This window comes from Takifugu flavidus, chromosome 13, assembly GCF_003711565.1.
Source record: "Takifugu flavidus isolate HTHZ2018 chromosome 13, ASM371156v2, whole genome shotgun sequence".
NCBI lineage: Eukaryota > Metazoa > Chordata > Actinopteri > Tetraodontiformes > Tetraodontidae > Takifugu > Takifugu flavidus.
In genome coordinates this window covers 6000364-6452363 of record NC_079532.1, presented here as the reverse complement: position 1 = coordinate 6452363, position 452000 = coordinate 6000364, and the positions used below count along the sequence as shown (strand labels likewise).

At 43.5% G+C, this 452000-nt stretch overlaps 17 protein-coding genes, 7 long non-coding RNA genes and 3 other non-coding genes across 65 annotated transcripts; 13 read left to right on the top strand and 14 right to left on the bottom strand.

Annotated features, from left to right (window-relative positions):
- The first annotated feature begins 3992 nt into the window (after positions 1-3992).
- On the top strand, positions 3993-4133 carry LOC130536982 (U4 spliceosomal RNA). Its single transcript, XR_008953523.1, has one exon. It is a non-coding gene; the product is annotated as a U4 spliceosomal RNA (small nuclear RNA).
- A 485-nt stretch (positions 4134-4618) lies between these two features.
- Positions 4619-4759, top strand: LOC130536983 (U4 spliceosomal RNA). The gene has a single exon (XR_008953524.1). It is a non-coding gene; the product is annotated as a U4 spliceosomal RNA (small nuclear RNA).
- An 8316-nt stretch (positions 4760-13075) lies between these two features.
- On the top strand, positions 13076-14588 carry LOC130536837 (uncharacterized). Its single transcript, XR_008953484.1, has 3 exons — positions 13076-13196; positions 14005-14175; positions 14346-14588. It is a non-coding gene; the product is annotated as an uncharacterized LOC130536837 (long non-coding RNA).
- A 6472-nt stretch (positions 14589-21060) lies between these two features.
- Positions 21061-22273, bottom strand: LOC130536836 (uncharacterized). Of its 2 annotated transcripts, XR_008953483.1 has the most exons (4): positions 22211-22273; positions 21983-22136; positions 21574-21755; positions 21062-21262 (listed from the first exon to the last, which is right to left on the bottom strand). It is a non-coding gene; the product is annotated as an uncharacterized LOC130536836 (long non-coding RNA). The 2 variants fall into 2 exon arrangements; XR_008953482.1 differs by having other exon boundaries at positions 21061-21262; positions 21983-22257.
- Positions 22274-30996: 8723 nt separating this feature from the next.
- Positions 30997-56372, top strand: shisal1b (shisa like 1b). 2 transcript variants are annotated; one of them, XM_057051759.1, is made up of 5 exons: positions 31007-31396; positions 44741-44948; positions 46969-47182; positions 48940-49242; positions 53627-56372. In XM_057051759.1, coding segments are annotated over exons 2-5 (585 nt in total). In that variant the 5' UTR covers positions 31007-31396; positions 44741-44881; the 3' UTR covers positions 53628-56372. The 2 variants fall into 2 exon arrangements, with proteins under 2 accessions (XP_056907738.1, XP_056907739.1); XM_057051758.1 differs by lacking the exon at positions 53627-56372 and having other exon boundaries at positions 30997-31396; positions 48940-49246.
- Positions 56373-59312: 2940 nt separating this feature from the next.
- parvg (parvin, gamma) lies at positions 59313-66581 on the bottom strand. 3 transcript variants are annotated; one of them, XM_057051754.1, is made up of 14 exons: positions 66320-66581; positions 66049-66201; positions 65868-65962; positions 65175-65239; positions 64640-64742; positions 64235-64378; positions 63735-63850; positions 63606-63661; positions 63497-63531; positions 63340-63401; positions 63097-63165; positions 62885-62986; positions 62463-62535; positions 59313-60088 (listed from the first exon to the last, which is right to left on the bottom strand). In XM_057051754.1, exons 3-14 carry the CDS (start codon positions 65908-65910, stop codon positions 60015-60017), a joined length of 942 nt encoding a protein of 313 aa, XP_056907734.1. In that variant the 5' UTR covers positions 65911-65962; positions 66049-66201; positions 66320-66581; the 3' UTR covers positions 59313-60014. The 3 variants fall into 3 exon arrangements, with proteins under 3 accessions (XP_056907734.1, XP_056907736.1, XP_056907735.1); XM_057051756.1 differs by having other exon boundaries at positions 66049-66132; XM_057051755.1 differs by having other exon boundaries at positions 66049-66128.
- A 323-nt stretch (positions 66582-66904) lies between these two features.
- parvb (parvin, beta) lies at positions 66905-75036 on the bottom strand. 4 transcript variants are annotated; one of them, XM_057051752.1, is made up of 13 exons: positions 74800-75036; positions 70299-70388; positions 69923-69993; positions 69754-69856; positions 69486-69626; positions 69279-69394; positions 69151-69209; positions 69043-69062; positions 68840-68901; positions 68697-68765; positions 68511-68612; positions 68365-68437; positions 66905-67982 (listed from the first exon to the last, which is right to left on the bottom strand). In XM_057051752.1, exons 1-13 carry the CDS (start codon positions 74900-74902, stop codon positions 67906-67908), a joined length of 1086 nt encoding a protein of 361 aa, XP_056907732.1. In that variant the 5' UTR covers positions 74903-75036; the 3' UTR covers positions 66905-67905. The 4 variants fall into 4 exon arrangements, with proteins under 4 accessions (XP_056907732.1, XP_056907733.1, XP_056907730.1 ...); XM_057051753.1 differs by lacking the exon at positions 74800-75036 and adding an exon at positions 73092-73249; XM_057051750.1 differs by lacking the exon at positions 74800-75036 and adding an exon at positions 71847-73030.
- Positions 75037-75351: 315 nt separating this feature from the next.
- hdac10 (histone deacetylase 10) lies at positions 75352-80706 on the bottom strand. The gene is made up of 20 exons (XM_057052669.1): positions 80510-80706; positions 79604-79738; positions 79387-79483; positions 79191-79288; positions 78682-78786; positions 78538-78606; positions 78337-78463; positions 78126-78191; positions 77991-78050; positions 77794-77883; positions 77592-77698; positions 77451-77518; positions 77071-77305; positions 76859-76949; positions 76653-76735; positions 76455-76511; positions 76258-76339; positions 75935-76123; positions 75624-75783; positions 75352-75538 (listed from the first exon to the last, which is right to left on the bottom strand). Exons 1-20 carry the CDS (start codon positions 80566-80568, stop codon positions 75507-75509), a joined length of 2010 nt encoding a protein of 669 aa, XP_056908649.1. The 5' UTR covers positions 80569-80706; the 3' UTR covers positions 75352-75506.
- A 10-nt stretch (positions 80707-80716) lies between these two features.
- aplnr2 (apelin receptor 2) lies at positions 80717-82782 on the bottom strand. Its single transcript, XM_057052670.1, has one exon. It carries the CDS (start codon positions 82700-82702, stop codon positions 81248-81250), a length of 1455 nt encoding a protein of 484 aa, XP_056908650.1. The 5' UTR covers positions 82703-82782; the 3' UTR covers positions 80717-81247.
- Positions 82783-85273: 2491 nt separating this feature from the next.
- pus7 (pseudouridine synthase 7) lies at positions 85274-90297 on the bottom strand. Of its 2 annotated transcripts, XM_057051187.1 has the most exons (17): positions 90139-90297; positions 89215-89595; positions 89025-89112; positions 88767-88883; positions 88537-88681; positions 88081-88098; positions 87747-87858; positions 87559-87636; positions 87349-87477; positions 87144-87269; positions 87005-87066; positions 86750-86910; positions 86487-86613; positions 86190-86291; positions 85972-86101; positions 85760-85851; positions 85274-85668 (listed from the first exon to the last, which is right to left on the bottom strand). In XM_057051187.1, the coding sequence occupies exons 2-17, from the start codon at positions 89592-89594 to the stop codon at positions 85532-85534; spliced, it is 2004 nt and encodes a 667-aa protein (XP_056907167.1). In that variant the 5' UTR covers position 89595; positions 90139-90297; the 3' UTR covers positions 85274-85531. The 2 variants fall into 2 exon arrangements, with proteins under 2 accessions (XP_056907167.1, XP_056907168.1); XM_057051188.1 differs by lacking the exon at positions 88081-88098.
- Positions 90298-90463: 166 nt separating this feature from the next.
- trnat-agu (transfer RNA threonine (anticodon AGU)) lies at positions 90464-90537 on the top strand. Its single transcript has one exon. It is a non-coding gene; the product is annotated as a tRNA-Thr (tRNA).
- Positions 90538-90698: 161 nt separating this feature from the next.
- srpk2 (SRSF protein kinase 2) lies at positions 90699-127665 on the top strand. Of its 13 annotated transcripts, XR_008953210.1 has the most exons (18): positions 90701-90840; positions 91085-91151; positions 113373-113524; positions 114127-114235; positions 114971-115058; positions 115331-115418; positions 115525-115631; positions 116196-116361; positions 117501-117541; positions 118774-119098; positions 120042-120980; positions 121580-121680; positions 122052-122159; positions 122264-122333; positions 123226-123318; positions 123600-123692; positions 125623-126033; positions 126122-127665. XR_008953210.1 is itself a non-coding variant. In XM_057051175.1 (17 exons), the coding sequence occupies exons 1-17, from the start codon at positions 90708-90710 to the stop codon at positions 125805-125807; spliced, it is 2856 nt and encodes a 951-aa protein (XP_056907155.1). In that variant the 5' UTR covers positions 90699-90707; the 3' UTR covers positions 125808-127665. The 13 variants fall into 13 exon arrangements, 12 of the variants coding, with proteins under 12 accessions (XP_056907155.1, XP_056907166.1, XP_056907156.1 ...); XM_057051175.1 differs by having other exon boundaries at positions 90699-90840; positions 120042-120971; positions 125623-127665; XM_057051176.1 differs by having other exon boundaries at positions 90700-90840; positions 117501-117526; positions 125623-127665.
- On the bottom strand, positions 127530-131631 carry adck2 (aarF domain containing kinase 2). Its single transcript, XM_057051189.1, has 9 exons — positions 131279-131631; positions 130173-131100; positions 129947-130093; positions 129727-129855; positions 129436-129531; positions 129047-129319; positions 128730-128858; positions 128540-128593; positions 127530-128412 (listed from the first exon to the last, which is right to left on the bottom strand). The coding sequence occupies exons 2-9, from the start codon at positions 131052-131054 to the stop codon at positions 128272-128274; spliced, it is 1851 nt and encodes a 616-aa protein (XP_056907169.1). The 5' UTR covers positions 131055-131100; positions 131279-131631; the 3' UTR covers positions 127530-128271.
- Positions 131632-132825: 1194 nt separating this feature from the next.
- On the top strand, positions 132826-156588 carry si:dkey-82f1.1 (DENN domain-containing protein 2A). Of its 2 annotated transcripts, XM_057052178.1 has the most exons (21): positions 132826-133165; positions 134512-134530; positions 144396-144482; positions 146644-147663; positions 148431-148558; positions 149739-149851; positions 149939-150136; positions 150450-150543; positions 150636-150686; positions 150805-150992; positions 151213-151322; positions 151857-151926; positions 152203-152280; positions 152915-153055; positions 153131-153279; positions 154502-154679; positions 154765-154806; positions 154906-155011; positions 155181-155486; positions 155569-155655; positions 155729-156588. In XM_057052178.1, exons 3-21 carry the CDS (start codon positions 144397-144399, stop codon positions 155758-155760), a joined length of 3177 nt encoding a protein of 1058 aa, XP_056908158.1. In that variant the 5' UTR covers positions 132826-133165; positions 134512-134530; position 144396; the 3' UTR covers positions 155761-156588. The 2 variants fall into 2 exon arrangements, with proteins under 2 accessions (XP_056908158.1, XP_056908157.1); XM_057052177.1 differs by lacking the exon at positions 134512-134530.
- A 6755-nt stretch (positions 156589-163343) lies between these two features.
- Positions 163344-181404, top strand: LOC130536574 (transcriptional enhancer factor TEF-3-like). The gene is made up of 13 exons (XM_057052627.1): positions 163344-163434; positions 163668-163714; positions 163938-164316; positions 171963-172027; positions 172732-172794; positions 174097-174231; positions 174503-174546; positions 174803-174864; positions 175047-175177; positions 175416-175589; positions 178340-178480; positions 179186-179338; positions 180566-181404. The coding sequence occupies exons 1-13, from the start codon at positions 163344-163346 to the stop codon at positions 180677-180679; spliced, it is 1599 nt and encodes a 532-aa protein (XP_056908607.1). The 3' UTR covers positions 180680-181404.
- Positions 181405-181928: 524 nt separating this feature from the next.
- On the top strand, positions 181929-184174 carry LOC130536724 (MANSC domain-containing protein 4-like). Its single transcript, XM_057052863.1, has 3 exons — positions 181929-182562; positions 182652-182786; positions 183054-184174. Exons 1-3 carry the CDS (start codon positions 182343-182345, stop codon positions 183791-183793), a joined length of 1095 nt encoding a protein of 364 aa, XP_056908843.1. The 5' UTR covers positions 181929-182342; the 3' UTR covers positions 183794-184174.
- Positions 184044-188832, bottom strand: mrps35 (mitochondrial ribosomal protein S35). The gene is made up of 8 exons (XM_057052862.1): positions 188658-188832; positions 188319-188368; positions 188049-188216; positions 187532-187592; positions 187287-187426; positions 186001-186110; positions 185854-185923; positions 184044-184458 (listed from the first exon to the last, which is right to left on the bottom strand). Exons 1-8 carry the CDS (start codon positions 188788-188790, stop codon positions 184189-184191), a joined length of 1002 nt encoding a protein of 333 aa, XP_056908842.1. The 5' UTR covers positions 188791-188832; the 3' UTR covers positions 184044-184188.
- A 564-nt stretch (positions 188833-189396) lies between these two features.
- kcnq1.2 (potassium voltage-gated channel, KQT-like subfamily, member 1.2) lies at positions 189397-293574 on the top strand. 2 transcript variants are annotated; one of them, XM_057052845.1, is made up of 19 exons: positions 189397-189718; positions 190817-191487; positions 196189-196279; positions 199401-199527; positions 199676-199754; positions 199848-199944; positions 201415-201555; positions 203156-203266; positions 203352-203447; positions 204247-204384; positions 207338-207503; positions 209417-209443; positions 210584-210637; positions 210908-211025; positions 255929-256004; positions 256797-256891; positions 257528-257568; positions 258222-258283; positions 291201-293574. In XM_057052845.1, the coding sequence occupies exons 2-19, from the start codon at positions 190994-190996 to the stop codon at positions 291345-291347; spliced, it is 2160 nt and encodes a 719-aa protein (XP_056908825.1). In that variant the 5' UTR covers positions 189397-189718; positions 190817-190993; the 3' UTR covers positions 291348-293574. The 2 variants fall into 2 exon arrangements, with proteins under 2 accessions (XP_056908825.1, XP_056908826.1); XM_057052846.1 differs by lacking the exon at positions 210584-210637.
- On the top strand, positions 227585-229216 carry LOC130536727 (uncharacterized). The gene is made up of 2 exons (XR_008953454.1): positions 227585-227945; positions 228064-229216. It is a non-coding gene; the product is annotated as an uncharacterized LOC130536727 (long non-coding RNA).
- LOC130536728 (uncharacterized) lies at positions 241758-248668 on the bottom strand. 2 transcript variants are annotated; one of them, XR_008953456.1, is made up of 3 exons: positions 248458-248668; positions 242325-242524; positions 241758-242053 (listed from the first exon to the last, which is right to left on the bottom strand). It is a non-coding gene; the product is annotated as an uncharacterized LOC130536728 (long non-coding RNA). The 2 variants fall into 2 exon arrangements; XR_008953455.1 differs by having other exon boundaries at positions 241758-242524.
- LOC130536726 (uncharacterized) lies at positions 280588-300791 on the bottom strand. 4 transcript variants are annotated; one of them, XR_008953450.1, is made up of 5 exons: positions 300673-300791; positions 289737-289823; positions 289284-289478; positions 288194-288426; positions 280588-280967 (listed from the first exon to the last, which is right to left on the bottom strand). It is a non-coding gene; the product is annotated as an uncharacterized LOC130536726 (long non-coding RNA). The 4 variants fall into 4 exon arrangements; XR_008953451.1 differs by lacking the exon at positions 300673-300791 and adding an exon at positions 290230-291334; XR_008953453.1 differs by lacking the exon at positions 300673-300791 and adding an exon at positions 290029-290221.
- Positions 300792-300981: 190 nt separating this feature from the next.
- On the bottom strand, positions 300982-304606 carry cdkn1bb (cyclin dependent kinase inhibitor 1Bb). The gene is made up of 3 exons (XM_057052865.1): positions 303809-304606; positions 303430-303557; positions 300982-302530 (listed from the first exon to the last, which is right to left on the bottom strand). Exons 1-2 carry the CDS (start codon positions 304245-304247, stop codon positions 303442-303444), a joined length of 555 nt encoding a protein of 184 aa, XP_056908845.1. The 5' UTR covers positions 304248-304606; the 3' UTR covers positions 300982-302530; positions 303430-303441.
- Positions 304607-305692: 1086 nt separating this feature from the next.
- yars2 (tyrosyl-tRNA synthetase 2, mitochondrial) lies at positions 305693-308313 on the bottom strand. The gene is made up of 5 exons (XM_057052847.1): positions 307498-308313; positions 307224-307391; positions 306964-307119; positions 306524-306694; positions 305693-306230 (listed from the first exon to the last, which is right to left on the bottom strand). Exons 1-5 carry the CDS (start codon positions 308283-308285, stop codon positions 306071-306073), a joined length of 1443 nt encoding a protein of 480 aa, XP_056908827.1. The 5' UTR covers positions 308286-308313; the 3' UTR covers positions 305693-306070.
- Positions 308314-308595: 282 nt separating this feature from the next.
- pparab (peroxisome proliferator-activated receptor alpha b) lies at positions 308596-360804 on the bottom strand. Of its 12 annotated transcripts, XM_057052855.1 has the most exons (11): positions 360443-360804; positions 357452-357618; positions 342964-343201; positions 336878-336959; positions 331340-331475; positions 318563-318811; positions 317204-317367; positions 315798-315936; positions 313718-313917; positions 312002-312455; positions 309569-311920 (listed from the first exon to the last, which is right to left on the bottom strand). In XM_057052855.1, exons 6-11 carry the CDS (start codon positions 318768-318770, stop codon positions 311676-311678), a joined length of 1410 nt encoding a protein of 469 aa, XP_056908835.1. In that variant the 5' UTR covers positions 318771-318811; positions 331340-331475; positions 336878-336959; positions 342964-343201; positions 357452-357618; positions 360443-360804; the 3' UTR covers positions 309569-311675. The 12 variants fall into 12 exon arrangements, with proteins under 12 accessions (XP_056908830.1, XP_056908835.1, XP_056908834.1 ...); XM_057052854.1 differs by lacking the exon at positions 357452-357618; XM_057052852.1 differs by lacking the exons at positions 357452-357618; positions 360443-360804 and adding an exon at positions 349113-350456.
- Positions 360805-361811: 1007 nt separating this feature from the next.
- LOC130536729 (uncharacterized) lies at positions 361812-370474 on the top strand. The gene is made up of 2 exons (XR_008953457.1): positions 361812-362544; positions 369259-370474. It is a non-coding gene; the product is annotated as an uncharacterized LOC130536729 (long non-coding RNA).
- A 2497-nt stretch (positions 370475-372971) lies between these two features.
- LOC130536329 (uncharacterized) lies at positions 372972-381322 on the bottom strand. Its single transcript, XR_008953331.1, has 2 exons — positions 380904-381322; positions 372972-373274 (listed from the first exon to the last, which is right to left on the bottom strand). It is a non-coding gene; the product is annotated as an uncharacterized LOC130536329 (long non-coding RNA).
- Positions 377857-402102, top strand: wnt7bb (wingless-type MMTV integration site family, member 7Bb). 2 transcript variants are annotated; one of them, XM_057052187.1, is made up of 4 exons: positions 377857-378527; positions 383866-384092; positions 395633-395904; positions 398360-402102. In XM_057052187.1, the coding sequence occupies exons 1-4, from the start codon at positions 378457-378459 to the stop codon at positions 398837-398839; spliced, it is 1050 nt and encodes a 349-aa protein (XP_056908167.1). In that variant the 5' UTR covers positions 377857-378456; the 3' UTR covers positions 398840-402102. The 2 variants fall into 2 exon arrangements, with proteins under 2 accessions (XP_056908167.1, XP_056908166.1); XM_057052186.1 differs by lacking the exon at positions 377857-378527 and adding an exon at positions 380118-380560.
- The last annotated feature ends 49898 nt before the right edge of the window (positions 402103-452000 follow it).

Genomic DNA, 452000 nt, shown 5'->3' with positions numbered 1-452000 from the left:
TCCGGAGCTCGATTTTTATGTTGCCTGAATAGTGATGATCCGTTATCATCCCGGTGTCAAACTGCTCCATTTGTCAGGCAGTAACCCCTTAGCTGGTCCGGGCCATGAAATGTTTGACTATCAATACACGGCGCTTCCCTATTTATGACACAGCATCTCAGGCGTCCACAGTGATGTAGTGGTCGTGTCAGAGCCAAGGTTCACGGCGTGGAGACCGTTTGCAACGGGGACAGACTGCCCCCTATCGGTGGCACATGCACTTTTTAGTGCATCACATGGCGTAAATATCTGTCTATTCAGCATTCTTACAGTAACAATTTTTTCAGTTTGTTTTTTTTAACATTTTGACTCATATTATTTAGATTTACACAGTCATGAGCATTAATGTACTGTATTAATGTAATGTACAAATTTTGTAGTATGAAAGTTTCCAGATTTTTTGTACCGGGACACAGAAAAAACAGATGGAGGAGTTCTCTTTCTCTTTCTCTCTCACACACACACACACACACACACAGCTGTCATGCTGGTGGATGAGGATAAAGGTGTGAAGAAAGACCCAGTGGGACAGTGGAGGTCATCTGATCCAGGCGAAGATAACTTTCTAGTAGCTGCTGAGTACGCGGGGTCCACGCGTGAGCCAGAAACACCAGGTTTGGAGTGAAATCTGCACACTGACTTATGGTGTCATCCTGACTCAGGCTGGAAATAGCAGAGTGGCATCAGTGTGTAGGCTGGTGAGAACAGCCTGGAAGCATGTGTATCCGACTTCATGTGTGACAGAAAGCTACCATATTGGAATTCAAAGTTTGCTGGGTGAATGTAGCTTCTATCTGCAATAATAGCAAACATACGTCATCAGTCCGACCCATGTATGTGGGGAGTGAAACAGAAACACTGGGATGTCTCTGACCTTGGAGCAAAGAGAGGATTCATAAGCGACATTTGTCTTTCCTTATCAGATGTACCCTGGCGCTGGCTGAGCTGTCACTTCACCAAGAAAAATGTCATTGTTCCCCCCCTCTGCTCATAACACAATCTAATCACAGTTTGCCCACCTCGTCCCGCGTTGTCCAGGTGGCTCAGCTCTGAGAAGAAACAGAAGCTCTCTTGGCATCAATAAATGTCCTCATAACAACCCTGATGTGATGCAGTCCAGATAACAAAGAGGCCTGTGCGCACCAGAGTGCAGGTAAATGGAGACGCGGGCAGAGCACGCAGGCGCCGGGCGCATCCATCCCCAGCAGAGACAGTGACATCAGCACTTCAAATAGATTTTACGTCCTCTACAAGTGCTGCAGATGTCTGATTATCGGGGGAACGCAGCGCTTTGAGGTCTAAGCTGGATCAGCCTGGTTGGCAACAGTCTACCAAACAGCCTGTTAGCAGCAGCATCTTCAGACGGTGTAATATAGGTTAGATTGTGACCTGAATATATGATATTGATTTTTTCCCCTCTGTCTCTGGTTCTTTATAGAGCCCAGTGATTGATGGTTTGGAGGGAAATACTGCTCAGCATGCTGAAGACTACGGGCTGCCCACTGAGCCCCATTTGGATGGCACGGTATTATGTGGGCTGCCTGGCAGCCTGCGCTGAATGGCAGAAACAGCTAAGCCATCTGTTACACTCTATTTTCATCTGCCAGCCTGCCAGCGGGGAGGCCCGAGGAGATTTAGACCCGCCTCAAAGATCCATATTTGTTCAACAGGTCAAGCTCTGCAGCAAGGAAGCACCAAAACAGACCTCGTTTACACCCAGGCGAGGACAGAACCCCATCCATCACTGGGCAGAGGAAAACATTCATGCAAGGCAGCAATCAGGTGCCTTCGGAGAATTGGAAGAGATTATTGCTGTCGCTTTTTTTTTTTAAATGACCATAAGTCAGTGTGACCTAAAATGCTTCTTAAGCTGAGTTTAAAGGATCATCGTGAAAATTGAGCTTGGCTTGGGAAATGTGTTACAAGGGCTGAGAGAAGAGAAATTTGGGCTTTCCAGGTGGGTATGAAACACAGGCTGACAGCATTCATTTTAGATTACTTGGTGCAAACATGGTGTAATCCCCTTATCTGCGTACTTACCTGTGCCTGACGGTGATCCAAGTCTATACCTCCATGAACCTCACTGGCCTGACATTCTGGCAGGAGAAAATCCCTGCCTAATGTGTCATCCCGGGCAGCTTTAACATCTGGCGCACCAACGCTTATCTCCTGAGCACCTGCAAGCACCTGCATTATCACACAGGAGCCTCACAAGTGAAAAGGTGTATCACCATACCCAGACAGTGAAATTACAGGAGCCTACAAAGCAGGGCCTGCAAAATGCACACAAATACTCAAGGGTTATGAGCCATTAGACCAGGGATCCGAACTTTTGGAACCTCTATATTAGTGACTCTTAGAGATATTAGACTGTTCATTTCCAGGTCTACCAAAAAATACAGTAGCTTTGTGGAGAGCTTGCTGTGGCTGAGACATGGTCGGTCAGTCCGATATTTGAGTTTGTTCTTCATTAAATTAATGAATTAGTTCAACTAGCATGATTTATTGAGCCACATTTTATTGAGCCAGCATGACATCATGCATAGGAAAATTATTTAAGAAAAGAAAATAAACTTGGAAACATTTGGTCCTCTGACTACATCACATTGTCAATTTCAGGTTTGGGAGTTTTTCCACATTTTCAAAGCCTTTGCTAAACTTGAGATCAACATTATCATCTAAGTCTCGCATTATGGTTAATCAGGTGTCATTTGCAGGTTGTTGGGTTTGCACAAGTTTATAGTTTAACTTTATTAGCTTTCAGAGTGTCGTCTCGACTCTTATAGCAGCAGCTTGTACTATTAATACAGTATATTTCTATGATCTCTGCCTATTCTCTCTTCTACCTGTTCTGCCCCTTCTCCTCTCTCTCTACCCAGCCGGCAGGATGGTTTCCCTACATGAGCAGTTCCTGCTCAAGGCTTTTTAAGAAGCAATTAACAGGAATTCCTGTTAAAGGGGAGTTTTTCCTTGCCACTGTTTCTTGTTGGGGGTCAGGTCCTGGGATTCTGTTAAGCACCTAGAAACAATTTTGATTTTAACAGATGCTATATAAATAAAGATTGATTGATTGATTGATTTCTTGATTGAATAATTGATTGATTGATCAATAATAGTCATGGGGAAACTGATAAGAAAATTTCAATTGCAAAAGGCCGGTGCCCAGGGCTGCAACTTTTCAGGTGCTTCAAAATGTAAACACTAACTTTGGTAACGCTTCCTGATCAGTATATGAATATTCATTCAGTGTATGTCTTAATATGATTATGTAATGTTTTTGAATTTTATCTGAAAGTAGGTTAGGATGTCATGCATCTGTACCTAAACGTTTACAGAACTTGTTTTTATCTCTACTGACACCTGCTGGTGATTTTGTAGCATAGCATTGTTCATGGAACAAAGCCAAAGTATTAATTCTTCACCTATTCTGTTCTATTCATTATTGCATTATTTCTTTTTCAGGAGGAGCTGTGATGTTTGTTTCTTCACGAAAAGGATTTTTGTTTTTGAAAGAAATTCCTGTCCTTTGGTGTATATTAAACTTTAATCTGTCGCGCGACTTTGGATCTTAAGGGCTACCTTTGATTATACTTAAAGTTTTCACTGCGATAATGTGCATTTTTATAGTTATATGATACGAAGTAGAGTAATAAAGATCTGTGTGCAACGCAAGATGCTTTGGATGTATAAATAAAAGAAAAGGTGAGGCTCGCAGACAGGCGTCGCAAAATATGTGTTGCATCCCATGATGCTTTGCGCGAATATCATTTTTATAAAAACCAAGTGGCATTAATGTTGAATAGCAACTTGCCTGTTATTGCAGATGCGTATATATATATGCACGCTGATTCCTTTTTGCTTTTTGGTTCATTTGTCTCATATTTACAAACAGAAACCATAACCTAGACACACATGCAGTGGAAAGGCTCACGACAGCCGTCTCACCTATCGTTAGCTTTGCGCAGTGGCAGTATCGTAGCCTATGAGGTTTATCCGAGGCGCGATTATTGCTAGTTGAAAACTTTACCCAATACCCCGCCTGGACGACTTGAAATATAGTCGGCTATGGCAATTTTTGACGGTCTCTACGGAGACTGATTTTCATGTCAAATATAAATCGTAAGAAAACTTTAGAGTTCGAAACCATTGATACTTTGTTGGAGACAACGTCGTCATCTATTTAAATATATTACTTCTGTCTTGAACCGTGTACGTTCTCTTCCACGAGCCTTTAAAGGAGACGTGCTATGTCATTTCCTCTCGCTGGTACGTAATAGTTATTATTTGAAGATATTTAAATAATTTTACGCTGGAAAAATCAGTTTCCTGTTAGGTGTAGATTGAAACAACTATCGTTCCCTTTATATATCATCGATGCTTGTGTTATACTCTGGAAACGGTAACATTTCACACTTGTAATGTATCCGGTTCATTTAATCATGCGTCTATGCTTGCTTTTCCAACAATAAACAAGTTATTATGTCTAATTTACTGAAATGTTTCGTCATTGAAATTGGTAAAACCATAACAGAAGTGTATGTTGGTTCCGGGGACTTCCCTTCACCAGCGTCCGTCCCACAGCTTTGCGCAGTGGCAGTATCGTAGCCTATGAGGTTTATCCGAGGCGCGATTATTGCTGGTTGAAAACTTTACCCAATACCCCGCCTGGACGACTTGAAATATAGTCGGCTAAGGCAATTTTTGACGGTCTCTACGGAGACTGATATTTTGTAAACGACAGCAATATATTAATAAATACCGTCTTTCTTTCGCTAGCTCTAGAGCAAGCCATAGGTTCTCTAACCCGGCGTGATAACACTGTATGTATACCGTAGACAAAGATTCCCAACATTGATGTGTATCCTGATATATGTACGTGCTACAAATTATAACATTTCTGTTTCCCCTCTTATGAATGTGATTAATAAAATAAAGTCAGACGGTTGTGAGCTGAATGTTGGCGGACCTAAATAAAGACGCACAGGCATATGCGTCACTTCCGCTTCGCCCCATGACCTTTTTGTTTGTTTATAATCTACAGATTTTGGCGTTTGACCATTCACCATTTTTGAAATTCGCACTCCAAGTTCAATTACCACTAATATTAATCTTGTGATTAATTCAGAAGTTTGGTTGAAAAAGGCAGCGCCTCTGCATGCAGAGGTTAACCGGTCTCTATTGTTGAATGGTAACTGCAATTGTTGCATCTTTAAACCCATAACGGAGGTATATCTTGTTCCCAGGAAGTCTATGAAGTTTATCCGAGGCAAACTTTACCCAATACCCCGCCTGGACGACTTGAATTGACTATGGCAATTTTTGACGGTCTCTACGGAGACTGATGTGGTATTAATGAAAATGTGATGAGATCAGTCCATGGTGATTATTGTGTCAACAGCACGTGGAGTTGAATTGAAATTCTCCAATTTAAACCATAAACCTTTCTCTAATTAATTATTGTTTTTATTATTATCCTTATTATTTTTCAAACATATTTTAGTTTTTCCCACCACATCGATGGCAGACAAAACAACTACACGTCCTCTACACAAAATTCCAATTATTAACAATAGAGGGCGCTGTTGTGTTGAACGTTGAGATATAAGAGCTACTTTGAAATATTAGACTGATATACAGTATATTAATGTTTGAACGTGTAGCTCATCATTCTTTGAAAGATGAGTAAGATATTTTAGGGGGGAAGTTAAAAAAGTAACATTTCAGTCGTGATTTTAACACCCTAGTAGAATTATAATTACGCTTATCTCTGATTAGAAGAGGATCTGGGGCGGAGGTGCAATCAAGTCTTCTCATTAGGCTGATGAGCATGAACACCAACTTACGCCCCCACCTTGAGATAAGAAATTTTCATTTATCTCAGTGTCAAACTAATCCTTAAATCTGAGCAGAACGTTTGGTCTGAGTAGAAGAATATGTGCTCGTGTTTACCACAGGTAAAGACACAACTGACTTTTCTACCCATGACGCATGTATTGACTAATTTGCAACAAATGGAACCTGCAGCCGGTCCACTTGACCCTCAGGTGACCCAGCGTTTTCTCATAAACACTTCAGATCAGTGTTTTTTAGTGTATGACACATTTTCCCCCAGATCTTTGCAACCATCTTTCTCAATATAAACAATAAAATGTTCCTAACTGTTCATAATAAATAGATTACATCGCAGGACTAGTTCCTAGGTAACCATGTGACTGGGCTGACGATTGCTATGGAAACCAGAGTATCTGCTCTCTTTCACTCCGGGCTCAATTCTTTGAGGGAACATGCGACATTGTGTGAATTGGTTATTCGTTTTAGCGTTGGCAGCTGGGCAGGAAAACACACTCAAACTTCCCCTTCGTGAGGTTAAATTTGGGCTGCTGAATAATGTTGAACCATGTCTACACAGGAGGAGGAGCCACAAGAGGAGAGATTCACACAATTCATCGTTAGAAGAATAGTTTGTTCTTCGTTTTCTCGGTTCTGTTGAACAAAAGCAGGAAACCAGAACAAGAAATGGGTTTGTTCGGTTGCAGACGTCCAGTCTTCATATTGTTTGTTATTGGGTCATTTCTGGGTAACGGAATAATACCACCCAATGTATTAATTTATTAACTTGAGAATTTAAGATTAGAGCCAAATCCAAAGTGAGTACGTCTCTAACTGAAATGCTGAGGAAGCAGAATATGGACAGCCAGTTTTTACTTGGGAAAGTTTAGAAAAATGCTGCTAAGAGGACAAATATATAAAGTGGAGTATTTGAGTCACTTTACACTTAATATGATCAATAATATAAAGAGTTTTCAGTGCCTATTTTGGTTTTCATGGCGCACTCAAGTCCATCTGAAATGGAACAAACCTGAGATCTTAAAAGCTCAATGAGCACATAATGTGTCTAGTTATCAAGCTTTTCATCTAAATGTGAACTAAACTTGGTGGTCTAAAGCTCTCTGTCTGAACCCTACTTTAAAGAAACTGCTCACAGATTCACTAGGACTCAAGTCTCTGTAACCCAATGTCCATATGTCCTGCAGCCTCTGTCCCTGCACATCCCCACCAGGTCCCGGTACTTGCTGTGGGTGCAGTCACGGCTCCCTTAAGGCCCTCTTCCCAGAGGACCGTGCAAATAAACAAGACAAAAAATACAGCACAGTGAGGCTTTGCACTCATTGAAAAAGAGATGGAGTTTATGGTGTTGTTGTTTTTGTTGTTGGTGTTTATGGTGAATGACCAGCATTACAGTGGCTTAAAGCTATTGTTACCATGTAGCCAGACTGCTAGCCTAGCTGCTGGCTAGTTTATTTATGATTATTCTGTGTATCTCATCTGGAATCCTGAAAGGCACCATGCTACAGTGATGTTCCAGCCTTGTTTGCTGCCTGACACAAGACAGCTGCATGACAATGCGGCTGTTTTTTACACATACCTACAGATTAGCCGTTACCTTCTTTGGTAACAAGACCCAGTTGTTTCAATTTATGGCCTCTCCAAAAATAGCAGCGAGCCTTCAGAGTTTATAACTGAAACCGAGGAGCACCGAGTCAAATAAACAGTAAACTAATCATTTCCCTTCACACAGCTTCTTGCTTTTGCTCAGCTTCCTCCTCACAGGTTCGGATGTTTTTGTGCCCCTCACCCCCAAATGTAAAAAGAAAAAGCTTTGTTAGAAACCCTATAAGAGTCTTTGATTTCTTTTGGTCAACAGGTTATTTGTAGCTGTTCTGTGAGTCAAAGTCTCGACTTCCATAGGCAACGCCAGCCTTTCCCCGGAAGAGTGGGACTTCAGTCTCATATTTAGCGCTTTGATCTATCTCCATTTGTGAAAAACCTGACTGTTTTACCTGTGAAGTTCCTCCCTGGCCTTCATTCTCCTTAAATCCAACCAGGATATGAAGAGGCCACACCACTGAACAGAAACCTTAAAAGTGAACAGCTCATTCTACACAGCCTATAAAATCTGCTCCAGTCCTTTAACGCCAAATGGTTCTTATTTACCGGCTGGGACTCTGGGGGTCGCCCCCAATCAGCTTTATTATTCTCCCGTTAATATCGGACCATCTTTACCTGAACAGTGAGAGAGGTCAATGTTGCTCAGGCTGTTTTCCATCCAAACTTGCCTTTCCTAAACTTCACTGAAGGAAACCCAGGTTCTTCCAAAGCACCTCATGATGTCCTCCACCGGCCTGCAGCTCTTTGAAATAGCTTGTTAACCGAGGCCGCGGCCTTTCCTCGCGATCTGGGAGCTTTTAATTGGATTTCTTTGACCAGATTACTGCCCACTGCGGATTTTAAGAACCGAGTCTGTGCGTGCACGTTAATCAGAAGTAAACTTTGGTGTTTTTACTCCTCATACGCAAAGCACCCCGACAGTACAATTCTTTTTAATAAGCGCCTCTAAATCACAGCGGTGTGCACGTCCACACTGCAACACGGTGCCGACGTGTTTTCAAGGAAAGCTCAACCTGCACCAGCGTTCCGATATAGGTAACTCTTGTCGGATCAGATCTTAACAAGGTACACGTTTTCGCGGCAGGGACATCAGGTGCGAGTTTATTACTCCCGCGTCCCCGTGTCATGCCCCTCATACCGCGCCTCATCTGTTCCTGTCTCCCTGCTTGTTAAAGCCAGCTAAAAATGGCTCCCGGTGCCGCTTCGCAGGGATCACATGACGTCCAATCTCAGGGGAGCGTTGGGGTGCTGATCAAAGGGGCGATGTCCCAGCAGGACGAGCCAAGACCAGGAAGTTATGGAATGAGGCTCAAATTAACCTCAATTAATTATCAGCCACGCTTCAAGTTAAAACTGCACAACTGACTGGTCTCAATATTTAAATAGTGTCTGTAATCGGGTTAATGCCAGTGAAAGTGCAGATGTACGATAGGAATTTTTACTTTTACTTTCTGAAACATGACATGCGTGAATGACAGTTCTTAATTGAGTTAGCACTAATCAGATATTATACAAAGTCTGGCAAATCTTTTTAGCTCACTGTTAACAAGTATAGCAGCGGTTAGCTTAGTTAGCTGTGAAGCTAAACGTAGCTCAGTCAAAGAATACAAAAAGAATTCAACTCTGAATGTTAGGGTTAGGGTTTTTTTTTTCATATTTGATGAAAATATGAGAATTTCAAGGTAACATCAGGCCGGACTCAGCAGAACTCATCGCTAACATCTCTTGCACTTTCAAAAATAAAATTCGGAGTACACCTCACACGTTTCACTTCGCACAAGCCATCGTTCCCACTCAAAACGCAGAATTAACGGCAGAGGCTGCAGAGCAGTTTCATAAGACTGGGATTTCTTGCCAAACTCCGTGTTGCTATTCCTGCCGCCGCCTTGCCTGCAGAGACCGTTTTACACGGCAGGGTAGGTGGTTAACAGACTGTTGATGTCTTGGCCAAGGATGTGCTTGTTTTCCTTTACAAGAAATCCACATGAACGGTGCGAGCAAAGGCTGCTTATTAGACCTATATGTTGTCATTTCAGCGATGCCTTTAAGATGGAACAAGCACAACATTCGGACTCCTACAGGTGTTTCACAATTCGGAAAATAAATCGAGAGGAATCTCAGTGAAAAGGCACTTATGGCTAAATTCCTCACATTTTCTGAGGTTTTGGTCAAACACTTAATAATCTAGTAATCGGGACAAATAGTAAAAGTATAAATGTGAAAAGAAGCTATGTTCTTTTTTTTAATCATCATGGAATATTTTCTGTTTTGGGAAAATCAATGTGTGTCTCGCCACACTTTCATTTTAGATGGATGAAACATCGATGCAAAACGCGAGATATAGCGCGAGATACCGGAGGAAGAGCCATAAAAAGTCCCGATCCCTACAGAGCAGCTTGAATCTAAAGGACAGATCCTTTTATGCTCTGCTGACATTTATGTTATGTAGCCTTTTCAGTAATGTCCTAGCCATCCCATCCTGGTGGCTGAGCACCAGGGGCAGCGATTGAAGATCCGGGATGCTCCTTATGCTAATGCATGCCGTATTTTACCCAGTTGACCTGTCGCTGAAGGGTAGCCACTGCATTTAACATTACTTCAGTCACTCCATCAGAACGTGGATCTGCTGGTGATGTCAGAAACATGCAGAAACCAGCAGACTTCCACTGCTTTACCATTTCTGTTCTAACCTCTGACCTTTCTCTGTCGGCTCGGGGTCATCTCCGACATGTCCTGCACCTGAGTCCCGGTCTGCGGACGCACGGGCGTGATGGAGCGACAGTACATGGTCAACGTCCATGACAAATCTCCTGTCAGACAGACTCTCATCCCAGTGAATAATCAGACAACAGAACCTGATCTTGGAAGGATGTTTCTCTTTTTAAGAAACTGGCGAACCCAGAAGAAAAGTCATCACGAAACAGCCTCTGTTTGCGGTTATGTATTAAAAATGATTCAACCGTCTCGTGGAACTGCAAATATTGTAATGCTGACAGTGAATAACAAACGTCTTATGCAACCGATGTGAGTGGTGATGAGTAAAACCTGCAGATGAAATGAAACTGGTAATAGTATCAGATGCTGAGCGTGAACAGACAACACCATCTGCCATCTTCTGTCCAGCTTTGAAAAGACTTTGACTAATAAACATGAATTTTTACACTGGTAAATGTTTATTGAAATATCAGCCTCTTGTTTGTCTTTCTTGTTTAAGAGGTTTGGACATGTCTCCTATTTTTATAGTATTTGGTATCAATTTGAAAGCCTCCTCAGGAAAATCCAATTTACTGGAAGTATTTTGAGTTCTGCCAGCTCGACTGCATATTCACATCTCAAAGCCTGTCAGGCATTTTAAAAAAAACCAACAAATCTGTACGGCCATATTTCCTGCAGAGTTTTATATTTCAGGTATATTATAGGAAATGTGTCACTGCATCGATTTTCGACACTATTCTGACACACGAGCCTGTAACCAAGATGTTCTGGTTCCGATTTTAGAAGTCAAACACAGCCTAGCGCCACCTACTGGCACAGGCTAGCCTGAAGTATACACATTCACCATGATGTGTTTTCATGGCTTTTGTAGTTAGGTGGCCATCATAGCATCAAGCGCTGAAATTGAGGTATAGATTTGCAGCTTACAAAGTAACACACCCTGATAAAATCACACCTTTCCTGGATGGACAATTGTCTGTGGCAGGAAATCAGTAAATATCTCAGATGTTGAAAAAGCAATTCAAGCAGCGGGAGATAAATAACCACGTATAGAGCTATCAGCCCAGTAACCCTTTAAATGTCAGCTGAAGTGAGAGCACATGGAAAGCTGCCTTCATCTGATAAGCAGAATATCCACTGTGGAGCAGCCACAGGAAATAGGCTGATCTGTTAGCCGAATCATCCGACCTCGTTGAAGCAGCACCGAGAGAAACATTAGCGAGACTGAGAGGAAGTGAGACGTGGAGTCTTAAGCGCCTGATGTGGCGAATGTCCCAAAATCATCGGCGACAAACGGCCTCCTCTGTCATTGATCACCGAAGCTCAAACCGGGCAAGCAAATTTTAATCAGAGCCGTGAGATTTAAGAAGCTGAAGATAATTCCTACCTGCACAACTCAAGGGTGTGCTAACAAGTGCTTTATAACGCCATCAGATCAGCTGAATCATACCATTCAAATTCATATTTGAAGCTCTAATGATGCCACAGATAAAATCCTCTTTTCCCACCGTTGCAGATCTATTTTATATGACTAATATAACTAATTGGTTGAAGAAAAACCCTGTTTTCAGCATTGTGGCCAGATTTGCATATTCTGTGAAGTGATTTTAAGAAATTCTACTAATGAAACGGTGATTGTCCCCTGTGTTGGTAGCATTTTGGAAAATATAGTCTCACAGTAAAATGATAAACTAAACTTTACAATTAATATCAAACATTGAGGCCAAAATCTCCCCATTTCAGAACGATATCGGGCTGAAATAGTGTCCTGACTCCAAGGTTCCAACAGCCGCTTCACTGAATTGAAGCCTCCACAAAGAAAATCTCAACAATGTCCTCTTTCCCACTCTTTAAAGCCGCCCTCCTGTTTGTGTTGGCTGCCATTCGCAGCCATCTGAACCGCCAGCTGACTGAGACCGAGGCCGACTCCTCCAGGCTGCGGTCTGGGTCGGTTGCCTGCCGTCCCCGCTGACATGTGCAGCTCAGAAAGGTGGATGAATAATGGAGGAGTGCAGCCAGGAGGGCTTTTTTTCATCTCCCAGACCAGCGAGTTCATGGAGCCGCTCCAGTCCCCTCCTCAACAGGTAACGTCCCCAAAGATTTGCCCCACTCTGCTCACACACACGTCGGCGTTTCTTTCAGATTTAGAGCCGAAACGCAGTGAAATTAACAACCTGGATGGGGGGGGGGGGTGTCTTTGAAGAGCATTTCTCAGCAGTTGCTAAGATACAGCTGAGGTGTTGGTGTCAGACAGTGATAATTATGCTACAACAATGTGATTACTGATGAATAATTTACCCGGCAAGAGACAATGAGACGCAAAAAGTGTTGCTTTTACAAACTGTAGTGACTAAAGTAAACAAAGGGATGTTGGTGGTGTAGCAAAGGAAAAGGGGATTCTCGTGGAACAGCTAATTCAGCGACTACATACCTCATGTATAAAGGTCAGAACCCAGGATTGGATCCCCCTAGAATAGAAAAATGTACAGAATATACAGGAACGTGAGAGTTGGCTGGTAAATGGACTACTGCAGTCCTGTAAACAGACTGGGAGGAGCCTCAAGTTAACAGCCAAGGTTTCGGGGAAATGTAAGTCTCCTGGACAAACTAACCTCAATCTACAAGATCGAAAGACATCTACACTACTGGACCTCTTTATTAACCCAAATTTAAAAAACTTAAGCTTGTAGATGTATTTTGACCAGACTGTCACCTGGAATCTTGATGATTTTGAAGGTTAGTACTTACCACATAGAACTACTGGCTGACTTAGTGCTGTGACCTTATAACGGGGTGCTATCAGCCAGAGCTGATGATAAGCAGCTGGTATAGTCTGGTTACAGGGTGGTCACGGTACTCCAGATAAGCTGTGGGGAGGTGGGCTCTCTAAGTCTGGCTGTTCCTCTGACAGACTCATGGATTCCCTCTGACTGGCTGGAAACGCCGAATGGCAAATGAGATGCTTCTCCACGGTTCCTCAACCTCCCAGCCCGGTGAAGTAGAACACATCAGAGTGTCAGATTTAAACGGCATTTTGAGACATAAAGCCGATAAACGAGAGAGGTTTGTAGGTTTAGCTACAAATGTGCACCTTCCAGGGCCAACTCAGATGAGATCCATCACCCTCTTTGTGTGAATGGCGGCCCGGTCGGTGACGACGCGAACGCAACATTTACCCACAGTGTGCGGAGTGAGACTGTGAGGGAAGACAAACGTATTAAGATGACGGATCTGTTGATCGGGAGAACACAGGCCCAGAATCATTCATTCATGTGGGTTTCCCAGTGGAGCAGAGAATAAAAAAACATATATATATATATAAGAACTATGTTTGAGGAGAAAGTGGTGCTGTTGTCCTCAGCTGGAAAGAAACAAAAACAGGAACTACAGCCTCTGGCGCGTGTCTAATCTGTAGCTCTAGAGGCTCCGGGACCAACAAATTAAATGGGTCTTGGGGAGGACAACAAATAGGGTCTTAAATGGCAGCCTCTGTCTGTCTCCGCAGAGGTTCAGCCCATCTCTGCCCTCAAAGCCATTTGGGAAATTAACTGAAGAGCCAGAGGACGGAAACGGTGTCCTCTGTCTTCTGCACCTTTTCTTTGGTCTCTGCATTTAAACCACAGCTGCTATTAGGATGAATCAGGACAATCGAGCCAGGGTTAGACCAGTGGTGGTGGGGATGGGGATTGGGATTGGGGAGTGGGGGGCACCAGAAATGCTTCAGAAATCCGAAAATTTCCTTTTTTTCCCCACCTGCTTTTGTCACAAGCTTTCATCTGCTTCTTTGCTTATAAATGACAGGTGTGGAAGAAAAGTGGATCTTTCCCAGTCGTTAATGGGTGGGAGTCAGGAATCCACCCTGGACCGGTCAAGGGTCTAAACAGCTGTTAGCAGCCGGTTAAAGCGTGGGAGGAAACCAGAGGAGCAGGAGCAGGGCTACGCCGACCCAGAGCCAACATGCCATCTTCACAGGTTCCACTTTCACATGACAGATTTATTGTTTTGACAATGACTCTATTTATAAAAGCAGCCAAAGGAAAAAACATCTAAAGAATAGGTTTTAGAGCAGCACAATGGTGTCTAAACCGTTTCATTTCATCTTTCTTTGAAATTTGGACCTGACTGGTAATTATAATCTGCAGCCACACTGACGAGAGGAGGACGCTGCTGGAGGCCTGCGTGGGAGGACATGCATTAAGCTGGGACATCAGCGAGGGTTCCATTAGTCGCCCATTGTGGGGGAAAGCCATCCATAAGATAATGTCCTACCTGGTCAAACTGATGCAGTGAGATATCTGGAAGTGAATTTCAGGGCTTGATTTAAACAATAGAGTGTTACATTAAAAAAAAACTCCAACGCACATTAAAGGAAAGATTTAATATGAGCAGACGTATCATTTAATTCCATAAGCCAGAGACCTGAACAGACTTATTATCTATATTTAGGCTCTCTGTGATGAGCTGCGTTGACAGAGGGAGCTTTTAATAGCCTGAAATACCATCCGCTTGCTTCCAGTCTGGATGTCTCACTTTGATGTGGACGCCATTATGAAGCAAAAGCTGACATTTTCATGCTTCTTCTCCAAATAGACATGAAATTTACTTTCGGACCACATGAAAACGATTCCTAACCGAGGCAAGAACAGAATTTAAAAGTGGCTAAAGCTTAACGTCACCCAAGACCATTAACCAGCCACTGAATTTGTGTTATACACAGATTCTTTTAAGTGATTGAAATCATTTGCATGAAATTAATACACTCTTTGGAAGACCACTGTCCTTCTTCTCTTCTCAACGAGAAGGCAAGTTCAGGCTTTCACTTGCATAATTGAAGCAAATCGCCTGGGAGTCGCTGCATTAATCCCCTCTTGGAGAAATTGCAGACTGAAGCGATTAGAGTCAGGTGGTACTGACCTGAACAGACATGAAAGATGCTCTGCTGGTGCTTTGCAGAGAGTTCTTCCAGTGAACTTTGCAAAAATCTAATGTTTCACCCCCATGAGAAAAAAGGAAGCTGAGCCAGGAGAATAACTCGCGTTCTTTCTTTCTGTGGAAGTGAGGGACCCTTTAAAATCTGAAAGAATCTTCTGCTGAATACTTGAAATCATGCTTTATTTGTGTCACCATCTGCTGTTGTTGTATTAGGATTATATGACTTTTTTTCTGAAAACTGCCAAACCGCTGCTTTAAAACCGGCCAAACCCGTCGACACAGAGTAATATCGGACCTCCACTCGATCAAAGGGCAATTAACTTCAAATAACACTCCGCCACACCAGCTTGACTTTGTCAGCAGGTTGTCACCAAAGGTCAAGCTATTCCTTCTTTTAAACTCCAAAGCAGGGAAGAATTGGCAGGTATTTACATATTAATGATGTGCTGCTCTGCATATAAATAAGAGTTTTAATTCTCTGGCCAGTTAAAGGTCAGACAGAGTGCAACATGTCTGGCTAACGTGAAACAGGAAGAACACCAGATAGTGAAGGAATGCAGTGCTGCTGCGTCCGGAATTTATTTATTCATTTTTTCCCAACGCTGGCATTTTTAGAGTATTGCATTTGTTTTGTGCAAATGGAAATGTCTAGATAATGGCTTATTATTGTAGCATTTAGCTGATGCCAAGCGGTATTTATTTGCATGCCACTGGCACAGTCTGAGTGCCTCTTCATGCTTTGCTTCCAGGGAAGCCGAAGCTTGAAATAAATATTACATGAGCTGAAGCTAATCCACGCCGGGCTGATTAGCTTCTAAAAAGGGAATAATTCACCAAATAATGAAAGCGGCTCAACAGTTTGATAGAAATGTTCCGCAAATGTCCATAATGATGCATAATCCCTCAATAACTGGCAAATGAGTCAGCTCGTTTTTTTAAACCTGTCAGCGGCTGTGTGAAAATGCAACTTTTCTGGACTAGAATTTCTACAAAATCTGAAATTATCTTCACCCTAGGACACCGAAATGTAACCAGCAAAGCGTACATGATATAGCCGATAGTGGCAATGACCTAAACACCTACTGTGCACCAGATTAATACCCTTTGTTTGGTGTGGAGCCAATTGAAATCATTTCTTATTTCTTCAAGCTTCCAAGAATTATTTTCAACTTTGTGTTGAGTCTGTGACAATCAGCATTTGTCTGTCGGCGCTTTATAGAAACCCAGTCTGACTGCCAACCATCACAAGACATCACTTGGAGCAGGTCTAAGCTCATGGGAGGACCCTCCTCATGCTGGTTGGATGGTCAAAGAGGGGGAGATGAGGCAGCCGGAGGGCTGAAAGAGTTTGAAACTAACTTATAAGAAAGTGTCCTCATTGTGTCTGAGCCAAGTGAACAGTTCCATCAATTATAGTTGCAAATTCTATCTTTTTTTCTTGTCAGTTGCTTTACACTGTATCTTCTTATACATTACATTGTTCCTGCACCACATCAAAAGTTTACTCCCCATCCCGAATGGAGAGACCCATATATTGTAGCCCCAAATGATCTGAAATAGAACAAGATCAGTAATATATGAGTTGGAAATTAAAATCGGAAGCTGTCACTCAGCAACACTCACCTCATCACAGCGTTTTCAAATAGAAGTTTTAAGAGTTCAGAGTGTCAGATGAACAATGTCGACCACAGTAAAAGAATTGAATAAGAGGAATAAAGGCAACCAAGGTGTAGGAGATGGAGGCTGACAATAGGAGCCGTTTCCTACTCTTATCATTCCCAACACACTCACCCTGTGCGCGGGTGGGCTGCTGTCTATTGTCTGCAGAGGCAGGGCACGCCTGTGACATTATGACAGCAGCTATTGTGCACCGAAACCAAGATGGGCCCTTTATAATGGACTGGCACGGCTATTGGTGCGCTCCACTGACATCCATTGGCAGGGCAGATGTGACATTTAGCTGGCTGTCACCCTGCTGGCTGAGCTGGGAGGGGAGGTAATGACAGCGGCTAACTGGTTTGAGAGGTGTGTCGCGTGGCCAGCGTCACACATGACCTTTAACATGAATGTGACCACATTTGCGCCTGTCATTTATCGCAGGGCCGCCGTGATGGATCTCCCTGCTCTGCTGCGTCCACGGCGTTTCGTCTCTGCTGAAACTGGGAATCGATAACGAAATGTCACCGTCCGTGCGGCCGTCTGCGTGATTTTTGCGAACCCTTATTGAGATGCCAGAGAAAGATGAGTGGAATTAATCAGAGGCCTTTAATTAAATGAAGAACTCCATCACACTGCCTGATAAGTAGATCTTAACGCTCTTAATATCAATTCTTTATTGTAAATTATGACAAAATAGCAGATTTTACATCACCACTAGTGTCTTTACACTTTATTATTGCAGCAAAGGCCCACTGACTGGATTTTACTCCAACGCACTGTGATTTCTTTTGAGATTCAAGCAATGCTATCTGGGAAGTCATGCAGCTCATTACAAATTTAAGTGCACATTATTTAAGGATTAAAGATTTGAAATGCTAATCCTCTTCAACAGTTGCAGGATTGTTGATTACTGGACCGTCACGAGTGGCTCAGCCTGTGTGTGTCTTAAAATAAACCCATTGCTCTTTTTATAACAATATGGGGTTACTAACAATGTTTGATGTGGTGAAACATAAAATCCTTCGTGCATGTCCGAACACATCTCAGCTTTTGAATCATTATAGGCCACCTTTCCCATTTGTGGCACATTTCATGCAGAATATGTTATCATCAGAATTATGCATTAATATCTTGTTTTGCTGTCAGCAGACCAGCAGGAGGTAGAGGAAACGCTTTCCTTAGTGAGCTCAATGCACGCAAAGGGGCAATCCTCTCTGCTCTCTGGTTGCCATGGTAATGTTTTAGACACGGGAAATGTAGAGTAGAAGGAAACACACATTTCAGTGGGTCCCTTGGCTGAGTTGCATATGGAGCACTTCATACGGATGAATGGATATTTTGTGAATCAATACCAAGAACAGAAATTACTATAATTTAACAACTAATGTTTCCATTTAAACCAAACACCTTTGAGCAGGTCGGGCCTGCAAGGAAAAGCAGGAATACCTGTGGCCCAACTTTAATTAGCAACCACCATCTGTAATCTCATTAAATCAGATATTGATCATTTCAAAATTCTTCACCTGATCTCAGGTATGGACACACGTCTTATTTCACATCTTTTTAAATCTGCAGGATCATAACTGAAACTGCACAAGCCCCCTCCCCCCTCTCAACTCTGCCTCCAGTTTTGTTATCTCACTTTGGACAGCTGGGCTCACAACAGTGTGGTTGCCACGGAAACACGCAATAAGACACTAATAAGTCAATAGTTGTTATATCGGAGGTAAGAAAGGATGCAAAGAGGGTAAAGACGAACTAATGCAGATCCACGTGTCGGAGGAGAGTTCCCGCGGCTGTAAAATGACGACCTTTGTCAAACACGAGTCTTTCCTGGTGTTTTAATTCTTTCCACTCTGTGTTTTATGATTAAATGCTTCCATTTGTTCTTCCGCAGAGACTCAATTCTGCATCTGAAAATACTCAGAACGGTATTGCAAGGTGACCGAACATAAAAACATAAAGCATATCTTTGCAACCCAGGCATCTGGACCTTGCACAGATGGCTCCCATTTTTAATCAGAACCACCAAAAAAAAACAACCAAAAAACCCGTTTCCTCTTTGAAACTACCAGCCATTTATTAAAGCGCCTCAGTACTGAGAAAACTGTCTGTTTTGTCAGAGCAAATAGTAATTACAGCTAATAGAAGAAAGAGCTTTTAACAAAAAGAAATTGTGTTGAATATCAATCAAAATGTCAGGAAAAAAACATGTGATAGAAAGGCTTTTCACCGACATATCAGAGGGGTGATTTGTCTTGTTCTTCTCAAGCTTTCTTCCTGTATAAAGGTCAGTTTTCCTTGCCACTGTTGCTTGTTTTGGCTGTTGCTTGTTGAGCTGCCTGTATGTTGAAAAGTGCCTCTCGAGAGAGAGACAGGGCGACCTAACTGCATCGCTGTGAGAGGCTCTCGGCGCCACCTGACCCAGCGTTTTTGGTTGTTGTTTTTTTTAGAGTCGGGAGTGAGAACATGTGGACTCGTCGCTCAAGATAACAGTGCCTTCACGCAGATAAGCTGTAGACTTTGCTAAGTTAATTAACCCATTTAAAGAAGAAAGGGAAGGAGAAAGCGGTTGTCTCAGAGGAGCTTTGTTGAAAATCACAGGCTCTGCAGAATCGCCCCGTCCTCCTCAGATGTTCGTGACAGCTGCCCGAGGTCTTCCATTATAAACAGCGTGGCGCAGGTGTCTGCCGCCTCTCTGATTCACCCCAATAATAATCTTTCTGACTGGCTGCTATTTCCAGACTAATTGATGTCTGAAAAGCAATCCGGTCCACATCAGGAATAGATCTGACTCCCACCCACTCATCTCAGGAGGAATTGAAAGTGGCTTTTGACAAAAGGTTAAGTGCATCGCTACATTACATCACCTTTTGAGAGTATTTTTACCGTCCCCCCCAAAAAGCTCACGACATTTTCAGGAGAAACACATTTTAAGGGAAAAAAAAACCAAAAACTTTTATCTCACCCTCTTCAAATATAACAGCACTTTGTCTGGACGTGTCTCTACCCTGAGAAAGCAGATGAAAGAGTGCTAAAGGGCCAAAGGTGGCTGCGATAACAAGTGATTCCCTAACCCTGCCTGCTGGCACCGCGGGCTGCGCCCCCATTATCCCTCACCTGCTCTCACCTGCCAGTCTAACGGACCCCATCCTCCAGCCCCGTCTGCTTCTGATCTCCTCCCCGCGGCGGCTGCATGCTGGGCTACAATGGTCAAAAATGGAGCTCTCAAATTACAGTCTTGTGTTGCTTAAAATAGCCAACAAGTCTGCGTGTTTGTGTTTGAGTTGGGAGCACTGATGGCCCTTCTTGCGTCAGCTCTGCCATGGCAACCAGGCTTTAATGGTGAGCGTCTCCCGTTCTTCTTCAAATGTTTCCTCGCACCATCAAAGACAAGTGTCCACGGCGGTGGTGATAATTTTGTTCTCTTTGTGGCGCGTTACATCATAATGGACGACCTAACACTCAGTTTAAACTACACAAAGGGGACAGAATCAAACATGGGTTTGCATCACATATCTAGCAAAATACGACAAACGTTATTTTACTGTAGATTTGTGATGTTGCCATGTGATTCCATTTTCAGTCTGGGTGTTTGCAGAAGGATGTCTGCCCCACGAACCTGCTGTGCCTGTCACTGCACATCTGGTTAATATAATCTGATAGATTGTATCACCTCTGACGTTTCCAGATTTGATTTGAGGCTCCCTGGATTCAGGATCTCATTCCTAGTCTGCGAGCTCTTGTTTTCGTTGGTGCTGTTTTTGAGTCAAACACAATGAAGGTGTAATCAGGGTCCAAATTGTTCCATCTTTGAGATGTTGTTAGAGGCAGTAACAAGGCAGAAACAACTGTGCATCTGATAGGGTGACCTAATGTGATGAAACAGGTAATGTCTTTGCGAATGTCTTTTAAAATCAAGCTGTTTGAAGAGCAGCTAACCCAGAGGAGGAGAGACTGTAAGCAAATGAAAGTGGCCCTTTAAAGAAGGCCTGGCTATATTAAAGACAATGACTGGAAACGCTTGATCAAAGATTTTACCCAGCAGCTACCACTGTGACAGGAGGGAAATGACCAGAAGCTTCAGACTAAATGCTTCCAAACGCTTAGATGCATGGACACTCCTCTGTTATGAAAAGGCTTTTGATTCCTAAAATGGAATGTTTTTATATCCTTGAGGACATTAAATAAAACAGGATAATTGAGTATACAGTCAGAAATATTAAATAACATTCCTGGGTGCTTAACTCAGACCCTTGAATTCTAATAAAAATAAATAAAAGCCTTTGTTTTGATTCCAGCCATGTATTTTAAGATCTATTCCAAAAACAGATGAAGCAGATTCATGTTTCAGTGCAAGTTTTAGAAATTCAAATATTCCCAGAAGTAATCCAATTTCTTAGTTGGTGCGATGGTGACAATCGGATTAAATTCATCTGATCCCCCAGCTTTGCTCCGGGAAATATCACTTGAAAGTAAGCAGAAGTTGGTCGTGAGCGTCACTGAGTGATAATAGGGTGGGTGGTGAGGGAATGACACCGGTGCCGGCTTGTGCAACGTGTGTGGCAGCAACGATGCCGCCCACCTCAAACAGCACTTAATACTATACAATTTACTGCAACAAAAGAAGGCCGTTGTGCAGCGTGTAAAAGACTTTTGTAGAGCTGTGTGTGTGTGTGTGTGTGTGTGTGTGTGTGTGTATGTGTGTGTGTGTGTGTGTGTGTGTGTGTGTGTGTGTGTGTGTGTTCCACCTGGCCATGTGCCGTGTCCTGTATTTACCTGCATGTTGTCAACACTCATCTGCCTCGAGGGCTTCAGCGAGCAATCGAATTACATTTGGTTCCCGTTCTCCTGTCAGTCTTCTGTTCCTCAACCATTCAGGTGCATCTGTGCATGTGTGCGCTGTTGCTGGAGCATTCAAGACAAGAAGCAGCTGCCAAATCCCCACAAAGATAAGAGCCCTAAAGAATGACAAATTGGCTGATTGTTATTGATTGAGCAGAGCAAATTATCGTCTGCGTAACTTCCAGCAGGCTGGGGCCTCCACCGATTGTTGTTTAGATGCAGTTTACCGTAGAATCGGGTGATGTTATTGAGTACCATTGTGTAAATATATGCATACGTATGATAAGTGGTCCAATATTTAGCAGTCTCAGTGTTAGAGCCAGATAATCTGAATGAAACTTACCGATCTGCTCAGATCAGTGCCACTTAAATTCCAGTGCAGGTTTAAGGGGCATTTTATTGTTGCTAGAGTATACGGAGACTAGAGTATGCAGTCCACGCGCTTGATTGGTGCAATGCAGCTCGCAGCCGTGCAGGGAGAGCTGAGCAGTTCAGGCCTGCAGCAAAGCACAAAGTCAGGTGGAGTTTTCTTTTTTTAAGGAAGCAGAAGTAGAGGTTATTCCAAACACACAGAAAGGAGTTGTGCCTCTTCAGAGTTGAGGATTTGCCCAATGTAACCCCTCCTAGATGGGTGAGCACGGCTATATATGTAGCAGCAGAATGAGCCTGATTGGAGACAGGAGTGTGTAATTAGCCAGGTGATTGATCAGCAAGGATCACCATCCCCTTTCAGACAGAAAACACAATAAGGAGGGGGCCCAGGCAGAAGAGGGGAAAAGGAAAAGACTTGATTTATATGAGCCTGGTCCTGCTCAAGGTTTCTTCCTGTTAAAAGGTAGCTTTTCCTCACCCCTGTTGCTTGCCCGGGGGTCAGGCCTCAGTGTTCTGTAAAACACAAAGAGCCTTGAACTGAATTGAATTCACCTCATTCGCTTTTGTAAAACACAAACATCAAACACAACCTCGTACTTCTATCTTTGTGAAGACTTTCATCAGCACGATGCAACTGTTGAACTAAATGAGATACATTTACAATATTGCCTCATCTGACTGACAGAAGAACCATCAAATTATTTAGAGTGAATCTCTAAGAACAAAAGGGGAAGTTCAACAACTGGCATTAAGTGATTAGAATGCAAGAATATTTGAGCACAAGCCAGCTGCAAATGACAAAAAACCCATCTGTTATTGGACTTAAAACTTAAAAGCATTTCCAAATAAAAGTGCAGCTAACCATTTTCAATAATCTTGCCATTTGGAGACAGTTGAGATGCCATTTCCTGCTTCCCCACTCGTTCCTGTGAGGTCTTATTACACAGTTCTTCGATGATTCATGCTCAGATCGTTTCGTCAATAGCAGCCAAACCCAAACACTGGGTGGAATAACAACACCGTTTACACATATGAGAGGCGCCTGTTTCTTTTTAACTGCACGATTTTAGGCCGACTACCAATAATATCATTTTACAAGATCCAGGAAGGGGCTGGCAGGACAACCTTCCAGTCAGTGCATGTTTCTAACCCTCAGTTCATTACAAAAAAAAAAAATTAACAACCCGAAAGTTCAACTCAGGCTGTATCTAAACGTCCACCTAAGTAGATATAAGCTGTGTTATGGCTCATTTGGCGAGAATTATAAGCTTGAACGTCTTCCTCGCAGCATAAATGAGTCACTGAGCATGAATCTGCATGATTGATCTCACTCACCTGATATCGACGGAGACCCACACACATTGTGTACAGCATCTCTCTCTCTCTCTCTCTCTCTCTCTCTCTCACACACACACACACACACACACACACACACACACACACTCACACGCACTCTGTGACTAAATCTTTTTCTTTACAGCCATCAATTACACCTCACTCAAGTGGCATTATATTATTGTGACGGCTACATGACAGGCTCAACGACCAGTGATATGCAGCTTTTTAAAATCTTTTAATCAGGCCAGTGTAATAAATACACTCACAGACCAGCCTCCACATCAAGACCCTTATTTCACTTGTTCTTTCTTAATTAAATGAATAGACGCTATTTGTTTTAGACCCCTGGGGGAAAATGGCATAATTGTAGATGGTTTTCTCTACTCTAGGCTTCTCTGCATCAGCAGCTTCTAAAAGGGAAGGTTTCTGCCATCAAACAAGCTGAGGTCAGAGGTCAGCCCATCACTCATGAGGAGTGGGCTTCTGAAGCGCCCACTCAAATCCTCAGTCAGGTTGCGCACACACAAACACACACACATGCACAAACCTACAAGCACACGTGAAGGGCTCTCACAGTGAGTATGACTCAGTTGCTGTCTCGCAGTCACCGTAAATCCCCTTAAATTCCAAAAGAAATTAATTCTCCCAAAAACCAAATTGATCACATTTTTGATATTTAAGAGAGGTATAAAGCGCCTATTATGAAAATCATAAGACAATTTTAAATGGTTTACAAAATGGTGCGATTTTGGCGGGAAATTGGTGATTTTGATTTCTGTGCAACCTTTTAATTCCTGATTCCCAGAATGTTTATGGTTCCGCAAAAATGGGAAAGGCTCATTGATTAATGAGGTTTATGATGTCGTGTTCTGGTTACGTGTAAACCTGTCCAGAGGACCACAGTGTGGTGCCTCTGTTGTGGTTACAGCAGTTTTATGACATGTTTGAAAGACTTTGTCTCCACAGCAACAGTGTGTACATGTCCTCCGACCTTCCATTTTATACTCTTATGGGTAAATATATAAATGTATCTTTAAAAAGCTCACATATAAACGTTTTGTAAATAGCAGCGGGCATTGCTAACAGTCCATAAACCTCAGTGGTTGTTTAAAGGCTATTGTTGCACATTTACTACCTCCTGCTAAATAGCGAATAAATTCTTGTTTTGACGTGTGTATTTAGACTTGTGATTACCTAAAAGATGCTCTGATTTGCTCTAAATAAATATGTATCTGACTTACCTTTTATATATTTATTGAAATAAAGCCACATACAACTCTAAAGTCTGCTCCTTGCGTATGTTTTTAATGTTCCATATTACCCACCAAAATAAAGGGTCACCGTCAGCAAGCCTGTTGATGGATGATGTAAATTTAAGGTGGCATATTTTCAGCCTGGACCTGAATCCTGACACAAGATGACAGGCGAGATAAATATCTAAATGCAGGTGGGCTGAAGTATTTTTGAGGAACTGGAAATAAAATGCTCAGATTCCAGCCCTGGTCTTAGTTTCCTGTGTATCTTCCTCCCTTCTCTCACAAGGTTCCCGCGTGTCCACCTGTTCTTCGTCCCAGCGGGACCTTTGTTAAGCTGCGGCTTCCTCCACTCCTCATCACACTGATCCACCTGCTCAGCCGCAGCTCCTCTCTGAGCTGAGTGACGCTCAGGCTCTCGTGGGCGGACCGGACCTCCAGCGTCCCCCTGTGCAACTTCAGCTTAGCCACCTGGCCAGCACCTCCAGGCAAACTCTCACCTGCGCACAGTGTTGCTCTGGAGACCTAGCTCACACTCATCCTCAGTGTCAAACCCCCCCAACTGAATATCAGGTGGACTGAAAGCAGGTGCAGCTCTGATTAAAAAACAATCAAACCAAAGCCAGTAAAATAACAGTCCTTAATTATCGACCGAAACGGAGCAGCAGACATGGATTTTAATCCCTTTTTCATAACCTTCAGTTTTAATTGAAATTCTAATTTGCGTGCGCTCTGACTGGTGGGATCTTTAATGTCATGTCAGCGAAGCAGCTGCGAGCACAGGTGGTTTGTTGTGTTGCTGCCGCTTCAGTCCAGCTTTGAATCATCAGACAGGGGTTTCATTCAAACCTATCGACAACATTGTTGCGTTAATAGGATTCAAATATTTTCAGTCGAGGCTGCGGTAATTAGGAAAACGAATATTAAAAGAATGTGTAATCGCTGATACTATAGTAGCGAATGGAGGGAAATCTAAAGGAGAAGCCTAAAGTGAAGACAATCAGTTGCAACGATGTCAAATCCTAATTGGATTTCTTAGAGGTGGACAAAAGGTGCTCAGGTGAAGAGGTCAGCTGATGGTTTAGACTGCATGTGCCAGAAGAAGGAGACTTCTCAGACATGGAAAACCTGTATTTCAGGGGGGGTTCTCTCTGATTGCTTCATTCCCTGCTTTGAATCTGAGTAACAGAACAGGCTGAGCTATAAAATATTTAAAAGAAGAGAAGCAGAACCCTCTTGAAGTACCGGTAACCGGTCTGCGTAAAAGACGGCAGCTGAATCAGCCTCAAACGAGCGTTGAACTTATTGTTCGAAAGAGTAAACAGGCAATAAAAAACACTTGAGTTTCTCACTGTTATGACTACGCTGTTATGACTGTGCGTAGCATAATGAATGCTTACTGAGTGAAATGGCCAGTTAACAACTGGTGGTCCGATGAAGAACTGGAGTTTAAACATCACCTCTTTTCATTAAATGCGGCAATAAATAAATTAGGATGGGACCCCTGCAGTGAAAATGCTGTTTCCACTTTCCCTTTTCACTTTCGTTAAACTCAGCACCGGTCCAAGACTTTTAATTTGGGGCCTAAACCTTTTGCTTGAACAGCTAGTATAAATATCACCGCTCCCTCCTTTCCGTCCTGATTCATCTCCCACGTTTCATTTGTGCAGATTATCGCAGTTTTATTTTATGGCTGTGAATAAAACAGCGGATTTTGTTTCTCAGGGAGCAGATTAGAAGCGAAGCCACCGATCGCCGCGCTAATTTCACGGTGCCCCGTGAGCTAAAAAATGCCGTTCACCTGGCACGCAGGAGAATTCTTGGTGCTCAGTGACACCGGTGACAACAAGACAGCTTGACTGTAACCTTCATCACCGCAAGATGAGGTTTGTTTCCTCATCATCTTCACGGAGTGATTCTAGGCCCGTGGTCGCATCAGCGGGACTGACAGTTTCTCTCCTCGAACCGTCGGAGTCGAGGATGATGAGAGGTGTCGGTGTTGTCTTGTTTGCATACAGACCAGGATGAAACGAGCCGCCACATATATTAGTGACAGATGGTAAATAATTTAATGAGATGTTCTCTGTCTGCGGATTTCTGAGCTTTGAACATGTTTGAAATGCTTTCTTCTATAATTATCCACTGTACACACAAACACACACATACACACAAACACACCTAGATAAGACATTCAGAATGCATTCTTAGGCTAAATACCATCAATGGAAACCTCTTTTGTCATCATTTCAGCAAGTAAGCTTCGATTAACAATAGATCCAATATTTATTAGCCTTTCTGAATAATGCTTTTGGATAAAAGAGTCAAATTACTTATGTATTCTATAAGATTTATATGGAGGGTTAGTAACTAATGAGCGTTTGACATATAAACACAAAGCTGCTTTTAAATTATTTCAACAAAGCCTAATTTTTCCCTCTGAAACGACCTGTTTTCTCAGTGTAATATTATTGACATTCAGTAAAAATGCTAATAAATACGGAATGATGGTGGAACACACTAAAATTAAACCACGTCTATGCCTGGTCTCTGGACACATGACAGTCGCGGCGGTTTGAAGTTTACGCAGAGTGATTCTGAGAGAGCAAAGCTATTTCTGCACGGTGCCACCACCGATTTGTCACTTCTCATAAAGTAACATGCCTGTGAGACACGAGACTGGCGCCGAGAAAGCAAAATTCTCTGAAGGTGTGCAAGAAAAACTTGTCAAAGAACCTGTCCTGCTCTCAAAGTCGGAAAGATTTAAGTAAACATATAAATAAATCAGGCTTTCATCCTTCACTAAGACTAAATTAAGCATGCTTCTCTTTTTTTGTCCCCGGCTGATGCATTTTGCAGCAAAAAAACCCAACAGTAATCAAAGAAAAATAGTGTTTTTCTCCTCACTGGCTTTGTTAGAAGAGGGAGAATATCCCTAAAATGTTCAGATGGCTGAGCAGCTTATGATTGAATCTTGTAATTGCTGGTGTTAAGTGACGCCCCATTGCTTTCAAGAGAGGTTTACAGCTTTCCAACAAGCAGAGGTACATCTGAGGCAATTAGGGGGGACCTGAGGGACGTGAATGAGGGCGTGTGTGCAGACAGCTGCCCGTCAGGGGGTTGGACGACAGGGAGTGGATGTTGAGCTTGATTAATTTTTCCCAAGACTGTCATCAGGTGACCTGACCAGCCTCCACCTACCAGAGACCTGCTTTCATACTGCTCGTTAGGCTCGCTGATTAGCAGTTCCGTTAGACAATTAAAGGGATACTATTATGGGCTTCCTTCCTCTGATTTGGACAAGGAGATACAGACAGGATGTTCTATTACAGCTGATTGTTGTGGGCAGCAAAGCACAATTAGCATTATATTAGGTAATTGCTAATTTAGCCTACCTCTGTCTAATACGTTTTTGTTGTGACAAGACTCTGTGTCCTCAAGAAAAGGAGGGAGACAAAAAAAAGTTGGCACTTGACTTTAAAAAGCCACAGCGCTATTCCTCAAGTTTCCTGACCTTCAGATTTAATCAACGTAAGCTGCACGGTAACATCCAAAACAACCTTTTTTGAGGATTGGCTGAAAATTTAGCAGCCAGCAGGATGCAAGCTTCTATTAGCAGCATCCATCTGAAAATTAAAAGACAAGCAACAACGTGCACAATTCCCCATGCCTCCTCTGACCTCTACGTAGTCCGCTTAAGTAGGGCCCCTGAGAAAAGCCTGACAAGAGCATTCACTCACTTTACTGCCTTGGGACTCAACGACATCAGCTGCAGGACACTAATTTAAAGTTGCATGAGAACCTAAACTCGGTCAAAAACATCACTATAAAATGAGAGATTTGAGTCTGGAAAGAGGAAAGAAATACAGCGAGGCACAATAAAAGTCTTCTCAGGCAGGCCCAGGCCTCTAAATCCACTCTCTTTTAGGAGAGAATCCCATCTGCATCAAATACCCGGCTGGATTAATCGCATACAATGAAAGCTGATCGACTCGTGCCTGCTCTAAAAATCAAAGAAATTTGGGGGAAGGCCAGGCGACAGACAAAACCGGGACAAGAATCTGGAAAGGAATATGTCTATTCCACCTGTATAAATGGAGAGGTGACAAACGCTCGCATGCTCACAGCTATTTCTATTATAAATGAGCTCGTCTGTGAGGAGGACAATTCAAGCGTGGAGTGCATCATGAATATAACCCTTCATCTCAGTGCAGCTACTGACAAACTCCCAAGTCCAGACAGAAGGACGGACTGCTGGAACCCTCCCCCGGGTACTCACATGCTGTGAAAAGTAACCGATGTCTCCAGAGTCTGAAAACCATCAGTATCCTGACGTACAGTCATCAGAAACATTATCTTTTTTGCTGAACGCTGCCAGCAAACAGTCTGCAGATGCCTTCATTTATCATGACCTCATTTCCCTGGTACACATCAAGCCATTCAATATTTCATGACACTTGTAAGAGAAATGTGAAATATCTGCTATCTCACACTACGGCTGAGCGATTCATATGCGAAATGAGATCTCTGCAAGGTTACGTCATTTAATATTGTCATGGGTTTGCGATGGAGCTGCCGGTTATTTACACAGTTACAGAGTTTTAACTTGCACGGCGCGCAAATAAAAGGTTATTTCAAATATTTCCGGGAGGATTACATCCCTGCTGGATGTTGGATTCTCTGCCTGAGGGGCAGAAACTCTAACTACAACCTGCTGCTGTGTGTAGCCGCGTGTGTGAGACCGTCCTCCGCCAGCTAATCGCAGTACAATACGACACCCGCCGTGCTCGGCAGGTAGCCATGCAGCGACAATATGACGCGGCCATCTGTTCACGTGTTTAATTTCCTGCGTTCTGACAAAAATTTTAATTCCAGTAACTGAGGACTCCTCTGACAGCAGCGCGCACGTCAGCCCTTTTGATTCCTCGGCAAAGGAATTGATGGAGCGGCCCGGCAGGCCTCCGAATCACCTCCCATGATGTGTCCGACCTGATTGATCCAACACATCAGAGAACACACTGACCCGAACCTTCTGAAGGGGAGACACGAGCGCTCCGGCGGCTGTGTCACATCAGCAGTCACCAGGGCGCCGGAGTTTCCCCCTCAAGGCTGAGTCACCGAGTCCACCTCCGGTGTGTCTTTACGCCAGCAATCATCGCAGAAGTGACGGCTCAGACGTCCTCTGTGACTTATATGTGATTTAATCTAACTTTTCAGTAATGATGAGCACAGCTGGGAGTTGGTGGCGCAATTCCCTTGGTGCCCTTGAGTCGGCCAATCAGCTCTTTATCTGTGACATCCAATCCCAGCGCTGTCAGACAATATGTTTGTCACCAATTACAAGGAGACCTTGAGTCACATTTATCGTTCCAAGATTGGTCAGAAGGACCAAATTGTGGAGCTCACAGTGTTTTCCCTTCTTATTAAATTGGTGTGGCGAGAAATCTTTTTGCTCTTGCAAATGTTGCATCACTGGCAAATATGATGCGTTAATACATATTTAATACAATATTTGTGAATGGCGAGCCTTGGAAATTGGTTTTGGAGCCTATCCAAGCTGCTGGGACAATATTTAGAGACAACATTCACATTAACACCCAGTTTAGATCTGCCAGTACAACAATACTCCGAATGTACGTCTTTGGACTGTGGTAGGAAGCCGGAGGACCTGGGTGGAACCCAGACGCTCAAACTCCTCATGGAGAAGCCCTCAACCCTCTTGTTGTGAGACAAAATCCTGATTTTGAGAAGGTTTATCATCTCACTGGCAGGAATGAATTCCCAACACTATAAAAATGAAATGCTACTTTTAACATGTTACCCCGGGATTTCCCCCCCTGTGTAAATGATACAGCCTTATTTTATCTACTATTACAGTTTTAGGTCAGGCCTTCCACCCTGAAGTACCATGTAAAAAAACAAACATAAAAAGAAAAACCCACCCACTCTCAGTTGGTGCCAGTGAGTAAAACTGAATTTTAAAACATGGCTTCCACGGGGAGAAAATTAGGGATTAAACATACCGCTTTTTTGTTGTTGTATTTTGAGCAAATGTGTGTGATGGGCTTCATTAATGCACTTCCCCCAAGATTTTAGCTCAGTTCTCCTGTGCACGCGCATTATTTCGCCCTGCAGAGCGACGACACGGTGCTGCGCGCCAATCAACCATTCCTGGTCAGCAGCCCCGACCTCTGGACGAGAGGGAAGCTCAACTGTCAGGGCGAGCAAGAGGGATTGCGAATTCAACAGATGAAAGGAAAAACATCACTGCATGCATGAAAGAAGTTGAGGCGACAAACAGGAAGTCCTGAAAACAACGTCACTGTGCAACCAGACGGTCTTGTGGCTTCGGTCCGGAAGGGACGCACTGAGAAGAGATGGAGAGATAAACAGCAGCGCGCACAAGAAAGAGGATCACCCTTCAGTGCGCGCACAAGCCCTCCCTCCCTCGCCCACTTCTCCACTTCCTCAGCAGCGTTTCATCTCTCTCTCTCTCTCTCTCTCTCTCTCTCTCTCTCTCTCTCTCTCTCTCTCTCTCTCTCTCTCTCTCTCTCTCAGTCGCCGTGCTGTGACGGATGTGGATACTCCGCAGAGGACGACTCAGGAGTGCGCGCACTCTTTCCTCCCGTCCCTGCCGTGTTTCCCCTCTCGACAACTCTAAATTCCCCCAAGATGAGCAGGATCTATTTGTGAGGAAGACGCAACAGAGGAAGCGGAACCAGGGAGCAACAGAGTGGTCAATTCTGCGAAGGAGTGAGGAGAGCCCAGCTTCTCGTTTTACTCCCTGGTCAATCAAGGTTGGTGGCGAAGGACGCTCGTTAATTGAATCCGCTATTACTGTTTGCGCCTTTCTTTTGCAGTTCTTCTGACACATTGAACTGTTGCCCTTTCAAAAGTCCCCACTTATTTCACGTTATTGAATCTCCAAATCGGCTAGGGAAGTTTCCCTCCGCGCGTAATTTGGCAGAGGTGCACGCAGAGCGAGGTTCTCAGGTGGAGCGTGTCCCCTACTGAGGGGAAGCTGCCAGTCGGCTGCAGCAAAAGGCGCGGACGGCGCGCTCCCATCGCCGCTCTCCAGCCGTCACTTTACGCAGGAGCCAATTAAGTGAGACTGGCTGAGGCCGGTAACTTGGAGACAGTCGTGTGGGAGACAAACGGTGATAACTGACAGGATTTAGAGTCGAGAGGAGCAGGGAGGAAGGAGATTCCCTTTGTTCGCTGACGGAAGCCTTCGTGAAAATGTGCGTCTGCACGCAAATTGGCCCTGGATCAGCTTTTAAGATTTATATATTTAGGATAGGACTCAGTATTTGGGCGTATGCACTGCACATTCATATTTATGAGCAAAACAAATGTTTGTCATGTATTCTGCAGCGTGTCTGATACAGAATATTTGTATTGGGTCTTAGGGGAACCCTTTGTTAATTCAAGATGCAAGATGACTTTAATATTGGGCTATAACACACTCAGGCTATGGGAGATATGAGGAATCTCATTAGATATGTCACAGCCTTCTTTAAAATCATGTCATAACTTTATAAATTGCACCATGTGGGTGAACAGTCGCACATCTCACGCAACAAATAAGCTCCCAGAGGACCCAGTCTCTGTGCAGGCTGTATTTGTGTCACGGATGTGGTCTAGAAATTTTCTCTGAAAGCAATAAAACCAATTACCCTCATTATTTGTCACATAGCCTCACTGTGGCCATTTTTTAGGACAGATAAGTGCACCCAGAGACACTAAATTTGGCCTCTGGCTCCTGGTAACAAAAGGCTCTGGCGCTGGCTGATTTTTCCAATTAATTTATTAGTAAGGCAGGAGGGAGGGAGTTTGACCAAAAATCTAATCAAGAAAAGAGCATTGTGTTCTGTAAACACTCAGGGTCATGAATGTGTGTTCTAGCACAAAGGCAGGGTATTGCCTTGGACTGCGCACGTCGCCGTCCACTCATGTTAGTGACAGCTCGCTGTTGATTCACACTCATCTGTGGATTAGTGCCACCACTGTCCTGTCTGGACAGGTTTCTATCACGTGATCGCTGCCGCAGCCGTGACGGCGCCTAAGCAGGGTCAGGACAGCTGGGCCTGGCCGTTTCCCGTGTCACCTTGTCACGGCTGCACATACCTCACAGTGACAGCTATACTGAGCACATCAACCGCTCGCCAACTTTCCGTAAGAGTCATCGACATTGAGAGGGCGTCAGCTCGTGCGCTCACCGCATGCTACCCTCCCCGAGGCAAACGTGCGCATGTGCGGCGGTCCTATAGGAGGAGGGGGAGGCGGCGCGAGCATCGTGACCACAGGTTTGGCTCAGACCCTCAAGGTAAACATTAAACGAGGAGCAATTCCAATTCCGATCAGATGATTAAACCGGTGCCAGAGCCGCAGAAACAGCGGCGGCAGCAGACGGGCGCTACCTTCTGGCAAAAATGCAGTTTTTGACGGCCGAATCATAAACGCAAATGTGCGGAGCGGAGCTGAAACGAATACGAGCGTGCAGTATCTTCATCTCACGGGCGGCGGTTCTTATCACAGCTCCGATAAGCCCAGGAAGCTCGACTATTGCCGAGCCGTATTTTCCGCTCGACTACCAGCCGCTCAGCTGATCCAGCCATGTGTCGAGGCCTATCGGAGTGCAGACAATGGAGGTTATTCGGGAGGGAGAGGTTCTGATGGACGTTCACCATTGAAAACTTTGGAAAACAAAACATTTTGTGAGCCAAGTAACTCAAATATGCCTGCAGGATGTCTGCTAAATCTGCTTGCTCCTTAAGGGCCCACAGCAAACCATCACAACCTACTTCCATATCACCTACGTGCAGCAGCACCACAGGGCCGCTCAGGGTTAGAATTCTTGCCTCCCTCCTGCCTAAAATCTGCATATATGTTATGATGTATTTACTCATAAATGATGTTAGAAAAAAGTAAAAGAAACCCCAGAATAACCCGCGACTGCAACATATTTGTTGGAGTCGTAACCTGCGTGTTTGTTTGCCCTTAAGCTTGTGCACAGTAGACTCTTCCTTCATCTCACTGCCATGCGTGCTGCTCTTTGGAGCGCGCTTTGTTCGGGGCAAAAATATTGAAATAAATCCTGATGTAAGAGTTGTAACAGAATGCCTATTTATGGTGAATCTACACAACTCTCTTAATTAATGTATAACACAAGAAACTCAAGGAAAACTATGTCGCTCTGGGAATAATGATAATTAGGCCACTCAATTCCCTAAAATTGCAGATAAATGCAGCTGTCATTGCCACCTAAATATACTTTTATTATTTACGATGTTGCATTTGGCTAAAATAGAATGGTGTCTGAAGTATTTCTTCGATGCTTGTTCACCTGCTGATTTACAGCCTTTTAAATCCCAACCCAGCTTCTTCGTTTAAAGGGAGCGTAAATAACTCCAAGACTAGCATAGCGTGCATCAGTCGCAGAGAGGAAACATCATCTATAGGAAACATCTTCATCTATAGTTGAGGCTGTGACTTAATTGCAGCAGTATATTCAGACAGTAGCTCTAAAGCTGAAGTTGGGGGGGGGGGGGGGGCATCACTCGGTTTGCACATCTGAACAGAACAAAGGCATCAATGCATTTATTCCACATTCACCCCAACCCAAAAACTCCAATTGAACGGCCTCCAACCGAGAGGATATCTCATTAATATAATCAACAGCAGGGCTGGCTGACACATGATTAGATTCTTCAACCCAAAATAAACAGCAGCATGTGGTCAGGCAGTTTTTTTCTGATCTATAGTGCAGGAAACTGCATTTGTTTTGCTTTCCTTTCTCTCTATATCGTTCTAGAGGGTTCATGCCGAGTTCTCCGGCCTTGGATTCTGCTGTACGTGGGTGTGCAGCCTATTGGTGTTTAATGTCCATGTTTTAGCCCATACTGATCACCGAATGTGCTCGTGCGCTCATAAACGGTTAGAACAGCAATACACTGCCCAGCATGTGTTTACCGTGGCTGAGAATATGTGAGTTTCTTGATCTGTCCACGCTCATTGTAGCAGCCGTAGTAGTAGAAGGTGCGTGCGCACGCACGGGCGCGCGCATGTGTGTGAGTGACTAGATGAGAAAATGAGCAGACTCTTAGAGAAGCAGGTTCCTTGATGAAGATGGTTGCCTTTGATGTTGCCTCAGCATCAGATTCCACCGAACAGATCATAATCAAGCACACACACGTGCACACACACACGCGCTCGCTCTCTCTTCCTCATCCTCCCTTCATATACAGTACGATGCTGCAATCATCCAACCGGCTGAAGCCAGAGGAAGAACGCCAGTTTTCCTGGCGCACTGTTGGCGTTAATATCAGGAACCTGCTTCATGTGACCTCTCACCCCTTTGGGAACGTTGCACCACCTCTGTTGAGTCATGCTGACAAATGCACGCCTCTTTTTACCGTTAGATGTTTTCATTGACTTCTGTACCAGCGTGTCAAGCTACATTTATTTCAAGTCTACGCACTGTACCGCATGTTGCTCTGGGCGTTTTATGGGGTGTTGTTGAGGTACTTTTACTGGCGTCGGGGAGGAATTTCCTCCCTTTGTGCAGCTACTGAAATGTGTGGTTGTGGGGAATATCAAATACGAACATGCTGTTAAAATTCAGAGGTTGACCCAGTGGCTGTTTGGAATATTAATGCACTGTTTGTTTTATTTCATGGGTGGCGTGTATGTAGGTGGTCAACGTAAAGTGGAAATAAAATCACACAGATTCAGAATCCATCCTGCAGCGCTGAGCCAGCTGAAATAATTAAAATACCGCGAATAAATAATTAATTAGTGAATGAAAAATAACCGTCAGAAGACGGCAGTTTAGTCGCTACGCTTATGTCCCCGTAATTAAAAGCTCCATCCTCCTTTTCTGATGTAATTAGGTAATTATATCATTGCAGAATCCCTCATTGAAGGAGGGAGCTGAGAATTTTGAAGAGAAAATAGAACTGTGCTATTGACATATTGACATCTTAGGCTTTGTGCGCGGCTCCAGTCTTTGTTATTGACGTCCACTCATTATTGTGCACCAGCAGCTGACCTGGGGGCAGTACTGCTATCCTTTCTACCCCCCCCCCCCCCCCCCCCAACTCATTAACTCATTCCATCACCTTATAGACTATATAGGTAATGTTTGGGCACCAGAGTCGACAAAAAATCCTTACTTACAATGGGTATGAAATTTGAAGAAAAAGTCTTTAGGGCTTAAGAAAATCCAAAGTTTTCCCTCAACAACCTTTATTGGAAGTTAGGACCTCACCTCCACTGGGTGCCCTTCTGCTGCCTGACAGCTCAGAGGTGTTTGGAGAAGCAGATGTGATAGATGCTTGGGGAGCGCTCGAAGGGTTAAAGGCTGCTGATTGCGCCGCCGCTGCTCATCTCTCAGCTTCTGTCACGTTTGCTCATTCTTGCCACATAGCGCAAAAGCTTTTATCACCGGGTAAAAGAACATGTCAAATGTAAGGAATCAAAAGCATCTTCTGTGTCCTTAAAAAGCAACAAGTCATCGGCCCGAAAGAGCGGAATGAAGGTGTATTGTCAAAAACAGGACAGCAAAATGCATTAGAGCGTCTTTATTTTGGGTAATAAGATTTGCGACTCTGCTATTTTTAGGTGCTGTTGAGAGCTGAGACGAATAAGACAGGAAGGTTGCCGGCTGAAGAGCTGAAGGATGAGCTGGTATTGATTTTGTGCGTTGAAAGACTGAGAGACTCTTCAGACCACACTTGTGCAGTTCAGCCACCAGGTCAATCCAGGTGCTGAGCTGGTAAACAAAGGCCAATCACCTGCTAAATTTGGGTGTACATGCATTGGATGACCAGCATTACAGATATTCCATGACTCAATGTCTGTCTGACGGGGTCATTCATGTGGGTCAGCTAGCATGTATGCAAACCCCTTCAGAGGGTGTGTTATCTCAGCTGCTATCTCGGTCTAAGGGCATCTGTACATGTGTGTTCTGGCCGCTGAGAGAAATCATGTGTTATTTAAAGACTCATAATAATCCATGAGACACTATGGTTCTAAATGACTGTAATTTTTGCCTCACCGCCTAATTCAACACGTCACTGTAATCTGCTTTTGATGATTAATAATTTAAATAGACACAACACCGTGTCCACATATCAGCGGAGAGCAGCTAGTAGCCCTGCTTGCGCCCACAATAATTAAAAAAAATCCATTCCACAGTCACAGTTAACATTTTTAGATCATCAAAGAGAGCATTCAGCTTCTAAAACTGTCTCATAATATTATGAGTCTGTGGAGTTCAGAGAGCATTTCAGCTGCATAAGAGATAATAGGAAGTTATTATTCACAGAAGACCTGTCAAAGTCATGCACTCTTTTCGGGGTCAGAGTCGGGTCAGCCTCATTAATGAGGTGCAGCCCCAGTCAACCAGCGTTTTCAGTTATCACCACTGGACCAGCCCACAAACGGTTTCTTAAATTTTATGTGGAGCAGTGTCAGGCATTATCCATCCTCATCTGTGGTCATGTCAAAAGGGCGGCCCCGATGACCTCTAGGTGTGCGGGAGCTCTGGCAGGTTATCTCGCACGGCTATTCGAGGCCCCCCTTGGATCGGATTTGGAGTGATAAATGTTTTAAAACAGACCTCCTGTTATTCAGGAAGGTTATCTCAGGGTAAATTCTCAGCCCTCCTGCTCACAGTGCTACACATAACCAGCGTTTATTAAGATTTCAGTAGCTTTGATTCTCTTGATGTGTCCAATCAGTATGTGCAGAACTTTAAATTAAAACAATGTTAGTGGCTACGTTCCAATAAAATGATGTGGCTGCTGTATTTTACATGTTATTTGAGAGCATTGCTGTCTCTTTGTCATGCTTTCCTTTCTTCTTCTTCTTCTTCTTATTTGGAAATTCCCACTTGGCTATTTGTCTGTGGGTAAGAAGCTATTTTAAATCCAGGGTCAGGCGGATGATGGTGAGGATCATTTCCAAGAGAAACCAACTGTGCTGGGAGTGGGGTGTTAAAACAAATCCAAACAAACAATGCTGCTTTGTCTGTGAGGGATTATACAGGCGTGTCAGATACCAGTATAAGATATAAGAAGTCCAGTAATTCTGCATCACTTGCGGCCCTGTTTCAGAAGAGAACTGAATGTAAGTACCGAAGCTGCAATGTGGTAACAGATGGGTCCTCGGTGCAGCCTGCCGACGGCTTAAACCTTGATGCAACTGCAACTTTTAGGAGCTGCTGTGGAAAAATTCCTGGAAGGCTTCCCGCGGCCCCGGAAGTGAGTTCATCGTAGCAGCTAATGTAGTATTTATGTGCCGTTATTTTCAATACAACCTCAACAAACTCGCCATCCTGCTAATCTGAATGGAACTGTGGAGACCATTTCAAGGACTGGATTCAGGGAAAAAAAAACAGAGGGCAGAAATCACAGGTTTTGAAGACTTTTCACTGACATCTCAAAGAAATATGGAGAAATATCTTTTTCTTTTTATCTGTACGTATCATTAGAGGAATAACTCAACGTCACTGCTGCGGTTTTGTCTCTGCTGACAGCCAAGAAAGGTGTCGAGAGCCTGGCAGCTTGTGGGCCTGCAGATTAATTTAGCGAACAACAGAAGTGAACAGCAGCAGACTCACCATCCTGATGGATCCGCTTGTGCAATTAGTTCCACCACATCTTTTTAAGAATCACTTTTTCGATGTTGTTGATGTTGTGCACATCGGTCATGGATCATTACAAAATGCAACATTGGGCAAGAGAGAAAAGAACCTTCGATTGAATCTCTTTCCAAAAAGATGGAGACATTCATTGTGCTACAAAAGTGCTCCATCTCCTCCGACGTTCATACATAAATTTATTAATCCTCCAGCTGTTTATTAGCATTTGCTGCCGTCAAAACGCAACATTATAGAGAAATAAAAAAGCCCTGTGAAATTCAATAATGTCAACAGTGATCAGGTTGGGATCCACCGCTGGGGAGGATGTTGAGATTACCCCGCAGAAATATAAACTAAACTCCAGTGAAGTTCTCCCAGGTGTTACGCAAGCTGTATAAAAAAAAGCTGTGCAGCTTCCAGTCTCCATTTGTGATCCAGATTGGTGATAAATGAAGGGGCTGACACAAAGCGAAGATGAGGAGGGAAGCTTGCTCCACGCTCAGCAGGGAAAAACACAGCAGGCCAGCAACAGATCTCAGCCTGATTACAGGCGTCCTGCTTGTGTTAATAAAACAAGTTAAAATAGAAACAGACCACACTCACAGTGACATGATTGCAGACACTCAGACACATTTTTTTTAAAAACAGCCAAATTCTTAAAACCACTCCATGGCAACCATGCTGCGTTATTGGCACGCGGTGTGTTGCCGTTCACTACATGTTACATTCTTCTCTGTTCTTGTGTGACGTAAAACGTCTCCCCAGAAACATCAAGCCGCCAGACCAAAACACATGGCGGCCTCTGGGCTTTATTTAGAATATTTGATCTGGAAAATTTATTCAGGTGACTGATTTTCTAAACAAGAGAAGAACCTCCATTCATCACTCAGAATTTATGCTGCTGCGCGCAGCTCTGAGCTCTCAGTGGTGCAACACAAACAAAGACACGGTTACTCCCCTGACAGTGCTTTAGCATTGTTGTTGTTGAGTGGAAAGAAACTATTGCAAAGGAGCAGCGTGACTGAATGATTACAGCGTTGAGGTGTAATATTCTGTGTTAAATTCTCAGCTATTTAATGCCTGGTTTTAATCTATAGATTGGGATTATTGCAGTCAAACATGCAAAGGAAGTGCGATCAAAACGTCTCTACAGAATTGCCTTTGCTCACGGTGCTCTGACAACTGTTACAGTTTACTTCCTGGCAAAACAACAAAGCAATAAATCGAATCTAATTAGTGATGTATGATGGGTTTGGTCTGACACTACAACCATGGTCATACAAAGGTCATTGGTGGGAGCCCTGCTCCCTGCAGTAGCTTCATCTTCAGTGCATTCGTGCGCATGAGTTGTAATTTCTAATTGTCTGTTTTGCCAAAACGGACGAGAAAAGTTACATTTTAAAAAGGATAAAGACAGTTTGGATGAACTTGAATAGTCATAGTTTACACCTGTGTCATCTGACAGGAATCTAAGTGTGAGGGAACACCTGAACTCTGCATTCAGCGTCACGTTTAGCAGAATCTGCTCAGTCACCTGGAGTTTCGTGGATTTATTCACTCTGCAAAACACCTCAGAGCAGAAGCTGAGGCTGTAAATTGCTCCCTACAGCTATAAAAATATTTCACACGACAGTTCCTTTCCTTCAGCTTGCCACACTGAGCGGTGAGTAAACAGATCACATAAATTGTAGATTTCTTCCATAAGAATATAAAAGAACCTTCTGGAGGCCGTTGGGGAATTAAAGGAACTACTGGAGAGACAAGATGGATATTTAGATTCAGATTCAGGTCCTTTATTGTCCCACACGGGGAAATTTACAGTGCAACAACAGCAAGAGCACGCAGAGAAAATAAGATAAAATCGAATAGAATAGAATTTGGAATATACAAAGAGGATGTATATTTACAATAATCCAGGTAAATGGATACTCAGCCCCTGTATACCTGTACATAGTACAGAGGGTGAATACAATATACATATCAGAATATATAATATTCAGATTGTGCTAGCGGGCGTTATGTTTATTGTGCAGTCTGACAGCAGCCGGCAGGAAAGATCTGCGATACCTCTCCTTCACACAGCGAGGGTGGAGCAGCCGCTCACTGAATGAGGTGCCCAATGCTGCCAGGGTGTCCTGTGGGGGGGGGGGGGGCGTGTTGTTCAACATGGCTGACAGATTAGCCATCATCCTCCCGTTTCCCACCACCTCCACCGAGTCCAGGGGGCATCCCAGGACAGAGCTGGCCCTTCTTACCAGTCTGTCCATCCTCTTCCTGTCCCTGTCCGTGATGCCACTGGTTAAATAAAGATCCTGCAGCTGAATCAATAATAACAGCACGCTGATATAATAACAGATAAGAAAACTGAACATTAATGTTGCAGTGAAAGACAGAAGCAGCGTATGAATGTAATGCTTTTTTTTTAATGTCACCTGCATCGCGCCTGCGGCATGCACCTCTGTCCTCTGGAACACTGACCACGATCGCAGCTTTATGTCTCCAATCATGAGCTCATACTCTCAGGAGGGAGGACATTTGTCGTAACAGCATTCGCGGAGCAAAATTACACCTAACTTGGATTATAGTGCATCCGTATATGGGCCTGTCAGCAGATCTGAGGTGCAGCCATTTTGCAAGGTCACACACGTGCGAAGAGGGATGTTGATCGCTGGACTGCACTTTACGATAAACGCACAGTCATCCGTGTGTTTTACGATGACTGCTGACATTTCGGCATGGATCCAGGTCAGCATAGCAACAGGATATTTTTGTGATCTGCTGCGACACGACTGTAATAACAAGCCGGGCGCGGAGGATGTCTGAATAACTTATGCAGAAGAAAGGTTGTGTGAAAATGGGAAATGACACGGCTGAGCCAGGAGACTGAATCCGACCGGAAGGAGTGTAATGTCGGGTTTGTGCTTTGACAAACTTGAAGGCTTCGCAGACGAAAGACAGCCGTCCACGCTAAATAAAAAATCACTTGTTTACTTTGTTGGACAGCAGTAACATGCCGCAAACGTTTGAGTCAAAATCACGTTCCTGAGAAATAAGCCTGAATACGTCCCAGAATCTACCACTGCACCTCCCCCTCATCGATTTGGGTCCTCTGTGAAGAACACGGCGCTGTAATGTTCGGTGTAACGTTCTATTTTCAGTCCTAACAAGCAGCGTTTGCACCATGTCATGTGTGCTTACATGTGCACACGTATTAATGCTTCATGTTCTGCTCAACTAACATCCGCACAGTCCACAATCTCCCTTCCCCCTCCCTTCTCAAACAAGCCCAGCGCTGTCGTGACATGAACCTTGCCCTTTCCTTTCATGTGTGGCGCAGGAAGCGACATGATGATGATGTGAGCTGCTATATATGTGATAAAAAAATCCCCGTAACAGACCTCAGCAGTACAAAGGAAGAAGGTCTGGGATGTAGGAGGGCTGGAGAAGATGGGAATCCCTCGTCAAGTTGCCCCTGGCCGAGCACTAAAGTGCTCACCAGTGGATAGGCTTCGGTGGGGAGGAAAACATATAAAATGCCACCATAACAAGCTTTCTGGGACTCAAGCCGCCTGGCTTTCTGAGAAAGGAACAGCTTGCCTGATCTAAAATGCTTTGAAAGTCTCTGACAGAAACACACGTGTATCCCGCTCTCGTGGTTCACAGAAACAGTTACGATTTGGTCACGTGCTACCAAACATGACAGCAACGGAGCGCTGAGACAGACAACGGGGACCAGCTACAGCAACAAACACGAACTTATTGCCGTTTGTTAATAGCACCGCCACTGTTGTACGAGCACCTGGATTCCACCCTGAAGACCACCTGTTATTGCAAGTAAGGTTGAATCAGACTTTAGTGTATTAAGGAAAGCTCCTTTTTCAGATTGAATCAGAAAGACGGTTGTCCTTACAGTTTTAAATGCTTTTATTTTGAATAGATAGAATGTCTCTAAATTCCCAAATGACCTCGCTGCAGGAAATGACACGCAATGGGGGCGTGCAATATTGTAATTATAGCTTGTTGCATATTCACGTGAATCAAACTCCTCGACAAACAACTGCAGAAATAGACGGCCCTCGTCGCCCCTGTAGAGCTTTGAAGTGTAAATATGACGACGAGGCATTAGCTCACTGCGGTTAGATCATGGCTGCCATTCAAAGGGAAGAGGATCATAAAACCCAAATCTGAAGACGCGTTGTTATATTTAAGGTTATACTGGTCTTGTTTGTTCCTAATAATTTAGAGTGACCGCTAAATATTCAAGACGGGGTTCATCCGAGTGTTTTTCAGCAAATGAATGCCCCTTTGTTCACAGCTGTGAACCTCAAAAGGTCTCCTTCATCTTCTTTGCCATCTCCATTAGCTGTTTCATATTTCAGAGGAGGGCTTTCATTGTTCCACTTGAAAGGCAGCTGAAAAGAAAAAATGGCACTTCCTCTGTGCTGTAAACTGAACCTGGCACCTTTTTTCCATTTTAATTTAGATTTAGAAGTGTCTTGTTCAAACAAGCACATCAAGCACTACACGCTCCTCACTTCTTTATCACCTTGACCTTTGATTCAACCTTTTGGTTGCCTTCACATACAGTTCCTGTCCTGCTGACAGCTTCTCAATAATTCAGAACTGGGGCTTTGTAATACTTTCCATTTAGCCTCTACAGGCACAGATGTGCAGCCAGAGCCCTCTGTGGTTTTGGGGCCATTTTCAAAGGCAGATTTGGATATTTCCTTCCAATATGAATTCATGGCATAAATATGAGAGGGCTCAATGACCAAGATCTCAGCCCATTCCAACCTCCTGCTTAGTATAACACAGGCAGAAACATCAGATCCAAATTCTCATTAAAACAAAAGGTTAGTAGGGGTTGGGAACAGAATATATTGTTAAGTAAATCTGAATCACAAGAGAGACACTAACAGCTGAAGGGAAAAACATGGAATATGACTAATCGCATCGCAATGCAAAGGTTTCCGTGAAGCCCTTGATCCTCAGATGCATGTGGCTGCCACTTGACATAAGCCATCTCCCCCAAACACCCTCCCAGAGCCGTAGCCTGTGCCAACTGTGTTTGGGGATCTCAGCTCTCAGATCCTTGCTGTCAGCGCCAGACCTGGGCTTTTCCACCAGATCGTTACACTGGAGCGAGATGGTGATTGCTGACACCAGCTGTCCGTGAATTTAACGTGATGCACAGATGCTGGTACTTTACGGAAAAGTGGAGTATTGGATTTGATAGGAACTTAATCCGCCATGATGCCGTTGATGATGCTAATTGTAGTCAGGTTTAACCGCGAGGAGTCCCCCACATCCATAAAATGTTCTACTGACAGCGTTTGGAATAAATTACCATAAACACGTTACACTCATTTACGATAAATTAAACAGTTTGTAGATAAGCATGGAGGGCCGCTGCCCCATTAATCTCACTCTGCATTATTGCGCCGTCGGAATAGTAACGAGAGTGATGCAAAACAGAAGAATCAAGAACGATTCATCCATTTCAGACATTACAAACCGTCCTGCATTTCTGCAACTCCGCTGAAAAGGGCGAAGGTCTGTGGATCTTTAACAAAAAAAAAGAGAAAAACACCACTTTTCTCCCAAAAGCCATGCTTTGAAGGCACTTGCATCATTTTACATTCCCGCCAAAGGTTGGTTCGTGATTAAATATCACTGCCTAAATAATAAATGAGATCTTGGGCATTCATTAGCTCACCTGCTAGCACAAGTACCCCAGAGCGCGTCCATACCAGCAGGGCTCAGTTCCAGTCTAGACACTTTGCCTCATGTAACCCCGGACTCTCTCTTTCTCCTTCTGCCTCATTTCTTGCTGGTAATGTCAACTGAAGACATAAAACCCAATTCATTATAGAAAAGTCTTGCTTTTTTTCTGCTACAGAATGAGTCTTTGGAATGACAGTTGCATAAAATGACGGCATTAAAGGCTAAACGCTCCATTTCAGCAGTTATTTAATAGATTCACTGAGAATTTAGCTCCATCTTCGCGTTGTCATTCATCACTCTGGCAAAGCTTGTGTTTTTCTTCTGAGGCACGAACATTTCAGGTTTCGGGAAACTCCTGAGGCATTTAGTCAGTCTGATATTTTGCCGCTGTATCAGACCTGAATCTATTATGTCTTCTGTCAGGCAGGATTGTCAAAAGGTAGGATTACAGAGCCGCAACTAACTGTAACACTTAATTTTACGGGTGCTTAAGTTCATCATGAAGTTAAACGCTTCCTAGAAATTTATGTAAATTGGTGCAGAGAAATGTTGCGTTCTCCTTCTCTCGTAATCTTCACTTTTAATCAAATGTACGCAGACGTTTCTCCAGAAGCGTCACGTTAGTTTTATGGTTTGCCTGCAAGAATGAACCAGACAGGCTTAAGTTAAAGCTGATTCCACATCAGTGTCCACACAGCGCTGCACGCCCAGAAACTGAAATCCGATATTTTACACCTCTGCTCCTGTCTCTGTTCTTGCTTCGTCCCCTCAGGAATCCTGGCTCCCAGCAGCAACAACGATGTGAGAGGAGCCACCAGCAAGCAGAAGATGCTCGAGTCCAGCTAAAGCAGAGTCCCCGTCTCTATTTCCTTCCCTCCTCCTCCCATCATTCTTCACACATGAGGAGGAGAAGATGACTATCACCAGCCGGCAGTCATTCAATGTCCTGACGGTCATCTTCCTCCTGCTGTCCACTGCAGGTCTGTATAATCTAGGCTGTCTGTTGCAGTGATTACTATCAGCAGCGCCCCACAGACAGGGACCAGAGCATGATCAAACCCATGTAAAACCCATTTTATCAACTAATTATGCATTGAAATGAGATTCTCAGGTCGGTACCGCATGAGGACAATGACCTGAATACAGGAAAGGTGGCCAGAAATACACAAGTTTATGGATGGAAGTTGACACCTGCATGGCCAGAAGTTAAGTCAGATACACTCAATGTCAAAAGAGCAGGGAAGTGTAGTCCCTGGACCTTAGGGTGTCCTCTGAATTAGGCCACGCAGCATAGCACTGCAAAGGCAGCCCTTTTTAATCCAAAAGGTACTAAGAGAAGATGTCCGCCAACACATTTCTCTGAGGTGTGGAAGATGCAGAGGGTAAATATAGGCCCTCTTAAAAACCTTAGAAAACAGGCTAAGAACAAGGGAGAACTTCAGAATGGAAGGAGAATCTAGAAGTATGGAATAATCCGTAGTGATAATTGTGGATAATGCGCAAAGGTTTTGAACAAATCTTTTTCAAGTGTTAAGTGTATCATAGATTTTAACAGACGGTAATGGAATGGAGCAAGTGGGAGCGTTAACAACTGTACGATTTCCAGAGCCAGCTGCTTCACTTAGAGACCATCAAGGCTTGGAACCTTTGTAGTTTATCTATTACGATTAACCAATGAGGGTCAAATGAATTCCTCCTCTATTGTCGATGTTTCTGGAGGCGAAGGTGACTCGTGGCCCCAAGCGCGTTCAAATCTCACGTAGAATTCTTCTTTTGAATGCTGATCTGCAGCTGTCTGAGATCACCCAGGACCTCCTCTCACCCCGCCGCATAGATGGACATTGATCTGTCGCCCAGTGAGAACGTGTCCGTTTGATTCCTGCTGGTTTTAAGAACCGGGCGGATGAAAGGAAACCAGACAAAGACACGCGTCTTTATCACATGATGAGAGTGAGGGAGAAATCAAGCGCTTGCTTATCTGTCATGAGGTCACAAAGTGGATTCAAAGGCTGATCCCATTTTAGATTTAAACGTTCAGGAACATCGAGTACTGTATATTTACATTATGTATCTGTTATTTCTGTCTATTTGTTTTATATTTGCTGTGAAAACTTTACTGTTTTTGAAATGTTTTATTTTTATATTGTATATGTGTGGCTCCCAGAGATCTGCCTGTTTGAGAAGATTTTGCATATTTATACTGAATGCAGTGTCTGATTCCTCTAAAACTGGAGTGTAAATCACTGCACAAACACCAAACCCAATAACAGATCTCGCTAATTGGGTTACACTTTGATATTTATCTACAGGTTTAATTGGTCTTGTTGTGCACAACCTCTTAAAAGCCCCCCTAATGTGGCAGTTTTGAATGTAATTTTCTTATCCTCGCTAAATTTACAGGTAATTTGCCAAAACAATACTTTTTCAATTTGTGACGCGATAAATCCTGTCCCTTTCTTACAAAGCCGCAGGGATTCTAGAGGACATATGCAAAAAAGGGCGAACAAGCAGTGAAACTTTATGCAAAGCCTGCAAATCCACGCAATTAACCTTTATTCTTTAGCCTGGCAGCAGGAATTGGAGTTTCCATGGAAATACACATTTAGGAGTTGATACAATGGAGAGGATGCCGTATTCTAGCCCTGCCATTTTCATTTAAAAGGAGATTTATAACAACACGCAGTTCTTTTCAGATGATGTGGTGTGTGAGAGGGCACTCTTCAGTCAGGAAACTCTGTGCTTACCTGGATTTTTGGTTCTCGGTTCTACCGTAACCTCCTGCGTCTGTTAGTACCGGCTGAGTTAGATATAACCAGACCAAAGTGATTGGAAGAAAAATCTCATGCCGAGTTGGAAATGATTGTTCTCACTTTGGGGATGTGGTCAGGAAAAGTAATAAAAAAAGGCTTTAAAGATGAATGGAGGGAAGATAATGGCCTAGAATCCTGCACAGTTGATGAATTTCTTGATGAATGTATCTATTCCTCCCACCTCTTGCAGCCCTGTCAGCCCATTACCGGGTGTGCGAGCCCTACTCTGACCAAAAGGGCCGCTACCACTTTGGCTTTCATTGCCCCCGTCTCTCCGACAACAAGACCTACATGTTCTGCTGCCACCACAACAACACCGCTTTCAAATACTGCTGCAACGAGACCGAGTTCCAGACAGTCATGCAGGTCAACCTCACCACCACTTCAGACGGATACGCTCACAAGTGAGTTCAGACGCAACGATCGGGCACTTAATCTGTCCAGGATCTCATTAAAAGTTCATTCTAATGCAAATTTGTGGAACCTGCTTTTTTCTTTTTTTTTTACTACACAGGGAGAAAAGCATTAAAACACTAACTTTATTCTAATGCAAATACTTGCGCAGTTCCTCAGAAACCTCTCTTTCCAGAAATAGAATTTCAAAAATCTACCGTTGAGATCAATCATGACCGGCTGATTACACTCCACTTCCTCACATGCATTGAGTTCCCTTGACAGTATCACACTTATTGACACCCTTGGCGTCTCACCCGGAAGGTTCGTTGTCATCGATCGACACCTACAGAGGCTTTCAGAACCACTACAGGAAAGATCAGCAGTTGAAAGGCAGCTCAATTATGTCCTTCCCTAAAATGTCACTATTTCAATGGAGAATGTTCTTGAAATATTGACAAAAAGGTGCTATTTTATGGGGTCAGAGTTGCATTTCACTGCAGAATCCAGCAGGAAGGGCACAGAAGAGAGAACCCGCTGTGCTGCAGAAGCTCTCAGCAGGAGGTTTTAGTGACAAACAACAGGGCTATCTGTACTAATGCCCCCCCAGCATGCCTCTGTCTCCATCCCTTTACAACCGCTCTGCAGCAGGTCATGATATTTCATTTTAGTGTTAGATGGCCTGTTGGGCTGCTCTTTCATCCTGGCTCGCTGGACGACGGCACAGTTGGTTTCACATTTCCCGGCGGCTGAGTGAATTAAAGGGCCTGCCCTCACCCAGAAAACGCGGTTATAGCTGCTGATTCAGGGCAGGCGACTGCAAGAGTGTCGACGTTTCACCGGAGATTAAACACCGCGACACCTGAGAGAGGAAACTTCGCGAGACAAGCCGGACATCTTTGACTGATAATCGATCCCTCCTTCTTTCCTTCTCAGGGGAATTTGTGTCAAATATTGAATTACGTTTGTCTTCGCTGTGTGGTCACTATCGATCCTTTCAAGGACAAGTTTTTTGGTGCTTAACACCAAAAGGACCTCAATAAGGTCCCATAGGGAAGACCTGCAATACTGAGAGCTGGAGGAAAGTCAAGGGCTGCTCCCTTACAGAATGTGTATCATGTAAAGTTTTTTATTCTGAGAACTCTTTACAAGGTCACACAATGTTTCCCACAGGCTACTGGACACCCGAGTCCAACAAACCCTGCAGGGAAAGGGAATTACCATAGAATTACACAAACAACTCTTCAAATGGAATATCCTGACAGTTCCGCCTGTGTCTTGAAGTTTTCATTCTGCCAAATTGTATCATATTTATTGGGCTAAATCTGTTTAAATCTGCGCAATTATCTCCTTCACGAGACATAAAATCAGAGTTTTTGTTTTTTCTTCGGGCTGCTTTTCTCCTCACTTTTACATTGATGTTCTTTAAGTGCACGCGGGCACGACGGGGTCCCTCGATCAGGTTCAGCTTGATCATTTAATGAATACATTTAAAAAGGATTCAGAACGAGATCCCTCTTGTGCAGTTTTTGTTGCTTTTAAGAAGCAGCAAATGAACAGATGGAACACATTCATTTTTGTAATGATCTTTTAATCAAGGCAGGGTTTGGACCACATCCTGGTCTTGCCACAGGAACAGCAAACATTCACACATGGCCGCTCTGTTGTTGATTTTGGGATTTAGCGGCTCAGTTTAACTGGATGGTAGCTCGGAGCGCGTGAGGAGTGTTTATCACCGTCTAATACTCCTGATCTGCCTCTCCTTCAGTAATTACACGGCTCTGGTCGGCGTGTGGATCTATGGTTTCTTTGTCATGGTACTGCTGGCCCTGGACTTTCTCTACTACTCAGCCATAAACTACGAGCTCTGTCGGGTCTACCTGGAGAAATGGGGCCTGGGCGGACGCTGGCTGAAGAAGGCTCGTAGTCAGTGGAACAGGTCCATGCCGGAGGAGAGCGAAACCCACGCTCAGGCCCAGCCCATGGTCCCTGGCCACTACCAACCCAGACACAGCCTCAGAGGGGAGAGTCAGAGCCCCACACTCCTGCCCTACAACACGTCCACAGCCTGGTGAGTCACTGTCTGCCGACACTTTACTTTGTGCATCCCATAAAAAAATGAAAGGATGAAAGAAATGCAGCAGGCACCTCCTGGCTAGCTACAGCTGGTGCGTCCAAGAGTTGCCCAGTTTTAAAGGCAGCTTTAAAAAAATACTTATAATATGAACTTTGATCATCTGGCTATGTTTTAAATGTTAATGTTTTAGAGAGACCACAGGAGGAGGAGGAGGACGCAGTTCTGGAAAAAGCAGAGAACCAAAAACCTTTTGCATGCAAACGAGCAAGAGGAACACATGTGTGCGATGAATATAATTCAAGATTTGATGGTTTCGTTTTGGCAAAAGGGCTGACTTTATTTGAGACAATAGCAATGTTGAAAGAAACCAAACAGTAGTTACAAAATGGCACATCTACAAAATCTTGTATGGGTAACAGATGCTTGAAATTAATACCTTTTTGTTATTTTTTTCCTCCTCTCTTGCCTGATTTTGTTTGTTTTTCGGTAGTCAGTATTCTTGTTGCACAGAGACCGACGTGCCAGGTAGTCTAGGTGGGAGGTGGCGCTACATCCTACCGACATGTATAACCTGCTCCTGGCAAAAAGGGGTGGATTCCTACATGTATGTTTGTAACTGGATTCTTAGCAAAAACTTTAAAAGAGAATCCTCCTTCCTGGTTTTTTAGTGCGACCACCTCATTAATCAGCTTCCCTGATTAAACAGGAACGACCAGCATCAGGCTTCACTACCCGTCAGGGCTCGTTAACTTGTATATTTTAACTTGCTGTGTAATTCGACCGAGAGGCTGAAACCTTCTGTTAAGTTTGCAAACGTCCCTTGAGCTGATCCTTCCTTACCTCCGTGGGCTGTCGCAGGAGTCCCAAACTTTGTCAGGCTGCTGTTGAAACAGGAGATGATTTATAATCCTCGGGGTAATCTGTAGCGCACAGCAGCGTTAGCGAACTTTTCTTTTGGAAGACGTTCTGTATGCTGTCATAATACAGCTGCACAATCACAGAGCACAGCGGGAGCAAACCTGGACAATTTTTCATCCGCTTCTCTCTATCTGGCACCGTGCGCTCCCTCTGTTCGGTCCGCAGTCGCTTCCTAGAGGCAGACATCTCTCTCGGGGTCCTGGTAATTTAACATGTACAGAGGTTTGACAAATGGCTTTAAGAGGCTGTGCGGACTGCTCAAGCCAAAGATTGGAGGCGCTGGGATGCTGGAGGGGGCCCCTGGAGCTGCTGCGCTGCTGGAACCTTTGTTAACTAAGAGTGGGCCTGTCCGCCGAGCATCCTCATTAGTGGGGAAGTCAGTTCAACATCACAAGACTCATCAATCCTCAACTTACAAGGGCGCCCTAGTATCACAGAAGCTTTTAGTCAGTGGGATGTATATTAAAAGGTGTGTAAAACTGGAGCAAAGCCCATCAGTGATCAGGTTTATGGTAATTCATAGTGATGATGACTCGATGGGATACAGACGCATGGGATGTAACTCATTTATATAAACGCCCAACTGCACGGCTTTATTAAAGAGGGTGGCATTTACACAGCTAACATACGTAGATAACTACACTCGTTTGTTAACAGCAGACAGGGATAGTAGGAAATAAAGCTCCACACGTTCCCTTTTCTGGGACACAGTTATCATTTCTGGGAGTTCAACTCTTCACAATCCAGATATAAGCAAATATATTTTGGCAAATGTGATAAGCAGCCGCAGTGGCTACTAACTCAAAGACCACAGATGATAGTGCCCACACAGTGCGTCATCAGATGGTCCATGGTTTATTTGTGGGGGTGCTGGCCTTCATCCCCAGAGACGAGGCTGAGTAAATGGCTCAGAAAACTGGGCTCAGTCAGCTGAACATCTGTTGGCCAACTGTAAATATACAGAGAGGAGGGGGGGTCAAGCGTCTAAAAACAACCCAGTCGCGCAGCAACTCAGGAATCCGGCACAAGTGATCGCCAGTGCAGTGGTGCAATGGTGACAGTAAATCAATTTATGAAATCCTTCCACACCCACTGTGAATAATCGAAATCTGTTTAAGATTCGCTGCTGTTGCGTGTCGTTTTTGTTTGGTTTTTTTCTAACCAGGAAAAACTAATTCAAACCCCAATGGTGATTTCAAATTTATATCTACACCAGTAAACTGTGGACAGGAAACCCTGGAAAAACCCCTCATGTTGGGCCTTTTATTACTGTAATGGCTGCTCCAACAAATGAAATGTTTCAACTTGTGAAAGGACAGACAGACCTTCAATATCAATTCCAGATCACTGCGTTGTACGGAGAAGATATACTGCAACAATTAGCATGATCTTACACCACGAATGTGAGCGGTCCTCTCATGTAACCTTTCAGTACTAATAAATTTAGCCGTTCCTGGAAGCGTCTTCTCTATCACCACAAAGTGCTCAGCGGCATTAACGACCTGATTCATCGCCTTTCCCTGGCAGTTAGTGCATTTAAAACCTGGCCCACGTCCCAATTTATGCTATTTATCTTTGCCTAGTAGGCCACCGTGCACAATTATATGGTAGAGGAGAGCAGCGGCATCATCTTAAGTTGACCGGAGGAAGGATCTTTCCTAGAACTGTAAGATTATCCTATTTCTCATCTCCGGTCACGGCGGCCTCGCTGTGCTGCTCTGTGTTCTCATGCAGCATCAGGTGGCACAACTGCACATCAACCACAAGTCCACAACCCTCCGATGTGATTCATGAACACTTGGCATCAACTTCCAGCAGCACCTTAGCCAGTAATCACCCACCCAGTCGAGCATATTGGGCCAGCTGAGATCAGCCACCTGACTCACCAGCAACCGTAACACTGCCTCTTACAGTCAGACCTCAGTGATTCAGTGATATCGTGTTATCCTTGTAAACAGATCTGCCTGTTCCGGCCTAGTCGGGATGTGGCTCCATCTCTCCACTCCCCGGTTGGCTTCGGGTTGCAATAATGGAATTATATCATGAAATTATTCCAGGTCTGTCTGTTCACAGCCCAGTACGCCCAGACCTTGTCCAATTACAGCGACTCTCTCCATGTGGTGTGAGTTAATTAACATTACAGATGCTGCACAGGCAACCAGACACAAAGTTTAGCTGCAATGAACAGGAGAATATGTCCGGTAGGTGCAAGTCAGTGACCTTTGGCATTCACACAAACAATGTGGTCATTTGGAAATTCTGGTGTTTGATGTTTTTTTAATAGAGTTGTGGTTTGGATGGTCCGCTCTTGAGCTAATTAGCACAACCTTCAAGTCCTTGGTGCATGCAAATCAGTTTGCTAATAAAAAAACATCACTGTCAAGGCAATAAGCAGTAAATCATTCCAAATAAAATGTAGTTACGTTGGTCTTGGCATTACAAAGTATGGAGGGTGTGATTTAACGCAGCGGGAGAGTTTTAACAAGGTTTACAGATTTACAAACTATTCCTCCGGTCGCTTTCTCAGAAAACTAAAGGAGCTCTATTTCATCAGCCTTTGTGCTCCCCAGCCAACGTCGTTATTTAATGGAATATTCTGATAATCATGCACACGTGCTGATCTGAAAGTCATGTCTTGAACGTGGCTCCCTCCTCAGCTTCCTTCCTTCCTTTCAGCGTTCTTGTGGAGATTTATTGTGATTTTTCCGACCCGAAGATGCCTGGATAAAAGTGGGAGCGCAGTGAAATGATGGTCCCTGAGGTTGGATGCGATTTCTACTCAATCATCCGGTGACAGTCTGCCAGTGACCTTTGACCTTTTTCCTTCACTGTGACCAATTTTAGCCATATCGCCAGAGGTTTTTCATGGGTCTGCTTGGACTTGACTTGAAAGTTGACCAAGATTTATGCTACAAGTTTAAATTTAGACCTGTGGTCTGAACCGGAGGGCACTAAAGACGACAGATGTGTCAGACTCTCAGCTGAGATTGTTAAATATTTAGATTCGGAGAATAAAAACAACACAATTTATTCATACTAAATGACTTAGCAAGACAGTGGCGACCTCTCTGACCTTGTGCCAAGACTCTGGAACATGTACAAGGCTGGGATTTACACAGTTGTCTTCAGATGTTTTGACTCAAAGGATAAAACGGAAATAGGTATTTATTCTTTTAAAAACATTTATTCAATTGTTTGTCCGTGTAGTGCATAGAGCGTCTGGGTCCCAGAAAGCTGCTCCTGTTTTGTTCCAGTTGAATTCATTTACTCTTTCACTTTCTTCTCACTTGGACGATTAAGACACGAAAAACAAACAGAAACAGTGCAGCAAAGGTAGAAAAGCAGCACAACCACCTGCTGAAATGCTCGGGAACCTCGTAACCTTATCTACCCATGTGTTTGTGTTCCAAAATCACATTTAAGGACAATAATGTGAGTTCTTGTTTCTTTTTCTCTGCAGAGTGGACACACAGAGTAGCAACACCGTGTTCCCTGCAGTGTTTCTGAGACGACGTCCCACTCCCCCCCTACAAACATCCCTCTGTGGACAACAGGCACGAGAACCAGTGCTGGGTTAGCCATATTTTCGTAGGAAGATGTGACCCGTTCCAATGAGCACAACACACAAGGACCGCTGAAAATGGGCTGTAATGAAGACCCGGCTCAGACCTGGCTGAAAACAAAGACCGCAGGGTTGCTGCCACAGTCAGCTGCTCACGGGGGTCCCGTAAAAAGGCTGCCAAGGCCTGGAATATTCCAAATGACTATGAGCTTAACTGGATAAACTGCTACCACGAGTAAGGAGACTTGCCTGTTTTAAAATGGCCGCTCTTTCTAGATTTTAAATGTTTATTACTCGGCTGTGTCAGTTTGTGTTGAGTAGCATTTAGACACAGTGGCGGGTTATCTATTCAGTGATTTATTTATGTCAAGTAGTCAGAGGAACGCACGAGAGGTGGACATTCAGAACGCGTAACCGATTAGGTTGATGCTGAGCATCACAATTAGGCTGGAATGTTTTTTGGTATCGACTGAAAACGGACAAAGAACTGTGCTGAGGTTTCGAAAAAGTAATGACGAAGGACGTAATTCTCCTTGCAAAACAAGTTATTTGCTATGTTCCTGTGTCCCACAAAGACACGCTGCCATACAGGTGCACCGCTGTAGAGCACAAGGTCTTAAAAATATCTTTTTGGTTTATAGATGATGAGATAACAGAGGGACCGTCAATAAATGATTGAAAAGATTAATGATAAGCTCAGCATTTGTATCATGCTAAACTTAGCTAAACATACATTTAACCCTTGGCTACATGCCTGTAACACCATTTAAACTACTAAATAGACACTTGCTGTGAGCCAGTTGCCAAGGTAACTACACCCAGCCTCTATTTTGTCCTTCCTGGTTACCAGAGATGCTTTAAAAAACGCTCCATTAGCAATATATTACACACAATTATCCATTTGGTTCATTTCATGAAGGCTATTCTGCAGCCGACATTGGTAATAGAAAATTAGAAATGAGTAGCCATACTTGGAATAAAGAAAAGAAACATTACATCCATCATCAATATCAGCAATAATGTACAGTAGCTTATTCTGGTTTGTAAATGCAATGATGCCACTGAGTTTATATTTAATGAGGGAGGGAGTTGAATATTTCAGGATAATTTCCATGTTATCCTTGTAAAGACAAAGCGAACCGTGAAAACCAAACTATTCAATTCCGATTTGCAGAGCCCGGTGATCCAGGGTTATTATATTCTCTGCCGGTTATTACATCCAATAATCAGCAAACAATTCCATGTGTACGAACACCCTGAGGTAAGGTATACAAATAGCTTATTTATTGAAGAAACAGTGCATAATTCAGGGATATTCAGGGGAATGGGCCGTGCAGTTAATCACAAGATCCAAAATTAGCATATAGCGGCGTGACGCTGCAACTATTTAATAAAAGGCAAAGCAGCAATAAGAGGAAACAATGACGCGCTAGAGGGACTTGCAAATTTCATCCTCCAGATGTTGCCGATGATCCGTCTCGTCACCGTAAGAGGTGTTGATTTGGATGAGCGTAAACCGTGACGCAGAACATTTCACAGGAGTAATCGCATCAAAACCACAATATCTGTCTCTTTGGCCAGAGCTTTGAAACCCGGTACAGCCCTAAAGATGGACAACAACAGCCTTCAAGCAGCCTCCACATCGGATTTGTTTCAGCCAGCTGGTCATTTGATGAACCAAACCCAGCGTCATTGCTAAACTGGAGACGTTGGAGAAGTGTATCGCCCCCCTGCTGTTTCCTCTGAGTGCGTTTGCAGACACTCTACCTAACAAATTGCAAACTCTCCCATTTTAACATTATGTTTAGCCGTGCAGATGTATTAAACACTGGCAGAGTGCCGTAAACAGCGAGCTGCCCTCATTACACACAGTTATCTGCAATCATATTCGCAATGGCCCCGCGTAATCGCTTGTGGCCTGGCAGCCTCTCGTGCCCTCGCATGCAGTAGCAAAGGAAGAGGATGTGTCCAAGTGAAATAATTGGCTGGGAGACCAGCGGTGGTTCTCAGTCACACTTTCATGCCCCGCTTCCTTATTTCCAGCGTGTGAGCAGGAGCAGAGAAGCGAGAGGCGCGTTTTAGACCAGTGCTGGGGCTTTTAATGAGACCATCATCCCGGACAAGAGGGGGGAAATCTGATATTGTAAGAGAACATCGTCTCTATGATATTGGTATTATCACAGTAAATTGTCAGGGGCAGTGTCCAGGTCATGCCTTTCTGAAATATGTAAGACGTTTCTCATCCAAATTCCCTGAAACGGTACGACTGGTTCTGTGATGCTTCGTTACCAAGCGGCCCCGACTCTGGCCTTGTGTGACGTGGTACTGTAAATCAAATCAGCTCCGCTCACTTCCCACCGAAAATAACCTGTTAAAAAGGTGGGAAGAAGGGAGCGCGCATCCGTTTCCGTCTTCACTGATCGTCATGGTTAACAGTTGCCTTACAGTTGAATATCCACCTGTGCACAGAAGCGTTGTAGTGGTCGATACCTCACTTTTAGGGTGCGGTTCACGTTCTGTCTATGTATTTTATACTAGATGGAATGTACAGTGACGTTTTTGGTTGGATTGTTATTGCACTTGTTGACTTTGTATTGTCACAACAGGGAGAAATAAAGGTTTATCTTTTCCAGTGTGTTTAAAATCCCTCTGTGTGAAGTGTTCTGTGGCAAAAGCAACTGCTGCTCATCCCTCTTATCCAGCCACCAGGTGAGAGATACAGTTACAGGCAATTGATGGGTTCAGTGGGCTCAACCTTTAACTGTTGCCTGTGTGGAGGCTTTTGCCTGGACTCTTTGTTTTTTGGCTTTATTTGAATGTCACTTGATACCCACGAGACGGCCGTTCCAGCCTTGGAGTGACCCTATGAATAAATAAATAAAACAATGAGGTGATGGCGTAATCAAAGACTGACCTTAAATGGTCCAAATCACTGGATTCTGCACACAAGAACTTCCAAAGTCTCTGTGTGCTTTGCTAATAATGTCTATCTTTACCCAGCTTTTATCCACCTCTGCTGATCATCCAGCTCTTCCCTGTGCCGCCGCGTTTCCTCCATTTGTTGCGACAGGCCCCGTCTTCCAGAACGCCAGCGACTTCCTGCCAATTGCCGTCATCCATCAGCATTTAAAAACCATCACTTGGATTTCTACATCCTGCTGTTATTAAGAAGGCTGCGATACATCCTGCCCACATTTATCTATTAAAACGCCATTAGGCCTTCATCTCTGCAGTGGCCCGGCTCTGCTGGGCCGGATCTTGGGCATTAAGGTCCATCTGAGCGGATGCTGAGAAACAGGAAAAGAAAACAGAAACCCGGCGAAGACGACGTTGTCCCTGACGTCTCGGGGACAGAGAGGTTGGATTTCACTCCGTCACTGGAATATTCACACTGTCATCAGTCATACGAGTTCAAAGGCTTTAATAAAGAGCTGCAGTGTTTATGCTCTGCAGGCAGAGTGACTGGACCAGGATTTAGACCAGGAACATCTGAAACAAACCAGCTCTGAGTGACATCAACGCGATACTGAACAGGCAGTATCCGCTTCATTTTAGTTATATTCTATATGTTTTTGGAGGAAATGGCCTGAACTTTTCAAAACAATACACTTTATCCAATATTGTTCACGTCACATTCAGAGCTCTCCCTCATGTTGTCAAGTGAGTGTGGGAAATTGTCAGCTAAAAGTTTGTTTATTGCTTCGGCGGTGTGAAGAGGTAGACGCAGAGCAGGTTTCACCTTCGGTCCAACAGCCCGAGCTGTAAAACGTCTCTGCTGAGTGAAAGTAAAATCGCTCCCTATCGAGCCTCTAATCAAAACTGATGGCTTCCCCTGTGTCACCGTCGCTGTCAGGGTGCGTCGCTCCCGCAGAAGCTCTGAGGTTCAGTCTCTGAATACTGAATACATGCTGTTTCAGCTGCACAACAAAGGGTGCTTGATGTCAGTCGGGCCTAACTTTAGCAGCACATTATGTGTCGAAATACGAAGTCTTTTCTGTATCCCAGTTGGTATAAAGTCCCATTTTCCCATCTGTGTTTGCGCCTCCCCACCTGCTTGGTCACCCACACTTGTAACAGCAACTTAAATCTTATTTTTCCTAGAACCCCCCCTGCATGGCGGCTCTGCATTCCTTCCCCCAGCAAGCCCTCTCCATCACCTCCTGAAAATAAAACCTTGTCTTTTTTTTCTTTTTCTAAACCAATTACACGTGCCTTCACACCAGTTAATCAACGCCGCACAGCTCACGGTAAATATGAAGATGGGTCAAAGACAGATTCCCCAGAGGAGTTCCAGTGGCTTGAAGAAGAATTGGAGTGAAGTGAACTAGTTTAAATCGGTGTTGACCTCCCTGGTTCCAGCTCCAGATTTAGAAAACATTTACGCATAGACATACATTTACACTGCCATCGAGACCCGAACCCAACTCATCAATAACAATAAGACTGGAAAACAACTCTCACGAAGAAGCTTCATCCTCCTAATGATGTCTGTTGTGTCCTGCTTTAAACACACCGCATCTGGATTGACGGCGTTGGGTGAGGGGAACTCGTGACTGTCTGTTTTGTAAATGCAGCGGCAGAAGCCTCGGAGCGACGCGGTTGCATTGCTCTTCACTCGTGCACAGACGGATGCATCTGTCCACGTTGACGAGGGACGTGGATTCACCCGAGTTTGCTGTCAGAAAGAGGAAGACACTTCTGGAGCGCTTCGCCACCATTTGTCCTCCCTCCCAAAAACCCGCTCATTTATACATCAGAAATTGAAAATGTATTTAGTTTACATCGTTTATTTGTGGATCTGTCGTGTCACCTTAAGGAGTCGTTGGGGAAGAAGTATCCTAATTAAAGATAAAGCCGTTGCCAGCGGGGCAGAACGGGTTTAATCTCAGTTCGGGCCTGAAACGCATCCTTCTGACACTGACGGCAGACTAAGCTGTAACCTTTTTGCAGATATGCGCGCGGTGGCTAAAAAGACATTAATCTCTCTTGACTTTTTGTGTCCTACAGATAATCGAACACGCGCGCCAAAGACACAGTAGTGTTTACATGAGCTGTTTGCATGATTGATTCAGCCTGCATTTCACTATTTTCACCGATTTGTCCTAAAGAGGTTTGCCCTCTGCAACACAAAGGCGCAGTTTTCGTATACGAATCATATCACGATACCATATTTCTATACTTATCATAGGCTGTCACCAATCGCTCAGTATCGCTGTTGGTGCCTATTCGTGTGTGGTTTCCCCATTCATAATGTGCAATTTACTTGTATTGAAAGTGGTCATTCTATCAAAACGGACCTTTTATATGATTAGAAACACAACTCCGCCCACGCTTTCCCTCCATCTCCCTCTGTCTCTGCTGCCAAGCTGATTTCATGCAGTATTTTATTTTTTTTTCAAATGTCAAGAAAATACAATTTGAATATAGAGTATTTTTCAACCCCTTGGTGGAAATGATTAATCTGACTCTATGAATGTCAACAAAAATGTCTCCCAAAAACCTGCAGGAGAGAAATGTGACAGTAGCTGGTTCCCGATCTAATTTACATCTGCACAATTATTTTCACAAATCAAAAGCACAAAGGTGCTGGTTGTAATGATATATTTAGGTTTTTAGAAAACCTCTGAGCGTTACCAGAGAAGTTAAGGGATTCCTTTTTTCTTCCATTTCAGCCTTAAGGGTTTTCCCCACATGTATGACATTGAACTGTGAAAAACTATGCAACACAAGAAATAAAAAAAGAATCTACACTTTTTCAAAGATTAGACAAGGTCTGGGGCCCTCGGAGGGATAAAAGCAGATAAAAGCAAAAAAAGGACATTTTGACAAAGACATGGCACTAAAAGAATATTGTTTTGATCTTTACACTGTCGCCACAGCCACGTCATTGCATATGGTGCAATTCTGTCATCTTCATTCGTCATTTGTTCGCATGCATGCACAGATATACACACATCCAAAGTCAGGGAAGGTCGCACGCAACGAACTGGCCAGGCATTCACCACTGGCATCCACAGAGGCGCAACAGTGGGGCAGAATTCTTGCTTTGCTCTTGAAACTGCCTCGTCCTCCAAAACTAATCAGTCTTTTAATACCCACAAACCCCTTTGATAGATAACATGAAGGTTGGACTTGTAAGGAAGGCAAATTAGATGATTTTTACTTCAAAATACTGATGCCATACCAGCTAGAGGGAGTAGCTGTAGGAGGGAAATGCCCTTAAAAACATTTGCAACAATGTACGGGCCGATGAAGCACGAAGTCTTTCTGCTGCTTCTCCTTCCCCTCATTTGCCTCTGTGCTTCCTGAAGAGCGCGTACAGAATCTTCAAGGTCGCAGTGATGTCCTGAGAGACGATATCTGTCACAGAATCCAGGAGGAAACAGTTTGTGAGTATTTATCAGGCGCTCTCGGCAGTCGCGGAGCCACCGAGGCAGCAAGAACAGGAAGACGCTTTTAGCAAAGCTAGCTCATAACTATTCCCACCAGCTGTCCTTTAAGGTCATAGATCAGGGGGACAAAAACAACATTAGATGGAGATCTAATCAATATGTCCTTGGCAAGACAAAATTGCTTTCAGTTGTGAGATGTACTAACTGAGAGAATGTGACATATAGATCAACTTTACCGGTGGCTAACCCAATTAACGTGCACATTGCGTTCCACTTTTAGACCTTGAGTGCTTGGATTCTTCATTCCACCACAGCAATTATGCTGGTAATTAAAAAGACACTAAAAATGAATTAAATTAGCCTTTTGCCCCTGGCTTAGATTAATCGCACTGGTCCCTAAATTAACAGTAACCGGGGCGCTATCTGGCCAGCAGGTTTGAGGGGGGGTTTTAATGGTTGTGAAGGGAAAATCCAGCCAGAATACAGAGCATGTTGTCAATAATGCATCTGCAGGGAGGTTAGGTAGATCCTTTCACCTCTGACTGAAGCCGTTAAGTCATTTTTCTCTCTTCTTTTTTGTAATTATTGATGCGTACATGGACAAAAGTGGCCGTTTCACCCATAATAGTGAAGATAAATACAGTATGCTCCCATAGCAGGAAAACTGACTAAAATCTGGTGCAAGATTCAATTATGACATATTCTGATGTTGAACATGATATAAGCCCACACAGGACATCTTTTGCAAATATGTCCAGAGTTTTGTCTTTCGTATTCAGGATATTATCTGTCATTTAATTTATTTTACATATACATTCCTGTGCGTGTCCTTCTATTGTTCCTGTTGTATCTGTGAATATGACAGTAATCTAAGGAGCTCTCCATGGCCAACAATATGGACGTACTGTGATTTATATTTGCAATAGTAGTCTTCAGTAATTTACAGCTCTATTTCTATCTTACATCATGATACTACCTACATAGGAATCTGCTTAAGCATTAAGCAAAAAAAACCTCTCTTTTACAATAACAACATTGGAAAAATATGCTAAACAGTGCTAATATGACAGCTGATTCCCCACAATATTAAAGAGAGAGAGAGTGTTTCGTTGTAATGAATGTTTGTGTGTAAATTATTAATAAAATTTCAGAACAGACTCAGCTCATTTAGTCCTGAAAGGTTTTATCATTTCTTTCAGGATGAGCTTGAGATCAAAGTGGTTTTTAAGCCCCTTAGTTTATATTTCATGATGGAGTTCCTTTTCATGTAGTTTACACTCCTCTGATTTATTAATAAGTTAAACTGGAACATATTTGCATTACATTTTTGATGAGGCGCCCCAATTGTAATCACATTTACGTACAGTAGATGACTGAGTAGTTTAGTAAGGAAACATAATCAAAATGTAATCAAAACGTTTAATCTGTTCATCTGTTTTATCATAATCCTCATACTGTGTATGTTCTGAGGAAGCTTGCTAGATCGGTCAACCTAATTAAATTAAGATTTCCTGCTTGCCTTTAAGTGAATTAAGTGCGATCAATCGGACAAAAAGCCGCAGTCATCATCCCGCATTGAAGATATTACTCATCCATTTTCAACTGATAGATAAATCATCCCATAATCTACGATCACTGAATTGTGCACGTAACAAAAAAAGGTCACTATGCAGTAGGCGAATTAAGCATTAAATTATTTTGCGTCCCATTTACACACGTGCAAAACTGCTTTTGTTAATTAAAGTCTCCAGTTAAATGCTGTTTTGTAGTTGAATTTGATGCAAAACCCCGACTTGATTTGGACCTTTGCTGCAGCCCATCTAAGAACTAAATCAATATATCTGTATATCTGTTCTGTTCCTCATTTAAATTGGTTTTTCACAACGTAATGGGGAAGAAAAATAGAAAAAGCTGTTTAAAGTAGAATCCCCAAAGTCTCCCAGCAGGTCCCAAACTGATATCAACCCTGGGAGAACTTCTGCCTCGCTAATCCTCTCTAAATGAATGATGACGACCTCGGGCTGAACCGATCATCTGCAGTGATACTCAGAGATGCTAGACACGCTCGTTCATATTCCACGGTGCAATCACATCCTCAGCGTCAAACCCACGCTCCATCGCTCAGCAGGAATGGAGTCAAACCACCTGAGCGATGGCCGTCCTTGTTGCACATGCCAACGGATTTTAGCGTTTCTCTGTCAGCCTGATAAATGTTCTTGATAAAGACTGTCAATGCTGTCAGAGGGCTCCTGGGGGGCTTTATGTTGCAATTACTTTTTTTTCTTCTCTCTCTCTCTCTGTAGAGAATTTTAGTCTTGTCATTGTAGGTATTATTTCCTCACCTTGGGGGCTAATGCTGGCCACATGGAGGCCTGTGTCATGGAGGAGGTCAAAAGCCAAAGTCATATTGTGGAGCTGAAAGTATAACAGAGCAATGTATAGATCCCTTTTCTTTAAAGTTTCTAGCACCAGTTTATACATGTGTACACAATATGTCAAACAGGATTATTATTTTCTTTTTTATGCGTTTCGGAGGGTTTATGTCAACAATAAAGATAATTACTGTCAGTTGTATTGAATGGAGCATTTTCTCTAAATCTGCATCAGTTTATGTCATAAAATGACAGAAAAATGCATTTACTACTATTTACGGCCTCATAGCAAAGACCGATATTAATGATGATGTCGTTGTTGTGTCTCTGCCTCTCACTGGGATGCACATCTATCACTAATGGCTCAAAGATTTATGGAATCTATACTGTACCCTCTCAGAGGACTGGCACGGGGTCAGAATGAAGTCATGGAGCGGGATGAAGAAGCCTTCTAGCTGCCCAATCAGCAGCAGTAATATCACGCCATCAGCGAACTGGACACAAAGTGCAGAGTTCACCAATGGCCAAGGGAGATGATCTCAGGGAAGAGGATCATGATTACATATGTCCTCCCCTGTCAGTCCGGAAAACATGTTTTATTTACCTGCGTGTCCATGTCAACCACATGCAGACCCAAGTTGGACACTTTCTGGTTGATAAAGTGTAAGATGGCCTGAAAGGAGAAAATCAAGAGGTCTTGATTAGCTGGCCTCGGTTTACTGCCACGGGAAATCACTGACTCTTATATCATATAAACAAAAGGAAAAAAAACAGGAAAGAGAGCCTTAAATCCTTGACAGAATTTTTCTTTCTCAACATCCCAGATGATTCCCTCTCCTTGTTATACCTGCTTCACCGTGTTGACCTTGTGAGCCTCCAGCTTCAGCAGTTGGTCGATGGGATCCTCCTCTGGGGAAACGGAACAGCCCGGAAAAGTCACTTCAGGCTGCGCTGATGTGTTGCTTAGAGTCAACATGTCAAATGAGGGAAACTTCTTTACTCACTCCGAGTGCTGCCGGGAGAGTCGGAGCAGGCGAGCCTGTTCAAAGAGTCAAAACCCGACGTGAGCTTTCGCACATCTGCCAAAGAGACACACCACAACATTCTGCTCACCGATCTTCTGTGAGAACTTCCACCTCCGTGGAGGATTTGATCCCTCTCCCGCTGACCTGCAGACGGGAGAAAACGGGATCGACATCACAAGCGGGTTCAGGGCGACAGGTAAAGGTGGAAAAACCTCACCTCCACAACCACCACTTCGACCTTCACGTCCGGAGGCAACTCCAGCTCGGGTTGGAATCGTTTCACCATGGCAACCAGCAGATGAATGGTGGCCAGGAGGTCTTTGTTGTGGATGACTGACAGGCGAGCAGCAGACAATAAAATAAAAAGTGGTAAAACAGCCGGCGTGGGGATTGAGGGAGAGCCGTCCGCCTCAGTGTAGAGGCAGAGAAAGGGTAAAACTAATGAAGCTTTAAAAATAGAATAGCCACATGATGGCGGAGGGTCAACAGGAAGACCGGGGTTTTGGTTGCGGTGCCACTGATAGAAATCTCATTTTAGTGTTAAGCAGATGCAGCATCATACCAAAGTTTGACCTTTTCAGACTGCAGAGCTGAAAATCTCCCTCTTTCAGAGCATCGAACCAAATATCTCCAACTGATTTAGCATCATGTTCAAAGCATTCGTGGATTATGGGAACTCTCCAACTGTTGCTGCCTTGGTTTAGTGTGATGACTCACGCTTCACATTCCATTTGAGCCCGCCGGCGTCCTCCTGGCCCAGCCTCTTGTCCAGCTCCTCCAGGATCACTTCCAGCTTGTGGATCTGAGCAGTGCTGCTCACAGCGATCTCCTCCACAGAAACGTGAACGCCCGCCAGCCTGGCTGCAGAAATCAGGGGACTATCATCTGTGCAGTCGGACCGTGGAAGGATTTTTTGGTTTGGCAACATTAATTTGAACATAAAAGACGAGTTGGTCGAGTGGATTTGATTTCAGCGTGACTGCACCAGGATGGACCTCAAAACTCTAATTAAATCCCATTGGGGTTGCACAAAATTAACATTATCAATCAGATCTTTACATGCGCCTGAACACCAGGAAGCTGGGGACTCATGACTTGACTGATGAAGTCTGATGAACTCACACAGCAGGTGATGAAGCACCAGTCCGTCATAGAGGTCTTCCTCCAGACTCTGAACCACTATGTGCTTGGGTTTCAGAGTGCTATTGATCCACTGCACCAGCGTCTACAGGGAAAAGGCCCGTTGTGAATAAAAGAAAACATCATCCCTCAAAGCTAATATCCTGATGATTTTGCATGATGCGCTCGTGCTTCGAGCCAGGTTGTGTTTTCATGTCGGTTCCAGCAGCGTCTTGCCTGTCTCTGCTGAACCTCCCATCACTCGTAATAGTTGCGTTCATTAAGATTTCACTGATCCTTTTACCTCTTCGGGGAACTGAATCAGATATGTTTCGCGCTTTTCGCTGCACAGCCGCACGCAGCCCCTGAAAGGCGCTTCCTGAGTGACAGTTATCCCTCGCCTCTTCAGGACAGTTGAGATTAATTTTTGTAATTTATAACGATTAGCCTGTGCGGCGGCGCAGCCATACTTGGACAAGCCCATTTACCGACTCATCAAGTAAAGACAGATTAAAAAGGTGATCAAAGATCAACATACCTCCTTTAATTTCTCAAAATTGGGGTCTTTTAGAGATGCTGGCTGAATAAGCTTTTGCACGTCACCTGTGGAAACATACACGTTATAATGGATGTGATGGATATAATGCTGCCTCTTTTAATGTCTGTTAATTTTGACTTTGCTATTTAACTAAAGACAAGTCTCAAAAGTACAATTCAGTACTGCTTTCGTTTCTACAGTTTCCCTTTGGATTGACTCATTTTAAATAAACACTTACAGCTGCAGACAGCCAGTGGTTTCCATACATTATGAAAATCAATTAGCAGCCCACTGAAATTTGCATGAACTGTGGAATTAAATCACACTCTTCTGCATTATTTATTCCCTGTCTCTCATTATTCTACGCGGCTGGATAGTGCGTTCTGGACCCTAATCAATAATTATATATTTGTATGACAATGAAATCTTCCCAGCTGTTCAAATAGATGTTGCCAGATTTGGCGCGGGCTGACGAGCACAGACGGAAAGCCAGGCATTTCCTCAAGGACATTCAGGAGACCAGAGGGACGTTTTAAATCAGCCATAATACTTTTATCAGGTGGTGCAGCTGAATGCTAATATTCTAACGTGCCACAATACTCTCAGCTTTGCTGTAACTCATCCTAAAGCAAAGGTGTGAGCGTTGATTTGAGGCTTGAGCATTGTGTGCACACATGTCCAGAAAACACTCACCATCCGTGGGCTCTTCCTCTTTATGACCCTGAGCCGTCTCCATTCTGTTTGCTTCCGTTTGCTTTTAAGCCGTCTCTTAAAATCTGTACAGTCAGCTGTGATGCAATAAAAGAATCATCAAAGACCTTGTTTTTCAGACAATTTACAGCTGTTGAAAAATGTTGAGTCTGTTTTTATATACCAGGTTTATGAGGACTGAGGTGAGCTGCTCAAAAGGTTGTCAAACATGAAGGAAGATGTCAAGTGTCATCGTCTCACTTTCTGTCTTGCAGAGAAGAAAACACAGGAAAATGGTCCAAAAACATCACTTCTGACCCGATCGTGTCAGAATTTCCTGAATTATAAGAGGAAATGGCATCTGTGAAACTTTACTTTTGCTTTGTGTCTGATCTGCAACTTGCTGACAGGAAGTTTCACCAAACGGGTCATCGAGTGTCATCAGCAAAACCTACCTTCTACTCTCCCGGAGGCACTCGACACCGAATGGGCTGAACGACGCTCCTTAATTTATGTCGACGTCTGTCAAAAGAACAAAGTAGCAGGAGGCAGAGAGCTGCTCTAAATCAGAACAAGACCTCTGTTGAAAACATCTGGCTGCGCTCTATCTCAAACTGACGCTTTAAACGAAAATTAAATGTTGCCAAAGACGAGGGAGGAAGCAGAAGAGAGGGTGGTAGCAGTTCCTCTTTGTGGTGTCAGCTCTAACTGATATTTACATCCGGGATCACCACACTAAAAAAAACTGTGTATATGATAGAGGCGACCCCTCGCATGTCCTGCCGCTCTTTACTTTGCATGTGCCTCATGTAGGTAAAGAGATAAGACATCCAGTCAGAACAGACGACGGGGCAATTTGGGGGTATGTGGAAGGTTACCATAGCAACAAAGGAACAAGACGAGGAACTAAAAGCCTAAAATAAACCCATAATTCCTTCAGATAAACCCAAATTGCTGGAATTGTCAGTTGGAGAGGCAATTTCCCTCGAAAGCCAGAGCAAATGTAACCAATCACAGACATCAACAGAAATTCCCAATGGTTTGATTCTAGACATTTATTTCTTGATCGGCAAGAGTGGAAATAATAAACAACAACAACAAAACAGCAGAAAAGTAAGGCATCTGTTAGGACTGACAGCTACACTCTCGATAATTTCAGACGGCTGTTGGATGAGTAGTGGTACTGTGACCCTCTGTAGCCCTTCGGGGACCAGCTCTGCTCCCAGGATAGACCAGAGGTCCAGGACTCCTCGGAGACTTATCTGAATGTCGATACAAATATCTTTAAATGTGGTTTTCTTGTGACAGCAAGGACACAGAGCACTTATGGCAACATTAGCGTTAGCTTATAATTATGGCTCGATATGGCGTACATAGGTCAGAACAATCTCAAAGCACATAATTCAGGTATAGTATGTATGTGAGATCTGCTTGTTCTTTTGCTGCATAGCCTTTTCTTATTATGAATATGCTGGTGGACAGAGTACAGTAGAATATCCAAGCTACAGTTAGTAAAAAAAGGCGGGAAAAAAGCTGCCACTGCTAGCCTTAGCATTAAGGTTATTTGCCAGTTTTCTTTGACACTGATAATGTGAACAAGCAATATATGACAATAAATGCAATTGCTTCACATCATCACAAGCTTTTTCCCAGTTGTTGCTGCTTGGCTATGCTAACGGGCTAAGCCAAGAGGCTAAGCTGAAAGGCAAATTGAGCTGAAAAGTGGTTATCAGCACTGGTAACCTTTTTGTCTCGTTATTTATGCCCTCATACATAATTCCCTTCCCTTATTCCCACGCCTGTGTATTCTAATGAAGGCTCCGTTTTGCAAGCATTTCCTTGAGTGCAGTTAACATTCAAGAAAAGAATAAATAAATTAATTGACATTTCAGAATATTCAGAAAAATTAATTAGGCCAGGACTCGTGGGTCTATTTTTAAAAAAAATCCTATATCAAGACTTTCGGGTCCTGGGTGGTCTCCTGCAGTGTCCAGAGGTGCAGGTTATCTTCCACAGAAATAAAAGTGAAAGGACTTAAAGTTCAGTCGGAGTTTTTATAGTTGGTGAAAAGGTTGTAGAGGACTCTCAGGGTTGACTTGAGATTCAAGTTAACAACATCTGGAAAACACACACAGATCGTTAATTAGGTTAATTAGCTGTGTCATTTCAGTACATATAATTTAACTGGATATTTCTCAAATTATACAATAATATCAGAAAACAATTATTTGGGCATTGTTTGGTCCCAAACAAAGGCTAATGTGGCTAAATCAATGTAGACAGAGGTAAAACTAAATAAAATATATCAGCATATTAGCAAAAGTTCTTCAATTGACAAATGATTTTTGAAAGTCAGCTCCACTGTTTGAAGCTGCTCTGAAGGCTTCCGCCATGGTGAGCAAAGGTTTCCCTCTACTGGTCGACCTTTAATATGACGACTCCATCAACATATTAAAGACTCTTTTCTCATCCTATATTTCTGTAATAAATGTGTAACTACCTTCTGGTCTGGCTTTGGGTTTCTTCAGGCCTCCGTCTTGCATCAGCTCAAAGGCGAAGGCCACGTTGTGAACCTGAGAGAGCAGAAAACAGAGCAGTCGTACCAGCACCGTGGCCCATTTCAGAGTTTCACGGCGTCGTATTCACCTTCTGTTCGAAGCTCTCGGGGGTGAGGAAGAAGTTGTACAGAGGGACAAAATAATCTTCAAGCAGCCCCATCAACAACACCAAGTAGACGCCGTCGGCAAACTACACAAACAAACAACGAGCACATCGAATCAGTCACCCTATTTAAAGACACACATGAAATTAAATCCTCCTGGAACATCTTACCTGCGTTTCCAGCTCCGTCACCTCCAGGTTCAGCTTGTTCAGGTGTTTGTTGACGAAGGTGATGAGAGACTGGAAACACAATTAACACCGGTTATTTCCCATTCAGATGTTTCCTCCGTCTGAGAGCTTAAAGGGAACATTACCGTCTTCACCACGTTCAGCTTGTCGGGGGCGTGATCCAGCAGAGTGTCGAAGGCGTCCCTCTCTGTTGGGATGAACAAATGACTCACACAGGCCGCTTGAAGTTGTCTCTTTTATGTCAACATGTAGGGAATTTGTACGAAATCTGAGTAAAGACAAGCTTTCAAAGGGTTTGGCTTGAGAACAAAATGTGTCTGGGACTCACCAAATCTCCCCATCATCATTCTGAAAAAGACAGGGAAAGACAGTGGGGGGTTTGAAACCGCCTCTGTGTAAAACTGCTACATCTAGACGCTAAAGCTCCGGCTCTTACTCTGTGGTGCTCGTCAGCTCTTTCGTCACGAGGGCGGTCTGCAGGATGCCCTCTCGTTTCTGCTCAGATAAAAACAAAATGAGCGGAACTGCGGCTCCCACTGACAATATACAGTATACAACACTTACTTTGACTACCACCACCTTCACAGACACGTGCTCAGGCAGCCTGATGGGGGCCTGGAAGTGCATCGCCAGAGCCACCAGCAGATAAACAATGGCCACCAGGTTCTTTGAATGGATAGCTGAGGGGCAGCAGCCAGATTTAGTGAAGATATGAAGGGAAATATTCAATCATGAGCTGCTGTCTTATGGGCTCGAGGATGCAACACTCACAGTCCACACTCCACTCGATGGTCCAGCCGTGAGGACGCAGCAGCTCGTTCACAGCCTCCAAAACTGTCTGCAGCTTCTGTTTTTGGCCGATCTCAGACTGCGTCACCTCGGCCACGTTCAGTTTTCTGCCCGACAGCTTTTCTGTTACGAACAGAAATGAAGGGATAAAGAACTGGGGACGGGATCAAAGCAAACTTCATAATCCTCAGAGACTTGTGGTCAAGTATCCCGGACAATTTCATTCTGGTTCCAAATGGCTGCTTCTCACCAAATAACTTCTGGAGCACTTGTCCATCATAACAGTCCTCCTCCAGGTCTTTGACGATGATCCGCTCTTCCTCCAGTTCACTGTTGATCCAGTCAATCAGGACCTGCAAACGCACACTTTGATCATCTGCGTCTCTGATATTCTCCTTTATTGTGTGATCCCATTGTACCTTCAGGAGATCTTTGAATTTAAGGTTGTCCCGTGATGTTGGGTCCAACATGACCCGCTCAGCATTTTCCTCTGAAACAGGACAGCCAGTGAGAGACGCGTGAGATGTAATTATAGCATTTGGCAGTAATGTTGTCTGGTTTACGGTCATGGAACTGCCATCACCACAGACTGGTTTGTTATTTCATGAATTTAACTGTAATAAAAGTTCTAGAGTAAATAAATGAAATCAGTAAGTTGAGCTTCGTCGTCTACCAAGTTACACTTAAGTACACCATATTTGAGCAAGTATATGCATCTTTTATTTGTTTGTTTTTGGAAATTTGAGCTGTAACTGAGATACTTTCACAAGACTGTGTGTAAGTGTGTATAAATACCCAGTAGTGTATCCTCTGGGTGGATTTCTGCCCCTGTGGGAAGCAGCGGGGCATTGATGGCATTCTTCCCCTCCTCGTGGAGATCACTCACTGGTAAGACAATCATGCATTTCATAATAGTCAAATAGAATAACACAAATTAGCTGATTGAACTATAGAGCGTGACAGGCAGTAACAACAGGGGACAAAAAAGTAAAACTAGATCCACACAATAAGCTGCCGAGAGCAGCAACACATTATTAGCACCACAACTGAGCTAAAGGTGGGATAGATAACATAAATTGGTCCAAGACATTAATTTTCTTATCATTCCGCTCATGGCATTTATTTTAGTGAATCCACATAATCATATCACCATAACGCCCACAGCCGTGAGGCACTTCAAACAATTTAATGCAAACAACAAGGAGCAAAACAATTAACACTTTGCGTCATAAATGATTCTCTTAATTGCCACAACATTCAAATTAGGCCCAATTATTACTCAAGAAAGGTGTAAACTGATGGCAAGAGGTAACCAGGACCATCTAAACAGTCACATCTTCATGCTAAAGGACCAAAGTAAAACCTTTTATAGTATCCAGTCACCCTGTAGAACATTGTGTTAATGTGACGTTCTGCTCCAGTGGACCTTGTTATCAAACTGGGGGATGCAAAAACTATTTATTCAGTCATTTTGAGCTCTTATCTGAGCTGCCGCTTCCTCATCCTCCAGACATTTTCCACTCTTTCCATCCCACAAGGTACCATTGTCCATCATTATCCGAAAGATAATAAAAAGCAGCAGAACTATGCAAGTATTTAGACTTTTCCCACACGTCAACACACTCCGAATGTGGTCAGAGTGAGCCTGACGGCAGTAATACAGGAATATATGGTTTAGGTCAGGTTTCAGAATCTATTTCACTCCTCTCTGGGGACACACTTCAGGGATTTACAGACGTTTCTCCACTAATGGATGCGTTGCTTTTATCATCCTGTATTTTGGTTTGCAGCACCTGCAACAAGCTGCCGCGGCGCATTGACTCTGTTATTTAATAAAGCCTGAGAAGAGGAGCGCTTTTCCAACAAATCCATCCATTTTTGGAACTGATAAGATGGTAAAAGAAAGCGCATAGCAGAGTGTTTATGGTACAATCTGGGCTGAATCTTGGCTTCAAAGAAGAAGAGGATAGAAAGAATTATCCCAGTAGTAGGGGGTCCCTGTAGGTTCGCTATCTGATTGAACCGGCTCGCAGCAACAGCTCGAGCCCTTGAATCTCACAAGACATCAGCAGTTTGCTTTGTAATTACAGAGAGAGCCTGCTGCATTTCATCATAATTGTGCTGCTTCCTCTCTCCATGGCAATCTGCCTGCATTACTTCTGCCTTACACTCAACCACAGAGTAAAAAAAGCCCAAATGGAGGAAGGATAAAGGGGAAAATTTGTATGATGGAACCTCAGCACCGGGAGATTTTATGCAGGGAAAAAGCTGAAATCTTCACATGGACCCGCGGTTAATCCAGCTACAGTTGCTGCAATTCTACCATCAACAAAGGTTACTAACCTGAGCTTCGTCTCACCAACTTCCAAGTTCTCCTATGACTAGAAATAAACCAGATTACCTTGTTTCTTCCTCTTGGTTCCACACAGCAACCCGGCCATGTTTCCCAATGATAAACCCCTGGATTCCCCCCCTGAAGGCAGCGGCGAGCAAAGACAGAAGTGTGCATGTATGTGTGCGTCTGTGGGTCTGAGCAGGGGCGTCATCACGTGTTTATTTCTGTCACGGCCCTCCACCCCACCTCCGCGGTCCAGTTACAGGAGACGCTGAGGGGTGTGTTTACGGTAGGACGGAGACCTCTGTGTTGTCAAACAGAACATGGGATTTAATTTGCAAGAGGTGGAGCGTCTCACATCGGTGCTGAAGAATGGACCCGTGCCAGCGAGTCTGTGAGCCCGTTTTTGTTCTGCTGCAGCCAATAATCAATCAAGCCGCGGCTGCCCCTCCTAATAGAGTTGGACTAATTGAATACAAACCTGAAGCCAAAGCCATTAATCCTACACCAGCTCCTTGGTGGCGGTAGACACCGAAATAGGAAAAGATCAGACTTTTAGAACAAAGGTTTGAGGATAATAACAGGGCCTCTAAACAGCACGTGAAAAGAATAATTGTGGTTAATCAAAGGGGGCGGGGTTTCTCAGTGACACGCCAGAGGGGGCACAGGCAGGTTATAAATAATTCAGCATTATGGAGAAGACAGACTGGACTTTAAATATAGCTTTGGTTATGTACACCAGCACAGAACCCTGCAAATAACAGCAGCCAGGACATGGCAGAGTCACTGTGTAACTGGGAGTTTCCCACCTGTTATAAATGCCTTATTACACACTATTGTTCTCCGGCTTCATTGTCTCACCTAGGAAGCACAACATTACACTTATGGCATCACACTTATGCCAGCTAACTTTTAAATATAGATAAACTGTGAAAACTCTCAAAGGATCCAGCTGGTAAATACAGAATTCTCTGATGTGTCGTGACTAAAATATCCAGTTCCCGTTTGTTCTTCTGTCTCGTCTTCCTATCCTCTTTATCCCTTTTTGGGGTCACGGCCTACCCGTACAACATATTGTATATTGGTCAACATATAGTAACATCATATGGATATTTCACAGCTACTGCAAGACTGACGTTTGCATGAACTTGTGAATATTAGTATGAGCACAAAGTATCAATAATCCGTTGTTTTACATGAGACAAAGAGCCAATAATTCCACATATTGGTCAGAAAGCAAAAGAGTGACTTACTATTACCAGCATCCATCCTTAAACATGCACATTACTCAGTACTCAAGGACAATAGAGTGGGGTTGTGACCAAACTCTCATCCTTTAAGTCCTTATAAAGGAACATTGTGTGAATTATCAGCCCAGCAGTGTCTGTTGCTGACCCTGGGAGCTCTTCCTTGTCAGAGAAACCCAGACTTCCTTTGAATTTATCAGGACGCATTATCAAAAGCATAAACACACAGGGCTGCCGTTGCAATAATCTGGACCCTGCTGCTGCCTGTGCCTGGTTGTTAAGGTGAGTCTAAAGACAAATTCAGAAAAAGTCTGTTATAGCAACAATATTTGATGTTATTACTGATTCTTTCGCAACCTTGAGTCAATTTTTCCAGTGCTGACTCATTTTCTTCTGCGTTCCTCTTAAAGAACATAAAGAGTTACGCCCAAGTGCATCAGCAATGAATGGGGTCACCAACTGTTCTACAGCAAAAATCCTCCAATTTCCTGCTGTTATAATGAACTCTGTCATAATTCGCCTCGCTGCCACACGATGGCGCTGCACAAAAATCAGGAGGAACTGCTAAATACCAGGATTGAATGATCTTAATTCATCAACATGTTGACAGATTTTCTTGAATTAATGTCATCATGTGACCCTTTTGCCAAAAAAGGGGGCTTATTTTGTCCCATCAGCAAAATGTCATTTTTAGTGCTCATTTCTCGCTTTCTGTCAGGCTCATAACCAAACATGTGTCAAGTATTCTCAAGTTTTGTAGCAAAGGCTTGGAAACACAAGCTAAAACCTGACAGCAGTTAATGGCTACAGCAACTCAGTTATTCCTACATAAATGACTGGGCTGGACCGTCTCAGGGTTTTCATTTTAAACCAGAAAATCCCCTGATTGCACACTTTCCTCCTAAACTGGAGCGAAATATTCCGTTATTTAAAACCTCGATGCTTTAAACCTCAAGAACAGTCCAAGCTCATCTGTCCTCCTGCTGCTGAACCTTTATGGGAGTTCACAAACACAGGGCCGTGAGTACACACGCACGCACGCACACGCACGCACTGAGGCGTTAAAGTCTGCAGCTGTTTGACCACACAGTGAGTGATCTGATTGTGGGCAGAAAATAGTTTTTGGCCACCGGCTGAAAAAAGCCTTGAACTCAAACTTTAAAGAGCATTTTGATGACTAATCCACAGCAAACACAGAAATCCTCTTACACCTTTATCTTGAGAACACCGCAGTCCTGTCAACGTTCCCTGGCTGCGAGGTCTATTTATAATCAAGGACCTTTGAAAGTGTGACACTGTTTCCATTTATCATCCCAAAGAAATGTTTAAAACACACACACACACACACACACACACACACACACACACACACACACACACACACACACACACACACACACACACACACACACACACACCACCAAACCAAACTACATCTTGATGAATGAACCTTAGGTTTTTCACAAAACCACTTTAAAGCAGCATTTACCCAAACTGCAATATGCACTGAACGATAAAACAATAAAATAATAGTCCAATAGAAAAAGAAATGTATAAATCGTGTGTAGTTTGCAGTTCCGCTGTGATGTGGAGGATGATAACATTCAAACAGCATCATTTCAACGCCGCGTCACGGGCACAAACACAACAGAACAAATCCTGAACCAGGACATAATAATAATATGTAATGTGTAATAATAAAAAGGTAACCAACCTTCTTTAGACCTTTTCTTCCTCACCAAGGTTCCTCCCAATTTCCCCAGGAAAGACTCGTCCTTTTTCATTCTATGCATGTTCGCAGATGTTGTCCCAGACATCTTTGAGTGCTCGTGATGCGTTTGCGTGCTGTCTGTCTCGTCGTCACTCCTTCATGCGATGCATTTACGGACCGGTCGTACAGTCAGGAGAAAAGGGAGACCGTGAAAGACAAACGGCTGCGCTGAATGGAGCCTGAGCATCAGCGGCGACTCACGTGTGATGAACTCACAGTTAATCTCACAGCGCCCCCTAGAAGCAGGGTATGAACATGATTTACAAGATATGATGCGAAATAAACAAAATAATAATAATAAAAAAAATAATCAGCGACATTGTACCGTCCAGCGTGGATCTATGGGATTCTACATTAATCACGCCAGTACTTTGTTTTTAATTTAAATGTAAAGTCAAGACATAACCCAAAATATGTTTATTTACACATCATAGTGTAAGAGTCTTGGTTGTGTGTAGGTCGAAGAAAGAAAACACACCCGCAATTGCACTGAGGTCTTCTTAAGTTCCCTTTATTGAGAATAACCCAACCTTAGGAGTAATTAGTATATTAATATCTTGGTCAAATATAAATTTAAAGGCGCTGTAGTTGAAACCAGTGATGCTGACATCTCTCTCCATGGAGCAATGGTTCAGGGATGATCAGAGCCTTCAGGGTCCATCAGATCCTTCAGGTTCAGGTGCTGTTTTAAGAGAAATTTGGATGAACTTACATACATCATTGGCTTTAAATATCACAGGACATGGACGATGTTGCTGTAAATTCACCGGTTGTCTGCAGGAGTTTCCAGTCCGTCTGCAGGTGATAACGGAGCTTCTCTACTTCCTCCGTGTCTTCTGGTAAAGGAGCACAAAGACTCGCTAGAGAGGGAGCGGCGTTTCCCAGGAGACAGGAGACTGTGGGGACAAAACATGGCTTCTCCTCTTCCTGAAATGAAGATTATTGAATATTATTTATCTTTTCATTTCCAAAACTCCAATCTGCCTTTTTAAATAAAATAGTATCTTTAATTGTTATTTGGTGGGGGATTTACAGGATAATTTGGATTTTCTGGAATAATTTCCCCCACCCTTCTTACCTGCATGAGTATCAGTGTGTGTCCCTGGGCCAGGCCTTGCAGTAGGCCTGTTAGTTGTTGCCATACACTGTCCCAAATTCCACAACCAGGCATTCGGACCAACAGCACCAGATTTGGGTCGTACTCATAGCCAAGAGGCAGGAGGAGGCTGAGAACCGCATGCATGAACCCTGACACATCACCGCAGCCCTGGTAGAGGATAAACACACTCAAGTTGTACATAAAACACATTTTAGGTATGTAAATGTGGTGGTGCTGCATTGAATAGCATGACACTAATGTAATAAAAGCAGGTTGCCATGGAACAACAATCAAAAAGATACCTTCTTCAGACACACTGGAACATGATATTTGCCTATCGGCTTGTCCGATATATTCCCACTGAACTGCACCAGGAGCGTTTTCCTAAAAATGCAAAATACAATCGTCATTATGGTTTTGATATTGTCTTTGTTTGATATCTCTTATCTTCCAGTGTGAGTTTAGTCTAATTTAGAGATAACAGCAAAAAAAGAACCACCCATCCTCGGTGCCAGGCTTCTGTTCCACCATGTCTCCAACACACACAATTAAAACCCTGCACAATGACAAAATAACGCACATTTCTGTTAAAACCGGGAATTAGTTTTATGGGAATGTAAACATGCAAACCGAATAACTAAGGGAATAATAACACGGCAATAAACAGCACAAAAAGATCAAATCTGCATTGCAATACCGTTGAAAGAGAGCTGCAGCGTGCTGGACAGTGCACGTCATCGCCATGGAGACATCTTGGACAAGTGCCAAGCCACTGTAAATCTAAGAGGAAGTAATTCATTACGTTAACATCAGCTGCAGGACCCTGTTGGTGCTTTAATGGAAAGCACCAATCTAAAATAGAAAAACCTACTGTATATTTAAGTAAAACAGAATAACCGTAACCTCATGATTCTCCATTTTGTCTACGAGGGCGACGAGACTGGGGAGGGTGGTGAGGGAACTGTTATTCTCTCCATCTTTGGAGAATTTCTCCCTTGTTGGAAAAAAAATACAGACGTTTACTTGATAGGAAAAGAAGTTGGTCGGGATTGTTAAATCAATAAACAATGTGTTGGATTATAAAAGAATAACCGTGATGAGTCAGCACCGCGTACCTGAGCTTGCTGATTGTTGCTGGATCCAGACCTTCTGTTGAGCTGAAGCGCTGACATCCAGCCGGGCAGGTGACGTTATCAGGGAGGATTAAAGCAGCACGGACGGGAGGACAGACGCGCTTCTGGGGCTCGGGCCACACTTTTTCCTCTTTAACTGTCTCCTTTTCTGCCTTGTCCTTTGTTTCTTCTGCTAATTTATCATGCTTTGAGCTGCTCTCAGAGGCGGGCAAGTCAGCTGAACGTCAATAATAATGAATAAACAAAGAAAACACAAAAATTTGTACACTTAGTGGTTGACCTATTGAATCTTGTTAAAATATTAGTGTTCTATCTGGATTAATTTAAGGATTAGTGCAAAAAAAAAGAGGGGGATATTACACCTGCGTATTTGAGGCAGGACCAGTAAGGCTTATGAGCCGATCGCACACAGTGAAGGGACTCAAGCGCACTACAAACAGAAAATATCATGACCACAATCGTGAAACACACTCATGCAAGATAAAAACAGCCCTATAACTGACCTCCTACAGGGCCCTTCGAGGCTCCCAAGTGGAGGAGCAGGATCTCCAAGTAAGGTTTGGACTGTCTGACACACAGACTGTGGGAGGGAGGTCAAGTTGTAGCCTCCCTGGGAAACAATTAGACAGCGATACATTTTATAACCAGAGCTGATATATACGTGTTGAGAGAAGGTAAGAGATGTTCAGGAACATCCAGTCTGACCTCCAGAACTGCACACAGTTTGCCTCCAGCCAGGTTCATCAGGAGGTGAGTAAGATGAGCAAAGATGTCTGGACTGGCACACATTTCACCCTGAAAATGCAGATTTAAAAAAAACACTTTTTTTTTTAAAGAAAACAAAATTAGCTGGAGAGATGTTAGAGTCATCTATAAAATGTCCAGATTATACTGAATAGTACCTCTGGGTCACCGATAGCCGAGTCAAAACCTGCACATACCAGGACCAGGTCAGGGCAAAACTGTGACAATGTCAAGCAATGTCAAGATTTTATAATAATCCGACAGTATAGTATTAGACTACTAAAACGACTTACCTCATAGGCAACCGGTAACAGGATGTGAAAGAAGACTGAAAGATAGTCACTGTTTCTCATTCCAACCTGAAATGTGTTATACAAACCTTAATAAACACACAAATCTGTGCACAATGCCATCAAAACAAATCTAAAATTTGGTTTTGGACATTTAAGTCAATCTAAATATGTCAGACCATGACAAAAAGGCTGAAATGTGTTCTATATTGACCCTATTCCACGGCACATTTATGTTGAATCCGGCTCCCTTTTCTTTGCCAACAGTGTCGTAGTCTGATTCTCTAAGGTTGGGCCAGAATTTCTGATGCTCGTAGCGGTGCCAGGAGAAGTAGAGCACACTGTGGAGACAAAAGTGTAGTCAGTGCAACTAAAACTTCTGCATAACCACTTCAGCACATTAGGAAAGACAAACCTTGGATCGTCCTCAAAACAGTATTGTACCCCTTGACCGTGATGTATATCCCAGTCCACTATCAACACCCTGAAAGTAGGACATTTTGTCAATACCAGGCAGCTGAATTGTACTTTATTTCTCATAATCGAAACAATCAGTCACCTTTCCAGGCCGTATTTTTGCCTTGCATATCGCGCCGCTATGGCAACATTATTGAATACACAGAACCCATTGGCAGCACTGCGCATACTGTGATGTCCTGGAGGCCTGGATGGGAATTAGAAAGGTGTTTAAAAAAAACCGATCATATACACATTTATTTTCTTTGATTGTATTTTGGCTCGGCAGAACTCAAATGAAGCCCATCTGTGGAAAACAAGCTTTCTGACCTTTCAATACTCATTCCCAACTATTTCTTTAACAACTCACTTTAAGGTTTTTGTAAAATTGCTAAGTTAGTGTTGGAGGGAGAACTCAGAATTGAGCTCAACTCTCAACTTCTAGCAGCAGATAAGAAATAAGTCTTTTTTTTCAATGGGAAGAAGCAGTGCTGTCTTAGCAGGGATCAAGAATATTTAATTATCAATCAATTATTTAATTATTATGTTAATTATCAGAGCAGCGTGAGCATTACGCTGTAGAAGTCCTGTTTCACCAGTCGACAGACTCACCTGACCAGCGCCATGCCGGTCCTCACAGCTCCCGTCATTACACTGTCCACCAGTTGCAGGGCAGCACCTGCAGCCAGCTTGGCACAGTGATAAATGTTCTACAACGGCAAAGAGGTTGAGAGAATCAAAAGCACTATCTCGTAATTCAGTCAATGTGGACCCACCACCATACCGAAAAGTTAGGATTTTAACTAACTGGGTGGAAGTAGACGTCGCCGTATTGCAGAGTGAATTCCATAAGTTCCGCTAGAGTCATATAGGGGGTTTTCTTCACGGCTTCTAAATACTCCTCACTGTTGGGAACAGCAAAGTGCATGTAGAATATCTTAGAAGATGTAGGAAAATATGTCAGTCTTAAGCAGAGGGATCACACTGAATCTGGGGGCGACCCATTTGAGCGCCTTAAAACTAACCTATGGACCAGCAGAATGTCAGCATCTGTTGCCTCCCGGACAGGGATGGAGACACAGCGATCGGCCAGCCCAGTCCTCATCAGAGCCTCATAACATACTGTCAGACGCTCGGGTACCTCAATATTACATATAGAACTGAAAGAAATACCACAAACTTACAAATGCAAAATTTGTGTTGTTGCTTCCCCTGTGATCTGCAAAAAACATGCATGTTCTGGTATTCCTAAAATGAATATTGGATATATTCAGTCACAGCGAAGATACAAATGTGATGTTGTAATTGATATTTGTTTATCTCGCGGTTTCAGCAATGCATCACAGCGGGTGGAGTGGTGTATTGCTTTTAAAAAATGATTTTAATATTAAATCAGCAAACATAATCTCAATTTCTTTATTCCAAATGAAAGAACTGGAGCGTGGGGTCACCCAAAAAGAAAACAGAAGCAAATAAAGAGAGGCTACTGTTTTACATTTCTATTTCCTTGACATTAATGTTGTCCTCCGTGGATTGTGCATCCACTAAAAACTGTCGGTGTTTCTGAGGAGGCGCCAGGCAGGAATAGCCTGGGTGGACACCGGTGAAGAGGATCGGTCCATATGGACGAGATCACCGTAGCGATCCTCACAGGAACCACCTCTAGGGACGTCAATGAAGTGCTGATTATCAACCTAACGACCATCGACACCGTCTTTTCCTCTAACTAATCTAAAAGGCGCTTCATTAACATGTTCTCTGTTGCTGGAAAGACTCTCAGTGAGGTTAACGACACTTAAGCTAGGAGTTTGTTGTTGGTCAGACGCGGAGTAATATCAGGAGGAATATCGTTACACTGCGGCCAAGAACCAATCAGATGGCGTGAATTCACCTTTCCGATATATAAGGAATTAAATGAAATTCAGACGTACTCAACCCAGAGCAATTTGTAATTGGTCATCTCGTCGTCATAAATTAGTGCAGTTCCCATCTTCAGTGTTACCGCTTCCACAGACAGTTGAACTCTAAATTATACGATAACACTGCGTGTTTTTAAGGCAGTGACGGACTTTTTGTAAACAATATAAACGTGGGAGAGATTCTTCTTCTTTCTTTTCTTCTTTTTCTTCTTCTTCAGCACTGCCAAAATTGTGCAATAGCGCCATCGTCTCGGAGGAAGTACAATGTTGCCGAATTTTCATTTCTTTTATGCTTTGTGAAACATATCCGACAATATTTTCCCCAACTTATCATTTAATTTGGAAACATTTATTGTATACGGCATAAAAATCAATACGATAGTTTACGTTGTGTTAACACATTTTTAACAATTTTTAAATGTCTGCATCTCTGGCTTCCTCTGAATTATTATAAAACTGCTTGATTTGAATGAGAACAATAAAAAAATGAAATGTCAGTTTAGAGTGATCTTTTTAATATATGAAAACAGAACAGTGCATTGGATAAACCTACAAAGAGTTTTTGGAAGGATCGGAGGCCAAGCAGACATTTGGCAAGTAAGATTCCATTCTTGGGTTCAATTACATTTGAGGGGGGTTGTTGTCCCATTTCCTGTGAGAAATATGCCAGATTTGTTTGCTTTTAACATGACATTGAATAGCATTCAGGAAGATAGTATAAACATATGATATAGCTCCTGAGTTATATTTTCACAAGGCCTCAGAAACAATCCGGTCTCCTGTCTTTTCCTCGGTCCTTTCTGTTTCCTCTTGTGTTCTTGTGGGAAAAGGTGAACTCTTCTCTCTCTCTTCCTGTCCTTGCACCATTTTCCCTCTCTGTCCCTTCGCTCCTCTCTTCCTGGCCCAGCACAGCATGACAATGGCTCCTCTGCATCTCTTCCTGAATGATGGATCACAGGCAGCGTACAGGAGTGGGTTAAGGCAGGAGTTGAGATAAGCCAAACAGGTGACATACGGATGAGCACCCAGTAAAAGCTGATCTAAAGGGCAGGAATATGGAACCAGCCCAAATTCCAGCAGCATGGAAAGTGTCTTGTTGACATGTAAAGGCAGCCAGCACAAGAAGAAAGCCATCACTAGAGTGACAATGACCTTAAGGAGTCTCCGTTGACGCTTGCGATCAGGACGAGGGCCCTTTCCGAAATGTCTGCTGAGTAGCTGTGCAAGTGAACAGTAACACACCAGCAAGATGACAAGAGGAAGCAGAAAGCCAATTAGGGTTGATTTGAGACTCAAAGCTGCAGCCCACCACAATTCTGCCTTCTCTCGCTCTGCCTCCTCCAGGTCTGTTCTAATCAGCATTGAATAGTCCATTTGGCAGGAGAGGAAGACTGGTCCTGGGTCAGGATGAGCTGGATCAATCAGCCAATCATCCTCAGATTCCACTTCAACCTCCCTGACAGAACGTAGCAGCAGGCCAGGAAGAGCCAGCACCCCTGCCAGCACCCACACCCCTCCAAGTACCCACACAGCTCTGCTGGGAAATCTCTGAGCGGCATGGTGACTGGCGGGTCGGCGTCCGGTCAGAACCCAGTAGCGCTCCACGCTGAGCATGCTCAGGCTGAACACACTGGCATACATGTTGAGAGCAGTCAGGAAGCTGCTAACTTGGCAGAGAGGTTGCCCAAATGGCCAATGGTAGCCCATTGCTGTGTAGACGGCCCACAGGGGGAGAGTGACAAGGAAGCAGAGGTCAGCCAGCGCTAAGCTGGCTATGAGGGAGTCTGTAAGAGAACGTGAGGATCGAGGGATGGAGGGAGGGTAAGAGGCGGTTGAAGAATGAGAGGAAACTTTGGGGGTTTGTCCTGACAAACTCCCACCGTTTCCCTTATTTTTTGTTGGAAGTGATCCACGGTGGGGTCCGTCAGTCCCTCTGACGGTCTGCTGACCCTTCCTAAAAACCCCAGTAAAACAGAGCTTTCCAGTCCCACTTAAGTCTCTGCCTCTCATTCTCCTTCGTTCAGGTCGGTCCAGGTAAGCCCACAGCACGAGGCTGTTGCCGAGGCAACCAACGAAGAAGGCCAGCAGGTACACGGAGGGGATGATGGTGAGAGAGGGGGACCAGTCGCTATAATCGCAGTGGGAAAAAGAAGGGGGAGAGGGGGAGGAGGAGGGGGAGACTGAGTCCCACGTGTGCGTCTCCATCGCTGGCGTTGAAAAAACAGATGTAAATAATCTCCAAATGTTTCCAACGGTTATATATAAAGTAATGGTGGTTTTTCCTCAGTCCACAGATAATCTGGAAATTCAGCGGAACAGACGAGATTAAAGGCATTAAAATTACAGAAGCTCAAGAGAACCCAGAATATAAAAGCTGTCAGAATAAAATATAAAAAGCAACAGAATAAAATCACTTGGTAAGAATTTAAAAAAACTGAATGTTGTACATCACATAACTTGGGAAAAGTGCACAAATTAATTATTAATTAACAAAAAATAGTGAAGAGAGAAGAAAAAGGGGGGAAAAGCTGCATAATTTTTCAGGGAAAAGCAAAATAAAAGAGATTTTCATACATTTCAGAATTAACATATATGACATCTATCACCATAAATGAGGCCCTGCAGTATCGCGATTAATATGAAGTGACACTTACCTCTGAGATGCTGATGATGTTCTGATGCTCATTCTGAAGCAGGATCAGATTCACCTCTCCTCTGAGATGAACATGTCTTCTCCTAAATGCTCAATATATAGCGCTGTCCCTCACACACTCCCAACTGTTGCATCCTCTCGTCCTGATCGAGACCACCCCAACACAGAGATACGAGACCCGCAAACAACCCCCAAATGCAAACACACACCTCCCGAGAGACACAATGCCACCACACAACCTTCCCCCACATACACACACATAAACTCGAGACACACAAACAGACGTGCTGGTCTGTCCATCCTCTCAATGCTCGTACAAACAGGCAGAAACACATTCACTTCTCTTTGTCTCACATGTTCAAACACACCGTTTATCCAGTGGTTAAAGGTAACGTCTCACACGGAGGACAAACACCAGCTAACGGCTCTCATATTCATTGCCAAGGCAGTCTCCACGCATTTTTATTCAACAGGATTGTAAAGCTGCATTCTGGCTTACAGCTGTGTTGTCTCTCTGTCGTTCACAGTTGATAGATCTGTGAGAAAACCATTTATCTTCCAGTCGTTTTGCACAGTCTGAACATCAGAACCTGCAGGTTTGGAATTCAATAAAGGTTAGAACATTTAATAAATCACTGGATAAACAGAATTGGTTAAAAATTATAATACGCCTTTAAAACCAATTTAGTTTATAATGCATACATTTATTACCTTTCTCACTCTATCATTACGGTTACTTCATGTGTTTGTAGTCTCGCGTCAGCGCCATCGATAAGGAAACTCTGAACCAAACAAATCGTTCTTGGTTGAGGTCACCCAGGCCAGCGTGTTTCACGTCTGGATTGATACTGTCGACCACCATCAGGTTACAATGCAAACAGCGACGGCGAATCTGACTGTAAACAGGAAGTGTTTGTTGCCACAGGGGTAGAGGTCATGCAGCCATCAACCTGTTGTTATGGAAACAGATGTTCCAGAGACATTCCAGTCTTTGTGGGAGACCAAATACACCAGTTATTTTTAAAAAGGCCCTTTGTTTCGTTTACTGTTTATCCTTAATTTATTAACTAATTCATTAATTTTGTATCTTTCATCCAAATAATGACTTTGACAAACTAAACACACCATAGATATACATGGCAGACATTAATATGCCTTCATGAGACTTATTTTGTCTCACAAGAGTCAGAGGTGTGAGTCCAGGTCCAGTCTCGTGTTTTTGGCCTCAGAAGGACAGTAAAGCACACTTTATTTGCACGCCAGAAGCAAACAATAACGATGTTTTTGTCATTTTAATATCAAGATGATGAAGTTAATTAGTGGTGATGATCTAACAGGAACGACTTCCTGTTGTTTCTTGATCAGCGAGGACTTTCTTTAACCCTTCCACTTCATGATTAAATCTCTCTACTGAAACAGCCACTTCTCATTTTTGAGTCATTTTATATCTCGTTCCCAAAGGTCTCTCCCAGTCATCCATTTGTGTTCTGTTTTATCTCCATCTCCATCATGAATTGAAATCACATGGGCAGAGCACCTGATCATGTGATCATTGACACCAGAATAGTCATAATGTAATAACCTCTTTTCATTCAGCAACTGTGGTAAGTTGCTGCTAACAACTAGCATATAACTACTGTTATATGCTAGTTGTTAGCATATAACAGTATTGCAAATCCACGACATTAAGAGAAACATGGCAACCCCCGTGTTAAAAGAAGAAAAAAAAGACCTTAATAACCCCTCACTCCTGCCATTTCATCTGTCCTAATTAGTTTCTTTGATTTTGGAGGTAGTAAACCCTTAATAAGAATGTAATTTTCTTGGTCCCTAAAGTCAGATTAGTTTTCATATAGTCTAAAGTATTAGAAGTTGCCGCCCTGTGTGTACGTAAACAACATCACCATACATTTAGTCCAGACTCTTTCATAATAAACTGCTTAGTGTGATTCCAGCCTTGGCTTTTCTCTTTTTTGTCCTGTATTATTGCTTCTTCCATGTCACATTTTCTCTTTCACCAGGTGCAGACTGGGATCGGCTGCATCACCATAAATGGATTATGACATATGTAACTGTCTTGCATAAATATAGCTTATTTTTATAATAAAATAAACTGCAAACGATTAAGTTAGCATTTTTATTTCTCTGTTGAGACTAATTTTCTGTACAAACATAAGTTGATGCGACAACCTGACTGAAAGAGAGAAAATCAAAAGAAATACTGCAGCATAGAAAAAGAGCTACATTAAGAAAAAGAAAAGCAACTCAGAATGGAATCAGAGTTCGCTCTCACTCACACACTGATATCATTAAAAACACAGGCAACAGGTGCCTTGCAGCCTGCTGCAGCAGTCCGGTTATTGAAAGAATACACTGCAGTCTCAGTTGAACCAGGAAGTGTTGAGCTGTGTCTGTTTCTTGATGCTAGTGTCCAACTTGAGCACTTCTCTAATTGCCATAGTTGCATAAGTCGAGGGAGGCAGCGAGAACTCCATCCTTAGAGCCCGATACTTCCCATCTGAGGGGAAGAAATGAAAAAAAAGGTATTGTATTTGGTTTAAAAGATGTAGAAAATTTATGACTAACTTAAAGGTCTTTACTAAACATACCTTTGTTAAAGACTGGCGCAGGTTTGTTCTCCAGTATCTCAAAATCACTATGCACCAGAGAGATCCTGGGATCATCATAGTTAATGACCTCCCTAAATCAGAAATATGAGGTCAGAGGAAGTTACACGGCATCTTAACAGCTCTTGTTTTCTTACAGAGTTGCTATGAAACATCAATCAGCTTTATTTAGTGGAATTTTACTGGCTGCTGACCAGCTAACGTCTGTAGGTCTGATGACGATGCGTCTGTAGGCTCCCGCCAGAGAATAGTCCTTCACTCTGTGCCTCATTTTGTCGATGTCCAGCCCATCTGCTGACAGAAGTTCTCTGTAGCCTTTCCCCACTGGCAGAAAGTCAAAGTTAGTTCTAGTCAGCCATCACTTCATGCATTGGGAACATCATTAACACCCCCCACCCCAGTCAATTCTTACCATGATGAGAGGGGTAAATGACATCATAACCAGGAAGTGGCATCACAATGTCATGGATGGAATGATTCTCAGCTTCTTCTGCTGAGAGCACGTGGGCTGTAGCTTTAGAAGGATAACAGAGACAGAATGTTTCTGTTTCAATTATTGCAGAACATTTGGTCAACTTTATCCAAAATTTTAAAATATATATGTATTTAACATTAGATTGTGTAAATAATTCTGTTCTTTTTTATAGGGAAAAGAGGAAATTCTACATATTGGTAAGACACAGTTTCAAGCACTCGCTGCGCTACTGACTTCCTTTGAGGATCAGGTCGCCTTCCACAGCCTTCAGGCCAAAGGCATCAATTCTGCGGCTCACCATGGTGTTCCACACCACACTCTGGTAGCTGTGGACGTACATCAAACGGTTGTTACGAGGAATCTGGGTGGGAAAAAAAGGGAAACGTCGACGATGAAAGAGCTGATGACCCTCTTCCATGCTAAACAACCATCTTCAAAACAGAAGCATACAATTGAAACTTATACCACTTTGAATAACTTAATTAAAAAAAACCAACCAGTCCAAATGCAGTGACTATGTTCTTTTTGCCATACATTGATAGGCCTCGCAACAGCTGCCCCTCCACGCAGCGCTTGTTGGGCAGTTTTTTCAGCGCTGCCTCTGGGTCCTGGGTCTTTGCCCACTCCTCTCTGCAGCGGACCAAGAATTCTTTCTCCGCTGTAAATAGCAGCAAGAGATAAGCAGTAGGTTCTAAACACCATTTTTACATTACAGATACAAGAAAATCTGATCCAACCTCCCCAACTCTTACCTCCAGGACGTGGTTTCAGTATTAAATCCACCACCTCACTCCAGTTATTTTTTAAGATGGCCCTTAAAAAAACATGAGATAGATGATGTCACAATTCTTCAAAAGTGAAGATTTCTACCAATTTCCTTTACTGTCGTACCTGCCAACGTGTTGCGTAGGGACGGCTGTTGTGCCGAAGCGCTGCATGCCGTAGTAGTTAATGAAGCCCGTCTGTCTGAGGGATGTCATAGCCTGATTGACTTGTGCATCAGTTCCTGAGATGTTCCTAAAATACAAATGTATTAAAGCAATCAGCTGCGTGGACATTTAGAGTTTAAGAGCCTACATTAACTGCATCTGCCCACCTGATTACAACAGTGAAGTGGTTCCCCTGGAGTCCCCCCAGCTTCAGAGGATGATTCTTGTAGCAGAAATTTCCAACCTTGAGGTTGATAAGGCACTTGTTGAGATGTTGTAACCTCTCTGCTGTGATCCTGAGACACGATGGAAATGTGCCTTGAAATCAAATTCATGAGCCACAAAATCAGAAAAGCTCCTCAGCAGCACACACTCACTTGTGCACTGCAATCTCCTGCACGGTGATTGCTCTCTTGTCTTTGGTTCCCATGTAGGAAAACATGTTGGGTCTAAGCCTACAAACAGACATAATCAAAGATCTGGCAGCAAAGATCACAATCGCATTTTATGAAGAGAGGAGATTTTGTTAGTCTCCGTATTTTTAATGAGTGTGTGCAGTTCAGACCTGAGGAACTTTGACAGAACATTTATAGCATCCATGGTGTCTTTGTTCTCCTTGTACAGGACAAAGTGGCAGAAGGTGTCACGGTTTTTGGGCCAGAAGTGTTTCCTTGGAGCTTTAATTGGGACACAGAAAAAAAAAGGCTTATCCAATATAGTAAACACCTTTGGAAATGATTCCAGAAGTAGCATTGCAGATTTACTATCCAAAAGGTTTCCTCTAAAAAAATCTAAGTTCATTTTGATGTGCAATAAGTGGGAGTAGGTTGGCAATATTAATAGAAGAAACCGCAGACTTTAATAACTTGACTTGCTCTGTATGGAGAACAGGTTCTTACCTGCTGTTGTTTTGACCTCTATCCACCAGAGAAAAGCAAAAGGAGGGTAGAATAATGTTACTAAGTAAGAAATAGATGTTAAAGGACCGTGGATTGAGTGATAGCGTGTGATCTCATGCTTGGGACTGTGGGTGTGGAATTTTAAGGTTTTACTTGAGTGGGGGGGTGTAACAGACTCCAACATTGGGAAAACGGTTCTTTACTAAAGGTTGAGGACATTCCATAAGTGAAAAAGGTGATTAGGAGCAGAATCATGCAAGTGTCTCCATTACACACATGCACAAGGGTGGGACAGTGTGCCCCACTGCTCTTCATTTCAGCTGTGAGCACATGCACTGCAGCAGATGAGGGTGGAAGTCTGATAGGCATGCACTAATCCTTTCCTCAACTGTAACAATTTTGACTGGATGTGAATAGTCTTGAGCGATTATTTAACTCCATTCCCTCTGTATTCACCTCCCAAAGCTTTTTTCCCAGCGGCATGGTATGCCACGATGAATTTGCTCCCATCCTTCTCTTCTGTCTTGGTCTCCAAACCAGGAAATTGAGTCTTGATGGCTTTGTGGACCAGCGTCCGCTTTTCCTTTGTATCCTCCACCACCTATAGATCAAAGCGGAGAATTAACGTAACATCTACGAGTTTTAAAGTTTAAGTCCTGAAGAGGCTCGGGAGGTGAGGAACTCACTTGGATGGAGACACTGCCCTCTTTATTTCTAAAGAGCTGAAGCTCCTCAAGCTGTTTTTTTTGCTCTTCGGTCAGCACGTCAGTGTCCTGAGGCAATTCTGCTGTCTCTGGAACGTCCTAAAATATCATTTAGAAAAATAAATTATTTGCTACCGTATTGAACTGGAACGACAAAATAGAGCTGGCCAAATAAATAGAAAAGAAAGAAATCTTACACAACTATTGTAGAAATTAATAAAATGAAAAAGACTATCTTACCTCTGCAGCATCTGCAGGAATGGACAGGTCATCCAAATGCACTATCTTGCCAAGTTTATTGATTTCATGTACCACAAAATCAGAATATCTGGAAAAAAAAAATGCTATCAGTGTCAAATGAGCCTCAGTAAATGTAAAACAATCAAATAATCTATTGATCCCTCAAACAAGATCACCAATTAACACCAACCTTTCCTTCAAGATTCCAGAGAAGCCCTCATGGTCACTGACATACTTCAAGATGCCAACATCCACCTCAGTGAGGCCATGCTTCATCATATCAGCAAAGGTCTCACCATCATTTTCTTCATCTTGCTCAGATTCATCAACCTCAAGGCCTTCCGCTTCCTCTTGGTGTGGAGGGGCTTCATTCTTTTGATCATTCTCAATCCTTGGTTTCTTTGAGGATACTTCTTCCACTTCTTCATCTGGACAGCTTCTCTTCTCTCCGGCATGGACAGAGGTAAGCTCATTCTTAATCCTCTGTTTGTTTGAGGATGCGTCTTCGACTTCTTCTGGACAGCTTCTCTTCTCCCCAGCATGGACGGAGGGGAGCTCTGACTCGGCCATACTGTCAATAAAGGATACAGAAATGAGAAAAAGCTGGTGCATATTCTCCTGCACTTGATATATGTTTGCATCCATGGATTACTGTAATGCAAATCATTAAATGGCGGTTTCTTTTCTCCAAGATTGGCTTTGGGTCATTATGGGACAAAATGCACGTTGCTATCTAAAAATTTGCATGTAAAATCAGGTGGCCTAGAAAGTGATGAAACCAACTCGCCGGCCGTGCAGAATGTGAATGAAACAGAGTTGTGGGTTCAATACATACTTCATGTCTGCCAGCTATTCACTATTTGAAGCGCCTTCTTAAGGCGCCCGAATTTGATGCAGACTCAAAGTATATAATATGCAGACGTAAAGTATATAATACTGTGGTAACTAGTCTGGTGTTAGCAAAGCTGCTAGCTTACTTGTAATGCCATCTCGTGTTATTAACATTAGCCCGCAGTCTGCAGTTAGCACGGTCGCAGTAAAGACAACATGATGCAAAACGGCAATGCTTTTTCCTTTTTCTCAGTGTCACAACCAAATGTCTGATTTGACTTACCGAACGTTAAACCAGATGATATTCAGAACATTACCCAGAATTTTCACTATAGAACAGAATTCCCTCACACGCGTGTGTTGAGTTTGTCCCGGAAACACATTTAATTCTTGACCCGCCTACTGGCAATGCTGCTGAGCTCTCATTGGTTAATGACATGTCAATCATAGAGTTTCTTGAGCTCCGTTAAAACGCAGTTTTAATTGTAAATTTCAATCACGATCATTTTCATCCCGGTAGAGCACCAAAAAATATAACTTCCATTTGACACCGGCCTATGAGGATCTATCTGCCGAGCCGTTATGGGGACCGGGGCTCGTTTTTCCGTGGCGCCGTGGCTTAGTTGGTCAAAGCGCCTGTCTAGTAAACAGGAGATCCTGGGTTCGAATCCCAGCGGTGCCTTTTCAACAAGCTCAAATGCTAATTAACCAACTTCGAATACAATGTGCGTTCTTGTCTTCCAAGAAACCTTCATCAGTATTTTAAAATTTAATGAGTCAGTACTTCGCAATCAAAGTCAGTTAATAGTTTAACCTGCAGGGGGAGCGCGCGTCATCCTTATGTAGAAGTTTATGGAGAGAGAGAGAGAGTTTGTGTCTGTGCGCGCCTGTGTGTGCATGCGTGCGTGTGTGAATTCGCTGCCAACGAGCTGGGCCATCGCAGCTGCCGCGAGTAGAAGAGGAGGAAGCATGAGCTCCAGAAAAGGTACGACTCTTGCAGCCTCTAACTTTGCCATTTCGTCTCACTTCACATTTGGGTTTATTACCAAAGTTGGCGGGTGTTACGTACGTTTGCAGCCCGCCGGGGCCAGTTAAACAATGACAAGTGTTCGTCAGGATCAGAGGCTCAGTGATGTGTGTTTGCCGTCTCTCCCCCTCTTGTCTCCACCACCTCCCCCCCCCGGACACGGACGTCGCTCATGCCCGCGCACCAACCTTCCCTCCGGCAGTGATGGCCATCCAGGCCAAGAAAAGGAGGCCGAAGGGGAAGAAAAACAGAGCGGGTCAGAACCGGAGGTAAGCGGCGTTAACGCCTCTGCAGCGTGGCGTGAACAGAGGTTCGCCGCCGGCGGCAGCCGGCGTGGATCCCGGTCCAACAGACACGGTATTGTGCAGTGTTGGAAGTTGCAATCAGAGCATCCAGACCTCTCCTTTCATTGTTTATTTATTTAAAAAAAATCTAAACACCATATTTCCCCCTATGGATGAACTTTGATTGATTTGCAGACACGGGTGTTGCAGCAGGTTTGTTGCAGACCAAACGTGTCCCTCACATGGTGTCTGATCGATTATGCAACCGTTAAGCACCAGCCTTCCCCGCTGTGTGCTCCCTGTTGGGCTCTCCCGCGATGCCACCGGCGTGCGGGGCTGCGCCTGGCGTGCGTGGTGCGTTTGCGGCGCAGTGGCTGTGCAAAGTGCATGCGAATTGGAGTAAAGAGTGGAGGGCTCACTCCATGGCACCAGGCGATTGGAGCGACGTGAGCGGTAGTAGATGCGTGCACGGGATAGGTGACAGCCACGCTGCTGCTGGAATGTGCTGGAATGCACAAACAGCTGCACACCACAGCTGGAATGAAAGCACGAGTTCAGTTATGTAGAATATCATGTCAGAGGATTGAAGATAATTCTATGTTTGCTTCCATTCAAAGGCGCCTGGTATATAGTCGAATGCTGTTGTTGCTTTTTTCCAGCTTTCGAAAGGGGAATTTAGCGAAATGATTTTAATTAGCATCAAATTGTGGCTCATTTCTGGTTGACTGAATAATTGTTTTGCTTAAGGCTGCATGAAGCCGTCGTGGGAAATGGACATAACAAAAAAAAAGATGGAGTTTTCTTTTTGGGAGGTGATTCAGCTTCATTTTCACGCTAGTTGAGTCACTGTTTGACCAGTGGAGCAAGTTCTGAAAGTCTGATAAAGTGATTATTCGCAGGCAGATGCTTTGAATATGCAGGAAGATCAACACAGGCAGGGATCAGCTCTGCAGTTCAGCAGGAGCAGCTCAGCCTGGTTTACCAGAAAGTTCCACGGAAACGTCATCTTACAGGATTTGATTCTTTTTATATGGCGGCTGGCTTTGGCTTTCTCTGACAGTAGGGGGTTTAAACTGTTTCAAAGAGAAGGTTAAGGGTTTTGATCTTCAAAGTATGCCTGTGTTCTGCTCAAGGGATGAATAGAACTTTGTGTTGAGGAACCACAACACACACACACACACTTTGTCACATGCTACAAAATGAAAAGGAATAGTACTGAAGTGGTTCCACCCAGTCTGACCAACACAAGGGAGGTTTCACCTAAGTGGCTCCCAAATGTTTATTCCTGAAACATCATCCCTGAAATCTGCCCTGTTTGAAACTTACTGGGAACACTGGTGCGGGAGCATGCGGAAAACCGTCCCTGCTGGTGCTGCAGGTGGTCTGCACGTGCAGCTGACGTGACACTTTTTGACCAATCGATCAGGTTAGACTAACGAAGGCTGAGACGGGCGGCGTCGCCCTGCAGGACCATCTCGGGTAGATGCTGATTCGTGCAGCATTTGTGACACACACACTCACACACACACACACACACACGTGCGTGTGCACTCTGGGTGTGCCATTTGACATCATCAGCAACAGCTATAGTGAATCGGTCACATGCTTCATGAATCCAGAGCATTGATGCATTGAGTTGGTGCTAAACGCTTTAAATGTTACCTAAAAACCCGAATCATTAAAGCCGAACGTGCACTTTGCTGCTGGAGCAGCGTGTACTGTACTACGCTTTTCTCTGTCTGACTTTAGGCCGCCACTAAAAATAAACCATCCTGCCTCATGGCCGATCATGCCTTTTGTTTTGCACGTTGCCATAGCAACTGTGTGGCTGTAGTAGAGCAGAGACGGCAATAACACGGGGAGTCCTGGACATATTGTGATTGACTGACAGGAAAGTTGTTGACATGCTATGTTGACCTTTGACCCGCCCAGATACCTTACAGCACATCTTCTGTTTTAAGTTGGCCTTTTTTTTTACTGGGATGTACTCTGTTAAAATAAAATATTTGATGCACTTTTCTGAGCAGAACTGGGTCTCCTCTCTATACCAGAACATGGCAGCTCACAGGAAGTGGCAGAGGGTGTGGTTTTGACGTCTGTTTCCTCCAAAGAATGAGGCTGAATGAGCATATCAAAACATTTTGATGCCCACGGAAAAGTAAAGGTGATGTAAAGCAGCGGCTGTATAATAGCATTCATTACTCATAACGTCGCTATGAGCACCGGTGCATCTAAATGGTAACGCTCCTCCTGGGATATATATCTGTCAGCTGGCAGTTCCTGTTGTCGTTAACCTAAATGATGCTCTGCAGCGGATTTATTCATGAGATCATACACATGTGGACAGGCTGGAGCTCTGGAGAAGAGAGCACGTGTCTGTTCATGGATGTGAATAAAGTAACCTGGCAAATATTTCAGTTGAACCAAAGAAGATGACGTCATTGTTGACATTCTGGTATAAGCGTGCGCCTCCGTTCCTGACTACATGTTCCCCATTGAGGAGACGGTGATTTGAAACCACATTTTTATTCATTTATTCATACAGATCTATTTGTAAGATCTATTTATATTTTAATGCATTTTTGTAGTTCTGGTATTTAATGGAGCATCTCCACGAGGTGGAAGTTGCAATACATTATACGAAAGGTTAGCTTGTTGCTTGTATTGGCTGGGAAAACACTGAAATATTAGTTAAATCTTTGATAATGTTATGCCAGGTAAAAGTCAATATTGTACTGGAAGATGACTGCGGGGCACAGCGAGAACATGGATGCAAAGATAGGAGGTATGCAAGAGCTAAACATTTACCATCAGTGTCTCAGCTAAGCTAATTAGTGGCAGACTTTGCACATGTTGTTGGGAAGGAAAAGAAGATATATATTAGTTAAAGGACCCAAAGACACCAGCTTGTCATTTAATAACAAGGGAAAACAGCTAGCCTAGCTTTGGCCAGGAGTAACAGAACCCAAACCGACTGGGGAAATAGAATTTGAACTACTGAATTTTACCTTCCTGTCTGTCAATACTGCAGCCTGGTTGTCTGGTTGAGGCAGAAAATGTGAGATGCATGCAGAGTGTGTGTGTGTGTGTGTGTGCGTGTGTGTGTGTGTGTGTGTGTGAGAGAGAGAGGCAGGGCCAGAGCCATTCCGAACCAGAGAATGAGAATGAAAGTCTGCATGTGTGAGCGTGTCTGGTCTGGCTGACCGGCTGCAATCAGAAAGGCTGAGAGGGAGAGAATGAGTAAGGAAAAAAGGGGGAATTAAAGGATGCCACAGGGCAACTGGAGGCAGGAAATGATGGTCTGTAAAAAGTGCTGCGTTGGACACACAGCAGCAAACCACTGAATGCTGAAGGAAGGGAGAGAAGAGCGGCAGTGACTTGTTATACTAACATGTTATCCTGTCTGTTAATGTCTCTGTTTTCTTAATTATTATTCCAAACATGAATGGAGTTTGAATAACATGCAGGCTGACAGTCGGGTTCAAAGCCTCTCATCAATCTTTCATTGTCACATACTGAACTGTAATCTGATCGTAGCTGCTTCCTCTGTGGTGTCGGAGTGGAAATGATTTCCTCCCTGGTGGCCGCAGTGCCAGTATTATTGCTGGCTGACTGGCTAATTGAATACACAATGGAACAGGCCAGACGGAGTTCAAATCAGACTTCCAGATGATAAGATTCTAGCTTAGCTAAGGGTTCGGGAGATCAACTGGTTTGTAGAGCGGCCAGGTTACGATGTGGTTTTCCTTAGTTCTGAAATCTTGGCAACTTTCTGAATTTGATCTGTCAAAATTACTCACAGGGAGGATTTTTCCACCAGATTTAGCTTTCCAGTTTGTCTCACTTGGGGATTTTCCATCTGCTGCTTCTCGGGGCTTTAGCTAGGAATACAGAAGAACTGAGAAATCCCGGGTCATTCGGCCCGAACCAGGAGCTTTTCCCCTAAAAGTTTCTCCCATGCAACACGTCTGGAGTGAACCACAGCTCTTTTCTTTTTGTTACAGAAGGAGAAAGGAGGGTCATTATTAAGGCATGTGTGTGAGTCGACTGCAATGCTTCAGCCGCTCTCTACTGCCCCCGTCTGGTCGTCAAGAAAAGAGGCAATTTGGTGTCAACACTGCACATGAGATGCTGAGATTTCCCCCTCTGACAAAAGTACAGCAACAGAAGTGCTTCTAACCTACAGAAACCAGATTAATTTCATTTGACAGTTGAGGAGGGAAGATGTTATTATTCTGTATATTACATCACCGTCTCCAAAATATGCAGGTGATGAGAAAGTATTTTCTAATGCCAATAGAAATATTGGAGCCATTTTCTCCCTAATTATGGCTGTAGAAGAATGTCCATAGCAGAAATTGGATGGATGATGGTATAGAATGTAAACCAGTTAAAGATTTCCTCTGTCCTCGCGGGTAAAAGGCTCAATGCTGACGCGCGTATTGGGGAGGAATCCATACAGATTTCTGCAGCATCTGATTCCTTTGGTTGGCTGCTTCTCGTGTCCATTCTCATTTAGCCACGAGGTGTTTGTCTCAGGCTGTGCAGCACACTGACCCAGATCTCCAGAGAGCGTCTAGTGTAAAGTCTTTGTGTGTATGCGGGTCCGTCACAGTTCACACTCCAGCACCGTCCCATCAAGGCTGCAGCTGCTGCACATGTAAACATGAGGTAATTAAATTCTCTGAACAGTCTGCTGTCCTTGTTTACCCTGTCTCGGAATGCTAGTTAGAAATTCTTGTTGGAACCACACGCATCTCACCTTTAATTTGCATTGGGTTAGATGCTAACTGATGTTTGCCTTTGGTATAGTTTTAGGCCTTTATGTTAATTCTTGATTATGCTCACATCAACCTTGAGGACTTTCTCATAATCCTCAATATTTTTACCATTTGTCTCGGGAACAACATCAGTTTTATCATCGTACGCGTGGTTTGTGTTGCATGTTTTCCACCGTTGCTGGACTTTTTCTGGTGTGACTGCTGTTTGGTTCTGTAATTGTGTTACTCACGATAAATTCATTGCAAAATAATCTCCCAAACGTGCTTCATGGTGTCCGTTGACCTCTTTTATTCCTCCTCCTTTCGCCCCTTAAGGTTGTTTTTGAGGTGCAATTCCAGCTCTGTCCATTAGAGGGCAGCCATATTTCAAGATTTCCTCATCTGTGTATATTATATTTCTCAGCGTGGCTATATTCAATTTCTGGTTCATTTACAGAAAACAAGAACTTGTCTGCTAAAAGAAATATTGGATTTCATTATCCTCCTTACCTCCACCAAAGGTGTGACAGCTGGCATTTGTCTGTCTGTCCATCTGACTGTCAGCAAAATAACTCAAAATGTTACAAACAGATTTTAATGAATTTTCCAGGAAATGCTGATGATGGGCAAAGGGAGAGCTTATTAAATTTTTGGCGATGTTCCGTATTCAGGAGGGACCTTTGATTGTTGAAGGAGTTTTGATAATAAAGCAAGCTACTATGTCATGTACAGTATTCTAGTATTACTGCTGCCTATAGACAGTATATAAACTATACTCTGGGTGTGAGTCTCAGTATGTGGGGAAATGACCTGCTCGGCAGAGGTCTACACGCTCTGAGTGGTGCTCATCGATAGTCACTAAAGCTAAGTGTTATTGATTAATAGCTGCCCAGTAGACATACTGTACACACTTTGCACATGTTCTGTATTAACGTGATATTGACAGGAATTTAACAATGCATTTTAACGTACAGCATCACATATCATGTCTGGATTGTTGCAAAGATGCTAATCTAAATAGGCTATTTCACACCTGCTAGATAATCTAATTGAACGCAAGAAAAATGTGGAGGTTTAAAACATTGTGATCAAACTCTTGACTGGCTGCAGCAACCTCGGTGTCACACACTTGCCTGTTATATATGTTGTTCTTAAAGCTTAACCTTCCGGTGAGAACTTGTCAGATCATGTGACATATGATAACCTACGCACAGTTAGGAACAGCAAAAATCACCAGTAAACAACAAAAGTAACGCTGACTTTTTCCCCCAGTACATGTTCTCAGGGGATTGTGGGTCCTGACATGTGGGAGCTCCACAAAGCATCAAACAAAGCACCATTACATAAGCTAACGTAGTGGACGGTAAACACATTTATATGGAGCATACATACATTCCTGGTTCCTTTTAAATGAAACAAGGACTTTCATCTCTATTTTACAGTGGACAAAAAGGGAATAATAAGCAATAGCAATACTAATATAATAATACTTCTGTGTCCCTGCTCAGGACATTAAAGATATGTCTGATTAATAATCATTTGGATCAATGATGAGGAAGACTGAGGTAACATATGTGGTAAACTAGTAGCTGATAAAGAGAGCGCTCATGTGAGCCGGTTTGAGGCTAGATCTCTGTTGTGGTTTTCTGGGACACTAAAATAGAACAAATCTAGAAAGTAGGTACAGGATCCAGTGTTTAATGTTCCATATTTCATCTGTAGCAGATAACAAACGGACTTCACATTTATAATGATTCTTTTTACTGTAGTCTTGTGTTTTAGTGTTGTAGTTTAAATTGGCTGTAGAAAAACCTAAAAAAGAGAAACAATGGTGTCCAAGTATAATGTGATGGAGGGGAAGGATGGGGATCATAGACCTCTCTTTCATGCACTGGTTATATCAGCCACAAAATCTCCCAGGAAACTAAAGGCTTCCTCATGATCCTCCGATACTTTAATTACTTCAATGCAGCCTGAGTAAATTTGCTGTTTAAAGGTTAAAGTAAATATATATTAAATATGTTGCCACCATGAATGATGCGCATGAGAATTCTTTTTAATTGTCTGAGCTGTTTAGTTGTGAGCAAAATGGTTCTGCATTTAATTATATTGTCTATTGCCAAAAGAAATGGATAAACCTGGATGTGACCTTAGCCATAGAACTTCTATTCTCTTTATTTTTTGCAAAGTGTGTGTAGGGACAGATTAACATCCTATAGCTACAGACTGTCCTGTAATTGCACAGTAGATCCCCACAGGCAAGTCTTCTCCATATGGAAGTCTGGAAAAGAAAAGAAAAGATGCGGCTCTCAGGCAGACCTGAGGCTACCAGTATGCTAATCAATCTGGAAAATCGATGCTATGGGATGTAGACGCACTCTGTGACACATATGCGAGATCAGATGAGTGTTTTCGGGTATATGTTTGCGTGTGTCTCCTATTGGGGGCAGTGTTTCCTTTACCAAAGGTAGCAACGGCGCTGCTGATAAAAAAGGGGGCCATGGATGCTAATTAGCAGCATCGTTCGGTCTCTCCTAGCTTCTTGGGCCTGTGGTCATGCCTGTCCTCGCGGCCTCTGGTCTGACTTTTGTTTGTGCGCGCTGCGTGGCCATGAGCAGTTTGTAATGTGACATGTCTACGTGTGGAGCGCCTGTGTTTACATGCATCAGCCCCATTCTCTCTCCCCGACATCCACCAGGCGAGTGAGGCGAAGTAGGCCGCTTAAAGATAGCTCCCGGCAGCCTCAATACCGGCTCCCAAAATATATCTGCTCATGAGAGTCATCGTCTATCTGTCTCTCCCTCCCCCTCTTTCCCTCTTCCTCGTGCGCTCTTTCTTCTCTGGGAGTACGAGGGTCTGTCTTTGAATTTGCAAGCCGACGGCCTGTGTACATATTGAGGACACATGATACACGTGTGCAACCTCCGCTTCGGTACCTGCTCAGCAACCAATGGGAAAGCTGTGTCCTCTATTATCCCCACTAATAATAATCACCTATGGCTAATATCTATTAGAAATGATAATTGATTAACCATGTCGGCGCTAATTCAGAATTATGGCCGTATGCATGGTTCAATAACATCCCGGTCGGTTGCGTTTAATTGCATTTTTCTTTTTAATGAGCGGGTTATTTGTCATGTCCTCTTCCTTTGCTAGAGTGCTCGGGTCCCCTCCCCCACCCCATGATGACCCTCCTACAAAAACTGGGTAAACTACGAATCTACAGTCGGATGCACCCTCGCATAGCGGTTCAATATTCCTCCTGCTGTTGGAGGCGCTGAGACCCAGTGTATGCTTTACCCCCGTTGGCCCACATCCACAAAGAATGAGGACAATAGTTTGGCTGGGAGACATGTGTGCCTAATGTAGTCCTTTTATGTGGGAGAGCGGAACTGTATGGGGATCGGAGCGGTGGCCATTGTGTTCCCGTTTCGCTCCCAAGTCTATAATGTGTCTGCTAGCTTTCAGATATTCAGTGTTGTCGTGTCACCGTGTAAATGAACGTGCCGGATGTTTAATTGGAGCCCGCAGCATCCGTTTCTGTACTGCTTAACGGCTTCAGTCAGAATTGAATGTAAAAATAATTTGGTACTTGTTGTGTTGATATTTACAGGAATTGCTGTTATTTTTAAAGCATGCGTGAGGTAAAAGTGTAGCCAGTTTTGCAGTGATTTTGAAATAAGTAAAGCCAGCGAGGCTGGAAGTCTGCAGCTGTGATAGCGGCTCTGAGCTAAATACCGATGCACAGTTGCTTCATTAGATGCTAATCCTCTGCAGTTACAGTGGTTATATTTTTTTATGAAGAATATATTCTGATTTTGTATTAATTTAGAAAACAACTCATAAAATTTACTGTTTGTTGCAAGCTGTGATGCTGTGGAATTATCACAGTACCCATCCCAGAGCCCCCAGCTGCCCAGTATGATTGTCTTCATAAAAGTTCTCTGAGATTGGGGAGTGTTTAATGTTACGTGTTTGCTACCAGCACCTGAGCTAATTATCATAAGAAGACTTCTTGCACATGTACTCAATGTTCTTATAATAGATATAACATTTAAATTCAGCCCATTTGACCATTTCCAATGATGTTTTGAGTGATTTCACGATTAAAATGGATATTTTGTGCAAAATGTCAAAAATGTACATGTACAAAAGGGACGTAGCAGAAACCAGTAATTCCTATTCTTAAAAAATGACTCCTGATAAGCTCGATGTGGCTGATATAATCTCATACAACCAAATGCTACAGACTAGCTACAACATGTGTCGCTCCTGAGCTCCCGCTGGACAATTTGTCACTTTAACCCTGGTATGCCTCTGCCCCCCGCCACGCTTTTTACATGCACACGCGCAGATGTGCAGATTCATACATGTACTCACACACACACACGTTATTATTGAGGTCAAATGGAGAGATAGACTCTCCATCATAGAATCACCCTGCGGCCACCTTTCTGTGAGCTGCTCACTCATGTAGAAGCTCCCCCATCTGCCCAGAGAGATGGTGAGAAAAGAGGGAACGGGACGGGATCACGCTGACGTCATCTGCAACCGGCATGGATGAGTGAGGGATGTCTAAATGGGCTTCAACATGTTTGACAAATGTGTATTTGACCTTGTCAGCATGTCCAGAATGGTGTTTTCATGTCCTGACCAAGACAGGCATGCTGTGACCTACGACACACAGAGAAATAACCCAGTCAGTTACCCAAGGAATGCAATCATACGTACATTTAGATCCTCTTCTTTAGGCATCCGGTCGGCTTTATAAGTTCGTAAATGCAGAAGAGGGCAGATCAAAGGCACAACCGACATAGATACTGTTACATTTGTGAGGCAAATGTGACTATTTACATCACCGTGAGGCCTCAATGGGCCTTTTTCATTGATATAAATCAAAATAAGCTATTTCTGTAACCCAGACTGATTGCTAAAAGCTTTGGAAAAAGAAGAGGATGTGAGAAGTTAGTGGAAGAAGGTGGCAAGAAAGATCTGCTCTGGGTTGCCCTGAGATACAGGATGTATAAAGTGAAACGGAGAGAGAGAGGGAGGGAGGAAGACCATTTCAGTAGCGGGAGAGGGGACGAGGCTGCGTTTTACTGAGCAAGGCGTTAAATTTCCTGTCCCTGTGACAAGTCAACACCCCTCTGCCTGCGAGAGTGGAACATTCCACCCAGCTCCGCGCTCTGTTGTTGTGCAGAGCTGCAGAAGGCCCGGTAGAGCCAGCGAGACTGTCTGAGGAGGAAGGGAGGGACACCGAAACAGGCAGACACGCGCGCTCAGTGCACCGACAGCCTCGGCTACTTTCCGTCACACCGTTCCATCAGCGGCTACCAGAGGAGGACGCCAAGGGGAGGGAGCTGATCAGAGGCCTTAGTGGAAGCAAGGTGAAGGAGGTGAAGGAAGGAAGGAAAGGGAGGGAGAAAGGAGGCTGGGGCATGAGGTGAGGAGGGGCGTCTGACATTGCTACTCTCCTCATCAGCCCACACACACTCACACACACTCACACACCGCATTAACACTGTCAGATTGTGCATCACACGCTGCTGCTTTTTTTTTTTCTTTTTTCCCTTTTTGGCCGAAGACTTGTCCTCCATCCCTTTTTTTTCCCTCTTCTGAACGAGAGGACAAGAGAGACACAGAAAGGAGGGAGAGGAAAGGAGGAGGGGAGGCAGTAACCCTCTCCTTACCAGACATACAGCGGAGAGATAGAGACGTGCACAAGAAGGAGAAGAGAGAAAGAGACGGCAGCTTTCTGTTCTATTTCACCGTCTGCTGTGGTCCCCTCGGCCAGCGAGCGGCTAACAGGCACCGCTCATGTCCGTGAACTCGGAGAAATCCTCGTCCCCCGAAAGGTAACACCTCCTTCCAGCCTCTCCTTGTCTATCATTTTGTCTTCAGCTCTCTATGCATTTTCTTCCCCACTATTTTAAATTCCATCAACCCCCCCCCCCCCCATCATCATCACTCCCAAATATGTGACCTCTGTCCCATTTTTGCATATGCATCTTGTTCCTCTCCCTGTTTCCGTCCGGATCTCTGCACTGTCGGTGAAATTAACAGAGCTGTCCGCTGTTGTGTGGTTGTCCAAACATCACCGCTCTGCACAAGCGCTCCCTCTCTGACTACGTGGAACACGAGAGATCTGGTATAACGGCAATAACAAGAACTTCCCCGGACGTATCATCATATTTTCTTTTGCTGCCGGAGAGCAGAGCTTACACAGCAAGAGTGTCAACGCGCGTTAACATTAGTGTAGCCAGTGGCAGCGGCAGTAGCGGCAGCGGCAGCGGTGGCGGCGCATCTCAGAAGCAACGCAAGGCAACAGCCCACCACATGACGCACCCCGGTGCATTGCATTACAGAACAATGGCAGCTTTTGATATAAGCGCGGCAAAGGCGAGCAGCCGCAGAAGCCGTCATCTCAGAGTGTTGCACTGGCGATACGCGAACGATTCAAGTTGAGCTGCATCCCTGGATTCACCCATTCAGCTTTTGGGGCTTTATTCTAGGATGGATGTCGGCATTCCCGGTTGGTGTAGGAGAGAAATGTTTCAAGACAAAGGTGTGTCCCAGGTGTGAATTTTTTTACCATGCTTTGGGGCCCCACATCCTTTTACTATTTTGACCATCCCCCCCCCACCCCATCCCCCCAATGCAGATAGATTTATTGGGAGCTGGGGCGTGAGGAGCAGGCAGACTGGATGACTCAGGTGCCACTGATGCCGTGCCAAGTAGGATCGGGCAGAGCTGCTGCCATTCACACAAGCCAGCCTGGCACTCTCAAACGCCACGCAGCGGGTGCACGGACAGCCAGTAAACGGTCCCTAAAAATACCAGGTATTATCACATGAGCAGTTGGGCACAGCGGAGAGCAGCGTTGCGTTGGCTGGCTTACATGGAAATTATGTGAGGAAAAAAAAACCGCTCAGATTGGCACGTAATCAGTCTAGAGGTTTATCTGCCCACCTCAGTGTGGGGAAGTTTCTGGTTTTCACATCCTGGCTGGTCCCTCTCCTCCATTGTTGGGGTCAAGGTCATCCAGCAGTGATTAAAAACAACTTATCAGAGCTTTCATGCACCGTCGTCAATGACAACAGCAAGCTGTACCTCAACACACATGGTGCCGTCCTCATTAACAGATGCACCATCTCATGCACGTACTTCTTTCCCCTCATCTCAGCTTAACCAGTAATTTAGCATAAATAATCATCAGGCTTGTTAGCAGCTGGTACATGGTAACAATGATGTTTAATACCTCTTGGTAAATAGTGAACAATTTAAAGTCTGTTGAATGAGGAACGATGGTGTCAATCAATTATTGACAAATTGGTCTCATTTTCCAAACGGAAATGCTAAATATGCTAATCAGTGTGTGTTCTCAGTGTTTTAGGGACCTTTACACATGATGTTAAAGTGCCTAGCGTTGGATCGCTAAATGGTTGCACACTTGATTGGACACTGGGCTCTTTCTAATGTTGATCAGGCTGTTCCTAAATACCTGAGGTGTCTCCCATCGTTCTGTTAGTGAGGCGTTCAGGTGCTCCGGCTCTTGTGATGAGCCCCTTTTTTGATGTACTCCTCTTGTCAGTGGTCTTGGCCTATGTATCCAATTACTATGATGCAATTAGTGTTTCTCAGAATTCCTCAAACTTAATCTGATCACTCTGGACTCCATATTAGGTGTGCACATCTGGTAATATTGGCATCCTCTCATCTCATAAGATGAAGTGATCGTCAAGGGGTGGGTGCAATGGGCCTGAAAAGTGCAGGAGGCTTCAGTGCTGTGACAATTTTCCCTGGGAGCACTTGCATTAGGAAGACGATCTCTTGTGTAACTTGGCACTTGAGACATGGCAGAGATGGATGGAGTATATGCTGTGTGTGTGTGTGTGTGTGTGTGTGTGTGTTGTTATCCTTGTTTTCCTCGGAGCAGCTTAAAGCTTTTTCTTTCAGGGTGACGGCACTTCAGTTTAGGTCATAAGCAATGGGTGAAGGGCTTATGTCTTCTGAAAAGACTTTCATTAGAGATTAAGCAGAGGAAGAAAATTAAACATCAAAGGTCAAGAGTTGACGACGCGTTGGTTGGCTGCGTTGAGGCTCTTGTAGTTGTTGAGACGCAGGAGTGTCAATACATGATGGGTAAACTTCCCTGAAACCTGACAGGTGGGTTTAAAGCCTTTAAAGGCATTTAGTCCACATAAATGTTCTGACTGTGCCTATTGTTAGGGTTGGTGATCACACACACACACATACACACACACCTAATATCTGGTTTTCTTTATTTCAAAATGCTAAAAATCACAAGTTCCCTATTTTTAACCAACATATCTCACAAAGATTTCCTTATTGGATTAATCTGTGTTTGGTGGCTTATTGCCATATCACATAAGGTCGGTTACAGTCTGAAAGTTGTCAGGGGAGGTGCCAGGAGTCCTTCAGAGTCAGATTCTGGGTTTCTGTGAAGCAGCAAGTAACAATCTTGAGTGTAACAGATGCTATACAAATAAAGGTTAGCAAAAAGAAAAGAATCAGTGCTCCTCTGATTTCATCCTCTCAGTGTCTTAAATTAAGCCCCTGTTGATATTGTGGTCTGAGATCAGTCATTTTCTTTTGTCTTTTTCTTTTTTACATATTCTGGTTTTGATCCAGAGTCTTGTGATCAATGTTAAAAAAGGGAATAAGCTTTGGGAGATGCCTATTTGTTGTGGATGTGGAGACCAAATTCTTGAATTTATATTCTAACTCACAGCCATAAACAGTAATTTATTTAGCTGCAAGGCTTGTATTAAAAACAGTTTTATGCAAATGGATGTCAGAAATTATGTTTTCTGGAAAGAAGACAACCTCTAGTATTTTATACTTTCTGGCTAATCAATATGTTTAATACTTGCTATTTATGGGTTTGTTATCTGGAGGAGGCAGAAAACTCCAGATTAGCTGGGGAGGATCTGCAGAATGTGATCGCTCGTTTGGGAGAAGCTGAACCAATGCGACAGACTCCCACAGTATGTGGCGCTTTGACTGGCCTGTTCAGCCTCCACCATCTTTTCTGCTCTGGCCTACATCACGGTCACACACGCGAGCAGCCCTAGCGATGCCGCGACACAGCAGCAGCTAATGAAGCGTGGCGGGGCTCTAGCTAGCAAAATAGCCAGGCCGCCCTGCCTGTCTGGCTTCTTGGCCTCTATTTATCCACACCAACGTGGCTCTTACATCTGACGGCTGCAGATTCTCTCTGGTCTTTTTCATTCTATTATGCCTCCAGTCCCAGTGGAATGACACTGGGAATTTCCACTCGAGCCAATGAAATCCTATGTGGTTAATCAGCAATCGGAATCACTGAGTGATTCAAACATATAGCAGCCATGAACAAGCTGTCTCACTATTACGTATTGTGTCACCCTGGCGATGGCCCCCAGGGAGTTGTATATGTGGTGCAGAGCCTGGTGACTTAGATAGCACCTTTGAATTATGTAAGTCAATGTGTATTATTGTGCTCTCCTGGCATGGGGTCAAAGGTGACACAGCAGCGTCACTAGATGTCCATCAAAATAGAGAAAAATGTTAACAGAAACATCTCTGGCATTGACCCGTGGACAGCGCAACTCCCCTATTAATAGTATTATATTTAAAATTCCACCATTCGTTGTCTTTGAGCTGCACTATCCTCGTCCAAGAAATGTTCCCTATGATTTTAATGGAGGCTTTGAGAAACTGAACAGTTAAATTGGGATTTGTTTGGTGCTCCCAGTCCCTACTGACTCGACATGTTTACATATGGCATTCCAGTCTTTCCTGTTCCTCTGCATTTACTCATTCCCATATTTTTGTTTTCATTTCATCGGTCTTTCCGTCTACTCCTTATCTAAATTTATGTTTTTTTATTTTGTTAACTCCTACATCTTCCTCTGCCGTGTTCGAGGGTTTGCCTCATTTCTGTTCCATCGTCTTGTTCGTTATTACTGTGACCTTTGCTGTGAAATCGCCGGATAAGACTTGAAGAAATAAACACTGAAACTAACAAGATACACAACGTGTAAGTGCTATTTGCTGTTCACAAGAGGATGCTGTGGTTTGAGGAAAGGCTTGTTATTTTAATAGCCACAAAATGTGCTGGCGTGTCCATTTTATGAACAGTTGTAAGAATGCAAATAATTATATTCCAGAGACTTATTGGCAAAGAAAGCTTAAAACAAAATCCTTTTATTTTAAAATAAAATGCATTTGGCTGCACACGGCTAGCATGTCGCCTTAGCTTGTCATTAACTTACACGGATGATGGAAGGAAAGCGAAGGAAAGATGGACATATTGGAGTTAGTCATGAAAGATGTGGACTGATACAGGGATGTCAACATACGGTATATAGAATGCAACTTGGAGCAGGCAAAAGGACAGGACAGCAGAAACAGTCCAGAAGGCTAAACCACTTTGGCTAGACGGGGATTTAAAGAGGAGAGCGGGAAGAAAGAATGAGAAGGCAGATGTTCTCTGCACACTTGCGCAGTGTTTTGGTAATGTGAGGTCACTGGGGGCCTGATGTCGAATGATGCTGCAGCGCTGGAGCAGTGGAATAACAACAGCCTGTTTGTGTTCAGGATACAAATTCACTTGTGTTTTTATTTATTTTTTTACACCATTGGACTTAAATGCTGTCGACATATTTGGGTGGTTTCGCCTCTTCTTACCCCCACGTCTTTGCTGCGTAGCTGAGGACAATATTCATGTGTTGTGTCTGAGGACACTGTTGGACTCTTTCTGTGTCCAGCCTGGATTCGTCCCATTACTAATATTTAGGTGAATATTTAGGTTACTGAATTGACTTAAATTAAATTCACTGATGTTTACGAGCCGCCATTTTGACCAGATTGAGTCCATCTTGGGTCAAATGTTTATTTCTTTGTAGCGAATATTGGAGGCGTTGTTAATGGTGAGGATGGATAAATAATGCTCGTTAGATTGGCTGGCGTGGGGGATCCTTCACAGGTGGGTGTCACAGTCCCATGTGACCTCTGCAGGAATTCAGGGCATGGTTCATCATGTCCCTTTGCACTTCTGGCAGAGAGCTGTGCGCCTCTCCGTCCATCCTCCTTGTCCAAGATTCTTTCTTACCGAGATGAACTCAAGTCAGAATGCACGGACGAGATGGCGCCTGGCTTTGTGGGTCCTCCGCCTGCGTCACAGGGCCCAACCGAACAGGTAGAGGGGAAAGTTGGGGAAATAAAGTGCTAATCGGCCGAGGAGGCTGATCTATCTTTGGAGCTATTCCTCTGACATGACCGATATGCATGTGAGTTTAAAACACTATTTTTCTTGGACGGAGCAGCAGCCAATGTTGTATGTACACATACCTGCATTTCGGTTGTTTTTAGAGACAACTTCATGTGTTTTCCACTCTTCCCAACCACATCGACTACAACCAGTTGGAGTATTTTCCTTGGTTGTCAGAGCTGATCATGTTTACAGTGCGAACACGAGCTTCCTCGGCCTGTTTTGTAGAAAGTGCTTTGCACTGTCTGGAGGTTTGCAGCTGGAAGCTTCTCAGTGACCCAGTTAACCCACCGACGGTGACATTTCTCCGCCCTTACATTCATATATATGAAGCTATTTTAAGTAGAGCGGTGCTCTGTTGTCTCCCGTATGAACTACGTCACCTTCTACTGTTGCGTAAGAATAAACGGGCAGTTATTATAAGCCCCATATTTTCTTTATGTACACAAATTAAAAATCCCTTTCATTTTAAACTCAACTGTAGGTTGTAATAAACTGCTTGTACCTATGGGATCATTTGTTATTGGAGGACAAGCTCCCGTTGCATGTTCTCTCGGTGTCTGAGCGTGTTTTCTTTGGGTGCTTTAATTGGCTCTGAAGTAGGTCACTGATGTCGGCGCGTCTGATTATAGATTTCACTTTTTTTAATAAAGGAATGAAAATACCAAAATGCCGAGGGAGTTGTCTTTCAAAATTAGGCTCTTTGGGAAAGAGGAGGCTCTTATTCTACTCCTGTGTTTACATTTTCCAACCGCTGACAGGTTTTTTCATTCTTCTTATTTGCATTCCCACAGCTCATATAGCTAAAAAAATACACCAGGCTTGAGTTTGGGTTAGCAAAGACAATTATTATCCTCCTAACTGAGGCTCAACCTGAAACTAAAAAGTGTTCTATTAAAATTTCAGCACTGAAAAGGCTGTTGTTGGTTTTTTTTGCAAATTTTTAATAGACAGGATTCTGATATTGCTTCTCTTTTCTGGATAATCTAATTGCAGCATCTGTAAATTTGCCCGGTTAGAAGTCAGACCTGGATTGAGTGAACTTGTATTTTCAGCATGTTGCCTGAAACATTTGCAAATGTCTTCCTGAGGAGATCACGCTCGCTGGGGCGGAGTGTGGGTAGTAGATATACTGTTATAACACAGTAACAGGCTTTGTGGCTCGCTGACATCATTGGAATGTATAACAACATGTGTAAATACAATGCAGTGACTGACGACATTATATGCGCCGTCCCTCTTGGTCTGCAGCCTCCTCATGTGACTTCCTCTCCCTGAAGGCGTTGACTCAGGCCCAAACATGACAATCCACCAGCCGTAGCGCGACAGCAGTTTCTGAACGTCGCTCCAAACCGACTGGTTTTGTGACCCGGCTCGTTTGGAGAGTCGCAGATGGGTGTCCGTCTGCTGCAGGTTTATTCCACGTCTGGCTGTTTTGGATTGGGTTAATTAGCCTTTGTTGTCTGTCAAATTCAAGCGTGTTTTCATCGCGCTTCTGTGCTGACACACTGTTGACTGTAGGTCCGGTCAATGCAGCGTAGCATGTGGGCTTGTATCTGCCGGCTGCCTGTGGGGAACTGCAGCGGCGCTCGATTCAGCCTCTATAGATCGGTGTGGTCGGAACCTTGTGGCACGAAGAGGCAGCAGCAGTATTTTTGTCTTTTGTTTTTTATCAGTGAGAGGCCATATTATTCAGGTTAAACCTGACAAACTGCATAAACCCCTACAACCCCAACCTGCTCTCAACAGGTTTAATCTTACTTTTACTGTAATTGTCTCCGTGTCTAAATGAGATAAGTTGTTAGCTCAATTGATGATAATGCTTCTCGGATAACTTAGAAATTCTGTTATCTTTTATGGTTAAATGAAGAAAATCACAGGAAAAACACCAACACACACTGCCTGTGTCCTAGACTGTGGCTCACCAAATGACTGGTTTTGAATCATTAATAGATCTGCAAAAGTTTCTGATTACAGTAAAGAAATACTTAATTCCAAATGAAGGTGGCGGTTTGCATCTCAGGTGTTATTGCAAACACATCGTCACCGCTCCCACACTCTGTTTTCCATGTATTACAAGAGCAGCAGCAGGAGTAACAAGATGTGGGTCCAGATGATAACTAAAGAAATGAGGTAGTGCTTGTCCTTTCGTTTGTAAGGTCAAAACCACACTGACAACACCATTTTTTTCATATCTGCCTACAGGATGGCTTTTAAGAGCCTTTACACAGCAAGGTGCAAAAGGTTGATAAGAACCACTCTACACAGAACCAGTACCATGTTGGGTCTATACGCCCACATAAAGTGAATATATGAATAAGGGCCCTTTGATTTATAGCCTTAGTGTTTTGTTGCATCTGTAAGTTTCGACGGCCAGGATCACAAGGAGGGGTCTTTGTTGATGTGAGTTGGAGGGTTTCAAGCTCTGACTGGACCTGTTGTTGCATTGTTCATCGTGTGGGTGGGTGGTGCTTCGCAGAACCGGAATGTGAGGTTTAATGCATGCAGGGCCTGCACAAACGCTGATGCGAGGAGACGTCCTAAAAACACAGGTGAGATTTTGTGTCTCCAGCACTCTGACTTCTGGAGAGGAGGAGAGAATGAGTCAGCTGTCCTCCCCACATGCGCCGAAATGGAGAGAATGAAATATTAACGATGAATCAATCAGAGTTGCATTCAACACCACCCGAATACTTAAGCAGAACCGAAGGACAGTGGCGCTGCGAAACCCACACCTCATCATGGAGAGTGGAGGGCGATGCTCTTGTTGCTAAGGAATACATTTTATTATTGGGGATGAGACGCTGGACTGGAGTAATCTGCTTCACAGTTGCATGAGCAGCTGCAGAAATCTGCAATACAGCAGCGTTCTCTTATTATTCGGTGAGGAATCCACACTTGTGTGTTACCACTTTCCTATTTTTCTTTGTGTTTTGGTCCAAATCAGGTGACGTTAGTTAACGCAGGCGTTTCTCTAATAGCTTTTCCTCTAACTGCCTGTATAACATTGGTTTCTTCTGATGTTCTCAGCTCAAAGACCATCTACTCATTAAAAATGGGGCACGTATTGTATGACAAGGTTTCTCTCGGGCAAACAGGAATAAACAAGTGACTGTGTTTTGGTTTTTTTTGCCGTCATGGGGGAGCCATTGCAGTGAAAACAAAACCAAATTATCTGTAAACCGAAATGAAACCTGAAATGGAGCTAAATACAAAAGGCTGTTAGCAATTTTACGTCACTAGATTTCTTTTCTTTTGTACTATTGGAAAAACAAAAAAATAATTAGAGGATTTATTAATTGGTGCCACAGTTGACTGTTATTGTTGAATAAAAATACAATTGAAGCGCATCTATTGCTGTAGTAATTTCCATTTTTAACAAACTCATTAATTTCTGACTGCGTGACAGTTTTAAGGATTTTCTTTGGCTGGCCTCTGACTGGCAGGACAATTATTTGGATTTCTTGATATATCCATTCAAAGCTAGAACTATTGATTATTGATTTTTGCGGGGTAATAACGGTGACAGGTTGTTTAGGTGAAATGATTAATGCCAGTCATCGTCCAAAAATAATTATAAAAATCTAGCAGTATTGCTTTGTTCTCTCTCATCATGGTAATCCACATCTAAGTGTTAACATTTAATCTTCTATGGTGTTTTTTTTTAAGATGCAAACATGCAGTTAAATGATGGGAAAGTTAGAACATGTGAAGTAAAAATGAATCAATTAGAGCTGCAAGTCATGAGCCTGGATATTTGTAATGATCACGGACACAGAGTTGTATTTATATAAAAATGAATGCTTGTTTTGAACTAAATCTTCAATTTATTTTATGTCCACACACTCGGTGTTTTCACGGCAGCAGTTCAGAGGCGCGGCGCTGATCAGGCACAAGCACGCCGAGTGCTCGGAGGAGGAATTTACTAGTGGAAAATCTTCGTCAACGTTTACGATTGCTGAAGAATCCACTGATGAGCCAGTCCAGTTTCCGTCTTCTTCCCGTAGCATTGGCCTTCGCAGGGATTCCCATATTTTATCGAGTGAATGACACATTTGTGCTCTGCTGCCTGACAACAAAGACAAACTCCTTGAATGCACTTGTTTGAAATAATCATATTGTTAATATGAATAATTTCAGATGAAAATCATCACATTCTCAGAGCCAACATGCAGTAACCATACAAATAGACTAGGTGGTTGAATTAACAACACTGGTGTGACAGATGCCTTTGTGGGGTGTGAAAGTGGACATCATGCATTCAGATCCGTGCACCTCATCCACTGCTGTACACAGACAAGAAGTCTGGGCATGTCCACCTGACACACTGCAGTAGTTATTTACACCCTCAGATCACAGAGTCCTGTCTCAACTTGAGCCGGAGTAGTTTTAAATGTTTAAAAACCTGTGACCAGTACGTTTTATCCATGAAATAAAGGATTTATATCAGTGACGTGGCCGTGCAGAGAGGTCTGTAACACATAGAAACTTTGTGAAAATATTTACCAATTAAAAATCCTGCTAAAACAGCAGCTTGTGTCCGTTTTATGTGGGTTTTTATTTTATTTTTTTAAATCACATATATATTGCATAGGTCCCTCAAGTTTTGTCCCATTAGTGGCCTCTATGGTCAACTTGTTTCACTCCTGTTTTGGCTATTATGTTGTTTCCATGCTGGGAGGCACAGCGCAGCTCCTGCCACTGGACGAGTCGCTTCTTTGAAGGGGAAAAATACACTAATTATACAGCTTTCAGATCCTTGTGAAAAAAATAATAATTTCAGCAAAAACATCTGTTATCCGGGATTTAAACATTACTTTGTTGTCAAGCTTGTGTTGACTGTACATGGCAGCACTCTCATTTTAAGGTGAAATGATGTGCATTGTGTCTCGGTGCGGATCGACCTGTGTCGATGAAAATACACTTTACGCTCCGCTGTCTGTTTCTCTCCTGCAATGAAAATCTGTCTGTTCTCGTGATTGTCCACCTGCTTCTCCTTCTATAATCTCTATTTCCATTTTACCTCTGTGGGTCTAACCCCCCCAGTTTTACTTCCCCCACTGCTATTAGTGGTAATTTCAGCGTCCATCTCAGGTCTAAAAACTTGTGTGGGACTGCGTCTACATGCTGCTAATGGCACAAAAAGGCTGTGTAAAATCGTTGAGCCAATAGGTCTCATGCACAAGAGTACGTGACTGCTTTGGAAAAGAAGCAGCATCCTACTGCAAGGACACAACCTGCCCCCCCTCCCTCTCCCTCTCTCTGGATGCATGTGTGTGTTTCTGAGGTGTGAAATAGCAATCAGATCTCAATGCCATGCTCTCTCCCGTCCTTTGCCGCCGTATTGCAAGACCTGGAGCTGTTTGTGTGCGTTTTTGGCCTTGCCGCCACATTAACACGTTGTGTCCTGGATTCCCCCATCCTCTTCCTCCTCCTCCTCGCTCTGCAGTTGCCATAGCAACGCACCGGGAGGCTCCGTCATGTGTCGGCGCCTGTGACCACAATTTTATAACAGCTCACAAGCGTCGGCTTTGTGCTTATTGCGTTGATGAATTCCGTCTTAATATAGATTTTGATCATGTTGCCAGGCTGTGAGGTGCTGATGAATAAGGAGCGCGTGTGTGGAGCTCTCTGCCCTTCGGCTTCGCCTCGTCGGTGAAACACTGACTGTCGTGTTGAGGTGAAGATGGAGTAAAATCAGTTTAGTGGGTGTCTGGTTTAATTTTTTTTCTCTCCCAAATAATGTTTTATTTCACCCTTAAATGCATAAAGTCATCCAGCCATTTGTAGTTATTTTTTCTTTGTTTTTTCCCTCAGTGATTTTTGACCTTTAGTTTGGAAACCACAACTCCAAAGTTCCCATGAGCAGGGACCAAAATAGACTGTTTTAAAAATATTATTCCAGAAACCGCCGTCACAAATGAGCACTTTTTTGGGTAGTACAGTAGTTTGCCTCGCTTTTGGAGTTGCCACCACATCGAAATGTTCAGAAACATTAGTTGGGTTTTGCTACAGTAACACTGCTTTAATAACAGGCATGAAACACACACTCACACACACTCACACCTGTTCTGACTCAGCATTCAGAGTAAAATGATCAGGCTGTAAGGTGGATTTCCTGTTAAATGTTACCTGGCAGCGTACCTTACTGCCTGTGTCCTGCTGTCTTTCCAGGCCTGAGACCCAGCAGAAAGCCCCAGTGAGCGCACCTCCCCCCCCACCGCCCCCTCCGCCTCCCCCCGAGCCGGAAGGGCCCCCGGAGCCGGAGGAGGAGATCCTGGGCTCCGACGATGAGGAGCAAGAGGACCCAGCAGACTACTGCAAAGGTGAGACGGTGATGCCACAGAACCCTTCCATCCAAGGCTCTTCCCAGGGCCTTCTCTGCCACACCCAGCTCCAGAGTGACCCTCCAGTTTCTGCTCCTGTCTGCAAATTCCTCCTCTGTCCTCCCCCCGTCCTTATAGCCATCAAAATGACATGCATGATAGTCAGGACTCCAGCGGCTCAAGGTTATTTGCCGGACAACCAAGTCCTCTGCGGTAGATGTGCTGTGCGACCCATTTTCATTACACAGCTCCATTAACTACCACCCTCCAAGCCGTCACTCAGTGGGGCTTTTTCACAGGAGCCATATTGACATCAAATTGCAGGTAATCACAGTTGCAGCTAATGAAGCTATCATTAGCTTCACCTGCGATTGCTCTGCAATTTCTCAGAAAGGCTGCCGTGATGGAGGTCTAAATTACAGTTCAGCCTGTTGATCTTTCCTTGGACAGGATTTATTGGAGCAAACTACCTGCAGGAGTAGTTGTGCGTTCGTACAGCTGTTTTCATCCATTGACACACACCCCACACAGGTTTATGTTCACAGATGTGGCACTTTTTCTTTTCTTTATTTGAATAAACCTTTGTTCCCACTCTGTTTCAGGAGGATACCATCCAGTGAAGATCGGGGATTTGTTCAACGGGAGATACCATGTGATCAGGAAATTGGGGTGGGGCCACTTCTCCACCGTATGGCTATGCTGGGACATACAGTGAGTCAAGCACACACACACACACACACACACACACACACAAATGTAAACAGAAAAAAAAGCTCCTCTTACACCTTCGACTTACTGAGTCACACACCCGACACGGCAACTGGACGCACCTTTACCTGTCAGTAGATGTCACCGTGACGGGGGCTGAAACCAACACCACCCTGCGCTGACACCAAAGACGTCTGTTTGCGCTGTGATGTTATTTCTGTGTTCCCATGGCAACGTGACGGTATCGCCAACGCAGCATCAACTTTCAGTGACTCCAACACGAACGTCTGAGGGGTTAATTACCGTAATGGTGCTCGTAAAGCAGGCGGCGGGCTCCCTTCACCTGCGCATGCAGACGGGGCATCGTGGCGGCTGTCTTTCCTCCAAACATGTAAAATTTACACTAAAACTAAGAGAAATACTACCTCCACAAGTTTGTTTGGTGCTAAACATTGCCCATTATGATGATCTCAGTGATTTGTTGCCTGAATCAGCATTTTTTTTTCACCCCGCCTAACTGAGTTTTGAGCAGTTTGTTTATCAACAACACATTTAAATCATTATGTAATCGGTTCTATTACAAAATGATTTCATTAACTGCGTTGTTATTAGAGAATATTTTGCTTACGGAGTTTGAGTTACTTTTCTCACCACATTTGCACTGTATTATGTGTGGTGGGGCTTTTACAAGGTAAATAATTGTCTCGAAAATAACCACACATTTCCGTGTTCTTGCAGAGTGAGAAACTTTGTGGCGATGAAAGTGGTGAAGAGCGCCCAACATTACACAGAGACGGCCCTGGATGAGATCAAACTGCTGCGATGTGTGAGGATATTCTCTTCATCTCTGCTGCTTTTGTTAAGACATGAAGCACAGTCATTTCTTTCACTGCTCAGCCCTGTCTTCCCTCACTTCATGTCCCTCCATTTCCTTTGTACATTTCCTTTTATGCTGCCTCTCAATCAACCTTTTAGCCCCCCCTACCCCACCCCCTGATTCTTTCTTGCTCGATTACCACCAATTCTGCTCTCTGTCTTCACCCTCTGTCCAGGTTTTCTGTCCCTTTTGCTTCATACCGTTGTCATCTTATATTTTAGGTGAGGGAGAGCGACCCCGGTGACCCTAACAAGGACATGGTCGTTCAGCTGATAGATGACTTCAAGATCTCTGGAGTCAATGGCATACGTATCCTGATCTTAATACCGTGTATGTGTGTGGGTGTGTGTTTGTGTTGAGGGGGATTCAAGAGTGACAGAGATATGACAGTGTAAGACCTTGACTCGCCATCCAGATGTCTGTATGGTGTTTGAGGTGCTGGGTCATCACCTGCTAAAGTGGATTATTAAATCCAATTACCAAGGACTGCCACTGCCATGTGTCAAAAGCATTATCAGACAGGTAAGGACACAGAGACACACACACACACACAGACACACACACACACACACACACACACACACACACACACACACACACACACACACACAGGCCAAAATAGTACAATTCACATCTTTTTCCATCTATTATTTAGTATGTGTGAATGTTTTATTCTGGTCTGTTTTCTTGTCTTGAGCTTTGCAGCATTTTGATTAAAAAAAAAAAAAAAAAAATCTATTACAGCGACTTCATTCAGTGTATTATCACAAAAGCAACCGTGAAATAACAGCACAAATGTTAGGGAACACAAGTCCTAGTTGGCACCAGCGGCTTTCTTTTCTTTGTGCACGTTTTCTCGGCGGACAATGCCTGAAGACAGGAAGGAGGGAGAGCAAATCCAGCCTTTGGTAAATGGCAAGAGATGGGCTAATTTGGCCCAGAGAGCGAAGACGCTTAATTGGAGGAAGGGGGCAAAAGTGACAGAGAGGATTTGTCAGGATTTTTGATGTTATGCCCCCCTACACGAGAAGTGGGAGCGTCATTTTTCAGGATTAAATTGTATCTACTGATTTGATTGCTGCGCAGGTCCTGCAGGGTCTGGACTACCTCCACAGCAAATGTAAAATCATCCACACCGACATCAAGCCAGAGAACATCCTGATGTGCGTGGACGACGCCTTCGTGAGACGTATGGCCATGGAAGCCACCGAATGGCAGAAAGCTGGCGCTCCTCCTCCGTCTGGATCGGCAGGTAGATGCTCACAGCTGCGCGTCTTTTAAATGGAAATCAACATTATTCTGGAGGTCTGGTAGCTAATTTATTATTATATTTCCCTTTAACTATACTCAAACTTAAAGTTTTGACTGCACTGGATATATTCAAACATTCAGCACTCTCAGATGTGTTAAACTTGTCTCTAACTTCAGCTGCAAAACAGCACCATAAAACATCTTTTATGCACGTATCGTGCTTTTTATACACACAGAAGGTCAACAGCTTATTTTTCATGATTCAGGATTCCTAAGAAGTCCCCCCCCCCACACACACACCTCTAATATTAAAGCGCCCATTAAAGAAGGGGACTTTCAAAGAAATTCCTTCCTCACTCTCTTTAATTTTTTTGTTACCAAATTCCTTCACTTGAAGGAGGCCTGCTTTTTAAACGCCAGCCTAACAAACTCCCGGTGAACCTTGTCCCCCTGCTGAACCTCCCAGGAGCTGTCAATTGCTTGCATCAGCCGAGAGAGCCTTTTTTTTCAGCCCCAGGGCATCCAATTATATCGCTTACAATTCTAAGCAATTAAAGTCGGGCACAAAACCATCAGCTGTCAAAACAGGAGGTCCACCAGTGACGGAACGTGAAGAGACTTTGCACCAGGGTGAAAATTAATTAGGAAGTAACTTAAAAATTCTGTTATTCTGCTTTGGCTCAAAACAAAGCTTCAGAGCAAAACCTCTTTTTCTGGGCTCAATATGAATATTTTGCTTTCCAGCAACTGTGTAATATTCAGAACAAATGAGAAAAAATGTTTTATTTATCTGTTAAACTCGAAAAGAAAGCCTTCATAAATGACACACAACTGTTGTCAGTTTATTTTGTACACCACATTTATTGTCTGGAGAATATCAATATGCTCACTAATGATTTGGATATATTGTCCATAATTCAGAATTAGTTTTAAACTGTTTATTCACGGATGAGAAAAATAAACCATGAAAATAAACCATGAATATTATGGATCTGGGACAAGCAATGAGGGTTTCTTTTATGCCACCTATAGATTGTGTGGTTTTTCTATGACTATATTGAACAAGGCTCGTGTGTGTGTGTTGAAGACGGGCGTAGGTCACGCTTAGAAACCTGACAGTTGTTTTTCTTTGTCTGTCAGTTAGCACAGCCCCCCAGCTCAAACCGGTGAGTACGACAGATGTGAGTATGAAACTAGAGCAACACACACTCACACACACACTGTAACACATGCCTCAATTCCACTTTTCATAAGTCTGCAGAAATTGTCGAACATATTCGCTGCAGTAGTTTAAAGGAGCAGGATTTACACTTGTGGCCAAAGTTGGTACTGCAAGCACAATCAAAACAGCCTCCCTCCAGAGTAGAGGTTGCCAGTGAGGTAGAATGTCTACGTTTGACTGACATACCGTCTCAATTATGTTTCATTTTGCCATTTGGAACTTTTTTAACCGTCTCAGTTTGCTAAAGTTAGCAATGAAGAGTCGCGATGGGTTTATTGCCTATATAAGTCATTGACCCACCTGTGCTAGTGTATGAAGGAACTTGCATAATGTGTTGTTGAGAATATTTGTGCCTGTAGTAATTATGATTCATTTTGGCAGTCTTAGCTGAACTATCTGTCCAGGAGAAAATGAACAACTTGGACGTGGGTCTTCAAACTCTTCTCGGCTTTCAGTTGTTTCCATCTTTCAAAGGCATCTCCTACACAGAACCTTGTTTTGTTTCTGACTTTGTCAGGACGTTGCTGAGAATTATGACAGGGCATTTTAGTTTTAGTAACGTCGGACGTTTGTGATCTGAAACGTTCGTAGCTGCAGCTTGGTGATAACTGACAACCTGGATGCTTAAAAGCTACTGACACTGGTTAATCAGATGGGGGTGGAGCAACAGACCTCTAAAGCTTCTAAAATGAGAAGATTGAGGCTGATTTAATATTGTCGGTGATATAAGTATTTGAAAAGAACATGATTCCTTGAAGTCTGCTGACATATCTGGGCCATTTTGATGATTTATAATGGAACATAAGCTAAGGTATTGATCTTGTCTATAGTCAGTATGTATATTATCAAGAATCTCTGTGAAAGGCTTAAAAATTTGATTCTATCCTTCCAGACCTTAGCTGATCTGTGTCATCATAACCGTCTGGGCGTGTTTTTAGAACAGATTTGATTGACAGCATGAGCAAACGATCCTAAAATTCTCTGCAAACATTTGTTTAAACATTGGTAATTCCTGAGTGGTACGTCGTGACCCAGCAGGAATTTCAGGGATTCTTTATTAAAACTGTTCAGTTTTAGTGTGAAGTAACATTTTGGTTGACTCAACATTATCACTTACACAACCTCATTCAAATAAGATTACAAATATTTGCTTTAATTGCATGTAATGACTGTCTTCCCCTTTGGTCCAAGGTGGGAAAGATATCCAAGAACAAGAAGAAGAAGCTGAAGAAGAAACAGAAGCGTCAGGCCGAGCTGCTGGAGAGACGGATGCTGGAAATTGAAGCTCTGGAGAGAGAAGCAGAGAAGCGAGAGGAAAGAGCCAAAGAGGAGGGAGAGAAGGAGGACAACGACACAGACCCGTCTTCAGTGGTGGTGCCGCCCTCGCCGCAGCAGCTGGGCCCCAGCATGGCCCCGGGAGAGAGCGACGAGGACGACGATGACGAGGAAGATGGAGAAGATGACGAAGAGGAGGGAGGAGAACTAGAGAGGCCCGTCAGATTGACCAATCACACCTGTGAGTCATGTGAGCAAAGTGGTGCAGCTCAGGCGATGGGATGGTTTTATTAATATCATATCAGTCGTATCCTGGTGGCTTACTTGACCTGCTGCTGCTCTCTGGTGAATTATTATAAAATATCATGCACATTGACAAGCACGCACTTTTTCAAGTGCAAATGTTTTACAATTCTGCGTGTCTTTAATTTTGATGTAAACACATTCCTATTATATCAAGTATTTCCCAAAATGTGATAAAATGCCACTAAACCCACAAATACAGTTAAACTATGAGCTTTCCTTCGCTATGTTAGCGCACACATGGGATGTTTGATTGTCGAAAATAGGTTAAATATTGTGGCGAGTGGAAAACACTGCTGTTACCCCGAATTATGTTTCCTCTTATTCAGTGTCTCAACATATAAAAAACACAGAAGAGCAAATCTGTGAGTGAGTCAGTGTGTACAGTAAATGCGGGTCTGTGCAGTCTGTCTGTGAATGAAAAGGAGGTGGCCTCGGCCCACGCTAGTCTCACTTGTGTTTGGGAGGTTTGGCTGTTCCGGAGAATAAGAAGCTGTCTCTCTCCGTCTCCCTCCTCCACCCTCTGTCTCATCACCTTCTATTTCCTTCATTCTCCCGTTCTGTCGCTTTCCTCCCTCTCCGCTCTGCAGTCTCTTATCATGCTCTCTTCCACCCGCCCACGCTGCCTTTGATTATGTCTCCTTCTCACCCACTTCCTCTCTATCCGGTTTTATCTTTTTTGTGTGTTGGGAAAAGACGGATCAGCCTTAATTCAAGCACATACACCTATGGAATGGATGCATGCAAAATATATAATTTTGCGGTTTTAATGTCAATGCAAATTTAATGTCTTTTGTAGTGCACTGATGAAATATAGTCGGTTGTTATCTTAGTTATTAGTGTCATATATGTCTGTTTTCTGTGTCGTCCCACCATGACAGGTGCAGCATCTCCAGAGGAGGAGGGGCAGACACCCAACATCATCTGCAATGACCCCAATGAGGAGGGAGAGGAAGATGAGTTGGAAGAGGAGGAGGAGGAAGAAGAAGAAGAAGAGGAGGAGCCAACGCCTACAAACGAAAAAGAGACCCCCATTCCCCCCACCACAAGGGAAGATAATGGAGAGCCAACCCAGGAGGAGGCAGAGGATGAAGACGTGGCAGAGGAAGATGAGGGAGATGAGGGAGAGGGATTAAACGGGGCTGATGAGGAGAATCAGGAAGAGAAGGACAAGGTAGAGGAGGAAGAGAAGGAGGCGGAGGAGGATAAAGAGGCTGAACAAGGGGAGACTGAGACAGAGGAGCCAAAGAGCAAAGCAGAGGAGGCAGAAAAGGAAGCAAAGCAGCCAGAGGAAGATGAGGAAGAGGAGGAGGAGGATGACTATGATGATGATGAAGAAGATGAGGAGGATGAGGACACGACTGCAGACCTCCTCACTGACACCAACTTCTCCCCCATCAAATCCCACAACAATAAGAGCAATTCGGCCAAAACCAATGGACATGTTTTGTTGGGGTCTGAAGGACCGAAACAAAACCAGGTAACGCCTCCTCCACCTTCACCCACCTCTGAGCCTCTCCACTGCCCCCTGGTGGAGTCTGAGCTCAGCTACACCGACAGGGAGAACTCTATCAGCTCCGGATACGAGATGTACAACGGCGAGCTGCCTGAACCTGGACTTACCAACGGCTCCAGTGACCGCCACCAGGTCACCATGCCATTTTTTCCCGACTTGCCCCTGGATCCTGAGCCAGAAAACCCTGTTTCCGTTACTGGGATAGCAGACTTGGGAGCTGGACCGTCGCCCAACAGCCCCTCTGCTGACCGCAGTCGCACGGTTTCATCCTCGAGTACCGGAGACACACCCAAAGGTAAAGAAGGTATGTATTGAGGGTAAAGTAGATGGAGATGCCGCCTTCGCTGTCTGTGTGAGGTCTGAGTCGGGCAAAACAAGTCTGCGTCTTTCCTGCATTTGAGGGACTGGAGTGGACATTTGGTTTTGTCCTTGTCCAGCTTCTATAGAGGTTTAACTGCTAAAAAATCCGGTGATTCACTGCGGCATGATTTATACCCCCTTTTCACCAATGTCACAATAATATTTAATCTCAATATAATTTAGATTTTATCTAAAGTAAGAAAGAGAATCAGTGGTCCATGACTAACAAACTAAGTCTTTTCCTTTTTTTTCTGCCAGCAGATACCGGTACCGGTAATTCTTTTTCTCATTACTACATTATATGCTCTCCAGATGTGTCCTTTGGGCACCATTAAGGATATACCAGCGCCATTACTAATCCACTCATAGATCCACATACGATTTATTGTGTGTAAGCTGTAGGGTCACCTCTAGGCTCGTGCCCCTTCAGGAAGGGTCAAGACTCAAAGGGAAGCAGAAACTATTATAGTATGGGTTGGGTTTCAGGTCTGGTACATTGGTAATATGTTTGCATTTGTAATTTTCCATTCTGTTCCCTCTCAGTTCGGGCCAGAGCAGCAGATCTCCTCATCAATCCGCTGGACCCTCGAAACGCAGAATCTATTCGAGTCAAAATCGCCGATCTCGGAAACGCCTGCTGGGTGGTAAGACAGACAGACAGACAGACAGACAGACAGACAGACAGACAGACAGACAGACAGACACCCACCCCCCACCCACCCACCCACACACCTACTTTTTTGAAAGCCTCAGAGATTTTAAAAGTGCTGTTTGTGTGCAGAGGACATTTCTGGGCTTGATTAGGGGGATGCAGCTGAAGTTTGAAATCCATATATTTCACTTGAGCGCAAAAACCCAGCTGGGGAACGAAGGAAGCGTAGTGAATTGAAGTTATTTAGGCAACAGGGTGCAGAGCTGTCTCTTTTCTCAGTTAATTAAAGAAAAACATAGCGTGTTGGCAGCTGCTGACGCTGACATAAGATATTTTGTGTTTTCTCTCCTTTTGCTTGGACAGCACAAGCACTTTACAGAAGACATCCAGACCAGGCAGTACCGCTCCATTGAAGTCCTGATCGGGGCTGGTTACAGCACCCCTGCAGACATCTGGAGTACCGCCTGCATGGTGAGGCAAACACACACATGCAGTATATACAGCACATTACGCATGGTTTCTCTTAAATTACGCACACATGCACTCAGTAACAACTTTTCCTTGATCCTTTTCAGGCTTTCGAGCTAGCTACTGGAGATTACTTGTTTGAACCCCACTCTGGGGAGGACTACTCCCGCGATGAGGGTGAGTATTTTAAACCTCTGTGACCTATGCACGCGTATTTACAATGGAGTCTAAAAATAGAACGATCCGAACCTTATTCTGTTTGAAAGTAGACTGCAGAGGAATTGTTCTTTGCTACTGCATGTCCAGACAGAGGCCTAGATGTTAATTTGAAGATTAAACCCAGCGATGTGAAATGCTTAAAAGGAAACAGAAATACAAAGTTAAATGCCTGAAGTGTTGTATCATCTGCAGAATGCATAGTCATGTAAACATTTGTCCAGGTGCAGTCAACTGTGGGCAAGCCTGGGTTTCAAAGACAGAAAAAGTAGTTAAAACTATAGTTCTCCCTCTCCCCAGTTCCTCCTGTCCACTGTCAACTGTAAATCCTGTTCTTTATTCTGCTGCTCTGCCTCCACTCATCCTCACCTCATTGTAGAATCCTGACTAGCACCTCTGTCATTCTCTTGAACATAACGTATTTGCAGCCAAACTCTCGTCTGCTGTGGCGTTCCATCCCTCTACATATAGTCAAACTTATTTCCTTAACATGGGTAACTAGGCAACTGTGTCAGAGATTTTGAGCTACCTTTATGGAGGTAAGATTAAAAAGGGATGTTTGTTTTCATGGTTGTCAGCTTTTCCATCCATCATTTTCAGGGCAGAACTGATCATTCATCAGCTCTGTTGTGGAGGCACAGCTCACTAACACTAATTTTTGATCCTGTCTTTGACTTCTATATTTCTCTGTTATCTCTTTTTACCTTTCACATTTCCGGACCCATCATACCTCTTTTTCTCCTGTGATTCTCTATATTCTATCTCTTTTGCATCTATGTTTTTCTTTTATTTGTGTCCTTTCCTCCTTCTCCTTATCCCTCCTCTTTCCCTGCCTCCTTCCCTCCCTTTATAGACCATATAGCCCACATCATAGAGCTGCTGGGCTGTATTCCGAGGCACTTTGCCCTCTCTGGAAAATATTCCCGGGAGTTCTTCAACAGAAGAGGTAGCGCTGGCGAGAGAGCTGGCGGGACTGAGACACACGGATTCCTAACACGGGCAAACATGGACACCAGCAGTCAGTCAGAACCTCATATAATTGGATGGATTTCTAGGAATTATTGTAATTGATCACTCCTGACTATCTGTCCATCTGTGAGTGTGTCCATGCAGCGCCCCGAGGCAGAAGTGTGTGTCAGTCCCAGAGCCAGTTGTGCTGATGTGTGTGTGCATGCTGTAATGCTAAACCGTGCCTGTCCCCTCTGTGATGTATGTGGTGGTGGGCAGACCACATCGCTCTGATCATGGAGCTCCTTGGGAAGGTACCACGCAAAGTTGTCGCTGCTGGGAAGTACAGCCGAGAGTTTTTCTCCAAGAAAGGTAAACAACACCGCGGTTAGAGTCTGGTTAGGTCGCACAAAAGGCCCAATGTAGAGCTAGCTGGAGTCTGGGGTTAGGGTTATAATCTCAGGTAAATTTTCAACCCGCATTAACAGCACTGCAGGGGCGGCGACGATGTATTCACGTAGTCTATGGACCTCATATCATGCACATAGTTATATCGAATTCAATCTGGAGATCTGACTCTGACACAGAGGACCTGTGCCAATATTTTATCTAACTTTTAAATAATCAAAAGGCATTTTGAGGCCGTAAAAACCGACCAAAAGTTAAAAACTCGGCAGCATCATTGCCCATCCCCAGTAACTTAAGCTTTCCAAAAACCATCTTTTTAATGAACATATAGTTAACCAACAAGGTTTTAGTCAGAAAGGTGATGCTAGTGTTTGAGCTTAGAGCCAAAACCTAGAATTCCGTTACCGTAGGAGACCAAGAACCCACCATAACTCCGGAGTCTGTTCGATCTTTGACCCTGGTAAGTGTAAGAATCTGTCTGGTACAGTCTGATGCCCCTCTCATTTATTCCCTTTTTTGTGGATTCCCTTCCCTTTCTGCTCGTGTATTCTGTATAATCTGTCATGGGAGCTGAATATTTTGCCTTTGATGATGTCTGTATCTGAGGTCTGAGTTTGCTCTCCGTGTCTCAGTGTTCTTCCCTTTTATCTGTTGGAGCTCTTTTAATCTGCACCGACTTTCGCTCTCTGTCTCTCTGGGCTTTGGGGCTGAGCAGCACGATTAGGATGCCTTCTCTTCTCGAGCAGATGTGGCTTTTATAGAGAATTTTAGATGGTGATCATTGCAAACATACGTCCATCTGTGAGCAGCCTCTCTATTAGTGCATGTATCTGTCTGGACTTCTTGCTGTTTCCATATGATAATATAAGGTATACCGATTTCCTACTCCATCTTGTGTGTTTCTAATCAGCACATTGGAGGTTACCATAGCAGCCATGGTTCAAAATGGATCTTTGGTCTAATTCCTCCATTGTGGTTTCCTGCTCTGTCACATCTGTGCTCCCAGCCAGTGATCCCCCACCCCTCATACATAATGAACACCTTCTTTTCTTCATGGCATTCTTTTACATCACACCTTTACTTTTTCATACGCGCCACGCCGTCTTTTGCCGTGACTTTTCAGCCAAATGCTCTTCAGACTTTCATTCCACCTGCAGTATTCCCCTCACTAAGTAGCACACGTTCAGAGACGGTGAGCTATTCGGGGGAAAACTGCAGGGGGGCCTGCAATAGCAGGGCCTTTTATGGCCTCTAATAAAGTTTCAGTTCACTCAAAAGAACAAAACAAATCACCTCTTCAGGAATCTAGCTATGCATGGACTTTTAAATCTTAGATCAGTTCTGGGTTCAGCTGGTTAAAGCACATTTTCTTTAAAAAAAAGTTGCTTTAAATATGGTGTATCAATAAATGCATTTAAATGGCTCTCGTATGTGACACATCATATGCTTTCAATGAGCAGACAACATTGTAAATAATGCTGGCCTTGCATAGAAAGTAACTAAGTAGTCCTTAAAAGTAAAGGACAATAAGGATGTTACAGAGGGAAGATCCATATCTGAAGCCCAGATTTGCATTGATGGTTAAATTGCATTGATGGTTAAATTAAAATTCCATGAAAATAATCTCCTGACTTGGGCTTTTTAAAATGATTGTGTCTAAAGTATATTGAATATTTTAAAATTTAAACCTCTGATACAAGGTTCAGCAGGAATGATTTCAACATAAAATGTATCAATATATATTTATGACAAGCTAATTATTAGCACTTCAGTTTCAATGATTGCAGAATTTGTTGAATGAAAAATTAAAACGACCTGGATTTTGAGTGAACTGACCCTTTTCTGAACCAACCTCCGTCCTGTTGTTGACTCTCTCCTCTGTCGCCCCCTCCAGGCGAGTTACGGCACATCACCAAGCTCAAGCCCTGGTCCCTGTTTGACGTGTTGGTGGAGAAGTACGGCTGGTCACACGAAGACGCCGGCCACTTCACCCACTTCCTCCTGCCCATGTTGGAGATGGTGCCTGAGAAGAGGGCCACGGCCAGTGAATGCCTCAATCACCCCTGGATCAACTCGTAGCCCCAGTCACCAATCAGACGTCCTCTTTTTTTTTTTAACCCCCCCCACAACAGTTAACTAATGCATCATCCCTCAGTGGAAACCTGTGGAACAACAGAAGCTGGAGAACATTTAAGCTGGAGAAGATCTTTTTTTCGGATCGATTTCACACATCTGTTATATCGTTGATCGGTGTAGACGTCCTACGAAAGCTCATCATCCCTCCCAAACGGAATGTATCACCAAGGTAATGGAGACAACATGACATAGAAACTGTGTCTTCCAAAGCACCTCCAGAATTTAAAGACGAATGTTCTCCTGCTCTCTACCATCAGGATTCCAACAGGTCCCTGTTTTTCCCCTCTTTATTCCAAATTTTGGATCGATTGGTGGACCACTGACAGCTGCTGATCACCTCAGTGATGTGAGAATATATTTTATGAGGATGAGCTCTCTCTCTTTTGGACTTTTGTAAAGCCGGGGGCCTCGAGAATGGTGCCAGATCCCCATTTATCTCCTTCCAACTGCGCCGCCCACCGTACTGTGTTGTGAATGAAGCACTCACAGCTCACTAGTAGTTCAAACCCCGACTGGTTGTCATCTTCTCCCCATCATTCCAGAATTACAGGGCAATCAATCCTCCAGGTGGCGCCACTCTGGTTTGTTACTGTTTGTTACTGACATAGACAATTGAGAAACCACGTAAACAATCACCATCAGAAGGACAGTTTGATCCATAAAGACTATTTTTAAAAAGCAACGAAGAATGGATGGATCCATTATTTATTTGTGCATTGAGCTGGTTTCGTTCCCCTTTTGCCACCTCTGTTGGATATACTGGCAGAACTCTGATGTGTTGAAGCTCCACCTGAGGAAGGTAACTGGTTTCTCATTTTTTCTGACATTCCTAAATCTTGATCTGTCATTCCTGCCTTCAAGGAAAAATTCTGTTGAGTCCTGCTGTGGCACATTTTACCCGACCTGATTGGTACTTTCCCCCATTTGATCCCTGATCTTCTCCAGGTTACGAAAGGTCACATGGAGGTTGCACTTGTCTTTGTAGATGTCCTTCAGGGATTTGGAATATTTGTACATAAAACTGAGATCTGGATGGACAACAATCATTCACAAGAACAAATAAAAAAAAGCTGGCATAACTTGACTTCCTCTTATAAAATGGAGTGGAGGAATGTTCCTACTGACTGTGCCACCTGGTGGTTAAATGAGAGTACTGCATTGCCACACACACATACACACACAGACACACACACACCACTGCTGCTGCTGCTCTCGGTGCCAACACAAGATGCTAGACAACATCACACTTAATTAATACTCCCGCCACATTTACAGACACACACTAATAACTCTCGTCATCATAGCTAGTCGAGTTGCCTATTTTTCGCAATAAATGATAAAAGATGAGTATAAGTAAATTGTGAGATATTTTTAAAAACTATTTAATGCATTTTAAAAAAGAAAAGAGAACAAACAACATTTTTTCCCCTCCTCTGGTTGTTGTGACCGTGACAGAATCTTGTCTTCTGCTGAGGTGATTGTGTTTGTCTATTAGAGCTGTTTTTATTTAATCTGTCATTACTTATTTAAAAGACTTTTTCTTTTTTTTTTTACACATTGGTCACCTCTCCCCTCCCTCCTTACTTGAACAGTGCTGCTCTGTCTGGGCCCATGACGGCAATTTAAAAGAAAAAAAAAAACAGTTTTGCAATAAAGGGTATGTGATTATTATTTTTTCACACCAAAATGTTTAAATTTCACTTTCAGCCATGCTGACTGTTCTTCCTGATGACATTGACAGAATCTCGTCTCTTGTCTGTTTTTGTTCATTGACAGATTTAATAAAACTAAATTAATAGATTCCTGGAGGGTTGATTGTTGTCTTCTTTAAAACCGGTTTAGTAAAACCTGATGATCACTGCGAAGCAAAGGAAATAAATATCTTTATTTTTTTATTGACTGTGTTCCCACTGTAACAGAAAGTTAAAAATCTCACATCACGGAACAACAAATGTTACAGTACATAACATGATTTAAACAAAGTTGGTGTATTTAAGAAAAAAGATGGGATTCATAAAAGCCATTCGAAGATCAATTGATATTTCAAAAATAGATCCACTTTGTGTTCAGCCTTAGAAACTCACTAAAGAGGCTAATTGTTTCCTCCAATGTGTGCTGTTATTCATCGAAGCTGGTCAAAGATGTCTTGAAGTGAATTGTAGAAATTTTGATAAAAGTGACAAGAAAACTAAAGACCAACTATGATGAAAGTGGAATAAAACCCGACATAAAACTCAATGAGGTATATTTGACATCAGCACTGCTATAATATAGTGTTGATGACGATGAGGTCTTGCGTCATAAGCCTGAGGAGGACCTATCAACACGACTTGAAAAGATTGTGGTATGTAAACAGGAAATGGCGTGTGTGTGTGTGTGTGTGTGTGTGTGTGTGTGTGTGTGAGCGTCAGTGGTGCAAGGCACAGTTTTTTAACAGGATCGGTTTGGCCAGATGGAGTATATCCAAATTTGGATCGAGGGATCTGCCCAGGCCCTCCAGCACCATGATGGCAAACACAATGGAGGCAAAATTACTCTCCAGCTTCACCTACGGACACAAACATCAACAGTGTCAATAAGGCTTCCAATGTTAGCATAATCGTGTGAAGGCGTCGGGTTGAAAAGAGTCAAAGTGGTCTCACTGACATGGTTTCTAAAGAAATGCTCTATCCTACCTTGTGTTTGATGACTAGTCCAAAAACTCTGGACAACAGGTCGCCCACTTGGATCTTTGAAACACAAAATCACAGTCAGGCGCTTTTCACATGCAGTGATCATTTACAAATACTTATAGACCAGCCAATAATATCGGACATCAGAAAGACAATAGAGAGAAAATAAGATGGCACACAACTCCTTCAGTACCTTCCCCAAAGACACTGTGTTTAGCAGGGCGTGATCCACCAGCTCGGCCATCTCCTTCTTAAATTGTGGGATGTCTTGACACTCGTGAGCCCGAGCATGATGCAAGAGCAGCTCTGCCACTCGCTCACCCTGAAGAAAGCCAATCACGAGAGAACTTTACAAGACAGGGCCACGATATCCCTACGTAACGAAAATGCCTGCATGTTTTCTACTTTCCCTTAAAATAAATTGTAATAAAACGACCAAGAAAATTGTTTCCCGTGTAAAATACATTAAAACTTCTATTACAGAGGGTTATTTGTTCTGGCTCTTATTACCTGACACTGCACCACAGCTATAAAAACAGCCTTCAGGTTAGCCAGATCATGTTCGCTGAGCTGGGCAACAATGCCGGCATCCAACAGCACCAACTGGAGAGGGCAAGAGTCCGGCCTGACGCTGACCACCACTGTGTCCCACAGGTCTGTCAGGGTGGTCTTACCACGGGCTGAGACATCAACGCTGTCTCCGGAATCCTGAGGTTTCCCCAAAGTCTGAATAAGAATATTCCCGGGATGGAGATCTCCGTGGACAAAGTTGTCTACAAAAACCTGAAACGGCAAACAAAAAAAATGACGGCGTGATGGAGGATTTGACGAAGCACTCGAGCATTGCCACAGAGAGTAGCAATCATCATAAATTATAAAAAAGAAGAGGGAAGTCTCACCATCTTAAGTATGGCCTCCACACCCATTCTCGCTATTCTCTGCTTCACCTCCTTAGGCATCTCCGAGCACAGGTAATTGGATATGGGCTCACTCTCCTGGGACAAACGAGACACATAAACTTATCAATCCAACTGAAAACAGTCTGTTTCCAACGGAAGAAATTTTTATTTTTTTTATCTTGCAATTTTGGATACAGATACATAAATACTAATTGCTGTGCAGAGAGAAAACTCTATTTTAAAAGCATTTGATAAGTGTAATTCATATTGAACCCTCGCATCAGCACTCACTTCAAACGTTTCCACTAAAACAGTCCTGGTGACAAATGGATGCAATGGCTTTGGGAACTTGACATAACCCACGTTGCGGAAATTTTCCCGGAACCGCTCGATGTTCCGGGCTTCGAAACGGAGATCAATCTGAAATAAAGCGTTCATTTAATAAACGAGGAGAGAAAATGATGGGGGAAGAAAACCTTAATTTTAAAATTGAATGTGTGATTATTCCAACCTGCTTGGTCATGAGTTTCTCAAACTCATCTACAATCTCACAAAGACTGAGCCACTTCAGTCCGGGCAGGCAGTGCAGGAGCCAACTGCCCATCTTCATTAGCAGTAGGTCCATCTCCACCTGCCTCTTCACACCTGGATGGATCACCTGTATTCCCGAGGAAATGACATAAACATCAGTATATGCCTTATTCATGACGCTGTGTTACAAGTGTTTCTAAACCCACCTTAATAGCCACAGGTATCAGATGGCTTTTCTCTGCGCTCTGCTCCTTAGATGCCATTTTTGGGGATTTTTGTCCTTCTAAGACATCCTCCTCCTTCCTCCTTTTCCAGAACTGCCACAAGGAACGAGGTGTGACCCCCAGACCAGGGATCTCCCAGGCTTCCAGCAAGTCCTCTTTGTCCATTTCTTTCAACAGTAACTGGAATGCTGGGTCCTCTATCTGATCTGCTTTGGCCCAGCCCCTGTACACCTGTGCCACACATCCCGAACCCACCGGCTCTTTACTGTCAAACACAAAAACCCTCCTCCAGCCTTCTCCGAATGCCCTCTGCAAACACTGCTTGGTGTGGGACCAAGAGTGAGGGCGAACCTTCACATGGAGCCGAGAGAAGCGGTCACAAAAAGCAGGGGAGAAGATGTCCCGCCTGGTGCTGGCCCACTGGCCCAATTTGATGAAAGTAGGCCCGGATGTTTCAGTCACCCACAGCAGAGCATCAAGCCAGCATCCTGCCCAGCGTGAGGACAACAGAAGCAAAGGGGAGAGGAGGAGAAGGGGACCAAATTTGAGCAACAACACCAACGCTCGCAGTGTGAGGCGCAGCAGAAAAACAACCTTGTGCACTTGGACCTTGGCTAGAGATTTCCTCCCAGGCGTACGGACTAGGGCGCCAACTTCCTGACACCTGGCTACTAAAGATGTTGCATTCGCAGCCCCCAAACACAGGAGCGTAACCTTGGACGTGTGGGTTAAAATCTGCCGTCCTTTTCCAACATAAGACCCGGAGTTTTGGAGGAGTCGGAATCTTGTGAAGACACCTGCTTTCTGGAAAGAATGCCTCAGATTGTAGAGGACTGTTCTTGCACCGAAGGCCATCATCATCATCAGATGGCTTTTTGCCTACACCGCATGGATATGATCGGACCAATCACTGTTTGAGGAAAACATACACACAAAAAAGGCAGTCATAAAATGCACGTCCAGCACTTAAAAGCAAATATAGAAATATGTTGCAGAGCAGTTACAAGTGGTCACTTGTCGAAACATCTTATTTGCCAGACAAACGGGTTTTTAACAGAAAATGCCAATGCAAAGTACAAATACTGCACCTTTAATATGTATTTGAGTAAATGTGCCGCGTTTAATTCCATTACTGATCATCATGGAAGAATGATCCAGAGCTCTGGCTGTGGTCGCCACATAACTATAACAGTTTTGCCTGAGAAACGCACAGATGTAGCTAATACAGCTAACATCGGAATATTGTCTCCTCCCAGGCTGTTTCCTACTTGATTTTCCTTTGAGGCAGTCAGAGCTGTGTATGTTTCTGCTTAAATAGGGGGGTGAAACTGCCAAATTTCTCACTCACGAAAAGTAAAGTACGTGACCGAAATGCCCGATTCAAGCGGCGTTACCCTAGCAGCAGATCAAGACCAAAACATCCCTCACTTCCGGGTATGACGTGACCCCGTGTGCACCACGTGGTTGCGTCGTAAAGGCGCATACTTTATATAAAATTTAAATAATCAAATAAAACTATGCGACAATAAAATGCGTTACATGCTAAAATATAAGGATTGATGTTCTAAAAGCGACTAAGCAGTTTTTCCTAAATTGTGCATTTTCTTTGCGACACTTCTATTTCCTGAGCGTAACTGAAGGTAGGAAACAAAACACACGATACGGTAACACTTCCACCCACTCATCGTGTTTTTGTTTTTAAAAAGTCTACTGTTGTCCATTAATGACAGACGTTGTCCCAGCAATGCTATGCTGGTCTTGAGTAATGAGCTCAATGGAAGCTGAGGAATCTGACTGATACCGGGCCCAGCAACACAATAAGGTGGGATAAATGCCAAACAGATGTTGCAGGACCCTGCCTACCCCCACAGCAATTGATGTAATGGTGCCTTTTTAGAACTGTCTTGCATTTCAAAAGAGAGGTCAGGTTTTGGGCTCAAAGGTCAGAAGGATAAAGTTACCGTGCTGAGGTGATACTGTCATATCTTGTGTTGCCTGCTGAACAAAATGACACCAGCTTAGATTTATTTACTTACATTTGGTTACGGGCTTTTCTGCTCAATGCACCCTTTTCTCTCTCACATTAATCTGATGGAATGTATTTATTTAATATATTTTTATGTTCCTGACCACAGAACCATGTTGTTCAACCTCAATACCACAATACATTTACTGTCTAGCAACATTTAGACTCTGCGCACGCAGGTTACTCATGCCTCTATAATTGTAGCTGTTTGTGCTGTACATGTTTACCATGATAACAGATTCTGGGATATCCATGTGCATAAGTGTCCCTTCATTTATAAGAGCTGTGTGACTCCTGGGGATCTTAATTGGCACCTAGATTAAACTTTTATTCATGTATTTAGTTGCACTAGATTTTGCTGTCTCCTTCTAAATTCACCCCCTTTCCTGGAGCAGGACACTAGGTTTCCCTGGCAACCACAGATCCAATCATTCAGCCAGCTGCAGATTAGTTCAGCAGTGGGGGGTTTGGGTGGGAGGGAGATAGGAGGGGATGGGGGGTGATGACGGAAAATGGAGAGGGAGGAGAGAAAAGGAGGGAAGGAGGGAGAAAGAAGGAGGGGGGTGGGAAAAGTTTGAGAAACAGTAGAGAGAGAGAGAGAGACAGAAAACCGGCCTCATTGAGAGACAGGATTCAGAGTGTGTGTGTGTGTGTGTTTGGTGACTGAGAGTAGAGAGGGAAGTTAGTATTTTAGCCCACAGGCTAGAGTAGAGGAGGGCGCTCAGAGCTCCACTCGGTGCCTTTCTATGTGCAGGAGGCACAGACAGGGGCTATGCAAACCCGAGGGAGCCGGGGGCAGGGGTAGAGGTGTACTGGCCGTGTGAGAAGGGTAAAACTTCTCTGAAGGGAAGGAACCTTGCAAGTGGATGGTGTCTTCTGCAAGGTCAGGTTACACAAAATGGGAAACTACTTCAAGAGCACTTCATCAGGGCTTACCCAGCTCAGAGAGGTAAGAAAAACTATTTGCCATCAATGATAAATGCAAGCATGCTTATTTATCTGCGTCTTTTTGAACTGTAATGTATTTCCTAATCTAGTTCAAATGCACCTGAAGTATTAGTAACACCTGTATACAGCCAGCCATTAAAAAGGTCTAACAAATCCTTTATTATTGTCTACAATGAACTCATCTGTACCTCGAGTCCACGTGAGCAGAGAGGCACACTCACACAGACACACACACATGCTGACTCTCTGTCAGCTCTCATCTGCTTATTAAATGAAGGCAAAGTGTGGACAGATGGTTTTGGTGAACATTTGGATAACACCCAAACTTCTGCTCACATTCCATAATGACTTGTTGAGGGGGGCTCGGGAGAGGGAGCGAGAGTATAGTGGAGAGGATAAGTTGAGATGAGCATTCTTCCTATCTTCATGCAGGGATCCGGTGTCTGTGTTGTTGCAGCAGCAAAAGGGCGAAGGTGTTCAAACAGTCAGGTCTTCAGATACAAAGAGTAACCTTTTGTTAGTAGCCAGGCATCTTTGGGCATGTACTGTTGATTGTGGGAGGCTTAGAGCAGGCTGTGCATTGAGCAGCCAAACAATGAGCATGAATACATGAGCAGTGAGGCCTTTTGAGGGAAAGGCCTATTAGTTTGATGTGATTCAAAAGGTTTTTTTAGGCAATACTGGGCCTGCCAAACATCTTGTTTACATTTCCTAAATGAAAAGGTTTAGTTCTCTGTTGGTGCCTTCGTGCCATCAACTGGCAATATTTAAAGAACAAAACGTGCCGTGTTTAAATCTTTTCACATTATCATTAATGCTATTGGTTTCTTCCTTCTGGAACATATGACCTTCCCAACTTGACTCACGTCCATTTGTGTCACCATATGAGCTCTGGTGTTAAAAGTTGGTGATCAATCAACCAACAAAAACCTCTCAATTGCTTCCCCCCCTGCTTTGAGTTCAACTGACTGGCCAATTATTTAACCCAAGAACAATATTCTTGGAACATGGAGCACTCCAGCAGTTCATTTAATATGTTTTGACTATAGCAACAGCTGAAGAGTTCTTTGTTTTGGGGCAACATTTCAGTTCACCATTAGCATATTTAATTAGCCTCTGGAGGTCCATACAGTGTGTAATGTCCATAAATCGCCAGACCACCCCTCTCCTGCTTCTGTCTGAGGTATTTGCTCAAGTGGTTAAAGTTGAAGGTATAGTGAATTGAGAGCATTTGACTCTGTGGTGCCATAATGAGAGTGTTTATGGAGCTTTAGATAAAGAGACATGGACGTGGAGCTGCAATGTTTGTCTGTAGCAAATGTTGTTTTTTGTTTTTTTTTGTCTTAGGAGCAGTTTATCGAATCAGGTCAGTGTGGTGTTGATTATTTTGAACTTGTCCATGACTCAGAAATACTCATGGAGTCAGTGGCTGCTCGTCCCCATCCCCATCTCCATGATTCATTCATACTTTTGAAACACACTCATTGGCCATTTCCTGTAATTTCTGCATCTTTCTCAATAGCTTTCTCACTCATATGCAGTGTTTCTTTTAACACTGTGGCTAAATACCTGCTGACATAAATGTACCCTTTCATTAAAAACAGGCTTTAGCTTTACTAATTAAAGGGTTTGGGGATCTTTTTTTAATAATTGCATGCTTTAAATGGGGTGGGTGGTACACTGCTCAGCACTCAAACACTACATAAACGCCAGATGTTTAGCGTGGTTGTGCCTCATAACTGAATCAGCACGTTTCTTTTATTCTTGGAGAATCGGTGCTGATGGATATGACTCATCAGTGTAAAAACATCCAGCAAAATATCCCATGACTTCAAGCTGAGGCTATTGGACGAACATTTTAGATGTTCAGGTTAGGAGTTGATAGAGCCGAGGAGGTAAAAGCTTGATGGTTGATTTAGTCACTGCTGCCTCCACACGAATATTATTGAGCAATAAAATCAACCTGGAATCGCTCCCAGTGCTGTTAATTAGGCGTGTGAATGTAACCACTCCAGGCAGACAGGTCAAGGTCACCAAACCGATTATTAGGAGCTGCAGTGAGTCAGACGCGTCCATGCTCCCCTCCTCTTTCAGGAACTGGCTTTTGACAGACACTCTGCACTCTGACATTCATAGAAGCCTTTGGCGGCTTGCCTGTTGTCGTTGCCACAGCGATGTGCCCAGTAGGAATGTGTCCTGCGGTGATGGTGAATGGATTCCTCTTGTTTCAGAGATATGGGAGGTTATTGTCTGCGGTGTTGCTCGATGGTCATTGGTTTGATCGAAAGCAAGCCCTGGTCACAGACACACATGAGTGCACGGATAATGCACGCCATTCAGGCTCCCCCAGTTTGCCAGACTCAAGCCAGCACACTTAAATACATCCATGCATGGATAATACACACCATCACAATGGTTACTGAAGGAATGTATGCAGTTGACAGCTGCCTGTAGTTTTCCCTCATTAGATACACACATACCATACATTTTGGTTGCATGCTGTGGTGCTCTTCGGTATATTCACTTTATATTGTACACAGCTTGAAGCATATTACCAGTATTTAACAGAACAAGGGAAGTTGACTCTACTTCCTGTAAAAGTGTGAGTCCTCTTCATTGTGGAGATGTGATGCGATGACAGATTAATTTCCTTGAGCTGTGGTTGATGGCGTGTTGTTGAAGACTCAAAAGCACAATAATATTTGCAATGTACATTGATGTATAAGCGGCGGCGGTGGTGGCATGTGTTTAAAAATCCTGCACGAAAGCAGACAGAAGCAGACTCAAACACATAGACCACAATACCCGCCGAGACAAGGAAACAAACAACTGGATATATGAGTTCAATGTTTTGGGGGCGTTCAAGTATGTGTGGGCAAAACAACTGTACATGAACATGTACTTCCCATTGGAGCAGTGTGCTCAGCTTAAAAAACAGAACGTTGGAGACAGTAAAGGCTGTAGTCTGGAAAGGAATGCATCCAATGGGACTATAGCGTGGGTCAGCAGCTTATTGATTTGGGCTTCGCATTCCGAGCAGAATGAGAAGGCTTCGTTATGTGTAATCAGCGCTTGTAGTTGCAGTATAATATTTAAGAGTGATGACCTTTATGGTGTTTCAAGATCCTTTTTTTCTGTTCTATGTCTCTTTTGGAAACAGAACTGAGACTGAGAAGAAATGTGTTTACCTGTTAATTTAGGGATCTACTCTATAATGAGAATCAAAACATTGTCTGGAGGTTTATCCAAGTGTAACGACTTAATGAGCAGATAGTCCAGACATACTGCAGACGCAGCTTTGATCGGACCAAATCACATAGAGGCACAGTCTTATTAAGTTTTTAATCATGGAAAGTAGTAGTTACCTGTCTGTCTCCAGTGTAATGACTGTTTCAAGAACTTCCTATTTCTGTATTTGCTAACAATGCTATCTTAACTCACAATCCACAGTTTCGTTTATTCTATTGTAATTCCTCAATTTCAGATGTAACACTGCAAAAATGAAACTCAGAGTTAAACTCAGTCTTGGTCTGAGTTGATGGTCACAGTGTGTGGAGGTCACAGATGTCGACTCACACTCTGACTTTGGAGTCTACACTCCGGAAGAGCACTTTCCCAAGCTATCGCCTTGTTCGGGCTCCCTCTGGGATGGACAGGGTTGAATTAGAAAATGTGTCGGCATGCGGAGAGGCGGGAGAGCAGGGATGAGATGAAGGAACTCTGTTGGGAATCTCGAAAATGTGAAATTGGGGACAAGGAAAGAAAAAAAGTAGAGGATTTTGGCATTGGATGTCAGCGCTGACTTAATTCATTATGTTGGAGAAACTAGAACTGAAAGTCATCTTGTTGTTTGAAGAGTTTTTATTTCCACTTACTGCAGCACATTCTCTGTTATCAGGGCATCTTCCTTTTCCCGCTATGAACGGTGGCATATTTGTGAGACTTCTCAAGTCTGAACCATTCAGCTCAATCGTGTTATGATGGAATCTTTCTTCAGGGGTGTCTCAATTATCTCCTTTTACCAATAATTTACTTTGGATATAGGTCTTTTTTCAGTTAAAATGGGGTAAAACATGGGCGAAAAGTGGCTTGATATTGGACCCAGTCATGGCAAACACTGGTTCCAAATGACATCACCAGCACAGAATTGCAGCACTGAGGCGGATTCATTTTTGCACGGTAACAGGAAGTGTTGATGCATACTAACCACATTTACTGATACAGTATGGTATTTGCTGGATATTGCTGCCATTTAATAGCATATAAACTTGTAATTACTCCCCAACAAAGTTCTAATATTCAATCTCAGGACATCGTTAAAATAATTTCAATTGGTCATCTGGAAACCATAAATATGTTTCCTCCAAATGTGGCGGTATGACACATGACTTTAGTGGAGGGTCGGAAAACCATCAAAGGCAGTTCAAGGGCCTCAAGTCAATGTGGAAACTTGTGAAAAATTCGTTTAGCAATCTCTCCAACAGTTGTTGAGATGATTCAGTGGGAACTAATGTGGTGGATGGTCGGATCATCATCATCTCCTGACAGTAACTCATGCAATGATGTTAAAGCTGATTGAAAAAAAATTGCCGGATTATTGGTGTTTGAAGGTTTCAGGGGAATTCTGTGGTTTCAAATGCTTTAACAAGCAGGTGTATTAAAGTCTTTGTTTTCTCACGTTGGCGGGAGTTTGAGTAACTTGGAACTGCAAATATAGTCCAGTTATGGATACAATAAAAAGTTAATAAAACTGGTCCCAGGGAAGAGTTGGCATGGATGCTGGTCTGCCGGGCCAGGAGAGTAATTGGGACCAGTATTGATGACTCAGGAGCTCTGCTCTACAGCTTTAATCAGTCCCGACAGCTATAATTGACATTTCATTGATTATAGCGGTTTCCACTCTGTTGATTGCAAATATTGCAGCACATATTCAAATAATGTACATATAAACAATAATGCACTGGAGTTAAAAGCATGGCACTACTGTATATTTAAACCTAACTTCATGTCTTTACAAGTTTAAACGAGAACCATGTGAAAAACGACACTGGTTCTGATGGCCAAATATGGAAAAATGGAATTTAGTTTTAGGTCAGGTTTCTTTTTTATTCTCAATCTAGATAAACAGCTTGTATTAGATGATTAAATGGGATGTAGATGTTGCTGGATCAGCTCTGATGACACTGACCAACCATTTCCATCAGGTGTGAAAGTGTCCAAAAGCAGAGTCTCCTGGAAGAGTTAAGACGACGTCCAGATCAGGGTCTACATCCTTTCTCCATATTTATATCATAAAAAATCAGCTTATCTGCTGGGGAGGAGGGGCTGGAATGGAAAGGAGGTGAAAGACAGATGCTCCGACTCTGTAAGGAGACGTAAGATGACACCTGCTGCCAGATGGGGAGAGAGTGAGATCTCGTCGCTCTAATTCATCCTCCACCTCCACTCCCCCCCCCTATTCTCACTCAAGATTCTGCCCTTTTCTTTGTTAGCGAGGTTTTTCTTCCCTCCCTGATTTGTATATGTTGGAAAAAGGGAAATTGCCTTATTTTGAAACAGTTACCAAAGAGCCAAGTTTCTATTTCCAGAGAGATTTATCATGTTGCAATGCAACTTCAGCCCAGAAAGAGGAATACAGGACTCTCCAACAGGAAAGAGTTTTCCTTTTAAAAGCCTGTTGTTAAGATGGTACAGATGATCATTTGGAAAGCCTGACAGGTGCACCACTGAGAGGGACCCTTAAAGAAAGATTCTACTGACTTTGTCTTTACTTTTTCTGCCCTTTTCTGCCCTTTTCTCCCTAATATTTTAATGCTGAAGTCATTTTCTGACTGTAAAGGATACATTCAGTTTTGCACAAGTCACATGGCCTTGTTTTTCTACATAAAAGAGGAAGTTTTTAATCCCACTTCCCAATTACACGTACTCGACTGTAGTGCACAAAAACACAAACAAGAAAAGCCTCCTAGTTGATGTCGCAGCTTGTTTGCAGTTTGTCCCTCAGTTCCATTTGTAAGTGCATTTGTGGAGGCTCTTGTGTTTATCTGTATGATGAGGTCATATTCTGACTCTGTCTTCTAGTTCTCAGGGGGATTCACTGTAGACACCGAAGCTCTCAGAAGTGTTTTTATAAATGGCAATCCAAATAACAAGAAATGTGCACCATTTTAAAACTAACAATGGAGTTGTGGCATATTTAGAACCGGTTGATAAGCAGTAACAACATGCTGGGAGAAATTGTTTGCGGTGTCCTCTGCCAGTTCCTGTCTGGTTCTACAGTTAACCCAGTTTCCAAAGTGTCTCACATTCATCCTCTCCTAACAATGGCGGCAGCAGGGGGAGGACAAGAGGGGACACAGCTCAGCAGGGCTGAAGTCTATAAACAGTTTTCAGATAAACTTCTACCAACAAGGAGAGGATACATTGTCTTTGAGACAAATCTTGGTTTAATCAGAGCAATGTTTGCTTATTGAACCGACCTTGTAAGCTGCAGCATGAGAGCTGCATATCCACATGTTTGTGTTCAGGCTTTGACTAAGTTTACTGGTTAATCCCGCTCTCACACTGATGCTGAGTGCAGTGCTTTAATATATATATTGGCATTCGGGTGTGCAGGTGCAGGTTGAAATATAGTCTGTGCAGATTCTCAAGTCAGGTTAAGGTGGAGAACTTTAACATCGTGTCAGGTTTCTGATCCCCAGATGATACGGTAAATCCAGACCAGCTCACTTGAATTTGAGTTTTTAACATTGTCATGAGTTGTAGTAAATGTTCCAATATTTATATGTTGACATTTTGTGGTGAGAATGGAAATTTCCTTACATTCCTCCTCTTTCAACAGGGTAAGAGAATCCTTTGTGGATACCATCCAAACTCAAACCTTTTTAAAATCTGCACAGCCATGGAAGGGGTTACCTTTGAGTTACAGAGTGGATAAGGTTGTTTTTTTACACCATGATCAGCTTGAAACACACTTTATGGTGAACCATTTGTGTAGGATAATACAACACATACATACAGGCAGATCCTGTCATAGGGTTGGGCAGTTTTGGATACTATCCAAGTCAAAGCCATGAAATCAGCTTGGGAAAGCAGCAGGGGCCCCTAACAGGACGAGTAGGAGAGAGAGAGAGAGAGAGAGAGAGAGAGAGAGAGAGAGAGAGCGAGAGAGAGAGAGAGAGAGAGAGAGAGAGAGAGAGAGAGAGAGAGAGAGAGACTGCAGACCCCAGATAAAATTCCATTGTTTATTTGCCTGACCCTCTTTTCCCCTCCCCCTCGCCATACATCCTTGCTCCAACATCAGCCCTTCCTCTTTCACTTCTCCAGGAACCCTTCAAAACCTGTCAAGGCCTACCAGGTCAAGGTAGCGTGTCAGTCACTGTGAAATCCCCATATGACTCAGTTTAAACAGCTGCACGTCCTATCTGTTGACCCCGTGTGCATGTAAGTAATTGGCAGTTGTATAATCTTCACTCCAGAGCTTCAGAAGGTAAGCCATGGCATGAATGAAAAAAACAAAACCAGGACCTTTAAAGAGAAGAAAATGTCACTTTATCATCAGAAGGGTCACCATCTCATTTCATACAGCAGAGATGCTGCATTACAAGACAATGTTGCCCAAGACTCGTGGACTCAAGACATTGGAAGGACTGATCAAGCACTTGAGCTACAGCTGCTGGAATAAAGGGAAAGAAAAGAGGGAGAGGGGAAAATTAGAGAGTGAAAACAGCAAGGAAAAAAAATGTGTTAGCGAGTGCTGGCTAAAGCTGCAGTGGTGCATGAAATTGATTGCAGGCCAGCGTTTGGCTTGTGCGCTCTGGACGGGGTCTCCAAGTCAGTGTTGGCGCAAAGGAAAAAACAGCACCAAACTCAAAATTTAAGCTCTCATGTTACTTCTTGACGTTCATACTCGCCCATAAAAAAGAAGTTTATTTACCTTCTTTTGTCATGTGACTCCTGATAACACTGAAATGCAGTTTGGAGTGTGAGCAGCTTTGCCCTTTTTGGGTAGTTTGAAATGACAGAATGAAGGAAAACAAAAAAACAAAACGATCTGTTTGCATGATGATGTCATGGTGTTAGCTGATTCTGCAGGGCTGGACAGAGGAATGAAGGGACAGGGGGATAGATGGGAGGATGAAATCTTTATGAGAAGCAGCTGTTGGGGAGAAACGGGCTTCTGGAGGAGGGAAGGAAAAGCGAGCTAACAGTTCCAGGACGAATCAGATGGCTGAAACTCTTGTAACACTGCAGCTATAAGAAGTAAATATCTCCTGGGTGCCACGGATATAAGCCTTGGACAGCAGAAGCAGCTCCGAATACAGCACAAATAAAAGTAAATGCAGGTCGATGCTATTTCTACAGTTAAAAAACTCATTAGCAATACTTTTTGAAGACCAGCTGTTTGGACACAAGTGCTGTGGGTCCCAACTGCCAGCGCTATGTCTTGTGTCCTTTAGTCAAGCCAATATGATTACAGGATCGTTCACTAGACTTCAAATCCAGATACAGGTGTTCTGTTCTCCACCAACTTGAAGAATGTTGGGGTCCTGTTAGACAGTCCAACCAGCTGAACTGTTGGCCAGCCCTCTGGTCAGAGGCTGCACCAGTTATTACGGTCGTTTCTTTTAGTCCTGCTTTGGCCTTTCCTGCTTTTTTATGTTATACATACATCTTAACCAACCCTGCAGGCAGCCATTCTAGTGTAAACGTTGTTGTTGTCGTTGGATATTGTCCTTTAGTCGAGGGTTTAATAAACCTGTTGTTGGTCCATCTGTCCACATGATCACTATGACCTAGATTGTGCTATTAGATGATTTTATTTACAAGGGCAAGGCATCACTTCGATGTTAAGCCTAAATAAACAGCATTCCTCTCTGTAGTAGATATGGGACTCATGTTTACAGAATTTGTCCCACATGGACACTTGCTGTCCATCGCTGATGGAAATCTCCTGCAGGGCGTGTTATGCAACTGATTCTTGACTGCGATGCCCCGCGTCTGACCTGACTTCTGCTATCTCTTCAGTCAGTTAATGCCCTAAGGCATTTAAGTCTGTGTACTGTTCAACAGAATGAACAGAGCATTCGCCGGGTGGTTATTCAAAATTTATCTAAGCTGAAAAAATCGCCTTAAAAACCAAGGCCTAGTACTATCTGTGAGAATCTCAATATCCACCCTGCAGCCAGCCGTCCAGTTGAACAATACCACTTCCTCTGCCACAGCGTTCATGGCCTCTCACACCTCACATAGCAGAAAATGGGGCAGGGCAGGTGGAGGCCACTGGGGTCAGGGTTTCCTCGTGATATTTTTATTGGCCTCAGCAGATGGCTTCCCTCAGCCTCCACATTGTCCTGTGGCCATCTTGCTCTAGCTGTCAGGATTAACAATAGTTGCCTGTAACTCCGGAGGACAAAAACCCCAAGCCGCTCCAGAACAGTGTCTCCTGAGTCACCAAATGTTCAGCGTTGTCAAAATATACGGTTGTTATGAGATGCTTGTCTAGTTGGGATATATTCAAGCCAATGAATCTGAATGATGTGGAAAAAAACCCAACAGCGCTCTCTGTTTGGACTTTAAGAGACAATTTTTCCACATTGGAACAGTATACTTCGATCTATCTTTTTTTCTTTTTGCAATATCCATGTTCCTTTTTAGTTTTGACAACCTTGTCTCTCTTCAATTCGCACCTCTTCCTCTCTCCACCTGTAATAGTCTACATCAGCCCAAGTGAAAAAAAACCTCTATTTCGTGCACTCACCCCTCTTCCCTCTGTTCATTTCTGTGTTGGGGTTTGGGAAGGAGAAAAAAAATCAAGAGGGGGGGAGAGGAAAAAGAAATGGATGTTTCCCCTCAAACATGTGACCTCTGTTAAGCTCACAGCTGAAAATAATTTGGGTCTACAGACCAGTGGATGGATGGCTGGTGCGGACCTCCTCCTCTTCCTCAGGGGGTAAGAGCTTGTGCTGATGACTTGCTGAAGGCAAACTTTGAGCTTCGAACTGAAAACATGACATATGGGCCCTTTAGTCTACTTCTATAGTGACTTTTACACAATAAGCGTTTATTTTATTATGAAAGACTTAAAGGAAAATGAATCACAAGCCAGGAATCACTCCTTGACATGGACCCACTGGGCCAATTATGTCGTTAGTTCAGGGGAGGCTTCGGCTAGTTTGCTGCATTTATTTCCCCATGTAATCTACTGAAATTGTGGCTTTGTTCTGACATGCCTCACAATCAGTTGGGAAAACCATTTGTGGAATTCTGTAGAATTAGGTTAACATTCCCTGAAGAGTCAGGAAACAAGGGAATAAGAAGTCTGGGTTAATTAATGCATCTTCATTGAGAAAGAGCTGATGGCTGCAGAAACCATAAAGTATCCCTCCAGGTCTGGTTGAACTATTGCATTCCCATGAATTATGTGCAGGCTGGCACTTAGTGTAGGTCTGTGAAGGTGTGTTTTAATACTCTTCTGAGTATTAACAAAACCTTGTAATAATGTGTCTGTGAATATACCAAAGGAATAAAATGTGAATAGGAGCCAGCAGCAGGGTAACCCTCATTTTCCTTCTTCTCGAATGTTAACCACATCTGTAGAACACAGAATAAGCCCTTCAACTCTGTGCCAGGCCTGTAAAGGCTGTAAGTGACTCTTATTTGATTTTACCTATGGGTGGTCTTATCGCGGTACAACGGTATCTGGGTTTGTAATCATTTTAAACAAAGTCTAGTATGTTGCTTCACACTCTCCTTGGCACTGTAGTATTTATGCATAATCAGGACAAATGCAAATATATGCTGACACCAAAAACCTGTGAAGTGGAAAGAATGTAGATTTGGGGTTGAATGAGAGCCCTTGTGTGGCTACTACTGTAACTGCCACTAATAACTGCCTAAAAAGCTTTATTTCAGTCCAGTATCTTATGTAGTTTTCCATCCTGTTGCATATGTGCTGGCTTATACTGCAGATTTTTCAGGATATTCTATTATTCAGTCCCTATTTGACTTTCGGTGGGGGGCCATGCAACCTGTGAGGTCTTTTTCTGTGCACTTCTATCACCACAGAAATGTGAGGTTTGGGTGAGTTGGTAGTTTTCATTCACATACTGGAGTAAGGTGGAAAAATCCTGAAAACCACTCTTCTTTTGACCCACTGAAACTCATTTTTAGGGGCATATTTCTTTGACAGATTCTACATATTATCCTACTGACTGTTCCTCTTTATGCAGGATGCCTGCTGCTAGCACCATGACCGGTGGGAGGGCCCTGCTGCTCTGCACGAACACTGACAACTGTATCTACCAATCAGTTAACGGGTAGGTGACTCAGACCTTTGTGTTCTCCCTGGGTTTTCTCTGGGTATTCTGGTTTCCCCACACAGTCCAAAATCATGCACATTAGCCTGAAATGGAGACCCTCAGTTGCCTGTAGGTGTGAACGTGTCAGTGAATGGCATGCATGCTTGCCTCTCGGCCTAAGGACCCGGTGACCCTGGTTAGGAATAATCCGCGGTTAACAGAAATTGGATGAATGGATATTTTCAAAATCAAACATGGTCAATACCAAGCCACAGCAGCCACTGTGGTTAACATAGCAAATAAATGATTCCCCTTACCACTGAATGGTTGAAATTTAGACCACTTATGTTTCATGCTGTTCCTTCGCCTGTGTGTTGAAGCAAAAACACAAAAGGTCTGCGTGCCAGAAATCTAGAAAGTTATGCTTATTCAAGGCAGAGTAGAAAGAGAATAGATGTATGAATTTTTCATAATGGCTGTATTTGTTTATAGTGAAATAGCATGTTTGTAGAATTTCTTGACATGGGAGCATTGTTGACCCCTGGGTTCATCTGTACCGTGAAAATAAAATGCCTCGTGTTGGTCGTCAAGCAGAACTCCTGCAGCACAAGTGGGTAAAAAAGGCTGCAGCCAAACTTTCCTCCTCGCATGCTTGAATCAGCCTTGAGGATTATAATTCATCCTGGAATTTTTATTTTCAGCCAATCCAGCATGAAGGACCGAGTCAAACCTCAAGGACATTCCTTGTTACATAAAGTACTGCTCAGCTGTAAAAACTCTTAATCTTTTCCATGGCTCTGACCTACACAATTAAAAGAACAATATTATGGTGCATCAGAGTCATTTTAAATTTTCTTTGCATTTTAAGACCTGCTCTGATCTGATATTAGCTCTTGTATATGACCAACAGGCAATATTTCTGTCAGACCTAGCTTAGCAGTATCAAATACATGAATTTCCTGAATTTGAAGCGGAGTAGAGGCCTCTGAGGTCAGTTCTGCAACTGCTGCATACACAGCACAACAAAAGGAAGGCTTGAGTGGGGCTAAGTTGACCATCTGGATACTGTTCTTTGCCCCCCGCTGTGTAATACCTCAATAACCACTGGGTGTTGTCCCTTCATTAGTGCTATTTGGATTACAACAGAGAATTAAAAGACCCAGTCAGATTGACATGGCGCCTGTTTTGGACGATCATACTGGGCTTGATCAAAGGTTTAGAGGTGACTGTAGATCATTATTTAGTCCATTTCAAAGACTAGCTGTTAAGATGTTGTGCCCTGGTTGATCACTCTTAATAAAAAATAAGCCTGTCTTTCTAGACGGACAAAGTATATTATTGATTTCAATGACACCCCTCCCTTATTCCTTGGTTCTTTATTTGGCTTATCTGTTTCACCCGGATTCATCTCTTAACACTGAAGGGAAGTGCAGAGATTATTCTAAAGATTATTTTGTTTCCTCATTTCTAATGCAATGTTTAAAAGATTTTTCTCTCTAAATAAAAGAATCTGTAGTTTTCCTCAGTGATTTCCTCCAAAATGGATGACTGTTGGTTTTTTTCTTGCAACAATGCCATCAGCACTTATTCAGTAAAGCTGCATTTCCTCCGTTTGTTAGAAATGCTAAGACAAAGACAAATGGTCTTTGAGCCAAAACTGAGTTTTGAAGGTCAGAAGTAAGAAAGAAAAGATGCACGTCCGCACTTTGGCCTCTCCCCTCTTCTGTCCATACTTCAATTTCCTCTCCAGAAATAGCTGTGTGTGTGCAGCTTGTAAACTTTGACCCCCAAACCCAAAGTTCAAGCAGTCATGGCCTAGTAATCTTCACAGAGCAACTCACAGTCAAAAACAGAGGCACCAAACAGACGCACAGGCTCTTTTTACAAGAATTCTTGAATACCTAATAAAATTAAGTCCTACTGGGATGTATTTGTCAAAGGCTCATGTTTTCTGGCTAATTTTAAGAGCTACAGGAGGACAGAGTCTCTCCTACTGTGTAACAATGGTTGATTATTTATTTTACTATTTCTGCACTTTAGTTTGGCTGTACATTAGCAGTTTAAGCAGCTTATGTTAGAACCGTTCATCTCATATGCAAGCCTTCTTGTTAAAATAATGTATGCCAGATTCTTAAAGCTTAAGAAAATATGTCAACATGTTTTCTGTACGTGTCTCTAGGCTCCAGTGCTGCGGCTTGAAGGTGAGGGAGTCTCCATCTTCTACGGTGCCCCAGCGCCAAGAGGTGTGTGGGCCACCAAGGGCCAGAGACAGGAAGGACCCGGTGTCCCTTTCTCCTCTACTGACCTCGAGTGAGAGCCCAGGCCCTCCGGTCACCATGTTGGCTCATCACACGTCCTCAGCCAACACAGATCCACGACTGCCTAACATGGAGAATGGCCTGTGCAACAGGCTGAACCACACTAAAGGGCCAGGTGGGGCGAAGTCTGCAAGCATCCGGGACAAGATCTCACAATGGGAAGGTAAAAAAGAGGTTACTCCGCTGAATTCAACTGGGACGTTACTGCAGACCACAACACAGAAGGAAGTCGAGGCGGTGAAGAAAAAGGAGACCAAAGCGTCAGAGGTCCAAAGGACAGATAGCAAGAGGTTCGTCAGCAGGGAGAAACAGGACTCAGGAAAGGAGAATGTTGGGAAACGAAGTGATTCGAAGCCAAAATCTCCAGCATGCCCAACGAATAAGGACAAAGAATTGGTTCTCGAAAAGAGCTTTCGAATTACCAAACCAACAGAACAACCACAAGAGAAGAAAACTGTGTTAACTCATATTAAGAAACTGGAGAAGGCAACAAAGGATGTTCCTGACAGACCTTCCCTTGCATTTCCAGGGAATTACTTCTCCCCTCCCTCAAAAGAGGAGGTGGAAGAAACAGAAAAGAAGCTCCATGAGCCCATTTTTGGAACTTTTGATGTGGCACGGCCTGGCAGGTCACAGAGACGCAAGGGGGGAGATCCAGAGAATGTATACAGTGAGCCGGGTGCTCCATCCACAAACCCTCCACCTAAACCCCAGAGGACATTTCAGCACCACACGCCCCCTGCTTTAGGTCCCAGCTCAGGAAAAGGAAGAAGGAACTTGCCCCCTTTACCATCACTTCCTCCTCCACCTTTACCTACCTGCCCACCACCTGGAGTTTGTAAGAGACCCTGGGCTGAAAAATCCCGGAATATCAATAACAGGTATGACAAGGACGTGTTTTGTGTGTTCAAAGCAAATTTAAATTGAATTTCACACCATGAAAACCAACAAAATATGAGCAATTTTAAATTAGTTTTGCCCTCTGATGTCTCCTGTGCATATCATGTAAGGTTTCCTCTTCTACATTTTGAGCTCTGAGGTAAACAACATCCCCACATCTGCTGTAAATCACCCCCCCCCAGTGATATCATCTTCTCTCTAAATAGCCACAGAGTGAGATCACTAGTCGGATGTGTGGAATGTAGACATCGGTTGATTTCATTCTGACTTTTCAAAACTTTCCTGAAAGTGGAGGAGAGGCTGCAAGAGCTGGTGTGAATCACATTAGTGTAACGCTGTGATTTCAGTCCATAAAAACGTTCGTCTGATGATGAGGATGTCTACAAGGTGCAATGTTTTCTCCAGAACCTAGGCCCAGGTTTGGAGATACACATTTCAAGGGTTTTTAGAAAGGTCACTTTTCATTGTAACTAATGAACTTGGGGCAACAATAGTCACTGCGTGCGTAGGAATAGAAATGCAAGCGTGTGTGTGCTTCCTGCTGCAGGGCTCCAGTGTGTGACAGTGATGAAACACAGATGCAGTAAATCAAATATGAAGACTAGAAAATAACATCTTTTTGGAGCAGAAGTCTTTGAAAGAATCAAGATGACCAAACATTCACTCCAAGACACCAGCGAAAGACGATTTCTCGCTTTTCTTTGTTTGTGCTTGACGTGCGATTCTCCGATATCTCTGTAATGCTCAGGAAGTCCTATGAGTTCGAGGATCTGCTCCAGTCATCTTCAGACAGCTGCAGGGTGGACTGGTACGCTCAGTCAAGGCTGGGGATAACACGCACTTTATCGGAAGAGAATGTCTACGAGGACATAATAGGTAACCTTGACGTTGTTACCTCATTTGCACTAACGTGTGTGTGTGTGTGTGTGTGTTGACAACAGCTGCAAATGATCAATTTTGTATACAAGGTCTCCCTGATTTTCATATACAGCTTGCTGTTTTCATGAAGTTCAGGCACAGAGGTGATTAGGAGGCCAAGCTAAACCCAATCTCTGTTTTTTTTTCCCTGCTCCAGTTTTAATACGGTTCCATGCTGCCTTTATTAAAGATGATACACAGAAGCCCCACTTACCTTCCTGCCTTATTATCTGCAGTGTTATGACAACCCCATCTAGATGCTGTGCAATCTCACGGTGAACAATAGCGCCCTTGTGTGAGGTCGTAGCCCAAGTTGGCTACTGTGATTGGCTGCAGTAGGGGGTACGCGAACCACACAGCACCCTGGCAGCCACCTCAGCACCCTGGCTTTATTCCAGAGACTCGTCAAGAGTTGGTTCTGCTTGCGTGCAACAGACAATAAATTGCACTATATTCAAAATTCCATGTCCCGTTTTGAATAGTTTCATAGGTTTTCTTTCTTGCGTAGAACTGTGCTTGTCTTCAGAAATGCTCAGATTGTAGAGCAGACACTCAACTTTTCCTCCTTAAAAACAAGCTCAGGTGGGTTTTTTCAACTGTCACCATAACATGACAGGCTCACACACACAGATGATGAGTAAATGTAAACACACCGTATAGCGGTTGGTCTGATGTGCTCATCAGGGAGTAATGTGGACCCTTGTTTTCCTCAGATGGGGGGGAGAGGGGTTGAACATTTAATTCCTGCAGGCCACATCTGGAGGATGGATTCATGCATCAAAGAGGAGATTCAGGCAGATGAGGGGCAGGTTTTAGGAGATGAAACTTCTTATCTGCAGGGGAGGACTTGTTCCAGGAGTTATATTTACCTTTAACGATGCAGTCACCCCCAGTCATTTACTGTTAATTATGAGCTGAGAGGAACGACATTGCTGATATCTTTCTGCACATTTGGAGAAGTAATCTCATGACCAGCGTGAGAAAAGAACAAGTTCTTCAATTCTGCTGTCTAATCAAATTTGTTAGGTTTGAAGAAGAACCTTCCCGATCATGAAAGAGTGAATAAATAACACTTGCTCGGCATGTTATGCGACACAACTTTGGCCGCAGTAAATCTAGATTGAACTTTCTTTTGAAGACCCTCCTCCTAAGGAAAATCCTTACGAAGATATAGAGATGGAGAGAAGCTGTTTGCAAACCAAATGTGTTTCACCTTCATCCTCATCTCCCGTACCTGACACGCCAACCAAGGTAACTTGTTTCTGACGCATCTTTATGGAAACTACATTTTAATAGCAGCACATAGCGGGGAAAAAAGTCTGTTTTTTAATCCTTCAGCTCCCCTCTAAGCCTGGCTTCTTCAGACAGACATCAGAAAGGCGGAGCTTCAAACTCTTGGAGCTGCGCAAGATCAACAGAGACGCCGGTATCTCTACGTCTTCCCGTATCAGCCCCCCCTCCACGCCCAGCAGCCCCGACGACACCCCCTGTCTTTCTGGAGATCCATACAATCGGAGGCGCAGGAAAATCCCCAAGGTACGAGCACACTGAGGGGCCCCACTCTGTTAGAGATTTACAGTGATGCGAACTGCACAAGGAGGGTTGGAGCTGTTCCGCTCACGCTGCCATCTGGAGATGAGTAAAGGAGGGAAACTTTTCTGATGGATATTTCCTGTCAGAAGTGTGCCTGGAAAAAGGCCTCCCCCATGTAGCATTACAAACCTCTGGGTTGGATTAAAGGCCGTATATGTATGTTTGTATGTATGTATTTTTATTCGTCTGTATAAAAATATCATGAATGAGGATTTTGGTTTTGACGTCAACATTTCTGTCTCCGTGGCCCCTGCAGGTGGTGTTGAAAATTAATGCCATCTTTGAGGCTCGGAGGGGGAAGAAACGCATGAAGAAGGTGTCTCAGTCCACTGAGTACAGCTCTGGTAGAGGTGTGGCTTTAAACTTGAATGCAAACTCCATGTAATTTCCATTTTTGGCGCAATTAGACTAAATTTTGAACTTAATCACTCCTGAAATCCAGTGACAGATGAGAACAGCGAGTCGGAAAGTGACACGGAAGAAAAACTAAAGGGTGAGAACAGGAACAAAGAACTGGCACATCTGTGTTAGGTTGTTCCTCAACTGCAACAATAAAATGCGTGCATTCATTTGGGTTAGAGGGGTTAAAAAAACGTGCTTCCCTGTCTCAGCTCACAGCCTGCGGCTGGTGTCAGTCCAGTCCATGCTGAGGCAGACGGACAAGTGCCGCACCTTGGAGAGAGATCTGATGGAGCTGCAGGAGAGGAAACTTTTTGAGTATTTCATAGTAGTTGCACTCCACAAGACCAAGGCTGGAGTCCCGTACCTGCCAGAAGTCACGCAGCAGTTTCCACTCAAGGTAAAACATGCTAAACATGTAAAAATAAATAAAGATGTTGCTTTATTTAAATTCACTATGTATTTAAATTCAATGCTAGTTTCCAGGCACATCACAGTCTGAGAGCAGTTTTAGTTATTGCCAATGCCAAATGTTAACTTAATGCACTTCTTTTCAGGTGTATAATGCAAAAATGTACACTTAATGTAAACTGTTCAAGGGTTTTCCTCTTTCCTTTCAGCTTGAGAGGAGCTTCAAGTTCATGCGGGAGACTGAGGACCAGCTGAAGGTCATCCCCCAGTTCTGTTTCCCTGATGCCAAAGACTGGGCGCCTGTCGACAGCTTCCCCAGGTCAGTCCAGCTCTGCCCCGCTCCGAAAAGTGAAACAAAACAGGGACGCTGGAAATTCCCGGTGGTGCGGTAAAAGCTCAGCTGTTTTCCTGGCTGGTAACCACGTGTCAGATCAGGAATAAAAACTGAAAGCTCGTAACGATGACTGTTTTCTTGAGCACCTTCCACCTGGTCTGTTATTAGAAGTTCTGTTGCTCAGAGTTTCCTGCGCTCGCCTTTCGAAATCTACATTCTTTTGAGAAGTGACATAGAGTGTCCAGACAGCGATGGCTAATAATTACCCAACATCAAATACCTCCAAAACAGCCTCGTTCTGGACTTCCTGAGTGGCCTTCACAGTCAATGACCACCTGTCAAATAGAGCTTAAGAGGTTCTTGGTCGATATTTGCAGACTAAACCTGTCCTCAGGGGCTTTTAAAAGCACCGAGGACCTGTTTACCAAAGACAAACGCGAGAATGTCATTTCCTGTTCTTGTGTGATCCTTGAATCCTTGAAATCCTTGGATCTGTTAAAATGCTCTTTTTTTCCTCAGTGAGACCTTCTCATTTGTCCTCACTGGTGAGGATGGAAGCAGGCGGTTTGGCTACTGTCGCCGATTACTGGTATGAACTTTTAAAACTGCTGCTGACTCTTGCTGGTAAATTCATTTCAATATGGATGCGTCTTATTATAAATTTGCTGACCCGCACAAGCTTTTATTTGACGTTCCTCGACTTTGGCAGCCCGGAACACGTTCAGTTTTTCCTCGGGCTGTAATTTCAAAGCGTCGGTCTAAAGGGCTTTGCTCTGCTCCACTGCTCTAATCCCATGATTGTTGTTAGATGAGCGGTCTTGTGACACATCAGTGTTCTGGTTCTGATATTTCATGCTGTTTGCAGCCCAGCGGCAAAGGCCGGAGGCTCCCCGAGGTCTACTGCATTGTCAGCCGCCTGGGTTGCTTCGACCTCTTCTCAAAGGTAGATAGAATTCACATGTTCATCACCGCATTGACACTTACTACACACACCTGGAGCTCCACCCTCATTAAGACGTATAAAACAGCACCTCCCACGGTGCCCACCGAGCCCCACCCAGCTTGCATCTGGTCCGCTCGCCACAGAATCCTTCAGTTCTGGCTCCACTACAAAGCTGCAGCCAATGTGGGTATGCCAGTGGTGAAGGTTCCCCATACTGAGACTTAAGTTATGGGCTAGTCAGCGTGCACGCTTTAATATACGTGCAGCCTACAGATGCTGCCGCTGTAAGAGGGTTTTTTGAGGACACAAATGTTGGCATACAAAAGTAAATATACTATAAGCTATTAATTTTAATGTTGAATATCATCCAGATGTATAAATGTCAATGAAACAGCTCTTTGTTCCACCGATATTTGACGTCATTTGGCTCTGCATGAGGATTAGATTAGATAAGTAGGTTTGTATTCTTTTTTTGGTTTTGTTTTGAGAAATGTCTTATAATTTTGATGCATTTAACTTGAATATAACAATAATTACCCATTGGCTCGGGGGGAAAAATTTGAACTATGTGATGCTGGAGCTGCGCTGGGCGACCCTGACACCCGACATGACACAGCTGCGTTCTGTTTTGAAGATCTTGGATGAAGTGGAGAAGAGAAGGGCCATCTCCCCTGCTCTGGTGCAGCCTTTTATGAGAGGAATAATGGAAGCTCCCTTCCCTGCTCCTGGGAGGACCATCACTGTCAAAAACTTCCTACCCGGCTCTGGAACAGAGGTGAGGTGCTGATGGAAATGGCCGCCTGAGTAGCGCCTGTGTTTGTGATCCATTGTTCCGGGTCCAACCCTGCAGGTGATAGAGCTGTGCAGGCCCTCAGATTCCCGGCTGGAACATGTCGACTTTGAATGCCTCTTCTCCTCTCTGAGCCTGCGCCTCCTCCTCCGGGTGTTCGCCTCTCTGCTCCTGGAGCGCAGGGTCATTTTCACAGCTGACAAACTCAGGTGTGTGGCAGCGTTTTTCAGGCGTAGCTATCGTTCATCTGCTCTCCAGGCAACAAACATGGCCAATATCTTATTTTTAACCAGCCTCTTAATGATGACAGCAGTAGATAGTTAAAAGGTTGAATCAGTGGGGGGGGGGGGGGGGACATGTGTGAGGGAAGGAACATCCTGGCTGAGTGTGAAAGAAAAGAGTGGGAGTGTTTGGACCAGTCACCTGGGGAATAACTGTGGAAAAACTGTGGAAAAACTGTCCAGTAATCCTGATAGATGGCTTCGATGTACGACATGTGTGGACAGTGACACCACAACACCTAATGTATTCAAGACATCAACAAAAGACAGGACAGAATATATAAAGCAGCATGTTATTGTGAATGGAAAGCTAAAGAAATCTGTAACATGTTTCCTGTAATTCAATGAAACATCATTATTTTTTGCTTTTGTCTTTTCTCTTATTCTGAAAGGCTGCATAAATACATGTTTCACATTCTCCACTGTGAAAGGGGAAATTTGGCCTCGTCAATCATCTTTTAAACAAATTAACCATAACCAGATGCACACCCGGGACCGATTAACGCAACATCGTGGGGTGAATGTGTTCGCTGCCACTTTATGGTTTTTAAGTGTTACATCACTCCGCCCTAAGTGATGCTTATAGCAATCCTCTCATGGTAAAACAGAAGATCTGTTGCGGTAACAGGAAAGAAGCTGTTTGATTATCTTCCAATTTAGGAAACGTGTGGGAAGAGAGGTTATTTATCACCAAGAGGAGGCGTTTAGCACCATCTTGCGGTCGAGAATTGTATTTAAACAGTTATAAGGAAAACCCCTCCTATAAACACACAACACCTCAAAAGCCCAAATCTCCACCAAGCCCAAGCGGTCCCCTTAAATTAAAATTCCTGGTTCACCCCCTTTTATTCAGATCCTCATCAAAATTAAACGGATTCCCACTGGCTTGCTCGCCGCCCTTTCAGGTTTCATTAAAATCAATGCACCACTTTCCACAGACACACACACACACACACACACACACACACATGGCCCTCAGAACATGAACTTCTTGGCTTTTGTTTTTAGAAGTGTTTTTGATCAGAACTCAGATGTTAAGCAGTAGAGTTTCTGGATAAATAAATAAATGTGGCTAGTTTGGTAGCTCGTGTGAATTCATGATTTACTGGTCACAGATGGGTTTTAGTGGTCTGCTTTTCTTTTTCCACAGCACCTTGTCTCAGTGTTGCCACGCCGTTGTGGCTCTGCTCTACCCTTTCACCTGGCAGCACACCTACATCCCCGTGCTCCCCCCATCCATGCTAGATATTGTCTGCACCCCCACCCCCTTCATAGTGGGCCTCCTCTCCAGTTCCCTGCCTCGACTCAAAGAGCTGCCCATAGAAGAGGTGAGGTAACCCCAGCACATGGACTGTGGGGAGTCTTTGCTCGCCGCAGGAAATGACGTCATTCTCTCTTTGCCACTTCCTGTAGGTCCTGGTGGTCGACCTCGGCAACAGCCGCCTACTACGACAGGTAGAATAAGCAAAGCTCTGCCACGCGTGATGGCTCTCCCAGATGTTGCAGAGATCCATTTTGTTGAGCATATTTACATCTGCGTCTGTTCTGCCACAGCTGGATGATGAGGACTCCATCCTTCCTCACAAGCTGCAGGCGGCTCTGGAGCATGTGCTCGACAGGAGGAAGGAACTGGCCTGTGAAAGGGGAGATAACCCGAGTGGTGAGTCAGCACTCTCACATATATGTGTATATGTGTGTGTGTGTGTATCTATCTGTATCTATATATATACTGTATATATATCTACCGGTATACTGTATGTTCTGAGTGTTTATGAGAGATTATTTTCTGGTTTTTTGCATCTTTATTGTGTTTTTTCCTCTCCAACCAGACTGCAGCTTCCCCAGCACGGTCATATCCGAGGCCTTTGTGCGCTTCTTCGTGGAGATAGTTGGTCATTACTCCCTCTTCCTGGCCGGAGCAGAGCGGGACGACGAGTCTCTCACCTCCCCCACCTCGCCCAGCCCCTCCTCCTCCAACCCCACCTCCTCTCCCCCCTCCTCTTCCTTTCAACGCGAGGCCTTCCGCAAAGCCGTCACCTCCAAAAGCTTGCGGAGGTTCTTGGAGGTGTTCATGGAGACCCAGATGTTCACGAGCTTCATCCAGGAGAGGGATCTGCGCAGGCAGGGCCTCAGAGGTACTGAGGTTGGATTAGTCATTGCTGTTCTTTTAGCTGTAGTTGACATGAAACGTGCTGAGGAATCTGTGTGCACTTTCAGGTCTGTTTGAGATGAGAGCACAAGAGTATCTGGACTCTCTTCCGGGGAGCGAGCAAAGAGGCGTCAACAAGTTCCTCAAGGGTCTTGGTAAGACTTCCTGGTCCATCGTAACTCATTTTATGACATTTTCTCTCTCTGAATGGGCATCATTTATTTTCAGGGAATAAGATGAAATTCCTCTCCAAGAAATGATGCTGAGTCAGGATGTCAAAGTTGGAAGAAGCAAGATGTTTGCAGGAATAATCAGATGATGAAGAGGCGGCCCTGAGACATGACATGCAGAAGGTCGTGTGTGTGCGCGCGTGTACTTTGGGTCTGGAAAAGAAGATTCTTGAAGTAGACCGGACACACACTTTGTAAAAAGGGGGGAAAGATCACACTGTTGCACCATTGCGGTGGTGAAGGGCTCACTTAGCTTGGACCAAAACTGCTCTTCAAAGAAAAGTCTGACTGTCTTCTATTAGAATTCCCCAGATCCTGATCTTTTGTACATTAGTTGTACAGCACAAACATAATGTATTCAAGACATAATAATGTCAGGAATGGCATCATCTCGCTTTCTAAGCCTGTCCAGAAGGTCAGTGAAAGCCTTACAATACTTTGTTATACATTCCAAGTATTTTCAATAGAATCTATTATAAGTACAGTAGTACAACTTCCTCATCAGCAGGAGGCTTTTCACCTAATTTATATGGTCATAGAATATAAATATCCTGTAGTTTGTCATAGGCTTTATTTAACAGAGTCTAGCTCAGACTGTTTTTAGACCACTGTGGGTTGTTGGGTAAAGTCACCACTGTTTTACTAGATTAACTCTCACCCGGCAGGGAAGGAGCACTCGGTAGAAAAATCTGTTTGGATGCTTCTGTCATGAGAGTTCGTGACAAATGGTCGCAGACGCCTCTCACTGAGGGAAGATCTGCTTCTGGGGCCAGTTATAATCAATGTGTCTCACAAAAGCAACTACAGTCGTCTCAAACATGATCGAGAATAAAGGAAAAAAGTCTTTAAAGAAAGCAACTTGAGTGTTTAAGCTCTCTTCATTTTCCCTCCCATCACATACCGCTTCTTTTGTCCCGAATGTGTTCAGATGCAGTTTTAACTGTGTAAACTAATAGTACTTCTAAAGAAATATTTAAATACTTTCATTACTTGATGTAGCGTCTTGGAGCGCATCGTAAAAAGACGCTCGAACAGGTTGTTACACTCTTCTAGTACTCAATGGGGGGCGCTGTAAACATACTTATAGTGTATCTGCCCCCTTTGGTTGATCACAAGAATTTTCCAACGCGTTGCAACATGCATGAGGCTAAATACATTAAAAACAAACGATGATGCAACCATAGATGACCATCTCGAAAAGACCTTAAATGGTCGGTGCACATTTTCAAATAATAAGTTGTTAAAAGTGCAGAATGCAGGAAAAACACGTCTAAAGAACCAAGAAAGACGTTCTTGGGCGGGTCAAGTTGTAAATCACAACTAATAACTTCCACAAAAAGGGGAAACGTGAATTAATTGTAATGTCACAGTTCGTCTTAAAATTAATTTTATTTCATTTTACTGATTTGTTCATTCGTGTCCTGCAGAAAATAAAAATCCTTGACCGCGTCATCACGAGGTCTGAATTCCCGAAGTACCCACAGTGTCCGCTAGAGCGCGGTGTTACCCAGTTTCCCAAAGTTCAGCTCTACAGTGGAGCCGGCAATATTGTCAAATTAGTAAATACGACTAGTATGGCAAAATTATCACTTTAATGTATACATTCCCCTTAAACAAACAAATCCAATTATATTGTCTAGCTATGAAACCAGATTTTAGGTAGTAAAGTAATTTAATTACATGATATCACAGAGTTTGACAGAGGTGAAACTGATAAAAGTGGTAGTTTTTTGGGTGATTTTTTCACAGCCTTACCAACTTAGTCAACTATCTATGGAGCCAAATCCACAAATAAATACACGTCAACATCAATGCTCTTCAAAATTCTACAAATAAAGAATATATTCCTTGTTAAGGGGGAAAGGGGTCAAATCGCGTCCATATTCCACACATTGCGTTCATGTGGCTGATTGAAGCTGACCGCGCCACCTCCCATTTCTTTATTTTAATTTTTGCTCGTTTCTCCGTCCATCTCCCCCCACCCTTTCCTTCCCTCCCCTCCCCTCCCCTCCTCTCCCCCCACACCCCCGTCGTGGTTACGCGCTGTCCGGTCAGACCTGCCTCCCCACCACCCTCCCCTCCCCTCTCCTCCCCTCCCCTCCTTTCTCTCTCCCTTGGTCTTTTTCTCGAGCTTTTTTCCAGGCTTCATGTCATACCACGGCTAATTCCTGAAATTCCTGCCCTCCTCTCGCTTCAAACAGGCGACTCCGGGAAGGAGACGAAGCAGCAGAAAACAAAAGAAAAACGCAGAAGCGGACAGAGTTCCAGCTCTTTTTAAAATAATTATAATAATAAGAATTTTAGAAAGTCAAATCTCGCTGCAGCTGCGCGCCTGTCAGACTCTCCAGGTTCCCTCCAGGTAAGCGCCGATGTGATGTGATTTAAGAACCAAAACAAGGATGTTTTCTGCGTGTTGAGTGTTTGTTCCTGCGCAACTCTGAGGATGGAAAGCCGCTTCTTGGCTGCGCATTCCCCCCTGAATCATTCCCACTAACTGTCAGGGAAAACATTCCTCAGATATTTCACATTGTTTCGCCCGGATTCCTGCATTTTTTCCCTCCGTAATTCCAGAGCCGGAGCGAGGGCGCTTCCTGAGCCGCTGCCGGAACTTTCCGCTTGTGTTTTTGCGTGTGGAAAACCAAAACGTCACCTCCGTCAGGTCGAACATTATTGCGGCCATCTGGGGAAAGTTTGACCCTGGAAACATGACAGAATCCAAACAGCGCCTTTATTAACCCACTTTTGTGTCACAGATCGACATTTTTGGACGCGATTTCGGCTGCATATTGTTCTTTGGGTAATTAAAACACCTGTTTAATGGCGCACAACAGCGCGGCGTCATTTCAAACTTTGAGCTTTGATAGATTCTAACAGCATCTGAAGGAAAGAAGCTGACACAGTGGATATTTGGACCTGATATGTGCGTTGCGTTAATATTGTGGGTAGAGTGGCCCAAATTTCAACTACAAACTTTTGAGGAATCATGATTTATTTTGGAAATGTAGATCTGTGATTAAACTTATTTAAAGTGGAAATCGCAGTGAAACATAATAAATATTAGAGTATTATCTGTCTGTACTTATAGTTAGTACAGAAACTGGACTGTGTGAGTGTTTTTAGGCTCCGTCATGACTAAATATGAGAAAACTGCTTTTCTGACAGCAAATGTATTTTTTTAATGAGGTGATTTGTTACTTTTAAGGCTTAAAAGCACACAGAATAATAATCCTTTTACTTTTAACGAGCCTTTTGGGGTCATGAGAACTTTAAAAAGTTATATTTTTGAAGATCTAAGAAAACTCTGAGGAAATAAACCTAAAAATTACAACCTTTGTTGTCAAAATTCTATTAAGAAATCCTTAATTCTGCTTTTGTGATGTAACTTTGATTTAACCCTTTCTTTCATATGAAGACAGAGTATTTTTAATATATTGATTCTGCAGATAATTAACTAGCTTTTGCTTAAAATTCAGAAAGTTTATGTTTACTGGTGTAAGTTTCTATCTCTTAAAAAATATATAAATCATAAAGTTGGAAAGATGATAATATAATGATGTAATCATATACATAGGTCATATAGGTCCACAGATGTGTAGAGCAGGAAATTAGTGTTGGGAGAAATATTTAATTCCGCTGTACCCTGGTTATATTCCAATGAATCCAGCGATGGCTGACGTGGACAACAAGGAGCGACGTTGCAGGAAGTGGAATTAATCATTCCCAGGGTGAGTTGGTTTTGCTGTTAATGTATCTTGGATGTTTTCTGGAGACAATGCAGAGTAACTGGCAGGCAGGGCACTCTCTTTTTAGTAATAATTAATCCTGCTCGGGTCATTTTATTAACCACAGGATGACCTCAGAGGTGTGAAACCGGTGGAAAGTTCCAGATCGATCGGATGCATTCACACTAGACACAAATTTCATTTGGGAGAAATTGTAAAACTTTGAAGGAAACTGTGTGTGTGTGTGTGTGTGTGTGTGTGTCTGACATTGGAGACAGTGTAGGATATATTTAATTAAATGCTCCTTGCACGACCACATAACTGAAAAGTCAGAGTAGGAGTGAATATTTTCTGAGGTTTCGAGATGGCTACCATAGGGTTTGCCAGGGTGTGTGTGCGTGTGTGTGTGCTGGAGTTTTTGCCTGTGTGTTAAGTTGTCCCGGAGGGCAGCTGAGAGGAGTGTTTTCTGTCAGGGGCAACAGGTGGAATGGAGCAGGGGTGATGGGTGGGAGGTAAAAAACCCACCTGTTTTAGGCTCCTCTGAAATCTGGGACAGGCGAGATCCGTTTGGGGTCGTTTTCCAGGCCTTGGCCCTTCTTTTCCAGGCTTTATGCTCAGTGTTGTCTCAGGCGGATGAACTTTATTGCAGCGTGAACTCTGAGGCTGTTTGCTCTGTGAGTGGTGGGTGGAAGTGACGGGGCCTTCAGGTGGACGTGTATGTTTGTGTGGGTGAGTGAGGGGAGCTGAATAAAAAGGAAATTTGTGTTTCAGCCATGTTTGCGAGGGTGTGTGTTTGTGTGTGTTGAGCTGTTCCGAGACAGGTCCTCTGTGCAGTGGAGGAGTTTTTTTTTTCTCGCTGCGCTCATCCCACATAGCGATCATTCCTCCTCCGCTCGCACGAGAGAAATGAATAATACCTCTGATGTGAGCCTTGTAGAACAAAGACTTTTTGCAACCCCCCCTTTCCTCTCCACAGACAACACTGTGCACGCGCGTGCACGGGTGTGTGTGTCAGTGTGTGTTGTCCATTGATTGCAGCCAGTCTGATGGATCTTTCAGCTGCATTTCAGGAGCTGATCTGATAGACCCTCTGCTCTCCCTGGATGCCATTAGATGAGGAGGCCGCCCGCTGGATTTGTATAATGATGAAAAATGGGCGCCTTTAATCGTAAAGCGTCTCATTGAATTAAGCAAGGAAAACTTGTCGGCGCTCGTTTACACTTCCAGCAGGAAGAGACTCCTGGTAGAATTCAAGTTTTTGTGTTTCTGACGTTCAAGTGGAAATGCTGAAGACCACTCTCCACCTTGGATACATATTGTACTGTAGAAATGTGGCACTTGAATTATTATTCAATAAAATAAATTTGACTCACTTTAGCTACGTCCACACTGACTCCCCAGTCAGGTTCACTTGCATTTCCCTTCCCTTTTTTCGCTGTAGTTGGAGCTACTTAAAATTCAAAATTTAATTCTAAAAAGCTTTTAAATTGTTGGCGCCCACCTTATCGTATGTGTCTGAAACACATGCGTGCGTTCCTCACAGTGACGTGTGCACAACGGCGCCTGCACATGAGCGCGATGTCGAATTACTGCAGAATTCCGCATGTGTGTAAAATGCTGCGCCTGGAGGCTCCCTCTGGTGCAGCCCAGTGGGACAGAGAACACGTGCGCTCACAAAAACCCCCACAAATCACAGCTTTCCGTTGCAGAGCTTGATCCTATACTGCAGCTTTCCTTTCAAACCGTTTCCTGCTTTTACATTCCCAACGTGATTAGCTGAGATTGTGACCAGGCACACACACACGCACACACACACATGCTGGCACACTCATCCACACGCACCCGTTCAGTCATACAAGCACGAGTTGGAGACACTGTTTCTTTTCTTGGAAGAAAAACGGATAATAAAGGTTTTGTGGACTCTCAGATTTACTTATTCACAAATATTGACAGGCGCTGACCTCTGACCTTTGCGTTTTTGTCCGATTTGAGTGTTAGGTCTGGTATGTTCACGGCACACTTGTTCAAACAATAAAGCACCTTTACTGCGTGTTTAAACTGTTGAAACAGAAATGTTCAGCTTGGTTATTGAATGCGTTTCAACGAATCGAGTGTAGTACAGCAACTAAACATAACCCTGATTTGAGAATGCAGCATCATGAAACGTGCACGCCTGTGGCAGTCGTGAGCGTGAACCTGCTCAGCGTGTGTTTAAGCATCTGTGGCTGGTGATGAGTGATGTATATGCGCGGTCCCCGCTCTTTGTCAGTGCCCCTCCTCGCTATCATTTGATGCCGTGTGTCTGTTGTTTCAGTGCGTGTGTATGTGTGTGTGTGTGTGTGTGTGTAAGAGAGAGAGAGCAGTTGTGTCGGGGGTAGTTGAAGGGTTACGTGGCCCCCCAACCACAGCACCAGCTGGGGGATTATCCTGTTGAGCGGATCCAGAGAAGAGGGGCCTCGCTGGGGTAGGATGAGGGACTGGTCTAGACTGAGAGAGAGGTGATGGCGAGAGATGACGGGGTGGGGGAGTGGGAGGGGGGGTGATTTGAGGCATGACTTGCATTAATTAACCTCTTGGTCGCTCAAGCAGGCCAGGATTCAAATGATTTATGACTACAGTAGATCTGAGCTGGTTTTAATTTGGGGGGGGGCTCAAAGTGACTAGAAAATAATGGGAAATTTTGAGTTTTGTTTGAAATGATTCCACAAAGTTGTGTTTTCCACTGGAGCCATTGACACTCTGTCAAGCAGCTCAAGACCAAGACCAGAGATGCTCATTGGATCGTGTCCCAGAAAGGTTCTGAATTAATTTCCCCTCAAGAAAAGTTGTATTCAGATGAGTTAATCTTTGTCGTGAAAGCTGAGCCGCTGAGCTAAATTGTGATTCTGAATTTGACACTCTCTGATTCCTGCGTTTTGATATTTCAGTTGCGCGTCTTCAGACACGCGTTCAGTTCACAATTAAATGCATGTAGACCATTTTACCACAGCTGTAAAAATACCGAGGACTTCCTACGTAACACTGATTTTTTTTTTTAAACATTTTTTTCCACGTAAACTTTACCAGCCTCTCTGATTGCTGGTTAACCTGTTTTTTTTGCACCAGTTAAATTATCAGGCTATAATTATTATTATAATATGTCTGAGAGCTTAAAATCGTGCATATTTTCAGCTCAAAACAGTAAAACATAAAGCAAATTAATTCATTATTACTACATATTGCATTCATGCAAGGCCTAACAGGTGCTTCTAATATATCAGTTATAATCTGTTCTCATTATCAGCACATATAAAATATTGATTCATCAGAAATGTTTATTGTTAATCACTAGATGAAGTGATCAACCAATGTAATAATTATAATGTCTTTCAAAATGTGCTTTTTGTCTAATTAGGGTATTGTCATGTTGTAATCATATTGAATGTAATAATACATTATTTCATTTAAAGTATTCATGAAATCACCTGAATCAAGTGATTATTCAGATTAACTGAGAAACTTTTTATTTTTTCTTCCTTTTTATGACATTATTGCTGTAATTAACTTTAGATAAATCAGCTCTTCTCTCCTGCATCAGCGCATTGGTGTTGTCGCCGCCTGCTCGGACGCCACATCTGTTTGCACACGTGCACGTGTGTGTGAGAAAGAGGGGATGTGCATAATAGACGACTGGCGGGACGCTTCGCATGAATTGTGGTGAAACATCAGCGGGCTCAGAGGAAAGTTGGGGGGTGCTCCTGGTGGAGAAATCCTTTACTTACTCTCGGCAACGCACTGATATCCTGATCACTCTCGCAACACATCGGCGTCATGTTTGGGATTAGATCTGACGCAACAGCCGCCGCTTCTCTGTATTGTCTTTTTTTTGAATGCAAACACAGTTTCGTGGCGATGGGAAATTGGCGAGCTCTGACTCACGACTCTGTCATCCTCCGGCCGTCCGCGTTTGTTTGCTCCCACACTTCTGTCGAAAAGGAAAGACGTCAGAAGACGTATGTATGAGCAGCGTGAGGACATCTTAAACAACTTTTACGCTGTGGGCAAAACAGGATATGAAGCTGATGTGTTTTCAATGCCGTCTTTCCCGTGGAACTTGATGTCGGAAAGAACAATTGGAATATCATGTGACCACGGCACCCCCCCCTTCCCCCCACCTGAAACAGTCAGTTCAGTTCTGGATATCTGTGTTTAATAAAACGGTCAGCTGTGATACAGGTAAAGGAAAGGAGCAGCTTGAAAAGCCTCCTGGCCTTAATATCCTGGTATGATCCTGCTTGGCATGTGTGTCCAAGTGTGTCTGAGGCCAGTGATCCCACTTTAATGCATCTCTTAAACTGGTGACATCAGACGCCTCCTGCACACGCTGCTCCTCCTGCCATCACCAAAACACAAGATGCTTGAAGTTTGATTATTTCTGAAATCAGCCGTCGTGGCGCTTGAATCTGTTTCAATTGTCTCTCCTCTGTGTTCGTTTTGCTTTGTCAGGGCTGCGGTGACACTTCCAGACCATCTTCATCGCTGCTGTCATCGTCACCATCACGGCATCTCTGGATTTCACCTTCTCAACCCCCTCCTCTACAAACTCCCTCCTTTGTCCTTCAATCCTTTTCTCCAAATCCGGGCCCTCCGCCCGCTGCTCCCTGGTCCTCTTCCCATCATCTCACCACGTCTGCAGAGTGGGTGCCGGCTCCCTCCCCCCGGGGTGGGAGTGAGGAGTTGGGGGACGCACTTGACAAACCCCTGGAGAATGATGCGGAGGGGGTTTGGGCCCCGGACATTGAGCAGAGCTTCCAGGAAGCTCTCGCTATCTACCCACCATGTGGCCGCAGGAAAATCATCCTCTCTGATGAAGGCAAGATGTACGGTACGGTCACGTTTTTTCTTGAATGGGATATTTAGAAAACACGGAAACAAGCAATGGGATGGGGTTAGAGGTCAGGGCCGTTTCTAATAAAACATAAACAAAACATTCGTACAATGTGCTATATTAGTGACATCTGCACTGCAATATCTCCCATTAATCCCATGTACACACGCGCACACACACACACACACACACACACACACACACAAACACACAGCTGTTTTTTGCACAGCTGTCAGCTCCAATGTACAGTATAATGGTAAGATTTGTCAGAAACAGGTGCTTACACTTAAATTGTCTCTCTACAGTTGGTAGGGAAAGTATTCAAACCCTCTAAAATTTTTCACTTTTTCTTATGGCGAAATCTTATGCCAAAATAAATGGGGGGAAAAATTTCCCTCATCTAGCTACACTCATTTCCAAACTCAGGATTTTTGAACCATTCGCAAATTAGTCAACAAGAAAATCTGAAATATCAGATGACCATACAGGAAGTATTCAGGCCCTCTGCTGTCACACTCATGTAGGTTATTTAGGTCCCGTCTATTTCTTCGGTTCAGTTCTGAGATGGTTCTGCAGCTTCATCAGAGTCCATCTGTGTAGAAATAAATGGATCCGACCTGCAGCAGTGGTCATGAAACAGTCTCCGTCTCCAAACAGGAGCTCAGTCAGAGTGATCTTTGGTTTCTTAGTTACCCCTCTCACCAGCTGTTCCTCTGGACATCCAGCTGCAAGAACAGTCCCGGCTGACCTAAACGTCTTTCACATGAGAATACTGGAGACCACTGAGCTCTTAGAAATAATAAATGAAATAATAAATGGGGCATTCTGGTTTTGGAATGTTTTGAGCCATCTGTCTGTCTGTCTGTCTGTCTGTCTGTCTGTCTGTCTAATTTATTTTTTTTCCCTGTGGCCTATAAATAACTGAACCACAATTGTATACTGGCAGTGATTGTAAAGAGACCTTTACAACATTCTCGTTACCCAAATTAGCTCACCCCCCTCCAATCACTCAACTTGGTCTTGGTCTTTGGCTCCAGATCACTGGTCCCATTTTGAACACCTGGCACAAAAATTCGGATTCAGATTGCAGCGGATCACGCTTGACCACAGGTGTAGTGTAAATGCAGTCAAAATGAATTAAGGGTGTGCTGCGCTCTGATCTGCCAAGCCAATGGTTTAAATAACTGTAATCAGGAACTCTTTTTATTTTAGGTTCAGCAAAGCAGCTCCTTCAGTGAATCTTGAACATCACCATAACCAAACCAGTGATATTTTCTGTAGACCCTGAAATCTTGCTGACGTTTGGAAACAAGACAGGTCTGCAGTCGTGTGCCCTCCTACACGTCTGTTTGATGGGTGATGTGGTATTTGGGAAACAGACAGATGGAGGTAGGGCTCTATTAGGCGGCTTGTCATCGCCTCATTTTGTCACTGTGCCAGACAGCTCCTTTAACTGTTAGTAGTTGCTTCGCTTAGCTGTGCATCGAGGTCATGGCCGTCTTCTGATTGGCACTTAAACCGTATAAAGCCGGGGAGTGATAGCATAAAGATGGGTGACGCTTTGTCACGGGAATAAGGGGCCGCATGGGTAAAGATGGTGTACTTTTTGGCAGTGCCCCTTTGCAGTGCCCCTTCTGCGCTGTGCGCTGTGGGGGTCAGGGGCAGGTGATGCACGCCAGGGAGTTCATAGGCCCGCAAGGAATGGCATGTGCACTCAGGAGCCCAGGGGTTCAAGGCAGTATAGCTGTAACCCTAAACCAGAATAGACTTTTACCCTTTGAGTGCCTCCAGGGGAGGAGGATGGGTGGACAAATAAACACCAAGGTGGGTGGTGGTGTCTCGAACTTTGTCACACCTGTCCCCAGTTTGTGAATATGTGTCACTTAAGGGTTTTTTTCAGGATTTTTACCTTTCTTATATGACTTTGTATCAGATTTGTCTCTTTGGCCTCTTTGTCAATGACCTCCAGCCACTTTCCATTGAAGCAGGAACCTTCTGGCAAGTCCTCATATATGACTTGAGACATGAGGTGAGGTGAGGTGAGGCATGGCCCAATGTGCTGCCATTCCCTGAACACCCTCTCACACAGCGCTCACTCCTCCTCCTTCATCCAGCCTTTACCTCGCAGCTCCTAGTGCCCTCCTCACCTTTTATCACCACCCCTGAGGTTATAATTGGCCAACAACTCAAGTCATTCAGGAAACCAGAATCAATGTAATGCCACTTTGAATGGCTTTAGCTTCAGTAATGTTGTTATATTGCTGATGGGTGGTCCTAAATCAGGTGGCAAATTAAATATCAGTTAAGTATATCTCTAATGGCATACAAGGAATGGTGAAAAGTGATGGCTTGATGGTTCTAGAAATGTTATTTTGTCTCCTACCATGGCTTATATATGGCAACATAGACAAAATAAACTGTGAAAATAACTCTGTGCTGGCTGAGACTGGCATACCCTGAATTTTAGGTCCTTCGGAATGAATGCCATTCTTCGCAAAACAATATGATACTGAGTCTCCAAGCAGTCAAACAAAGGGAATGTGTGCTTGCACCAGTTGTAAATTCCTAAACCGAGCAGCATGTTTTCACCCCATATTCCCCATGCATTCATTACATTTTCTTCCCATAAAGCCGGTTATGGCGGCGGCCCTCGTGCCCATTAGTCAACGCACGTATTAGCTCGCTTATTAAGGATGGTGTCACGGATATTGTGGCGTTTATGTGCTCCAGCAGTAATTCGACATGCATCTGCCAAGGAAAACATTTCCTGCCTTGTGTGGCTCTCAGCATGAGATGTGCCCTGTCTTCTTACTGAAGACTTCATGCTGCAATAATGGCGAAGCAGTCCAAAATTACAGAACAGAGAAAACCCACACACTGACAGCTCTCATACGTCAACATGGCACTGGAAATATTACAATTCTTCCTCATTATTTCCTGTCATATTAAGCCCTGAGATGGTTTAATTGCAGTTTTCTGTTTTTGATGTTGCATTAGAACTGATTTTTCCATGTTTTGTAAATTGTAGCACACCGGGCTTTATATGGCATTTTTCAACACACTTGATTTACGGACATACCCAAAAGAAGACGGGAAAAATGTGTTTGTGTTGTGGATAATGTCTGTAATGCTTCCCTCAACGGTGGCCTGTTTTCCTCTTTGCTCAGAACAAAGAAGACCAACTCAGTGAATCATGGCCCCACTAAGTTTCTTCGCAACCGGATGTGGGGTTTTGCCAATCTGTTCATATCTAAAGTCTCATTAAGATTCTGGTGTAAAGGGCATTTAAAAGCAACGGTGACTCCTCACGGTGGCGTAAATTCTGACAGTAAAGGGAGAAAATCACCAGCGACCTTGATCTGGTGACCTTTAAGAAACAACCGGGGCCTGTGTTTCTTCTGTTGTGACCATGTCTCATGGGAACAGGAACTTTTTCCCGCATGGGTTTAGTCATGACAGGTCGAGTGTTTATTCGTAATACCATAACATTTTGCTGTAAAAGTGCGGGTTCTTAAGTTACAAAAAAACAAACACATAAATTTTCTTCATTCCAGACCATAATTACCATGAGCAAATTACATACGAAAGAGTTTTCCAGCCTGTTCCTGCTGGAGTCACAGCGATGTCTCCTGAATGGTCCAGCTTTGGTGTTGGAGCCTTCAGAGTTGACCTAAAGAGCTGCGTTAACACACAACAAACTAATTACTCATACTGAGTATCTTCAAAAGTCAGAACATTCAAGTATTTCACATTAAATGTAACAGAACTGTCCATCTAATAGAATTTAAGCATCTGTTCTGGGATCGAGGGAGTGTTCCAGGGTTCGATGGGGGCGTCATCTGATCTGGAGGACGATCCCGACGGTGACCTTCAGACCCTCAATCTTCAGACTCTGGAAGGACTCGACGTTCGTTTTAGTGTTTTCAATGAAATAATCTCCCGAATATGAGCCCACAGAATCTGGACTCCGTGTCAGTCCCTGCGGTTGTGTGTGAACTTCTCAGTATTTCACAGTGTATTTAATAAGACGCCATGAGCCGTGTAACTGAGCTGTCACTGTCTCTTTATCTCCACATCTCAGCTAAGCATGGTGGAAGGCAGAGGGGTCCAGACAGGTCAGACATCTGTTGATCTGCTCTATGTAAACTACCTCCTGCATAAATCTTGGTAATTGCAAAGACATTTGTGGCTGGTTGTGTTAATATAGCATGACATCTGTTAAATTTACCCCTCTGCTGGAAATACTATATCATTTGGCTGGGATACCAGTATTACTAATTACCAGATAATTAACAAAATAAACATGGGTGATACTTCAGGTTATGGATCCCATGTTAAGATGATGCAATATAATTCAGTTATTTATAGGCAAACTGGACACAAGACCTGTAACTTTATTTCTAATTTGAAGCTACATCATTCTGTCATAAAGTGCCAGCATAAAGGACAGCAGTGTGACAGATCATTGAAATATTATTAAAGAGGAAACAAGAAAAAAGACCTTTTTGCTGCTATGTATCGTATTTAATCCACTCTATCCAGATACTGACAGCTCTTCTTGCTGCATCGCTTACAGCATCTGGTAGTTGGAAAACCTGCATGTGCATCACCAAAATATTGGCAGCCGCAGACAAATACTGCAAAGTCTCTATCGCCTCCCCTGGCTTCACCCTTTGACACGTGTGATTGCTTTAGGTTGGACAGAGTCGTATTTTCAGACCTCAGAAAGGCAAGAGCCATCTTTTGAAAGGAAAAGGAAAGCATGCCAAGACATGTCTGCAGTCTAAATGTGCTTTTGTTTTCTTGAACAGATGTTTGCACACGTGGCTGGCAGATGTGTCGTCAGAGAGTGCTGCAGGTCAGCCTGTGCTTCAGGTTGTTCAAAAACTCTACATGCAAGGAAAACTATAGATGTGACTCTATTAAAGTTGAAAATTGTGATAAAAAGTGGAAAATGTAATGGCAGCACAACAGATTGTGTGGACTAGTGTTGAGTGACCGGTGCAGAGATTTCTGTGCCCCTCATGGTGTTAATTGAGTTTGTGCACTAATCAGCACGCCTTAATTACTAAATCTGTGAGATATGTGGAATATGGTGATGAACGCTTACGTAAACAACACTGTCTGAGGAAGTAATGAGGTCATTCCACACGCAAATATGACTTCTACACAACCCTGTCTCAGGAAGTAATTACTTCATTCCACACGCAAATATGACTTGGACACAAAGGCTCAAACTAGCAGATGCAGGACCCGACCTGGCCCAGTCACTATATACCAAAGGAATGTCAAGAATGCGATAGGCTGAGGCAGAGAGGAGAGGGAGCAAACCAGGCCATTGAGGACCACGAGGGGATGGACAGATTTACAGCCCAGCGAGGCCCAGAGGTTGACTTTGAAAGGGACCCACAGGCCTGCCCCCTCTGACCTTCCTCCTCTGGACTCCAGTGAGTTATAAAAAAGCTCCGTAAGACCGGGAATGACAACTCCTAACACCATGTATCAGTGTTATTATTGATTTATGCTGACCTGCAGTCACACTCAGCTGCCTCTCATCTGTATCTGCACAAATGTAACCACGGCCAAAAGAAATTCAACAATAGCCTCTATGGAATACCATACAATCATCTTTTTAACGACAGCAAAACGTCCCGGCTAACATCTTTGCAGCCCTGGTTGGCACAGAGGCGCTCTGCTGCTCCCTTCACATATCATGGTCTCATCGTTGTGTGACCGAGTCTCCTCTATGATCTCATGGGTACGTTAGAGGGTATTTTTGAAAACCCCAAGCAGCCGCACAAGGAGCGGCTGGGCATCTGATACAACAACATATGTTCAATCCTCTGAGCATCTTAGAAGCCATATAATACATGCAGTTTTTCTTTAAAATGTAAAAAAAATAGGATAATGGTTTATTTACAAGGAAACTTGTAGTTTGGGAGTGATGGAGGATTATGAAGGATAAATGTCGCATAAATAGAAGTTGCTGTTGTAATGTGAGAAAATCCAAAAAGACAACGAAATGATCATTTGAGGTCAAATTGTACAATGAAAATGTTCAAAAGTCTGAAGATGACTGGACTGTGGAATGTACTTTTTAATCCTTGGCGAAGTAAAGAAAAGTGCTGGTTGACCGGCAGCTGCTGATGAACTGGTGATAAAAATGGTTGAACAGTTAGAGAATTGAAAGGAAAACCAAGCAGTCTGGGGGAGCGAGTATTATATAAAATGAAACGGACAACATTTGACGAATCACTTTCATATCTTCTGTGTGTTTGCAAGTGTTAAACGGCTGAATTATCACTTAAACTGCCAACTTGGTCTTAATGTGGAAATTGCACATTTTTAAACTATTATCAGTTCCAAAGAAAACATTGAAACTTCAGCAGCTACTATAGAAAGTTCCACCCGGCAACAAATATTCCACTGATTCACTAAAATTCCAGCGAAGGTTTGTCCAAGCCTTTTTTATTTTTCTCAGCTCATCGCTGTGGGTCACATGATTAGTCATTTGGTGAGTGTTCTACATTCTGACCCAGGTGTCACTGTGTAAGGGAGAGTCTGACGCATGTGCTCCAGGATGTATGTTGATTCACATGGATGTGCAGCACCGAGAGGAAAAATGACTGTTTTTAAGAGGTGGTGCAAAGTTCTGCAAGTGTGTGTGTGGTCTAGTGGGTGTGAGAGTGATATAAATAAACCAATATAGATCATATAGGCTTACTTACAAATGTATGACATCATTTTTACCAGCCGTTCATCATAATCCTCTCTGATGTCAAAAGATCTTAAATGAAATGAAATTTTTGCTACTTAAAATTTGAACACCAACTTTCAAAAATGCAACAGTGTTGAAACACGTGTGTGTCTTGACTAAGTGTGTATTGAAATTCTTCATCAAACTGGCTGCACAGCATCGTGGTGTGTGTGTGTGCGTGTGGGGGGGTATATTGTCCTCCACTGTAACTCTAGACTCTGGATATAGATGGAGGGGAACAAGCTCAAGATTTATGGGCAAGCATAAAGGCATATTCCATAAACATTGACATACACACCAGCTGCCTTGCCGCCTCTCCAGACAGCCCCCTCCTGCTCCGGTCAGCGGCCTGTGTCATGGGTCTGGGCGCAGGATCGCATGGCCGCAGCCTCCACCTGCTCTGCCTGTGTGACCCGTCTGTCAGCGGCGGCGGTGTGCAAGTCACTGAAGCTCAGCCGTCACTCAGGGGGCCGGGGCTCGGGACGCGAGGCCTCAGACACATTTGTATATACTTAGTGATATATTTGCAGTTTTCAGCACTTGACAGCCTTAACTTAGAGCCGTATTTACATTTCCTAATATGCACGTATATTTCACAAATACTAGATACTGAACCGAAATGCAAAGATTCAAATAAAGATCGTTACATCCACTTACAGATATATTTGAATAATGTTTATCATGTCACCCTTTGCGTTGAAAAAATTAGTTTTTACATTTGTTTATTTATTTACACCTTAAATGAACTTTATTTTCCGTTTTTTCAAAAGAAAATAGACCTTTTTAGATTATTTTAAGAGAAAATGAAATAAAATCAATTAAAAGTTTTAATTTCAGGGGGTGGAGAGAGATGGCACCTAAAATGTTGTCTTCTGCTCACTAACAGGACGGAATGAGCTGATTGCTCGGTACATCAAACTTCGGACGGGGAAGACGCGGACCAGGAAGCAGGTATGCTCTCTCCTCATGCCACTGGAACCTGCCCCCTATTTTTGGAATGTCCTCTCCTGCTAAGTGATGCCGCGACACCCCGAGTAGCACCTGACTCTTCGCTCCCTCCAGCGTGGAGGGCTGGAGATGATGAGTGATTCAGGGCCACAGCCCAACGCACAGATGCTGCAGGATCATGTGTCCATGGTGTTTCTTCACCACCTCATGGATGCGCCGCTTGTTAGAAGGGAAAAGAAGCTGGACAGTTTGGTGGTGGGAAGGTGGGACGGGCGAGGGATTTGGAACTTTATCCTCACTACGGTACCTGATATGGAAAGACTGATGTATGGGTAGTGATGGATGTGGCGAGGACGAGCGCCTGCTAAGTCATCTGGCAGGATTGTGACAAGAGATGGGGGGAAATGAGAGGAGGTCGGTGTTGGGATCAGACATGGATAGCGCGACAGTTTAAAGTGGAGGGACACGCGTTCAACAGCTGTAAAAGTATTGACAGTTGTGAAATCAGTGCCTGAGGTGACAGAACCCGACTCTGAGACTTCAGTATGTGGTCATTGGTGTCGGGAGGAGATGCTTTCTGCACTAATGCATTCAGATTTCCACATTTAGCCATAGTCAAAGCTACTATCTCTCTTTAGCGTAGCCTACACATTGAAACATAAACACGTGTTAACTCTATCGCGTCTTCTACACACCCTGTGTTTTAGGTATCTAGTCACATCCAGGTTCTGGCCCGGCGGAAGGCCAGAGAGATCCAAGTGAAGCTGAAGGTACGCTACGTGAGTCAATGCTTTTTTTTCTCCCCCTTTGCTCAGTCAATGTTTTAAAGTATTGATTTTTAATTGATTAGCTTAAGTAAAAACTGGTGAGATATATCGCTTTTAATCAAATCAGATGAATGGAAGACACAATTAGTTTATTGTTTTCTTGATTGACTCCTGCAGGTTTGTGGTTTATAATCAGATGATGGTGCCTGTACACAGAGAGCCAGGTTGATTCTAATCATGTTGTATAGCTGTTAATGAAAAGAGAGATTCATTCTCTCTTATTATCGGGTCTTGTCTTTTATCAAAAAATTCCAGCATCCATCACTGATGTCATAGATATTGGCTTTCTGTTACCACAAAGGAACAAAGCAAACATATTTTTTGATTGCACACTCCAATCAGTGCAGGTTAGGAGGCTGCCATGTTGTCATTGATAAATTATCACCATCATTATGCCCTCTAAATGCAAAGGTGTATGATTATGATTACTATTTTCTTCCGGCAAATGCCTCAATAAAGGTTTTTCTTTATGGTGGGCTAAGAGTGTGAACATCCCCGACCTCCCAGCACTTTCTCACTTTACATTTCTCATCCACATATGCCTGCATATATTCCCAGTCACAGCAGGCAACAGGACTCTCCCTCCGTTTGAATGGCAGCCATGAGGGTTCAGCTGGCAGGGCCCAGCATCAGTCACAGGGGCCAACCCTGTGACGGGCTTTTTTAAATAAGTCTTCGGTGTAACTGAGATCTCTGCCACATGAACACCCTCCCCCCCAATATTTCAGCTATGCCCTTGTGTTAGCCAGTTCCAGGAAGAAGAATGCACCCTCTGGCCTTGCCCATTAGGGCTAGGCGGCAAATACTTGTTGACTTTTGGGATTTGGAAAGGAATGGTTTTGGGAATAAGAAAATGCCAATACTACTACAATAAGATCACTTTATTCCATTAGACTTTGCCCATTTTTGATGCAATTATCAGCATATTAACATATCACCTTGTTGCCTTCTGTGTCACACTGTATGACCTCTGACAGAAGTTAGTTGTCATCACCAGCTTGCCCCGGCCAAAGCAATAAACTTAAGGCTTGACCTAAAAGTCCTTGACTGTAATATCACCTTCTCGGGCCTCTGGCTGGCAGGGATCTCCTAATGATGCAAGCTAGCCCCAGCCCTCCAATTCCCCTTTAAGGGCACTGATTTGTGGCCCGTGATGTGGATCGCTGACTTAAATGGAGTCTGGTGAGTGCACTTCCTTTGCGTTGCTGTCTGTTGGTCTTACGCTCCCTCTCTGTCCTTCTCCAGGACCAGGCTGCCAAAGAAAAGGCCTTGCAGAGTATGGCCACCATGTCCTCAGCCCAGATTGTCTCTCCCACAGCTTTTCAGAACAAGATGGCTCTCCAGGGCCTGTCAAGGCCAGCATACCCTGCCCCTGGGGGGGTGAGTCTTTAATCAGTGTCCCCCCACATTTTTACTAGAACCTAAATTGGAACTATTTTAAGGTTTCACAAAATTTAAAATGGATTTAGGGTCCATGAACTTTAAACTAAATCATTTCTAAAATAATGGGTAGCTTTATTAGTTGCACATTTGCATGGACATCAAAAATCCTATGATATGGTAACTTTTTACATTAAATATCTTAGATTTATAATTTTTTCTAAATACAGCACAACTGAACTACATTAAATTTGGACTCTTGTTTCCTTAGTTTTGGCACGGCGCTCTTCCAGGACAACCAGGGGGTCACGAAGAGTAAGTAGCTCCTCTCGGTCTTAAATTCCCCAGTGTCCATTAATAATATTCATGTGCTAAGATGACTAGCAATCAGGTTACTTCAGCAGAAAGTCTTACGTAGCAGCTCAATTATAACGAAACGTCAGCTGTCTGACGATCAGTGAGCGGCTCTCCGCGTTTAGAGGTCAGCCAGTCCAATTAGTGTGCAGGACGGGGTCATGAGGCCGAGATGGTACATAACATGCCTCTCCCCCTGTCTGTCTCGTCTCTCCAGCATTAAGCCCTTCTCCCAGCAGACTTATGCCATGCAAGCGTCCGGCCCGGCCCACATAACAGGTGGGTGCTCTCTCCCTGCGCTGTGTTGACAGAGGGCTATCCTGCTGTCACAATGTTGAGACAACTTGGCTCACGTTAAAGAGTTTGTTAAAGCTCAGAGAAAATGCTGACTTTATATTTGATATTCAACTTTGCTAAATTCAAACCACGCATTAACTCTTATGGCGCCCTCTCGTCTGCAGGTTATGAAAGCACTGCGGGGCTCTCCATGTCTCCCGGTGCCCCCCCTTGGCAGGGCAGAAGTATTGCCAGCTCCAAACTGCGGATGCTGGAGTTTTCTGCCTTCCTAGAACAACCTCAGGATCCAGAGACTGTAAGTGGAGAAGGCAGAAGATAACTCTGCCTGGAAAAGCACGTGCACACAACTGCACATCGGTCTCAACGATGCCTATTTTAAATCCAAAAGTGTGATTTAGTACGCAGTTTTCATAAGCAATAAATGCCAGACAGATCGTCTGCCTCCTTTTAATATTACATCCTTCAAATTAAACAAAAGCATTTAATGAAGGTCCAGTCTAGCCAGTTTTCCATAAGCATGTTTGTCTCTCCAGTTCAACAAACACCTGTTTGTCCACATCGGCCAGTCTAACCCGAGCTACAGCGACCCCTTCCTGGAATCTGTGGATATCAGGCAGATCTACGACAAGTTCCCTGAAAAGAAGGGAGGCCTAAAGGAGCTGTTTGACAAAGGGCCACACAATGCCTTCTTCCTGGTCAAGTTCTGGGTGAGGCTAATTTTAAAAATATACGTTCTCATTTAGCCTGCCAGATCACCTCCTGAGTCAAATATTTCCACCAAGTTCTGGTGGTGTTCACCTGAACTTCCTGATATAAACTGTATAACATCACATAGTCTGTCGGGTGGTTTGTATGATCCTCCACAAGTGTTGAAGGTGAACGAGAGTGCTGTGAATACTGTTAATGTTTTGTAGCACCTGTTAGCCGTTAATGGCCCGGTGGTGTTAACACACCGTGTTAGCTTAGCTTAAGCTTTGTGGGTTAAGACAAGACATTTAGGACAAGAAGAGATGCAAATTCCTTGTTTGAACTTTACTGGTGTATTTACGTGTCGTCCAGAGCAGCACTGGTCTGCGTCCGGTGCGAGTAATTTTGTCGTGTCTGTTTTGTGAGCTCGATTGTGTGTTTGACACTGTAAGAGTGGCAGCCCTGATCTTTCACCGGAGGAAATGTGAGCCCAGCCACCTGTCCCTGGGCTGTACACCCCAGGCCAACTCTAATGCCCCTCCTTCATATATTTATTTATAGATCCCCCCCCCCCCCCCCCCCCACACACACACACACCAAACATACACGCTCATACAAACATACAATATCCACAACTCACCACTGCACAGAGATGCACAAGTAGAGTTGAATTTTTACTGAAATAATATCTAAATTAAGCACCGGTGTGATGCGAATTTGAAGAAATTCAATAACAGTATTGTGAGCTATCATCTATCCGGTCACAAATGATCAGGAGGGGCAGATCGTAAACGAGAAAGAGGCTGTTGTGTGTCTCTCACAACGGTGCAGGAAGCCTCCTCGTGATTTCTACAGCACTTGTCTGTGCGTCATGAGGTCTGTTTTGTGATGAAGAAATCAGGAGTCAGTGATTACTTTTAAATTTGACAGTTTGCGTAAGAGATTAGAGTTCATTTATTAGATATATTCTAACTGGGATCCCATACACTCCGGCTTTATGGCCCGACTCAAGAGTTAGAGGTCAGCTGGGCTGTTTGAGTCATTCAGGTCCAGCCCAAAGACGGGTGCACATCTGCAGACGGTGAAATCACACGCGATGTTTGCTTGTGGGGGAAAGGACATCCAAGCTTTACTGCTTGGTGACATTAGGAAGCATCTCTGTTTTTATGTGCTTCGATGTCTGAACTTGTTGAGCTGAGATCCTGTATAGATCTCTTTAAATAACACCCATGACGGTGCCAAAGATTTGGAGTATCAGGTTCAAAGAACATCCCAGCAGTATAAACCCGGCAGCTTTCTCGTTTCCCTTCTCACATCTTCGACTGTCCCGTTATTCACTGCGGGCCAGTGAGTGACAGCAGTGCAGCCAGTCAAGCTTTGTCCTTTTTTTAGAGGCGAGCGGTAAAGGAGACGAGTGAGCCTGGCGCATGATATATAGGAAAACAAAAGCAGGGATGAAGAGCAAGAGACAGAAGCAGGAGAACAACATTTGTGTGATGGCGGGGGGGAGTTACAGGCCACGTACTCAGCCAGTTATTTATCAGTGAAATATTACACTCCGGATTTGTGTCAAAGCCTGTGCAGTCAGTATTTATGACATGTGCGGCCCCTCTGAGGAGGAAAACAGGCTCATAACGCCGTCCCCTCTCAGCCCCTTCAACTTATTGTGTCCCAAGGGGATCCTGCAATTCCCCAGGCATCCATGACCAAACACAGAAATTCTCCTCAACCGTCGGGCATTTCAGCACCGCTAATGGGAGGAACAGCTAAAAAAAAAAGCCCCCCCCGGCTATGGAAATGGGCAGAATGAAATCCTCGACACATCTGATAATACAATATTTTTATTTACGCCACTGTAAAAGATGAGCAGAGGCCGGTTAATGCTGGCGCCCTCGTATATAGCCACATGCTAGGTCACGACTCTGGGGTGTGCTGAGGCTGAGGTTGGCATGGCGACGGTGACAGGCAGCCGGCCCACCTTCAAAGCTATGGCATTCTAGATTGAATTTGCAGCAAAAGCCCCTTTCGGCCGCTGGCTGCCCCACCCCTCCCACCTTCCCGCTCCCCCTCAGAGCCTGTGGCCCTGTCCTAACAGATTGTTTCACGCCTTTGAAGTGCCGAGGGAATCCGATTTGAGCTGGCTCTGCTAAATTGTTACACAGACAGTCTGCCCACTGTGATCTAATCAGCCAATTGCACGCTGATGATTGTAATTGGATGAATTCCCTCGCAGGCTGTTAGGGAAGCAGGGAATGGCGGTTCGGGGAGGGTCACTAGGCCCCAGGGATGAAGACAAATAGAGAAATTACATGAGCAAGGGATGAAGATGAACGTGGTGATGAAGAGATGAGAGGAGGTTGTGTGGTGTCTCAATGGCCTATTAGGAGATGAGAGGTTGACAGGGGAAAAGGTAAAACAGCCCGGCTGTCAGAGGAGACACTTCAGCCCGCTTTAAAATGAAATTATACCTTCCTCTGTTTAAAGTTGAACCCACGGAGAGACCAGAGGCAGCTGGATTTGCATTCACATCCTGGCGAAGCTGCAACTTGCAGCAAAATTATTGCTAGCAAAGTTGCTGCGTTGCTACGTCAGCGATGCTGAGTGAATTTTACAAAGTTTACATATGGTTTTATTTGTTTAGTGAAGCACTGCTGATACAAACTGGGACATTAGAGCCAACTGTCGCTCCTCCACATTGAGGGTTCTTAAGCAGGTATCCTGACAGGTGCATATTCCTGTTAGATGATCCGGCTGTGTTTTTCTCCTCCAGGCGGATCTTAGTGTTAATCTGCAGGATGACAGCAACTCCTTCTATGGCGTTTCAAGTCAGTACGAGAGTGCCGAGAACACGATTATCACCTCGTCCACCAAAGTCTGCTCCTTTGGAAAGCAGGTGGTGGAGAAAGTGGAGGTAAGAGAGAGATAATGAAGGATCATTTTATAATAATTCTGCTGAGAAAACCCCTCCCGGCACGCTTAATCCTCCCTGAACACGTCTCACTTTGTAATTGTTTCCTGTTAAGTTCTACTAAGCTACAACAATCAAAAAAATAAAATAAAATAAATCACATCACAACCTGTGACCTTTTTGGGTGGGAGTGGAAGGTTTCAACATCACCAGGTCGTGACCTTTGTGACACCCAGAGGAGTTTCTATGTGGGAGATGGATTCTAGTTGATCACTAATGATACATGTTCAGGAAACCACGGTGATTTATGAAATCTGCCACTTCCCATTAAGCAGACACAATAGTGGCCCTTCCGCTGCTGATGGATTATACAATATAAACACATACACACATCCGTAGGTAAGGCCATTTGCTCCAGCGGGCCACATGATATTTAATGGCCTCATCATTTGATTATGCTTGTCACAAGAAATATGTTTATTGTCATGTCTGGCGTGCCACCCACTGCATTAGGTGTATAATATTACACAGATTATAGCTTATCACATAGATATCCAATGTATATAATTGGGTTTTAGTGGAATATGTGTCCCCTGTTTGTTTTTTTAGAATTTCATCCTTTTAATGTTTTTAAATGGTCTTTGCGCGCTGTATACGCGCTCGTATCGGGTTTCGTGCTTTCATTGTGTCGTCTCTCTGTGTCCTCAGACAGAGTACGCACGTTACGAGAACGGACGCTACATGTTTCGCATCCATCGTTCCCCTTTATGTGAATACATGATCAACTTCATCCACAAGCTGAAGCACCTGCCAGAGAAGTATATGATGAACAGCGTACTGGAGAACTTCACCATCCTGCAGGTACACATGGCCACAGCAAAGAGGCACTGTGTGTGTGTGAGAGTGTGTTTTACCATCTCCCACAGTGTAGAATCTGAGCATTGACAGTGATTTGTTGTGACATGTTATTAACCTCTACATTGAGCCAGTGGTGACATCACGGACGGATCAACAACTGGTGTGAACCCAGTTTGACTTAAACAAACCACAATATCTGCTCAGGGTGCCTTTTAATGGAGTTCTGGTCCATAGTGCATCCTTCTCCACAGCCTGCCATCAGTTACCAAACCCCCTCTTAGTGACTGTTGACAAAACGTGGAAATAAAAATCAATCCAATGTCTCCTGGTCACCTTTAACCTGATATTGTTCTGTTTATGCTTCCAATCAAGTGGGATCTTCTTGTTTTTCATTCTTTAACTGGCACTTTGCAGTTGTGATAGCGGACACTGGTCCGGATGTCCAGTAGGTGCTGGTGTTTTCTTTGACCTTCACGGCGTCTTCGCAGGGATCCCACCGTTGGAAACGGTGTCAAACAAGATTTTCGCCCGCTCAGCATCTTTAAACATCTTTACGGTTTCTTGTTCGTTCCGCTGCTCGCTGGACTTTACTGAATGAGCTGGTGTGTTCCTAAGAGAGCAAAGTGAACAGAGAGGAGTGCGTCACCATAGTAACAAAGTGGTCCTCAACACAAGGGTTCAAAGACTTTGGTGTCCCTTCCATTGGAGACTGCATTCCTACTTGCCAAGGGACAATGACTATATTCAGCCCACACTGACGGCTACAGGGCAGCATGTCATTAGGTTTCTCAATGGGCTGATTTAGCTCATATTATCCATGAACTGCACATTAACAGTCACACACACACACACACGCATGTGCATGTACATACACCGCAGATGTGTGTACACCGAGCTGCCGCTGCACGCTCGCTCCATAAGCATCGCATAACAAATGTTAAGTTCAGCACAATTATTAATCACTGTGCTTGTTCTGAACGTGCTGCATCTGCAGGTACAAATGTGTTTTAGAATAACGGAAGGTTCTGACCAGTGGTCAGCCAATCACAATTCATCATCCCCTGGTTTACAGTACGAGCCCCTCAGCGCTGTGACGGGGGAAGGGGGGGGAGACCTAAACTTTTTTTCTGACCCAAACTAAATTCCATAAACAGCATTTTCTTCTCAAATTTAATAAGGGAGGGATTCTGTGGAACATGTCTGAATGGGACATTCTGTGTTTGTCCACAGGTGGTGACTAACAGGGACACATTGGAGACCCTCTTGTGCATAGCTTACGTCTTTGAGGTGTCCACCAGCGAGCACGGCGCGCAGCATCACATTTACAGACTAGTCAAAGACTGACAATTGGATCTTACCTGCTCAGGACCCACTGGAGCCCCCGGACGAGCAACAACTACTGTTACTGGACTAGTTCACCGATGACAACTGGACAGTAGCTCAAGAGCACCACTGCTGCTGTGGACGGGGTGGATTTGGGATTGTGGAAGCTGCAACGGGATGTTGGAAGACAGAACAGGACCCTAAAACACTGTGGTCTTTATACCAAAGGAGCCAAAACATTAGCCAAGAACTGCATGAGGAGGTTGTCAACTAGTGGTGTTTTCATCTCATTTTACTAGTTTTGTTTGTTTTTAATTTAGGGTTATTGTACACACGTGCATGTGCAGGGGATGTTTGCTGCAGAGGAGTTTGGCTCTGCTAGGGCGCCGCCTAGTGGCGAATCTAGAAACAACAGTGGAGGAAAATTGAAGAGATTCCCTCGTTTGCACATCCATAAAATACGTTTTAGTGCCAATCTTCTGAGTTATTTGCGTAATTATGTACAGTGCCACAATATCTTGTCTGAACAAAAGTTCTGAATTGGAGGATGATTTTTAAAATAGTGTATTTCTTCTGATGTTTAATGTTCAGTGTCTCATTTTGTCTTACTGTTTTGACTGTAACAGGTGGCACATTATAACACGGTTGACATGAACAAGGTTCAGATCTGTAGGTTGATGACAGTTTGTTTGCAACTGTAACGTGCCCAGACGTGTCAGACGAAAATACAAGTGTTTCTTACTTAACTGCTGTTGCCGAGTCTTTTGCAGTTGTTACTTTATGATTTTACACACGATGGTGCACTTTTGTAGCAATAATTAATTCCAATTTAATAGAAAAGGTGTTTTCAGAATGCAGATTTTCCAACTGTTGCCGGGTTAAATGTTCCTGTGTGCGTATCACAAAAACAAGGTTTGAGGAAAAAATACAGAGTTAAAAAAAAGTTGACTTGTGACATCGCCGCAGATTCACTTGAACGCATCGGTTGAGCTGATCAACATCCCCACCTGGTGGCGATTAGAAGTTATGACACCCCGTTTCACATCAACGAAAATAATACGCATCATAGCAATAATTACTGGTAAAAGACACAAAAAGAGCACTATGTCTGTACTATCTGTGCTAATCCGCCATGTGTGTGCCTAAAGATCTGAGCAGGCCTATACAATAGAGATTATCCTAATATTTTTTAAAGTAAACGTGCGCTTATGTGCGTTAGTTGCCTTTGTCTTGAAGCCTTTAACGTTAAAGAGTGTTGAAGGGAAGTGAAAAGGGAAGCACACAAATAATACAGTCAAATGAGTGCAGCAAATTCAACGCTTCTTGGCAAGCGGCTTATTCTGATAATCTTGTTGACGGGAATTTGGGCACATTGTGCCAGTTTTTGTAATTCGCTGTCGGCCAAGCGACCTCTGCAGAAAAAAACTACGTTTTTGCCAAAATAGAAAAGAATTCTTACTGTACGTAGGTTGCGGATAAAAGATTATCACTTGATATCGAATGCAGCACCTGCAAGGTAACTCTCGCATGAGGTCTCCACCTCCTCGGGGTGCGTAGCTGTGACACTTTTGGAGAGATACTGGCCACCAGTAAGACCAGAGCAGCCGCAGATCTTGCCCAACTGCGCCCCAGACATGTCTGAACCTGACGAAGAATTAACATGGTTTGATTTAAATGTCGCGCCATGAACGCCACATGGGGTTTTCTAACCGTCCTGAGTCTGCTGTGCCGCACCGAGGCGAGGTGCTCGCCCACGTCTTACTATAAGAATTGCTGGATTCGCCGTTTCCCCGGAATTTTCATCGACGTGGAGGAGTCTCAGCGGAGAGGAGCGCAGCTGCTGCAGCATTACCAGGAGGAGAGTGCGCTCAAATGCAGCCGCACCTGTTGCCTCACTAGGAACTGTGAGTTTGGCTTTTAAACCACTGTAAAACAATGAAAAACCTATCAAATCCCGTCACTCTCCGGATAAACGCCACGCTTTCTCTTGCAGTTTCCTGTAATCTGGCCATTTTTCACTATGACACCTCTCAGGACAACGTGAACTGCTTCCACCTGCACTGTCCAACCCTGGAAAGCTGCATTCTCAGCCACAGAGTCAACGTGGTCCTTTACAATATCACTAAAGGTATCATCTCATCCGTTATACATAAAGCTCAGAATGCCTCCCTCCAGCCATGAACGTTATAATCTTGCCATTAGTCTATAAAATATACTGCATAATAATCACCCATCCTATTCATTTATATTCTATTTCAATGTCTTTCCTTATTCTGAAGCCCTTTGTCACAACCAACTGTGAAATACACAGTACTGAATAAGTCGATGAACCGTCTCATTTTGGTGCTGGAAGCCGAGCAGAGTCGTGATTTCATGACGTTTTTCCTTCCACCAGGTGTGGATCCGGACCTGCTGGTGTTTGGAAAGTACTTCACCCCCAACCTGCGCCTTCTGCCGCACCACTACAGTCGAGTCAACGCCTCAGAGCCGCTGCCTCCAGATAAGCGCCAGTTTGTTCACGTGCCTCCACCTGCTACGCTTCCCCTGACCTCCGCCCCCACCAACCCCGACGCCACAGCCGCCAGTGTCACCACCACTCAGCTTCCCACAAGCGCCGCTACCCCGTCTTCTTCCGAGCCTCCACAATCTCCAGAAAGCCATGCACCGATGACCCCAACCACGCCCGCCCCTACATTCAGCTCCACGGCGCCACCTTCATCCCGTGCAGGAACAACCATGAAACACCCCAACGCCTCCGCTGCGTTATCTCCCACAGCCGCCCGCCCTTCCACCTCCCTTCACCCCCCCACAGCGCCGGAAAGCAGCGAGCGCTCCCCTAATGACACGGAGGCCAGCGTGGGTAAGAACCACACTTCAGGTGGCGAGGGAGGGCAGGATGAAGAGGACTCCCTGGGGGGGTTTGGTCCAGGGTGGCCTGTAGCCGCTCACACCCTGATGGTTGTTGTAGCAATCTGCATCGTGGTGCTGCTGTGCTGCTGCTGCCCCTTCCTGTCTCTGGTGAGCTGGAGGGGTCAGAGGAAGAGGACAGGGCGCTACCGAACACCCCAGGGAGGAAGAAGAGGCTCCATGCGTCTGATTAAATATGTACTAGTCAGAGAAAATGCAAAACTGTAGCGCAGAGATGTTTATATTTAATCTATTTTTTTAAAAGAAGACCACCAGAATTAAGAGGATGAACCCATGTTAGAATTCACACGATTTTTTGCGTGCAAGGTTCTAGATTTTGGATTTTAGGTGGTTGTAATATTCATTAACTAATGTAGTTGCTGTAGTTATGAGGCCAACTTTTAAGGACTTTGCTTTGGACTCAGCTCTTCTATGAATTGTGAAGCGCCTGTGAATGAGACGCAGCAGAAAGCAAGTGTTTGTGAGGATGATGGGGCATCTTTAATCATTAAAGAAGACATGTCCTTCAATTTTTTCGGAACATAAATACGCGGCGTGTGAAAATATTGATTTGGAATAGGTCGGATCAGCGCTCGTCACTTTGGTCACCGTCTCCGTGGAGATCACAAGCTCAGGACTTTCTTGACGGCCTCTTTGTACTGCCTCATGGTGTCCTCGCTGTCGCCTTCATTCTTTAACCTGGTTACAGAGTCCTTGTAGTCCTGCACCTCTCTTTGGCTCAGCAGCTGCTCTCTCACCTCCTCCCCTTCCTCTTCGCCGGCCATTTTAATACGTGCCAACAGGTCCAACATGTTCTTCTGGGATGGGCTGTCCTCCCAGCTGTACTCCTCCATGTCTGCCACGGTCTTCTCAGCCTCCCAGGGCTCCATTTTCTAAAGAACAAAAATTAAAAATCTAATACCTGGAAGACACCTGGTTTATTTGGAACTCAAATTAAAAGGACCTGCAAAAAAAACATCACACTTAATGGCAACAGCTCTAAAACGGGGGCCTTGGCACACCCCTGAGCCCTTCTTTGATGCTCCTCTCACAGAGCTAATATTTCTCCATATGCACTTCTCCGTCTGCGGTCTGTCTGACTGTCATCACGTTCCCACGAGAACAACGGGCCACATTGTGCCGCGAAGCTTGAACCAGGGCAGCGGCAGACCCTTCGCTCCGCTGTTCTCCCAGGTGTGCGAGGTTAATGACCATCATTACCGATGCACCTGTCTGAGTCAGGGGAACGGAACGGTTCTGTGGACCGAACAGGTTCGGGCTAGTGAGTGAAGATGGGAACACTGGTTCAGGGTGAACTTAAGGGTCAGGTCAGGTACTGAGGTTATATCTTTTCAACGGATGCTGCAAAGTTCTGTAAAAAGTACCAGTAGTTTGAAATGTAATATAAATACTGAATGCAAACGTGTTGAAAAGACAGCATGTTTGTTGTTTTATGGCTAAATAGTCTGGATATGGACTTAACTGCTAAATAGATTTTTTGTTTTCATGTGAGGGGTTGGATGAAGCTGATAGACTGCCTCTAGTGGCCAGCACCTATGCTAACCTGGTACCTATGCTAACCTGGTTTAGCATACATTAGAATTAGCAGGGGGGAGGGGGGGTCGGTCCCCGGAGCAGGGAGATAAAATCCCCGCCGCGGCTGAAAACAAGTGGGCTCTTTGTCGGCTTGCGTTACAACCTGAACGGCACGCCGCTCTCACAGCTTTCACAAGGCCTCCGGACGAGCACTGTGCCTTCCATTGTGCGTCCAAAGAGTCAACGGACAGCGCTCAGCTTCCTGGCGCGGACACCTAACCAGAGATGGGGTTTTTTCTGGGGAAAAGGCTCCTGGATCCCAAGGTTGTGCCATTTTTTCCATGTGTCTGGCACTTTGTGGTAGATTTCTCTAACCTGTCACGGATTGCTTGATGTGAATGAGTTTCGGGGTCAAAACCTGATAGCAGAGTCTGTTTTCCCTCCATCTATGGGGAAATGTCAACTGGACAATGCTGCTGTTTGCCAACCAGCTGCCCATTTAAGTCTGATACCTCCCTAATGGGCTCAGTGTCTCACATCACAGAGCAAGATGGACAAGAGCTGCCCTGGTAAAAAGCTGCGGTGCCATGTCACCAGCCACATGGAAATACCATGAAAGACCCTTTTAAATATAGTTCCGTACAACTTTCTAATAGAGCAGATGAAAGATCCAATTACACGCTATCCGTAATTCGGAATGTTTCTATTTGAAAAATAAAGCAGAAAAGAAACAGGACGTCCTGGTTACTCACCCACGACTCGTGGTAAAGGACAGTCAGCAGGTACATGGCGTAATCCAGATTCTGCTGTCGCAAAGGGCATCTGAGTGGTGGAAAAGGTGGGAAAATGAAAAGGCATTTGATAAGCAATCTGTCAAATCAGGAGGAGGGGGCTCTTACCTGTCAGCCTTTATGGTGAGGACGTCACTACCTTTGTCGTATCGCTCTCCAACAAGTTTGATCATTTTCTTGCGTGCATGGTCGTCCAGATTCAGACTTGACAGCTTTACCTGTGAACACAATCCAGATACAACTTCTTCAATATAAAGCTTTCCCGTGTAAAGAAAACTCTTAGACAAAAAGATTAGGGTATGTGTAGTCTTATATACACTCTTTAATCTGATTAAACGGCAAGTTATGTTGTTTTCAACGTATACGGAGCTTTGAGTGATGATTAAATACTGAACTTCTGACAGATGACATCACAGCATTTGTCATGTAGCCAAGAATAACCTCTAAGCCCCTTGCACAAAGAAGAGATGGAAACAGATTATTGCTTGATTACATTGTTTTTAAGGCTCCGACTTAAATCACTTGTTGAAGGCAACAAAAGAGAATTTGAGGGAAATAAGCAAATATATTTATCAATGTAAATATCTACAGCTCTCTCTGTATGTCTATTTCCGATTTCAGGTCAGGAACTCAGGTTTTTTTTTAATCTTTACGTTTTCTTTCTCTCTAGATAGATAAAATAACTGCACAACAAATGTGAATCATTTGTCTGAATTGGAGAGTGGGTCACTGTGCAGTTGCATGAAACTGCGTGTGAGATCTGCCCTCCAATCTTTCTGTCTAATCCACCTGGATTAATGTCTCAATAATTCCCACCATCTGATATAATCTAAGGCAAAGTGTCAATGGAGCAGATGGTTGAGTGACTCATGGGTAAAACGCCCCAAATGCAACAGAGAAAATCATCAAAAAAATAAATAAAGTTGAGCCCTCTCAGGCTGCAAACGCTTTTCTTTATTATTCTGATCTGAAAATGCCTGTGAAGTTAAAGAAGAGAGTAAAACAGCATTTTAGCACAACTAAAAAAACAAAAATGTGTATAAATAAATGAAGAATACGCAGAAGATTTTTATTCTAATACTCGTGTTTGATGGCTTGATGAACAAATTAATAACGTGGTTTGTTTTTATCCACTATGTGAGAATTAGAATGGATTAAGAGAAATTAATGATAGTCTTTAAAATATTATATGTTGGTACAGGCTTTAATGCAAGTTGATTCTTTCGCATCATAATCTCACTGTAGACGTGAGGGTTCGCTCCGGTTACAGGACGGCCATCGTAGCCTGTCTGCTGGTGTCTGCAGATCTCTAACCCCATCATACACAGAAACAAAGCTAAATCCAAGACCAATAAAAACCTTCCTTGTATAAATACAAAAGCAGGGAGACTTACTTTAATGTTTACAACACGAGCTGATGGATTTCTGAGCGACTGGCCGGCTGAAACGTAATCTGTGCTCGTCACTTTGATGGGGAAGAGCTCGTCACACTTGGCGTCTGTGTCCAAAGCGGAGGGCCACTCTGTGCAGAAGGCTGGCGGCAGAGAGGGACAGCTTTAAATCTAAAAGCGAGGCCTTTACGTATCGAACCGATGCATATTTGCAAAGGAATGCTGCAATTATTAAATAAACGTGTTACGTTTCAGAGCTTCACAGTGTTTCTTGATGGCTGCTGGCGTCAAATGCAGAAAATTTGGAATCTGAAACAAACAATGAATGACAGATTTTGTGGATATACCGGCCACTTAACTTCAATTTATCTCCATAGCCAGCTTTAGCAAAAGCTGGGACTTAAAGGATAAACTAACTAAAGCACCATTCCGTCAAAGATGAGACCTGCATCACAATTAAAGCCCCTGTGTGAACCCAAAGGCTACCATGTAACGGTGTTACACGGCCAGGCAGAGCCCCAAACAGTGAATCTGAAAGTGGCTCAGGTCCAGTTGAAGCAGATTGAGTCTGTACGGAGCAGCTCTGTAATCCAGGCACAGGCGCACAACTACAAGCAACCAGTCCTAATAAATACAGATTGCAGGTAAATGCACTAGACATAGCCAGTATTCAATCCCAAAAACACCTATGTGACATTGATTTGCTTGGAAAGGACATTTTGCTTCTAAGACTGTTTCTTTCTAAAACTAGTGATGAGATCTGACCTTAATTAGCTCCAAGTTGCCCTTCTTCCCTGGTGTAACACCACCCTTCACAGGGTAGCCCATCCTCACAGGCAGGGGGACAGAATTTGCTTTGAAGGGAGCTGCTGATGGATAAACTGCACTCCAGTCCTGATTAATGGGCATCTTCTCCGTCCTGGGCTCTCCTTCCTGCAACAACAAAAAAAATTCTCTTCAGTCTTGCTCCATGGGACATGCACTAACATTAGTAGCTGCATAAAATAAATAGTGTTTATAAGGTCTGGGTTTTACCTCTCTCTTGGGTCTTTTAAAAGGGGCTCTCTCATTTCGTTCAGGATGACCTACAATTTAAAAGAATATCATATACAAATGTTTAACAGTGCATACTTTATTAATCTCACAAGGGGAATTTAGTCTTTTTTTCAGCTTACGACTTTTACATACTATTAAAATCCACGATTGTTTAGGTGGAGTATTCAGTAGGTAGCCTAACCTCAATTAAGATTTTCCAGGCTTTAAAATATGCCAAGGTCGCAATCTACTCTTACAGTAGTTACCTCAGTTCAGTTAGCTTAGCACGCATCTACCACAGTGTGATGAAGGGGGGACGTAAAAAACGGAGTTACTTACCTCTAGTATGACTTGAAGCTTTTGTAGACAACCCGGTTGTGTATGTGACCCTGTTGATTGGTTTCTGAAGCCCAAGAACAGAAAGATTTGATCGACCTAAGAACCGCAGTGACTTACTAACGTGCGAAGCCATGTTTTCACAATTAGTACGGAAGGAGGCGAAGGACAAAATAGTCAATGTGCCAAACGTTCGGTACCGTTTCGTTGTCCCTCCTGCAAGAGACAGGTCCTTTAAAAAAAAAAAAAGTATAACTAATCGTTGTGAAGATTCTCTGTGTGATATTATGGTTAACTTTGGAAGGCTAACGACTTTTGTCAACAACATGTGGTGACTATTGAGATTGAGTGTGACCAAAAGGCAGATGTTCCTACCAGCTGCTGCCTCGTGAAAGATGTGGTGCGTTTAAAATACCGCTGAAAACGAGGGTAGATTTTATAATGAAAGGTAGTCACGAAAGGGTTTGTTTGGAAAGTTGCTGCAAAACACAAACTGTAATATATACTTTTACCATCTGATAAAGTATTCTTGGCGAACCTAGGAATTACCTGTTGTCAGGAATATTATTTTGATCTAAAATGTGATTTAAATAGATGCTTTCTTGTAAAACTCTTCACCACTACGTTTCAGAGGATATCATAAATGTCACTTTCTAAAATTAGTGATGACGTAGAGGCGTCAGTTTGAAGCCTCTGAATTTCCCGTTTTGACTCATACTGCGCGACGTGGCTCTGAATCTACACCACTTGTTACAGGATTAGCAGGCTAGGCTGTCGCTGTAGTTGTAATGTAGTTTTGCCCTTGAACGCATCATCTTCCCACACAAGCAACGATGCTCTTCAAAGAAAGAAGTCCTGCAGCCTTCGAGCGGCGCAAAGAGTGATATTTGGCAGCGTTTGTCGTCACGGCCGTGTTTGTATTTAACCTCTGGGATACTCTTCACATCATCACCAATTCCAGCGTTTTCCGGTGTTCTTTTTTTTAAAGCCGAACTTGCAAGGTGTCAAATTCACGTAAACAATTACTTTTGACCGCAACTACGGGTTTGTTTATGAAGTTAATGGTAAGTTGAGGTTTTTTTTTTTTTTTTTAAAGATGACAGCTAAAGATGTGTTGAAATGATGGATGTACTTTTTTCCAAATCAAATCGCACGGAAATACGGATGGAAACAATATATTAAACCAAATCGAGCCAATAACTATCAATTATTTTATTTTATTACAATCCTACGGTCAATTTATGTTAAAGTAAAGTCGCGCACTACATTGTAATCATAAGGTCCCCAAAAAGCAGGTCTGACAGCTATTGTGAATCTGCAATTGTGTAATTTTAAAGGTTGAAACTCAATCTGTAGGCAGATAGCAGCGTGTGCATGGTCCTTGTCATCAGTTCATCCACAGCTGGTGACAGATATTGACCAAGGTTGCTGCCTCATATGATCCGACCTCTTTTGTCCCCATCAGACATCTTTTTTCCAACCCTTTTAGGTACCATCCATCACACCATCCCTGATGCGAAAGAGCCAGTTCAACACACTAATTAAATTTGCAAAAGTCAACATGCAGGATGGGTTTGCAACTTTTCTCCCTCTTGCTCCTCATCCTGTGTACATGGATGTTACCAGGGAAAGTAGATTAAACAGATAAATGCTTATTTTTAGGTGGCTCTCACCATCATTGGCCCCTTTTTCTGCATCTACATAAATCAACCTTGTCAGATGTGTCATATTATGTGTGACATGCCCTCTGTGGTAGCCTAAAATGTGTTGTTAATGTCAGGAAGTTTGCTGAACAAATCACCTTTCCAGATGAAAAAGTCAGCCATAAGTAGTAATCCATCAGGATGCAGAATCTCCCACGAATGAATCCTCAGCAGAAGTACATGGGTTGTGACTGCTCTACACCATTTTAAAAGGGCGGTCAGTCCCAATCAGACGCATCCTCACGAGACCTATTTGCAAAAGAGGCAACTCTCAATATTAGTCCGCTAATATTCATAAATATAATTTATTTACCGTGCATCGTTTATTCTATTACTGTTTCTCCCAAATAAGCTTCACTTTGTCTATTACTTATACTGTTCTATATCTCATTGCTGTGTGCTAAAACAGAGGTCAAGGGCATACTGTCTTTATTGCTTAGGTTATGTCTTCCACTGCAGGTATGGACACAGGTTCAGCCCAGCAGAGTCTTGTCCAAAGCGGGTAGCCGGCCATGCCCAGCTAAGTCCTCCTTCTGGTGGCTTCTTCCCTTCTACCTGACCTTTGTTCACACTCTCCAGTGCATCTGAGTCCCTCTGAGCTCTGCATCTCTCTGTCGGACTAACCTGCAGGACACCATGGGAGAAAGACGCACGCGCTCCCTTCACACGACCTGCCATGTGCAGCGTGACTACGGCAGCAGGATGGCAAGCTCCTTCATAAGTTGCAGGCCCAACGGATATGCCAGTACCAGCCTGACCCTGGATCAGAACCTGGATGCTGTCCTTGCGGCATCTGCTGGCACTTCAAATATTAGCTCCACCCTGCTGTCCCCTGCTTCAAACAGAAGCCACTATTCTCCTGTTTCAATGGAACTGGACCCCACAGGTGTGAATAATGGATCAGGCATCCCCTGCTGTCCGACAGCATACACAAAAGACCCAGCACCAAAGACCATACATAGCCGGCCCTCTATCACCTCTGTCCCTCCACCTCTCCCTCTTTCAAGCTGGCTGCATAATCACCACAAGGATTTCCACAGCCCGTACATCAAGACTAGCATGCAGGGGGATGTCTACAACTTCTTAGAGAGACCTGCTGGATTGAAATGCTTCCTGTATCACTTCCTCGTGTGAGTACCTGTGTGTTTTTACACATACAGATATCAGTGCTGCCAACAGATCGATACTCTGTCCTGTGTAAGTCTACATATAGATGCATGCATACATGCAACAGTGCTGGGAACAACTCACTGAGTTCAATTAAATGTAGAACTTTGGTCTACTGGGATGTCCCATTCCAACCATCTCTGTCAATATTTACAGCTGGTTCTCCTGCTTCCAGTAGAAGGCTTTGGTTCCCAATAATAAAAGGAGGCTGTGTGTGGTGTAAGATTGAAAAAACAAGCACATCATTGACATCTGATGAACCGAAACCTCTGGCTCTGAGCAGGTTTTTCAATTCTGCACCTCCGACCTGTCAATAACTTCAGTGTCTCATGCATGAAACATGGAGTTGCCTACTGGAGGCTGCTATGCTGACCTGTCAGGGGATCTTAGTGACCTAGAGCTTGCCCAGATCATCTTTAATTGTGAAACCGTGCCTCCGTTGGTGGCCAGATAGCTTTTATTTATAAAAGGAATCTTTAAAATGGCAATGTAATTTTAAAAGTTTAACAACCTCATGAATGCCTGTTAATTTAGGATGGAATTTCATCTTGTTCGGCGCCTCCGACCGAATTGGAATGAGTTCAGTATCACAGCTTAGGATGTCCTGGGTTGTCATTTGCACTTTGAGTAGTTGGTTGGCTACGTTGCTGCAAAAATAAAGACTGAATATTTCTTCAGTCATATTCAGCAGTATAAATATCCCAATGACATGTAGCCCCTTTGGATCCATTCTAACAGAAGAATCCCACATTTTCATATCACAGAAAAGGCAATAGATTTGGGCCAGATGAGGTTAAAACTTATGTTTTGGTTTTACTTAAGTGTCGGAAACTGTGAAAGCATCTTTAATCAAATCAGTGATGTGAGTGATAATGGAGGATCCGATGTCATCCCTTCACAGAGAGAGAACCTGAGCCGGTCCGCTGTCCCTTATTAAATATTAAACCCTTCTTTCACATTTGCAGTGATGCTCCTTTAAGTAACTTTTACTTGGCGATGATATCGTTCTTCTCGTGAAGCGAGAGCCGCTTCCACAGGTCTGCTCTGCAGATTTATCTGCTGTTAGGACCACTTCCAGGTTCCTCAGCACAGCACCGCCAGCATCAGGTCATTCAGCATCAGGCGGAGGGTAAAATAGGCACAGATGTGCATCTATCAGAATACAGATGTGCCAATGTTTGGATTGGAATAGCCTAAAATGAAGAGAGCCACACAATCATATTGGCTCACGCAGGCTTATATGTCAGAAAATGCACTCATCACCCCATCTGGCTGTTTCCGAGCATCTGTCCAACCAAGGTGGCATCGCCGGTCAACTCTCGGATTGTCGCTGTTTGGCTGGCCTTTTCCAGAGTGGCGTTCTTCACAAATTGTGCTTTACATGTAAAGAAATTGAGAAGATCAAAAAATTCTTTATTTGTTTTGCACTTTTTAATGTCCCGTACTTTCATACGGCATGAGAGCAGACTTAGCCACATTGGGTAGAAATCCCTTGGACTCGAGACAGCATATGATAAGTGTCCTAAAAGAGTCTTACGCAATCAGATCCATACACAGGAGCACATAGACAACCGGGTGCAATGAGTCCCTTCACGTTTTGGCCACCCCCACTCAGTCTTTTACGTAACCAAAGGGACAGAACACGTATGCCCTCCTGAAATGCCCTTCTCATACAGCCAGCAGATTACCAGCATCCCTCTCATATGCCAAATCTGAGAGTTGAGTTTCTGACAGTGTCACGCAGCAGGAGTAAAACCTCAACCCTCAGTGGAAGGAAACGGAACCTTTTGGCCCTGCGAAGCAAGAGGCCAGATGTTGCCTGAAATCCTTGGTTCTGTGCAGTGTGTCATATCTGGACAGATTATTGAAATAGCTATAGAGAATCCCCACCATAAAGGGCAGAAAACCTCCTGTTGGATATCTGCTTACAGGAGATTACAGTCGGACTGAAACGCTCCATTTGGGTCACTTTCATTTCTCCGTGCACTGGGGAAGGTTTTGCGAACGATGGAAAGTTTTCTATCTTTTTTTTGAAAGAAGAAATGTAGTTTTGTTCTCAAGTTCTCATTTTATTTGCACATTTTCCCAGAAAATCTGTGTTTTTAAAAGAAGTCTGTGTAAATACTGACATACCTGATAAGGTTATTATAGTCTAGCCAGAGCTTAAACTGACCTCCAAGTCTTTGGTGGACAAGATGAAATCTTAGCCGGGATGGAATATCCGTGTTTGCAAATGGTGACTGATGTGGTGTAATCCACTTTAAGCTCCTCCATGGATGGGATGCCTACATGCCTACGTTTTAGTTTTGAGGGCAAAGCTTCAATCACACGTTGATGCAGACGTTGACTCTCGGGTTGAGACTAAAGTTAGTTCGGAATTAATCCAGTATTTTGTTTTTTATGCTACATGAGGGATGTTGTTTTAGCACAAATCACTTCTATTTGTTGCATTTGCCATTTTTCAGCGTGGTCCTGCCAGTCTGTAGGGTTTTACTGCTGTGCAGCCAAAAATAAAACAAAAGAATATAGTGTCGTGCTCTGATGGTTAACCAATAGATTAGACCTCCTCTGTGCCTCACTGCAGTGTGATATTTTTATTCATGCTGATCCAAATAAGATGATCTCATTTTTAAAAAAAAAGTGAATTCTATATTGGATTTCATGATGATTTAAAAAAAAAAAAAAGTAATCCCATATCAGCGACTTCCCCAGTGGCTCATGGTTGACCTTAGCGTGAGTGTGTATAGATGTTTGTCCTTATGTTGGACCAGCAATGAGTTTGAGGTGCCCTGCCTATTGCCTGAAGACAGTTGGGATAGGCTGCACCCCCCTCACACGCTGCCCCCTCAAGGGTAAAAGTATCTATGATGGAATGGACAAAAAATTGCAGAATTTAAGAAAATTTCCTTTCCTTTTGAGGCAACTTTTCAAACTAGACATGTGTCATGTCAAAGCTAAGAGTAAGATAAGATCACGGCAAAGGTCAAGGAAGAGTTAAAGGTCTGGTCTTTGATCTGGTCTGGTTCCTTTGATTGTCTTCCTTTTGTAGTCACTCCACCAGTTTGGTTGCATTTGAACGCAGTGGGAAGATTGTGACCGTGCATGTGTTTTTCCAACAGTAATCCTCAGGGACTAAAACCACTGTCCCATCTGGCTCATGTGTCGTAGTCCGAGGGAGAGGGAATCCTTCTTTAGGAGTCTTCATCACCCTCATTTGCACTCAAAACTCCTGAGATGAGAGATGTTAGAAATTATATTTACGTAACAAAATTCTCCTTTTCTCACCAAACATGATGTTCTGAAGCAGTAATCCCAATTTGGGCCTCATCAGCCTTTGAGTGTGCCAGCACCTGTATATACGGAATACTGTATGTATGCATTGTTTTCTGTATGAATCGTAATAAACAGCAGGACCTTATATAACCCTCCCCACCATATGGCTTATAATCCATCTTGTAGAGCACAGGATGATGTACTCAGCCTGTGTTTTAAAAGTGACTCCAGACATTAGGATGGTGCACGTAAACACCCATACGGTAGTGTCCCACGTGAGGATTATTTGTGGTTACGGGACCTCTGGTCGTAATCCCACAGTGTCAGGAAATGATAGGCAAAGCCCCCCACGACCCTTTTTTGAAATCGAAAAAAAAAAAAAAGAAATGCTGATGCACTGGTAGCACTTTAAATATGAAGAGAGGTTGTTTTTTTTAATAGAATTGCAAATGTATTTCTGACTATTAAGTTTCCCTTAATCGTTATTATAATCATGTTATTATAATCATTTTTGTAAAAGGTAATTTTAGGATAATGAACTATATGATGGTGCCCTGGAGCGGCTTTTTATGATGTATGACTACGCAAATGAAATTAATAACTTAAGATGCTAAAACTATTAACATGAATTACTACTAAACATCAGTGGGATGTGAAGGAAAACTAGAGGTTTGAGATGAGAAATAAATATCAGGGATGAAAGGTGGAAATGTGTCAAATGCTTCAGAACCAATTTTATTTTCATATTAATGCCTTCTGACATATAATTAATAAAATATAAAAAATCAAGTCATCACAGTCAAGGGCTCTCTTCTTGATCCTGTTGCCCCCCCCACCCCCCCCACACACATGAATCTCTCCTCTTCCACTCTCCTTCTTCCTCTTTCCGTCTCTCCTCCGTTTACCGTCGTTCAGACGCGCTTCGTAGTGGATGTTCAAACCTACGAGGCTATTTTTGTAGGCTGAGTATATACACTGACAGATGGACCATCTTGTCGGAATGTTTCCCTGTTGCTAGGAGACGTGGTGGAAACACCATCTCAGCTGTTAATACAAGCTGATTGATGGCAAAAAGAAACAAATAGACAGACAACCTTGAAGTCATCATTAGAGGACAGAACCTGCACAGTGGTTCACAGATAACTCTGCTGCCTTTGCATTTCAGTATCACACTTTTTCTTATGGATGCTAAAAAGAATGTGAGCATCCTGACCTGAGAAAAACCAAGAATAGTGCTTAGAAGGAACAAGAGTCAAAAAAGTTCCTTCACCTTCTGACATTAAGGTCAGACTCCTAAATTAATGTTTTCTGTACTCAATATTTGTTGTTGTTGTAATTTTTTCTTGTTATTCTACTGTTTGACTGACTAAATGTATTTTGTCTCTGCACAGCTTCATCATGGTCCTGGTGTGTCTGATCTTCAGCGTTCTATCCACTATAGAGCAATACGCAGACTTTGCCACGGGAACCCTCTTCTGGATGGTAAATATTTTGATAGGAAAAACTCTTTATTAGCATAGTGTTGATTTTATTGTTTTGGTTTCATTTTACAATCGTCTTATAAACTTGTGGACTTTTCTCGTTTCCATGCAGTACCGGCCTATAGCCACACGGTGGAGACAGGAGATCTAATGTGGGAGGTCGTGCGCTATTAAAAAGTTCAAAAACTCCACTCATTGATATCAAGGACCACTCTGACAGATATTAATAGCGCTTTATACTGAGTAACATGTACGCCATTATTAACACAAGATCTGTCACAACCCCATGACCTTTTGGTGGATCGCCTTTACAATAGTGATTTGGCTCTGTACAGAGTGTTCTTGCTGATACCTGCTGAAGAATTGATTTTTTTTTTCTTTTCCCGTGGCTTTTCAAGCTATTCAAGCTGTTAAATGATGCAATAAATCCAGGGATTAGAACAGGTAAAGTAAATTATGCCTGCCGTTTGGAAACCCTACAAAGAGAGTGTGTGCCGTCTGTTTCTGCTCACATGCTGTGAGGACGAATACACACGTAGCTTCTGTGTACCCACACACACAGTTTACACAGACATTTATAAAAAGCCCAGGCATACACATCTATTCAAATACACACACAATACACACGCGGGTACCCTCCTGAGTCCCAGGACACACTGGACAGTGGACACTGCTCTGTAGACTTTTGGCCGGTGTCCTCTGAGGACCTTATTTCATGGTTATTCATTTATTTTTACCCAGGAACACCCAAAGTCTTGCTGTCATTATCATTAAGCCTGTTTCAGCGTCACCTTTTTAGTCTCCCGTGTCAATGTTTTCTTAATTTTAATGACTCAGGTGCTTAGCTGTAATTGATTCATAAAGATAAATTACTGTCAGTGTTATTCCTCCGAGTAGACAAACAGGCCCCATATTTGTGCACCTGCCTGTGTGTTTGCACATATATGTGTATTTGTAATGCTTACTCCAGTCCAGTATTAATTGTGAGATAAGATAATAGCTTTGCGGGTGTGCGTGCTGTGTGTTTTAGAGGGGAATATGTGGCGGTAGGAGCTATTCTTAGAAAGTTCAGGGTTAACTGGCAGTGTTGAATCACAGGCTGCTTGCTTTGGAAGGCAGACGGGAGTCCTTGAGGATATTTGGCCTTCAGGGCAGCTGCCAAAGTAAAGCCAGGATGGGAGCGTACACAACATGTGGGTTGCATGAATCTTCACCGTTATGTGGAAATCTGGTTTATCAATGATTTTATACAAATGTAATATCGCAGTGTTTCTTCTGGCTGCAGAGTCTGTGCAGCTGTGCCGCTATTCAGCAGCATCAACAGACAACTGGAAACCAGTTTACAACCAGTCAAGTTCAAGTGGAACCTATATCCGGCTCCACAGTCAGTATAATGCAATAAAATTTTAAATAAAACAAATAAACAAATAGAAAAGCAGGGCTTTCCCCAGAGATTGAAATCTAATAATGTGGAAACTGGACTGAGATTATATTGAAAATAATAATAATGGGTTTTGGGTTTTTTTTTTTTTTTTTTTTGAACATCCAGTTTTGAGAAAGCATTTATAGATATGGTGGGATGTAGGGATTAATCTGATCATAGTTGTGCCCTCCACAGTAATTCAGTGTGCTTCATCTAGGACCAGATGAGCTCATCGCTGCTCAAACGCTCATCTAATTTCAGTAAACATCTGACTGTGAGCGTCTGACACGCATTTTTAAAAAACACCACAGCATCTGTGTGACCCATTTCAGGGAATTATCATAGCTAATCCCTTCAACTTTTCCAAAACCATGCGCACCTTTGACGCTCAAATGTTACCCAGATGTCACGATGTGACCAAATGCTCCATAAAGTAGGATTAGACATTTTCTGTTGGAGATATTTTGCTCCGACCGTGCAGAGGTCTGCACGGGCCGATTTATCATCAGACAATTAACACAAGAAGAAGATAAAACAGTCCATTCTTTGTTTGAGCTATTGTTCCAACGCCTTTTGGTCCAAACTAGGTGAGGTTTGGGCCGTTTTTGGACACAACAAAAAAAGGTTCTGGCTGGCTGCTGCTTGGTGCCAGACCTCTGAACGTCTGTGCAGATCTTCTGTTTGCTCAGCGATTCAGATCAGAATGAATGAAGTGAAACTAAATGGTAATTCATTCTGTTTATCTGAGGAGGTTATAAGGATTTACTGACCCATTTTGGCTGGTCCCAGTCTACAGTTCCGCCTCTTTATCTTTGTTTTGGTACAGGAATTCAAGGCCAGACAACCTACGCATATAATCTACAGATGACTATCTAATAAAAATGGGCTTTATGAAAACTAAGGACGCTGCACAAACGGCCTCGCTGCTGTGATGAGGCATAGTTTAGTGTGGCTAAATGTACGCATGTGAGCATTTGCTGATAGCGGAGTGACGCCCTCGCTAGGCTGAATGGTGTCGGCATGACTGACAGGTCATTGTTTTGGGGCTCAGTGGTGCTGTGTTATTGCAGCAGGGCTCATGGTATTAGGTTTCCTGCGAGGGGTGGTCAGGCGGCAGCCAGTTCAAGCAATCAGGGAGATGGCCACCCACTTGGCCCCGCGCTTTAACGGACAGTATGGTGGCTAAATATTATGCGCACACGGTGGCCAGGAAAATGATCTCAGTCAGGCGGCCTTAATTAGTTTGCAGGGACAAACGCAGGTACGGGAATAACAGAATGAGCCGATAGACGTGAAATGTGAATGCAATCAGTTTTCTATAGATGGTGCTTATCATTTTGTGATTTACTGGTATCTGCCGACGATGGCATTTCCTTCAGTGAGTTCAGTTTGTCAGCCATTGACCCTGTCTCAGTATCGCCTGTCATCAGCTGTGTTATCAACCTCCAACTCCCCGCCCGAGCGGTGGGACAACGACCCTACTCCAGGACCTCCTGGCTGTCACGCCTGTCGTTGACCTTTCATATCACACTGTCAGTTCTGTTGATTCTGACGATCTGAACGCTCTACACTACATCCAATGCGAGCCATGCTTTTAGAAATTTGCTCTTATCTGCAGCTGCATCCGCTGTTTGTTTGCCATCTGTTTTTGCACTGAATCACTGTAACCCCTGCTTTGTGTCTGGATTGTAATCTGCAGGAGATTGTGCTGGTGCTCTTCTTTGGCACGGAGTACGTGGTCCGGCTGTGGTCGGCAGGCTGCCGCAGCAAATATGCAGGCATCAAAGGGCGCCTTCGCTTTATCAGGAAGCCCATATCAATCATAGGTGCACCTGGCTTTTTCTTTTCCCCCCCAGTATCAAACAACCTACACCCTCAATCGCTCTTGTTCTTTATATCACCAACAAGCATTTTTAATCTTCATTTAATTGAAACGCAAGTAATCAGAGCCCAGTTTTAATGTCTCAATTGCAGATTTGATAGTGGTCATCGCCTCAATCATTGTGCTGGGTGTGGGGTCCAACGGTCAAGTGTTTGCCACGTCCGCTATCAGGTAACATAAAGATGTTTTAAATTTCATCATTTATTCAGTTGAGAATGAAGTTTCTGATCAGGAATGATGGCTTTGGGGGCACTGTGCTTTCAGGGGCATACGTTTCCTCCAAATCCTGCGCATGCTTCATGTGGACCGTCAGGGAGGAACATGGAGGCTTCTGGGATCTGTAGTCTTTATTCATCGCCAGGTAGGTTGGCCTGCCACCTGAAATCTGTGGCCATATTCTTGTATTGGCTATAGCGCAGACTACAGCAAGAGAAGTTCGTCAACTACAGATTGTTAAAGTTAAAAATGAATGTAAACTAGTCTAATTGGATAAGTTTCCCTTTCCCTGGTGACAGATAAATGCCTTATCAGACGGTTCTGTTTAGTGGGATTATACTGGCCTTTTCTGTCTCTTTAAATTGGGGGGGAAAGAAAAGACACAACATTGAATATAGGGCTTAGGCAACATATTTTTTAAACATTGCCTTTTTCGCCCACATATTTGCTGAATGTTTATTTTTCTCAGCCAATTGTTGGAAGTAATTAGGTTTTTTGCAAGCCAAAGTTCAAAAGTCATCCTGACCTTTGACCTGAGGTTGTGAACCTCATATTTTAGAAAAACTCTACTTTTGTGCAAAGCTCCACAGATGAAGCTGCACTGTGGTGTTGACACCAAAGTCAACTTGATGGATGTGTAAATCACTCAGTTGAGTTTTGTCAATGCAACAAACACCAGTGTTGTTGTGATCCCTCAGTATGTCACAGTCAGGATCATGTACATTTATTTGCTACTCCAGCTTTGATCGCCTCAATACAACCGCGCCGCTGAGCGTTTCATGTCGAGAGTGTCTGTAATAACACGAGCAGGCTGATTGACACCTGTTTTTAATACGTGCCCGTGAACGTTGTGCGTTTGAGCGGCTCACGCTGAGTCTCAGCGGGATTTTTCTCACATCTGCTGTGGATACTGACAGTGGCAGAGCGGATTTTATAGCTGGCTCTTTGTTGAGCAGATCAAAGCGAAAAATAAAATGTGTTTGGCTCATCTGGTAATGTGGCCTCATGCACGATGGGGCACTTCTGCTCTATTTTGGGCCGTGATACATTGGCTGCCACATTTCTCTTCTGTTAGCGCTAAGCTCTCTAGAGTCTTTGCTGGTGACTTTTCTTTGTCAAGAAAGTGAACCCAGCTTGCAATCTGTAGTCATTAATAGTATCCAGAGGTTTAAAACTTTCACAGAAGAAATCACAACATAATCATTGAAACATAATTCTGAAGTTGGCTCCAATCACAACCAGACAGATTTCCCAACTGCCTTAAATCCATTAAATCCAGAAGCAGTCACCTAAAGCGACCTTCATCTTTAGCCTCCTACTGTGCTGATGGTGTTGGGTGAATTATATGACACAAAGCTTTTCATATTGAGCACATTGTGAGTCACACGCTCGTAATTCATGTGCTGGGACTGACACCAATTCATAGAACTGAAAAACATCGGCTTGTGCCGCAACGCCTGCAGAAAACAAAGAATGTGAGTTTATTCAGTTACTGAGAGTTTTGGGGGTTTGCTCATTCAGAATTAAAGCTGTAACTGGGTATGCTGAGCTGGTTTCATGTGGGATAATGCTGCAGATTTGTTCATATTCATATGACCTTTTTGGTGTTTTTCAGGAACTCATCACCACCCTTTACATTGGCTTCCTGGGCCTCATCTTTTCCTCCTACTTTGTGTACCTAGCGGAGAAGGATGCCGTGGATGAGGAGGGGAAGACGGGCTTCTCCAGCTATGCTGATGCCCTGTGGTGGGGTGTGGTAAGACAGCAAACTTGGAATGACCCTAATTTCATGCAACAGGTCTTTCACTGAGCTTTTGGGGCAGGTCTCTGCAAGTTTTTCCCCCTAATGCACATTTTTTTGGGATCCTTGAGCGCTGAAATTTCCCATCCTAGCCTACATACCTCAGAGGTCACATCACATTCAAATTAAATAGATCTGCGCCAAACAACCTAGACAATGCATTCACAAGTGCAGGTCTCAGTGGGAGAGATGGGAATGACTGTATGGTCACGCAGGTCGGGTCAGCCATTAACCCACTTGTGGTTTTATTCCCCCCATCACATTTTCATGGAGCATTCACGCGTCACCGCCACACTTAACCTGGAGTGTGCTGATGTTTTCCATGCATTGATCTGGTTTTGCTTATTCCAGCCTGTGCAGAGGCTCACATTCCCAAAGTAGTTAATTAAACATCTGAATTGAAAGCGCAGAGAAATAAGAAACCTATGGCAGCCTTGTGCAGGGGATCAGTGCACCACAAAGAGATGGCAATAAACCATTCACCTCTGGGCACTCTGGCTGAAAGAACTTTTAGAGCGCCAATATAAAGTGTCGGTTCCCTTAATTAAAACTTTAATTGTGGGATTACTACCTTTATGTAACAAGGGTTGAGGGGGGTGGGGGTCACAGCACTTCTTACCTCTCTATTGAGAGCTGAATAAAAGCTTTTATTTCATGTTAGTCTGCCCACAACTCGAAAGAAAAGATTTGCAGATGAGTATTTGCACGTTTTTCGTTTTTTGAGACTGTAACCTTGAGAGATGACATATTCCATGACAACAGAGCTGGATGATGCTGAGCCTTTTTCGGTGTGCATTCATTTTTTGCCTAATTTTGCTTTGGGTCACAGCGGGAGGAAAAACAGTTGTCGTGTCTACTTCTTCCTCTTTCTTCCTCTTTCTTCCCCTCTCTATCCCCCACCTTTCCTGCTGATTTGTCGGTAAAATATCTCTAATTGGCACACACCATTGAAAACAGTCAAACTTCGTGTGCACATATGCAAGTAGATAGACTCCATTACTGCCAGCGGAATGAAAGACTACTTTTGTGACCTTTGTGATGGAAAGACGAGCATTTGCCACACACGATCTGAATTAGAGAAGTGTTCTTGAGTTAGATCATTCCACCTTGATGCTCCAGGGGATATTATTTAGCCATCGGATTTGTGGAATTAATCCCCCACCACTCCACTCACCCTGCAGCACCCAACCAACCGCCCTTTACACCCCAATTCCTTCTATTTTTTAACCGCCTAAGCTCTTTTAAGTCTCTCACCTTACATCAGCCGCTTTGTGTTAGTTCTCTGCGGGGGCTTATGTACAGTTACCCCTCAGACACCCGCGGTAAGCCGAGTTTATTCTGAATGTGTCAGGATTGGCTCGGTTTACGTGTGAGTCTATATACAGATGCAAAGAGGTGTTTGCTTCCCTCAGTGACTGGTACATTTTTAAACGTTATTATTAAATGGGAATTTTATTTGCTTCGGGGGAGGGGGGGAAAGCCTGAAGTGCTCCAGCCATCACTTGTTATGTCTGTGAGCTGAGTAGATTTAAAGAAATTTCTGTTCTGTCTCTAGGTGACCGTCACCACAATCGGCTACGGAGACAAAATCCCCCAAACGTGGATCGGCAAGGCCATCGCTTCCTGCTTTAGCGTCTTTGCAATCTCCTTCTTCGCTTTACCGGCTGTAAGTACAGCATTAAACAAACAGCACCAATGCAACGGCGTGGCAGATTACCTTCGATTCTTACTGTCTTATTCTTGCCTTTTAGGGTATCCTGGGCTCAGGTTTCGCCCTTAAAGTCCAACAGAAGCAGAGACAGAAGCACTTCAACAGACAGATTCCTGCTGCAGCCTGTCTCATACAGGTACAGTTCAGTACATTCAAGCTTTTGAAGCTGATAGTTTGAGAATCTTTTCATTTGCGTTACACTCTGCTCTCTTGGCTAAAGTAGAAACACCTCCTCTTATTCTGTTTATGACATCAGCACATTTTGCAATCTCCAGTCCCAGAGCAAATTGGTGCAACCTGACAAACTTGATATCCTGTGTATAGATGTGCAGATGCCCAACTTTTCAAACGCTATAGATTAAAAAGCAGGGCAGATGTGGCAGATCAATGATTCAACAGTAGACAAAAGACCTCTATACGGCAGCCTTAGAAAACTTGGCCAGAAAAATCATCTCAATCTGATTCTTATTATTCTGAAAGGCGCACGCTTACTTTCCACATTTTGGCAGCGTAAACTTAAGCGAACTGGAAACTGAACAAAGACATTTTATTAGCAGCATTTGTTGTCTACAATCTCCTGCCGAGCCATTATGAGGTGTGGCCCACGTGTCAACAATGAATCAGAGGCCTAATGAGTGGCTGTAGCACGGTCTTCCGCAACAGTTACAGTCCGGGGCATCTGTGACACGAAAACACCTAAAGGAGCAAATATCAGGTTGCAAAAATAAACATACGTGACGATTTATACCGTCAAATTCAATCGATAAAAAACATACGGGAATGATAGCTCAAACCACCAACGGCACAGTCACTGGATTCCTTAATGATTGCAGAACTTGTGCTTGGTTCTATTTCCTCTTTAAATGCTACGGGAGAAATTGCAAATGATGTGCTTTGACACGCACTGATCTAATGCCCTAATCTTTCCACATCAGACACTTTGGAGGTGCTACGCCGCAGAGAAACCAGACGGCTGTGCTGCTACGTGGAAAATGTACGTCCTCACCCCAGAGGCTATAGCCATGGCGGAATCTGACAACTCCAGTCCCAACGTCAGGAAACTGAACCTATCGGTATTAACCCAACTCAAATTTCGAGCCAATGTGGTCGTGAGGTTCATATTTCGAATGCTTCCAAGTCGCCGTTGAGTCTTTCCTTTTAAAACCACTCAGGAACCTTAAAATGTGAAGCAGAATTCTGGCACTGTTGGTTTGGACACAACTATGGCCATTTTGCCAACGTCTCCTCTCCTTTTTTTTTCTTTTTTCCACTTCCTCCAAATGCTTTTCTTTATCTTTCCAGCAGCTCCACCCAGGTGCTGTATAGCCACGTATTTGCTCTGTTTCTTGTTGAAAAGATAATGCCCACATGCAATACACACATCAGTTCTCATTTGAAAGAAGAATCCTTTCAATTGATTGCAGGGATGATTTGCATAACCTGCGATGAATTGTCACCCCCCCAACCCCCACCCCCCCTTCCCGTCCAGTTCACCTCTCACAGCAATATTAGCTATGTTGCACCCAGGCCATAGAGCATGAAAAGGAAAGTTAAGTTCCCACAAACATACACACACATGAAAGGACTCACATCACAAATACACACAGCACCCTTACCCCCCCACCCACCCCAGACTCCACCAGGATGACTCGAGGCCTTTGTCTCTGAGGGACAAAGACTCAGTCAGTTGAGATGATGTCACTGCCGCCTTTCTCATGGGAGTAAACCTTTGTCTAGCAGAACAACAACAAAAAAATCTTTGTGTAGCACTGAACCCACATGTACTGCCGAGAACGAGGGCCGCTTCCGTTCTTTTCTGTTCCAGCATGTGACTTTCCCTTCTGACTTTCTCCCCCTCCCTTTCTTTTCCCCCTTCTTTCAAAGCCCCTCTCCTGTTTTTTTCCCCTTATTTTAACTGTCTTTACTTCACTCTGGCCGTTTCTATAACGCACTTCCTGCATATTTTTCTCCTTTCTGAAGTCTGTTTTTTCCTCTTTTCATTCAGTGTTTTTTTTCTCTCCTTCCCCTCTCTTAATATCTGCTCCTCAGTTTCTTTTTTGTCCTTGTATTTTTTTTAAAACTCTTACTGTTCCTTACATCTCCTTTTTTCCCTCTTTTCTTTTATTCTGGTCCAGCTTATTTCACCCACCTCCCTCTCTAACTAATGAGTCATTCAAACTTTGGGTATTTCGGTTGAACTGCTGGCCAACTGTCAGTGCCAAAGGTCTGATCCATTGAGCCCAAGTAATTGAGAGATTTTATAAAAGCGGAGTTCATGATGTTGGCGAGGGTTAGTGGGTCTAAGAATTAAAGCAGAGGCTTAGAACCCATAACTATGACCTCAAATTAAACATTAACTGATGACGTTAAGCACGCAAGCTGACAGTATCGTACACATTGGTGTGATTATGCTGTGTTATAATGTTGGGAAATTCTAGAGCTAAGCATTTTTTTCCCTAACTTTTGATGTAAAAAAAATATCACTATCCATTTAATTCACATTTCAACGTTTTCTTGACACACCAACATGCAAACATTTGTCTTTTTTTTCACAAGGCAGATTTTTTTTTTTTTACCAGGGTTAATAAGTTCCAGGCTAAATAAAATTCTGGCAATTATGTTGGTCGTGTGACCACCACTCCTTCAAGTTGTAGAGAATATATTCAAATCAGGTTGACGATGAATGGGGAAGTGGTACGACAATATAAGTATTGTTAAGTATTGTATTGTATAAGTAGTATCTTGCTTGAGATGCTTCAATATGCCATGAATTTGTTTCGGGGTGTGCCCAACACTGAAATTTCTGCTGAATTTCTTCCACTGCAAAGATGCTCCAAATACACTGGACCTCATTGTCCATCCACCCCTCATTGCCTATAAAAATGAAAAAAAAGGCTTTAAATGTGTTCAGCTGACCAGCATTTTTTGAGCACACGGCCCCACACCTCAGTAATTTCTTACCTCCCGACGAGGTGATTGTTTTTCCAGGAAAAGTTGGGTTTGTGGCAATATTTTTTCCTGGCTAATCTTGGTGGAAATGTGCAGAGGTTGTTTTTTTTTTTCAAAATCCCAGATAAAATTTCTGCAGGAAAATGGACTAAATGAAAATAAATGGAAGATGACTGTAGCACTGAAAGATGGCACTATAAGATTACAAAAATACAATACTTGGTTTCCCAGAGACTATCTCCTGTCAGCAATTACAATTGTCTTACAGTATATTTATATGTGGAGACCCTGCTGCTACTAGCCTCTGGGCTGCGGCTATTTAGCTCCCCACTAATAACAGTATGTGGGGTGTGAGGTTGGGACTAAAAAAACAAGGAGGCAAGGTTACATCGCTGTCACTGTATCTCTCCTCTGTTCCCATGGAGGCATAGGGAGTTGCAGCTCCACGTGTTAGTTTGACCAGGTTGGGGCTGAGCTATATATACGCAGGAATGTGGTGAACTTTGGCAGGGTTCTGCAGCGATATGGGTGTGTTTATTTGTGCTGTAGAACATAACCACCATGGAAAATAAAAAAGAAATAAGGTGGTATTGCTCTGATTTCATCTCTTCCCCCGATTTGTAACGCTCTACCGCGGCTGTGCCAACAAACCTGCGTAATTTACCTTTTAATGAGTTGATCTCGCCTCTGTAACTCTGAATTTTCAGTTGGAACTGTAAGAGTTTACGAGATGAAGAGTGGGTCCAAATGAAATCCAGCTTTTGTTGCCACAACAGTCCCTTAGTGAAATTCCCAAATAGTACACAAAACACGCAAGTACCAGAAGCAGCCTATTTTCTGTCCCATAGCATCACCCCCAAAATTGAATCATGCAGTTCTGGCATTGGTCTTGTACCCCTGAGGATCCAGAAAAAGATTTTATAGATTGGGAAAAAGGAACCCCGCCTTGATTAGTCAAACTGGATCCAGAACCGTCATGTGTTATTGAACATTTGCCTCAAATATAAATCTTTCTATTGCTCATTTCATTGCCTATTAATTGCCTTTAAAATGCTGCTGTGGGCTTTTCTCTGATAGAGAAGGGTGTCCAAGAGAAGGTTGAAGTCCAGAGGAAACGGCGCTATGGGAGTGGCATCAGAACGGGCCGTATCCATCCCGCAAATCACCTACGATCATATTGATGACAGCGAGGAGAAGAAAGATGTCACATTCTTCCAGGACGAGCAAAGGGGGAGCGTTGAAGGTAACATCCCGGGATGATTACTGTATTATGAAGTGAGCATGCTGATATCATGACGCCGGTTCTTTCCACTTGCTACGTACTCGACCGGAGTTCCGCAAACATCACCGCATGCTTGTCTTCTGAAAACACAGTCAACCTGCCAGTACAACGCACGAAAAGGCTCAACCCTGTTTCCAGTGTGATTCAGCTGGCCCCGTTTTACACCGCTCATTAACAGAGATTTTATTGTGAATCTGACACCTTCGAATGCCATGTTCTTTGAGGAGCGTGCTTTTTCATACACTTCGAGGTCACTTGGCAGCCGAGCTTGTGTCACGCAGAGGACATTCTGTACTGTGTGACGGAGCAAATGACGACTGTTGGGAAACCAGCACCAGTTCGTCTGTCGCCCGTGCTACGGTTTTATTTGATGACATGGTGCATATTAAATATCGTAAAATCATGTCTTGGGAAGGCCTTGGAATTCCCATTATTTGAGTAGATGCGTGACGTGGATATTGAAACTAAACAGCCCATGAAGAGGAACAGCTGAGTGTGACTGTCAACTGAAACACGGCTCCAGCTTGGAGAGTGAAGAGTTTAACTTTACCATCTAAATGCGTAGCCATTTCTATTGAAATATGTAGATCGCACCAGAGGAACAGTGCAGTGTATGTGTGTTTTGTGTGTTTTGTGGACTATCACATAGACTCAATCATCCATCCATTTGGACAGGGTGAACAGAAAAGACAGAAACATAAAAACACAAATTTGTGACTTACAGTTTCCTGCCATACATTTGAGCCACTAAATGTCACGGGGAGAGCTGTTGGTTGCATTTTTTTCTAATTTTCACACAGTAAACACGGCCCCTCCTGCTCCCCTCAGACCTAAGATGGCTACCAGGGGTCTTCTGATAGGCCAGATGGAACCTATTAAGTTCTCAGTGGTGATTAGAGGTCACGGTTACAAGTTTTTTACTGTTTCACTTGTCCCCTTTACCGGCCACAGACACTCTTACAGCTTAAGTGGAAAAACTTAAAAACATGGTTTATTGGGCTTACAACGGGGAATGTCACCTTGTACCAATTGACATGAACCAGAATTGCCATGAACACACAAGGGCCAAACTGAAGATGGGATTAAAAAAGATGGGGCTGATTTCAGATGGTTGTAAAGGTCGACTTGTCCTTAATGGCTTCCAGAATCTGTACATAAAACCGTACAAACACTTTATTTTTTCTCAGTGTCTCCATACTTTGTGAAAGATTGACAGTTGATTGGTTGTTTGGGGGTGAGGACTCAACTTCCTGTGTTAAAAGACATCCCACTAAATGAATTGACCCAGGCTGCAGGTTAATAAATGGACTTTATGAGTTTTTCCTGTTGGGGCATGAAAGGATCTTGGGCGACATAAACTTGACATAAAGGCAGACCATCACGACTAGAGCAACCGCTTACGAGTGGAAAAACTTCCCGCTTAATTGGGTGCATCTTGGACACATGTCGCAGTAAAAATGTGTCTAAATCAAACCTTTTATCCATTCTCATGTTGGCAAACGTGTGAACTGTTGAAAAGGAGACGATCAATGTTATAACAGTCAGTAGTTTCCTTTAGAAAGTGCACGTGCTAATCATCTGTGTTCCAGATTCAAATAGTCCAGTAAATCCAGACCATAATTTTCTTTACTCTCCCCTTTGTCTTTAATTAAAAAATATCAGTTTCAAGCAGCAAAATGTGTTAATAACATCAATTACTCTCATTTATTTACTTCCATGCTTTTTCCCTCAGTCATAAAAACGTTTGTATTTGTCAGTGAAGATGGAAACATCTTTCCCATAAGCACAAATTATTAATACAATCAGGTAACATGTGGCAAGAGTGTGAAATAAATAGATTTGTTCTCCAACAAGCGCTTCATCTTTGTTTGCAGGCCTCATCAGAATGATCAGACAGCCTGGTGAGTCCTTCTAACGCCGTCATGATGTAATAACATGCCAGGCTGCTCATGTTTCCAGACAGTAGCCTCAAGACTCCAAACTCCACCTGGAGGGGGATGAAAATGCAAATGTGGATCCACGCAACAATGCTCACAGCGTTATTAAACCAGCAGCTCTTTCTATTCATTAGGTTCTTCTTTTGCTTCTCCTAAAACCTCCTTTCTGTTAATTATTAACTTGTCTGCCATTTTATTGTGGCACAGACAGTTTTTTTCCCTTTTTTTTAATTACCCCTGCTGGCTGCCTGGGCCTTTGTCCCCAGCCGGACCAAACCAGAGCCAAGCAGGGAGATTCACACACTGGTCCTGAGTTGACCTGGAATGTTTTCATCAGTGGATGTCCTACCAGTGCCAGTGCCAGGAGCGAGGAGCAGGCCTGGCCTGGCGAGGAACTAACTGGGGCCCTGGGGACGGTGCGGACCCAGTCTGGGACACTAAAGAGAGGGCGGGGATTCTGCAGCGTTGATAAGCGGCCATTGTGGAGCTCCAGTGGTCAGAAATAAACTGTTCATTGTTTGATTTACTCAGTGTCTGGCTTATTGCTCCACTTATCTGTCTGGCTCTGTCCGCCTCCCTGCTTATGAGAATCTCCCACGGGCACCACCTCTCCTACTTTGTGTGTTGTTTTTTTTGCACGTACACTCTCTTTCAAACTCTTTCCTCATAGTCTTCCAACAGGACAGCAGTTTGAACGATCCGCAGGACCTAAACAAAGCCCGGTCCTGCGAAACCCTCTCACATCTTGATTGAGTTGGCTACTATTCTTTTTTTCTAGGCATTCATATTTTTTTATTGCACCAGAAGCCTGGCGGGTTGAGGGAGGGACTCAAACTCAGACAAATCTCTGACAGGCTGCCTGCAGGTCCAATCCCAGATACAAATGTTGTTCTTTGCTGTTGTTTTAGCTGATCCAGTGAGCTGGCTGCATTATTGCACCGACGCACAGCCCTCTCCGTTTTCACATGTCATTTGTTGAAAGATTCTTTAGCTGTGGAACACATTTCCAGAGCTGGCGCATCAACATTGGAGACAATGTGTTACATCCTTTGCGAATGCCATTGCTATTGCTGTCCTTTTAAAATTTTCTTTGCATGTCATTAGGCCCCCCTCTTCATTCTTGGTCATCTTTCACTCTGAGCTGTCCTGGCTCTCCAGGTATCTTTCTCTTTCTTTGTGCCAATAATCATATATTTGCCTATAATACTCTGTTTTTAAACACATCTGCAGTTCCCTGCTTCTACTGTATTGCTTTTTTATTTTGTTATTCAAACATCAAACTTCATCTTAATGATAAATTATGAAAACCCCTTTTGATTAATACTTTTGTGAACTTAATTAAAAATGTGCGTTTGTTCTATTTATAGTATTTATACCATGGGGTCATGGTGTCCCAGAACTATTACCTGTTATTTCTACTCTTTGCAGTCAGGAAGACTCATGATAACAGCACGTCTATCGACATTTCCCGCACCAACAGCTTCACCGATGAGCTGGACTACATGACTGAGGACATTCCACTGCCTGTGGTGACCGACAGGCATCAGTAAGTCCTAAAATATAGCCCCTGTGCTGTTGTTCCTCTTCCACTGATCCCTCGCCGCGCGCTGACTTCCATTTTTCGGTACAACACTGATCTGTCTCTCAGCGACGTACCTAAAGGCCTTTTGTTGCACCAAAGGCCACCCCCTCCCCTCGCTGCTCTGTAACATACATTTTGTTGAACTCTCCAGAGGGTTAAATGGGCTCTCAAGGGCCGAGGCCTTATCGGGTACAGCGAGTTATAAAGGAGATAATCCCTTTAGTCTTGAAGGAAATGTCAAAGAAATCTCTCTGAATGGCTTGTAGGGCATGTTGAAGTGGCCCGTCACCACATGCCCCCGCAGGGCTGCACATGCACAGCTGCTTGCTGCTGTCTGAATGCATTTCCATGTCTCAAAGTGCTCATTTATACAAGTCTCCTTAATGTGAGGAATATGTGAATCTGATGTCATTTGGTTTTTGTTTCATGTTCAGCAGCTGACAGGAACTCGGCCATTTTCACCAGTAGCACCAGTGGCAAAAGGCCTCACACAGACGGCACATCAGCACCATTGTTAGCTTTAATCCTGGTAGTGGGAGGCCCGTGTGCTTTTCCCAGCGGAGCTGAGGGAGTTCGAATGCTTGATTTCACTTTAGGTGATCAGAGTAGCACCTTCAGCAGGGATTTCTACTGGAAAAGATACAGTCAATATCATCCAGATGCAGTAATAAACACTGGCCATTATTTTCTTCTGCACACTTCCTTTCCCTCCCTCGTTGATTTTGTTAGAGCAACTGACTTTTCTTCTTTTTTGTCTTAATCTGTCCATCCACCCAAACGATTCCTCGTGTCCAGAAAGTTGCAACCTACCACAAAAACCGCAGCTGGCCACTCCCTGCATACAAATAATTGATATGTGTGCCACTCCTGGAAAATGTGACCTCAGTGTCTCATATTTAACTGTCTTGACTGTTTTTCATTATTCAGTTGAATCCTTTTTGTTTCTCCACTGGTGCTTGCGATAAAGTCATGCCGAAAACATTTCTTCTCAGACATTATGGAGTTTTACTGGCCTTTCTAGCATCAAGTCATACATGTCTTTGTAATAATGGAGTTTAGAACTGTCTTTATGTGTTCTGTGTGTCCTCGGGATGCAACACTTACTTCTGTCAGTCGTATAAATGCTATTGAATTGGCTCTACTATCCTTTAGAAAAGGTTAAAAAATATGTCAATTTGTCTCAACAGGAGAGGGCGCTATCCTTTTACAGTATCCAGGGAGTGTGCCCTAAAAATATCTCATGCTGCTGCTTATAGCCCAGCTTTTTAGTCCTTAATTTCGTAACAGTGTCGACATGTAGTCATTGCTTTATTCTTATCTACGTGGTTAATCCACACGTGTGTGTGAGCATACAACCACTGAGTGTGCAACACTAGTGTGCAGCAGCAGCAGCAGGAGAGATTTTAGTGCCCAGAACTCACTTTTCATAACCAGCCCGAGATATGGGCCATACTGGGAGCATTTCCACAACAGCTGGCTTGTTTTGTCCCTCTTGTCACGCCAGCAAGGACAGCGCTGTCATTTGGAATCCTTATCTATCCACTATATCCACCAAACACTGCTAGAGGCTACTAGCATGCATGTGCTGTTTTCATTATAGTCATTTTAATTTTCCTTTGTCAGCTTTATGGCTTTGCCTTTTTGCTTTGTCTATCAGTCTTTTTTTTTTTTTTGCTGAAGGTGGAACACATTTCTGTCCCTCGGCTTTGTGGAAACTTTCAAAATTAGCGTGCGTGTGTGTTTTATTTTTTATGGCAGTTAGCTGTGTCGCGTCTGGGCTTCTGAAGAGGAAGTGGTGCAGGCCAGCGTCCGCACGCAATCATGTCTTTTGCTCCTCTGAACCCAAAACACACACACCCACATGCACAAGCAAGCACACTTTTACTCTGACAGAAGATAAATCTTTTTTTTAAATTGTTGTTTGTTTGCTTGTGTAGAATCCATTTACGCTGATTTTATGGACCTCAAATGGGGGAAAAAACAAAAACAAAAAGGTCATGCACTTGTTCCACCGTTGTCCACATCATTCTTCCTCTCTGACTGTAAACATTAGCCCTCCGCTATTTGTTTACTTGGCTCGGTTTAAACGAGGTTTGGGTTTTGTTACGACCCGTTTTGATAAAGTTTGTGTGCACAGCCGTGCACTTTGAGGATGTACTGTAAATCTCCGAGATTTGCTGATGAATGAAATCATAACAAACCCCCCCAGTGGAGCTGCTGATCCTAAAGTCCACCCAAAACACAGTGACATTTACCCTCTTGGAGATGGAGTAAATGTTTCCAAATACACTTCTCGGACCCCAAACAGAGGAAGAAATTGTTTAGCTGATTGCAGCGATTGTGTTCTATCTCTTTAAAAAAAAAAAAAAAATCGGGAAAACCGGGAACTTGTCGTTGAGCTGCTGCTCCACTTCTGTAAAAATAAGGCTGCTGTCTGCATGTGGGAGACAGTCACAAAGGTCACCCGGGGTCAAATAAGATCGCCTACAACACGTACAAAAGCTAATTCTTCCTAAAACAACAAACAAACAAAAAAATCTCACTATGCCTCTCTAATTACATTTATAATTATGAAATCTTAATTCCATGTTAAGATCCCCCCCTCTATTGAGAATCTGAATGCTCTGGCCTGGCTGGTTCCCAGCCAGCTCCAGACTGCTAATGTCTCCTGTCTTTTGACCTGAGGCGCTTGGCCTTTCATCCCGCCGGGTGTGGTCAGGCTATCTGCACTTCTTCTCATCTCCTTTCAGACCTATAATGGACGACATGGGCCACCTGCAGGCAAGATTTTAATTAGTTTCCCTCTTCCAAGCTGGAAGGAGATAAACAATGAAAAGCCCGCTGCAGCGCCACAGGAGGGATGGCCAGCGCAGACATATGCATCACAGTCTGTCCTCCTCAAGCAGGGGCCTCTCTCTGCAGCGCTTTTGTGCACGGCTCTGAACAAATTGACTTTTTGTCTCTGTGGCCACTGTATGCATGTCGTACTTTGATGCCGATGACACCGGCGGGGTGGAGACGCTGTCACTGCTTTCTTTTGAATGTCTTCAATATTGCCACTTTGATAAATGCTTTGGAGGGAAGACAGTCGATTGCCCCAGTTTTTCCCATCCAAAAATGATTCATTCATGTGGTGTAATGAAGAGTACACAGCAGAAAAAAACCCCAAAAACTGAAGCCAAGCAAGTTTTTTCATTACGTTTTTAAATTAAAAAGAAAAAAAAGAAGAATAACACTGCGATCGCTTTGTTTTGTAAGCTGACATGGGCTCAGCCCAGGAGCAGTTTGAGGCTTTATGCAAGATTCAGCAGAGAATTGAATGTGAGTTATCTTCTAAATCTCAGTATTTTTCCTTCCTCACTTGAGGCACACACAAAAATACAAAATGCACACAAACAAGCGGATTCTGTAACATTTGTGGCGTCTCGCTCTGCCAGACTGCAGCTTTATTAAACATTAGCAAAAGAAAAAGAGGGAACAAATTGTTCCCCACTTTCATGATACCCTGCCAATCTTTGAAGCATGTAGAGGCTGAAAATACATAAGGTGTAGTAAAACAGCCACGTGGTGATTCACGGCCTCAGTACTTGTATGGATTCAGTAGTTAATCTTATTACAGACGGGGGATCGTAGCCGCTGACCTCAACTCTACCTCACTCATCGTGATATATTAGATGAATTGTTCTCACTTTTGCAGAAATGCTGCAGTTAAGCTGCCAGCGCGGCACAGCGAGGGTCGAACTCTGTTGTCATTGTCGGCAACTCTCTGGTCAGTCTCATTTTATTTCCGTTCAGGGTATTTGGAGCGCAACAATGCATCTGGTGCCTTTTATAGGTCGCTTTGCATCAAGGACTAAAAGCCAATGTTGACAACACAGTCAATCATTTCAAACAAATGTTCATGATGAACAATACTGTTAGTGTTGAACTTTGAGTTATGATGCTTAATACTGAGCCACATCCTGCTGGTTTCTGCATTCCATTACAGAGAACTGCGATCAGCATTTCAAAGGCCAGCATCCAGCGCTGCCATTGGCTGATTTCATATTCAAATAAAAGCCTTTTATGTGTGTGTGCATGTTGTAGCCAGAAATCACATTTGCATATCTTTACAGTAATTGGAAAGCTCAAGAATGACAGAAAATGTACTTCTTATCTTTAAAATCTGCCAATGTAGCCCCACCATTCCATTTTTGTATGTGTGTGTGTGAGAGAGTGAGATTATTAGCCACTGGACTAAATTCTCTCCACGGTGCCAGAAATAGGAATGAGCAACCCTTTTTATGACACGCGGGTCACACCCAAAGCAATTAAAGATATTTTCTACTAAGTACTTATTGAAAGACCGAGTTCAGCCAGGCTGGAGACTCACTATCCCGCATTAATGAAGGCTGTCGTGCTGCCTGTGCAAGGTTTGCTTGGTTGTTATAGACTTTTACTATGAGGGACCATAGTAAATAGTCTGGTTTATGGCTTTTAAAGTTGGAAAAAAAACTTCTATAAATAAACAATCCAGACAAATAAAAGGAAAAAAACAATATTCTTGCCAACACGATCTCTAATTGCTGAATCCGCATTGCAGACTGGTCTGTGCACGGTGGCTGTAAATTACAGTGATTTAGCTCTAAACTCTAATATGGAATTGTTTATTTATTTGTTTATTATCATCCAGTTTATGTCAAACATCAAAAACAAATCAATGGTGAGCAATAAAATTCATTTCTTGCGACGCTAAGTCAACTCACGCCAAGTAAACAAATAAGTCTGTGCTGACCCTGTCTGTGCTGTTTGGTCTGTGGCGTCTTATTTTCATCATCACAAACGCACCGAGAGAAGAGAGGGAGGGGAAAAAAGCTAAATGAACTCAGGAAATGGCCGCGTTCACAGCACGGCTTAGCGAGCAGTTCTGCTGGGAAGATTTTTGTTCTGATTAGGTCTGAGTGCTGTTAACAATTACAGTAACATTCTCATGGGACACTAATAATGAGAAGTGTTTGCTTGTTGCCTTTATAATTTTGTTCTCTCATGCAGCACTCAGTTTGGCTATCTGAAATAATTTTAGTTAAGTTAGTCTCAATGGAATGCATCATTTATAACACGGTAATTAATTACTTTAATGAGGCAGCATAATTAGGGCACACATTAAGTTATTAGAGCACAATGTTTGACTTGGATGGCTTTAGGGTATTTATTTCCCCTCAGACTAAGCAGAGAAAAAATAAAAGCATATAACTTTAAAATTGTTTGTCCATCCTTAAGTAAGTCATTGTTTTTTAATCTGAGGAATATGCAGGATGTTGCTGCAGTTTCTGCAAAAACGAGGCAAAGTTTTCTGGAGAATTGCTAGTTGGATCCCCTGTAGGCAATTCAAGCCCAAATATCTGCACATTTCAAAGCCCTGTCATGCTGCCCTGGTGCTGGCAGCGGCTGACTGCAGTGAAACTGAAGCCCAGCCCCGTCCTTCCCTTGGAGCATTTCCAATCCTGCTATCGACGCTTCCCTGTCTCTTCGAGGCGTGTCTCCCTCCCTCCAATATTAGGGACACCTGTATAAATATGCTCTCATTTCATCTTTTTTTCAACGCTTCTTGCCATCAGCTCCTCCTGCCGCTCTTCCTCCTCCTCCTCCTCCTCCTCCTCGGCTCGGTTTCGTCCTCCCGTCTGCTAATGAAAACAGTGGTCTGCAGCAGCACCTGAGTGGCCTGTTTGTACAGAATGTCCTATAGTCTCTTTCACTTGAACCTCTCAGTTCTCCTGCTCTCAGATTTTCAAACAAGCCATTTGATGTGGGCCGCTGGAGGTGGCGGCGAGGTTTATTCAGGTGTGGCGACCAGTGGTACTGCCACCCAGCCTCTGATGTTGCTTCCATCTGCAGCCAGGTGCCGGTGCTCCGTCAGAGAGCCCAGTGTTCTGGCCTCGGAGATGAATGGGAAGCCTGTTGGTGGAGCTCGTCTGCGGGGCCCTGTGGTTTCTCCGCTCTTACACGCAGAGGCAGGGAACCTGCCTCTGGCCAGGGCGTTTACCTGCTTTAGAGGAGGGGTGAGCTTGAATTAAGGGGAGCTACAACCTTCTGGCCCAGGATAATATTGTGTATGCATTCATGTGGCCCGGTGCGTACACGTGCTTCCGCTGCGAGTAAATGCCCCTCGTGCCTGCTGAATGAACACCTCTGTGTTTTTAAGGCCAGGTCACGGTCAGCAGCGGTGGGATCGGCTCTAATGGCTCACCTGCCGTTGCATTAAGGGTACAGCCAGCGAGCTCTTTACGAATTAGGAGGGACGGGAAGTATTTTCTTTGGAAGAAAATATGTTCTAAAATTCCCGCCTTTAGATAGAGAAAGAGGTGTGATATTTATATAGCATTGACATTATGGGATTTTATTCAGCTGAATTATGCACGTTTGGACATTTAAAATTGGTTTATTTTAGAAGAATTCAGACAGGTGTTGCAGTGAGGAAGTAAAACCTTCTGGTGAATAATGATGAATAATGGACAATTATGATAATAATACCATAATAACAGCAAAATTAGCAGTTGGTTTCTAGTTGGGATTATGCATAAAACAGCAACTTGAGGTTTAATTTGCAACTCTTTGGTCAGGACCGCAAGGATACACATCAATAATCTTTATAGAATACTTTCAGGTCTATTAATATGGATTTACTGTATTTGGCAAACTGTGGATTACAGACCTCTGAAAGATCACACCAGAGTCAGAAATAAATTCTTTCCCATGCAAGTTCCAATCACCTTTTAATCATTGTAACATATGTTGCAGATGACATCCAGTGTTTTCCCCTCATCTTTTATTCTTCTTTTTTTAAAAAAAAAGTTGGACACAAGCGGGGCGGTGCATTCAGGCGCCACTGCCGATGAGGCAGCACAATCTTTTCTAGTGACATGAACCTAAAAGCATGCTTTTTTTTCTTGTGACAGTTTGAGAGACTGATTTTGGGCCTGTTAACCCTATTTTGCAGGCACAGGCATCAGCAGATACTCACTGGGGTGAACAGCGGTTTGGGGAAACGATCCCATAAAATAAAACTGTTCTAGTCTCTTTTCATAAAGTTTGTGTGTTGTTGATCTCAGCTGATGTGTGACCTTTTGCTCTCATGCCTCTCCACGCGCAAATTAATTAATTAACAACGGAGTTTGTGTTGTAGCGTGCGTTCTTTATCGCCGTGGCCGCGGTGAAAAACCACAGTGGTGTCTTTATCACAACAACACACCACGGAGCTTTAGTGTTTTATAGGCACCACTCACAGCCACACATTTGCAGCTTCACCACAGTGAGTGTGCTGGAATTTGGAACAGTCTGCTCACAGAGAAACCCCACCACACTGTTACTGTGGCTGCACCTCTGAGCAGCTGACAACCTGGCAGCACAGAGGAAAAGATAAGAGATGCAGAAGATTGAAGGGAAGCGGCAGACGGACTCTTCCTGTGTGCAAATACAAAAAAGAATCAGGGGTGCGGGTTATCAGTCAGGACCTCTCAAATGGTTCTGGAGCCAGATGATTTAAAGCAGTGCACCCACAGAAATACTTTAAATCACAGGAGTGGAACAGGTTAGCCTCATACACACACACACACACACACACACACACACACACACACACACACACACACACAGTGCATTTCTTCCTCTGCTGCTAATAAGAGCCATAGTTGCCTGTTAGTTCCTAATAAAGACCCCCTGGGACCCTGGCGGGGACCAATAACCATCTGAATAAATTTCTTATAGTGTTGAAAGGTCAGCCATTTTTTTCCTTCTTGTGTGTGTCCTTTTCTAAGTGCTACTGCAATTGCAAGGGTCTGCCTAAAGTTATTCTGAGACAGGGAGGGAAGTGAAACGGGCTTTCTGTGGCAGGCCAAAATTCAAATCCAGAGTGAAGAAACCATTTTTGTGAATGTTGGGAGTCCCTGTTTGTTGGATAAATATTAAAGTGTTTGGAAAGCCCAGAACGTGCAGTGAAAGGAGAGGAGGACATTAAAAGGACATTAAACGGGGCAGTGTGATCTAATCAGAGATAATTCAGGGTGAGGTGATATTCATGTTCCGCAGTTGGCTCATAAAAAAACACTGTCCAAATTCCAAATGCTGGTCTTTGTCAGAGCAGGACAGGATGGTACGTTTAGTCCATGTTACCAAATGAGTCACAGGGTGGAGATGGAACACACTGTGAAACATCCCACTGGACAGTTAAACATGAGGGATTCTTTTGATTTTTTTTTTAAATTTTTTTTTTTTGGAAATCTGCTTTTGAATACATCACATTCACAATTCAAAGGAGATGATATTTTATACACACAACATACACTGTTATAGTTTGTATTTTAATGTTTAACCAAAATTTTATCTTTTTTTTAAATTGCAAAAAAGATTTGAAAGATTTCTTTGTGTGTGTGTGGTGTGTGTGTGTGTGTGTGTCTGTGTGTGTTCTGTGTTACACATCAAAGCAGGCTTTGTTGAAATGTGTTAATAAATTATGATTTAATATAATTTATATCCTTCTTAACAGAAACTAGAGCTCTGATTGCCATCTCAGCTTTAAAAATTTAGTTTTGTTTTAGCCAATGATTTAAAAAAAAAAACAACTGCCAAAAAGGGCGGAAAAACAAAACGCTTAACCTCAACCTATGATGAATAATTTAAAATGTAACAATTTATTTAAAGCCCAAAGCCACAGAAATCTGAATTATTTCCACACGAGCCTTCGGTTTGGTTTGTAAAACACACCTGGTGTGATTTTGATCCATTTAAATTAGCACAGTTCTATACAATATAAAACTGCCGTGTGCTTTTGTTTAAGCTTGTCTTTAGTGCTCTGATGGTTATGCGGCAGTTAAAGGCTGAAATAAAAGCCGCATTTATTTTTCTATTTATTTTTAAAAAGAGTCATCGATGCTGCAGTGAGTGGGGGAGGGGAGCAGTATATTCCTACTTTGGCCAGCAGGGTGCGCTGCATCACCATCGCTCCACTATGAACCGCTATGGTTGACAGACGCTAACGCATCCACACACGCACTTATATAGTATAATTATAGATCTAATAAGTGTCAGCTCTGGAACTTTGGCTGTACAGAGTCAGCAGAAAGTAGCTGATTTTTTTTTTGTTGGTGGTTTTATGAATTGACGTCTGATGCCATCATCGCTGCTGCTCGCCCGGTGGAAGGTCTCCTCCCTTCATTTTAACTGTAGTGTGATTATCATATGCATTAAAAAAAAACAAGAATCCTTTTTATTTCAGTGATCAGACTGACAGTTTTCTATGGCAGACTGTGCACAATAGGTGCAGCGTGGCTGCATCAAAACAGGAACACGAGACACTCTTATCAGTTGACACCATCCAAAGCAGCAATCAGAAATGTCCAGTATTTGCCTATTTGTGTGTCTATCTTGTGCCTCTCTAGTCTTCACTCTTTCTTCTTTTAGGCCTCACTTTTCATTCCTTCTTTTGTTTATCTCTGTCATATCTATTTGCACTACAACTTCTGGTAGTTGGCTGTTGATTGTGTTGGGAAGTGAAGTGAGGTATCTGCCCCTAGGCCACCGCCCCACCTCCCACCCCCCTTGTTTTTCTTCTTTTTTTATAATTTTTTATCACCTGTTTACAGGAAGCAAAGCTCCATTGTGCACAGAATGTTAGACTCAGGCCCTCTTACTCTGCCTGATTGCATGCCGAGATTTCAGTCTTCTCATTTTGTTATTGTATACATTTTATTTTCCATCATATGTGTCCGCAGCTCATGTCAGAACTCAAGCTAAGAGTCATGTGACCCAGAGCAGCTGTGCAGAAGTGTGTGCAGAAAGCAACAAAAACAAAAGCAGTTTGAGTGTGATGTATGAGCAATGTAAGTGTGTGTGTGTGTGTGTGTGTGTGTGTGTATGGGACTGGCGAGAGTAGCTTGAATCCAAACAGGATATTGTAGTACACAGGGGGACAGATTCTTTCTGCAGGTTTGTAGGTTTGTGTGTGACAAAAGGCTTCACCCCTGCACACACAAACACACACGCACACACGCACACACACAGACACACGCACACACGCACACACAAACAGAATCTCAGCCTTCTGTCAGATATCTGGATCAACAGCCAGTCTCCATCTGAAGGTGAAACAATATTTTTTGACTCGGTTGTTGATTTTGTTTATTTGAAACAATTTCCTTTTTTTTTAAAGACCAGAAATAAAAATATCAAATGACAGTTATGAGAAAAATGTTGACACATTCAAAAAAAAACAAAAAAAGGCTCCCTTTACAAATGTAACCCAACTTAACAGGATTTGTTCCCTCACACATGTAGCCGTTTTATTCTTGGGCTTGGCAGAGTCAGACTTTTGGCCTTGAACTCTCGGTTTGAGACCTTAATGTGCTAGAGACAGTCTGATCAATCTGTTTTTCCATAGAAAATATTTGCCAGATATGTTCATAACAAGTAACATTCAAGGCCTGGAGAGAGATGTTGGAGAGATTAAATTTAAAGACAAATTCAATGGCAGGGTGGTGGAACAGTCTTGGAGCAGACACAGCTCACTGTCAGATGTGCCAGCTGATTCTGGGCTGCACAACTAAAGCAAAGGAGCAACCCGCCCCTTTATCAGTGCGCGCGCGCGTGTGTGCGTGTGTGTGTGTGTGCGTGTGTGTGTGTGTGTGTGTGTGTGTGTGTGAGAGCATGTGCTTGTGTATCTATATCTTTCTATATATGTGCTCAATATTTATACTACTATTAGCAGTAAAAAAAATAATATTAGGAATATTAGTAATAATGGTTTATGTCTGAGATGAAATTAAATTTGTATCCCTTTTCTTTTCATTGAGGAACACTAAGCAATTAAGCCACTGGAATAAAGTGGGTCAAGTATAGAATTGAGACAAATCTTGTTTTTCTCTGTTCCTCCACATTTTGCTCTGGTTTTTGGATGCGACAGCAGACACGGTCATTAGCCTACTTTGGTAGGTATAGATTTATGAGACCTTCCTTCAGTCCGTTTGTGGCAGAGTTACACATGAAGCAGAGACTGATGCTTCTCACGAACAGGCTTCACTGAACTTCAGGAAATGTTGATAATGAACCAACGAGCAAATGACTCAATTTTGGCGATGTTCTGAATTCCAGAGGGATTTTGACCTTTGATCTTCCAAGCCACGGGGCTTTGATCATAAATAGCTTAGAACACATTGCAACCTACTACGCTATGTAACATTATTACTGCCTATGTCTACACACTATGCAGGGAAGAGCTGCTTGGTGGTGGTCTGCGCTCTCCAAGTAATCTGGAAAGTGTTGATTCACTTTCAATGCTCTGTGAATAGTGAAATCCCTGTAGGTTCACATGTATTTGATCCAGAATCCAGCAGTCAGTTTGTCCAGAGATCACATCTTCATCATCTGCCTTTTCCTTCAGTTATTTCCACCAAGGAATGTTCTAAGTATGCCAGTGTTTCCATAACACAAAGCCTTTTTTGCTGATTATGTCACCTCTAACCTTGAGGTGCATGTCGTGTGAAAGACCTTCTCTCTTGTGATCTCTTTAGTGATTTATATATTTACATGTCAGGGTGGACATTGAGGAATGAACGTTGTATTCAAACTAGAACAGAAAGGGAAATTATTTAAGTGACACCTTTGGGGTGCATGAATTACAACACTTCTTTGCGCACAACCTACGCAAAACAAGCCTATGACCTTTTTCAATTTAATCTTGTGCCATTCCTCATGTGCGGTTACTTAATTGCCAAGGTTATGACTGATGAAAGATGAACCCATCCCATTGCCTTTGTTAAGAGTAGATTCATAGTAACCCCCAAGCCGGGAAAAGCAATAGGAAGCCAAAGCAATAAAAGGCTTTGACATTGATGGGCCTGTTTCCCAAACACTTAGGACCCTAAGTCATCTCCTCTCAAGTCTAGCTGGAGGGGCCCAGGGCTCCATGTCTTATTGCTGTGTCTGACCAGAGTCGCCATGCCCCAGAGAGGGTTGACATTTGGTGTCGGCCCCTCAGTTCCTGTCCTGTTTGGCTTTCTGTCTCCGGGGGACTGTTTTTTTTTTTTCCGTGTCTTTCGGCAAATATATTCAAATATTTCAAGCTGTTGTCCAATGCAGAAGGAAATATGTGCAACAGTCTGATCAGTGGATGCTAGATGGAAGACAAGCCAGTGTAAAAACACACATGATGGCCACGGACATGTTCATGGTTTGAGGAATGACTTCATTTCAGTGTTGCTTTCAGGGGATTACAGCAAAAGCTCTTTTTCCGTGTTCCTTTTGAACAACTTCTTAACCCCTCCATCTATCCATTTAGCGTCACTGACTGGATTAGGTTCATGCACAAGGCCCCTACTCATGCCATTGGATTGCTTATGACAGGCCCTTATGCAGACACCTTGACTGCCATGAGCAATTACTTTAAATACACAGGAGAGGGCCAGAGCTGGGCTGACCTGTGGGAGGTAGAGAGGGGGGGCGAGAGGGAGAGAGGAGAGGTGAAACAAGAGGAAGGAGGCACAGTTCACTTTTTTCCATCCAAGCAACAGGTTCGAGATCATAATGAGCTATCTTATAAAAACTCTAGCTTCCATTCCATGACTACTATCCATCCCTTTCTTCTTTTCATTGGACGTTTTTCCTGCCCCGTGCCGATGACGCTCCCGGAACCTAACTGATTCCTCCCAGTCCGACCGAGCCCGGGCTGTCTCTCGATCAGGTTTCAGGCAGATCTGCCTGGACTGGTCGTGTTACACTACAAGCCTTGTCCTTGCTGCGGTGTTTTTTGCTGGCTCTGCTCTCTTTCTCCTAAAATTGGAAGGAGGGCAGTCGGGCTCCAACTGGGCACAATGAGTGCAAACAGCTCACGGCTTTGTTGGTGTTTAGGCGTCGTTTGTATTGTATAGAAAAGAGAGTGACTCGTTTGTTCTTAGGCCGCTGCCCTTTATACAACCCGCATTGGTCTATGAATTTATAGAAAGGTCTGGGGAAAATAAATAAATGTTTTGTTGAGTTTTATTACAGTATTTTTTGACCCTCCTTCATCTGAGTAATTTTCCGAAACTTCAGTTTCACCTGCCAGATCTTTTAATTTCTGTTGTCCGACTGGTCAGTTTCACCTGCGATCCCCCAAATGTTCCTTGTAGTCTTATTTGATGATAGTAAACTCTCATCTCATTGTCTGGCGATGTTGCTATATCAATTTTTTGGACGGAAATGCAAGATAATAGCTGATATCAGATCTGCCACAACAGTGATGCAAAGGTTTGAGTGAGGTGTACCGCAGCTGTTGCGTTTTCCTTTCGATCTTTTTATAGAGATCTTTGTCTAATTTGCTCCCTGTGTCTGGTCTTCTCTCCGCACACACACACACACACACACACACACACACACACACACACACACACACACACACACACACACACTGGCCCGTGGTGTAATGAAGAGACGTGTGTGGAGCTGCTGAGCTGTTCCACATGTGTAGGGTGCGTCAGATCAAATTAGGCCTCTTTGACAAAGGGTCTTTTACACACAGGTGGATGATGGGGGTGCAGGCGCTGCAGTTAGTCAGTCCAAAATCCAGTCAGTCAGCAAACCAGCAAGTCACTAAATTAATCAGTCAAACTGCCAGTCAGAGGGAAGCAACTTCAGCTGCACCGTGTGGGACGTTTAGACCAGAGTGTGATTTGAGGTTTTTTTCTATAATATAATGGCTTATTTTTCTTTTAAATAGAATTGACTTTTATGCTGACATACATCTGAATGGTACAATAAGTGGAATATCCCACGGTGCCTGAGTCTTGCATTTTGAAGACCCAAATTCACATTGGTAAATCTGTAAGCTGCATTACTGGAGCACAACTGTCTCAAAGTTTATTAAATTCTCTCCCCAAGTTGTCACTTTTCACATATGAGCTTAAATCCTCCTGTGGCACAGACAGACACACTGCGACCCCCTGGGTGCCGAGGTAACCATAATGCAGCTGCGGCAGTGCAGGCTGAGTTATTGCGTTTAATCCGTCTAATTGTTTAGTTTCATAGAATGGAACCCAGTCTGCTTTGGAACTAATTCTGTCTGGGTATTCTATTTAATTCGCCACACTGGGCCCTAAGCTCTTCTGAAGGCAGGCTGCCCCCCTCTGTTCCTTCCACCCCACCCTTTAAGAATATAAACCCCTTATCTTCTCCTCTCCCTCCCTCTCTTGCATGGCAGAACACTGGGTGACTTGTGCTGGAGAGTGATTTCTCAACAGTCCATAAAATATTCTTCTGACATTTTGGACATCTACTCTAATGGGGACGGATAATGGGAGCAGAGCTATCATGAGTGGCAAAAAAAGGCCCAACAGCACTGGCCTTGAGAAACAACAACAACAACAAAATGTGCAGGTTCCATTGGGATGTGGGGCAATGCATGAAATGAATGGAAATTGAGATGCATGTCTAAGATGGCTAAAGAGAAGAATACTGGCAGTGTCACGTGTGGGATATCTTCCTCAGGGAAAACGCTCCTCTAGAAATAAACCAGAGGTAATCAGTGATCAGTAATCAGTGGCGCATGGAGACATAGAAGCTTAGGCCATGTTGGCATTTAATTTCTGCCACCACTGTAAGTAAAATGTCGGCTGTGATCTTGTCCAAAAACAATGCCTCTATAAGTGGTCGGACTGGTGGGGGGTTGATTGGTTAGTTGCGTGGCTGCATGGCGATAATCCGCACTCGCAAATCCTATGCGTTTAGTCAAATTATTCCAGACCTTAAGGCTCCCATTGTGGCCCAGTGACTAGTTTGCTGCTGTCTGAACCCCCCACTGGGACAACAATGCCACCATTCATGACCACTCACTGCTACTGACTGACAATTTCAGGTGTGAATTGGCTGCGTAGGCAGTAGCTTATATTAAATGACCTGGAGACGTGACCTTTAAGGGTAAGAGGGGCTACAGAAGGGAGGGGGGAGAAGGCGAGAAGAAAAGGCTCCATGTTGAGGGTTATCACCATTTTATATTAAAAAGAATGTGAGATGATGAAGACATGGAGAATTAGAGGGAGAAGGACTGCGTGAGAAAGGTAAAGAACGATCCCGTCTGGCATCCTGTCTTCTTTTTCCTTCCTCTGTTCATGCTAAATCTCTCCTCTGTCCTCCCGCCTTCTCCCAATAATGTGCTTTTAATCATATCTCCTTGGCTGCCTTGCTTGCGTGGGTGAGTGCTGTGTCCAGGGCCTTTGATGGGAATTTGCGATGCACCCAAAATGCTTTTGAAGTGGCCGGCTGGGGAGCTACGGGGGGCTAGCTGTGGGGCCAGTAGCTTTGATGTGCCAGGGTCTGGAGAGGCCGGCTGCACGCTGCCCTGCCTGCACTGATCTGTCAGTAGCACAGCTGCATCGTTGGCTTGGAAGATGCTGCCTTCCGACCTTGACTGACTAGCTTGCTGGTCTGACTGGCTGATTTACGCACCTCGATGACTGTTGCCAAGTAAGTGGCAACACTTAGCTTTAATAGCAAGCCTTGTTGGACATGAATTGATCTGTTCCTGATGATGGTGTAGGCATCATGTGTGCGTTTAATGGTGTGTTTTTGTCAGAGAATACCAGCAGAGCAGCATATAAATCCTTCATGCTGCTGAGAATTTTACTTATTTTCCCATTTATTTGCCATAGAGTGGCAGCTAAAGAAAATAATAATTTGTAGGTGTTGTTTTCTCTGCTATGCCACAATATTAATGCAACATTAAGACCTTTTCAGTTTCACCATGGCCGAACGGAATCTGTTTCTCTGCAGCTGTGTGAAAACATTTAAGGAACCATGTGTTCTAACCCGTTTAAAGCCTCAATCAAGCTCAACCTTGGCTCAGCCCCCCACCTGGAAAGAGAACAGTTTTCAGAACAGTAAAGTTTTATGTGATTTGTGGAGCTAAGCTAGTGTAAGTAGTAGGGTTCGAATCATGATGTGCTCGATAAAACGGATAAATGTCAGAAAACAGTGAGGAGTGAGATAATATAAAATGATAAAAATAATAATAATAGGTACGCTGACCCCAATATCCTGCATAATTTTTATAGAGCATCCACTAGAATGACTGTATTTGCAACATTGTCTCCTCTTTCTGTCCTTTCACAAGGATTACAAAAAAAATAAATCATTTCCTGTGTTTTAAAGATTGATGTCACAGCAGCTGACTATGTGTTTTGGAAGTCACTTCAGGCTTTGCATTTTGAGTCCTTTGCACAAATATGGACTTTGTTTCTGTTGTTATTCTCTGTAATATTGCCATTGATGTAATCTATCATTTACATTTTCTTCATCTTTGAGCAACACGGTAGCAGGGCTCAGGAAGTGCTCGAGGCAAAGCCACAGTGTGAATAGCGGAAGCTGCTCTTCGCAACTGGCAAAAACAAATTCATTTTGTTGTTTGAACTCATCATTTGCTCCTGGGGTGACCTTGTTAGTGCAAAGCCACGATCTTCAACACATCTGTGCTGTGTTAAAAAAAAGGTATTTTAAGCCCACTATAGTCACGGAGACAACACAGTCTGAGTACAAGTTTGACCACTCACCCCTATCTGACTTGCACATGTGGTCAGTCGCCATGGCAACGTTCTGAAAAGACGGCTTCCTGAGACTTTGTTGTGTTTGGGGCTTGGCAGGGCATTGTAACCTAGATATTATTTTTAGTCTGTGAGTGAAAGAACAGCACGTGTTGACTTAGGATGTGAGCTGACTGTTCCTTGGTCAGCGTGCACACACACAAGTACACATCTCCCTCGGCAAATGTGCCGACCTTTGGAGCCAGAAAATATCAACAAACTTAACTTGCAACATCTGCAGAATCCTTGAAGGTACGGGCATCTGTCATTTGATCTCAGGTCCTTGAAGGCATCAGCGGCAGTGTTGGTATGAGAAAACCTCTGTTATTCATGTGACTTGAACGCATCCCTGATCTTTTATTACTTTTATCTCTCTCTCTCTCTCTCTCTCTCTCTCTCTCTCTCTCTCTCTCTCTGTGCCTCAGTCTCTCTCTCCGTGTTGCAGGCAATAACAAAGGTCTGACAGGCAGAGCGTGAAGGTCATGGTTATTAGACGGTAAAGGCGAGAGCCACAGCTGGGTCGGGCAGGCCTCCTCTCTGGCAAAAGTGATGAGTTGTGTGCATTGAGGGGAGGGGTGGGGGTGTTGGGGGTGTGCTCCTATTTGACACAAATGTTTTTTTCTTTCCTTACGGCCACCTGGTTTGGTGAGGGAAAAACCCCGGGGCCTTTTGATGAAGTGCAGGGTGTGAGTAAGACGGAGGGGTGGTGATTATGAGCGAGCCAAGAAGTTGAAATACTGTCCAAGCGCTGTGTGTTTGTATATATGAGCTCGTCTAACACCGCCGGAGGCGTTCACACCTGCTGCTTCTTCAGCTCTATTTGAGCTTCTGTGACCAAGGTTGCTCGAACTAAGCTGTGAAATATGCCGAAACATTCACAATTCAGTTCCTTTTTAATCAGACTTATTTGAATCCCATTATGTATTGTACTGGAAACCTTGGGCTTATGCACTGTATTGGAAATTGTGATGTTTCTCTTATTTTACAAGTTTATATAAACCAGATGTAAAAGCTTAACCATAAACGTAATAGGCTAACTAGCTTAGCATCGTTTGCCATGCAGCCATGCACAGACCAGCATGTATCAGACACCACAGCACCATATTGTGATAAATATTAAATGTGACATTATGCAGTATGGCATACATTATTGAAAAATGTATATATTGTACACCTGTGGCATGTAAATAAATCTTTATTTAAAATAGATGTTTTATATCGGCAAGTTTTACATAGAATATAACATTTTTGATTTTCTTGATCGGTTTCTCCTGGGAGTTTGTTTTAATTACAGAAGAAATGCACTCAAAATGCGTCTTGTGATATGAGTGTTGTGAGACCTCCAAAATCTAAAATGGCTTCTTTCAAGCACAGCTTGTAAAACCATTGCTTTTCAAATTCATCAAAATAGCAGGTTGTAACTGTCATTGTTTTTGGTGTTTGGTGAAGACGTTTTGGAGGATCTATCTCAAAGAATAACAATTTCTGTAACCTGAGACGCATATCTAGCCTTTGCATGCATGGGAGTAACAGCACAGATAATTAACTAGTAATGCAATAAACACAGTTTGTCATGTGTCCTCTTTTTTTTTTTTGCAAAAATATTGTTGTTGGGTGGCATCCAGTTTTTCTTGAAGTCACTGCCAAAGCCTGATTCTTTCAAATCTCAAGTGGGCTTTGCACTGTTTTGGAAAAATAAAGAAGAGAGCGAGACTCGGAGTAGCTCCACATTGTGTTGATGAGTTCAGCAAAGGCTGACTCAGCCTACCTTTCTCAACAGATCGTCCCATCAGAAAGCCTGTCATCTCCACAAGCGACCCAGTACGAACTCCTACCGAGGCACATTTGCATTGATATGAAATTTTGGGTATAATCTGATTGGGGGGGGGGGGCAACCATGGGTGACCACAGGGTCACTAGCCTTCCATAATGGAGAACCCGTACAAGCTGCTGCTGTCGCGGCCAAGAAAAGCTCCGCAACGGGCAACAACAAGACTCAGACCAGGCCTCATTGTGACTGCTATCTGTTGCTACACAATAAGCCGTCTCATTCTTTGGGATGGGTGTCAGGAGTTCAGCCTTTATCATCACGACCTGCGTTTGACCTCGGTGTAGAGATGCGGAGAGGGCTGGTTTTAAGCAGCGGAGACAGAAACGCACCACCCCCCGGGTGCTACTATTAGGCTCATCACTCAAGAGGAGCAAGGAAAACAACATTGACATAGACTCAGCGGTACATAACTAAATGAATGTGCACTTCACAGATGAGACGCTGGCAAAACGATGAGCAAAAGTCTGCAATATGCCGGCCCATCATGCTGCGTTTGAGGACTTATGATGGGCAGAGAGCTAAAGTAAACATGAACGGCTCCATCAGGAAGTGAAGCTGACATATACGAGAGGCGCGCGAGGTTTGAGATGAGTTACCACCAAGCGGTGGTTGAAATGACATCATATTTGCAGAATCTATTGATGATAAAAATCTATATATGGGCAGTAAAGTCTTTGTTCCTTAAAAGAACACAAAAACTACCCCAGAATACCATGCTATGGTCGCGTTTCACTACAGATATTCATTTTTTGAGTCGGGTTTTCATGTGTATGTGTGCCACCACCCTGATGTTCATGACATGTTATGATCTTCATCAGTTTCACCCTTTCAGCTGTCATCTGCACTGGCCGATGAATCATTCTATGTAGCGTAGGCGAGAGACCCGCCCTACAACACCCTGCACACAGACGCACACACGGGCGCACTAGCACACTCACACACTTTCGTTGGTTTCAGAAAAGATTTAACACCCACGTCAAGGTCTTCGGTCATCACCACTGCTCATTCTGTACAAACATCCCACATCCGTCTGAAGGCAGGGCGGACCTGATCTGCTGTCAGTCATAGAATGTGGAAAACACACATATCATGTCATTCTATTGCCCTGCAGGAGCTTATGGACACCCTCCTGTCACCATCACACTGAAGTATTTCATTTCAGTGAATCACTCATTTTTAAAGCGTTTATAACCATGTAAGATTTGACCTATTCTTTATGAGCTGAAATCAATTTTTAGGGTTCCTTCAATTACTACATGAAAACCTTGTAGACATGAAAACCTTGTAATTGCTCCTCTCCAGAGACGTCTGGCTAATTTGAACTTCCATTTTCTGGTTTGTATTTAAATGATTTGTGTCGACAGACTGCATGATCACCAGCACTTCCTGGTAATTATTGTGATAAGTGATGTGCGGTGTGATGTGTTTATGTGTCTACATCAGTCCGTACAGTATGTCAGTAGTGATGAAACGCTTGTAGCACCTTTTTGCACCTTTTAAAACAGGATGTGGAGATCTGCGGGGGAGTGCGAGCATCAAAAACAGTTTGCCACATAATACGTTCTTTGTTCTGGTGCGTGGCATGGACTCGTCATCATTTTTTGACAGAATTAAAGTAAAAAAATCACAGATTTGAATGGTTTTACAGGTAATATTTTTAACCCATTGACTTAAATCTGAGAAGATATTGTAAAATAAGCTTTAGCTCTTGCTGGTACATTCTCTCAAGTGTGTTTTTGCAAAATATATATTTAATTTGTTTGTCCTTCTGCACACTAATTGTGGCTTGATATGTCTTGGTTTGGCAATAAGACTGTCTTCATTGCATTCCGTGTTGACACAACAGCCATGTACCCCTCCATCACACTCAAGCTCTTGTCCCTTAGTGTAAAGTCGAGAGAGGAAAACCAACAACACCATCCTAACTCTGCCAATCCACTCCCCTCCTCTCATTTCAGCGTCGCTAGGCAGCCCTCTTTTTTCCCCTCTATAGCCTCTTTCTCTTCCTCCTTTTTGAACATCTGAAAGGGGTCAATGCCTCTGCATGATGGAACCACAGGGCTAAAAGTCTTTGGGCCAGACACTAGAGGAGTCCACTACTAATTGCTCTCAGTGAATCCCCAACCATTGTTCCTCCAACTGGGTATCAATTTGAATTTGAATGGAGGTAGCTAGCTGGTGCTGAGAGTGTAAGGTACACAAATGACTGTCACAGGGAATGGATAGCAGCACTACAGCGACTGTGAACTTGTCTCCTAAATAAGCACTGTTGGCTTTTTGGCTCTGCATTCGTTACGTTGTGTTTGCACTAGCATAAGCTTCATATTGATGAAGGCTTGGCTAAAGTATAGCTGGAGTTGAATGAAAGACGCCGAAGGGACAGACATTTTGTCAAGAGGTTTTTTTCCTGGATTCAACTGGGATTATTCGCCGCTTTTGTGCTGCATCAGATTTCATCGTTTAGCTTAAAAGCCCAAAGCTGTAGTGCTTAATGTCTTGTAGCTTTTTTAATATCTTAAAGGTATTTACTGCCTGGACAGTTTTAGTAGAGTACAAGTTGCCCCTTGAGTGTAAATGCCAGGACATTACACCCTAAAAAAGATGGAAAAATGGGAGGACAGACTGTCCAGGTCTGCCTTGACAGACAGACAGACAGACAGACAGGCAACTGAACAAATTGCCAAACTTCCTCCTCCCTGCAGTTCACTTGTTCTTCTCTACAGTGATTAGGGTTCTGGTCCATGTCCCCCTCTTCTCCTGCCCCACTAGCGGTTAATTGAGCTCCTGCCAGGCCTCGCCCCTTTATTGCCTCCATTTGTCAAAGCCTGCAGGCGTGAATGCTGCCAGAGACCTTATACAAATGAGGAGCCTCTTTTCATCTCTATCTCACTCCGTCCCTCCATCTTTTTAATGCTCTCTCATCCCTGAGAGCAAACAGGTCTGACCCAGGGCTGTTCGGGGCAAACAGTGGCTCAATAAAAGCCGTGGCTCAGACATCACCATGGGCAGGTGGCTCATGTTCTCCCCCAGCACCTCCTAGATCACTGTCACTAAATCATGCTCTGGCATGGTATTTTACTGCAGGGTACATGCAGGTATATGTTGCAAAGTTACTTATGTTTCAGTATAGAATGTGAACATAAGCACACAAAAATCCCATACTAAATCACCTACAGTTCCTAATACCTTACACGCTTAAGGAACATGTTTTTGTGGATTATTTCAGAGCAGACAGGTGTACAGTGAGAGGTATTGTATGCTCGGCCCAGTGAGAGAGGCTGTCATCAGCGCATGTGCTGCTGCCGTCCCACCGCCTGCACGCTGCAGATAAGGGCAGCCATTCAAACAGGTCATTCACTATAGCCATCTTTGTTTGCCTCCGAGACAGACCTGTAATGTGCATAGAAAGATGTGCCATATGGACTCGGGAACACAGGAGGCTAAGTATACTACGTGTGCCAACCAGAGCTCAAAGCATATCAGGTTATTGTAATATGGGATGAGGGTGTAATCTTTTGGTGCGTTTATAGTTCAGAGATTTAGAGACAGAAGTCTTAGATGGTATACTGACATGTTTGTTGGTCTATACTGTTAAGTTCTATTATTCCTACATCCATTTTGATTATTTACTGCAAAAGGCAGAGAAAAGTCAGTGAAGTGGGGAGGCAACTGATTTATTTGTCATATTTTGGTGGAGCACCTGATCATTTATCTATTACAAAAGAGTTAAAGACCAGAGTAGCTGCTGGGACATTGTTTATTTTAGATGTCTGTGCAATAAAGCATCTGGCTTTTGGCTCCATATTCTATGTAAGTTCAACTTGTCACGCACCGCCGACGTTTGTTTTTCACGATGATGGAGGCATTGCAGCATGGACATCTGCGTTTGCCCTGGGCGACCCGCCCTCAGTGTTTTGAAAGTTCAAGTTCATTTCAAGGATTCGGAAAGTTCACGTGCTTCATAAATCTGGAAACGTTCACAACTTAATTTATGTATATATTTACATATGCTGCGTGTGTGTGTCTCCGTGTGTGATTGTGCATGTGTCTGATCCACCCAATGGGGTGCCATGCCCCGGTGCAGGGGTCTTTGTTATGAACCCGGTGCAGTGAGCCAGGCCTGTGGGAACATGTCCAGCTTCTCTCCTCTGTCTCCCACGCTTTCACACTCATCCCATCCTGTGTGCCTCGACTTCACCCCTGTTGATGGGAGATGGCGTGTAGTTAACACTGCCATGAAAAAACTCGCACACACATGTGTAAGGGTCATCAGGCCCTGAGAAAAAGGAATGTGCATGCTTGTCTGCATATTAGTTTGCATGTGTGTGCGTATGGGTGCTGGATTCTGGGTTTCAACACTAGCACGTGTTGTTTCCTGTTACTCTGGGTGGATATGTGGCTACAAAATACAAGTCAGCTCAGTTCACATGAGTTATTTTTAATACGTGCACACTTTGTAATGGTCCTCAATAGCTACGAACATTTTATGGAATCCAGTTAGAAGTCGCATCATGTGCGCAATACTTAATAATAAATAAATTGGTTACAAAGTTGAATGCTCTTTTTTGTGTTGTCCCGCAGGAGCAGATTTGACCTTATTTGTGTAAGTCCTATTCTTATCCCATAAAGCATATCTGCTTGACTATCAAACTCAAAGTTGTTAGATTCAAGTCAATCATGCAGTCATTGTGTCTATACTAGTATCGTCACCTGACTCCCACGAGCTCCTATTAGCAATCTGGCACAACCTCATTGATTCCCATCCAGTTGCTGCCATCTGGTTTGCTGTGCCTTAGTCAGAGTGCTCATGTAGGGGTTAACTTAGCAGCAGCAGCAGAATGATAGCGGTGAATGTGAGCGGCAGAATCGGGCGGTCAGTGCGGATCCAGAACAGTTGGCTTTGAAGCATCTCGTGCTAGCCCACAGACAGGGATCCGAGCCAAGCAGCCAGAGACGGGGAACACACAAGTGAGGGAGAATTGCCTTTATCAGCAAGACCAAGTACAATTGTGCAGAGCAGTGTGGGAGTTGGGGGAGTTGACACTTTGTATGGATGAATGAATGAATAGAAGAGGAGGGCTGAAACACTAGCATCTCCCCCTGCCTACCAATCCACCCACCCCCATGTGGATCTCTGTATGTTTTAGGTCTGCCATCCCGGGGCCCCAGGGCCCCTCTCCATGGACACAGCGACAGATACCATCAATTACCAAGGCTAGACCTGGCCACCATATGGCCAGTGGCTGTATAGGAAAGGAGCCTGTTCACTCGGCAGCACTGGCCCTGCATATGCTGCAAGCCAAACAGTGTAGATGGTGTGCAAATCGTGTGTGTATACTTGTGTGTGTTATGTGCATATGTTTGGCTAGTGTTACCGGGTGGCCCGAGTGTCAGAGCGTCAGGATTGAGTTACAGGATAGAGTTATACCTGTATGTGTGTGTTTGTAAGCTGTCAGACATCTGCCTTTGTGGGGACCAAAGAAGATTAGGCCTCAAAAGTGCGGATGTTATATGGAAACAGAACAAGGTTTGCCAGTGCTGTGAATTTGGCATCCTGCAGTTCCAGAATGCATCCAAAAGTAAAGCTAAATTAAGGGCTTCTAATTATCACTTTGTCGGCATTTTCCCTGCAGTTTTGAGCACATTGCTGGCTTAAGTTAACATGCTGATGTTTACACGATTACATGAGTGGTACATGGGAACATGGCATGAGCTGAAATCACTGTTGTTTAGCGTAAACACATTTCTTGTGTGTTTCAGGCACTTAGTCCAGAGATAGTCACAGAATTATGAATATGAATATTGACACAACTTGGCTAATTCAGGCTGCAAAAGGCTCCCAATTGCGTCAACTGAAGTTAGGAATGCGTCTTTTGTCCTCCAGGGTATTTAAAAAGACAATAAAATGAGTCTGTTTAATTTCAAACTACAAGTGGGAGGGAAAAAATCCCACTCTTGCTAATCTCCCTCCACGAACAAAAAGGGATAGTAGGTGTTGATGGACTGTGTGTGTGTGTGTGTGTGTGTGTATGTGTATGTGTATGTGTCTGTGAGAGAGAGAGATGTTTCTCTTTGATATATAATGTGAGAAAGAGCCAACAGCAAAACAAGGAAACATCTGGGTGATTAATCTTTTGGGTGGGAGGAAAACAGGGAGTTGGATAGTACCAGCCAGAATAGGCACACATTTTTTACAAGTATTCACAGACAGTTGCATGTACAAACAGCTGGAAGCCAGAGGTGGTCCTCCATGTGAATCACTTCCTATTATTGCACATCTACATTACAGTTTGATTCACCACAATTTTGAAGTATAATGGGATCATTATGGCCAACAGCAGGGATTCAGCTGTGGACGTTCAATAATGTAAAGTTTACGTGAGGCTTGAGCTACCTTCATGATATCCACAACATTCAGAGCAACTTAGGTTCTCAGTATTTTATTTCCACCAGCCCTTGGCACCATTTTTGTCTCTGTTTCTGTCTCAAGTCTACACAAAGTTTAAACCTGTTAAAGGTTTAGATGCTTTCATTGTAAAAAGGCTCCAGATATTAATGGTTTCATCCTTTCTGTCAGCACCACAAAACAAGTTATTTTTTGTCTGGATCTTCATTTTTACTTGATATCGGATATTCTTGGGTTCTGGAGAACTGATTTGATTATTCAAGCTTTTTTTTTTCCTTCTTACATCGGGATCTTTGTTACCGGGTCTGACAACAAAAACAATATCCAAATCATGAGTCACTCAAAGTAGGTCAGTACATCGGGGATTTTTGGGGATATACCCTTCCAGTCATGTGTTGAAGGATTGGATTAGTTGATTAATGCACATGCAAGCACCTTTAATTCTATGTTGCCTTTGGCAGCATTTTTGGACAAAAGCAGTTGTAGCTTCTTTAAATAAAGACTTGCATGTCCAGAGATTTCATCTTGCCAGATTATTTATTAGTTTTCCTCATAGCACGCGTGCGTCTTCATTTCTTTATAAATTTCTTCACACCTTTCTGTGAGCTTTTTATTCAAAGAGAGATGGGTTATTTATAAGATGTTAATGCCCATTTTATTTAAATGTATTCCAAAGTTACGTTCACTGGAAACATCTCTGCATGCCTTCATTTGCCTATAGGGAAAGCTTGTCACCTTTTCTCTGGAAAACACGTGCCTTTCTCTGCATGTTCACCGCACACCCTCTTATTAGACATCAGCCACTGTCACCTCTAGGTTATTCTGATATGTTACTTTGAAGAACAGATATGTGTGTTACAATGTATTTCAAGTGCAGCACAAGCTAGCATCCTTTTCACACAAATAGTAAATCTGTCCTGTTTTAGTTTGGAAACCATTCCATTTGTTCAGCATATGTTTAAATAAAGGGCCTGGGCAATAAAGTTTTATTATATTTCTTTACAATATCTGTACATGCAGGCTATTGCAACACATCTGTAGCTGTAGTGTGCAGTTGTGCAATTGACATTTTCATTCCCCCAAGGCCCAGGTTATGAATCCACGAGGCAGGACGGGGTACTACTGTTTACTTTAGCCAAACCTGACTTACTGTAACAGCGAGAGGCTGGAGAATAACAATCCATCTGAGTTGAACCTCGCACATTTTTGCTGCCTCTCGACCTGATGAGATGGACAGATAGACAAAAAACATCTGTTGGGCCGAGAATACTCGCTCTCACACGCTCGCAAACACACACGCTCGCCAGGGGCCCACCCAGGGGTCTGATCCTATCGACACTGCAGGTGTCCAGTGGTTGGCACGGACATGCACACACGCTGATCGCAGATGCCCCTGCACACGCAGAATACAGTATAAAGCCCAGTATATGCACACTTGGCACTGCTGATATTGACACCATCTGTTAGTCAGCTTGTCATATGGCATGAGACTATTTGTCATGGAAACCACCGGTATTTTACTAAAATCCAAGTAACTTGCATTGTTAACAATTTGGGCGTTTACTGGTTGTACTTTAATTGTAAGCTGAAAGGAGAGGCAGTGCTCCAGCCCACGTGCACCACTGTTTCTGTACTCATTATGGAAAAATGTAAAAGCATGATACTCTTTCAGGCTGTTGACAACAAAAATGCAATAAATGTGGGCAGTGAGGTCACGAACTGGACCATGCCGTTCATCTTTTGCCACAGAAATGCAGGGCTTTTAGTCAGTGTCGGTTACTCTGGAGCCATGAACTATTTTCTTCTCCTATTGTATTTAAAGTTTGAATGTAAAATCGACCTTTTATTTTCAAGTGTGAAGACTTCTTTTATTTGTCTGAGGTGGGATGTTGCCTCATAGCGGAAATGTCTTATTATCGAGTGTTAATAATAATCAACAATAATAATAGCTAAAACATTTCCCTTTAATTCTCTCCTGTAATAAGGGAGAATGTAGAGGAAACAATAAAATATTGCAGACAGCACAGGTCTTTGTAGGATTTTGCGTTTATGGGCGACATGAGGCTCCCCAGGGCCTCCCCTAATAGAAATGAGAGCCATCAAGCAATGAGAAGCAGCTGGCCAGTGTCTCCAGGTTATAAGATCTGTCTGATCCTGCTAGTCTACAGGCTCCTTCTTCCCTGGGGCCACCTTGTATACATCTCTTAGTTGCTCACTGATCACTGCTTCGCAGCATTTTACTGAGTCTTGTTAAACAATTTAGCCTTTATACTGTCCAACAGCAAAATGCTGCACACTTGACTTTGTGTTTTAAGTGTGTCTTCCTTTTTTCTTACTTCCTTTTATGTGCTGGTCAGTATTCACACCCATACACATGCAAAGAGTCTGACCATGGTTGGCAACAAGGTTGGCAATACAGTAAACACAGCAACATGCTCAACATTCTTATTGGTGATGGCAACAGGCCAGTCAAAAGTCCCAGCTCAGCCCCATTGTGCTGGGGTTTTCCACTTAAACCTAGTAGCAGAGGAGGTCCTGAGCAGCCTCATTTGACCCCTCATCCACTACCAGAAATCTCAGACGCACATTTGTTTCACCAAAACAAACGCATGCCGTCCAGATTGCACATGACGTGCGCGTGTAGTACTGAAGGCACAGGCACTGTGATGTATAGAACTACAGTTGCATATCGTAGAATATAATGGGAGCTAAAACATCTGTGCAGAGGCAGGAAGTGTAGCCAGTGGTTCTTGGCTGCCAGTTCAAACTTCTCCGGTTCATCCTGAGACCAGATTCTTCATGAATTTCCTACTGACAGACAGGCTGCCCATTCTTGGGGAGGACACATTTGTGTGTGTGTGTGTCTGTGGGTGTGTGTGTGTGTATTTATTAATATACAATTACATAAATCAGTTTAAGTTTGCTTTCAATTACACTGTACTTCAACATCTTACTGGTTAGGTGTTAACAAATAATCACTCATAACAGTGTCTTCATCTGAATCTGACCTCGGACAATGGTCATTGTCTCTCTGTCTGTAATATTTTGACATTATAGGTTACCTGGTAATGGCAGTGTTACTCAGTGATCTATGTGTAATTATAAAAAGATATACTTTGGTATATTGAGGTATATAGAATTAAATATTTCTACAGTGACAGTAATGTGACTGGCAATTTAATTTTGATCAATTTGTACTGGCAGCGCCACCAGTTTCACAGTGTTTTTATAGTTGCCAGCATACCGGTTACAACCAGAGCTGATGGTTGCTGCACCATTAGCTGCAATAACTCTCCCACAGCCAGTGATGTGGAAACAGTGGATGTGGACTTGAAACTGACATCCACTACTTCCCCTCCTCATTCATATACAGCTTTCTCTCCCATTCTTGTAGCGGGGAACAAAAAGCAGTCCATCCGGTCACACGCTGTGCAAAACCACCCAGTTAGGTTCGAGGGGATCGTTGCTGGCTGCAACCGTCCCCAGAATGTTATCACGGGATAATCCTCCTCTGAACAGAGACAATGACACGCAGACCCTGTCATTGTCTGATACTGGAGATCATCATTTTTCAGTGTGGCTAATGTGAGGAAAAGCTTTACTGAGCTAAGTCCGTACACACGGGAAATATCTGCACAGGCTGTGGTCCTGGAATACAGACACCTGGCGTGCCAGAGCACAAACAGGGATCTTTAAGGGTCAGATTTAGTCATACATTCCAAAATAAATTGAAGAAGGGAATAAAGAAACACTCATATATTTGATCCTTGATACCACAAGCTGATTACACACATCAATTTAGTCATTCAGATTCAGATTCAGGTCCTTTATTGTTCCACACGGGGAAATTTACAGCGCAACAACAGCAAGAGAACGCAGAGACAATTAAGATACAAATAAAATAGAATAGAATACTTCTAAACCCAGTACAAAGGGGGATAATAATGCAATAATAATGCAATCAGTGTGGCAGTGACTTCATCTAAGGTTAATGTGTGTGTCCATGTGTGTGAACTGCTAAAGATTGAACTTAAAATATAAAGAAAAACAGAACATGACACAAATATAGAAGATGTTAATACAATGATGCTGTGTTTAGAATTAAAGTGGTTTATATACTTTCAAGCAGGCTGGGCTACGTGAGGAAGGTTTAGTGCACCGCGGGCCCCGAGAATGACAGATGAAGATCCATATCATTGTACATATCAGCAGAGGTTCCCTCGGGTTTGTTGCTTTAAACAAATCCCTGCTCTTCCTACCATAGTCAGAACTCTCCCACTGCTCTGTGTGTGTGTGTGTGTGTGTGTGTGTGTAAGATCACGTGAGCTACCACCAAATGTCAGCCGCTGTGCGTTGTGATTCGCTGTGTTTGTGTGAGAAATCAGCCTCAGTTCAGTTCAGAGTTCAGTCGGGAGAAGCTCAAAATGAGATAATAATAATGTTTGTGTTTGATGTGGAGCTACACAACCTCTTTGTGAATTATTTGATCTCGCGTTTTTCACGACACTTCCCAATGTTTATTTTCTCCAAAGTCCCCCCCTCTTTTTTTTTTTCCAAAATGCTCATCTTCTATATCAGTGTATCACAAACCAAATTGTCATGGTGTCATGGATAATTATCTTCAAACTAAACAAGCGTGGATGCTTTAGTTCCAGTCCAAATTCTGATTCCCCTGTCTTTCTCTGGGAGATTGTTCTACATGGCCCAGTGGAGCGAACCAAAGCGAAGCCACATATGTCTTACATTTGGGCATTAAAGCTGACTATTATGAGATTAAATCGGTGACTTGTGATATATTTGGTTCAGATCTCAACTCCCAGCAGCCCCAGTCACGCAGAGGGAAGGTTCTTACTGATATTGTGTTTAGGTTTTTTTTGCCAACGTTTCACAATTCAAGGAAAATAAAGCAGGTTTAGGTGTTTTTACTTGAATTGGCACTCCGATATAATTGGGTAATGGGAGCTTATTATTTAAGCCCCTTAAATATTTCTAACTTTAAACATTTGTAAAAAGACTGGTTTTTTTTGTTGTGGTCGGCTGGGCTGAGGTGAACAAAAGGAGAGAAAAGAAGAGAGATGGATGAAGAGCAACATTAAGCTTAAAACACTCCTCTTATTGCTTTTCATCCGGCCAACTGGACTTGATTCAGTTGCTACAGCGTTGCTACAAAGACGGAGCAATCGTCTGCAAACCATCAACCCTTGTCAACACTTGGACCTGCTTTTAGTGTCTGTCTCACATCCCGTTAGTGTGACAAACTTAAACACATCAATTCAATTATACAATTAATGCTCAAATTGTTTTAACTGTTCATGAATTCATTTTTTCTTTTTCAACACCATAGCATAGTGCGTCTGCACGTGAACAACAAGTCCTCTTTATTTAGATTCACTTCTGTTGATCTATAACAGATGGGAACATCTTTTTTTGGATGGGGGGGTGGGAGGTTGTTTTGATGGGTGTTTTCTTTTTTTTTTTGTAACTTTATCAAATTTCATTGATCAATTTCCTTGTAATGCAGATTGGCAGCGTGGCTCCACCGCACTGTCAGTTTGACGGGCGCCGATTTATTTTGAAATAATTCAGAGACCGGAGGGATCCTGGAGGGAATCCAAGTTTGAGCGAATCCAGTGACGCTCACCCAGAGGGGGTGTCTCTTAGCCACCATGGCAGTCCAGCTCCTATCCACACAATGCAAACAGAGCACATATCCTTGTTAAACAGGATGTTTTTTATAAATGTTTGATAAGCTCCATAAGCAAAGGTGAATTTGAAAAAGCAATAATGATCACCACATTCTGAAGCACTTTGAGTTGATTAATTGCCCTTTAATTGTTAATCTACACAGCTTTCCTGCACCGAAACACGACCACGCAGTCACACTGTGTCTATGGATTTATTTCTTTCAGTTTTATATGATACAGGGCACATTTTCATTCCACTCCCAAACTTTGGGTGGGGTATTCAATGAACTGAGCACTCTTTTGCATTTTGGCACCCCGGTGAAGTAAATAGAGACGTCATGCAGGATGTAGCTGGACTCACAGTAAACAACTTATTTATGTAATTACCGACAATTAGGGCTTAATCTGTTGAACTGTTTACTTAACTTTCAGTTGTCTTGGTCTTCACTAACCACTGTTTGCCCTGGTAGGAGCTCAAACTTGACTTGCTGTGGCTGAATGCAAAAGGGAATCTGTGAGGGCATGGCTACATGGTCTCCTAGAAGGCTCACATCTTGCCAAAGAAGGCTCAAAAGGAAGAATTTTAAAGAACAAACATACAACAACATTTTAAAGAAACCAGGCCTTTTTTTCTGGACCTTTTTGTTTTATTTCTAAATAGAATTACACCCAACAAAATTGGCTAAAATTTCCTTGTAGTTCAAATTAAGCTCTATTCTTCGTCACAGCTGACCTCATATCTGCTGCATCTATTTAAATGCTCACGTTTCCATCCATTTTTTTGCGGTGCAGGTGTGTGCATGGTGCAGCAGGTGCTGTTGGCTGCCGTGCTGCGCGTTGGGGTGGGGGGTGGGGGCAATGGGGTGTTACGCACATGGGAAAACCTTCTCACACATGGCACCCATAATGTTGGCCTCTGGAAAATCCATTCAAACGCTCCCACAGCCTGACGCCCACTCAGAGACCTGCACGTAAGTTACATAAATACACAGGAGACATACGTGAAGAGAAGACACATGTGGACGCAAGAAGACGCTCATTTGGTTTTCACAAGCACGTGCAAAGGCTGCACCTTTAGACATGGGTTTGTGCCGAAATCTTTATGCAAAAGCTTAACCCACTCTAAGGTGAAAACCAGACTGTCATAAATCACAAGCCAGAACAATGCATCACATTCCCCATATTGCGTTTTATGTCATGTGGATTTCATGACTAATAATTACGTTTAATCTATATCAGCTCCAACTCTCTCTTTATTTGGTAAAAATCATGAACACATATTTCTTCTCTGGTCTAATTTGCTTGATCCGGAACCTCACAATGGTAACATACAAATATTAAACTTTTCTGTCACCTCTGTAGGGGGCACTGTTCCTCTTGCTTTCCTCTTTCTGTCATCTTGTCACCCTCATTATTTTATATACCCTAGCTGTCTGTGCACTTTGTTCTGGATTTTTTTCTTTATTTGTTTTGCTTCCCTTCTGTTGGTTACTAACACAGATCACTAGTGGCCACGGTGCATGGCGCTATGTAAACAGCGTAGGTGCTCATTTCTGTGACCAGAGACCCTTCCGTTTTTATTGGCTGCAGCTCACGGTGCCTTCGAGGTCGTCGGGACGCGGGAGCATTTCTGTGACATAAGTTTGGTGGCATTGTGCCACCACCTCCTTCCATCTCACAGGCCCGGTTTCTTCTCGGAGTCTTAACATGAATCTGCTTTTCCGAGGCATCGTTGTTGACCAGACTCTTGGCTGTTGTGTCTCCCACTCAAATAAATCCCCTGCTCGTTATCACAGAGCAACAAATATTTAGGTCTCTCCTAAATCTTGGAGAAACATTCTCACGGACTCCCTGATTGGTTATGTCATCTGCAATCCTGCAGCACTAACACACAGTTTTGCTCATGAATAATTTCCCCGTAATTTTCAGTTTATTTCATGTTTTCGTGTATTTGTGCCTTGGTGGGCGGAGCCAGGCAGGGGATCACCTGGGCAGCTATGAAGGTATTCCTCTGGCACTGTTCAATCTCTTTTATTCAGGAGGTAAGATAAATATTTGCATTCCGCCTGTGGATCAGCCTCCCCCACACCTCCTCCCTGCACCGTAGGAAAAGTCCAAACGTCTCTCTTCCTGGAGAAATGGTGAGGTGTTTGCGGCCGCCAAGCTGCCATTACAACATCGGGTGATATCATGGTTTATACAAAAGAATGGAAACAAAACAGCAAGGTGGTGTGTTTGTACATGAGCATGTGTGTGTTCTCCTGGCGCGTCAGGTGTATTTGACAGTCGAGGGGAAGACGGTCACTTCCCTCTTTTACTTTGATGTCGAGACTCATTTCCTGTCGTTGCTGTTAAAATGACCATGGAAGGGAAAAAACATGTTCTTTAAAATGGCCTGCCTTTGTTTTGGCTCCTTATATGCCAGCTGGGTGAGCTTTAAACTCATCAAATTCAGAGAGACTTCCAAGCTTGACTCATGTTTTTCCAGGTTTTACTTTACTGTGACTGGCGTAACCTCAAAAAACATGTTGGAGACACGGCTCTCCTCTCCAGGAAGAGCGACTACCATAACTTGGCGACTACCATAACTCACGTCGAGGACAAGAATTTAAATGGGCACCAGTGATTATGTCCGAACATTTGGTGATTGTTTCTAGAGGAAATAATCCTTTAACAGTAGGATGCTCTCTCTTGTCTGCTTTATTTACTTCTTTTCAGAAGCAATTAAGGTCACTTAATTAAACCAATAGAACATAGACAGCATAGCGATGGCACTAAATCTGGGACGTTTCTTACAGACAAATTATAGAAGATTAATCATTCTCTTGGAATGGAAAAGGCAATTAACCAGGAAAGACCTGTTTTTAATTTGTCAAGGAAATGAATTAAAATTATTCTCTGCCAGGTGGTACAGGAAACATTACTCATGCAGCAGATTACTCCAGATTAAAACACGGAATCATGCCATCACGTTATGCAGAGTAGATACAGTTACTGTTTCCTGAGAGCTTTCACTTACTCATAAATACCACATATGTTAAAGTACACCACTCCGCTAACGCTGGAAAAAAAAAGAGAAAACACTCGAGGGCATTAGGTGTCTCATGGGTGGAAAATATCCAACAGGCGTGTGCGGGTAGCACAACACGACTTCTCTTTATGGTCCCGCCCTTTGTTGAACAGATGGTGTGAGTTTATTCTCGTCTTTTGCTTATTCTGGACTATAATACATTGTCATTATCAGAGGCTGTGACAGGACATATGCAGCAAAATGCAGAGCAGCTTTGTCTGCATGTTAATGTTGCACACACGTGTAATTGTGCTTTAAAGAATACTCTCTGTGCCTACATTTTAGTGTACAACTAGCACATGTGCACAAGCTGTAATAATGCTGTACATAAATGGAAGCACATCTTAGTGTGCACCATTATATGTTAAAGAAGTGTGCGTGCGTGTGTGTGTGTGCTTGCGAGGGAATCAGCACACCTGTAGGTGGGTGTTCATTACAGCAGGCCTGAGTGATGGCTTGGCCTAAGAGAGACCCTTGTTCATTGTCATCTCCCCTCACTTAATTAGCCCTCACTCATAGGTCAGTGGAGAGCACTGAAGGCTCCCTTGTGTGTTTGTGCACACACACGCGCACACACACAGACACGCATACACACGCTCACACACATATGTTAAGAATTGAACACTATGCTTGATATACTGCCAGGGGATGCACAAGATATTTATACACACACACACACACACACACACACACACACACACACACACAACACACACACACACACAACACACACACACACACACTCTCTCTCTCTCTCTCTCTCTCTGTATCTACACTTTCTAAATATCACCAAAGCACCTGTGCATCATTTTAGGAGAGATTAGCCTGGCACAGGCTGGCTCTTGAAATTACACCTCAGTAGTTGTTCTGAAACCAAATGGCTATGGTTTCCAGCTATATCAGGTACTTTTACTCCAGGAGATTAGAAGTAGACCCATTACTGGAAACCATGTAAGCGGGGCTAATTTTTTTGTGTAGAACTAAGCTCCAATGAAAAAAAAATAAAAATACAGAATACTCAGTACTCTATGTTGTATACTTTACATTACTCCTACATTTTTTTATATTATATGCATGAGTAATGGTTGCCATTTTACTAAAATTTTACTAAATTCATTACAGTTAATGTGACCTATGTTGGACATTTTTGCAGTGTGGATGTCTGTGCAACACGGATGTGTGTGCCTGAGATAAGCTGCTTATTACATTACTTTGCTGTATCTCACCTTGAACCCAAATCCACTTGGCCTCCAGTGAGCAAGAGAGGGGGGAGAAAAGAGTGTGAGCATGAAATCAGAGTAGAGGGGTGTAGGATTTTTTTTTTTTAGAGGGAGCTGGTCAACAAAAAAACTATTTAGCTTAAACTGTGGATCGAATCCTACAAAGATATGATACGATATATGTTCAGACAGCAAATAACAGCATATTTTCCCGATGTTGCAAAATTCCATGCAAACTAAATGAAAGAGGGGTTTTCTTTCTTAATTTGCTGTGGGTGTGTGGTGTGTGGGGGCCCTCCTCTAGCTGCTTTTCTGTCTTTTAAACTTCTCAGGCAAACGTCCAGCTTGTAACGTGAAAATGTTGCTGGCTGGCAGGGACTTGATTAAGTCTGTGCACGTGTCTTTGCAGAGAGGAGACCCCAGGCTTATTCGCCCCTACCCCTGACACTTCTTCTCCCCAGCTCTTTCTTTTCTCTTCCTTTCCCCTCCTTTTTTCCCCCCTATTTTCGCTCTGTCCTTGCACTTCTGCCGCTCCTTCTCTCTGCTCTCGGACTAAAGGGAATAAAGGCAGCTTTCCCCCCCTCTCTGTCTTTTTACTTTTAAAAATACATCTTATTTTTTTCATCAGTGTTTTTTCATCCCTCTTGTGCTGCTCCCTCCTTGTGTGTAATTGACTTTTCTTTTGTTTGTCAAGCCTGTCTTTCACCCGCTTTATCTCGCACTCTTTCTCCAACTGCCCTTTCTCCCGCTCTCTCCCTTTTCTTGGATCACTGCCCTCCTCCCCTTTCTTTTTTTCCTTATGTGCATGTGTTCAAGGCTGTCTTTTTGGGAGTGTGTGTATCCTTATCTGTGTGACAAGTATTGAATATATATATGCACTTTTGTGTGCGAGGTGGTGTTTCCCATACTGCAGGAACCTCTGCTGACTCCCCACCGCCACACCTCCTACACGGCAAAGACTTATAATTTTAACTGGCGTCAGACTGATGACAACAACATCAGCCTACAGGTAGAGGCTGCTGCAATTTAAAACTGATTTTCTATTAAGGATCAGACGTGAAAATCAGACTTTGCTCTTTATTCTACTTAAAAAGTTCAACTTTTCAAGCAGATTTGAATCAGCCACAAGTTCATCACGTGAACTTTGGGTTAGCGGTGCCTCTTCTTTAGGGCAAACGCTTGCCTTGATTTTCATTTAAAAGATGAATCCAACATTTAATATTATTGGTGATATATAGCTGGAGATGTGCGAGACACAATCACGTCTTAACCTGCCACTGAAGCGCCAAAAACTAATGTTAATACAACATCAGCGATTGTACATTTTAAAGTATTTATTAGTTTTCCCCTTAAGTCTCATGTAAACAGGCCTTTGTGTCGTCCTCAGAGAGCCTTTGCTGCTGTCACACGCACCCTCTCTGCTACATGCAAACAAACACGCCCACATTTCAGATGAAAGCCTCAAGTGCACACAATTAATAATCCCTGCGATTTAAGCAACGGCAGCTACTTCGGCGGTGACTCGGCGTGCCTAACGTGGCTGCTGCAGGAGATACGGGGACTTCCATCCCCATCCATCACATGCTGTCATTATCCGAGTGCGCTAAATGATTCTATTAGCGCGTTTCGCTGGACCCTCAATGCTCCCACTGTTCCCACCTCCACAATGTGGTTCCAGTGATCTAACCCATGCATTGATAATTTGCCCTGAAAAAATTGGCCAGAGACAAACATCCAATTATGGCTTTGTACCCAGTTCCCAGCGCCTTGTTTCAAATGACTGCTTTCATAACCGAGCACTTTGAAAACCAAATGACTCTGGCACGTCCTCATTATTATATTCTGCTTCTTATTTGTTTTTTTCTTGTCCTCCGCTTCAGTTGTTTGCCATCCCTCCTTCTTTCTCGGCTGGTCTCTTTGTTCTTACCTGGGTCGATAGCGGCGTTAGCTGAAGCATGTTGACAGGAATCAGCTGATCTTAAGATAGTTTAGGATTACAACAAATAAGCTGCTTTTGAACTTCAGTCTGCCATTTAATGCTCCTGTTGCAGAGCCAGCACATCTGTTTTTCCTGTCTGAAAGAATCAGGCTTGGAAATCTTTTTTTTTTTTTTAACCTAATACCATGTGATGCTGACTGTGTTATTATATCAGTTATTATGGTACGGTATTATATATCACATCACTTATAATTAAGCATTGAGTTTGTTCTTTAACTGAGACCTTTTCGGCATCTTGATTTTGATTACCCTGTGAAATCCTGGTGTAATATTCAATGTTGGCCTGATGTTTGGATTTAATTTTACCATCTAGGCTTTTACACTGGGCAGCGATTAGTCCGTTATTTAGATGTTGGCAGCCCTATTTTACCATGGTAAGGCTTTTATTAGTCAAGATCAGCAGATTTGAACGCTCACTGGTGGAGAACTTGGAAAACTAGCACGCACACCACTTGCATTGATTTGAAATACATACATTTGTGTTGCTAAACAGTATGGAAATGTGTTCAGCTTGGAAAAAACAAATCTATCTTATCTTGTGGTATTTTTATCACAATAGCCAGACCTATAATTTCCCCTTAGAACCCACTTTCTCACCTCTAAACTCACCAGAGAGCAGGAGGAAGGTCGGTTTGTCCAATCGTAGATGTCGTTGCACCCACTGTGTCCCCTGATCGTCTTTCACCTCTTCCTGGGCCCGTGAACTTTCAGTGTACAGTCATCCGATCCCACCATAGCAGCAAACAAGGAGCAGGCTGCTTACACACTCAGCGAGGTGGGATCGCAGCCTTTACTCAGCCGCTTAAAATTCAACAATGAACCACACTGTACGTCTTATGCGCTATGGGGATGAACAACTAAAGACACAGGCACACGTTTGTTCCTGTCATGTGACACTACAGAGTTATCCAACCTAAGCTCGACCCTCCTTTTTATTTTGCTGAAGTAGCTACTTTGTGATGACTGTTTTTGTCTGTCTGTGTGGGTGTGACGCTATCAGTAAATAATGAAAGAACAGGGAATTTGCTGTATTTTCTATCCCTTTATTACTCGGATGCACCTGCATCTAAATGCAACAAGCCAAGTAGGAGCGTTTTGTAAATTCCAGAGGCAGAGGCAGCAGCCGGCAACAAAAAACCGAAACTACACTCAGCTTTCTATTGTCTTTGGCCTACCTTCCTTATTTTGTTGTCCTGCCTAAGAGAGAAGACTTGTGTTTTGTGTAATTTCGCATTTTCAAATAAATCACGTTTCACAAACGTCAGTTCTTTATCAAAGCTCAAATAACCATTTCTGTGATGTAACTTGAGTCTCCGTTTTGAGTCTGCACTCTGGTAGTAAATTATGGCTGTTTGGATAAGTTGAAACTCAACATTAAAAAAAGTACAATCTGTAAAACGTAAAAACCCAAGTGGAAGTGGCTGTAGAAGCCTAGTGGTCCCTCCGCTTAAGTACGAGTGCCTGCCTGTCTGTCTGCTCTTGTGTTTGGACTGCTGGAGTAATTACTATCCAGGCATGGACAGACCTGGAGACAGACTTAATGTGCTAATTGTATGGTGGACTTGGAACGGAAGCTAGTAAAGCGAGTCTGCAAAGACATTCTCAGCCTCATCTGCTGCCATAAATCCCTCAAGTCCACCCCAAGTCAATACTGTTAGCACTGTTGCTATTGCTAGGTCCAATAGCTGCCCTTCTTCCTCTTCCTTTCTTGCCTTATGTTACATCTATATTTCTGTCTTCTTTGTGTAGACAATAAATAAAACAGCAATTGACAGCAATCTGAGCAATTTATTGGACATCAAGTTTATTACTTTATCTCGTATCTTTTATTACTGTGCAAATACATCATAACCAAAACAAAGGAAAGCTCAACCGAGACTGCCGGAGGTGTTCATTAGCCAGTCTGTTTCCTCCTGCTGTACTAAGTGCTCTTCTCTTAAACTCTGCATTTGTGAACGTATGGTGTGTGAATGTTATTTACGCTTAACATAACCAGATCAAATGTGCACAAAGAAGGAATGACCCAAGCTCTGTTCCAGACATTCCAGAGTGAAAATACACTGCAGCGATTGATGGAAAGGATTTGTCTTCTTCTACCTCCATCTTTCTGGAAAACGCAAATGCACACACAGAAATCGCCACTGGAGGCCAAGCAGGACTCAATTGAAAAGCAAGAACAAAGAAGCTGACCACTGTAGAAAAGCCTAATTAAACAGCAGTCTTTAATGTCGGTCAACCCCGCCACCCCGACCCCCACTGCAGCCCCAACTGCAAATGAATGAAGGAATAATGCTCTTTTGAGAAAGAGCATGGTTTTATTGTCTAAACCAATTGGCTTATGTAGGGGTAGCCCCTTAGCTAAGAAGGCCCACTGGTCACCCTCCACGTCTTCCATTCTTTAGCCTTCGCTGGCTCTCTTTTCTTCCTCGCTCACCCTTCTCGTGTTCTTTTTGGTTCTCCTGCTGAGCCCAAAGTCTGGGTTTAGCTGGGCTGAACATGGGCATGTCTGTGACCATTACGTCCAATAAGGCTTTTGGCACAGAGGGGCTAATTGTCACTGGATGCACTCACTCACTCACTCACTCACCCACACACATACATACAAGCGCAAACTTCCACAGAATGAACTGTGTGTTGAACAGTGACGAGGCTCACGTGCTTGGATTTTCAGAGTGCTACGGAAGAATAAAAGGGCCACTTTAATCTGAAGATGACGGATGTAGCTGGGCTAAGAGCTAGAGTGCTTGAGCTCCGTGGCCTGGGTGCCAGGGGTCGGCCTACAAATATGATTTGGGGAAAAATGTTAAGGCCTCTGTGTGCAAACACTCCCACTACCCCCTCAACCTCACCCAACCCTTACCCCCGCCACCGAAGTCTCTACGCCCCACCCGAGCTAGGGGACCCTCCAACTGGCAGCAATAAATAGATTCTTTCTCTAACATTCCTAATCCTGCTAAACAGCAACAAATCCTATTAGGCCATGAATTATAAATCCGTCTTCAGCGCCTCTCCCCCTCTTTGGAGAAACCCGGTTGCCCTCCTTCCTTCATAACCTTCATGTGTGTACATTCACAGCCACACGGGCTCAAAAGGCCTCTGTCATGCTGTTCGGGACAGAGGGGAAGATTCATTGTTCTCCAATGGTGCATTCATCAGATACACCAATGTTCCCAGTCTGGACCAGTATGCTTTTCTGTATATGGTATTTTTGATTGCACACTCCTCAGTGTCCATCAAATAATAAAAGGCAATATTTCGCCTAAAAGTATAACACAAGCTAATCTTTTTTTCTTTTTTTTTTACAAAGAAGAGCAATTTAAAACAATAAAACCTCCTCATAAATGCTTTAAAAAAATGAACCTGCATGCTTAAATAGCTGAGATACCATCTTAAAAATGTCCAAGAGTGGAATGAGGTGACATGCAGGGGTGTCATTTACACCAAACCTGCCAAACTCTCTAATTAGTCAGACTCTGAAGAAAAGAGTGACTGCTTCTCTTGAGGCAACACCTCTGGCGTGGAACATTAAACCGTGGAGCCAAATTTAACTTCCAGGAAAGATACGGCCTGAAATCAGTATTCAGCATTATATCTTTACTTGAAATCAGAACCAGCAGAGTTCCTCATTGAGTAATCTAATCTTAATATCTGCTTTCGAAGTGTTTTTCTCAACCAGTCATTTCACATGTTCTCAGCCATCATAACAAGAAGCCTCCTTGCCCACTGTGGCCGCTGGAGCCAAGTCAGAGAGGGGTCATCAGTCATAAGTTTTCCCATTCCTCTTTAATCTTCTCTCCCCTCCTTCATGTTCTTCTCAAGTAACAAGAGGTTACGAGATTTGACGCTATTACCGCTGAACAGGGGCGCCGGAGGAGAGGAGTTCTTTTCATTGATGGGATTCCTTCAGCTGCTTAATCTTTGGAAGCTTTCAATTCATGCACCATTTAAGTATGTGTGTGTGTGTGTGTGTGTGTGTGTGTGTGTGTGTGTGTGTGTGTGTGTGTGTGTGTGTGTTTGACATATGGCCATAGAGGGATACTTCACAAAATAATGTAATATCTGCCATCTATCCTAAATATGCCACGTCAATGTCCACCCTGAGCAGATCCTACCAGAGAGGAACTTCCCGTACAAAATCTATTCTGGGATAATTTGCTGACGGACTACTCTCTTTGAAAAATGATAAACACAATAAAAATGCACAAACAGGAAACCAGCTGCTCTTTCATTATAGACAAATAAAAACCATTCATAGTCTGTGGCTGACAAGCGTAGCAACTCTTGCAAATGGAACTGCATGACATAATGAAGCTGCAGTGGAAACATCATTTAGCTCGTGGAAATTAGGGATAAGATAATTGCTAGCGTAGAGACGAGACTTCTTCTCTCTCTCCTGTGGCCACACACATCAAACACGGTGGGCTCTCCCTGTTTTCTCTTTGTCATCAGCTCTTAATGGGCGCCATGCTTTGATGTGGCTCGCTTGTTGCTTTTGTCTCCTGCACGTCTTGATCAGAGTCCATTGATCTGGCGGGGACATGAAAACAACTTCAGCAGACAAACAGGAAGGAGGGAAATTGTTGTTCCAGAAGTCATAGTGGCCCAGCTGCATCTCGCTTCACGTGATGTGGGGGAAAAACTCTGTGGTCGCCACTTTCTGCCGATGATCTGGAGTTCGTTAGCGAGTTTCTGATAATGGAAAAAGTATGAAGTATATTAATAACATAAACCAGTTTCTCCAGCACCATATGTCTTGATATCAAGTTACTTATCAGAGATCTTTTAGCCCTGATGTGAGCTCACTCGCAGAATGACTGAGAATGGTTTGTGTGTCTTTTTACTGGCAAACCTATGTCAGAAAACCCACAAGGGAGCATTTCTTGAATCATTGGCGATCATTTAAAAGCATTGAAATACATTCAAGTCGCGGGTGAAATCCGAGCTTGGTGACTCAGGAAGTCAGATCGTCTGCGCGTATGAAAAATAAACCAAAAAGGGGGAAGCAGAGAGTGTAGCGGAGGAAGTGGTATCGGGGCATCGAGTGTTTAAAGGGCAGCAAAGATGGACCTCCAGTTTATGTGTCAGCCAGGGTGCAGCGTCGCGGAATGAGCCCTTTTAATTCTTAACCGCGGTGCCCTCGGGAATGCCGTCACTTTTAGATAAAACACGCTCAAAAGAATGTGGTCATCTTATCCTTCCAAGATATGATAAAAAGCATGCCTGTTTCGGAGGAGAACTGAAGAAGAGCCCGTCTCTTTGATGGACCAAAGCACTAGTCATAAACCTTATCTCAGTCTCACAGATGCGAGCGTAGGGACACACACACACACACACACACACAAAGACTACACGAACAGGCCCTGCCTATAAGGTATTGATGTCGAAGGCCTCTTTCTCCTCACTGATGCTTCCTTTATTACTGTGCTCCATGGAAGGACAGAATCTTTGACAGTCTCCTGCCAGCTAGCTGTAGGGGGTGAAGGGACAAGAAAGCTGCCAGTGAAAACACTGCTGTGACTTTAAAGATGCAAAAAAGAAAAGTGTTGCCCTTTTTATTGACTCCAGCAATAGCAAAAATGTCTTGCTGCCTCCTTTTCCTCTGCAGAGCAGCGGCAGTGTGACTGCTAAAGGCAAAACCTTCTGAATAAAAACAGAAAAACACACAGATATCTCTGCAGAGAGTGAATCATACTGTGCAGGACAATGAAAAATATATTAAAGTCTTTGTAGGTGCTGTCTGAGCTCTGATGACTCAAGAGGAGTCTCCAGGATACAGTGTTTGTCGAATCGTCTGACCAGATGAAAAATAAACACCAGGAAGGAAAAAAGGACGGAGGAGAGGCAGACGGGGATGAGTAGGAAGCCGAGACAGAGATAGTAAGTGTTTGAGAGGCGGCATTAGCAATGGGACGTGGGTATTGGATTCCTTCACAGTGACAAATAGTGAATGGAATGTTTTTTTGTTTTTTATCGCACTTAAGAACGAAGGTGGCACAATCGAATCTTCAGATCTTTTGCTTCCTTCAAGACCAAGGAAGTTGGTCTTTTGGTGTGGTATGTGGTATCTTCCCACAGTGCCAAATACACTTGCCCTTTTTTTTCCTGTATAGTATTGTGTGTGCATTTCCTCCTATAGCTCGGGCAGGGGTTGCACGCAGGGCGACAGGCCTTTGATGTTCAAGTTTTATGGTCCCGTGTCAACGCATTGTCTGTTAAGTCCTTTTGTTGTCCCTCAGCCTGATTAAGACATAACAGTGACTTGTCGACTGAACAAAAAGCCTTGTTTTGGGAGGGGCAGGGCATGGCTGCTGTTTTCAAGCGTGTCAAAGCGGCGTGTTTACGTGTTTGCTTGTTGGCGTGTCTCCTTTGACAGGGCTGGAGTTTAATAGGGCATTACCCGGGTAGACTTTTGCATTATGGTGCAAACACAATGTCGTAATTTTGCACCAGATGCAATTAAAGACCTGTTAAGCTGCAGTCTGTAAATCCATGAGAATCTGGTTAAAGACACCCTGAACACTGATGAACAAGTATAAAAGCACAGTAAGGGGTTGGTGGGTGCTATGCTGCTAGCTTGAGAAAGCTAAGTTCTCATTATCACGTATCTTGTGCTTATTTAGGCTCACCTTTAGAATCATGTTGCTATATGGACTCCTGGAATCTTCGTTTAACCTCGCTTACGTACACATTTCCATCCACGTCATTGCTGTTGTTAGTCAGCTGAAGATGCCTTTGTATTTACTTCTCGTAAAAACGATCCGTCACAGTTTATGCTAAAGCACACTGCAAAGAGACATTCAGTCCAAAGCCACTGGAAAACAGGATGCTGCAGAGAGTGGGTCTTTATAATACACAAGTACTCCGTTAAGTGAGGAGTGATGACCATGCTAAAAAAAAATAATCACAGCAAAATCTGGGAAAAAGACTGAGGACAAACTGATAAAGAAGGCAGCACACAGACTGTAAATATACAAGGAAAGTAAACGAGAGCAGGACATGCAGTCACCCTGGAGACAAAAGTGGAAAACAAGGAGCCTCCAATAACACAGAACCAGAAACTGTGACACTAGATGACAATAATTACTTTCTGCTCTAAATACACAATGACGCAGACAGGCGCTGTGCACGACTCATGCTCGTCTGGCCTTCAGTGTGGGCTTTAATGAACAACAGGGTTTCAGGACAAAGAGCAATAAAAAACAAATTCCCGTGCAGCAAGCGAATTCTGGGACTTGGAGCTAGATTAATGCGAGGCATCGCGGAGGTTTCTCAATCAAAACAGTGAAAACAAAAGGCTACTGTCGTTTATTGATATTGTAACTAGCGTGGGATCGCGAGAGACGTTGTGTTTATTGATAATAGGCACCACCGCAGGAGAAACTCTTCATCTCATGACTCAAGCAAACCATAGAACAATAGAATATCAGCAGCTTTCCTTTCCCCCCGCCCCCCATTTGAAAATATGTTTATCTACGGGCACACATATTTAAGCCCTTCAAACCAGCCTGACCACGTTTTAATACGATCATCAACTCCCAAACGTGACATGCCGCTGTCGCACATGAAGTGTCCAAAGACCTGCTTTGGCTTTTTCTGACAAATAAATCAGACAAGCGCCACTGCTTGACACATGGAGCGACTCCCTGTCGAAACAAACACGAGTGCATGCCATGCACTCACTCTGGTATGCAAACAAGAGGTTGTGTGTGTTGTTTGTGTCCGCTGGTTTTTGCTTCGGTGCTCAGCTCCGTGTCAGCCGAGTTTTACTCGTGTTTACACAGATGTGCCGCTTTGAGCTGACGGATGTGTTTTTGGGACTACTAAGAAGGCCAGACTTGATTTTCTTTTTTCTTTGTTTGCCAGTTCACTTCCCAGTTACAGTTTTTGAATCCTCTCCTGCGCTAAGCAATAGAAGCATTCAGTTGTTTTACAAATGTCAGATACTTTTACTCTGGTTTTTAATGTGTTTTGGTGCCTTTGATTCATTTGAACAGCTTTAGATCAAATGTGTGTTTCGGTGTAAACATGCATGATCTAAGGCATGATCAGTTTTTTAAACAAGTGCCCCCTTCTGTCACAGGTTGTCCCACGCCCAGAGATCGGCTGTAAAGGTCCTTCGCAGGATGCAGTACTTTGTGGCCAGGCGGAAGTTTCAGGTAATATATATGAAAAACAAGAAAAGATCAGTTCCGCGGGGGAGGAAAAGCAACTGAGAGCAATAGTGACAGATTTAGGGCAAGGAAAGACCAGGATTGTGCAGCAAAATAAAGAGGGGCGAAATGCAGCTTCTCTGCATGTGTCAGTGCCTGAAACCCACACCTGCTTTGTGTTGACTGCAGTTTGAGCGCTGCACCATGGGAAATCAGCAGATATGCCTCTGGGGCTACATTAGGAATCCTGTCGCTGTACAGTGCACACTCAGACAGACAGCAGGATATGACCTCACGTGACACCAAAGTCAACAGAATTATGTAATCTGATTTTTATTCAGTTTTCAATGTTCCAGTTAAAAAAACACAACCATGTTTAAGATCCTTAGCCTACCGTCTTTGTACTACATGATATTGTCGAATGGTTTCTATATTCCTACCATTTCCATGACTTTTATGTGTTTTCAATTATGAGCTAAAAAGCTACACACCCTGGAAACCCTAAAGAGTTCACTGGGTTCTCGCTGATGCTACTTGTCTCCACGTCACACTAAACAAAGCTGTGAAAAGGCCTTAACACGATTGCTTTCTACATGCCCATGCACTTGTCCACGTGCGTGCATGCACGCACACACACACACACATACACACACACAGGCATGAGTTAACGACAATGAACCCTTCACACCCAAGGGGGTTGGGGATGTTTTCTGGGGACCAAATAACAGGCTATGCTTGACAATAGCTTTTGTGTTCTTGTGTGTGTGTGTGTGTGTGTGTGTGTGCATCAATTCACAGCAAGCCCGGAAGCCTTATGATGTTCGAGACGTGATCGAGCAGTATTCCCAGGGTCACCTCAACATGATGGTCCGCATCAAGGAGCTGCAAAGACGGTGACGTCTGATTATTGTTTTATTGTCTTTCTTGCCGCTCCCACCTGATTTCCCACATATCTGAGACCAACGTATCGCATATCGTCCCGTGACGACCTCACGAGAGTAAACAGATCCCATCTCATTTCAAAATGAAACGGCTCCATTTGGCAAGTGTGACATTAAGTAGTACAGGCTGGTGTGCAGCTGATGGGCTCCGTGGGGACGTCAGGAAGAGAGATGTCTCCATTACAGATGACCGTATTCATGCTTCAGTCATTTTCTGCTTCCTAACAATTACTGTCAGGCGGATTATGCTCCTCCTCATCCCCCTTCTCCTCGGCCTCCAAATCATTTTCACTGTTCTTCCGAGTGATCGGCACCTCATTGTCCTCCTCTTTGTTACACTTGTTGGACTTTGTTATCATACCCTTTTGTGCACTTCCTGCTTTTTAAGTATTTTCGCTGCTTTAATGGCATTCCCGAAATCAACCGTGAAGCAAATCATGTCGCTAATGTGCTTCATCAAGCCAACAGTGCTATAACTTAGTTGACTATTAATAAGCATTTAAAAATAGCCCCTGAACTCACTTTTTCCTCTGCCCCGCAGCATTTTTAATGTCCTCACACCTCTTTCTCCTGTCTGTGTCCCTCCAGACTGGACGGCACGCTGGGGAAGCCAGGAATGTTTCTTCCAGGTACCAACACAACAGTCTGCATCTGATAGACATCTGTCACTGCTCATTCCACCTCTGTGTTTATACCTCACACATATACAAGCCTTGCCAGACTAAATATGAGGGGAAGAGGTGTCTTTTATGTGTGGACACATGTCTCCGTTTGGACACGTGAATGTTTGCACACGTGGGGATTGGTGCTAAAGGTGCAGGTATGGACCAGCGAAAGTTGACGCTGATGATGTTCTAGGCCAAGGAAGACGCTGGGACTATTATACTGTACTAAGATACAATGAGAACTCCATTCTGACAGCTTTTATTAAGAGGTTTTATGAAATTTTAATAATTATTTACTGTAATTGCCATTCAGCATGTAAACAAACTTTACGGCCCATTCTCACTGCACCCCACACCACCCTCCTTTCCGTCCACCCGTGCTCTTTTTCCCAGGTGCCTTATAAACATCTTTTGGCTGACCCTCGCTGCTAACACGGTTAACCATTTAGTTAAGAAAACAGCTGAAGAGTCTTTGAACAGCAAAACGGTTTTCCAGACTTTCCATGGCGATACGCACATTTGCTTTCAGCCTGTACAGGTGTACACAAGCATGTAACTTTTTTTTTTTACTGTATATTACAATTTCTTTGCTATTTTTGTGCCATCTCCTTTGGCAGGTAAAGGGGAAGATAAAGAATACCCAACGATTGGTGCACGAATGATCAGGCTAGAAGATAAGGTAGGCGCTCTACTGGTGCTCAGTCTGTGTCTGTTGTGTCTGCAAGTGATTAGATCAGCTTAGAAGGTTGCTATCACGGGTATGACTGCATAACTGGGTGTTTTTGCCTGACCGGTGAGGGCGCGTGTTGGAATCTTTCGATATGATCGTGTTTTGACTCGCCTGCTGTGACCAGTATGGAGCGTGCAGCCACACTCTGTCAGCCATATCCGCATCTGTTTTGTGCCGCAGTTAGTTTGTCCCCTTTTTCAAAGCCGGGCATGTGCAGGGCAGCAGACTTTCCGTGCCACGCTGTCCTCTTTCCTGTTAACCTATGTAATTCAGTCGTGACAGTGTTTATGTTTCCATCAGGGAGTTTTAGAGTAGCTGTGTGGCGCTAAAGAGAAACATATTTATGCAGTAGGAGGGTGTAACTATGGACGCCATATCCAGGAAGAGCAGTCAAACCCTGTGCCAGCATGAAAGCAGCCCTGATGCCACCTTGATGCCAAGATAGACACGGCATGGAAATTTGCCGTACCAGTTGAACGAGTCTGCAAATATGACCAATTTCCTGTCTGTCGCTCCCCGTGTGTTTCCACGCACAGATTATAGGACGTGAAACCTGTTTGTTATTGCTGGTTTGTGGCTACATCTGTTGTTTGTTTGTCTAAGTGGTGACCTCACCAGAAATTATTTTTGTGGATTCCAGAATGTGTTCCCGTGTTGTGTTATTTTGTGTGTGTTGTTTCTTTTACCGGTGAGATTAGCGTTTAAATTTAAAGGCTAACCTTCAAGTGAGTTCAGAGCCACCTCGGACTGCGAACGAAAACAGCTTCGTGGCAGAAGGGTGCGCTCTGTTCCAGTCAGCTCAGGGTTTCCCTCACTTTGCCTGGAGATACACCATTACGTTTCTGTTCTCTCATCACCGTCGGTATTCTCTAACGCTCGCACGTGTTTGCCGGGGAGAAATGATCTTGAACCGATGGCCGCTGAAAACCATCCCTCAGTGATTGCGTCGCGCCTCATTTGCTCCAGATCATGTTATGATCTCAGTCTTCTGATTGGAAACATAGCCCTCTACTTAGTGGCGACTGTGATTGTCTTTTTTTTTTTAGTCTTTGGCTTGCTAATGGAGATCGGTGTAAATCTACGAATGCAATCTTTAATTCTCCTCTAAACATCGCGGACCTGCACCTACTATCACAGTCGTAATAAGTATTTTTAACATCTGTTGCAACCTCCCTCTTCCACTGTCTCATTTCATTCAAGCGAAATTGTTATTTGGATGGTTCTGACTTGGCACAGCTGCTGCAGGAAAATTGGGGCCTGCTTTTTCCCCTCAGGGAGCAGGTGGATGAACCTGTTGACTTCTGTTGCTGGGTACATTCCCCGGTCCTTCTCCACATGGACTATCCCGTTGAGCTTGAGGATCCTTATTATTATTATAGAGATTCTGTAATTTTATAATTACACTTGCTTATTTCCAAATGTTTCCATGGTGATGTATGCAGTTGTATGAGGTTCTTGTGTAAAAAAAAAAAAAACAAATGCGCTCACCATCTTTGGTTTTAGCTACAAACAAAACAAAGCATAGATGTTTAAATGTAATTAAAACCAATTCCTTGTCGTGTCCCTTATATTGCATGAACGTACAGCTAAGATAAGTATATGTGTTGATTTAATCAAACACTAAGCAGCAAGAGTCAAGTAGTCATTAGCTGGTTGCTTGCTAGATGGACTTTTGTTCTTCGCGCATGACTGCAGTTAAGTCATCGTGTTGTGTAATTCCGGAGTTGCATCACCCTCGCCGGTGGCTCATAATAGTAAATCCAAAAACACACAAAGAAATAGACGTCACATTCGAATCACTCCCCCACGTGAGGACAGGAGGAGTTATTCATCAGCCACGGTGTGTGTGTGTGTGTGTGTGTGTGTGTGTGTGTGTGTGTGTGGTGTGTGTGTGTGTGTGTGTGTGTGTGTGTCTGTGTCTGTGTGTTCCCGTGCCTTTCTCAGAACTCACCCCTAGTCAATTTACAACTTCTAGTGACAAATTCCCGTTTTCCACCAACCGTTCCCCAGTACAACACCAGTCCCTGACTGGTCCCACTGCACATTATGTCGCCGTTGACTGAGTACAATTTTATTCTCTTGACCAGCCATTGTCAGCGAATCACTTCAAGATGAATTTATCTTCAGTTGACTGAGGGAGACTCGGCCATTGTGTGTCCTGTACAGGAACAGACAGTGATTTATCACACGCAGACAAAGACATATAGCTCTAAGCACACATCCACTCAGACACACACGAGGATGGAGTTGATTAATCACCAAAGTGTCTAACCCCAAACTCTCAAGATTGAATTCTCCAGGAGCAACCTGGAAACGAAGATGGATGGACCTCCGTGACACTGTGTTATCTTTCTGTCAGACGCACTTGATGAGAAATACCCAAACGACAAGCTCAAACAGTGGCCGGTGTCTCGCTTCTGCGTGGCCTTTCAGAGCGAAGGTCCACTCTGCTGAGTTGCTACCAACTTTTAGCGAAACTGTATTGTCTTTTCTCAAGGGAACCCATAGAAAAGGAATTAAACTGACGTGCTTTAGCGTCACATATACGGCTTCAGACCTTTGAATGTTTAACCCAATAATCCGAAACTCAAATCAATCATTACAGCCACCGTTGACATATTTATTTTGTTTACCATCAAGAAAAACAATTAGTGGCCAGAATTTAACAGTGCATGTGCTGAAAACTGCAAAAAAAAAAGATTATTATTGAACTGTTGCTGCATCACAATGAGGTTTGAAGCAATTTTAAAGGCTGCTAATGCACATTAACATCACGGATGCTGTGATGAACAATACAATAACGATTTGAAATGTTCTTGAGCACATTGTTTCCACATTTTTCCAAGTTTGCGTTGGAAGTGAAGCCCAACTTTGCTTCCTTGGTTGTAGCAAAATGCACATTGACTTTTCAAAAGCCTGTGTGTGTTTTTATTGCCAAATAATAATTTAGTCATCAAAGTGGTATTTATTTGTTCTTGGCCTGTGGTGAATGGAAAACCATCAGCAGTATCTAGTGACAGGAACACCCTCTAATGTACCCTCCAGACCTGCACGGACATGTTTCTGTTCGACACATCATTGTTTGTGTTGCTCTGAGTTCCGTATATGAACCATAGATCACGCTCGCTATGTGGTTGAACTCATGCCGCTACATTAAGGCATACACACCATCTTGTGTATATCATGCTTATATCATGTGTGTATGTTAAAGAATGCATGCCTTGACCGTAATAGCCTCTCAATTAGGTAAGTATGCTGTAAATTGCAGCAAGGCCAAATACTGGGAATACTTGAGGGCCAGCACAGACTGTTATGTTTGTTAGGAGTCCATCTGTAAGGCATTTAGGGCCCCTCGTCTTTAAAAGCACAGCTCTGAGGGGGGCTAAGTGTGTGTGAGTATGACTGTGGGCGCATTTGTTTAGACTGGTCCTATCCAGACTCTGCAGAGGGCTTTAGTGATCATCACCCAGTAAACACACACTCACATACTCTATATATATATTTATAAATTAGGTTAGATATGAAAATATTAGGGAATGTCCAGTGATCCAGGGCAAGTACACACAGATACACACACTCACACCCTTTCACAGTGCAGCATAAGTCTGTATGTTATTTTTATTTATTCCTTCATTTATTTCTTTTGCAGCATATTTTTATAAATATTTTAAATCCTGGGTATTTTTCAATCAAATCTAATAATATTCTTTGTTTTAACGATGTGTTGAAAATATTTCATGTTATAGTAAAATAACTATCTTTTTTAAAAAGCTATAACTCTGCATGATTTTTAACAAAAGACATCTAAAGTCCGCCTTGAAAAAAAAGGAACTAAATACACAACAATATTTCTGTTTTACTTATAGAAATTTTTGAGGATGTTTGGTGTATTGTAGTATTGTAGTTGACATCAAAATCTATCCAATTATATTCAACCCTATTTTTTTTCTGAGAAAAGTTGTGCCAGTACAATCACATTCAAATAATTATTCTTAAATGCACCTTCTGAAACGTCCTGATGCAAAAGTAGATTTGCATTTTTTTCAGAAGAGTAAAAAAAAAAAAGAGTAAAAAGTGGGGGGAAAAAGGCCCCGTTTTTGGAAAGCTCACACTTAAATAAAATAGTCACTTTAGTGTGATGAATAAAACATTATTTTGTCATATTCTCCCATCGCTCATGTGCTCAGTTGGTGGCCTTCGTAGCTGCGTGTGTGACAGTGGAACTGTGGTCAGGCTGTACCTTTACCCTACTTCCTCCTCCTTCCTCCTCTCTGGGCAGTTTTGTTTTTTCATATTCTTCAACCTTCTGACTTTCCTGATGTTCTCCCCCTTTTCTCCCCCTCGCCAGAAACGCTGACTCAGCTTCTGTCATCCCCACCGCCCCCCACCAACCCCCCGATTTTTGTTTTCCAGCGCCTACACCTTGCTGTTTTTATCGAAAGTCCCCTTTGCCCTTATTCCCAGCACCTCTCTGCGGCCCGAGAGCTCTCTGTCTGTTGTTGTGCCGCGGTTTGATATATGTGTGTATTTGGCCACAGCGAGCACAGCGGGGAACCAGACTGATCGGGCCGGTCTAAACAAAGAGAGGAAACTTGGCAAAGGAAACACACATGCACTCAGACACATTCACAAATCCTGGAACGCATGCTGGAGTGGTCCTACTATTACTGCCCTGTGCTTCACATACAGAACCTCCTGCGTGCCTGAACTTGGCCTTGGCATAAAACAACCCAGCGGTTCGTTTTTCTCTGCTGATTTAATCTCTTACTGCAATCCTACACACTGATTCACGCAGAATTAAATACAAAAGGAAGAAATCTGTAGAGGTGTGTTTGAGGGCTGCTGGGACTCTATATTTTGTCCAAAAGAACCTCTATTTGCAGGCATATATAGAGGTGGATTGCCACAAAAACCCAATGAATTGATTGTAACTTGCTTTGCACTATTGTTTATATCACTTTGAACATACTTTTTATACTATGAACATCTCCATAAAGATATTTTGCCGTGAAAGCGCAGAAGTACCAAAATCTTTGTAAATACCAGAAAACACCTAAATTACTTAAAAACATTTATTTAAACACACATTTTACTGATTTTCCACAGATCCCGCAGCTTGCGCTACCCGACAGTCCACCCAGCCCAGGCTGGTCTTTCTCACGTTGACACTCCCCACTGCTGATGTGGTATCTTCATACTGCCGCGAACTCGATAGCATTTAGCGAGCGGCGTGCTGCTGGGTTAGATAGGGCACCAAGAGCGGCACATTGTTTTGTAGTTCCATCCAGCCGTAAATCATGTTCCGGCCGTGCGCTGGGGATGCAGCCCCTGGCAGCTCCCAGACGGCCTTTGGCTCTGGCTCCCTTCTCTTAGCGCCACTCTCTAATTTCAGAGCGGGGACCCTGCCTACTACTGTGCCTTTACCGCATTCCCTCAAACCAGAGACGAACAGTCTGCCTGCGTGTCTGGCAGCTCGCACTCCCTCTCTGCCTCCTTCTGCCTCTCTGCCCTGAGTCAGTGTATCACTCTTTCCCTCGCTGCCTGGTATTTGCCTACCGAGTATCCCCCTTCTTTTCTTCTGTCTCTGTCTGGTTCTGTGCCTTCAGGATTATAGGTCTGCAGTCTTACTCACAGCATGTAAATCACATTGTGCCCTGCCACTGTCTCTCATCAGCTCACTCCCGCTCCTTTCCCTAGTCTGTGTGCATCTCTCTAGCACCCACTGCGGGCTTGTAAGGGCCGTAAGTACCCAAGCTACATTTCCATTTTAATTGCACAAGCCTGGGATATATTTTTTGCACGTATGTTTTATTGTTTTGGCTGCATGCCCTCACTACTTTCAGTTAGAGCCTCCTGCTAATATACTCCTACGTAGTCCAGTTCATTATCAGCAGGGAGATGTTAGCAAATTTAAAAAGGTTGCAAAAGGGTCAATGTACAGTTCATGAACAGTGGTCTGTATTTTATTGGGGCCTGTAGTCTCACTAACACACAGCACAAACTAGCCCTGGAGCCACCCTGTGTTTGGTGCTATTAAATCAGCCTATGCTACCTGGAACAGTAAACCAGCTGTGAATAATGCCAAGCAGTGTAAGGTACGCCAGAAGCCTTGGGTGTAAATGCCACTGCAATTAGGTCAAGTTTGTGCCCAGAGAGAATACTCAGAAAACGTGAATAGGCCTGAAGCTGTACGCCTGCTTGTGTGTATTCTTCAGATGCGTATTTATAACACCTGATTAACGTGAACTCCATAAATCTGTCAATCATTTCTCGGCTTAATCCTGCTGGTTTCAGGTCCTCTCAAGCATGTCAGTGCTTCCGTAGTTTGGCCCGTTTCACCCACTCACAGGACTGAGGACTATGACACACAAAGCTAATATTTAGCAGCCCCTCTGATTCGCCTCTTGAATTTCACTCTGTCTTTTGCATCACTATAACAATTTATGTCCTTTAAACGATTAAGGATTTTTATAGCAGCAGTCAGTCATGCCCTCTGGAATTCCCTATGGGGCAATTAAAGCAATGCAAGTTTCAGTGGTGCCCAAGTCTTTACAGTCCACACAGGACTCAGGTCTATATGGACAATGGATAAAATCAGGAAGCAGGTAAATAAGTGAGTGGTCAGCTGGAACAGTGTGCACACACACTGAGTGTTGACATTATAAAAGGACACTCATCCTGGAGCTGTTAAGAAGCCATCATATAAAAGTATATCCCCAGGCAATGCCGCTAATCTAAGCTTCAAGGTTTAGGTCTAATCTGAGCAGCCATTCAAACCCTTCATGTTGAAACTGTACAATCTGTAGCTCTCATTAAAGGAGCGGTTCTGTTCTGCTGTGGTCGAGGGATTCAACGAATTGGGACCCTTCAACCATTCGTGAAAAGTGAAAAGGGAGAGAAAATATGGTAAAGGCATTTGCATTCACCAGTGAAGCTTCACCAAAAAATATGATGTTTACGGGTCCAAAAATTCAGTCAAAGATAGTGTGTGGAAAAAGAATTTTGACTATCCATAAAGTCCAACCTTCAATCCAGATGCTCTTTTTTTTGAAGTACCAATAATAAGATTGATGTGAATAGACCAAATATTTAGGGCTTAAACCCCAAAAATGAAACAATCACACATTGCAAGCTGGGGGACTGTTATTAAAGGTGGGCTTTGATACGGCAAGTTCTTATCTCATATTTGACTTGGAGATTTTTTATTTTTTTTTGACTATTCGTGCGCGCAGTAAATACACTCTTTGCACGGTCTAACATCCCCTTTCTCTCTGATTTCAGGCTTAGACAGAAAAGAGATAGACTCTAACCCTCAGATAAGGATACATCAGGAGGCATGCATTAGTCTGCAGATCTTTCCACCGTGTGTCTTCTTCATGACATACTGCCGAGAAAGAGAGAGGCCAGGAGTGTCTGAGTTGGCCTGATAAACTCAGTTGCCGTAAACCTCAGACTTACTGAGAGGATGAAAAAATAGGTCACGTTGACTGGGATTTCATATCTAGAGGAGAAACTCTGAGGAACCCCCAGAGAAGAGTGATGGATGGACCAAGGTCAGGGGGATAAGAAGGAGAAGAGGTATTTAAAAAACACTCACACTGCGCTATTCTGACCAACCAACCCACCTTATAGAAAAATGACCCGGTAAATACACAAACTGGAGGGGTGCGCACATCATTAGCTAGGAAGTATGACATCATGCATTCCTGTGGGACCAATCAAGTGATTTAGAAGTGTGATTGTTTGGGGCATAAAAAAAACTGCTTTAACACAATTTCATGATTCAGAGCAGCTTGAGGTGAGAAGGGAACACTGAAAGGTCAACCGTTGTCATTCTCAGTCCACTGCTGGTCAAACAGCCTGTGTCTGAGGGTCAGAGGTCATCTCAGCAGGCCGGGCAATTACACCCCCTTCTCTTGCCGTCTGTGCGACCGCGTTCTTGCCCCCTGTCAATTCTTCTCAGCTGACAGGAGGTTGCGCTTGACGCAAGAAGCGATAGGGAAAGTAGCGAGTTTCCTTCAGAGGGGACGGGGCAAGAGGGCAGCCCGGTGCGGAGATACGGCGTGCGTGCAGTACGTGTGTTTACGTGCGTGTTGTTGGATGTCAACTTGTGCTTGTGCACGTAGCTATTTTTGACTCCGTATCAGCAGTACACCTACGTTCAGCTCATTCAGTAACTTGACATTGGCTTCGTGCCACTTTGGAGATTTGCTGCCTCAGCGCGATTGCTCCCCTCCCTTTTCCTCTGACACCCCCCTCACCCCCTCCCCCCTCCCACACACTCCTACACAAATGCCCTCCTCCCGCCCCGCTCCAACTTCCCTGATCTGGTAGGGAAAATCACTCCCCTCCTTTCCCTCGTCTCTCCAGCTCCACTTCCCGCACACACCGTTCACTCTTCTCCTCCCGCTCTGAGGAGGAGCGCGGGCGGTAAATGTTGACTCGGACTACTGTGGGAATTCAGGTAGCGTGCGTGCGTGTGTGCGTGCGCACGGCACAATATGGCCCCTCCCAACAAGCCAGTTCAGTATCGGTCATCTGTTGCAGAAGCTGCTCAGGCTGTGCTGTCATTGCAGCGACAGCACGCCGCGGCAGATGGCCGCCAAAATATCAAAACAATCTCTTCTTAACTCTCATGAGACACGTCTTTGCTCTCACGCAAAAAATGGCTTTAGTAGAAGATAATTACACTGGTAAACTCGGGCTTTTTTTCATTAGTGATTCATTTGTGAATTTTTTTTTTTTTGAGTGGTGGGGGGTTTACGGATTAATTACATTTTTTATAATACAATATATTTTTAATAAGCCTAATTAAACACTTAATTACAAAATAATGCTACAACAAATGTTAAATACACTTGATCAAAATAACTGCTTTATCAATATAACTGCGAGTTTATCTTCACTCAGCAATGAATTAATATAGAAATATAGAAATATTGACTCCAGTCCCCCTCCAATGGTGCTTGAATGTTGCTTTACCATATATATATATTTATACAATGGCCTAGAATGGACAAACAGGTTTGAATCCGAACGTGTTAATATTAGTCGCCAGCTATCATCTATCACTTCTGCAGGATAGAAACTAAATTCACATGCGGTTGTCAATTTCTAAATATAACAGCACTAACAAACCCTGCAGTTGAAATATTGATGTAAGAAGTTATGTATTTCTTTTCCTGCTAACTGTCAGCTACCTGCTCAAACAGCATGATAATCACAAAACACATAAAGCAACCTGAGGACACCGCCTTCTTCTAATTTTAGCTGTTGCTTTCAAGGGTGGCCACAGGGAATCAACTGTCTCCATCCAACATTGTCCTTTGTAACCTCTTCTGTCCTCTCGTCTTCCTCCAGGCCTCCCTCCTGGCGCTTCCAAACTCAGTGTCCTTTTACCTTTATTTTCATCATAACTTCTGCCTTTTGAGTGAGAGGAAGAAATACAGAGCCATCACAATGACTGTGTTCTTAATTTCTCCATAAATAAAATGCTGTCAGTTTCGTTTTGACAGTTTTTCAACTGTTTCTTGAAACCAACTCACCCAATGAGACCAAGCATTGTGGTATATTTCCTCACATCAGGTGTGTCCATTGGGTAGAGGAAGCTTTGGAAACCTTGCTGCCTTTTGCACAAAAAGTGGTCATGAATTCCTCTTAAAATGGGTGGGGCTAAATTACATAACATCAATTTTCCATTGCTTTTTTTTCTATTGTCATTCTTTTCCCGCTCTCCCACTTGGCCATTGAGGTTAACCACCACTTGTATTACACAACATTACAACTCATCAACAATACACCGGGCAGAAAGAAAAGCAACCCACACTTGTCTCCTTTCTTGCTTTCTCTTGCACTCTTGTGTTTTTCCCTCTTCCCTCTTTCTTTTTTCAACCAAATCACAAAAGAAATTGACCAAAAACAGTGAAATGCCTAGAAACCCAATATGGACTCCACCCTGGAGATTACACAGTCATCTCAGCCAAGCTGCCCTGGAATAACAGCCTGGCCAACCTTCACTCTTGCTTTGCCTGCATGCATTTGTGTGGAGTTTTGACTGTCTACATAGTATTTAAATCTTTTGTATACCTTTGCATTATCATGAAAGCTAAACCATATGTGGATTTGCATGATTGTGTGTGTCTTTGACATGTGGTTTATTCAGCCTTTTCACAAGACAAGTCTGACCTCTAGGTGGCACTAGTGAGAGCCTGTGATTGTGAGAATGATAACGCTAAACAACCTAAATTATGTTGTATAATGCCATAATAAATTGGAATAGGCCAATAAATTTGCCATAAAACTGTCCTCTGTTACATGTGTCCTTTACTCCTTTGATGCCGGTTAACTTAAAACCTAGTCAAGAAGACTTTAATGGCAGGAAGGCTTTACTTTTGGTTTATTTGGGGGTTTTTCTGTGCAGTGTGGTGGCTATTATCAACCTTCCAAGGCAAATTTACTCAATGTGCAAATGTGAATATGGAATATATATGTGCAATGATGTTAATTTACTTTAAACCAACTGTATCCATTTTACAATTCAGTAAACCTTTGAAGTTTAAATACATAAAGAGGAAGTCTTTGGGGGGGGGGGGGGTAATGTTTGTAATGTTTATTCTCAGTACCAGATTTTACACATTTATGAATGAGTGCTACTCTTAGCTTAAGAAACTCATCAAACGTTTTCTTTTAATTCTATTTCCTCACCTTTGCATCAGAATTTTCTTTTTAAAATTATTCCAACCTTTGGTATTTAAAGCGTTTTTATTATTGCTACAAAAAAAAAACCAAATAGTGGTTCAACTCAAAAATCTCAACTAAATTAAACTGAATGTTTTGAGGTGACATTATTCGACAGTCAATCTATTTAATGTCCAGCCATAACGCATATACAGTTGAAAAGGGGCAATGGCTATTTCCATTTGGGTTTCTGAGATTGTGGTGCCCAGAGTTTGGAAAGCTGGATCCAATCTGAGGTCAGTCAGGCTGTGGTGTTCGAGGCTTCTCTAATGCTAGGGCTCAAGGACTGTAATGCCTGTTTCTGGTCCACAACTGGGGCAAATGCACTGATTGTTTCCAGCATGTAAGAGTTAATGAAGGGGTGGTGGTCATCTTGATACCCACAGACACAGGCACACAATGAAGACTATCCTGTTACTGAATATTCATCCCTGCATATGCGTGCATGTGCATGCATGTGCACTTTCACTGGCTCCGTCTATAGACCGCAGGGTCACTCTGAACTAGTGGCTGATTGGTCACTTTGAGGACACACACTCACAAATCTACACACGCACGTAAACATGTGAGCATTTACTGCTGGTTTTTGAAGAGATTTACTAGACACACACCTTAATCTAAATCCACACATCCAGTTCCCGGTATTGTGTTAAATGCACGGCGCACCAGGAGTCTTTAAGTGAAACCACGTGCAGCTCAGTCCAAGCAGATCTGCTAAATCTCTGTCAAGAGGTGGTTGAGTCATGCCAGCATTAGCTGTCTAATCATGCAGTGTATCACAAGATGTGGTGTGACAGGTCTCGAGAAGAAAGGGTGACAGCTCATACTCAAATATTCTGTCTTGACATCACAATTATCTAGAGGAGAAGTATTTTGGGGAAGTACAACTCTTTATAGCAACACCAAGCTTCTTAAAGTTTTGGGCTTTTTCGTTTTCCCTTGTGGCTTACTCACAACCTCACATGAGCCTTCACCATTTGGAATCCAAATACATAAACCCCAGCGTAACAAATAAATATTGATATATGCCCGTGTAGTTTGCCAGTCATCCAGGATATGGTAATAAAAGTGCTTTAGCCCGAAGTCAAAAGCAACAGGACATTGCTTAATGAGTGCTATTTTATCTGAAAGGATTCCCAAGTTCTTAAAAACTGATGTTTTAACCTGTAGTGTTGAAAAGTCTTCAAGATCATAAAAGAAGGCCAGTTGCCTTTGACCCATAGTACTTTTGCACAAATACCAAATTGTTTCTAAAGAGCTGAGATTTTTAAATGGCTTTTTTCTTCTTCTTGTGCTTTCACCTCTTTGGATGTTCAGTCTTTAAGGATGCCCATTAAGCTATCAGCAAAGCTTTATCACTCTTTGTGTTGGTAAAGCACTGCCATGAAATCGAGGGTGCGTTTTCCCACGCCTTGTGCACATATGTTAAGATTTTCCCGTAGATCAGCCCCTTCCTTCCCAGCCAAATGTCCAGGAGCTGGCGCTGCACAGAATTCTCTGTTCATGTCTGTATGGTTCCTGCACACTCAGTGGTCATTGATACTGAGCAGATAGTCTTCTCTATCTTTTAATCCATCTTGGCTCAATTTGATGTGTAAATTGTTTGCACAAAATGTGCAAAGTCTCTGATAGGTCAAATCTGCTTTGGTCTAACTTCAGGGGTAGCAATAAATCATCTGCATGGGTTATTCTCCATCCCTACAGCACTAGTCACAGCACTGGTTATAGATTAACCAGCCACGCGACCATTTGGTCCTCTCGCTCCTGATGTCACCAACAACATTTATTACAGCGTAAACACCTCCTGGGAGGAGAGGCCAGCTTAAAATATCACCCAATTAAGCTTCCTTGGGTTATACATAAAACCAGTCAGGGCGGTGGAGCAGTTAAGGCTCCCTAGTTATTCAGTTACTAATGTAAATATTAAAATTACAAACTTTTTCAAAGTTTCTCCTTAATGACTAAGAAACAAAAGGACATAAAACACCATCCTTTAAATTAGACCTAACTACCTGATCCTATCAGTTATTAATGACTTTATGGCCTTTGAGTTGAATGAGTTTAGATTGTTTAACTATTATTATTCATTAACTCTTGCAAGGCATCGCTGCCAACCATTTATCAGGCCATAAAGCACCCAACTGCTCAAAAAAATATATTGACTCATTATTTATAACAGCACTTGGACTACTTTTGGCACAATCGTACTTTATTTTACATTTCGATTACCAATGATAGTTTTGAGGCCAGTTTGCATAAAAGAATGCATTATTACCAGTTAACAAGAGCAAGGCGGATATAACCAGAGAACATCTTTGCCAGATTTTGTGCCTGTCTCCGTAAAGCTTGCCAGAATTGGCCACTGAAACTTAAGACGTGTTTGGACACTGCATTTACAACTGCCTCAGATGAGGCTGCTGTGCACAGGAAGTCATGCAGCATAGAGAAAAAAAAAAGTTAAAAACAGGAACAGAGATTAGAAATAGATTTCCTAGGAGCTCACAATTGATCCATTATAACAATGTTGTTTAATAGGCTCATGAAGAAAGAAGCAAGGATATAACAAGAGAGCTTTAGGGAAACAAAGCACTGGAGCTCTTTGTCATCTTTTATTTTTTTCTTCAGGTTTATTATTTGCATGCTGTCAGGTTTTTGCAGCACTCCAGCTCTGTATTTGCATTGAACATGCAGTGGTTTTGCTAATCACCCGCGATCCATATACACATAACAGGTTTGCATAGACACATTCTTTGCATATCAATAGATAATTTGTGTCTCATCCACATTTCCAGACAGTGAACCAGAGCCTCCACCGATGAAGCCCTGGTGTGGGTGTGGGTGTGTGGGTGTGGGTGTGTGTGCTTAAAAACACATAATTGCCCAAACATGTCAATGTATTTATATTTATGAGTGTATTTTGTCAACTGAGTCACATCAGTTAAGAGTGACACTAACGCACACATCTGTTAACCATTTCATGACCATTAAATCATTAATCACTGTACGGGCGCGGATATGATCTGCCCCCCAGCTTAATAAATAATGTCATTTCAGTATTGAGTCAGTCATGAGGTCACTGCAGATCCAAACATGGCTTCTGGCCTATTTTCACTGAACTCCCACAATCGTGGTTAGTTTTGTCTGAGCCATGTCAGTAGATTTTTATTGAAAGAAAACAACATGCACCAGAAAATGGACTCCTCTTTGTGTTTTTAATTGTATTCCCTGCTGTAAACATGTGTTTGTCTATCCCACAGACTTTCCAATGCTGACTCAAATTCCAGACACTTTCTCTCCCTGTTGTCCCTTTAACAAGTTGGCAACATTCTTATAACCATCGTGTACTCATTGTCCTTTGTGATGGTAATGACTGTGCGTCACTTGAGCTTTGTAGATTTTCCCACTCTCTCTGGGCTTGTTTATTTCTGGGGTTTGTCCTCAAAGCAATTTGCAGGTTGGGGGAAAAAAAGAAACAAAAAGGGGCTTGTTAGGAGCTCACAATCGATCGATTATAGCTGCGTTGATTGATAGACTCGTTTAGAAAGAAACAAAGACAGAAAGTGATAACAAGAGAGCGGGGGCAGGAGGTTATGACGCCTTGGTTCGTCATCTCCTCCGCCTTTACACTTGAATGAGTATTCATGTCCTGTTTGAGAGACAAGCACAGCAAACACTTAAATATAAAGCATTAGACTTTTCTGACATCAGATATCATCATAATTAGTCCTAATTTGCTCATATTTTGATAATCTTAACTCTGGCTGAGATGCGTGCACTTTCTCGGCGGTTGGGTGAATAGATTGCTTTATATCTTATAGACTCAATATGGCATTTGCCATCCTTTCTCTCCAATTTAGGACTATTATAGAATAAAAATACAGTAGGTAATCCAGGCTGATATGCCTTTGTCTTATTCAGTCAAGTTTGCAACAGTTTTCTTGCAAAGTTGGAAACTCCCACATAAACTTTTGAGGAACATCTTGAAGTAAAACTATGGTGCTGCTGCTGAGCCACAGAATGTTTTGGGTTTTTCTTTTCCCTGCAGCTCTTGCACCACAACCCAGACCAGTATCACATTCCCTCTGTCCATCATTGGCACAAGGCCCCCGCTTAGCAGCAGAGAAAGTCCTCAGGGTCAGTTCGTATAATGGACCTAAATGCAGCTCATTATCCTGATAAGGCAGGGGCGGTGGCCGGGCAATGGCCGCCTGACTGGCTGGATGACAAGCCACACAGTTTTGACAGGTAGACAGAGGCAGACACAGCAGTGGCAGCTATCTGATGGACCCAGCCGACAGATCCAGTTCCACTGGCCTGCCGCTGTGAGGCCGTGGAAGGGGTTGGAAATGGGACGCTGCACAGCCACACAATGATATGTCTAGTTCTGGCTCTGTGATGGCACGTTATGAATATGAAAATGCAAATTACATGTTAGGACAACATGAAACATCTGCTTCTATTATTGTATTTTCAGGACATCGTATAGGTACTCAAAGATTCAGTTACAGGTAGATATCAGTCACACATCTATCTTCAGCCATTAACACCCCCCCCCTTCTCTGCCCTGAATTTTGTCTGTGTGGGTGTCTTCCACTTTTCCACGTTTCTTTCTTTGTACGCTGCTGGCGTCTGTGGTTGTCACCCTGATGGAATGTGTTGGTTTGCATTGATATGCCCAAGAGGAGCATATTGGGCAGATGCTGAATTTCCATCCAAGAGAGGTTTTCAGTGTGTGGGATAGGTGCCTCCTTTGGTTATTTTTAGGCTTATGTTGCTCCTTTTTTCCAGCGCCATGCCAACAGATAACCAGAATTTGCACACCTCAAAAATAACCTTTCAGTTCCACCTATTCTTTCACACACACTTAGCCCGGGGGGCGAAGAATAAACAGTAACTAAATCCGTGAATAGAAACTTACACCTACACACACTGGACCCTGCTCACTTTACTGGTATTCACACTTTAGTGGCTTTCACGATGGATGCTGTTTTATCATGTTTCAGCATAATTGCTCATTGTTCATGTTTCATAAAGTCAGCAATTTGCCGTCTTTGAGAGTGAAGACACCTTATCCAGGTGCACACACACGACTGTGAATCCACCTCGCGTGTCTTTTTGAAGAACCTCAGACTTTTAAACTTTTTTTAAACATGTTTTATTGCTTCTTCTAAGGCAGCGATCTCATGTGGTTTCCGTTTTGTTTTTTTTTAATATTCAGGAGACGCTCTTCTCTCCACAACTTCACGAGATGAAAAATATGTAATTACAGCTCCCTCTCTCAGACATTTAATTACCTCTGAATGCTTTTGGTTTTCTCTCTCGTACCACCGAGCGGCACAGAATATCACATAAACTATTCTTTTATTTCAACTTGAATGCATGCCAAGGAACACATCGAAGCATCACCGCTCCTCTCAAATTAACTATGTCTGCTGTTTCATGTTGTCAGTATCACTTATGTCAACAAAGGTTGGAAGGGTTATGCTATAACCTGTTAAAATCTGTAGGGTTGGATGCAACTGGCTCAGAAAACGTTATTGAAGTTTGACAATTCTGTTAACACTGTTGTGTGGATCTATGGTGCAAATCGGTGCTCATGGTGCAAATTGGGGGTATGTTTAGATGAAATTAGCTGGTGGGACAGATGTCAGCAACACAATCGCATAGTGTTTCAATATGACAGAAGTGGTCTGCATGCTCTATATCTCACTTATATACATACACACACAAAGCACCCACCTCTTTTTCTCACTCTGAACTAGCTCCTTGTTCACCTCTGATGAGAGAGGTGGGGGAGGTAGAAAAATGGCCAAAAGAGACAGAGAAATGCGAGAAAAGGGTGAGAGTTGACCTTTGGGTCTCAATGAAGCGAGCTCTGTAAGTGAGGGGGCGGGTGGCTGAACTAAGTGGCTGATTCATTTCCCCAGAGACCCCCTTCCCCCAAACCTGCACTCACAGAAAAAACATACACAGACACATGCACACCCTCTCCCTTGTGGATGGGTCCAGCGATCCAGGTGCTGGTTTCTACAGAGATGGCAACATGGCCTCTATTGACCCGCAGGGAGCGCCGTAAAGGTGAAAGGTCACGGCAGAATCCACCCACTGTCTGTCCCTGTGTGTTTTTGGCTGTGAAGACCACAGGCAGAGCCTCAGGAAATATGGCTGCCACCATGCCCTGCCTGACCTCTTGTCATTTTTTCATCTGTTGACAACAGAAACAGATTGGGAGAAATGAGAAATTTAAGCTAGCAAAGTTCAGAAGTTTAGCTGCAAATGAGCCTGCTGGTCCTGAAAAAGAAAGATGATTAGTTCCTGGAGGTGATACCTCTCCCTAAAGCATATATAAGTTATAAAAAAAATCAGAGATTACACTCCAAACTTGGCTTGGCCGCCAAAAAGAGCGGACTAGCTCTGTTTGTTAGTTTGTAGCTTTGACAGTTACACATTTCTGAGGCCACCTTTCTGTCATCGCTGCATTTAGACCAACGTCAGCATCCCACGTATGAACTTGGCATGCAAATGACCTTCTCTCCCCAACCCCCCACGCGTCACCTCTCCTCTCCTTCCCCCTCCCTCCACCAGTGTTCCCTTTCAGCTTCAAACTCAGGCACAGCAGCTGCGTTGGTTTGGGTTATGGCGACGGACGCGCAGGTAACAATAGTTCAGCGATCCGCCCTCTGTTATCGGTGCGCCGAGGCAGTTGTCAGGTGAAACTGAGATATCAACGTGACGCTTTGAAAGGAAAGCTGCTGGGCCCTGTTAAATTAGAAATAATGCCTGCTTGCTTCATATTAGGCCTGCAAATGCGTATGCCTTTATTTTTACACAATAACTTGTATCCCACTGGAAACACAGATGTTTATAGTTGTAGAGGAGTCCCTATGCGATCCGTAAATAATGGAACAGTTGGCCAAACAGAAGAATTTTGATATTCTCCAATCCTTATTTGTAACATTTTTGTTCGGTTCATGTCTGTTTCAGGTCTGCAGAGCGACAGGAGGATTCTGATACGCTGCTGTTATGCCTCATATTGAGTCACCAGCACCTGTATTTCTGGGTTCAGTGGCTTCACTTTTGTACCAAGAGAGGAAGTGGCAATATTTGCAGTCTTTATAAATGTCAGTGGACAAGCCAGAATGTCACGAGTGTATAAACTGTAAACACAGTTTATTTAAACTGAAACAATAATAAAACAAGTCAGTAAACAGATGAGGAGAAATACGGACTAATGATAGATAATCTGCAATAACCTCAAAAAGTTGGTGAATGAACTCTGTTGAACTTTTATCAGGTTTCTAGAGGGGCGCGGAGGGCAGTTGAATTCTCCCTCTCTTAAATGTAGTGTGACAGTCCTGCTGAATGATGCCCTGCAGCGTGCTGATTTTAACAAGGTGATAAGCAGGAAACATGGAGCATCTGCATTCTAAATAAGTACAGAGACGGAGCGTATCATGCACACACACACACACACACACACACCAGCAAACACACTTTGTACAGCAAGAGCAAGAGCGGGGGTTTTGAGGATAAAGTGGTATAGATTCACACCCCCGCTACTCCGAGGCATTTCAAACAGAAACCCAAAAGATACTGCTCACAAAGATCCTGAGTGACAGGAAGAAAGGGGGCAAAAGAGGCTCAAAGAGAAAGACAGAGTGGCACCTATTAAAGGAAGAGACAGCGTGTCTTTACTACTTCCTGCCGCCTGGCAGCTGAAGCACAGAGGAAGATCCTTGTCTCCTTCTGCCTCCTTTTAATTACGGCCAATTACAAGGCTAGCACGCCAGGACTTATTACACGGCAACCAGAGAGGCCCCCTTCGATGTGTTTGTGGGACCCAGGATCATATTATAGTGCTTTAGCGTAGCAAAATTTCCAAGTCTGAAGCTTCGAGGGGCCGTTGCAGTTCTCTTTTTGTGGTTTTAATCAGAACTGAAAGCATGAAAATGCTTTCAGTACCTCCCCCAACCGACAGACACACACACACACACACACACACACACACACACCACACACACACACACACACACTTTAAATGAGAAGCGTGCTTCTAAATTTGAGTGTGATAAGTTGGTTTTTTCTCATACACATGTGTTGCCCCTCAAACTGCTTTATGGTTCCTGATAATCTCTTTATCTTAACTAATATTGATATGAGCAGTGTTACACTGTAAATTTGATGTGTGTGGAAGGTCAACCTACATCTGAATACAACACATTTTTGTACACACAGTGTGGATGATATCATTGTGCCTACCAGAGGGGGATAGCATTAGATCTGCAAGAAATAATACTCACTTCTGACTTCAGCCATTTGTACAAGCAAGCGACATCATGATTTGGTGGGTCTTATTAAGAGAAGGAGCTGCCGTCTTAAGTAGCATCCCTCCACAAATCCATAAATTCACAGACCAATTTCTGTTAACTAACTAACTATCCAATTGATAAACAACACAGCACGTCCCTCCCCCCATTTGGCAGGTGTAAATAGGGCTGATTAAGGCCTCTTTTGGTTTCTTTGTGCTCTGAGTGTTTGGACACCTCCTTGGAATGAAGTGTGACAGCATGGCTGCTGGCGAGTGCCAAGTGTTTGTGCTGATGACACAGATTCAACAGAGGGGGGCTCGGCCTGTGCCAGCAAGAGACAATGCAGCGCGATGTCAAGTGGGCGGTCACTCATTTAGGCCACATCATTCTCTCCAGTCTGTGGGTTTATGGTGGAGCCCCACTTGTTGCGTCCTGCCATTTTTGGACCTGAGTCACAGTAAATGTATTCATACAGTGTTCTTGCATATCAGCATTTAGTGCTAGGCTTTCTTATACAATGATGATTTTTTTTAAATAGTGCTGGTTTTCATATTTCTGTCATAACATACATGTATTGCATTTATCTATGGACATTGGCATAGAGGCTTACAGTTTTGCTTTCAGGCATTAAGCTTTTGCATACTTGATGCCATGTTAGAGGGATTTAATATGATATGCATGTTAATATAGATAAATGTAGATAGATTTTATTTTTTGCATTTCAATTCCCAGGACTTGAGGGAGACCTGTAACTAAACAGAATTTATCACAGGTCCTCTTACTTTTTCCCTGTTACTTCTTTCCCTTCCCTCATGCAGCTGAAGACAAAGCACCTTCTGATATTAAATCACATCATCTGTAGCCTCCCTGTGCAGTTGTGGGGTGGAGGGCTTCTTAGACTTTAGAGGGCATTCCGTGCTTCTGATTTATATCTCCTCTCGCTGCATAAAACACATGAATGACTCACAAAAGAGAAACAGTGTTAAATCTCCAGTGAAGGAGGAGACGGAGACACGATGGCTTAAAGAGACCTGTAGAGATTCCCAGTAAAATGTTTAGAGAGCTGTTATTCTTTCAATGGGGTTTAGACTGTTTTTGAGATAAAATGCTGGACTTGTATTGCTGGGATTCTAGTCCAGTGGAATTCTCAAATGAACATCTTCTTCCTCTTTCCAGCGTTCCTTTTTTATATTCCACATCTGGGTTGTCTCCTCGGCGACCATCAGTGTTTTGGTTTTACAGCAGAAGCCCCATTTTCTTCAAAACAAACAACAAATTAGGCTTCACCCCACCCGCCCGATAGTGTGGAAACCGCTCCAACAGGAAGCTCACACCAAACACTAACATGCCTCTGACGTCATGTGCTCATCGCGTCGTCCCATCCTGTCACCGGTTTGAGTCATCTCCCCCAGCTGCATATGCTCACTCTCATATCAGCCATAATCTGCATCATAATTTTGAAATTTAAGAGTCTATTTCCAACCCCCCCCAACTCTCTCTCGCGCACTATTTGCCACATAAACACACACAAATTCCCCAGACTGAGCTCATCTAATTGGCATCTTATCGGCCATCTTGTAAATGTGTCATTGTTATGACTAGTTTGGTTTCTATTCCCAGCACAGGGTTGACACTGAAATAGAACATTCCCACCGTGCAGTCACTCAAGCATTCTTCCAAACGTTGCTTTCAGTAAGTCGCCGTCATCAGCTCAGCTCGTCCACTGAGCTCATTTGTCCTGCGATGTTCAAAATCCCTGAGATTCCTCTGTAGAAACCAGTGAGTGGTGCCAAGCTGGCATTCCTAATGGGATGAGAAACAATGTCATCGCCAGACTTGTATCTGGATCTGTAAATATTTGGCTTAATAAAACTGTAGATATTTGAAATCTTTTGCAAGTGTGTATTTTCTCTTGGTAAGGATTTATTAACGGCTCTGTTTTTACAGTGCAACCTAGTAAATTTGGAATAGATGAACAACAGGAAATGTTATTTTTTTAATAAACCTATCCTTTCTTTTTTAAATAATCATTGTAAGTCATATTTCAACCTTGTTTTCAGTGGCAGAAAATATCATTATCAAACACTGCTCTCATTTTGGCTTCATTCCCTCCCCCCTTTCAACTCTTTAAAGCTCACCTCAAATATGTGGCCCCTCACACACTAATTCTCCCAGTTACTAGTTGAGAACAACAATAAGCCCGAGGTCTTACTGTGTCCCCCTCTCCACCCGGTGGAGCCTTTGATGGGGCCAGGTTGAGTGAGTGAGTGAGCATGGAGCCCAGAGAGCTGAGGGGGAACTCGGGGCAGCGAGCAGCTGTTCTTTTCCGGCATCCCGTAACTCCATCTTGGGACATGAGCAAAAAAAGGGGCCGGCACGTGCCACAGGAGCCTCAGAGGCTCCCCGGCCCCGCTGTTGCTTTTGAACACTCTGGTGGTGCTAACCTGCTTGGTGTTAAGTTCTTCATGGGGCCTTTGAAAAGTGAGATTTTGTACAGGTGCAAGTGCCAGAGTGAGTGTATGCGCACACACACACACACACACACACACGATCTTCAGGAATATTTGCACAGGTGCATAAAGGAGACCCCTCCTTTGCCAAATATGGCAGCAGTCCTCTGTGAAGTGCACACCAGCATGCACAGATGAAGAGGGTTACCTCCTCTCCAGCAGGCTTCTACCAATAAAATGATTCTGCTTCATGCATTATTCATTTCAATACTCTCTCCTCTTCTTTTGAATGATTAACCTGGCTCTATCTCTGACCATTTTTGCTCACAGCTTTTTTGGTCAATATTGGAAAGCTGATGCCTTTCAGCCATTATAACTCCATCACAAGTCTGAGCTAACTTGCTTGGTTCATAGCAAATGCCAGAATTTGCCACTGCACCGCACAGGTCAAGAGACCGGCGTGATAAACAAGCCCCTCTCTTTCTTTTTGTTTGGACAAGGATTTATTCCGGAAAAGCCTTCACTCTGTCTTCCTTCCTGAGGTGTTTATTTACACTCGAGCTCCCACAAGCACCTAGCTTCTTTACAGTGTTTGTTTAAGTCATTTCTGTTGTTTTTGGATTTATTTATTTTTTAAAAATAAAGGTTTGGACAATGTTAGTTTGTTTCATGACCTATAAATATTTTTGGACAGGCAGCTGGGCAGACATCCTTCCTATTACTGTTGGTTGACCAATTAGGCAAAGGAAGCTGTTCATGCAGATGGTGTTTGCACCAAGTTTTAATGGTGTTACATTACAAATGAAGTGCAACAATGTATTTTATTCATATGTTGATTCTTCTTTTGTTTTCAATACAAACAGTAACATGTGATCGACCAAATGTGATAAATATTTAATACTGGGTATGTATAGTCACTTAATTTAGCAAGCAGCTCAATCAACAACATTTGTGCCACAAATAAGGGCAAGTGCACCCAAAGTTTATGGCAATTACAGATGTGATTTGACCAGTATGAGAAACGTCACGGGATTGTTGCAGACAGCGGTGTTAGATTTGTCTGTTCATCAGTCTCACAGCTCCATCCTCCTGATGTACGTGTGTGCTGGCAGTAGTCGTCCGGATGTTCAGGGTTGACTACGGAAAGGTTAATCAGGGTCAGAGCTCAGATCTTCTGGCCTTGTTCAGACCCAGCAAAGCATACAGCTCTCTGTTTTCACAATACAGCCTCACCAGCATTAGCACTGTGTCACCAGACAAGCCGTTGTGCATGTGTGCCTGTGTGCGGTGTGTGTGGTGTGTTTGTGCATTTGAAAGAGTTATAAGATGTAAGGATTTTCGGCATGCAAACGACACATTCACGTTTTCAGCCACATGAATTGGGCCCACACACATCTGAGGGCGATGAGTCTTATTATCCACCTCCTGTCTAAGGGGATATTTGGAGGAAGCACAGGCCAGTGGCTCTCTGCCTACTCATGCCTGTAAGTGACAAAACATAACTGGCCTACTCAGACTAACAATAAAATCGCTGTTTTGAACATGTGTTCACTTCCCCTCTTTTGACTCGCGCCTCTTTGATTGCTTGAACTCAGCCAGTACGGCGTGTTTATGAGCCTGGGCAGGCGCGGATGTAACATATAAAAAAATCAAAGAGGTAAAATTAAATTTTTAAGCAGCTGACCTCGACTAGCATGGCGATTTGTAGAGAAAAGTTAGCCATGCTTGGGAAACCGCCTTTTCTAACAAAAGCAAGTTTACAGGAGACCAGCAAAGACTCAACAAGAAAAGGCCGATATAAAAATCCCAGTGGAATACATCGGGCCGACTCCGCTGGCTCTGTCTGAGTCATGTTTCCTTAGGAGCATGATAATGTGACATCAAACAGTGTGATGTGCAACAGGAAGCCGTGGCCTCTATTGTGAGGCCTTTGTGAAGAGAAGGAGCCCTCAACCACCAGCGTGGGTGGCTCGTTCTTTCTTCTTATCGTACATGCCCATTTGGGAAGAAGTCGCGCAATGTTAAATTAAGTGTTTTATTTGTTAGAGAGAACTAAGGTAGAAATTTTGAACAAATGGGCTCTATAATGTCACTGTAAAGTGGAAAATCTGTGGCACATCAGACATGTGTGGAGTAGTTTCCCTGGATTTAGGCTCTTTATGCCTTTCATTTAGCATCAGTGGGCCAAGTGTGCTGATGTGAATGTTGAAATTAAAGTTAACTCAGCAGAACACAAAATTTCCTGCACAGGGCCACATTTCCTACCCCCTCTTGGCCAGCTTACTCTCACATCATGCAAAATAGAGAAGCAGATACGTCAGAGAGAAAACAAGTGGCCATTGGAGGGGGTTGGGGTGGGTGAGTGTTTGTTAAAAGCCTGTCTGTGTGTTTACTACAATCTAAAAATACTACCCTGATGGGTTTGCAGCAGGCACAGGGGGAATGGGGGTCATGCATGTGTGACTGTCGCCCCACTTCCAACAGCTGGAGGCTGGAAGTCTGGGTGTGGGTCTGTGCAACGCTGCTGGGGCGCGACAGGTGGACAAAGAGGCATGTGGTTTAGCGTGTGTACTGTACTTACAGTATGTCTGGCAAAGGGCGTGCTTGGACCCGAGCTTTCTACTGCAGTAGCTCTGGTTTAAAAGACCAGTCCCTCACAGAGCCCGTGTCTCTGGCTCTACCCTGACCTGAATGTTTCCATTTAGATCCCAGCTGAGCCAGCGCTGTAAATAAAAGTTAATGACTATATTGTTGGTGCTGATGTTAAAGATCTGGTACAAGTACTGTATTGGTCATTCACAGTGACAGTTTTCTCAATAGGCCCTTATTTTATGTGTGTGTGTGTGTGTGTGTGTGTGTGTGTGTGTGTGTGTGTGTTTGTGGTTCGATGGGTGGGTGGTTGTGTGCTTTTGTACTACATACTGAGTCCCAAAATATGCATTCTATTAGCATTTATGGGAAGTGGGGACATTTTGGTTGGTGTTCCCAACTTAAATGGACTGTTTGAGGATTAAGACATGGTTTTATGATTGAGGTTAGGATTGGGTTTAGGTTAGGGTCAGGGGGTTCGGTGGCAGGGTTAGGGTTTTGATAAGGAACTTAAAAGTCCTCACAAAGACAGAAGTACTAGGACGTTCATGTGCACACGCATGTGTGCATTGGAAGGTCAGCCTCACACGTGTCTTTCCCCGCGACTCGCCTTTACCCTGATGACAAGAGGCAATTGGCCTTCTCAAATGACACTGACTAGGTACTGTGAGGCAATTGTGCCCACACAGCTGTGCATCTTGATGTTACTCCCTCAGCTCTTTTTTCTGTATAGCTCAGAAGTATCCACTGACCTGCTGATTAAACAGGTTCCTGTTTGTGTTGGGACAATCAGATAAGGAAGAATGTGAGGGCTACAAACAAGGTAATGTCAGCAGCCAGCGCACTTCCCCTCGTCATTATTTGCATACCTGGGATGCTGAGAACAAACCAAAAGGCTGCACTGAGACAGGGTGGCTGAAAGAGAGCAACAATGAAGCAGTCAGTGTAGAGGAAGCACTTCTTTTGCACATTGTTGAGCTCCAGAAATATGTTTGAATCATATGTGACTGAAGCAAAACTTATTGAGAACTTAAGAAATTCAAGTCAGAAGGTCAAAGTCATAACACTTAACTTGCCAAAAGAGGAATAGTTCCATCGAGCCTTATCTGTTACTTGTTCTGTTTTGTCTGCGGAGCCTGGAGTCGGCATTGGTCTTCTGGGAAGAATGTAAGGCCATCGCGAACAACCGATGAAGAAATTATTACATTTTTGTTAGTAATCGTTATCAGTGGTACATGTCAAATAGTTGGCACATCTTAAGCTCCACCAGCAAAGAAAAGTTACTCTTCCCCCTGCAGTTTCCCTGGATGCGCCGAACACGGCTGTCTCTGGTCCATGCAGCTATCCTCCTCTGCTCCCCTCCAACATTTGCAGACAGCATCAAAGCATCACTCCTCAAAAAGCCAAACAAACGTCTGGGCTCGCCGCTAACACCACCTCTCCCGTTCACATCTTTGCTGACGGAGAACGGCACCATAACAAAAACAAGAGGCTGTGTGGGACAGGAAAATATGCTATATTTGGAAACAGACAAGAGGGCGACATGATGTCTCTTCCTAGTCTGCCTCTTGGAGCTTCAATGAGCTGTCTGGTCCAAGCCCCCCACCCCCCTACCCCCTCCCATGGGACAGGCCAGTTCTGCTCCGATGGAATAATAAGTCTTTCTTTTCCCGAATAATGGCTTTAATGCTGGTTAAAAGTAGAGACAGGGTTGGTTAGGGTCAGTCCGACTCCTGCTTCCGAGGATCAGCTGGCATACTGTGGGGGCCATGGCACCAGGCACTAGGCCACTGTCTGGACGGGACAGACAGCTGTTGGGGGAGGGGGGGGAGTGGATTCTCTGTATCTACCATACACACATTATCTGTATGTCCCACTGTACTCTGTGTGTGTTGTTAAATGTCTCACTGCTCGCTAAGAATCATTAATTGTGAGATTTTCAGTTTATTTCTAGACAAATGGGCCCATTATTGGTCTCCAGTATTGTGTGCTGCGGCTGTCCGGAGGACCTTTGTGCATCGGGTCTTCCCAATACTGAGAAAGTTATAATTCACCTAAATTCCCTGCTCCTCATATTTATTGGCCATGGGATGGAAGGGGGGGTTGAACATTAACCCCAGGAACATCCAACGAGGCCGCGACCAAGGTTCAAACGCACCATCTGCGTTGTTGAGGGCAAATTATTTCCTGCCTATAAGCCACTTTGCCATTGATACCCTTCTCAATAGTTGCCCTGAACCTTAGCCAACAGTGCTGGCACACCCCTTGTCATTTATAATATCAGGCTGACTGGCCTATTGATGAGCAGAACAAAGCCTCAGTGTGGCCGATCTACAGCAGTGTCTGGAGTAACATGGCACCTCCCTGGTGACTGATGATGCCACGCTGACTGCCACCACAGCCTGGCACAGAGGGGGGAGGGTTGGGAGCCGGATATTTGTGTGTTGGTAGGCATTTGGTGGTTGTGGCAGCTGGCGGTGAGAAGACAAGAGGGGCAGGGGGTTTCTACTTCATAAAGACTCCCCTGTGTGAGCCCAACGTGCGACCACGCCCTGGTTGCAGGCCGCTTCGCAGAGGTACACACACAGATGCATTCATGAACACACGCTTAAGTGCACGTTGCCCTTTTGTGTCCACACTATACACATATTAGGTGTATACCTATAAATGTATCATTTTTCTTAAAGAATTCTTTAATTTGCCCACATCCTGTTGACTCATCGCTGTCTAATGAGCAGTTTAGTCGCTCATGATGGGCAGAAAAGTGTAATCATAGTGTAAAAATCTCTTTTCATAGTTGTGATAAAAACGTACGACCCCTCACCTTTGTGTATCTTCGGGAGGGCCGCTGCGCCTGTTACAGGAGCAGCTCCAGCTGTCTCCGAAGACAAATGGTCCATCAGACAACTGCTAAATTCCCTCCACCTTTTCTTTCCACCCGGCCACTCCCTCTCTTCCTCCTCAGCCGCTCAGCGTGATTGCTTGACTTTATATGCTGAAAACCTGAATGTGGAAACCGTTTTGGACCGTAGTATTTATGATGGATTACTCCTGAAACTGTCCTTTGTGTTTAAAAACTCCATTCACACACACCATACATTTTTATGTGAAGTTTTAAACGCAAGACTCTTCAAAAATTACAAAAGAGGTCATCTATCTATGTTATATTAACATTAAGTACTCATTTTCACAGGAAATCCGATAAAACACATTCCTATAAATATTTAAATTTACATCCAAACATTTTTGTCCTATAAACCTATACAGCTTCAAGTCCCTGCAGCTTTGACATAATTCATCCCTTTTGTCTTGTTTATGCTGCACATTTATTCAGTTAGGTAACATTTCCCCAACGCTCACATCTCTCAACATGAAAAACACTAATGTGCCTCCAACATGACATCAAAGTCTTTCCCTCGCCCCGACGCTCTTTTATGGCTGCTTCAACTTATGGCCTTTTTTTTTTTCCTCTTCACGCAAAATGAATGACTGTCAGTGTTTCCCAAACCAAAATATGTGCACCAGCACCCTCAGACAAACAGATCTACAGGCTCTGCCTTCACGGTCCTCCAGTCTTGTCCAAGCAGAAGGATCTGTAAATCAAATTACAGGCCCGCGGTGTTTCGGGAGAAGGAGTGTGTGCCAAACAATGGAGAGATAAAATGCAGCAGGGGAAAGGGAGAAGGAGAAGAGGATGGGAGGAGTGGACACGGGGGGGATTGTACGTCCTCGTGAAAGTAGCCCTCAGAAACAAAAGCAGCTTTGAGTGTGCACCCACTCAGAAGAGAGATTAGCCGGTGCGCACACACACCCTCGACACACCACCACCATCAACACCACCCCTGCAGAAAAGAGCTTTGGCTGCAGTTTAGCGGCACGTGGCGCGGCCCTTGATGCTTATCATGTGCGTCAGGTGCTCTCGCCGCGTTTCCTGTTCTTTAAAACATAACCAGTGTTTCCTCCTTTTCCTTCCTCCTTCTTCTTCACTAAGTCCAAATCGAATCCATCTACGCCGCTGCCATCCAACCTTGCCCCTCATTTCGCCTGACTCGCTTTCTCTGCCCATCTCATGCTTTTGCAAGCACAAAGAACATATTGTATCTAGCAGCATTAAAGTGAATCCATTCTCCCTGGCAGTGGCTCGACCTGGCCTGGGCCCGCCTGAGCTCGGCTACCTCTGTTTTCCAGCTGGCACCAAGGTTGCCCCCAGAGCAGGTTTGTTGCAGGGTCGGTTTAAGACACATTCGTGTAGTGTGTCAGGCTGACGCTCCTATCATTTACTCGAGTTACAAAGCACAGTTCACCTCGTATTAGACACGAACGTGTGTACGCACTGAAGATTCCACTTTCTGCTTTCATTTCCCAAGTTAATAATTGTGGTACTCAATGCAGAAGTGGAAATAGAAGCTATAGAGCTTTCTTTTTTTTGTTCTTTCTTTACGCATCTGGATCCCACACCCCTCTGTAATTCAGACGCTCACACTCATGACCCCAAAGCCCATTCTAATCAATACAAACACTAAAATGAAATGCTTTGGTCTTTCCGAATAATCACAAACACACACACATTCATCAACATTTTTCTGAACACACAAAAATGTGCTAATAGTATAAGAATTTCTTTTCATGTTTCTGGGGTGTATTTGAATCACACCTGTGTTTGCTGTACCTAAATAATTCATCTGTGTGTGGATTTAAGCACAACTGTTTCCTGCCACAATAGGTCAGGTTCAGCTGAATTTTCGTACTCTCTTCAAATGGGTTTTTGATTGCAGTTCCGGTAAAGTGATAAGAACCCAGGCACCAAAATGGGTCACAGATGTTGGCGATTACCCGGATCCTTTGCTTTCAAGCTCCACGCAAAAAACATCCGAAATCAGAATCTGAGAACTCGCCTGTAGTTAAAAGAAGATATAACTATTCGTAAATGGCGTTCAGTAAATTCTGGCTGCTAAAGCTTGCCGTCGCAAAGACAAGGCCGTATTTCACAATGTGCACACAGTGCATCAACTCAGCCCAGCAGCTAAGTGGTAATGACACGAGTCAGTGACGAGGCTCGTAAATAGTTTTTATTGAATTAAGCATGATTGTGCTGGTGCATTGCATGTCATTTGCCTGATATTTCAACTTTTTAGATAGAAAAGTGGGGAAAGTAATAAATAAATGCAGCTTGTAATTTTATTTTTTACTCTATCGGACAATAGATGTAAACCTGGATGCGGGTCATACTTGGCAACTGCTGCCACTAACGGATGTGTTTATTGTTTTGAAAATGTCTTTATCAGTTTCATTTTCTGGGTGTGGTCCCAGCCTTTTTAATGATCTTGTTTTAATTTCACTCTGCCCCGTCCTTTTCTGTCCTCACCTCTGATCTGCCACAGTGATGATAATGATGACTACTGTGTAATTCTACACTGTAGCTGGGGCTCCAGAAGGGCTCGTGTTGCTTTATCTGTACTGGCCATTGTATTACAGGTGTGTGTGTGTGTGTGTGTGTGTGTGTGTGTGTGTGTGTGTGCCCAAATGTGTGTGTGCTGACCCAGTGCAGTTGAATAGAGAGTAATGATATTTACTGGTTAGTTTCAATTTAAAATTATTGTGTAAAGAGTGAACTTTTATATTTGGAAGCAGATAACTGTATGTTAGTGCAGTATTGTAATATATTATAAACCCATGTCATTATAAACCATGGAATTATAAACCAATTCCAGTAATGGCAAAAGACACGACACACAGGTTACTATCAGTGACCTGAGCAATTGTTCTCCCCTCACCTTATCGTTCTCTGTCAGTGCTGAGTCTCCATTGTTTCGTGGAATTGAGAGCATTTCAATGACAGGAATCCAGATTTTTTTTTTTTTAATAGCACAGTCTGGTCTGGCACGGATGCCAAGACATTCCTGGAGCTGGCGGTCTTTCCCTCTGGCAGACCTGCACACTCGGCTGTAGTCTTCTCTATTTTTAATCATCCTCTTTTTTCCCAAACCTTTAACTCTGCTCGCTGTACCTGTGAAGAGGGAAAATAAGGAAATTGAGTGAAATATGTTTCCAAGCATAGCTATGTTGTTGTTTGCCTTCGTGGTGTTCAAAGAAAGCCCATGACCCCAGCAATGAAGCCAGCTTTTTCAAGGCTTCCTGATTCTCCAACAGATGGCAGTGTGAATCCCTCTATCAGCTCGGGCCAGACGCTTGTTTCTACATGGTCATGGTGATTCAGACACCACTTCTCTTCTCTGACAGTATACAGAGAAAACTGCAAAACACATGTTTTCCTGTCGCTATAGTCACAGACTTTAGTCCAGATCCAAATGCTTATAAAACATCAGCTATTAGCTGGTCCCAAATAGCTCATATCACAAGTGTGCATCTTGGCTTAATACAATATGTCTAATCTTTACTGAAGCAAACCTTTTTTTTTCTGAGGCTTCTTCATATTTTCATTATTCTTATTCTGGTTTATTTCAACAATAAATAAAAGCGTGAATTTCTTTTAAATAAATTCTAAGTGTAAAAAAGAACAACAGTTTAATTAATCATTAATTATTAGGCAGGGCATAGATGAGTTAAATGCTGTGTGTGTACATGCTGCACATGTGTTTGTTGGCCTATTTGTAAATTTAGTTTTGTTGCAGTTGCATAAATACACTCGGGCTGCAACAAGAAGCTAGAAAACTGAGGGTGTGAGCAACAAGAACTGTGGGTTAAAATAATTGAATTGTTGTTTTTGTTCATTTGTTGAACTAACCGCAAATGACTTGATCGGTCACCATGATTCATCAGTGTTCGTTACACTTAGTTGTAATATTCTGATTCGCTGGGTCAGTCGGCTCTAAGGTAGCATGAAGCAACTGTTCTTGCAAGTACCCGACAAATTGGTTAGTTGACAGCTGTGGCCTTATTGGAGTTGAGGGAAACCCCTGCTGTCCAAGTGCTCCGAGCTTGTGACCACCCCATGTGCTGTCTGTGGTCAGATGGGGGTGAGGGACAGCTGGAACATCACCTGTCGCCATGTCACATGGATGTACACAACACAGGAGTGCTGTAGGCCAAATATGTCATCTAAAATAGACACACAACACCCAACAAACCTTACATGGTATGAAACACAACTTGTATATCTGGTTTAATAAAGACAGTCCTTAAATCATATCACAGATGATGCCACCACACCCCGTCCAGCACTAATTAATGACTTGAAATGTTAAAAACACATTTATGTTCATAAATCATTTCATAAAATTAAATCCTATAAACCTGCTCAATATAAGGGTTATAATATTAATATAAATTCTGCCCACACTTGCTTTGGGCTCGTACCTCTTGCTAAGTCTTAGGATGAAACCTGACGAGTCTGTGTGGCAGCAAGGCAGAATTCAGCTTTACACTCAGTTTTGCTGGGCTCGTCTGAGGAAGAGTTATAATAAATGAATTAAGATGACGCATCAGAATGATCACTTTCACTTCTACCTTTATGACTTTAAGATCACCCTGATGGAAAAACTGGTTCAGAAAATACAGACAATTATCAGCTGTTATTAAAAAAGTAATAATTATTATGGAATCAGAAATTGATATATATTTATGATTATAAAGATGTACAAAAACAGACCTTTTGGTGACCTCACCTCTTTCACCTATATCCAGGCCGTGTTAAGATACACTCTCAAACAAATCCAGCTCACAGTGACATATTCCTAACATGCTTTTACACATATTTGCCCATTCCTTTCCTCATCTGTCACCATTCATCTCTGGAAAACACACATATGCTGCCAGTAAATTAAAGTTGCGTATCCTTCCATCAGCTCACCGTTGGGCTCCCGCCGCACTCCTTTTAGACCGAGAACGGGAGGAATTCCTGATCCACTTTAAGCTCCAATGAGAATGTTGATAAGTCTGTAGATTACTGCCCAACATGTTTATGATAGCCTATTATTCTCAGAACGTCATCCAGGCCTAGCCCGTGCCTCGTCTACTTATGTAGGTCATGCACGCTTGCAGAGGAACAGGCTGGTGGAAGGAAAGAAAGGGCCTTGCAAATTTAGTAAACTCATGATGATACTATTAATCTTGATTGTCCGGTTCTCCTGAGGTTGGTCCAAAGACTCGTGATCAGCGCTGATTAAAGAGGCGAGTCGATCTGGTCGGTCTACCGTGAAATGAAATGACTCTTTCACTTCTGAGGCTGTGACTTGACAAGTGCTGTCTTTGTCTCTTCCTTGTTTTTGATAAGTCATTGTGTGAGACTTGAGTCCAAGAGCAATTTACCAGACGCTGTTCTGCCCTACAAAAAAAACCAAAAAACTATTCCAGCTGAAATTGTTTGCGATACGTCTGCTGCTTGTGTGCTTTTTGTGGTTCTGCGTCTGAGTGGATTTGCATGTCACCAGACAGTCAGTTGTCTGTTTAAATTTTACTTGGGTGGAGCCATTCATCAGTATTTGCGCCCTGGTTGGGCCGTCTGAGATCTCGGATGACACACCTGTGTTTACAGTGCTGAAGCATGTAAACAACTGCATCATCTGTGCGTGCGTGTGTCTGTCTGTCTGTCCCCCGACTTCAGGATCATACACAGTAACTTCCAGCCCATTCTAATGAGCGACTGTAGCCAGTGACTGTCAGGCAAGCATGTCATTAAGTCCCGCTCTGCACTGTCATTGGCAACTGGATTAAAGAGAAAGACAGTTATAAAACAAAACTGCATTCTTTGTTTATTCGTGTTCAGGGCCTTTATCTTGGAGGCATCCAGGTGACCTAACTTGTTTCTCTTGTTAACTCCAGGTACGTCAGATGGACAAGAAAATGGACTCTGTTCTGCGAATTCTGTTGGAACAGTTTCCGCCCAAGCCGGAGCTCACTTCTCAGCCTTCCATCCGGAGGGTGACCATCCAGAAGCGCATGGGCATCAGCATCGATGAGGGCCCGTGATGCCATTGGGTATGGTGGCATCGTTACTGTAGGACACTGAAAGGACTAGGAGTTCAGTCAGGGTGCACTCACACTGGGCCCCCCTGCCCTGCGCAGCGCAGAGCAACATTCTACCTCCTCCTAAACCCTTCCAACGACACGCAGCCACAGTTCTCTAGGCACCACTCTCCTTGCAAGATGAATATGGCTTTACAGCACCTTTCAGTCAATGTTTCTTTAAGGGATAACATGTTTACACTGTCAGCACAGTGGAGGACAACACATAACACGCCAGGTTTTAGTCAACAGACTCAGCACATTCACATTTGCGTTGGGCCGGTGTAAATCCTTTGCCAGCATTGCTGTTAAATAATGGTGAAGATCAATGGCTGCAATGATAATACATCATGTGCACATTATGCAGCATGCCTTGGCTGAAGGATGCCTTTTTCCAACCAGGCCAGAGCTCACAGTAGCATGCAGGGGTCACATAAGCCAGACTTTGGGAGGTCAAACGAGCTGGGGCACGGCATGGTTGCCTCGTGTGATAGCACCCTAAGATAATCTACCCCCCTGTAATGGGAGGTACAGGTCCAAATTATAGATGGGCATTGTCTTCCACTATTGCTCATTCTCTTCCATTTCTTCCATGTTCGATTGCTGGGGAGAGTAAAGCCTTTATTGTCGATTTGGTTCAGGAGGGACGAGTAACCTAGAGCATCGTGTTTTTATCCCTCTCATGGATCTTTTTTCCCATGTAAATGAAGCTGTAGTATTTGCATTAGCATTGTGGGCTCTCTGTCTTCCTCAAATGCATACAACCATTTTATCGTGGCATGAATTTACATCACTAGGCTCAGATAATCTTAATTCAAGTATAGCCCGTCACTTAGTGGCATTCCTTTACTCCAAATATTATTACAAAGCTAACTATCTCGGTAATGAAGTGGTAATAGAATCAAAGCCCTCATGTTCCCCAAAGACGCAAAGAAAAACCCAGTCCTGCCATGCCTAAGGCATTCCTCAAGTACCTCTGATTATCTTGGCAGCATCCACCCTCAGTACTCACAGTTATTTCCATAGCTACATATCCATCCACCCTAACTGTACTCTGCCTGCAGCGGTTGTTTATTAATAGTGATCAAATGACACGGGGAGGGAAGGGTAGATTATCCATTGACTTTGCCCTGTTTTTGAGACCCGAAGCATAGAGTCAAAAATGGATAATATGTCTGGGGGGACTGGTTACCATAGTGCTGATGGACAGCCGTGTCAAAGCTAACAGGAATAGCCAAACCCTTGTGACATGATCCACTGGCCTGCAGACTAACATTATGGCATGATCTCTGTGTTTTCCAAAGCGTCCACTGATAGACCTAAAGTATACTTTTAAAAAAACCCAAAAAAAACCCACCACTCCTACCATCAATGGGACCCCGGCTTAAGGCCCTCTATTAGCGTCTTAAAGGGGCTCCCACCTCTGCAGGCAATTTGAAACAAATTTGCCCCATTTAAACTCTGATTGTTTTCCTCTCCAGGGCTAATTAGATTCTGGGTTATTTAGGGAAGGAGAGATTTGCTCACAGTGTGCACGTAATGACAAGAAACACTCGAAAATGTGCAGTATTTAAACTAAGAGCTATGAAGAACTCGCATGCTAATTCGGTCTGAAATGTTTAGAAATCACCAGCTGCCGCTGAGAGCGTGTGTTTAAAATACAAAGATAACACACTAACTTGGTTCACTTGCTTATAGTATTCATCTGTCAGGATGCTGAGGGAAGTAGGAAATAGAAAATAACTCAGCTATGTTGCTACTGTATGGAAGGCTTCCATTAATAATGCATGTACATTCCTAAAAAGATATACAAGTAATAACAATGAAAAGAAGAAAGCGGAAAGGCTTACTTTCATCATTAGTGTTTGTTATCATTTTTTGTGATGGAAAATAGATATTACCATTTATAATACTCAAAGGGGCTGTAATCTAAAGAAATTGTAATTTAAGTGATGGACTTTGATGCACATATTTGTCTATCAGTTCTCTTGTACAGTTTTGTAAGATCTGTAAATAAAGAAGTTGCCTTACTGTATTTATAATGATTGTCAAAGATCAACAAATAGGCTAGGATATGAAGTGGCGGGCAATGTGGCAAAAGGGTATCCTGTTATACAGATGAACGTGTTGTAGATGATATTCACCCTGTTAACCGTAGTCCTGCTGTAAAAAATAAACTTTCATTTCATTACCCGCTGGCTCGCCTTCTTGAATTGGGTGAAACTTGATTATCAGCTCCTCTATTTCATAATTTGCTTTGGTTGGAAACTGTGTCCTACAGATTTTCATTTCATTCCATTTTCTTTTAAAAATTTCCATCTGAACTGGGTCAACATTTCCGTGCAATTTAAAAGTCCTTAACTATGCATTTTAGGTTTTGTTCAACACTACAATCACCTCATTGGGAGAGAGGAAAGAAAAAAAATAACCATGTTCCCTTCACCTACTTTGAACCTCGGTATTCCATAACCCACTGAACAAGTCAAGGAAATGGAAAAAGAGAATATGTCTTGTATTACAACTCAATTATATTTTCCCTCAAATGCCAAAAAATGCTGGGGATGTCCCAAGATCAGCACAGGCTAGCGCTCAGAGATTCAGTGGGAGGGGCCTCGGAAGAAAGTGGGAGAAGAGCTGGAACATAAATGAGCTTAAGAAGAGTGCAAAGAGAAGGGCAAAGGCATTTTCAATTATTCAGAGAGCCTATAAGGGCCAGACGACTGCAGAGCGCTGCCTTTTCACTTCCTCTGGTTTGCATCACCGTTGGGGGAATTTGGCGAGTTGAGAAACAAGGAGCAAGAGACCCTGTGGCTCCCTCCGTCTGCACGGGCCACCGAGTGTCACCCTGTGTTCCTCTTTCATCTCTAGCCTCGACAGAAGGAAGAGAGGGAGACCTCCACTTCAAACGGCAGTTTGATCTCAGAAGTACACAGAGAAGAGGACTGGATCAGAGGAAGTAGTTAAAAGAGGACTATAAGGGACGCACTGTCAAAGAACATAGAAAGTGAAATCTGTGTGGAGGAGGAACTCATGCTGTCATAAAAGGCTGTCAATCAACTGTGGAGGCTTTGATCTTTGCACCTGAAAAAAGAACATGGTTGGACCATGCAGAAGTAAAGGGGGGGGGGGGGGGGGGGATTGCATCACAGGCACTTAGACATATTGTTACATCTGTTGGTAAAAATGTTAAAATATCCTGAATTTGGTTGTATTCTGACAAAATGCAATATCGTCACAGCAGTTGTTAAAAAAAAAAAGATTACCCAAATTGATTACCCAACAGGTTTAAGGGCATCTTTCCAGAGTATAAAGGGTTAAATTCTAGAATCTATAGATGTAGTCCTTCCTTATTTAAACATAATCCTCAAAAAACTACAAGCCAAAATCTTTTCCTCTGCCCCTGTAGATTCTTGCCTCACAGTTCTAGCGCACAAAAAAAAGTCACATCAAATCCAAAAATAAATTGGAACAGTCACAGCGGCTCAGCTGGGAGGCCGTGGTTGGCGGGTGGTGCTTGTCGGGCTGTATACAGTCAGGACTGCCCACCACAGGGGGGCTTGGAAGCCACCTGTCTGCAGAGGGGCCCGGGCATGTAGAGGCCCAGCAGTTCTATATGAAAGCAGATATGAGCCAACAGGTGTGTGCACATGTGTTTGTGTTTTTACTGTGTCAACCAAGATTTGAAAAGATGTGTCAGAAGCAGCTGATGCCGGCGACTCAGGAGTCGTCTCAAAATAGTCAAGGTCAGCAGTTGCCATGAGGACAGTTGCTGCCTCCTCCCCGTGTCTTTAACACAAAATATTGAATATGGGCAATGCTGCTGCTGCAATACTAAGTTATGTACAGCTCTTATTTCCACTATTATTGCGGATAAAACGAGGGGAAAGAGTTCAATTACCATCTGGGGTGGTATTTGACTGGAGATGAAAGTCTGGAATTAGGAATGCTTATGGGATAGTAGGAAGAGCAAGAGGACATAAACAAAAGAAAAGGTCAACCGAGTAAAGTAAAATCAGAGACAAACGTTCCCAAAAATGTTTATTGTCCCCAATATTGACTCACAATGTCAGCATCTTCACTTGCTTAAATATGGAACAAGAATGTCTTTATTTTTTTTTTTAAATCTGGGATGAATTTATGTTGATTTCCTGAATTTTGGTAAAAAGCCATATACTGTGTTAAAATCCCCTAAATTTAAAACAAATGCAGTTGTACTACAAGGACAATTTTTCTAAAACTGGTCCTTTAATCTAAAAAGGTCTGCTAACTTACACTGACTGATGCACTAAGATACATCTGTGATATCATTGAAGTCATACCAATATATCTCAATCAGGATGAAAAAATGGGATATTGATACAGCAAACAGCACCTCCTTAAGTCAACGTTAACGCTCCTGTTTCAGGTTTTTAAAGTTCCTCATATTTTAAGATCTTCAGGGCTTTGCAGCTATTTACCCAAACCTAGAAAACGTCATTTTATGTAGCTGCTCACAAAAGCAACAGATACAGTACGCCCTCTTACCCTCTCCCTTTCTGGTCCAAGCAGGGCGACATCACCCCATGGGATAATAAATCAACCACAGGTCAGGAGGTTAGACTGACCCCCCATGACCTTTAGCCTTACGAGCTTTCCCTCAGCCATATGTCTGTGGTGCGCAGTGGTGCACCCCTCCCTGGGACCAGAGGGAAGCCGTGCAGCCAAGAACAACAGCAGAAACCGTTTGCATCCAAAGATCCATCCGAGCTGCTCAGTTTCACATTGTGGGTTCAGCCAGCAACAGACACCCCTCCCAGGGCCGGTTATGCTAACTGGTGGTGCTGCTGCTAATGTGTCGTTACGGTTTTTTGCAGCATTTAGTGGGGTTTTAAGAGGGCTATGAGGTGCCACGGGGGTGTAAGGAGAGCTGATTGGGGGCTGGCTTGTAAGTCATATTATTGGGTGCTTTTCTGCCAGACAGGGAAAACATTCCTGGCAAGAAACTGGAAGGACTTCAGTGGTGTGCTGGGGTTTGGCTCGCCGAGGCAGAATGTTAGGTATGGTAGACAGCTGCACCACAGGGCTACTGTAAGAGGAAGAGGGTGGCGATTTCAAAACAATATGTGATATTCTAAACAATCACAGAATGTCTGTCTGGTGTTATGTTTCAGTTTGTAACAGCAGTCACAAAAGTGACCAAAGGTTCATGAAAACAAAGCCCGAGGATTAAACTGAAAGCCTGTCAAATACAGTTTCACTAATTCCTTTGAATTGCACCATTACTGAAGCTTTTTGGCACAGAGCAGGACGAGTCGTTGAATTCCACACGTATGAAATGAACTGAACTCATATCCTTTGTGTTTAAAAAGGAAAAAGGTGTTGCGCCGAAAACACACCACAAAAAAAAAAAAAAAACTCCCATCATTGCACAGCCCAGCATCCTTTCCCCGCATCACCTCTTGTCCTGTGCATGTGGGCGTCCGTGTGGGCGTGGCCTGATGAACCTGATGTCTTTAAGGCACGAAGGCATGATGCCAGGGCTTGCCCCACAAACAGACGCAACACATCTCCTGAGCACACTCACACTTTTATTGGGTTTTCAAAATAGGACATTTTTTTGGAGATATCCCAAATGCACCATAACTGTATGTCCAGAACAATGAGCTTAGATCCCTAAAAAAAATCTTTACTGTACAACACTGAGACTGAGGAGGCAGCACTAAAAATAAAAAAAGAAAAAGAAATAGAAGACTTAAACACACACACGCACGCACGCACGCACACACACACACACACACACACACACACACACACACACACACACTCGATTAATATCCTTGTGAAATCTGGATCACTTTGTGAAAGGCGGAAAATTGACAGTCTATATTTTTTATACTGTAAAAATAAATAAATATATATTTTTCTGATTATGATCGACCAACTCGTGTGCATGTGATGTACTTAAATGTGTATGTTGCAGTCGGTGTTGTAAGGTGTATTTTAGATGCCTGGAATTGTTGCCACAGAAACTTGTGCAATTCTTACCAAAAGTTGCATCACATGAAAATATTTTGCGTCAAATTCACTTCATATCCTAACACCCATCCCATCCTCATCATCACCGCCTGTGCAGAGACGTTCTGCTGGATGGCACAAGGTTCAGATGAAAAAAAAAAAAAATCCCTGTAACATCTTTGATTTTTATTTTCAAGGTGATTTTGTGACAGATATAAAAATCTGTGCCTCCTTCGAGTGTTTAGAATGATATGGTGAAATTACACAAATTCAAGTGTATTGACTGTTTGGGCTTCGGCTTCTCCGCCAAAAGCATCTAAATGCATCCACGGACATTCCTGAAAGGATTACTGGACCCAGGTACTATCCACCGATCAGGCAGGAGCGAACGACACTGACCAGCAGGGAGAGAGGAGCGAGAGGGAGGAGTGTGTGACACAGCCTGCTTGTTTCCACGTCTTGTACTGCGTGCTTGAGCAGATTTGCATTGATAAAAGATAAAAGCTCTTTGATGGGCTGCAGGTGTGCTACTTTGAGCACCCCCCCAACACACACACACACACACGCCCACACACACACACACACACAAGCTGATACACATCTGTCATTTGATGCTCTGCAGCATCTCCTCCGCTCTGCCTCTCCCATCACTGCATTCGAGGTCCGAGTATTTTCCCTGTATTGATCCAGCTCCCCTGGCTGATTGAATCCCACCGAGGTGTCCAAAAATTCACGCTCACCGCCCCCGCACCACCACCGCAGGCATTCCAGGCAGGCAAAGACAAAGGCCATGCAAAAATAAATAAATAAATAAACAAGAAAAAAAAATCCCCCAAAAAAATATGGTCTAGATGCAAAATGTCCTGCTGGAGAGAGAAAGTAAAGAGGGAGGGAAAAAGAGGGAATGACGGATTTTTATTTGGTGTGCACTTGATTTCCCCTCATTGAGAGCCCAGCGTGCCAAAGGAATAGCTTGGTGACGTGGGTTGTGGTCTGGGCAGGAAACATGGAGAGGAACTTGTGACTTTATATTAAGTGCAGGGGCGGTTAACAGGAAAAGATAACCTGCGTTTGTTGGTTTAGTGACCAAGTGTGAATTCGCGGCACATGTGAGATTCTGGGGAGAGGACCGGGCCGGCGATGCCGTCCACGTCTGGGCCAGGCTGACACTGCTATTTCCTCAAGTTCTGTGGTTTTGTTTGGGTTGCTGTGATCGAGGGCCAGTTTACGGGAATGCTTTCTGGGGATGTTCCGGCTGCAGCAGAAAAGGTGTTGATTATGCAAGGAGAGCTGGTGTTGCATCAGAGCGGTCACACGCAGCAGTGGCAGGACTGACCTCTGGAATAATTGCCCTTCTGTGCCTGTATGGATGCCTTTTACACTGCATGTCAGGCCGACTGTTTACTTTCAGCACACGCTCTCTGTCATTGTGGAGGGTTAAAGGAATTTACACATAGTGCAGAAGTGAAGGGGAGAAAACTGAGAGATGATGGAGTTACTTCTGTCAGGGGTTAAAGGTTCAAATGCAGCACAAAAAAAATAAAACCCGATAAAATCGGACTGCACACTGACTTGCTTGTGTGGACTCCATTAAATCAGTGTGTTGTATAAACAAAACATTTTGTAGCCACAAAAGTGTCTGTGTGTGTGTGTGTGTGTGTGTGTGTGTGTGTGTAAGCCAGTCAGGTGAAATTATGAAATTATATGTTTTGATGCCAGATAGATAAAAAAAATCAAAACAATAAAATCCCTTGCTGTTGTTTTGGTTAATATTTTTTACTGCATATATAAATGCACTAATCACACAGACACACACACAGACAGACACACACACACACACCCATACCCAGTCTTTGCTATGGTTCTGTATATAATTAAATTGCATATGTTGCCTTATATGCATTGCATGTCCTGCCATATCAACCGTTTTGCAGGTAGAACAGCAAGCAACACTTTTTCAGCAAGCATGTTTAATTTAAAAAAAAATTATAATAATTATTCATAAAAAATTGGACTTGATCAATTAAAATAAATAATAAATCCCTACAATAAATACAACATTTTAATCTCACCTGAACTCATATTTTTTTTATTTTCTCAAATTGCACTCATGCTTTTCTCAGTTCACACACACACACACACACACACACACACACACACACACACACACTGACTTTCACTTATTCTGCCTCCGTCCAATCAATCAGCCGATCAGACAGACACCTGGTCAGCCTTCAGTCAAAAAGTCAGCCATCTAGTGATGCAGTCAGTCAGATATCTAGTCATTCAATCAGGCTGTAAGTCAGTCAGTCAGTCCGCCTGTTGTTTGGGCAGGGTGGAGGCTCATAGACGGGCTCTTTGTCTGGGCAGAGAAGCCCCAGACACAACAGTGACCAGCCCCGGCCCCTCACAATGGCTCTACACACAAAGACCCACACAGTGGGACAATGGGCTGGACTCAGAGTGGGGGTGGACGACTGAACTGAGGTTACCCACCTGCACACTTCAGGACTCCCCACTAACCTCACCATACACACACACACACACACACACACACCCTATAAAGTGCTGCTGCAGGTGCCTTCCTGTGTCTGTGACACAAGCAGGAAGTAGTGCAGTGAAAGCTTTCATTAGGGTTCTGCAGCAAATGATGCATCATAATAGAAAGCCAGATACATGTGTCACCAAATGTGTCCCGGTCAAAGGTCACCAGCAATAGATCAGGGCTGTGCTTACACCACCAATGAAACAAAATGAAATAAATTCAAATAAAACAAAAACAGGGGCTTTTAATTACAGTGACTAAACCATTGTGTCTAATTTACTAGATGGTGAAACCTTTAGTAATAAAACAGATGTCACATAAACACATCTAAAATATATTTTAATAAATATATTTAAAAAGTGAAAGATCGTTGTTAAATTCCCCATCATATATTCACAGTAAATAGCAGGTAGCCTGCAAAAATACACTGCTTGAGATAAATGCACAAACACACACACACACACACACACACACACACACACACACAGACACAGACACCACTAACTATAGCACGTCCTCCCAAAACATGAATATATAAAACTGAGGGGAAATAATTGAATCAGCAATAAGCTTCATGACATCTAGAGATGACAAGACTCATAAAATAAAATGACTAGGCTTTTTTCATTTTCAACACATTTGTTTGCACGCGCACTTTCCCACAGAGCACACGCAGACACACACCTAGACACACACACAAAGGCAGGGATATTAAATGATGGAATTATTATTGGAGTTGCAGTATTTTACCTTCCAGTTGCAGAGGATCGTATTCTGAGCTCTAAGCGCTTACATTTTTTCCTGCCTGCACGTCATTGGTTGCAACAAGTGGTCTGCTTTTCCCTCTCTCGATCTGATTGGATGATTGAAGTGTCCATCATCAGCCCGCTGAAAGGCTGGTGGACTCACGCAGGGAGTGTCACTGCGTTATTCCCACATTCTTCCATGCATATAAATCAAGAGATGCTGCAGATGCGCGGCCGCGCTTCCGGCTTTGAGATGCCCAAAAAGAGCAAGAAAAACTTGGATTGGTGGAACAAACAGCACCCCTGAGTCAGATTTCATTTAATCTTTTAATTGATTGCAACACATTTTATAACCACACATTACAAAATGCACAACAAATATTTTATCAGGCTCAGTTTGCAACCTTATTGATAAGAAAAAAAAAAACACCTACCAAAATAATGTTTTAAAAAAAAATAATTATAAAGTAAATGCCACTTTGGATAACCGTAATCAAATACCAATTTTATTCTACATTAAAAAAAAAAAAAACTTGACATAAATAAGTTAGTATAATTTCTCAGTGTCTTTTTTTGTTGTTTTTGTCCATTTTTATTTTTTTTTTTACAAAATTATGTACATAGGTACATTGCAAAGATTTACACAAATACACAGGCATGGTGACTGCATTACTGACACAAGATGGTTTCTCTCCACCCGGGTGCACTGGTCTCTGAAGATAGCCCACAGTTTTAGGCAAATACAGACGCACGCCTCTGCATCCTCAGCAGGCTAACAAACACGCAACTGCTTTGAGTCGAGGTCATCACAAAGTAACACGATGTGAAGTCATTCGGGGGAGCATGGGCTGGGGGGGGGGGGCTGAACTGAAGCAACCAGGTTATTTGGTATTGTTGGGACATTCAACCACCTTCAGAACAAAAGAAAAACTCTGTATATCAAGGCTGGAGAAGAAAGTCAAAGAGGATGGCTTTACAACACAACCTGTGCAGTGTGCATGGTCTTTGTCCTTCAATATCCGAGTACCTCACACCTTCAGAAAATTAAAAAAAAAGACACCCAAACCACACCATTACAGAGAGGGTGAGGTGTGCAGGACAACAGGGGAAATGAGGAATATTCCAGGACTAAACAGAAGTTAAATGCACCTATCTGAATAAATACGGGGTGATTAATCCTCTGATTAATTTTTAAGTTTGCTCTGGGTTAATTTACGGGGTACAGTCATCTACGTTTCAAATCTGGGTTTGGTGACACTTTCTGTAATGAAAAGGGGCGACACCTGCACCGTTCTTCACTGCTGGGCTGGGAAGATGACGGAGTGAAGACACACTGTTGAGAAACTGTAAAGGAGTCATGGTTCTGTTTTTGAAGGGAACAAAAGCAGGGACTGTGCCAGTCACACTCTAGCTTCCAGGGAACTTGAATAAACCAATGCAACAGCATTTTGGAAACATCAAACTACACTGCAATTCAAGTCAAATAAAAAATAATTCACACTTTTTTTTTTTTACATAAAGGATTTGTGTTCAAATCAATGTTTTTATCATGTGCTACATTTGGAGGAAAATATAATATATGTATATTTATTTACACACAGGTAGTAAAAAAAAAAAGGAGCAAAAAAGGAAATCAAACCTAATTGCACACTGCTACATCCACTGCTTTTAGAGGCAGTAACTTTTTTAATTGAGTGCCACAACTTTAGTGTTTCTATTCAGTGCTTCAACAGCGTCCTCCCCCGTCGTCAGGAGAGTTGATATGTTTCTGGTGCCATGTAGTTCCTCTTCAAAAGAAAAGAAAAAGAGGAGAGGAAAAAAAAGAAAAAAGAAAAGCCAACACTGAGGTTTCGTCTTCGGCTCTGTGGGGGTGAAAAAAAGGGCCACATTAGAGGATTGACTTGATCATCTAAAATCATCTGATGTCAAACACGACTTTGTGCTGCAATTAGTGGATCAAGTGCTGCTTCTCTGCACTGACAGCTGCTGCACCCATGTGGCACCTTAGCCCACTCAAACCAAAGTGTAAGAAACTGCTTTTAATAGATGAGAAATTATTAAAAGTTATGCAACTTTGCAAAATTAAAAATGAAAAAAAAAAGAAAAGAAAAACAATCCAACAATACTGCAGCTTTCGCGCTAAAATACTTCTTTAATCTCTTGCTTTCACCAATCCCACCCCCCCTCCCAAGACTTCAGGCTTCGTGGGCTCACCGCAGAGACGGACGGGTGTGTTGTAACAGTGCAAAGTGACACAGGCACGCACGCACGCACGCGCACGCACGCACACACACGGACCAGCCCCTTCCCGTCCCTGCTCTGCTCAGCCGAGGGCAGTGGCTGCTGACGTGTTACTACTACACTGTTGTGCAGCACTTGTTTACACTTTAGTCGGAAACTCGGGCTCGTCCTTGCAGACAGAGGTTGTAGTAAAAAAAAAAAAAAAAAAAAGTTCGGCCACGTTTCTTCTGTTTTCACTCCTCTCACGATCGAAAGAGCACAAATAGAAACGAGGCTTCCAGCTGCGACCGACACTTTTACTCCCACCGCTGCTCACCAAATGACTGACAGCACTTCTGAAATGCACAATCGCGTGTTTTTGTTTTTGTCAAAGCTGCAGACATATTTGAAGCAGACATTTAATCCGAACCAAAAGCTAAAAAAACCAAAAAAAAAAACCCAACAAAACAACAACTCAAAAGCAGCTGCGAACGCTACAGATCTACGACGCACAATGCTGAAATCTAAAATAATTCCTTACCATTTTCTCCTCTCACGTTTGCCTCTTGGGACTTTTCTTTCTGGGTGTGTGTTCTGCAGACTGGCTTAGGCTTGGACAAATAACCTCATCTGTGCTGGTGTGCGACCTCTTATTTTGGGCCGAGGGGTCTGCAAAAGTAAAGTTTGGCGTGAGTTTTTTAAAAAAAAAAAAAAAAAAAGAAAAGAAAAACTGCGACTTCGGAACTGTCCCGACTCTAAATCAAGCAGCAACATTGGCCATTAGCAGTGATTTCTGATGCATTTCAGCTGAGGCTCGTCCTCGCTGCCAGAGACGGTGCAATCAGCCCCAGTCTGGCTACCTGTTACGCTGAAACGCACCACGGGGAAAATGTGGGGTTATTGTCATACTAATGGAGTACCGTGGCATGCAGGTCTCTTCCTCTGCCCGGGACACTGCTCCGTGCACTCCATCTGACCGTCGGACCTGTCGCCGTCTTCGCACGGAGCCACAACACAGTTATGATTCCCATTTAGATCCACATTGTTATTCCCAGCAGGGCAGACGCCCTTCTCTCTCCGCGTCTGGGCGCAGTAGAAATTCGGGACGTCTTTGCAATCCACTAATTCCCAGTCGAACCTGCTGTTGGGCAGCGGCGTGTCATTGGCAAAGTCGAAGCCCCACTTGGCGGAGGCATCCTTCTCCATCTCCTGCATGTGTCTCTTAAAATCCCTCTTTAACTTTTCGTGATCCACCGAGCCGAAGAGGTTTCTGCAAGCGGACGGTTTCGGGTGATCCGGCACTCGGGGATCCGTCCTCTCCAGCGTCGGGCTCCCGTTTGATAGTCGAACATCTGACATTTTCCTCCCGAAGAAAAAACAATTTTTGTCAAGCAGCCGAGAGCGTCCAGTTTTCCACTCGAAAAAAAAAAACACCCCACAGAGCTTAAAAACAACGGGCAACCTTATTTCCTGAGCAGAATCCAAAAACAAGCGCAGGACGCCTTATGCCATGCATACGCCGAGCCGGAGACGGTAACGGTCGCGGTGTTACGTAGCCCCCAGAAGTCTCCGCGAATCATGAAAACAAAGTGCACAGGAACTGGAATCGCTCTGTCAATTCGGTCCGCAGTGAGAGAAACAGCAGGCAAACCTCCCCACAGCACCCAATATGGCGATTGACTGTGGATTGAGAGTGGAGCTCGACTAGGGGGAGGGAAAAATGATTGACACGCCAAGATATTTAAATGCGTAAACGGGCGCTGATTGGTCAGATCCGCTAAGCCCGCCCCCTCTCTTAAAGTGGCCGCGGAGCTGCAGCAGGTTTGCGCTCACGCAGCGCGTCTGATCAATAACAACGGCTGGAAATTAAAATCACTAACACATCTGTATGCAATTTTCAACACCAGGATGTTTGATTTTGAATTCTGCAAATAGAAATCTTCAAGCATGCAACCAGAGCACTACATTTTTTGCTGTTGGTAGGGAAACTGCTGACAGGATTAAATACAAAAAAAATGCCACATTTTTACACAAGTGTAAAAACACAAGTGTAAAAAGGGGTAAATAAAATGCAGTAAATTAAACATATATTTTTTAATGCAACTAATATAACAGACCACGCACCAAAATTATTGTGAAAATTAGGGGAAGATAATCTTTGATTTTTTTCACCTCCATCATATACCCCATAGTATCAAAGCATTTGACCAAAAACGTGAACATTTTAAAAACTATTACGGGTTCAAGAATCAGATTTCTGTGAACCATCACATACAACCATCACCAAGTTTGTGGAGGTAAAGCAATTTCTGTGAATGTATCTTTATACCTAAAGGCTAGAAAGCCAAGGTCAACAAATGCTCAGATCCTGTCCTCAGTTTAAAAATAGGCATTAAAAATAGAATAATGAGAATAACACTACGACTGCAGAAATAAATATATAAATTAAATAAATACAAATCTCTAAAAGAAAGGAGTAAAGCACCGACCAATAAAAGTCCCAGAAGCTAACAGTGAGGATATAGCTATTTACACTTTGAGCCTTTAAGAAAAAAATATATACTAAAACATTTATTTTTGATAAGTATCACAGTAAAATAAATGTAATTTTATAAGGTCTAAAAATTCTACTACCAACCAAAATGTGTGAGTCAATTTATAGTGATGCCTTTCTGGCTGATGCAATTTACACCTTTCACTTTTAATTCAGCAAAATCGCTATCTTAAAAGAAATGAGCCTGGTTTTGGAAACAGAAACAAAAATAAATCACTGAAAGCAAAACACAGCCTTCAAACACCGTAGATGGCGCAATACAAATTTAATACGAGCAATTATTTACCAACGGGGTTACAGCAAGATGCTTAATAACGCTGCCAGCGTCGCTGCTGTGACCGGGACAATGCTGCCCTCTAGCGGTGACATCTAAGGGTGTACAAAGTCAGTAGGCAACGTTTTATATAAAAATTTGTTTTAATGTTATATCTTAAGACAAATGCCAAACCTATATGTATATACATATTGTGTGATGACAGAAAACAAAGGCTAGAACAAAAAAGAATAAACCTGCAGCCACATGGCCCTTTGTGGAATAGTCTGGACATCCCTGCTTTAAAGGGTTGGTGCCATACCTTCCTATATAGTCCATAATTGTCAAACTGGTCCCATATAAGAGCAGACACCCTCAAAGGCCAAGCCACTTGATGATGTAAAAGTTCTTCTTCCCAACTCTGATCAAGGTAAGTCCATTTGAAAGGATGTGAAGCTTAGGGATCAGCACCTGCTCTGGTTTGTCCATGCGGGTGTGGTTGATCCAGACGGCTCCATCCAACACCATTTGGTACCTGCACACAGATGTAGACATGACCTTGATTTTTTGCTACAAATGTCACAACCTCAAACATATCAAAAGGTTTCCACATTTATACCCAAAAATCCAACTGAGCATGGATAAGAAATTTAAACACATACCCGCGTCTCTCATGAACATAACCTGTTTTTGACATTAAATCTGCATAAAAACCATAAAATATTTAGGAGTGATGAAACAACTTTGCACTATTAGCCAACAAAGGCAAAATCTATCTTGAAGCTCAAGTCTGGTCATACACGAGGCACGAAGAGTTAGAATAATTACCCTTTCTGTCCCGCTGGGATGGCGTTGACCTTACGACAGGCATCTATCACTGTGGTTCCTGGCTCCAGCAACAGCTCATGAAAAGGAGCTTCTCGGAAGAGCTCCTGAAGCTCCTCATCACTCATTTCCTCCAAAGCCTGCACACTGCTGTGGTACAACGCGTTGGTGCATCTGTAACGGGGTACAAATTCAAAGGAGGTGTAAAGATGCAACAATGACGTCCTAGTTTCACATCAAACATTTCATTTGTGACTAAAATGCTGCAGCAAACATGTAAATGGCGTTTAATAAATAATAAATGTGTGCATGCTAATGCAATTAGCCCTTGATTGTGATATGTGGCTGTATGGGACGGTGATTTTTAATCACAAAGCCCAATTTGGTCTATGTTTGAATAAAGTGTGAATGTTATCGTGCTTTAAACATACACACATTCTGACCTTTTAGCACTTCCCAGCCCTTCCTTTCCATGTACCAGTTTTGTCACTTCTGCTGCCAGTCTTTTATGAGCCAGACGTTTCCCTGGATCCTCTCTCTGTTGCTCCATCAGCCTCTCCACCTCTGCTAGAGGCAAGAAGGTGAAAAGCTTCAGATACCTGCAAGAGCAGCACATGATGCACATAATGGAACTAAAGTGATGCCTGCAAAAGATATGCAAGCATACAGCGGCGCTCGATCAGCACGTTTCAGCGTCTCCTACCTCTCTACGCTGGAATCGGGCAGCCTGAGGAAGAACTGGTAGAGTTCAAAGGGAGATGTTTTGTCTCTGTTGAGCCACACTGCATTGCCTGCTGTCTTCCCCAGTTTGTCTCCCACCGAGCTGGTGACCAGTGGGATGGTGAGGCCGTACACCTCTTCACCACTCACTCTGGAGAGGTGGCAGGATGGGTTACACAACGGTTGCATGCTTTTTCATTAATCAAACGTTTGATAGAAAAAGGAGGTTTTGCATTTCCGGGAAGGTAAACATTTACTTGTGGATGAATTCGTGGCCAGACATCAAATTGCCCAGCTGGTCGGTGCCCCCCAGCTGAATCTTGCAGCCGTATATTTGGTTCAGGTGGTAGAAGTCATAAGCTTGGAAGACCTGATAGGCGAACTCTGTCAGGCTCATGCCGTCGGGGCTCCGCAGCCTGGACTGGACGCTGTGGCGGCTGAGCATCGTGCCCATCCGAAAGTGCCTTCCGGCCTCCGACAGAAACTCTACCACGCCCCGGTCCTTGTACCAGCTCAGATTGTTCAACACAGTCACGGTACCCAGTTTTTTGGAGCTGTTGTGGAAGCACAGTTCGTGGTTGGTGAAGATCCTCTGCAGGCTATCGCGGATGCTGCGGGTGTTCGCCTCCACCGTGTCTGCAGACAGACGCTCCCGCTCGGTCGATTTCCCACTCGGGTCTCCGATCTGCGCCGTGGCCCCCCCGACAACGGCGAGGACGTGGTGTCCAGCGTCACGGAAGTGCAGCAGAGCGATTAAAGCTAACAAATTGCCTACGTGGAGGCTGTCGGCGGTGGGATCGAACCCGCAGTACACCGTCTGAGAGCCGGCCTGGAGGAGGTGAGGAAGCTGGTCCTGCGCTGCGCTTTCTGGGAAACATTCCTTCAAAACACCGCGTTTATTCAGTGAAATGAGCAGCCCGCTTAGTAAAGTCGAAGAACTGTGTAGTTCAGATTGCAGTGTACGGTGAAAACACCTCCGCCTGGACAAAATACAGGCGTGATGCCGCAGTACGTAGCGAGAGGTCCTCACCATGGACGCAGCCATATTGGACAATGTGACAAGAAGACAGAAGAAGAGTTGAGAATAAGCATATATTAAGGGAAGAGCGCCCTCTAGCGCACCGACTGTAACAGGTCAACTACCACTGTCGCGTCCCCTCCAGTGGTGGCGATGAATGTTGAACTACCGTGTACCAAATCCTTTAAATCCTGCTTTGATTTTTACAGCAAAATATTAATATACGAGCATGTTCTTAAATTGCATACATTTACTTAATTTGTCTGCAAGTGAATATATCAAATACTTGTACAACGGTTTGCTGGCATTTTAATATGAAAAAAACCCCAACACAAAATAACATTTTAAAACAATTTTATTTTTAAATCCATATGTCAACTTTCATTGTCTGAACGACTAGATATACATTCAATCATTTACAGTATCGTTTACCATGCCACAGTAAACATCGGCAACGTGAGTCCTTTTGTGTTGCCATACAAACAATATTGCCACAAAAAACCATGAACCAAACAAAAGACAATTCCTACGACAGCTGCTCCCTGGTAACGAATTTCTGTCAGATTTGGAAAATCAACACAAAATTCATGTATATCAGTATTATTGGCATCAGTGTGTTATAAGGCAGAGCACTTTAAAGTCATTCCAGAGAGACAGAGGAAGGAACACTATTGTTCTATAACCTGAGCTAGTTCAACAAAGGAAGACTAGTTTTCCCTGATGCACATTGAAAAGTCCCTTGTCGGTTACAAACACACACACAGACATACACACAGAAAACCTTTAAGAGACGTCACAAATTTGAATGGAGTTTTCAGTTGGGCAAAGCTCAAGTGCCCTAATTTTGTTTTCTATTCCATGTATTTAATTTATTTTCAAGTAAGTCCTTCAATATTAAAGATGTGTGCACTTTTAAGCCTCTGTTGTCTACAAGACTACATACTTAAACTGATGAGACAACACTTGTAGTCCGCAGGGCCCTGCTGAGCCACAACCGGCCAACTTCAGCTCCCAACTCTGGAAGTGAAAGCGTGTGCAGCAGCCGCGTCTCTCTACTGAATCTCAAATGCTTTATGACGTGGGCACACCGTGAAGGCACAGAGCGTTTCTGTGGGTGTTTCTGCAGCTTGTGTCTAGAAACCAGGAGGAAAATGAACCAAGATATCTTAAAACAATCCTCAAACCGGACAACGATTTGCAAAAGGATGAGAGCAGAGGCAGCGTGAAGCTCAGTAATCTACGTATGGCATAAGAAATGTTTGGTGTTTGAGTAAGGTAGAGCACCGCATGTAGAGAAGAAAGATACTGCATTTCCATTTCTGAATCTTATTTAGCATAGTAAAAATATACTGTTATGGTAAATTATGGCTCCATGTGATGTGTCAATACATATCATCTGTTCAATAGGAGGAGGCAATGACTTCACATCCCGTAGAAAGTCTGCACATATATCACCTCTTGTAAAAGCAGAACTACTACTGGGCATTAATGAAGAAGGTCTGTACTGCCTGGTGAAGCGGTGATTTGACCGTTCAAGGTGCTATAACTGTATTCAAGAGGTCACGGAGGTCAGCTACCAGGAGTTATGGGCAAGCAGAGCCCAAGAGTGGTTGCAATACATATACACATTTGAGCTTAATTGAACATGTACAAGCATCACAACTCCATAAACGGAAATAACAATCAAAAAGACGGAATCATTATGGATATTCGGATGAAAAGTCACCCTGTTACCCTTGAACCTATTTACACAGCACTCTTCATCTGTGCTACTTCAAATAAGAGTTATCTGATTCACTCCTATATATATAATATATATATATATTATATATATATATATATATATATATATATATATTTACATACATATACGGTATATATATCACTTTTAGTATAAAAATACTATCCATTTCAGTTCAAACATAAGTGTGGCATTTGAACAAAAATAGAAATATGGTACACAACTACATTTACTGCAATTTTCAAATACTTGAAAGTATTTACCAACTGGAGCGATATAAAAACCCATCATTATTAGTCATCTACATACCTCATTTCAGTTAAAAGCTGGACAATTTGAACTGTTTACAACTTACTTTGATCGCAAATCAGGGCGTCATTAGACTTTTACAAGATAACGTGTCAAGCACAGTGAAGGGTTAGTGCAATCAGCCAAAATCCCTCCCGGTAGGTGGAAAAAAACCATGTGGATAGTGACCTTTACCCTCCTAAAACCAGGTCGCCAACAGAAACGTGTGAAAATATACTTGGTCTTCATCCATCATCGGATACAAAAGTGTTGATAAAGGTCCGACTGATTTGTCATGTGTTCCAGGCAATATTGGTGAAAGTACAAGAGCCCTTAATACCCAGAATGGAAAAAGTAGATATAATGTGGCATTTGATGATGATGATGATGGTGATGATGATGATGATGATGATGATGATGATGATGATGATGATGAGCAGCTGTCATGATGACTGTCACAGAAGAACCCTGAACATTCGTGTGAGTTTTGAGAGACCAAAACAGTGAAATACATCAGCGGAACAGAACCACAGTGCAAAGATGAACGCAAATAATTGAATACAACAATATACAAGTGAAATACGGGGCTTGCATTAAAATTGTTATGCACGTTATCTTGGTGTTAGCCCTTGAGTCCCGGGACTCAAAACAGCATGGAGTGCCAAATATCCGTGCATGCGTTCTCCTAAAGTTGAGGCCCAGTGCAAATGTTGTCATAGTTACATATTTCTCTGTAGGATTTGCATTATTGTGCATTGCGTTCCAATCTGGAAGATTCTGCAAGCTCCTCGCAAAGCCAACTGTTATTGCTGAACGAACGAGTGGACGGGGAATAATTCACAAGCGTTTGGAATTGGACTGATTCCAGGACCTACGACCAAAACAACCAACGTGTTAAGGAGCTCGTGGCTTTGACTTTACACTAAACAAACGCTTGGTGCATCATCAGTGTTGTGCCTCAATGGCAGGATGGCTGCTGGAGAGAAAAACACCAATTCCATGGCCTCTGTCAGTGTCGGGCTCGTTAATGGAGGAAGATGTAGGACGCCAGGCTGTCGACAGCACAAAATTTCCCTTTACAATGACCTTGGGAAGGAATTCAACAATTACCTATATCTTACGTTAAACTTTGAAGAGTCAGAATTGGAAACTTCTGCCTCTACGAATTCAAATTGCTCTTGAGAGTTTTTTTTGTAATATCCAGAAGTGACAATCAACTTCACAAATCTTCATATGGGGATTTCCTGCCTTAGCGTGGATTCAGACTCTAAAGCTAACTTTTGCTGCATCAACTCAGTTTAAGTGGTTTAACCTAGCTTATGAAGGACAATGTTTCGTCTTCTTCCCTGAAAAGAAGGAGTTTTTCTGAGCGTGCCAGTCCATCGCCGTCAGTACATGTCTCTGTAAATCTCCTGCAGCAGCGGGTGGAGTGAGGTGTCCTCTGTCTTTTTGATCTCCTGCACCACCTGTGCGTGCTCGGTGACCAGCTGCCGGAGGTCTGCCAGTTTCTGCAGCAGTCTGGGGAAAAGGAACGTGTCGTCGGGGTGGTTGGCCAGGAGATGGAGCTGCAGCACTCGTACGATGCTCTCCTGCATTCGCTCAATGTGGGCCACGTTTACCAGGCCCGGACGGTCTGGGAGAGAGTGAAACAAACCAAAGTGCTACAAAACAACAGAAACAACAAAGTGATTAGCTTCAACATCTGCACCCTCACCTCCACAGCAGATGATTGCAGCCACAAACAGAGCCAGGTCACTGTCGTCCAGCCCCAAACCATTAAATTTCATAGCAAACTGGAACTTGGGCTCCATCATGTCACTGAACGGCCGCCGCAGACTCTTGAGGAACTCCCGGGTGATGAAGCCTGAGCCGTAGGCGACCAGGAGCCCGTCCTTGTTCATGCAGGAGGCCAACATGGCGAAGAGAGCTTCGTACACTCCGTACTTCAATAGAGTCACTTGATCGTTGAGGTCCAACCTGGAAAAGCCCGGGACGGACTTGGCGAACTCGGTGAGCTCGGTGACGGTCTCCACCGACGTGTACTGGCAGCAGTGGAAAATCCGAACCTCCACCTCTCTGTCCTTCAGCGTTCCCTCTGAGCTCACCATCTTTGCCACCAGGGTCTGCTCCGCAAGCTGCAGGGTCTCCATGTCGTGGATGACAAAAGGCTGCGGGAAGTGGAGACGCCATCTTAAGAGATTTGAACGAACCAGACGTTATTCATCTTTTTGTGACTTTGCCTGAATGGAATATTTCAAGCCTCCTTGACCAAGAGACTCTAAACCCTCATTGATGTTATCTCCCCGAAAGAGCTCAGGAATGGGAAAAAGCATTCAATCTCAGCGTAAATGGGGAAATTACAATATTTCACTTCGAGACAAAAACGCTGTCCACACAAGTGATATGAAATCCAGCGTCAACATGTCCAGTGACAGGTTGTATTACAAGAGAGGTTTTTAGCTGTGTTCACATGGTGGAAGGTTCACAGACGAGCAACTACACCTGCTACAGCACATGATATCAGAGCTGCAACTCTGAGATCAGAGCTGCATACTGTGCTAAATATGGGATAACCTCATGAAGGTATGAGCAAAAGACGCACAAACCCTCACTGTGTGTCACCACACGTCCGCAGGAGACCACTCACTATTTATGAAATGACAGCATTATTTACACGTCATCATTTCTGCTGTGTTTGAGGTGTATTTTTTAGTTTATTTAGTCAATATTCACTGGCCATGACCTCAGAGATGATGGTTAAATAATTGAAATTCATTCACTATTATATCAGAACTGATGAGAAGCCATTCCATTGGATAAATTATGAAAACAGAACTCCTTTTGGAGTTGACTGATAATGATTAATTCAATCACTGAGACTGTGGAATTTAGTTTTGGAGCAAACGGAATTTATTCTCCTGGACATTTGGCAGCCGACAGAGGGGAAAAAACACATAAGCCCCGAGTAATGCAGTGATTCAGCGCTTCCACTGTCATGTCGCTGTGCTTCCCATCCATCTGTGAGGCCAGATGTCAGTCAAGTGAGGTGAATTAAAACATCACGGCTGTAAAATGGGGACACTGATATGGAGGGAAACCATCTCTCGAGGGACACCTGAGCCTGAAACACTCACAGACAAGCTGGAAAAATGACTGATGGATTAACGCCAGCCTGAAAGGAAGGAAACTTTGGTCCAAACAGATGCTAGTTTGTCCAGCTGCACTTGCATTAGCGATTAGGTAAGTTAATTTTGGCTGCATATAATCTCTGAGGGGCTGGCTGCCCGGTCATCATAGGCCTCATTACAACATTTGAGGGGGACTATTTACTGTAACATTTGAGGAAATTGCAAAAGACCCCTTTGATCTCCTTGGATGTTTCGTTTTTGTACCCGTTCACTCACCAACCCGTTACCCTTAACTAACGTACAGGGGTGCTGGTCTTGCCACTGAGGATGCTTCGAGCCTTGGCCTTGTTCATGTTAAAGTTCTTCAGATAGGCCTCGTAAATCTGCCTGGCCAGCGTCTTCTGGTCGGCTACCCGGGGGTCGTCCACCTCCCTGTCCCCCGTCACCATCTCTGCCTTCAGCTTCAGCTTCTCTGACTGGGGCATCCGGCCAAACCGGATGGCTGGAGAGAGCCAGAAGAGAAAGATCGTTGAATCGCTCTGCTGCCGTGACTCTGTCAGCCAGATTTTTCATTTCAAACGGTCAGGTTCGTATTATGAAACAACAGAACAGCAGATGTGCATGAATCGACCAAGAAGATTCACCTCAAACCAACAATCATGAGGTATAAATAACATATCGTTTAACAATTGTAGTTAATTTATGAATGAAGACAGCGAAGCCAGGTTGGAAACAGGTTGTATCAGATCCATCCCTGAGAGCTGTTTTTCTATTTCCCAGACAGCCAGATCCCATTTAACTAATGAGATTCGTGGTGAAGTGCTTTAAACTCCTCCTCCTCCTCCTCCTCCTCCTCTCCTCCTCCTCCTCAGCAATTTAAACGGACTAAAGCTGATGCACGTGCACATGCCGATGTGTGATCACACCCAAATCTAATATACTATTTCTAATTTAAGGGCTTATGAAGTCACAAATAGAGATCTGATTTCCCATCTAGTCACCCACTGGAAACGAGCCCTGGCCTGACCCGAAGGTGCCCAGATGACCCACTAGATTACTGCTCAAGTGGGCAGATCATCTAAAGCTGGGGGCTTCCCAATGGGGATCTGGGTGGCAGCCAAGCCTAATTAAGATGGGAGGAAGTGATGCTAAACTGAGCTTAAGTCAACTTCTTATAGGACCAACGTAAGGCAATGTGTCTGCCGATGGGGGGGTCTGATCACGTTTTCAACAGCTGACTTACAGACCTTAAATAAATGCCTGCAACAAAGGCACTGATGTTTTGGAATTATTTTTGCCAAAATTAAAAAAAACCCACTGAACCACCTACTTGAGACACAAGTGCTCATCAGTGTTTGACTAAATAAATGAATGAATAAATAAAACAGCTGATCATTTATAGTTTGTACGATCCAGTGTCATAGACTCAGCCTGGAGATCGATGGGTTAAAGGGGAATGAAGCTCCAAAATTAGCAGCAGCTATGTCCCTTTGGACTCTTCGCACCAGCACAAGTCCAAAGATCAGGTTGCACTGGTCTCACATCTCCTTCCTCCTCCCCCTGCAGTTACATTTAGGTTGCTGAAACTCAATATCCATATTGTCTACCATAACAGGAAGTGAAGCTACTTCTGAGCTTTGAGACACTTTATAGTTCATAGCCTCAACCTACATCCAGCTCTGCCTCTTTGTTCTCAGGTCTAATGTGCATACGATCTAGAATCCATATATAAACCCATTAACACTAACCTCTTTAACCTTTACATTACAAATAAAACGTCCACGTATCTGCACATGCATGTCATCTCTAGAATCTGTGTCAACACTTCCCCCAAAACAGGATACTGACCTCGTCAGGTCAGCAGGCTTGATTTGCATGTGTGCAGATGGTGTGTTTTTGGGTCAAACATATGGTACTTTAAATATCCCACTATAGATGCGTGTATCTGGGGGCAGCGTAATCTAAATCAGGCAGGTTAAAATCTAAATGGGCCCCAGGATTTTCTTGCCTTTGCTTGTATCTGAACCAGAAAGGTTCAGAGGTTTCAGCCCCAGAAACTGAGAGTGACTCAGCGCTGCGGCTGCAGCGCACAGACACAAATACACCTCTCGGTGCACGTCAACAACTTGCAGATGTGAGTCAAATGTAAATGAAGGCGAATAAATACAGTGAATGTATGCACGAGTCTGGGATCGCTCGACAGCTGCCATTACATGTAACTTCAGATCCAACTTGGGTGTCAGGTTGTTTATTAACTACATCTTAAGTACCCTTTCAAACTCTCTTGGTATTTGTACGAGGTTGTTCAGGACTGTGTGCTCACGGGAGACGTGCTCAACGTGCAGCAGTATAGCCCTTCCCCGCCCCATGGACCTAACTCACCGTTATGGGACATGCCCACCGACAGGCACTTCTGGAAGCGACAGTATTGGCACTTGTTGCGATTTTTCTTCTGGATCTTGCAGCGACGTTCGCACTTGTCGTATTCCAGCTTCAGACGGATAGTGCGCCGAAAAAACCCCTTGAGGAATGAGGGGGGGGGGGGGGGGGAGGATTAGATACACACAGTGCCAAAATGAGAATGAGAGCTTCGAACAACAGATCCTGCTGCCCTAAAGCCCTGAACCAAAGAATAGTACAAAAACCAACAAAGTCATACTGAGGCTTTGTTCTCTGGGTTTATCTGATGAGTTTAATGATTAATATTAAATGTTCTTCAGTTTAATAAGTCCCAAGCTGATGACGCAGAGTGTTATGTTGTGATTTGTTAAGGCCTTAATGATACTGCATTACAAGTAACATTTGCCTTTCACATAATGATTATCAAATTATGCAATTATAACAATTGCACCATTTCCATGACAGTGTGGCTTTTTTTTAAATTTTAGGCATGTGGTGTTGCATTCAAGCTGGTGTGCCAGCACAGCAAATACCATGACAACTAGTTTTATCTTCTGTGTGGTCAACCATTATACATGATATATATTGTTCTATATGTTAAGGATGGGCAGCAAAGCCCTTGGCATTTGTTACAAGATGATATTTTATTGTTTTACAGCTCTGTCAGTATTTAAGGGTCACATGATTGACTCATGAACCCAACAACTGGCCTTTGTTCACTTTAGAAAATGCTGGAAGGAGGAGGGTGTGACTGTGTGTCTCTTAATTTTGAACATTCTTTTCTCACCTCAATGACGCGAGAAAACATTTTGTTTCCTTTACTTGTGACAGTTTCATCACTTGCTGATATTTGTCCTCCCGTTCATGTGCAAATGGTTTTAATACAGTTTCCACTTCAGCTGGTTCCTTCTGTGGCTGGATGGAAACACTACATTTCTGCGCTCACGTCAGGCTGTACTGGCTCTGACCTTTCGTACCTTTATTAACACCAGACTGGGCTGCTCTGGACCAGTAAACAATTAACTTCAAAATTATTGATCAACCAAGTGTGAAAGCCGTTATCAGCCTGCTTTTAGAAGAAATCGTCACAGACGCTGTGGATTTTACAATCTGGTGAGTTGACTTTTCTCAGAAAAACAGGCAAATATCATTTATTATACTGATGCCTGTTAATGTGTCGTCAAAGGCCTGTTTGTGATCCTGGGCTTGTCTCAACTTGAGTGGTGACATGGAGAGGAAACAATTGATGAATATTGACCAAAATATTGACAGACAGTTGAAAAAGTGTGAACAAGATTCCGGGATGTGTCAATAGGAGACTACTGAGGACATGTCTGAGAACTTCAGGTCGCTCAGGCATCATAGCCATTGCCTGATCTCCGTCTCACCTTGCAGCCCTCGCAGGCGTGGACTCCGTAGTGGTAGCCCGAGGCACGGTCAGCGCAGACGCGACACTCCAGGTTGAGCACGGAGGAGGAGGCCGAAAGCTCCTCCTGGCCTGCCACCAACCCATAAACTACTGAAGATGGGCTGGAGGCGGGCGTCAGGGCGTCTGCAACACAAGAGGGTCAGCCAGTTGAAAGGGAGGCTGCCCGACGGGTGCACAACGTTATCATGCCACAAACGCCGTGTAGCCAATTAAAAGGCAAAATACTGAAAAAAGGAGAAAGCAGCACTTAACGGATCTACAGGGTGTAGCAACGGTTTGGAAAGGGTAGATAATGTATAGCCAGGGTAGTGTATGCTAATTTGCCAACGTCCACCAGTGGGACTTGGACGCCGCAAACGGACGACACCAAAGCAGCACTGCTGTTACCTCTCTGTGGCAAAAAGTCACGTTGAACTTAGGGAACAGTTTCAATTCTTTGGGCAACAGTTTTCTGATTCCACTTTGTAAACGGGCGGCGTGAATGCAAAAAAAAAAAAAAGGCTGCTCCGGAATTGCAAACTGTATGAGTTGGTTGGAAAGAACATGTTCTGTCCCTCAGTGTCAGTATCCTCAGAGAGCCAATACCAATTTTCAATGACGTCATCGTGCTATGGTGCATTCTGTTGCCTTGATTCTGTTGCTTTGATTCTGTTGCCTTGATTCTGTTACTTTGATTCTGTTGCCTTGATTCTGTTGCTTTGATTCTGTTGCTTTGATTCTGTTGCACGCAGTGTGACGACAATGTCACTGGAAGGACATTAAATAGCATCGAAAGACCCTCTGCTCAACCCCCAAATGTCCCCGTGTCCACGTTGCTTACATCCTGGGAAGACAGGACGGCCGAACGGGTGTTTCCTGAGAGGTAGCGCACGGCGGCTGAGGAATGTGTGAATTCCTCCCTGGATACGGGGTAACCGCGAGGGGATGAATGGGGACAAAAGGCTGAAATGAGGCAGCGTGGAAAATAAAAGTTAGATGCGGCGAGATAAAATGAAATGAGGGGGAAATATGCAGCCGCAGAAGGAGGGTAAGAAGCGGCTGAGGCAACATTAGTGAGGACAGGGCCATCAGATTGTGGCACAGCTTGGTCGTAGGTTAAGGCAAGAGGTTAATTTACCTAAAGTGAATCCTCTCTGGACATTCAGTAGGTACGAATTAGGGATTAAGGGGTTAAACTGAGGGACCCACTACTCTGACAACAGCATTGGCAAAGAGATTATTATACTGAGCTGCTTTGGACACTCTAATGTCTTAAAAAACAACACTAAAGCAACCCTGTAGCAATTCAAATACTAGTCAGGGGTTAATATGGGCTCACCTAGTACAGTGGAACCTTCAGAGCCATTGCTGGAGGGCGGGTAGTCATTGACGTCCAGGGAGCTGAGGGTGTCACTATTGATGGACTTGGAGATGTCCTGGAGCTCCTCCATGCTGCCCATGAAGTCGTCATCGGTGCACAGGGGGCTGCCCAACATCGACTCCTCCAGGGGTGAGGGGGGATGGTAGTGGCTCTCCATGTCAACCATGACTGTGGAGGAGCGGGCTGGAGGCGCTCTTGCTCACCAGACTAGAGGCAGCAGACAGAGGGTGAGAGGGACAGAGAAGAAAAGCAGGTTAAACCCATGACCACGTACACATCTAGAGTGATACATTTGCTATTTGCTAAGGGCTAGCTTTAGCTTTTCAACTATCAAGCCTCTTATAAGGTGGAAGGAGTGTTCTCCATGATGCACAGTCGAAACCTGATGTCTACAAATGACTGTGAATTCCCCAGAACAACACAGAAAAAAATTAAACACAGTAAAATACTCTTGTAAATACTCAAGGATGACACGAACGTTGGGAAAACACCTCGTACCAAATCCATTCAACACCCTAAGCTGTTTCAGCCTGGAGCGCCTCATTGGACCGACCCACCACAACAATCCATTAAGCCACCCTGGTAAGACTGGTGACCTCATTATGAACATCAACACGGCTGATTAATACGACGTAATCTTTCAACAAACACGATTAAACAGAGCTAATAGGCCCACATGCAGCCATTATCAGCAGTGCTGATGCAACGATCGTCAATCAGTGCCAACAGGTGTTAAATTTACTGTATCAGGAGAGTATCATGCAGTATCTGGTGACTCAATGGCTCCTGAGCTCCTCAGAGTGATTCAATCTCAGTAACCTTATCTGTACAGTATGACCTGTGGCGGAATGCAGAGTGAGAAGGCCAGTATGGTGGGTACGTGCTCAAGGATGGAGCTGGGTCACTGGGCTGGCTTTGGCCTTGCTGCTGTGGGAAAGTTAGACCCGAAACAAGCATCGGCAGAAGACGTGAGAGATTGTGCTGAATCGCTAAACAGGGTGTAGCTAAATGACATGAAAGTGCATGAAGGGCCGGGGCTTAAGGATGGCAGAGGAAATGATCGGGCCTATATCAAGCGGTGTGACTTCAGACATCCGCGTGTAAACTGGGTCAATCTGCAATAAGCCTCCTGTATCAGGGCCTCATTGAGGACAGTAAATGAAGGGAGTGGGGAGGCTCCGGGGGTGAGGGTCGCCCTTCTGATTGTTCTCTGTCATCCTACACTTTTTACGGCTGTGTTTATTGACACCTCACTTTGCCTCATCAGATGTAGATTAGGCTTCTGCACGGTTGACTTTGGCCTATGTGCTCCCTGTCAGTCTCTTTAAAACACTGACACAATGAGCCCCAGAAGTACGGCAGCTAAGAATAGCACATATTAGCACATTACGCTGGAGGCTAAAATGAGCTGCAATGGAACAAACATCTCCTTTTAAAGAATAATTAAACCACTAAGCCTTGGCCACCATGTGTCTAGGCTGGAATTTTTTTTTTTAAATCCTGGATTGTGGGCGGGGCTCCTGGAACAGTGAAGACACACCCATCCCCTCTCCACCAACACCCCTCGGCAACCAGCACCACCAACACTACTGTTTCAGGTCACACACGTAAAAAACATACAAAGGAAAAAATATCATTAACACAGATCAAATCTTATGCTAGCTAACGAGCTGACCATTAGTGACGGGTGCTAGTTTTTATAGGAGGGGCGTACAGCGGGGGTTTGCATCAAAAATCTGATCGAAAAAGCCAGATTTCAACCCATAGAGGGCAGTCACTCTTACATATTTACAACAAGATGCAACAAATTGAAAGACTTTGACTAAAATGTGAAGCGTTAGACCACAATCATTTAACAACATACTTCATAATCAAATATGTTTTCAGCAGAAAAAGTGGGTTTAGAGTAAATAAACTCTGTAATTTAAGTGCTTATACATGCATGACAAAGATTTATTTTTAAAAATCCTAGTTGATCTAGTTGATAAGTCTCTATACGTTAACATATATAGTATTAAAAAGAGGATTAAAGTTCTTTTAGCCATTTTAATCTTTGAATTTTGTGGCGCTCGGTTCTAAAACCAAAGTTTCACTTGTAAGAAGGCTGCTTTACTGAGACACTCGCTCTCCAATACATTTTCAATTGTAGACTGAGGCTACGTGAGCAGCGGTGAGCTGGTGCTGGGAACAAAGCAAAACTGGTTAGCATTCAGCCTGTAGCTCCTGACCTTCAGGTCTCTTTCAGGAGACATCTCATTCTGTAAACTGCCTACGCTCAATTACATCTATTATAACACTTCAAGGGTAAAAAAAACAAACCCTAGTTTTGATGAATGGAGTAAAAAAAAAAAATCCCTGTCAATCTTGAATGACTTCAATACCTGACACAGTTCAGCTATGTCAAAAGCACACACTGTGCACGACTTTCTATTTAAACCACAGACATGACACGAATCCTTTTTCAGTCCCAGCAGCTCTGAAGGGGCGGCCCACCCAAACTTGTAGAACCACCAACATAACGATTGAATGTAAACAGAGAAACTGGCTTAGCTGCAGGGGACAGACAAAGTCAGATACAAGGGGCGGGGCTACATGTCAGTTAAACCACAGCGTAGGTTCTTTATCAGCGACGTGTAGAGCAGAGAATGGAATGGCTTCAAAGTTAAGCCCTAACCCTTCTGGGGTCAAGGCCTCTCTTGTGCTCAATCAGCCGAGACTACTGACGGTTCCGAGCGTGGTCAGATCGGAGGAGAGCTGTGTGTGTGTGTGTGTGTGTGTGTGTGTGTGTGTGTGTTCTAAGGTGCTAAAAGTGGGTGAGAAAGCCAAAAATAAACCCCAATAAGATCACTGTGACAATGCTGTTGCAATGTAGAACCAAAGAAAGTGGCAGCTGTCTCATAATTTTACTCATTCAAGACAATATATCTAAACTCCTTCAGGGTATATACCGTTCTACTGTACACACTGTTGCATATCAAGGTCATGCATGCTTATTTATGTATGGAACAGTCCTAGAGCCTGTCTGCTAGGGTCTATACCACTGATCACAAGGCCGGATGTTTTCTTTGTTCGTAAATAATCCAGACAGCCTGATGGCTTTCTGCACAGCTGCGTGGTCGTCGCGCTGAGCCGTCGCGGCCCTCATACGTGAGCTCCGGCTGATGCAGATGTGAATGTGACCCAGCTGCCTCCCGGCTCTCGCAACAGGAGGGGAAAGCGAACCGCAGGAAGTAGGTTTACACAGCCGTCTAAGGCGTTCAGGACAAGCAGCAAATCTCCCACGCTGCAGCGCTGACAGTCGCTGGAGCGATGTCCAAACCCGCTAACAGAGCGCAACGAAGCACGCGACGACAAGACAGCACAGATAACGCTCGCCGGAGACAAAGTCGTCCCAGGAAATTGGTCTTCTCGTCTCACCCAAGAAAAGGTGAAAAAAGTTGTAAAAATCTGCACTTAAAGAGTAATGTGCATTAGCATTTAGCCTAATGTGCTTTATAAATAACATTAACCTTATGACCCTACCTTCCTCAACCAGTCTTCCGCGCAGCACTGGCCGCTGATATCACGACACTCAGCTCCTTCCAAGAGTTTGTGTATTTTTGCGAGTGTGACAGAGAGCAGACCACAGGTTAATGTTTAATCCATCCATCTTATGGCCCCGAGTGTTAACAGTCCTGTTAGTAGAAGGGCCCCCTCCCCTCCCCCACTGGGGAACGCAGTGCTGCTGAAATATGGGTGGATAGGGCTCGTCCTGCCAGCTCTGTCTCAAAGACCTTCCCTCTGTCGGCTCAGCCTGAACCGTGCCCAAAGTGTAAACACCTCAGCGGACCTTTATCGTCCACGGCTGATATGCTGGCCGGCGCCCTCTTATCATTATGGCGATTGACCAAAGTACAGGGGAAGAGGCCAGACCTTAGCTGTGTTCCCAAACAGATGTGCATCACACCACTCCGCTGGACCTATCGCATGGTCATTCCGGCCTACATATTCAACACGTGAAACCAGTTCTCGTATAAATCTGGGTTCCATTACTCTACCCCGTGCATAGACTGTTATTTGTTATTACGTGACCTAAAAATTGGTTACAAGTGTACTCAAACACGCTCGCTCAATAAATTGAATCGCCATAAAAGAGCCAACATGACCCGACATGAAGCAGATTTCTGAGCTGACGGGATTTGAACTTGCTGCCGGAGTTACATGAGCACTGCTGGACCCTGACCTGCACGTGGACCGCACGTTGGGTGTTTAAATGGCAATTAAATGCTCACCAAGGTCACCGGGAGCCGATAGCCGGACTATAAAAACATTGGAGGGGAAACGTGGCAGTGTATCGTGTTACGGCAAAGGCCTGACACAACCCCAGCCAGTAATAGTACATCGTTACACAATGGAAAGTGTGTACGGACATCTGGGTGTCTTGTACGGCCACAATCACATGGTAAAATGTATGATGGCAGGTGGCACACGAAGGAAAAGCCCAAAGCTGCTAATGGATCATGACGAGGAATGGCGTTCGGACACAAGAAATTTGGGGGAGGGGTTCCGACGCGTTGCACCCGGCGTGTTTTTAATAAAGTTGGATGTTTTTTAAGGAACCATTCCAGATTTTGCCTCTTTGCAGAAGAACATTTTGGAGAACGTATGGAACGTTTTGGAGAGCACGCCAAGGACCGTCAGGTTTACATGCTTGAGCACTGAGCAGGTTTATGTTGTCAACGGCACGTATGTAAATTCCAGTAAATCGAGCGTTCAGCGAGATATCAATTATTTATGCTGTCCTTTTTCTAGACTGGGAAACGGGTCAGCGTGGGGTCGTACGGCGCTATGGCCCAGCTGCTGTGAAAACTTCCTGTCAATAGCTGAACGCTTGCTGTTAAATCAGCTGTGAGGATCTTGCAGAAAATCATTCCCAGTCCTAGGAGGAGACTGGTGTGATACTTCCCAGTTTAACCTGCTAACAACATGGTTACCGAGACCACACAAACCACCCGAAACGCTGAAACGACGCCTCAGATTTATCTCCACAACCTAAACAGTTTCAACCCTAGATGACCTTAGATCTGTCACTGGGAAATGTGGAGAACGTCTAAGAGAGCCAGAGCCGATGGACCTGAAAATACCCTCGCTCGGACCGAACGCGCTGCAGTTTCAACTTCGCCGCGCTTTGGAGACAGAATGTGCGCTTTTCTTAAATTTCATAAACAAGTCATTAAAACCAGTCGCCTTCAAGTAAAGCGACAGAAGTTATCAAGGTTTTGACGTGGTTCTGAGGGAGCTTCTGCATTCCCAAACGAAACCGGCGATGCTGAAATCATCACGTTGGTGTGAGAAAAACACGACGCCGGGGTTGTTTGACCCCGCTCGGACAGCTGTGCGTCTTATTACATGTTCCAGCTTGACACCCCGGCCTTGTTCCTTCATTCTAGCTGCCACACCAGCCTGTGGGGAGGTCTGCAGCTGTAGAGCTCACCGAGTGTAACAAAAGCGCCACGGAGCTCTTCTTCTGGCTTCCTGTGTGCTGCAAGAATGGAAAAGCTGGAGGTGGAAGCAGTTTGGAAAGGGCGCTTGGATTCCAGGACTTTATACTTACGCACACTGTTACGAGTTGCTCAGGAATTCTGTTCTGCTTCAGCATTTGGAAGGTTCATTCAGTGTGTTAGAAGACCAGCTCCACCCATTATGTCAGCAGCTGGTTTATTGGAGACGCTGGGAATGAGTTTGTGGGTGGATCTGTGTGGCCCGCAACAGCCTGAAGTATTTGAACCTCTCACCGGGTGACCTTCATTACAAATAAAGGTGGTGAACACCTCCATTAATAGGAAACAACTGGCATAAAAGCATTTGCTGTATTCAGAAGGAAACATACTCAGTACGTGGATCCAATAACAAGCAGGATATCAAACCACATTAAAGCTGTTCCCTGGATGAACACAGTGTACTATTAAAGTAAAACACTTTATGAGAATCTATCAAATTAATAATTTAAATGCAGTTTAAAAGGCACTCAAAAAGTTATACGTCACACCCAAGCTACACCTTTTTAGCAACGCGGGTAAAGAGCAACAATCCAGATCCAAACATGCCCGAAAAGCTGCAGAATGAAGGAGAGAACCGAGTCAAAGTCAGAAAGCTTGCCGCCGCGATGCCTCGCAGTTCAAATTCAACTTACAGGCATCATCCTTCCACAGTCGTTAGCAAAGACGCGCTCAGGTTCAGAGCTGCTTACTGTAAGTCTGGCTGGAGGGCCTCAATCCTGCTCAGCCCAGAGGGGACTTTACCGCAAATCAGGCTCAAAGGCGAAGGGCTCGGGCTCAGGTTAAGGTCAAACCTGGGGCAGAGGACACACACTTCAAAACAAGAACACCAAAGAAGTGACCACAAACAGACGGAAAGAGCGGTGGGTGCAAACAATAGCTGCTCTGGGTTTCAGCAGCCTTGACTGCTTGACTTGAGCTGCATGCTTTACAGAGACAAATAACCTTTTCTAGAATCCAATTTGCTTTTTGCCCCCTAAGATGGCAGTTTATTAATGGGTGAGAGGAGGGGGCCATTGTCAATCTGAGCACAACAACAAGGCTTCTCCTAAGACGTTCGTGCTGCTCACAGTGTTCTATTGTTTGAATTATTTGGATTTTCCTTTGTTTAAATCAGCGCAGACCCACAAGTTTCTTTAAAAGGAGATGAAGGCTGTTATTACACTGTGAATGGGTGTTTGTACTTTACGGGGGCAGGACTGTCTCTCTGCCCTCAGAGGTTCTGCACATTCCATATAATTAAAGCAAACTTATTTCTGACAATAGTCTGCAGATCCGCAGACCCCGGCCTACAGAGACCTGCAGTAAAAACCACTTCCTGTCGGTAGTTTAAGTCAGTGATGAACCAGTGCTAAATAAATAAAGAAAATTACTGGAAGCATTAATAAATAAAAAAATGTTCCATCTAAAAGTGGAACAAGGTTTCAGATGTGCTTTTGTTTTGTTTCAAAAATTCAAGGTACAACTTAAAGTCTTCACAGTGCTGAACCAGAAAGTCCTGTTTGAAGTTAAACTCTGCTTTTCACTCTTGTTTGTGTAGGCCGACACTGATTATAGTTCCTGACAACAAGGTTGTCAGTCTGCAACGCAACCAGCTACAGAAAAAAAAAGACAGAAAAACTGGTCCCAGTTTCCTTGAGACGGGTCCAAAAATGTGTTTGAGCAGGGACTCACTTCTGCTTGCAGTGTGCTCCTGAAGGCATCGCACATGCAAGACAATACTGTTAAAAGCACTGCGTCCCTCTGGGTACAAAAGATGACGTACCAACACAAACCTGACTTAAAAAAAAGACAGAATCACCCATTTAGAGTAGGCCTGTCCAGAAAATGAAGCTTAAATTTTGAGGACATTTGAATTCAATGAACACCATATTAGCTGCTGCATGAGATAGCGTGTTAGCATAGACAGGATGGTGCTGCTGGCACAGTATGCACATCCTCAGATTACCATCACATCACAACCTCACAACATGTCAGCAAAGAGCAGAGGACAGTTAGGACACTGTACACCCAGAGACAGCCATTTGGCATCAATCTCCAGAAGACGGCACGCTGCAGCAGTGCCGCACCTTCTTGGTGTGGGATAGAAGGTGTGGCGGTGGAGGCTGCAATTAGATGCCAGTCCCAGTTACAAATGTAGCACTGCATGGAGAGCGCAGTGTGCAGCACAGTGAACACCACAGCTCCATTTTCATTACAGATTATATGCAAACAGAAAGTCTTGTTCATTCCTACAGACAGAGAAAAGGCTCCACCATGGCTCTGTGTGAATGGAAAGGGCTGGAATATTTATCCATAACCACAACAACAACACAAATAATACCGGAGGTTCCAAAATAAAGTTATTTCTAGAGTGGAACTAAGCTCTAATGCTAATTTTTCCAAATTCTGCCTTATAGTTTAATGCAAATCCACGCGGCTTTAGTTTTTAATCACGCTAACAGACAAAATGAATGCAGGTGAGAAGAAGCACCTTGGAAGAGTCTCATGGAATGGTGATGAATGCAGTCTAATGAGCGACGTGGAAGGAAAAGGAGAGGACCCTGAGATAAGTGGAACATTTAACCAGGATTTTGCAGAGACGACCTGAATATTTTTACAATGACCTCCGCAGCTTTACCATTAACTTATAGATCATTTTTGGATTCCAAGCATGTTACACAACTATATCACACCTGCAGCCACTAATTTCTCTGCTTACAACATGCAGCAGATCAGGGTAAAATGTAGCAGATATTAAGCTAGCCTGGTCCGGGCTCTTGAGCCAAACATCACTAACACACATTTTGGTGTAAAAGATAAAGGTGACTAATGTGCAGAGTTTATGGCTGCAGTCTGGATACAATATATACATACAAGAGACCGTAATACAGGTGTCATGCAGGTGTTTACACAAACTGAACCCACAGGGCTCCATGTTTCCATCACTTCATTGCTCAACTTCAAACCTAATAGAGTCTAAAAACCGATCCGTATATTTCCCATATCCGCTATTAGAGGGAAATAAGTCAACTAAAGTGCCTTCTTTGGACTGGGAATGAGAAGTGCTGCGCAGGCGTGCCTCAGAGCATTAGCATGGCTCCTACAAGGCTGCAAGAACTCTCGATTGTGGCAGAGATGCGCACAAACAATCGTGCAAACCCAGAAGAGGAAGCCCAGTTCGAAAGCTGCAGTCCTCTCCGTGCACGTCACAAAATTCCCACACAGCCCCAATCCCAGCTGCTGCCTGCAGGACCGTGCACTTCTTGCATTGAAATAAGAGGGTCACAGACACATACCTTGCGCCAGACAGCCCATTACCGACGGCGCCATATCAAATGTGAGGAGGTTGAGATGCGCTCGGTGTTTGATGGAGAGCAGAGAGGAGAAAGGGAAAAAGAAAACAGACCCCCAAACGCGTCCTTGTTTGTTTTCAGGTTGGCGCTGTCAAAACCCCCACCATGTCCCTGCAAAGTAGACCAGCGGATCTCACGCCCGCGGGAAGTGACGTCATGATGGAACGCTGACGCGATGAAGGCGCACACCCCCCCCGACACACCCATAGTTTCGACGAATAGAAAACCTTTGGTAGTTTCTCTGGAGACTGACGCCCTCTAACCGTGATGGGGTCTGCACGCCTTTCCTGCGCGATTAAACCTTTTTTATTTTGATGTTTCGACTAAAGTAGGTGAACCGAGCAGCCCAGACTCTTAACTATCTCCTTCACGAGACAAATATAGTCAATAGTTATTAATGCATGAGCTTATTAGATAAAAAGCTATTTAATGTATTTAATATATTGTAAGTAATGCAATTGGTTGATGAGCATCTTGGGTGTAGCATTCAAAACAATCTGCTTGAACCACCTCGAGGCCCCAGTTTTTGTATTCAAGTGCTTTCAATCATACTGGTGGAAGAGGTATTTAGATACATCAGTTATCAGATCAAGTTCTACCAAATACAAAACGATGTGCATCAATACTGCAATAAGACCTATTTATTAACACACGGCCTCAAATGTCCTCTGGTGTTGGTGGACTGGAGAGAATAAATGCAGATATACATTAAATGTGAGATCAGTCTGCCTCAAATCCTGCTCTAATAATTGAATAACAGTGAAATATGTATCTCAATTGTTTTTTTTAAATCTCCGATTTACTGATGAGGACACGGAAGAACGAGGCTGAGCAACAGGAAGGGTGGTTGCAGGGGTCATCCAGGCCTCTGTCGCCATCTGTTGTTATAAAAGCGCCACTGCAGGTGACGTCAAATACGCCAGTCCGTTACGACGCGTGTATTTAAAACGTTTGGCATAAGACTTCGGATGGAAATATGTGCACGTGAAAGTCAGTTTCAGAATTATGTCCTTGAGAAGACTACTAAAGAAAGATTTTAATCATTAACTGCTAGCCTTAGTGTTTTGTCAACCCATTATATTTTATGTTCCCAAATCATTGAGTTATTTCAATGCACATCCATCCATTCAACATTTCTTTTGATGATTAACTGACTTGAAGAACGCTTCTCCTTCTCAATCTGGAGAGTTCATTCAAATATCCAGTAGGTGGCGCGCTTGTCACACCAATCTAAAAGTCAACTCGCATTCTGTTAAATCACATACAGTGTCATAAATTGCATTAAAAATGCTTGACTCTGTGTTCAGTAGACGTGAATGGGATTAGGGGCAAATATAGAAACCAATAATTTAATTTCCTCACCCTACATTTCAGAGGGAATATTACATTTCATAATAAGTGAGGCACAGATTAATGTGGCTCAATCTATTTAGATGTGGGCTTAGGTTTTCTTCCTCCTAGAAAATGCACTTTGCTTTTTTTTTTTCCTGAGGAGCCTACCCACATGAGTCCTCAATCCTATCCACTTACATTTGATCAATAGCACTTTTCCATTTGTGTAGCTATGACATCATACGGAGGTTTGGAGAAGCCCCCTCCGTGATAGTTGTGTAGAATTCCTGGCAGCTTCATATAAAACAATAGTTTAATATCGGATTCTTACTCGTGTTTCAGATGGACCCTCAAAAGCTTTTCATTAGTTCCTCGCAGGTTGGAAAACTAACATCCCGGAGTGAGTGTCAAAGCTCTCGGCTACAAACCTGAAAAAATGTGAGGCAGGGAAGGATGAACAATGCATGTTCCTGAGGTGCAACCCTGGAGAAAAGACAGGCGAGGTCTCATCAGGCTGGCACTCAAATCAACTCAATATGATGGCTGGAGGAAACGTCCAGACACACTGCTGGCATATTTTAACCACAGTTTGTAAACGATGAGTAACACCACTGAGTTTGCAAACCATATGAAACATTAAGCTGGCATTGCATGATTAATAACCCTGAGCGATAACCCAAAGTTTGACCCTTTGCAGGACCGCAGTCTCAGACAGTGAGGCATGTCTGCCGTCCAAAACTGGCCTGCTATCGGCTGGCATCTCCTTGTCATGTATCTGTGTGTATTTATGTGGAGAGAGATAGAGAGAGAGAGAGAGAGAGAGAGAGAGAGGACTGTAACCATCATCTGTTGCCACATGAATCATGCTGCAAACCAGGAGGTGAGATTGGGTGATCTCTCCTCTTTCCATCTGGTCTGCCCCGGGTTTGTAAGATGTGTCTGGGCTGCCGGCTGCTCCCAGAAAAGGATGAAGGCACTCGAAGGGCTTTTCAGACACTTTGCAATTGAAAAACAACAACAATGAGCTCATAACGAGATTTAATTCAGGCTAATTCGGGCTAATGGGCTGATAAAAGCCCAGCACAAAATGTAACAGACGCACCATTGCAGCTCCCGCGGCCGCCTATCGTCTCCCTGACTGCTCCCATAAAACAGCAATAAGAAGCAAAAGACAAGCTGGTGCATCATGGGAATGTTTATTAATTATTGTTTTCAGAGAAAGGAAATACAACCAAATCAGAAAAATGATATTTCATTGATTTTACCTCCCGGCCTGCCGATCCATGAGTACCGATGACTCGGCCTGGTGAGTTGAGTTGGGACATTTTTCAGTTTGGCGAAGGATTGCTGCCCTCCAGGGAAGGCAGTAGGTTGTATAGTTATCTCCTGATTGGGCAATATCACCACCCTGAAACCACACAACCTACTACCTCACCCCGTTCGAACACCAGAAAGGTCCAGCAGGTCACAACATTCATGATCTGCTACGTTCAGCCTCACTCGTGCAACAAATGCTGATCATTTCAGAGGAGATTAAGGCAATAACGACACAATTTCCACATTTTAACAAGCTTTACACATACACTGTTATTCAGTTTCTGTGAATAAATATTCCTAAACTTGTATAAATCTAAATGAAGCAGCTCAGTTGAAGCAGCCTGGTTGCTAACCTCACTTTTGGTACTGTGAGTATCCTGGATACTTTGGTTTCAAGATTGGGTTAAAAAAAGAGGAAGAAAAAGTCTAATACGAGTGTGGTGACATGTGGAAAAAACCCTTGAAAGTTTGTTTCCAATCTATAAAAAAACACAAAAGAAAATTAACAAGAACTAAGTTAGCTTATCCTAGCAGCCGGTGAGTAAACGAGCGCGTTTCACTGTCGATCCAAAACAAAAAAGAAAAAAAAAAAGGCTCCATCTCAGGAATCTGATGATATTACAGCCACTTCAGGAAAGACAGTAAGTTGTATAGTTATCTGACAGGAAGGGTATAACCCTAAAACTATACAACCTACTACCTCACCCCAAAGGACAGTCTTTAAAAACAAAGTTGTCCTCATTCATGCAGGTAATCCGCTTTGACACACCTCAGCGAGCACAAAACAGTGGTTATGATTCAGAGAAACACAAATACACATGCCACTCTCCTCTGGGACACCTCACCAGTCTGACAGGAGTGTTTAGAACACAGTGTGATGGCCGGGTCACTCGGTTCAGGGCTTGTGCTGGGGGCACATTCAAATCCAACAGGAGGCATGTGTCCTAGACAAATCCTGCAGATTTACATATTCGAATTTGACCTGTGAACTTAGTCAAATCTATCAGAAAGACTTCAGTTAGCCCGCTTGATTGAGTAAATTCTGAATACTTGTGTTAATTACACAACTAGTTAATAAATAATGTCACGCATTACTTCAACAAATTGTTAGGAAGGAGCCATTTTGCGTGCAGTGTTGATAGTGGGCGAGTTTGAGCTAGCTCATATCTTCGCCCACGTGCTTGCAGAGGGGAGCAGCTGCTATTGTTTCTCACCTGCTCGGTAACATGCAGCAGCGGGTGGGTGCCGGGGGCCACTTGTAACCCCCCCTTCCCCCTCCACCACGATGGTTCCTTCCACGCGCGACGTGGCCTCCCTCTGGGCAGGTTCGCAAAGTGGCATCTGCAGCTCCTGGAAGGGGAAAAAAAAAAAAAAAGACATGCCTTGTGAGCTTCCGTCCGACCTGCGCAGACTTATTGGGCTCATCTCCGTCAGCGCATACCTTTACTGCTGCGCACTCAGCCAAAATGCACAGCGCAGAAAGGTATGGCTTGAGCGGAGAGGCCCCACCGTGCGCATGTGCGCTCGCCGGCGAGTCTTTGCATTATTCAACAGCGCTGTGGCTGCATGACGTGCGGGTATGCAGAAACACCCACCCAGAGGGGAGCCACGCTGCCAAACAAAGTCGAAGGACCTAGAAGTATGGTTCATATTTTATAGAGAAATCCGAGAGGTTAAAAAGCCGCCAAATCTTCACCCGCAGCGGTCCGCTCAAATCGGGGTCGATTTCCTTTGAGCTGCCCTACGGAACACTACGGGGTCCAGGCTTCATAAGGTAAGGGTCAAAGCACAACGTCCTCTCTGGCTGCTGACTGGACATACCTCCATCTAATATAGTAGATGACTCTGGGGTTCTGACCCACGGAGTCCAGGACAGATCCGGCTTTCAAGTGAAGCCAAATGCCATCGTCCAGTGACAGGGACATATTCACACTCACACAAACCCGCACTTGTGTAGTGGGGGGGTGGGCTAAACCAGTTACGTAACTAAATCTAAAAGCACCTCATTCTTTCGTGGCCGTCCACCTCAAATTCTATTTCTTGGATTCTATTTATCGAGCTCCTCCGCAAGAAAAGCCGGACACGTGTAACCGATATGCCGCTTTAGCTTTCATTAGCTCTGCAGAGGCACTTGGGTGCAAAGTTCCGCTTTCTACACCTCACCTTCTCAGAATACCACACAAACACTCGCGCTGTGGGAAAGAACTTTAATACCATCACACATGCACGCAAGCATCCACACGCACCCGCCCACCCGCGCGCGTGCACGTCAGCGTTTCAAAGAAGAAAAACAAAAGCACGACGTTCCCGCGCCTCGTCTCGTTTTCACACAAAAGACACGCGCTGCTTAAAATGTCACATCGCTTCAATCACACTTCGGTCTGAGTGCTGCGCCCGTCAGTCGATAGTAGAGGTGTGTTTCGGGGCCGAGTTTGTAAGATAACGTTAAGTGCTGCAACACTGTAACCTGATATTTCGGGTGCTGGTGGCTCTTTATGCCAAGAAGAAGAAAGTGCTCCTCCAAATAAAAACACATCGGCTGTGCTGTGTACTTCTACATTATCCACCTACGTTGGCTTGAAGCTTTGCAGAAACCACAGTTGATCTACATCAGGAGGCGTCGGGACCCCCACAGCAAGTATTTTGTCTGTATACTTCACATGTGACCATCCTTCATTTCAGGATGCGGCCTGGAATTCCTTGAATACCTTGAAGAAAGGTATGAACAGTGTTTATCTGCTTTCTGGATGTGTTAATCTGCGTTGTGGAGAAGCGGTCGCAGACAGAAGGAATTCAAATGGACGGGGCAGAGCACCACATGTGCATCACAGACACACACACACACGCACTCATACAGACACACACACACACACACGCACAGAGAACCTGCTCAGGCATAACCCATCTATTTATACCAGGGCCAGGAGGGAGGCAGCCAGTCAGGACAGGACAGGAGCGAGGGACGAGGAGAGGCTGCATGGGCAGGTCCTGTTACACATGCTAGGGGGACGGCGGGGGCAAGCCACGGGGGGATTCTGCTCAAAGTCAGACAGGCTGACCTCTCCGTCACCTCTGCATGAGGGAGATATTGAGCTTGAGTGAGCGAGTGGGCAGACTGGACAAAGAGGGAGTTTAGGGGCGCGTATGAAGGTGTGTCACTGCGCCTCTCCGTGCACGCCCCCGGGCCTGCGTGCGGGGAGGCGCAGCAGGTAATGCGGAGATACCGCGTGGGAGCTGAGCGCGCCTGCGCGTCTGTACGTCACGCTTGTGCCTGTCAGGCTTTGAGATTAACCGGCTTCAGCAAAATCTCCCACTCGCTGCCCCCTGAGCGGAGCCATAAACATGCCAGGTGAAGAAGGTTGGATTAGTCAGAGTTAGTTGATCCCAGCACGCCCCCCCTCCAGCCCCATCTTTAGAGGTAAAAAATGACCCCAATCATTGTAATGACAGGGCACGCAGCAGGGGTTGCCCAAACCACTCAGCACAGTCTTGCCAGCTGCTTCTCATCTCGCACACAGTACACACACACATAGAAACAACAGAAAGCCTCTCACACACACACAGGCCTGCAGAGTGCACAGCAGGGTACAGGATTATGTATAGGTCTGTATGGAAAATACTTGTTTATGAAGGTCTGGCAGGAGTCTGTTCCAAGAGTGCTTCAATTTAATCACGATGATTGTGCTCGTTTTTCTTTTCAGGAGGCAGTAAAGGTGCTGCAGCTGGAACTTTCACTTGGCTTCACTCCTCACCCCTCCCCCTGCAAAAAATAACAATATCTGTCTCCATCTCATCTGTGCTGCAACGTCCTCCGCCCCTGACCTACGAGTTCAAAGGTTCTGACGAATGAGAATTTCAGCTATATACATATTTTTACGCTCCACACATGAGCACTGAAGGGAGCAGAATCGTGCTAAAGCAACAAAAGCTAAAGTTCAGATTTCACCAATTTCGCCAGGTCCTCTGCAAACGGCACGTTATACATAAACATGACAAAGAAATACATGAACTATTCTCTTTTGTTGCTCATCTACAGACCGACGGGCTCAGTCTTCGTGGCTCCATGCTAATGGAAGCTGGTGAAATGTGTGCGGTCATGTGGTTCCCAGTGACCTGTAGGTTTCCCTGTGTATTAGAATACGCCTGTAGTCTTGACACCCCTGCACGCCCGGCTCTGGCCTCATTGCGGGGCCCCTTTCAGCTTGGCAGTGCCCCATTGAGCTGCATCTGTCGCCAGCTATATTTAGATGTTGGGACGAATACCTTTCTGCCTGGATATGAAGTGCAGCTGACAGAGGAGGCATAGCGGCATCAGCGTACTTTAACCTTGAAGAGCCTGTTAAACCTTATGCTAGTGCACAGCCGCGGGACCCTACACAATCCCAGTAACTCGCAGCTGAGCTTATGGATACACAACAATTCACCACAGTTAGCAAGCTTGATTTGTGATGTATCGTTATTACTGATTATATTTCCAGAACTACTGCCAGCACAGAGAATACACACCAATGCCTTCTGAGGAAATTTGACATTTCTTCGGAGTAATAAACATGATTTACTCTGTATTTGAACCTCTTTCCAACAGTTCTAGAGTTCTGCCTATAAGCACATGCATCTGTGGAAGTGCCAGTGAGGCAGCGAGTGTGTGATATGTGACCATGTTGCCTGGCCATCTGCTCTATATATCCATAAACAAATGCAGGCCAGCTAGCTTCACAGTGTAATTTCCAAGAAATCTAGGATGGGTAGATGCATTCACGCTTTGCTCTCTCCATTTGTTAAAGAGACATGCCCTAGAAACACATCACGGTTACCCAATAGTGTTCATAATTAATTCCATAAACACAATATGGAGGCCACGGCGTCCCATATGCAAACACATGGCAACGTTGAGGTGGGGAGGGGACAGTCTTTTGAAACCTTAGCAAAGCCGCTGCCTGTTCAATGGGGTTTATTGGTGACAAGCAGGAACGATGTGGAAGCCGTTGCTACACCACATAAACACCTAAGCCTGGATTCCACAGTGGATGCTGTTATTTTGTCACCACATTCACGAGGTGTCTGTTGCAGCAGCAAACCACGTGTAAGTCATCTGCTTCACCCACTTCTCTTACAATGCACATCAGAATGAAATTGCATGCTAAATAAAAACACTTGAATGTGACCTTCTAAATATTGGAGTTTTACTCTTGCAATATTGCATCTTGATTGTCAAGTTAATATTTTCCTGCCAAAGATTTGGAGCTATAACTGATACGCTGGTTAGCTTCGCTGTGACGACACAGGAACAGGCTGCCAAGTTGTTTAAGAGTCCCTGACAGACAAATGGCTAGAGAGGTCTAATTTGACCAATTAGTATTGGCTCGGTCTCCATAATGATAACAAATTGTTCTGAACATTTGAGGGCTAATTCTATAAACAGATGTGGGGCATGGAAAAAAATCAACGTGCAACAGAGGGGATATTGGGTTATTAAAGTGAGACGTATACTCTGAGTATGCTAATCAATCAGACGTTATTACAACTGCAGGTACACTTGGCGAAAAAGCCAGTTTTTGACTCTTTCCACCGATCCTCCACTGATGGAGGAGCATACATGCTAATATGCTAAATGCTTTCATGTGTGTATTTCTCGGTCGCATTTATCAAGCGGTTCAACACTTACTGGGAGCATAACATCGTATCTACCTCATGGTCATATGAGAGGAGGATTTTAATCACATCTGCACATGTAATGTGGTACATGCAGAATTCCGGAGCTGTAGGCTACTGTAGGTAGACTGTGCAGGGCGGGGCACAGAGAAACGGGGTTATTAAGTGCATACCGGTTTGTAATGGGCACAGTTGGGACTGTAGTCTGCAGCTAACAGAATGCAGCGGTTAGGGTGGAAACAGGTAAATGAGAATAGCTTAAAGCGGTGCACATGGACTGCGAGTGGGCAGGTTGTGTGTGTGTGTGTGTGTTGCGATGAGGACCAGGCTGCTGGCTGGTACGGGGTGGGGGTGGGGGGGCTGGGGGGGAACTGATGGTGGGAAGGGGGTCATGCAGCTGTGGGCTCTGCCAGCACGTCGCCCCAGTGGAAAAGAACTGTTTATGGCCTCCACCCAAGGTCAGCCCTTTGAGAAGAAGAGCTGGGAGGGATCCAGAAAGGAGGCTGCTAGTTTGTATGCAGCGAGTCTGCAACAATTAAAGACCGTTTTTAAAAAAAAATAAAAAAAAGTTTTTGGTTTTTACAAGCCTGGGCCACCCTAATATCTGGTTTCTGTAACATATCTGTTTTGGTTTCATTTGCTCTCGATACCGGCGTCTACTTGCGGGGACTTTGTCTTTGTCTCTCTCATCCTGCTACCTGACTACTTTGGCAGCAACACACAAAATGGCGGCGGTGAGCTGGAAGGCAGAGAGTGGAAGCCATTTTCTAACAGATCCAGGCTCCAGTACGGAGAAAGTCAAGAATTTCTTAGCCTTGCAGACAAATAACCTTACCCTCGAGTGTTCTCTGCACATTAAAAATTATGTTTGGGTTTTGGTTGAATTTTACCCCACTGGAAAGCAACTGGGAACACTTGGCCTTTCAAATAGCATGCAGACACAATAAGCTACCATTATCCAAAAACAGAGGCTGCACAACAAATTAAAGCTACAGCCCATCTAATGACAGGTCTCATCTCATGCAATAAAACCTAAGACGGTACACACACACGATAACGTGCGACAAAACTATCAAATCAAACTACATCATGAGACTCACTAGTCCGCAGCTGTCGACGCGTTAATCCACGACTTTCCTTTGAGTTGTTTGGGCTAGCGGCTGTAGTGAAGCACCAGCATACCTGTGGGAGCCAGAGGGAGATAGAGAGAAGGAAAACCTGACGTTAGAGAAGAAGTCAAAACAATCAGGAACATCAGGAACGGTGTGATCAGTGGGAGAGCCGGGAGCGGCGGCAGAGGCCTGCAGCGGCTCCTCTCTGTGGCCTGTTTGCTAATAAGCTCGCCCCGTGGTCTTGCCTGGCCAAGGAAACTCATTAATGGAGCATGTAACACATCGCACCCTCTCTGTTGGCCTGAGCAGCGGCCAACTCTCGCTGCCACATGCTCACCCAACACCAACACACAAGCTCCGCTGTGGCCCTGGCCTTGCCCAGCAGCGCCCACTCAATGCACACACTTTGGCACGGTGCATTACTGAAAACCTCCAGTGTCATGTGCGTGGGCGAAGCGGCACACATGTGCGTACTTGGGAGCGTAATAATCCCCCCCTTTTTTTTTTCTTTCTGCATACGCGGCGCAGTATGTTCACGTTCACACGTGAGGGCAAGCGCAGACTGCGTGGCATTCATGTGGGAGGAGCCTTTCTGACATGCGGTCACGCATGTGTGGGTGCAAAAACGCCGGGACGATCATAGGGGACGTGACACGAGGCATCATTAGATACGTCTCAAATAGAAAAACCAAAACGAGGGGAAAATTTACGAGACAATAAAGAGACTGGAGGTTATCCCTTAGCGGGCTGAGGACAACACTGTCGATTATAGGCACCCAATCAGTGCAGCGGCAGCAGTCGCGGCTGCTGAAGGGCGATAATTCAGAACAAGTACGCTAATTGCAGGGCAGAACACAGCCTTGCCTATGAAGGCTCTTTTATATATTGTTTCTAACGTTTGTAATTACAGTGCGGTGCCTTGGACAGCTGCCAGGATATGGGCTCATGAGTAACCCAACTCCTCCAACACATGGAGGGAGATTCATCTAGCTGTGCACTCAGTGCACTCTGTGTCTGCAAGCATATGTTGTTTATGTTCATGTGCATGTTGATGAGTCAGCATAGGGCGAATGTGCGGGGAAGTATATCAGAGCTGCGCGAGGGGAACATATCCAAGATGATCCAGTTTTCATGTAAAGACAGAGAAAGGAAAAACAAGGTGTCTCATCAATAAATAAACACTGCTCAAGTATGCTAGCAACAAAGGCGCAGTTTTATAGAGGATTAAAGCATGAGTGCGGCGCTAGCAACAGGTAACAACAGACTCTGTGACTGTAACGAGCCTATTCTAGTCCATATTTACGGGAGAGGGGTGCTAACTGTCCAAGGATTGCCAACAGGATACTACTTTATCCCTATATACAACATTTCAACACTGTTTTAAGAGAAAATCATAAACAACGACTCCGGAGCTCAGTGTAGTTCAGCTCGACAGCGACAAACATTAAGGAGGTAATGAGGTCGCTTAAGTGAGGGGAGCGTTTTTTTTAGGATTCGGTGGATTGCAGGAGAAGCGTTTCAACGCTCTCCTTCCAAGTAGGACAGCCTTGCTGACTCAGCATTTTTTCCTAGGACTAAATTGCCTCGGAGAGCGAGGAAGCCAAAAAAAATTGAAGAACTATACGAGCGCTGGAAAAAGGAAGGGCGAGTGGGCGTCGCACGGTGTTATCAAAAATATCGCTCGGCCTGGCGGGTACACAAAACAAGTATCTGTCCTGATGATGTGTGTCAGGATGAAGTGCGATGCTGCTCTGAGCAAAGACACCAAAACCCGAAACTGCCTGGGTCAAAGGCAAAGAAAATGTTAGTTTTGGGGACTTTTTAAAAGGACTTTAAATGTAAAACTTGATCCGTGAAAGTGGCTTTTGACAAAGTTGTTCAAATGAAAAAAAAAAACAACAAAAACATAAATACAAAATTAATTAAAAGAAAACACTTGACCTCAGCCGAAGGGCCCGCAACGTAACGCAACTGAGGGAAACTTGTTTCGTCCTCCAGAACATCTGGAGGAAAAGAGGGGGAGGAGGTTAGGGGAGGAAAATCTACATCATCTGTCACCCCTTGAAACTCTGCCCCGGTCCAATACTATGTCATTATGACTGTGCTCACCGTGTCTGTGGAGCTGCTGTGGTTTTGCTTGATAGATTACATGTGACACTCCCGGCTGACATCCTGATTAATACAGGGGGAATAAAATGCCCCCTGTCCTCAGTAGCCAACAGCATAATGGACTAATGGCTTCCATGTATGGTGGGAGAAATGAGGTGAAGAGATTTAGAAGCCACCTTATGTGCACGTGCAAGTGTGACATCACCACGTCTGCGTCGAGCGGGTATTTTTGATTTATTTATTTATTTTTGGGTTTGTTTATTCTCTGTTGTGTGTGTTTATGTGCACCTGCGTAGACAGTAACAAGACAAAAGACGTGCATGCGAGATTATGCGTTTTCGTGCACGCTGCAGGATCGGAGAGCAACTCCCCTTTCCTCTCAGCTCTGGCCTACTTACTCCTACACTCACAGTGCTGATCCCACATCAGTGCACGCAGCCTGTAGTGGCCACTGTGGATCAACACATTTGCTCCCCCACACTCACACCAAGTGGGCGACGGCAGGGCTGTCCAGCCTCTGCACACAACCGGCTGCTCATTCACCTTGATGAAGTCTAAAGTTTCAGCCAACTCCATATTCACACACATAACTCATACGGACAAATGCACGATTACACAAAAGCTACTCCCCCCCCTCCTTTTTTTCGCTCTTCTTACAGCTTCAAACGTTCTGTTGAAGAACTTAATTTACATGCAAAAGCACTTTTAGCTTGTGCCAACCTGTTGCACGTTACCACAATGGCAAAAAAAAGAAACCACTAAAATAAGCAAACAAATTTGGAATCAGATTTCAGACTTTTTTTCAGACTTTTTAGCCATTGTTCAAGGTTAAACAGGATAAATACATTTCTTTTAAATTTCCATCCCACTTTTTTGAGATAATACAATACCAAAATATCCACTTTTTGGTTATATATTTTAACCAAATAAGCCAAATAAAGACTTTAAATAAAAAAATGGTACATATAAAGAATATGTGCACAATTAGACCATGCTACGTTTAATCAGATCCAAAAACCTGACAGCCATCCAGAGATCCCTGACATACACATCAGCCTGGTGGGATTTGAAGCTCCCCTGGTCTCACAACAGCAAAACTAAAGTGGCAGACACAACAGACGCTGCCATATGGCAGAAAAATATATTTACAGCCACTGCTCGCTTGGCCCCATTCACCAGGCCAACCTGGATTTCACATTAGCCAGGAGCAAATTGGATGGAATTCACAACATCACAGCACGCTTGTAAATGAAGGAAGAATGGCATCATCGTCAAGCACCAGCTCACTTCACGGACGAGGCAGGTGGCTCACTGCTGTGTTATACTGGTGACGGACTCATTTACTCTGTGTTACACTGGTAAGAAAACATTGGCGCACTGGCACATGACCCAAACCACATACGCCGATCAGAAACACGCAGCAGTCCATACAGAGCCGATACACCACCTCCACACATGACCACAGACATCACAGACAGGAAATGTAGCAGTCAAACAGTCCTGCAAAGTTTACCTCAGCCTTTCAGTATTATTCACGTGAGCACCATATTGGTATCTTATATTACAGTGACTTGTTCCCATCTGTGCAGCCACTGTCAAGAGACTATATATAGGACGTATATAATATTTAAATATGTGTGTTTATTTTCAGAGAAATTATTTAGTGTGCATAATATATATTTGGCAAATTTTTAACCATTTTCTCTGTTATAAGTTATCTGTAAAAAAGAGAAAGACATTTTCCCACATAGCTTAAAGTTTAAATCTATACATGAAATTTGTGTAAAGAATTTTTTTTTTTTAAGTATGAAGTTTGAGCATCAGTCGAAAGAAGTGACACCATGTGCTCATTAAAAAAAATGTTATTAAAAATCTCTCTTTCCCTCAAACACACACACACACACCACACACACACACACACACACGCACACACACGCACACACACGCACACACACTTCGGAACTTTTGAGAAAAGTTTTGAAGAATTAAAAATAAAGTAAACAGTTTTAAAAGTGAGTGTCTTGTTATACAGCACAGAATATTGATATCTATATTAAATATGAACTAGAGAAACTATATGGGCCAAACCAACCATTAAAATAAAAAACAACTTAATTAAGCCTTGATGGCGTGAATATTAAAATATTTGGAAAACTGCACTAAAAAATTGTCAGCACAACTTTACAAAAATCAGTTTGCAGAACTAGATTTGAGAAAGTTATGACGTAAAAATCACCTTTCGTGCCGCATCTACCTTAAATGTGTCTGCAGTGACATTGAAAATCTATTATTCCATCGCCCGGTCACAGAAAAAAAAAAGGAAAAATACATAAAAATTCCCAGGTGTTAAAAACAAAATAGGTGATGAGATGGAGAGAAAAATACTTGAAAAAAAAAAGATCACACACACAAGCTGATCTAACCCCAAAACACACATCGAAAGAAAAGGCACGAAAAGAAAACCATATCACATATTTCTAAAAAAAAATTAAACATTATTTTTAGCTTAAATTGCTCACTCGTGTGTCAGTTCTACGTGTGTGACTGCATCTGTATTTTTTATATAAAACCCACAGTTTGCTTCAGTTGAAAGGAAGCCTCAGTGAGGGCTGCACCAGGCCACTGGGTTGATCAGGTGTACGTTTCCACAGAGAAAAAAAGCCTGAAACCCCCTCAGCACGCTGCCATCTGCCTCTCTACATGCAGCCCTCCTCTGGATCCATGCCACACACTGCCATGAAGGCCTCAGGGTGGAGGAAGGGGGCTATTCTGCCAGCCAAAACCATGTGTCCACTGCTGGTCAGGCAGCGATTATTATTCACCAGAACGAGGAAAATACGAGCATCTTTGTGAACTGAAACAGAATCTTCCTTCGATAGACAGACTTATGGTCTATCATGCAGCTGCCCTTCAAAGGTCTCTTTTACCAGCTGAACATCTGAAAACATTAGAAGCCAAACAAACACAAAAAAAGAGGAGGAATTGCAATAATTTCGCTTAAAACTACAATGTCTTGTAAAGCATTTGAATGAAAGCGCATTCTTTTAAAAAAAATGAAAAGCGTTTTTTTTATAATAGAGAGCAAATCTTAAAGTCTCATTTCATGAATTTTCCATTCATTGTGTAAAAGTAACCCACTAAAACAAATTTAGATTTTACACAATTATCTCGAGAATTTCTTTTTCCCTGCAAACATTGAAACAGACTTCAGAGGTTTATTTCACTCACAATATTTTCAACATTTCTTACATATTTTGTTTTCTTAAATCAATCTTTAAATCTCCAGAGAGTTCAGGTTCAGAACGTAAAATAATGCCACGATTAACTTTAAAAGTAGGCGAGTACACGCCAAAGTAGTCGAGTGCTAACTTGAATATTTTTTTTCTTATTTGTATATTAAAATAGACCCATAGCAAAAACTTCCACCATGTGACCGTCATAAATAAACGTACAAATTCACGAGAACATTTGATCGCGGTGGCGTTTTTGTGTGAATAGGTCTGATTAAAAAGTGGATGTACCACGTTCTTCTGCTCATATACAGCACATACTAAGACCAGAGCACCCCCCCCCCCCAGCCTGCTAGAACATACCACCACAAACGCGGCCTTCCCCACATCAACCGACTGCTATGGAGTCAGATTATTCAAGCAATAAGCGCAGCGGCGTTACATTTCTATTTTATGTATTTTAATTATGACAAATGATGAAAAATATCACCTTCAGAATCGTGCCAACACGTCAAAAATCGCACGCGCCGCGCTCCGAACTGGCATTAGTGTGGATTTTTATTTTTATTTGAATTGATGAGCGCACAATTAAGTAAAAAAGCGACTCTTGCAGGACTCTCAGGTGTATTAACTGGTTTTTATTTATTTAGCTTTTCACACAGGTTGCCTGTTAAATTCACAAACTTTCTCAACCAAAAAACAAAACAAAACAAAACAAAACAAAAAAACACTTACCCAACTGTTCAGAACCAGTCGTGATGCGAAGCTCCGGACTTTGTAGGTGCTTGTTTCTGCGCCTCCGATAAGGGGGTTCAGGGGTTCTTGTAAGAACCCCATCAGTGCTGTTCCTCTTCTCTAACTCCCCGTCCCAGTGTTGCCTTCAGGCTCTCTCCATCTTCTAGCCACAGTCCGGAGTCCCTGGCTCAGGGCTGCACGGCTCAGCGCCACTGGTTGGGTCCAGGTCTCGTGAGGCCTGAAACAATAGGAGGCCATGAGGCTGTCTGCAAGGCTCCAGCTTAGCCCATCTGCTAGTTAACAAGTCTTTGAATGAGGAATGTTAGCAAACCGACAAACATCATGTCTGATGCATGCAAATAACTAAACCAGTCCCGTCACAGCCTTGCTAGGGCACATGAATAATTCAACGGCGTACATACTGCTCTATCGCATTACCTCTTCCCTCTTCCAGAGCAAAATGCCTTCACTACAGACTCGAAAAAGTATGACAAAGTGCTCAAACCTTTCCTTTAGCAGCAATCTCGGTTGAGAAATCGGTTTTAGCGCGAGTAAAACCCACAAAAAGTCGCCATGCAGGCGCACAACATGCTCAGATATGCAGCTGCAGCTATTTGTAGTTTCTGCATTTACAAATGCTTTGCACTTATTGCTTTTTAATATCTTTTGTCTGCAGTTGGCACCTGTCCCAGAAAAAGAGCCCCGGCTCAGCACAGCACTCACTCGTGTTAGTGTGAAAGAGGGAGAACAAGGGAGAGCAGGAGACTCTGAGCGAGAGGATGTGTGAAGGAAAAAGATGCAAAGTATGGCGAAGGAGGTGTGGTACTTCACGCAAGTCTCTGGCACCGATGAAGGACGTCGTTTCAAAAGCAGAGATTTAGACCGCGCTGGGATACTGGTCACATTCCCTGCTGGCCATCCACAGTGGTCATCCGAACCACAAGCTCACCACAAGCGGGTCACTCTTCAGAAATGGCGCCCCGGCACTCCAGGTAGAACGAGGCCTATCACGTGGCGAAACACCAACACGAAAATTTCCATCCAAAAGGGAGAAACTAACATCAAAACGGCAAGAAGATCACGAGTCGGGATATATATAAAAAAATTTTTTAACAAAAAAACCCCCCAGAAAATTCTGTAAGAGTTTTTGAAAAAGCAAACACGCGAGAGCGGCGAAAGAAAAGCGCAAAAAATCCAAAGAAGCTCAAAAATCAAATGCACCAAATGGGAGAAAAGCCTCTAAAAGCAACTTGTTGCCAGGTTTTGCAGAGCTGCTGTGCAGCTAGTTGGAGGCAGAGGGTTAAAATCCAGCTAGTAGTGAGAGAAAAAAAAAAAAGAAGCTTCGTCTATGGAAGGGCGGGCTGTGGGGAGGCCCTGACTGTAGAAATAGCAGCAGACTTTTTTTTTTCTTTTTTTTCTCCCCCCCTTACAGAGCCTAAGTCTCCCCCTTGCGTGTGGCTGGAGCAGAAAGAGGGGAGCAAGCGAAACAGAGGAAGAAAAAGCAGAGAGGGAGGGAGAGAGAGAGAGAGAGAGCGAGGGAGGAGGAGGAGACCACGAGCGCACAGTGAAGGGCAGAAATGCTCTACTGATGATGAAATAGGAGGTGCGGTGGAGCGCGCGAACCGGCCACTTTTTCATCACATGTCCAACACGGCAAGGAAGTGTATTTGCACTGGAGATGGGGTAGAAGGAGGGAAGACGGGTGGGAGGGAGCAGAAGATGGGTGGGAGATGGCGAGACATAAGGCGAGAGAGAGAGAAAGAGTGGGAGGGTAGCAAGCGCAAACTGTGGGAGGGGTGGAGGAGGAAGAATGACACAGAAATCCACTCCTCCGGCAGCGCGCAGACGCAGTGCGCACACTTCCACGCCATACTGGGATACATTAGAGTACCTCAGCCACCGCGAGAACTCATAAAAAGGACGTGGAAAGAAAAAGAGAATCGGCCGTCCACACCAAGGAGCCCTGAAATATGCAATATTTGTCAGAGTTGAGTCAATTATGAAGCCGAAATTTTACCAAAGCGTGGCTCTCGTCCATGCAGCAGCCTCCCCTGCGAGGACAACGGGCTGTCCGTTAACTCCTTCGTAAGTCACTGGCTCAAATAGATCCGTGCTCGCACACGGGCACGGCACAAAGACGAGCCTCCACGCATGTTTCAGTAACATGTGGCAGGGAACAGTCGCTCAGAACCCTCCTCTCTCCGCCGGCTCTGTCACGAAGTGAGCCGAGCGCTGCAGCTGATCCCTCGCAGCTATTTTGGCACAAAGTCAAAAGGCTGATAAGCATTTTTGGGTGAGACTTTGCTGCTTTTCCTTGAGGAAAAACAGCTGCCACTTCCCTGGAGAAGTGCATTTAACAGTTCAGAGGAAATTTTTGGGAACTCCTTCCCCAGAGAAGACAATTTGTCCCGTTAAAGGGGAGGTTTACTCCAGCCAGACAGGCATCTTTTAACAGAATGGCCGTTTCCACCATCTTAGATTGGCATGATTATTCTCTGCTGTAACGTCAGTTTCACTCCTCACAGGCTAGTCCTCTTGCTCTCCCTCCCTCACGAGTTTTTCCCTGCCTCCATTCTGCCACCTTCCCAACTCGACGGTCAGCGTTTTGGCTTTTTCCATTTGTGGCAGATTACTGAAACGCTATTGTACAACAACTTCCTGCCTATTTTGGCCGCGGTTCTAAAAACTGCTAAGGCAGAGCTCTTGGCTTCACCTTTTTCCCCCCTCGGCCGTGAACCACAGGAGCTCTAAAAGGAGAGAAAAGAAGGAAGGAGATATATAAAGTGTGTCTGTACTGAGGAACTATTATGTTTTGCTTTATTTTTTCCCTCTTTTTTTTTTTTTTGCTCTATAAGCTGCTGAGAGTAAAAAGGGCAAGAGGGGACTGCAAGCCTAGCAGAGCCAAATGAGACCCAAAAAAAAAAAAGAGGTGGGGGTTAAACTTTTCTTACTCTTGCTCTGCGAAAACTTTGTGCTGGTTTTACAGAGTGCTGCGCGAGAGGAGCGGCTCGGGCGGATACGTCTAACATGGCCGCGGCCGCTCGCACGGTTTGTGAGGGCTGCTTATACAGTGCAGCCACCACCCTGTTTCCTCGGCTCACCACAGCAGCGGAGGCTGGATTCTGCATGCACACACTAATACACACACAGACACACACAAAACACTCTCCGGCTCTCTGCCCGTCTCTCTGCTCCACAGGTTTCAGTTCTAAAAAAAGGCACAGGTGGCCAAACGGGCTACGTATCGACGGCGCGAGGGGAAATTACAGCGTTGTTTACTGTAGACTGGGCCACAATTTGCTTCTTTCTCCTTCGCTGAGTGAGATACGAGCTCGGCTCAGCCTGATCGTTGGCGTGAGCTACTGTATGGAATCCCATTAGAAGGAGAGCAGACGTACGTCACATCTCGCCACGGGTTTTAACCAATTGAGAAACCTATGACTTCATTATGGCTTGATTGTGTAAAACTGTAATGTGCACATGCCGAACGGCATTGTTTTGGAAATCAGGACCCAGAAACAATTCAGACCTGTGGGAGGCGTCGCTGTTTCAGCCAGATCACCTTTGTTTATGGACGCTTAGTGAGCGTGTCCAAGTTCATTTGAGGATACAGTTTTGGTTTTGGGTTGCCTGCCAGCTGTAACCACTCAGCTCCTTCATATTGCTCCTCTGCTGTGTCCCGCCCCCCCCCACCCCCCATCCTCCATGTTTTCATTCTGCAATCTCATTTTCTAATATTTCGCCACTGAAAATAAAGACCGTTTTTTTAAAAAAAAATGTCCGACTTGTAGTTTCTTGCCTCGAATTACGATTGCTAAGAATCTTGTCCCTAAACAAGACATCGCGTAAACATTTGCAGATTCTTTCGGGGGGAAATGAGCGGAGAGGAGCTGTTCACATTCGTTTCTGGGGAGCGCGGCAGCGACGTGTGCGTGATGCAGATAGAGATCAGTCAATCAGGCCGATTGATATTACATCGTGGAACAAAATGGCAGGCGCCGCCATGTTACGGACTCTGACCGGTATCATGTGAGAGCGATTTAAAAAAAAACAAAAAACATTTGCTGTCTTTCAGAAAACTTTCAAACGTCCTGATGCGGATCATTTTTGTAAGGCATGACATTAAAACCACAGGAATAAATCTGCCAGGCGTTTTAGAGAGCACATTTTCAGTCTTTGATTAAAACTCAACACGTCTATCAGTCACAGGTTGCAAAGGCCCATTTTACCAAAAGGACACGGAAACACGCATCTCTCGAGTTTCTTGCTCTTACGGGGAAGAAAAATAAGGGGAAGGAGGGCTATAAAATGCTGCAGCAGACACAAAATATTTGCACTTACTCATTTGTAAGCATCGAGGGAGCATTAGGTGGTTGGAGAGCCGGTTCTAGGCTTGGTCAGCAACCACCATTACATCAACAGATCAGACGTGATATGTGGCGTAGAAAAACCCCACCAGTCTATCCTAATGCACTTCGAGGGGGGACAACAGCCCGTCACAAATGTAGCGCGTCGGCACGACGGCAGATTTTATACACTTCAGGAGCAGACTCTATAAGGTGGTCTTCCTTAAGCCCTGCACGTGTCTAAACAACTTCTCTATTACACTCAAGACCTTTGAGGGCACTCCCCATCGAGAGGGGAACAAAGGCCGCGACCCTGAGGTCAAAAGCGTTACACGGTAGGCCAAGCGGACTCATTGAATGCGGCAGTGATGTTTGCTCTAAAAAGGTAAAGATTACTAACACATTAACTAGCGCCGATTAGGGGGTTATCCCTCATGGGACTGAGGTCCCTGGGCAGCACATCATGTCTTATTAACACAACCTGCCCTTTGACCCCACCAGTCACCTAACACAACCAGCTGCGACCGCCACTTGATAGTTTAGCTGGAATATATGGAGAGAACTGAGGCTAGGAGCAGCACTGCAGCAAAAAATAAATAAAAATCATAAATTCACATATATGAGTGGTCAACAGTGTTCAACAGGAAGGAGCTTTGAGGCTCTGCGCCTGAAAAGTTTTACAGCTGTATGTATGGATCTATAGCTAACATGCTAACATTCAGATCAGAGGACACACGCTGTGCTGAAATCCTGGATCTCCCATCAAAACTCAAAATGGCAACGTGCACAAAAAAAAACGCTCATCACAAAATGGTGGACACAGGTCATGCGCGTTACTGACGGTGCGATCGCATGAAGAGAAATGTTGTGTGATGTTCCTCCTACATCCGGGAGTTTAAAGTTAGCTCTCATGAAACCTGCAGTAAATTTAAATATCATCAGAGATCTTTTACTCATCCCTGGCAAACAAACCCTTAATTTTAGATAATTAAGACAGCAACTGTTGGATTTATGATTGAATTTTTACACATAGAGCTTTTTAGAGAAGTCGAATTTATGTTTGCGGGGCAAGTAAGAGCATTGCACGACTTTTCATTCATGTTTTGGCACATGTAAAAATTGTAAACATGGTAAAACCGAACATACTTCAAGATCATTTAAACATTTTAAAATAATCACTCTTATTTGCCTCACAAAATGTTTATTTTAAACAACTGTTCAAGTGAATACTTAATCACTTTAAAAATACCAGAAGAACTAAAAATATAAAAAATATCCTTTAAAAAATGTATAAATAAATTGTGATTTTTAATTATAATATAATTACACATGAATTGTAAATACTAAATTTTTTAACTAAACAATTTATTTCATTGTGTGTATGTGTGTTCCCATGTGTGTGTGTGTGTGTGTGAGAGAGAGAGCAACAGAGTTACAGAGAGAGTGTGTGTGCTCCTACACACAACCAATATTTTAGTTTTAAGTGTGACTGACAAAGTTTTAGAATACTGCTTAAATAAGTTTGTAGACAGAAAATTTAAATAAATAAATAAATAAATACATTTTCTAAAAAACAAAATCCCAAGAAATCTGAACAGAAGTCAAACACCGCCTGTGTCGGCACGTTTAAAACTTCCATTTTCTCTTTTTCCCTGCCGAACTCCGATTCCTTTCCTGTGCAGCCAAAATCGTGTCTGTCGCCTTAAAATCGCGACGCGGAGCAAAACATCAAAGCACAAAATGTAATAAACAAAACTCTGCTTCAAACTTTGCTTCAGCTACCCGAGAAGAAACCGAGCTCACCTTGATGTTTCTCACAGGGTTTGCAGAGAGGATTAGGAGCAAAAGAGCAAGCGAGGCTCAAACTCTGAGAACAATCTGGAAATTGTGGACCTATTGGATATCAGCAGGGACACCCTATCCAAAGTGGGACGCGCCCTAACTGTAACTAACAACTGGCATTCTTTCAGTGGACACACGTATTACCTTGCATCATGGCAACTTTCATATGACCGAATCAAGCTGGGGCAGATGAGGCAACAATATCATCTCACCGTGTCAGCAAGTCTGTTAAAAGTTAAAAACCATGCTGGAATAAATGTTTATGTCCTGTTAGTGAGTCAAAAAAGCACCATTCAATAGATACATTTTTATTTAATAATAGAAGCAACATATTTCCCTTACTTAAATATTACACCAGAATGAAATACTTTATAGGAAATTTCCCCTACATTGTAATGACAGAGAAACTGGTTCATATCAAACAACAACAAAAAAAAACTCAAAATGTTATTCAGTTCGGAACAATTCCTTCAGAAAATACAACTAAATTTACAAACCACTTTCTACTATTATAATAAATTTAAGAAAAATGAAAACCGGGACAAATTCTCAACATTTACTAAAGAATACTTGCTGGACTTTGTCCCCTTTTCTCTCCTGCCTCTTCTGTCCCGACATACGTTAATCATACACACCTCCGTTCAAAGCTGACTTTAGTTCCTGCGTTTCATTTTCCAAAAGCGGGCATTTCACACACCACGTCAGGAGGCCGGGCCCTCCGCCGCGGGTTAGTGGAGAGTTCTGCAGCCCTCTGGCTCACCACCTCGACAAACAGCGTGCAGGGTGCTGCTGTGTTATCTAACACACTCTGCAGCCTGACTCCACCGAGGACAGCATAACATACACCTAATACACTTAATCCATTCGGTAAACATGCATGTGCACCCGCACATCCTCCCGATCTTTAACATCCAGCCACCGAGGCTTCAGCCTTCGGAACTATTTTTCACAACTTTCTCTCCTCAGGCCGCCAGGGTAAAGCAAGCTCAGTTATGATGTGGATAAGTAGATGCTCATTAGTTTTAAGCCGCAGAAATGTTTGACTGTGCACGGTTTAAAAAAAAAAAAAAAAGGACAATCAAGCAAAACTTCACCAGAGCTTGCAGACTAAAGTGTGCTATATAAATATAAATTACCTACAAAATCTGGGTTAAAATTCATGTGGATTCCCTTCAAATATCAGATAAACCTTTTGTGCTAGGCGGTAAAGTGTGATTCCAGGTATTATGCAGACAAAAAAACAAGGCATGACAAGACATGACATGACATGACATATTTACAACTTTAATTACAACTTTGATGTTTAAACCCTGTATTTGGCCCCGTGTGACTGTCCACATTTTTGTTACCGTGACAATAAAAGCCGCCCGGGAACATATTCTACATCTGATCTGTCATGGTGAAGAGCACTCTGAGAGTTCTGCTGCTTTTCCAGCTAATCGGTGGTTGCACAGATGTTGTTTGTGCCAAGGAGAGAGTCTAAGCTCCGGAAAGCTGGAACAGGGAGGCACAAGCACGGTTAACAGTTACAATTCTTTTTATTATAACCCTGGTGATATCTAAGGTATTAGTTAATTGGGATTAGTTCTATTGAGGGTTGTCGAACTCTGCAAAGTTGCTTTCAATTTAAATTAGAATTAATCAGAGGAGCGCTCCATATAATGGGTTTGGCGCAATTTTTTTTGACTATGACTCATTATCATCAGTATTAATCTTTCTCATATGATGAGAGGCCTGTGATTGCAGACCGCAGGCACGCAAACTGTCAACATCATCAGGGAGACTCTCGTCTTTTCTTCGCTCTCGCAACGCTCAAGGTGCTTTTGCAACTGTGATGTGACACTCCCTGACCTTTTACACCAGCTTAGAGAGGAGGAGGGTCACGCAGAGGACACGCTCGTGGAGGGAGAAGTCAATCTCATCCCTCTGTTCCGTCACAGGCCCGTGTGCAGCAACAGCAACATGAGCAATAGGCTCTCCAAAATCCACGCTTTTGGCTGGGAGCAAGGCATCAGGGTCATGTGTGTGTTTTAAAGAAAACGCTGATGAACGCATTTTCATTGCTAGCAGCACCCATGCACTTGACAGTGTGCATTAGCAAGGCTGCGTTTCTCTGCTCCATCCCCACCTTGACCGGGTATCCCCCCAACACCAATATATGTCACCTTTATTAGCCAAAACAGCATGGCGCCCATTTGTCTCACAGTGGTGGACAGTTCTACCTCATTTCATCCTGATATGACTCTCAAGTGTGCAGGCAACCTTTGTTATTAGCACAAAACCACTACAAATACCTCCGGCAGCACAGGACCGAGGGGTTAAAAAGTAGGAGGCACCGAAATCAGAGCGAAAAGAAAAAAAAAGCATCAGCTCTCGGACTGCTTTCGGACGATCCCGTGCCTCTGTAATGGGAGGGTGATAACCTGGCACGGAACCAACCACTAATGCCCCTTAAATACCAGAAACTTTGGAAGGGAAGACAGATGGATAAAATGAGAGCACATTCATATTTCAGCATGGCGAATGCTGCAAAGGCACGGGGGTGCACACGAGGACACGGGGAGGCAGATGGAAAACAGGGAAAAATGGTGGGAGCAAGTTTGCAGCAGTGATGGAAGCAGCCCCATCTGATGGCCGTGCCTATTCAACAGACAGTTTAGAGTCGCTCCCCCCCTCTCTTGTTCGCTCTCTGCAGACGAAAATCTGGTTGGGGTGGGGGTCGGGGGTGGTGGTGGTGGTGGTGGTGGTGGCGGTAGTGGTGGGGAGGGTTGAGTCTGGTGTTGGGGGTGGGGTTGGATTGCTGGAGAGAGTGATCTTTTTTTTCCAGCGGGGTGAAAGGCGGACGGTCATGTGTGCAGAGCTCATGACAAAAGGCCCTTTTATGTGCAGCGTATGCAGATAGAGGAGGCTCCTTTGTGCACAGATGGAGATCCCATGCCTGGGTCTGCCTGCGGCGGAGAGGGAAGGGAGGGAGGAGAGGGGAGAAGAGTGTTGGGAGGAGAGGGAGTGCCATCACTGTGTCTGGTGGGGGGAGGGGGCGCAGAAAAGGAGAAGCAAGCCGTCCTGGTCCAGCCAGGTTGCGAGGAGGGGCCACAAATCTAAGAGGATACTGATAACTGCTAACCTTCTAATGAGGTCACAGACAGACTCCCACCTAGTGTTTAAGAAGTTGGCAGGACCGGAACGCCGCGGACAGTAGTAATACTTTCAATTTATTTGTTTGGGCAGGAGGCTACGCCGCTATTTTAGAGTTCAGGGAGTTTAGTCAAGGAGAGGAAAGCATGTAAAACTCTGATAAAGATTATTGGTTTAGAAAAGCTTAGCCTACTTTTTTAAATGCCAACACACAAACACATGCTCCTGACAGGCCGCACAAACAAACCTTAATGCTTTTACCTTTGACCGGTTCAAAAGACGTCACATGGTCACTCAACTGGTGAAGATGAGAACCAACATTCTCAACTTTTACTCCGTTCCCGTGTCCTTAGATCATATTTTCCCCCAGCACATCCTCTAAAAGCGACCAGCCCCGGCGTAGGACACGAGAAAGAGTTCGAGAAAGTGACCTTCGCTGCGGTATCCTGGTGCTACCTCTGAGAGCAGGTGACTCCCACTGACATCCCATCTGCTGAGGAGACGTCACATCCTTAAGTGGCCTCTTCCCACTGAAGGAAACATGTTAACACCAGATTCAGACAGATTCTTATCTTACAAGAGCGCTGAGTGACAGCCCCTTTCACTAATGGACTGACCCACCTAACGCACCCTCCTTATGCTAACCTCTATTCACCCGTCGTAGCCTGTTGTCTCCTACATTCATCCAATCTCGCAACGCTGAGGTGCATTTTTTAATGCCACCACAGTTTGTCTGCTTCTCAGCAAATAATGCTGGAAACAAACCAACCCACCTGGGTTAAAAATCAGTTTCTCACAGTTTATCACACACAACAAAGGAAACCTAGTGGTGAGTCCGACAAGATAGACTCGGGCTAATGAGGTGTTTTTGTTTGAGAGCTGTCTTGGCTTTAGCTCTGGCAAACTTTGGCCTGTCTACAGGCTGTCTGCCAGCAGATAAGAAATGAAAGGCTGGCAATTACCCCTGGCTCCTCTATTTGATCGGCTGGCGCTACCTAAAATTATGACAAAAGGTATTCCTTTGACAAGGAAACAAAATTAGAAGCAGCTCAAAGCATTGAAACCCATTTTATTTCACCCTTTGTTTTATGAGCTTGATGCATTCATGAGGTAAAATGCTTGTCATAATTATGGATCTATTAGTATTTTCCAGTAGGAAGAGAGAATATTGCTGAATAGCACTGAACCGGGGAAATCTGGGAAAAAGGCAGAAGGAGAGCGGCCAACAAAAAAAGACGAGAGGATGATGAAGATGGCGATGAAGAGGAAATCCCCCCTTTGGCATGTTCGATATCCGCCTGTCTCAATCGACCTGTAAGATCTTGGAGACTGAAACAAATGCAAATCGCCTTGACTTGCTTGCAAAAAAAAAAAAAAAAAAAAATCCTGAAGGCTTTTCAAATCAACTGGCTCTGACAATGGTGGGGTGAACAGAACAGGGTGGATATACCGTCTGGGCTCTGAATGGCACAATGTGTGAGAGGGGAGCTGCGAAGTAAAGGCTCGGGACCCTCCGGGCTGCTGGGCTTATCCTCCGTTCTTTACAAAGCTGACCACCATCATGACAGTGATCTCCTCTGCTACTCATAACTCCCACATAAAAACGCTCCATTGTGCAACGGATACAATACAATACAATTAATTTATAATGATCGGCTGTATTTTAGTCTGTCAGACTCATTTTGTCAAAACACTGTTAAACTCCAATTAAACCTGTAATATTAAAAGCACTGTTATTATTGATAATATTTTTTCGACATCATTTCAACCTCAAATCAACTCTGTTGTCGACACTCTCTCTCCTTCCTTGATGCAAATTAATTTCAACGTCCAACTGTTTGTGATCTGCTGACGTTCAAATACGTGACCTGTCGCCAAGATGCCGCAGCTTCGGGGAAAGAAAATATTTCTTTCCATCACCACCTTCAGTATTTCCAGTTTTCAGATGAATATTTAGAAAAAAATGGGGTGGATGATAACTGACAGTGAAAAGCTGATATTAAATAAATTGAGTTTGCGTTCCAGGTCAGGGTATGACCCTAAAAGAGCAACAATCGAGCACAAATATCTTGCTCCTATTAGTGAACAAAAGATCGAGTAGTAGGACAGGTTAAGGAAGTTTTTTGGACAAAATAAAAAGCATAAAAAAAACACACCTAGGCTTGTTTATGCGGTATCTGTCAAAGTTTTTAGGTTTCTGATCTCTGCTTCGCTGTTCTTCATGTTTCGCTTTTAAAAAAAAGAAGCCATTTTCATCCAAAAACATTTTAAGAGCTTTTCTCTCTGAACATTGGCAAGCGTGCTCACCAGCAGCTTCCCTGCATGCTTTATGACAGAGCTGCCTTAAATTAACTGTTAAGCTACTAAACTTGAGACGAAATACTTCAGTTTAGTCACATATAATCTAACCGGCAGTCAGATCAAAGCTGGTATTGTGTTGCACAGCACAGAAACACTCATTTCTTACCATATGTTCCTTACAGTTCCTCATATTGAACATGAATGGTTGCAAATCATTTGCTTGACCACAATCTTCTTTCATGGCTTCTTCAAGGACTGTATTAAACAGCTCAAATGGAGACATGTCTTCAGTGCCATAAATCTGAATAAATTCTGCTTTAGAGCTACTAAATAGTAAAAAAAAAGTGACCTATTTTCTGTCGTGCAAAATGAAATTACAAGCAACCCGAAACATTTCCGACCTTTTGCTCCAAAGTGCTGATATTACACCTCCACCGGATTCGGGGCAGAGGGACAGGACAGGCTGCCTGCAGCATCTGGTGGACACCTGCAAGACTGCAATTGACTGGAGTGAATAAGAGAAGCCTTTGTGATTGTGCTAAGTCACCAAAAATCTTGGCCAGAATGTACAGTGACCCTCAGTCAGTTCCAAAGCCTTAAGGACGGCAGCAGTGCTGGAGATTACTAGTGCCATTCAACTACTAAATCAAAGGAAACTTCAGGGGGGAAATAAACAAATAAATCCACAAAGAGTAAATAAATATACAGATTAATACCTGATCACATCCATGAACTCAGACAACAGCAAATCTGCAAAAACTCCAAATTCCTTCCGAGATCACTGCTGCAGTAAGAACATGCCGGAGTAATTTTTGCACAACTTTAATCTTCTCCTACTAATTACAGTGCAATCTGGTACTTCTTAGTTTTTGAGTTTTTTCTTTTAAAGTGTTAGAACTGCGCCACTCAGCCGCTCCTCCATCCTCTCAACATTTCGGGAGGAACAAGAAATCTAAAAATCCAACGCGAATTTTTTACAAAGATCTGCGATCATTTCAACTTTGGTAAATCCACGTGCCTACGCTATTCACCCCGAAGGTCAGGTGGTTGCTTTGGATTACAGTGACAGCGTCTCTGTGATTGTAAGGCCTCAGGTAATGGATTTAGGTGCCTCTTTTCTTTGCATCAATTCGGAATAAATCGACTATCCAGGGGATGAAATTGCAAAGAAAGTCTCACCATTAAGTATAGCATCTAAAACCAACCCGGCTTGTTTAATTCTTTCATGTATGACAGCTTATCACTACAAGTGAACTAGTACACAAAGGGACAGTCACTGATACCATGGCAATTACATCGTACAGGTCTAATCCCTTACACAGCACTTAGGGCAGTTTTAAAGGCCACTGGGGCACAGTGTGGAGCTCCCTTAACCGTTAGAGTGCAGTTTGGTCCATTTTACAGCCGCTGGGGCACAAGCCTGATTGTTAAGACCAGGGAAAGTAATCCCTGGAGTCAGGCTACTAAACCTGCTCTGTGCCTGTAACCATGGTAGCAGACAGGTAGTGTCTGGGTCACAGGGCAAACATGGCCAAGCTTCAGCACTGGATGCCAGTTAATCAAAAACTAGCCTGGCGTGCCTGGTGTGAATGTGCACGCACCCGCTGGCAAACACGCATGTGCACCCGCGCAGATGGACAAACGTGGATGGGTGCACGTGAACAACCCACGTGAACAACGTGGATGGGTGCACACACATGGCGTTGTCCTGCCAACTGATGCGGGTCCAGAGCAGTCTAGTTCTCAGGCATCCGACAATGTTTCTGGACATCCGAGATGGCAAAAAAAAAAAAAAAGATTAAAAAAAAAATTGTAACACTCAATTGTAACACTCAATCCCAGAGATCAAGTTGATTTGTCCCCACAAGATGATCCTACACCTCACAGGATGGCGCAGGTGGGTCAGACGATCTCCAAGGACTTCGTTTTTAATAAATAAAATGAACAACCCCATAAAGTCTATGTATCCGTACAGTCCATATAGAAAATAGAAGGATTCAAGCTCACTTCACAAAGGGTTTAATAAAAAACATGCCAAATAATGGGGGGACATGAGGTTCCTGCTCCATCTTTAACACGCTAATCCAACTGGCACAGGCTGGGTTCTCTTTGAGTGAATAAATACATTCATTTGTCAGAAAAGGGGGACACACATCAATCTGGAGCTCCTCTCACAGGTGCAGAGTTATCAGCTGACTTCAGGGCCTTGTTAGGAGATATATTTTACAAAGGATGAAGAGATATTTTAGGTTTTCATTGTTTTCGGTGCTACATTTATTTGCTAATGTGGCCTGTGGTGTAATCACTTCAGTAAAAGCAGTTTTTAAATGACTTCATCTCTATATTTTGTGGCGGCCGGGGTTTTGGCCTTGACCCCCACAGTATACATAACTTTGGTTCTTCCTCATGAAGAAAAAAAAAAGTCCTCGTGATGGTCTGGACAATTTTGCCCTTTTGAAAGAGGCACATGAGCTCCCCTGGCCTTTTCTGTGTTTACCAGAGCTCCTTCTCTCTTTTCAGTTGCTATGAGACACTCCAGCTGAAGCCAAGGCTTCCACAATTCATTACTGGAGGAACAAAAGCCAAAGCAGTGGACAAAGCCAGGCAGACCAACTCAAACCAGCTCCCACTTAACACACACATCACACCTCTGAGTGCTCTGCTGACATACAAATAGCCAATTCAAGCCCCGCTGCCACCTCCCCACCCCACCCAAATAATTTATTCAAAGAAAAGCAGAAGGACAAATTATGCTAAAAATGCTCTTGATGTGAGATACAACAAGTCAACAGGTTAGAGAATCTGGCGTCTTCTTTGCAAGGATTGAATAAGCTACATACAATGCACCATCGGTGCAACCTCACCCATCTCTGGCGTTGCATCGGTTCTGACTTGCCAAATCATGAAACGTCTCTTTTTTCTCCAACCAATCAGATCGCGCGCTCTCGTTGTTCTCATGCAGAAAAGGAGTTCGGGAGACCAATGAGAAATGGCCCTCCTCCTCGTATCGTGCGCACGCAGAGATCGCCATCTGAGAAACACCAACAGACGGGCAATCACTCACTGTAATTAGGCTGGCTGCCGTTGCCCAGCCTTCATAATTCAGGCTGGAGCTGGAGGACATAGGTAGCGAGAGCCCAGCTGCCTGCTGCCACAGCCCAGCCCTGGTTCCGCCAAATCACCACGCAGACCACTCCCCTCTTATGGGGGGTGACCAGCAGAATTACATGAGGTGGGGGGGACTGGCGGACTGCAAAATTAAAAAAGAAAAAACTCCCCCTGATCTCCCTCCCTTCCTCCTCGTCTATGTCCCAAAGCTGCTCCCACTCACACTTTCTTTTCACTGTAGTGAAAAAAGCATTTATAAGCAGAACGCTTTTTAATTAAAATGTATAAGATGCCTCCATATGTACGGTGTGATTTGACTGAGACTGGAAAAGCCAAAAGGTGGGTGCTAGATTTACAGGACAGGCACGGTTCGTCCCCCCCTCGGAATTGGCAGCTAAACAGGAAGCCATCGCGCGTATTCTGCCGAGATTTCCCTGATTCACTTTAAGGCCATCGTTGATTTCGAAAATGGTTTTGCCTGTCGGAGGACCTGAAGTTTTCTTGGCAGGAGAACGAAGAACTACAAGTTCAGCCAAAATAGACAATAAAACAGAATGGAGAAACATGCCAATTTGTTGGGGCAATTCAGTCCAGAGGCTCATTTTTCCAAAATGATTCACACTGGAAAGAAAAGCATTTCCCTGTCCTTAAATGAACTTAGTGTGCGCTCTGTCGGCTTTAACAAGGAAGCTATGGGGGAGGGAGAGCAGCGCGTGCACGTCCGGTGGCGCGCGCGGGCACTCGCACGCACGACCACGCGGCCACCGCTGCAGATGCTTTGCACACTGTGGAATTAGGTCATGCACATAAAAGCCCTGAGCGCAGACATGCACATAAACATGCACAACAGCAAAAACGGACTCAAAGTCACAGGGGGAAACCACATGTGTGGAATCTTTGCAAGAAAAACCCAAATAAGAACAAACTTGCAGCTGAGTGAGTGATCACACAGTACATGCACTGTACTTCGAATTGGACGCTAGCAGCTTGCGCTGGGCTCTCCAAGTAAGTACTTTCAGCGCAGCAGCAGCTCTGTTGAGGAATGAGGGAGGACTAAAAGCAAGTTTTGCATCAGTCAGCAGTGTCCTGGGGCTAGTTTATTAGCTTGTCTGGCTCAGCTGCCTGACACTATTCACCTGTTCCTGCTTCCCACTGCAGGAGGTCAGGCAGCAGTGCTGCAGCCTGGCAGAGAAATGCAGAACGGAATTCTCACTGCTTCCCTTACCCATAAAAATAAAAAAAGAGCCATTAATTCAACGCCATCAAAACTAGCATGATTTGCGACAAACAATAAAAAAAAAGAAGTCCTTAGACCTCCGCAGATACAGCAGACTGAAATGCAGCCTGATTCTGTTAGTCAGCATAATACGATCTGTTCAGAAGCCAGTGACCTGCAGCTCACTTAGTAAATATCAGTCATTAAGTCTCACAGCAAAATTAGATCTTGCAGTAAGCACACATTTGGTATCGGGTTACATGGGAAAGATAAAAGCTTTGCCGGGAGCATTCATAACTGCGCTGCCACTAATGACAGTAATCATTTGTGCAGCTGTCTTTAGTTTTAGTGATATGCAAAAGTAACAGGAGTCAACGGGTTCAAATTATTGTTAAAAAAAAGATGCAGAGGAAAACAAGCTATAACATCTGATAAAATTATAAAAAGTGTGCCAGTGTTGAGAACCTGATCACAATTTGAATGATTTTGTGATTTCAGCCCACATGCGATGGATATAAGTGAGGAAAAAGTAGCTTTTTATGAATAATATGCTCTGTCATTTATCACTTTATGAAAAGAAACGGCAGGTAAACAACATCAGACTCAGTTCAATCTATGCAGACCGATATTAAACACAAATGCAATCCTGGGACAAAGGAAGTGCAAAGCAGATTATTTTTACTTTACGGAGGTTGAAATAATTACCCCACATGTTGCTTTTCAATGCTGTTTCTGTCATTTCAAACTTTATAGACATATTAGCTAGATGAGGACAGCAAAGTTGATAAAGCGTTGAAACACAATCACAATATTATCTGTGTGTAGATCGTTAAACTTAAGTGTGAGGCCCACATAGTCCGATCCTCAGTCTCTTCAGTCAGACCTTGACATTTATTATTGATATCTGTCTGCATTCATGTGAAAATTATGAACTGACCTCATAAAAACTCAAAATGAAGCTGAAACATCCTCACAATGAATGTTAATACCAAAATAAATGTGATGCAGCTATAGCATGTATTCTATATACTAAAATAAACAGTTACTGTGTGTGTGTGTGTGTGTGTGTGTGTGTGTGTGTGTGTGTAAATTCGAGGTAACAGACTGACTCACGGTACACAGACTACAGAGTTCCTAAATTAAAATACCAAACAAGCAGAGTTATGCGCCCTTGTGACAAACCTCTCAGGTTCATTTATTTATTTATTTATTGTCGCCGCAAAAATGCATGAGGGTTAAAAGAGTTTTTAAAAGCTTCCCTGTGCCTCGTATACAGACAAAGAAAACTCGGATTAGACTTTACACCCTCTCAGCAGTGAAATGTAGATGTAGTTATTTAAAACTGAAACCAAAAAACAAAACAAAAAAAAGTTGCTGCCCCGGAGGGAGCCTTTATTTACAAGCCCGCAGACAACATTCGAAGCCATTTTCCCGGGTCATTCCTTCTGCGTGAAGGCGACAGCGTTTTTAATTTCCAAGTTGCGTCTCGGTCTGATTCAGTCAGGACAAAGAAAAGTTGCCGCGGACTCACCGTTCAGCGTCTCCTCCTGCAGCGCGTCCGCAGAATGCAACAGGCAGGACGAGAAAGGCGAGAGAAACGCGGGGTTACCACCGCGCCGTCGGCTGCAGCAGCTTTCTGCTGTTTTTGATGCTTCAGGAAACGTGAGAAGGAGCGCCAAAAGGGGGGGTGGGGGGCGAAAAAGCGTGCGTGACAACTCTCCTCTTAATTCGAACAGCCTAGAAAGTGACTGTCTGAATAATCTAGGCGGTGGTCTGCCGACTGTCGTGAGGACGGGATTATAAACATCCCGACCAAAGCTTTTCATCTGGCTCATCCGCTGCGCAGGAGGCTGCTGTCCCCAATTCGGCTGCATGACGAGTGTGACTCACTCCACTGTGGCTGGACTCAAGTTCAGATCTGGTGACAGGCTGCAACGTGGGCTTTAAGTGGCTGTTTTGTGGGAAACGTTTGGTTTGATATCACCCCCACCCCTTCCACCCTCATACTTTTTTTTTTTTTGATGAAAGTTTCGATAATGGATTAAGTTCAGGGGAGCAGCGGTGAAGCTGTCTGGTGGTGAAGTACACTGACTCCACAGTTTGTGGTTTATATCGCGGAGTCATATGATCTGGTAGGCAGTGACCGCGGGACAAATTAAACAGAACGCCATAAACGCCTGACCTCAAGTGCATCAGTTGCACTTAGGAAGACATTTCTCAATTGGAGGAGGTTTATTTTGAAATCCGGGGGAGCCACTTTTTCACCGTCATGCTCGGTCCTAAATGTGTGTTTAAGTTAAAACCGGCGCGTCAGTTTGGGCTGTTTGAGCCTTTAAAAGAAATTTCAGATGATAAACAGCAAGACTAAACGCTCAAGTCGCAAAATAAAAGCTTGGGTTCACACGCCGCGACCTCTTCCACTAGTTCAGACGTGACAAAGGCTCTGTGATCCATGCAAAAGATGGGCCCTTTTGAGCCGAGCAGTTATCGTAACCATAACTTTTCCCCTCATAAGCTTGGTGGTTGGGCGTGCTGAGAGCACCTCTGGGTTCCAGAGCAAAGGTGACGTGGATTCATTTTCATCAAATGTGAGCGGGCCGTGGCCCAAGTGCAAGGATTTTTAAGAATAAACACGTCCTCATTTGTAATCTCAACAGTCTCGGACTAAAGTGCAGCGTGCACTTAAGAAGTCAAGTTACTCACTCAGCAGTCTTTCAGGCAGACTTAGCGGCCTTAGGGATGCTTTAATGGTGACCCGAGCTATCACTTAGAATAACTCTCACTGTATCTTAAGTTGCACCTGTTGCACAAACTGCTGGAAAATACCAGACCTGACAGACAGTAAACACAGTCCGGCCTGACTTTTCATCCTGAGAACACAGACACGAGGGAAATTTACCCGGCAACACGGCGCACGCTAAAGCCGCATAGCTGTTTGGCTAGGCACTATTAATATGAACCACCTCTTGTATTAATGCCCCTGCGAGGACCGGCTGAAATTCAAGATCAATTGGATCCCCATGTGTCACCGCAAGTTGCACCAGCAACCGTGTTGACCTCATACTGCACGGAGACAAGGGTAATGAGATTAGCTGTGCATGAGTGTGCTAGCGCCGTTACTGACGTGTCCTCTCCAGATTGTGCGAGCACAGCTTTCAGGCTTTGCAGTTCAAGTGACAGCATCATAGCAGTTCGGAGGGAGAGAGAGAGGATTATGAGGCGGGGTGGTTGAGTTCACATAGCAGTGAGGTTAGGGCACGAGTCAGGCCTCGCAAGCCTGTGGCAAAGGAAAGGAAACGACTTTCTGTGTCCAGAAAGGACTTCCTGTTTTTGTTGTTTTGCTGTGTTGTAATGACAAATGACTTTTTTTTTTGTTGTTCTCTCTGTTTATCACCTAATTTTGTCACGGCGGCTGATTACATTGTTCAGAGGTATGATTAGATTTTTTTTTTTTTACATTTTTATTAGGATTTCCTGGAGATCCAGTGGAGTACATAACCTTGATGCTCTCTCTGAACTCTAAGAATGTTAATATAGCACGCCTGCTTTGAGCACAGCCTACTCATAAGGCAGCAGGACTCGTGGCTGCAGTGCGTTCTGATGTGTTGGAGCTTTATTGATTTGTCACACCTTGTGAGTAGGTTTATAGCTTTTATGCATGCTTATTATTATTTGGATGACATTTTCTGGATGTACATGTATACGCCACATATAGCAAAGCTTAGCCCCTCTTCTGAAGTTTACTAAATAGCTGTTAAATCTTTTTGACGCTGTGATGAACGTTTTCTGTCTAATTTCTATTTAAAAAAAATCGTAAACACATTAGCATTCCGCACGCACAACTCCACGCTGCCTTCCTGGGACAGCTGCATTCGCTGCATTTCTCTACATCCCCTGAGACAATGACTTCCTTATGCTGCTTTTGCTCGAGTCCAGACAGAGTGTGCTTGAACATACAAAACACGATATTTAGATAAAGGATTATGAGGCTGGCTGCTTGTCTTGAGAGTCGCTGGAGTTGGAGTCATGCATCGATGTGGTCGCGAGTGACGGCGCTGCCTGAATGCTCCTTGACCTCAGACTGTCTGGAGGCTTCTTTTGCTCTCTAAGCTATGCTGACTTGTAAACAGAATGCTTTGCCCAGTGTCACTCAGCCTTTGAATAGAGCCCCTTTGCACAGTGAGATGATTATTACCGGTGTTCAGTCCACATCTCTGCCTTCCCCGATTCCTTCAAGGGCCTCACTTTTGTAAAAGTAAATAGGAAAGCATACAGAATGCAGACATGAATAATTCAAGTTACCTCCAGTTGTGATTGAAGATATTGCTCGGTCTTTTCGGTCCCTGAAAATGTGCACTGGGACTGGCACCGGACCCTGGCTGTCACTAACTTTCTCACATTCGTCCCTGTGCTAGCCTGTTGGCTTTTGAGAGACACCTAAGTAGGAAAACATGTTCATTAAATTCCCAGCGTGACTCCCGACGTGGGCTTCGCCCATTGACGGACGCATGAATGACTCAATATGCGTCTGAGTTTGTAACCTGCAAGGGCCCAAGAAAAAAAGGCCTGGGGGACAATGGCAACTGAGGCAAATCTGCACAGCCTTCAGTCTAAACAAAATCTCATTGTTCCTGTTTTCCACAGTTAGGGGGGGGGTAGCGGTTAGGCATACCCTCACCCACCCACCCTCAATCAAAGACTCCCAGAACCTCAGTCCAATGTTCTGCCCCGGTCTCTGTGTTCCACCAGCTTTGAGTGCTGTTAGTGGGGCCGGTAATTAAACAGTGCTGCCTCTCAGTTTCTGCAACTCCATGGGGGGAGTCCCTCCATGAAATGCACTCCTCATTCTGAGTCCAGACAGCAGCTGATGAAGGATTATCTGCTGGCAGAGGCATGGCATACTCCCCACCATAATCTTCAATTAGTTCAGTTCACGGTGATGTGTTGAGTGGACACACAACTACCTTTCCCACGGCTTCCTCACAAACATCACACCAGCATAATGAAAAACATGAAGCGGCCTCTCTTGAGAAAAAGAAATTCCCTCAAATGCTGCAACTTTGCCTCTGAGGTAGTAAAAAAAAAGTAGCATGTGACGCCCACTGTTCATCCCCGCTGACCTTTTAATTAAAGCTGTAAAGGAAATATATATTTAAAATATCGACTGGCCTTGTTTTTAAAGATTGATGCAGCCAAATGACATAGATTGACCTCTAGAGCTGTACTTAAGGGAGCGTTTTACACCTTCTAGGGCAACACGAGGAAGACAAACAGCTGATGTAGCCAACTGGAAATTGGGAAAGAATAAAAGCATGTGTGGATTATATAAGCGCATCGGCTAAGGTGGCTCGTGCAGTGGCCACCTCAGAACCTCCAAAGTAAAGCTTCATAGAAGAGGCATGCTCGGACATTCATCAGCGCGATATTCCCGTCTTGGCTCGGTTACAGTTTAAACAACTGAGAATTCAGAAGCGTGTCTCCAATTACAACAGGAAAACATGTTAATTAGTTGAAAGGAGCCGGACCACCAGAAGGACTCCAGCTCACTTCATGCAGACCATTTGTCATGAGCCCCCTCGCACCTTAACCGAGGCACAGGAAGTCATCTATATTCAAATAGAGAAACCATACTTCAGTGGAGGAGGAGGCGGTCTTTTACATTACTTACCCTCCCTACCTACAGTCGTCTCCTTTCATCGTTTTTCTGCAACTCTTAATAGATGGTGTTCACTTGACAACTTGAGTGACTATTACTCACGTGCATCCTTTTAGCCAGGAGTGATCCTGGGACCCACCGCGCTGTAAGAACCGGGGTTATCATCAAAGCATTGCGAAGTTTCAACACAGAACCTTGTGTGATTAAATTTGATACAAAGTTAATTACGGAAAATTGTCACAGACACACTAATGCTGGCCCACGGCGTGCAGGGGATAAAATTCAACGCACACATTTCAGCACCAAATTATAAACTCTAAGTGTGAATTATCAGCCTGGAGCTACTTGAACAGCTGGCCACATTATTATTCTGCCTGGTTTAGTAAGATACTGCTGATGTGCAAAATCTTACTGCTTTAAACAATGTTCAGAGCATATAATCCAAAATCAGGGAACCTTTTCCATTTTCATATGTTAGGTACCACCATTAAACTTGGGCCTCGCTGGTAGGGATAAAACTCCTGCGTTTAATCAGGAGCAGCATTTGGAGTGAAGCAAGATTCAAGGATCAACTTATTTATCCACCCAAACTCAACAGATGCTTGAAATGGAGCTTGTTCCATGTAACAACTCACTCTGCTGGAGTGCAGCACATACAGCATCTATGTTTCACAGCTACTTACTCTAACAACAATAAGGCTTCGTCATTTTCATTGGCAATTCCTTTAACAACAACCACAACTGGACTGGATTAAAACACTGGCGACTTCTGAGCAGCAGACTGGGTTGAATTGTGCCAAGCAGGTCATGTGTCATTATTAGAAAAACAGTGTGTCATGCTGATATGGTGAGAAGTCATCTCAGGTAAAGCGGTCACATGGGTTCCTTCGTGGGTTCATGGAACATCATCCTATTACAGTTGAGAAAAGCGTGCACGTACAACGTCCTGTTGTCCACCAGCAGACTTGTTCTTCAGCAGCGGTCGGGGTTCAGACACGAAAACCAGCCAGGTGACTCAAACCTACCTGCGACCTATTTTTATGTTTTTCTTTCTCACGAAGGACAATTGTCCCTGCCAAGTGATTTTTGTAGGTGAGCGCATGTGGCCCTTGTTTACCTTCCCTCGGAGCGCAGCGATAGGCCCAGATAGGCTTAGAAAGACATGCCTTAACAAGATGTAGGGCAGGTTTTGATAACACACACAGATGAGCTGTGTACTTTTGGTCATGGGACCAGTGCACTCGTTCACCCCGGCTGGTTCAATTTAAAAACATTCGGCGGCGGTTTAGTGCTGAAATATGTGTTTTTCCTGCTAAATTTAACCACATGATGCAGTAATTAAATTGCACTGGATGGTGCTGTCTGTTCTTGGCCTGTTGCATGCTTATATGTTTCTATGGCTGGTGTATTTGCAGGTGTCAGTTGAATCCTGCACACTGGATGGAGTGTTTACGTCATGTGGCCCGGCCTGGCTGTTTGTTCGGGGCATTACTGCATCTGCCTTTGGATCGCCAGTGCTTAAGGTTCTTATCCCTCCAGCTGACCCAGAAGATCTCCTCTGTTTCAGACCGTCTGGTGGGCCTTTCCAACAGCCACAACTACTGTGGTTCTCTTACTCAATCCAGCATGTGTTAGTCATCACGTGTTGTCATGGGCTGTCAGAAGCAGCCGTGACAAATGCAGCTTTTCTCTTTATGGAACGGCCGTGTTGGCGTCACACTTCCAACCGCCATTATCGTCCCGTTCCCTCCGCACTTGCAAAATCTGTTTTGGAGGCATAATTCAAAGGCGGGGTGTCTCATTTGCAAAATGAATGTAACATAAAACTCCAGCTGGGTTGCCATATGAGATGAGGCTGAGAAAACAAAGGAAAGCCCTGAGTATAATTGATGGTCAGACGGGTAGATCTATCACAGAACAACATTCCCCCTTTCCCTTATTGGAAGTGAACAGAACGACCCCACAGCATGAAGCAATCAATGCCGATCACTGCGCAGCACAATGGCTGTATACTGTATCTCTTACACCCCCTCGCTGCTCCCAGAGGTCAAACACGCATTGTCCATCTCCAGCAGCAGAACAATCGCGTCCTTTGTTGCCAAATGTTCAAGGCCTTGGTCAAGGATCTTTAGGAACGACTAAACTTGAAACGAATGCACACAAGTGTGGGAAAGAAAATGAAACTCATTCGCACGAGGGACCTTCGCATCATCCGCCGTCAACCCTCAGATCACAAACCATAAAACTCCTGGACTTTCCTTTCATTTCTCCACTGAGAGTCTGTGGTGATGCTCTCCACAGGTCCCTACTGATGAGCTTTCTCCTGCCATGAGGGAAAAGTTTGTCCCTCACTGCGTCCCACCCTCGACCCGTCCTTCTCCGCACAGTCTGAATCAGCACGCCCGTCTCACTCTTGCGGCGGCATCGCCGTGGATTTGGCTTGGAGAAGCAGTCAACGCATCACTGACACAGATCTGTCTCCCCGACGGAAGCAGAGTGGGCGCCAATCCAAATTTGAAGCAGCAGGCTAGAAAACAACTTTGATAAAAAAGAAACAGATTCCTCTGAGATTTAAAGGGGAAATTGGCATTTTAATAAAAAGAAACAACACAAAAACATAGTGGATTCAGTTTCTGTGAAATTCTGGTTCCCGTCGTGAGGTCCAGACTGTGTAAAGCTCAGCATGTTGTGATGAAATCCAGGGTCAAAGAGCAGATTCCGGCCATGCGTGACAACTTAAAAGGAGGCAAAGGAAGTGCATTGGCGTAAATTGGCAGACGTGAATATTACTCAGTGAACTTCCATCTGATCCGTGTGATTAAAAGGCGGCCTGAGCGGCAGAGCTGACACGTGCAGCGAGCGGCCAGGCTGACCGGTTTTATGACTCCGGGCTCTGAACTGTGAAGAGGTGCAAATTGGTGGGGATGCAGGCGAAGATTGATTGTCTTGTGTAGGAAATCTGGTGCTCGCTGGTGTTTGCTGGGTCACTGGAGCTTGATTATTATCTTTCCCAGGGCTTTTGAAGCATTTTCAGAAAAAGATTTGCTCATTGAAGGATTATTTTCCCCTGGTAGTTATTGTGAGGATGTGTGCTGACACGTGCAGAGAGGTGGACCGATCTCAAACAAACTGGTCCGACGAGTGCTGCGAAATGAAGGGAAGCCATTGACATAGTAAAAACACAGCTTGTTTCAGATTTAGACAGACATTATTCTAATTGTTTCCACAAACTTATGCAATATTACGTCATCATTTAATGAAATGACTCCTTTCAAAAGTGTATTAGTTGCAAATATGGTCATAATGATGAAACCCATCCAGCCGTTAAACTATGTGAAGTTGAATTATTTTGGGGCTGATTTTAGGACTCAGGTGTCAGTAAATTCTCTGGACTGAGCTGCATTGGCTCAACATGACACATCTGTTTAAGTCTTCTTTATGGCTTATAAGAAAAACATTAAATATGATATGGAATCTCCGGTCTAATCCATTAATTGTGGCCAAAGCAAGCTGACAGGGAGACATTAAGAGACACCCTCTCCATACGTTGAGGTGCTCAAGTTATAAAGGCTAATGCTGCTTTTATGAAGACTGCAGAGACTGCTGGGGAGCTCCAAAATGAATGTGGGGTGCTTGTAAAAAATAAAAGAATAAATGAATAAATAATAATGATTATGATACTACTACTACTACTACTACTACTACTACTACTACTACTACTACTACTAATGATAATAATAACAAAATCAGGGTTTCAAAACCCTTTTCCAAGCAATCATGGATGTGAAGGACATTTCCTCACAGGGGGATAATCAGATTGTGCATTTGCGATGCAGCCTGTGTAAGTCGTATTCACGTTACAGATTCCAGATTTTTCCCGTCAAAATGTGAGCTCGGAGAGGAGACATTTTGACAAATCATTCCTGTGCAGACTGGCCAAAGACTGGAACATTAAACTGGGAATTTACATAATGTTTGATGTCCAACGGCTTCATGTAACATGCAAATACACACATGCAGCATTCTAATGCAGTGTGACTCGGAGTGGAGGGTACTGGGGACTATCTTTGATCAAGCTTGTTTTTTGTTTTTTTTGAAAGTGTAACAGGAGCACTGTTAGAGTTCAGTGATATGCCTGGTGGGACTGCGACTGTGGGGTGTTTGTGCTGGACACTGTTTCAATCACAGGGCATGGCGGGAATTGGAGGAGATGTGTTTCTGCGATTCAAGAACGTGGTGTGCAATCAAGAGTCAAACACCCACCCAGTACACACACACACACACAGACACACATGCATGCGCGCGCACGCGCTGAACTTCAGCTTTTCAAACTTACACGCACATACAGTCCATCTGGCAGTCCACTACACTGTATGGTCGACTGTAGTCAGGAAGCGCTAATGAAGTTATTAATGATATTCATGTGTGCCGTAGCGTGCAAGCAGGGACTGGGCCGCCATTTGCCAGCTGGTAGATCTGTCTCAACTTTTGGCTCCCACTGATTAATAAAGCGGAGGTGAAAGGGCAAATGAAAATGAGTAGAACAGAGCGGACTCCGGATCAACGTATGGCACGATAACATTAAAAAGGCCTTTAACAATAGTGGCTTTCTAGATTCTAAAGCTGGTGAGTTCATTCGAATGATTGTTGCAGAGGCTTTGGTTTTAATGAAAACTGCTGCATCTTTTCAGTATTGGAACCTCGTGTTATGATGGGATGAACACTTTAAGCCACAAGTCTTTTGCAAGAATGACAGCAACAAAGATGGCGGTGGATCTGCGGAGACTACAGCTCCATGCGGGTCGTTCATCCGCCCCCACTGTACCGAGAGCTCCGGGGACCTGATCCGTGACTGCGTCCTCTCTGCTTGTGCAACATCGCCCTCTGCTGGTTATCTGTACGGCTCAGCGTGGAGGTCCAGCAGGGATTCTGATTGTTTTAACGCACAAAATGAAGTTAAAGTTCGTGAACAATTTTCTTTTACAAGATGTTTTTGATACTTTTGCACAACGCATGAAATAATCTTCAAGTTGTTAAAATTCTAAATGTATTTAGAATCAACTAATTGGCGTTTGATGTGTGCATGCACATTGTAAACCGATTTATTTGTATTCAAGAATAAACTGTGCACACTCCCTTACCTATTAGATACATTTTTTAAAAGTTAAACCTACTGGTCTGAAAAATACCACTCTAGAGGTGCAGCATTTAATCCTTTGCCTCCATCTACTGGGTGGAATCAAAGTGATTAGTTTAAAAAATATATAATAATAATAATAAGAAAAAATATGGACATTATTAAGATTAAATGAATATTTTGAAAACATGGTTAATAGTAAAGATCACTTTGATGTATAGAATCTTATTTAACAAGAGTACAGGAGTCTAAAGTAGACCTATAATACACATTTAAAAGACCTGGGATCCAACACACATTAACCACCAATACTAAAATATTTGCTTTATAAAGTGGCGCCACCACTGCGCACGTTTGGGAATTATTCTGCTCCAACTCAATGAAGTAAAAATGAATTCAGATGTATTTTCTGCGTGTTTCCACCACCCGGCAGGAAAGAGGAGCAGGCCTGCCGACATTTGTTATCTGCCACATTCTGTGAGGTTTTGGTGTGTCCTGCTGAGTCCAGGCCAGAAAGCATTTGTTTGAAATTCCATCAGCTTCCAGTAAGCGGTGTCAGACAGATTTCCTGGATCTAAAAGGAAATCTGTCTTTAGGGTGCAAGATTATAAGCTATGCAAACCGCCGGTCAATGGAAACATCCTAATCCAGTCAGAGAGTAGCCATTCCTGAGTGTAATATTGGCTCTGTAAGGTATGGAAGTGGCCAATTTGGCCAACAAGAAATCAATTCTGTGAGAAATAAATAAAGATTGGGTTGAACTGAGGAAATTTTCTGTCTGTTAAAGTCACTTTGGGTTACATTACAACTGAATTCATTTGATAGCATAAATGTTGCTATAATGTGAGGCTAGAATCAGAGTTTACGCCGTACATGCACATCCTCTGGGAATCTTTAGGTCAGTCTATAAGGGACTAATTAATGATGATAATAATAATGACAATGACAATAACAGTAATATTGGTATATTGGTTCATTTACAATTATTAGTTAAAAGTTTGCTCAGTCATTAAATACGCAGTCTTGCTTTAGATGTGCTTTAGACCTTTTCTTCAACTTCTATTTGTGAAGTTTTGTTACTGATTTTAGATGCAGATATTTTGATTTTTCTTCCATCAACAAGATCTCAAACACAAATCAACATCTTAAAATATAACTGAACCACAATTTTTGATTATTATAACTTTGTTCCATCACCGTGATAGTACCGATAACCAAATTTTCTACATTTCACCCTCAGAATTCTTATGTTTATAAGGTATGTCGCCAATCAAAAAGGGTTCTTCAACTTCTCTTTCACACAGTAAAAAGAGGAGGAAGAAAATGGCACTGATGGTGGCCTTTGACCACTGCTTTGCCATTAACCAGTAAACTTTCCACATGATTCCAGTTGATATTAAACCTGCCGGTCTGAGACTCTGGCTCCAGGAAGTGTCTTCTTCCTCTGCACACTGAGGGGAAGTTTGAGGGCAGGCACCCAGACAGACGCACAGACAGAGAAACCGCAGGCAGTCCAGCGCTCTGAAGTTGAAATAATAGACACTTGCTGACTGGGATGCTTCGCTGCTCAGACACAACAAAGAGGGCCCTCACACGCCGGGACGCACGAACAAACGTGCAACTGGGGCAGACCGCGCGTTACGCATTCAAAAATACTTAGTCTATAAAAAGGAGATAAAATAGGAGGCTTTAGTCTGCAGAGTGTTGGAACACCCCACCACCATGTACATTTACTGTTTCTAAAAGTTTCGGCGGCCTCCTCAGGACCAGAATAATCGAAGAGTTCTCTGGACGGATCCCCGTCCACCGGCTGAGCTCAACGTACAACAGGGACCTCCTTGACCCAATTTAGATGTCAGATTACGTTTGTGGAGTCAAACAGGCAAACAAGCGGTGTGTGTGTGGCTATGTAACGGATCCATCCAAACATTCCTTTGTGTATGTGAGGCCCCTGCGAGGTCCAGTGTGCGGCAGTTCAACAAAGGGAAGCTGTGTTTGACAAGCAACACAGTGCGAGACTGCCAGGGAAGCCTGGGACACTCTGGACCAGATGAGACTGGATGTCCACGTCACACGCAAGACGATGAGGAGTTTAGAATGAGCTCATGAGCAAATGAGTACTGGTGTTGCTTTGATTCCACCAGTGCTGTGACTTGTTTTTTGCCGTCTCTATTTCTTTTTTTTGTCAGTTTGCAGGTTCTGTTTCAGGAAAAGGGAGCAGGTAGAAACACTTGACAATTGAACACAAAAATACAATCAAAAGTTGCTGTATGTGGCGTCCAGATTGAGATATCAAATTTCAAATAAAGGTTGCATTATTAAAGAGAAAGATTTGTGGTGAAAGATGGTGCGGTCGTTAGCACCGTTGCTTCGAAACAAGACCTTTCCGCATTTGTAACCAGGAGTTTGCATGCATGGGCTCTAATGGAAGGGTTCCAACAGTGATAGGAGGGGTGTTGGGGGATAGGTGAATTGGCCACGCTAACCTAAACTGACCTTAGGTGTGAATGAGGGTGAGAGTGGTTGTTTGACTCCATACGTTGGCGCTGTGCTATCTGGGACCAGGTCCAGGGTGCACCCCGCCTCTCACACATTTCTGAGGTTTTAACTTAAATCTCTTCCACACACCTGCCAGTGACAGTAAATCTGAGCTCAGATTGAGCATGCAACTGCCTAATCATCCAGGAAGTGGTGATTAAATTGTTGGGTAAAGGATCAGGATTTCTCTCCAAAAACTAGCTGGATGCGGGTCAAAAGTAGGAAAAAGGAGACATCTGAGTCAAGCCTCTCATTTTGCCATTCCCACCAATTAAAATGACCATATTTCACGAGCTTTACTCATCATTGCATAACACAGCCTGGATCAATTTAATTAGCTTAGCAAATTTCTTGCTGAAATGAACAACAAATGTAGTTTTACTACACATCTGCACTCTTGAATGAGCAGCATTGTGAGGGAAGGCTTTCTGTGCCATTTCTGTGGTATTACGGTCTATCGGGCCGGCGTTATTAGGCCTCACCACACGGCTGCCAAGACATCAGCGAGCCGAGTGAATAGCACAGATGGCCTTTATATATTAGGCAGCAGAGTTTGATGTCAGGATGGTATAGGAAAAGACACTCTGACGGCGCCAAAAACGAGAAAACCACCTTCTCATATCCAAACACATCAGGCCATTGGTTGAGAAACCTCAGTCACCGAAATGCAAGGCTGAAGATAAACAGCATGGATGGATTGAGTGGAATGGCATATGCGGAGGTTGCGGATTGGACCCGGAGTAGGCAAACAATTTTTATTTTGCTTGATGACTCACGCAGGGTGATTTATATAAAGCTTATCAGAGGAGTAGCGAGAATTCCAAGGAAATTAGAAGCAAACCTCCTGCCGCTCGGGCTAGTTTCACAAAATGGACGTGCATGGTTACAAGCTGTTGGGATTAGGAGGGCAAAAGTGGCTCCTCTTTTAAAAACAAAACAGCTTTTTCTCATTCTTGAATGTGGCAGTAAGAAGAAGTGTGGTTGTGTGAGAGTGGCGTGCCGACTCCTCTGCAGCAGCTTTGTCTTTGTGACCTGTTAAAAAAAACAAAAAAAACTAGTGAAATTACACACATTGAATATCTGTGTGACCCTGCCTGGAATGCTGAAACATTATCAATAGGAGGGAGAAAACCACACATGTATCAGGTGCATTTCTGAAATTCTCCCTGATTTCTCAATGAACTTGGCCCTGTTTTGCAAGCGCGACCGGGGGCCAAGCCTTGACAGTTTTGTGTGCGTCCTCAACAAAAGTGCGCCTGAATGGCAAAGGGGACGGAAACAAACGCTGTTTGAGCTCTGGGTGCAGTGCAAACACAGACAGCGCACGGGGCCATTGTGCGAGACGGAGGGACCGACCAACGCTTCTCGCACTGCAAACACTCCCAGCTGTTCAGAGTGAGCTCCCCGTGCGCGCGCACGTGCTAATGCACTTGTGCCCGTCCATAACTGCGGTCACATACAAATATGGCGCCACACCCTGAGTCAATGCTCTCTGTTTAACTTTCACAGGTATGTAAACTCCTGCGCCGAAGCATGCATTTGATGTGTCCGCAAAGTTTACCCAAAAGGAGAGGAAAGTTAATGTCTAATGCGGGAAGAAATGTTATTTCATCCATATTCTGCCCTATTGGAAGAAAACAGCTCGTGCTAACATGAAATGTACGGCTGAGGCAGCGACGGAAGAGGCCCACTCACCATTTTACACAACAGCGTGGCTGCTGCGCACAAGGCGAAGCTAAAACTGACCAGCGTTGGCTTCCTTTTGCTTTTCTAATCCTATTTTAGCAGTCAAGCTTTCTTTTTTCCCAAGACAAAACAGTAATTATCCGTTTGAACTTCCTTGCGGAACCGGGGAACACGACCTGACATCGATATTACAGATGAAATCCCGAGGATGTGAGCTCTTTTTTTGATTCTCCACTCATATTTCTGGGCTTTTAAAGGGTCAACGGAGTGTGTTGCTGCTCTGGGTCTGAGTGTTTTGGTCCAGGCCCCAGCCATATGTCTGTCAGATTTTATTTTAAATATAAATGGCTGTGCCCCGCTCTTTAACCAAGAAGTCTGAAGTTCCTTTAATCAAAGATCCTATTCTCTTCTCCTTCTCTCAGAGGCACTAATATTTCCCCTGATAATGCAACTGTGTGAGTTAAAACAAAGAATTGGGCTGAAAAGGTATCAGGACACCTGAAAGCCCACCTGAATTTTCTGGTAGTAATAATAAAGGTGTTTGGGAGTTTTCAAACAGCTGGGACAGGAAGACAGATCAGGGTTGAGATAGATATTTAAAGAAGACCCGATCTCCTGTGTTCAGGACCTAAGACTGGGCTGAATGTTCATCCTCCAGCAAGATACCTGGCAGACACACTGGATGTCCCAGCAGAAGTTTTAGTGTTTCTTTATTGCAAAAAAGATTTAAAAGTTCTGTTACACTGATGCAACAAAATCAAATGTAAAGATATAGTGAAAGGGTCTGAAAACCTTCCAGCTGAACTGTATATTAGACGTTATAATAATACAGACCACAACAGCACAACACACAATACAGCACAACACTTTGCTTTCTTTGTCATTTTCAGGCCTTTTTTTGACTTGAAATGGGACACTTTCCCTTCCCTTAAGCCATTTCATCCAGCCTACTGCGAGCGCTCTGGACTCTGGAGCCGAGACCAAAGCTTCGATACCGGCTCCCAGACTCTGTGATTACGCTAAATTGATTTCCCTGCCTGGTTTTGTCCCACCGCCCTGGCCTGATCAGGGAGCGAGTGACCTTGTAAAACAAGTCTTATATTGAAAATAGCTGCATCTGCAGGTTTAAGCTTCAGTCCAAATTTTACACAAGCATGGACACGTTGCAGCATTTCAGTCTTGGCTAATCAGCCAGCGAGACGGAGGCGCAGATGTACACAGACCCAGCCTGACAGATCTCCTTTCACGTACGTGCACACCAGGAAAAAGAAGGTTGCCTGTATGTACAAACCTAATAAAAAGAGGAATGAATGGGACGGGCCAAGTGGTGGATTGCAGGTTAGTTACATCACTGCTTCCTATACATTATTGTTTGTGTTTGGATAAAATCTTTACATGGTAAAGCTATATTTTTGCACTTAAAAGAAAGAACTATGTTCTTATTGAGTGTTTCTCTACATTTATTAAGTATTACCTTTGCTGTAAGGTGATGCTAAGGGGGCATCTGACTAAACTTTATTACATTATTATTACATAAATGAATGTAGTACCACTCATCTATGTTTTAGATTGATTTTAATGGTCTGAAATTATCAGCGCTAAGATCAGTGAGGGCGTATTGATCATCCTGTCTCTATAAAATACTGGGATGTATCCCTAGTGTCCACGTGCAAATCTACTTTGTGCGCACACATGCACATGAATGAGCCAGCAATGACCTTATAAATCAACGAGCATGGCTGGGAATTAATTAGGACCTGGCCTCTTTTCCAAATTCACAGCTGCAACCAGCAAAGAAAAGGAAAAGGTCAAACACACTGGTCAAGAAGACACAAACACACACACACACACACACACACACACACACACACACACATATAAGGGCCTTTTAGGGTTGGAGCTGGACTACAGGTACAGTTCAGTGCAGGTACATCAGAATTCTTGTTGTTTCTCAGTTTTATAAAATGGCGTCGGAATATTAACGGATTATGAAAGTGCAAAAACCTCAGATGCAAGTCAGGGACACTGTGTCCTGTTCCCCCGTTCTTCCTGCTCGTGTCTGGGCCCAGTGTAGATGTGGTGGACATAGCCCCAGACGCCACTTCATGGTTTGGCGTGCGCTGCTCGCTCACTGTTTCCAGCTGAACCAGCTCCTATGCAAACACGCTGGGCAACCAGTGGGTTTTCCTATAGCTGTCGGTCAAGGGTACTTAGTATTAATCAAAAGGCCGGCGTGATGGATCAACACCCGTGCGCCAACATTTTTGATCCCCTTTTATCACTCCCCTCCCCGACACGTTCTCTTCTGGGAAGAGGGCATGCAGGCGAAAGGGACCAGATACGCAACGGTGCAACCGTGAAAAAACTCTGGATGACGGTTATTCGTGGAGCAGACTGGGATGAGGGTAAGAGCGGACCAAGGAGGAGAGCAGCTGCCTCTCAGGAGACTGTAAAAAGAAAAAAAAGGAAATATTTTTAAACACAATTACTGCGATGTGGCATTGAGCCCAAATGGTGATGTGGCACATCATGGACGTCCTCGCTGACCTAAATGGTCCCAATCTGGTCTGAGCTCCCTGAAGTTAAATAAACAGTCACGTGACTACCGTTCGGGAAATGGCAGCTTCGGTGAACACGTAGCATGATTTGAAGGCATATTAAATGTACGCGGAGAACCAAGGATGTGAACGTGGCTGTGCGTGACATGTTTGTTAGGACAGATGACAAAACAGAGCTGACACACACTGTCCCTGGTCTGCTGTCATATAAAGTGTCTTCTCTTTGAAGATTTTAATTAAACTAAACAGGACCATCCCCACCCAGGCCTCAACGACGATGACAGCGAGCTGTGTTCATTTGAGGACAAACAAGACCATCTGTTAAAGGGCAGACATCAAATGCGCGCAACGTCTTTTTAATGTCACCCGGGGCCTGCATGTTGACTTTTATTATTTAGAAAATCCATGTGGAATTTCGACGGGCATGTTTTGAAGAGGGGGGCCTCGAAACCACAAGGCAGGGGTGTCTCGAAACAAAGGTCTCTGCGGTTCTGTCTGTTCCAACAACAGGCGAGCAGACTCAGATAGCTCATGCCTGTAATTTCAGTTTACGCCATCGTTATTACGACGCGTTAGCCGTTTTTTCATGTTTGTGTTTTTCATGCCGCTCCTTGAAAAATATTCTGACTTGATGGTTTGTTTCTTTCAAGAAATTCGCTGAAGACCATAAATTTAGAGAGAAGAAGACCGGGGTTCCTCTGATTATGAGTACAGAGGGAAGTGAAGACATATATATTTAGAGTACATCCAAGTAGATTAAAAGCAGAGGTGGGAAAAAGAATGGCCCAAATGGAGGATATTTTCTCACAATGTTAGACTTGTTTTCTTTGTATCAATACTAATTCAAGTTGGGACTTTAAAACCGTACATTTTCTAAATAAACTGTTTTAACTTTTTAAGAAATCAATGTATTTTAACTGTGGTTTTTTTTCCTTTTTATTCACATTTGTCTTAATGCAAAAGGTTGTGCTCCATGTGGCCACCAGAGGGAGACTTCTTTGTCAAATTACAGCTTCCCAAAGAGTTGACGGTGCACTCTGACCATGTCATCGTCATCCTGACTCAGGTCCAAAAATGGTCGTGTTTACAGCATTTCCCGCTTTAATTAAAAGCATTGCCACATTTATTTTGACCCTGTATTTTATTTATTTTGTTCAGCAGTTCTTAGTCATTCAGATGCATTTTTCCCCTCATCGCAGTGCTGCAGAGTCAGTCTGGGTTTCATGTTTGATTTCAGGGAATTTATTATTGTGGTGAAGTCCCACGCTGACGGGGCGACACCCGCAGAGATGCAAACAACAGCAGCATCCGCCTGCAGCTGAGCCGCGGTCCTATAAAAGGCCATTTCAGTCCGTGCATTTCAGTTTTCCCCTCAACAACTGCACGTGTGCGGCTCAGAACACAAGGCCATCCCAGGGTTTGCTTACATTTCCACACTGCAGGAGGAGACCAAGGAGGAGGAGGAGGAGGAGGAGGCGGTGCCCTTTTGTTACCTGTGACAGCGTACCTGACCATTTTGAGGAACGGACCGAGTCAAAGATGCCTTTAAGTGACTGTAACATCGAGGGGTGCGTCACAGCTTTGCGTAAACGCGCAACCAGAGGTTGGCGAAGCCCTGCTCTGAACGCAGGTAGTTGTTTTTTTTACCACCTGGCTACTGCGAGGGGCAGCAAATGGGAATAGCTAATTAACTAACCCGAATAGGAGGCACTTCCTTCAAAAACCCGTTCACCTTTCAGGTCCGACCCTCTCTCCAGTTTCATTTTGAGTTCCTATCCACCTAGTATTTCGCCACCAGCATCTCACCTGTGCCGGTGGACCATGGATTTCACACGGTGGAGGATTTCGAAGGCGCTTCAGATTCGCGTCGCGGAAAGTAACCGGTGTACGTGCGTCTGGGAGGGCTTGGAAAAGGAAGCGCGACCACTTCTTGTTCCAGTGCATGGCCTCTGAGAAAAGTGGTGACGATCATGCACAAGCCACTCCGAAAACGGAGTCTCTATGTGTTCCTGTCTTTTGGCATCATATACCTGGAACTTGGGTGAGTGTTTCATTTTTTCTTCTATTGTTTTTTTTAACTTGCGAATACGATCGCGGGCTGTTCACATGTTCTGTTTGAGTTCCAGCGAGACGGTCTGACAGCTGGAAACTTTGCTGGGAAGCATCTGGTGCCCCCTGACCCCCAACTTAATCCCAGTTTGAGTTTTTACCAGACATATCCTAAAGGAAACCCCGCATGGTCCTATCCAGGTGCCTGCACTGTGAATGCAAGTGCAATAAACGACTTATTTGCCAACCAGATAATATCGATCTGTGTGATATCAGTTCGAGCTCGTCAAACTTCTGTTCCTTTTGTCGCACAAGATCATTTGAGCTGCCGTCTCTGCTCCAAAGCCAGCTCACTCCGCATACCTTCATTAATAGCGGCACGCTGCTAGCTGCATTTCCACATTCCAGCGCACAGACGGAGTTTTTACCTGTTTTGCAATTGCTCACCTAAGCAGAGAGGAACTGCGCCTACCGCAGTGTTTCTGAGGGGACACACATATCACCCAGCCAATGCAAGGAGTTTATGATTAAATCCCAGAAATTCCAGGGTTTTCCATAACTTTCCAAAGTTGTCCTCATTAAAGCAACGACGCACAGCTTTACATAGAGCTGTAAAACGGAATAAATAAATGAATGGCTTCCTAATTCCAATAGATAAAAAATAACTTATTCTATGACTATTATAGAACCGAAAGAATGCCCAGATATTTTGGAAAAACTTCAGATAGCTACTCAAAAGTCCTATTGGCGTGATAGCGTTTTCAGACATCGATGCGTATCTCATGCCAGAATAGCTCCAATATTGGGGGGAAGTCACCCATCTCTGTGTTTACCAAGGCGAAGGAGATCGCTCATTCCTCCCATCCTTTTACCCCGGCTAAATCTTTCATGGTACCCTCTTCATTTACACCGACTGGAGCCTGCAGGTGTTGAGTGAGAGTCACGATGCTGAGGCGATAAAAGCCCCCAGCCCTCCAAAGCTGTAGAAGCCAAAAAAAGAAAGAAAGAAAGAAGAAAGAAAGAAAGAAGAAAGAAAGAAAGAAAAGAATCTCCCCAAACAGGAGGCCTGTTTTATTTCTCTGTAATCCCGTCTCCTTCACCTTTAGGAACCCCTTGTGCCATTTTACTGCAGAGCCACAAAACGAATATTTGACTGCAGCAATCAAACAGCATCAGACAGGCAGCCACAGCAGAAATGTTATAGACGCCTATAGGAATATTATATGAAACCACAGGAAATAATAATATCATTCATAGTTCAGAACCACAAAAACGGTTTACAGGAAACGTGTTACCACTTCAGGTCCAAAGAATAATATATCACATAATATGTAAGATCTTTTCCACTCGATAAAGACGCACGTAAAAAAGGAAAAAAAAGAATTTCTCCGAAAATAGTTCCTGATTTGTTGCGCACGGAGCTACGATGATGGTATGAGACGCTCAAGCAGCCATCCACTATAGTTTGTTTATTTTTGGCTGGAGGGTGCTGGCGGAGGGAGGTGGAGGGAGTGATGAATGAAACCTCTTGCCTGTCCAACGGGGATCGGATCAGTGTCACCCTATTGTCCTGCGCTGGCAAAGTGGGCGGATAGCAGTGTCTCTCCCTGCCCAATGGCAGACAAGACTCTCATGAGAGCGGAGAGAGGCACTCTCCTGCCATGCGAAATCCCTGAAACCATCATCATTCCGGCTCGGGAGCCCAACAGTACTGTGTAACAGCCTCCGCCGCTGAGAGATGACCGAGTCAATCTCAGCGCACACACGGCCCTGGGAGCTCGGAGCTGCGTAGAGCCGCCGCGCCAAGACGAGGGAAAACGCGTAGCGCCTCTCTTGATTTTGTGCAGAAGGGGACTTAAAAACCGGAAATTTTAAGGAGTCTCTCACACCCTGTCCGCGTTTTCTTAGACAAACCGAACGTGGCCATTTGCTCAATGTCATCATGATCATCTTCTCGTCGCGCAGTGTACTGCTGTCAGTCTATTATCCGCAGATCTTCCTCATCCTGACGAGTGGCAGCTACCTGTAAGTTTGAGCCAATTAACTTGGTCCTTAATTAACTGCAGGGAGAGCGAGAGAGAGAGAGAAAGAGAGAGAGAGAGAGTGAGAGCGATCAGCGGCGGCAGCACTAGGACGCACGGGTTTGGTTTTGGTATAGTGACGCTTCAACTGTATTATTGATCCTTGAACTGTATTTTCTTGCTTGGTTTAAAGTTGAATTTCCCGTGCGCACGGAGTGGAGATTCATTATAGTGAAGCAACTCCTGTGCGAGCTGCTTATGCTGGCATCATCGCGAGCGCGCAGGCACAGTGCCTTTACCAAAAGTTATACTTCGTGAAATGTGAATGAATTCCAGGACATTCTCACCTTTGCTGCTATTACACGCGTCGGTGCCAGTACAATCCACGTGGGGATAAAGTCATTAAGCGCAGACCCAAAGCCGCGAATGTGCCGTTTGATGCTGACGTGCTCATCGTGTCAGAAGCGGGAAGCGGACACGGTATCTGGTCAATAGTGCCAAATGACCGAAATGAAGAAAAAAAACCAACCCAAAAAACTGCAGTGAACGCAACGCGCCTCCGTTTTGGCCACAGAGTGGCGGAGATGTTCAAGACAATCGGATGCTGAGATTTGGTCGCTCCCTTCGCCATTTAACGCGTTATGGGCAAGTTTCACGCACACGCCAGCACCGTTAACCTGTCAGAGCGGGTGAAATATGACCCCCGTCGCATGACCTCATCCGCGGTTATTCCCCGGTGTTCCGATGTTTATCAATTGAACCTACAACGCACGCGTGATTGACGCCGTAATGCGCTGCGGCTAAGAATTAAAGGAGAAATTACTCTTGCAGGAGAACACTGGCTTTCTCAGAGCTTCCAAAATAATTACTCACCCATGTGCCCTCGTTTATTCCTCCGCTGCCTGGAGACCCCAAAACCTGATGCTGAAATAGATGTGGTTTTTGGTTTTCTGTTAAAAGTGGGCCATACACGGCTAAGATTAGTGATGACTTGCACGTTAAAATTACATACTGTACCTTTGTTTGGATTATTTAACTTTGTTTCATGTTGTTCATTAGCCACTGAATATTTGTGGCCGGGGACATTTGCCGACTTAAAACGTGGATTAAATAGTGCAACGCCTCGGTGCTGCACAGTTTGGCAGATGAAAATATGAACTTTGTAGGACTGTGGGTGACAAATGAGCCATCAGCAAAAAGGATCTGACCATGAAACGTTGGGTCACTGCACACCTACCATACTGCAGTGCTGCAGAAATTTGGACTTCATGTTCCAATGGCAACAATCTGACCATTTTCCTTTCTGATTTATTAAAACTGTGCAGCTGCCACAAATTAAATAGCTTCATTCTATTGGCCACCCAGTTTTTGAATTTATAAAGGAGATAGGAGTGATTCCACCGTTCATCTTGATAGTGTCAGTTTTTATTCCATTCCTTGCTCCCATTGCTTTTACAACACATCTGTCCCTCATCTGTGCAGGTTTCCAGAAGTCAAAGCATTACACGATCATTACAGAATAATTAACTCTCTTTTCCTTTATAAACGTGGCATTTCTTAGAAACAAATTTCAACAAGAGTTGCAGCAAAACAGATGCATCGCTGCATTTATGTCATTAGCGTTGCCGTTGGCAGCCTTTCTGAGGGTCGGGCTGTAACTGTAACCCCGAACTGTTGCCGCACAAGCAGAGCGTATGCAAAGCAAACAGAATCACATTTGTGCACTTTGATGATTTCAGGGGTTTAAAAGCTTAACTCTGGAATTCTCTGTTGGGAGTTCTCCGGCGGTTCAGGTTGCCAGCGGTAATCTGTGATTCAGTGATTTAGCGGGTGAATGACAAGAGGAGATGTTACTGAAGAATATTTGTCAGGGTTGTGGAGCACCAGCGTGTCCAGTGAACTACCGGAGAGGTTGCACGGATGAAACTGACTTTCCTGATTTGCTACAAGCAAACTGGGTTTTCCCCCCACGGCGCTCGTTTTTGCTATCTGGTGGAGGCCGACATCTTTGTTTGTGCAGTGAAACGTGTTACTGTTGCCATGAGCAACACATGCGGCAGAGGGTCACGGAGGGTCCGAGCAGTTCAAACCTATTTAACAGCAGAGAGCAAAGAGGTTCCTGAATGCGGCGGCGGAGTGGTGCGTTTAGGGACACTCTCTTAAAGACAATTTTAATCCTCACTTTTGGAAAGTTGCAGTGTAGTTGATTTTAGCGTCTAGGATATCACGCTGCACTATTTTAAAATCCTTAAACATGAAGTTCTTGATTACATTTTGGATCTCTGGGGGTTTTTCAGAGCCCAGTTGGGTGAATCAACATTCGGCACAATGGCGTTCCCCTGACACCAATGAAAAGATCAAGAGAATGTGCGTAGCTCTCGGTCTGTTGATACATCCATGTCTTGCTACAGCTGAGATTTATTAGAAGTATACAAACACGGGTTCTTCCAGCCGTTCTCAGGAAGAGCCCATCCTCCATTCATCGATTATATCGTTCCGCGGCAGAATCGGCGAGCGTGGGCCATAAATGCCACACTGTTGTGTCTGGGTCTCTGTTTTGGTTTTCTTTTTTCCCGTGTACAGTTTTCCTTTCCACCCGTTGTGTGCCGCCGACACGTTTCCCTGACACAAAGCTCGCCAGCGCTCGTCGGTGTCGTTTGCGGCGAGGCCTTCGGAGGCCGACGCCAAACTTCAAAGGCTTCGCTTGCCCCCGCGCTCATTTATGGCTCCCCATCTCTGACATGTTTAAAAAGGATGTATCTACATGGTTCTGAGGGCTGTAAACAGAGTTGTGGGGAAAGTCAGCGCTTTGTTTGGCTCTAATCTGCCGCCGCTCTCTCAGCGGCTGCCAAGCCGTCCTTAACATGTGTTTTGATGTTATGGCATCAAGTGACGAGGTCTGACTGTGTGTCTCTGACTCTAAATGAAACGGAGGTGTTTGAAGTAAACAGCCAGTTGCAATCCAGCGAATTTAGGGAGCCAGAAACTGAAAACATTGCTCAAAACCGGTGTTTCTTCTGTCTCCATGGCTCCTTTCCTAAATCTCCTGTGTGGTTTTCTTGATGTGCTGTCAGCTTTTTGATTGAACTGCCTTTAAACTCTGCCACAAAATGCGCATCAATCACTGATTCAATTGATCCTGCTCTGGAGAGTCTCACATAAATGACTGTCTGGGTATCCTGGAGTTCTAACTGTCTCTCTCTTTGTGTGTCTGTGTGTGTGTGTGTGTGTGTGTGCACGCCTGTGTATGTGTTACTACACGTGCACATGTGTGTGCTGCGCACGTGTGTGTCTCTCTTCATCCGGCAGGGCCCTCTCCTCAGTGGTGGCTCTGGGTGCCAACATCATCTGCAACAAGATCCCTGGGCTGGCACCTCGCCAAAGGGCTATCTGCCAGAGTCGCCCGGACGCCATCATCGTTGTGGGCGAAGGCGCCCAAATGGGCATCAATGAGTGTCAGTACCAGTTCCGGTACGGACGCTGGAACTGCTCGGCGTTGGGAGAGAGGACGGTCTTCGGCCAGGAGCTGCGAGTAGGTCAGTCTGGGTTCCGTCTGAAAATGGAAGTGGAGCCATGCGTCTATATATATGTGCATTCCTTTGTGGCCGTCGGGATGAAACTATGCTCTTTAGAGTGAAATTATTTCGATCTGGTGAAGTTTGTGTTAGATATTTGCCAGTTTGGGGTGTTTTACCTTATAAGGCTCTGTAAAGGCTGGAATATAACGAATGTGATGTGCAGCTCGGTGCATGGCATGCATTGGGATTTTTTAAAAATATATTTAATAACAACACAAATCAAACACAGTTTAAATGAATTTGGGAGACACACACAAAATTCCCGTGGAAGAATTCACCAATTCTGTTCCAGAAGTGAATGTTTGTCGAAGCACGATTCTTTTCTGAATGGGTCAAGATGCTTTGAGACCGTGTCTGCAAGCAAACATGAGCATTTATGATCCCCCTCTTTAAAGTCGCTGGGATTCCACAAACCTCCTTTTTGCATTGCTTTTATTTTTTACGGTGGGCTTTTTTTTTTGTTTTCAGTTTCCTTTCATTTAAGAGATGCTTTGTTGCCATCTTGTTGCATGTGGTCTGGGAACTGAGGCCAACAGGTCTGCTAACAATCACTCTCCTTAAGGATTAGTTGAATTAGCTCCAAGTCCCCATTCAATAGAACTTTTTTTTCCTTCATTGTTGTGAATGTAGCGCTGCCTTTTGTATTGGAAGCGGCGTTTTGCTCGACATTCCCGTCTCTCAGCATTTCATGCTCTTCAGAAGAGTGCAAGGATTTACCAATGATATTTATGTTTTCATTTACGACTTGACTGGATGTGTGTCGCTGTTGCAGTGCTGCCTTTATTCACATCGATAGATGGGCTATAAATGACATTTGCTTTGGATTCTCTGCTTCTTTACGGAATAAGAGAGGCCGTCCGCTTTTGTCATGCAGGAATATTAAACACGCACTTTTACTTTTAGAAAAAAACATTAGTAGGGTTTTTTTAAAAGCATTTTTTCCTCTGTTCGTGGAATCTTCTGCCTTATCTCTTCTCCACATATCAAGAAATGCTCCCTGAATTCCTCGTCTTGCCACCGTTGAAAACATTTCCAAAATCTCAAAATCATTTAATGAGGCTCAGCTATTTTGGGCAGCAGTAACTGGTACTGTGGTACGAGAGCGACACCAGCGACTCGTAGCTGCATAAGGTCGCGCCTTTTGACCTGGGAATTGATGCCAGTCTGTAGCGTTCCCATTGCTGAGCACAGCTGGATCTGGGCAAGGTTAGGTCGGGGTTTTGGCCAGTGTGTGAGAGAGAGGAACCATTTTTGTGTTGTCCAAACAATCGCTGGTTTTAGGAGTGCTAAAGTCGTCAGGAGTATTGTGAATTGTGTAAATATGAGAGTGATTGTGAAGAATTTTTACTGCAATACTGTTTCTTGAATGAAGGCCAAATTTCTTTGCAATGCTTGTCCAGTGATGACTAACTATATTATTTCTATCTAAATTTTTTCTTTTTCTTTATATCTTTTGGTAAATAAATGGGTTTAACTGGAGTTTAACTGCTGTAGTTATATAAATTGCTGATTGTTGCTATGGGTTTTAGATGTTGGCAGTAAACAGAGCTATGGATGATATGTGCCTAATTACTACCTTCTTAGGGTGAAATAAGATACTCGTCGTCGTTTACTTGGCAATCTGTTTGATTTTGGATTTTCGGGGGTAACTTTTGCAGTTAAATGTTAATGTGTAAATGATTTGATCGAACCTTTATCGTGCAAAGGTGTGCCCAACAGTCTGGAACACCTAAATAAATAAACATCACCTCTGAGTCGTATAGAGTTCATTGTGTATTAATGATTCATTGCGCCATAATTCAACTGCTTTCTCCTCTCAGTACGGCTGATTTATTTAGATTTTCTACTATGAGCTAATGCCAAATAGGACAACATAGATATAAGGCCTTTTATACATTGTAAACATTGTGTGTAATTGGCCGTGGTATCAATAACTCGATTGATGGTTCGGATCCTGGTCTATTTGTTCGGTAACGGTGTCCCACTTGGTAATCGTGGGATACCACGGACACCACAGCGACCCCAGATCTCCACCGGAGTCAGACATAGTAGAGAATCACGCGGCACCTTAAAGTCACTCTTCCATTGGCTGTGAGTCACATGCAGAGTTGTGACTGTTTTTATTTATCGATCTGCCGCTCCAGGACGTAAAAACGTCCGCGCAGAGTCTTCAGCACGGCCTATGAAATCATGGAACATGGCAAAATGTTCCAATCCCTTCTTCCAATCTGCAAATTCCCACATCATCATAATCAAGCCTCCGGTAGAAGCAGTTCTCCTTCTGCTCATATGTAAGTTTTTTATTCAAATCCCTCAAATTATGAGCACTAAAACCTCTCCCTCCACTGTGATCCACTCGTAGTTTCGACTGGAGGGAGGAGTTGCCGGCATTTTTTCAAGAACTAAGGATCAGCCGACCACAAGTCTAATGCATTCTCTCTGTGCTGCCTGCTCTTAGGAGGCAGTCTTTCTGTTCTGGAACCGCTCCATTTTATTACAGTTGCTTTCCAAGAGAACACACATTAATAGCTGGGTTATTGAGCATTACAGAGCCTGAGATATCTCCATTCGGCAGAGGTGATTTGGTTTCAGAGGCAGAGGAATTTTAGTTCACTTTTCTCCTGTCAACAGTGAAGTGTATTCACTTCAGAAGATGGCTTATACTGGCACCTTCACAGCGGCCCGACATTCAAGAAGTCTTGAGGGTGAAAGCACTGATGGAAAAATGAAAGCCCCCCCCACACACACACACACACACACACACACACACACACACCACCACCACCACCCAATTCTTACTGTAGTTCAATCCTTCAACTGTTTTTTTGTCTCTCTTATACCCAAACTGACAAATTGGAGAACAACACCAAGAACTGGTGGTGAGATTTGAAACTGGAAATTTAATCATGTCTTTTGTTGCTCTGTTTAGCAGTCCTCCCAGCATGCCTTGCTCCACGGTGTTGGCATGAACAGTACCTTCAAGCTATAAAAATGCTTATCCTCTCCCGAAATGGCTGTTATTGAATGGCTTGTTGCAGTCTGTTAAGAAGTAATAAAAAAATCTGTAACAAATCCACCAGTGAGTTAGTAGAAGCAGAGCCGCTTTCCGGACATGAGTGGCACACATGGTCCTCCAATCAACAAATCTGGCCTTGATCCTGGGTGAGTCGTTACATTTTGAATATTTCAGCAGAGATGGATTCACTGCCAGTGATGTGATGATGCACTGTTGTTATGCATGGTTGGAGACATGTGTGGTTTCAGTCACACATGTCACATGGCAACATGGTGTGTTTTAGGATGACCTTTGGCCTGTGTCTCCACTCTAGCACGCAAGCATCGGTTGATCTGATCTCATTTTACTGTAATTTGGTCATTGACTCCAGTATTGAGGAAAGGTGCCTGTTTTATGGGCTTGACTGATAACAGCCTAATTTTGGGAACTTAATCACCTGTAACAGAGATGGCCTGCACCCCCAAAGGAAAAAAATACACCTTGCGGCTCGCATTCTGCATCGCACTTGATGTTGGCGGCTGGAGTTTGAAAGCGGACACCTTTCACCAGCTACACTCAGCATCAAAGGACAAACACTGGCCTCCTTGTCGTAAAATCGGCTGCTCCGGTTTCCCTCTGTTTGACTTTCCAGCTAAGTTGTCACCGCGCTGATTCAGGCTTTTCATCTGAAAGGGGGTTCTTGTTTGTGCCATTTGTGAAATATTACAAAAGTTTTATCAAGCTGTCCCTGGATCAGTCAGCAAGAATAGGTGTGGCCCTTTTAACAGGTAAACCATTACAGCAGCAAATGTCACCATGGTTACAAAGCACATGCTATCTATCTATCTATCTATCTATCTATCTATCTATCTATCTATCTATCTATCTATCTATCTATCTATCTATCTATCTATCTATCTATCTATCTATCTATCCATCCATCCATCCATCCATCCATCCATCCATCCATCCATCCATCCATCCATCCATCCATCCATCCTCAACCAACATATAGAATTGCATTTTTTTACGTATTTGACTTCAACCAAGCTTGATTATTGGGTTTTAGAGTTTTTAATGTTGCTTTGGGAGATTCTAACCCGCATATCTGAAGTTAATGTATTGACACTATTGAAGCCTGTTTGTTATTCAAGCTCAGTCGTACAATCAGACATTCGACTTACCTTTAATGGAGTTAGGCAAAGTGGTTTACACAGAGGAAGTGGTGTGGTCAATGAATTCAGAATTTTAATGGTATCCAAGAATAGCCGAGTGTCCCTTTAGCTCGAGCTAAATTTAGAATTTGCTGCAGTCAATGGAGAGAAACTACTCCATGAAAGCCGTCAGCCCATCAGGAAATGCTCCTCAGAAGTTGAGTTCTGCACCTTCATCTCATGCATCAACTCATGTTTTACCTTATTCTAGCTAAAGAAAAATCAAATCATTAAAAAGCCATCCTCCATAATATGTACATCAGCGTTTTTTGAGACGAAAACTCTTCATTAACGACTCCCTCCTTCCCACACACACAAAATGTGTGTGCTATTGCACTATTATTCTTCTGGTTTGAGGACAACAAAACTACAGGATTACAAGATTATAAATGCACTGGCAGAGCTGTTTTCCCTTCTCGGAATCAGGCGATGGTCATTTGTGGTGAAATCGTATCCATGCAGAATGCAAGTGCAACCTAACCGTCCAATGAAAAAGGCTAATAATGAATGGACAAGAGAACGTAAAAGCCCGTGCGGTTCGAGTCAAGTCTGCCCCCTCCTCCCCCGACTCTCATTTTGACAAAGAAAATATAAGTTGAAATATTAATTCTGACCAGCTGAACTTTTTCAACAAACCGTATTTAACTCATGTGGTCTCCAAAACAGAGGCTAACAGAAGTTAAATAGCAGTTGCAGGATAAACTTTTGGTAAGCACTGTTGCCTCACAACATGAAGTTTCAGGGCTCAGTACCAGAGGGTTTCACAGTGCTCTCCGCAAGTCTGCATGGGTTTTCACCAGGTATCTGGTTCCCTCCCTCATTCCAAAGACATTCATCTGAGGTAAAAACAGCTACGCTGTAGGTGTGTACGCTTCCAAGACTCTCTTGAAAAAAGAGGTTTTGTTATCTCAAAGGCACTTATCTTGAGTTAAATGTTTGCACTTACCCATGTAAGATTTGGAACGATAGGCAAAGGCTTTGCGGGTTTTCGGAGGACTTTTACGGCCGACCACTGTTTAAACTGACAGACAAAAAATGGAAACAGACCCTCTTCTGCCTCAATCAGGCAGAGGTGTTCCACCAAAACAGCAGAATCTGGACTCACATTCAAAACATTTAGCAAGACGCACAAGGCAGTAATAAACTAAACAAGCAAGGCCGTTCATCATTCCCTACCAAAGGAATTCTGCTGCTCGTGCAATCAGCAACTCAGTGGTTAGACGGCACGGAACTAGCAAAATATGCATTACAGTGTACAAGAACAAGGAGCATAGAAATGGGTTTTAAGTTAAACTGAAGTTACACATGACCCTTTATTCACACACATTAATAAAATGTTGTATTTGGAAAGATATCTTTGCACATGTACACAGCCAAGTGCTTGATACCATGAGGATGACGGCGTGGAAATGATGCGTGCATTGTGTTATGGTGGACTGGTGGTGAATAAAAGGCCTATTTTTTAGCCCATCATCATGTGGGTAAGAGTAATCCTCTCCTCTCCTCCTCTCTATGTGTTTGGAGAAAACAGAGCAGCGGTGTACAGAGCGTGCTGGTGCTCAACGGCGTCCCCCCACCACCACCACTTTATCAGATAGGAAGGCCTGACTTTTGTTTTGTTGTTCTTCAGTGTGTGGGCTGTGGTCAACGCCGCTCGGTAAAAGGTCAGCTCTGACTCTTTTTCGTGCAGCGCCTCGCCTCACGTCCTCTGCCCACAACATTTGTCTGGATGTCGGGCGGGGCCTCGGCAGGGCGCTATCACAGCCAGGCCCCTTGTTCATTCATCAGCTCTGTCTCAGACTGTGTGGGTGTGTCGGGAGCTGGGGGTCCTCTCCTCTCCCTCACCCCTCTCTCCCCAAACACCCACCCACTGTCTGTCTGCTGACGTGGCCCGGGGTCGTTCTGGGCCCTGGCCCTCGGGCCCCTGTGTGTGTGTGACATTCGCCCCTCTTAACCCCATGGTGATGTGTTATCGGTGGGATCTGCGCCTGTCTGTGTCTGCCAGGGCCGCTAGACGCAGGAGGAAACAGGATGCGAGAGGATCAACTGTAATCTCACAGCGTGCTTTGTTTCACACAATCCCAGGCCGATCACTGTATTCTCTACATGCAGGGCCGCCACTGGACATTTACATGTGCCAACAATCACAGCGCTACTGGCCCAATTAGGTGAGAGCTCGACGAGAGGAAGAGTTAGCGGGTTAGTAGCAAAAAGATGTGGGTAGGATGAAGCAGATATCGAGGGGCCTGGAGCTTTATCCGCGAGTGTGATGGGTTTTAAAGGAGGTTTTTCTAACGTAGCTCAAAAGGGAAAGCATGTCATCAGTGGCATAGTTGACGGGGTGATTACAGCCATGACTGTAATGATATAAGGCTCATTTATATCTCAGTAAATATGTTTCCACTGAAGATGAAACAAAGTCAAACGGAATCCAAATTAAGGAAAATCCTCATCATTGTCCTCAAATGAACTCGATGATTATGTGCAGCGCGCACAGGCGTGCCTCTCCAGATTCAAGCAGGTGAGGTCCCAATTGGGCCACACTATTAGGATAAAAAGGGAGGGAAGGAGGATTTGTGCCTGTTTTAGCAAGTCTCGGTATTCAGGCGAAAAAACTTTCTCCACCTCAGAGAGATCAAGGAAAAAAGGATGCTTTTGTGCATGTGTGTTCTGCCAGCCCCGTTTTTCTGTGCCTGGGAGGCAGATTACCGACATGCTCAGCATTTAACACCAGCAACAATGGATGCCATTATAATTGTTTTAGCTTTACATCCCAAAGCTGTCCCATTATGAATTAAGCAGGGGTCCATGCGATGAGCATCCCTACCAGTGTGTCACTTCTAACCCCCGAGAATGTGGAGCCCAGTTCTGGTTAAACAATATTGTTTTATTGTACAGGAACAAGGCTGTGCTAATTCCTCCTGTTGCAAACCTCACGGACCACAACTCTGCCTATAATTTGCTGTCAGCATATGTTCATAGCAACGGCACATAAAGCGGAACGGAAAACAGTAGTAGAATGATCTCGTCACTTCAGCTCAGGGATGGGTATACAAAGAAAGGGGTTTTCCTTCAACTTTCTTCCCTTAAACGGGGCCCCGGACTCATAGTTCCAGCACTGGGTGGGTTTGGATGGAACTTCAGCATTTGGGGTGTAATGCACTTATTAAATACTCTGGATACACAGTAGTTTACAAATATAATACTTTAAATGTGTGCTCGATATCACTTCCAGGTCTTTTTTTTGCAGTTTTAGTAGCATGATTCACAGTTTCAAATTATCTTCATGGAGAATAAATAAGCAGACTCACTGTGAAATGTAGGGAGACTGAAGCTCACTGTGAATAATAAACTTTCAACACATTGCAAGTGCTTGTCAGTAGTTAAGAAAGGTCCAGCTGATTGGAAAAAAGCTCGCTGTCCTATTTGTAACGCACGGTCAGTCAGGTTCACAACTGTAAGGACTTGTGGCCACCAGCAGGTGACACTTTCCTCTTTGTTCGCTGTATCGAGGTATTTGCCTGCGACAGGATGTCCCTGTGCCTAATGGATATGAAACTCCAAAACTTGTTGTGTTGCTGGGATGTAATTCTTATGCAATCCAATCCTCCTCTGTCCCTGGGGTGTGAGTGCATGTCTGGGATGAGGGGCCTTTAAAAAGCTTTCCCCTTCACTGCTCCACCAACAGGCTTGTCTTGTGTAGAGAGGCCATTCAGCTGCACTGCTGGGTTCTGCTGCTGTGTGTGTGTGTGTGTGTGTGTGTGTGTGTGTGTGTGTGTGTGTTCTATTCTGGCTTGGAAAAAACCCCACCAGTATTCCATCCCAAGCTACTCCTACTCCTCCCTGGTTAGATATGCAGTATCTGTTAAATATTCCTTTCGTACTCTTTGGAATCAGACTTTTTTATGGAGATACTATGACATTGGGCTTTCATTTGCAATGTGATGAAGATGTAAAAACTGAAAAGGTAAAACTATATCACATTAGGAACAGCACATATGCATTTCTCTCAATTTACATAGCTTATATGCTTAAAGATTGAAAATCCTGGTGCAATGTGTGCTCATTGTCATTGATTCAACATTTGTTCTCAAGGTGATTTTTTTTCTGCCAAAAGACCCAAAATGCATTTTAGATTATTTATTTTTTATGTTGAATCTCGCTCGAATGGGTCTGGCAGCGTCAGAGCCCCGCTGTGATCTGAACAAGGTGAAACCTTGAGGATGGGGGCAGCGCTTCTCTGTACAAAAGAGGAAGGAAACTAGTGTGTAGTTCACAGGAACTGGCTGGCGTAGTCGAGTGCAAACTGCATTGTGTCATGTGAAATTTGTCTCGTGGTTTGCCTGCCTCCAGCTCTAAACACAGATTACTGTCTTCGTGGCAAGCCACCACCAACAGATGCGTCTCTTTATGTCCCACTTTGAGGAGACTGTCAAAAGATTTGACGGCATCTCAGCGGCGATGTGGCCAGTGAACGTGACGCCTTGGTCCCTTGTTCAGGAACTCTTCTACCTGTTCTTAAAGACCCATCTTCTTTGCTTTTTTTCTTGGATGGTACACTAAACACTTGCCACTAAACTCCATTAGACATCTGGTTTAATATTCCACCATTCTTCTCTCCTGGATGTTTCCAAATTCATTGAGGTTTTTCTGGTCACTCCAATTTTCCACTGGCAGCCAGCGAGGCTATCCCAGGGTGGTTCCTCCTGGAGGCCTGTCAGTGCTTTCTGCTGCTGTTATGGTGCATTTGCTCCAGATCTACACCAACCACACAACTGCACAGCATCGAGGGACCTTCCATTCCTGAGGGAGTCAAATCATGTTTCACACTCTGGGTCTGACACGAGAACACGGCATTGCTGATTAAATATCAAGCTCCTTAAGGTGCAGATTTTCCTTTTTTTTATACTCCAAATTTAACCTAAAATCACCTTTTATGCAGAATTCGGTATTATTTTTTTCTTTTTTTGCTGTGCATAAATTTGAATTTGGGATATGTTGTTGAGCAACATTAGGAAACTGAATGAAGCAATGCTCCCTTAACAAGGCAGCACATTTTTAAGCACTTACAATCCCCAGAACAGAGAGAGCTGAAAGGAAGACTTGAATGCCACAGTTCCCTGACTCTTAATTGGCTTCTTTTTGTCTAGTGAAGAGAGGCCCTGGCAGTGCCAGTCTCATCAGGAGGTGGCAACCGAGAACAAATCCCATCATCATCGTTTTCCCCTTGAGCAGCACTGCTCAGTGCTCCCAGAAATGGGCATATATCCATTGCTGAGGGAGCCACCCTTCCTCTGGAAACGGCCTCCATCCATTTTTAAACTTTGCATTGACTGTGTTGCTGCGTGTGGATGCTTTTTAGCAGCGCACATGTGCGAGGAGGGTAATCGGGGCGAGCTGCTCGGTGTAAGCGTGAACGCGCTTACGTCATGGCTGCATGTCTGTGTGAGGTGAGGGCGGTGCGACGATACCGCAAGCTAGTGGTGCACGGCTCTGCTGCTAACCAACAAGGCAAGCGGTTGTGAGTCAGCCCCTACCAGGCAAACCTGTGGCTACGGACTTTGCTCTACAGCACCAGCGCCAAGATAGGAAATGAGCAGCTGCTTGGAGTGTGAAAGTGTCCCCTGAGACTTGTGCATAAAGTCCCCCAGAGGAAATAAGAGGAAATTCAATCAGACTACTGTAAAATACTACATCTGAAGGGTTTATGTAGTAGTAATTTATGCAGATTGCTTTTTAAATGCTGATAAAAGAAGCATGAAATTAGGTAATAGACTGATACAAACCCCAACATGTAAGTGAATTTTCGCCTCTTCTGGTTTCTGTAAAGCAGTGGAGCCTGCAGGCCAGGCCTGCTACACTGGTAAAGTGTGGGCTTGAACTGGCTGCTGTGGTGGTTTGTTAAATCCAGAAAGGTAAAATATGCAATGATTTTATTTGTAGTTACACTTTAAATACCTCAAGCCACAGTTTCCCTTCCTTGTGTCACAGCATTTTTCTTCATTCCACTTGTGCACTGATGCTGCTGATGTTGCACATGTCCCAGTTTGACCATATTTGGACATAACAGCTGTTCTATAAATATAGATTTCTTCCAAATGTTTGCCATATATTTCTACTGTATTCATTTTTAACCGATGTGTGTCATTTAGCACCATATTGTCACTGGTTTCAACTTCATTTATTTGATTTTTTATATCAATGGTGTCTGGAGCCCATTAAACATATTTTTCTGCTCAATCTAAGCCATCTTTTTAAACCCAAAGGATCTCAAATCAGTTTGTCTCAGTAGATTACACAACACACATTAAAAGACTTACAAAACAAGCCTCTCTTCTCTGTTGCAAAACTTGTTTCTGCCAGTTGCATCCAGACTGGGGGTTGTAATAGCCCACATTCAGACCAGAGAAGGCCTTTTAAGCCAGCACTCTGTAACCATTAGGGACACAGAGAACTCTGAGTTCTCTTTCTCTTTCAAATGTGGCATCAATATCTCAAGGAGATATTAATCTCTGTTCCATTGTGTGGAGGACTTTAGGCATGAAAAGTTACACCCAATGTATTAAGTGTAGCTTCAGGTCAGATTCATTTAGGACTCAAACCTATTAAGAAAGAATAGAAAAGAATAATGGCTTTACCTGCCAGCATTTCAGATTTACATACTGCACAGGCAGGAAGAGCGTGTTGCTTAGCTGCTGGTGTTATCTTTGAGCTACCTGGTATTTGCTCCCCTTTCCTGAAGGGAGGAGGTGGCAGAACCTGCAGACCCCAGCTGTTCATAATGTGGGCAGCAGCACAAGGTGCTCCTGTAGAGGAATTCAGCACTTTGGACAGCACCTAGACCAGCTCTCCCCACGCTGGAATTCCAACACTGTGCTCTTGCAGACTGGGCTCAAGGACTTTGTGGTCGGAAATATGACCACATTTCTACCAAGGTGCAGGAGGGAAGCTGTTTAGAGGAGGGAAACGGAAATTGGTAGCTTGGCAAGATGATGCAGCAGACACGGGACAGTTCAAGGTCAGAGGTGTGTGTTAATGTTTGTGAAGGACCATCGGAACATCGAGTGGCCGTATAATCCTTTCAGGGGCTTCTGCATCTCCTGAGGGTCTTAATCTGCTGCAGGGTGCAGAGGAAATCTTTGAAATAAGATTGAAGGAGTCATATTATAAATATAATACCAGAATTATCCCTTGGTGTAAAATTTTCCGGCAGATAATGGCGATATAGCTCATCGCAAGGTTCTTAATGTTTACCATCCAGACTGAAGAGGCTGTTTTCTCTCTTTCAGGCAGTCGGGAAGCCGCCTTCACGTATGCCATCACAGCAGCGGGAGTGGCTCACGCCATCACAGCGGCGTGCAGCCAGGGCAACCTGAGCCAATGTGGCTGCGACCGGGAGAAGCAGGGCTATTATAATCAGGAGGAAGGCTGGAAGTGGGGAGGATGCTCCGCCGACATCAAGTATGGAATCGAGTTCTCTCGCCGCTTCGTGGACGCCCGCGAGATCAAAAAGACCCCGAGACGCCTTATGAACTTACATAACAATGAGGCGGGGAGAAAGGTACAGAACTTTTTGGGAGGGGTGGGGCAATTATTAATTTAAAATCTGTTTAAAAAAATAGAATTTAACCACATTATCATCTGCAGTATCCAAAATATATCCAAACATTGAGGATCCTCATGATAATGTGGGTGTGCTGGTTACTAAAGTTTCAAAGAGTAGATTCATATTTGTGTGTGTGTGTGTGTGTGTGTGTGTGTGTGTGTGTGTGTGTGTGTGTGTGTGTGTGAGAGAGAGAGAGAGAGAGAGAGAGAGAGAGAGAGGGGTATAAGGAAGAAAAGAGATGATGTTATGTTGACAAATGGATCTAATTAATAAGCTGGGCTTCATCGTGTCCACTGGGAAAATACGGTTCTGGCTAACAGTTGCCAGATGGAGCGTTGCTATTCTTCTTTGCAGTTCCTTTCCTGAAATTACAAAGTGTAAAGCAGGACCAGGACATTATTGCAGTTCTCTGCACAATGCAAAAACGTGTCACTGCCATTCCACTGCATCCATTCAGGGTGTGACAGCGGCCCAACAGTGCTGACGTTAGCAGACTGATTCCTGATGGCGTCATGCTGGGAATTGGTGGCGCCCCTGGTGTCACTCTGGGGACTGTAAAATCAGTTTGTACACATATGCAAAGGTGACATTATATTTACAAAATTATTCAATTTGAATATGTCTTCATTTTAGAATCGCCATCAGGGGGTTAACTGATAGTTACTGAGTTGCTCCCTACATGAAGCTACCTGTCGAGACTCTAAAAACAATCCACTTCTCTTAAATCCCAGTTCATTTCACCTATAAAGACAGCTAAAATAAATGTTTGACAGCAAGGATGAATTATAACTCAATACTTTTCCATGTGTTTATGTTGCCATCATTTTGAAGCCTATATGTCATTATTTCACACTGTTTCACAATGCCGGAGAAGGACCCACTGTTGTTTCAAGCTGATAAGCTGATTAAATGATTGATAAGCTACATAATTTGAACTGAAAACTGTAATTAACGACGCGTCTCAGCAGTATTGTAAGAGCTTTCTTTCATCTCGTATCGTGACTGCGTGTCTGACGAGTAAACTTCAAATGGGGATGGAGTCACGTCAGTTTAATTAGTAACAGATCGGAGGCTTTGATGGACAGAGTTTAAGTAAATGTTTCCATACATTTCTCAGACTCATTTCACCCAGCATTCTCTGTGGTTTTTATGTTATACATTTTTGGAAATCCTCTGGCTCAATCAACATCCAGGGGGAAATCGATAGCTGACCCTGGCTTTCCCAAGGTCGTTTTTTGGTTTGTGTTTTTTTAAAGGGGGAAACTGGTAACACATGAGTGCACAGACGACACAAACAGATAGTGAAAAACACTTGTGTGCACTTCTTAAGTGACAGAAATGATGTCTGTGTCACCCGCGGGGCGCGTTGCCAGGAAAAAAGCTGCACTGGAAAAATGCCCCGCCAGAGTTACAATCTCATACAGGCATGACATGTGCTCTGTTCGAGCAAGTCAAAGGTTCCTAATTTAGTTAGAGGAATCATGTCGGGACTATTACCGATGTGTTAGCACGATCCGTTGAAACTCTGCCCCCACTTTTCCGGGATGCACAAAAATATGGAGAGGTGTTTTTGTCTTAGGGCTTATTGGTTTTTGAAATGCTGGGAACGCTGCACAATGTTTCCCATATGCTACAGGATTAGGCAGTAAAGAGGAGACTTGCTGTCCTGTGCACCATATGTTGGAGATACCCTCAAAGAGAATTCCCTGGAACACTATAGATATACAGTGTTGTAATTAAAATCTATAGTACATAAACATCTCTTTTACAGTTAGTAGATGCAGCGACACAGTCATTTCTACTTTAAACATCAATATGAATGATAGTTTTATAAAAGTTGTTAGCATTTTCTCTGACCATATATTTCTATGGGGGTAAAAAACATTTTTTCTGCAGGGTGGAGCGATTTCCTCATTTTCAGGATATGCTGCGGCATGTCATCCACGACTGAAGGTTCACTCATGTTAGGATTTGTCTACCTCGCAGTGCCTGTGTCCCAAATACCATTGGCACACCACTGAACGCCAGCAAGAAATACCTGCACATACAGTATATGCAGCTTTGGAAAATAGAAGGTGGAGAGGCTACAGGAGGACATCGCGAGCTGTCAGACAAAATGATTTATCCAGAAATATTTCACTAATTTGAGCAGAGGTGCTGTAAGGATCTTTCAGAAAACTGGTCAGGTGTTTAGGACTCGTGGTTTTCATATTTCCACGAGGATAGATGTCGCACAGGTGCAGAATTGCAATGGAAGTGCTTTGAAGTTAATATTAATTACATAATAATTACGTTAAACCCTGAGTAAATCCAAAAAAGGCTTTATATTTCCAAGGCTTAACAAACCTCATAATCAGCAGATATAAAGTCATGTAGCTTCTAGTTCATGTTGTTTTTTCCTTTTCTGCAGGTACTAGAAGAAAGAATGAAGCTTGAGTGCAAGTGTCACGGCGTCTCCGGCTCCTGCACCACCAAGACCTGTTGGACGACGCTACCCAAGTTCCGCGAGATTGGCTACGTACTCAAGGACAAGTACAACAACGCCGTGCACGTGGAAGTAGTCAGGGCGAGCCGACTACGCCAGCCGACTCACCTCAAGGTGAAGCAGACTCAGGGCTACCGCAAGCCCATGGAGACAGACCTCGTCTACATCGAGAGGTCACCCAACTACTGTGAGAAGGACGCGGCCACGGGGAGCGTGGGCACCCAAGGACGTCTGTGCAATCGCACGTCGCCTCATACGGACGGCTGCGACCTCATGTGCTGCGGCCGGGGCTACAATACGCACCAGTACACCAAAGTTTGGCAGTGCAATTGTAAGTTCCAGTGGTGCTGCTTTGTCAAGTGCAACACATGCAGCGAGAGGACGGAGGTGTTCACCTGCAAATAGGGCCGTGAGGCGTCGAGCAGGGGGCTGAACGAGGACTCGATTTAGGTAAAATTGTGACGTGGACCAGTGGGAGATTTGGATCAAAGAATGGAATTAACTCTATCAGCTATTCGTGGCATTGTTTTGCACAGCAGAATTATTTCTTTACAGAGAATAAATGCTAAATATCAGTAGATAAGACCCAAACCTTACTGTCACGCAGACATTGTTCTCATGTACTGGTGTATCCGCAGTCAAGTCGGGACTACAGCTGACACACAAAAGCCCTCGCTGGGAACTGTGCGTTGCACTCAGATTTTAGAGACTACAATGGAGGAGGAACACGGTGACCTTGGAGGTGCGGAAATCGACAGCAGCCGATGTGGCCGGGACCGGGAGAGAAACCAGCTAATGGATTTTGTCACATTTTCACTAATTGTGAACAAGAGTGAATCGTCACAATGAATGAAACTCCCCAGGCTGGCTGGGGGCTGACGACAGAGATTTGTAGAAATGAAGAACATTTTGTACGTATGGTGTGTTGGGGAGCGCCGAAATCTGGGCAGAGGTTTAAACCCTCTGCTGCCAACTGGAATATGGTGGAGTATTTTAGTTTTCCAGTCACACTGGAACTGTCTGTTCTGAACACTGAAAATAAATTGTCTATTTATGTTATAGTATCTTAAAACAAAGCACTAACGGGTAGAGATGTCTTTTTTTTGTACTAAGTGTAAAGAAAAAAAAAACCTTTTTAGAAACTGACTGAAGATGTGTTTCTATTAGAAAAACAAATCCCTGACACATAACCTTTTTTCCCCCCCGTTAAGGTTTCATTGCTACCGGTGTGTTGACAACAGCGACCGTTCCGTGTGTTACACATTCAACATCATTTTTCCTAGCCTAGTTTGTTTGCAGTCCTTTCACCTTAAACAATATCATCTAGTTTACGTTGTTGCTATTGCTCAAGTTTAGATTATAGTCGTCAGAAAGCAGGACTCTTCCTCTACTCATTAAACGTGAAAGTGATACATTGTTGTCGAGTGCTGCACTGATATTTTCTATTCAAATTCAACCTTTGAGTTCTAAATAAACTCCCATTTGACCCAGTTTGGCAGTTCATTGCTAACGTGTCCTGTAGCAAAACTGCGTAGCATCTCAACAGAAAGATAATTGGGATCATACGGCTCAACCAGCATGATTCATGGTTACAATAAGCTGTAGATGAAAACTGATCTTTCAAAACAAAGCTACTGAGGTCCGATGTACACCTTTTTGCAGTCCAGATATGAGGGTTCAATTGTTATGGGAAATATTCAGAATCTTTTAAATTTTCCATTATTTTCCTTCGGTGAGGTGAGTTTGTACATAAAAATGTACAAACTGTAATATCGCACGAACATAAGTATTCAGACTCTTTGATGGAGGTCATTTAGGTGCCGTCCATGTCTTCCGTTTGAGACGCTTTTACATCTTCTTCAGTGTCCAGTTGTGGTGAAAAACATGGATTGAACCTGGTTCTTAAGGGAGACGTGTGCGGCTTGTAGGGCACATCTGACCTAAAACAAGACCCGTGAGGTCAAAATAGCTGCTTGCAGAGCTCAGAGACAGAGCAGGAGCAAGACACAGATCTGGACAAAGCTAGAAAAGACATTCTAATGCATTCATTGTTTTTAAAAGCTTAGTGGTCTCCATGATTCTCATATGAAAGATATAATCTGACTAAGCTCCACAGATCTGTTTAGAGCTGGAGAAAGTTTCAGACCGACAACCACTGCTGCAGGTCTGCACCAAAACTGGGTTCTATGGCAGAGTGGACCGATGGAAGATTCTCCTCAGTGAAAAACACATGAAAAGGCTCCAGAGAGTTACAGCCTGGGGAGGGGGGGGGGTCAGGTGGGTCTTTATAAATACACTCAGTTTAGTGCAGCGCTGCAGTCGTGGTTATTTGAAACTTATTCCATCTCCAAACAGCATCTCTGGAGCTCCTTCTAAAGAAGACTGAACCATCTTAAAGATGAACCAAACAAATGGACGGCACCTACATGTGTACCAATGAAGGGTCTGAATACTTACTGTATGGTCATGCGATATTTCAGTTGGTTTTTCTGCTAATTTGCGAAACCTTCATAAATGCTGGGTTTAGGCGTTTCCTCGAGAGGTCCTGAGTGTAGATCGATGAGGAATTTATTTATTTTTAAGAGGTCCTGAATATTTTCGGCACCCATCGTACCTGAAAAGTGTTTTATAGTATTCACAGTGACTCAAGAAACAGAAATGATAGGGAAAAATTTAGAGCAAACAGATGCGCAAACCACACTAATATAAGGAATAAGCTGTCTTTAATAATTCTTTGGGATATTTTAGTAATCAGGTACAGCAAGTACACTTTGGTGGGAATTTTCAACTTTTAATTCAGTTGGTAGACAAATCCCATTATTTTACTCATGCAGTTATGGGAAAAGTTTTGATAAAGAAGATATAATGCTTTTAGCAGCCAAGCTATTTCACCCAGCTGAGCGATGCTAATTACAGCACGACTAACTGTCTGTGAATGGACTAGAAAAAATGCTCCTAAGAATGGGCTGTGGTGTCCTTTATGTCAGAGTATTTGTCAGAAGACTCAGTACTGGCTATTTAATTTAAATCTTGACTATAAAACCATATGTTGCGTGGTTGTGTGAGGTTTACAGGTCTCACAGGCTGGGTTATGTTCAGTTTAACTTCAGAATGTATGAGGTTGTTAACGTTTGCACATTTATAATTACAATGATTAGAATTATTATTATATATTTGTAGCCCATTTTCCCGAACTCTCTTTTAAGTATTGTATGGGCGTCAGTGTTCTACAGTTTCAGTAATGATGATTTACGTTTTTGTACATTAGTAGGTTTCCCAATTTAACCAATGAAAGTAACTTATTAAAATAACATATTCAGCATAGCGTATAGCCACATTCTGATATTTATATTTTTGGAAATTAATACACTAAAAGACAAACGCTTTTTTCCAGAAACAGACATTGTACATTTTTTCTGTCAAAGCATAAATGTCATTTTGGGGGTTCATTTGCTCATATTGATTGTTCAAAAAGAAAAAAAAACAGCTATAATTTCCATAATTTGTTTTGATGGAAAGCACACATTAAATCAGATCATTGTGCATATCAAGATCTGAAGCTGAGCTTTATATGGAGGTCTGTTATTCAAACATTCCGACCACTCTTAATATAGTTACTGGCAAATGCATTAGGAAGCATAAATCATTAAAAATCAAATATGAATCAAGCATTGTGCTGACTTTGACGTTATTTTGTACACAGCACATTTTGCTAATATACTGTGGTCTTTGTCTTGATTATGGCACGCATGGAACAGCAGTCAATTCTCTCTCCTAGCATGGAAAGAAGTGTCTTCTCTGTGTCTGTGTCAGGCAGAAATGTGATCGGCAACACAGAACGAGAGGTTAGAAGGGATATGGAAAATCTTTTTATTCCATTAAAATCAAAATGAAATGTCCCCGCAAAATAAATCCCTCAGAACCATGTCAAATGTGATCATTCATCATGTGGGAATGATTCGTCTATAAGTTGAAGATGGGGATTTTGGTCTAAATGGGCTTCTGTTTCTGTCACCTTTGACATGTTGCATGCATAATAATGATGCGTTCAAGAACTTCGATACACTCCACAACACACAGGTTAGGGATTCAGAATGGTGGGCACAACACTCCAGTCCTCCTCCTTCCTCCCTCCCCCCCTCTTGGCACAGACATGAGGAGTCACTAAATGGAAAGAGGACCTTTATGCAAATGACCTGATGTGAATAGGAAGTGGTTCAGTGTGCCTTTTGTTTTTGGACGCACAAGCGAGAGTGTAGTTCTTTTGTGAGGGTGTTTTTGAGATGGATGGGATGGCTTGATGAAACAAGGAGGTGCATGTGTGGGCCCGGAAAACCGCAGGTGAAAAGAATGGTTGCTAAGGAGAGGAGCTAACTGAGAGTGATTTGGCAAAAGAGTGGGTACACTTCGCTACCAAGTAAGGCAGAAATTGCATGATTTCTCCCTTTCTAGCCTTGGAAATTATGAGGCAGATTATACACGACACATTATACATAAGGCAGATTAATAAACATTTACTTTTGTGGGTGATCGATGATCAATATCAAAGTGGCTCTGTGAGAGAGCCATGCTGTTTCATTCATCTGCTGAACCCTCCCAGTCATCCTCCTGTATGTGAAAAGCATTGTAGGCAGGCAGCAGAGCAGAAGTAAGATGTGTTTTGTTAGTAGTCTGAAGCCCTGGGGACCGGAACTGCATAAGCTCCCCATACTATACCCTGGATTGAGGAAAATAAATCCATTTGTTTCTGACAAACATTTTGTCATTAAAAATATGACATAGAAAAACAGAGTCTGCTGTGTATGCCTTCTTCCAAAGCGGCTATTGTTGGGGTGTCAGGATCATTAGATCACTGGGAGACAGGAGCTCATGTGTCTGGTCTGATTCACACTGGGACAGATGCATCCAGGAGGAAACAGTCAAGGGCCAACGTCCCACTGATACCGCTGGAAAGGATGTATTGTTCATACGTCAAGCCAGCATTTGACTTTATGCAAATTTCAATATGATCCTGGCATTTGCTGGCAAGATATCAGGGTGTTTTATAGAGGATGACAAAAAAAAACCATAAGAAAGACAACTTAGACAGTGGCCTTGCTCAGTCCAGTTCAGCCCCTCGAGGGGTGGGAGATTGCCTCCCTGGTAATTCATAAAGTGATCACCATACTGTGTTGTAATAAGGATTGAAAATTATTCAAATTTTTAGAAAAGCTGAAGAGCACGAGGTAGGTTCCTGTGGCGTCTACAGCACAGCCTGCAGCCATTACGAATTTATGGCCTTTTTTAAAAAAAAAAAAAGTCATGTGACCACTTGGTGTTTTTCTGTGTTCCTTTAACTTTGTTTTGACTGCTTGTCTTCGTGAAAGACCATCATTTGGAGGTTTCTCATCATCTGTTTGATATTAGTGGTAAAGAACACATGGCCATTCAAAGGCAAAGCCGTGTGTGACATCATAGACCACAAGGCAAAGTGGGGATCATCAAGCCCCCCCCCAATGGAGGTCTCTGAACGCTACCTGACTGCTTCGATCCATCTGCTTCGGCGCTGTCTAAATAACATGTCAGCTTGGATCTGGGCTGCTGCTTTGGGCGTACGTGGAGCTGCACGTTGTTGCTTTCGCGTGAAGGGCCAGACGTGAGAGTTCTGAGAGGCAGATTTACTAACCGATTCAATCTCCAAACAAACAGCACACAATAAATTGAAGCGGTCTAACTTAATAGCAAAATCATTCCATGAAGATTCCAATGGAAAAAACTCGGAACCAGGATGTAATGAAGGTTTAACTTAATGTAGTTGGTCTACTCAAGTAGCTATAACAACACAATTAGCTACTTTTCTACAGTTCTGAATGAAGTGTTTTAAAAATTAATGCCACAGTCCAGAGAAAATTGGATGCTGTGAGTACTAAATGTACATAAAAATGCAGACAAGAGATTTTCCTGGGGCGCTACGACACTAATTTGGCCAACACACACCTGTTTGTGTTGGACCCGAACAGACAGCGGTGCTTGTAAAATATGAGTGAGGTTAATTCTCATGAGGTGACGCCCTCAGGCCTCACAGCTACATTAGGGAGGGCATCAGCAGGTCTGATGGATCCTAACCCTGACGTGGCTTCCTTTTGTTATGTTCATATGTGGCCAGTGCTCATTTCCATCATTCAACGGGTACGAACACACTCATTACACCTTCTTCCCCTTGCTGCGCGTCCATTCTGTCTACACGTGTCAGCTCTGCTGAGGTAGACATCTTTATGGGACGTGGGTTTCTGCATGAAGACATTTGGTGGAGGGCCCACACATGCTCCTGTGCTGCTCAGTGTCCAGTGGTTCTCTAAGCCACAGCTTCTCCTTGAGGTTATTTTTCTCCTCACGTTTTGTTTGCAGTGAAGTGACGATGGGGTTCTAAAAGCAGACTCCACAAGATGCTCCTTTTCTGAGGTCTTTACACCTCACTGAGGGTGAGAGGTTGCAGAAAACCCAGGATGAAGCAAGTTGCAACAACCACCGAGAGATTTGCAGTTGCAGCGGTTCAATTTTAAAACTATGATCAATATCTTGTATAAAAGTAAATTGAGAGTTTTTCATCAAATGAATAAATAAATCCTAATAATGTAGCCACTATCTTCTGGTACCACAAACCTGAAACTGGACAGCAGCCATTTACAAAATATTGTCAAGTTTGAAAACGGCAACTAATTCTCTTAATTTCAATTTAACCTTTGACCTCAGTGTCAAGAACTTTCAATGAGCAGTTATGACGTAGGTGAGTCTGAGTAGCTTCAGTGTTTTAGGGTTGAGTTTAGGTGGAGAGCATAATTCCACAACACGGGCAGAGTGTCTGAGGGTCTGTGTAGTGTACCGTTTTATCAGCGCCTGTCCCGCCTGCGGAAAGAGGAGTGGTGGAAATGAAGAGGTTCCATGAGGTAGGTCATATTCGTCAAGTTACACAAACAGTTACAACAAACGTAGCAGATGTTGGACGTGTGAGGCCAGGGCGCTTAAATTGTATTAGCTTTCGCGGCCTCATTTTGCAGTCGTTTCTGTGTCAGGTAATGATGGGCAACATGGTGTCAAAGATCAGATTTTGAATACTTGGCTAACTGGCGCTGTCAGCAAATAGCACCACATGGAAAGCAACAACAGAAAAAAACTGTGTGCCCAGCACTTGTATATTTCTGTCTCCATCTGTGTCACTGGCTGGAAGTGGTCTAGTATACATGCCTATGAGTATGTAGGGCATTGGACACCAACTCCATGTGGTTTGGGAGAAGTTAAAGGCTGGCTGGGACTTTAATCTGCCAGCCCTCCTCCCAGTTTTCCCTTCTTTTTCTCAACTTTGTGGGTTGTGTTAACCCCCCTTCCCCCTTCCTACCAAGTCCACATCAACTGCCCTTGCTTCCCCGCCACCCTGACATCCCAATGGCTGATGGATGCAGCAAGGTCACACTGATGATCTAGAGAAGTCCTTTGGTCCATCACTGCGCCTTTGATCAACATACTTAACCCTTCCTTCCTCACGACAACCTCGCCGCCCCCTTAGTAGATGAGAATGTGGGAGATTGAGTTACACAGTGCTGGGGAATGGGCAGGGTGACATCCCTCTGGTAACACATGTCTTTGTTTAAGGCAAACCTTTGGCACTGATAATCCTGCTCCAAGCTCCTCTCTTAAAAAACTCTGCATAAATGAGGGAAAAGAATTTTAGGGAAACAAGTGTGGAAAAAACAAGTGTGTTTACTATAATAACTTGTTGATGTTAAGTTTTTCTTGTACAAATGTGTGGTTATAATAAAATAGAGGTGTTGTGTTGCTCTTGTCAGTCAGACGCTCTAAGATTAAAGTCATTTCTCACCTTCTCAACATGGTTAAATAGTATCACGACTGACAGCAGTAGTCAACATCATAAAGATTATGGTCATGTTTGTGAAAGATGGGGGGGGCAGGGGTCAAACAACAAAGGAAGCTCATGTCAAGTTACAAAGGAGTCTTTTCCTACAACCTGCAGGTGTGAGGAATAACATTGTTGAAGACAGAAGTGTCTGGCCAAAAAATGGGTTTTTTTCAATACTCCCTTGGTGCAGATTATCTAAAAAGCTATTATAAATGCATATTGGACAATGAGAAAGGAGGCAATGCTTCAAATGCAGGCGCAGGTCAGAGCACAGTAAAGAGGAAATCCTGTTTCCTAAATTCAGAGCTCAAAACAGATCAAATGTTTCATTACCTGGTGTAATTTTGTCTGGAAAACAAATAGCATTGGCACATAAATATGGAAAAAGACATATTTAGTGAAGTTTCTTCCCCAAGTGAATTGTATGGAAATTGTCTAAACTCAAAAAAGTTCAGTCTTGTTTCTTACACTCTGGGAGTCCTTTAGTTGCTTTGTTACAAACTTCAGGTGGTCCTTTGGGTATCTTCCACTGACGAAAGGCCCAGAATGGTGGAGTGCTCTAGTGAAGGCTTCTAGAACTTCCTCCCCTTATCACACTGGATCTCTGGAGCTCAGCCAGTGTGAATTGTGGGTTCTTGGTCACATCTCATACCAAGACTCTATCAGTTTTTATGAGACAGCGTAAATGCTATGAACAATTAATTCTCCCTTATTTTCAGACCTCCACCCATGAGTGCACAAAGCCAGTGTCGGCAGATTTGCTATCTTAAATTTGTAAGATAAACACTATCAAGTGTAAGATAATAATGATATGTCACAACTGCTTTGGCCTGGATATAAAACAAGGTCCTCCCAGTCTGCAAAGGCAAATTCTATATAGGCCTGCAAATAGACAGGTATATACAATAATCTCTGCCTTTTTAGTCTACAGACAAGCTGTCTTTAAATTGTATTATGTGCTTAGTCTGACAGCTCAATCAATCAACAATCTACTGCAGGGAGAGATATGAGACAAAAAGACTTAAATATTTGAAATAAACTCCAATAGCTAAAAGTTGATATAACATACACTCAGACAAAAAACGATAATGATAATGGTACATTTTACAGTCTTGCACTTTGGTAAGATAGCGGCATGCTAATGATAGCAATGTTATTATTGGTGTTACTTTTGCATTGTGATGAATGAAGTTGTGAATTCTCTAGTTTCACAGAGATACAAAAAAAATCATTTTTATTTTACATCTTTTTAATGGATCTTATTTAACAAACTGATAATTTCTTCAGTTGTCTAATGAATATTTGTATTAGCACTTCACAACATCTGAACAGAAATGCAGTTTAAAAGGAGAGTTGAACAGTAGGTTCATTCTTGGATCACCTTACTTGTAGTCGGATATGTTCTATCAATTAGTGGCCTCTGGCAGCAGGGAAAGGAAAAATTAATATGTTTCTAATTCTGAGAATCATGGTTTCTGCATATGGACCTGTGTATCATCCTTCCAAAGAAAACTTCTGCCTTTTTATTTCTCTGCTTTATTGAGCTGAATTGCAATAAAATGAACTCCACAAATACATAAACACATTAGACCTAACTGGGAAAGTCTATTAGGCCTGTCTTGGTAACAGCAGTAAAATCCATTTTTACCTCCTGCCAGTTTGCTGGCCTTCAAATCGCAGTTACACCTCTCACCACTCTGGCCATTTAAGAATATCGCCCGCTTCTCCACACGTGTGTAGTGCACGCAGACACCCCTGTCCTCTCCCGTCTCGTCATGGGCAAGCTGTCTGCTTGGCTTTTGGTGGACTTTTCCCATGGGCGCAGGTTGGTGAGGCAGCAGCAGCTGTCAGACAGTGGTTGTTGGCAGGGTGTGGTGCTTGGCCAAAGGTTCTGACCAGACACTTGTACTGCAGCGCTGAGCCACGGGCAGAGGATTGACCCCAAAGCTCGCCTCAGACTACTGGTTGACGTACTATGGTTGTCGAGGCCATGACAGCATGGATAAAACTCGACGATGTGGAAGACCTGGATTTCCTCTGCGTGCTCGGATGCTTCGGGATTGGCTAATTCCGAGAGTAACTTCACAGCTAAACAAACAAGATTTGTGACAGTCCCATCCTTGGGCCATCCCTGCTCCTCCATTTCCTCGCATATATTCCTAGATGTTCCCTCAGAGACATCTTTAGATCTGGCAGGAGAATAAATAGCCAACACAGCTTGAGGCAAAGTTGGTTTTAGAGTAATATGAGTGATGACTGTCACCATGGAAACTTCTTCGTGTTTTCAGTCTGAAGCTGATGTCTCAATAGACCCTGTTGTTTGCTGATGTGTGGGGATAATAAATGCTATAAATGTATGGAGTAAGTTATTAGGAAGTCTCTTAATTACAGGGGTGGGACGTGGTATAAATCTGCTAGATTAGAGGCTAGATGTATAAGCAAAACAATCTGCAAGCTCAACACTTTGTACTTTAGAGGCTCTGTGGAGAGCCACAATGTCAAGACCTGGCATGGAACATTAATATTGAAGGTACAAGGCAGCCTTATGCAGAGAACGAGGATGTGTAGTTCATTTAGTGTTTTCTCCGGGATTATGAATGGCTGCCATATGTTGGATGTATGTATTTATGTATATATTTTACAACTATATGTTCTGATACTGGTTGAATACATGTTACATACTGTATAATGTCCATACAATGAAAGATTCTGATAATCAACATTTTACATGCCACCAACAGACACTGACCAATGCCGAGAAAACGTGTTTATGTATATATAGATGCTGAACTCAGCTGGTAAGTTTATTTTTCTGTTTATTATTCCAATCAGTCATTAAATTTAATACAGTTGTTCATCGTCATCTGTTTCTGGTTTTGAAATGTCTACTTTCTCTATTTCAGCTTGATGTGGAGCATACAGTAGCGACAAATGATTCTTTTTTTTTTGTGGTTTAATCAATGTCAAGGAGCTTTAAATGTGAGAACAATGGTTTATAGGCAGCTGTCATAAAATATTAGAGACAGTGTGCTCGAGTTTCAGAGACTTGCAGTGTGAAGCCGCCTCCTTAATCTGGCAAAATATGCAGTAGAAACCGCTGAAAAGACATTGGGTTGTGAAAATGAAGCACATTAAGTACCTACTTGTACCCAAGTGACATGCCTGTGTGCAGGTATGTCTATGTGCATGTGGGATCTTGATTTGCAAAGCCTTCAATCAGCGAGACATTTTCCTGGATCATAGGGTTAGAGAAGACTGGCAGCTTAATAAGCGAGGTAAGTTTTCAGGGATTTCTCAACCATCCTTCCATTACTAAATCAAAATAAACTTGAATTGGATTTGATACATACACTTAAAAAAAACTGAAACCTATTACATTTTTAGAATTTGAATCATTCCTCTTCCCGCGCAAGGTGCAGCTGCGATTCTGTGATTTTCAGGTCAAACGCCAGAAACAAGTGAAGATAAGAAAAACATTCCGGGTGGGTAATGAGAGCATGTCAGGAGGGATTGTGATGCCTGGAGCTGGAGAGACAGGTTAGAAGCTGAATCATTCATGCACAATGGGCCAGGAGAGGCAGGCTCTTTCACATGTTCCTCCTCCTCAGCTCTGAAAGGACCCCCACACATCTCTACTTTGCTGTCAGCCCTCTCTCCTTTCCCATAATTCCACTCCTCAAAGTTGCTTGAGGGTGGTGATGTGTCACTATTTCGATACATTTATGATCCTCTGTGTCCAAAGTGCTTGGTTTTGGTGAGTGGGATGTGTCAGCTGCACTGCATGAAGGTTGACATTGTTTTACTTTGTCTGATGTGGCACTTGACAAAAGGGCTGGTTAAACTAACTAGTTACCAAAGAGGGGGAAAAAAATAATCAATCCAGTAATCAGCATAGTGACATTTCTTGCCTTCACCGCACTGCAAAGATGGTTTCCCCTTAACCATAACATGGCACATATCCTGTTTGAAATAGATATTTTCCTAATTATGACATGGGAATGTAATCCGTGATCAGATATCAAATGAATCCAACAGAGCGTGTTTTTGTGTGCAGAGCACAACTCTGCTCTGCAATTTTGGCGGAGCAATGAGATGTCTCTGACTCATGAGACGTCATTCACCACCGCACCTCTGATACCCCCCCCCCCGACCCCCCCCCCCACACACACACACACTTTAAGTAAACAGGTGCACTGCCATGACCCCGCAGTAAGAGACTTGTTGCCAGTAACTGACCTTCCATCACTTGTGATTTACATAGAACAGTACAGGTTTACATGAGAGGATGGATCACACATAAACGCGATACGGCATACTGCTACGGGTCTGCCTCTGAAAATCTACAGGGGAGCTATGTGCGGTCAGAGCGGTGAAGGGTGGCCCCAGGGTTGCCATTAAATTGTTCTATCCTCCACCAGATGCTGCTTTCACCGTCATTCTGTGTTACAGTTCTGTGTTCTTTTATCCTACCCGAACTGCAGTGAAAATTCAAGGCACCCTCTTGCTTCTTTATTTTATAATGGCAAAAACGCAGTTGTGACAGCTAAAATGAGTACTGAACCCATTTGGTAATTCAGTCAATGGTTCAAAATATGTATGGTAAGTGAGAGTGATTGGATGAAGGCCAGGCCATGATGTAATGTCAGTGCAGGGAGGCTGGATCAGGCTGCAAAGGTCTGATCCAGTTGGAATCAAGAGGGATTTTGATAAACAAAGCTCTGATATAATCCATTGAATTTGATTTTACGGCAAATAACCTGTGGGTTTATTCAGAAAAAAACAAAAATACAGCACAAGGTGGTAAATTCTTTCACTCACAGAATTAAAACAGCTGATTAAGCCAAATTCCTTCATTCAAGAAAGGTCACAGTCACATTTTAACCAAGTAAACGCATCTGCTAATTCCACAGGAATTGTCTCACATCTGAATCATCACTAATGTTTTGAACCTATAGACTGATAGTTGTTTCCTCTAAATCCTGCCAATGACCGATATATTAAAATGAGCTACTCGTCCTGGTTTATTCTGACGTAACTTTAAGCAGCTAATGATCAGGGATTGATCATCACTTGTGTTTCAATTCAGCTGCATGAGTGCCTGCTTTCATTCATCGTTTCTTCATTTCCACCAACGATTTACGGTTCTTGGACAATCATATTTTCTACAACCAGACCACAGGCTTTCTTAATGTCATTTGTACTATATGAAAAGAATTTTCATATGCTAAATTTAAACTTTGGTAGTTGACCAACATCCTATTTTGAATATCCATAAATTTTTTCTTTGTTGATGCAGAATAATAAAAAAATAATAATTCTTTTCTAAAACTCCAGTGGGTGTTCCTGCTTCTGTATTTACGTAACCATGCCAGTCATGAGGCCCGGGTCACAACAGCCAGTCTGGTCAGCGGTCACCATGGTCCAGTTGTCAATGATTGAGTGTGTTTCTTGCGCTGACACTAAGTGGTGAGTCAGGTCAAACAGACATTTAGAGGAATTCCCTCTCTGAAATTCCAACGCCGCCGTTCCCTCAGGTTCACATCCCAGAGTGTGTGGGGGGGGAGGGGGAAAAAAGGTCGAACAATGTGATTTGGAATCTGGGAGAGAGTTAGCCGCCACTTGTTCACAGCTCTCGAGATATGAGTTAAACATGCGGAATGTTAATCTGTCAATGTGTGGTCATGGTGCGTTTTTGTAAGCATTTGTGTTTTGAATCACGAGGCCCTGCGGTTGTGCCCAGGCCTTCCCCGCCTATCAAGCGTGATTAGAGGTAACCGGTTCTGACACCCTGATGGCCATGAGAGACATCCCCAGCCCGCCAACAAAGCCACATGTCACATACGGCCATCTTGTTTTCTCCCAGCAGGCCTCTGGAATGTAGTTCATCCCCTCAGCTTCCTCAATAAGGCCATTCTGCAAATTCAGGGTCAGAGGCTATTGAATCTTTACTCTTCAGGAGGATGCAAAATGGCTCTCAGCATGTGAAACTATGTAGAACGAATGCATTTCAGCAGCCTTTATCTGCACCTCAATAGGCCATCCGCATTCAGCCCGACACTTTAAAGCCTTTATTGGTAAACCTGTCCCGAAAAGGAAACTGTGGAGACAACAGGAAATACATCTGATCATCAACCTACGTCGACTGAAAAGACTATATACACCATTGGACTGCACAACTTTCTCTGGTTTCTCAGTTTGAGGAAGTGAAAAATACATTTTTTTTAAAATCTTGTGTGCAGGGGTAAATCCATGCCATGTTGGAAAAACATTTGCACCACAGCTCTGGTTTGTGGCTGGCTATTGTAGAGGGAGTGGTATTTCACTTATGAAGTGATTCCGTTACAGCTGTCCCCTCAACCATCCCCCCTCCGCACGCACTCACTTCCATTCAACCACATGCGCTACACACACACACACATGTACAAACACATGCACACACACACATAGAGCTATTTAAACACAGTTCTCCATAAACACATACAAATGGGTTCCAACGGGTGCTCCAGCAAAGCTCAGACATGGACCCAGACCCACAGCTCTACAAAACAGGTTATTTTAGAAAATGACATTATACGCCAAGTTGCACATCTGCAGTCTGATCCTGCCGAGCTGCCATGTGAAAGGCGATACAGCCAATGAATGACATCCTTGCGCTTCTATCTATTGAATCATTTACTTACTTTACTTGCATCTTCCTCGTGTGGCTTAATGGGAGGGGGGGAATCTTGAAATTATTATCATATTTACTTATTTTGGCATTGCTCTGGTAGTTGCAGCTTCAGCGGTCACGTGTTTAATGTTTATGCTTCGTATTTATCCTTAATTAATGCCGTGCCATTGAGTGTTGTCATACACACCAAAAACAACGGTAAAATCTCACGCTACGCACTTCTGGTTTCCTCCGAATGTTCAAGGCCCAAAAGGGTCAAGATTCGCTTCCTCTGGCTTGCAGATGCGCTAGAAAAATACACAGCAAAACCAAAGGCTGTCAATCTGTGTTCCCGCTACTCCTCGAGTGCTCATCTCTTATGGAAGCCTTCTCCTTGTTTCCAGCGTGCACTTAAGAACAAAAGGAAGTTGTGTTTCTCAGCAGGATGATGGTTGCTTTCATTTTTACCAGATGAAAGCGTGTGATTCAGATGCAGAGCAGCCACGGAGGTCAGCGCAGGGTCTCTCTGACCTCCTTCTATGTGGCTCATCCATCTCGCCAATCTCTGCCATAGGTTTATTGTTTTCAGATGATCTGTCCACTGACAAATGACGTGTGACCAATTTTATCATAGGGCTCCTCGGCTTTCCTGAGAAATAGAATGATATCATTCCATACAATGGAAAAATGAACAAACATGCTTCAGATAGATAATAATTAGTGTTTTGACCAAAGTAAACCATATTTTAATTCGCATTAGTCAAACTTCACACTCAATATTTCAAATACATCTAATCATCTGAACGAAAGCGATCAACCACTGGCAGATTTAGGACCTTTATTTAAAATTGTAAATTCTTTTCGTGCATCAGAAAAGAATGGCAACTCTAAACTAGCTTGCGTCTAAGTAGTTCTCATTAAACTTGATCGCAGGATGTAATGACATTTCCAGTACACGATGCAATAATAGAGAAGTAATGATTGGAAAATGTGGATCTTTAGTAATTGAATCATATAGTCTGTTTACCATCTCCCCTCTCACCCCCCTTTTTTTTATTAAAAAAAATTGTATTTCTGGGAAAGTAGTGTTGCGGTTTTCTTTTGAGTTTTGTCTTGTTTTTTAACTAAAACGCGAGCCTATTGTGGTAGGAAATTACACAAATGAGAGTCGCGTGAAACAAAATAGGGATGTTCTCGGTTGTGAAAGGGAAATGATGGGTTTAGAGACCCTGCCAGTGCAATGTCCTGTTGGTTCAGCGCTGCATCCACTACATTCACAATTAAATCTTAAATAAAAAAGGCCCTTATCCATAAATATTGATGACAACATTCACAACATAAAATATACCTAGTAAAACTGCAATTAAAAAAGCTTCTTGATAGACACGGATATCCTTAAAATCTACAGCTAGCAGTATTTCGAAAGCACATAACTATACATTGTTCTCTTTAATTTGCTGGGTTTCATTTGGGGTTTTCCAGAATTAAACTTTCTGAATGTAGTTTATAATAAAGAGGTTAAAGACCCTTGTGGTTTGCTAACTCAAGCATTAGGAGCCATTTTCTGGGGATGTTGACTCACCCTACATATACTTTTCTCTATTTTGGTTTTAAGGCTTAACATGTCACGGCTGCTCTCCCCTATAGAGGAAAATTATGTGCGATGCTGTACGGGGTCACGAGGATGGTTTTCTCAACTTGTCATATCGGGGGGGGGGGATCCTGACATATATAATCTTGAACGCACAACTGCCTTTGACTAAAAGCCACTGGCTGACAGGCCCAGCGGCTGTGGTGGCTTGGGTGGTGTAAGTCTTAGAACATTGTTTTTGTGTTTTGAGTTGTACAATTACCACCTGAGGACAGGAGCACGTGGATCCATTATAAACGAGTGTACAGTGGGAAAGCTGAGGACCAGCCATCAGGTGCTTGAGAGCCTGATCTGATCATCAGCTGGAAGTCATTATGATCTAATGACATTTTTTAATGTACATTTAAAGCCAAATCAGGTTAGTCATATGCTTTAACAGCAAAAGGGGAACACAACCAGTAAAAAAATGCACTGTTACTCAATAAATCACACACAAACATCACATATTTTAAAAGTGATAACACAGGAAGCAAAGCAAAAATTTACAGCATGTACAAAATGTGAAAATCCAGAAAAGAAATGGATGGATGGATTAATGTTCATTAATGCATTAATGTTCAGTTACTGGTATTTTTCCCCTTCATGTCAGCTTTTATCTCTCCTCTGTGTGTCTCCCTCATCTCCTTCCTAATTATCCTGATTGCTGCCACTTGTTCTCCTCCACCTGAGCCTCATTGTCACGCCTCCCTCATGTATTTAGGCTGTGTTTTCCCCTCACTTGTCCCTATGTCTGTATGCTCCTCAGTTTTTTTTATTTGTCTGGGTTTCCCTGGCGTTTGGGTCTTTTAGTGTGGGTTCTTAGGCTTCAAGTGCCTCCGGTGTTTTCAGTTTGGGGTCAACAGCATAGTTAGACATAACTTCACTCTTTGATTCTTCCTCTTGAGACTGCCGTCCAAACTTCTGTTATATCCCCTGTCGATGAGAGGCTTAAAAGTCAACGTAAAGCCCATGGACCGTAACATTTTATTATCTTGAATACAAAGTCAATTGAAACAGACCTTGTTGAATAATGAATATATAAAATTGCTCTTAGCTTCACCTTAAGCTTCTGTCATTTCCTTGCTGATTTAATGAAAATGTGTGTATCTGGACATTGAAAATAAAATAAAACACCCATTATTTGGGTGAGAAGGTCACCGTCCATCACTTCTTCCACTATATCCAAGGCTGCTTCCCTCTTTGTGGCGTGGCTCACACACATCCAGCCACACAGGAAGTATCCTCCACTGCTCCACCTTTCTCTCTCGGTCCCCACCTCACTCGCCCGTGGTGGAAACTATTAACAGGCCTACGTTCCACAAAGCCGTGTGGTGAGGTTATCATTTGAACAGCCTTCCTCGCCCTTTCCTTTCCCCTCTTGCCAGCGCAGCTCTCAACGAGCGGCTCAATGCAGAGAGAATGAGCCTAACCATTTTTCCTTATGCACACTTGGTGAAAATGCGTAAAACTTGACCTTTTTTTTTCATGAGTATTGGTGTGTCACTGAGGTTGAATAGAAAGGAAAAAGTGATGGCCTGCCGACTGCAAAACAGTTCTGCTAAGTGTCAACTGATGAGTAATGTACAATTTTAAAGTTGAATCACAGTGTGGATAGGTAGGTCAGGGTTCTAAAAAGTAGCTCAGCCTTTGGGGAAATATGGGTGGTTCTTTTTTTGTCTCGGTGATTAAAATTTTCAGGTTCCAGAACAGAGGTCAAAGGAAAATCATGGACCGTTTAAAGGGGCTCACAATCCAGAAGAGGAATACAATAAACATCAGATGGAGACCAGACCAGCATCCATATTCTGACAGACAAACTTGTAGCTTGAAATCATATTGACAGCAACGGTCCAGAGCGCAATGCATCATCATTTATTCTGAAGCTGATACTTTAGATTTGGCTTCAAGCTTCCTCTTTTGTTACCGCAACACTGCTGGACAGAAAAGCATCTCAGAACATAGTTGAAAAAATATGTCCGATTTGTTGCAGACAACATTTTCCTCTGGACTCTAATGTTGATTAATAAAGATAATCTCTGTGTAATATACTGCATGATGCAAACATGAGATGTATTGTTATGATGCATATAAATCCTACAACTAAATGTTATTTGCAGAAATTAGCTACAGTTGTGTTTTGTTCTGGCAGTAGCCTGAACCTAAACATGGATAATGGGGACAGAGATGGGGGAAAAAGTAAAACCCGTCCAAGATTGTTGGATGTTACCTCCAGTGCTACCGTCATACTGCTGCAACCAACCCGTTCTCACGTCCAAGACCCAGTCATCAACAACGAAGCTTCGCCAGGTGCCTTAGGCTTCACACAATGACGCAAAAGATCAAGAAAATAAAGCCATAATCAAGGATTCTGTTGGCTTAAATCACAAGACTAGCATGTCATCTGTGAGGCACTTAGACTTAGAATTCAGCCAGGTCTCACCAAATAGTCTTAATCACAGTGAAATGCTCTAAATTTTCTAATGTCATAAAGTGGTGCCATAGTAAGTGTTCAGAGCTTCATCATTTGAGGAAATGGGAGTTGGTTTTCTGGCTTACAAACATGAAGCACATGATTCAGACAGCATCTGTGCTGGGTAAGAGAATAACTTTTATCACCCCTAAACCATTGCCATAGTTGCTATGTCTACAACACTGATGTGTGGTCTTTTTTTCTCATGTTTGTGGGGGAATCACATCAGTAAACATGTTATGAAATGTGGCCTTCTGAGCATGTGTGTTAAGCATGCAGTTCCAAACATGAAACGGTTAATCAAAAGCACACATTGTACGACATTCTTGTCGGGAATGATGAACTGGTGGATTATGCACACTGCGACAGCCAGAGGAAAGAGATGTGTGCTGGTACTGATTATATCGCTTGGATTCTTCTCCCAATCCAAGAGGACAAATCCCTGGTGCAGCAATTGGAAGCATATGACTATAACTTTTAAATCAACAATAAAATACAAATAATATTGAGTCACTTTAATATATTCGATTGTAAACATTTTGATTTAGTGACACATCCTTGGGTAAATTTACTGATAAGCTTGTTGGGTTTTTTTTCTCCTTTAGAAAAAGCAGACAGGATTAATGATTCCAGACCAAAGAGGAAGCAGCTTTTTGATGAGACGCTCTTTTGGTTGTGATCAAATTCATTACATCTGTTTGAGGGACGACCTCGTGTGAACAAAAAAATCGTACTTACAAATGTGTATAAAAATTTGATTAGCAGGCTCTGACGCCAAACCAAAAAGGACAAGATTGACATAATGGGGACTGGTGTTTGATCACTGATTTCTAGTTGTTCTTGATTACATTTTCAGGAGAATATTTTCAGGTGAAAAAACTTCCATTCATATGTTTCTATGTAAACCAAATGGAAAATTGCATCCATGTACGCACCATGATTGCAGTCAACATTTTATCTGTGCATTCAGGAGTCCTTATGTCTGTAAACACGCATGTGATTGAGTCAGCCATAACACACTGCCCACTAGTGGCCTGGCATGGAGACTCCAGCATTTTGTGCTTTACCTTGTAAATGGAAGTGTAAATTTGTTTTTAACTGAAGATGTTTCTTTTCATAAATGAAAAGGGAAAAGACCTTTCCAGCTGGTAGTTCTAGTGTAAACGGCATATAACCCTCCATGCACCTGTAGTGAAGGCTCTCCTCTCACTATGGATCTGTCAGCCAGCCTCGTTGTCCTCCTTTTCCTCCCCCTTCTCCCCCTCCCATGGCTCCTGAAAAGCTGTCATTGATGAGACCACGGTGAGGGGGTGAAAGGTGCCCGGGCCCTATGGGCTCATGTAGCCTCTCCACTGAAAGCCTCCCATTTAAACTCACACACACACCTGATAACAAGCGGTAACAATGGGCTGCATGGCTGCCAGTTCAGCGAGCTCTGTATCCTCACCCCACTCCCACCCCTCAGCCCCCTGGTGGATATTTAAGAGCCTCTATTTACCCATACTGGCACACAGCTCTTAGGCCTCACAGATGCTGGTCTACCCAGGATGTCCTCAATTGACTATTGTGTGATGATGGAGGACTGGCAGGATGTGAGGAATTGTGCTGTAAAAAAAATAAAGACTGCAAGAATACGTAGGTGTTCTTGGTATGTTAAGAGTGTTTGGCTACCAAAGAAGCTTTGGGTATATAAAATGACACTTTGTAGAGTTTCATATGTTATTGTTACTCATTTTATGTTTGCAACAAATAACTGAGACAAATTCTGAGTAATGTGAAACTGTTTTATGGAAATTGATTCATGGATTCTGATTCTCCGACTGGATTTGCTCTTGGCTCACAGGACCAGTCATTAAACCACATGTTAAAAACGTGACTGAATCCGACTGCTGGATTAATATGTTTATCTGACTGATAGATTTTGTGTACCTGAAAAATATAGCAATATAATGGAACTGCAACTTGACTCAAACGAGGACGTAGGGAGTAGTCGGCAATAGCAAACACAAATCCTAGCCCCTGTTCCCTTTCTTCATCCATCCATCCATCCATCCATCCATCCATCCATCCATCCATCCATCCACTACTTGTCATTCATTACTAATCAGGGTTGAAAGGGGTGCTTGAGCCAGTCCCATTGGTCAGTGGACAGGCAGGAATAGACCCTGGACAGGTCACCAGTTATCACATCATTGCTATTTAATGATCCTCAGATGCTTCCACAGTCAGTGTTTTTGTATGTGAAAGGGCTTCTGGATATTGACTTAACTGATCCCGCCTTGTTACAATGTGGAAATGCATTTAGTAATGTTGACAGACGTTTGCTCAGATTCACTCAGGAATAGCAATATTATGCGGTCATTCAGTTCATTTCAGCAGTATAAATACAATGCAAGGCCAACACGGTCCAGTCATTGCCGAGGGCTACCATTCTCCAGATGGGGCCACCCTTCAGTTTGGCTGTGACCACGCCTTTGTGTTCACTGAGGGGGGCCAGCCATTCAGCCTTATGAGATAGATAATAGTCTTGCTGGCCAGACCCCCTCCTCCTCTCCCATCACTGCTCTATCCCTCCATAAAATTCCCACTTTAATTGCATTCTGTAGAAGCCAGGGAGAGAAGAAGAGGAAAAAGTTAAAGGAGGAGAAAAGAAAGAACTCCATAGTGGGTAGTCCGCATTCATTCTCAGGCCTATGCATCGCAAACAACGAACTGCAAACCAGTTGAGGAAAAAAGAGGCACAAATGGTCAAAAGCACTGGAGGACTGGCCTACCAGTCTCTAATTCAGTGGGCCCTGGCTTCTTTAATAACCGATCGAGTTCACAATTAAACCCTGCTTGCCGGTAATACAAGTCCCCTTAGAGGCTCAATTGCTATTGCTGGGAGACAGGGCCACTGTTGTGTGCCGGGGATTAAAGCAGGCAGGGGGAATCAAAAGCCATTTTACAATACAGTAATCAGCATGTTTTCCCTCTGAAAGGCCCTCTGCTCCCCATTTAGAAAACATAGAGCATTGCCTCTTTTGTATTTTTTACAAAACCCATTGAGCCTCCTGCTTTATTATATGGATTAATCCAATGTGTTGTTAGGAGTCCTAGACGGGTGAATGTCGGAGGAGGGGCTTGATGAAGCTTCCACTCTTGATGAGATTAATGAGGGAAAACGCGTGACCTGCCCACAGAGGATGGTTTTATAATAAGTTGCTGTTTACTTCCTGTTTATTGAATTGTTCATCATCTCCATACGATGACCGGCAGCATATTTACAAGAACCAAAAGAACGGCTTCTGTTCTCCAAGGTGTGGTCTGAGTTTCCACAGCTGCATAATGTGAGACCTAAAAGTCATGATCAAATTCATAACTGAGGTTAATCGTTAACCTCTGAAAAACTAGATCCATTGATTAGAGATGTTATTAATCACATCTTGTGTATGTAAGATTGTTTTTAATCTGTTTTATGGCCATAGGTGAAATGTTAATTTTCAGTGGTAGCACTATTGGTTTTAACAATGAAGTATTAACTTTAACATTTTGTTCACTTTATGACTGCAGCCTCATGAGTAAACGTAGCTGCTTTTGTTTATTACAAACAGATTACATGATAAATGTATTCCTACAGTCATTGATGATGGTTTTGGCCTGTAAACAAATATGATATCAGTGATGTAATAGTGTAGCACAAATTAAACCAAGGTTTCACCCCATCTTTGATAAACAATATTTTGGTGTTGCTGTCTACAACATCTGCTCTTGGCAACTCTGAAATCAAGACGTTTAAAAATTTGGGTTTGATGTGTGGTTTAAACTTAATACGCTTGAAGTAAATGAAGATTTGCGGTTACACTAAATTAAAAGGCTCATAATGTCTAAAATATTGTACCAATTTCTTTTTCAAAATGTGTGAAAGCTCTTGTGGTACGATCGACAATAACAACAATCAAACAGTATAATGTTTGACAGCAGGGTGATCTGTTTTATGTTTTGTCATGCACAGAGAATCGAGAGTGCGCAGCGAAGAAGTCTGCATGTACGCTGTGTTAAAAACTTCTCGTGAAGAATGATGATCTTAAAGGACATACTAATGCATTATGCGCCATTCTGCACCTCAGAACCATTAGTGGCATGTTTAAATAGCCCATTAAGGGCTTCGTAATGATTACATTAGTCTGTCCCACACACAGCATCTCTGCCTGCTATCTTCTTCATCTTCAAACATCACTTTCCAGAAAAGGGAATCCATTCAGTGTGTGGGCAGAATTTTGATCTATTTGAAGATGCTCCTACACATTCTTTCTCCAGATGTCTGTTGCAATAACCTTAGTCACAACAACTGTGCTGAAATCCTTCGTTACTCCAGAAAGAAAATGGAGTTTCTCCTTGAGTGCTTTTAGGCAGTGATGCTTCTGTGTGTGTGTGTGTGTGCGTGTTTGTTCATGTAGCTCTTCTGTGTGTGGTACCCTGCCTGTCATGACGAATCGTTACTTAGTAGACATCTCTGGGTTTCCCTGTGTGGGTTTGCATCTTTTTTAAGGAAGGTAGGTTTGTAGGAGGTAGGAAGGGCTTCAGGGGGTGGGGGTGGGGGTGTTTAAGAGCATACAGTATGCTCTTTGAAAGAGAGGACAAGGGATAAAGGGAGATTATCAGCAGTGTGAGGAAAAGAGACAAGAAAATGAGCAGGATGGAGGAAATTGAGAGAAGAGACAGAGCCGAGTTTGGCAGCTTTCCACAAAAACCATTAAAAATGATGCCATTAACATGAGCACGGACATTTTTGTACAGGTGTATTTCTCTCCGTGTGTATGTGTGCGCGTGTGTGTCTGTGTGTGCGTGCGTGCGTGCGTGCGTGTCTGTTGGTGTGTGTGCTCTGCACCTAGGTCACCACTCAGTGTGCCTGGTTGGAGGTACAAGTAATAGCTCTGCCTCAGTTTTCCTACCTCGGAGGGAAGTTTGTCCAGTGCTGATTGATGACATCAGGACAAAAATCCATATCAGCTTATAACAATGACACAACAATCATTCAATGGTTCACCGATATTATCTTTATTAACATTTAGAATAACAAAGTTGGCTGAACTCACCATGTTAAACTGTGAGCATGTGGACAAACATTACTGTGAAATAGGTTTTAACTTACTACAAGTTAAAATATATTTGATTTTATTTAAAAATAATCACTATTATTGCAGACGCTCTGGGTACACTAATTTTTGAAATCTCAGTATCTCAGATCAGTGTTCAAAGTAATGAACTCTGCTCGAATATTGTATGTTGCTCCTCAAGTGCAGACATGTCATGAATGTTAACAATCCACTCAGCCAAAAGTGGTGATTAATATTCCATGGCTTCACTTGTTATCGTGCGTCACCTGCTCCATACTCATACTGGACAGATACAATTACAATCAAACCCAGACCTACAGTAAATTTCCAAATATCCTCCCAATCTGCCTCAAGTGTTCACTGGAGATTAAACTGTGGGAGAAGTGATGCACCCTTGTTTACTGGCTCAAAGGTGAAATAAAAAATACCCCTGTGGCCTTAATCCTGAAGACATTCAGCACGCTCATATTTTCCTCCAAGATGCAGTTGTTAAAGCTTCTATAGCCACCTTGGGGACCAAACCCACAGCATTTAAAGGGTGGTATCAGGAAAGCCAATTATTCAGTTAATAACTGCAAATGATTGTGATTCCAGTGATCCCTCCTCATTTCCTATGTGTATGTGGGATAAAATATGAGGATTTTGTGTTAAAAGGCTATGTGAAGATCCCATTTTAGAGTTTCAAGGTTAATGTTACTAGTAATCTGTCTAGAGAGTACGGACGTTCAGCATGCCCCCCGACACACAGCACATTTATGTCTCACTACCAAATGCTTTCACCTCACTAAGCCCCACATTTTATCTATTCCTTTTACCTGTGGGTAAAATTTAAAAGTCCTTCCTGTTTAAAAAGTGAAAATCATTCACAGCATTTGTCTTCAGCTTGCTGCTAAACAGTTAATCTTATTTATGAGTTCCCGTACAACTGCTGGCAGTTTTATGGTGAGCACAAAACTGCCATGACAGCTAAAGTGTGAGTAAATACATCAATTCCATCTCGTTTCCATGCAGCCCAAAGGAAAGCCCATAAAATTAGTTTTTGAGTTTACCAATTAAATGCAGGCTGCAGATCTGTGAACTCTGCCTTTGGGGGAAACTAACCCATACCCTGTATCTCTACATGCATGAGGCCACAGCAGACCTTCCAGGTCTGAATGGCAGACTCCAATATCCTTGCAGAAACCACAGGAAGATGAATGGACAGTCACCACAAGCACACAGACACACAGCAGAGAATAAAAGGGAATGCCAACATAAAGAGGTGGGTATAGTCAAGTTCAAAGGTCAATCATGGACTGACTTGTGGTTAAATTTGGCATTCAGGCACTAATTCACAACATGTTTAGTTGTTCCAGTTGAAAGGCTTCGCTGTTCTCATAAGAGGCACATAAGCCCTTTTTAGATCCTCTTTTTAACAAAATACAGATTGCACATGAAGATCATCTGTCCCTGATTAGCTTTGATCATATTCCAGTGAAATTAAGAGCAGGTGGCGCAGATGTCTGTTTCTCTAAACAGCGGATTGCTTGAAATTCAGCTTCACTGTGATTTGTTCTCTCCGGAAATAAATCTATATGATCTGAGAGCAAACGTTTGCTTCGTCGTTTGCCAGGAATGTGAGAATCGCTTATTTACCAGTTGCATATCTTCGGTTTTCATCTTCTTATCTGGCTTTAGGTCACAAGCATAGCAATTTTCGCAGGGAAAGCCAAAGCACCCTGTCCCGATCCACTTCCTCCAGCTGTTCTGTGGACATTCAGGCATTCCAAAGTAGATGAGAGATGTAATTCCTTTAGCATGTCCCGGGTCTGCCCTGGCATCACCGTTTTCAACACGTGTGTGTGCGTGATGTCATTCTGTCTCTGTCACGACACACATAGGTTGAGGGTTTTAATGTAAACGCGCCGATTAAATTAGGCTTTTGCCCTCCAGCCCAGCGGTTTTCTCTCTAACTGATCGATGCAGTATCACAACTACAGTCCAGCTATATCTCATCAATACCTACAAGCACAGTCACATGTCTGGCCAGGACCAGCCAGTTCCCAGGTCACATTAAATGTCAGAAATATATTAAACTCTACCAAATTTATTCTGTCTAGCAATATTTGAAAGATAAAGTGGTAAACAAGTCATAGGCACACATCTTTCGGGACATCCCAGTGCTCTGGGAATGAACCCATAACAAAAACATCCTGAAGGGGGTCTGACAATTAAAACATTAGAGATTAAAAGGACACATGGACAACTCACATCTGTCTGGCTCAGCTCAAACTGACCTCAGCTCGCTTCACTCTAATTGATCAAGCTGGACCTGTTGGCATCAGTTCACTTTGAGGTGTAACGTCTCCTAATTGATTACAACATATACATGGAGCCAATTTTCCTCTCACACAGAGTGACACACACACACACATACACATATATATACCTACAGTAAATCCCTCATCAGCTGGGCTACTAAGTGTATTCTTGAATGTCCAAAACCTTTTAGATCGGCCTATTTGTCACATTGTCCTAATGTTCCAGTCACAGTGCCGAGTTCTTCATCAACACAGGTGGACACAGGTCACAGAGGAGTGTGTGGTCTCATGCTTTCATGTCTGAGACCCGAAACTGCTCTGCGGTTCCCACAAACTCCCGCAGGAGTACATCAAATTCAGATTATAAACATCCTCGAATAAATAGTGAATGAATAAATGGTGGGGAAACTGCAGCCAAAGTGGTGGATATTTGTAATGAGCACATGCAAAAATACGCTCACTGCATAAGATTGAGAGCGGCGTTACCTTGTAAAAGTTTTTTTTTAAAAGCTGTCAGATAAATGGGAACATTTTAGCCCGTTCTCACACAAAAACAAGTCAAAGTAAACACATTTTACACCAAAAAATAAATCTTCAAGAAGTCTATAAGCAAACAAAATAAAAAATTCTGACTGGAGTTTTATAATCCAGATAGAATAAACATTTTGGCATTCCTTGAGTCTTAACGGAACGGTAGTTTTTCTCAATACGTGATAACGAGGATGGGACAGCCAAGAAGCACTTCTGTACATTCAAAGAGCTTAAATTAATGCAAATGATTCATTCAGTATAGGAGCCCGGCCTTTAATGGATGAGCTGGCAGCCTGTTTTCTTTTACAGAAAAAGGAATTTTCTTTAATAGCAAACAGAGCCACCAGATGTCACATTGGGATCCAACTCATGAAGACCAGGTTGTAGCGCGTGCCATAAGGATGAGAAAATCAGAGAAACATCATCTAAGACTAAAGAATTGGGCTAAACGGTCATATGAGAGGTCACCTCTCCAAAAAAAAGTTTCACTTTCAAAGTTGCACTGATTGAACTTAATGCTGTAGAAGAACCAAACTTCATAAACCTGTGGCTACATGTGCTCAGGTGACCACGTGTCACGTCTGAGCAGATGAGAAGAGCGTGTTTGTCCTAGAATGAATGAATGACACTCAGTGGACGTGATGAGAGAGAGATATGGCGCGACTGCAGGTGTGCCTCCCTCTCATCCAGTGAGAGTGGATGTGCCTGACTGCAATCCATTTAAACAAGGCTGCAGCCTGGGACACAAACTGAAGCTCTAATCAGTCATTTCCACAATCTGCTGATGGATCTGATGGATGTTGTTACAGTGCAGTTATCTTTTATGACATATAATCGCGTCCAAGCTGATACTAGTTTAGTGAAAGTGTTACGAGAAAATGTACTGTTTTAGCAGACATACATTTTTGTACATTTCTTTGTCTAAAATGGCATTAACAAAATATCAGCCAATAATTTTAATTCTAATTTATTATAAATGCATACCCATTCATAAGAAATTACCATATTATCTTTTGTGTCACTAAAAAATTAAATCTAATTTAGTTGAAACTTCCAGAATAGCATTAATTATTTAGTAAACAACAGGTTTTTGTGTTTGACAGTGGAAAATATATTTTTTGGAGCTAACTTTCTATCAACCCAAAGCCGTCATTTGAGGTGAATGGAGGATCATTACAGTGGCTCCCTAATCCTCCTTCACTGGTGATGGGTGGTCCACTGGTGCATGAGCCAACTGTTCTCAGGGGGGAATTACAACAGGAGCCAGCAGCCCTTTCATTGCCGGATTCATGTCAATACCTTCATCTTGTCAGCTTTGCTCCAGACATGCAGACCATTTATGTGGAAGAGTGAGCCTGCATTAAGGAAGGATTACAGAATCCCAAAGGTTAAACATGGCCTGACCTGATCCCTTTTCCACCAGGAGGTGGACTCACAGGACGAGCCTCTCCTTTATGCGAACGGTTATTGCCGGTTTGTTTTTAAGCGCATCACTTTCTAAATCTCCAGCTGAAGCTGGAAATGGCTCCACCACTTACAGATTTCGCTCAAACGCTGTCAATGTGTTTACGGTGCCATAGGCTCTGCGTGCTGTAGCCTGCAGACTACACTGATGCATATTGGTACATTTAAGCAGGAGAAACCTGATTTATGTGGTTGTCATCAACCTTATCATCACTGTGTGAACTTTGGCAGCGGTTTGAAAATAAAAGATATTCATAAAATGGAAGAAAGCATCTATCCACCGACCTGACAAGAACGCTGTGGTCAGTGCCAGCAACATTTAACTTGATGCAATATTCCTTTACAACAAAAAAAAACAACAGGAAAAATATGTTATGGATCCATTGGAATAGCTGTGCTATGCTTTGATTTGCATGCGGGCTGTGGGAAATGTGGGTACTTGCGGAGTAATCTCCAGGATTGAGGTAATAACTGTAATTTATCTCACCGTTAATTCTTAGACCGCACGCTCTCCTCATCCACCCATGTGTCAATCAGTCAGTCAGGAAATCAGACAGGCTGACAGGCTGGCCAGCGCAGTGTCTCCGAGCCTGCCTGATACCAAAGATCGGGCCAAGCAGAGGTTGGTCACGCTGCAGAAATATGCTACCGGATAGAAAACAGAACTTTTGGTTCCTGCTGAGTCAAACCCACAGATCTCATTAAGTCATTATGTGATAATTAGTCTGCGTGTTAGTGGAAAGGTAGAATAAGAAAAGTGCTGCAGTCCGCTGCCGAGGATGTAATCTTCAGTCACTCAGCAACAGCTCGGCGGCTGGTGATTGCCATGTAATCAGTGTGTTGATCTAATTTGTGCTGACTTTGACGTGCTGCACACACACACACACACACACACACACACACACACACACACACACACACACACACACTGGCCAGCGCTCGTGTTTTAAACTAGCAAGTGAGGTTACACTTGGAGCAGGTCATTCTGTGCTTGCATTAGCACTTGGCACAGGGTCCAAATCAAGTTCTGGCAGCGCATCCAAGCCCACGGTCACGAAGAACCTACTGAGCGTGTGTCCAAGCAACAGAAGGGCCATAAACCGACAAGTGAATAGAAACACACTGTAAAAGCAAACGGAGATCTTTTCAAAGAAAGAGAAAGTAAAAATGTTTCTCAAACCTGCATGATAAATGGGTGATTTACATGAATTACATGTTAAAGAAAACCTAGTGGATAATGTTTTTTTTATTTAAATTCTGTTTAAGTAACACTTTTCTGAATATGTCTTGTACCGCAGCAAGAATCAGTTACAAGAGTCATTAAAATGATTCTGACTAATGAAGATCAATACAAGGGCATAGCAGGGAAACAGCAAATCTTGGAGCTCTGACGTAGGCGCATCTAACTTTTAGTTAGCGCTGTGGTTTTGCTTCTTAGATTTGGCAGATTTAAAGCTTTTCTGCGAAACAGAATCCATTAGTGACTTTGTTTTTGGTCCATAGCCAACTGGACAAATACAATGACTGTACTGTATACCAAGCAACGCAGGGTTGTCCTGGTGCCAATCACATTAATATCACAGAAAATCTGTTCAAATTAAATGTGATTATAATTATACCCGCTTGTGGCCCATGCGCAGCTTATTATTGCCGCTGTTGTACATCATTTTCAATCTGTTCTTCCAATTTTAGTAATACTTTGACTAAATTTTCATGCTATCAGCCGACACATCCAGCACCTCCATTACAAGTCCTGGCTGGAAAACGTTATGGATGGCCTGCCCACAGCTGTCTTTACCTACAGCGATGTGTTAATGTGTGAATGTATGATTAGTCATGATTTCAGGGGTCATTTCTTAATCATTTTAATGTGGTAGTTCTCAGTGTGTGCCAGTGGTAACAGGCTTCGGGGATTAAAACTGACCCAGCCAAAGCAGCAGCTGCACCCGATACATGAGGAGCTGATGGCAGGTACAGCAGGTGCCCTCCTCTAAATAAAGACTTTTATCAAGGCTTAATGATAAAAGTCTGGAATTTATAGATATTAATATGTGCCCATATACCTAAAATATGTTAAATCTCTCCAAGAGAGAAGGGTGGTGAAAGCAGAAGAAAGAAAGGGTCAAGAAATGCTGCAATAGATTTAACATATTCCAGTGATATAGGGATCACAGATGGAGTTTTATTGTGTGTAGAATATATGAACACTTTATCTAAATGCACACATGTCATCGCCACTGTGATGCAAGCTATATTTATTATAGGTAATAAATAATATGTCAAGTCATGCTTGTTTGAAAGGTGAGATGTGAGGTTATGCTTTCATAACCTACTAGTTTGTAACATGTCAGCAATGCTTCTTTGCTTCAGCACAATCACAGAAACACTCACACACATCACAGATCAACCACAGATTATAGGCCACTTCTTCAGTAATTACTACTGGCCAGCCCGAAGGCATAATCTTGTAATTTCCTCAGTGATGCGCAAAGCATGCAACTCCATACATGCGCACCGATTCCACAATCATATCAGCTATTTGTTGCAACAACACACCTTTAATTCTTCATATAAGACAAGACAAGGTGGTGAAGAAAAGTGAAAAATATTCATAAAATCACTGAAGTTTGGAAATTGTTAAGGTTTCTTCTTGTGAATATGAGCTTTTGGATGAAACTGTCATGCTGCCTGGTCTCCTAAACCTCCGCAGTGGTTCTCAAATTTGCCATTAACTCACTGGAACCGTGGGCAGCTGTGTATGGAGTGAAAGTTGGGATAAATGCCGAGTGCATACGAGGAGAGAGGACTTGAGTGCAAATGAAATGAGGTGATAGGAGAAGAGCTTGAATTAGACCAGAACGTGTGGAAGGTGAAGCGGGCTCTGTTCTGTCGGTGCAGGATCCTGCTGCTGCTCCACAGGTCATCCCTGACGTTAACGTTAACATTCTCCAGACCCGCTGTCCTGCCGTCCTTTCCACATTAGAACAAAGATTTACTGCAGCTTGTTGAACCTTTTATCAGCACGCTGAGGTCTTCATTAGGCGTCTGGGGGAGAGGTTAGTGTCCTAATTTTTGCCAAATAATTGAAACATTACATCATGATGAGCTGTTTCAACTAGCATGTTCAACATCTAAACACCTCATTGCCACGAGGTGCATGATAGCCAGTTCTGCCATTCTACTTGGTTTGTTTTATTTGTGTCATTCTGCATTTTGGGCTTTGTGATGTTTACAAAAGCTAGAAATTATGCTGATTTAGCTCTTTACACATTGTTTTTGCTGAGTTCGGGAACCAAATATGGTGGAATTGATTACTATGACATCATCCGAGTTTACCGTAACCTGTTACGCAACAGTCGGATCTTCAGCTGACCATTCAGAACTATTAATTATCCTGTCTCGGCGAGCGACGCTCCAAGCAAGTATTAAAGTGGGGATGGAAATTCTTTTGCCAACACTCTGACAGCCAGATACTGATACTGACTCCTAGTGTTGCAGCAATGCAGACATTGCCTCACAGCGCACACAAGACGGTACCTGTCAGCAACACTTCTGATTAAAAGATTCTTTCAAGTACAGTAACTACAAAGAGAGGGAGAGACGCTCAGGTTATATTTGTGTTTCCCACCCAGATGTCAAAACAAGAAGGAGATTTCAACCAAAATACGAATTAGAGGAGAATGATTTTTTTTTCCAAACCGCGTACAAGATAAATATATGAATTATGTAGAAATGCACAAACACGCAGCTATCTATATAGTGAGCCTGCTAAATCCGCGGAACAAAGGGTGAATTCTGCGTGTAAATTCCAGGAACCTCCTTAGGAGGATCCGCTGCCTGGTGTTGAGAGCTGTCCTGTGCTGTTTCTGCTAGTGACGCCTATACTGCCGTCTCTCTTTTAAACCCTCTCAAATCCAATTTTTTTTAGCAGAGTGCGTTGCCATAATCTCATCTGCCGTCCTGCTACTGCTCAAAGTAAGGCCATCAAGGTTCTGGATGTCAATCATATTCTGGTGAGCATTTTGAGAAAAGAAATGGTGTTACTGTAAATGAATCAGGATCTTTATCCTGTGGGAAAGCTTTTAAGATTTTATTCTTCCAATTTCACTACAGAACCTTGTTCTCCCATGTATGTGCTATATGAAATAAAACCCGTTTACATAGTTTAGCTGATCCCTTTTAGCATTGCTCGAGAGTCAGGCTTTATTTTGGTTGTCTCGTTCAGCAATGGAGCCATTCATCAAAGCAACAATGTGAATTATGTCCGATAAAAGTCCAGCGGCCTACAGGAAAAGCAGTTGTCCACACATCCATATGTATCAACGTGCGCCCACAATAATGTGGAGCCATAAAATGACCAAGCTGACCTCTTCCTTTACTGTAGTCCTCCATGAGGTCAGCGCAGCCGCTTTAACCACAAAAATAGTTTTTTTCTTCCTCCTGCTTCCCTTTTCTCCCATGGGAATTGCAACTCCGTGTTTTCCTGTTCTGCCGAATGTTTATTCTAGTAGGCATGGTGGTGGTGTGATATCTGAGCTGCAATGAGCCAAAACTGCTGTAAACACATTCCTAACGATACCTGACCGATGAATGTTAAACATGTAGGTAATGTGAGTGCTACTGAACCATGCCGGAGCCACGTCGCTTAGTGGGAGCGTACCTCAATTAGCCGCTTTCTAAATATGAGGGGGAATGGCGTGTGACAAACATCAGGCTGAATTCTCATCTGCAGCTCGTAGCAGGGTGTCTGGGATGGGCGAGGAGACGAAGGCAATCGATTGAACACAGCTCGCGTCTGGCCGGGCAGCTGGCAATCACATAATAGAACTAGAATAGAATTTTAGCGTGGAAGCGGGGATCAGCTGGTTTAGTCTGGGAGGTGAATAAAGGCACTGGGTACTGACTACAGAGAGATCTGCGGTGACTGGTCTGGTTAAATCTTGTCTGTACCAACCTTTCAGCAAAGAACCAGATGACAAATACAGCAGAGACCAGGCTGGCTGCGGTGGGCGTGTGCGGGAGGGGGTCTGATTCCTGTTACATCATCTCTCACAGACTTATCTGTCTGTGGTCGCGGGTGGTATTTGTCTGGACTGGCAGTGAGTCACACTTTCTGTTTACCTCCATATGAACCCATCCCTGAAGCTCCTCGTCCGCTTCCATGAGGACCAGTAGCAGGGTGGCTTCCACTGGGAATGTGCTGCGCCAACACCTTGCCTAACCGTGACACCTTTCCTGTGGTGCAGGCACTAGTTGCTTTATAAAAAAAATCCCTTGGCTCTAACTGGCCATGTAAATATAGCTCTTCTGCTTGGGCTGTTCTTCCTCTGCAGCAGACGTAGGTCAAACATGTTGAAAATACTGTTCTAACATTTAAACCCTTTGAGCTGCTGGATTTGTAGGATTTGCCACAAAGGAAAATAAATGAATGGCAGGCTATTTAGACAAGTAGAGAAAAGTGTTTAGAGGGAAATTTATAACATATTAAAATGAAATTGAAATAGCTTGATGTGGCAGACCAAAGCCACCTGGATTGTTGAAACAAGCAGGCCTGCTTGTAAAAGAGACATATAAAAGAATAAAGTCCACGCTAAATATGGCACAAAGAGCAAGTGAGGGGAAAATTTCCACCTTTCTTATTTTTCCAAATTTCTTATTTGTTGTGCAGAATGTCTTAAATTGTTATAAACAAAGACTTTTGGACGGGATTACGTCTTCAAACAGACATTAAGCACTCAACACTGTGAACGCTGATGTTGCAAATGCAACTTAAAAAGAAATTCATGAGAGTGCAGAAAATAAACGTGTGTTGCATATTGCGCCATATTATTGTTTACAGGAAAGACGGAGTCATCCGTCATAATAAGCCGGACGTAATTTCCCTTTATTTTCCTCAGCTTTCAGCAACATTCTGTTGCATACGTGACAAAGGGTGACCCTGCAGGACAAACTGGAGGAGACATTACACTGTGATCATGAAGATGCAAATTAAGCTTTTCCTCCATAAATGCGAGATAGAAGCTCTCATTTTATTAGTATTTTGAGCTCCCCCCCTCAAAAAAATCAAATTTTTTACCAAAATGTAATTGTTCTTGTACAAGTTGTTCAACTTCAGAGGGTTTATGCATATTCAGACTGACTAACCACATTGTATCCTTGTCTTGACTGGTTTCTAAATAAAGATCAAATGTATTGTGTTACCTCAGATGTTGTAACTTCCAGGAGTTGCTGCTGGATGCTTGGCAACTGGTCATAGCCATGAAACAGGAAAGCAAATAAACTCTGCAAAGCCACAAATTTGTTGGCCTGTTTTGTTATCATTGAACAAAAGCATGCTAGTTTGGGGCTATGCTAACCATAGTTACCACGCAGACATTCTCGTCTGTCTCGCTAATTGCCCAAAATACCAAGTTGATGCAAACAACAAAATTAAATTTCTATAAAAAGAGAGGTCAAATAAAACTTGAGTACAGCCTAAGGAGCCACACACCTCACTAGCCTCCCTCGCTTTCGCTCCTCCCCACCACTGCACTTCCTATAGCAGCTACTTGGCAGGATCTCATGTGACACTCCCCCCATGAGCAAGCTCAACATTAACCAATGATGACAACATTCTCAAACGATCAGGAAGACCCATCATCCGGACACAAACTCAGATTAGTGGCTCATCCCTGGTCAAAAGAACCCCTGGCGCCTTGCTCTGGCGTCCAAATCTAAACCAGCAAACTGGACAGGCTTTAGACTTCTACTTCCCTTCACCATCACAAATGCCACTGCCAGACAACTGATACCCCCCCCAACATTCTCTTTTGTACATACTGATCCCTGAATTAATGTGAGTCTCCTTTTTCAACAACATAAAGGATATATAATGGGTAAAGACAGCATGGAATATGATTATTTTTGTGTGCAAATTTTCTAAGAACACCCGATGTGACTGTAACACTGCAACCACAGACCCTCACCTGTCTACAACTAGCTGTGTCTCCACTATCTCTCTTGAACCTTTAGACAAGGAATAACTGTGTCTGCATCTGTTTCCAAGTCTAAGTGGAAACCACAGAGCAGCTAACGAGACAATGTTAGAGGCAATCAAGAAAGCCAGGCTTTGCATTTATTATAAGGAGACCAACAAAGGCTCTGGATTCATGCCACGGAGATGAGGCCACACTTCCAGTAGAGCAAGACTAATCATGAATGCAAATAAGTGCAATGAAAGAAACAAGTGAGAGAGGTGCAGTCACAGTCCTTTGGTAAACCTCTGGGAAACAGCACTTGGCACATCTCAGCGGTTCTACTTATCACTCAAAGCGAGACCAGAACAAGCAATCTGCTGAGACATTAATGTTTCTGCACCGAGCGACCACCAAAAGAGAGGCCAGATTAATCAGTCAACGACAGATTTCCAAAGTTTGAGGAAAGGTAATTTGTATTGTGTAGTTTTATAGCTGCAATAATGTATGCACCATAAAGGTAGATGCGACTCATCGTTCCCAAGATGGATTATAGAGACGAGCAGGCTGACATGTTTTATCCACTATGTGACAGCTTTATTGGAGTTATGTTGATTTGTAACCCCAAACCTGACGCTCCAATTGCCTTTATCAGTCAAATCCAATGGTTTGAGATCTGAGATATACATACTGTATACTGTGTAGATTAGCAATTCATATATCTACATAAATAAATTTAAACAGATGCCAGAAAACAAACCAGCTAAGAGACAGAATATGCAAGAAAAAGGAAAGTAATTCTCAGACAGCCAAACACTGACCAACCGATCAAAATAATTTAAAAAAAACAGTTTTGTACTCGAATACGTGACTTAGAAATTTGTTTATGTTAGATGTGATCTGATACAAGTTTAAGTGGTTGCACTCTAAATCAATAGCTGGAGATTTAGAGAAGTATGCAATGGCTGCTGGCACAGAAGTGAACCGTTCATGGCAGAGGGCATCTAGAATACGGAGGAGTGTGCCAGTTCGCGTTGAAACATAAGCAAATACTCAATGAATGAGCCAGTTTACAGGAAAAGCCGGAGCCCGGTGGAGATAGCTACTAATCTGTGCATGAAGCAGAAAGCCAAACACAGAGCAACCACAAGACAGGCCACCCGAGTACGACAGCCAAATGCATCAGACACCTTCGGGTGATACCAAACCACAGGACGCGCAAGAAGCATGAGAGCCTCGGCAAAAGCAGAGCAGCTGTAACCCACTGTTGAAACAACTGACCACACAGAGTAGGTAAAAAAGAGCAGCCATCCCACCACTGACTGTAAGGAGCAAGAAAGTCAATACACAACAATACAACACAGGATGTGCAAAGGATTTTTCGACCGCCGGTGTTTACAATGGACTGATATGCAGTTTGGTAGTTGAAATAAAATAAGTCAATGAAAAACAGGCCTTATTAAAGTTGGGTTTTTATTTTTTTAGTCCAGACTGTTCATTCAAAAAAGAACATTTTGGGCTGTAGTAAGCTGTTAAAGGAGCTGAAAGTATCAATGAGTAGATCCAGGCACTCCATTCAAGGGCTGAGATTTGTCTGAAATATTCTTTAGTGCGACACGTTTCAATAATTTGTAAAACAAACAAACAAAAAAGGCTGGACATACATTGATTGGAATCATACCGTCAACAAAAACACAAATCTTTGACTCCGACCTGAATCTGAATTTCACAGGACTTCTGACTCGACTTGTAGCAGTGGAAAATAGTGCCGCATGAGTCAGAAGAAGATTCAGAGTTTGACATGAATGAACTGACTTCAGCACACATGCAGCGTGCGGTCACGTGCCGTGCCCCCAGCTTTGATCAGAAGAGAGAATTGCACCACACTGTCTAGTAGATTTTAGAAACACACTGAGATGACAAAGGAAGATGCGAAGAATAGGACAACCTCAATAGACATTCATTTCTGTTTTAAGCAAAAATGGCAAATAGAGTCAGATAATAGATGAGACTGATGAGGCGTAGTTTCAAAGGAATCATATTTTTTTACTCAGGTGTTTTCACATTATTTACAATGTCGCAGTGGCATGTGCAACAAAATCAGGCAAAAAATATAATAAAAATACACTTTTCGTGACAGACTTTCAAACATTGACACAACAATAAGTTATTTTTTAAATTACAATATATAATTATGCATACAAAATTGGCTTACAAAGAAAGAACAATGTTTGGGTTTTTTCCACTAAATTATCATGCAAAGTCGGAGTCATTCAATGAACGACTCCCTTTGCAAAGTTCAGGAATGTGTGGGGACTCCATTCACAGAGCAATGGTCAATTATACAGCGAGCCAAAATAAAAGACTTTCACACGACTATAACTCATATTGACAACAAAACAATAACAGTGTGGTTGGTTCACAAACAAGAAAAAAATGAATGTGGGCTTTCCCAACATATTTCCATGTGGAAAAGCCTGTTTGTCCTCAATGGAGAGTGTCACATTCTTTGCCATCAGTGTTACATCAAGCTATATGGCCTTGTGTTGTGGGTTTCCACAAGGGAGTGACAATTCCCTCTCGACCATTATTTTCAAAGCATGTGCTACATTGGTTGGATCTGATTTTAATTTTGTCTTTTTTTTTCTTGGTGACAAATTGGTTCATTGACTAATCATTATTATTTATAACTCTTCAAACTGAGGCATCTAATCTCACTAAGCTTTACACAGGCGTGTAAAAATGTGGTCTCGCCCATCCATAAGAAAGTGAGGACCACATAAGCAAATACAGCAGTAAACAGGAAACATGGGCATAAGAATGCAAAATCCTTTCTGCACTTCCAGCTCCGGTTTATCCAGCAGACCGGCATCTATTTCTGGGAGACTGTGAAAGCAGCCACCATCTATTACTGCTAAAAGAAAATGCTACTACCCTTTGGAAACCGAACCTGCTTGCTGGAGAGTGATGGAATGTAGCAAGGAAAATTTATTCAAATAGTACCGTTCTTTAATAGAATTCTTGACTTCAAACCCCAAGTATTTGCTTTTAAAGAAAGGATTGTGTTCACTTGCATTTTTCTGTTTTACGTCTTTATGTTGGCAACATGCTGGGAATGGATGGGTAACTCTTCATTAAAATAAGCTCCCCAATCAAGTGGGTTTCTAATGGCAAAGTTGCACCTACGCCTGAGTGAGCTTGAGGCCTCAGGATGGTTGAGTGAAGGCCTGAAGCTGGAATTCTGGTTTCATGGGAAACAACTAGTTAGCCATTCAAACAGGCTGGCAAAGGACAGCTTTCCATGAAACGTGATGAGCAGAGAGAAAGAGGGGATTTAGAAGATGATGCCGTAAATTAATCCTGGACACGCCATGTCTTTTACAAGTATTGCCTTGTTGAAATAGACTACAAAGGGTGGACGACAAAGAGGAGAGGGCCTGAAAGAAAAGGTTAGAAGGAGAATAAGGTGGGGGTTACCACCTACCTCTGAAGTTTGCGAAAGGAAAGATGCACCCTTTTGAGTCTCAGGGAGATTAGACATTTCTTCAAGTGACAAAACACCTTATTAACCTCTGCGTGACCTCTGAGGATTGACCCTTGACTTATGACCCTGCTGTACCTTTTTCCAGTAGGGAGTCATCAGCATGAGGCTTTTCATTCCAACTAGCAGTTGTGCAAAAATGCTAAAAGAACAAGAGAATGTGAGGATTGTGTAGGTGCAAGCAGAACAAAACAAGGAAGGATATAGAGGGGGGGGGGGGTGCTCCAAGAGAGAAGAGTTTAATTAGACAAGGCACCTCTGGTAATCCACTCTTGCCCTTTTCACAACAAAAGGGTGGAAGGGATGAGCAGAGCTAGTTGAGAAGTTTTTAACAAGGGGTCAGAGAAACTTTGGTTAAGAACATGGGCCTTTAGCAAATCCACTAGCAAATCCACAGATTAGTCTGCTCCACTGTTTTCAGGAAGTCCACTCCCACCAACACAGTGTGCAAGCAGAAGATTTAGAAACTGTGCAGACACTCCAAGCCACGGAGCTGGATGGCAGGGCGTGCATGCGTGTGTGTGCCCTCATTCGCAACCGTATATGCAAGATGGCAGGGTGTGCACAGAAGGATGGCAGACTGAGGAAGGGGTTTGTCAAGAAGGTTTTGGGCTCAAGCTTGAAGCTCTGACCAAAAGAATTCAGCAATCACTCAAGACTTTTTGTCCACAGAAAGAACTGCAGATGGTCGCTGGGACACTATGACCTCTCTACAGATAATATGTTCTTTGGAAACTGTTGTTCCTTACGGTTTCATTAAATCTTCTTTGATATTTACATGGCCTGTTAAGCTATTCTTTATACACTCAGTTGGGTCAAAATATGAAATTCTCCCCTTTAAGTAAACACCATGCTTTCTTCCCCACAGAGTCACTTGACCACAACCAAAATCGTTTGTGGACAGAAGTCAGCACAAGACCCTGAGTCAAATCTTCAGTTACTGCATTTCTGACAAAAGTCTTCTCGTTCCATCTTCTTCCCCTCCTTTATCTACTATTTGCCACAGTGTGTTTGCAGCACAGGCTTCCTGTGCTATTCAACCTGGAGAAATGGGGCATTGGAGTGATGACAAGGAGTAAGAATCACTTGCAAGCACTGAATCGGGCACAGCAGAGTCCTGCAACTATTTGAACTAGACCTCTTTGAACTCTGAGACCAGAATAGAAGAGAGAAAACACATTAGTAAAATAGGCAGAAAGCTGAGACACAAAAGGCAAATGATTTATTATAGCTTTCAGCTGAAATACCTGTGGAGGAGTGCAGACCCTCAGATTCTTTTCGAGCAGCGTACAGACCAGGATAAGAGAGTCAGTGCTGAGAGATACGCTGGAATGAGGAGCCAGGGAGTCTTTGGCAGTGTGGGTCGACAGAGAAGATGTTAGTACCCTTACTTGTAGGTGGGAATTTCAGGGAGAGGTAACGAAAGGGAGGTCTGCTGAATGTCTGTTTTGTAGTTTTCAGGTGTTTTTAGTTGCTGCGTATTCGAAGCCAGCGGAGATTCCACAGACACCTGCCGTGTCTAATCGGCTCTTTTATTTTAGCTTATTTAAGGGAGTGGATAATTTTTTTCCCCCTTATGTGAAATGTTATTTTGGCAAAATGTCTGGAACATCAGATCATCACAAATTTTAATCATACCACATATTGGAAGCGAGAGCCAGGTGGTCCTGTAAATCGCTTGAGGCACCACAACCGATGATCCTACCTCTCCTTGTTCTTGGCAATTCCAATGCTGACAGCTTAGATGACAGGATAAAGTGGATCCATCCTTCTGGGCATGAAAATAAAACCTCAAGGGGAGTAAATTGCAGTAACAGTAGTTGAGTAAACGTGGTTTCCCCTGTGACAGTTTGAAGCCAACGCGTAACATTAGAGTTAGACTGAAGTTGCTTTTTGTCTCTTTCTCTGTTGTGTGCTGGACTCTTTGGGGAATCTCTCCGAGTGCTGCTCTCTGGTTTATCAGTGTTTGAAAGATTTCTTGCTAGGAAAAGAAGACAGCAGATATGCAACTATTCCTTGACCACCTGCATTTATTTAATAAATGCTGTCAGGCTGGGGGAAAAGAAGGCATTTATAATCCACAACTTGGAATTAAAATTCTGCACTCATATTTGCAAGAGCAAGATAAAACATGCTGTCCAATTCCAACCTCTGTGAAGACTAGTTTGGAGAATGCATTAAGTGTGCATAAAACCTTGAGCAAAGTATATGATCTTAGTTTCATATCTTTCTGGGAAACAGTATATTTAGTATAAAGACCCCCGTCTCTTTTGGGGTAAGATCAACTCTCAGATTGTCAAATGAAAATAGAGGGTTTTCATTCAGTCTAAAATTACTCAAAAATGCTAAAGGTTTAAAAAGAGTCACGGAAGACATGCATTAATCATTTAGCATGAAGTATAGAGATAATAGCAAGCACTCTCTGGCTGTCAAGGAAAGCAGTGACGCGTTCCCATTAAAAAAAGAAACCACAAAAAAACAGAGTACGACAAAGTGGGTGTGGAGCATTATTTATTCATTATTTTACAAACATGTGCTCTGATAGATTTATGAAAGGCATCCACCACAGCATCCAACCACAGCCGCTTTCTTATTCATTCATTCATTCCAAAAAAAGTTGTATTCTCAACTTCCGAACTTCAGTTTCCATTAAATGAGTCAATATAATTTCTGTCATAAATGTGGCTTTGCCGTCCTGTTTTCAAGTCATTCTCATGCTAAATGCTTCCCAGATGAGCAGTTACTTTTATTACTGGCACTATTGCATTTTACACATGCAAAAGAAAATTCCTTCCTCTGTCTAGCTTTTGGCTGTCTGCCTTTTGATACGATTCATAGCTTTTATGCACTTTTAAAGCATGCTTTTTTTTTTCTTTTAGACTTAGTTATGAGCAAATGAAAGAGTGCATATTTAGAGAAATAAGCAAAATGCTTTTCCTGTTAATTCTCGTTGAACTTCAAATCCACAATGCATTTTGGAATCACAGCTATTTTCCACTAAGGATTGCTTCTATGGAACATTCCTTACGCGGCTGGAAGATTGTAGCGACTTTGAATTAGAGTGAAATCTAGCTAAACAAAGTTGCCCACAATACAAAGTGCTGGGCAGGTTGGTTAAACAACCTTGTTTTTTTTGTTTGCTGTTTGTGCTAACGTGGATGCCAAATTACTCATTTGTGATGTCTGTATTTCTAACTGTGTATTTTCTCATTGTAACTCGCAGATGGGGCACGCTAAAAACGCCAGTGATTTAATTGCTTCCAATCTGTTGTTATTTCCAAGAGCAAATAGGTTGAAAATTGTCACCGTGCATTAATGTTGCCTGTTCACAGGATTTGACATTAACATTCATTCTTAGTGTTCATTTTCATACACACCTCCCTGGTCACACCCTGTTCTTTATCTAAAAAATGGCAGGTTAATGGAAAAACAAATGTTTAACTTGAACTTAAAAATAATTTCTGCACACATTGCTAAGAGGACCACACACAGGTACTATACACACTAAAACAACACCTATGCTTGAATTCAAATGGGTGACTTGTTCTCTCTTATTCTCTCACTCACTTACACACAGCTTTGGTTTCTGCTACCCAGGACCTGAATTTCTTCCTTCCTTGGGTGTGAAGATTGTGGCTGTCCTTTAGTAACACCCTAAAATATGCATCAAGCTTTTAATTGCAATGGAAAAGGGCTCTAAGATAGAACAAAGAAAAATGAGGGCTCATTGCACTAATAACACTAGAACACTGGTGTGTTCATGCATACTGGGCAGGAGGAAGCCGGAGTATAATGAGGAAAATCGATGAACAATTATTGTAAAGTTTGGCTATGCGGTTTATACCCACCATATAACCTCCATCTACATGTGTACATGAAGTAGCCCTTGTACAGTTTGGACTGCCAAGCTGTTGTGAAGGGCTGACACTAGTTAACAAGAGCCAGCATGAACCAAAGTGTCTGACTTTGCCTGCAAGGACAGTAAATGATGACTCATCGCTGGGCATCTAAAAATAACTGTTGAGTTAACATCACAGCGACACATAAGAAAAGCACATGAACTTCAGTTTAGAGTTTGTGGAAGAAAGAAAAATATGGAGGATGATGGTAATTGGACTTCTGTGATGTTTCGTGGCTTTGCATGGATTAATGAAAGATTGTGTCGGTGTTGATGGGTTAAGGTAAACAAGTTTCCATCAACTGAAGAGATGAAGCAGGTGAGTAATTGAGCAGTTAAATTAGTTTAATACCTTGACCAAAGTTCTGACATCTATATAGAATGTCTAAATTTTTAAAGAGTGCAGGAACTAAAGTATATCTCCTCTGCATTTTCTGCTGTTGCGCATTTAATCGCTAGATCAGTAAGTAAATAATATGCGTATCTGGAAGGTTCTGACTGCTGCAATTGCACAATGAAAACCAAAGAACATTTCACACAACCCCAAAACCAATTCCATAGTGGGATACGAATCATTTTCCAGGTCAGAGTATCCACATTAGGTCAGTTAAATCCATTAATGGAAACAAAAAAAAAAAAAAAAATCAACCTTGGCATATGTGTCTTAAACAGGCACCCACCAAGACACCTCTGACTGCTCACAAGGACCCACCACCCAATACTTAATGGAAGAGTGGCAGATAAAGAGGAAAAAAGAAAAGTCTCCAAACATGTGGGAGCCTACAAGGTCAAGTGGAGGAAAAGATTTTTGGTTTGATGAAACCAAAATGGAGCCCTTTGTCCATCATGCAAGACGTTCCGGTTGGTCGACAATAAACTCGGCATCTCAACTGTCAGTGTGAATGTTCTGGAGTCAAATGCAGGCTCCTCATATTTGAACCCCAATCCAACAGGATTTGGAGTAGCTTTGCAAAGGAAATTGGAATAAAGTTGCAGCGTCGGCCAAAGACCTATCTAGGCAGACTTGGTGTTTGTGAATATAGTAAAAGTTTGTCCACTGCATGACCTTACCAGTGCACTTTTTTTAACAGTTTCAGCTGCCACTTCTTTGTAGAAATGTTATAATGTGTGTTTTTGTTCTATTTTCTTTTGGTCAGAAAAGCCAAAATTCAGTTTATTTATAGATACTTTTGCAGTTTTAACAAGATACATTAAGTTGTCATATATTACATATACAATTTAATGACAGCCTATAAAGATGATTTTCTGGGAGTAAATGCTACCCCATCTATCACTCAGACCACCAGCCTACAATAAATGATGCTTAGGCTTTCTACAACCAACAGAGTGTCAACTAACACATCATCAGCATTCCTGAAGTATTGCCCAGTGAAAAGGTATATTTACACACGCCATAATAACACAATTGTTCAATTGGTTTGCATGAAATGTGAAATGAAATGGGAGGAGAGTGGACTCAGTGTAAGGCGAATAAATTCAGAGAGCAGGGAATTGTCTTTCTTGCCTTGTTTACCATCCACATGCAATATAAATCAGGATGCTTACAAAAATCTGCTTTTCTTTCCAATCTATGGGTGTTGTGTGGTTTCTTGTCAAATGCAATCATGTACAGCAAACCCTCTTTGATAGAGACTGATCAGATGAACGTTAGCACAGCGTTTGGGATGAAATTGTTGCCCACATGGCTGCATTTAGGTTGTTTACTTTTCATTGCAACCGAGTGGGTGTTCAGCATGTTTTGGACCTTGGATGTACAGCCTGTCCCATCATGTCTCCAAATTTAATGCTTCATTTTGGGTGGGGGCCTTGGAAAGTTTTTGATTTTGTGCTTTTAAGTGGTTTTTATTAGCATTTGTTTTTTTTCTTATGATGACACCCCAGTGAAATGTAACAAGTCTGTCAAGAATTCTCTAATACATGAGAGGAAAGCTGAAAATATTAATGATCGAATCACAGTTGTAGCAGCTCCAAGACTTTCCAATGCCCAAACAAGTATTCCAACAACCAGTCCACGTGTCCAGAGGCTGACTAGTGAGGTGTTATGGGTATTTTCTTCAGAGAGGAGACCCTGGAACTGCTCAAGAACTTCAGTTAACTTGGTTTGGCATAATCAGCTCCTTTCTTGTGTCATACTAATCCATAACTGCCATGGAGGGAGTTGTTGTTTCGAGTGGTTAACCTACAGGGGAGGTGTGAGTAGAAGAAGACATTAGATCGAGGGACAATTACATTTAAATTACATGTGTTCCATTATTACCTTGAAACACTTGTGTTAAAGTCACACCAAACCATTAAACTATCATTACTCCAAGCCCCCCCATGAGGCTGAAATTTTACAATAGGTGGTGGCAAGCCAAGCAATATGTCACACAATTCAGAAGAACACCAAGTGTGCCAAGCAGAAACCATACCGTAGTTCACTTCTCCACAAGACTCCAGAGACTCGGAGTCGCTGAAGTTGTGGCCAGAGCCGCACTACAGTTTGACCTTAATGTGTGTCACAGGTCTGGTTGGTCCCCTGCTGGTGGAACAATGGTGTCCAGAGCTGAAATGAAAGGGATAGCTTCTTGAGGTCAGGATAATATAATGCACAAGTTGGCTCTCAAATAAAAATGGTTTGTTGTTCTTAAAAGGAGGTTGAGGTTTTGGGGTTTTAGTCTGTCACCCCCACACCAAACTACCTTGACATTTGTTACAATGGCAGCCTTATGGTGAATACATTATGACCTTTTGAATTTAACACAAGAGGGTGATTGGCAGAAAACTTGTTTCACTGTGACTAGAGCTCTGCTTTGCCCACCTAAATGTCAGCTCTGTATAAATTTGAAGTGAGAGCGTGTATAGAGTATCATGGCCATTACTATGGTTTCTGTACAAAATCATGAGGGACATTTTTCTACTTTCAAGACAAAAATAAAGAGCTGAATTTATGCTAGGACAAAATGTGACTAGAAATATGAATTCTTATGCGATTTTACCAAATTTATAAGCCAATGCGTTTAAAAAAAAGAAGCTAAATATCTGTTTGGATTTCAGTGATCATGTCGGAGCACAGAGAAGGTAGACTATTAGAGAGGTGGCCCCAAACTGAAACTGGACCTTTCATTGGGGTCCATTGAGTCACATGACGGTAGGGTGGCTCATTACCTCTGGGGATCTCTTCCAAGATGAATTCCAAAAATGGGATACAGGGAGTCCCAGTCAATTTTTGGGACTTGATTAAATGACAAGGCTCTTTCAGGTTCACATACGCACAGTAAAATGAAACTGGAAAGCACTCTGTTTTCACCACACTACTGAGTTCCGGTCTCTTTTCTCCCCTCTTGCATATTTCAACTTTTTTCCATTTTTGCTTTTATTTCAGTTGTTGCCATTCTCTATCTCACTGTTTCCTTCTGCAAACTGACCTTCCCAGGCTGGCCTGGGTCTTTATATTTCAGGCTTTGAGGCTACATCTGAAACAAAAGCAAAATTATGGGTCTGGTTTGGCTTGGGGAGAGCATATTGACCCCGGCATGTGGTTTTCTTAGGCCAGACCAGAGAGAGGTGAGGTGGGGAGAAGAATTTGTGTGAATCTAGCTGCGTATTTGAAGAAAACCCAATAACCACAGCTAATTTGAATGTGCTATTATCAAGGGGGTGGGGTGGGGGTGTAAACTTGGGCTGACCAGTGATGCCATACAATTCACACAGCTTTTTTATGAAGAGACTTTGGGCGGAATATAGCTTTGAGAGTAACACTATCAGATCATAAATCTTCTCACCTCTTCAACACTTGTCAAACTCATTTTGTTTCTACTTCTACCGTGACTTCTGGCACTTGCTGTGTATAATCAGAAAACAGTATTTTATATATATAAAAGTCTTAATTGCACATGATATGTCAAATTATAAAACCCATTTTATCCAAGGGGCCAGAGGCAGAAAGCACATGATATTGTAGTATATTGTTGGTACACAATAAAGGGGGCAATGTGGCACAAGACAACATGTATTTTGGGATCTTACGCAGATGGATGACCTGACACAAGTTAAATAATCAGTAAAAAGGAGTTTCCTACAACAGGTCATCATCACACTGTGTGGTCTTGAACCCTATTTAGGCCTAGTGGGTGACCACTATACAATTAGGTACGCCATGTTTCACAGCAGCAGCAGCGTCTCAGGTTTGCTTCTCACATATTCTTCCTACCATACATGGTAAACGCATCCAAACTGGCTTATGGCTGATTGTATCATGCAATATGAATAACACAATTATAAAACCCCAGGAGACACACATCGTGTTTATGGAACTGCACATTCTGCAAAGGAAGACCTGACGAAATGCAGGAATGAAAGCGATGCCTCAGATGGCAATTTTGGAGTGAGAAGATAATGTGTATGTTTCTTGGCCTGAAGGTGTTTGACGCAGAGACTTTTGGGACAGGATGGAGAGCGATGCGTGACTATTTTTGCGTAACGTAAATATTTAACGAAATGCTCATGTTGTTTTCATCAAAGACTGAAAATTCAAGAAACCGCAGCCGCTAAAGTTCCTGTTATAAATCCGTTTAAAGTATTAAACAATTGTATCTTATACGCTCCCAAGAGGATTTCATCAGGCATCTGAGAAGACAGTGTCAGCACCAAAACAAAGTCGTCAAGTTTTCTGGTTTGCACGTTTGTGGAGTAGTCAATCGCCAAGTATTTGGCATGTTTATAGACTTAAGTCAGTGACTGCTGATAGATGACAGAAAGTATTTCCCTGAAGACAGAGTAGACGGCCTTGTTTTTAGGAGGTGGGTGTGTAATTTTGGGAAAAGGAGCAACAATGGAAAGAAAAGCTGTTTTTATTCCTCTAGCGAAATGGTGCCATGCTTCATTCATGATGGTGGAAAAGACTATTAAATCATCAAGTCATGAAATGTAGATGCTGGTATCACACCCAGGACTGTCTTGTACGAGCCCAGCACAAAGCCGCAGCTCTGGAATCATACTTTTTTAGAATTATTACAGTTAGATCCCATGTCACTGCAGCCATGGTCCGACAAGAAACCTCCATGCTTCTACTAAGTGTGCGATGTTGGGGGATTTCACAGCCAGCTTGAGTTGCTAGATTTACTTCTAGTGGTCGTTAAAATGTTTGTAGGCGTTTGATAAATGAAAGAAACAATATTGCATATCATCTTTTTAGTCACAACATCAAATCTGTCAAATTTTACATTGAGAAATAAGTGATTCTAACCTAAGAGGCTTAGAATGAGATGAAGATGTACACGATTATCAGAGACAGTACAGGATGGATGTTTTGGGTGAATGAGTGCATACAGAGGAGTTCCGATTTGTGGAAAGCTGCATCCAGCAGAACTATCAGACATAGGAAAAGCTAAACACTGGACAACTTAATGGATGCAAAGACGACATTCAACAACTGCTGTGAGAGAGCAAGCAAAGGAGATTGGAGAGGTCGAAGCGGATGCCATAAAAGGGAAGAACCAAAAGTGGAAGAGGTCATCCAAACAAATGGACGGCTTCCGTGGACGATGCGCTGCAGGTTCCAAGGGTGGCCAGTGGTCAGTTTTCCACACTTGATGTGTAGGTAAGCGGGCATTCACGAGAGGTCTGGGCAAAAGTCTGTGTGTGGTCCATAAAAGTCTAATGCCAATATTGTCCAAAAAAATGTTGCCAAATCCACAGTACGTAAAAACATGGTAATACTTGCTTAAATGTAAGAAACCCTTTACTGAAAAATACACAAACAGACATCGTCTTCCCCGGAATATACTGTAAATGTTTTTACTGGATTGCACATGTGCCCGTGTCCCTGAAAAAAGTGTGTTTATCTTCCTCAAGGACAGTAAGTCACAGTCACAACAGAGGCCATTTCCCAGATGTGTTTTTATTGCTGCAGTAAGTGTTTTTCTTTTTTTTTAAACAGGAGCATAACTGAGACAATAGGATGGAACAACAGACATTATGAAGACATTTTCTGGCTTGAACTATGGCTAATAGTCGTGTCCCAGAGGATATAGCGAAGGCTGCCACTTCATCCTGTAGGTTCCATGTAGCAAAGAGTGAGTCTGCTCTTAATTTTGGTGCAGGGAACATCAGTAAGACTCATTCTATTCTTCAATTCATCCCACAGACACACCAGAACAGCTAGCAGTTACTGCAAGCTACATTTTCCACGGGAGACAGCCGCAAGCCCAAAAGCAAAGCAAAATGTCATCACCCAGGAATTCGAGAAATACCAGAAGGTCTGAGTTTTATTACAAAAATCATCTGTGAGCACAAACAAATCTGGAGCGCAAACATGCTTTTTAATTGAAATGGCAGATGGTCCCATCATGGGTAAGACAGCAGTGAGAAGGGACTGTGGAAAACAAAGCGTCCACAGTGACCACGACCCTTCATTTCTGCTGCTTCAACAAGGAGACAGGGTCTGGGGTTGGAACCCACAAAATTCAAACAGAACTCATTATTGTTGCTCCAGTGAGAGACGCACAGACAGACCAATTCACAGTTTCAAGTCGGGGCTGTTTATCCACTTCATCATCTTTGTTGTGTTTCTTTTATGCAGTTTCCCTGATAGCTCTGGGAATGGAGCCACGTTCGTACTGGCCCGAGTGTGACAAGCTATTGGGAAATAATTGGTTAAAATGCAACATTTGCCCTGAAATAAACAGTAAACAAATTGGAAATGACCTACAGGGTAAACGCTCGCGTGAATGCTTATCCCTCGGCAGTCTGCAATTTTTGGAATCCCACCATTTTAAATGTTCAACATGATTTGAATCATATGCATCAAAACGTTTTCGGTTCGCTGGCAATATAGCGAAAATGCTATATAGAACTAAATCTCCCTTAAAGATGCCTTGCCTTCCAGACTGGTCATAGTAACTGGATCCTCTGTTTAAAGTTTGCTGTAGCAGGGGACTGACTGTGTGGTTTCCATTCTGTTGGGCTGTAACCGATTGTCCCGGTGACCACAAAAAGGCATAAAAAGGAAGGAGGGTGAGGGTATAGAAGAATTTGGGAGAAGCCAGAGATCAATGTCTCAATGGCTTCCAGAGTCTCCGCTAGCCTTAATGCATTTTAACCCTAAAGCCTTTTCTGCAGCATCTGCTTTATCTTTACAAAACAACAATCAAAGCGATGTGATGCACAGTTTGAATAACATCATCACAGACACAGGATACGGTGTCTAACGACCAGTCTGGCTCCTTTGAACTTTACACTAATAGGGTAAAAATTGCTTGATTTATTGAAATCATCCAGACATGAGAGGAAACAAAAAAAAAAAAAAAAGACAACCTCCCAGTGGTCTAACAACAATGAGAGCCACATGTCCATTAAGAACATGTTTTCTTCCATTGTGCACAGCAGATATGTGTTCATAAGGGTGCGCAAATGTATACAAGAAATGTACGGCCAATAAACTCACTGTTGTGATTAAGTGACGTTTAGCCGTTCTGTGGAGGCATCCGTACCTTGTGGGTAACCATTAACAAAGCCCGCTTTGTCCGTGTAACCTACTGCTAATGCAATAAAAACATTTTGATGGATTTCTCCAAAGACTCTGAAGTCATAAAAGGCAGAAAACACCCGCTAGGAAAAACAAACAGTGACATATTACTTATCACTGCCGCTACAATTAGTTCCAGAGAAGAGCACCGTGGCCGTTTAGCGTAACCAAAGGCCCTCCACTCGTTAATACAGCAGATGACCTTTGTCTCATTGCAGTTCCTGGAAACCTTAATCATCGTATAGTCATGCAGAGCAGAAACACGGTAGCGTTAAAGCATGCCCACGCATTCAGCTATCGATTGTCTATTGTGTGTCATGGTTAACTGAATGCAGACCCAGTGGTTAAAAAGATGTGCTCTAGATGACTTAGCATTGCCTCTATTTATGCTTAACACGGCTGCAGTTTCTTTTCTTTTATATTCTTTTTTTTTATAGTAGCTAGGTCAGGCTAAATATGATGACGTGTTCTCATTATTTCAGTCTGCTTCATACACTATGTGATGAGTGCTACAACTGTATGAAACCAAATGTTTTGATAAATTTGGTCAAAATAGTGTCATAAACCTCTGAGGAGCGTAGCAGTTACAGCTGTTGAGTGATTTCCTGATGGATCGCTGGGTGTGATAGCGACAGCTGCGCGCGATGATTTTTGCCTCATCCTTGTCCAGCTTCTTATGATTACGTACTTGTCACCTCTTGTCCAAACATGCAATTAAATCACTCCGCTAACTGCCCATCCTGCTCTTTTCTGCTGTTTGGGTCACGTCTGACCACTGCTCGGCACCTCCGTGACGTCTGAGGAGGTGAGAGGTGTCCACTGAGAGATGACAGTTGAGATGAGAGCCTCAGACGGAGGCAAAACAAAACGTTTGGCACATACAGTAACCTCCTCGCCCCTTCTTTACATACAGTCTAAATTTAAACGTCACAGGTCAAACGGTTTCTTTTTGCCCGAGAAAATGAAATCGGCGGCGAAAGACAGAATCGGCTTTTTCCACATTAGGTCAGAATCTCTTCAAAAGACCGAATACACGAACAGGAACTGCAGCCGTCTTTAAACTTAAGAGGGAAAACTCCTCCTGAATAGACATAGTTTCTTTAATAAACAGTCTGTTTTTTGTCTTTATAAAAGGCATATTCCTTCTTTCCAACAGGCAATAAACTGACCAAACATATAACAAATAAATGCCATATTAAAGTCAACCATTGTGTTCCAGAAAAAGATGAATTTGCAGTCAAAGGTCACCGACAATTTTAGGTCACCATCCCATTACGGTTATGTGGTTGGATTTATTTCGCTCTTTCTCAATGATACGGGTCCGCGTGAGCACCGTGGACGTCACGGTCTGTTCTGAGCGCCTTGTAACAACACAGAAGCTGCATGTTGAATTTTCATGAGTACAACCCTCGGCCTGTGATTGATCCTCTGTGTACTCTGGCAACACGCTGGGTTCAGCAGTGGTTGTAAATAATTAGGTTGAAAATCTCTAAGTTATGGAGGGACACACTCGTATGTTTTCTGTTTTTCTTGGGGTCAAGGTGGAGCGCTTGCTTGATTGTCATTCAAAACCCCAACACGTTCAGCTGATTGACAAGGATGCAGCCAATAAAGGAGTCACAGTCTTATAAAAATTGTAGGCACACATGAAATACAGCATTGAGGAGTCAATACTGACGATCCTATTTTAGGTTCCAGTACACTTTTCCAGGTAAGATTTTTACGTGATGAATCTTCGTTTCACTTCAGAATGAAAATGATTCATTAAAAATTGCAGAACAATGATGTTTTTTCCCCCAATGCCTGTTCCTCTAATAAAAAGTGGTGACAACATGCTGAGGATGTGGGCCGTAAACCTGAGTACAGTGTTATGTTGTATGTGTCTGCCATCTATTGGACCTCAGCGAAACACCACTCCACAAATTCCCCAAAGTCTGGTTTGTTGTGGGTCCGAGGTCTTTGGGTTTTCTTCGATCCTTAATTCTTTTCCCGATTAGCTTTCTGCTCAGTAATGCAGCAGCTACTCCCACGCAGGAACACTGGGAGTATAAACCCAACTATATTACATGTGTTTACACATGCACGTATATGTGATGAATGTAAAAACAGCGCATGAAAGATGATGATTGGAGAGAATCAATCACAGCTTGTTAAAATGTTTCAAATAACATTAAATAAAAACGAGCCATCCTCTCATTTTTTATCCTGAATCGCAAAGGATGGCAGGGAAGGGGGCCGGATTGATGCAGGAGCACCACCTGTTGGCCTTAATAACAGCGTGGCCGGACTCCACTATTTCCATATCCTGTCCATTCAGAGCCAAACTCCACCACGAGTCCACATTGAGCAGCCTGACAGCCGTTGTGCCACGGCAGGGCGCGGGCAGACAGCAAACACAGTCGGTTTAGTCATACCAAGCAGGGGCCTCCGTACAGGCAGCTCTTTCTTTCTGGGATTTTGATGGAGAGTCTGGCAGAAGATGTTTGCTCATTTGTCCCCACATGGATGTGGTTTGGTAACACTGCTTCTCCAGCTTTGTGTTGTCGAGGCTCGGAGCCAGCCAGACATTTCCTGGGTGTCCTCCCACAGTCCTTTATTGTCGTTGCTGTTAAGTTTCTTACCGTGTGCTTGTGGATTTGAATGTACAGTAGGACAGAAATGTTTCACGCAGTCGCTTGGAGCCAATTCTGTTCTATTGTATTTCTCCGTCCATTCAAACTGACACCATCCCTTATTTCAGTCTCCTGTGAAATGGAGGAGATGATGTTCGTACTACATGGGCTTTATTTTACTCGTGAGAATTGAAATGGCTTGAATTCAGCTAGCGGTGGTGGAAATTGGACATGATGAACACTTTTCTCACCGCTGATTAGCATAGCAGCTGACAGATTTACAGATGTACCAAATGTCACGACAAGGTTCTTTTAATTTCCTGGATAATTTTATATCCTTGCGGACATGAGAGATTTTCAGCCTCTTCCGAACCATCCTTCAAAATACGCCTTTCCCGGTTGAGGTGAATTATTGTATTACAAGTTAGGCTAGTCCGCCTTGGTCATGTGAAGATTAGAAATAGCTTCAGAAGACACAGCCAGAGGAAACCATTGACTAAAAAAATGTGTTTTAAGCATTCACACACAGACTTGTACCTTCTTTTTATGTCACCACCAGGCTGACCTGCTGGCCTCCATTTCCTCTGTAGAGGATATCCCCCTTCAGTAGAGCATTAATATCCATCAAAGCAGAAGACTGGAGACCCTGAAGTGTTTGCCTCCTCCACTAAAGTGTCTTTGAACCCCCCCAGAGGCTCTGGTCCGGCCCGGCCGCAGCGATGATTACAGTCTCCCAGTTAGGCTGCTACTGACGTGCTCAGATCACTCTGCGTCTGATGTTTGATGGAGAGCAAAGTTCTGGTTCACTGATAAGTGTAATTAGGAATGTGGTTGCTGGTACTGATGTTTGTGGTCGCTAAGTGCAGCTGCTACCACCTCCCCATGTGAAGAGAAGCTTACCTTCCCCAGCAGGAGATAAAGGATACAGGAGAGGTGTTTACGGCCATGGAAATGGTGAACTGCTCCTCATGGGCACCCTTACACCACAGAGGGCATT

What these genes read in the sequence shown, in the direction of transcription:
- shisal1b (XM_057051758.1), top strand. Translation starts at nt 44,882, where the DNA reads ATGACTATCACCAGCCGGCAGTCATTCAATGTCCTGACGGTCATCTTC. An exon ending in CCTCCTGCTGTCCACTGCAG is followed by an intron (nt 44,949 to 46,968) that starts GTCTGTATAATC and finishes CACCTCTTGCAG; the next exon opens with CCCTGTCAGCCCATTACCGG. An exon ending in TCAGACGGATACGCTCACAA is followed by an intron (nt 47,183 to 48,939) that starts GTGAGTTCAGAC and finishes CCTCTCCTTCAG; the next exon opens with TAATTACACGGCTCTGGTCG.
- parvg (XM_057051754.1), bottom strand. Translation starts at nt 65,910, where the DNA reads ATGGAGACGGCTCAGGGTCATAAAGAGGAAGAGCCCACGGATG. An exon ending in AGAGGAAGAGCCCACGGATG is followed by an intron (nt 65,240 to 65,867) that starts GTGAGTGTTTTC and finishes ATGTTTCCACAG; the next exon opens with GTGACGTGCAAAAGCTTATT. An exon ending in CTCTCCCGGCAGCACTCGGA is followed by an intron (nt 63,402 to 63,496) that starts GTGAGTAAAGAA and finishes CCGTTTCCCCAG; the next exon opens with AGGAGGATCCCATCGACCAA.
- parvb (XM_057051750.1), bottom strand. Translation starts at nt 72,012, where the DNA reads ATGCACACTTCTGTCTTTGCTCGCCGCTGCCTTCAGGGGGGGAATCCA. An exon ending in AATGATGATGGGGAGATTTG is followed by an intron (nt 68,902 to 69,042) that starts GTGAGTCCCAGA and finishes TCATCCCAACAG; the next exon opens with AGAGGGACGCCTTCGACACT. An exon ending in ACCCAAAGCCAGACCAGAAG is followed by an intron (nt 67,983 to 68,364) that starts GTAGTTACACAT and finishes TGTGTTTTCCAG; the next exon opens with ATGTTGTTAACTTGAATCTC.
- hdac10 (XM_057052669.1), bottom strand. Translation starts at nt 80,568, where the DNA reads ATGGGAACTGCACTAATTTATGACGACGAGATGACCAATTACAAATTG. An exon ending in ACCGGCATGGCGCTGGTCAG is followed by an intron (nt 78,787 to 79,190) that starts GTGAGTCTGTCG and finishes ATTCCCATCCAG; the next exon opens with GCCTCCAGGACATCACAGTA. An exon ending in AACTGTGTGCAGTTCTGGAG is followed by an intron (nt 77,699 to 77,793) that starts GTCAGACTGGAT and finishes ATTGTTTCCCAG; the next exon opens with GGAGGCTACAACTTGACCTC.
- aplnr2 (XM_057052670.1), bottom strand. Translation starts at nt 82,702, where the DNA reads ATGGAGACGCACACGTGGGACTCAGTCTCCCCCTCCTCCTCCCCCTCT.
- pus7 (XM_057051187.1), bottom strand. Translation starts at nt 89,594, where the DNA reads ATGGCCGAGTCAGAGCTCCCCTCCGTCCATGCTGGGGAGAAGAGAAGC. An exon ending in CCTACGCAACACGTTGGCAG is followed by an intron (nt 87,067 to 87,143) that starts GTACGACAGTAA and finishes TGTTTTTTTAAG; the next exon opens with GGCCATCTTAAAAAATAACT. An exon ending in CGACCTGATCCTCAAAGGAA is followed by an intron (nt 86,292 to 86,486) that starts GTCAGTAGCGCA and finishes ATCCTTCTAAAG; the next exon opens with CTACAGCCCACGTGCTCTCA.
- srpk2 (XM_057051174.1), top strand. Translation starts at nt 90,708, where the DNA reads ATGGAGAGAGAGAGAGAGTTTGTGTCTGTGCGCGCCTGTGTGTGCATG. An exon ending in AGAGCGGGTCAGAACCGGAG is followed by an intron (nt 91,152 to 113,372) that starts GTAAGCGGCGTT and finishes CTGTCTTTCCAG; the next exon opens with GCCTGAGACCCAGCAGAAAG. An exon ending in GGAGTTCTTCAACAGAAGAG is followed by an intron (nt 123,319 to 123,599) that starts GTAGCGCTGGCG and finishes GGTGGTGGGCAG; the next exon opens with ACCACATCGCTCTGATCATG.
- adck2 (XM_057051189.1), bottom strand. Translation starts at nt 131,054, where the DNA reads ATGATGATGATGGCCTTCGGTGCAAGAACAGTCCTCTACAATCTGAGG. An exon ending in AGAAACTCATGACCAAGCAG is followed by an intron (nt 129,856 to 129,946) that starts GTTGGAATAATC and finishes GCTTTATTTCAG; the next exon opens with ATTGATCTCCGTTTCGAAGC. An exon ending in TTTTAGTGGAAACGTTTGAA is followed by an intron (nt 129,532 to 129,726) that starts GTGAGTGCTGAT and finishes CGTTTGTCCCAG; the next exon opens with GAGAGTGAGCCCATATCCAA.
- si:dkey-82f1.1 (XM_057052177.1), top strand. Translation starts at nt 133,083, where the DNA reads ATGGTGTCTTCTGCAAGGTCAGGTTACACAAAATGGGAAACTACTTCA. An exon ending in GGCTTACCCAGCTCAGAGAG is followed by an intron (nt 133,166 to 144,395) that starts GTAAGAAAAACT and finishes CTCTTTATGCAG; the next exon opens with GATGCCTGCTGCTAGCACCA. An exon ending in CCTGTCGACAGCTTCCCCAG is followed by an intron (nt 151,323 to 151,856) that starts GTCAGTCCAGCT and finishes TTTTTTCCTCAG; the next exon opens with TGAGACCTTCTCATTTGTCC.
- LOC130536574 (XM_057052627.1), top strand. Translation starts at nt 163,344, where the DNA reads ATGGGAAATTGGCGAGCTCTGACTCACGACTCTGTCATCCTCCGGCCG. An exon ending in CTCCTGGCCTTAATATCCTG is followed by an intron (nt 163,715 to 163,937) that starts GTATGATCCTGC and finishes TTGCTTTGTCAG; the next exon opens with GGCTGCGGTGACACTTCCAG. An exon ending in AGGTGGTGGAGAAAGTGGAG is followed by an intron (nt 178,481 to 179,185) that starts GTAAGAGAGAGA and finishes CTGTGTCCTCAG; the next exon opens with ACAGAGTACGCACGTTACGA.
- LOC130536724 (XM_057052863.1), top strand. Translation starts at nt 182,343, where the DNA reads ATGAACGCCACATGGGGTTTTCTAACCGTCCTGAGTCTGCTGTGCCGC. An exon ending in CTGTTGCCTCACTAGGAACT is followed by an intron (nt 182,563 to 182,651) that starts GTGAGTTTGGCT and finishes TTTCTCTTGCAG; the next exon opens with TTTCCTGTAATCTGGCCATT. An exon ending in CCTTTACAATATCACTAAAG is followed by an intron (nt 182,787 to 183,053) that starts GTATCATCTCAT and finishes TCCTTCCACCAG; the next exon opens with GTGTGGATCCGGACCTGCTG.
- mrps35 (XM_057052862.1), bottom strand. Translation starts at nt 188,790, where the DNA reads ATGGCTTCGCACGTTAGTAAGTCACTGCGGTTCTTAGGTCGATCAAAT. An exon ending in GCAACTTGGAGCTAATTAAG is followed by an intron (nt 187,593 to 188,048) that starts GTCAGATCTCAT and finishes TGTTTGTTTCAG; the next exon opens with ATTCCAAATTTTCTGCATTT. An exon ending in CTCGTGTTGTAAACATTAAA is followed by an intron (nt 186,111 to 187,286) that starts GTAAGTCTCCCT and finishes TTGTGTTCACAG; the next exon opens with GTAAAGCTGTCAAGTCTGAA.
- kcnq1.2 (XM_057052845.1), top strand. Translation starts at nt 190,994, where the DNA reads ATGGGAGAAAGACGCACGCGCTCCCTTCACACGACCTGCCATGTGCAG. An exon ending in CCTTCTTCGCTTTACCGGCT is followed by an intron (nt 203,267 to 203,351) that starts GTAAGTACAGCA and finishes CTTGCCTTTTAG; the next exon opens with GGTATCCTGGGCTCAGGTTT. An exon ending in GAGCTGTCCTGGCTCTCCAG is followed by an intron (nt 210,638 to 210,907) that starts GTATCTTTCTCT and finishes TACTCTTTGCAG; the next exon opens with TCAGGAAGACTCATGATAAC.
- cdkn1bb (XM_057052865.1), bottom strand. Translation starts at nt 304,247, where the DNA reads ATGTCAGATGTTCGACTATCAAACGGGAGCCCGACGCTGGAGAGGACG. An exon ending in GAAGAGACCTGCATGCCACG is followed by an intron (nt 303,558 to 303,808) that starts GTACTCCATTAG and finishes TTACTTTTGCAG; the next exon opens with ACCCCTCGGCCCAAAATAAG.
- yars2 (XM_057052847.1), bottom strand. Translation starts at nt 308,285, where the DNA reads ATGGCTGCGTCCATGGTGAGGACCTCTCGCTACGTACTGCGGCATCAC. An exon ending in CCCGATTCCAGCGTAGAGAG is followed by an intron (nt 307,120 to 307,223) that starts GTAGGAGACGCT and finishes CTGCTCTTGCAG; the next exon opens with GTATCTGAAGCTTTTCACCT. An exon ending in GGGCTGGGAAGTGCTAAAAG is followed by an intron (nt 306,695 to 306,963) that starts GTCAGAATGTGT and finishes ACCCCGTTACAG; the next exon opens with ATGCACCAACGCGTTGTACC.
- pparab (XM_057052855.1), bottom strand. Translation starts at nt 318,770, where the DNA reads ATGGTTGACATGGAGAGCCACTACCATCCCCCCTCACCCCTGGAGGAG. An exon ending in ACGCCTGCGAGGGCTGCAAG is followed by an intron (nt 315,937 to 317,203) that starts GTGAGACGGAGA and finishes TCATTCCTCAAG; the next exon opens with GGGTTTTTTCGGCGCACTAT. An exon ending in TGCAATCATCTGCTGTGGAG is followed by an intron (nt 311,921 to 312,001) that starts GTGAGGGTGCAG and finishes ACTCTCTCCCAG; the next exon opens with ACCGTCCGGGCCTGGTAAAC.
- wnt7bb (XM_057052186.1), top strand. Translation starts at nt 380,478, where the DNA reads ATGATCATCTTCTCGTCGCGCAGTGTACTGCTGTCAGTCTATTATCCG. An exon ending in CGGCCAGGAGCTGCGAGTAG is followed by an intron (nt 384,093 to 395,632) that starts GTCAGTCTGGGT and finishes TCTCTCTTTCAG; the next exon opens with GCAGTCGGGAAGCCGCCTTC. An exon ending in ACAATGAGGCGGGGAGAAAG is followed by an intron (nt 395,905 to 398,359) that starts GTACAGAACTTT and finishes CCTTTTCTGCAG; the next exon opens with GTACTAGAAGAAAGAATGAA.